The following is a 553,654-nucleotide window of genomic DNA, read 5'->3' as shown; positions in this document are numbered from 1 at the left end:
CTCCAGTTAATACTGAAGCAGTGAGATTTTTTTTAGCACTACACAAGAAATTTATATAATTTATTTAGTGCTTTGACTAAATGATGGGATGTACTGAAAAAGTACACCAAAATTACACTTAAAACTTTATCTGATACTAGATGGGAAGCGAGGAATGACACTCTTCATTCTCTTAGATATAATATTGCAGAAGTTTTAGATTATTTTGTGGAAATTTATGATAATATTCAAATTGACAATAGTTCAAAATATAATATGAAGCAAAAACATTAGCTTTGAAAATTAAAGATTATAGATTTTTGTGCTCACTTATAACCTGGTATGAATTTTGTGCCTGATGAATGTAATGAGTAAAATGCTTCAAAATCCGAATACAAATTTAAGTGAATCTATAAATGCGTTAAATAATGTAGTTGACTTCACTGAAGAATTTAGATCAGATGAAAATTTTAATGTTATACTTGAATCAGTAAAAGAGTTTAGCATTAGATTTAGAAATTTCTCCCGAGTTCAAAAACAATATATATTATGCAGACATAAGAAAAGATTGTTCTGTTATGAATGTTCAGATGAAGTGCCAGTTAATCTGCAATATAACTTTAAAGTTCCATTTTTTTCTTCCAATTGTGGTCGCTATTATTAATTCTTTGGCTGAAAGGTTTGATCTCTTGACACGTCAATTTAACATATTTCAATTTTTATCCAGTTTCTAATATGGATGAGGACACTTTATTGTGGTGGCTGATAGTGAAGAAAAAGGATATTTTTGCCACTGAACTATATAATGAAATACATATTCTAAAGTACATCATACAAGATAGTGACAGTTTAGACCCACTGAAAATATTGCAATATATATATATGTAAATGATTTAGAAAGCATCTTTATTGATTTAACAATTTCTCTTCGAATATTTTTGACACTTCTAGTTTCAGTAGTGAACAATCATTTTCAAGACAAACAAATTAAAACATATCTAAGAACTAGTATTTCACAGGAAAGACTTGTAGGTTGATGATCGCAACAGAAGGTGATATTTGCAAGAAACTAGAAACAAGCGAAATTTTGGATGAATTTGCTTCCATAAAATCAAGAAATGTAAACTTTTTAATCATTTAATTTTTTTCATACATTTCTTTTTCCATTAAAAATTAAATTATTCTTATCATTGTGCAATTTTTCTAGTATGTACATCTCTAGTTATAATAGCTCGGCCAGTAATCAGCAACTTATGTATCTGTAATTCTAGTCTGTGTATTTTTGTATGTTTTGGTATTTTCTGTGTTGTTAATATATACATATTTTTCAAAATACACAGTTTTAAATAAAAATATGTGTTTTGAGTTTTTAACCTTTAAATTTAACTACATTTAAAAATAAAAAAGTACGGGGCACTGATATTTGCATTGGGACGTCAGGTCTCCTAGAGCCAGCAATGCCTTTGTAGATAGAAAGAATGGAGACTTTTTTGTAGTGGTTTGTATGCATTGTGCAGGATGCATCTTCCAGTGATGGAATTATTTTATTATGGTAAATGTGGAACATATAGGGATCAAAGAAATTCTATTGTGTGCCTGCAGGAATCAGAGAGATGGTACATTATAGCATATGGTTTGGTATGCTGAACTTGAGGATCTTTACACCACTTTTAAACTACACATCAAATCACAGCTAGCTATTCTCTATTCTTTTTCACATCCACAAGTGTATAAAGCTAATGCCTTTTATTCCCTTATTGGGAGTAGGCGAGGCCTTTATACCCTATCTAGCTGGAACTAGCAGAAAAACTGGATAAGTACCAGATTGACATAATAGGTGCTAATGAAACAAAAAAAGACAAAAATAGGTGAGATCTTTCTAAGCAACAAATACAAGATGTATTATTATTATCCATAGTACCCACATCATTTCAGACAGTAACATATCTTGTTAGGGTTAGGTACCAAGAGATGGCAGCACATGTTTGCCAGCCTCTTCATCGGTGGTTGCTATAATTAGTGATGGATATGGGCCAGCTATCTCTTATTGGCTACTGGTGGTGATTGAACTGCCCACTCAGTCTCCAAAAGCTAGATAGGGTATAAAGGCCTCACCTACTACCAATAAGGGAATAAAGGCATTAGCTGATTTTTTTTCCTTCCTCAAATGCAAAATAGTAAGGAAGAGTGAAAAATACAGACCTGTGCAGAAATATAGTAACTGTCATTGCAATCCCTTCTTACATAAATGACAGTACATCTATACAATAATATAGATATAAGCTAATACTTATATGTGAATTGCTTTTCTCTCAATATATACCGCTAATGAGGCTCTTTCACAGAAGAAGATTTGGTGCCTCTTAATTTTCTTCAGCATCAACTGTATAAACAAAAATATATATGAATTTCTGTTAAGTGTTTTAACAGATGTGACATGATGTTACTAAGATGTTTCATTTGGATTAGTATATATGTTACCGCTAAAGTGCAGAAATCAGTTATGCAGATTAACTAGGGTGATCCGTTAATGTGCCGAAAATTGTTCCATTTCTCAAATTACCTAGATAATCTGCACATTACCTACTAGGCACTCGTTAAAGTGAAAATAAGATCTTTGCTGGAACAACAGCAATTAAAAAACTATAATACAAAGAATCAAACGGTTTAAAATATTATTACAATCATGGAAATGAATTTGCAAAACATATGATAAAATTATGTTTACTTATTAGTGCAAGCTAAAGATTGGTGACACTTTGAATTACATAGCAATTGGTTTTTGCAACAAGCACACCTATTTGTGGTACATTTAGATTTTCAGTCACATTTTCTGAAACCCTGCCCAGTACCAAGGGATTGTTTTATTGCTGTTTGACGTAAAGATATTTCTACATTAGGGACATCTTCTTTCATTAAATATCTCTCTTTGCAAACACTGAATTCAGATTTTGAATACAATTTTTTTAAAATACCCGTTTTAGTACCAAGTTTATAAACGCCATCCTCTGTTTTACTAAGAACCACAGCTGAAATCGAGCGGGCATCAGTTTTTGGTCTGTCTACTTCTGGTACTTTAATTCTCACAGTGACACCTTCATCAACATTTGGGTGCTTTGCATTAGAAACTGTTAACATTTTCTTTACTTGCTTTTCTCAACCTTTCTTGGCTTCATCACGCTGTATTTTCTGATCCATATTATTTTTACAGATGTTGCACACCACATACGATACCCTTCCTCTTTAGGATCTATTTCACCACAAATTACGTGAACAAACATGTCACACGATTTACACTTGTGAGCACCTGATGCTGCTTTTGAGCAAACAATACAGACCATTTCTTGTATAGTCCTCTTTACAGACTGTACGAAACTGTGACGGCGATTCTGCTGAAGTTGAGGGTAACTCAGTGTTGACTTCAACATGCAAAGGTGATTCCTTGGAGGTGCAGGGTAACTGAATATTCTTCATAACTGTATCCTCAATCAACGGTATAGAAGGCAGTTTAAGATTACGATTGATAAATTCTTGTATTTCTATAGGTGATTCTGTAGAAGCAGGGGATAACGGAATGTCCTCTTGAGTAAGATTTGACTGTGATCCCATAATCAGTTTCTTCTGAATCTTCTAATTTTTCAAAGTCTTCAGTATTTATCGAATGTAATACACTTCGTGGTATAATAGAAGAAAACAATCCCACTTTTGCGGGACAACCGAACATGGCTTCGTATGGACTTCTTTTAATTGCAGAATGATAGGCACGTTTCTTCATGAATTGTACAAATCGTACGCCCTCACTCCACTTGTTAGTTTGGTTATCAGTCATCCAAGTAGTGAGCATGTTTTCAATGTCTTGATTCGCTCGTTTTACACTTTCTTGACTTTGGCTGTGTCCAGGTTTGCCATTAACCATTTTGATTTCCAGCCACAACTGTGTTACACATTCTAAGATTTTATTACAAAATTCGCGTCCGTTATCAGAATGTACAATACTTGGAGCACCAAAAAGGAGAAAAATATCAAGCAAGTAATAGGCTACTTCCTCCGCCCATTTTGATGTGAGCGGCTTCAATACAACAAATTTTGTTAAGTGGTCTTGGTATACGAGAAGAAACTTAAACTATCCATCTGGTTGAGATTGGTAATCGATGAGATCCACCTGGCATCTGCTATTGAAATGCGATGAAATAATCCGCTTTACAACAATCCCTTTTTTCGCACTTTTTTGTTTTTGTTGACAAGGTTCGCATAAATCCAAAAACATTTGACAAATGAGTAGAATACAATATGTCAAACAATTCTTCGGCATTGACAAACTTTTTTTCACACTTTCTCGCACATCTGACAACGGCTCAATGAGTTCACAGCCTTGTACAGTTAACACATCATACCTTTGAATTATTCGATAATCTCAAGATGATTCTTTCTTCTGGGAAACTTTTATTCGCTTTACATCGCGCCGACATGACACTGGCGCAACCAAATTAAAAGTGGAGGGAGAGGGGGGGGGAGTAGGAAAAGGAAATAAGAGAAACAAACTTTTGAGCTTTAACTATACGTAAGCAGTTAACATGCCAATTACCTAGGTAAAATGCAGAAAACTCTGATTCCGCACGTTAACGGAGCAAATCAGTTATCTGCAGATTAGCTAGGTAATGTGCACATTAACGGCTTTCGAGCTTTAGCAGTAACATATATATATATATAATGATCAGTTTAAGTGAATGTGCCAATTCCCCAATCTCTTGCAAGTTTTGCATTTTCTGGAAAATTTGTTATCAGCACACAATGCTTTGTGTACTGAAACCGATTCCAAGTTGATAGATTGATATTTTAACAAGAAAAGCATGTATTTCAATAACATATATTCCAAATATTTGCTTCTGTAATGTTTTGCAGATAATGAAGTTTTAAAGTGTGATTTTTGATCCACTCTCTTCTTTCCACACAACTTTCTCTAACTGCAAATCTTATGCATTGTTTTGCTAATGCATAAGGCAGTGGTTTGCAGGGATAACTTTTGGACTTTAAATTATGAACTACCATAATATAGTCTATCATATTAGTAAAACAGATATCTTTGTCGTGGATAAAGAGATGTAAAATAGGTCTCACAAGACAAGATCTGATTTCCCTTCTTGGGCTAACTTACGTAAGTTATTTCGAGCACAAGCATCACACCCGTAACTTCAACGTCCAAATAACAAATATTCTTTTCAACTCAGGATACCATTTGTATACTTCTACATCTACTTATACTATATGAAATCCAAGTTGCACCTAAACTGGGATGTTCGTACATTTGGAATGGTACAAAAAACCTTCCTAAAAATGTTTAATGCTTCATTCTAGTCCTTTCTTTCATATTCAATCCAATTACCTTCTCAGATTTTTGTCAGTAATCCTCTGCTGAACTAGTCATCAATTTACTGACAAGTTTCAAACACCCTCTGCTTTTTCCTTGGAATTGCTGCTCTTGTGACACAACAGCAAGATGTCATTGGTTTGTTCCATAAAACTGACAATAAAAGCAAGCATTGCATTATTGGCCGTGTTCAACTATTTCATGCTCTACAATCAGTACAAGTCTGCACTTGAAAACAACAGCTCCAGTTCATTACACCTCTGACACCAAATCTACCACAGGAAATGCAGTTGATCATAAGGCATCCCACAGACACCTATCCATCTGATTGGAAAAGGGTTTCCACATGATTTGACACTTCATAACACATTGTCTTCCCCAGCACTTAAGCCTTAACATATATAGGATCTCATATCCCAGGCTTTCCATCTTCTAGAGACTAGTCACTTTTTTATGCTGTTGACTGCCACATTTGAAGGTTGTGTGGATGAGTTTGCAGGCCAAGTGAATACCTGTTGGTTCAAATCTGCACCTCATTTATCCATTCTTCAAGGTAATGGATTCAACCCCACTGCATTGCATGAATGTTTCTGTATGCCATGAGGTATGAAATGAATTAGTTTGCCAGTGTGAGACCACTGGTTCATTTGAAACCTAATTAGCACCATTAGGTTTCAAATGAACCTAATGGTGCTAATTCATTAGAAACTTAAAAAGTGCTATGTCTGGTGGGCAGGATTTACAGAATATCTAATCGTTAGACTTCCTAATGGTACTAATGTATGATGGGTTTACATTTTGTTGATAGAAATGGCATTAAAAAACCCTGTTAAAATAGTAGCAGCTAGTGATATAGCATTTTGTTAATAAATCATGCTGGTCTGTAAAGATTTTCAAGACCACCTTATGATCTATTTCTTAGCCAAGATGGCACACCTTTATATTTCTATCAAGTGATAATGCATTCTTTTACCATTGCCCAAAAAGGAGAGAATATTTGTATAGCAAATATTCTCTCCTTTTAATTCTTCTTTCAGAGACCACAACTTTCTCCACATGCAAGTGACAGCATATAAATATCCAGTCAACTCAAAGAATATATCTGCATACCTTATATAGTAGCATATATGTCAGCAGATAATGTGTTACAATATAAGGCAAAGAGAAGAATATAAATATGACATAAAAATTACACACCTTCCTCTGGCATCTTTTTCCTACATGAAAAATCTGTTTTACTAGTCTTTCCTCTTCCAATCTATTTAAGTGGTCTTACCGCTTGAGATTGCTTCTACACATGCATTCCTAAATGCTATTGTCAAGTTTCTTCTTATTAACTTCATTTTTAATGATTCTGCTATTGTAGAATCATTAAAAATGTGTACTTTTGGAACAAGATGGACCATGGGAATGGGAGGGGCTATGGTGAAGCACCTCATGTGTGTGTGTGTGTCAAATTTCTATATCTACTCCACCTGCCTTTCCATATTTCAGGTTTTCTGTACGTCAAGTATTATATACTCCTGGTTGTATTGCATGGGAATATTTTCTACCAATGTTATATAACTTCCTGTTTCATTTAACAATATTTCAAACCCTAAAGATCCAGAATCCATATCTTCAGTTTTTGTGGCACGTTTATTATCCAACTCCTTTCACAATACTCTTCCATTTCTAAGCTTTTTTTATGTCTCCAGAACATCCTGCCATCTGCCTGATATTTATCTTCTATATTCTAATCTTGCATAAATGCTTGAATTGACTTCCTAAAAGTAGCTAAACAAGTCTTCCATGACTTGTTTAGCTACTTTTAGTTTGCCTCCTGATATTTTTCTCTACAACATCTCAGAACACATGTTGATTTATTTGCAAGGATCAATATGCTTTTTCCTTTCCTATGACTGCTTCTAACTTCCCAAGTCCACCATGGTGTGTTTTTTCTATCTATCCTTGCACCCTTCCTCCATATAATACTCCATTTGTATGAATTACATGAATATTTGAAACTACAGAAGAACAAACTCTGCATCAAAAATGTCTGAAGGAACCAGCAACATAAGGAGTATTAGTGGAAAGGAAACTGAACTTACAGAACTGGAAAAGCACCATGTAGACATAATTGGCATTACTGAGAAAAAGACCAAAAAAAGGAAAAAAAATCACAGAAGGAATAGCAATAGAATTCTATACCAAATATAAACTTTTTGTTTTGAAGATAGTTAAGTAGTTCTGTGGAAAAACTTCAAAATGGCAAAATGATAATGAAACCTATTTGTGCCTATAGTCCCACAGAAGTTGGATTTTTTGATTCAGTAGATCAGGCTACTGACAAAAGAAAATGGAAAAACTAGTCCTTGTTGGAGATCAGAACAGCAAAGCAGGAAATGAATCTGCCCAAGCTTATAAGAACATTTGGAGAAAAAGCACAAGGCTTATAACGGTATTTCCTAGCCGGTTGCTCAGGATACAAAATAATCATTACTACTAACACCACATTCCAACATAAAGAGGAAGTGACAATCACTTAGTTATGAGATAAAAAATATCACACCAAAGAAACAGTAATTTTAAAAATAATTAGTTGAACAGCTTTCACATGTAAAATATATCAGCTAAGGAGCTATGTGGTGAAGCTAAGCATACTTAAAAGTTCCTGGCAAATACCCTAAATGCAAAGAAAAATGTAAGAGCTAAGCTAGGTGTAAAACTAGCTAAACAAGACTTCAGTAAGAATGCAGAAAAATTATCAGGAATTTGCCAATTTAACATAAGGTTAGTGCGCTTAAATATAAGCTACGCACCTTATGTCAAATTGCAACTCATCTGTTCACTAAGGACAAACTTCATCACATCCAGGAGTTTATTAAGTAGCTTGTTCTTGTGACTGGGCTTACTACAGACAGACAGTAAGAACTGTTGACATCCACCTCTGTGAACAAAATACATCCGGCACTATCGCTGTAGAAGTCAGGTCTAGTGCACCATGTCTTGGATACCCCTTCACACAAGATCAATTGGAAGAAAACGTGCTATATAGAAGTCATAAGTCAGAGTTTGTTTTTGGAATCAACAGAAGCTTTAAAACATACTCTAAACCTCAATAAGTATGGCTGCATAAATTTACCAAAAATCTGGGAGACAGTCATAAAATCTAATTAATACTCGTTTTCTCTTTTTCTAATATAGTTGGCACCTAATTAGGATATTAGTTCCTTGTGTTGTCCATTACAATTTTTTAAACTAGTTCCACTTATACCAAATTGTTTTGACGTACGGTGCCAGTGTTTTTGTGTTCAGAAGATACTAGATATAATACCAGCAAATAAATTAATAAATATTACTTATTTTCTTATTATTTTGTATTGTCATCTTTAAGACAAACAGTTGAGAAATTGTGGAATATGACTAGTATCTGTACTTAAGTTTTTAGATCCGGAAAAGGTGCCTAGAGAAAAGGCTTTTCAAAATACTTCAACTGTATGGGGTGAATGGAACATTATTTAGAGCAATACATAGGTCTATATTTAATCTTCAATTCTTAACTGCTGACTTGTCAGTCAGCAGTTAGAATTGAAGGAAATGCAGGAAGATTATGTAAAATCAGGGATAAGACAAGGATGCACATTATCTCCACTCTTATTCATGACATGGATCACATTATCGAAGAAAGTGGCATTAAACCTGATATTAGAATTGGAAAAAAACTTAAATATATATATAGTGCAAATTTCCAGGATTCTCAAACTAAATGAATAGTTAGTATAACAAATTTGGAATGAAAATCAGCAATAAAGAAAGTAGAAATAAGAAAATAAGCAGGAACATTGAAAACTTGAGCTGCATTCTCAATGAAGAACCTATAGAACAAGTAAAATATTTCTATTTAGAGTTTTTAATGAAGATGGCAAATTAAAGTTTGAAATAGACAACAGAATAAGAAAAGCTGGTATGATGTGGAGGCACTTGAATACATTTATATGAAATAAGAAAATTTACTCAAAACTGGCAATATACATACAAGTGTTCAAACCAGATTTAATTTAATCACAGAGCTAATCTAAGGTGGTATAGCCACTTAAATAGAATGGGTGAGGAAAGGTTAGTAAAGATGTTTGGTGCAAGATGGCAGGAAAGAGATCCAGAGGAAAACCAAGGTCTATGTGGATTGATTCAGTCAGAAGTGCTCTCATAGTCTGAACACCCCGAGGCGTCTACGGTTGACGTCTGTAAGCTCTTCCACTTTAAAACTTTCTTTTCAATATAGTCATTTTTATCCAGTTCAAAACTAAACACTATATCAAATTCTCCATGTACCCATGCCTTGATTGTCGTATGCATTATTCTATCTGGATCTCCAATAAGGACAAACATCTATGTTAAGCTGCTCTTATGACTGAAAACTTCTTCATTAGACCATATGTATATCTCATTGTTCAATTCGACATTTGTATGTTTATCCACATCGCTCTACTTGAAATTGCCTGCCATTCAGGGAAGTTTATCCTCAAGCTTAGTGATGAATATAGCTAAATTTTCATTTCCCTGATTATTATTGCCTGAATAACATCTTTTCTTTCCATAACACCAATTATGCTTCTCTCGTAGTTCCACCAGTAACTTTTCTGTTTATATATTTTGTTTATGTGCCAATCTTGATTTCTGCTGAAGCTGAATGAGTATGCTTTACCAGCAGCTGAATTTTCAGTTCCCCATGGAATTTGTTTAAAAGAGCACAGGTGAGGCCTTGTTTAACCATGGTTTCAACCAGCTTAAAGGTCAAAGCTGTATATAACTGAGAGACTCCCACATAGCCTTTAAAGGAATGCAGAGAACCTACCAGGGCTTCTGACCTAATTTCTAATCCTCACCTTCTCGTGGTGCACCCTGTTGGGTATCTACCGGGATATTGAACGATGGGCTGGCAATTTGGGATTTAGCCACCCAAATTGTATTCTTATTGGCTTAAAAAAAAATACAAAATAATGGTACAAACATTTCTGTATGTACATAACAAAATTTCATGTCAGCTGGGCCATCACCTGGTTAACAAACCCCCCCCCCCACCACCACCACCAAAAAAAAACACCCCGTTGTTTTCGCCAGGGCGAACAGCGAAAAGTCTACTGGAACAAACACACCCCAACTCAATATCACCAGACATCAAGATTGGTACTATCAACATAAGAAGCCTGAATGGCAAAGAAATGGAACTAGCAGAGGAATTAGATAACTACCAGATCGACATACTACAGGTGACTGAAACAAAAAAGACAAACTGGTGAGACCTTCTGAGCAATAAATACAAAATGTTATATTCAGGCAATGACAAACAAGGAAAAGGAGTAGCCATAGTATTCAACACTAAATATAAGACTAATCTTCTTGAATGGCAAGCAGTCTCAAGTAGTGATATGGGCAAATATGAGAATGGGGAACTGCAAAATGAGACTTATTTGTGCCTATGGTCCCACAGAAGGTTCTAAGGTAGAAGTGGAGGAATTTTTTGATGCTTTAGAGAAAGCAACTGATACAATGAAAAAGGAAAATTTGGTGCTTGTTGGGATCTAAATAGCAGAGTAGGAAGTGATTATGAGACATACAAAAATAGTTTGAGAAAATTTGGAGAAAAGAGCAAAGCTAATAATAATGACAAATACCTGTTGGATTTCTGCTCAGTACATGGACTGTTGATTATTACAAACACCATGTTCCAACATAAAAATGCACACATGGGGAGAAGAGGCAAGGAATATGAAAAGTCTCACTGACTATGTTATTGTTGATAGTGATGTTTTCACATGCAGGACACCAGTGTACACAGAATTTGAAACTGGAAGTGGTCGCTATTTAGTCTTGAGCAGAATAAAATTGAATTTCATATTGAAAAAAATAACATGTAAGAAAGTTTTAAAGCAAATAAAAGTTGAGCAGCTCTCAGATGTGAACTGTAGACTAAAATACACAAAGGATTATTGAAGAAAAAATGAAAGAGTTTGACAACAGGAACCAAACCTTGAAAAAAAACCCTGATGGATTCAGCCAGCAAGGTATGTGGTGAGGTTGTCTGCAAGGATAGAAAAATCAGAACTCCATGGTGGACACAAGAAAAGATACAGTGAAGGAAATGAAGAAAGCATATCAAAAGTTCCTGGCAAATAAGATAGCTTGTGCTCTTAGAGAATACTGAGACAAATGTAAGAAAGCTAAACAAGTCATGGGAGGACTTTGGAAAGAACTTTGAAAATAAATATCAAGGTTGCAAAATATTCTGGAGGTTGTTGAAGCTCAGAAATGGAGGAAAGAGTGCTGTAAAAGGAATTAGAGATGATAAAGGTGACATGAAAACAGGAGAAAAAGATATCCTTGAAGTATGGAGTAATTACTTTGAAAAATTGCTAAATGAAACAAGCAGTGATAAAAAAACTCAACAGGCATACATATCCATACTTGAAGTAGAAAAAGCCATCAAAGGCTTGAAATGTGGTAAGGCAGCAAGAGTAGATTATATTCGACCAGAAATGCTGAAGTATGGTGGTATAAAAGTCTTACAGTGGCTGCATAGTTCAGAAGGCATGGACAGAGGGACAAATTCCCAATGATTGGGGAGCTCTCATAGTACCATATAAAAAGTGAAATAAAACTGAATGTGAGAATTACAGAGGCATTACCTTACTGAGTGTTCCTGGTAAGATTTATGCTTGTATACTTGAGAAACGGTTGAGAAGAATTGTGGAAGAAAAGCTTGGTGAAGAACATGCTGAATACAGGCCAAATAGAGGCTGTCAGGATCAGATCTTCACTTTACAACAAATAGTCGAGAAAGCATGGGAATATAACAAGGTTCTATGTTTAAGTTTTGTCGATCTGGAAAAAGCATATGACAAGGTGCCAAGAGAGAATCTATTCAATACGCTACATCTCTAACACTTCCAACAGAGCTCTAAAAAAATTAAATATACTGAAAAGGCTTTGTGGAATAAATTGGGGCGCAAAGCCAAAAATCCTCAAAACTACTTACACTACACTAATAAGGCCAATAATGGAATATGCAGCACCTATCTGGTCACCTTCGGCCTCATCGGTAAAGAAAAAACTAGACAAAATACAAGCAAAAGCATCCAAGATTATCATTGGTGCAGTCTCATCCACTAACAACATCAGAGCCCAACAGGAATGTGGACTTGACCTGCTGGAGGACAGACGAAAATTTGCCACCATAAAATTCATAAATAATATCAGAAGCTACCAAAGTGATCATATCTCCCTAAAAACTTATGAACATTGGAACCAAATTTGCAGACTTCACAGATCATCGACTTTACAATATGATGACACTATCAGGAAAGAAAGAGGTCTTGATTAGCTAAATGTCCACATAAACAAAGAACCTCTATTTTCCAATCCTTTACCTTCAAATACCTCCATAAATCTAAACCTTACCAAACTCTGTACAAAAAAAGAACCAAAAGAAATGCTTAAAGAAAAAGGCCTAAATACCATCAACCTTCTTTCATCCTCCAAACAGGTTATTTGTTATACTGATGGATCATCAGACACCAATATGATTAATGGAGGCGCTGGTGTTCTCCTTCTACTCCCAAAAGGTGAAAAACTTTCAATAAAAGTTGGATCTGGGAGAATCACTTCCAATTTTACCAGCGAACTCTACGCAATAAATAAAGCACTAGAAGCCTACTTAAATCTATCATCATCTCAACAATCTGAAGGAATTATAATTTACAGTGACTCAAGATCAGCTATGGAGGCAATCAAAAATGGCAATACCAAGCTCACACAAGACACCCATAAACTCTTAAATGATCTAGTGTTTAGGTAAAAGTTGCATTTTACAATGGATTCCTGCTCATGTAGGCATTGATCACAACGAAGCAGCTGATAAATTAGCAAAAGAGGCCAGAGAACTCAACCAAGAAACTCATATGATAACTCTTGCTGATGCCAATGCACTAGCAAAAGCTAAACTAATTCCATTGAAATCAGTAATACAGCATCAAATTCCCGAGATCAATGCTGACAGAAGGACCTCCACCACGATAGCAAGACTACGAACAGGACATTATAGAGGAATGAAGATCAATACAGATGATACGAGAACATATAGAAACTGCAACAACTGCCCCAATACTGAACTGAAACCCACTCACATCTTTACCTGTCCAGCAATTACAGCAGCCTTGCAAGAAATAGATCCTAATCCTGAACAACAGCTCTATACAAACAAAATCACAGACATAGCCAAAGCAGTACAAAGAGCACACGGAAACATCTAGGACTCTTCAAAGGACAAGACAACAACATATGGTGTCAATGGGACATTATATCAAGTAATACTTAGTCTTTATTTGAGTTGTAAATCAGCAGTTAGGATTGAAGGAAGTACTGGAAGATGGTGTATGTTAAATCTGGCGTGAGACAAACATGTACATTATCCCCTCTTTTATTCATCATCTATATGGATCATATTATGAAGGAAACTGTTATTGGACCTGATATCAAAATTGGAGATGTTAATGTCAGCTCTTTGCTTTATGCAGACGATGTTATACTTTTAAATAAATCTGCAAGATTCGCTGACGAAATTGAATAACTTGTAATAGATATGGTATGAAGGTCAGCAATAAAAAGACAAAGAAGGCAGAATCGTTGAAAATGTCAACTTCATTGTGAAAGGAGAACTTGTGGAACAAGTAAAATATTTCAGCTACTTAGGCACGATTTTTAGTGAAGATGATAAATTAAATATGGAAATAGACAACAGAATCAACAAAGCTAGTATGGTAAGAAGTCAATTGAATAATTTCATATGGAAAAAGAAAAATTATTAGTCGGAACACTAAATTAGCTGTATACAAGAGTGTTCAAACCAATTTTAACTTATGGAGTAAGTAAAACACTTGACCACAGATATGAGTCCTGAGAAAGATTATAGAGGTGTGAAGAGATGGCACCAATGGCAATATCATATTAAAAAACAAGGATTTCAGGAAAGCATTAGCAGAGCCCATCTCAGGTGGTATGGTCACTTAAACAGAATGGGCAATGAAAGATTAGCAAAACAAGTGTTCTCCGCCAGGTTGGCAGGAAAACGACCGAGGCAGACCAAGATATAGATGAATTGATACAGTACAAAGTGCCTTAGACGATAGAAATATAAGATCTGATAATGCTGGAGTCTTGACAAGTAACAGACTGATTTGGAGGAAAATTGTAGATAGGGAGTTAGTAATGATGTAAATGTAGTACTATCATATCCTGTGTATCCCTTGAGGGTACATGGCAGGAATTTGATGATTTCAACAGCATAATATTTTGTCTTGTTTTACCATATTTCTAAATCCCAAACTGACAGCCTACCTTTATTCAATACACAGATACCCAGTAACAGGATGCACTATACAAAGGACAAGGATTGGACAGGTCAGAAGCCTATTGTTTCTGTATGTTTCTGAAAAAGGTTATGTGGAGGTCTCCTCCCCCCCCCCCCAATGATCAATTTTTGAATATCAAGCAACCCTATTATCTGTGTGATTCATTCGCAAATAGGCAAGTGTTAAATTGCAGGATTTTTTTGTAGTTTCAAGCAGATGCCATTCCTCTGACAAGTGAGAGTATGGTTTCCTGATGAAAACAGCAAGGACCTAAATTAACCAATAAGTGCTCCAGCCAGCATACTTTATCTTGTTTTAACCTGTTTTGGTTTAAACCAGAATACAATTTAGTTTGCTAAATTCAAAATTGCCATCCTCATCAACATCCAGATGGATACCTAAACAGGGTGCACAAGATGAAGGATTGGACATGAGTTTGGAAGCCACCAGTTGGCTCATGCTCCTTAAAAGGCTACCAACTATCTAGCTTTGATCATTAAAGCAACCCCATTATCGTTTCATTAAAAAGCAGACAAGCGTCATAATGCAGTATATTTTTTTAAGTTCCAAACAGATGTCATTCTTCTGACATGATTTCCACATAAGAATAGTAAGAAAGGAAACTCCTACATAACCAATATTAGAATATTTTGTTATAATATAATAATGGGCCCAGTCAATAAAGTATGACTTCCAACATCTTTTGGCCAATTTATTTTGACTAATCTGAAGAGAAATATTACATTTGTAACTGTGTAACTATTTTTGCTTATGAAATATTCTGTTCTGTCCAAATAATGTAGTAATTTGTAAATAAGGATGCAAAGAAGTTATATCATTCAATAACAGCTGATGAGCAAAGTTTGGTTAGAATTAATTGATGTAACTAAGACAGCAGACTTAGTATGTTGATTATTGATAATTCACTAGCCAATTTATTTTATACAGGGCAAAAGCTTGAGTATTTGGCAAGAAGCCAAAGCTGAGACTGACTCATGTTTAAGTGAAAATTTCTGATGAAAGTGCCTTATATCCTAAACAGATTATTAAACCTAGGCTTCCAACTGAAACTTCAAAAATGAGCGTGTATTCAGAATAGCACTTTAGATAGTTATTCAGTTATTCAGTCAGGTTTTGTACCTTTAAATATCTATTCTCTGAACTAGTTTCTCAACTAGTGATTAATTCACGAGAAATGAACACCAGCTGAACATATACTACGCAGTATATGTTCAGAATCATATTTGTGACATGATCATACTAAAAGTTGACTAGTATGATCCATACAATAGAAACCACAAACTGATATCTAGCATGTTTGAAATTGTGATTTTAAACTGGAAAGGTTAGTTTTAATGACATATTTGCCTAACTTTATTAATTAAAAAGCATATTACTCATGTTCATAAGGCCTATTTTTCTTGCATTCAAATTTAGATACAAGTAACATTCTGTTGTGAAAATAAATAAGAAATGTACTACTCAGAAGAAAAGATTTATTTTTTGCAAGGTACACATTTCTATGCACAATTTAAAAGAAGATACAAGATAAATTCTTGTTGCAGGTTTAAAGTTTTAGCTTAGTCCTCCTCCAGTGGCGTCTCTTGGCATTATATCTAAAGGAGAAAATATAAATAAATGGTTAGTCTTAAAAATACCATTAATACAGTATAACTTTAGGAGTAGATAAAACTAACAGAGAATAAGAAGTATGTTTATATATATAGGTCATCAACTGTTGTGCATTTCTTAATTAATGTAGGTTGAGCTATCACTTGAATTATGGATCATACTAGTCAACTTTTATTACATTTCCCTTAGAAGAACCTTGATGCTATGAGTTTAGCTCTATGGTGAAATGACAATTTTTCTGGTATCTGCAATTAAGTGTTAAAGAAATTTTATCACTGATTTACTGCTATTAAAGTTTTTATGCTTAATTATTTTACATTTAAGCTCTTATTAAACTTCAGTTGCAAAGATTTCATACAAAGTCATATCTGTTGAAATGGTATCCTATTACATGTTCCATGAACAATTGGAAATAGTAGGAATTGACCTATTATATAATGATCTTCCTTTTTCCAGACTGCCTTATGGGCAGTGGCCAACTATCAAGGTTCTTGTGTGGACACTTATTTTCTATGCATGTGCAGCACTTTAATTTTCTTCTCATAGTATGTGACATGACAGCTTCACACCTTTTCAAAATTCTTTGATTGTTATGGTTAGGGAAAAGTGCTATATTTATGCATAGACATGAAACTTAAGTTTTTTAAAATGGTATCATTTTAGAACTTCACAATGCATTTTACATTAGTTGAATGCAAAAATTTTAAATCATAAAATGGATTTATAATGTTTTAAAGTTGAATTAAACATTCATTCAATAACTTATATTTAGAGAGAACATTAATTTTTTAAATGAGAAAAAAAATGCACTAAACAGTGACTTGAATAAACTTAACTGACAAACATTTAAATCAAGCTCTGGCTAGGGAGGTGAAAATCGGGTGGAGCGCTTCTTAAATCAAACCACCAATACATAAAACAATCATTAAGCCCTCACAAATTAATAATTAATGTACACCATGCCACTATCACTATCAAATATTCCAGAATGTTTCATATTCACTTTCTTGTGCACCATTCTATTTTGTCCATTATAAAACTGCCTTTCCATTACATCAACTCAACCTTAGGAGCACCCTGGAGCAGTGCTGTTTGTCTGTACAATGGTAACCAATTCATTTATTCAAATATTACACATTTTGACCACACTTGTGTTTAAGTGAGATATATGGCCAAATATTCACCCAAACCACGAGAGCAGTTGGAGCATTAGTTTTCAGACTAGTGACCACCTTGATCAAATACTTGTTTGTTCATTTCTCAGATTTAATTTTTTTTTGAAACCACGGTATCCATGAAAAAAGCTAATAAATAAGCTCAATCATATTAGGCATCTTTTGTTCCATTCTGACTTACAGGAATTTGTCCAAAGCTTATAACCCCTCTTCTAAACTAACTCCTTTCAACTGCAACTTATATCCAGTAAACTAAGACAAAACAATTTTTGGTGACAACCAATAAAATATTCATTATATGTTCAGTAACTGAATGTCTGCAGTGAAATGTGGATCATATAGTAGCAGCTGCATGTTAGTAACAAACTTTATAGGCAATGCTATATCCATATCATAGATCCACAGCCATCAAAACAATTCAGAAATAGAAAACAGGAATCTGAGCAATTTATTCAAGAATTTCTAGAGAATCACGTCTCCAAATTTTGGAATATATGATTCAGAAAGCTGAAACTAGAAAAATGAAAACAATGAAGATATGCTACATTGTGTTGAACCAATAAAATAAATGTTTGCACTATTACAAAAGTTACATGTAAAAAATGACAATGGCCTACTGTTTACTATTGATTTAAATTCTATCTTTTTAGTACTTTTAGCCAACCTACTCATAGAAATCATTTACAAAACAGTCCCTGGATAGCAATATACAACCAAAAGTATGTAATGACAAAGGACCAATTCAGCAGAAAATTCCAGGATTTTACTAATCATCTTTACAACATTCATCTCTATATAAAGTTCACCATTAAATTAATAAAATAGATGTCTGCTGTTTTTTTTTAGACAATCACCTGGAGTATCTCCAAACAAAGCGAAATCAGTTTTCAGTTTATACAGGAAGATACTTTCATCTACCACAGAGAGGTGCCCTCTCTGTTTATAAATTTTGTTCTTCAAGAGAAATAAATAAAGAGAATGGATAGCAAAGGAAAAGAGGTCAATGATATCAAGAGGAAAAGCTTTTTTTTAAAGGAATAAGGTGTCATTTAAGGAGATGTCAGTGAACAATGAGGTGATGTCAAAACTCACTAGGATATCAGTATCATATTATCAATGCAGCTTTTAAAATGGGAAGTTTTTTTTTTTTTATGAATGATATGGTATTATTCATAAAAAATATTATATGGCCATTAGGGGGGGGGGGGGGGATTTTGCTGACTGTTTGGATAATTTGTAGCAGAGAGAACCTGTGTTATCTGCTATGGGACTTAGGCAAGAATCTATGGATTTTAGGCAAGCCATAAAATTCCTACTCAAAAGTTTCTTCTTGGCCTCCTCATATCACAAAACCCCTTCAGCTGTCAACCCCCTCCCCCAGATGTGGCTTGCCTAAGATTCTTATGTTGGAGGTTTAATGGATTTATTACAACACTCAAAAAGAATTAAAATAGAATTTAATACTTCCTATATTTCGTCCTAGTCACTAGGACATCTACAGGGATTACAAAGACAATTAATGTAACATACACACAAAAACTTACAATACTAAGCCCACCACGTGGGTGACAATAAAGTCCTATCTAGGTGGAGCGCCCTCTAAGGGCAGTAGTAGGTGGCCTGGAATGTAAGGTGGGACCTCTGGTGATGACTGTTTCCCAAATCTTCGGAAGCTTAATGCAACCGTATTTGTTCAGATTTGATTGGTTTTTGAGAGCTGCTGCTGCTGCTTCTAAGAAAAGTCTCTCTTTCTTGAATTTGCTGTGGTGGAGCATGGTGGTTTTCTTCCATGATACTCTGTGGGTAGTGTCCAAAACATGGTCAGCCAAGCCTGAATGGTCATAGTTGTGTTTAACGATGTACGACTTGTGTTCATCTAGGCGGATGGATGCTGATCTGCCTGTCTGTCCAAAGTACGCAAGCTTACAGGAACAGGGTACTTTGTAAACTCCAGGCAGAGAGAGAGGAGGGAGCTGATCTTTCGTAGAACGGATAAGGGTAGCCAGTTTGCGGTAGGGCTTATATGCTGTGTGTAGGTTATACTTTTTTAGTATCTTGGCTATTTTTTCCGAAGTGCCACGGATGTAGGGTATGGTGATGGCATTTTTAAATTCTTGTTGACGAGAGGGACGGGGAAGGGGGGAGGAATTGATTATTTTTTTGATGCTGTGTTCGCTGTAGCCATTGGAGAGGAAAGTTCTGTGTATGTGGTTAAGCTCAGTAGTGAGGGCGGTTCCACTGGAACAAAGATTGTGGGCTCTCTTGGTAAGGGTTTTAATGATGCCATATTGTTGTGAGGGGTGGTGGTGGGAGAGTTTGTGAATGTATCTGCCTGTGTGTGTGGGTTTTCTGTATACAGTGAAGGCAAGTGTATCATTAGGCAGGCGCGTGACTAAGGTGTCTAGGAAGGGTAAACAATTGTTCTTTTCTTTTTCCATAGTAAACTGGATTCTTGGATGTAGGCTATTGAGATGACCAAGGAAGGAATCTAATGTGTCTGGGCCATGAGGCCAAATAGAGAACACATCATCTACATATCTTAGCCAGATAGAAGGTTTGAGTGGGGCTGAGTCTATGGCTCGTTTTTCGAAATCTTCCATATAGAAATTGGCAAGGGGGGGTGAGAGGGGGGAGCCCATGGCGGTTCCCTCTATCTGCTTGTAGATTTTGTTATTCCAAGTGAAATACCCAGAGTTGATGGCAAAGGAAAAGAGATCTAAGATGCGGAGGGAAAAACGTTTTCTAAGAGAGATAAAGTGTCAGTTAAGGGAATATTGGTAAACAAGGAGGAGATTTACTAATATGTCTGTATTATTCAAGGTTAAATTTTCTGTGAGGGCTTTAAAGTGGGTAGAGTTTTTTATATAGGAAGCTGAATTTCCGGTGAGGGGGGACAGAGAGTTGGCCAGCTGTTTAGACAGTCTGTAACAAGGTGCATTGGTGGCATCTACTATAGGCCTGAGTGGGGAATTAGGTTTGTGGATTTTTGGTAAACCGTATATTCGGGGGGGACGGGAGCGGAAAGGTTTAAGTTTTTTCGTGACGTTGGGGGGCCAGGAGGTTACTTTTTTAAGTAAGATTTTTAATTTCTTAACTTGCGTTTTTGTGGGGTCGTGTTCTAGCGGGATGTAGGTAGTGCGATCGCGGAGGATAATGTTCATTTTACGATTGTATTCGCTGGTATTAAGGACAACTGTGGCATTACCTTTATCCGCTCTGGTGATGACGATACTTTTTTCTTTGCGTAGTTTCTGGAGAGCCATGCATTGGGAATAAGATAAGTTACTTTTTGGAGGCGAAGAGTGAACGAGGATGTTGGCTACGTCGAGTCTGATGTTGTTGGCTACCTCCGACGGTAAGCGACCGATCCCCCGTTCGACGTTAACCATTACATCGAGCACCGGCACTTCTTTCGGGGCGACGGCAAAATTACGGCCGAGGCAAAGGGCGCTGACGGCATCATCGTTGAGCCTTTTGGACGAGAGGTTTATTACTGTCTGGAGCGGTGGAATTTGTGGTTGTGGTTTGTCTTTAACCAGGTTGTTGTATTTCTTGACGTGTTTGTTTTTTATTTTCTGAAATTCTCTCTGTGCAGAAGTTTCCGAAATGTCAGAGAGAATCGCCCAAAGTTCAGGGTTAAGAACGGTGGAGAGCTCCGCTCGTAAGGAGCCAATGGCGGCGTTCGTCACTGCGAGGGCGGCACGAGTACAGGCGATTTGCTCGCATAGTAATGCTAAGCTGGCACGTTTGTATATCCGGAGTGCTTTTTTGGAATGGAAATTAATCTTCATTTTAACACATTTCGGTATCACTCTTGTATCCCGACATCTTCTTAAAAAGGCCAGCCTATTTAGTTGTCTAGATAGTCATAGTTTTGACTTACCGTATTGCTTGGATTTGCGTGCTAACTCTTCTCCATGGATGATTAGAATTCTTGTGTAGAGGCTTAAGTGCTGTGAGGACATTATGTTGGAGGTTTAATGGATTTATTACAACACTCAAAAAGAATTAAAATAGAATTTAATACTTCCTATATTTCGTCCTAGTCACTTGGACATCTACGGGGATTACAAAGACAATTAATGTAACATACACACAATTACAAAACTTAGTATTGTAAGTTTTGTAATTGTGTGTATGTTACATTAATTGTCTTTGGGTTAGGGCAACTTGTGGTAAAAGTGGTATAAGTTCTCATCACTTGCCTTAATATCTCCCATAATGCAAAACACATTTCCTTGTGGATATTTATATTGCTATGCATTAAGGGAAGAGCCAATACCCAGAGGTGGTGATATCAAGGTGAAAGTAATGGAGAAGTCATATTTACCTATATGAGTTGCCAAAAAATGTTGCAAATTATTAAGTTACTCTGGATTAGAGAAAGATTTTGGAAGCTTTTTCACTTGGTCAGACTATAAATTATATATTTAGTTTAATCCTTTATCAAAGTGTAAGCAAAAAAAGTTTGCACCTGAAGTATCTTAAAAGTGAAAACACTTCCATCATTAACCAATCTTGTTCACGCTCTCACAATGACCACTGTTTAACACACACTATTTAGTATAAAGAAATTTTGTTTTGAGTGTCCTGAAGTGTATACTGTGACCATGAGTAGAAGTCCTCAATAATAAACTGATTCTGTTCCTCCATTAGTCTTCATGTGGTAAAACAATTACTGAATCATGGAAGAACTGAGCTTGTGTCATAATTTCAGCTTTATGAGTGCTGGAATATTAAGGTTAAATGTATCACAAGATCTGATCACCAAATGGTCTACTATAGCAACAATGGCATATCTAGAATAAAATATTTGTTAGTACACTGTAAGTAATTTGCAGGTATCCCTGAAAGAAATTGCTTGATTCCATAATTGGAAAGTGGCTGAGACATCTTGGAGATCAGTTCTCATGATGTATTGTCTTCAACTGTGATTTTCTTTGTTCACTTTGAAAATAGAAGTAAAAATGAAAGCAGAAGAATCTGTTTATAAAGTTATTAAGAAAAAAAACTTATTAAAATTAGATAATTTATACTATCCTCATAACTGATTTCATTTTTATTCATAAAAATTAGCATCCATTATCAAAGCTTTGATTACTTCTGTTTTCATTCAGATATTGACATACTTTTAAGAATTAGCATTCTTTCTCATCTACACTAATTTCTGATCATTTCTTTTTTAGTCTATTCACCAAATAACCATTTCAAATGAAGTGGCATCCTTATGAGCTATGGAACTAGTTTGCACACCTGAGTCAGATACTAAATCTCTAGTTTCATAAAGCTATATAACATACCTGATTGTATTTCCAGTTTTCATGCGTGTCCACTGGGGTATTGGCCTATTTTGTTTCATCTTTTTGGCAAGCTTCTGCTTGATTTTGAATGTCTTATGTGCAGACTAAAAATATATAACAAACAAAAGTGATTTTAAAATACAGATATAACCTTAGAAAAACAGTACAGCAGTAGTCTATATTTAAAGAATTATTTATGTGGGTACTCAATGGAGTCATCAGAAACCCACACTATCCATTAACACTATACCTATCAAACTTAAATCTATTCATTGCTGGAGTGCTCACAACCACCTCTAGCAATCCATTCCACTCATTCACCACTCTCCAAGTAAAGATCCTACTCTGCACACACACACACACACGCCCTTATCAACCACACTCTTAAATAACATCCAAGGGCAACCGTTGTCCCCCCCTGCAACTCCCCATGTATCGAAAATTTTCTTTTGTGTCAATCTTAGAATCCTTTTAGTAACTTATAAGTTCTATCATATCTCCTCTCCCCCCACCTGTCAGATAATTTCTGCAATCCACACAGCTTCAGTCTATTCTCAATAGAGAAAATTTCAGACCTGTCATGAGCTTGGCCACTCATCTCTGAATCACCACCACCTCCCAGTCCCCTAGAAACACAGGCAATCCAATTTATGCACAGTAATTAACATGTTAAGGTACTTAAGGGTCAGAGCTGTATAACTGAGAGGAGACCTCCACATAGCCTTTAAAGGAATGCAGAGAACTGACCAGGGCTTCTGATGTCCAATCCTCACCTTCTCGTGGTGCACCCTGTTGGGTATCTACTTTGATACTGAACGAACGAGGATTGGCTAGCAATTTCGGATTTAGCCGACCAAATTGTACTCTTATTGGTTAAACCAAAATAAAAATGATGGTACAATATGACAAAATTTCATGCCGGCTGGGGAGTCGCCCCGGTTAAACAAGGCCCCCGTTGTTTTCGCCAGGGAACCAGGGCGAACAGCGAAAAGTCAGCTACTGGAACAAATCTGAAAACAAACCCCAACTCAACAGAGTTAAAGATCGGTACTATCAACATAAGAAGCCTGAACGGCAAAGAAATGGAGCTAGCTGAGGAATTAGATAAGTACAAGATCAACATAATAGGAGTAAATGAAACAAAAAAGACCAAAACTAGTGAGATCTTTCTGAGCAATAAATACAAAATGTTATATTCAGGCAATGACAATCAAGGAAAAGAAGGAGTAGCCATAGTATTCAACACAAAATACGAGGCTAATCTTCTTGAATGGCAGTCAGTCTCAAGTAGAGTAATGTGGGCAAATATGAGAATGGGGAACTGGACAATGAGACTTATTTGTGCCTATGGTCCCACAGAAGGTTCTACTAAGGTAGAAGTGGAGGAATTTTTTGATGCTTTAGAAAAAGCAACTGACACAATGAAAAAGGAAAAGTTGGTCCTTGTTGGGGATCTAAATAGCAGAGTAGGAAATGATTGTGAGACATACAAAAATATTTTGGGAAAATTTGGAGAAAAGAGCAAAGCTAATAATAATGGCAAATATCTGTTGGATTTCTGCTCAGGACATGGACTGGTTATTACTAACACCATGTTCCAACATAAAAATGTGCACAAATTCACATGGAGAAAAGAGGCTAGGAATAAGAAAAGTCTCAATGACTATGTTATTGTTGATAGTGATGTTTTCTCCCTGGTGCAGGACACCAGAGTGTACAGAGGATTTGAAATTGGAAGCGATCACTATTTAGTCTTGAGCAGGATAAAATTGAATTTCATACTGAAAAGAATAACATGTAAGAAAGTTTTAAAGTGAATAAAAGTTGAGCAGCTCTCAGATGTGAACTGTAGACTAAAATACAGAAAGATTATTGAAAAGAAAATGAAAGAGTTTGAGAACAGGAATCAAACCTTGGAGATTCAGTGGCAAGCCTTGAAGAAAGCCCTGATTGATTCAGCTAGAGAGGCATGTGGTGAAGTTGTCTGCAAGGATAGAAAAATTAGAACTCCATAGTGGACACAGGAAGTTAAAGAGGCAGTGAAGGAAAAGAAGAAAGCATATCAAAAGTTCCTGGCAAATAAGTTAGCTTGTGCTCTTAGCAAATACAGAGACAAATGTAAGAAAGCTAAATAGTGTGTAAAACTAGCTAAACAAAAGTCATGGGAGGACTTTGGCAAGAATATAGAAAATAAATATCAAGAAGGTGGCAAAATATTCTGGAGGTTGTTTAAGAAGCTTAAGAATGGAGGAAAGAGTGCTGTAAAAGGAATTAGAGATGATAAAGGTGACATGAAAACAGGAGAAAAAGATATCCTTGAAGCATGGAGTAATTACTTTGAAAAACTGCTAAATGAAACAAGCAGTGATGACAGCACAGTGATAAAAAACACTGACCAGGCATGCAGTCAGGAATATATATCTATACTTGAAGTAGAAAAAGCCATCAAAGGCTTGAAATGTGGAAAGGCAGTAGGAGTAGATGATATTCGACCAGAAATGCTGAAGTATGGTGGTATAAAAGTCTTACAGTGGCTGCACTGCTTAGTTCAGAAAGCCTGGACTGAGGGACGAATTCCAGATCATTGGAGTAGAGCTCTCATAGTACCCATATATAAAAAGGGAAATAAAACTGAATGTGAGAATTACAGAGGTATTTCCCTACTGAGTGTTGCTGGCAAGATCTATGCAAGTATACTTGAGAAACGGTTGAGAAGAATTGTGGAAGAAAAGCTTGGTGAAGAACAAGTTGGATTCAGGCCAAATAGAGGCTGTCAGGATCAGATCTTCACTTTACGATAAATAATTGAGAAAGCATGGAAATATAACAAAGATCTGTATTTAAGTTTTGTCGATTTGGAAAAGGCATATGACAAGGTGCCAAGAGAGAAGCTATTCAATACGCTGCAGTTATATGGTGTCAATGGGGCATTATATCAAGCAATACTTAGTCTTTATTTGAGTTGTAAGTCAGCAGTTAGAATTGAAGGAAGTACAGGAAGATGGTTTAATGTTAAATCTGGTGTGAGACAAGGATGTACATTATCCCCTCTATTATTCATTATCTATATGGATCACATTATGAAGGAAAGTGCTATTAAACCTGATATCAAAATTTGAGATGTTAATGTCAGCTCTTTGCTTTATGCGGATGATGTTATACTTCTAAATAAATCCACTACAAGTCTGCAAGATTCTCTGACTAAATTGAATAGCTGTTGTAATAGATATGGTATGAAGTTCAGCAATAAAAAGACAAAGACAATGAAATTAGGCAGAATCATTGAAAATGTCAACTGTTTTGTGAATGGAGAACCTGTGGAACAAGTAAAACATTTCAGTTACTTAGGCACGATTTTTACTGAAGATGGTAAATTAAATATAGAAATAGACAACAGAATCAGCAAAGCTGGTATGGTGGGAAGTCAATTGAATAAATTCATATGAAATAAGAGAGAAATTAGTCGGAACACTAAATTAGCTGTATACAAGACAGTGTTCAAACCAGTTTTAACTTATGGATCTGAGAGCTGGGTCAGAAGTAAAACACTTGACCAAAGACTAGAGACCGCAGATATGAGAGTCCTGAGAAAGATTAGAGGTGTGAACAGATGGCATCAATGGCAATATCATATTAAAAATGAGGATATTAGGAAAGAACTTGACATTGTCAGCATCCAGGAATGCGTTAGCAGAGCTAATCTCAGGTGGTATGGTCACTTAAATAGAATGGGAGAGGAAAGATTAGCAAAACAAGTGTTCTCACCAGGTTGGCAGGAAAACGACCCAGAGGAAGACCAAGATATAGGTGGATTGATACAGTACAAAGTGCCTTAGACGATAGAAATATAAGATCTGATAATGTTGGAGTCTCGACAAGTAACAGACTGATTTGGAGGAAAATTGTAGATAGGAAGTTAGTAATGATGTAATTTTTTCATGTAGTACTGTCATATCCTGTACACCCCTTGAGGGTACATGGCAGGAATTTGATGATGATGAATTAACATGTCACTGAATCCTAGGCTTTTCACTATCTTTACTTGTCTATGTGTTTTTCAACATCCGAGTAATCCTCAGAGCTATTTTGCCAACTTTTAAAATGTCCTCTGAATTTCAAATCTCTATCAACCATCATCCTCAGATCCTTAGTCTCATCAATTTCCTGCACTCTAGTACCATCAATATGATACAAAGTATGTAATCCTTTCATCCCAAAGTGCATTACATTACATTTTACAACATTTTTGTAATAGATTTCACAGTTTGATATGAACACAGATGATTAAGAAAATAACTATTTATTAACTTAAAAGCTAATATTTCACTGGTATTATATCCAGCATCTTCAGAGCAAAAAACTCAAAGTTTGTTACAAATGCAAAACAACCACAATCTGGTGTAACAGTGGGGATAGTAAAAGTAATTGCAACATGCAACACAAAACTAGTCCTAATATGGCGCCATCTAAGTTTAAAAAAAAAAAAAAAAAGCTTCTACAAGTCAGAGAAGTTGTTCCTGGAATCAACAGAAGCCTTAAAACATACTCCAAAAACCTTAACAAGTATGGCTATATAAATCTACCAAAGATTTGGGAGACAGTCATCTTAAGACCAAATTAATATTTATTACTTTTATTTTATTTCATTTTTTTAAAGTTTCTAAGACTATCATTTGGACTACTATTTCAAAACTTTGAATTTTTTTTTTAAAAAAAACCTTGTGGTATGTTATGATAGGCATATGGCACATCATTGCGGTTTAGATTTGGTCTGTGGAATAGGGTTTCAGCACTTTCTTTATATGAACATTCATATTTATATGAAGATCTGTGTAGAAGTTGTCTTTTTCCAATGGATCTTGTGGTTTGGGTTTTTCTAAACCGCAATGATGTTCTTGCCATTCCTAAAGTATGGGAAATTGTCATACAAAATTGCATAAAATAATAACTTAACTGTAATTAATTTAAGTAATTTAGTTCAATTTAATTTAAGTTCAGACCGCAACGCACCACTGCACGCAATTTGGATTCCTCTGTACGTACACGCCCTTTCTTTTGTCATTCCTAGTATTGTCTTACTGTACTGATGATGTCCTAAGATACCTAGGATGAAATATTTACGTAATAAAAAACCTACTACTGTGGTTCACGTGTGTTAAACTTAGTTTTCAAATATGGAGTTTATTAGTGCTGAAAGACAGCATAATGCAGTATGTGCACAACAGTCCTGACCAGCTGCATTATGCTGTTACATACACTGTGCAAATGATGTAGTTTGTGCCATACTGGAAAGGGCAGTACATTGAACAGTACTGCCACAACAGCAGCCTGAATACATAATCAAAAAACTAATAGGTGCATAACATTAGTTTGTCCATTTTTTCCCAAATTTTCCTAAATGTTTGTTTTGTCAGCTGCCCTCTTTAATGACAAAAAATTTAAAGTCACCTACCAGAAATCATAGGTTTGTCCAATTTCCCATTTTTAAACCTGTCCGCATTCTACATACTATTCAAACATTTTAGTTGGATATAATGCTACTCTCTGAATATATCACACTGAGTTAATATATTATTCTAGCTGCCTTCATCTCAGTAACACCAATATGCGAACATGATTATATTTTTGTAATCAAGCAGTGATGCTAGTCTTCAATTCTGCTGAGCGTATTCTGCTCTGGTAGCACTCTTCCATGCTACTAATAGCATACTGTTAATGTTGGCTAGTTGTAAAGAAGAGTTTTGTTTAACTGGTTTCCCCATCCACCAAAACATTTGATTATGTTATACCCAATTTCATGGTTTATGGCAAAACAATACAATTTGGATGAGTCTCCAAGTGCCAAAGCCATAATTTTTTCAATACCCAGGTAGATATCTAGTAATGGGGCACATCATGGGAGGGTGAAGAGTGGATACTGGGTTAGAAATCCCAGTTCATTCAGGCTACTGAATTCTCTTGGGGCGATATTAAAACAGTACCATCTGATTAAGAAAAGGGAAGAAGCAGACAAAGGCAAAAGGTGCATTCGATGGCACTGGCAAAGAGCTGCCTAAACAGTATACACAGCACTGATATGCTGTAGATTATGCGACCTCTTATTATTATTAGACACCTCCAGGGAGTCCATACTCATTGAAGGAAGGCACCTACTCTACAGCTCTCTCCACCAATCCACTCAATCCACCAACTGCAACAATGCCATCTACTGCCGACCGCCACATCTAGTTCTTATGTGGGATATCAATCCCACAGGTTTGACTATTATTTGAGCAGGAAACCAAATTTGGATTACGATTTGATGGCATTTATGAAGATGCAAGTATATAGTGTAAGCTGAACATGAAGCCAGAGTTTGTCTCCAACCTCAAGAGGCATTTAGATGGACTTTATTCCAGTTAGAATTATTTCAGTTATATGCAGTGGTGAGCTATGAAAATTTTAACAAGGGGCTTGCATCGTCGAGCAAAAAAATGAATAGTCTAATGCTAAGTATAAATGACGAGTGCAATGCCGCCAAATCACAACATTGGGAAATTTTTGTAGAAGTTTGATTGCAACGCCTGATTTATTTCCTAACATTACACTAGCTCCATCAGAGCAAAATGCAATGAAATGAATTTTTTTTTTTATATAGTAGCATGTATACTTTCCACGGCTGTAATTTCTAGTTCTACAAGATTATTAAATAAGAACAAGGGGCTTGCAAATTTGAGAAAAATTTTACAAAGGGCTCACATGAGCCCCCTTATAGCTCACCACTGGTTATATGACTGAAGCAGGTATTTCAATCAGGAAAAGCAAAAGTCAGGTTATGTAAAGGCAAAATAAGTTATAGATATCATCTAATTTGCTTCATGTTTTACCTTGGCCATTTTGTTTTGCAAAGCAAAATGACTAAATGGAGAGAGCATTCTGTAATAAAAAGGCACATCAGATGAGTTTATGGCCGAACAGATTTTTTTTTTTTTTTATGTTGAGCCCAAATACAAGAGGTTGGTATCAGCCTATGGGAAAGAAGGTACTTTTCATATTTGATTTAAAAGACTGTACATTGTATTCCTTGGGGAACAACAGAGAGAAAGACTGTTCCATAGTACAGCAGTTACTGGAAAGATGGAGAAGAAACTTGTAATGTGGGTTTCACGGTGCACTGTGAAGGGATGTTGAGCAGCAGCTGTACATGTTCTAACAAGCTTAGTACTAAGTGTGTGTGAGGGGGGAATTATTGATGCTATTTCAGATGAACATTTTTCATGGAAATATTTGTAGAATATACAGTGCAGAGACCAATCGTTTGTGCAAAAGTAGAGGGAGTGAGTTGGTAAGAGATTAGTCCTTAATAAGTCTGTCTGTTTTAATAGTCCTCAATACTCTCCTGTGTATTGAGTCAAGCAATTTGAGGGAGTTTTGGGGGGCTCTGCCACAGTGAGATGAGATCTAAATTAGTATATATGAAAGGAAAACTGGTTAAAAAAAGATCAAGAATACTAAAACAATGGCATGGCTATATGGTATTTTGGCAGGTAAATCAACTTGTGTTAGGTTGTTGCTAACAAATACTCCCTTCTAGCTTAATCAGCAGCGCCAGGAAAAGGGAAGTTGAAGCCACTGAAATTCCCAAGGAAGATGTCAATAATTGGAATGCAAAAACTAGTTCAAAACGTTAATTTGAATAAAGATGCAAAGTACATGTTTGTCCCCTAGTGGCTAATCTGATCTTTAGCCACTCATGGTACTGTGTACAACTAGTTCATAACCTTTGATGTGCTTCCATTTATCAAGAAATGTTAATTGAAGAATCAATCAAGCACACAGTAACTGGTTTTCAACAACATCCCAAGTTTAATTTCCTACTTTTAACAGAACTTGAAATAGTTGTAAATTTTTTCCGATAAGTGATAAATTCACAAACTCACACGGCTGATGTCATGGAAAGTTATGTCAATTATGATGCTGTACTCAAAACAAACCGAATAGTAATAAAATCAATATACTTATATAATGCATAGCAATATGTATGTAAACAAAAAGAAGCACACCTCCTTTTGTACAGTAAAAGATGGATGTCACTTCATCTTTTACTGTACAAAAGGAGGTGTGCTTCTTAGCATAAACTTGTTTATGCTAAAAAATACTGGCGGTCACTGTTATCCAAAGACAATAAAAATCTGATCTTGTTCAAATATTTATGTCAAAAGAATTTTGCAGAGGTTATAATTATTACATGAGCATCAATAATTCCCCTACTCTGTACTAAGCCCATTGGAACATGTACAGCTGCTGCCCAACATCCTTTCACAATACACTTTGAAACCCATAGAACAAGTTTCTTTTCCTCCTCCATCACTGCTACTGCAGTACTGTGGAACAGTATTCCCCCTGATGTATTTCCCAAGAAATTCAGCATACAGGTTTTTAAATCAAATGTAAACAAGTTTCTCCTTTTCCAGCCCACCACCCATATACGGTACTAATGTACTACAGGTTGACCAGTCAACCTCTTGTATATATGGGCCCAACATTAAAAAAAATATGTTATCCAAACACAATAATCTGATCTTGTTCAAAGATTTGTCAAATGAATTTTGCAGAGGTTATTATTATATGGGCATCTCAGTGGAGGCAGAAGACTCATCATGGGAGATCCAATTATCCACACAATGTTTATCAATGAGTTCAAGAGCAAACCTATTCTTTAACTCATTGACAGTTGAAGTACTCACAACTGAATCAGGTAATGCATTTCATTCATTCACCACTCTCCAAGCGAAAAATCTAGTCCCTTGTTAACCACATTGTTACTTAATTTCCAGGGATGACCTCTTGTTCTTCCCTCACTGTCCTCCTGTTGAAATATTTTCCCTGCATCAATCTTATAAAAACATTTTAGTGACTTAAATGTTTCTACCACGTCCTCTCTTCTCTGCCTCTCACCCAATCCCTCTGTAATTCACAAACTCCCAATCTATTTATGTAGAGAGCATTCCTTACACCGTTCACCAACTAGGTCACTCACCTCTGAATCTTTTCTACTTCAACTCCAAGGAACCCAGGTGACCAGACCTGAGCACAGTAACCTAGATGTGAACGCATCAACGCTTCATGAAGAGGAATAATAACTTCTTTATCACTGCATATCAGTAACCAAGTAAGCCTATGAGGTATCTTGGACACCTCAGCAATATGCCCTCTGAAATTCAACTGCATCCACTAAAAGCCCAAGTCCCTAGCCTCAATCTCTTGGAGCAGTTCTGTAATAAGCAGTTTTTAATCCCAAAATGCATAGCTTTACACTTTTCCACATTGAACTGACATCCACTATCTTTTGCCCATATTGACAGCTTATTTAAATCATTCATGCTCTCTACATCAGCTTGGTTGGTTTGCTAGTAATAAAGTTAATCAGCTTAAGAATGAAAAGACTCAGCAAAGAGAATTGTAACTGTAAAAATACGGTATTTTCATTACAGAGCAAAGTACGATTCTTCAAGTAACATTTCTTGATAAATCAGAAAGTTATAAACCAATTATACACTAATGAAGATCCATTTATATAAACAAAAAGTTGGCAACCCAATTACCAACTTTGGGTTGCCAAAATATGGGATCACAAGACGAAAGCATACTTAAGTCTACAGATATAGAGAAACCAGTTGGGATTCTGCAAACTATCATTTCCTCTTTTTGGTGACAAATATGATTTCCTGTTGACTGACAATGAAATAATCCAATAATTTTTTTTTTTTTTCCATCTGAATAATTGTACTATAACATCACAAAGAAAACCAGCTTTTAGGTAAATATTTTGTCCTCTACACAGTAAACTTAATAAACATTTCAAAGAGACTGGCCATCATGACCTAACTTTAAATAACAAAGAAATATATAACGAGTAACAGAAAAATCAAATTCCAGTAAGAGGAGCTGGAATATTGCTCCCAACAATGACTGCCTTACCTGGGTATAGTAGGTAACAGGTCTCGAATGAAAAGAGATATTAGCTTACGTTAAAAATTCTCCCCGGTAATTATACGTAAAATGGGTGAAGAAAAGAAAGTTCAAACTAAGAGTAACTTTTAATTAGCGTATACAAATATAGGAAAATTAAATTTTCAGCTCCACATCTCAAATCTTCATGAGTAATTGAAGACAGGAAAATGCAGCAGCGAAATATTCTACGTTTTGCGCTTTTTCTTTTCATAAAGAAAACAGATGAATTCAGAAAAGTACTTCTTGGAGGACACGTCACAATAGGCACCAATTTTCATTTTAGTACTAAAGCAGTTTTTTCCATTGTGAGCATATGTTATATATAGTTAATATAAAACAAATCACCAAACATCCAAAACTGTTCACATCACAGCCGAAAAAACGTTACAGAAAAAAAAGAAGCTTCTTTCAAACTATAATTATAACATAAAATATTGCGCAAATTAAATGAATAAACTTACCATATCTAAATGAAAACTCCGATAATCAATATAACTAACACCTACAAACGTACCATACCATGCAAATAAGTAAGGGAACAACAATAGCGACATCTATAGTCAAAAATCATTATAAAATTACTGTTCAGAAATAATAATTCTAGAAGCCTTATAACCAAATTTTCTGACATAAACTAGCCTAGGTTGATGAATGAGGTATGGTTAACGGAATAAAATACTGGCGATTGGGAACATCTCCAAGGGTGTCACAAGGGAATTGAATACTAGAGAAAGACATGCAAAATGAGGATTATGGAGTTGATTGTGATGGTGAGGATACTTACAGTAGTAACATGACGGTTACTGATGAAATGCATTGATTCGGAGTTGGGTTGGCATGGGAAATGTGAACGACTTTTGCATGGTTTGATGGACTATGCTTATGAGAGTACGATCATAACAACGAATAACTTAATGAAGGTCTAATGATGAGGATGCTGTTAATGATACTACTACTACTAATAATAATAACAACCCACGCAACTTACTGGAAATTACGTTTGCATTCACAGCATGACACCGTCAGAAGGAATATAGCGATTAGAATAAAGTTAAATTCAATTCGCCAAACGGTTCCCTAGTTAGTCGATCTCTGGTGCTGGTAACCGGGTTTTTTCTCCATGAAACTCAGGTTTATTGGTCCTGTAAACTCAAGAAACTTGAACATAGTACTTACACTATTTCACACAATAAAAATATAACATTAGGAATGGTTACCACGACATGGCAGGTTTTATTCATCGGATGACATATGCAATTAGTACTAGTCTTTGGCTAGCTATACTCGGGCTGCAGGTGTAAACGGCAACTCTCCTAAGTCACCAAAAATTAATAATAATAATAATAATAATAATAATAATAATAATAATAATAATAATAATAATAATAATAATAATAATAATAATAATAATAATAATAATAAATCAGCTAAGGCCTTTTTATTCCCGTATAGGAGTAGACGAGATCATTTCAGCCCTATCTAAATCTACGTTTGGAGACTGAGTGGGTAGTTCAGACTCCACTGGTAGAATCAAAGATAGCTGGCCCAAAGTTATCACTAATTATGCAGTCCGCAGTGAAGATACGGCTCACTGATTAAGAAACACGTACCAGCATCTCGTTTTCAATAACCCTAACACAATATATTTAATGTCTGAAATAGTGTGGGTTCTACGGTCAATATTCTTGAGTTTATAGGACGAACAACCGAGTTTCTGGGAAAGAAAACCTGCTTGCCCGTTCCAGAGATCGAATAATTCGGGGAACCCATCGAGAAAAGGCTTAGTAAAAGTTCCTCTAGTCGGCGACTAGACTTGAACTCGAAGTATACCTTTGGGCAGTTTAGCGCTGAGGAGTGCAAACACCACTTACACTGACCTCCACAGTGCTGTTGAGCAGCCACTATATACTCTCAATTATCACCACTAGATGAGGTGAAGAATGCTATTTGGAGCAGTGAGAAGACAGAATGACAGAAAATTATTGCAGTCTCTTATCCTATAGTGTATTATTGTATAATATAGTGAAAACACGATTTAAATTCCATGAATCAGACGATAAAGTCATATTACCTGTTCTAGAGATCGACTGACTAAACAACAAATTATATATTTAGTTTAATCCTTAATCCAAGTGAAAGCAAACAAAGTTTGCGCTAGAAGTATCTTCAGGTCGGGGGAAACTCGTGGCAAAGGTGGACTGAGTTCACATCACTTTCATTAGTATCCCATAATCTAAAGCACATCTCCTTGCGGACATGAATAATATTATGCATTATGGGAAGGGTTACTACCCAGACCGGTGACGAATGATTTGTCATTGATGATAATAAACATAGCGCATTTTTATTGACTGGAATCTATGAAATCGATGTTTATTGAAAAAAAATCACATTTATGCATGTAGTACAAAACTAATGAACATTTCGATGACAGAAGCTTTCGAGTCAATCTAAAGTGCTGGAGTAATATTCTATAGTAACTAGGTTAATCATTGTACGGGGCAATTTTAACTTCATATAGAGAATATTACTTCAGCACTTTACTGAGGAAATACTATTATTATTATATTATTAGAATTAATAATAATAATAATAATAATAATAATAATAATAATAATAATAATAATAATAATAATAATAATAATAATAATAATAATACTGAGTCCGAGAATCAGTATAAATCAGACTATGTGAAGAACAATATTACAACTCTTTAGAGATGAAAATCTTTCACTTTTGAAACATAAATGATGCTCTAGCACCTATATTATACGCCATAAACAACGTGGCTTTCAGCAATAAAGTTCTTAATAGGTGGTTAACTGAAGCTTTCCTTCAACTTTATATTATTCATAAGATTTTTCGAAGTTCAAATTTTAGCTAATATGAAGAGTACTTTGATGGGAACTGTATAAGGCTTCAGTAATTTATCAATGCACAACAATAGTAGCAGGACGTTAAGAAACCAGCTACCAAGATGGATTGATTCAAAATTCAAAAGTTCCGGATGTAAGCAATAAAGTTTTATTAATCACGCCTATCTTTGAATTATCAGACCGAAATGAATTATATTGTTATGTATTTATGATTTCAGAATCGTCCAATGCTATCAATCAACAACTTGTCGAAAAATGATTAAAACATTGTTTAGTTAAGCAGCAATAGCTGAACTCGAAATGTACTTTGTCAATATAAAGGCCATTTCTTAGTAAAGATACACATAAAAGTTCTTACAACACATCTCAATTATCTGCAGTGATTTTTGAAGGCTATCCAAAGGTAAGTACGAGCTAATGACTAGTTTAATTTATTCTTCCCCCCCCCATCTTTTCTCTTAATTTAGAATTCAGGTTTGCTTTACGAAATTTAAATGGGCGATCCCAAGTGCAAAAGCCTAGAGTTCCAGTAATATTCCAATAAATGGAAGTTTTTCTCCTTTTTCAATTTCTAATGTGAATTTGATAGTATGATGGAAACTATTGATTTGGTTGAGATAATCCACTAGTTCTTCTTTTGTATGATTTCAAATGATAAAGATGTCATCAACAATCAACAAATCTGTACCAAGTTTTCGGTTTTGGAGTAATTCGGGATAAGATTTTATCCTCTAGGTCTTCCATGAATAAGTCAGCAGAAGAGGATATAGGGAATACCCATGGCTAATCCGGTAAGTTGTTTGTAGACTTTTTTGCCAAATGAAATAGTTCGAAGTTAAACAATGATTGAACAAAGTAGTGATGTTTCTTGGGAACAAGCTATCTAAGATGTTGATGACTTCCACAACTTGAATGTTTGTAAACAGAGATGGGACGTCAAGGCTTGCTAGTATATTATCTTCAGATATAGGGATATTGTTTAATTTTTCAATAAAATGTTGTGAGTTTTTAATGTAAGTATCTGAGTTGTGAATGTGTTGTTGTAAAACCTTGGCTAGGTATTTAGACAGTTGGTAAGTAGGAGAATAGATTCCATCAACTATTGGATGTAATGGTATAACTTCTTTATGTATTTTAGGAACGCCATACAATCGTGGAGTCAACGGATGCACGGATTTTAGCTTTCTTATTAAGACTATATGCCAGTTAATCATTCCACGTAATAGCTCATTTGTGTCGTTATGGTTTTTTTGCGTAGGATCTGTACTGAGGAAGTCATAGACAGAAGTGTCTGATAATAGATTTTTAATTGTTTCTTCATAATCTTTTGTATTTAAGATAACAGTATTGTTGCCTTTGTCAGCTTTAAGTATGATGATGTCTTTATTATTCCTTAATTTGAGTAGTGTTCTTCTTTCCATTTGGTTAGAGTTGGCGTTAGGAGATCTTGACGGAGCGGAAAGGATTATGCTGCTTGTTAGTCGTAAGTCATTAGCTATTGGGTGTGATAGCAATGAAATGGCTTTTTCTGAGTTGCAGATGAACTCTATTTTAGGAATAGCAGTAGGTTTTAAGGAAAAATTGAATCCTTGTTTGAGAAATTAGTTCTCAGGTTTTGTTAAAATGTGTTTAGATAGGTTTATTGTCACTTGGTTATCTGGTAGAGACGGTTTAGAGTTAATGTGATTATCATACAGCAAGTTGAATTTATCGATTTGCGTCTTTTTGCTGTAACTAAAGGTTTTGGCATAACTGTTGCTAATCATATTATCTAAAAGTTACCAGGTCTCTACGTCAAGGTTATTAGAGATGTCTGTGAACAAGTCATAGCATTGTGAGTCTAATTGGCTGAGGAAGGTTCTCGTATGGCCAATTCTTCCTCGGAGATGGGCAAATGAAGTTCGGTGGTTAATAATATTAACTTTTTCTGTTTTAAAATATTGATTGAGACGAAGAAATTTTGGGATAACGTTATTGTCTCGACATCTTTTTAAAAAAGTCAGATTGTTTAAACACCTAGCCTTTTTGCATTTTAAACCTTCAAGATTGCTTACCTTTCGTTTCGTGATCTCGTCGATCCTGTTCATAGTGATTTTCTTCCTTGACTACTTGTATAATAAATAAAAAAATTTTTTTGAATGTCAGACAAGTGGGTTTTAATTTATTGTCATACATGTTTTGCAGTATCTAGAGAGTTATCCTTAAATGGTTATTCAAAAATACTCTGCAACAATATCCTCTTTTCGGATATACCACAAAGACAACGTGATGACACCCAATACATCTGTACTATAAATATTCCATTTGTCAGCAGTATTTCCAAAAAATTGGCTACCCCTCTAAAACAACACAATATTAGAGTAGCATTCAAGCCATTCAATACTATTCAGAAATTTTTAAGATCACCAAAAGACCCTCATCCATTCTACAAGTACTCTGGAGTATATAATATACCTTGCTCCTGTGGTGTTAGTTACGTTGGTCAGACCCCTAGAAGCTTCAAAACGAGACAGAAAGAACACATAGGATATGTCAGAGACAACAGATAAGATATTTCAGGCCTTTCTTGCCACTTTGCCTCAACCAGCCATCTGATTGAGTGGGATAAGAGTCATATACCCTATATAGAAGAGAACTACCATTCCAGAACCTTGAAGGTGGCTGCTACAGTCGCCGATTCAACAGGAAACCTAAATAAGAATCAAGGACTAATCCTACCGGAAATTTGGAAAGCTTTAACCAGATCACTAAACATCAAAGAAATGAACTTTCACGCCAATTACATTATGTCTAGTAACAAATAAATCATGTTCCCAAGACACGCATTGTCTCGCACAACACTAATTTTGTATGAATTAGAACTGTCAGTTGAAACCTAGCCTGTTACCTTCATATAGTTTACTAATTGTATTCCCTGAAGATGGCGATTGCAAAAATCAGCGAAACATGTATGACAATAAATTAAAACCCACTTGTCTAACATTCAAAAAAACTTTTTTTAGTTATTTTACAAGTAGTCAAGGAAGAAATTCACTATGAACAGGATCGGCGAGATTACGAAAAGAAAGGTACTCAATCTTGGAGGTTTAAAATGCAAAAAGGCTAGGTGTTTAAACCATCTGACTTTTTTAAAAAGATGTCGATGCATACAATAACGTTATAATACAATATAATAATACAAAAACAATAACGTTATCCCAAAATTTCTTCATCTCAATCAATATTTTAAAACAGAAAAAGTTAATATTATTTACCACCGAACTTCATTTGCCCTTCTCCGAGGAAGAATTGGCCATACGAGAACCTTCCTCAGCCAATTAGACTCACAATGCTATGACTTGTTCACAGACATCTCTAATAACCTTGACGTAGAGACCTGGCAACTTTTAGATAATATGATTAGCAACAGTTATGCCAAAACCTTTAGTTACAGTAAAAAGACGCAAATCGATAAATTCAACTTGCTGTATGATAATCACATTAACTCTAAACCGTCTCTACCAGATAACCAAGTGACAATAAACCTATCTAAACACATTTTAACAAAACCTGAGAACTAATTTCTCAAACAAGGATTCAATTTTTCCTTAAAACCGACTGCTATTCCTAAAATAGAGTTTATCCGCAACTAAGAAAAAGCCATTTCATTGCTATCACACCCAATAGCTAATGACTTACGACTAAAAAGCAGCATAATCCTTTTCGCTCCGTCAAAATCTCATAACGCCAACTCTAACCAAATGGAAAGAAGAACACTACTCAAATTAAGGAATAATAAAGACATCATCATACTTAAAGCTGACAAAGGCAACAATACTGTTATCTTAAATACAAAAGATTATGAAGAAAAAATTAGAAATCTATTATACGACACATCTGTCTGTGACGTCCTCAGTACAGTTCCTACGCAAAAAAACCATAACGACACAAATGAACTATTACGTGGAATGATTAACTGGCATATAGACTTAATAAGAAAGCTAAAATCCGTGCATCCGTTGACTCCCCGATTGTATGGCGTTCCTAAAATACATAAAGAAGTTATACCATTACATCCAATAGTTGATGGAATCTATTCTCCTACTTACCAACTGTCTAAATACCTAGCCAAGGTTTTACAACAACACATTCACAACTCAGATACTTACATTAAAAACTCACAACATTTTATTGAAAAATTAAACGATATCCCTATATCTGAAGATAATATACTAGCAAGCCTTGACGTCCCATCTCTGTTTACAAACATTCAAGTTGTGGAAGTCATCAACATCTTAGACAACTTGTTCCCAAGAAACATCACTACTTTGTTCAATCATTGTTTAACTTCGAACTATTTCATCTGGCAAAAAAGTCTACAAACAACTTACCGGATTAGCCATGGGTATTCCCCTATCTCCTCTTCTGCTGACTTATTCATGGAAGACCTAGAGGATAAAATCTTATCCCAAATTACTCCAAAACTGAAAACTAGGTACAGATATGTTGATGACATCTTTATCATTTGGAATCATACAAAAGAAGAACTAATGGATTATCTCAACCAAATCAATAGTTTCCACCATACCATCAAATTCACATTAGAAATTGAAAAAGAGGAAAAACTTCCATTTCTAGACATCCTAATAAAAAAAAAAACCAATAACAGTATCAACATGTCTGTGTATAGAAAACCTACGAAAACTGGAGGAGTTGAAATACCTCCATTTCAACTCGTCTCATCATATATCCCAGAAACTTAGCATTATCCATATGCTTAAGAAAAGAGCTAAACGTTACACAACAGACCAAGAAGAAATCAAATCAAAATCAAATAATGCCTTTTTATTCCCTAATAAGCAGTAGGCGAGGCCTTTATACCCTATCTAGCTTTTGGAGACTAAGTGGGCAGTTCAATTCCCACCGGTAGCCAATCAGAGATAGCTGACCCATACTTATCACTAATCAATGCAACCACTGATGAAGAGGCTGGCAAAAAAGTGCTGCCATCTCTTGGTACCTAAACCTAACAAGGTATGTCACTGTTTGAAATAATATGGGTACTACGGTAGATTTTCTTGAGTTTATGGGACGAAAAACCCCAGTTTCAGGGAAGAAAAACTCATTTGCCCGTGCCAGAGATCGACTAACTCGGGAACCGGTCGAAGATAGGCTTAGGAAAAAAAGTTACTTCACTCAGTGACTAGACTAGAACCTGGGTCTAATTTCAAGCGACCAAGCACAGAGGACGCAAGCGCCATTTCCACTGAGCTACACAGACCTACAGACCAAGATGACTTACAAAAAGAATTAACTACAATATCCAGAGAGCTATCTTTAAATGGTTATCCTAAAATACTCTTCAACAATATCCTCTTTTCGGATATACCACAAAGACAACGTGATGACACCCAATACATCTGTATTATAACTATTCCATTTGTCAGCAGTATTTCCAAAAAATTGGCTATCCTTCTAAAACCACACAATATTAGAGTAGCATTCAAGCCAGTCAATACTATTCAGAAATTTTTAAAATCATCAAAAGACCCCTCATCCATTCTACAAGTACTCTGGAGTATATAATATACCTTGCTCCTGTGGTGTTAGTTGCGATGGACAGACCTCTAGAAACTGCGAAACGAGACAGAAAGAAAACACATAGGATATGTCAGAGACAACAGACAAGATATTTCAGGCCTTTCTTGCCACTTTGCCTTTACCAGCCATTTGATTGAGTGGAATAAGAGTCATATGCCCTATATTGAAGAGAACTGCCATTCCAGAACCTTGAAGGAAGCTGCTACATTCGCCTGTTCAACAGGAAACCTAAATAAGAATAAAGATCTAATCCTACTGGAAATTTGGAAAGCGTTAATCAGATCACTAAACATCAAAAAAATGAACTTCACGTCAATTACATTATGTCTCGTAACAAATAAATCATGTTCCCGAGACACGCGCATTGTCTCTCACAATACTAATTTTGTATGAATTAGAACTGTCAGTTAAAACCTAGTCTGTTTCATTCATATAGCTTACCAATTGTATTCCCTGAAGTTGCCGATAGCAAAAATCGGTGAAACATGTAGGACAATAAATTTAAACCCACTAGACCAACATTCAAAAAAAGTGTTTTAGTTAAAAGTCAATGATATTTGAAGAAGGAATACAAAAGGTATAGGATTAATCTTAGAGAAGAATTTTCCATAGGTACATGGAATGTTAAAGATCTACAGATGGGCATTCTTGATATTGTCTGTAAGATATGGCGAGAAGTATAAAATTGACATTATAATAATTACAGAGACCAGATGGAATAGAGCAGATCACTTCAAAAGACATGATGCTTATTCAGGATATGACTCCATGCATCATGGGGTGGCTGTGATACTGAAGACTGTTCAGGCAAGAACCCTTCTTGGTTTACATCCCATTAATAATAGGACACTTTGACACTTTGTATTTGACTAACGGCTCATCTTACCAATGTTTCAATCGTGGTAGTTTATGCATTCCACACAGTAGGCCTGATGAAGATAGTGAGGAATTCTATGATACGTACAGATATTTTGAACTGCCAACGAAGGAGATGTACTTTACATCTTATGGGACTTTAATGGAAAAGTGGAAAACTTGGTCTTGGTGAACATAACACCCATAGTGAAACACTGTTGGCTATAATACAAGACACAGCCAAGAAGTATGGCGACCCAATAAGAAGACCAAGAGACCCATATATATCAGATTCAACGTGGGAACTAATCGAAAGAGGATGGCATGAGAAACAATTTTGAGAAAGCATTTTTTTCTATTCAAGAGATTTATTAAATCGTACTCAATTGCATTCAGACCTCGTTCTAGCACGATAGATGCAATTATCGAAGTGAAAACGTTCACGAAAGACAGTCTTCCTTCTTTCTTCTTCTTCTTCTCTCTTCCATATCTATGTGAATGATGATGCCGAATGAATTCTAACAACTGTCTGTCCCAGGGGTGTCCCAACAATTCTGTCCGGTTTCGTTTCGCTTGTTATGATTTGGTTTTCAGGTCTTCTTTTATTTTATCTTTCCTAATCCTGGGCAGCCCTTTGGATCTTTTACCTTTCATTGTTGTATACAGGCAGGACCGGCGCTAACATTGAGGCAAAGTAGGCAACTGCCTAGGGCGAAAGCCATGAAGGGGCGTAAAACTTCAAGATATGCTTTATTGATTTATGATTTATATAGCTTTACTAAAATATCAAAATTAAATAGTGATATATGATTTAGGTATCGATTCTTTTCCCTTATCCCTCAAACAGCACACTATTTTACTATTTAACTCTTGGTTCTTTCTTGTTCCTTACCTAAATGATTTAAACTTACCGCTATTTAAAATTCAGTTAAGATACATATTTTAAAACATTAACATTTTAAAATATTAAATTTCGGTAGTTTATAACTTTTTTTTATAATAAATTATAACAGAGAATTTTCAACTTAATTAAAAAAGAAAATAAAAAACCCTATTAATTTACCTATTAATTTAACATGAAATACATTTTGTTTAATGTCAATTAGAAACATATTAGTTTATGAAATAAGGGGCGCACTTGTAAACTTTGCCTAGGGTGCAAAATAACCCGGCACCGACAGTGTATATAGAGCTTTAATTGGTAATCTTTCTGTTCCCATTCTGGTCACATGGCCAAACCATCGCAGTCTTCTTTCTTGGATTTTGTATAGTATTGTTATTTCTTGTTTTATTCGTTTCCTTATGTCTTCGTTTCTTAGTATAGCCAGCAGAGATACTCCAAGTAATCCTCTTAGCCAATCCATTTCAGTAGTTAGTAATTTTTTTCTCTTCAACTTTTTTGAGATTCCAGCTTTCACTTTCATAGAGAAGTATTAGGAGATTGAGATTCTTACTTTAATTACTTGTTTGATATCTCTTGACTGACATATTTATTTAATCGTCCAAAAGTTTGGGATGCTTGGGTAATTCGTCTGTTTATATCTTTTGTAAGTACACCGTTGTACTCAATTACTCCTTCGAGGTAGGTGAAGTTTTCTAACTGCTCTATATTACTATCAATTTCAATTTTCAGATTGGTGTTTCTATTTCCTTTTTGTATAACTTTTGTTTTGTCTGTATTTAAGTTGAATCCAAATTTCACACATTCTTCCTTTATTTTATCAGAAATTCGTTGTAGATCTTCTTCCGTGCTTGCAAGTAATGCAATGTCGTCTGTAAATTAAAAAAAAAAAAAAATCAGCTAACGCCTTTTTATTCCCGTATATACGGGAGTAGGCGAGGCCATTTAGCCCTATCTAACTTTTGGAGACTGAGTGGGCAGTTCAATCTCCACTGGTACCCAATCAGAGACAGATGGCCCAAGGCTATCACTAATTAAGCGGTACGCAGTGAAGAGAGAGGGCTCAAATGTGCCGCCATCTCGTGGTCTCTAACCCTAACACAATATATTTAATGTCTGAAATAATGTGGGTTCTACGGTCGATTTTCTTATTTTCCCCATATATTTTGATTCCTGAGTCTTCTTTGTTTAAGCCCTTACTGGTTTCTTCTTCCAGTGCAAGAATGAACAGGTCCGGTGACAGATTACATCCCTTTCTTACTCCAATCTCTGCATGGAACCAGTTGGTCAGGGTATCCTCACTCGTAATGCACTTTCAGATTTTTCGTGTAGATTCTTTATTATTCTTATAGTTTTTTTTTTCCGAATTCCAAATTCTTTCACAGTTTCCCATAGTTCTCTTCTTTGGATTGAATGAAATGCCTGACGAAAGTCTATGACATTTATATAGAAACTTTGATTGCACTCTAGCGTCTTTTCTATTAGCTGTCTTATGGTGAATAATTGATCAATTGTGCTTTGTCCTGGTCTGAAACCTGCTTGTTCTTCTCCTAATGTTAATACTATGTATGGCTTAATTTGTGTTTGGAATACTTTCGTAAAAACCTCATTTGGAATACTGAGGAGGCTATTGCCTCTGTAATTATTGCATTCTGTTTTATCTCCTTTTTAATATATCGGGGATATAACTGATTTGGTCCAATCAGTAGGTATTGCTTCATTTTTGTAGATTCTTTCAAATAATGTCTTTAATGGTTCCAGAAGTTGTTTCTTTCCTGCTTTTAAGAATTCTGCATGTATCTGATCAATACCTGCTGCTTTCCTAGTGTTAAGTTTATCTATGCTGTGTGCTATTGTTTCTTTCGTAAAGGTATCTGTTTCCTCTTCCATTTATGTGACTGGAATAATAACATCCTGAGAGCTGTTTTTATTATATAATTCTCTAAAGTATTCTTCCCATCTGGCCATTCCTTTTGTTTTACTTTCAATTAGATGTTCCTCTTTGCTTTTGATTTATCATTTTTGTTATCAATGTCTTACTAATTTGATCTATTTGTTTATATAATCCATGGAAGTTATTTTCTTTTGATAGTTTCTCTGCTATTTTGCATTTTTCTTCTAACTAGTTATTCTTGTCTCTTTTAACCAGTTTTCTAATTTCGCTGGTTAATCTATTATATTAATTTCTGTTATAATTATGTTTTTAATTAATAATTTTCCTTTGGTCACTTAACATTTTTATCCCATTAGTGATCCAATCCTTTTACTTTCTCTGTAACCTATTGTATTTTTTGCTGATTATAATATTATTTCCTTTAATTTTCACCAATGTTATTTAATGCTTATATTCTGTTTTGGTAGTTCCTTCAGATTTTTATCTAGTTCTAGTTGATATTTTCTTAGAATATTATTGTCTTGTAGTTTATTTACATTCAGTCTCCTTTTGACTCTAAAAGTCCTTTCAGATTTTGACTTTATTCTTAGGTTTGCTAGCACTAGTTTATGGCCTGATCCACACTCTGCAGCAAAGGATCTGCAATTCAGGATACTTGATTTCCATCTTTGATTTACAATAATATAGTCGATCATATTCTTCGTTTGTCTGTCTAGAGATATACAGCTCCATTTTCTTTGGGGTTTTGGTTGTTTAAAGAGAGTGTTGATTATTGTTAATTTATTATTTGAGATGTTTAGCAGTCTTTTGCCATGTTCATTACTTTATCTATACCAAAACTGTCTGATTACGTTTGGCCATGTATCCCAGTCTTTGCCTACTTTTGCGTTTAAGTCCCACATTAAAATTAAGAGATCTTGGCTGATTGTCTGCTGTACTGCTTTTTGCAGATCTGTTTAGAACTCCTGAATGTCTTATTCTGATGATGTTGAAGTTAGTGGGCATACTTGAATAATAGTCGGTGATCCAATTGATATTTTGAATTTTGCTTTAATTATTCTAGGTGAGATAGGATTGTAAGATAGCAGAGAGTTTTGAGCCTTTGGTTTTAATATAAGTGCTACTCCCTTTAGGTGTTTGTTATCTTCCCTGCCTAAAGATAAATTTTTGTACTGTCCATGGTGAAATTCTCCTTTTCCAGTCCATCTGGTTTCGCAGAGTCCAATCTCTTCCCATTTGTAGTTATCTAATTCATGCAGCAGTATTTCCAATGAGCCTTCCTGGTAAAGGGTTCTTACATTCCATGTTTCTATGCTTGTTATGTTTTTCCTGTCTACTAGGTGATGTTTTGTTCCAGTAACATATTTTACGCCATCACTATCTTGGTTCCCTTATAGTGGGCGCGACCCTTGTTTGACTGGGCGACGGTTGAGCCCGCATGCATCTTTAGGTTGGTTAGACTTCATTCAGTATCAATGGTTAAATTTCGTCAAGTGTCAACCATCACTCCTTGACCTGAATTCAGCCACTCCTAGCATGGAGTACAGACGCTGTTTGCAGTCGATTCACTGGCTACCTTCAAAAGACAGTCTAGAGAAAAAAAAGATGTATTACTGATATCACTCGTGGTACAAGGACCGTTATGTGGTGCCTGATGCCGAGTTATAATTACTCAATTACGAGATTTCAAATATCCAAAACACCTAGTCTACCTTACGAAATTTATCCCATAGACGAAAACAACAACTATAACGAAAGAAATCAGACGAGGCTATCCGAAGTGATCGTATCTTTGACCAGGTTTCTGGAACATCCATTGTATGACTCATTATTAAGACTTTCTTTCACTACCGAAGCAAAAGTCATAGCTTTCGCCGATGATGTAATCATAATGACGGGGAAATTCTACATGTAGTTGATGAGTTAAAATACCTAGCAGGAATAACTGACATCAGATATGACTTGAACAAGCACATCTCATATGTTGCCGAAAAAAATGCTTACAAATAGTAAACCTTCTAGAAAGTTGGCAAGAATAAAGTGGATGGTGACTAGGCTAACGACCGCTAAAAACAATATACACAGGTGGTATACTATCATCTATATTGTTCACTGCACCCGATTAGAAAGATGTTCTAAAATCTAAGAAAAACCAACAAAAGTTAAATAGACTTCATCACCTTATAGCCATACGAATGATGAAAGGATTCAGGATATCTTTCGAGGTAGCTTGTGTCATTGCTAGTCTAAAACCGATTTCTCTGAATACTGAAGAGTTTATCTTATATATGAAATGATTTCCGTAAGATATCACGAAAATGTCAACATTGATCCAAACCACTATGAACTCCAACTTCCCTACAGTAATTGGCCCGAATTCAAAAAAATATTAAAGAGAAAAAAAGCCCTGAAAGTGACGAATGCCACATAGTACTGAAGGAATTATTATATTTGTATATTACAGAGAGTCCATTATACAAGAACACTCTATCAGACTGCATTCCCTCTGTTCGAACAACCAAGAACAACTTGCTGTAGTTTATTCTCCCACACATGGCCGGAAATTAAAAGTCAACGCCTGTCACTAAGAGACTGCAACAATTTATATTGACAGTAGAAAAGCACTATTGACGGCATTAAAAACGAAAACAATCACCTAGCGTTAATAGAGCAAACACAAAATCTGATAAGGAATCTCACTCTAGAGGGATGGGAAATAAATTTCTGCTGGGGTAAGATGCATAATCGGGTAACAGGAAACGATATAGCTAATCAGCTGACTAAGAATCGGCTATAAACGAACGGTTAGAAATAAGTTATCAAAAGTACCCAAAATCAGCTATGAAAACACTGCCAGAAGAATTAAGCCTAAACTTATGACAAGAAAAGACTGGAAATCGTCTAAAAACTGATCAACAACAACAAAATAATTCTTTCCAAGCATCAAATTATCTAAATAGATTCCATATTCTGCAGTCGCCATTTTGCATCTGTTATTCACATTTACAACAGAGGATCGATCACTTACTGTAGAATTGTGTCAGCTACTGGACTGTATCCGGATGTTCCTAATGCAACATGCCATCACTTCAGAAGAGGAGTGGCAGTATCAAAAGAGAAACGTATCCAAAAGTATTACTCAGAATTATGCAGTTTGGCTAATAGGATCAACTTTATTCGTTGTAATGTAATATAAACTACTCATATTATTTGGATTATAAAAATAATATAAAATAAATCAGCTAACGCTTTTTATTCCTTTATAGGGAATAGGTGAGGCCTTTATAACCTAACTAGCTTTTAGAGACTGAGTGGGCAGTTCAATCTCCACCCGTAACTATTCAGAGGTAGCTGGTCCATGTCTATCACTAATCATAGCAGCCACCTATGAAGAGACTGGCAAACAAGTGCTGCCATCTCTTGGTACCTAACCCTAAGAAGATATGTCACTGTCTGAAATAATGTGCCTACTACGGTCGATTTTTTTTTTGAGTATACGGGATGAAAAACCCGAATTTCCAGGAGGAAAAATCCGCTGGCCTATGCCAGAGATCGACTAACTCGGGAACCCGTCGAAGAAATGCTTAGAAAAAGTTCCTCCAGTCGGCGACTAGACTTGAACTTAAGTCAAACTTCGAGCGACAAAGCGAAGAGGACGCATGCGCCATTTCCACTGAACGACACAAGCCTTTGTATTTGGATTATATAATATAAAACATGTAAATATAATAATATTAAGTGTAAATATATGTAAATATGGATGTTAACGTACGAATACGTACGTACATATAGGTGTACAAATATAAATATGATTAGAAATATGTACACGTTTACACAAGAATAATATTTAATTTCCCAAATATTTCGGTCTGAATATTACAGACCACTTTTAGTGGCTATAGGAATAGTTTTAAAAAACAAGGTGGAATACGAACAATTGATCATTCATATAGAACGAGCTGCGTGATGTCATATCGCTAAGTATTATTATTATTATTATTATTTGACACCTCCAGGGAGTCCAAAGACTCATCGAGGGAGAGTGTGCCAACCACTTCCAAATACTAACTGCGCTCAAACTTACTTAACTGAGCCATTAGTAGCAGAGGCTCTACCAATCGACCAACCTTTGCCGGCATTAGAAGAGTAAACATTTTTAAAGTCATAATTAAAGAGGTCTCGCCTACTCCCTATAAGGGAATAAAAGGCGTTAGCTGATTTATTATTTTTTTTAAATTAAAGATATTAATTCAGAAATTCATATAATAATCTTAAATAACATTAGACTAATATAGAAAATTTACATTAAAAAAAATTAATGTGTTATCCTGATTAAACTTTCCCAAATTTTTGATATAGATATACAGTCATTACGATTCAGTTAGGACGTTGAAGTAAGACCTCCACACTTTTTTTAAATAAACGTTCAAATTTGTAGCGACATCTGTGTAGAAGGAGAGTCTTGGACAAAAGGATGTTATTGCTTGTTTCTAATCCGTGCTGAGCTAATCCAGGTTTCTCGGGTTTGTTGTGTTGAATTCATGATTGATGCTCTTGAATTCTTTTTTCTATAGAACGTCCAGTTTGTCCAAAGTAGGAAAGATTACAGTTACAAGGAACTTGATACACACCAGGTAGAGACAAGTTTGAGCGTTTATCTTTAGATGAAAGAAAATGGGTGGATAATTTCTTAATAGGTGTATAAGTGGCTGTTAAATCATATTTCTTCAGAATTCTTGAAATTGGTTCTGAAATCCCGGAAATGTAAGGAATTGGAACTCGAAGTATTGAATCTTTGCTGTTCTGTGTTGGATTGTAAGAATTGAAAAGATGTTGTGTACTCTTTTCGGAGAAACCATTTAGTTTCATGTGATGCTTGATAGTCGAAAGTTCTTTCTGTAATAAATGAGAAGTTGAACAATTAGTTTTGGCTCGTCAGATTAAACATTTTATGATGTGAGTTTTTTGACAAGGATGATGAGCAGATTCCATGAGAATATAACGACGTGTGAAACTTGGTTTTCTATAAACTGCTGTTGTAAGAATACCTAAAGGTGAACGGATGAGAAGGAACGTCTAAAAGTGATGACTTGTTGTCTTTTTCAATCTCCATGGTAAACTTTATACGAGGATGTAACGAATTGAAACTGCTTAAAAAGGAAGATAAGGAATCTCTGTTGTGAGGCCATACAGCAAAGATGTCGTCTATATATCTAACCCAAAAGGATGGTTGAGGGAATATAGATGAGAACAGGACTTCTTCTAGATGTTCCAAATAAAAGTTGGCAAGAGCAGGAGAGAGTGGACTTCCCCTGGCTGTTCCTTCCACTTGGTTGTAAAATTTGTTTTAACATAAGAAATATCCAAAATGCATTACGAAATCAAATAACTTTATAATATCTTCTGGGAAGATGTCAGCAAGTAACATTCTCGTTGGAATAAGGTCAGTGGTCTCCATCTGATGATTAGGTTATTCCATGCATGACTCGTTGTTTTAAGTATCTCGATTTGGGAAAATTGGAAAAGTGCATGCAGAGTGCGAGTTTGGGAGATTAATAAGTTACAAGGGAAACTCATTTGCAATGAAGTGAAATTAGGCAAATAGTGTTGGAAAAAAAGTAATTGTGAGGAGAGTGTATGATAATGTATTGGAATGATAATGTGTAATCATAAAGATACATATGGACAGATAGAATGGAAGATAGATATAGAGTATTGTTTTGTAAGCACCTTGCAATAAAGAAGTACATAAATTAGTAAAGCAATGCAAAATAATGCCACGACCATGAAGATAAAGTTAAAACATGTTACGAATTAATCAAATACCAATATTTATATCAGTAAGAGCATCTGAAATAGTATAAAAGTTAAAAAAAATTGGCAAGTGAGATTGATAGGAGAGGGAGGTTCTCTGAAAGATACTACACTATTTCAGTGTGACAGTTTGCTGTTGTTGCTGTTATTGTTTAGATTTACAGCCGAAGCTACTAAAGATGTGAGGCTGCCACGTAATGTATGTCAATTGAATGTGCTTTCAGGGTTTTTCTATATGTGAAATGACTAAAAAGATAATCTAGAAGGAAGAACCTTCAATCTCTACGAGACCCGCCCACGCGGGCGTGTGTGTGTGTGTGTGTGTGTGTGTGTGTGTGTGTGTGTGTGTGTGTGTGTGTGTGTGTGTGTGTGTGTGTGTGTGTGTGTGTGTGTGTGTGTGTGTGTGTGTGGATGGGTGGGTGAGAGAAACGGAGATAAACTGTAGTGCGCCAAAGGGTTGAGGCATGAAAAAATACACTTGTAATATGACCTGCAGTGACTCAATATGGTCGCTACAGGTCATATTATTTGTTAGTGAATCAAGGAAGATTCAAATATGCAAATGTCGGGGAGTTATTTTCAACAATACTGATATCAAGCCCCTTCATAAGATTTGAGTGGGCTCTTAGGTTAGATATATGTAATAATGTTGGTGCTTAGAAGTGCAAATATATAGATTTCTCAAAAGTAGTTCAGAATAAAAAAAAGGTTTTGAGCTGCATGATATATTTCTTGAAACTCTCTCAAAAGATTGATCAAATTTAATATTTCGGTGATGTACAATTAAAACCTAAAAGTGAAATAGTACATTACAAGAGTTTTCAATACTAGGCAATGTAATGTATTACTGTGATGATTTCAGACATTCTTAAGTATCGATGAAAATGTAACTGTATCACCTAACGACGTGGCAATGAGGAATCGCACATTGAAGAAATTGCGTCATTTGGTTAGCCATGTAATTTGTAATATAACTCTGTCAGAGCGCTAAAGATTACTTGTTAGAGCAATATTAGGATGATGAAATTTGATTATGAAGAGAGAGAGAGGGGGGGAGAGGAGGAAATGCAAATTGCAGAATTTCCGGAATAGGTAGAATGCAGATGGTCTTTGACGGGATTTCATAGGGAGATAACACATAGCAATTAGAAGAATTACTCTCCCAGGTATGAGCGAGCAGATATTTTGCTTAACTTACATCACTTTACGATGTTGGATGATAAACATGTTGCTGGTTGAATGAGAACCGCTGGCCACTGATTCTATAGTATACAGATCTAAACTGTCTCTAAGTCCAAGAAATTATATTTATGAGGACTATATTCTCTTCCCTAACCTATGGTTAATGTAGCTCGTTTATTTAGATATAAGGAAATAAGCAAAGCTTTATAATTATGCAGCACGATTGGATCAGAACACTGTTTTGGACTGCAGGTCTTTTAAACTAAAAAAATAATGAAATGATCATATATAGGTGTTGATGCTTACCCTTTGCTGCCTTTTTAGCAATTACGATCTTTAAAACTTGAAGGCGAAATTGCAGAAGGTGACGAATGAATATGATATTAATAATAAGTAAAAGTGAGATAGAACTCCGTTTAATCTTAAAATTTTTAAATCTTAGTGAAAAAAAGCCTAAAAACGTAAAAAGGATGGGATATAATTTAAAATATGAACAAAGAATAGATTCGGTAACGAATGGTATGATATTAATAAAGTCATAATAAGGATGAAAAAGGACCAATGTGAAAGCCTCGAATATATATATAAAATCATCTAACGCCTATTTGTTCCAGTACAGGGAGTAGGCGAGGCCGTTTACCCTATCTAACGTTTAGAGACTGAGTGGGCAGTTCCATCTCCACTGATAGCCAATCAGAGAGATAACTGGCCCAAGACTATCACTGATTCATCGGTAAACAGTGAAGAAGGCGACCAGCTAGTGCCGAAAAACCCGAGTATCCGGGAGAAAAAAACCTGCTAGCTTGTGCCAGAGATCGACTAACTCGGGAAACGGTCGAAAAAAGGTTTAGAAAAATTTCCTCTAGTCGGTGACTAGATTTGAACCACCAAATCCTTTCTTCGTGCGGTCAAGCGCCGTAGAGTGCAAACGCCACTTCTACTGAGCTACACAGGCTCTTTATATATATATATATATATAAAAAACCAGCTAACGCCTTTTTATTCCCGTATGCGGGAGTAGGCGAGGCCATTTAGCCCTATCTAACTTTTGGAGACTGAGTGGGCAGTTCAATCTCCACTGGTACCCAATCAGAGACAGACGGCCCAAGGCTATCACTAATTAAACGGTACGCAGTGAAGAGAGACGGCTCAAATGTGCCGCCATCTCGTGGTCTCTAACCCTAACACAATATATTTAATGTCTGAAATAATGTGGGTTCTACGGTCGATTTTCTTGAGTTTACAGGACGAAAAACCCGAGTTTCTGGGAGGAAAAACCTGCTTGCCCGTGCCAGAGATCGACTAACTCTGGAACCCGTCGAAAAAAGGCTTAGAAAAATTTCCTCTAGTCGCCGACTAGACTCGAAACCAAGACTTCCTTCGTGCGGCCTAGCGCGGTGGTGTGCAAACGCCACATCCACTGAGCTACACAGGCTCGAATAATAATAATAATAATAATAATAATAATAACAATAATAATAATAATAATAATAGTAGTAGTAGTAGTAGTAGTAGTAGTAGTAGTAGTAGTAGTAGCAGTAGCAGTAGTATTTATATATATTATTATTATTATTATTATTATTATTTTAACGGTGTCTCCATGGAGTCAAAAGACTCATCGCGGGAGACCCGACATTGACACACTGACCATTATTTACACAATACCTGTCATACCTCTCCTTAAATTCATTCACAGTTGAAGCATTCACAACCAGTTCTGGCAAAGCATTCCACCCATTCACAACCCTCCAAGTAAAAAATCTAGTCCTAACACCCTTGTTAACCACACTCTTAGACAATCTCCAGGGATGACCTCTCGTTCTCTCACATCCTGCATTGGTCTTAAGAATATCATCAGTATCAATCCTGTAAAATCCCTTTAACAATTTAAATACCTCTATCATATCTCCTCTCCTACGTCTATCAGCTAGTTTTTGGAGCCCACAGATCATCAATCTATCCTCATAGGGAACATCCCACAGACCTGCAACAATCTTTGTAACCCTCCTCTGAATCCTTTCTACCACTTCCGCATCACCAAGAAATCCTGGCGACCAGATCTGTGCACAATAGTCCAAATGCGATATATATATATATATATATATATATATATATATATATATATATATATATATATATATATATATATATATATATATATATATATATATATATATATATATATATATATATATATATATATATATATATATATATATATATATATATATATATATATATCGCTTCTATGGCTTTAGCAGACACATGTCACGAGACTACTTAGTTTGATGGCGATAATATTTTTTCAAAGGCATATTAATAAAATTGCACAAATAGCGAGAAACAAGTTATTTGTGTTATGGATGTAGTATTTCTTTGAATTTAATTTTTGTGTCCATATATTTCTAAATCGTTTTCTTTCCGCTAGTTGTGCTGTTGTCATATTAAAAGGCATGTTTGTAGCTGTGTGCTTATTTACAATTTGTCTGCTGATATTGGATTAGGATATGTGTGTGTTTATGTTATGTCAATTTGCAAGGTGAAACAACTCAGTTGTCTTCTTAATTTTTTTGAGGTTCGGAAGATAGAGCAGCTGGAAAAATGCTATTTTTTTTTCGCTTTGCTTTTGTATATTTAATTTGAGGTCAAAAAAGAAAAATCATATCCTACAATGATAACTATATCGTTATTCGTGTAATCGAGATATTTTGTCCTATGCATTAAAAGGAATTGTGTTAAGCTTTTCTCCATCTCACTGTCATTATATAGTATTAAAGTAGTCACATCTCATCATATGTAATTTTATCTACAATTAGAGAAAAAGTTTACATATGACGTGACTCGTTTCATATTGTATAAGGAAATTACGATTTTTATAAGAAGTTATGTATCGATTTTTATAAGAAGTCATGAAGTGTTTGAAATGGGGATCATTATAATTTGTAACAGAAAAAACGACGATTATATTCAGACAGTTTATATGCAACTTTAATAGGCGTGAGGCAAGTTGAAAATCGATACTGGTGCCCACCGTTTTCCAGGTAAAGAGCTAATCTAACCTTGTCTTTATCGACCGTGCTATGTGACGAATTTTTGTTTCAACATATCGCATTTGTGATGGTCGAGGTGTTTGTTCAGTTGAAGCATTCAGTCCGTCTTGATAGCTTCTGTACAGTATTTTCATCTGCAGAGATTCCTTAACTGAAAAGAAATTGAGGTATTCTGAATTGAATGTGTTCTTGGGTATGCTTAATCTTCTAATGGTTGAATTATTGTTAGTTTTGGAGTGTGCTTTCTTCTTTCTCTCCATCTTCCCAGGTAGGTTGAGTAAGAATATTAATACAAAAGTTGTACAACATATCTTCCAAAAAGGGAACTTGTTATTGTTTATCATTATTACTATTCTGATTGGAAAAAGTTTATAATGCAGTTTACATTTGGGATGTGAGACTATTACAAGGAACCTTCAGCTGAAAGTGAATTAAAGTTGCATACAGAGGTTGCAGGATTTTTATTCCCAGAAACAGGCACATTAGCCAGATATTTAACCCACATAACACACTTCCATCAAAACCTTAGTTGTTTTGGCAGTAGTCCTAACAACAGCAAAAAGAAAAAATAAATCAGTAATAACATGGAAAGGTGTCACTGGGTTTTCATAGTATTGAGGAAATGTTAGAAAGGGCCTAGAGAAGATTCACAAAGGTGTTCAGTGGTGTTTGAACTGTGGAGTATGATAACACATTGAAAGAATGTAAAATTGCAAAGTGCCATGAATAGGAGGGAGGTGGAATATGATATGATTGAGACATATAAGTTAGTTAGGGGTTGTTATGTTAATGTTACCAAGAGATTTTTACATACATAGGTCGGAGAGTAATGATACTATTCCTACAAAAAACATAGCACTATTCTAACACCTTAAAGAACTATACTACAGCATCTAATGTTAAAATCTGTAACATGTTTCTGGCTTTAGTGACAGAGGAAAACAAAATGGCATTTATGACTTATTTTTTTTAACAGTATTAACAACACCAAACACACTATTTTATAAACAGATGTTTTATTAACTTGCTTATATTTCGTAATTTCAAATCAGCATCATCAGAGCACAACATAGCATTTATACGTGACAGTGAGTAAGTGAAACAATACATTTGTAATGGACCAAAAGATCTAAAGGACTTTAGATCCCAGCTCAACAATTAGCGATACCATACTGTGATTGAAGCATAGGGAGTCAACTGCAAATGCTACCCACAATGGATGACCCACACACACGCACTGAACAGGACCATAGGGTACTTCAAAGGATAATATGCAAAAACCTTTATTTGTCAGCTGACACATTGAATATAGAGACGAATCTGCACAAAAACATTCAGAACCAAGGATCACAATATGGTTTCCATGGTAGAACTGCAATATGTCAGCCACACATTACTCAAACCAACATGCAGCGTTACCTCCAGCAGTACAAAGAGCATGCACAGTGGGACACGAAACCTTGGGAAAACTGTGTTATGGAGCCACGAATCTTGCTACACCCTTTACTGAGCAGATGGATGGGTATGAGTGTAGTGGAGAGTTACAACATGATAGGATTGCAATATGCCAGTCCCACATTACCTGAACCAACATGCAGCATATCATCTTCAGCAGTACAAAGAGTGTATACAGTGGGACGCGGAAGTTTGGAAAGCTGTGCTATGAAGTGATGAATCACTCTACTCCCTCTACCAGAATGCCTTATCCCAACTATGAAATTTAGAGGTGGCAGAGTGATGGTATAGTCCCAATTTTCCTGGTTTGGCCTTTGACCTATTTGGTGTGCATATACCTCTTGGGGTGCCACAAACATTGAACCCCCAAGAGGTATATGAACATTCTGGACAATTCAATGTTTCTTACTTTGGGTGTTTCTGTGGAACTGACCATTGTCTCTTTTAGCAAGACATTGCACTATGTCCTAAGGCTGCTGCTGTAACTGCGTGATTTGTGGATATCAATCCACAAATTGGTATCCAGTCAAATGGCACACATTTGACTGGCCTCCATAGAGCCCTGATCTCAACCCTGTTGAATATCTGTGCAGTGAACTGAGGTGTCGGCTGAAGTCAAGGGAGTTTCTCCTCATAACAGTCCAGGACCTGATTACATGCCTATAGGAAGAATGCCCCAAAATTCCCATTGATCACTATAGTACGCTTGTGGAAATTATGCCCTGTAGGATTGCTGCTGTCCTTGCAACAAAAGGAGTTAGTTCATCTTATTAAGGTGGGGGCCATGGGCTTATTCCTCATCCTATGGTCTCAACTTTTTTCGAAGCAGTGTATATAATTGATATTTTGTAATGTTTCATATTGTAACCAAAAAAAAAAAAAAAAAAAAATGCAGATTCCAAGGTGGAAACAAGTTCAACACATCTTGTACTTTCAGGATTTTCCATTGCTCTTTCTCATTATAGCAGTCATATTCCCAAATCCTCTCTCTCCCCTTTTCCACCATGGCAATTATAAAGCTTCAATAAATATACTGGGTAATGAAAATTATTTGCCGTAGACTTTCACAAACAGTTATTTATCCTAGTTGGGGAGTAACACATTTACTGATTCAACCAACAAAAAACATGCCCAATTATTGATTGTAGTCCAACTTGGCCTCCATAGCTCAGTTGGTTTTCACAATGCCCTTTAGTTGGAAAGACCTGGGTTTGTATCTGTCTAAGATGAAGAACTTATATCAAGTGGCATTGGGTTATTTGGAATCCAGAACATGGTTGAATTGAAGCTACAGGACTAGTAGTGCCTGTTATACGTTCTGGCCAGTGCGTCCATTTTGTGAGGGGAAGAAAAATTGAAGTTATTAGTAGAGAAATTAAACTCCTGCCTCTTCCACATCTAGATGAAAAACCCTTATAGAATTCTTCATATGCAGAAGGATCTGAAAGTGGGTCTTTCTGATCAAAAGACATCATTACAGGACACTGCAGATGTTGACTAAGTTAGCCTATTCTGATTTGCACATACGTGGGTGGTCTGAAAAGTTCTTGGCCTAACAATAAAAAAAACGGATTTATAATTTCAAAACTATTTTTCAACATAATCTCCCTTAAGACTAATACATTTATCACAGTGCTCCAGCACCATTATCCCATCCCTGTAGTGGTTCTCAGTAAGATCTGCAAAATACCCCTCTACAGCTGCAATCACCTCTTGATTTGAAGAAAAACACTGACCAGCGAGGAAAATTTTTAGTTTTGGGAAGAGATAGGAGTCAGAGAGAGCGAAATCTGGGGAATAGGGTGGATGTTCCAACAATTCATACTGCAGATCCCTTTATTTTCTCATTGCCAAAACACCTTTGTGGGCAGGTGCATTGTCCTGATGAAAGATGATTTTTTTTGCTACTGGTCTTTTCTCATGAATTTTTTCGTCTAGTCTGGTTAAAAGAGCGGAATAGCATTCCCCGGTTATTGTTTTACTCTTTTCAAGATAATTAATAAACAGAATGCCTTCAGCATCCCAAAACACCGATGCCATGACCTCAGAGGCGTAGCTAGGGAGGAGCAGAGGGGGAGGTCTGCCCCGGGCAGCACTTTGAACCTTTTTGAACTTTTGCAGTTAATTCTAAAATACAGTCTGGAGAACTCATTTCCAAATATTGTAATACTTCTGTGAATTTTCTTCACAATTTCTGTAAGTGTTGCTAGTTGTGAGAGGAGTTTTTTTAAATAAAATTGATTAAGAATTACCTACATTACTATAAAATAGACTTCGCCAATGTCATCAATGATTTTGCTATTGGAAAAGCAAGAAAAATAACATTTTAGAATGTTGAAATTAAAGTTTTACTTCAGAAATAAACATAGTGTTTTAATTTATTTACCTATATCATCGTTTTGACTTTTTGTAGTATTTTTGGTGTGTATTGAGGGGTGGCAAAAGCTCTAGCTACACCACTGCATGACCTTGACTTTTTGTAGTATTTTTGGTGTGTATTGAGGGGTGGCAAAAGCTCTAGCTACACCACTGCATGACCTTGTCTTCTTTGGTGCTGAACAACTGGCTTCTGTCCACTGTTTTGACTGCTGTTTGGATTCTGGTGTGTACTGATGAATCCAAGTCTTATCCATAGTAACAAATTGATGCACAAAATCAGTTTTATTCTTGTTAAAATGCTCCAAGCACTGTTCAGAGATTTTCATGCGAGTGCGTTTTTTGATCTGTGCAGCACCCACCTTGCACACAGCTTTTTCATTTGCAATTCTTCATGCAAAATATATCCTACACATTCTTTTGAAATGCCTATAGTCTCAGCAATTTGATTGGCCAGTCATCCAATACCATATCGTACACTCGATCAATGATTTCTGGTGTTGTTACACTTTTTGGACGTCCTTCACATGGATCATCTGCAAGGCTGGTATGGGCATGTTTAAACTCGGCTGCCCATTTCTTAATTGTCGAAAACAAAGGAGAAGAGTACCCATAAACTTTTATGAACTTCGAATGAATTTCTTTTGGCGTTAAACCTTCTTTTACAAAGAATTTTATAACCGCACGATACTCAATTTTATCCATTTCAAGGGAAAAAGCAACGCATTTGCTTCAGACTACTTGACAGAATGACTTACGATTTCACATGGATGCTTATGACAGATGGACCTACTTAAAAAAAATCTTGCTGATAGTGTTGACATTTATGGTTGAGGCTGAGAACTTTTTAGACCACCCATGTATGTGGACCCACACTTTATCTTGTGGGTTTTCAAAACCATATCTCATGGAATAGAGCGGTTAATTCTTATTTTCGTAGTCTCTTTTGTATGTTTTTTTTGTTTTGGCTGGTTTGAGGGATGAAAAATTCAAGTATCTCTGGGTAAAATACTGCCCCCCCCCACCCCTGCATGAGACCAGCTAACTCACCTTCAGATGAAAAGATCTGATAAAACTTCTTCACATCTTAGGTGGATTTAAACTCAGGTTGTTCCAATCAAAGGGCATTGTCAAAACCATCTGACTAATGGAGGCCAAGTTGGATTACAATCGGTTACTGAATTATCAGATATTCGATTATGCTTTATTATTATTATTCATTTATGTGTTTATTATTATTAACATTTAACCTCCATGGATCAGAGACTCCTCTTGGGAGGTACATACACTATCACACACAAAAAGCTCATCCAACCATGTCTTAAACCGATTCAATGTGTCTATATTCACAACACACTCAGGTAATGCATTCCATTCAACAGCCACTCTCCATGGAAAGAACCTGTTCCTCAATCCTCTACACACACTCTGCTTATATAGTTTCCAGGGGTGGCCTCTTGTTCTATCCCCCTTTCCCATTCTATGAAAAATTTCTTCCATATGCCAGCCTGGTTGGCCTGAGTGGTTTGCATGTCCGCTCTCCAGCCAAAAGGCTGCAGGTTTGAATCCTGCTGTGGCATGGATGTTTGTGATTGTCTGTGGAAATACCAGTGGTGGTGGGTGTAGATGGCATTGGTGTAGTTGTGGTCAGTTGGTGATTGAATGGTGGAGATGGAGTTGTAGAGCAGGTGCCATCCCTCGATGAGTCCTTGGACCTCCCTGGAGGTGTCTAATAATAATAATAACAATATATCAACTTGATAACTGTGAATGTCTATTGAAGGCAGGAATTTTTATATGTTAGTGTGAAATAGACACATGATGGCTTTTATCAATCTAATTGGAGGAACTGAATTGGCTTCTTAATCTAGGAAATGAAGTTGATACTTTCTCTGGAAAAAGTGCTGTATTTGTTCTCTAGAGCAGATTCCAAGTTACCTAATCTTTATCCCATCTGTAGTAATGTTCTATAGGTTTATAACCCTTTGTTTATTGCATTGAACAAAAAAAGTTAAACAGCATTTGTTTTTTTTCTAGAAATCATTCTTTATTTATTGGTAATGTATTTTGTTCAGCTATATTTTGCTGCCTGTACCTTTTGTGGTTGCATGAAATGGTGTATACCGTCTGCTACATAATGTCAGCATCTTATTTATGAGATAGCCGATGGTCTAGCCATTATTTGCGATACAGTAACTGTCTTAGTTCAGCGTTTCAGAACTGTAGTTGAGAAGCATGTTTTTTTTTGTTGATGAAATGTTTTTTCCTTCTTTAAGATTGAGACATTAGTTTAATAGTGAATAATGCCATGTCTGTTGTAGTAGTAAAGACTTCATATCAGATTATGGACACAAGGAACATATTTTTGGCCTTACTTTGAAGGTAACATTCTATTCTCAGATAAAAGTATCACAATTTTTTTTTTTTTGTGTGTGTGAAACTGGTTTTTAGCTGCATTTTGCCAAATACATAAGTACATCTTATTTCTTCAACCTCAATGGAGTCATCTGACTCTTTGTAGGTGGTTCACTTGACTAACAACATATGAGGGGATCTGGAAAGTTCTGATAAACACCTACAACAAAAATGATATTAAAGCAACTGATAGCAAAGGTTGGTCGATTGGTAGAGCCTCTGCTGCTAATGGCTCAACAAAAAGTTAAGCAAGTTTGAACCAGGTTAGTAGTTGGAAGGGATCCCAGTCATTTGATGTTGTTGGCATACTCTCCCTGGATAATAATAATAATAACCACAAGAGAGAACATATGAGGATATAAGAACATAAGTTTCCTACATAACTCTGCTACTAGTATGTTCTTTCTTGTGGTTATATCAGTTGCTTTAATATCATTTTGTTCTAGGCGTTTATCAGAACTGTAAAGGCCTTTCCCCCCCCCCCCATATTTATCTTATTGACCTTTAAACCTTAACTTTCCAGGTATTTACAATGCATTCTGGTAATATCTTGTACTCACCATCATTTCTTCATGTAAAATAATCTATTCCTCACACTATTCTATAATCTATTCAATAATCTATTCTTCACACATTCCTTCACTAATTTACATGACTTCTTGTCTCTATCTTATGTCTTTTCATCCTGTCCACCAAACTGCAATTTACATTTTGCACTAATTTTGAATGTTTAATGGAAAAACATATCCAGAGATAACATTAGTAATTAAATTTATTTAGCTAATAAATTACTATTCCAATTTTCACCAAGGCATCTTCATAAGCATATAGAAATATAACTAATCACGTGCCTGGCAGCAAACTAGCAGGAAGGCAAACAGTATGAAAGGCAGGAACCTACATTCCTAACTGGTGCACTGTATGAGTTCAGAGATCAAAATTTGCTGTGATGGTCTTCAAGCTTCCATATGGTCATCATGGGAGGGCAAACACAAAGCACAATAACTGTCATGCTTTGTCTTGAATACATTCAAGGTAGTGTATGACAGTTATTGTGGTTTGTGTTTGTCACCTTCTTATTCATCGAGCACTCACCACCTATTCCAGCAATGTATTCAGCTCATTCATCATCTGACAAGCAAAAAATCTTTTCACTCCTTACTTACATGACCCTTGTACAGTTTTCAGAAATGATCTCTCATTCTTTTATCACCCATTATCTTGTGCAATACTTCCTTATTATCTATTTGATAGACTCCTCTAACCAACTCATACATCTTAACATATCATCTCCCTGCTCTTATCTGCCAAGCTTTGAAGATCACATTCCCTCAATCTCTTCTCATACTCCATATTCTGGAGTGATGAGACAGTTTTTAGTTATTCACTTCTACATTCTCTTTCTCCAATGTTTCCATATTATCAATATAAGCAGGTAATCAGCACTCTCAAATCTCCACATGAAATAAATGTACTAATGAAATACTCATTGAACATTTCCACCACATCTCTCAGCAGCTTCCAGCAGCTAAATCCAGTCTTCCATATTCATTCTTCTACTGGCAGTATAAATGTAGAATTCTCTAGGGTTTTGCTTTACTGCTATAGATAATCTCTTTTTATATCCCAGTTTCTCTTTCTTTTTCTTCTTCCTATACAGGTTCTAGGCCAAGTGGCCTGTTCCAGACTCAGTCCATCTTTTTCTTGGTTGTCTCCTGTTCCTTGTTCCTCTAGGTTTATATGTTAAGATATTTTTTGGTAATTTTTCTCACTGCATTCTTGCTTCTAGCCAGTTTTACCTATATTTAATCATTGAGTCTGTTATGGAATTAATTTTAAGATTTTTAATTATTTCAAGATTTCTTTTTTTATCTAATAGGGTTTGTTTTAATAAAGAATTTCATTTCTGCTGCCTGAATTCTCTGTATATCTCTTTTTCTGAAGGTTCATATCTCACTTCCATATAATAGTGTAGGTTTGGCTATTGTTTTGTAGACTCTAAGTCTTGTGTTTCTGTACATAGGTTTAAAGGTTCTGTTAATTACTCCAGTGATTTTTATAAAGTTAATCATCTTAAAATCAATATCTATTTCATTTATATAAGATAGTTTACAGCCTAAGTATTTAAAATTATTAACTTATTAAATTATTTATTACTATTTTACTTCTGACAGGGTTATTTTCATGAAAAGCCATGACTTTAGTTTTCTCCATTGACATTTTTAGGCCATTATTATTATTATTATCACCACTGAAGACTCCATGGAGTCAAAGACTCATCTAGGAGGTTCTTTTATCATACACACAGCTCATCATACCATGCTTTAAACACACTCAAATTCTCTGCAGACACCACACTCTCAGGCAAGGCCTTGCAATCATTCACAACTCTACATGCAAAAAAACCTGCTTCTCACTCCCCTGCTCACCCTCTTTATACAGTTTCCAGGGATAACCTCTGGTTCTCTCCTGATCTCTCACCGTTTTCTGTAGAACCTCAGCAACATTGATCCTATAACAACCCCTTACTAACTTGTAGGTCCCTATCATATCTTTCCTCCTCCTCCTTTCCACTAGACTATCTTCTTTCCTCATTCGACATTCCAGAAATCAAAAACTACCTTAGTCAGTCGCCTCTGGACCCTTTCCAACATTTCTTCGTCCTTTCGAAAACCAGGTAACCAAATCTGGGCACAGTAGTCTCTGTGACCTAATCAAAGCCTTATACAATGGAACAAGAATCTCCCTACTTCTACAAGTCAGTGTCCTCTGCATCATTCCCAGAAGTCTTTGTGTTGTCTTCCCAATTTTGGCAATGTGTCTACTAAATTTCAGATGCTTATTCACTATCACCCCAAGATATCTTATTTCCTCCACCTCCGACAATATATCCTCACCAAGCATAAATTCTGCATCCCATCTTTGTTTCCCAAATTTTAAAACCTTACACTTTGCAACATTGAAATCGCATCCCCAATCACTCGATTTATTCAAATTTTCTTGTAACGCTACAACATCTTCTCTACGCTTTATAGTTCATCCCAACTTTGCATCATCTGCAAACAACTGAATATCTCCATCCAAATCTTTGCCAGAATCATTAATATATTAAACAGTAATGGCTCTAAAACAGACCCCTGAGGTACACTACTAGTGACCTTTTTCTGGGATATTGCTCCCCCCATACACAACTTGCTGATGCCTATAAGATAGCCAGTCTCTGATCCAGTGCCCTAATTTAATATCCAACCCCCATCTGCTCTAGTTTGACTATCAACTTATCATGTGGTAATCTATCAAAAGCCTTTGCAAAATCTAAGTATATTACTGTGTATCCCTCTCCTCTGTCCAAGGAAGCAGTCACTATATTGTAATAAGTAAGTATATTACTAAAACATGACCTTCCTTTAGCAAATTCATGCTGTCCATCAAAGATAATACCATTGTTGTCAACCCAATTCTGGATCCTAGTTCTCACAAGCTTCTCCGACAACTTAACCACAACACCTGACACACAGATAGGCCTATAATTTGATGCTTGAGTTCTGTCACCTCCCTTATGAAGCAGCACAATCTTGTCCTCCTTCCACTCCTTGGGAACTTGACTCATATTAAAAAAATGTCAAGGCAGATGTCAACTCCTTGGCACATTCCTTTAGAATACTTGATGTATTATCAAGTCCCACAGCCTTAACATCTAGTTGGCTCAGCTTCCCATACACCTCTTGCTCACCTACAGTCAGTCTCTCCTTCCCATCATCAACTGCTCTCAATCTCTCAATGAAGTCACATTCGCAAGATTGCAAGACCTTTATGAACTGCTCATTAAGTATTTCCACTAAATCTTCTGCAACAGCTGTCTTTATACCATTTTCTCCAATCAATGTCATCCTTCCATAATCATTCTTTTTTTTGCTGGCTACATACTGAAAGAGCTCCCTAGAATTCTTTTTGGCTTCATTAGCTAACTGCTGCTCATACCTCACTTTTGCAACCCTTACCAACCAAGTCACCGGCCTCATCTGATTGTTGTAATCCTCATGGAATTGGTTATTACCACTTCTCTTATGCGGCCTCCATAATGCCCTTTTTCTCTGTATCGCATGCTTAATCTCTTTATTCATCCATTTCACACCTACCTTATTTAACCTTCTGAACCTTGGAATACATTTAAACATTGCTTCTACTAGATAGTTCTTGAAAATCCCCCAAGCTGTGATCTCTTTTCCAGCTAACTCCTTGTTTCATGCTACATTCGCAAGTTGTCTCCTGAGCTCTTCATAATTACCCACATATACTCTTTTCTCACAGAGGTCCTCACACTGCTGGCAACCACCCAGGTAATCACTTCATGGTCACTCTCACCGATTAGTGGATGATTGGACACTTCATTTATAATTACATCCTCTGATGAGGTGATCAAATCCATGATCCTCAATCCTCATGTGCCCTCTGTTACATACTGTCTGAGGTAGTTTTTCCCTCAAAAACTCAAGAAACTCATTTTCTTTTCTTCCAGTTGCTATCTCATCATTCCAGTCTATATTGCCATAATTAAAATTGCCCATAATGATCACTCTTTTCTTATGCGCTCGATTAATTTGATTATACATTTCATAGTCTCTACAATCTACATTACCAGGTCTATAACAACATACAACCAAGTATTTCATTCTATTCACCTCTGTCTCACACCATACTGCCTCAAAACCACTGGCACTATTTCCCTCTTGTATCTCTACTTTGTGTGGACATAACTCTTTCTCTATCATCAGTAGCACTCCTCCTCTCTCCCTTTTTACCCTTTCTATCCTCATGAAAAAGCACGTCATACCTCTTCATCTCTATTTCTGTCAGGATGTCATCCTCATCCAACCATGTCTCATGTATTCCAACAATTTTTGGGTGAACACACTCAAGTAATGCAACCATTTCAACTGCCTCAGGCAATGCATTCCACTCAACAGCATTGTATACAAACACAACAGCTTATTCCTTTCTCATGCTGTTCCCCTGTCAATCCTGAGCTGCCCCATTTTCCTGTCCGTCTTGCACACCCACTCTCTCATTTTTATACTCGTTGTATTGTTTGCCATATTGTTGTATATAATATTATTGAAGTTATAGATTGCTTTCTGCAGTTCATCTTTATTCTTTCCAAAGATGATCTGATCATCAGCAAAGAGTAGCATGTCTATTTTTGCATATCGATTAATTCAGAAGCCACGTGTATATTTTTTGATAATATTGTCCCTATATATGTTAAACAATATGGGTGATAAAGGACAGCCTTGTGGACTCCTCTATTTATTGGTTTCCAAGTAGATATGGTATCATTTTGCTTTATCGCTATTTCATTATTATGGTATATGTTCAATAGAGCATTGTACACTTGGTTCGGAATGTGATATTCCTTTAGAGTTTCCCATAGTTTATTTCTCAAAATTTTGTCACATGCTTTTATATAATCAATGAAAGCTATGTGTATTTCAATATTATATTCTCTGTTTTTCTATAATTATTTTTAAAATAAAAGCTGAGTCTATACATGATCTTCCCTTACGAAATCCGTTCTGTTCTTCCAGCTAGGATTTGTTTGTTAACATCTTTGCATAGATTTTATAACCTGCATTGAGGAGGCTGATGCCACGATATTTATTGCAATCTGTTTTTTGTCCTTTTTTTTGTAAATTGGGATCACTGGAGCTCTAGTCCAGCTTTTTGGGGATTTTTCCTCTTTGTATATTTGGTTTATAAGTTTTAGAAATCTGACATCTTTTCTTTCCTTACAACACTTATCACCTGCCTAGCCTGTACTTCATGCTGTTCAGGGGTATTATCTTCTTTATATCTCCTCAAAAATGTCTTCTGCTACTTTATTCCTACTTTATTTATTCTCTGAACCCTTAGGAGTACAACCTGACATTGCCATAAGTAAGTTATTCCTCACCCATTCATATGCACTACTAATTTGTCTCCCCTTCAGTTCATTAAGGTATCACTGTATATCACCAATCTATTTCCTTAATTTATCATAGTCCCCTTCTCTGTAACTTCACACATCCATTAATCTTGTACCTGTCTAGGAACTCCCTATGTCAAAAACACATGATCACTCTCCCCAGTTGGTGACATCCTAGTGGCATCTTCTGTTATTACTGTGTGAGAATATTGTTATTAAATCCCATTTGAGTCCTACACATTGCTTCATCTATGGGGGGGGGGGTGCTGAAAAGTTTTGATAAACACCCAGAACAAACATGATAGTAAAGCAAGTGATATAACTACAAGAAAGAACATATCCTAAAATTGTTTAATCCCCATGTTTCATTAAATTGTAATAATTTGTTCTTTTTTCTTTTAGTATATATAATAAAACGTGCCAGAGGTTTTAAAGAAATTCAAAGACATAGAGGTATATGCCATCATCAAATTTTTTGTGCTGCAAGCAAAGTTTGCAACTGAGATTCACCAAACTTTGTGTGAGAGTTTAGGAGACTGTGCCCCACCATATTCAACAGTTGCCAGGTGGGTGACCAAGTTTAAAACTGGGCATCCTGAGACAACAGATGCTAACAGGTCAGGAACACCTTCCACAGTGATCATACCTGAAAACAACAATTCAGTGCCTACCATGATCCTTGATGATAGATGAATACCAGCCCAAAACATTGCAAAGACTCTGGGGATATGCAGGGAATGAGTTGGGGTCATTATCCACCAATATCTAGACATGCAAAGCACTCAACGAAGTGGGTCCCCAAATGTTTGAATGCTGACCAAAAGAGAGAACATGTGCTGTTATCTCAAGGGATTTTGGATCATTCTGAGAAATCAGGTGCAAATTTTTTGGCTCATGTTGTGACTGTTGAGGAAACATAGCTTCATCACTATGATTCAGAGACCAAACAACAGTCAGGGGAGTGAAGACACAAAGGTTCACCATGGGCAAAGAAGTTCCGAACCCAAAAGTCAACAGAGAAGGTTCTTGCCATTGTCTTTTGGGGTATGGATGGTGTGATCCTTATCAAGTGCCTGAAAAAAAGGTGAAACTGTTACAGCAGCAGTTTATTCAACAGCTCTGAAGGAACCGAAGGAAGTACTGAAGGAAAACTGCTGCAGGAAACTGTGCAGAGGTGTGTTGCTCTTGCGGTACAATGAAACTGCTTATCACAGCTCATATAACCCAATAGGCAATACACAACTTGGGCTTTCAATGTCTGTATCACCCACCCTATTTGCCAGGTCTGGCCCCATCTGACTATTTCCTATTCCCAGATTTAAACAACATGTGAAAGGAACAAAATTTACCACAGATGACTTTTTTCTTAGAGAATTGCAAATGATGCAGCAGTGTTGTAACAAGTGTATAACACTTCATGAGGAATATATAGAATAATGTGTAAGTTATATTGTTGTACCTCAATCTCTTCATGGTAATTATGACAACTTTTTAGCACACCCTTGTATAGTATTATTATTATTTCACACTTCCAGGGAGTCCAAGGACTCATCGAGGGAGGGCACCTGCTTTACAACTCCGTCTCCACCATTTAATCACCATCTGACTGCAACTACACCAATGCCATCTACTGTCGATCACCACTAGTAATTCCACAGACAATCACAAACATCCATGCCCACGGCAGGATGTGAACCCATGGTCTTTTGGCTGGAGAGTGGATAAGCTATCCACTCGGCCAACCAGGCTGGCCATAAGATAGTTGACCCTAAGCAGCTCAAGGATTATGATCTCCTTACTCACATGTGATATCTCCTGTTTCCATAATTAGTCACTTATTATTATTACTCTCCTATCATTCACTTGTCACATCTGAACATTTCAGAATCATCTTCTTGCATTCCCTAGCTTGTAGCAACACCCCACTAAATATCTAAAATTTGTACTAACTTTAACCTGACACCAAACAGCTTGAAAGCTGTTATCATTGCTGTTTTCTTCAAGTTCTGCATTGAGAGGACACAACTTTTTTGAAATCATCAGAATATGCCACCTCCTCTTTTATCCTTTTTTGTTTCTTTTGAAAAAATGTTATAACTGTCTCATTCTGTTACAGTGAATATATCATCCTCAGTTAACCACCTCTCACTGGCACCAGTGATTTGTGAACTGACTAACTGTATCAAGGCCACAAATTCTGTACCTTTATTCATCATACTTTTGCATTGGTGTATTAGCACAGTAGCATTCCACCAGTCTTCCTTTCCATAATTCCTTACCCCATCATTCAAGTCCTTTGACTCTTTGCTCCTCCCATTTAGGCCATCCCTATTTTGCTTTCTTTGTCCATTATCTGACACTTAAAATCTTTCATGGCTTATACATGTTAAAAACCTCATGCTAAAAAAAAAAATAAAAATAAAATAGAATTTTATTCATAAACTCCAATATATTTCATCATGCGTTATGTGGACGTTATCAGGGGGACAGACCAGTAACTATATTCAAAACACAAGTCATAAGAACGGGTCCTAAAGCATGTGTGATGGAAGTTGTTTTCCACTTGGTTATATTAGGAATTATATATTTGGTTTAATCCTTTATCCAAGTGTAAGCAAACAAAGTTTATGCCTGAAGTAATTTCAGGACTGCAGCAACTTGTGGCAAAGGTGGTATGACTTCACATCACTTGCCTTGGTATCTCATAATGCAAAGCATATTATTATTATTATTATTATTATTATTATTATTGTTCCGGAAAACTCCAAGGAGTCGACAGACTCATCAAGGGAGGCCCTAACATCATGTCTGGAACAACTATTCAACATTCACACAGTATCTATCATATTTTGCCTTGAACTCATTCACGGTCGTAGCACCCACAACAGACTCTGGAAGCTTATTCCACTCATTCACCACTCTCCAAATAAAAAACCTAGCTCTAACACCCTTGTCAACCACGCTCTTGCCCAGCTTCCATGCATGGCCCCTAGTCCTCCCACCACCAGTCATATTTTCAAAAATATCTTCTGGATCAATCTTATAAAAACCCTTCAGTAATTTGAATGTCTCAATCATATCACCCCTCCTTCGCCTATCGTCCAATTTCTGCAACCCATAAATCCTCAACCTATTCTCATAAGGTTCATTCCACAGACCTGCTATCATCTTGGTCACTCGTCTCTGGACCCTCTCCACTTCCTCCCCCATCACGAAGAAACCTTGGTGCCCATAACTGGGCACAGAAGTCCAGATGGGGTCTTATCAAGGCTCGATACAGAGGAACAACAACTTGCTTCTCTCTGCATGTTAAAGTATTTTTCATAAGCCAAGTGATTTGGTGAGCTGTTTTAGTCACTTTTGTAATGTGCCCCCTAAACTTCAACTCCCTATCCACCAGCACTCCCAAATCCCTTGCCTCATCAATCTCCTGGAGTACGGTTCCACCAATGCGATATACTGCTGCTATTCTTTTCACCCCAAAGTGCATAACCTTACACTTTGCCACATTAAACTGACATCCATTTTTCCTAGCCCAGTCCTCCAAACTATCCAAATCATCCTGTAAAATTTTGACATCCTGTGCACTCACAATTGCTCTACCCAACTTTGCATCATCAGCAAACAAGTGAACACTTCCTCTCAAATCCTTTCCAATATCATTGATGAACAAATTGAAAAGCAGTGGTCCAAGAACAGAGCTCTGCGGCACTCCACTAGTCACAAGACGTCTTTTTTGACTCCACTCCTGAATAAACCACTCTCTGGTATCTCTCCTTCAACCACCCTCCTATCCATCTTACCAACCCTATATCTATCCCCATCTGCTCCAGTTTACTGATTAGGGTTCCATGTGGTATCCTGTCAAAGACCTTGGCAAGGTCCAGTAGTATCACTGTAAACCCATTACAACTATCCAGTTCAGCTGTCACTGTGTTATAAAACGTGAGCAAGTTACTGAAGCATGATCTACCCTTCACAAAACCATGTTGTCCCCCATACAATATCCCATTTTCATCTATCCAATCCTGTATTCTTTTCTTGACTAATTTCTCTAAGACCTTGACAATGATTCCTGATATGCTAATCGGTCGGTAATTTACAACAGCAGTCTTGGAACCACCTTTATGCAGTGGAACTATTTTCCCTTCCTTCCACCTGTTCGGGATTAACCCAGACCCGAGACTCAAATTAAACAAAATGGTCAAGGGTACTGACAATTCATTAGCTGCTTCTCGTATTACACGAGCTGGTATACCATCCAACCCCACAGATGTATTGACATTGAGGTTATGCAATAGACTACTCACCTCCACTTCATTCACCACAATATTCGTTTATTGTGGTTTATTCTTTTCTGCAATGTCACCACCTAGATGATATATTCTTGCAAAGTGCTCACTCAGTAACTCGGCTATCTCAACTGATTCAGTTACCTCCCTACCATCGGCATTCTTTAAAATCATTCTGCCATGTACATTTTTCCTTTTACTTGCTACATATCTAAAAAACTGTTTAGGATTCTCTTTAGCCCGCATGGCCAATGTTCTTTCGTAATCCTTTTTTGCTTTTCTTACCACACTCGTCAACCTTCTGGCCTGCGCTTTATACTGTTCATGTGCCTGCCGGTCACCTTTCTCCTTAAATTCCCTCCATAGTTGTTTCTTTTTTTGAAGCTCAAGCTTAATGGTGTTATTCATCCATTTAACCCCTACTTGATTTATTATTCGGACTCTAGGTATACAGTCAGCCATTGCTTCATGCAAGCACTTCTTAACCACTTCCCATCACTATCAACTTCTAGTCCTTGCAGTTGTACATGCCATGGCACTGAGCCAATCAAACTCCTAAGCTTGTCATACTTTCCAGCCCGATAATTCCACATGTACCCTGTCTTAATTGAAAATTCTACACCTTTAGCCACCTCCCAAGTCAAGACCCTATGATCACTCTCACCGATTGGTGGCAATGTGGTCATATTTGTTACAGCCAAATCCTCAGATGTAATTACAAGGTCAAGCACTCTCTGACCCCTAGTATTTTCCATTACATGCTGTCGCAGATAGTTACCCCTTAATAACCGCATAAAATCCAATTCCTTCCTCCCGTGTGTCCTCTCCTCACTCCAATCAATGCGACCATAGTTGAAATCTCCCATAATAATCACCCTTCTTCCACTCATTTCTTCTATTTGCTTGTGCATACTGTCACCACCATCTTTTCCATCACCTGGTCTATAGCAGCACCCAATTGTATATTTAGTTCTGCTAGCCACAATCTCACACCAAATGGCCTCAAATGTGCTCTTTTCTCTATCCTGCAATTCAACTTCTATTCTCCTTGGCTGGAGCTCATCAGCTATCATCAACAATACTCCTCCCCCCATTTTATTCTCTCTGTCATTCCTGAACACACTATACCCATCACATTCAATCCCACTAGTTATATCATCTACAGTCAGCCATGTTTCACTAATACCTATAACCTGTGGTCTGGAAGTGCCAACCATGGCCAAAAACTCTTCCTTCTTGTTCCTAATACTCCTAGTATTAGTGTACATGAATTTAAGACCCCCATTAGCCCCAACCCTACCTTGATGCCTTATATTAACTATCCCACTCTGGTTTGTTGTCCTTATTTGCTCTAGCATATTATATTCATTCTTACATTCAACTGCCTCCCTAAGGACTGTATATCTACCCCCCCCCCCTTAACGAATCTAGTTTCCCTGAATTTGCACATCCACTACATTCAGCAACACTTTCTCAAGTCTTCTTACACCATAACCATTCAAATGAAGCCATCCATCTTATATAGATCCTTTCGCCCATCAAACTCACTCCACACGTCCACAAATTACACACCACTCGTCATACATAACCCATGCATAAAGTCATTCGCAATTATGGCCCTCCTTTTAAACATTTCACTCTCATACCGTGGCAAAAGACTAATCATTCTAACTCTCTCACTCTTTTCTTTTGCTACCTCAAACAATTCATTCAGGTCTTCTATCATTTCCATTTTATCTCCTTTCAAATCATTCGTACCTGCCACAACAATTCATTTCTTTCACCGTTTCCTTTTGCTCTCTAATAGACTCAGTTACATCCTTTATGGTCACACCAGGTTGGTACGATTTTGTCAAATCCTCTACTAACACACCTCATACTAACGAGTCTCCATACAGCACTCTATCCTTCATTTTGTTCATGTTCACATTCATACGCCTATTTTTCCTGTCATACCTTTTATTATTGGTTGGTTCATTCAGTCGACTTTTGTTCATGCACTCTAGCTGCTGTTTTGCCTTTTCTATCGCACCATTCAACAACACGATCTCATTCAATGCATCTATCTCATCTTTTTTATTCTCTGAGAAACCATTAATACTATCATTCACACTTTCTACATTCACACTCTCATAATTCTCATATACAACCTTGCCGTTTCTTGTCATATCGCTATTTTCTTCATTCTGAAGGTTGACAAAAATATCACAAAAATATAGCACATTTCCTTGCAGACATATATAATGCTATGCATTAAGGGAAGGGTCACCACCCAGACTGGTTTCGAACTTTATTGAGGTCTCATCAGTGGGAGCCAGACCCAGAGGTGGTGATACAAAGGTGGAAGTAATGGAGAACTCATATTTCCATATATGAGTTGCCAAAAGGTGTCGCACCTTATTATTAAAATTCTCTGGAATGTGAGATAGTTGATGGAAGTTGTTTTCCACTTGGTTATGCTAGGAATTATATATTTGGTTTAATCCTTTATCCAAGTGTAAGCAAACAAAGTTTACGCCTGAAGTAATTTCAGGACTGGGGCATACTATGGGATATTAAGGCAAGTGATGTGAAGTCATACTACCTTTGCCTGTGTAGAAATATGACTTCTGCATTACTTCCACCTTGGTATCACCACCTCTAGGTCTAGCTCCCATTGATGAGACCTCAATAAAGGTTGAAACTGGTCTGGGTAGTGACCCTTCCCTTAATGCATAGCATTATACATATCTGCAAGGAGTTGTGCTTTGCATTATGGGATATTAAGGCAAGTGATGTGAAGTCATACCACCTTTGCCATGAGTTGTCCCAGTCCTGAAATTACTTCAGGTGCAAACTTTGTTTGTTTACACTTGGATAAAGGATTAAACCAAATATATAATTTCTACAGCATGTGCACACTAGTTTGTATCTCAGTTGGAGCTGAAGTATATGACTACACTATTAGAATTCAAGAAAACAGTTTGAAAAAGTTGCGTAGATAACAAAAAATTAAATAATTATTAAAAAAAATAAACAATTAATAGTAATCACTTTCCAAAACTTAGATTAGTATGCAGTTTGAGTGGTTAAGGTTTGGATGATTTTGTAGCATTTCACGTATTTAAAGGAGAAGTTTGAATTTGCAGGTTTCAAATTCAAAGATTTTTTTAAAAAAATCTTTGGAACCAGGCAAAAATGTAATTGTTTTGATGCTCTTTGATTCTAATCAAAGCAGAATGGCCAGTCTGTCCAAAATAGGAAAAAAATTACATGAGCAGAGTACCTGATAGGCACCTGGTTAGGGAAATAGGTGGTAACATATCCTTTGTAGATGGTAAGAAAGAAGGTTTGAAGGAAGAGTATAGATTGCATTTGCAAAGAATCTGCTATTTGTTATGATATTCCTTTACAATAAGGTATTGAAATTCTTTTCATATCACGTTGTAGTCTGGTTGAAGGATGATAATTATAAATTTTTTGAATGGTAGTTCCTGTTGTATGTATTTCATGTCAGATTGCTTTTAATTTTATTCACTTCATCTAACCAAAGGGAATTAGAAGAGGACATATGAGCTCTACATACAAGATTCTAGATAATACCCATCTTCTGTGGTAAATGATGGTGTGAATGTATCTGCAAGTAAAAGTTGGTTTCCAGTAAACTGAAAAATCAACATAACCTGTAGCATTTTGAATTATTAAGGTATCCAGAAAGGGCAGAAATATTGGATTCATGTTCAATAGTGAACTTTATACGGAAATGTCAGAAGTTTATTTTCTCCAGGAACTGAAGTTATTCTGACTCGGAGTGGACCAGACTGGTGAACTATCATCTATTTCTGCAGCCTTATAGTGTATATTACTGAAGTGTCCATTAAATCACTCTATTACAATCATGAGGGTGTGAGAAAAGTAAAGTAGCCTTCACTTCTCAGTATTCAGAAAGAAAACACATACTGGATTTTACACTCATCCTCTTGCACACCAGTCATAATTATCAGAAATCTGGCACCATTAAGACTACATCAAGCATCCTCTCTTTGCTCCACTGCATTGCTGCTGTCACAAGAAATAAATCACATCAAGGCTACCTTCCTTATTAATGACCTTATTGAATCATATGACATCAAGATAATTGCAGAGTTTCCTTGTCATCTGCTTCTCATCAAAATATTGATGGACGATATTACTTAGATCCAAACTACTTAGATCTGTTGGCCTACAAAAGTTTCCTTCTGTCCTATCAACAAGATATATATATACTTTTCTAGGCTAAGCTAAAGATAAGCATCCAACTTTAGCCCACCCTGGAGTGTATCAAATTTCTTGCCAGTGTAGATTATTATATTTAGGTTAAATAGGTTGAGAAATCATGGGAATATAACAACAAAGATCTGTATTTAAGTTTTGTAGATCTGGAAAAGGCATATGATAGGGTGCCAAGAGAGAAGCTATTCAAAACACTACAGTTATATGGTGTCAGTGGGGCATTATATCAAGCAATACTTAGTCTTTATTTGAGTTGTAAGTCAGCAGTTGGAATTGAAGGAAGTACAGGAAGGTCGTTTAATGCTAAATCTGGTATCAGACAAGGAAGTACATTATCCCCTCTGTTATTCATTAACTATATGGATCACATTATGAAGGAAAGTGGTATTAAACCCAATATTAAAATTGGAGATGTTAATGTCAGCTCTTTGCTTTATGCAGACAATGTTATACTTCTAAATAAATCCGCTACAAGTCTGCAAGATTCCATGACTAAATTGAATAACTGTTGTGATAGATATGGTATGAGGGTCAGCAGTAAAAAGACAAAGACAATGAAAATAGGCAGAATCGTTGAAAATGTCAATTGCGTTGTGAATGGAGAACCTGTGGAACAAGTAAAACATTTCAGCTACTTAGGCACGATTTTTAGTGAAGATGGTAAATTAAATATGGAAATAGACAACAGGATCAACAAAGGTGGTATGATAGGAAGTCAATTGAATAAATTCATATGGAATAAGAGAGAAATTAGTCAGAACACTAAATTAGCTGTATACAAGACAGTGTTCAAACCAATTTTAACTTATGGATCTGAGAGCTAGTAAAACACTTGACCAAAGACTAGAGACTGCAGATATGAGAGTCCTAAAAAAGATTAGGGGTATGAACAGATGGCATCACTGGCAGTATCATATTAAAAATGAGGATATTAGGAAAGAACTTGACATTGTCAGCATCCAGAAATGCGTTAGCAGAGCTAATCTCAGGTAGTATGGTCACTTAAACAGAATGGGCAATGAAAGATTAGCAAAACAAGTGTTCTCTGCCAGGTTGGCAGGAAAACGACCCAGAGGAAGACCAAGATATAGGTGGATTGATACGGTACAATGTATCTTAGATGATAGAAATATAAGATCTGATAATGTTGGCGTCTTGACAAGTAACAGACTGATTTTGAGGAAAATTGTAGATAGGAAGTTAGTAATGATGTAAATTTTTCATGTAGTACTATCTTAACCTGTACTGTCATCTAATCTTTCATTGCCCCCTTGAGGGAACATAGCAGAAATTTGATGATGATGATAAATAATATTATTAAAACTATTTTTGATGGTTACATAAAATGAGAATCTCCCAAACTTTTGGGATATCAATATTATATAATTAATATTAATTTTAATATTAATATTTAAATATTTTTAATGTTTTTTAATAAAGTTTTAAAATAAATAAAATTTTAATATTTTAATAATGATATTAAAATTTTAATATTTTAAATGTTTTTAATACAGGTTTAAAATAAATAAAATTTTTTAAAATATTTTTAATATTAATATTAAATATTAGTAATATATTATAAATATTATTAATATATAAATAATATTTGATATTATTAATATAATTCAGTATTTAATATTAATATTTTTATATTAATTATAATTAATATTATAATAATATTTTGGATGTTAATAGTCATCTACAAGAAACTTTTTGGGGAGAGAGAGAGAAATAGACAATTGTTCCGATTCAGATTTGGCCAATGTAAAAAGTTCTGCAAATTTGTTCATATTTAAAACTGCTTCTATGGAGAAGATGAGCTTCATCCCACCGGATATTGTGTTAAGTGTCAATACTATGTTGTGCCACACCTGACTTTTGAGGTTGGTTTCATGTAATCAATATAATACTGGTATTCGTTAATTCTTTTTTTCATTGAACAGCCTGTCTGCCCAACATATGTCAGATTACATTCACAAGGTATATGGTAAATGCCAGCTAATGATAGAGATGATAGTTTGTCTTTTGTAGATAGCAACAGATGAGAAATTTTGTTGATAGGAAAATATGTGGGAATAAGGGGTGATATTTCTTCACAATTCTACCAATAGGTTTAGAGATACCAGAAATATAAGGGATTGGAACCCTACAGTCTGTTTAAGAATGCTGAGGTGTTGGAACAGGAGTCAGCTATTGTAACAATTAAATTCATTTTTATTTCATTAAAGTTAATTACTGTGGTTATCGTGTAATTTTGTTGTTTATAGTCATGCCACAATAAACATAAAGTTCCTGTTCTAAAATATTTAGCTATTTGCAGTTAATGGCTGAAGGTGATTCTTAGTGAAGTCAGTCTGTGGTGTTAATAATTCAGTAAGCAAATTCCATATTTCACTTAATACAAGTCCCTGGTTTATAACTGATTCCTTTTGAAGTCTTGAGTAAAAATTTTCCTCTAAATAAGGCATGTTGAAGCACTCCAAGCATGGTAATGTTAGAAGTATAGTTGGCTAGATCAGATCTGTTTCATGCAACCTTTTCATCTGCAACCTATTCCTCCTTTCTCAGTTCAAATCCATGGCTTGTCTGTTCTAAAATATTGTAATTCTGACAGCCAAAGGAAAAGCAACTTAAAAAAAATGAGTTATCCATGAGGATCTTGATCCTCATGGATAACTCGTGAAAAAACCAATCATTTACTTAAAAAATCTCAAACTGGTCTCAAATTATTACAAAAGCTGAAGTCATATCTTATTCCTCCATGACTTTTACAGGTCTCCTAAGATACACAAACCTGATGTTTGTTTGTGACCAGTCATGGATAGCATCAACTCCCCAGCTTATGCTTTATCTAAACATCTGGCTAGCCTATTAGGACATCACATGTGGTCATCTGACTTAAGTCAAATCATCAGGTTTACATGTATCATCCTCTGACATCATTGCAAAACATAGGATCTCTATTTACTAATGTTCCCATAGATGTTTACTTAAACCTTATTTTTCCACCAGATGTCACAAATTTATTTGAACATTGTCTCTGGTCAGATTTTTTTTTTCTGTGGAATAATGTATTTTACAAACAATAATTTGGACTTGCAATGGACAGTCCTCTTGCCTCTATCCTCCATCAGCTAATCTTTCATGGAAAAATTTGAGAAGACTTTCCTAGTAGAAATGAGTCTAAAACCAGTGGTTTGTGGTTATATGATAATATTTTTATTATTTGGAAATATGAAGACCTAAGTGTAGTAATTTCTTCATATTCATAACTCTTACAATCAAATTTACATTTGAGCTTGAAAATGATGAAAAACTTCATTTCTTTGATGTTCTCATCAAGCTTCTAACTCTCAAATATATTTGTTCTTAACAGGATCTTATTTTTGAACCCTGCTTCTCTCAATAACTAGAATTTCCAGTATAGAGACTTAATCATAGTTCCATATATTGAAAGTCTATTGAAATTGCATCTCTTTTCAAGGATATCACAGTAACTTTTAAACTGTTTTCAGCCTTCTCAGGACAGCACACAACTTCTACAAATACCCAGGATGGTGGGGGGGGGGGTATATAGAATCTGTGCTCTTATGGTTTAGCCTATATAGGACAAACAAGCCATGGATTTGAGGTGAGAAAGAAGGAACATGTTGTGGATGTCAATCATAAAAGAAAGTCTGGTCTGGACAACTATACTTCTAATACTAATAGTACTGTTCATTGGAATCTATATTTTTCGATGTTTAAGTCATGATGAAGCCATGTCTTTTTGTGCTTGAGACTTACTATGCATGTTTCAAATTTTAATGACTAATTAAATTTCCTTGTTATTACTGCAAGTTCTTTTGTTGTAAAACATTTTCTCTTAAAATTGAGTTCATTGTGACCTCTTTAAATAATCTCGGCTTTAAATAATATCCATTGATTCCCCAACATGAGCCTTCAATAATTTTTCCAAAATCACTTATAAACCAAGCTAAAACTACCAAACTGATTTACAATGAGTAGTGTTTGTCATATTGGTTAACTCTCTCTCACTTCTGTCCCTCCAAAAGAAGAATGCTGTATCATTAGAAAATAACTACTGAGAATGTCTACAAAAATGACAGAAAATCTAAATATGGTTAACAATGTACATTCAGGCCAGGCTTCTGAATTATTGGAGCTTTTTTTTAATCTACACTTTACAAATATCATAAGCCTTTATTTCTGGTGTTCCACAAAATTTCATGTCAAAAGCATGAAACCTCTTTTGCTAGCATGGCAAGAGTGATTTAGCTGATCTTTTTAACATATATAGCTTACAGCACATATAAAATGAAAAATTAACTGAGCTTGCCAATGAGAAGTAAATATAACATGGAAAGCCTTTATGCTTCACCAAAAATTTTTCAGTAGGTCTGCAGATTTAAATAAGATAGTATTTTCATGTCAGTATCCTGATCGTGCCATAATTATATTATGATATTACTAAATCACTTAAGGAATTGACAACATAGATAAGAATATAAATTAAATTACACTTTAATAAATATTTCCAATATTTTGGCAATGTCACATTGCCATCTTCAAAAGGAACTTACAAAAAAGGCACGTGCACGTAGGCACTACAACACAGTAACTGAGAATGAAGTGACGATGGCCTGATGGCCCCCTAGTGGGCTTTGTAGGTGTTCTTGGCTGTTGGGCTGAAGGTTCTGCTGATGTAAGCCTCCCAAATTTTTGGCAGTCTCATACAGCCAAATTTGTTGAGGTTTGGAGAGTTTCTTCGGGCTGAGACTGATTCCATGAATAGTCTTTCGAATTTGTATTTGCTACGGTGTATTACTGTAGCTTTCTTCCACCTTATTCTGTGGTGTGTATCCAGAGCATGGTCTGCAAGACCAGATTGGCTGTATTTGTGAAACCGGATGTAGTCCTTGTGTTCCAAAATTCTGATATTCGCTGTCCTGCCTGTTTGGCCAAGTAAGACAGTTTACAGCTGCAAGGGACCTGGTATACACCAGGTAGGTCTAGGGGAAGTGGTTGGTCTTTAGTAGAGCGGATAAGAGATGCCAATTTTCTGTTTGGTCTAACAAGAGGTGAAGTCATGTTTTTTTAAGGTTTTGGTAATTTTTTCTGAGGTGCTGTGGATGTAGTGAATGGTGATGGATTTAGAGTAATCCTTGTTGTGAAGGGGGGGGAAGGGGGATTGTGGTTTGTTGGTTTCAATATTTTTTGGATTTTTTTTGAAGGGGGGGCTACCCATTGGCTGAGAAAGTATTGAGGATGTGATTTAGTTCAATGTTTAGGGCCTTGTTGTTAGAACAGATTAGTTTAGCCCTGTTGTATAGTGTTTTCACCACCCCGTATTGTTGTGAGGGGGTGGTGGGATTGTTGGTGAATGTACCTGCCTGTGTGGGTGGGTTTTCTATAAACTGAGAAAACCAAGGTTCCATCAGGCTGGTGGGTAACTAGTGTGTCTAGGAAAGGGAGGCTGTTGTTTTCTTCTTTTTCCAGAGCGAACGTGATTCTGAGGTTATGTTAAAGATACCAAGCAATTTTAAACCTGGTTTTACTCCATTTTTTCCAAGTAAGCAAACAGACGATGTCAAGTTTGCGCCTGCAATTTATGCAAGACTAGCTGATCCCACAGGTAGTGCAAGACCAAGGCAACTCGTGGTAAAAGTGGAGCAAGCTCTGATCACTAATCTTAATATTTACCCTTAATGCCAAAACACATCTCCAAGAAGGGGATGTACTATGTTTTGTATTAAAGGCAAGGGGCCACTACCCAGACCGGTTTTTGACCTTTATTGAGGCCTCATCAGTGGGAGCCAGGCTAGAGATACCAAGATTTAGTAATGCAGAGCTTGTAATATATACCCAAGTTAAAAATACTTTCTACGTGATTCTGAGGTGTTGGTTGTTTAAGTATGTTAAGAAGGAGAGGAGTGTATCAGAGCCATGTGGCCAAATAGTGAACACATCATCAACGTAGCGAAGCCATATGGTTGCTTTTTGTGTATTATGATAATATTGGAAGGAAACCTTAATTTTTGTTCATTGTTTTTATATTATTAAACCAAAGGATAATTTACTTTGAAATAAAATTCATTTAGTTTTTAATTTTTTTAATAATTTAAATATGATTTTCAGATTATGAAAAAGTAGTAATTCCTTCAGTAGAACAGAAACACTAAGTCAAGATCTATGCTTATGAACAGGATGTCAGAAAATAAAACATGTGCAAGAAAAAGTGTAGACTTTTTTATGGTATGTTGTTATAACCTTTAAGAATTCAATATATTTTTTATATAAAAAGAAGTGATTAGATTCAAAGTGCTGCACTAACTTTTACAAGTGGCTAGTGAGCAAAGGTGTCTGTAGCCTGTCATAGTGTTCTTGCATAAAAGGATATTATGTGGGATATTATTCCTGTTTACTTTTGTGTAATGAAAAAAACAAACAAACAGATGTTTAAAGATAATTAATTTTTATTAAGTTACTCATATTAATATTAGCTCATATTTTGCTTTAAAACCAAAACATTTTCATATGCACAATGGAGTACATGTGCATGACCAAGATCCTCATGACATCCATAGGACTTTAGTCAGTTCATTATGAACTCAGTCTGTGTTTGCCTTTCTGCTTTTGTGTGCATATCTCATATCCTCATGTCTGTGAAAATGCCTTGTGACCAAAGTGAAATATTAGCTAATAATAACTTAATAAAAATTATTCCTAGATTTCTGTTTCTTCAATTAAAAAAAGTGTGATAACCAGTATCTAAGAGTATTCATATCAGAAATTGTGTAGATCATGAGCAGAGTATTTTTAGTTTTGTATATCACATTACATTGTAACATAAAGACCTTTTGCAAATGATTTTTGCTTGTTACTTCTTTCCCCCCCCACATATATACTGTGATCTTGTCATTTGTATACCTTGTAATAACATGAATCACTTTCATTTATCCTAATTTCAGCTGTAAGATGATAGGGCCAATGGGAACATGGTCATATGTAGAAGTGTATAATGTGATTTCATTTCTGCATGTTAAAATTATCACAGAAGTTTGCATCATTTTGGTAGACATGTATGAAACAAATATCATTTTGTAGAAAGAAGTTTGGGTTTGATGTAATAATGTTTAAGACATAATGGACATAAAGACATAAATAGGACATAATATTTAAGAAAAACAAACTGTAGTTAGGTATGCAAGCAAATCCATCATATACAACTATGTTTGTCATGCAGATGTAATTATCAGAGAACATAAACTTAACCTGAACAACACTGTCCATGATAGTGTTGCTCAGGTTTAAGTGTCGCTATCTCACAAGGTAAAGACATTTAACACCACTTTCTTCTACACGTGGTCATATGAATTTGTGCTGCAGTGGGACAGAATTTTATTTTGTGAATTTACCAACAAAAGGCTGTTGGCCTATAGTACATTAATATTGGTTCCGTGAGTTGTCTGATGATGAAATAAGCGCTAGAAACCAAATGGAACTCTTTCAATCCACATCAGGTCTCTGATATGCAGGATGATAACCTTATACTAGATAATGAGTCATCTCTCACCTAAAAACATTCGGTAACATCCTTGCTCAGAGTGGGATTGCAACTTGCATCCTGTTGGCTGGAGAATGGATATGCTAACCATGCAGCCAATGGGATGGCAAAACATCTTCAGCTACTATATGGAACAGCAATATATATTGAGGTTGATATACATGGTATGCACATGTCAGAATAATCTTATGTATAAATGCGAATGATTACATTACTTAATTGTTCCCTTCCAAGTTGTATCACATATTGTGATAATGAACATATTATTAGTTTCTTATTATCACTTTTCTTTCGGATTGACCTATTTGTCAAGTCCTTTGATTTAATCAGAACTGTTATAGGAAATATTCACATGAAATGAAGACAGCAGTGCATATCAATCTTTGAAACAGAAAATCCTGAAATGTGTAAAGGCATCTAGAGTAGCTATTTAACAAAAAAAAAAAAAAAAAAAAAAGCTTAAATATGGAGGTCTAAAGTGTTTAGAGTGGCTAATAATTCATAATCCAGGTGACCTGGTCAGAAGGCTAAATTATGGATGTTAGATAAAGCCCTCAGGTTCCCATCTTTAAAAAGGGAAATAAGACTGAATGTGAGAATTACAGAGGAATTTTGTTACTGAATGTTCTATGCTAGATTTATACAAGCATACTTGAAGAGTAAGAAAAATTGGAAGAGAAATTCTGAGAATAACCATCTGAGTTCAGACCAAATAGAGGTTCAGGATCAGATTTTCACTTAACAAGGATGTGAACTTAGGATGCCAAGAGATAGAATCAATTTAACATTACACACAGCAATACAGCATCTGTATTTGAGTTCTAAGGCCCATCTCATTTTCATGTATGTGTTAGGCTCAGTGGCCTCTCATAGCCAAGTAACTTGGCTTCTTGATAACCTGATTAACTGCTCCTATAGGGAATCAATCCTGTTGTCAACTGACAGCTATAGTATAGTGTACTATAGCTGTCAGTTGTGTGTATTCTTCTGGTAAGTTTGCCAAGCTTGCCTTTACATGAAAAGTCCTGATGTGCATCGTACACAGCATTCAAAAACCAAGGTCTTTCCACTCAGAGGGCACCTTCAAAACCAGCTGAGCTACACAGACACAGGTTGTAAGCCAACAGTTAAAATTGAAGGAGATACAAGAATATGGCTTGGATGTTGGTTGGTTGCTTTGGATTTATAGCCAAAGCAATCAACTATGCTATGAGAGCAGTGTATTATGCCTGTAAATTGCATATATTCTTCTGGCTGGTTTGCTTCTTTGGCAGGATGAAAAACCAGTTTCCAAGAGGAAAAATCTTGTGAAGTTCAATATGAGATGATTTGATGTAAAATCAGGTGTGAGATGAGGGTGCACACTATCTCCATTCTTATTCATCATCTGTACAGATCACATTTTGAAAGAAAATAGCATTAAACCTGATATATCAGAATCAGTGATATCAAGCTTTGCTTTATGCAAATGACGGTACTCCTAAACAAATCTGTGCAAGTCTCCAGGATTCTTTACAATGAATGTCATAACAAATTTGACATAAAAAATTCTAATGATAGCAAATTAAAATATGGTGGGGAGCCACTTAATTTTATGTGAAATAAGATGGAAATTAGCCAAAACCCTAAACTTACAGTATTCAAGATGGTGAGATACAGTATTCAAATCAGTTTTACCTTATGTATCTGACAATCTAGTTAGAAATAAAGCAGTTATCAGAAAGAGACTGCAGAAATGAGAGTTCGGAGAAGAACTAGGGGAGTGAACAGATGACACCAGTGGCAGAATTACATACAGCAAAAAAATTGAAATATTACTAAGGAACTTGACATTGTTAGCATTCAAGAATGTGTGAGCATTCTTGAATGCTAACAAGTTTACATTAAGCAGGATGATTCACTTAAACAGAATGGGATAGGTTAGCAAAGCAGATGTTTGATACCAAGATGGCATGAAAAGGTCCCAGAGGGGAAACCCAAGATCTAGGTGTATTGATGCAGTGAGAAATGCTCTAGAAGACAAATATGAGATCTGACATTATTGGAATGTTGACAGGTGACAAACTAATTTTGAACATGTAGAGAGATCAGTAATAATGTAAACTTAATTGTGATGTTGAAAGTTTATTTTGCACTTGGTTAGACTATAATAAATTTAGTTTAATCCTTTCTCTAAGTATGAGCAAACAAAGTTTGCACCTGAGAATATCTTTAGGACTGAGGCAATGTGGTGCATCTGTTGGCAACTCATAGCAAAGGTGGACCAAGCTCTCATCAATCCTTGTCTCAGCATCTCCCACCTTGCAACGCACATCTCCTTGCGGACATGTATAATGCTATGCATTAAGGGAAGGGCCACTACCCAGATTGGTTTCGATCTTTATTGAGATCTCAGTCCTGAAGATATTTTCAGGCGCAAACTTTGTTTGCTCACACTTGGATAAAGGATTAAACTAAATTTATTATAATCTAACCAAGTGCAAAATAAACTTCCAACATCTTTCTCTAAATCCAGAGTAATTTAATAATAAGGTGGTATACTAGTTGGCAACTCGTATAGATAAATGTGACCTCTCTGTTGCTTCTGCCTTAGTGTCACCACTTCTGGGTCTGCCTCCCACTGACGAGACCTCAATAAAGGTCGAAACAGGTCTGGGTAGTGGCCCGTCCTTAATGCATAGCATTATACATGTCCGCAAGGAGATGTGCTTTGCATGGTGAGAGATGCTGAGACAAGGAGTGATGAGAGCTTGGTCCACCTTTGGTACAAGTTGCCAACAGATGCACCACCTTGCCTCAGTCCTGAAGATATTTTCAGGTGCAAACTTTGTTTGCTCACACTTGGATAAAGGATTAAACTAAATTTATTAATTGTGATGTACTATTTAGTTCTCCTGTACATTTGATGATTGAGTTGATTAGCTCATTCTAATCAACTGTTAGAATTAAGTGACCATTCTTTGATTATCAAAGTTTTCACTTCTTAATCTAGTTCTTCAACCAGCTTGCCAATCATATGTTACAATTTTGTTTGAGTATACTTCAAATAGCTTTTTGGCTGTTTGCTATAAATTTGTTCAGCTGGCTTCCCACCACCACCAATACTACCTTTTCATATTCTGCTGTTTCCATATTTAATTTGCCATCATCATTAAAATTTATCTAAATAACCTGATTTTTTTTCATTTATACTTTTATTGTTGTTTTTATGTGAACGTTGTCCCAGCAGTTATTTAACATCACAAAACACTTTTGAAGACTTAAAGCAGCTTTGTTTGAAGCAACAGTTGAAAAATTCAGCATACTGAAAGTAGCTTGCAACAAAAACTCCAGTTTCTTACTCAGCCTATGCTGAAGCATGCAATAAATGCGAAACAGCTGTTAGCAAATCAAGAACACAGTACCAGAAATTCTGCTGTCCAAATGGAATACCATGCATTCTGTTCCCTTGCAGGTCATCAGATGCAACTTCTGCATATAATAAATAAAGATATTACAAATAAATACAAAAATCAGCTGTAATATTACTATAAAAAACACAATAAACAATAAAAATCACTAATTTCACAGAAGCATTAAATATACCAACTGTTCAGTATATAGTCTTGAAGCATACCCAGTGTGCAGAAGTTCATATGTTAAATGAAGAAAAACTGCATAGTCTTGAATTAAAAAAAAACAAAAAAACTTGCATTTTGAGATAAGGTCTTATAAAGAATTCCATCTAAAGAACAGTTATTCTCTGGTATTTTTCTGTAAGAAATAAGATACCCAGAATCTTATTACTCTTATTAATAAGAGTAATAAGAGTAAGAATGTTACTCTTATTAATAAGAGTAACATTCAAACCAATAGCATTTATTAGTAAAGTACTAAGATCTCCAAAAGACAACCATCCTTTCTACAAATATGCTGGAGTTTATAATATTCCATGCTCATGTGGCTCTAGTTACATCGGACAGACTTCGAAAAGCCTCGAAATCAGGCAAAAGGAGCACATTGGCTATGTCAAAAACAACAGATAGGACATTTCTGGCCTATCGTCTCATTTCTCTACAACTAACCATGTCATTGAGTGGGACAAAAGCTGTTCCCCTTATATAGAGGAAGATTACCATTCAAGAATTTTTAAAGAGGCAGCCACAGTCGCCCATTCTACTGTCAACCTTAACAGAAATCAAGGCCTAATACTCCCAGAGATATGGAAAACCCTAATCAGAACATTAAAAATGGAAGAAATGAACTTTAATACAAACTACAGAAAGTTCCTCAGCAACAGCTAGCTGATCTTGTACATGCGATACGTGTTTCACTCACGTTCGATACTATTTTATTTGTAATTATTCTGGTCAGTTTTTTACAGTTATTCTTGTCAGTTTGCAGTTATGCATAATTGTGAGATTGTTTAAACCTTTATGTAAGCCCTGAAGATGCCAACAGATAAGTGTGGCAAAACTAGTTGATTCAGTTAATAAAATTGATCAACACTTGATCGGTAAACCAAAAATATTATTATTTACTAATTTATGATCAAGAAAATAACCTTCATGATGAAGAGATGTTAGTGAATTGGTTGTCTGATAGGTATCAGAGAGTTGTGTATGGGGGAGCAATATCAAGAAGAAAGAAGGTTATAAGTGGGCTCCCACAGGGCTCAGTACTGGGACCTGTATTATGCAAAAAATGGGATTATATTGATCAAGTGCATATAATAAGCAACTATGTTATACCAACTAAGGCTGTTGCATCTTCAGGGTACATAACTGATGTAAGGCACTAAAAAAGTAAAAAGCTGTTACTAACTATAATCAACCGATTCCAATTATATTAAAGAACAGCGCGTACAATACATGCATAGAGCGTGCATGATATCACTTGTTGTTATTTAGGAACGTTCTATAGTTGGCACTGTAATTCAGTTCTCGCGAGTTGAAGGATCTGATAAGGGTCTTCTAGATCACGGACAAGATTAGTCTTTGGTTCCTGTTAAGGTTTTGTATACAGCGGGCAACTGCTGTGGCCTCCTTAAACATCCAGGCTGGTGAGTAAATCCATATTGGAGATAGAGATGTTGTTCAGTTTCTCAATGAAATGAAACACCTGGCAGGCCTCCTCAAACCACACATCCATAATTCGGATACTTATATACGAAATTCGCAACATTTCGTTGTGAAACTGAACAACATCTCTATCAACAATACGGATTTACTCACCAGCCTGGATATTACATCTTTTTTCACTAACATCCCTGTGGCAGAAGTGATCAACATTTTAGGAAGTTTGCTCCCACAAGACATTACTTCTCCATTCCGTTATTGTTTAACATCAAACTTTTTCTTATGGAATAAAACCATATATCAGCAATTGACTGGCCTTGCAGTGGGTAGCCCCCCTCTCTCTCTCTCTCCATCTTGTGCTGATCTCTTAATGGAGGATTTTGATCAAACAGACCCTAAAACTTTTCTCTGAACCCCCGACAAAGACAACAAGATGATATACGTTATATTTCTACCATCGTCATTCGATACTTAGGGACAGTTTCCAATAAGATTGGTAGACTCCTTAGACCACATAAAATAAGAGTGGCCTTTAAACCCACAGAAACGATTAGACAATTCTTAAGATCTCCAAAAGTTAGCCATCCTTTCCCCAAATATGCTGGAGTTTATAACATACCCTGCTCGTGTGCGTCTTGAATTACATCAGCCAAACTTCAAGGAGCCTTGAAATTAGGCAAAAAGAACACATAGGTGATGTCAATAATAACAGAGAAGAAAAATCAGGGTTAGCTTTTCATTTCTCAAGAACATACCATACCATACCATACAGTGGGATAGAAGCACAATTCCTTACATGGAGGAGGACTTTCGCTCCCGAATTTTTAAGGAGGCCACAACAGTTGCACGCTGTATACAAAATCTTAACAGGAATCAAAGACTAATCTTGCCCGTGATCTGGAAGACCCTTATCAGATCCTTCAACTCGCCAGAACTGAATTATAGTGCCAACTATAGAACGTTCCTAAATAACAACAAGTGATATCATGCATGCTCTATGCATGTATTGTACCGCTCTGTTCTTAGTTTAATATAATTGAAATCGGTTGATTATAGTTAGTAACAGCTTTTTACTTTTTTAGTGCCTTACATCAGTTATGTACCCTGAAGATGCAACAGCCTTAGTTGGTGAAACTAGTTGGTATAACATAGTTGTTTATTATATGCACTTGATCAATATAATCCCATTAAAAGTCTTTCCAGAGCTTTTTGGTCAAGAAAATTAAACGTTTTTTAACATTATATAAGTTTTTTCACTTGGCTATGCAACTAATTATATATTGGGTTTTATCCTTTATGCAAGTGTTAGCAAACAAAGTTTGCACCTGAAGTACTTTCAGGATTGGGGCAACTTGTGGTAAAGGTGGTATAAGTTCTCATTACTTGCCTTAGTATCTCCCATAATGCAAAGCACACCTCCTTGTGGGCATGTATAATATAACGCTTTGCATTAAGGGAAGGGCCACTACTCAGACCAGTTTCGACCTTTATTGAGGTCTCATCAGTGGGAAGCTGACCCAGAGGTGGTAATACTAAGGTGAAAGTAATGGAGAAGTCATATTTACCTATATGAGTTGTCAAAGGGTGTCACACCCTATTATTAAAATTCTCTGGATTAGAGATAAGTTTATGGAAGTTTTTTCACTTGGCTATGCTACTAATTATATATTGGGTTTTATCCTTTATCCAATTATTAGCAAACGAAATTTGCACCTGAGGTGCTTTCAGGACTGGGGCAACGCGTTAAGGTGGTATAAGTTCTCATCACTTGTCTTATCTGAGAAGGACACACTCCAGCAGAGATAAGAATTGTTATTCCAGTGTGCTGTATAAAAGCCCTGATCAGACCACGTATGGACTATGGTGCTCAAATTTGTTCACTAGGATTTGAAGGGGATAAATTAACCTTGTAAAAAGTACAGAGGTGGATTACAAAGATGGTATCAGGACTGTACAATGTTAGTTATGGAGACAGGCTGAGGGAATGTGAACTGCACAGTTTAGTGAATAGAAGGAGAGGTAGTATGATTGAGACTTTTAAATTGTTGAGAGGTAGTGACAGGGTTGAAACTGGGGGAGTTCTTTCATTTAGTGGAACAGGGGGAAGGAGCGAGAACAAGGGGCTATCCCTGGAAGTTACAGAAGGAAGCTGTGAACAAGAGGGTGAGGAGTGGTTTCTTTGCATGGTGGGTGGTTGAACCATGGAATGCATTGCCTGATAGAGTGGTGAGAGCACAAACAGTCATGAGTTCAAAGATGGGTATGATAGACTGTGTTTTTTAGAATGGGCTTCCCGTGATGAGCCTTGTGACTCCATGGAGGCCTGAATCATCATCGTAATAATAAAATGACTTTATTATTTACAGATGAATTAAGAATAAAGATGCCTTTTTAATTTTATCAGAATGAATATATGAATACTGGAATATTTTTAATGATAATCTACTTTACATATTAGATTGTGTTCAATACTTGTAAAAGATACTCATTGTTTTTGATCCTTGTTTGGTTAAAACAAAGCATCTAGAAATCTCAGTAAATCTAATGTTGCCATGCTGTTGACAAAAAAAAAGTATTGTTGGAACTTTAATGCCTGAAACAGACTAAACTTAGTGTTGATATTGTTGGAATATAGAATAATAAATTGTTAATCACTTTTGGTAATAAACTTCTTGATCACATGACCTAGTTCTGCATTAATTCACAATAGTAAGAGATGTTTCTTGAACGCCTGATTGCTGTCTTGCTAGTTTTAAAGGAGGATAGTTATAGGTATTGAAAGGTAATTCTTTGCTACCTGTGAGTATGAAGACTATATTCTACAAGGAATGACGTAAATCTTGAGGAAACTAAAATGTCAAGAATTTTGGCATCTGGAATTTTGTAATGTTAGAGACATATTGTGGTAAAGGACTAATGTTGACAGGTTGGGTTTTGGAGATTTTGATTCCTGTTTAGGTTAAGATAATTATTGATAATTATCTTACATTTTTGATCATACCAGAACTTTTATTTTAATTGTGTGCGTGTGGGTGGGGGGGGGGGTAGCAGTCCATAAATCTTTTATATTTCATGGCAAAGTCTTTCTGCACTATTTCAGATAAGTGGCTGGATTTTACTGGCACACCATTTTTCATTTGCACAAAATCTTTGCATTATTTTAAATGATGATTATTTTACATATTAAAACATTTTTATATAATTACAAGTCTAAATTTTGTATAAAATTTAAGTCTGGGCATAGTTCATGATATCTAATATTAGCATCAATTAAAAAAAATAAATATTTTATTTCAGAGTTTCTATGAGAGTAATTTAAAGAAGCATTTGCAGCATTGTGCAATATATAACAGTGAGTACATATATTATAAAGAATTATTTATTAAAGTTGTTATTGCTGAATATGACAGCATTTCAGCTGCTCTCACATTTAATAAAGCAAATCACTTAAAAAGACAATTTAGTAATGTCACTTAAAAAGACAATTTAGTAATGTTTTATTTTGGAAAACAAAAATATTAGACATATAAATATGCATATATTATTTTCTTATTAATAATGAAGCTATTTGTACAAGTAGCCTTTTAGATAGTGCTGTTTGGATAGTTAAATTTACAGTGAATATGTTTATTGATGAGAATACAGTGAAATTTTGTCATGTGTGAATGACAAAAAGTAGGATTTTTCAGTGCAATTGAAAATGAAGAATGTATTTTGCATATCAAGAAGCAGTTACAACAGAAAATGCTTTTCATCTCACCGAAAGTTTCATTAATTTTTCAATACCTTCATATGTGTGCTGTTGATTGAAAAGCACTGGGTATGAATCATATGATTAGAGACTGTATTTCTAAGGACTTTCGTACTAAAGTGGATTACCTGGTCTTAGTGATGGGAGAGCTTTATTCTTCCTGAAAGACTAACTAGAGGATACACACAGATTATATTCATCTTATAGGTATTATTTCTGGGAAAATTCCCATGTTACTCCTCTAAAAATAAACTATTATTTTAATGGCTAATATAGCCTACTTTCATTTAGGAGTGCCCCTTTTTTTACTATGTCATTGGCTCTTTACCCAAAACACAGGGCATTACTGAAGTGTTATAAAACTAAAATGAATGATTTTTATTCTTCATGTATTAGTTTTATAACACTTCAGTAATGTCCTAGTTTTTTGGGTAAATAGCCATGACATAGTAAAAAAAAAAAAAAAAAAAGCGCACTCCTAAATGAAAGTAGGCTATATTAGCCATTTAAAATAATATTCATCTTATAACTGAGTTGCTTCATTATGATCTTAAACAAGAAATTTTTAGGCATCTGGTAAGAACAAATGTAGTTGCAACTTAGGCTGATATATTTTATTATTATTATTATTATTATTTTTACAGTTAAGGTCATGATTGGAATGGAAACCAGTATAAGCAATGGAGGTAAATTTTCAATGCTACACACCTATATTCCATGCAAGTTTTGACTCAAAAATTTTAATTTTTAAATCCTTGTAATTTGTATTAAAAAGCACTAATCTGAAGGACAGTTCTAGGAATGATGAAATAATTTGGAAGTAATCACTTCTCTTATACTTCACTCAGCCACATTGACTGATATCTTTTGATGCTTGGACTGCAGTTCAATATTTAAAATTTTTTTAATTGTTAGACTTCTGTTTATACATAATTATGATCAGTACAAGGAAGACATATTCTAAAAATGATTTGAAAAGCTTTCTATTAATATAGAAATATTAATTTAGAATTCTATTAATATAGAAATATTAATTTAGAATTCTATTAATATAGAAATATTAATTTAGAATTCTATTAATATAGAAATATTAATTTAGAATTCTATTAATATAGAAATATAGAAATATTCACTCTTTTAATGAGAAGTGTTATTAAGATATATTAGTAGAAATAAACTTTGTGGATGTTGCAGGTGTGATGAATGATTGAGAAAATAAGTAAAGTTGTTATGCTAGTAAGTAATAAAAACAAAAATTCTAGCATAGTTTTTTTTTTTTACTGAGCATGGAATTCTTGGTTATGTCTCATGACCATTTTTACTGTAGATTTTATAGTTAAGAGAACAGAATAACAACAACAACAAAAAAAAAAAAAAAAAAACTCCATTCTTGTTCTCAACATTTTGGTGGTCTTTATGTCACTGCTTAATTGTGAAACTACTTTCCTTCCATTTTGTTGGCATTAAGTTGGCAATGCTTTTGTTATACATGTTGATATAATGGGATATTATATCAATAGTTCTTAGCAAATAAGTCAGCTTGTGCTCTTAGAGAATACAGAGACAAATGCAAGAAATCTAAACACCGTGTAAAACTGGCTAAACAGAAGTCATGGGAGGATTTTGGTAAGAACATAGAAAATAAATACCAAGAAGGTGGCAAGATATTCTGGAGGTTGTTGAAGAAGCTCAGAAATGGAGGAAAGAGTGCTGTAAAAGGAATTAGAGATGATAAAGGTGACATGAAAACAGGAGAAAAAGATATCCTTGAAGTGCAGAGTAATTACTTCGAAAAATTGCTAAATGAAACAAGCAGTGATGACAGCACAGTGGTAAAAAACACTGACCGGGATTGCAGTCAGGAATACATATCCATACTTGAAGTTGAAAAAGCCATCAAAAGTTTGAAATCTGGAAAGGCAGCTGGAGTAGACTACATTCGGCCAGAAATGGTCAAGTATGGAGTATAAAAGTCTTACAGTGGCTGCACTGCATAGTTCAGAAGGCCTGGACAGAGGGACGAATTCCAGATGATTGGAGTAGAGCTCTCATAGTACCCATATATAAAAAGGGAAATAAAACTGAATATCAGAATTGCAGAGGTATTTCATTACTGAGTGTTCCTGGTAAGATATATGCAAGTATACTTGAGAAACGGTTGAGAAGGATTGTAGAAGAGAAGCTTGGTGAAGAACAAGCTGGATCCTGGCAGCCTCTGTTCGGATTAAGGCCAAATAGAGGTTGTCAGGATCAGATTTTCACTTTACAACAGATAGTTGAGAAATCATGAGAATATAACAAGGATCTGTATTTCGCAAAAAGCGCTCCATATATACAACCGCGCTAGCTACACGTTACTTTGCGAACAAATCACCGCCACGCGGTTAGGCTTAGCCGAAATTAACGAAGCTATTCGTACCCTCGAAGATGAACTTTCGTGCACTTTGAATCACGAACTGTGGTCAATTTTACATGACATCTCGTGTACCGCCGCAGACAAAGAGTTTGAAAAGATACGAGGCCGACAGATGAAGAAATTCGATAAATTAAAAAAGAATTCTACCGTCAATCCAAAATTTGCTACCAACACCGTAATCAACCTTTCTTTAGTCACCCTGAAGAATGAAGCTCTCAACGTGCTTTCACGTGGCCACAACTTCGCCATTGCTCCCAAAAAAATACCAAGTGAGGATATTATGATTCAGATTGAAAGAGGAATCCGCCACCTTCCACATCAAATCGCCAACAGTGTAAGACTGGATGTAGCCTGTGTCCTTTCCATAGCAAAACCACCCAAAACCAATATATCCAACAAGGAATTTGAAGCCCTACAGGAATTGAGAAATAATAAAGAATTAGTTATTACCAAAGCGGATAAAGGAAATGCAACTGTAATACTTAACCAAAAGGACTACAAAGGTAAGCTGAATGCTCTTCTATTAGATCGGGCTACTTACCTCCCTATCAATTACAATCCCACCAACTCACAAATTAGTAAACTTCACAGGCTCCTTAAGAAAGTCACTTCTTGGCCTGTAGAAGTTACCAACAGATTAAAACCGTTTAACTCTATACCCCCCCCCCCCCCGTATTTACGGACTCCCAAAAATACATAAAGAAAATGTGCCATTACGTCCCATAGTGGATGGCATTGATTCCCCCACATACAAATTAGCTAAACATTTGGCCAAAGAGCTCACACACTATACTGGCAACACACCATCACACATAAAAAAAACTCAGCCCACTTCAAAGCCAGCATAGAAAACCTTACACTCCAACATACTGACATAATAGTCAGCTTCGACGTCTCCTCCTTATTCACAAATGTCCCACTCAAGGAAACTTTAGAGCTAATCCAAGCTAAATTTTCCCCCGATATCTCAGCCCTATTTCAGTTCACAATGAACTCAGGCTATTTCGTTTGGCAGGGAAAATTCTACAAACAAATAGAGGGGACAGCCATGGGCTCACCACTCTCCCCACCCTTGACCAATTTCTTTATGGAGAACTTTGAGGAAAAAGCCTTAGCCTCTGCCTCACAAAAACCAACCATATGGCTTCGCTACATTGATGATGTGTTCGCTATTTGGCCACATGGCTCTGAAACACTCCTCTCCTTCCTTACACACTTAAACAACCAACACGCCAGAATCAAGTTCACCCTGGAAAAAGAGGAAAACAACTGCCTCCCTTTCCTAGACACACTAGTTACCCACCAGCCTGATGGAACCTTGGTTTTCTCAGTTTATAGAAAACCCACCCACACAGGCAGGTACATTCACCAACAATCCCACCACCCCCTCACAACAATACGGGGTGGTGAAAACACTATACAACAGGGCTAAACTAATCTGTTCTAACAACAAGGCCCTAAACATTGAACTAAATCACATCCTCAATACTTTCTCAGCCAATGGGTAGCCCACCCTTCAAAAAAAATCCAAAAAATATTGAAACCAACAAACCACAATCCCCCTTCCCCCCCCCCCTTCACAACAAGGATTACTTTAAATCCATCACCATTCACTACATCCACAGCACCTCAGAAAAAATTACCAAAACCTTAAAAAAACATGACTTCACCTCCTGTTAGACCAAACAGAAAATTGGCATCTCTTATCCGCTCTACTAAAGACCAACCACTTCCCCTAGACCTACCTGGTGTATACCAGGTCCCTTGCAGCTGTAAACTGTCTTACTTGGCCAAACAGGCAGGACAGCGAATATCAGAATTTTGGAACACAAGGACTACATCCGGTTTCACAAATACAGCCAATCTGGTCTTGCAGACCATGCTCTGGATACACACCACAGAATAAGGTGGAAGAAAGCTACAGTAATACACCGTAGCAAATACAAATTCGAAAGACTATTCATGGAATCAGTCTCTGCCCCAAGAAACTCTCCAAACATCAACAAATTTGGTTGTATGCGACTGCCCCAAATTTGGGAGGCATACCTCAGCAGACCTTCAGCCCAACGGCCAAGAACGCCAACTTAGCCTGCCAGAGGGCACCATCAGGACTTTTAGGAGAACGATAGCTTCATATCTTAATTCTCAGTTACTGTATTGTTAGTGCCTGTGTGCACCTGCCTTTTTGTAAGTTCCTTTAGAAAATGGCAATGTGACATTGCCGAAATATTGGAAATATCTATTAAAGTATTATTTAATTTATTTTCGGATCTATGTTGTTTCAATTCCCTAAGTGATTTAGAGATCTGTATTTACGTTTTGTAGATATGGAAAAGGCATATGACAAGGTGCCAAGAGAGAAGTTATTCAAAATGCTACAGTTATATGGTGTTAATCTGATATTATATCAAGCAATACTTAATCTTTATTTGAGTTGTTAGTCAGCAGTTAGAATTGAAGGAAGTACAGGAATGTAGTTTAATGTTAAATCTGGTGTCAGACAAGGATGTACATTATCCCCTCTGTTATTCATTATATATATGGATCACATTATGAAGAAAGTGGTAATAAACCTGATATCAAAATTGGAGATGTTAATGTCAGCTCTTTGCTTAATGTGGATGATGTTATACTTCTAAATAAATCCACTACTAGTCTGCAAGATTTCCTTGACTAAATTGAATAAGTGTTGTAATAGATACGGTATGGAGGTCAGCATTAAAAAGATAGACAATAAAATTAGGCAGAAGTATTGAAAATATAAACTGCATGGCGAATGGAGAACCTATAGAACAAGTAGAACATTTCAGCTACTTAGGCACGATTTTTAGTGAAGATGGTAAATTAAATATGGAAATAGACAACAGAATCAACAAAGCCGGTATGGTAGGAAGTCAACTGAATAAATTTATGTGGAATAAGAGAGAAATTCGCCAAAACTAAATTAGCTGTGTACAAGACAGTGCTGAAACCAATTTTAACTTATGGATCTGAGAGCTGGGATAGAAATAAAACATTTGACCAAAGACTAGAGACTGCAGATATGAGAATCCTGAGAAAGATTAGGGGCATGAACAGATGGCACCAATGGCAATATCATATTAAAAAACAAGGATATTAGGAAAGAACTTGACATTGTCAGCATCCAGGTATGCATTAGCAGAGCTAATCTCAGGTGGTATGGTCACTTAAACAGAATGGGCGACGAAAGATTAGCAAAACAAGTGTTCCCTGCCAGGTTGGCAGGAAAAAGACCCAGAGGAAGACCAAGATATAGGTGTATTGATATGGTAAAAAGTGCATTAAAAGATAGAAATATAAGATCTGATAATGTTGGAGTCTTGACAGGTAACAGACTGATTTGGAGGAAAATTGTAGATAGGAAGTTAGTAATAATGTAAATTTTTCATCTAGTGTTATCATATCCTGTACACCCCTTGACGGTATATATCTGGAATTTGATGATGATGATGTAAAGTTATTATGCTAGTAAGTAATAAAAACAAAAATTCTAGCATAGTTTTTTTTTCTTTCTGAGCATGGAATTCTTCGTTATGCCTCGTGACCATTTTTATTTTAGATTTTATAGTTAAGAGAAGAGAATAACAACAACAAAAAAACTCCATTCTTGTTCTCAAGAAGATTTTTGTGGTCTTTATGTCACAGTTTAATTGTGAAGCTACCCATTTTGTTGGCATAAGTTGGCAATGCTTTTGCTATACATGAAAGTTCAACTTTTTCTCTATCTCATCCTGGAGTATTTTGGGTTCTGTGTTTATTTACATTTACAAAATATGACTGCCTCAAACTTTTTCATATCCTAAAAGTAATCTTAAATACTTTTTGCTATTATAGTTTAGTTTTTCTTCCCTGCTCTTCCTTACAAATTATTCTTTTGCTTTAGACTCTGATATTACAGTTGGAGCAGTCCTTATAATGTAACATCTTGTCATTGTAGCATGCACTCTTTAACTATAAATCTACATTGAAAATGGGCATGAGACATGATCCCTAAATTCTGTATTTATTAAATGAAAATTATGTATGCCTTCGATTTTATTACTAGTGGAATGATAAATCTGTTAGATCCATTGAATTGAATAATTTTAGTTATTGAGTAGATAACTAAGTATGAGACATTTTCTTTGGATTTTATTGGACCATCATTCTTTATAAATATATGTATACAATTGTCTATCTACAACTTTTGCCAGCTTAAGTCTGTCTGGCTTCTTAAGGACAAGAAATGGGCACACTAACATTAAATGCTAAAAAGGAATGCAGTAACGACAGTAAAATTAATTTAAACGACGCTTGATATTAAGAGCATGGAGCGTGGAAACTTAGTCATTGATTGTAGTTTGCGCTTTATAGTTATCTGTGTTTATTTACATTGAAATTGTAAAAGTGAATTTATTAAGCTTTTCCAAATGTCTTTCAATATCATGCCTTGATTTCTGTTGAGATTGTCTCCTGTCCAGAGTACCACTGCAGCTTCTTTAAAGTTTCTACATCTGAAATCTTCTTCAATGTATGGCAAGGAGCTGTTGTCCCAATCGTTGGTGTGGTTTGAAATCGCGAAATGATGGGCCAATCCTGAGGTGTCTGTTCTGTTGTTGTTGACATCTCCTATATGTTCTTTTTTTCGGATTTCTAGGCTTCGTGATGTTTGGCCTATATAATTCAGTCCACAAGAACATGGGATGATATATACACCTGCGTACTTGTAGAAGGCGATGCTATCCTTAGGGGGATCATAACATGTGTCGTGTAGTTAAAATAGGTTTGAAGGCAACCCTGATGTTGAAAGACTTCATGATTTTTGCTATTTTCATTGAAACTGAGCTGGCATAAGGTATGATGATGGATGATGTATACTGCGTCACTTGAGGTTGTCGCTGTGGGCTGTTTCTATTGAGAATCTTTTGGATAATATTTTTTGGGTAACCATTTTTGACTAGAGTTTTAGATATGAGTGAGAGCTCATCAAGCAGATCTTTTTCTTCTGTGATGATATTTGTAGCTTTATTTTTGAGCATATGTATAATGCTAAGTTTTTGTGCATAATGATGAGTAGATTTAAAGTGAAGATAACGTCCAGTATCTGTAGGTTTGCAGTAGAATGTGAATTTGATTTGTCCATTCTCTTGTTTTTTTATTAGTACATCCAAAAAAAGGTAATTGATTGTTCTTTTCCAACTCTAATGTGAACTTAATTTTTTGATGGAAAGAAGTTATTTTTGAAGGAACTCATGTAAGGCATTTTTTGTATCTTTCCAAATGATGAAGACATCGTCCACATATCTTCACCAGACTAATGGTTTCAGATTTATTTTGGATAGGATTTCAGCTTCTAGTTTTTCCATGAACAGGTCCGTAGCACGGTGGTGATAAGGGACTGTCCATGGCTAAGCAATCAAGTTGTTGATACAATATGTTATTTACCTTAAAATAGTTTGATTTTAGACAATGGCGGAAAAGCTAAGCAATGTCGTTTGGAAAGAGATCTATGATCTTAATCACTTCTTCAACTGGTACGTTCATGAATAAAGACAGTACGTCTAGACTTGCAAATATATCTGTATTTGATATGTTGATACTTTTTAATCTTTCAACGAAATGCTTAGAATTCTTTATAAATGAGGCCGATTTCTTTATCTTCTCTTTCAACAGATTGGCTAGGTGTTTGGCTGGTAGGTATGTTGGAGAATTTCTACCCTCCACAATTGGCCAGAGCGGAACGCCGACTTTATGAACTTTTGGTACACCATATAAGCGTGGTGGTAATGGATGTGGAGATTTTAAATTTCATTGTAATTCTTGAGGCCATCTAGTCATATTATGCATTAAGAGATTGTTCTCTTTGTGGTTTTCATGGTTGGATCTACATCTAATATATGATAGGTAGACTTGTCAGAAACTAAAACACTGATCTTCGTTATGTAATCTTTGGTATTCATAATAACTGTTGAATTACCTTTGCTTTTGGGCCGATAATGTCTTTGTTCTTTTTTAAATTTAAGAATGCTTTTCTTTCAGAGGAGGTAATGTTACATTTCTGTGGCTTTGAGGTACAGAGGATGACTGTACTTTTAAATCTAATTCATTTGCTACTGTCTCTGAAAATGAAGAAAGACCTTTTTCAATGTTGCTTATGAAATCTATTTTTGGGATGTGATTTGGAGCTATGGCAAGGTTGAAACCTTTTTTTAAAATCTCTGATCCTGTTTAGAAAGTGTGTGGCCCGAAAGATTGAAAATAATCCTATCATCAGGGAGGCATATGGTCCAGAGTTGTATTTCCTTTGATAAAGGCTATCAAATTTTTTGATTTGTGATTCCTTACTAGATCGAAAGACTTTGTTGTAACTATTTTGTACCATGTGGTCAATTATTCCCAGTGTTATTATCTATGCTATTAGAAATGTCATCGAAAAAGGTCTAAGCATTTGAGGTCTATTTTGTTCAGTACATATCTGACGTATTGGATTCTTTCATAGTAAGGCTAAAGAAGTTTTGAAGTAAATCCGTTTCGCTTTTTTAGATTTTATTTGCTCTTTAATGATTAGGAACTTTGGATGATTGTAAACTGTCTGCATCTTTTAAGAAAAGTTAGATGGTTAAGCAGTCTTGCCTTTTTGCATTTAAATTTTTCAAAACAATTTACCTTGTTCTTTGTACATCCATCTAGATTATTCATTTTAACTGTTAATATTTGGTCCTTTTATACTAAGTGTGAGACATTTTCTTTGGATTTTATTGGACCATGATTCTTTATAAATATATGTATACAATCGTCTACAAGTTTCGCCAACTTAAGTCTGTCTGGCTTCTTCAGGACAAGAAATGGGTACACTAACATTAAATGCTAAAAAGGAATGCAGTAATGGCAGTAAAGTTAATTAAAATTGAAATGACTCGTGACATTAAGACTCTGGACATTAAGACACGAGACAGTCTGAACAGAAATCAAGGCATGATATTAAAAGACATTTGGAAAAGCTTAATAAATTCACTAGGTATAGCAGAACTCAATTTCGCAAAAAACTGTAAAGCGCGATCTACAAACAATGACTAAGTCTCCACGCTCTATGCCCTTAATATCATGCATCATTTCAATTTTAATTAATTTTACAGTCGTTACTGCATTCCTTTTTAGCATTTAATGTTAGTATACCCATTTCTTGTCCTGAAGAAGCCAGACAGACTATGCTGGCGAAACTTGTGGATGATTGTATACATATATTTAAGAAGAATCATGGTCCAATAAAATCCAAAGAAAATGTCTCATACTTAATATAAAAGGACCAAATATTAACAGTTAAAATGAATAATCTAGATGGATGTACAAAGCACAAGGTATGTTTTGAAAAATTTAAATGCAAAAAGGCAAGACTGTTTAACCATCTAACTTTTCTTAAAAGATGCAGACAGTTTACTATCATTCCAGTTCCTAATCATTAAAGAGCAAATAAAATTTAACGAAGCGAAAATGGATTTACTTCAAAACTTCGTTAGCCTTAGTATGTAAAAGAATCCAATATGTCAGATATGTACTGAATAAAATAGACCTCAAATGCTTAGACCTTTTCGATGACATTACTAACAACATAGATAATAACACTTGAAACATAATTGGCTGCATGGTAGAAAATAGTTACAACAAAGTCTTTCGATCTAGTAAGGAATCACAAATCAAAAAATTTGATAGCCTTTATCAAAGGAATACAACTCTGGACCATGCCTCCCTGATGATAGGGTTATTTTCAACCTTTTGGACCACACTCTCTCTAAACAGGAATTGGAGATTTTAAAAAAAGGTTTCAACTTTGCCGTAGCTCCAAATCACATCCCCAAGATTTCATAAGCAACATTGAAAAAGGTCTTTCTTTATTTTCAGAGACAGTAGCAAATGACTAAAGATTTAAAAAGTACAGTCATCCTCTGTACCTCAAAGCCACTGAAACGTAACATTACCTCCTCTGAAAGAAAAGCACTCTTAAACTTAAAAAAGAACAAAGACGTTATCGTCCTAAAAGCAGACAAAGCCAACTCAACAGTTATTATGAATACCAAAGATTACATAATGAAGAACGGTGTTTTAGTTTCTGACATGTCTAACTATCATATATTGGATGTAGATCCAACCATGAAAAACCACAAAGAGACCAATCTCTTAATATGTAATATGACTAGATGGCCTCAAGAATTAAAATGAAATTTAAAATCTCTAAATCCATTACCACCACCACGCTTATATGGTGTACCAAAAGTTCATAAAGTCGCCGTTCAGCTCTGGGCGATCGTGGACGGTAGCAATTCTTCAACATACCTACCAGCCAAACACCTAGCCGATCTGTTGAAAGAGAAGATAAAGAAATCGGCCTCATTTATAAAGAATTCTAAGCATTTCGTTGAAACATTAAAAAGTATCAACATATCAAATACAGATATACTTGCAAGTCTAGATGTAGTGTCTTTATTCATGAACGTACCATTTGAAGAAGTGATTAAGATCATAGAAGATCTCTTTCCAAACGACATTGCTCAGCTTTTCTGCCATTGTCTAAAATCAGACTATTTTAAAGCAAATAACATATTGTATCAACAACTTGATTGCTTAGCCATGGACAGTCCCTTATCACCACCGTGCTACGGACCTGTTCATGGAAAAACTAGAAGCTGAAATCCTATCCAAAATAAATCTGAAACCATTAGTCTGGTGAAGATATGTGGACGATGTCTTCATCATTTGGAAAGACACAAAAAATGCCTTACATGAGTTCCTTCAAAAATAAATTCTTTCCACCAAAAAATTAAGTTCACATTAGAGTTGGAAAATAACAATCAATTACCTTTTTTTGGATGTACTAATAAAAAAACAAGAGAATGGACAAATCAAATTCACATTCTACCGCAAACCTACAGATAGTGAACGTTATCTTCACTTTAAATCTACTCATCATTATGCACAAAAACTTAGCATTATACATATGCTTAAAAATAAAGCTGCAAATATCATCACAGAAGAAAAAGATCAGCTTGATGAGCTCTCACTCATATCTAAAACTCTAGTCAAGAATGGTTACCCAAAAAATATTATCCAAAAGATTCTCGATAGAAACAGCCCACAGCGACAACCTCAAGTGACGCAGTATACATCATCCATCATCATACCTTTTGCCAGCTCAGTTTCAATGAAAATAGCAAAAATCATGAAGTCTTTCAACATCAGGGTTGCCTTCAAACCTATTTTAACTACACGACACATGTTACAATCCCCCTAAGGATAGCATCGCCTTCTACAAGTACGCAGGTGTATATATCATCCCATGTTCTTGTGGACTGAATTATATAGGCCAAACATCACGAAGCCTAGAAATCCGAAAAAAAGAACATATAGGAGATGTCAACAACAACAGAACAGACGCCTCAGGATTGGCCCATCATTTTGCAATTTCGAACCACACCAACGATTGGGACAACAGCTCCTTGCTGTACATTGAAGAAGATTTCAGATGTAGAAACTTTAAAGAAGCTGCAGTGGTACTTTGGACAGGAGACAATCTCAACAGAAATGAAGGCATGATATTAAAAGACATAAATTCACTATGTATAGCAGAACTCAATTTCGCAAAAAGCTATAAAACGCGATCTACAAACAATAACTAAGTCTCCACGCTCCATGCTCTTACTGTCACGCTTCGTTTCAGTTTTAATTAATTTTTACTTTTGTTACTGCATTCCTTTTTAGCATTTTTAAAGAATCGTGGTCCAATAAAATCCAAAGAAATTGTCTCATCATACTTAGTATAAAAGGACCAAATATTAACAATTAAAATGAGTAAATAACTGGTATTATCTATTCAGTAACTGTTGAATAATTACTTCAACTAAATAATGAATGTATATTTCAGGAAGGATAAAGTAATCCCTACATAGTAACTAAATAAGCCAAGAGGTGTTTGTATTAATGAAAGTTCAAAAGTAAAAGTGTTCCATGGTGTTCGATCTTTAGCATAAATTGTATTGATGTTGAGTATATAAAAACATTCCCTCTGACAAATCTATGTTATTCTCTTCTAAAATTTTTTTTTTATTAGTGTTTTAATTTAGGATTGCACTCTGCTGAAAATCTCTTTGAAAGCATTGGATTTTATCAGAGGAATATCTTGCCCATTTCTGAAAGTTTTGCTGTCTGCATATATGAGATATGCAGACAGCATCTAACAGATGCTGTCTGACAAAGTGCGTCTAAGAGATTTAGTATTCCACTAGTAATAAAAACTCAAATGCATACATAATTTTCATTTAATAAATACAGAAATTATGGATCATGTCTCATGCCCATTTTCAATGTACATTTATAGTTAAAGAAGAGTGCATGTTACAATGACTGGTAGTTGAAATTATAATTGCAGAAACTACTCATCTCATCATCTTCTTTATACCCTCTTTTTCCTTGCAGTGTCGAGGGTCCATTGATCATCGGACCTCAATCAGTTTACAGGATAAGGTGGTCAGCCCTATGCCCCGGTGTATCCTATGGCCTGTAGTGTTGCAGAAACTATAATTTCAAATTACTGCATTAAAAGATGAAATGTCATTACAGTGAGTTTTAAACATTTGTTGTGAAAATCAGGATAGTAAAAACTGCTTATTTATAAATGGCTTTAATTTTTAAACATGCTGGTGAACAACATGTACTAGCTTTGTATTCTCAGTATGAAACAACTCAGAAATGGTTAAACCAGTTTGCTGAAACTTGATATTTAAAAACATTGAGGAAAGGTTATTGAACAATTTTAATTTTTGTTAGCAGCAGACAGTAATGACTTTCATTGTACCTGAAGACTTGTAACAAGTACCCTATAGTGCACAAGCAATGTGAGTAACCTCATTGTTCAACTGTTTTATGTAGTGGAGATTTTTTTTTTTTTTCTTGCCAGAGATTTTCTTTTCTTTTGCTTAGTAAGTCATTAAGTAATATTTCAGTATGTTGGCATGTTATATTGTGTTGTAATTTTTTTATAGTCTCTTTCCTGTAGAATACATTACTATTTCAAACTCACTCACTATAACAACTTTTTGAAAAGTCCTAACTGATGTCTCATTAATATAATGCCATGCAAAAAGAAATTCACTATAGCAAACTATGCACTGTAACAAATTGTTCCTGTGGTCCTTATTTCTTTTCTATAATGAGACAGCTGTATCATTTTCCTAACTTTCTGTATTTATGTCACATAGTTGCAGTACTTATTATGCATGCATACTGTGTGTGAGTTATGGCAACCAGTATATATCATGTGGTGAAGAAGAAACTTGTCATTATTTTTTTAGTAACTGCTGGTTGTAATCTTGAATAAAACTGGAGGAACATTATCTCAAAGGATAGATGTTGTGTTGTGTCCCTATTTATGATTATTAAACTTTCCTTTTTTCCTTTCAAGTGAATCTCTATATTTTCTTTAATCAAAACTTAACTATGCATGAGATATTACAAAATTCAAATATTTAAGCTTTTTCTCCCCTTAGTGTCCTTAATATTTATTATACTGCACCTTTCAGGACATTTAGTTTAAGATATATAATTTGAAAACAAGGAACAAAATACAAAAATATGTCTGAGCATGAAACTATTAAGCACTTGTGACCCTCTATCTCGTAACTTAACACATTAATTTCCCGCGTGATTAGGTTCGTACGTTTTTCAAGTGGTTCATTAGGCAGCAATTTCAGACAACTGTATTATTAGTGAACAAAAGTTTATTTAAAATACATGGTACAATTCAATTTCTATTATATAAAACACAATTCAATACTAAGAATAAAAATTACAAAATTACACAAGCAAAATACAAGTATTAGGACAAAATCCTATATGGGAATTTGCGATCATGCCGTCATAACAGACTTTATACATATAAATATACACATACAATCCTGGAACAAATTAACACTTTACTTAACCTTATACTAGTCAGAATGCTCTATATTGCTATAATACCATGGACATTAATGTTTATTCTCAGTTTGCCTTATCTAACTTACAAAACAAAACAATATAGGTTAAACTATCCTTTCACTATACCCATAGATACTTTTGACCCTTAAGACACTCTGATATGAGATGCCATGTGCATACATAAATCTCTAGCACATGAATGTTTATCAAATAATATAAACTAGTTTACTCTCATTCTACTCTGATTTGTACTAAAGTCCTAGTATATCTTAGACTGTCCAGTAATTAACAATGATTGCAACTATATACAATTTCATTTGATACAAGATTTTACAGTACCTTTCTAGGACGAACCCTGGTTTTCACGATCTATACCTTTCGTGCTTGAATTAAGGACACACACAGTATCTTCTATTCTATCACTATGGAACTCATCACGTGAGCTCGGACTTCTGTATGGATTTTCTTTCCCTCGATACGAGTACAGGATGATGAGATACATACACAATTCCTTCCTTCCTTCCTTCCTTGTAACTATACAGCGTTTTCCTCATCTCTTGCAATTGGAATGCGGGATCGAATTCCTGCACACTTTGTTTCCTTGTTGCATCAGATGGAGATAACTCCTACGCCGTTACTCAGGAAAACCCGTGTTACCTATACGAGAAATTCGTGAAGAAACTCTGAGGGAAAAAAAAGCCTTATGTGGGGGGGTTCCTGACCCTTTTATCTACATGGCCCCTATCGGTACCTTCAATTTCTTTCTGCCCCCCCCCTTACTGGAGTCGATCTCATTCACCAATTAAAGTCGTGTTTTCATGCTACGGTCCCTTGCACGCGACTCTCACGGGATGATGTCTCACTTCGGGAATTGACCTTGAGTGATCGTCATTTGTTTTAAGCTAGCCTAAATTAATCCTTTTTTTTAGAATTTACTTCAATATTTTAATCTACTCTTTTCGAGTGTTAAACTAGCCTCTCACATACAAATTCTTATCTCTAATCTTCTTTGTCTTACTTAACCTATTTTTTCCATATCCTTTTTTTTTTTTTAATAAGAATCCCTTTTTTATTTAGTTAAACAATTTCTGCTATAATTAATTTTCTTGGATGCAAGCATATGTTCTGTCTTTAAATATCTTGGTATTAGCTACTTACAAATAATTTTATATTTTTATTTTCTTGGTACACCATGATAACTGAAATTTTTACATTCTTGGTTATCACAGTGTAACAGTTGAAAGAGAAGGGGAAAGTGATATGGCAGGTTTGAATTTTTATATGAGTAATCGCTGCTCATAAACAGTCCACTCTTGTTGAGACTTTTTGCTTTTGATTTGGAGAGGGTTTACAAGTCATGGATTTTGTTTTGTTCGACAGTAGCCAATCGTTATAACAACCTGTTCCCCTAAGCTCTTAATGACTCTCTTTTCACACGAATAATCTGTTTCTGTCTAGCTGCTGCTCAACAAACTGGCATACGCTTTTAGGATGGAGACGTGGATAGATTTTGGTATTCTATTCCAAATATTGACACTGTCCTTGTCTGGGGTGAATTTAGGAAAGTCAGATGCCTGTTTATCACTTCAGGTATGTGATCACCTGATTACGGTATTTGGCCTTATCATTTTTTTTTTTCCGCTTTACTTTTCTTCAATCATACGTTTTTGTTGATCTGAGTCTTGTTTTGCTTCTTTCTATCTTTTAAACCACCATCACTGGGATCCAGCCTTTTGCCACTGTTGCTTACTCCACACCTTGATTTGTAGACACATTGAAAGAGGAATCACATATCTTACCAGCTTGGTTGGGCAGTTGGATAAACATACCTGCTTTCCACCCATAGGTTGTGGGTTAAAATCCCACTGTAGACATTGGAATTTGAATATCAGGTGGCAGATTAATTTCATGGCCTGGTATGAGCCCACAAGTCTGCTTATTGGAAACTGAGGTGGATTGACAAGCCATTTCAGGTTCCATGTTTGGTCTCTATGAAAAGGTTGCATGATTGGTTTCTAGGGAAAGTTTTCCAGATTTAACCCTTAGCCTACCCATGATACTAATGCTAATTGTACTATGTACGTTCACAACCTTATGCAAGTGGTATGACTGAAAAAAAAAACTAGCATTACTTGTGTAGCAGATGAACCGAGGAAAAGGGAAGTATTGTTTGTCAGTACTAAAACATTGCTTAAAGATTGTGTGTTCCTGTTAGATCTAAGGGGCAAGCACCTCACGTGATAATGGTAAACTTAGTTAAATTTCCAGATAAATCAATTTTCAGATAAAATAATAAATAAATGAATCAAATAAATTTCCAGAAGTGACAACAGAGGAGGTGATGCGGACTGTTTTAAGCACAAAGAATGGAAAGGTGCTTGGCCCCTGGAATGGTAATAGACAAGTTTCAGTTAAGAAAATTATTTAGCACCTATATATAATAATATGCTTCCATTATAAAAGATCATTACTTCTAAAGTTTTTGTCCCTTAATTGCACTTATTTCCCCAGTTATTACTTTTTGTTTTTACAGGAGTTTAAACTCATTGATGAGGAACTTCTTAATATTTCTTTCCTGTTTGATATGTTTATTTACCCATTTACTCATTTCATTATCTGTATTCATTCTCTTACCTGTTTTTCTGCATGTAATTCGAGATTTGGCATATTATAAATAACAGCTCTTGCACCAAGAAGAAACTAAAATGAACCAAAGCAGGAAAAGTTGGACATAAAAATTAGCCTAAGAGAAATCTGTTGGTTATTATCAGAGGGTATGAGAAGGCAGTTTTTGTGAGGAACAGTGCAAAACTTTACTTGCATTGAAACTGACTAGAATATCTTTCCTCTTGGAGGATGACAAAGATCTACATTTACAATGCCTTTTTAAATCTTATTCTGTACTGATGGCAGAAATACCATAGATACTTTCCTCGGAATTCTTTTTTGCTAATTTATTTATTCTTATGGCAAAAGGAATACAAAGCAGCTACAGGTCAATGTCCAGTCCAGAAAACCAATCCAGGGCCTCACTCTCACCTATGTCTTGGAGGCCACCACCACTATGAAATTTGTGCCTTGGGCAGTCATTCACAATATGAGCGATCGTCTGGGCTATGGGGGGAAAAGTCACAATAAGGGTGGTCTGACAGTCTCCATTTATGTAGTAGGTAGCCACATCTGCCCTGGTTAGTTCAGATCCTGTTGATAGATGACCTAATCTTCCTAGGAAGAGCAAAACCAGGCTGCAGAGCACAGGGATCTACAACCAGGATGTTTAGGTCTGTGTTCAAGGTTGTTTCTAGGTTGGCAAAGGAGGTAGACTGGATTAGATTCACTAGGTCATCGGCATACATATATTTGCTTGCGCTGGTGTGTGGTAAATCAGACATGTAGATGTTAAAGAGTAAAGGGGCCAACATGGAGCTCTGTGGGAAACTGTTGTGGAGGAATCTGGGCCTGCTCCTTTTTCACCAATATGGACCCAGATCTTTCTGTTGGAGAGAATGGATTCAAAAAGCTGGAAAGTTTTTTGGCACCTTATGACATTGCCTAGCTTTAAGAGGAGGCCCCTGATTCAGACTGTGTCATAAGCTGATGCTAGGTCAACGAAAGTGACTCTAGATTACAGTTTCTTCTGGAAGCCTGCTTCAATCTGTATTGTGAGGGCTAGGACCTGATCACAGCAGCTTCTTCCTGGACTAAAGCCTGCTTGTTCACTCAGGAGTTCTCTTCCGATGAGTGGTGAAATCTTTTAAGGAGAATTCTTTCAAAGAGCTTAAAGGTGGAGCAAAGGTGGAGATAGGTTGTAGATTTTTGACATTATTTGTATCTGGTTTGGGGACAGCAATTATTTTGACTTCCCGCCACAGTTTTGGTAGTTTTTCGGTTGTTCTAAATTTTGAGAAAAGGTGGCCAGCCATGTTTGACCTCATTGGTTGAGATGTTTTAGAAACTCTGGGAGGATACGATCTACTCCTGCATTCTTGGTGAGTTTTAAGGCTTCTCTTTCAGAGATACTGGGTATACAAGTTCAGGAAGCTCGGGGCTCATTTTTTCTGATAGAAGATTGCACAGTTATTTTCTTGGTAGAGCTGGTACATGTCTTGGAAGTTTTCAGCATATGATTAGCCATTTGATCAGGAATTATCTCTAGTTGTTGATTCTGCCCCACCCCCCAATATTCTTCTCAGAAGTGACCAGCTTTTCCATCTAGAATTGGTAAAGTCAAATTCATGGATTGCTGAGATCCATCTTTCTTTTCTGTTTTTGTCGAGCATTGCTATGAGCTCCTTAGCAATAGTTGGGTCTTCAGTTTCTTCATATTTGGCTAAAAGTTCTTCAGTTTCCTTACTCCAGCATGGAATGTATTGTTTTCTATAGCTGCTGGGAATAAAGGCTTTGGCTGCAGTTTTCATTAGTTTAACAAATCTGGGATAGCAATTAGCGATGGGTGGTATTGCTGTAATGATTTGCTCAGTTTGTTTCTCAAATACATTCCAGTTGGATCTGCAAAGGTTCCATCTAGTGATTGGTGTTTCACTGATGATTGGGATTGATGTACTTGTCTCTATTAGTGTAGGACAATGCTAACTGTTAGGGAATCTGTTGAGGATGGTTCTTGTTGTTGGCATAGGGTGGTCTTTAGAGACTATACACAGATCTAGTTTGTAGGTTCTGTTCCATCTGGCTGAGTGAAAATACCTTCTTGCTTGCCGTCGTAGATCAAATATAGGTTTCTGTATCCATCCAGTTAACTAGATTATCACCATCTTGGTTGTTAGAGGAATATCCCCACATGGTGTGATGAGAGTTGAAGCCATCAGGCAATCCTATTTCTCTTGCTATCACCAATCTTTTTTTTTTGCTAAGATGCATAGTCATGTGTCTTGAATATGTTTTGAGCTATTATTTTTCTGAGATCTTCTCATGGACAGTGTCCAGAGAGGGGTAGGTGTGTGATGTATTCAGGAAGATTTAGTTGTGGACTCCGCATTAGGGATCAGTGATAGTTTTGCAAACTTTGCTTCTTCCTTTTTCTGGAATCGGTTGGATCTGGGCTTACTTCAGATATGTATGTATATGATAGCAAAATAAGTGAATATATAGGTGGAATGTGAAAGCATAGGCATTTTAGTACAGTTGAATTGAATATGATCACTTGATATTACCAGAATCAGTCTGTTTTTCCATGACATTCAAGATTCTTTGATGATCTTTGTCACAAATCAAGTGTAGCATGGGGTATAGTATTTTTGTAATAGGATTGAAGTATGGTGCCAAATAGATTTTATTTGAATGCTGGTTCATTGATGCTATATCATCACTTAGAAATAATAGTTATGCAAAGTTGCTAGTGAAGGCCTTAATTGGAGGCCAAAAGTGACTTGAAAAAAAATTTGTTTGGTCTCTAGAGCAGGGTTTCTAGAATATTTAATCCTGTACTCACCCACAGTACTATTAATGTGTGATAGGTTTACTTCTTTTCTATAGGAATCACATAAAAAAAAATTGGGATATTAATAGTTGTGGTAACAAAGAAAGTAATTAATTTTCTGTTTTTGTCATATGTTGTAAATTGGTGTTGTGTATTACCCAGTAAAGGGCTTTGAGTAAAATACATTTAATGGGACTAAAATAAAACATTTTTATTTTTTAATGGGAAAATTAATATCATTGTAAATTTTATATAAACATTATTAAAAAAATATAGAAATGACTGCAAACATTTTTTAAATATTCAGTGTTGCAATAATTTAGATAGTGTGTATAAATCTTAATTAGTAAAAGTGAAAATGTATTTTAATTTAGATCATCCACTTCTGCAAAGTCCAAATCATACTAGCCTTGAAGATTTACCTACTTTCCATACAAATGACAGTTTTGAAAATGAGAGAAGAATTCAGAAACAACCTTCTTCACTTTCTCTTTCATCTCTTAATTCCAAAAAAGATCTTGGCTGTGTCTGTGGAGGCTTAACTTTCGAAAGTCAGTCATCTTCACTACCAGATGAGGAGTTCATAAACACAGAAACACCTAACATATGTTTAACAGGGCTTACAGAGTGTAAGTTTTTCTCTAATTGATAGTAATATAATTGACACTGGGAGACCATCTCCTTTTTCGAATGTTAAAGGAATATTTGATTAACTGTCTTGCTGATTATCAAAGGCCACACGAAAGCATAATGTGAACCAGGGAATGCTGCTATTAAATTGAGACTCATAGGCTTGATAATATAGTTGAATTGAAGAAGACAGTATGACTTATCAAATGATGTTTTATTATTGTTTATGTTTTGATAGTAATTTTAACTGTAGACTTGTATTGAAAAAAAAAAAAAAACAACCTTAAAGCAGTACAAAATTGGTCTGAATAATTAAATGAAACTACTTCCACTTAATTTATATTTGTTCAGATTTGGTTAATATAGGAATATCTCACAAGATTCTTTAAACAAATAACTAATATTTAAGGAATTGACAGCCTATACTGGAAATACAGATTAAATAAACTTTAATGTGGAGATTACCAACAGACTAAAACCCTATAACTCTAGACCCCCCCCGTATATATGGGCTCCCAAAAATACACAAAGAAAATGTGCCATTACGTCCCATAGTGGATGGCATTGATTCCCCCACTTACAAACTAGCCAAGCATTTAGCCAAAGCGCTCTCACACTATACTGGCAATACACCATCACACATAAAAAACTCAGCCCACTTCAAAGCCAGTATAGAAAACCTTACACTCCAACACAATGACATAATGGTCAGTTTTGATGTCTCCTCCCTATTCACGAATGTCCCTCTCAAAGAAACCTTAGAGCTAATCCAAGCTAAATTTCCTCCTGATATCTCAGCCCTATTTCAGTTTACAATGAACTCAGGCTATTTCGTTTGGCAGGAAAAATTCTACAAACGGATAGAGGGGACAGCCATGGGTTCACCACTTTCCCCACTCATGGCCAACTTTTTCATGGAGATGTTTGAAGAGAAAGCCTTAAACTCAGCCCCACAAAAACCTACCATATGGCTTCGCTATGTTGATGATGTTTTCGCTATTTGGCCACATGGCCCGGATTCACTCCTCTCCTTCCTAACACACTTGAACAACCAACACCCTAGAATCAAATTCATCCTGGAAAAAGAGGAAAACAATAACCTCCCCTTCCTAGACACACTAGTCACCCGCCAACCTGATGGAACCTTGGTTTTCTCAGTTTATAGAAAACCCACCCATACAGGCAGATACATTCACCAACAATCCCCCCCCCTCACAACAATATGGAGTTATTAAAACATTATTCAACAGGGCAAAAACAATCTGTTCTAATGATCAAGCCCTAACCACTGAACTAAATCACATCCGTGACACTTTCTCAGCCAACGGCTACCCCCTCCAAAAAATACTTAACCCAGTTATCCACAACCAACCCACCCCCTCCCCTTCACAAAAAAGATTACTCTAAATCCATCACTATTCCCTACATCAGAGGCACCTCAGAAAAAATCAATAAAATCTTAAAAAAACATGACTTGACCACTTGTTACAGACCACATAGAAAACTGGCATCCCTTATCCGCTCCACCAAAGACCAACCACTTCCCCTAGACCTACCTGGTGTATACCAGGTCCCTTGCAGCTGTAAACTGTCCTACTTTGGCCAAACAGGCAGCACAGCAAATATCAGAATCTCAGAACACAAGGATTACATCTGATTTCACCAGTACAGCCACTCTGGGCTTGCAGACCACGCTCTGGATACTCGCCACAGAATAAGATGGAAGAAAGCCACAGTAATACACCGCAGCAAGTTCAAGTATGAAAGACTATTCATGGAATCAGCCTCGGCCCTTAGGAACATGCCAAACCTCAACAAATTTGGATGCATGAAACTGCCCCAAATTTGGGAAACTTTTATCAAAAGAACTTCAGCCCAAAGGCCAAGAACTACCAATATAGCCCGCCAGGGGGCACCATCAGGACTTTAGGAAAACGCTAGCGTCCTAGCCTCAGTCTCATTTGTTGTATTAGTACTTGTGTGCACGTGTCTTTTTAGTAAGTTCCCAAGAAGATGGCAACGTGACGTTCGCCGAAATATCGGAAAGTGTATATTAAAGTTTATTTAATTTATATTTCCAGTATACGCTGTCAATTCCTTAAATATTAGTTATTCTTTAAACAAATGTATAAATTAAAATCATTTCACGAGCCAAGGCATGGCCTTAAAGACCTGAATCTCAAAGTTGGTAAAATTGGATATTGTCTGTTCTTTTCGTCAGATTTTTGTGAATGGTCAGGCTGTCCATAATTTAATTACATGAACCAGGAGTCCTAGACATAAAGGCCTCAAAACTGCCTTGAATACTTTAGGTAGCACTCCTTTTCTGTTTTTCTCTCTTCCACTTCAGCAGCTGAACAGTATAGTATAGTACTTATATATATGCAAATTAGAAGTTAATGAATTGGATCTGTTTTTTATATATATTTTTAATCTTGTTGATTTTATATATTTCATCATCATCATCAAATTCCTGCCATGTACCTTCAAGGGATGTATAGGATATGATAGTACTACATGAAAAAATTACATCATTACTAACTCCCTTTCTACACTTTTCTTCCAAATCAGTCTGCTACTTGTCAAGACTCCAACATTATCAGATCTTATATTTCTATCATCTAAGGCACTTTGTACCATATCAATTGATCTATATCTTGGTCTTCCTCTGGGTCGTTTTCCTGCCAACCTGGCATAAAACACTTGTTTTGCTAATCTTTCGTCGCCCATTCTGTTTAAGTGACAATACCATCTTAGCTTAGCTCTGCTAATTATTTCCTGAATGCTGACAATGTCAAGTTCTTTCTTAATATCCTCGTTTTTAATATGATATTGCCATTGATGCCATCTGTTCATGCCTCTAATCTTTCTCAGAACTCTCATATCTGTGGTCTCTAGTCTTTGGTCAAGTGTTTTACTTCTGACCAAGCTCTCAGATCCATAAGTTAAAACTGGTGTTGTATACAGCTAATTTAGTGTTCCGACTAACTTCTCTCTTATTCCATATGAATTTATTCAATTGACTGCCTGCCATACCAGCTTTGTTGATTCTTTTGTCTATTTCCATATTTAATTTACCATCTTCACTAAAAATCGTACCTAAGTAACTGAAATGTTTTATTTGTTACACAGGTTCTCCGTTCACAACTCAGTTGACATTTCAATGATTCTGCCTATTTTCATTGTCTTTGTCTTTTTACTACTGACCATCATACCATATCTATTACAACAGTTATTCAATTTAGTCAGGGAATCTTGCAGACTTGTAACGGATTTATTTAGAAGTATAACATCATCCGCATTAAGCAAAGAGCTGACATTAACATCTACAATTTTGATATCATGTTTAATACCACTTTCCTTCATAATGAGATCCATATAGATAATGAATAACAGAGGGGATAATGTACATCCTTGTCTCACACTAGATTTAACAGTAAATGACCTTCCTGTACTTCCTTCAATTCTAACTGCTGAATTACAACTCAAATACAGATTAAGTATTGCTTGATATAATGCCCCATTGACACCATATAACCAATAGCATATTGATTAGCTTCTCTCTTAGCACCTTGTCATATGCCTTTTCCAGATCGACAAAACTTAAATACAGATCTTTGTTATATTCCCATGATTTCTTGACTATTTGTCTTAAAGTGAAGATCTGATAATGACAGCTTCTATTTCGCCTGAATCCAGCTTGTTCTTCACCAAGCTTCTCTTCCACAATTCTTCTCAACCATTTCTCAAGTATACTAGCATAAATCTTACTAGGAACACTCAGTAGGGAAATATCTCTGTAATTCTCATATTCAGTTTTATTTCCCTTTTTTATATATGAGTACTATGAGAGCTCTACTCCAATCATTGGGAATTCGTCCCACTGTCCAGTCCTTCTGAACTATGTGCAGCCACTGTAAGACATTTGTACCAGCATACTTCAGCATTTCTGGCCTTTGATGACTTTTTCTATTTCAAGTATGGATATGGATTCCTGATTGTATGCCTGTTAACTGGTTTTTACCACTGTGCTATCACTGCTTGTTTGATTTAGCAATTTTTCGAAGTAATTACTCCATACTTCAAGGATATCTTTTTCTCCTGTTTCCATGTCACCTTTATCATCTCTAATTCCTTTTACAGCATTCTTTCCTCCATTTCTGAGGCTTCTTCAATAACCTCCAGAATATTTTGCTACCTTCTTGATATTTCTTTTCTATGTTCTTGTCCAAGTCCTCCCATGACTTTTGTTTAACTAGTTTTACCCGGTGTTTAGCTTTCTTACATTTGTCTCAGTATTCTCTAAGAGCACAAGCTGACTTATTTGCCTGAAACTTTTAATATGCTTTCTTCTTTTCCTTTACTGCCTCTTTTACTTCTTGTGTCCACCATGGAGTTCTGATTTTTCTATCCTTGCAGACAACCTCACCACAAGCCTCTCTGGCTGAATCAATCAGGATTTTCTTCAATGTTTGCCTGAATCTCTAAGGTTTGGTTCCTGTTCTCAAACTTTTTCATTTTTTTTCTTCAATAATCTTTGTGTATTTTAGTCTACAGCTCACATCTATGAGCTACTCAACTTTTATTCGCTTTAAAACTTTCTTACATGTTGTTCTTTTCAATATGAAATTCACTTTTATCGTGCTCAAGACTAAATAGTGATCACTTCCAATTTCAAATCCTCTGTACACTCTGGTATCCTGCACCAGAAAGAAAACATCACTATCAACAATAACATAGTCATTGAGACTTTTCTTATTCTTTGCCTCTTCTTTCCATGTGAATTTGTGCACATTTTTATGTTCAAAAATGGTGTTAGTAATAACCAGTCAATGTCTTAAGCAGAAATCCAACAGGTATTTGCCATTATTATTATCTTTGCTCTTTTCTCCAAAATTTTTCAAAATATTTTTATATGTCTCGCAATCACTTCCTACTCTGCTATTTAAATCCCCAACAAGGACCAACTTTTCCTTTTTCATTGTGTCAGTTGCTTTTTCTAAAGCATCAAAATATTCCTCTACTTCTACCTTAGTAGAACCTTCTGTGGGACCATAGGCACAAATAAGTCTCATTGTCCAGTTCGATATTCTAATATTTGCCCATATCACTCTACTTGTGACTGCTTGCCATTCAAGATGATTAGCCTCATATTTAGAGTTGAATATGACTACTCCTTCTTTTCCTGGATTGTGATTGCCTGAATATAACATTTTGTATTTATTGCTCAGAAAGATCTCACCAGTTTTGGTCTGTTTTGTTTCAGTAACCCCCCTATTATGTCGATCTGGTACTTATCTAATTCCTCAACTAGCTCCAGTTCTTTGCCATTCAGGCTTCTTATGTTGATAGTACCGATCTTCAACTCTGGTGATATTGAGTTGGGGTGTGTTTTAGGGTTTGTTCCAGTAGCTCACTTTTCGCTGTTCGTCCTGGTTCCCTGGCAAAAACAACGGCGGCCTTGTTTAACCAGGCGACTCCCCAGCCAGCATGAAATTTTGTCATGTTGTACCATCATTTTATATAGTTAATACCTTTAATTATACAATCATGTTAACATCACACTGATTTTAGGTTAATCTGATCAGATGTAGTTAATTAGTTTAAAATAATTATAATACCAGAAGAAAAGTCATGTAAAATACTGTATTTGTGTAGAATTTCATAGTGACATTCTTCTACTGATGATGCCTATGACACCAAGTGTCATAGGCATCATCAGTACAAGAACACAAAATAGTAATTGAACATTAGCAGACAGTTCTAAAAAAGTGCCACCGAAGTAGCCAATGTAAGATGAAGAAAAAGTCAGTAAATAAAAGGAAACAACATCTAACCTAATCATAATATCTGATGCATCCAAATGAAGATCCAAAATTTTATTTTTAAAATCCAAAGTATTTTCGTTGTTGTTTCCTTGTTTACTAATGTTCCTTTATCTGACACCATTAAATTATTTCAACAATTATTTCCTTCAGATATTGTTAAACTATTCGATTTTGTAATACATTCTGGTTATTTCTCCTTTAAAAACAAGATATATCAACACATCAAAGGAACAGCAATGGGCAATCCTATTTCTCTTGCTATCACCAACTTCTTCATGGAACACTTTGAACCTATTTTTGATAACATTTCTCCTAGACCTACTCACTGGTTCAGATATGTAGATGATATTTTTGCAATCTGGAATAGCTCTTCCTCTGAGTGACAACAGTTTCTTTCTGCATTAAATGCACTTCATTCCAGGAGCCAGTTTACCTTAGAAGAAGCAGTAAACAGGCAGTTAGCCTTTGTCGATCTTTTCATTCTTCGTCAACCAGATGGTAGCCTACATTTTTCAGTTTTTTCGGAAAAAGACTCATACAGCCATTATATCCATGCTGAATCTCATCATCCTCCCAATCAGAAGGCTGGAATTATTAAAACATTGGTTCATTGGGCCCACTCCTTATGTTCTTCAGTAGAACTGTTACAGAATAAATTACATGTTACAGAATGAATAACAAGGATCATCAAAAGAGCTTTTAACAATTATGTTATCTCTACTTCTTCAAATACAGAAGAAATAACTCACATTCCTATCTCTTATGTGAAGGTATTAGTGAATACATAGAAAGTTTTAAAACCACTGAATATTTGTGTTACCTTTTGCCCCATCAGAATAATCTCGACCTTTATTGCTTCTTCTAAAAACAAGCTTCCACCTCTCAATTATCCAGCCATCTACCATATTCCTTGCTCTTGTGAATTATCTTATTTTGGACAAACAAGATCTGCTTTTATTTGGCTAGAAGAACACAAGTTGTATATTAAATACATCGAGCCTGAACAATCTGGATTTACAGAGCATGCCATCAACACTAGACATAGAGTTCATTAGAACAAGACAAGGGTTCTTCATGAAAATCAGTTCCTCATGGAATGGTTTTATAAAGAAACATGTGAAGCTTTACTTCACTCTCCTAACTTAATAAATCAAATGGTCTTCGTCTATTGGCTTTGTGGGAGATAATATTTTTTAAATCAGCTAATCTTTCCTAACTTTATTTTGTCTAAATATATATAGTTTTTTTTAAAAATAAGTTAAGAAATTTACTGACCTTAGTTATCTTACATTAGCTACTTGGTGGTGCGTTTTAGAATTGTCTGTTAATGTTCAATTGCTATTTTGTGTTCTTGTACTGACAATCTTATGATACCTAAGCAGAAATTCTATGCAAATAAAGTACTTTACGAGCTTTCCTCTGGTATTATAATTATTTTCAATATGCCTACTCATGGTATTTCATTATTGAAACAAAAGGTTAATTAGTGCTGTTGGATTTGTTTCTCAGGATTAGGCACATATCAGTTCGTATGAGAAGAAGTTGAAGGACCATGTACAATATGGCTAGATTATAAATAGCAAAGAAAAGAAAAACAGCGAGTAGAAAGCAGATGATGAATTATTTAAGTTGGGTTTAAAATGATCTGCACTTTTGGTCTCTCAAGGAGGAGTGTCTGTTTAATTGTGAACATTAGAATGACAGGTTGCATTAGTTTGTCAGTGTTACTTTGATTTTTTAATTGCATTGAATGTGTTAACTGATAGCTTATTTGTAAATAACAGTAGCAAAACTTAAGATGACCCTCTTCTCAGGCATATCACACATAGATTTATCTCCTAGTGTTGTTTCAGTTTTGTCAGATTAGGGTATGCACTGAAGGATAGGATTTAGCCCAATTGAGTTAGTTTGATTTGCCAATGTTGAAGGAAAAACGAGAATAGTTTGGCAATTCCTATTGAAGGGGAAAGAAGGTAAATGACTGGTTTGCAAAATAGTACCAATGCATTTTTTGTGATACTTATACATCTGTTGTTGATTTTGTGTTTTTCATTTCATTTAGTAGGGATAAAAACTAATGTCTTAAGAGAAGATGTTGTAAATATTTTTAATTGAACAATGGTTAGCACATTAAAAAATGTATGTAATATAGAGTTTATCATAAAATTCCTAATATGTACTTTCAAAGGGTATACAGGATAAATGAAAGTTGTTACTAACTTTGTTGCTAGTATGTGCAATAAAAGAAGAGTGAAAAAGTAAAAGTTGTGAATCTGCTGTCATGGGTATGATAGATTGTGCAAGAGGAATTATTATTAAGAGAGACCTCCAGGGAGTCAGACTCATCAAGGGAGGTCACATATTACATGCACCACCTATCATATTTATCCTTGAATTCATTTATACTGCTTGCAATACCACATCCAATGGCAATCCATTCCAATCATGCACCACTCTCTGAGAGACAAATCTAGCCTTCCCCCCCTTATTGGCACAATTCATTCTCAGCTTCCAAGGATGTCCTTTCCCCCACCATCCATAAAATGAAAAATTCCATCAACTGAAATCCTGTATGACCCTTTCAGGAGTTTGTACGTCTCAATCATATCACCCCTCTTTCTCTCCTGTTTGCTGGTATCTTCAGACTACAAATTCTTAATCTGTCTTCATAATCAGTATTCCACAATCTTGATATCATTTTTAACACTTTCACTCTCTGCACTGTATCAGAATCACAATGAAGACCATGTAAAGAGGCAAAATGACATCCTTATCTTTACATATGAAAGTTTGTTTCAGCATTGCAATTATCTTTTGAGTTGTATTTGCAATCTTTGCTACATGGCCTCTGAACTTGCTATCTACTAACAATCCAAGATCCCTAGCCTGATCAGTTTCTTCTAGCATAATCCCACCAATAAAATACGGCATTGGATATCTAATAACACTGAAGTGCATGACTTTACATTTATTGGCATTGAACTGACATCCGTTTTCCCACAATTCTAGCTTATTCAAATCATTCTGTAAACTTCATGTCAGCAGCATTCGTGATTACCTTACCATTCTTTGCATCATCAGCAAATGTTAAGAGTGCATTAAATTCTTGGAATCTTCTAAATCTTGCTTTGCTTCCCATGTCATTGATACCAGGTACAAGTTATTTGTACCTGGTATTTGGAATTAAAGAAAGTAAATGTCTCAAATACATTTAAATTTGATTATTTGCTCATTCGAAATATGAAACTATAATGCCATTGCAAACTCTCTGATTGCCTGTCTCAGACTTTTGAGAAGTAATTATAATTTGCTGTTACATTTTCTAAAATGAATGATCAAACCCTGTATTGAATTACAAAAACTAACCATTGTTTCCTTTGAACTTAAGTAGTGTGTCAATAATTGTCCTTAGTATTAATGAATAAATGTGAATTTTTTTTGTGTAAATTGTAAGCCTTGATTGAAGTTCTTTGTCATGCATGCTTTACTTACCTGCAACTATGTGCTACATGACACATCAGTTTTGAATGATATTAACTGATCCCTATATTCTTTTCTTTCTGATGTCCTTGTAACTACAATGAAATATATATAAAAGTAGGGATAGAATGAGGTTTGTAAAAATGACTCAGCATAGTTACACAATTTGTGGATGAATTATTTTGCTAAAAGAAGAAAATTTTCCTTCTGAAAATATGGGGGTTGGAGTAAATTTTGAAGTATTTTAAAATATTAAAGTAAATTTATTCAGAATGCTCATGTTTTTTCTGAATAAAACTATGTTCATCTTTAAATGACTGCTTTTGTAATAACTTCTTCAAGGGATGTACCAGTAATTGATATTTTTAAAATGCCAACAAGCATTTGCTATCAGGCTGATGTGCAGCATCCCTAGTAACTCCTTTCTATATTTTATTGCTCAGTGACTGATTATTATTGCCTTACTCTTTTCCTCAAATTCCATAACCTTTGGAAAAGAGCAAAGCTAATAATAGTAACTACATGCTCAATTTCTGTTGAGGACATGGACTGGTCATTACTAATACCATGTTACAACATAAGTATGTGCAGAAGACACAAGAAGAAAATTCGCATTGGTCATTGTTTATAGCAGTATCTTCACACTGGTCAATGCAAGAGTATACAGGGAATTTGAAATAGGAAGTAATCACCATTTAGTTTTCAACAAGGTAAAAAAATTTTTCATACTGAAAAAAAATTTTTTTTAAATGTATAAAAGTTTTAAAACAAATCAGTCAAGTAGTTTTGTGGTTAATGTAGATAGATTCAGTATACAAATATTATTCATTAAAAAAATGGAAGAGAAGCAAACCTTGGAGACTCACTGGCAGACAGTGCAGATGATTTTTAATAGAGCGCTCATGGTACCCATCTATAAAAGGGAAAATAATGTTGAATGTGAGAATTATAGAGGATTTCTTTTTTACTTAGTGTTCCAGATAATATTTATGCAAGCATACTTGAGAAGGAGGCTAAGAATAGTTCTGGAAGGAAATCTTGGGAACAAGGTTGGTTCAGGCCAAATAGAAGTTGTCAGATCAAATTTTCTCTATAAGACAAATAGGCAAGAAATCATTGAATGTGATAAGAATAAGTTTTGTAGAGTTGGAAAAGTCTTATAAGGTGCTGAGAGAAAGCTGTTCAAAATGCATACTTAGCAATACATAGTCTGTATTTAAGTTGTGAATTTGCAGATAGAATTGTAGTTGTAGGAAAGTAAACTTAGCTGTAACACGAGTGCACATTACAGAAATAGTGTGCACTCGTGATTACAGATAAATTGTAAGAAAAATTAGGAGATTGAATGTGTGGCATCATTAAAAATGATGATACATCAGGAAAGAACTCAATGTTGTTAGCATTTAGGAATGCTTGCGAGCAGAGCTAATCTTGGGAGGTATGGTAGGTTAAACAGAATGGGAGAAGAAAGGTAAGAAAAGAGTAGATATTTAATTCTGGATATCAGGATAAAGACAGGAGGCCCAAGACCTAGATGGGCTGATTCAATTTTAAGTTGCTTGGACTGAAATATAACATCTGACAGTATTAGGGTGCTGACAGATTAGACTGATTTTGAGGAAAATTGTTAGGAAGTTAGTTCTGAATGAAATTGTAAAATTTTTCTTCTCTTAATTTATTCTTATTATTTACTCTATATTAGTCTATATATATTCTCTTATTTTTACCTCTTGATTATTCTTAATTATACTAAAACCTTAACTTTAATCTTAATTCTCTTAACTTCAATATCTCTCTTGGCCGATCTATCCTTACAAGAACGATGCCAGTGGTTTGTGGGACAAAGGAATTACTAATGGTGGATACCTATTCCTTTGTCTCACACTGGTTCTGATTCCTTTTTTGGATTCAGAGAAAATTTATTTTTCACTGCGCCACCCCGAATCCTAGATTAACAGATAGTGTAGAATCGAGGAACCAGAACACAGTTAGCATACAATATTATGTTACTAAGAGTTATGTTTGCAGTCGTAGCCTCTCTATAATTTGATCTCCTGCTGCGATCCGTATTTTATGAGCAAGTGCAACAGAGAAGAAAATCAGGCAAGTCACCAGTTAAACAAAAAGAACAAAACATTTAATTCAATTGAAACATTGTACATGCTATGAATTCACTCTTAATATTTAATATGCAATTGCTAATGAATGAGCACTAAGTACTTAGATTCTCAATATCTATCTTAGCATGCATGACAAAGAACTTCAATCCAGGCTTACAATTTACAAATTAAAAAAAACAATTTAAAAAAAATTCACACTTATTCATTAATATAAAGGACAATTATTTGCTGAATTACTAAACTAGCTTCATGTGCTCTTATACAATTTCCTCTCACAAAATCTTCATAACTTTTTCTATCATTAAAAGACAATTCTTAGGCTCCATGTGCTCTCAATTAACATACCTCGTCTGGACAATTACTTTCGACACCACGTTCCTTCTGCTTTCTCTGAGGCATTCTTCAAAGATTCAATCTGCACTTACTTCTGCTGCCGAAAATAGGTAGATGTTGTTCTCTTACTTAACAAAATACTCAAAATTCTCATTATTACTTTATCATTCAAAGAAACATTCTCTAGAGTCCTCCCTAAAGTTTACATATATTCTTCTAATACACATATACACATAATAAAACATAGACTGTACGTTACCAATTGCTGGGGAATTATCTGGCCACTTTACATATCTCGTCTGGACAATTACTTTCGACACCACATTCCTTCCGCTTTCTCTGAGGCATTCTTCAAAGGTTCAATCTGCACTTACTTCTGCTGCCGAAAATAGGTAGATGTTGTTCTCTGGTGAACTCGTTCAACATCATAACGACATCTCCTTAAGCATCGGTGATTACCTTCTGCTGGGCTGGTCGCTGACCGGCTAATTGTTGGGAAATCTACGGCAAAGTTCCTCCATCATTGTCTCGAATCCACGGAGAATGAGGGGACGCCACGAGGAGGCTCCATACACATCTGCAAGACCGCGCGAAAACTCCGGAGCATAACTCCACACAAGAGTAAGAGTAAAACTCAGCCTAAAGAACAAGAGCACAAGCACGCTTCCTAGGTGCTGCATGACTTGTTAAATTGCGTGCCACACGTCATCGATTACTCCTCACATTTTCTCAGCGTCACTTCACGTCACCCAGTACTGCGCACCACACACACTCTTCTGTGCGTTTCAGTGGGGGGGGGAGGAACTTAATTGCTTACGAAAAGGTGCACCTGTACTCTATGATGCACGTGTTTCGATTCTGGCCATTTCTATTTAATCGGATTATCTCTTTCACCCAGCAATCTATAAGTACTTACACTTAAGCAGTTTAGCAATTCTCAATACTTTATAATATCACATATTAAATGAAGGATTCTCAGCTTAGTAATATTTTAGTGAAATTTACAAGAGTCTAGTATATTCTGGTACATCAATAATTGATTCAAATTTGCAAGCCCATGTTAAGTCTGAAGGAAACGTAAATTAATTTAATTTTTGATTAATTCAGAACTTAACAAAATGATTATATCATTACTATAATAAGGACTTTTTTTTAAAAAAAAATATGCTCAGATAGCCTCCTGTATTGAGACCACATGTTTAATGATAAATAGTTTAATAAAATATAACCTTACAAGTTTTGTAAGTCATCAGACTTACATTGTCAGGTATAATAGCAAAAGTGGTACAGGAAAGAGACAAGAAACAATTCTTACATATAAATAATTAATAAATAATTCTTACATAAAAAAAAAATCAGATCCAGAACAACCAGATTCTGGTTATTTATTTATATGTATGAATTGTGAAGTTCTGATAACAAATATAAAACAAATTACAAGGATCAACTTGAAAGGCAATGTGGAGAAGATTCTCCACATTGCCTTTCAAGGATGCAGAGAACCAACTGGGATTTATGACCTACTGTCCAATCTTCACTTTCATGCAGTACACTCTGTTAGTAGTTATCTACTAGGTTCTGAATGAATGAGGATGGGCTGGAAATTTGAGACTTAGCCAACCAAATTGTGCTTTCTTTTGGCTAAACCACAAATACATACGATGGTACAATATGATGAGATTTCGTGCCAGCTAGGGCGTTAAACAAGGCCCCTGCTGTTCGTCAGGGAACCAGGGCGAACAGTATTAGGGTTCAGCTACTGGAAGAAGCTCTAACTGAACATCTAGAACAAAAAGAATAAGCCTAAAATCAGAAGAACTGAAGATGGTAACCATCCATATAAGGAATGCTTATTAATGGAAAAGAAATCAAACTTCCAGAAGAATTGGGAAAGTACTACATGGACATAATTGGCATTACTGGGACAAAGAAGACAAAAACAAGTGAGATGTTACTAAATAATAAATATAGGATGTTATATTCAGGAAATAATGATCAAGAAAAGCAAAGAGTAGCAATAGCATTCAACATGAAACATGAAGATAAACTTCTTGATTGGAAAGCAGTTTCAAGTAGAGTGATGCGGGCAAACATCAAAATGAGGAAATGGAAAATGAAACTTTGCCTATAGTCCCACAAAAGGTTCTTCTGAGGAAGAATTTTTCGAGTCATTAGAACAGGCAGCTGACATAAAGAAAATAGAAAATGTGGTCCTTGTTGGAGATCTAAACAGTAGAGTAGGAAATGAATTCCACCAGGCATGGAACTTTTTTGGGAAAATTTGGAGAAAAGGGCAAAGCTAATAATAATGGTAAGTATTTCTTTCTTTTAAGGTTACACGGTGGTCAGCACTCATAGTGAAGAATTTATGGAGACACAACACATGTTAGAATAATTACTTTACTTGTCATTAGGAAAGTAACATTCGACGTTTCGACCTCTGTATTGAGGTCATCATTAGGAAAGCATACATATGTACAGGATAATACACTAAAGTAAGATGAATTTAAATGTTTGTTAATCATTTACCCTTGCCTGACCCCTGGTGGAAAAAACAGAACTACATTAAACAATTTCTGAAGTTCTCTCACATTAAAATTTTCTTCTGTTTGGGGTGTTGTTTTGGATGCTGAATGGGTTGAAGATTGGTCTTCCAAATTCTGGGAATAATTAATCCATCATTCTTATTCAGATTTGGATGATTTTTCAGCATTTCACAGGCTTTGAATTTTCTTTCAAACACCATGTTTCAGTGCAGTGTAGGGAGTTGGTGCCTTTCCAGTCAATTCTGTGACATGTTTCTAGTGCATGGTCTGACAGACTTGTTTTACCGTAGTGGAGGTATTTAATGTGGCATTTGTATTCATCTTTTCCAATTGGGATGGTGCATCCTGTTTCCCCTATGTGAGGTAGGTTACGGGTACATTGAATTTTATAAACCCCTGGGTGGGCAAGGTATGGAAGAGGATCTTTGGAAGAGCTAAGCAAATTTCTTAATTTTGCAGAGGATTTGAAGGTTGTCTTAATATTGTATTTAAGTAGTGTTCTATCTAATTTTTCCCAAATGCCCCTAATGTATGGTATGGCTATGGCATTCTTGTAATTTTTTTTGCTTTTAATGGCATTTTTATGGAGGATTTTATAATGTTTTTTATTTATTTTTTTAGTGTAGTCATTTTTTTTACAAATGTTTGTCTAATAATTTCAAATTCTTGGTTCAGAGCCTGTTCATTGGAGCAAATTGTTAGGGCTTTGTGTTTGAGGGTGCTGATGACTCCTAGTTTTTGTTTTGGGTGGTGTATGAATTTTTATATATGTATTGCGGCAGCCTGAGGGAAGACCTGTTTTCTTGACATGTATGTCTAGAAAAGAAAGTGATTTATTGTTTTTGATCTCGATGGTGAATTGGATATGTTTGTGTTTGTTTAGGTGGCTTAGGAATGTATTTAATGTTTCATGGCCATGCGGCCAAATGGCAAAAATATCATCAACATATCTGAGTCAGACTTTGGGCTTTTGGCTGGCAGAATCTAGAGCTCATTGCTTAGTCTTCCATATAAAAGTTAGCTATTGGAGGGAATTGACAACCCTAATTATCATTTGGCGGAGTGATAATTAGGGTTGTTGATTCCTTCAACTATCAGTCATAGTGGTGTGTTTGTTTTGTGTATTTTTGGTAGGCCATAAATTCTGAAGGTGCAGACATAATGTGGTATGTTTTTTTTTGGTTGTTTCCTCTGTGTAATTTTTATGTAGGATGGGAATGACCTACCAACTCCTTGAGTGTGGCCATTGGGAAGAGGAAACTGCATGTAGTAATAAGGAAATGGAATTTCTGGAATTTTTGAGGGACAAATGTCTTAGACAATGTGTAGTAGAAAGAACACGAAGTTCAAGAGTTTTAGATTTGGCCACAGCATCAGGAGAGCTGATTATAACTTGGTAAGTATTTGTTGGATTTCTGCTCAGGACATGGACTAATCATTACTAACACCATGTTCCAACATAAATATGTGTAGAAGTTCACATGGAGAGAAAACAAGAAATAAGAAAAGCTATATTGACTATGTCATTATTGATAGTGATATCTTGTTGCCAGCTAGATTCAACAGCGTACAGAGGATTTAAAATTGGGTGAGCATTACTTAGTGTTCAGCAGGATAAAAATTGATATCACATTGTAAAGAACAATATGTGAGAAAGTTTTAAAAAGAATTAAAGTTGAGCAGCTTTTACAGGTAAACTGTAGACTCAACTATATAAACATTATTGAAGAAAATTTTGAAGCGGTTTGAAAACAAAAACCAAACTTTGGGGTCTCAGGTGGCAAACTCTGAAGCAGACATTGATTCATCTGGGGTGGGGGGGGTATGTGGTGAAGTTGTAAGGATAGAAAAATAAGAACCTAATGGTGGACACAAGTTAAAGAAGCAGTCCTGGAAAAGAAGAAAGTGTACCAAACGTTCCCAGCAAATAAGTCTAGAGGCATCCTAAAAGAATATAGAGAAAGTGTAAGAGAGCTAAACTATGCATAAAAGTAGCTAAAAAAAAATCATGGGAAGACTTTGGTAAGAATATAGAAAATAAATATCAGGAATGTGGCAAAATGTTCTGGAGGCTATTGAAAATGCTTAGAAATGGAGGAAAGAGACTGCTGTAAAAGGAATCAAAGATGATAAAGGTGACATAAAAACTGAAGATAAGATATCCAAGATGTTGGAATAATTATTTTGAAAGTCTGTTAAATGAAATAAGCAGTTATAGAAACATACTTGAAAATTTTCAAGAGGAATGCAGAGAGGATACATATCAATACTTGGGGTAGAAAAAGCTATCAAAAACTTGGAATATGGAAAGACAGCTGGAGTAGATGATATTTGATCAGAATTACTTAAGTAGGCAGATAATAGTTTTGCAATGGCTACACTGTACTTCAGAGGGCCTGATCAGAAGGTGTATTTTTGTTTATTGAGACAAAAACAGGTGAGATTTTACTGAATGATAAGTATAGGATAGTATTTTCAGGCAATAATGATCAAGGAAAGGAAGGAGTAGCATTAAGTACCAAACATGAAGATAAACTTCTTGATTGGAAGGCAGTTTCAAGCGGGATTATATGATCAGACTTTAAAATGGGGAGGTGGACAATGAAACTTATTTGTGCCTATGGTCCCACAGAAACTTCTTCTAAGGAAGAAGTGAAGGGAATTTTTTTGAGTCATTAAAACAGACTAACAACAAAACAAAAGTGGAAGAAGTAGTCCTTGTTGGGGATTTGAACAGCAGAGTCGGAAAGGAATCCTACCAGGCATATAGGAGCATTTCGGAAAAATTTGCAGAAAAGGGCAAAGCTAATAATAATGGTAAGTATTTACTGGACTTCTACTCATGACATGGATTAGTCATTACTAACACCATGTTTCAACATAAAGATGTGCACAAGAAATAAGAAAAGCCTAATTGACAACATCATTGTCGATAGTGATAATACAACAATGATTTGAAGAAACATTCCTGTTTCTTCAAATCATTGTTGAAGAAATGATTATTTCTTCATTATTGAAGGAAAAAATGAAACAAATTAATAACAAGAACCAAACTTTGGAGACTCACTGGCAAACTCTGAAGAAGACATTGATTGATTCAGTTAGGGAGGTATGTGGTAAAGTTGTGTGCAACAATAGCAAAATAAGAAGTTAAAGAAGTCCTAGAAAAGAAAAAGCATACAGAACATTACTAGAAAATAAGCCTGCAGATGTCCTAAAAGAATGCAGAGAAAAATTGTAAGAAATCTAAGCTATGTGTAAAAGTAGCTAAACATAAGTCATGGGAAGACTTTGGCAATATGGAAATAAATATCAAGAAGGTGGCAAAATGTTCTGGAGGCTACTGAAAAGGCTTAGAAATTGAGGAAAGAGTACTGTAAAAGTAATCAAAGATGATAAGGTAATCAAAGATGATGAGGGTGGTTGAGCCGTGGAATGCATTGCCTGATGGAGTGGTGGGAGCGAGAACGGTCAGTGGGTTTAAGGAGTGGTATGATAAACTGTGTTTCTCAGGGGGGGGCCTCCCCTCGATGAGTCTTGACAGACTTTATGTCTTAGAAAGGACCTCCCTCGATGAGTCTTTTGACTCCTTGGAGGCCTGAATAATAATAATAATAATAATAAAGGTGACATGAAAACTGAAGATAAGGATAAGCTACATGTCTGGAATAATTACTTTGAAAGATTGTTAAATGAACCAAGCAGTGAAATAACCATAATAGAAAATTTTCAAGAGGACTGCAAAGGTGAGTACATATCAATATTTGAGGTAGAAGAAAGCTGTCAAAAACTTAATGTGGAAAGGCAGCTGGAGTAGATGATATTTGACCAGAAATACTTAAGCATGGAGGTATAAGTTTTGTAGTGACTCAACTGCATAATTCAGAGGGTCTGGCCAGAAAGTTGATTACGTAATGATTGGAGTTGAGCTCTCATAGTCTGCCATCTATAAAAAAGAGAATAAAACTGAATGCGAGAATTACAGAAGAATTTTTGTACTAAGTGTTGCAGTTACAATTTATGCAAGCATATTGAAAAGTGGTTGAGAAAGATTGTGAAAGAGAAACTTGGAGAAGAACAAACTGTCTTCAATCCAAATAGAGATTGTCATTATCACATTTTCAAGCATCTGTATTTAAGTCTGTAGATCTGTAAAGGCATACAACAAGGTGCCCGGAGAAAAACTTTTAAAACACTACAATTATATGAGATGAATGGAACATTATACAGAGCAATATATAGTATATATTTAAGCTGTCAGTCAGCAGTTAGAATCGAAGGAAGATGGTTTGATGTAAAATCAGAAGTAAGACAAGGAAGCACATTATCTCCACTCTTATTCATCATCTATATGGATCAAATTATGCAAGGAAGTGACAATATTAGAGTCTAATATTAGAGTTAAAGATGTCAAACTTAGCTCTTTGTTTTATACAAATGATAAATTCCTAAACACATTCAGTGCAAGTCTCCAGGATTCTCTAACTAAATTGAATAACAGCTGTAACATATTTGGCATGAAAATCAGCAATAAAAAAATCCAAAACTATGAAAATAGGCAGGAACATAGAAAACTACAGCTGCATTCTGAATGGAGAACAAGTAAAATATTTCAGCTATTTAGGCACAGTTTCTAGTGAAAATGGCAGGTTAAATCTGGAAATAGACAACAGAATAAGCAAAGCTAGTATAGTGGGTATTTATTCAGCCAGCTGAATAAATTTATATGGGATCAGAGAGAAATTAGTCAAAACACTAAATTAGCTCTATACAAGATAGTGTTCAAGCCAGTTTTAAGCTATAGAACTGAGAGTTGGGTTTGAAATAAAGCACTTGATCAAAGCCTACAGACCACAGATTTGAGAGTTTAAAAAAAAAAACATTAGGATAGCAAACAGATGGTATTAAAATTGCAGAATCATATTAAAAATAAAGATATTAGAAAGGAACTTGACATTGTCGGCATTCAAAAATATGTCAGCAGAGTTAATCTAATCTAACAAAACTACTTTAGAAAACAGTTCAAACTGCATAATGTTAGATAAGACAATATTGGAGTGCTCACAAGTAATTGATTGATTTGGAGGAAATTTGTTGATAGGATATTAATAATGATGTAAACTTAATCATGTAGTGCTGTCATAGTAACCTGAACACCCCCTTAGGGGTACATATCAGGAAATTGATGATGGTATATGGTTTTTCATTACCCTATGAAACCACCATCACATGTATTTGGTCTGAAGTGGCTTGAAAAAGTTCCTTGTTTGATCTTTAAAGTGTTTCTGGATTATCTAACCCATACCCTATCACTCTGCCTACATAATATAGATTTCAAACCTTTTATTTGAGGCATGACCATAGACTTCTTGCATCAAAGAAAAATGTCAAAGATGCATATCTTCAGTTTTTCTGAAGCAAAAATGGCTAAGCATTCTTTTAGGAATTGGTATGTTATGTTAATATACAATTAAGGGATGGCATAAAAAAATAAAAACAGTGGATATAAGCCCTGTCTTTGTGCTCCTTGTTACTCTCCATATATTGTAAACTTGGTAATGTATATCATCACATATGTAGCAAACTGCTGGTCATCATGACTTCATACACTATTAGTAGTTAAGTTGGAAGGTCTATATGATATAATTATAGCAGTCATTCTAATTGAAACACAGCCAGTAATTAAGACGGACTGGAACCAACTAGCTAGCAAATTGCATTTGAAATGTTTTTAACAAATATAATTGATATTCTTTTATGTTTAATGGAAAATGAATACTTTGTAATGTTGATGTGAAGTCTAGATTCATTAGTATTAAGTTTTATATTTTTCGATTACTGATTATAGAGTTATAAACAAATTATGATCAAGTAAATACTTGTGTGTGTATTCCAGTTAGAAGTGGATCATCTCTGGCTGTTCAAACAAGACAAGTTACTTTTCATGTTAAAGAAGGACAAATGGTGAGTAGCATATCACATATGCACACCTTTTGACTTGATGTGAAGCAGTTATAACATGAAGTATTTGGATATTTTTGATATTAGAACTTGCAAAATTTAAAGGATTGCTTTTCTGATTATGAAATTAAATTTGAAATATTAACTTAAAATCAAATTTTCTGTTAGCTAGATTCAGAAATAAATCTGAAAAATACCTTAATTTGTATTATGTATTGTTTCATACTTTTTATGCTTATGAAAATAAAATGAATTGGAAGAGATTATGCCAATTTTTTTAAAATCTTTTTAAAGAGATTGTGCCTATTTGTTTAGATTCTTGTGTTTGTTTTTATGTATGTTGAAACATACACACTGAATGTATCCTTACTGGTGCACCTTATTGTTTTCACAAAGTGTTAAGTATATATTTACAAGAGTTCAATATCCGATTGGTGCAGTGTTAACTTCATTTCTTTTAGGAATGAAGATTTAGAAATGACTGACTCAAGACCAAATAAAAAAGATATATATATATTTAATGAGACTAAATAAAACTATATGCATGGTAAATACAGTTAAATTAATAACTATAAAACTAATTGGATCAGGCCTTCTAAAATAAAAACTATACTTTTGAGATCTCCTTTATCTTTAGTGGATGAATTCATTCTATTACTGGTTTGTTTAACAGGTACTTAATCAATCTACCAGACTGAACATTTTGTTTTTCACAACAAATTCCTACAAAAACAATAAATGTTCATTAGAGAGTTCTTTATTAGGTCTCAAAACATAAAACTTGTAACTTCCATGCAGTGTTTTCTTATTTAGCATATATTGTTCCAATCTTCTTCATTGTTACGCTGAGTTGAAATATTCTTACCTCAGGCAATTGAATTACAAGAAACACCAAAAAGAAGAAAAAGAGATGTTTCTTTTACTACTGTATAAACAAAATGTATCAACTTTCAGCTCTTCATTAACACCACTTTACAGTTTGATTTCTCTAATTCTCTCACTTGTTCCAAAAAAAATAATTCATATCGCTGGTGCCCTTGAGACAGGAAATAAAATTTTCCATTTAGTGATTTTTCAAATGTTGAAATAGAACATCTGCTTAATATGTCCTTTTATTTACTATTCACTTGATGACAGTATTAATTTTCCAGTCAAAGGATTCATCTTGCTAATATTTCTTTTTGGAATCCTCTATTAATAAATTCTGACTCTAGTTTTTAAAAACTTCCTAAAATAAAATTCTCTGGTCTGCATTCTCAAACTTTCATTCTCCCCCCCCCCTCATTTTCTCTGTTACTTACCCAGTACTGAATGATCTGTCAGCTGTCAACCGCCCCCATCAACCTTCTCAGTGAGCATGCGCACTTATTCAGCTAAGTGGCAAGCAAGAAATTAGTAATGACTGACACGGTATCGTTGTTAATGAATAGAGAATGTCTTTGTGATGAACGACAGATATCACTGTACACTTAACAAATGTGATTTACAATAAAGAGTCATTCAAATCATTACTCTCATTAACTGTACATTAATCTCAAATATTTTACATTTTTTAACATAAATAGCAATTTCTTATCGAGTACATTTCAGGTGACAATCATATGTGATTACAAAACCAAACATATTAAAAAAAAAAGAAAACTAACATAGAGAAGCAATTGTAAAAAAAAAAAATCATAATTGTAAATTATGACTATTTTTGTACTCTTTTAACAAGAGAACAGAGCCACAAAAACTGTCTCTAGTTAGGGAACAGGCAGAGAGAGAGAGAGAGAGAGAGAGATCCTCAACCCTGATATCTAAATTTGATATCTGAAAAAATAAGCTATCAACTAACAAACCAATTAGTTCTCAAAACAGTTCTAAAAGCAAAAATAAAAGGTAAGAAAAATAATTTTGTTTTCACTATCCAAACTGGTTTCGACCGTTATTGAGATGTCATCAGTGGGACCAGATCCAGAAATATACCAAGATTGAATTAAGTAGCAAAAAAGGTGTATCATCCCTATTATTAAAATACACTGAATCAGAAATAGTTGTTAAAAAAAATGTTGACTTGTTTGAATAGTGACATTACCCCAAAAGGAAGTGTGCTTTGCATTATGGGGATACTAAGAAAGTTTATGTGAAGTCAAAGCCTCTATACAAGTAGCCTAGTTATTGAAGATACTTCAGATGCAAACTTTGTTTCTTACATGTGGGTAAAGGATTAAATGAGAATATAAGTTCTTGGCAAATATTATTTACTTCGTAAAAAAAAAAAAAAAAAAAAAAAAACCTTCTTACAGATATCTCCAAAACATTTCAGCTACTTAGGCACTATTTTTACTGAAGATGGTAAATTAAATATAGAAATAGACAACAGAATCAGCAAAGCTGGTATGGTGGGAAGTCAATTGAATAAATTCATATGGAATAAGAGAGAAATTAGTCGGAACACTAAATTAGCTGTATACAAGACAGTGTTCAAACCAGTTTTAACTTATGGATCTGAGAGCTGGGTCAGAAGTAAAACACTTGACCAAAGACTAGAGACTGCAGATATGAGAGTCCTGAGAAAGATTATAGGCGTGAACAGATGGCATCAATGGCAATATCATATTAAAAACGAGGATATTAGGAAAGAACTTGACATTGTCAGCATCTAGGAATGCATTAGCAGAGCTAATCTCAGGTGGTATGGTCACTTAAACAGAATGGGCGAAGAAAGATTAGCAAAACAAGTGTTCTCTGCCAGGTTGGCAGCAAAACGAATACTAACTTTAATTTCCCGATGTTTCGACCTTCATATTCAGGTCATCATCTGGAGTACACACACACACATACACATATATATACACACACACAAAGACATGCTATATTACATTTCAAAACGTATGCCAAAGTGGCAGTGATTTGATCAACAGTTATTCTACTGGCCTGATAGTGGAGGAAAAAAAATACCCAGGTAATGCCTTTTATTCCCATTTAGGGAGTAGACGAGGCCATTTTAGCCCTATCTAACTTTTGGAGACTGAGTGGGTGGTTCACTCTCTACTGGTAGCCATTCAGAGATAGCTGGCCCAAGGCTATCACTAATTTAATCAGCACACAGTGAAGAGTCTGCTAACAAGTGCTGCCATCTCATGGTAGCTAACCTTAACACAATATTTTTAATGTCTGAAAATAGTGTGGATTCAATGGTCGATTTTCTTGAGTTCAAAAAACCTGCTTGCCTGTGCCAGAGAAAGACTAACTTGGGAACTGGTCAAAAAAGAGTTTAGAAAATGTTCCACTAGTTGGTGACTAGATTTGAACCCAAGTCTTCCTTCATGTGGTCAAGCTATGGTGTGCAAATGCCACTTCCACTGAGCTACTCAGGCTCTTATAGCATTATCAGAGGACATATTCATATATAGTTTTAATACAGCAAAAGTGGTGGCCTAATCCATAATTTAACAATAGTGTTGTTATATTAGAGTTAAGATCATTGATTGCTTAGTCCTAATTAGAATTAACTCTTAGACCAACAAAAGTTTAAGTGGGTAGAATATGTGCCATCCATATTCTTGAAATTTTTAGACCACCATTATTGTTAAGATTAAGGTGGTTGGTAAGAATTCGCAGGTCTCCTTAAATTTATGCTCATACCACGTTTTGGTGTGATGTAAACAACAGGTCCTTTCCAGTCAGTTATATGTAGAGTATTCAGGGCATGATCAGAAAGGCTAGATTTATAATAGTTATTATATTTAATATGCTGGTTATGTTCCTTTTTTTGGATAGGAATTGTGCATCCTGTTTGCTATATAGGGCAAATTACAGATGCAATGAATATGGTATACTCCGGAGTGGGCCAGTGGAGGAAGTGGATCCTTGGATGAGTTGAATAAGTTCTTTAATTTTGCTGGAGATTTAAAGGTGGCATAAAGGTGGTATTTATTTTATCTGATATCCCTTTAATGTATGGAATGGCTACAGTTTTATTGAGATGTAATTTATTTTTGTTTTCAAGTGGAGTTTTGTGAAGAATTTTGTTGATAGCATTTTTGCTGTAGCCATTTTTCAGGAAGGTATTGCTGAAAAATTAAGCCCTTATAATGAGTCATATAAGCTCATTATAAGGGCTTAATAATAACTGCCTCTATGCTGCACCCTGTCAGCAGTACTGATTGGGACATTTGTGAAAAGGGCACAGACATCAAAACTAACTATTAAATCACTTTTTTTTTCTTTTTTTCTGGTGTGATAATGGTGAGCCCATAAATATGGGCTCACCATTATCAACCCCCCCCCCCCCCCCAATTGCTAACTTTTATATGGAAGCTTTTGAGCACCATGCTCTAGATCCTTTACTTTAAAACCCAAAGTCTGGCTTAGATATATTGATGATGTTTTCATTATCTGGTTTTATGGCTGCTTCCTATGAGAAGAGTGCCCATAAACCTTTATGAACTTCGAATGAATTTCTTTTGGCGTTAAACCTTCTTTTATAAAGAATTTTATAACTGCATGATACTCAATTTTATCCATCTCATGGGATACAGACAACACTTTTGTTTTAGACAGCTGTCTAAAACAAACTACTTGATAGAATGACTTGCAATTTCACGTGGATGCTTATGACAGATGTACCAAGTTAGAAAAAAAAAAAAATATTGCCTATAGTGTTGCCATCTATGGTCAAGGCAGAGAACTTTTCAGACAACCATAGCAGTCTAGGATCTTAATTCTAATATAACAAACTATTGTTGATTTATGGATTGGGCCATCACGTTTGCTGTATTAAAACTATCTACTATCGATATGAATTGGTTCTCTGATGATGTTCTAAATAGAATATAGCTTTCTAACTTTTTTTCCCCTTTCACTGGAGATCAGGTCAGTAGAATAAATGTTGATCAAATCAAATCACTTTGGTATGCTGTTTGAAATGTAATAGCTTATCCTTGTATATATATGTGTATACTCCAGACAATGACCTGAATATGAATGTCGGGAAATTAAAGTTATTATTCCTAACACAGTTTTAGTCTCCATAATTTTACTGAAATGAATGCTGATCACCGTGTAACACTAAAGAAAAGTACCCTGTGTGTGTGTAGTGTAGTGTACACACATACAGCATATTATATATGGATATGACACTGGTTCTGTGGATAAGAGGGTGGCTGCTGGACAGGTATTAAAAAGTGGTATATGGAGGAGCAGAATCCAGGAAAAAGCTGGTGATTAGTGGTGTGCAGCAGAGTTCAGTGCTTTGACCACTACTGTTAAATTTGTACACAAATGATATAGAAAATATTCAGTTGTGTACTGATGATGCAAAATTAGGTAGAAAAATAATGAATGAAAGCAATGTGGAGAACTTGCAGGATTATTTAAATAGGCTTTCAGCATGGGCAAAAGATAATGGTGTCAGTTTAATGTGGAGAAGTGTAAAGTTATGCATTTTAGGGTAAATAGATCATAAGCTGGTTACTACATTGATGTAACTGTACTCCAGAAAGTAGATAAAGCTAGAGATTTAAGGGTGGTGGTGGACAGAGTTGAAGTTTAGAGGACATAATGCTAAGATAGCTCATAAGATTACTTGGCTATTGAAGAACACACTAACAAGTAGAGATAATGAAGTTGTTATTCCTCTTTATAAGGCCTTGATATGTTTGGTCTCCTGAGTTTCTTGAGGATGACGAAGTGGTGAAGAGGATTCAGAGGTCAACGACCAAGATGGTGAATGGTTCTCTGGAATTTTCCCTATTAGGATAGATTGATGGTATGGGGATTGCATAAGTTTGGTTGATAGGTGAAAAAACAATTTCAATTGCAATTTCACATGGATGCTTATGACAGATGTACCAACTTAGAAAAAAAAAATCTTGCCAATAGTGTGGCCATCTATGGTCGAAATGATATGATTGAAATATTTGTTACTTAAAGGGTTTTATGGGATTGATCTAGGGGAAATGTTTCACACTTAGCTAGAGGAGGAAGAACAAGAGGTCATCCCTGCAGATTGAGTAAAAGTGTGGTTAGTAGAGGTATAAGGACTAGATTTTTCACATGGAGAGTTGTGAATGAATGAATGGAATGGGCTTCAGAGACAGTTGTTAGTGCTTTGTCTGTTAATGGGTTCAAGGAGAGGTATGATAAATTGTGTGGATAAATTGGGTCGCCCACAATGAGTCTTTTGACTCCATGAAGTGCCGTGCAATAATAATAATATTTGTTTATAATAAATATTAAATTTATTTTAAAATTTGAACTACTTGATTTTTGGAATTCATATATTGAATTTTGAAGTCAATGCACCATCTTGGATACTAATCAAAAACACTCTAACCAGTCATTCTCATCATGACTAACTATTAACATAATAGGTTGGGTATAGAGATAGGAGATTAACAATAATCAAAAACTCAATATTTGAGTTCAAGTATCTTCAAATGAAGATACTTTAACTCAGTATACTCAAGTACCATGCTAGTATAATACCTATGGAACTTTGGTTGGGAATTGTTTTGGTTTCTTGATATGGTGAGCAAATTTGTTAGAATTGTGTTTGCTAGTGTTAGATATAATGAAACTAGTTCACAATATGTAACGCTACACAAAGACCTTAAGATAGCAGATTACAACTATTACAAACTGCTGTTTGTAATAGTTGCAATTTTTCAAGCAAGACGGGGAGATACAAGATAGAGGTTATGAAAAAGCTATGGGTGTGATATGTTTGTACTGAAAAAGGTTAAACTTGTAGTCATGTGAATTTGAGCTATAAAGGGAAGTATTTTGCAGTTTAATTAGCTTGAATTTGCAGAGCAAGGGCAGAATGTGTCATGTCAATATTTGATGATGATTTGACTATTTAGTTGTGTTCAACTCTTGGTAACTTTATAGGCAAGTATTGTTTCTGGTGAGATTTTTACAGGGTAGTTCACCATTGCCCCCCCCCTCCCAATTTAATCTGGACTTAGGACCAGCATATAGCTGACAAATCAGGCTATGGCTGGGTTGTAAGTATTCATGTCTGTAAATCCATGTGTGTTTGTGGGGTTGGTTTGTCTGTTCTGAGGGATGGAAAACCTGAGTTTCTGGGTGAAAAAAACCCTCTACCTCCGTATGAGATTGGCTAATTCACCTTTAGTTGAAAGAGACAAGATAAAGGTTCTTCACACCATGGATGAGAATCAATAGGTCTTTCTTTCCGAACCATGTCTTTGTCTATACCAATTGAGCTACAGAGGCTCTATATCAACATTTAAGAAAATCAAAAATCTGAATCTGAGTAACATTGAGATTGAATAAATTTACTATTTACATGATTAAAAATCAGAGATTTCTTTAATCCAAAAAAAAAAAAAAAAAAATGGTCTGTTAGACATTCCATTATATGGATCAACAATAATTTTGAAATTCTGTTTTGTGTTTTCTAATGAACAAAACAGTATTGATACTGTTTTGACTATTCAGCATTAACTCAAATTTTTATTACATTTTAATTTTATTAGTATAAATATAAAATCTTATTACTGTAATCAGTTGCTGTTGACCAGAGTACATTTCATCCCCCTCCTATTTAGGTTCCAAAGCTGAAACAGCCTAGAGGACTTTTTGCCATTGGATGCCATTTAAATCAACCTCAGTCTCCTAGATGGTATGGATGAAAATGATGTACAGACTATTTCATTGAGATGTTAATTATTATTATTATTTGACCTAAGTAATTGCAGATTATAATTTCTTTGAAACACTAATGGAAAAAGATTTGAAATCATCTTTGCTTTGGTTGCTCCAAATGTCCATTATTTTATGATATCCAATTTAGCCTATTATTAGAAAATTATTTACATCGTTATAGTAAACTGCTATGGTAAATTTTCCCTCTATAGCAAACTACTGAAAAGTACCATTTACTGCTGGGACGTTTTGATAGGTCTGTTACTGAGTTCATTTAATGCTATTTATCAGATTAAAAACAAAATAGCTACACATGAATGTAGACTCTTTAATTTCAGTATGGTTATTTATAACTATTCTCAGGCCCATAATGCTTTGTAATTTATTCTGTACTTGTCCCTACTCACATCTTCCATGTGTCCTGGAAGAAGTATGTCTCTGTCATAATAAAATTTAAAAGTCATCATCAAATTCCTGGCATGTACCCTCAAGGGGTGTACAGGATATGATAGTACTACATGAAAAAAAATTACATCATTATTAATTTCCTATCTACAATTTTCCTCCAAATCAGTCTGTTACTTGTCAAGACTCCAACATTATCAGATCTTATATTTCTATCATCTAAGGCACTTTGTACCGTATCAATCCACCTATATCTTTAATTAAGTATGGAGTAATTACTTTCAAAGTAATTACTCCATACTTCAAGGATATCTTTTTCTCCCGTTTTCATGTCGCCTTTATCATCTCTAATTCCTTTTACAGCATTCTTTCCTCCATTTCTGAGGCTTCTTCAATAACCTCCAGAATATTTTGCTACCTTCTTGATATTTCTTTTCTATGTTCTTGTCCAAGTCCTCCCATGACTTTTGTTTAACTAGTTTTACCCGGTGTTTAGCTTTCTTACATTTGTCTCAGTATTCTCTAAGAGCACAAGCTGACTTATTTGCCTGAAACTTTTAATATGCTTTCTTCTTTTCCTTCACTGCCTCTTTTACTTCTTGTGTCCTCCATGGAGTTCTGATTTTTCTATCCTTGCAGACAACCTCACCACAAGCCTCTCTGGCTGAATCAATCAGGATTTTCTTCAATGTTTGCCTGAATCTCTAAGGTTTGGTTCCTGTTCTCAAACTCTTTCATTTTTTCTTCAATAATCTTTGTGTATTTTAGTCTACAGCTCACATCTGAGAGCTGCTCAACTTTTATTCGCTTTAAAACTTTCTTACATGTTATTCTTTTCAATATGAAATTCAATTTTATCCTGCTCAAGACTAAATAGTGATCACTTCCAATTTCAAATCCTCTGTACACTGTGGTGTCTTGCACCAGGGAGAAAACATCATTATCAACAATAACATAGTCAATGAGATTTTTCTTATTCCTAGCCTCTTCTCTCCATGTGAATTTGTGCACATTTTTATGTTGGAACATGGTGTTAGTAATAACCAGTCCATGTCCTGAGCAAAAATCCAACAGATATTTGCCATTATTATTAGCTTTGCTCTTTTCTCCAAATTTTCCCAAATTATTTTTGTATGTCTCACAATCATTTCCTACTCTGCTATTTAGATCCCCAACAAGGACCAACTTTTCATTTTTCATTGTGTCAGTTGCTTTTTCTAAAGCCTCAAAAAATTCCTCCACTTCTACCTTAGTAGAACCTTCTGTGGGACCTCAGGCACAAATAAGTCTCATTGTCCAGTTCCCCATTCTCATATTTGCCCACATTACTCTACTTGAGACTGCCTGCCATTCAAGAAGATTAGCCTCGTATTTTGTGTTGAATACTATGGCTACTCCTTTTCCTTGATTGTCATTGCCTGAATATAACATTTTGTATTTATTGCTCAGAAAGATCTCACCAGTTTTGGTCTTTTTTGTTTCAGTCACCCCTATTATGTCGATCTGGTACTTATCTAATTCCTCAGCTAGCTCCATTTCTTTGCCATTCAGGCTTCTCATGTTGATAGTACCGATCTTTAACTCTGGTGATGTTGAGTTTGGGTTTATTTTCAGATTTGTTCCAGTAGCTGACTTTTCGCTGTTCGCCCTGGTTCCCTGGCAAAAACAACGGGAGCCTTGTTTAACCGGGCGACGCCCCAGCCGGCATGAAATTTTGTCATGTTGTACCATCATTCTATATTTTGGTTTAACCAATAAGAATTACAGTTTGGTCGGCTAAATCCCAAATTGCCAGCCCATCCTCGTCCGTTCAGTATCCAAGTAGATACCCAACAGGGTGCACCACGAGAAGGTGAGGATTGGACATTAGGTCAGAAGCCCTTGTCGGTTCTCCGCATTCCTTTAAAGGCTATGTGGAGGTCTCCTCTCAGTTATACAGCTTTGACCCTTAAGCACCCCATTTATCTTTTATTTAGTGGTTTATTTCATCAATTTTAGATACTTTCAGATGTGGATATGCAGCGAGTAAAAATACAAAAAAAAATAACATTAATAAAAATAGAAACAAAAAAATATCCTTAGCCCACTCACTGTATTTGTGCTTGGGAATGTCATTAAAAAAAAGAGAGAGAGAGAGAAGTTACGGTGATTGAAAGCATTCTTTAGCGATGAAATGTCTTCTTTGAGGTCAGAGTACCATTTAGAATCATGAGAGTTCTGATTGGGGAGGGAATGAAAGAAAAAGAGATAAAGAAATCTAAGTAAAGCATATAGTGATGGTCATTTTTAAAAGGGATACCTCCTAGAATTGAGAGTCCTAACCTGTCATCAGGTTTAATTAAATACCTTGTACTGTTCTCTCTGGTCTTTTATAAGAAAACTGTTGTTGAAAACTTTCACTCCAGGGGATCCTATGTCTGGTAGAAAAAACATTATTGGCAAATCCCAAATTTTCACACCAGTCAATGAAATTCATCTCTTATTTAAACATTTACAAACATCCCGGTGTATATGACATTCATTTACTAACGGAGCATGTATAATGTTTATTGTTCTGAATAAACATGGTTTGAAAATTTGAAAAGTGAAAAAACATTTATCAGTCTGAATATTTATTAAAATGATTGTCTTTACTCACTACAGCTGTATGGGTGAAGTGCACTTGACGTTGTTGGCACTACAGATTTCTTGGATCTTTCCTTATATTTTTATAAGGACAATATAAGATTTTTTTTCTTTTAAAAATTATATGAATATTTCACTGAAAAGGACAGTAGTGGTATCTTATACCATCTGATTATTGCTCCTACAGTAATGATTTGTGTTTCTAACGTTTTTTTAGAATATTACATTATATTGTGAAACTTCATATTTCCATTATAACTTTTCTTTTTTGCTAGTTATACAAGATAAGTTGATTTGTGGTGTCAGTTGTATAGCATGTAGTTTTAGCTTTTCTTCTTTATCCAGTTAATAAAAGAAAAGTTATATCTAGGATGTTATTTAGTATTTTAATTTCAAGACTGTTGTTTAATAAAGTCCTGCCAAAGGGATAGAACCCTTAGAGCACAAATTGCCTTTTTTAAAAAAAAAACAAAAATGCTATTTTTTGTTGTAGGCCCTCCCCCGTTTGTCTTCATCTTTCTCTGCTGAAGACTTCTTTATACCAACATTCTTCAGACATCTCTAGTAGGTCATCATTCTATCTTCTCTCTGCTTCTTGAGGTATGTCGTCCTTCATATGGAAGCAACTGGTTAATTGTATTTGTCCATTAATCACTTTTAATTCTACAATATGTCCTGCCCATTTCCATATTAATTTAAAAATTTCTTTTCTTATATCCAACACTTGTATTTTATTTTCTTATCTTCATTCTTTATTTTGTCTTGTATGATGTTTAGCATGACACTCCATTTTATGCTTAGTTTTCCTCTTTCTGTCCATTGTCATCACCACATCAATAATTTCGTGATATGTGTCCTCAATGAGTATATATGATACTATGAAAGTACTGCATGATTAAGTTTATAGTATTGCTAATTTCTTATCAGCAATTTTTTTCAAATTAGCTATCACTTGTTCTGCACTCTAATATTGTCATATCTTATATTTCTGGCTTCTTAGGGTACTTCTAACTGTATCAGTCCAGCTAGATGTTGAGCTTTTTCTTCTTCTGGGTATTTTGCTTTGAAATTGAACACCTGTTTTACTAACCTTTCACTTTTAAGTGGTCATACTACCTTAAATTAATTCTCTCCATCCCTGAATACTACCAGATTACTTTGAACATTAGCTAGTCGAGTGTTTTGCTTATTTTCTCTTATTCCATAGAAATGTATTCACCTGTCTCTCTACTGTACCAGCTTATTCTGTTGCCTATTTTCATATTTAACTTGCCATCTTCACTGAAAAAAACTGTGCCTCAAACTCCACTAAGTATACAGCTGAAAATTTCTGTATTCCTGCCCATTTTCTTGCTTTTGGTCTTTTTATTGCTGATTTTTCATACCAAATTTATCTCTGTTATTCAGTTTACTTAAAGAATCCAGGCAACTTGCATTGGATTAGTTCAGGAGCATAGCATTATTTGCATAAAGGCAAAAAAATCAAAGTTTGATATCTCTGATTCTGAATATCAGATTTCACTACTTTCTTTCATAATACAGTCCATATGGATGATGAATAAGACTGAAAATAGTTTTCACCCTTGTCTTACACCTAATTTTACATCAAATCATCTTCCTTTCATTCCTTCAATTCCAACTACTGACACACAACTTAAATATATACTATATATTGCTCTGTATAATATTCCATTTATCCTGTTTACTGTGGCACTTTTCTCTTGGCACCTTATATTCTTTTTCTAGATCTAGAAAACTTAAGTACAGATCCTTGTTATGTTCCCAGAATTTCTCAACTGTTTGTCATAAAGTGAAAATATGATCATGACAAATTCCTATTTGGCCCAAACCCAGCTTGTTCTTCTACAAGTTTTTCTTAGTATCTTCTCAAGTAGTAGTAGTAGTATGCTTGTGTAAATTTTATATGGAACATTGAAATTCCACTGTAATTGCATTCAGTTTTATTTCCCTTTTTTATAGATGGTAACCATGAAAACTTGACTCCTATCATCTGGAATTTGACTTTCTAGCTAGGCCTTCTGAATTATGCAGTATAGCCACTGCAAAAATTTTATACCTCCATATTTGAGCATTTCTGTCAAATATCATCCACTCTAACTGCCTTTCCATATTTCAGATTTCTGATGGCCTTTCCTACCTCAAGTATTGATATGTACTCCTAATTGCATTCCTCTTGGATATTTTCTACCACTCTTCTGTTACTGCATCTTTCATTAACATTTTTTCAAAGTAATTACTTGAGATATGTGGATTGTCCTCAGTTTTCATGTCACCTCTATCACTCTCTGATTCATTTTATAGCATTCTTTCCTCCATTTTTAAACTTTTATAATAGCCTCCAGAAACATTTTATCACCTTCCTGATATTTACCTTCTGTATTCTTTCCGAAGTGTTTCCATGTTTAGCTACTTTTACACATATAGCCTAACTCTCACATTTTTTCTGTACTGTGTCAGGGTACCTGCCAGCTAACTTACTAGGAACCTTTGATATGTCTTTTCTCTAACTACTGGTTTAACATCTTGTGTCCGCCATGTAGTTCTGATATTTCTATCCTTTCAAAGAACTTACGTCTCTCTATTTGAATCAGTCAAGATTTTCCTGTTTGCTGTTGAGAAGTCAAGGCCTAGTTCTTAAACATGAACCAAACCTTTCAAGCTCTTTAATTTTTGATTGAATAATATATGTATAGTTGAGTCTACATTTCACTTCTAAAAGCTGCTCAACTTTAATACGTTTTAAAACTTTCATGTATTTTGTTTTTGGTATGTTAGTTATTTTCATCCTGCTTAAAGTTGATGTTCGCTTCCAATTTCATATCATTGTATAATCTTGTATCCTGAACTGGCATGATGATATCATTGTCATCAGTTGCATAATCAGTGAGAATTTTCTTTTTCTTGCATGTTCTCTCCATGTGAATTTGTGCACATGTTGAAACATGGTGTTAGTAAGTGACTGGTCCATGTTCTGAACAGAAATTCATCATACATTTATCTTTGTGTTCAGTGTCAAAAGCTCCAGTTTTAGTTTTGTCCTTTTCTCCAAATTTTCCCAAAATATTTTTTTATGACTGGAATTCATTTCTATCATGGTGCTTAGATGTACAATCAGGACCAACTTTTCTTTTCCCCATTTTCTTTGTCAGCTGCTTTCTCTAATGATTCCAAATATTCTTCCACTTCTTTCATAGCAGAACGTTCTGCATCCTTCAGATCATAGGTATAAATCAGTTTTGCTGTTCAACTTTCTTTTGAAAATTGTTCATATAACTCTAGTTGAAATTGCCTACCAATGAAGAAAGTTATTTTAATGCTTGGTATTGAATGCTGTCAGTATTCCTTTCTTTCCCTGATAACTTTTGTCTGAATATAATATCCTAGATAAGCAAAGCTTTTTAATTTTATGGAGTGCCTTTATTGCATACCTTTGCTGTATTTCTGGCAATCATGATCTTTTAAGTTGAAGTGGAAATTGTTGATTGTGATGAATGATTGATATTGATAAGTAGAATAGTAAGATGGAGCACTGTAGAATCTTAAATATAAAATCTGAGATATAAGAGTCCAAAGAAAATAAGAGTTTAATGCATAAAAATGTTAGGATACTTATTAAAAGATGGAATGTGGACAAAGAATAAATTCAGTGATGAATGATGTGATATTAATAATAAATACATTATAAAACTTGTAAAAACTTATATAAAAATTGTAAAAATTAGACGTCAAACTGTATTAAAGGATTAAAAGGATTTTTAACTTCTAGATAGAAGTACAAATTATTTTCAGAGACAGCTGGCCCATGACATGAATATCACTAATTATAAGCTGCGACTAATGAAGAGATGGGCAAACAAGTGCTGCCATCTCTTGGTACTGAGCCCTAACATATTTGCATCATCTAAGGCCTAGTGCAGACGATGCAAGTACCACCTTTTGAGCTACACAGGCCTACATTATAATATATTATTATTTTATAATATATTATATAATAATATACAATGAAAGATAATTTCTATTTGTGGGGTTGTAAGGCCATTTTGGGAAAAAAAAATAATTGCGATAATGATAGGGAGTTATGCTTATCTCTCTATAGTAAGAAAATTGCATGCATTTACCTGCCTTATCTACTAGTTTTTTTTTACACCTGAAGAAAACAATAACAAAAAAACAAATCTAAGTTGGCTGTTAACCTTTAACCTTCCTACCGGTTAGGACGTCTATAGACGTCCAACTAAATCTGGATAAGATTCAGCCCACCTGTTTAAAGAACCTGGATAAGAAGTGCAATTTGACTGTCATGTCCATTAGAAGGTGTGATAAACCCTCACGCTGAAGAGAAAGGTTAATCGGATTATCTCCCGTTCGTAGCTGCCTCTCAGTTGCCTATAACAAGAAACGGACTTTCTTGTTTCATGCTGGTGAATTGGATTTTAGTTTTATATGATAGACTAAAAATAGAGAAATTATATTTTTGTTTTCTCTTTTTATTGTACAATACAATTTTAATTTCTGGACAAAATAAAGGTCTTGCATAATTTCTTCACTTAACCAATTTAATTTTTTATTTTTTTGCGCTAATTTTTTTCTAATCGCTACTAGACAAAAGATTTTTCTTTGTTCTCGAAGAAATTAATTCACGATAATTATTTGGAATATTCTTTTAAAAAAAGAAAAGAAAACCGGCTGCCGACGTTCCAGGTTATATTAATTTTATTTTTGTACAAAACCATCGAAATCGAATAATACTTAACAGATTTCCTTTAGGACACGCTTGAGCAACTTTGCTTTATAGAGAATAACATGAAATTCTTTAATCATATTACTACATTTTTTCTTCATGTTGTATAGTAATCTGTACTTTCACTTTCTTGGTTTCCTTGTATAATTGGTCATTACAAAATGAAATTAACAGTTATGATTTAAATTTATATTTTCTGCATAATTCAGATATTTTGTTCTCCAATTTTTAAAGTAAGCGATACATTTGCTTATTTTTATCATTCAAAATATGTATATCAAATGTGAAATTTCATTTCCATATTTTTACAATAGAATTGAACTTTATTTCGCCTCTGATAGTTTAACTCCCCCCCCCCCGTTGCATTACTATCACACACCCGAAAACTGTTATGAAACATAGGTACAGTTTTTATTTAATTCGTTATTTTTCTCTAGTAATTGTTCCACATAACTTTAATTTTTCGATACTGAAACTATGTGGTGATTATTATAAATTAGCAAATTATAAATCAGACAATATACATAATTCCTGATTATTATAAATCAGGAAATTATGTGATATTCAGATACAGGTGAAATTAATATTTAAAATCACTGTCATCCTTCAAATGCAATATCAGAATAAAGAAAGTGAAAAACCCGAAGTTTCGAAATACATTTCGAAAGCCCGCTCTCGAAATGTATTGGTCTACAGACTGGATTCTGAACACGCCAACGTTTCGTGATGTTATGACAATTCAGTCTCATCATGAAGTATTTGCATTTTCAGAATAGTGAAGAATACGATCAGGCAACACATCCTTGCCCAGTCCTCAACAAAATTTATGATTTTCTGATGAAAATCCATCAAAAATGTAGATCACTCTACATTCCTGAGAGAGACTTGAGTATCGATGAAAGCCTTATGCCATTCAAAGGTGGACTGAAATGTAAGCAGTATATTCCCAAAAAGAAAGCGAAGTATGGAGTAAAATTTTTTATGCTTTGTGAATCGGAAAGTGGATATCTTTGGGATTTCAAACCTTATACGGGAATGCAAACTGTAATCGAGCACGATAAATATTCGGATCTCCCCTTGTCGATGCGTGCAGTAATGCAGTTACTAGAAAGGTTACTGCATTATAATGGATAATTACTATATATGTGTCCTGAACTCGCTGATTTGCTTTTACAGCATCTTACAGATAGTTATGGTACTGTAAATGCAAAAAGGCGAGATATGCCTCCAGATCTGGCTTCAGGAAAGCTATTGAAGGGGGAAATCCGAACTTATCAGCGAGGCAAAGTCTTTGCACTACGTTGGAAAGACAAAAAAGATGTTTTTCTGCTATCTTCCCTGCACAATCCATCAGCGGAATCCGTGGAGAAGCATGGTTTGAAGAAAGAAAAACCCATTGCTGTGTGTGCATACGACACTATGGGTGGAGTCGACAGGTGCGATCAGCAGCTATCATTCTACTCTGTAATGAGGAAACAGCATAAAAAATATTACAAAAAAGTGTTTGGACATGTTATTTGAATTTTGAAGTGTTTGGATTTTGTTATTTGGAACAGTTTGCTCCTGTACAAGAAAAAATGTTTGTCTACCATAACATATCTAGAATACAGAATAGAAATTGCGAAAGCATTGCGGCACGCACATGCGCCTTCTTCAGCAAGCAGAAAAACAGGCAATCCTGCCAGACATCTGAGGTTGAACGCTGCTAACTCCAACCATTATCCCGAAAATCTACCACCAACGGCTAATAAAAAAAAACTTGCACGCAAATATCCTGTATGTAATAAAAAAAAATATCAGAAAGGAAACAAAAATCTGGTGCCCTGAGTGTAAAACTGCTTTGTGTGTTTACCCTTGCTTCAAGGTGTTCCACGCTGTTCAAGAATTTTAAATTCTGAACAGTATGAAATAAAAAATGTTTGTTTTCAAGGCCATCAAAACAGTCCTTTTCAGGACTACAAATATTGATAGAGGGATACCCGAATGCACTGTTTCGTTTTCATCTTGAAGGCTAATTTTTAAGTTCTTTTTATGACACAGAGAAACTGGAAAGAGTATTCCAGGTAAAGTATTTCATCAAAACAATAAAAAATAATGAAATAAAATCTACCCTATATATATATATAAAATGATAAAGTTTTTTATGTCATGTTTATCGAAACGTTTTGAAACTCAGGGGCTACCCTGAGTGTCGAGACTTCAAAATTCGAGTCATCAGAATTCAGGGGCTGAACCCGCTTTCGAGTTATCACAATTGAAGGAGAACTGGTCTACCATACCGGAACACGGGGGGTTGGGCATAGCCCCCCTAGTTAATAAATGAAATATATAAATAATAACAGGAACATTTTCACATTGCCAACACTCAACATTGATGTGATATGGGTTCCAAATTTCTTGTTTCGGAGATATATATATATTGTAGCATTGTAGCAGAAAATTTTATTGATTGTTGATTCTGCCAAACTTCATTGTAGCAGAAAATTTTATTACAAAGTTTTGTAATAAAATTTTCTGCTACAATGAAGTTTGGCAGAATCAACAATATTATTACCACCTTATTTCTGTTTCTCGTGTGGGAGAAAAACGGTAAAATGTCACTCTTATAATTATATGAGATGTTATAATGGCAAAAATAGTAAGAAAAAAGTCATTTGCAGTTTCTCTTCAAAACACAAAGAAAGAACATTGTAAATTCAGCCAGTGGAAAAGAAAATACTACATATTTTTCTCCTGTTATCTGATTTTTTTTCTTATAGTTCAAAGAAGAAATCACTGCATATAACATGAAGTCTGCAGGAGGGAAAAAAATCTGGAAATTGGTTACATTATAACGAATAGAGAAATCATGTCAGAAAAATTATTCACGTATGATTCTAATCTCAGCAGATATAACATTTTCTTCTAGATTAGATATCTAAAGTAACTGAACCTTTGCTACTATTTTATACTAAAATGAATGGGTATGTTCCCCAAGTGATTTACGTTTGTAACAGCTGTCTTGCGAACGATTTATGAAATAAATTATCTGAAATATCCGCAGATTGCTTAGGTCTATATCCCACCCCCCAAAAAAAGATTATGAAACGCATATGCACCTTTTCTTTGAAAATAATTCAAATCCTCTTTTTCAAGATAATTGTATGATTTAATTTCTAATTTTTGATAATAAAAGTGAAACTGATCATTATAAATTAAGCAATTATTTTGGCATAAATAATGTATAAGCATGTAAACGAAATATCAGTATTTCTGTTAGAATATAGGTAATCAACAATCGAAAAGGAAACGACATTCTTGACATATTCTGCACTACAGCCTGGGGCACTTTAGTGTTCTCTCCTTTCTTCTCAATAGCACTGAGAGTAATAAGCCTTCAACTTTTCCTCCAGCTAAGAGGATATTACTAAGTATTTAGAAGACATAGATTATTTCAAAAATAGCTTCTAGCAGTAATATTTAGATTTTTTTTAAAGAAAAACAAACAAAAATGATACTACTGAACTTTCTTTTGTGTGGTATGCATATAAACAATTTTGCATGGTGAAAATATAGCATATTATTTCTAAAATTTCACATAATTTCAGCGGGCAGTAGAACAGCTGGTTTTAGATTGCAAATAAATAGAACAGAATTAGAAGTTTCACAATACAATCTGATTGCCGTATATCTTTTGTCAAAATGGTAAAATGAAGTAATTGATTTTGAATGCTGTCTAGAAAAGCTTTCAAACCTGTGAGTTCTAGGAGAGGATAAGGAGGGGGGGGGGAAGCATTAGAAAAGCTTCAAAATGAAAAGAATTTTGAATCATTCCATATATGATATTTTTCCCATTATATTTTCAACATATCTACGAGGATGTGCACTAGATATTATCGTAATATGCATAATACAAATAAATAAATGACGAAGGGGAAGAACCACTGCTAAAATATCATTGGATATAAATTTTTGATACCAAAAAGACACAATCGGAAACCGAGTAAGGCAATTTAGCATTTTAACATTTTTTTTTATTTTGTCTTTATGAATAACAAAAAATCGTTTCTAAATCTGAAATGTGATGATCCATATAATGCTATTTCGCTAGAAACGAAAGAAAAAGGACATATTTATTTCAATAAATATTATTTAAAAATATAAATATTTGACATAATATTTTCAAAGCAAACATTTGAAAATTTTAAAATTCGAAAAAAATTATTCAATTATTATACGTAAAGTGAAAGAACAATCAGTGCAACTCTTGCGGTGCACTGATTTGTAGAATAAAATACACCAAATTCACTATCACTAAATAGATTCATTGCAAAAGCTGATCAGTGGGCATTTCAGGATTGATTTTTTTTTCGCATATGTGAAATTGGTTTCAATTTTTGGGAAGAGACACAATAAATCATTTTAGAGGCAAGAAAGGTCAAATAACTTAGGACAGTAAATGAAATTCTAAGCAACACAATAGACGTAAAGACAGGGGGAGGGGACACAAAGGTCACTCAACAACAGTTAATCCACTAATGCTATAGAATAGCCGTAACGAGATTAACGGCAGAGGAAGGTAATGGCATGATAAAAGGAAGAATGCCGACGAAGTTTTGATCCATAAAAAAAGCTAGGGAGTGTTGAATATTTCATCCACACCGGCCGGTTGGGAGGTTAATGTTTTGCTTCATTCAATTTCATCCTGTTAATTTTATCCTCTATTGTTAGAGCCGAAGCTCAGGGGATGCATTGCAAAATTTGTAAATATTATCCACAAGATAGTTGCCATAATGAGAAAGACAGTGACAAACAGGAATAAAAGAGGTGATAATCTATTGTGTGAGGCCTGATCAGGCTGCATCTGGATTTCTGCACATAGATATGATCACTTGTACATCTATTTGATAAGGAATGTTGGAATGCAGAGGAAAGTGACTAAGTCTTCCTCAGAGATCTGGAATGTTGAAGATGACAGATTAAGGGAATCTGATCTGAAGAGCAGATATCATCAAACTCAAGAAAATGCACAGCATGTTCAACAATGCAATGCATTAGTAGAAATATTTTTTGAAATCATCAGATTATTGTAGAAGTACATAATGGTTGTCACTCTGTTAATCTTTTACTGTTTCTTTATCTACTAGTTTTCTTTTTACACCTGAAGAAATCTTGTGAAATTATGATGAACGTTGCATTTTTTGATTAAAGTAATTATTAATATCTTATTCCTGTTTACTGCCCTATGAACCCATGCTTTTTTGTTAATCTTTCAAATAGTTAACTGTTAATGTAATTATTATATTCTCATTTGGTTTTCTTTTATATATTATACCTAATGACCTCTTACAGGTAAGTAACTTCGTTTTTAAAAAAAAATAATTGTGATAATGATAGGGAGTTATGCTTATCTCTCTATAGTAAGAAAATTGCATGCATTTACCTGCCTTATTTGCTTTGCAGGGGAAGGGGAGGGAAAAGGATCCCTGCCGTTTCCATTATGAGGCTGGCTAACTTGCCTTTGGTTAAAAAGCATCTCATAAATAAATGTTCTGGGTTCGTTCCAGCTCTGATTACTAGAGGACATGTCTCACTCTAGTAGTACTATGGAGGTGCTACATGCTATGCTAATTTTGTAAATTCTTGCAAGCAGTTTCTGCTGTCTCAGTTTTTCTTTGAATTTAGTGTTCGCTAAGTTCTTTGAAAATATGTAACTTGTAAGACACAAAATAATTTTGTGTGTATATACTTAGGTTATTCATTTGGAGTTCTTTTGTTGATCAGGCCTGAAGAAATGCAGGTGATTCCTGAGAAAATTAAACATATTTCATATATGCCTACTCAACGAGAACCACTTTACAAAACCAGTAAGTGAGCATGTATGTACATACATAACTTTTTTAACTTGAAGTATTGTTTATTATTGCATTATTCCATATGTTACATTCTCTTGATTTAAAAAAAAAAAGTAAATGATTTAAATAACATTTATAGCTATGCTGTTTCCAAAAATTCTTCTTGAAAAAAAAAAAAGCATTTATTTACATCTTTAATATTTTTTATGAGAAATTAGTTACATGATGTTACAGGAAAAAAAAAAAATACATATGATTCCTCCTTTTTGAGGAAATATGGTTATAATAAATTCTTTCCTTATACTGACATCATTATTGCCGGCCTGGTTGGCCAAGTGGTTAGCGTATCTGCTTTCCAGCCAGAAAGGCTGCAGGTTTGAATCCTGCGTGGGCATGGATATTTGTGATTGTCTGCGAAAATACTAGTGGTGGTGGGAAGTAGATGGCATTGGTGTAGATAATGTGGTTCGCTGTAGGTGGTGGATTCAGTGGTGGAGATGGAGAATTGTGGAATAGGTGCCCTCCCTCGATGAGTCTTTGGACTCCTTGGAGGGTGTCATATAATAATAATAATTATTATTTCACTTCTTCATGACAAGAAACAAAGAGAGTTGTATTAGTTTAATATCTGCTACTATTACCCACTCTTTTTTGTCTAGCTAAATATAATTACTAGACTTCATCCTTAGTGTAAATTCTTTACTTGAGCTAAGCGAAGTACGGGGGGGGGGGATTTGGAAAGTTCCAATAAACACCTAGAACTTCTTCTTCCTAACATGGAATTTAGGCCATGTGGCCTGTTCCGGTCTCATGCCATCTCTTTCTTGGTCTTCCGATTCTTCTTTTTCCACTTATTTTGTATCTGTATAATATTTTTGGTAGTCTGCTGTTGTCCATTCGATTTAAATGTTCTAGCCATTTTTGTTTATACTGTCTTATGTAGTAATTAATTGGTTTTATTTTCAGGGATTGTAAGATTTCTTCATTTGTTTTGTGGTCCCACTTGGTATATCCAGCTGTTTTTCTGAGGAACTTCATTTCTGCTGTATGAATTCGTTTTTCATCTTTCCTTTTCATGGTCCATGTTTCGCTTCCGTATAGTAGAGTTGGTTTTGACAAGACATTATATAGTCAGATTCTAGTGTGTTTTTGTACACCTAGAACAAAAATGATATTAAAGCAACTGATATAACCACAAGAAAGGACCTACAAGGATATAAGAACATAAGTTATCTTCATAACTCCACTGCTAGTATGTTATTTCTTGTGGTTATATCAGTGGCTTACAAGGGGGGAGGTTAATAATAAATTTAGTTTAATCCTTTATCCAAGTGTGAGCAAACAACGTTTGCGCCTGAAAGTATCTTCAGGACTGGGGTAAGGTGGTACAACACCAGGGCAACTCGTTGCAAAGGTGGAGCAAGTTACCAACACTCCTGTCTCAGTATCTTCTATAATGCAAAACACATCTCCTTGCAGATATGTCTAATGTTATGCATTAAGGGAAGTGCCACTACCCAGACTAGTTTAGACCTTTATTGAGGTCTCTTTAGTGGGAGCCAGGCCCAAGCTGAGATACCAGGCAGAAGCATTCGCAGGTCATTTCTACCTATAGGAGTTGCCAAATGGTGTGCCACCCTTTTTTTCCCCAAGGAGGGAGGTTCTGATAAACCACAAGAAAAAATATTCCAAAGACTCTGGGATATCCAGGGAACAAGTTGGGGTCATTATCCACCAACATCTGGACATGCAGAAGCTCTCAGCAAAGTGGATTCCCAAATGTTTGAATGCTGACCAAAAGAGAGAACATGTGCTGTCATCTCAAGGGATTTTGGTTCATTTTGAGAAATCAGGCGCAAATTGGCTCATATTGTGACTATTGATGAAACACACCTTCGTCACTATGACCCAGAGACCAAAGAACTTTCAGTGGAGTGGAGACACAAAGGTTCTCCATGGCCAAAGAAATTCTAAATCCAAAAGTCAACACGGAATATTCTTGCCATTGTCTTTTGGGATATGGATGGTGTAATCTTTACAAAGTACCTCAGAAAAAGGTGAAACTGTTACAGCAGCAATTTATTTAGCAGCTCTGAAGGAATTAAAGGAGGTACTAAAGGAAAACAAATCTGAAAACAAACCCAACTCAACATCACCAGAGTTAAAGATCAGTACTATCAACGTAAGAAACCTAAATGGCAAAGAAATGGAGCTAACTGAGGAATTAGATAAGTACCAGATCGACATAATAGGGGTGGCTGAAACAAAAAAGACCAAAACTGGTGAGATCTTTCTGAGCAATAAATACAAAATGTTATATTCAGGCAATGACAATCAAGGAAAAGAAGGAGTAGCCATAGTATTCAACACAAAATACGAGGCTAATCTTCTTGAATGGCAGTCAGTCTCAAGTAGAGTAATGTGGACAAATATGAGAATGGGGGAACTGGACAATGAGACTTATTTCTGCCTATGGTCCAACAGAAGGTTCTACTAAGGTAGAAGTGGAGGAATTTTTTGACGCTTTAGAAAAAGCAACTGACACAATGAAAAAGGAAAAGTTGGTCCTTGTTGGGGATCTAAATAGCAGAGTAGGAAATGATTGTGAGACATACAAAAATATTTTGGGAAATTTGGAGAAAAGAGCAAAGCTAATAATAATGGCAAATATCTGTTGGATTTCTGCTCAGGACATGGATTGGTTATTACTAACACCATGTTCCAACATAAAAATGTGCACAAATTCACATGGAGAGAAGAGGCTAGGAATAAGAAAAGTCATTGACTATGTTATTGTTGATAGTGATGTTTTCTCCCTGGTACAGGACACCAGAGTGTACAGAGGATTTGAAATTGGAAGTGATCACTATTTAGTCTTGAGCAGGATAAAATTGAATTTCATATTGAAAAGAATAACATGTAAGAAAGTTTTAAAGCGAATAAAAGTTGAGCAGCCCTCAGATGTGAACTGTAGACTAAAATACAGAAAGATTGTTGAAAAGAAAATGAAAGAGTTTGAGAACAGGAATCAAACCTTGGAGATTAATTGCAAACTCTGAAGAAAACATTGATTGATTCTGCCAGAGAGGCATGTGGTGAGGTTGTGTGCAAGGATAAAGAAATCAGAACTCCCTGGTGGACACAGGAAGTTAAAGAGGCAGTGAAGAAAACGAAGAAAGCATATCAAAAGTTCCTGGCAAATAAGTCAGCTTTTACTCTTACAGAATACAGAGACAAATGTAAGAAAGCTAAACAGTGTGTAAAACTAGCTAAACAAAAGTCATGGGAGGACTTTGGCAAAAATATAGAAAATAAATATCAAGAAGGTGGCAAAATATTCTGGAGGTTGTTGAAGAAGCTTAGGAATGGAGGAAAGAGTGCTGTAAAAGGAGTTAGAGATGATAAAGGCGACATGAAAACAGGAGAAAAAGATATCCTTGAAGTATGAAGTAATTACTTTGAAAAACTGCTAAATGAAACAAGCAGTGATGACAGCACAGTGATAAAAAAAAAAAAAAAAAAAAAAACACTGACCAGGCATGCAGTCAGGAATACATATCCATACTTAAAGTAGAAAAAGCCATCAAAGGCTTGAAATGTGGAAAGGCAGCAGGAGTAGATGATATTCGACCAGAAATGCTGAAGTATGGTGGTATAAAAGTCTTACAGTGGCTGCACTGCATATTTCAGAAAGCCTGGACAGAGGGACGAATTCCCGATGATTGGAGTAGAGCTCTCATAGTACCCATATATAAAAAGGGAAATAAAACTGAATGTGAGAATTACAGAGGTATTTCCGTACTGAGTGTTCCTGGCAAGATCTATGCAAGTATACTTGAGAAACGGTTGAGAAGAATTGTGGAAGAAAAGCTTGGTGAAGAACAAGCTGGATTCAGGCCAAATAGAGGCTGTCAGGATCAGATCTTCACTTTACGACAAATAGTCGAGAAAGCATGGGAATATAACAAAGATCTGTATTTAAGTTTTGTCGATTTGGAAAAGGCATATGACAAGGTGCCAAGAGAGAAGCTATTCAATACGCTGCAGTTATATGGTGTGAATGGGGCATTATATCAAGCAATACTTAGTCTTTATTTGAGTTGTAAGTCAGCAGTTATAATTGAAGGAAGTACAGAAGATGGTTTAATGCTAAATCTGGTGTGAGACAAGGATGTACATTATCCCCTCTGTTATTCATTATCTATATGGATCACATTATGAAGGAAAGTGGTATTAAACCTGATATCAAAATTGGAGATGTTAATGTCAGCTCTTTGCTTTATGCGGATGATGTTATACTTCTAAATAAATCCGCTACAAGTCTGCAAGATTCTCTGACAAAATTGAATAGCTGTTGTAATAGATATGGTATGAAGGTCAGCAATAAAAAGACAAAGACAATGAAAATAGGCAGAATCATTGAAAATGTCAACTGTGTTGTGAATGGAGAACCTGTGGAACAAGTAAAACATTTCAGCTACTTAGGCACAATTTTTACTGAAGATGGTAAACTAAATATAGAAATAGACAACAGAATCAGCAAAGCTGGTATGGTGGGAAGTCAATTGAATAAATTCATATGGAATAAGAAAGAAATTAGTCGGAACACTAAATTAGCTGTATACAACACCAGTTTTAACTTATGGATCTGAGAGCTGGGTCAGAAGTAAAAGATTTGACCAAAGACTAGAGACCGCAGATATGCGAGTCCTGAGAAAGATTATAGGCATGAACAGATGGCATCGATGGCAATATCATATTAAAAATGAGGATATTAGGAAAGAACTTGACATTGTCAGCATGCTGGAATGCATTAGCAGAGCTAATCTCAGGTGGTATGGTCACTTAAATAGAATGGGAGAGGAAAGATTAGCAAAACAAGTGTTCTCTGGCAGGTTGGCAGGAAAACGACCTAGAGGAAGACCAAGATATAGGTGGATTGATACGGTATAAAGTGCCTTAGATGATAGAAATATAAGATCTGATAATGTTGGAGTGTTGACAAGTAACAGACTGATTTGGGGGAAAATTGTAGATAGGAAGTTAGTAATGATGTAATTTTTTCATGTAGTACTGTCATATCCTGTACACCCCTTGAGGGTACATGGCAGGAATTTGATGATGATGATGACTAAAGGAAAAACACTGTGGGAAACTGAGCAGAGGTATGTTGCATTTGCAAGACAATGCACCTGCTCAAACTGCTTGTTAAAACCAACACAATACAAAATTTGGGCTTTTAATGTCTACCTCAACCACCCTATTCACCAGACCGGGCCCCATTTGACTATTTCCTATTTCCAAATTTAAAGAAACACTTGAAAGGAACAAAATTTACTACAGATGAAGTCATATCTGCAGCTGAGGACTGGTTTGTGCAACAAGGGAAAGACTTTTTTCCTCAGAGGATTGCAAATGATGCAGCAGCATTGTCATAAGTGTATAACACTTTGTGGGGAATATGTAGAATAATGTGTAAGTTACATGGTTCTACCTCAATTCCTTCATGGCAATTATCAGAATTTTTGAGCACACTCTTATATAATTTTTGTTCTAGGCATTTATCCGAACTTTCAAGCCCCCCCCCCCCCCCATATACTTTTCTTTATGCTGTTTACAAAGAATATTGTGTAACTTTTAGATCAATTATGGAATGACTTTTTTATTTTATTTTTTATCAGATCTGTGCAACAGTGGTGATATCTTTCAATATTTTCTTACACAATTGTCATTAATATGATAATTTTTCTATAATAAAATAATTTTGGCATATTTACCTATACGAGTTGCCAAAAGCTCCCTCACCTTATTATTAAATTACTCTGGATTTAGAGAAAGATGTTGGAAGTTTTTTTTTTTCACTTGGTTAGACTATATGACTTCTCCATTGCTTCCACCTTGGTATCACCACCTCTGAGTCTAGCTCCTATTGATGAGACCTCAATAAAGGTTGAAACCGGTCTGGGTAGTGGCCCTTCCCTTAATGCATAACATTATACATGTCTGTAAGAAGATGTGCTTTGCATTATGGGAGATACTAAGATAAGGAGTGATGATAGCTTGGTCCACCTTTACCACGAGTTGCCTCAGTCCTGAAGATACTTCAGGTGCAAACTTTGTTTGCTTACACTTGGATAAAGGATTAAACTAAATTTATTAAAGTTGTATCATAGTTTGAGAAGCAAGCAGATTTTTTTCTTCTACTTCTGAGCTTGATGAAAGTTTCATATGTTACATCATGAAATTTTCAGGTTATTGTTATGCTAGTTAAGGTATCATACAGTTTGAAAAATAACTCGCACGCACTGCCATGTTTGCCAATTAATATCTTTACCCATCCGTATTAGTTGTCAGATTGGCCAATATTTGAATATTTTTATAGATGTGTTTGAATGCATCTGTTTTTTATTTCTACAAACATTATATATTTGCACCAGAGGAATAAGGTTCTGCAGAAATTTGCACTGCAATAAGGAACAATTCTTATTGGTGTGGAAGCGCTTATTCCCAATTCCACTTTAAACTCTCATACCTTATCTAAGCCTTAGTTCTACAAGAAATATGCTAGGATTGAACAAGAGAAGAATTTGGCATATTGGCTTTCATCAAAATCTCCATTTTTCTTTTCTGTTTACACCAAAGTCTAATACCTATTATGCCTCTTTTTAAATATATTCACTGTTGAGGCACTCAGAACCACCGCAGGCAATCTATTCCACTCATTCACCACTCCCCAAGTAAAAAAAAAACTAGTCTGCACACCCCTGCTAACCACATTTTAGACAACTTCCATCATATCAGAAGAAAAAGACCTCCAGGATGAATTAACTCGTATATCACAGACCATGGCAAACAACGGCTTTCCAAGAAATTTAATTAAAAAGATACTTCTTAGCAACCCCACACAACAACAATCTGCCAAGACTCAATATAAATATATTGAGTCTTGGCAGATTCAATCCCTTATGCAGGAACAGTGTCAAAAAAGATTGAAACACTCTTCAAACTGTTTGAAATTAGCGTAACTTTCAAACCGATCAAGACGATCCAAAACATATTAAGGTCAGCAAAAGACAGCAATGCCTTCTTCAAATATGCTAGAGTATACAACATCCCTTGCTCTTGTGAGATAATCTACATAGGTCAGACATCAAGAACTTGAAATAAGAAAAAAAGGAACATCGGGGATGTTAAAAACAACTGAATAGATAGTTCCAGGTTAGCTATGCACTTCTTCAACACAAGCCACACCAATGAATCGGACAAAAGTTCCATGCCTTATCCAGAAGATTTCCGGAGTTGCAATTTCGAAGAAGCCACAGTTGCTCTCCGTTCTGAAAGCAGCCTAAACAGAAATCAAGGAATGTTCTTGCCTGACATATGGAAAACTCTAATAAGATCGCTAAGCTTGCCAGAATTTAATTTCGCTGCCAACTACACAATGTGTACACACAACAATAACTAATGAAACACACGCTCCATGCACATGATGCTACGCATCTTTTTAATTTATGTTATTACGTTTGTTCTATGCTCTAGCAACTTTGAGTTGTCTTTACTGTTTTGTATGCCCTGAAGAAGCCAAACAGCTCAGTTGGTGAAACTTGTTGGCATAATTTATCATGAAATTCATTGGTCCATAAAAAAACCCAGTGTAATCTTATTCTAAAATTAAGTTAGTGGCCAAAATAATATACTCACAATGAACAGACTCGATGGGACAATAAAACACAAGAAGGTATGTTGTTTTGAGAAATTGGAGGGCATTTGAGGCCAGAAAGGAACTTTATGTGAGATACCGCTTGTATTTGAATGAGGGAGAATGTAGCCATCTGGAGAGATTTCTGTTCTTGGAATGAGTCAGTGTATCAATGCAGGTAAACTAGAATTACCAGGGTGGATGGTAGCAGGGAATGCTTCTTGTGGGAATAGGTGCCTGGGAGAGGGGAGGAGGATACATCAGATAATGCTGAGTTCAGTGGAGTTCAGACAGGATAATGATATGAGAAACAGTCACATTTTTATTCTTTATACTAATGTCAGGAATATCCAGAATAAAGGAGATGAATTGGTGGTGCTGATAGCATCAGCCTGTTCGAAGATTATTGGCATCTCTGAGACATGGTTGACAGAAGACGATATAATAACAGGAATAGACGTATCAGGGTTCAGCATTTTTTGACAGGATAGGAAGGGAAAACATGGTGGTGGAGTACTGCTTATGATAAGTGTTGACTTATGTCCTCTCAGAGTGGACGTTTTGGAGGGCAGTGACACTAATGGTTTTGAAAGCATATGGTGTGAGGTAGAGGTGGGCAAGACAGCATATTTAGTGAGGCATTGCTACAAGTCAAGGAGCACAGAGAGTGAGGAGCAGGAAATGTTTAGGCAGTTGGCAAATACCTCCTTGGCAAGTGCAAGAAGAATGATTGTTATGGGAGATTGTTACTACTGCAGTACAATTTGGAAGAGGAAAATGCACGTAGTAATAAGGGAATGGAATTTCTTGAATTCTTGAGGGACAAATGTTTTAGGCAACACATAGTAGAACGAGCACGAGGTTCAAGAGTTTTAGATTTGGTCATAGCATCAGAAGAGCTGATTATAACTGAGATGACATCTCTTCCACCCCAATTAGAGAGAGTGACCTTGTGGTTTTGACTTGGAAGAAGAATAGACATGCCAGAGTATCAAAGAGAAGGGAAGGTATGTGGAATTATAAGGCAGTTGATTATATTTTTAGATATCTTGGGGCAGTTCCATGGGGGGAGGAATTGGAAGGGCAAGATACCATTAGTGCTTGGGAAATTGTGAAGGAATATTTGTTAGCAGCAACAGTAAGCAGTATTCTAAGAGTGAAGAAGAGGACACAATTTGGTGTAAAGTGGTTGACAAACAATATCAAACAGGAACTGCAAGTGAAAAAGAGATTATGGAAGAGATATGAGGGGGTGGGGTTAGAGAGCACATGCAGGAAGAATATAAGACTCAGGCTTGGAGAGTGACTAGTATGGTAAGGAAGGTGAAAGTGGAATATGAAAAGAGATTGGCCCTAAGATTCAAAGAAAATTCTAGGGAATTTTTTAGCTATGTGGCCAGTAGGAGGAGAAATGGTTGTGGAAGAATGACATTATGGGATAAAAATGAGAATAGAGTGACTGATACAGAGCACATAGTGGAGTTATTCAATGAACACTTTATTGGAGTATTTCATCATGGGGAAGTAGATTTTAATACTAGAGAGATAAGGCAGGTTCAAGGTTTAGAGGAGAGTGTGGTTCAAATACTGAGTTCTCTGGATGTCAATAAATCTGTAGGACTGGATGCAATTTCACCACTGGTTTTGAGAGAATGTGCTAAATAACTGAAACTCCATTGACCTGGCTTTTCAATGAAAGTCTTGCTATAGTACCCATTCCTTGGCTATTATAGCAAGACTTTCATTGCATTGCATAAGTGTGATAGCAGACTGGAAGTGTCAAATTATAGACCAGTTTGTGTTTCATCAGTAGTTAAGATCTTGGAGAAAGTAATGAGGGACCATATACAGTGTTGGGCAGATGAGGGTAATTTTATCTATGCGAGTCAACATGGATTTGTTAAGGGGCACGCTTGCTTTAGTAATATGATTGCCTTTTACGAGGATGGTCTGAAAAGTTCTCAGCCTAACAATGAAAAAAAATTTATAATTCCAGAATTATTTTTATTTTTCAACATAATCTCCCGTAAGACTAATACATTTATTTCAGCGCTGCTCCAGTGCCATTATCCGTTCCTGTAGTGGTTTTCAGAAAGATCTGTAAAATATCACTCTACAGCTCTGCGCAATCACCCCTTGATTCGAAGAAAGATGCTGACCAGTGAGGAAGAGTTTTAGTTTTGGAAAGAGATAGGATTCAGAGGGAGCCAAATCTGGGGAATAGGGTGGATTCCAACAAATCATAGTGCAGATCCCTTAATTTTCCCATTGCCAAAACACCTTTGTGTGTTGGTACATTGTCCTGATGAAAGATGATTTTTTTCTTTTCCAGACCTGGTCTTTTCTGACAAATTTTTTCATCTAATCTGGTTAAAAGATCAGAATAACATTCCCCAGTTATTGTTTTACCCTTTTCAAGATAATTAATAAACAAAATGCCTTGAGCATCCCAAAACACTGATGCCATAACTTTTCCTGTTGATGGACCAGACTTTGTCTTCTTTAATGCTAAATAACTGGCTTCTGTCCACTGTTTTGACTGCTGTTTGGATTCTGGTGTGTAATGGTGAATCCAAGTCTCATCCATAGTTCTTGTTAAATTGCTCCAAGCACTGTTCAGAGATTTTCATGCAAAGTTTTTTTGATCTGCTGTGAGTAAGCATGGCACCTATCTTGCGCAAAGCTTTTTCCTTTGCAATTCTTCATTGTTTCATCCGTCATCCACTATCATATCATGCACTTGATCAATGATTTCTGGTGTTGTTACACTTTTTGGATGTCCTTCACGTGGATCATCTTTTTAAATGCTGATACCACCATGTTTACTCTGAAGCCCATTTCTTAATTGTAAAAATGAACGAGAAGAGTGGCCATAAACTTTTATGAACTTCGAATGAATTTATTTTGCCATTAATCCTTCTTTTACAAAGAATTTTATAACTGCACGATACTCAATTTTATCCATTTCAAGGATACAGACAACACTTCTGCTTTAGACAGCTGTATAAAACAAAGTGCTTGATAGAATGACTTGCAATTTCATATGGATGCTTATGACAGATGTACCAACTTAGAAAAAAAAATCTTGCCAATAGTGTTGCAATCTATGTCCGAGAACTTTTCAGGCCCTCGTATAATAACGTGGGAAGAGTGATTCAGGAGGAAAAGGCATATTCTCTTTTTTTTTTTTTTTTTTCTGATAAGCTGATATTTAAGTTGCAACACATGGGTTTAGATGTCAGGTAAGTCAACTGGATTCAGGATATAGCAATCAGTTCATCAGTATAATATACTAGACTGTGGGTTTGAGTGTCTGTTCATTTGATCTCATTAATATTCTATATAGAAACTGGCTAAAGGATAGCTCATGGTAATCATGTCCAGTAGTTTATTCATATAGTTTTTCCTTTTCCATATAAAATAACTAGCACTTGGAGATCTTAATATCTTATATTTGATAAACATTTGATCTTATCAAAATATCTTCTTCAAATATCAAAAGGGTGTAGGCAGTCTTAATTTGTTAGTAAATAGAACATCAAAGCCTATCATAATGTGTAATTTTAATGTTTTCTAAGTTAGTCTGGGAATGAACAGAATGTTATATATGTATGTATGTATATAAAGGAAGGGATGATTTTTGCTAGGTGTTGGAGAAGTCCATAAATAGACTGCCCATGCTAGTGGTTGCTAGTAAGTAATGGATGAAGATGATTGGGATATTGGATTTGTGAGTTCTTAAGATCCCATGTATGGGACTGAAATAACTCATTTGGGAAACCCATAATAAATTTTCAATTCTAGGATGGGAGGAGGAAGTAGTTGTTTCGATGGATATCACCCAAAGTTCATTTCATCCTTCCTACAAGATTTCAGGCTTTACTTAGCAAAGCATTCTAGTTATAGAATGGAGCCACAGGTTGATTTGTAGAAACTGGTTCTGAATGGTTACTCAGAGAGAGTTTGAAGCTCCTTTTATCCTTCCTGGATCCAAACATTATTCTAAAAAGTTTGTGATCTTGAGGTGCAGTAATTTCTATGTATTTATTTATTTTTACATCTCTTCAATTAAATATATTTTAATATTTGTGACACATCATTATTTCTGACATGCAATACTTGCCCATGTTAGCTAGTATTTAATATGAATTATCCTTCCACAGTTCAAACCTAGTTTTATGTTCTCATGAATGAAATCAGTTGTTCACTTAGAAATATTTGTACATTTATTTTATTAGTATTAAACTACATTTTCACAGGGTGCATGATCTTATAGCCACTATTATCTGAAATAGTCTAGGTCAGTGGTAGAATAGGCAAACTTCAAAATGTGGGTTTATGGGTATTTTGCTATAGGAATAGGATATATTTCTTAATGAAGTTGTCTAGATTCCCATCCCAGCTGGTGCATACGTGCCCCAAATACATGCCCCAGATACTTGTGTATTGTGTTGATCATAATTTCATCTTTTCTTGATTTCCAAAAGTTGTTCATAAGTAGTTTCTTAAAAGCATCACAAAATGAATTTATTTTATGTGTTGTCTTTTTTATGATATGAAATTCTCTTTTACGAGGGTGGTCTGAAAAGTTCTCAGCTTTTACCATAGATGGCAACACTATCAGCAAGATTTTTTTTTCTAAGATGGTGCATCTGTCATAAGCATCCATGTGAAATTGCAAGTCCTTCTATCAAGTACTTTGTTTTATACAGCTGTCTGAAGCATAAAGGTTGTCTGTATCCTTGAAATGGATAAAATTGAGTATCATGCGGTTATAAAATTCTTTGTAAAAGAAGGATTAACACCAAAATAAATTCATTCGAAGTTCATAAAAGTTTATGGACACTCTTCTCCTTCGTTTTTGCTGATTAAGAAATGGGCTGCCGAGTTTAAATGTGGCCATACCAGCCACGAAGATGATCCACGTGAAGGATGTCCAAAAAGTGCACGATATGGTATTGGATGACCGGTGATTCAAAGCATGAATTACTGAGACTATAGACATTGCAAAAGAACATTTTGCATGAATTGCAAATGAATTGTGCAAGATGCATGCTGTGCTTGCTCGCAGCAGATCAAAAACTCACTTGCATGAAAATCTCTGAACAGTGCTTGGAGTTTTAACAATAATAAAACTGATTTTGTGTGTCGATTTATTACTATAGATGAGACTCAGATTCACCATTACACACCAGAATCCAAACAGCAGTCAAAACAGTGGACAGAAGCCTGTTGTTTAGCATTAAAGAAGACAAAGTCGGTTCCATCAGCAGGAAAGGTTATGGCATCGGTGTTTTGGGATGATCAAGGCATTTTGTTTATTATTTTGAAAAGAGTAAAACAATAACTGGTGAATATTATTCTGATCTTTTAACCAGACTAGACAAAAAAAATTCATGAGAAAAGACCCGTTTTGCAGAAAAAAAAGATCATCTATCATCAGGACAATGCACCTGCCCACAAAAGTGTTTTGGCAATGGAGAAATTAAAGGATCTGCACTATGATTTGTTGGAACATCCACCCTATTCCCCATATTTGGCTATCTCTGACTTCTATCTCTTCCCAAAACTAAAAGCCAGCTTGGTCGGTCAAGTGGTTTGTGCATCCACTCTCAAGCCAAAAGGCTGTGGGTTCGAATCCAACTATGGGCATGGATGTTTGTGATTGTCTGTGAAAGTAGCAGTAGATGGCATTGGTGTAGTTGTAGTTCATTGTAGTTTGTGGATTGAGTGAGTGGCGGAGATGGATTGTTGTATAGTAGGTGCCCTCCCTCGATGAGTCTTTGAACTCCCTGGAGGTGTCGCATAATAATAAAAATCTTCCTTGCTGGTGGTCAGCGTTTTTGTTTGAATCAAGTGGTGATTGTAGCTGTAGAGGGATAATTTGCAGATCTTATTGAGAAGCACTACTGGGACGGGATAATGGTGCTGGAGCATCGCTAGAATAAATATATTAGTCTTAAGGGAGATTATGATGAAAAATAAAAATAATTTTGAAATTATAAATCTGTTTTTTCATTGTTACGCCGAGAACTTTTCAGACTACCATTGTATGTATGTGCACTCCCTCCACACACGATTTGCATATGTTCAGAAAAGCATTCTGTGAAGAATAAGTACTAACAACTAATTTAAGTTGATTTAAATATACGCATGCATGAGCCATTCCATGTTATTGGGCTTTCTTTTTACAGGTTTATTAATATTAGTTTTAAAAGTATATCATTATCTTTTAAAATTTTTTGAACAGCCTTTCTGGAATTACAACCTCCAGTAGTTGGGGATACTAAAGGTCGAGTAGTATTCTACTACAAGCCCCTTGCTGCATCTTATGTGAGTTGTTTGCCTTTGCTCAACTATTTCTCACTGTCTAAATGTATTTGTCTTTATTAAGTTTAATACTGTAGCATGCATTGCAACTTTACTAATTTGTTTAATCTATGTCATTAATACTTGGTAGTGTGAAATGTTTAATCACTGTTCTAACTAATTCCTTCTCCTTCCCATTAGATCAAGAACAGGTAATGCTATAATTTGAGTAAAGTAGTGCTCATTAGAAAGGTTTGACAGTCATGGTGGGGGAGAACCCCATATCAAACTTGCTCAGTTATTACAGTTTATATTATAATATGTTTGTCAAATTTTTGGCACTGATATGACCTTCGAAACTTTAAATTTTTCTCATGTGACTGCTCCTTCATTGCATTCTGCTAACTGTAGCAATCTCTTGTGTGATATGAAGGGAAAGAAAATATAGCTTAAAAGAATTGATAAATAGTGACTGTTTCATTTATGACTATGGAGCTTAATGCTATAAAGTTACATATCATTTTAACTTTATCAAGAGGTATCTGTGTGAAATATAGTCTCAAGTAAATGTATCCAGATATAAGACACATGAAATGTACAAGAATTGATTAATTTTGTTTTGTTGATATATATGCTCCACCCCCACCACACGTGTGTGTGTGGACGAAGAAAGGTTGGGGTGGGGAGAGAAGTATATCAGAATAAAACAAGAGTTTATTCTTTGTTAACTTCTTGTCTTTTTATGATCTATTTCTTACTTTTTTTATTTTATAATGCAAAATTCTTGGTAATGTAAAAAAAAAAAATGCAAGTGCACTGGGAAGTGACTATTCAGTGTTCTTGCATTTGTTCCACAGATACAATTCTTCCTTCTACATACGTCCAACTCCAGGTTGTACATAAGATTTGACTTGATCTGATGGTCAAATTTTTGAAACAGTGCAGAACTTTGATTACCTAGGATCAATAATAAATAAACAGGGAGGAGCAAAGGAAGATATAAAATCTAAGATACAGAGAGCACAGATAATTATTAATATGTTAGGAAAAATATGGAGATCAAAGCAAATAGGCTTGAAAAACAAAATCCTGTTATTTAATACAAATATTAAATCATTTTATTATTATTATTATTTGACATCTCCGGGGAGTCCCAAGACTCGTCGAGGGAGAGTGTGCCAACAGCATTGAATGATAGACACCTTCCAACTACTAACCGTGCTAAAACTTGCTTAACTTTTTGCGTGAGCCATTAGTAGTAGAGGCTCTACCAATCGACCAACCTTTTCTACTCTATGTATCAGAAACATGGATAACAACAAAAGCATTTAGCTGCAAATCTTTGTAAATAAAAGTTGAAGAAGAATTCTACAAATAAAATAGCCAGAAAAGATATCAAATAAAGAGTTATGGCAAAAAGCTAAATAAAAACCATTAACGTATGACATCAGAGAAACCTATGCACCCAGTGAAGTGAAGAAGAATATGTAAGTGTTACATCGTTGCTTTCTCCTATTTTCTAACCTTTATTATCTCTGTAATCGCTATTATCTATTCTTCATACGGGCCTAAGAAATTTCTATCTAGGGTTATCTTCTTTTCGGATACTGGCAAATTTATATTTTAAGCTGCACCAGCCAGTATCCTATAATAGAAGGGATTCTTACTCAGGGAGACTTTCCTAGAACTTTAGGCATATACACATTAATAAACACTTTGTTATGGCCATATAGATTTCATTTAGCAGTCGTGACCTGTAATCTATCTCTAAACACTTTCTATTCCCTCCAGCCTAGGTTCAATTTTATAAGTGGTAATTTGATCTTGTAATCAGGCATAAGTAATAAAACATATTTATTGGGATTTCAAGACTTACAACTATGATGTATCATATATTCAATGATCTCAAATTCACACAAATAAATTCATGCTAAGAAAATCAGTACATGCTAAATTAATTCAATTCATGCTAAGTTAGTTCCGGAAAATGCTAAACAAAACTAGATAAGGTAAATGGAACACATTACTACACAAACTATAATCCTTTTCCACAAGTTACTCATTAGTGACACATTAACGTTCTGATGACATTCAATTAAATGCTTTTTGCAATATCAGCTTCACTTATAAAATTCAGTCACACTCATATATGTAATCACTTCCAGACAACTTTGTTTAACGGAAGCTAGCTACTCCAAATAAGAATTCTCACTAAAATTCTCTAATAAATTGTCCACATTCTTCTATTACACTTGATTTTCTTTCCTCTAACACAACTGAAACATATAATAAAATTCTCTACTTTACCGACTCTTTTCTGGATATCAGGTCGCTTCCACACGTAGGGTCTTGTTGCCTTCCGATTAGGCTGTCCCTGTGCCTGGCGTTGGAGATACGCTGTCCTTGAACTGCTGCCGGACATGCATGTGTCTGTTACCGCGTCGAAGGAAACTTTCTCCGTTCCTTCCAATGGGACATTCAGCGAGGGCTTGATTCTGCAGAGGCCGATATCTCACGATTAGCTCCACATGGAATTGTTGCATCCCATTTTATGATTTTTATTCTAACTAGTAATTTCCTCTCATCTATGTTCTACTATTATCTATGCTTGAGATATCACCAAAAAATTTACTAATACTTAAGTTATTTCTCTCCTTAGTACCCCTAATATTTGTATTATACTGCGCCTTTTGGGATATTTAGTTTGAGATATTATATACAAAAACAAGGAGAAAGAACTAAAATATGTCTGAAAGTGAAACAATGTTACAGTTGTGACACTTTATCTCCTTTCTTAACACATTAATTTCCCGCGTGATTAGGTTCGTAATTTTTCAAGTGGTGCATTGGACAGCAATTTCAGACAACTGTTTTATCATTGGACAAAAGGTTTATTAAATTCCTTAACATGGTACAATTCAAATTTTAGTTATTACTCAATTCAATGCTATACTAAATATTTACAAACTGACATTAGCTTATCATAAATAATTAAGCTATGATCCTATAATGGGTATTACGATCATGCCGTCATACACATTCAACACATAACTTCATATGACATGGACATATAAGATTAATTCGCACTATTTAACTATCCAAACTTAAGTAGCTTACTTAAACCATTTACTGTACCAACACATAACTATGACATTTAAACTTTCTTATACAATATAATAAACATGCAAAATTCTCAGGACACTTAATTACTCATATAATATTAACACTAGCCAGCTTACTTTCAATATATTCTGTCAGATACTAAAGTCCTAGTATTGTTTTCTTGGTCACATCAACAGTTCAGTGTTAGAATAATTATAACTAATACAGATGAATCTTAGTTAACACGAGATATAATTTACAGTACCTTTCTTTCCTGAATTTTCCATATGGGCCTCTATCTTTTTCTGATCGAAGTATCCTGGTATAACCTCTTCGATAATCTGCTTCTCCTATGTTCCCTTTTGAATTGAACTTTGCCTACGCGGTCTTTACCTTTTGTTATTCAGGACACACTTTGAATCGTCTAAATAGCGGCTGTGCAATTTGCGACATGGATATCGATTTCTTTACAGCTTTCCCTTTTTCGTGGTTGTCACTGAAGTTGGAACACAAAGAACATGCTTTCTTTTCCTCGCCTATATGGCATTCTTCACTTCTTACATAGGAAATACGGAACCAAAATTCCGCTCACTTTTGTTTCCGTGTTGTGACGACGGAGATATAACTCCAATCTCGCCATTCAGGAAAACACCGTGAAACCCATACGAAGGAGCTCGCGAAGAACTCTCCTGGAACAGAACCAAAAATCAAAAGCCAAAAAGGTCTAAAGGCCAAAGAGGTCACCCCGTGGGGGGAGGGGGTTCCAACCCTTTTATACCTGCTCTCCTAACAGCACCTTTCTTTAACTTCTTTTCTCCGCCCCTTATTTGATTTTACTTCACCGACCAATTAGGGTGGCGTTTTTCTGCCAAACGTTCTTTGGTCGGTGAGCCCGTAACGATGCCTCAATCCGGGAATTGGCCCTGAGCGATAGTCTGTTGTTTTTCTTTTGCTAGCCTCTAACTTAATCCCCTTTCCAAAATTTCTCTATGAATTTACTTAATATTTTAATCTTTAGCCTCTCACATACCATCTCTTATGACTAATCCTTTTCTGTCTTATTTAGTTAAATTTTCTCTCTTATATCATATCACAACATTAATATATTCTTTCTTTTTTGTTAGTTAGTTCAACAAACACCTTTATATTTTATATATTTTATTGGATGCAAGAATATTTCTTTTTCTTTTAAATAATTCATCTATTATCTTTTATGCAGGGTTTTTAATTTATTTATTCTTCATGTTACACCATGATAGCTGAGAATTCTACGTTCTTAAGATATCAGCTGTAACAGAATCTCTCAAGCATCTCCAGGAAAAGGCCCACTGTCCTGCATCGCTGCACCCACACATGTCTCTCTCGAACCACCGGTCAAAGGATCCACGACACGAGAAGAAAAGCCAGAAAAAAAAAGTCCTGTAAAATGGCACGCATCGCCTTATATTCCCACTTTATGTGCCATCTTTCTTGCTGCGTATTTTCCACACAACCCTCTTTGTTCATGCCCCCCAAGTTGATCCCTTACTCTCCTTTTGTTCTTGGGTGTTGTTTTCGTGGAAAGTGTGCTAACGTCACCTTTTGCGTATGCCATTGCCTCCGGCCCTCGCTCAACTTGTACGGCTTACATGTGACCTTTCGACTGCTACTTACAACTTGTCTAGTGATTTACAGCATGCTAGATACCTTAATGACACTAATAATTTTCTTATACAAATTCTCTTTTTGATTTCCATTTAGACAGCAATAAATCTGAGTAAATTACATATAAGGAATACATATTCTCACATATAGCAAACAATTTTCTTTATTTTCTGCTTGAGTGCAGGTATCTCCTTAAGTCGTTAGATTTACATGTTAAATCCTGAATGAATAATTTTCTTTCAAAAGTTCTCCATTCAGGATCTAACATAAGGAAGTATGGCAAGCCAGGATTGGTCTGGACCATGCTCTGGATACGCCTTTTTATATATACGATCAGATGGAAAAAAAACATTATATTATGTAGAGGTCATATAGGTCTGGTATGGTTGCATTAATTTGCTAAAGATCTGAGAGACTGGCATTTAAAAATTAACTAAAAAGTTAGCCAACCTATAGAGAGTGCCACATAAGGACATTGTGTTGATCACAATATGCCACAATTACTTAGTTTAGTGCTTGTGCCTATTATCTTTATCGTTGCACTCTGATGCCAGATAAAAAACCGGCAAAATATTAGTGTTTTAATAAATATATTTTTTCCTCTTGGAGAGTATTCCTACATAAATCTCCTAGGTGTTATTTACAAGGAGATTTGTAAATAACACCCAGGAGATTTGCTGTTTTGTTTTTCTTATTTCATTAACTTAAAGTTACTATTTAAAGACCAGAATAACTATTTTTGAATGATTAATTTCCATACAAGCTTAATTAGCCATCAGAATGGCACTTGAAGAGTGCATATAACATTGAGATTGAATTGCGTTTATAACATTGAGACATTTAGGTGACTATTGAAGGAGTATAAGTACTATTACTAATTGATTACACTTCTATTCCTTTAGAAGCATAGTCTTCATAAGAATGCTGTTTATTATAATAATTGTTTTTAATCATATTTAAACAATATTCACATATTAACAGTCTATATAAATTTATTTCCCCCCCCCCTTAGTTTGTTCGTTCTTGTTTAGGAGGTAGCTTATGTGAAGAAGATGTGGCAGTATCACTGAGAGATGAAAATGATACAACTCTTATATTTGAATCTCGTTTTGAAAGTGGCAACCTAGAGAAGGCTGTACAGATGTAAGCAGCAGATTTACTTTTATTCATTTCCAAATTAACTTATGTTACTGATTGCTGAATTTGCTTCGTACTTATAATATTTATAATATATAATATTACCAGAAACATCCAAGGATTCAGAGACTCAAGGAAGGGCACATATCACCCATGTCAGTTGTCTTACTTGTTTTGAATTCATTCACAATCACTGCACTCACTACCTCAGAAGCAGGCCAATCATGACTGCTCTATGAGAGAAATCGTTCCCACTCCTTTCTTGACTGCATTCATTCTCAACTTCCATGGATGCCCTCTCATCTCCCCATCCTCCATAAAATGAAAATATTCTATCTACTGGTATCCTTGTATGCCCCTTTTAAAAGCTTGTAAATCTCAATCATATCACTCCTTAAGTATAAGAAATTTTCTTTTTGGATTTATTAGTGGACCATAGTTCTTTCTAAATATATACAATCATCGACAAGTTTCACCAGCTGAAGTCTGTCTGGCTTCTTCAGGACAAGAAATGAGTACACTAACGTTAATGCTAAAAAAGAATGGAGTAACAATAGTTAAATTAATTGAAATTGAAATGACGCATAACATCAAGAGCATGGAGCGTGGAGTCTTAGTCATTGTTTATTGATCGTGTTTTATAGTTTTTTGCGAAGTTGAGTTCTGCTAAGCATAGTGAATTTATTAAGCTTTTCCAAATGTCTTTTAGAATCATGCCTTGATTTTTGTTGAGATTGTCTCCTGTCCTCTGGACAGGAGACAATCATCTAATCATCTAATATATGATATATATCTATCATATATTAGATGTAGATCCAACCATGAAAAACCACAAAGAGACCAATCTCTTAATACGTAATATGACTAGGTGGCTTCCAGAATTACAGCAAAATCTAAAATCTCTACACCCATTACCACCACGCTTATATGGCGCACCAAAAGTTCATAAAGTTGGAGTTCCACTCCGCCTGATCGTGGATGGTAGAAATTCTCCAACATACCTACTAGCCAAACACCTAGCTGGTCTGTTGAAAGAGAAGATAAAGAAATTGGACTCTTTTATAAAGAATTCTAAGCATTTCATTGAAAGATTAAAAGGTTTCAATATCTCAAATACAGACATACTTGCAAGCCTAGATGTAGTGTCATTATTCATGAATGTACTAGTTGAAGAAGTGATTAAGATCATAGAAAAATATCTATCCACATGATATTGCTCAGCTTTTCTGCCATTGTCTCAAATCAAAGTACTTTAAAGTAAATAATATAATGTATGAACAACTTGATGGCTTAGCCATGGGCAATCCCTTGTCACCACCTTGCACGAATCTGTTCATGGAAAAACTAGAAATTGACATCCTATCCAAACTAAATCCGAAATCATTAGTCTAGTAGAGATACATGGACGATGTCTTCATTATTTGGAAAGACACAAAATGCCTTACATGAGTTCCTTCAAAAAATAAATTCTTTCCACCAAAAAAATCAAGTTCACGTTAGAGTTGGAAAATAACAATCAGTTACCTTTTCTGGACACACTAATAAAAAAAACAAGAGAATGGACAAATCAAGCTCACAATCTACCACAAACCTACAGACACTGGACGTTATCTTAACTTCAGTTCTATTCACCATCATGCACAAAACCTTAGCATTATACACATGCTTAAAAATAGAGCAACAAATATCATCACCGAAGTAAAAGATCTACTTGATGAACTCTCACTCATATCTCAAACTCTAGTCAGAAATGGTTACCTAAAAAATATAATCCAAAATATTCTCAATAGAAACAACTCCCAGCGACAACCTCCAGTCACGCAGTATACATCATCCATTGTCATACCTTATGCCAGCTCAGTTTCAACGAAAATAGCAAAAATCATGAGGTCTTTCAACATCAGGGTTGCCTTCAAACCTATTCAAACTATACGACACATGTTAAGCTCTCCTAAGGACAGCATTGCCTTCTACAAGTATGCAGTATATTCCTGTGGACTGAATTATATAGGCAAAACATCACGAAGCCTAGAAATCTGAAAAAAATAACATATAGGGGATGTCAACAACAACAGAAGAGATACCTCAGGATTGGTCCATTTCTCGATTTCGAACTGCCCCATTGATTGGGACAACAGCTCCATGCCATACATTGACGAAGATTTCAGATGTAGAAACTTTAAAGAAGCTGCAGTGGTACTTTGGACAGAAGACAATCTCAACAGAAATCAAAGCATGATGCTAAAAGACATTTGGAAAAGCTTACTAAATTCACTATGCTTAGCAGAACTCAACTTTGCAAAAAACTATAAAACACGATCAACAAACAATGACTAAAACTCCACGCTCCATGCTCTTGATGTTACTCGTCATTTCAATTTTAATTAATTTAACTGTTGTTACTCCATTCTTTTTAAGCATTTAACGTTAGTGTACCCATTTCTTGTCCAGAAGAAGCCAGACAGACTTTAGCTGGTGAAACTTGTCGACGATTGTATACGTTTATAAAGAGCTATGGTCCACTAATAAATCCAAAAAGAAAATTTCTCATACTTAGTATTAAGAGACCAAATATTAACAGTTCAATCTCTCCAATATATCACCTCAGAAACCAGAAGACTAGATCTATGCACTCTAGATGAGGTCATATCAAAGCCTTGTAAAGAGAGAAAATGACTTCCTTATTTCTTAGATGTTAGTGTTTGTTTCAGCATTGCAATTATCCTGTTAGTTGTATTTGCAATTTTTGCCATATTACCTTGAACTCCAAGATTCTTCACCTGATCAATTTCTCTAGGCATAATCCTACATGCCAAAGTGCAATACTTGACAACACTTACTAATATTAATCTGACAGCCATAGAAAAATTGCAGTTAGCAGTGAAACAAATGAAAATCGGTTTTGTCAAATTATTTTTTTTTTGTTTAATGATATCTGATTTTTATAAGATTGGTGATGACTAGCAAGTTATGCAAAATAAAATGTTTGAGAATACTTGTCTATTTATTCCAAAATTAATCTGCAGATGCAGGTAAGTTTTAGTTTATAACAGAGTAAGAGAGGAATAGTGCCACCTGTTGTCACAGATAGGAATTACTTGACATTTTGGAAATGGCAGTAAGATATCTTTGAGAGTATCTCCATTCAAACTAACTTTTGTCAGAGACAAACAGAATTAATGGAATAAAAAATCTACAAAGGAATTAACTTATTAAATTAATTACATAAGATACTATCTCCTGGTTGAAAATAAAACCTCTTTAGACTGTATACTATTTCTGAATTTTTTTTTCATGTAACTACTCTAATGTTTCAATCACTATAACATATCATGACTATTTTGCTAAGGAGCAGCACCACTGTGTTTGAATAGATAATGCATTTTGAAACACATACCTTGGGATGGATCAGGATTATTTCATGCTTCTATCTTTATAAACTGGGAACTTAACTGAGATAATATGGTTATCGATAAATTGTTTAAAAGCATAAGAAACCAAATGACCATAAAATAATAAATTACAAAAGAATTAAACATGATAACTGGCAAGAATTAAAAATGAAGGCTAAAAATTCATGGGCAATGATAAAACATCAGAAAAGGATAAATAATGTGAGGAAATAATTAAACCTCAAAAATGGAGATAGATGAATAAAAATTGTCACATAATTATGGTGTATGAATTGTTTTGATGTGGCATCATCTTCAGAAATGCAGAGAGCACTCTACTGAGGGAAAAAATGTGATGATAGATGAAAAAGTGAAACAGATGGCAGTCCACTTAAATGGATACATTTAATTGCTAGTCATTTCTCATTGGCAGAAACTTTAGGGTGATTTTAACATGGTGGAGCTTCCATTTCTCTGAAATCGCATAAAAGTGATGGATGTTAATAGAATTGTTAACTTAGGAACCACATTCATATCATGGCTTGATTATTTTGGAAGTTAAGGATGGTGGCTGTAGTTCTATTCGACATGCAGATTCTTATTTTAGCTTTGCCGACGTTAGGCTTTTTATTTTTATTCTTTTCATTACTGTTGCTTAGGTATTAGGGAATGTTACAGTTGTGAAAATGTTCTTGTAGGCACAACTATAAAGACCTGATTGTCGAACCTGTATAAGTAACATCACGTTCATGTTGACAAGGGAATTTGCATATCACATTGTAGTATTCCAGTATTTCCTTCTGAGTGTGAATTTTGGTAATTTCAAAAGAGTAGTCAGTTTGCGATTAGTAGTAAGAATTATTTGTAGTCCATATGTTTAAAATTGTATTTAATAGCTTTGCGTATTTTGAATATTTTGCGTAATTTTACTATTTTATGCAATGGAAAATTTTCTTTGATAGTGGGAGTGGTTAATCGAATCTTGTCTGTTAGGTTTGCTTGATTTATCAGTTGTGTAAGATATTCTCAGTTTTTGGAAATTTGTGTTAATTTTTTAAAGTTCATTATTAAGATGTCTATTTGTAGTTGAGAATTTGTGTTCATGAACTGTGAAGGAATCGAGTGATTTTTTTAATGAAGTATGGATGGCAGGAGTTAAAGTGCAGATAGTTCCTTTTTCTCTTCTTCTTTCTAGCATTTGTCCCATTTTGAGGCAGGGTATGCTCAAGGTGCACTGCTTCCTCCATTTTGCACAGTCTTGAGCAATTCTACTGTTGATATTTGCTGTGTGTATTTCTTTAGTTAGACGATCAAACCAGCGTGACATTAAGCCTTATGGCCAATTTTGCCAGTCTTCATTGCTACATAGCATGTTGCTGTATCATCTTAGGCATGCCTCTTACATCTTTGTTATTGGTGCAATACAGAGCGTCTTACGTATGTTGGTATTTGTAAGTATAGTGGGATCTTCTTGTCACAAATAACTCCAGCGACTTGTTGCCACTACATCCAAGCAACATTGACTCAGGCTTCAGCATCGGTTGTTGTATTACCATTTGAGCTAATGCTGGACCCTAGGTATTTGAACTAGGTGCATTTGTTCAGCTCCACGTCATCTATTGTGAGCATGCTATCAGTTTAGTCACCTCATCGCATATATTCTGCCTTCTTGCTGTTAAATCTCATTCCAAACTCATATAAGCAGGTTTTCAATTTCTGCACGAGATATTGGAGTTAATTTTGCAGTGTAGTTCTAAGTATTACGACATCAACATATAATAGTGTCCAGAGATGTGGCCTCTGAATACCCTTGGTTACAGTGTTCACACAAAGGATGAAGAGCAGGGATGAGAGGGTAGATCCCCAGTGAACTCCTACCTTTATTGGGAAGGTGTCAGAATTTCCTGTTACACAGCGTACTGTTCTGGTGACATTTGGATTTGTGCATTGTACATAGGCTTCAGGTACATTATGTTTTCTCAATGCCATCCAGATGAGATCATGTGATATATATAGTTGAATGCCTTTTCCAGATTTAAGAAAGCCATGTGCATGTTCTTCCTTTTTAGATCTTTCTCCATTAAGAGCCGAATGGCATGGATTGCATCTGTTGTTCCACAATTTTTAATGAATCCACACTGATTTGGTCAGATTTCAATGATGGCTCTAAGGTGCACATCAAGTATCTGTTCAAAAATCTTCATTGTATGCAAAGTAACTGAATTAGTCTGTAGTTTGGCAGTCACCGGTGTTCTCCTTGCCTTTCCAGATGAGAATTGTTATACTAGTTAGCCAGATTGATGATATTTCATTTATGATTTTGTTAAACAGTATTGTCAGCCATTGTGCTCCATGTGGTCTGAGTAGCTTCCAGATTTCAGCTTGTATATCATCTTGGCAGATGGCCTTGTTGTTTTTCATTTGATGAACTGCAGTATATACTTCTTCAGTGCTGACAAGGGGCACAGGTCCAAGGACTGCTGTGACTGTTTGCAATGGTAGGTGTGGAAACTCTTCATTTCTGATCTTATCAAAGTAGTTTTGCCAACAATGTAACATAGCTTTCAGTATCTGCAGCATCTTTCCATATTCATCTTTGATGTTCATAATATGCCTTAGGTTAGAACGTGGATGCACCCTCGCAAGGCAATATATTTGCTTCTTGCCTTCCGATGTGTCCAGTTGATCATATTATCTGTTGGTATGCTTAGCTTTGGCAGAGGCAACCTTTGCTTTTGTTACAGATTTTAGGTTTTGGTATCTTTCATAATTATCGATTTCTTGTCTTTAGCTAGATCTTATAGGCTTTCTTTTTCAATTTCACAGTTTGTTGCACTTCAGGGTTCCACTGCCAGGTTTTCTTGTCAATAAAATGTTGACTAGGTTTTGTGATTCCTAGTGTGACTGCAGCACTGGTCTTGACATACTCGGCTAATGCATTCCAGATGTCATTTGTTGTTTGGTTGAAGTCTGTAGGCAGTCATTCTTCTAGTGAAGTTTTCAGCTGGGTTTCATGTTACGTTAATTTCCCCCATTTTATATGATTTGTCTTTATGGTTGGTCTTATTACGATGCTGGTATAGATGGATCTGTGCATTTAGTAGTAATAAATGGTGTTGGGTAGTTATGTTGTCTGATGGGATGACTTTTATGTCGGTTATCCATTTTAGATCATGCTGACAAACCAACCAATAATCAGTTTGTGTGTCTCGACCTTCACTGCTATATGTAATTAAGTGTGAAGTTCTCTTTTTTTTTTGAAAAAGGTATTTGCAACTGTAAAGTCATGAACTTCAGCCCACTAGGATGTTAGTACCTTCCTCATTTCATATGCCATAACCTTGTCCACCGTGCACATGATCGAAGCCATCTCTTTGTACAGCCAGTGTGTTCGTTTAGATCTCCTCCAAGGAATATGTTGATTGTTATTAATATTGAAATTGAAAGATACCTTCAAGGTCATTCCAGAATTCATCTTTCATCTGTTATGGGCATCCAGTCTGTGATGTGTAGACAGATACATCTCGTAACTGTAGGTTCCTATATTGATCTTAACAGAGATCATTTGATCAGAGATCTCTACTTCTGTGATGGAATTACTTAGCCTCTGGCTTACAGTTACTGCAACATCATTTTTCCCAGACTTTTGTCCAAAGTAGATTAGTTTATATCCTTCACCAATGTCTCTAGATTTTGCACTGGCCCACCTTTTCTATTGTATGCAGGCAATGTCAATCTTTCTGTTTTAAAACAGTCAGCGAGCTCGTGACTGCAGCCAGTTAGTGTGCCAATGTTGATGGTTGCTAGTTGAATATTCTGATTTTGTGTTTGGACTTGCTTCTTTAACTTGCCTCAACCACTAGCAGGTAGCCCTAGTATTCTGTTATCATTTGGAAGATGATGGTATGTGTCGCTTAAGGGGAATGCCCTAACAAGTTGTGCAAAATGAATTGTCATCAGTAAATAGTGATGCGACATGAATTTTACTCCAGTCAGCTTGTCACAAGAGACTGACTGTGGAGGAATGTTGGGATTTTTACAGAGCCAGGTAATCAACCTGGCATCCAACTCTCCTTCTTTCTCATTTGGGACTGGCAATTGGAGTTTGATATATGTAGGTTTATGGAATATTTTTGTTGATATGCTTGTTGATATGTATAGGTTTATGGACTATTTTTGTTGCTATATGGTTGTTGAACTTAATTAAAATTCAATTTAGGAAGTTTATAGATTGTTCATGTCCTGAATCTATGGGAAATTTAAATCTATTGCTAAAATTGTTGAGTGAGGTTATACACATTAGGTCTCCAGTGCATAAGGCATCATTGACGTATCGACCATAAAAAGTGCCAGGGGGAAAGGTTTAGTAAGCTAGATTCCAGATGTTCCAAAAATAGTTTGGCCAATTGACCATTATTATTTTATCCCATTGGGAATCCAAAGGTTTGAATATATATATCACTTTTAAATTTGAAAACGTTTCCAGAAATTGTTAATTTTGTGCCTAAAGAATGAGCTTCTAGAAGCAGGGTGTGAACAAGCTGGCATGTAATAAAGCTTCTCTATTATGTGAATGAGATGATGTTTTAAAATAAAAAAAGTTGTAAATTATGTGAAGGAAATAAGACAATACATTTTGAATATAAAGAGTGAAAATTCACTTCTTATTTATCTCTGATAACTCGCTTGTGATGAGTGGATTTCTGAAACCCGGGATGTAGTTACTAAGTTAGATCATAATTTTGTCGCATACTCTTTGTCAGTTTCTTTTATAGACATTTAAAAGTAAAGTTAATTAATCAATAGTAGTTATCTTGGAAGAAGGCATTAACAAAAATTGCATGGCATTAAGACTAAAATTGAGCACTGGCAGGCCAGTCTATTCAGAAATAGAAGAGAGAGGTTATGGTTAGTCTCCACAAAGATCTCAATCATTTAAGACATTGGTTCCCAACCTTTTTCCACTTATGTATCCCCTTTTAAACCAATTTCTATAAATTGTACCCCTTGTTTTTAAAATAGCTGTTTTTAAATACTGACATTTATTGTTCCATAGCTAACGTTTTGCATTTTGTTTACTTTACTTGTTTTTTCACCATTATTGATTATTTTTCGTGTACTCCTGAACGGCCCAGCACATATCCCCGGGGGTATGCATACCACCAGTTGGGAACCGATGATTTAAGACATTGTTAGCTACCCTAGGCAGATGACTCCCATTGCATGAACATGGTAACTCTTACCTTACCATTTAGCAATTGCTAGTGAAGTGCTAGCACTTCAAGAGCAGAATGCAGATTTTATTAATCTGGCTTGGCTGTGTATACTCTGACAAATTCCAAGTTTTTTTTTTTAACTTTTCACAAAGGATTAATTTATAGAGATACATTTGATCATAAATATTTTTTATATGTATATACCATTGTTTGCCTTTGTAAAATTTGAATTTGTAAAAAGTTACACCATTACTAATTTCCTATCACCGAATTTTCTACAAATTATTCTATTATTTATTTTTTTATTTTATTTTACTTTTTTTTATGTTGGGCCTATACATGAGAGGTTGGTTGATCAATCTATAGTACGTTGTACTATATATGGGTAGTGGGGTGGGAAAGGAGAAACTTGTTTACATTTGATTTAAAAGGTTGCGTGTTGTATTCCTTGGGAAATACATCAGGGGGAAGACTGTTCTACACTACAGCAGCAGCAGGGATGAAGGAGGAGGAAAAGAAACTTGTTCTGTGAATTTCAAGGTGTACTATGAAAGGATGCTTGGCAGCAGCTGTACATGTTCCAAATGGGCTTAGTGCTGAGTGGGGGAATTATTGATACTATTTCAGATTAACATTTGCCATGGAAATATTTATGGAATGCACAAATTGCAGAGACCAAACGTCTCTGTGAAAGTGAGGAGAGTGAGGGTTGGTGAGAGAACATAACCTTGTGGAACCCCAGCATTAGTTGGATGGTGAGAGGATAGGGAACCATCTACCATCATGCATAGTGTGCGTCCAGACAGAAAGCTGGCAATCCAACTACATAAGTCCTGAGACAGTCCAAATGACAGGAGTTTGCTTAGTAAGCCTTTGTGCCAGACCCAGTCAAAAGCTTTGGAGATATCAAGTGCAACTATTTGGGATTCACCAAATTTTTCCATGGCATATGTCCAGAGATGGGTGATATATGAGAGCAGGTCACCTGTTGATCGGCATCAACGGAATCCGTACTGGTGGTCACTTAATAACTGGGTACCTTCAAGGTAGAATAGGAGTTGAGATTTGATGGTTTTCTCCCTCACTTTAGATAGGATTGAGGTGAGTGAGATATGGCGGTAGTTAGATGGCAGCGATTTGTCACCCTTTTTGGGAATGGGTTGAATATAGGCCAATTTTCAGGCTTTGGGATGTATACCAGTGGAGTAAGAGAGTATGTACAGGTGGCATAGGACAGGAGTCAGTTTTGGTGCACAGACCTTCAGGACAATTGGAGGAATGCCATCAGGACCAGGAGACTTTTTTGTGTCTAATTTAGACAATAAGTTTCTGATCTCTTTCTGGCAAAAGGATATAGGGGACATTGTATGTTGGGCAGTTAGAATGACTGGGGGCATTTGCCATTGTCAGTTATGTGCATTAGAGGCAAAGTGTGAAGCCAGGAGATTAGCTTTTTCCATGAGTGATGATACAATAGAGCCATCAGGGTATGATTGGGAATAGTGTAGGGCAAAAGTTATGGCCATTTGCTTTGGTGAAAGACCAAAAGGCATGGCTGCCATTTGGATAGGCTGCAGGTTTCCTGCTTTTTACCCGTTCAAATTCTGAAGCATTGATAGTTTTCTTGCATCTGTTTCAGGCCTCAGTATAAGCATTGAAGGTGAATGGAGTTCTTGAATTGAGCTAGTTATTGTATGCTTGATTTTTTTCACTTGTACAGCCTTGGCACATCTTTTGGAGAACCAGGGTTTAGCTAGGGGACTTCAATTCAGAGAAGTATGTTTCCATGCCAGTGAGGATTACTTTGGTGATGCGTTCTGTGCATGTGTTTGGATTGGAAGACTGGAAACAATAGTCCAACCAGGGAATGAAGCATAAATAGTCTCGGAAGCTTTCCCACTTGGCAATGTTATAATGCCAAACTGCTCTTGTGTGGGAGTGACTGTATAAGCATTGTTGCAGTATGCTTCAATCAAGCATACTGCAACAGTGAGCACTAGATGGGAGGAGATGAGCACTAGATTGTGGTCAGAATTACAGAGCAGGGATCACTACATTCACTGCATATTTGGAAGGGTCATTGGTAAGGAAGAGATCTAGGGTGTTTGGGGAGTGGTTCGGATTATTATCTGATATTCTGGTTGGCATGTGAACAATTTGTGTAAGGTCATTAGTGATGACAAATGTTTCAGCATCTGTCTGCAAGATCTGTTCAACTGGAGGAGGAAAGCCAGTTGGCGTTATCTACATTAAAATCTCCAAGGAGGATGATTTTGCTGTTAGGAGAGTGGGACTGGAGAAAATCAATTTTTAAGAGGAGGAAATTAAAGAGCTCAGAGTGGTTGGTGGCATTAGGAGAGCAATAGAGACAGCAGATAAATTTGACTAAGTGGGGAAGGGATATTTTCAACCCAAGGAGGTTAAAGTTGGGCAGTTAGGTTCTCTCTCTGGCAGGGTATGTCACAGTGGATATTTATGTGCAGATGCCACCCTTTGGTCGAAAGGAGTTAAACATGTGTAGTTTTAAAGGTTGAGATGGATAGTGCTGGGGTGGGGAGATTTGAGTTTCTACTCAAAAGAGTAAGTGAGGTTTGGTGGACTGCAGATGGTAGTGGATACTTTTAAGGTTGGAGTTGAGGCAATGGATGTTGGTGAAGTGGATATGCTAGGATCTTGCCTGTTTTCTATTGCCTGCTTACTGGTCTCCTTGTTAGCTACTGGTGGCATCACTTGATTTTTGCACTAGTTTGGCTTCTTTGTAGTCTGTGATCCAATTGTTGTCTCCATTTTGTTTTTCTTCAAGTTGTTTCGAAGTTGGTGTCTTTGTTCCCTCTGGGCAAATGTTAAGCCAGGTCGAGTATGTATGCATGATTGGGAGCAAGTGTCCTTTAACTTGTTATCTGTCACTATTATTAATTTGCCAAGATTCCACTGTCATTTGTCAAGACTCCATTATTATCAGATCTTAGGCACTTTTTACCTGATGAATCCATTTAGATCTTGGTCTTCCTCTGGGTCTTTTTCTGCCAGCCTTGTAAATAAACTTATTTTGCTAATTTTTCCTCTCCCATTCTGTTTAATTGTCCGTACCACCTGAGATTAGCCATCCTAAGCCATTTCTGAATGCTAACAATGTCAAGTTCTTTCCCCATATCCTCATTTTTAATATGATGCAGCCATTGATACCATCTGTTTACTCCCCTGGTTTTTCTCAGAACCCTCATATCTGTAGTTTCTCGCCTGTGATCAAGTATTTTATTTCTAACTCAACTTTCAATCCATAAGTTAAAATTGGTGTGAATTTTATCTTGTATGTAGCTAGTTCATTGTTTTGACTAATTTCTCTCTTACTGCATATAAATTTGTTCACTTTATCATACTAGCTTTGTTAACTCTGTTGTCTCCTTTCATATTTGATTTGCCACCTTCACTAAAAATTGTGCCTAACATTTTACTTATTCTACAGGTTTTCCATTCAGGATGCAGTTGATTTTAAAAGCTTTCTAGTACCTTGTTATATGCCTTTTCCAGATGTACAAAATTCAAATATAGAACCTTGTTATATTCCCATAATTTCTCAGCTATTTGCCTTTAAAGTGAAAATCTGATCCCAACAACTTCTATTTGACCTCAGTCTTGCTTGCTCTTCTCCAAGCTCCCCATCCACAATTTTTCTTAGCCATTTATAAATTGCTAAGATGAATTTCATATTAAGTGTTCCTTACAGGAACAGTTAGTATGAAATTCGTCTGTAATTCTCATTGTTTTATTTCTCTTTTTATAGATGGGTAACTATGAGAACTCTACTCCAGTCACCTGAAATTTGATCTGCTTATTAGGCCTTCTGAATTATGTAGTGTAGCCACTGTAAAACTTTTATATCTCCATATTTAAGCATATCATCTACTCACTCCAGCTGCTTTTTCCACATTCCAGGTTTTTGATGGCTTTTTCTACTTCAGGTATTGATATGTTTCCTGAGTGCATACTTGATGAGTATTTTTATGTGGCATCTACAGACAAAAGATTTTTCTGTAAATCTGTAGAACCTGTTTACTGTGAGTGGGGCTAAGAATTTTTTTAATTTTATATATTATATATATTTTTTTATATATTATATATATTTTTTTGGTAGTTTTTAATTTAAGTTTTTAGTCTTGGAAACCCTACCATAGAGACCAAGCATGGAACTTTTGCAAGCCACTTCAAGCCTCCAGTAAGCAGGTCATTGGTCTCACACACCAGGTGATGAAATTCATCTCCCATTTAAAGACAATTACAAGTATCCATGCATACAGCAGGATTTGAACCTGTTTGGCCAACCAGGCTGGAAAATCAGGTTTCTACCACCATTCTGTCACTTCTTCTCTCCTCAACCTCTTGGTTGGTGGATAGCATGGGCTGTTGATAGTGGTCTTCTATTTTGTGCTGTTAGTTTGACTGTTTGGTAGCTTCATTCTTTTTTGATGTCACTCATGTATTGAGTTCTTGGTCTTCCTCTTCCAGGTCTTCCCTCCATCATTCCCTCAGTCAAATTGTTTCTTTCAATAGCCTGCCACTTTCCTGATATTTATTTTCAATGTTCTTGCCAAGCCTTCCCATTGCTAGTTTTACACAGTGCTTTGATTTTTTACTTTTTTTTTCTTTTAAAATATTTTAAAATATTATTTACTTAGTGTTTATTTTTTATTATCTTGTGTATTGCTGTAATTTTTATAATTGTGCATTGTGACCTTTGTTGTCCTTTTGCCAATTAATGCCATAAAAACCAACTATCCAACTGTGGAACCTCTACACTTTCTTTTCATGGTCAAACTACCTTCCATTCTTCTGATCAAAATACATGATCTGAGTGTGAAGGTTTTCATTACCCATTCCATCCAAAATTCTGACCATTTATCAAGCCATGGTTTAACAAATAGTGTACTAAAGCAGTTAAAAATAAATAAATAAATAAGCATAGTGCAGATAGCTTGCTACAGTAACCCTAGGTTCATGCTCAGCTCCTGAAGCACTCGTTACGTTCAAAACAACCATCATACATTTTGCTGATTAATAAAAGCAAAGTTAATCAGTGACAGTCATTCTGGCAGGAGACAAGGCCAATAAAAACTCATACTTCCCTGTCCAAATGAAGTTTTGCCTTTTGTTCCTTTGCATAGGCTGTCTGACACAATTGCTGCTCATTTTTGCTTCCATTTCATCTCTCTCTCTTCCAGATGTCACACTATACTGTCACTATCAACCAATCAACCTCACCTCATTTCTCTCCAAAGTAATAGAGAGAGAGTGTGTCATCAACAGTTAACTTCTCTACTTCCTAGAATCCCACTAGTTAATCATTCCCTACAAATATATATGTATTCTGTCATTCTAGATTCACAGCCACTAGACACATGCTAAGGATAGGTATGAAGAAACATGTTCTGTTGCTCTTGACATTTTCAGATAATTTCCAATCATGTCTGGCATTGAGTCCATTAAATTATTACCATCCTTCAATCTATCTTCAGTCTTCTATAAGTAGGTAGCCAGCTTTCTCTCTGGTTATTCACATTGTTTGTTATGGTGGATGGTTCCCTCTCTTCAAGCCTCTCCACCAATGCAGGAAAGCCAGAGGACTCTTCTATCGCTTATCTCCTTTTATGCACAAATGACCTATTCTGTCACCCATAATCCTGACTACTGCTTTGCTGACAACAGTACACTTCATTTGTCCTACTCATTTGATAAACCTTGCTCTGCCATCTGCAGCTAGCACCTATACTGGTTCAATCTACACTGATCTCCATGTCATTCTTCAGTGGTGCCTCCTGGTTACCTCCAATGCTACCAAAATACAGTCTTGCCCGTTTTTCTTGCAAAAAAAAAAGTTTTCATCTCATCTGCCCTTTACTTCATAATACACAAAATTACTATTAGGATTGCATTTCTTCCCTCCAGCTTCTTCTGGTATAAACATGTATATCAACATCATCTCTTTTGATCCTTAACCTCCAAATATCTAGGCACTGTTTTCCACTCAAGATGCTACTTTTCATCCATCCAGGTAAACTCTGTACAAATTCCAAATCTACCCATCCTTAGAATACTGTTTATGTTTTTGGTGGTGCACAAAAGTTTCCTAAAAAGTCTTGAGGCTGTTTAGAGGAAAGTAATTTAGCTGATAGAAGATCACTTACCCCCTCCTCTCCTCACTAACTCACTTCAACTATTATCTCACAGATTCACCATTCCAGCTCTGTCTTTTCACAGCTGCTTCCAGGGACACTATTCCAGGAAGTGGTATTGGTTATATCTCAGCTTTCTGTCAGGCTTGTGAAAACACAAACAGCTCAACATCTTTGTTCATTCGAACTGTAAACACACTGAGCCTATCTTTTTCTTTCTCTTTTATTCCATTTACCTCTGTTCTCTGAAACTGCCTTCCTCATAAGTGTACCTTCCTCCCCCCCACCCAATAACTGTAACCTCCAACTCCTCAAGTGAAGAAAGAAAGATATCTTCTTTCTTCACTTTGCCTGCATTCCAGAAATGGCACTGGTGCACAATAGATTCTTCTGCCTCACATTTGTGGAATTGATATTAAGTGATTCATGGATGATGGATGTACAAGTAACGCAATTGTTTCTATGGGTTTCTGTATTATATGCGAGCGTAATGATCTGTTGAAGTTTTTATTTTTAAATGAAAATTGACTCCTGATATAAAAATATAATGAATGGTGTACAGGAAAATTTATGTATAACATTATAGATCATAAAAAATCCAAATTAATCATACATAGTATGCCTCACTTCAAAAAAAACATGGGCGTTGTTTGCTTTGCTTGTTCAAATGTTCATCTCTGTACTAGTTTTAATATTACTTTTGTTACTGTTTTACTTTTTATCATAAAAGAAAATTCTGTAATGTACAGAAAGAGCTACAAAAATTCCCTTCAGAACAATACACTTAATAATATGGGCTTGATGTTCAAATTACCAAGTAATTTTAATAGGATATCCATCTATGAGCACATGACCACTTTCACTGGACAGTCAGTTACTGAATGATCAAAGCATTACATATAGCCAGTTATATATTATAATGTTAGTTGGTTATACGTAGGGTTTGGAAAGACACGATGTTTTGAGATTCTACAAGCAGAAGGCCAATGTTAGTCTAAAAAATTTACAAAAAATATTTTATTTGATAAACAAAAATATTTTTGGAAATAATTTGATTATGAATAATTTACATTTGTAAATAAACTTTAATTGGATAAAATTTACTTTACACAGGATTTTATTTAATTATACTCTGCTTTATTTAATTAAACTTGTTTTTTTTTTTTTGCACTCCATTTAAAATCATATATATATAATGTATAAAATGGTACCATTTTCTTTAAATGCAGCTCGAAAATTTAGACCCAAGATTATCCTTGATGATTATACAGATATCTAAATAATTACTCGATTATCAATTTTTACTTCAGTATATTTTTTGAAGTTTGAGTAAAATGAAATGTGTTTTTGTCTGTTTCATTCAGTTCCTTTTTCAGTTAAAATTTGAATTGTTCCCATAACATTCTAATTGGGTGCTGTGTAACCATAGCCATAGTTTTAATTTATACTCTGAATGATGGTTAGAAAACCTGCAAAATATTAGTAAGTTAAATAAATTAATTGAACTTACTAATATTAAATTAATTCAATAAATTAATTAATAAATACTTCCAGGGATGACCTCTGGTTCTTCCCCTCTCACCTTCTACTCTTTTTATATCCCTCTGGATTAATCTGATAAAATCCATTTACTAACTTAAATGTCTCCATCATATCACCTCTTTTCCCCCTATTCACCACACTCTGCAATCCACATTTCTTCAACCTCTCTCCATAGCCAGCATTCCAAAGTCCTGATATTGTCTTTAAATTTTTGTAGTCACTTGTCTTTGGACCGTCTCCAATGCTTCTACATCACATTAAAAACCAGGTGACATAAATCTGAGCACAGTAGTCAAAGTGTGGTCTGACCAGTGCTTTATACAGTGACACAGCCGCTTCCTTATCCCTTCATGTTAGAGCACGTCTTATTCAAATTTGTCATAGCAGCACTATGATGTGCAGTCTTTGTAACACCTGCAATATATCCTCTAAACTTCTGTCTACTTTCAACCATCACTTCCAAATCTCAAATCTCATCCACTTCCTGCAGTACATCTCTGTCAATATAGTACAGAGTGTTATATTTCTGCACTTCAAAATACAACACTTTGCACTTATTAATATTATAACTGCAATGCAACTTCTTTATCCAAGTCAAAAGTGTATTCAAATCTTCCTGAATGGAATTAACATCAGCAGTGATGCTTATAATTCTTCCCAACTTTGCATCATCAACAAACAACTGAAGATCCCCAGTCAGTAAATGATATATCATTTACAAACAAGTTAAATAGCAGGGGGCCAAGAACAGAACCCTGAGGCAATGCCATGGTTACCCTCCTTTTTTGAGACTGCTACATCATACATAACTTGATGGTATCATTGAGAACTAACAGCTAAGAGATTAACACTGAAATAACATCTCATCTTTGTATACTTGCTCTTTCATTAAGGGTGAAATTAAATCTCTGACTTCCTGCAATTTTGCTTGTGATGATACCATGTCTGTTTCTTCTTCTTCTCATCAAAATCATACTTCATACTGTTAAGAAATTTAAATGTATCAATTTTGTATCAATAGTATCAAGTTTGATTGTTAAGTGGAACAACTGTTTTAAGCATTTATAGCAAAACACAGTTGAAGCAACTATTTTAACTGGCATTGGGATTTATTGATAACAATTCCACAAATGCCAATTGTGGCATTCTAATTCAAATGATTGCTATTTCCTGTTTTCCCAGTATGTATGTCAGTCCATAAAATGCAAGGACAAAAACAGTCCTTGTAGATTTGAAATTTTATTGCTTCTTTAATGGTCAGTTATATATGGCTTCATTATGAATTAAATGGGAAAGACTTTTGTTTGTGCTTTTAGCTGCAAGAAAAACTACAAACCTTATTTACTTAATTGCACTACAGAATTTCATGTGATCATTACTGTTAGTTCTGCCATCCATGTCAACTTTTTAAATGCTCATCTATATTCCATTGTTTTACTGGAGATGATTAGGTTGCTAAGAAAATTATTAATTTGACAAGTGGAATCTCCATATGTTATTGCTGTATTCTCAAGAAATTCATGCTACATATTTGAATTGACCTGTTGCTTATGGTAAGAAGTGGAAGCTTCGTTGGCTTATTAAGTATCATAAATCTGTGTATCTGAGGAGTGGCTCTAGTTGAGTAGATTTTGCTCACTAGAATAAGTTATTTTCTTATTTTAATTTTACTTTCAATTATTGTCAGTAATTGTTTTGGGGTAATTTTTTGCAGTGACTTAATAAAAATTTCACAATTTAACTGTCTTTTAATTTGTAAATATTTCAGTATTTTAAAAGTTTAAACAATACCATTCAGTTTTGTAGTATGATAGAATTTTGTAATTTTAAATTCTTGTATTAAACATTAAACACTCATCTATAAACTGTTCTATGTTGCTAGATTTAGATAGTTTATGGAGGGATACGTTTTCAGAATGAGCAAGACTTTACATGATACTAGGAATGGTAAGAAGCATTGCAGTTTATTTGCAAACTATATGCTATAAAAATCATCAAGACACTTGAGAATATTCAACTCTTTAAATACTGATCTTTATGTGAGTGTTTACTTGAAACAGATTGCAATTAATACAGGGTGATCAAAAGTAAAGTATCCCTGTTTAAAGCCTTGTGGTGTGCCAGCTAATGATTCAAATGCTACAAACATTTGTGAAAATACATTATATGTCATGCAGAAGTGATATGTGAGGGAAAAAGGAAAATGTTCCAAAATTCATTACCAGGGACATTGTAAACACCAAATACGTGGGATTTGCATATCATACAACTCAGCAGGTGCCAGAAGGGTTTAAAAATATGGACATGGGATTTCTTCCTTCATTCTGGTTGTTAATATCATCCACAGTGAATGGCACTGACCTTGCCCGATGTGATTTGCTCGTGAAGCTGTATTACCTAAACAATTGCAATGCTGTTGCTGCATTCCACAAATTTCATCACCTGAACAGATGTTGATGTGGTATGCTAACTCCATGTAGCTCTGCGACAAATGATTAACCATTTTGAAGAAATGGGATCTTGGGAGTTAGACCTGGCAGAGGTCGCAAAACATCAGTTCACAAGTGAATGAAACTGCTACTTCCATTGTGGAGCAGGCCATGAATAACAGTGTTGGTTCTTGTAGTGCACATGCTGTATTGAGATACATGAATGTGCCTTACACAACTGTCTGGAAAATTCTACAGAAGATTATTATTATTCAGGCCTCCAAGGAGTCAAAAGACTCGTCGAGGGAGGTCCTTCCTAAGACATAAAGTCTGTCAAGACTCATCGAGGGGAGGTCCCCCCCCCTGAGAAACATAAAGTCTATCATACCACTCTTTAAACTCGCTGACCATTCTCGCTCCCACCACTTCATCAGGCAATGCATTCCACGGCTCAACCACCCTCCACACAAAGAAACCACTCCTTACCCTCTTGCTCACAGTTTCCTTTCGTGACTTCCAGGGATGGCCTCTTGTCATCACTCCTTCCTGCTGTTCAACCAAGCGAAAGAACTCCCCAGTGTCAACCCTGTAACCACCTCTCAACAGTTTAAAAGTCTCAATCATATCACCTCTCCTTCTATCCACCAAACTCTGCAGTCCACATTCTCTCAGCCGATCCTCATAACTATCCTTGTACAGTCCTGAAACCATCTTTGTCATCCGTCTTTGTATCCTTTCCACAGTTAATTTATCCCCTTCAAATCCTGGGGACCAAATCTGAGAACAATAGTCCAAGTGTGGTTTGATCAGAGACTTATACAATGGAATGATAACCCTCTTATCTCTGCAGGTCAGTGTCCTTCTCATAATAGCAGCAATCCTCTGTGTTACCTTCACCACCTTTGCAGTATGTCCCCTAAACTTCAGGTTTCTATCAATCATCAACCCCAGATCTCTTGTCTCCCCTACTTCCTCCAGTATAACTCCTCCCATAGAGTATGCAGCATCCAATCGATGTTTCCCAAACCTCAAGACCTTACATTTTGCTGCATTAAACTGACACCCCCATTTCTATGCATTTCTATTCCTTCAAGATAACCCTGACACAGGAGTTGCACCTGCAGGACTTTGAAAGTCCATTGACATTTGCTTTGAGCATTCTTTGCTCAAGTACAGTTGGATGCCACATGGCTATGGATGATTTTTTGGGGAGATGAGGCTCACTTTCACCTGGATGGAGCTCTGAGTATCCACAAATACTGGGTATGGCTAAACAAAACTGCACATGCAATCCAACAAATTCCTTTGCATTTACCCAAACCCACTGTCCTGGGTGGGTTAACAGCTTCATTTACCATTGGACCATTCTTCTTTGAGGACATTTGCCAGTCGGGTCCTGTGACTTGCTCAGTTACTGCTGTGAGGTATTGCAATAAGATAAACAATTTTGTTGTGCCACAGCTATAGCAGCATCTATGTACGGATTAAGTCATTTTCATGCAGGATGTGCCCCTCCACACATCAGTCGATCTGTACAGGAAGTTCTTTGAGAACATTTCACAGAAGCCAGAGTGATTAGCCATGCATGGCCACCCTGTTCACCTGATCTGACCACCGTAACTTCTGACTCTGAGGATTTCTCAAAGACAGGTTTATCAGGATCATCCTGATAACTTGCCAGCACTGAAAGACAGAATAATGCAACATGTGTGCACATTAGTCCCAAACAGCTGCTTTCTGCTGTTGAACACACTGTGCAAAGGATGCAGTTTGTGGCATACTGGAAAGTTTTTTTTTTTATGGTGTAAAAGACATCAAATGTCGTATTATGCCAGGACACAGGTCACAGCATTATGTTTAGTAATTGGTTAGTGGAACAATCACAAACATCCATGCCCTTGGTGGATTTGAATCCACAGCCTCTTGGCTGGAGAGCGGATATGCCAACCAATTGGAACCAGGGCAGCACATTGAGTAGTAACAGTACACTTCATGAATGCATAATGGAAGTGAATAAAAATGTGTTATTTATGCTTGTCTCTCTTTTGTCCTTCTTACTTACACAGAAAAATTACATCTACATTCAGTACATCATACAGACCCTTGGTGGTGAATTTTGTAACTACTTTTTTTTATTCTCCTTCAGATATTGCTTCCACATGACACAATGTATTCCTGCAAAGTATTGCAGCATTTGGATCACTGTGTGGTGCTCCACAAGTCCTTAAACAGGGATCTTTTAATTTTACATAGCCTAATATCTCCCCCACCCTCCCGGCAGCTGAATGGTCTGTTTAGGTCTATTGCTTCCATCACTAGTTTTCTCCATCTGTCTCTGTCATAGATTCCATCTGGTGTAAAGTGCTCATTAGGTCTTTCATTGCCATATTTCTGTCATCCTCAGAGTCTTCCTGTATATTTTTTCTTGTCAATTTTAGAAAGAGATGTTTTGGATTCACTCTCATTGCATGTTGATTAATTTTAATGGTATAGATGACAACACAGACTGATAAGAAAATAACTATTTATGAACTTATTGCTGATATTTTGCTGGTATTCTATCCAGCATCTTCTGCGCACAAAAACAGTTTGTCACAGTATGCGAGACAACTACAATTGGGCGGTTTGTGATTGTGGTTGTCTCGTGTACTGTGACAAACTGTTTTTGTGCTCAGAAGATACTGGATAGAATATCAGCGAAATATCAGCAATAAGTTAATAAATAGTTATTTTCTTATCAGTCTGTGTTCTCATGTATACTGTTAAAATTAATCACATGTATGATGAACACATGAGCCTTCTCACACACTCTTATTGCACTATTGTTTTTCTAATATCACAGACATGTTCAGTTTTCAGCATTTTTTTTTTTTTTTTTCATAATCAGTTTCTATAACTCTGGTTGTTCACCAGAATTGTTTTCAATTTTTGTCAAAGTCTGTTAGATCTTGCAACCCTCTACTACCACCCAACTATAATTCAACCAGATTCAAAGAACCAACCTTTTTCCTTTCACAAGTAGGTGAGAATATAGTGTTTGGATTGAGAAGAAAATCCTTTCATTAGTAAACCTTCACTCACCTGTGAAAGTACCTGAGCACCATGAATCAAGCATTCTTCCTGTTTGAATCAACATTAAAATAGTTAAATTTTATTTAATAAAATTATATATTTACAACTATTGACAAAATGTTTACTCCTATTAATTTTTCATATGCTTTTTATATAAAAATCATTGTATGCAAATTGTAATATTTTTCTTTCTAGATCAGAATTTTCTTATGAGCTCTATCTTCGACATGATCTGTATTCAGAGCATCATACTCAGTGGTACTACTTCCAGATAAAAAATACAAGAGCAGGAGTGAAATATAGATTTTCAATAGTTAACTTTTGTAAGCCTAATAGTCTTTACAATAATGGGAAAAAACCTCTTTTTTATTCAGAACAGGCTGCCTCAAAAAGGAACATTGGATGGCACAGAATAGGAAAAGATATATGCTATTACAGAAATAATTTGTAAGTTTAATTTCAAAAGTTGTAAATTTTGAGAACTAATTGTAGTTAATACTAATAGCAACAGCTGTAGAAGAAAAACAAAAAAAAACTTCCAAACTGCATTTGTAGAAACAAACAGATATCACTATTTGCTTATAGAACTAACTGAAATATTTGCAAAAAAACTGTTGTAAGGAAAGCACACCAAGATTCTTGTGATAGATTCATTTCTAATATCGAAAATTATGGAAATTCATTAGAGACAGAATACAAACTCGGATTGATGAGAATGGAAATCTTTCAAAATACAGCATGGTTTAAGGGATCTTGCTTCATTAACTTGGTTATACTTAATAATAAAGTGACTACTGTATTGGGCACAGAAGATGCTTATACAGTGATTTTTCTGAATTTCATTGAAGTTTTTGATGAATAGTCATTTATATATCGGAGTGCAATGCAGTGCTCTGTGACAACCAGAGAGCTCTTTGGATGTCACAGAGAAAAAAAAAAAGGTGACATCCAGAGAGTTCTCTTCTAGGATAACTGTTGTTTAATTTTGTATATTTGTGATATAGTTCAAGGTTTGAAAGGAGATATTATTATTATTAGGGGTGTTTCCATGGAGTCCAAAGACTCATCGTGGGAGACCCAAACTATCCACGCAATCTATCATACCCTTCCTTGAACCCAATAACAGACAAAGCACTCACAGATAACTCTTGCAACCCATTCCACTCATTCACAACTATCCAAGCAACAAATCTAGTCCTCATGCCCCTACAAACCACATTTTTATTCAACTTCCAGGGATGACTCATTGTTCTGGCTCCTCCAGCCAAGTGCTGAAACATTTCCCCTGCATGTAAGCTATAAAACCCTTTAAGCAACTTAATTGTTTCTATCATATTCCCTCCTTTTCTCCTATCAACCAACCTATGCAATCCACACACCTTCAATCTATCCTCATAGGGAACATTCCACAGACCACTCACCATCTTTGTCAAGCATCTCTGAATCCTCTCCACCAATTCATCAGAGGCATTGCCAGTTCTCTTGCTCATTCTTGCTAAACCTGAGCTGATATCCCATCTAATCCCACAGCTGTATTTACATTCAGTTTCTGCAATATCCTAAGAACTTCCAGTTCATCCACTTCTGTTCCCACATTAGTATCTGTCACATGTTAAATCAGTAACCCCACTAGAATGATATACCCTCGCAAAGTGGTCCCTCAGCAAGAAAGTTTTTAATATTGGATAATGAGGTCAGATGATTTCTGTGTACAGAAGTGGTCAGCCAGTTACGAGGATACTGTGAAAAGTTCTTGACCATAGATCGCAAAAATATCGGCAAGATTTTTTTTTTCTAACTTGGTAGTACATCTGTCATAAGCATCCATGTGAAATTGCAAGTCATTCTATCAAGTACTTTGTTTTATACAAAGTCTGAAGCAAAAGTTTTGTTTTTCTTCAGAATCTGAAGCTGTATCCCTTGAAATGGATAAAAATGATAAAATGGATAAAATAAAAGGTTATAAATAATAAATTATAAAAGATTATAATTCTTTGTAAAAGAAGGTTTAATGCCAAAAGAAATTCATTTGAAGTTTATAAAAGTTTATGGGCACTCTTCTTCGTTTTTGACGATTAAAAAAATGGGCTGCCGAGTTTAAACATGGCGGTATCAGCCTCGAAGATGAGCCACGTGAAGGACGTCCAAAAAGTGTAACAACACCGAAAATCATTGATCGAGTGCACGATATGGTATTGGATGACCCGGCAAGTCAAAGTGCATGAAATTGCTGAATGATATATTCAGCAATTTCATGCATTTCAAAAGAACGTGTAGGATATATTTTGCATGAAGAATTGCAAATGAAAAAGCTTTGTGCAAGATGGGTGCTGCGCTTGCTCACAGCAGATCAAAAATGCACTCACATGAAAATTCTGAACAGTGCTTGGAGCATTTTAACAAGAATAAAACTGATTTTGTATGTCAATTTATTGCTATGGATGAGACTTGGATTCACCATTACACACCAGAATCCAAACAGCAGTCAACAGTGGACAGAAGCTGGTTGTTCAGCGCCAAAGAAGACAAAGTCGGTTCCATCAGCAAGAAAGGTAATGGCATCAGTATTTTTGGATGCTAAAGGCATTTTGTTTATTAATTATCTTGAAAAGGGTAAAACAATAACCAGGGAATATTATTGACATCTTTTAACCAGACTTGATGAAAAAATTTGTCAGAAAAGACCTGGTATGCAGATGAAAAGAAAATCATCTTTCATCAGGACAGTGCACCAGAGGTGTTTTGGAAATGGGAAAATTAAGGGATCTGCAAAATGAATTGTTGGAACATCCACCATATTCCCCAGATTTGGCTCCCTCTGACTTCTATCACTTCCCAGAACTAAAACTCTTCCTCACTGGTCAGCATTTTTCTTCGAATCAAGAGGTGAGCTATTATTATTATTATTACTCCCAAGACCTCATGGAGTCAAAGACTCATCTGGGAGGTCCCTTTATCACACACACACACAGCTCATCATACCGTATCTCAACCACACTCAAACTCCTTGCAGACACCACACTCTCAGGCAAGGCATTCCAATCATTTACAACTCTGCAAGGAAAAAACCTGCCTCTCACTCCCCTACTCACACCCTCTTTATACAGTTTCCAGGGATGACCTCTGGTTCTCCCCTGATCTCTCACTATTTTCTGTAGAACTACTCCAACATTGATCCTATAACAATCCCTTAATAACTTGTAGGTCTCTATCATATCTCCCCTCTTCCTCCTGTCGACCAGACTCTGCAAATTACATCTTCTCACTCTTTCCTCATACTCAACATTCCAGAGTTGAGAAACTACCTTAGTCAGTCGCCTTTGGACCCTTTCCAACATCTCTTCATCCTTCTGAAAACCAGGTGACCAAATCTGGGCACAGTAGTCCATGTGTGGCCTAATCAAAGCCTTATATAATGGAACAAGAATCTCTCTACTTCTACATGTCAGTGTCCTCCGCATCATTCCCAGAAGCCTTTGTGTTGTCTTCACAGTTTTGGCTATGTGTCCCTAAATTTTAGATCCTTATCCACTATCACCCCCAGATCTCTTATTTCCTCCACCTCCAACAATATATCCTCACCAAGCATAAATTCTGCATCCCATCTTTGTTTTCCAAATTTTAAAACCTTACATTTTGCAACATTGAACTCGCATCCCCATTTCCCAATCACTCAATAGAGGCCATAGAGGGGTTTTTTGAAGATATTATTGAAAACCACTACAGGGACAGGATAATGGTGCTGGAGCATCGCTGGAATAAATTTATTAGTCTTCAGGGAGATTATGTTTAAAAAGTAAAAATAATTTTGAAATTATGAATCTGTTTTTTCATTGTTAAGCTGAGAACTTTTCAGACACCCTTGTATATGGGTGATAATGAATCATTAAACAGATTGCAGAGGCAGGTAACTGTATTGGGAAATTGTGATTTTAGGTATGAAGACATTACTGGCTCTCAAGATAAGAGTGGAGGAGGTGTGTGATGAGATATATAGGAGAACGAGAGGTCATCCCTAGAAACTGTACAAAGGTCACATGAATAAGGAATGAAAAGATCTTTTGCATAGTGAGTGTTGAATGCAGAGAATGTGTTGCAGGTGGTTTTGTATGTTATAGAAAATTATACAGAAAGGTTACACGGTATATCATATGTTCATCAAGAAATTATATTCTTGTTTTATTTCTTTATCCAAATTGAAGCACTTGAAGTTTGTGCATGAAGTATATTCCCAACTAATCTACTTGCATATAGTAGCTGTTGTGACTTCACATCAGCCTCAATGCGAGCCATGTCGAGAAAAATACCTAGGTTAAATCAATGTAGAACTCATATTTTCTATATACAAGAAAAAAATATTTGGTTTATGACCATATTGTTAAATGCTCTAGATTACAGATAGTTGTAGAAAGGTTTCCTTCTAGGATACAAAGTATAATTAGACTAGACAAATTATATTCTTGTTCTAATCTTTTACCCAAATAGAATCGAGCAATTTGCATGTAGAGTTCCTTTCATCGTGTTTTTTCATGGAATACTGAGACAATTGATGTGATGTCAACAGCCTCTATATAAAAGTAGACCAGTTGTATACATATATAAACATGCATATGTAATTTGTTTATGCTTCGATACAAGAATAGAATTTCTTGTCAAGTACAATACTTTGTAACCTAGTGGTTAAACTTTCTACAGCTGTCTCCATCCAGAGTATTGCAGATATATAGTGATACACTGTTTTTCTATTTGTATATTTGAATATTTGGGGTGCTTAATGGTCAAAGCTGTATAACTGAGAGGAGACCTCCACATAGCCTTTAAAGGAATGTGGAGAACTGACCAGGGCTTCTGACCTAATGTCCATTCCACACCTTCTCGTGGTGCACCCTGTTAGGTATCTACCTGGATACTGAACGAACGAGGATGGGCTGGCGAATTGGGACTTAACCGACCAAACTCTATTCTTATTGGCTTAAACCACAATATTAAATGATGGTACAACATGACAGAATTTCATGCTGGCTGGGGCACCCGTTGTTTTTGCCAGGAAACCAGTGCGAACAGCGAAAAGTCAGCTGCTGGAACAAATCCTAAAACACACCCCAACTCAACATCACCAGAATTGAAGAGTACTATCAACATAAGAAGCCTAAATGGCAAAGAAATGGAGCTAACTGAGGAATTAGATAAGTACCAGATCGACATAATAGGGGTGACTGAAACAAAAAAGACCAAAACTGGTAAGATCTTTCTGAGCAATAAATACAAAATGTTATATTCAGGCAATGACAATCAAGGAAAAGGAGTAGCCATAGTATTCAACACTGAATACAAGGCTAATCTTCTTGAATGGCAGGCAATTTCAAGTGAAGTGATGTGGGCAAATATCAGAATGAGAAACTGGACAATGAGACATTTGTGCCTATGGTCCCACAGAAGGTTCTCTTAAGGTAGAAGTGGAGGAATTTTTTGAGGCTTTAGAGAAAGCAACTGACACAATGAAAAAGGAAAAGTTGGTCCTTGTTGGGGATCTAAATAGCAGAGCAGGAAATGATTGTCAGACATACAAAAATATTTTGGGAAAATTTGGGGAAAAGAGCAAAGCTAATAATGATGGCAAAAACCTGTTGGATTTCTGGTTGGGACATGGACTGGTTATTACTAACACAACGTTCCAACATAAAAATGTGCACAAATTCACATGGAGAAGAGGCAAGGAATAAGAAAAGTCTCATTGACTATATATTATTTTTGATAGTGATGTTTTCTCTCTGGTACAGGACACTAGAGTGTACAGAGGATTTGAAATTGGAAGTGATCACCATTTAGTTTAAGCAGGATAAAATTGAAATGCCTATAGTCTCAGCAATTTCGCACACTTTGACTTACTGGTCATCTAATATCATATTGTGCACTTGATAATGATTTCTGGTGTTGTTACACTTTTTGGGTTTCTTTCATGTGGGTCTTCTGGAAAGCTGGTATGGCCACATTTGAACTCTGCAGCCCATTTCTTAATTGTTGAGAACGAAAGAGAAGAGAGTGGCCATAAACTTTTATGAACTTCAAATGAATTTGTTTTGCATTAAACCTTCTTTTACAAAGAATTTTATAACCACGCAATACTCAATTTTATCTGTTTCAAGGGATACAGACAACATTTTTGATTAAGACAGCCGTATGAAACAAAATACTTGATAGAATGACTTGCAATTTCAGATGAATGCTTATGGGAGATGTACCAACTTAGAAAACAAAATCTCGCCGATGAGGCTGAGAACTTTTCTGACCAAGCTCTTATTTCTTTGCAATCTAAAATCAGTTGTCTGCTGAAATTATTTTAAGTTTTAGAAATACTATGCTATATTTTACCATGTAAACCTGTTTATATGCATGCCACAAAACATAAAGTTCAGTAGTGGTAATGTTTTTTTTTTTATTTTTCTTAAAAAAAAAATTCTAAATATTGGAAAGATGGTGGGGGTAGAACAAGCGCCCATTGCTGGAAACTGTATAAGGAGGGTGTGAGCAGAGGAGTGAGGAGAAGGTTCTTTGAATGGAGAGTGGTTGGTGAGTGGAATGCATTGCCTGAGTGCGTTGTGAATGTAGACACATTGAATCAGTTTAAAGCATGGCTACTACTTGAGTGGCTCCACTTCTGCTGCCTAATGTAGTAGTAAAAAGCATTATATAATGAATCTTGCTTTACCAAGAAAGCTAAATGTGTCAATTGGCATGGAGATATCCAGCTTACTCCAGTGCATATCAGAGGTGGAAGGATGAAAAAGAAATACAAAAGATAAAAACAGAACAAAATATATCAGTACAATTGTGGGTACTTTATGATTGTGAGTACTTCTCTATGGAGTACATTAAACTATTATGGTCTAAATCTTGAAAGAACTCATGAAATGATCTTGTTTGATGAGAATCCACTTTTGAAGAAAATTATGTCAAGGATATCACTGAAAGATGAACTACTAGACACCCCCACAGGAAAAATGAATAGTTCTGTATCCACAGAAAATGATCTAAACTCAGCAAGTGACCTGACACATCAGATGTATTGAACATTTTTCCAGTGGAAGATATTGACACTCACCATCCATCTTTCTTTAAATCAATATATAAATATAAGCTTGACAAAGGTAAGCCCTCAGTGTCTTAGAAATCGGACAAGCCTACAAAGCCCAAAACAGTAGAAATATTTTTACAGTGGAACTGTTAGTTTTTGCCAAAATATGAATGATATCAAGGTTCTGCTGCTGATGTGCAGACCTTTGTTTCTGTCTACTGGAAACATTTAAAACTCAGTGAGGACTCCATGTTAAGGAATTTCAGTGTTATTTATAAAGACAGAACTGGAGATGGTTCTGCACATGGCATAGTGGAGTAGCTATCTTAGTGGGCAATCATACTGTTTTCCAACATGTCCAGCTTAATATTCTAGAAGTAGTAGCATTTTGCCTATCTGTGGGATTTCTTAATACAATATGCTCGATTTATTTACCAGAGGATTCTGAGTTTAATGGGATCAACCTTGATAACATTATATTGAAACTGCCTAAGCATATACTTCTTATGGGTAACTTTAATGGACACATCATTCTAGTGTTGTGTCCATCTTTCTTTTAACAACACTCTAGTGCCAACACAAATAGATCAGGTTATATTATTGAGTGAATGCTTGACAATAATAACATCTGGCTTCTTATTAATAGACTCATATTTTGCAATAGATCCTTACAGTTTGTATAGTTTGCCATTTCCCCCTTGCTTATGTGGAATCTCAAAGAGGACACATACTGAAGCAATTTTTTTGCTGTTATTTGCACTATTCCCTCACAGGAACCATGTTCTATTACCTGGATTTCCATGTGAAAAATGGACTGGGCTGACTGGAATACTTCTCATCTTGCAAAATTTGATGCTGAAACAGTCAGTTAAACACCTGTCAATTGAAGTAATAACAATTTGGAATTATGGTTGTTACTGCCTGAAGTAGAAATCATTTTGATTTCCACTCTTTCAGAAGTCTTGGCAGAACCCTAAATGCCAAGTAACCAAAAAAAAAATTATCAAGACAGAGAGAGAGCGAGCATGGGGTATATTTTATAGATAACCTACCACATCAAATCTAATAGCAAAGCATGGTAATTAATGTCAGAGGTCAAAAATAATCTTGGATTCAATTTATATCATCAATTAATTAAATCACCACTGAGAAGACTGTATGAAAAAACATTTTAACATAATGGATGTGTTGTTACGGATCATCCTAAACTATTGCAGGCACTTTGGGAAAAAATTTTGCTAGAATTTCAACAACAGATTCATATCCTCCTGAATTTTTAATATTGAAAGTGCGACAAGAGAAACAGTGGCTAAACTTTTCTACAAATGGGCTAAAGCCATATAATCAACCATTCATTAACCTCCATACCAGCCAAGGTGGATGAAATAGTGAGACCAAATTGCCCTTCTTATCCATGTTCTAAATCTGGATACAGAATCGTATCCAGATTTAGTTGGATGTCTATAGACATCATGGCTGATTGGGGGGGGGGGGGTAAGAGGAACTAAAAAATGTTCTTTTAATCTGTCGTGCCATTGTGGTAGGGCTTGATGACATCCATTATGAAATGATAAAACATCTTCGATCACCTTCTCTGTATCTCCTTCTCTTACTATACAACAAAATACTTAAAGAGGAAGAGTTTCCAGATTCTTGGCATATCAGTTGTCATTCATCCTAAAACCATTAAAGTATCTAATACAAGCCAAGAATTATCGATCTATCACTCTGACCAGCTGTCTTTTGAAAGATATTGGAGAAAATAGTAAATATCAGACTTCTAGTATTTAGAAACCAACGTTCTTCTCTCCAACACTTTTGTAGATATCATTCAATATCATAAATACTTGGATTTGATGCATTTAGAAACATATATAAGCGATGCATTCCTGATACAAGAGCATCTGGTTTTAGTTCTTTGATATGGAAAAAGCCTATTACACAGCTTAGAGATATGACATATTAAAACATCTCTATAACCTAGTTCTCAGTGGACACCTCTTTTTATCAAAAGTTTTCTGTCTAGCTGACTCTTCCATGCCCAAGTAGGAAGCACATTATCTGAGCCATATCAAGAAGAGAGTATTTCCCAAGCTTTGTCATACATGTAACTTCTTTGCTGTCAAAGTTAATTCAATCGCCAGATTGCTTCCTCCCACACTGTCACTCTTGTAACATGAGGGTAATTGAAGACAACTTCAACAAGCAGTCGATTAACTCTTCATTGATTCAGGTTTTGCTGAAGAAAATACAATTTTCACCCAGATTGTGAGCTAAAAATCTGACAAAATATTATCCAAGAAGCAACAGAAGCTGGGACTCATCTTTGACAGAAAGCTTATGTTCCTAGGACACATTCATAAACCAAGAGAAAAGTGCAAGAGAGCATTGAACCTCCTTTGTAATCCATCCTCTACTGATTGGTGTACAGGTTGATCTTCATTGCTTTACCTTTATCATGCACTTGTACATTCAAAGTTGGATTATGATTCCTAAATCTATAGTTTTGCAAGGCAGAATATTCTGAGATGGTTGGATCCTACATCATCATCAGGGGATATAGTCGATGCTTTTCACACATTGCCCATTCAAAGTCTTTGTCAAAGCAAACAAACCTATTCTATAACTTAGATGGATGCAGTCATCTTTTCACTATGCCCTAAAAATAGTTTCTTCCAGAACTTTCTATACGACTAGTATTTTTATTTTCTCTATGTTGGAAGACTCAATATTATACACACACGCACGCACGCACACATCAGACTGTCCACATCACACATTCATATGTCACTTTGGTGTGCATGTTAAAGAAATTATGCAAGCTGTTGGAATTAATGTTGTCAACATTATCCACACCGAACATAACTATTCCTCCATAGCAGGTTTGCACTCTCTGCAACCTCTCACTGCACCAACTAAGGAAGTCACACATTCTGTCATCTGTCTGCATGCAGTTATTTAATATGTTAAATAACTGCATGCAGACAGATGACAGAGTAGAACACTGATTGAACAATAGAGGAAACCTGGCTAATAAAACTAAACAACTATAATTATAGTGGAAAATACTAATATTATCACTCTAAACACAGAAGCAAGCATAACTGCCTCTTATTTAGATATACTATCCAACTTTGACTTGCTAGCAACCATTTTATCTCATACTAGAGAGGAAATGGTAAATGAAATTAGCACAATCCTGTATAGATCATATGACTATTAACGTTCATATCAGAGATAACATACTTTTATCCACAACTATTAAAAAAAAGCTAGTAGACCACTACTTCACATCATTACACATCCCAGCAATGGAAAAGAAAAACAATTCTTTACTCACGTCAAACGATTTTAAACGCACTGCATCATTGACGAAGAAATTAAAAAAACCTCATGCCATGAAATAATGCAATCTGATAATCCAGAAGAGCTATGACTTTTATCACATCGATGTGTCGTATATATGAGAAAGCTACTTGGAAATTAAAGATTAGAACCAACAAGGATTCACCTCCATGGCTAAATAACGAAATACTACTTAAAATACATGATAAAGACCATTTATGGCATCAACTCAAAAGAAATCCATATAATCAGAGCTTAGAAAGTGAATATATGGAATATAGAAACAAACTGCAATCAGAAATACACTGATTATTATACCAATAAAATTAAATGAAGGAAAAATTAAAGGAACATGGACAATAATAAGTGAAACATTCAATAAAACACCATCTCCTCTTGCCTCAATGACTATAGTCCTGCCTCCATAACTTTGCCAAACACAGTTCAAGTGACATGCAACTAGTGGACATCAAAAATCAACTTTAAAACATCCCCTGGATTTGATCAGATATGACTAAGGGATATCAAAATGCTCCTCTCCATCTTATGGTCAGTTATACTCAAATTAATAAACCTAATTTTCCATAAGTGTAAAATACCACCAGATCTAAAAACAGCACTGATAACTCCATTATATAAAATAGGAAAACCCAATGAAAGTAACAATTGCAGGCATATATCCCTGCTGTCAGTAATAGAAAAGATCATGGAAAGAATAGTTCATGAAAAAATATCCACATATCTAGAGAACTTCAACATAATATCCACCACTCAATATGGATTTTGTAAAAATAAAGGAATCAATATCTTATTAGATGATCTTTGTGACATAATCAGCTCATCTCTGGACAAAAACTACTTTGTATATTCTAGCTCTTGACTTTTCTAAGGTTTTCGATGCCATAGAGCACACAATTCTTTAAAAAACTTGAAGTAGTAGGCATAAGAGGAAAACTCAAAAACTGGTTCAAAGAACCAGTTTTAGGGTTTTCCTCTTATCTGAAAAACAGAACCAACATTACAAAAATAAATTGTACCTACAGTAATAGAACTGAGATTAATTGGGGACTTCCTCAAGGGGCATTTCTGTCAACATGCCTTTTTAATATATTTGTAAATGATCTATCCAAACTACAACTATACAGTCACATCTACCAGTATGCTCATGACATACTACGTATATCCACAAAGACCCGTCATTAAGCTTACAACATTTACAATCAGATTCCAACATAATCACTGATTGGCTCATGTGTAATTCTGTTGTAATAAACAGCAATAAATCTCAACTCATCATATTTAGAAACACATGGATAGCTATAGATCTCTCACACATATCACTGAAATGTCATATCCCATGTTATCCAAAGAAAACTAAAACCTTGCCTTATCTAGTGGACAAATTTAATATTACTTTCAATGAACAAATTACAAACTTAAGGTGAACTATACCTGATCTTAGAAAACCAAATGCCAACACTATCCAGACACAAAATAGGACCCCCCCACCCCTTGTCCTTGCCATATCTAGGAAGTTACAAACATCAAATACTTAGACCTGCACTTTGATTATAATAAATGCAATAGAACCCACACATTAACTATATACACAAAAAACTGTGTATATTATTATAATAAATTTAGTTTAATACTTTATCTAAGTGTGAGCAAACAAAGTTTGTGCCTGAAAGTATCTTCAAGACTGGGGTCAGGTAGTACGGGCAACTTGTAGCAAAGGTGGACCAAGCTAACATCACTCCTATCTCAGTATCTCCCATAATGCAAAACACATCTCCTTGCGGATATGTATAATGTTATGCATTAAGAGAAGGGCCACTACCCAGACTAGTTTCGACCTTTATTGAGGTCTCTTCAGTGGGAGCCAGGCCCAGACATGGAGATACCAGGCAGAAGCAATAGCGAGGTCATCTTTACCTATAGGAGTTGCCAAAAGGTTGTCACCTTTTTATTAAATTACTCTGGATTTAGAGAAAGATGCTGAAAGTATATTTTTCACTTGGTTAGACTATAATAAATTTAGTTTAATCCTTTATCCAAGTGTGAGCAAACAAAGTTTGCGCCTGAAAGTATCTTCAGGACTGGGATCAGATAGTACAATACCGGGCAACTCGTAGCAAAGGTGGACCAAGCTAACATCACCCCTATCTCAGTATCTCCCATAATGCAAAACGCATCTCCTTGCAGATATGTATAATGTTATGCATTAAGGGAAGGGCCACTACCTGGACTAGTTTCGACCTTTATTGAGGTCTCTTCAGTGGGAGCGAGGCCCAGACGTGGAGATACCAGGCAGAAGCAATAGCGAGGTCATCTTTACCTATAGGAGTTGCCAAAAGGTGTGGCACCTTTTTATTAAATTACTCTGGATTTAGAGAAAGATGTTGAAAGTATATTTTTCACTTGGTTAGACTACGATAAATTTAGTTTAATCCTTTATCTAAGTGTGAGCAAACTTTGTGAGATAAATGTGAGATAAAGATTTCGACCTCAATAAAGGTCGAAACTAGTCTGGGTAGTGGCCCTTCCCTTAATGCATAACATTATACATATCCGCAAGGAGATGTGTTTTGCATTATGGAAGATACTGAGATAGGAGATGTTAGCTTGCTACACCTTCGCAACGAGTTTCCCGGTGTTGTACCACCTTACCCCAGACCTGAAGATACTTTCAGGTGCAAACTTTGCTTGCTCACACTTGAATAAAGGATTAAACTAAATTTATTATAGTCTAACCAAGTGAAAAATATACTTTCAACATGTGTATATTATTGTATAAGATGCATTACTTACAAGGCATATTACCTCCAAATGCTAGAAAAATCATCTACTAATCCTTGGGCGAGTCTATACTGAGATATAGAATATCTCGCTATGGTTCTTGCATCCAATGCTTAATGAATAAACTAAACTCATTACAAAACAGGCTGATGACAACAACACTTCAAGAGTACTTAAATAATTCTCTTTTCCATCCATCGACACATACCAACAATTGACTGCTAATTATAAAAAATCTTAGATATTACATTATCATGCTAAAATACTACTTTTCCAGAAAATAGTGAAAAACAGTAACAATTCCAATTAAAAGAAACACACATATTAACCACAGTGAAAATTATTTAATTGTAAATATTTCATCCTAAGTATCTTAGGACATCATCAGTACAGTAGTTTAAAACAATAATAGGAATAACATACAGTTAGGGTGCATGATTACAATAGAATCTCATTAAATGCATGTAATGTGTTACAGAAGTAAAAAAAAAAAAATTATTTAACACAATTTTTTTTTAATTATAGGACTATTCCTATAGTTCTACTTTAGGAATAGTAAGAACGTCATTGCGGTTTAAGTTTGGTCTGTGTAGTAGGGCTTCAGAACTTTCTTTGTATAAACATTCATGTTTATATAAAGATCTATGTAAAAGTTTAGACTTTTCCCAATGGATCCTATGGTTTGGATTTTCAATTCCGTGTTGAGATAGGCCAGATTTCTGTGGTTTAAAAAGAAATTTGTGGTCTTGATGTTCCGAGATGCGTTTCTGAACAGACCTACCTGTCTGTGCAAAGTAAGACAATTTGCATGAGCACGGAATCTCATAAACGCCAGGCAACATCAAAGGTGAGAGTTTGTCTTTATGAGAAGGTAACAAGTTGTAAATTTGGTTGATAGGTTTTGTAAGTGGTGGCAAAATTGTATTTCTTCATAATTTTAGAAAGACATTCGGAGATGCCTTTGACGTAAGATATGGGAATCCTATGGACTTCTTCCTGTCTGGTTTGATGTGTGGAGAAGTGACTGATGATTTTTTGAGTTGTTTTAGGATTATATCCATTTAGGATGGCTGTATTTTTGATTACTTCTAATTCCTGGTTTAAAGATTCTTCAGAGGAGCAGAATTTGTGTGCTCTGGAAACTAGTGATCTAATAATGCCAGATTTCTGAGATTAATGATGAGTGGAAGAATTGTGAATGTAGCGACCTAAGAATGTAGACTTGCGAAAGACAGACGTGGCGATGGAACCATCTTCTTTTCTTTGGATGTGTAAATCCAAAAAGGAGATACCTTGTGGAGATTCTTTTTCTAACATAAAGTTGATGCGATGTTGAAGAAGGTTAATTTTATCTAGAAACAGTTGTAATTCGTGTTCGGGATGATCCCAGACTGCAAATACGTCGTTGACATATCTTAACCAAATTTTTGGTTTGGGTTCAAAAGTGAATATTTTTTCCTCAAGGTGTTCTAGAAACAAGTTTGCTAGGTTTGGTGATAAAAGAGATCCCATTGCTGTTCCTTCTTCTCTTTCTTGCTTGCCAGGTGAAGTAATCTGATGCAATAACAAACTTGAACAATTCAACTATATCAGACGGAAATTTTTGAGTTAGTAATTCTATTGTTTCTTTATGGGGAATGTTTGTGAAAACGGAGACAATGTTATTGCATCAGGTTACTTCACCTGGAAATGTCAAATTTACAAACAACAAGAAGGAACAGCAATGGGATCTCCTTTATCACCAAACCTAGCAAACTTGTTTCTAGAACACCTTGAGGGGGGGAAAAAAAAAAGAAGAGAATATTCACTTTTGAACCCAAACCAAAAATTTGGTTAAGATATGTCGACAACGTATTTGCAGTCTGGGATCATCCCGAACATGAATTACGACTGTTTCTAGATAAAATTAACCTTCTTCATCATCGCATCAACTTTATGTTAGAAAAAGAATCTCCACAGGGTATCTCCTTTTTGGATTTACACATCCAAAGAAAAGAAGACAGTTCCATTGCCATGTCTGTCTTTTGCAAGCCTACATTCTCAGGTTGCTACATTCACAATTCTTCCACTCATCATCCATCTCAGAAATCTGGTATTATTAAATCACTAGTTTCCAGAGCACACAAATTCTGCTCCTCTGAAGAATCTTTAAACCAGAAATTAGAAGTAATCAAAAATACAGCCATCCTAAATGGATATAATCCTAAAACAACTCAAAAAATCATCAGTCACTTCTCCATACATCAAACCAGACAGGAAGAAGTCCATAGGATTCCCATACCTTACGTCAAAGGCATGTCCAAACGTCTTTCTAAAATTATGAAGAAATATAATTTTGCCATTACTTACAAATCTATCAACCAAATTTACAACTTGTTACCTTCTAAAGACAAACTCTCACCTTTGATGTTGCCTGGCGTTTATGAGATTTCATGCTCATGCAAATTGTCTTACTTTGGACAGAGAGGTAGGTCTGTTCAGAAACGCATCTCGGAAAATCAAGATCACATTCGTCTTTTTAAACTGCAGAAATCTGACCTCTCTCAACACGGAATTGAAAATCCAAACCATAGGATCCATTGGGAAAAGTCTAAACGTTTACATAGATCTTTATATAAACATGAACGTTTATACAAAGAAAGTTCTGAAGCCCTACTACACAGACCAAACTTAAACCGCAACGACGTTCTTACTATTCTTAAAGTATGGGAAATTGTCATACAAAATTGTGTAATTTTTTTTTTTTTTTTTTTTACTTCTGTAACACGTTATGCACATTTAATGAGATTCTATTGTAATCATGTGCCCTAACTGTATGTTATTCCTATTATTGTTTTAAACTACTGTACTGATGATGTCCTAAGATACTTAGGATGAAATATTTACAATTAAATAATTTTCACTGTGGTTAATACGTGTGTTTCTTTTAATTATGATTGCACCACAGGTTTCGTTATTTAAAAAAGTAACAATTCCATATCAAATCAGACCTCAGCATATAACATACATTACAAGTAATTATAATAATTCATGTAGAAAAGCAACCCGTCAATTTTATATACCAGATTTATTAAATAAACTTCTGTACAAAATAATGAACCTAACTTATGCTAGTAAGTGTAAAGTTATGCACTTTGGCATGATGAGATTTCCAACAGCATTCAAATTTCCAGCCTATTCAAATCATTTCATAAGTGCTGAATGTATACAACTTTCACACACATTTTCTCCATTCCTTCCTTGATGATCTAGTTTCCCTGACTCTCTGCATTAGGTCTCATCCCAATAAGTAATTTTACCAGGCTCCTAATACCAACTGAATTCAAGTGCAGGCTGTCCCTCTTATACAAGTCTTTTCTGCCATCAAACACACTCTACATACATAAAAACTTGCATCCATTTCTTCTACACAGCTTGTACATGGAATTATTTATTATCATTGATTTTCTTCTTAACTCGGTACTGTCATATCTGGGTAGATTTTTAATCTCTAACATTTGTTTCTTGCTTCTTCCAATGGACCTTTCATATTCTATCTTATACTGTATTTGTTGCTACTTAAATTATGAGTTCCCATAAGAACTACCATCTGTTTTACCTTCTTTTCTGTTTTTCGATTACATTTGTCATATCTTTGATTTTCGCTCCCAGGAAACTAGAAGTAGCGACTCCCTCGGCAAGTGCAAATTTTATTATTGAATCACCTTACCATATCACCACTTTTTTCTTAGATTTTAAATGATTTAACTGGTTCTTCTTATTATTACTATTACCAGATTCAGTGCTTTCCTGCTTGTTGTTCTGATCCTTTTTCTTATCCTGTCTAAGTTTCATTAAATGTTTTCCCCTTTTTCTAATTCTCTGGACGATTTCTAATAATTTCTTTTAATTGGGATATGGGATATTTCCAATGCCAGATTATCCTCGGATATATTACCATCAGTGCAACAATTCTCTTCATGGAATAAAGATTCTCCTCAGCAATAACAACTTTAATTTCTGTTTCAGACACTGCCCTGTTGTGAAGAGTTTTCCACACCATTCTTAAGAGTGATAAATATACAAAGAAACAAGGTGCATTACAATTCTACTTGATATGCTAAAGTCACAGTAATTTGTCACTGTTAAAACTACTGGCCTGACCTCTGGTGAAAAAAATAAACAAAAAATAACCTTACTACATCTATTTGGTTATAAATCATTAAGAGATATATTATGCTAGAGAACAACATTCTTTCACATAATTACTCACATATTAGAACAGAACAGTATAATTGGTGGCCAGTAAGAGTAAATCCTAAAATAAGGGTGTTTGCTGGGAAAACCTGAACTTAAGTGGGCTGAACATGTACCATCCAAATTGTGATTTTTATCCCACCATTGAGTTAAGATTAAAATTTCACAGGCTTCTTCAAATTTGCATTCGTACCAGCTTTTTGTATGATGAAAGGAACAGGTACTTACTTTTCCAATCATTTGGTGCAGGGTGTTAAGAGCATGTTTGGACAGGCCTGCACAAGTGCAATGGATACTCAGGATGGACAGTATACTCCAGAATGGGCCAAATGGGGAGAGGAGGAGCCTTAGAGATGTTGAATATGTTTTTTAATTTCATAGGTGGTTTAAAAGCAGCATTAAGATTGTAATGGTGTAGAATTCTGTTCATTTTATCTGATAGCCCTTTAATATATGGGATAGCTTTGGTTTTACTGTAATCTATATTATATAAATTTTTTGATGAAGTTTTATGAAGAACTTTATTGATGGTATTGTTGCTATAGCCATTATTTATAAATGTATTACTAATAATTTGAAATTCTTGTTTAAGAGATTATTTTAGCTTTGTTTTTTGAGGGTGTTAATGACTCGAAGTTTTTGAAAAGGTGGTGATAAGAGGTAGCATGTATATATTGGCAAGTATGTGTATGCTTGCAGTAGATAGTGAAGGATAGACCCCTTGAGGGAAGACATGTTACCATTGTATCCAGGAAAGGAAGTGAGTTTTGATTTTCAATTTCAAGAGTAAATTGTATGCACTCATGTTGCTTGTTCTAGGTGGGTAAGGAAGGTGCTTAAAGTTGGTGGCCATATGGCCAGATAATGTAAACATCAATGTATCTAAGCCAAACTGCAGGTTTTAAAGTAAAGGAATCTAGATCATGTTATTCAAAAATTACCATATGAAAGTTAGCAGTCGGGGGGGGTTAGTGGTGAGGGATAAATAATATGTGGGAAAAGAGAGCTGTAATATTGGGTTTTGTTCTGTACCTTCAACTATTGGTTCAAGTGGATGGAACATTATGTTTTGTGTACTTTGGGAACGCCATATATTCTGGGAGAGCAGCTGTAATGGGGTAGCAGTTTTATTAAGAGTACCAAGAAGTGACAGACTTAAGTAATTCAATGGTTTTCTTCTTAATCCTGTTAGTTGGGTTATAGTTCACAAGTTGATAAGTGCTGCTATCAGAAACTAATTGATTGGGTTTTAAATATAAATTTGGTTTAGAATATAACTTTGCAAACAGTAAATTGAGGTGCAAAACCTCATAGACATCTATCAGGGAAGATAAATTGACCCTTGTATACTCAGATATTGAGTATGAGGGTAGTCTGAAAAGTTCTCGGCCTAACAATGAAAAAACGAATTTATATTTCAAAATTATTTTTATTTTTCAACATAATCTCCCTTAAGACTAATACATTTATTCCAGCGATGCTCCAGCGCCATTATCCCGTCCCTGTAGTGGTTCTCAGTAAGATCTGCAAAATACAACTCTACAGCTGCAGTCACCTCTTGATTTGAAGAAAAACGCTGACTAGCAAGGAAGATTTTTAGTTTTGGGAAGAGATAGAAGTCAGAGGGAGCCAAATCTGGGGAATAGGTTGGATGTTCCAACAATTCATAGTGTAGATCCCTTAATTTTCCCATTGCCAAAACACCTTTGTGGGCAGGTGCATTGTCCTGATGAAGAATGATTTTTTTCTTCTGAAAACCTGATCTTTTGTCAAGAATTTTTTCATCTAGTCTGGTTAAAAGATCGGAATAATATTCCCCAGTTATTGTTTTACCCTATTCAAGATAATTACTAAACAAATGCCTTTAGCATCCCAAAACACTGATGCCATGACCTTTCCTGCTGATGGAACCGACTTTGTCTTCTTTGGCACTGAACAACCTGCTTCTGTCCACTGTTTTGACTGCTGTTTGGATTCTGGTGTGTAATGGTGAATCCAATTCACATTCATAGTAATAAATCAATGCATAAAATCAGTTTTATTCTTGTTAAAATGCTCCAAGTACTGTTTGGAGATTTTCATGCGAGTGCGTTTTTGATCTACTGTGAGCAAGCATGATGCCCATCTTGCGTAAAGCTTTTTCATTTGCAATTCTTCATTCAAAATATATCCTACACATTCTTTTGAAATGCCTATAGTCTCAGCAATTTCGCACACTTTGACTCGCCAGTCATCCTATACCATATTGTGCACTTGATCAATGATTTCTGGTGGTGTTACACTTTTTGGACGTCCTTCACATAGATCATTCAAGGCTGGTATGGCCACGTTTAAACTCAGCAACCCATTTCTTAATTGTCGAAAACGAAGGTAAAAAGCACCCATAAACTTTTATGAACTTCGAATGAATTTCTTTTGGAGTTAAACCTTCTTTTACAAAGAATTTTATAACTGCACAATACTCAATTTTAACCATTTCAAGGGATACAGACAACACTTTTGCTTCAGACAGCTGTATAAAGCAAAGTACTTGATAGAATGACTTGCAATATCACATGGATGCTTATGACAGATGTACCAACTTAGAAAAAAAAAAATCTTGCCGATAGTGTTGTCATCTATGGTCGAGAACTTTTCACACCACCCTCGTAACTGCCTGACCACTTCTGTACACAGAAGTCATCTGATCATTATCCAGTATGAAAAACTTTCTTGCTGAGTGACCACTTTGCAAGGGTATATCATTCTACTCAAAAAAAAAAAAAAAAATTGCCGATGGTGTTGCTATCTATGGTTGAGGCCAAGACCTTTTCAGACCACCCTTGTAGATTTCAGTAAATTACTCTTTGAGACCTCCCACAATGATTCTGCTAACTCTATGGAGGATGTAATAATAGTAATAAGTTTTATTTTTGAATTCAAATCATTGATTGACATAAATAAAAAAGATTCTCTTTCTTTCATATGCTCCTCAATATAAGAATATTCTGATTAGTGAGTAGAATGATTTTTCCTTTGTATAAAATTCACTGTCTGTTCCAAGTTTTTCATGACCAGTTAATAAAATAAATATAAATTTCTTGCTTGTGGTTGTTGGAAACTTCAGTCTAAAAAAAAAGAAATCATTTAAGTTCTTCACACATCTCTCTCACTATTCAGCATTGCTGCCCCCCCACCTCTCTCTCTCTCTCTTCCCAGACCAAGAAGAAAATATCTTGCCTCTACTTTAAAACCAACAAAATGACTTAGTTTTCTCTTTAATATTTAGAACAGTAAATTTACTTGCAGTTTGTGCTTAAGACATCTTGCATACTATGAATGTATCGTATGTTGCCAGCCTGGTTGGTCGAGTGGTTAGTGTATCCGCTCTCCAGCCAAAAGGCTGTGGGTTCGAATCCTGCCTTGGGCATGGATGTTTGTGATTGTCTGAAAGCACTAGTGGTGGTAGTTAGTGGTAGATGGCATTGGTGTTAGATGATGAAGGTTGGCGGAGTAGTGAGACGAAGAGCTATAGAGTTGATACCCTCCTTCGATGAGTCTTTGGACTCTCTGGAGGTGTGATATAATAATGTTATCAACAAGAATGATATCCTGAACTATCTTCTAAAAATTCATAATAAAATATCTTCACTTTGCCAAATTAAATGTTCACTTGCACTGACGCTTTTTTCTCTTAGAAGCACTATAGTTCTTTTCCTTTCTTTTGTTTCTCTTATGGCAACTGTATATCTCCATATGAGACTTAAAAAATTCTTTTCTGTCAAAAACAACAAAAAGGCACATCTGAAAAGATATCTAGAGTGCTTAAGAAACACTAGAGTGCTTATTTAAACCTTATGTGAAATTGGCAACTCATCCATTCACCTAAGGACAGATTCTCTCCTTTATCATATCCAGGAGTCTATGAAGTGTCCTGTTCATGTCATCGAACATACTATGGACAGACAGGAAGAACTGTGGACATCCGTCTCAGTGAACACAAAAAATATATTCAGCACTTTTGCTATGGCAAGTCAGGTCTAGAAGACCATGCTTTGGATACCCTTGCACACAGGATCAGTTGGAAAAAAAACAACAAAAGTGCTGCACAGAAGCTTTTACAAGTCAGAGAGGTTGTTCCTGGAATCAACAGAAGCCTTGAAACATACTCCAAACCTCAACAAGTATGGCTGATAAATCTGCCAAAGATTTGGGAGACCTTCATCCTTAGACCAAATTAATACCTGCTTTCTCTCTCTCATTTTTATTTTTTAACTTAGATGGTGCCTAATTAGGACTTTAGTCTTTGTGTTGTATGCTACAATTGCTCATACTGGTCCCACTGTTACTCCAGATTACGGTTGTCTTGCTACTGTAACAAACTTTGTTTGTGTGCTCTGAAGATTCTGGATAGAATAACAGTGAAATATTAGCAATTAGGTCAATAAACGATTATTTTCTTATCTGTGTTTGTATCTATACTGTTAAAATCCAATCAGCATGTCCGATGAACACGTAAGCCTTTCCACAAGATTATTGTCTTATCTGTGTAGTGGTGATAGAAGTTAAGGCGCAGTAAAACTTAGGTTAGTACAAAGTCAAAGGTGACGACAAAAAAAAGAAAAAAATTATATATATATATATATATATATATAAATAAATATATAAAAAAAATCTTACAATGCCACAGTTGACATATATTTTTACTACAACGTTATTTTACAATGCTACTGAAAAGAAGTAACTAATAACTCTTTCTTCTGTGAAGTGATGCTGTATAAGCTTTTTACCAATTGTACAATGTGGGGAGGTGTTTCATTTTGCATAAAAATGGTCTGGTCCAGACATTGTTACTGAAGTTACAGAATGCTGAAACTGTTCAGAATATTACAATATTTCTGTATTTTAATAGAACAAGTTACTGGTCCTGTTGGAGTGATGTACTCAAAAAAGAATGCCCTATTATAAAATCTGTGGAAGCCACACTGAACAATAATTTTTGATGAATGTAATGGAAGTTCCTGGAGAGCATTCGGAACTCTGAATTCAACAATTTTGTGTTTACCATACTGTTCAGATAAACATGTAGCTCATTTCCCCACAGAATTTTCCAAGGCCAAGCATTGCTGACTTCCAATCTTACCAGAAACATCGGAACAAATCAGTTGCTTATCATAATCATAACGTAGCAACTGCTGTACTCGGATGATCTTATATGGATAAAATGTAATAATTTTGTGCAAGACTTTTCATACTGTGGAATAGGCATATCCAGTTGTGCTACTCCACCGGTGCTGCTACTACCAACAATATTTTCGTGTGATCTGTTGACGATTGCAGTGGCATCTTCTTCAATTACCTGTGATGGCATTGGTTTCTACCATCTTCTAGGTCAAACGTCCAATGATCCTGTTTTTTCAGACTTCCAAATCATCAATTAGTTGACAGAAGACCTTTACAAGTTCTGGTGGGTTCTAAGCTCACAAAGAGTGGCTGATGCATTGCACTTGTTAAGTAAAATAGCTTTACAAGTAACATGCAATAAGGTAAAGTGAGCCTCATGAACACAAGCCTCACTTGTTGCACGTAATAGGGAATGCATTTGTGAAATATTTCCCCTTTACTTTATAGCTCTTACGTTGCCAGCAAAACAGGTGTTCAACTTTGTCTTATGCACATTTTTGGCTTTCTGGGCTACAACAGGGCCATATTGCCACTATCGGTGACTTTTCGAACCAAAATGTTTTCAGTGAATCCTTTGTCTCATGTCTTGATTAGTCTCCATACCAAATTTGGTGACATTCCGGTTGTTAGATCAAGCTACATAAGGATCTTAATAGGAGAAGTTTAATTATGGCCACGTGGTACATTAGTAATTTTATTTCATATCTGTGATGCGAGTGTTGTGGTTATTATTATTTTACCTTGAAATGTTTCTTTAATAACTTTTCATTTGTTTCTTATAATTGGTAACACTTTTCTTTCTGATTAGACCTTGGACCAGACAAGAGATTGGTCCAGCATATACTCTGACATTTACCTGTGAATTTCCCTATGACCGCGATACAGTTTACTTTGCTCATTGTTATCCTTATACCTACAGCAATTTACAGGTTTGAAAATTTTTATTATTATATGGATATTGTAATAAATGAAAATGAGTTTCATTATATTGAATTTTAGTCTTTTTATATAATTTATTACAATTTATGTATACAGCATATAATATATTTATATAATATATTATAGATATTATTTATAGATATTATTTGATTAATGTGAAATCATTGCTTCAGTGCAATTTGACACAAGTACTACAGTGTAAATCTAAAGAAAGGAGTCTAAATTTTCATGTCAGTTTCAGCAATAAAATTAGTAAAAACTATTAAAAGAAGGATAATAATAATAAATATCCTATTTTTTTAATAGTTTTTGTTGCCCAGATGAAGCCTTTAATGTTGTTTTCTGCCATTCTTGATCAGCAAGTAAATCATGTTCATAATTTATTTAGTGATCAAGAGTTTCTTTATGAAAAATAAAACTTTTAAATACCTTGAGATTTCATGGTATTGAAAAGGTTGGTTACTATCTCAATGTTTGAGAATCAACAGTTCAAAATAACTGTCAGCTACTTGAATGGTACTAATAAAATGTGAATATAAAGGCTAGCAGGACTTCATATTCACCTTTTTTTTCATTATCTTTTTAACTAGTTCTCTTCTCAGCTGCATAATTTTGCTAGAAGTATTATTCTCTAATAACAAGTGGATAGGCTTGCTGGTTATTTGATTTCAGAATTATGCAGCTGAGAAGAGAACTTTGGGTCTTTCAGATAATATAATAAATAAATCCTTTTAAAACTTCTTAATAGGAATCCTTTGACTTACATGAATTGCATAGAATGGCAGTTTCATCTAGATGATGACATAAATAAACATAAAGTAAATAAAATTTCATTCCTTCAGTTTCTCTTGGTTAATTGAGGGATGACTAATAAATAGCAAAATTAGTTTTCTAAAACAAAAATGTTGCAAATGACCAAAATAAATGAACTGTGTTTTTCGGTGACAGTTAACCAGTGAAACTAAAGACATGATAGAAAGTAAATAACAATTATGAACAAATTGCTAACTGAAATAGGAGAATCATGATATCAGTGATATTTAAATGAAAATCGAAATTCGCACAGGGTATGTTAAAGAAGATACAAGCAAGAGCATTGTAGAAAAGAATAGGTTTTCTACAAAGAGAAGATGAAGTGCATGAATCAGCTACATACAAAAACTCACCAGCAGACTCTGGCAACCCATTCCACACATTCACAACTATCCAAGCAGAAAATCTATCCTCACCCCTACTAACTACAGCTTTATTCAACTTTCAGGGATGACCCCTTGTTCTGTTACCCCAGCCAAGTGCTGAAAAATTTCCCTTGCATCAATCCTATAAAACCCTTTAATCAACTTAAATGTTTCTATCATATCCCCTCTTTTTCTCCTATCAACTAACTTCTGCAATCCACACACCCTCAATCTGTCATCATAGGGAACATGCTGCAGACCACTACCTTGGTCACTTGCCTCTGAATCCTCTCCACTGCTTCTTCACCCTCAGTAAACCCAGGAGACCAGACTTGACCACAGTAATCCAGATGTGGTCAAGTCTGGTTTATTAAGGTGTATTAAGGCTTCACAAGGAGAAATAACAACTTCCTCTACATGTTAATGTGTTCTTCAATAGCTAAGTAATCTTATGGGCTACTCTAGCAACCTTAGTGATATGTCCTCTGAAAGTTAACTCTCTGTTTACCACCACCACCCCTAAATCTCTAGCTTCATGTATTTCCCGAAGTACAGTGCCATCAATGTGATACACTGCTTGTAATCTGTTCTTACCAAAATGCATAACTTTACATTTCTCCACATTAAACTGACACCCATTATCTTTTGCCCATACTGACAGCCTATGAGGGTGGTCTGAAAAGTTCTCGGCCTTACAGCGAAAAAACGAATTTATAATTTCAAAATTATTTTTATTTTTCAACATAATCTCCCTTAAGACTAATACATTTATTCCAGCGATGCTCCGGCAACATTAACCCATCCCTGTAGTGGTACTCAGTAAGATCTGCAAAATACCCCTTTACACCTGCAAACACCTCTTGATTTGAAGAAAAATGCTGACCAGAGAGGAAGAATTTTAGTTTTGGGAAGAGATAGAAGTCAGAGGGAGCCAAATCTGGGGAATAGGATGGATGTGCCAACAATTCATAGTGCAGATCCCTTAATTTTCCCATTGCCAACACACCTTTGTGGGCACGTGCATTGTCCTGATGAAAGATGATTTTTTTCTTCTGCAAAACAGGTCTTTTCTCACAAATTTTGTCATCTAGTCTGGTTAAAAGATTGGAATAATATTCCCTATTGTTTTACCCTTTTCAAGATAATTAATAAACAAAATGCCTTTAGCATCACAAAACACCAATGCCATGACCTTTCCTGCTGATGGAACCGACTTTGTCTTCTTTGGCACTGAACTACCTGCTTCTGTCCACTGTTTTGACTGCTGTTTGGATTCTGGTGTGTAATGGTGAATCCATGTCTCATCCATAGTAATAAATTGATGCACAAAATCAGTTTTATTCTTGTTAAAATGTTCCAAGCACTGTTCAGAGATTTTCATGCGAGTGCATTTTTGATCTGCTGTGAGCAATCATCGCACCCATCTTGCACAAAATTTTTTCATTTGCAATTCTTCATGCAAAATATATCCTACATGTTCTTTTGAAATGCCTATAGTCTCAGCAATTTCACGCACTTTGACTCACCGTTTATCCAATACCATATCGTGCACTTGATCAATGATTTCTGGTGGTGTTACATTTTTTGGACATCCTTCGTGTGGATCATCTTCAAGGCTGGTATGGCCACGTTTAAACTTGGCAGCCGATTCGTTAATTGTCAAAAATGAAGGAGAAGAGTGCTCATAAACTTTTATAAACTTCAAAGGAATTTCTTTTGGCATTAAACCTCCTTTTACAGATAATTTTATAACTGCACGATACTCAATTTTATCCATTTCAAGGGATACAGACAACACTTTTTGCTTCATACAGCTGTATAAACACAAAGTACTTGATAGAATGGCTTGCAATTTCACATGGATGCTTAAGACAGATGTACCAACTTAAAAAAAAATCTTGGTGATAGTGTTGACATCTCTGGTCGCGGCCGAGAACATTTCATACTACCTTCGTATTTAAATTGTCCTGCAAACTCTCCACATCATTTTGATGAACTATTACTCTACCTACTTTTGCATCATCAGCAAATAACTGAATATTTCCTTTCAGGTTGTTTCCTATATTATTTATGGAAATTAAACAGTAATGGTCCCAGCACTGAACCTTGCAGTACACATCTAGTCACCTGTTTTTTTGCCTTGATTATGCCTCCTCCATATACCACTTTTTGATATCTGTCCATCAGCCACCCTCTGATCCACTTAACCAGTGTCATGTCCATTTCCATTTGTTCTAATTTGCGTAACAGAGTTCCATGCAGTATTCTGTCAGATGGCTTTGCAAAATTATCGTGTAACCATTTCCTTTATCCAATTTAGCTGTTACTCTATTATAAAAAGTTAGCAAATTACTAAGGCATGACCAACCCTTCACAAAGCCATGTTGATCCTCATATACTATCATATTATTAACTACCTGTTCTTGAATTCTCTTTTTGACACATTTTTCTAGTACTTTTACCACCCCACCTGAGATACTGATTGGTTTATAATTTGCTATCCCAGTCTTAAGCCGGTCTGGTTGGCTGAGTGGTTAGCATCTCTGCTCTCCAGTCAATTGGCTGTCGGTTTGAATCCTGCCAAGAGCATGGATGTTTGTGATTGTCCTACTAACCAATTGCCATATGTACTGCTGTGACCTGAGTCCTGGTGCAGTATTACCTTTGATGTCTTTACATCATACAAAAAAAAAGTAAAAAGTAAAATAAAGCAGTCTTAGAACCTCACTTTTGCAATGGAATTATTTTGCCCTCTTTCCGCTCCCTTGGAACTCTACTAGAGCTGAGACTTAAAGAGCCTAGTCAGTTCCCTTGGTCATTCTTGCAAAATCCAAACTGATATCCTATCTAATCCCACAGCTCTATTTACATTGAGATTTTGCAATATTCTAAGAACCTCCAATTCATCCACCTCTGTTTCCACATTAGTGTGTGTCACATAGGTTAAAGCAGAAATCTCACTAGAATGATATACCCTTGAAAAGTGGTCACTCATTAACTCAACTATTTTTTTCTGCTTCTGTCTCCTCATGACCATCATCCCTCATTAAGGTTAATCATCCATAGTCATTCTTCCTCTTACTTGCCACATGACAAAAGAATTCTTCAGGATTTCCTTTGGCCTGCTTGGCTAGATTCTTCTCATATCTGATTTTGCTTTACTTACCATACCAGGCACCTTTCCCCTGAGCCTTGTACTGTTTATGAGTTTGCTGGTCACTTTTCTCTTTATATTCCCTCCATAGCATTTTCTTCTTCTGCAGCTTATGCTTAATGATATGAATTGTCTAACTCCAATTTGATTAACCCTCCTTACTTTAGGTATACTTTAATATTGCTTCCTGTAAAAGACCCTGAACTATGCACTATTAACATCCTTATGCTGCAGTGTTTTATGCCATGGCACAGATTTAAGCTTCATCTTAATCTTGTCATAATCATGTCCCTTGTAGTTCCACATATATCCATTCTTGACAAAATATTCCCATCACAAAATGATTCACTTTCACGAATCGGAGGCAGTGTGGTCACGTTGGTTATGTGACCCTGTTTCCTCTAGAAGACCCTTAACTATATCCCATGCACTGCTAACATCCTTACGCTGCAGTGTTTTATGCCATGGCACAGATTTAAGCTTCATCTTAATCTTGTCATAATCACTTCCCCTTGTAGTTCTATATATATTCCTTCCTGACAAAATATTCCACAGGTTACAATCTCCCAATTTTGACATCAGTGATGCGCCTTGCACCGGTTGCCCGACCGAGGTTGTTTCAAGTGTTTTGAAGGATATCATCGACAAAAATCTGTCACAAACAGTGCGGGAGATTACTGCAGTACTGAACATATCCCATACAAGCATTGAAAACCATTTGCACAAGCTGGGATATGTTTCAAAACTCAATGCTTGGGTGCCACATGAATTGGCAGGCCAATATGACAGCTCGCATATCCATCTGTGATTTGCTGTGACGTCACCAAGAAAATAAACCCATTTTTGAAGTGGGTGATTATGGGAGATGAAATATGGGCCGTGTATGATAATGTGGTATGTAAAAGATCATGGGGGCACAAGAGCAAACCGCCACAAACAACCTCAAAAGTGGGATTGCACCCAAAGAAGATCATACTCACTGCGTGGTGGGATTATAAAAGTGTTGTCCACTACAAGGTGTTACCGTCAGGCAGAACAATTGATTCAACTGTCTATTGCTCACAGTTAATGCAACTGGCCCATGCAATTAGCACAAAACATCCTGAATTGGCAAATCTGAAAGGAGTTGTCTTGCACCATGACGACGCCAGATCCCACACATCGTTAACGTAACAATTTATCCAGAGTAAATTGTTATATCTTGGCTGGGATGTTTTGCCACAACATCCATATTCACCAGACCTGGCACCTTCTGATCACCACTTATTCTGATCGTTGCAGAATTCTCTGATCGGGAAAACCTTCGCTAATGAGGAGACTATCAAAAGCCACCTGGATCAGTTTTTCGCTAGTAAACCTCAGGAGTTTTATGAACGCTGCATAATGAAGTTGGTGGACAGATGGCAAGAGGTCATTGATAAAGAAGGTCAATATATAACTCACTAGTATGTATTAGATGTATTAAATAAAATGTGTTTCATTCCACTCTGAAAAACCGAACAAACTTATTTGCCAACCCAATACAAAGCTGGAAATTATGATCAACTATGATCAACTTAGCAGAATACACTCTTTGTTCCCATGGTATCAGTTACTGAACGAGAAAAATGTCAGCGATACATGGGAATCTTTGAAAAGTGCTTAAATGAGGCAGTATCTGAATGTATCCCTAGTGTTCAAAGAATAAATAGGTAGGGAGTGAAATGGATGTGCAACTTTATTAAGCCAAGAAGGTGATGTGGAAAGAATATCATGAGAATAAGAGTGACAGGAGTTATGAAATATATAAAGCTCAGGCCAGAAAAGTAACGAGTATTGTGCGAAAAGCTAAATCAGAATAGGAAAAGAAATTGGCCATGCTAGCTAAAGGCAATCCAAAAGAATTTTATCGTTATGCCACAAGCAAAAGAAAGAATGAATGTGAAAGAATAACTTTATTTAATATAGATGGTACTCTAGTGTCGGAAGCTAATGATGGTACTCTAGTGTCGGAAGCACTCATTAATTTGTTCAATTAATGAGTGTTCACTTTGCTAAAATATATCACTCAGGTGTATGTAACAAGGTGCACAGTGTTACTACTACATTGGGTGAAGAGTTAAAGGTTCATGAAAATGAGGTCGAAGAGCTTTTGCATTACCTTGATAAGAATTTATCAGTAGGGACCGATGGAATATCAGCACATTGCTAAAGGAATGTTTTCAGCTGAATTGGCTAGGCCTTGCACATGTTTGTGTAACTTGAGTCTTTGCTCAGGAATGAAAGGAATGTTTGATAGTTCCATTGTACAAAGGTGGCACAAAAACTGATGTCTAACTACCGACCTATCGGTATCTCTTGTGTGGCAGTGAAGATTTTAGAGAAGTTGGTAAGCACTCGCATACAGAAATGAGTAGACAAACAAGCTGCTCTGCAAGGAGCAGCATGGGTTTACTAAAGAAAGGTCATGTTTTAACAATTTGCTCATATTTTATAACAGTGTCACGGCCGAGTTGGATAAAGGGAATGGATACGCTATGATAATGTTGGATTTTTTAAGGCATTTGATAGGATACCACAGGAAAAGCTGTTGCATAAATGCTGGGTGTGAATCTGCCAGATTTAAGGTGACCAGTGGTGTACTTCATGATTCAGTCCTTGGGCCATTGTTGTTCAATCTATACATGATATAAACTGGAGAATATGGAATTGGAATATAAACTCTTGACTTGGATCAGGGGATAGTTGAAAGACGGAAAAAAAAAAAGTGGTATTTAGTGGGTGTGAATTTGCTAGATTTAAGGTGACCAGTGGTCTACCTCAGGGTTCGGTCCTTTGGCAGTTATTGTTCAATCTATACATTAATCATATCCGGCAGGATCTAACATCACATGTGCAATTGTTTGCAGATGATGCAAAGATAGGCAGGGCAATCAGGGATGCTACTGATATTCAGCACCTACAAAATGATTTGAATAGGTTGAAAATTTGTTCAAACGAAAATGACTGTCAGTTTAATGTTAGTAAGTGTAGAGTCATGCACTTTTGCATGATGAGTTTCCAGCAGCATATTGTATTAGCAGGGTAACTGAGAAGGCAAGAGGATCTTGGCATAATGGTGGATGGGAATTTGAAGTGCAAAGGTCACATAGCAAAAGTTGCAAATACATCTCAGAGAATAATTACGATGTTGAAGTTAACGTAGACATCTAAGGGTAAGAAAGTCATTTTGTCTCTTTAAGGCTTTAAGACCACACCTGGATTATTGTGTGCAGATTTGGTCTCCTGGATTCCAAGGTGATAAAGAAGCTGTGGAAAGGGTGCATAGAAGAGTTGCAAAGATTAAATCTGGATTATGGGATTTAGATTATGAGTACAGATTGCAAATATGTGGATTACAGACGCTGGTTAACAGTAGAAAGAGAGGTGATGATAGAGGTCTATAAACCTTTGAGTGGGTGTTATAGGATATTATCTGATGAAATTTTTCATTATATGGAAGGTGGGGAGAGAACATGGGGGGGGGGGAGCATCCATGAAAGTTAAGTTTGTTTACAGTGAAGAAAGGGATACGAGCTAGGTTTTTCTCTCACAGAGCAGTGTGTGAGTGGAATAGTTTGCCTTTAGGGATAGTGAATGGATCTAGTGTGAATGAATTTAAGAGAAGCTTATGGCAGCTGGTTTGTGTGATTTAGAGCCTCCCTTGATGATTCCTTGGCTTCCTGGAGGTCTTAGATAATAATCTGGCAACTCAGAACTATTCTTCTTCAAAGGGATTTTCAATCCAGATGTTCTCTTCTCCTGATTTTGAGAAGTACTTCTCGAACATGATTTTAGCCCTTTCAAGTGCTCAGTTATTTTCTTTCTCATTTTCTGGGAGAACTATAGCTCTCCCAGAAAATGAGCGAGAAATACTTCATGTATTCATTTAGGAAATTGTGTAAAGTTTTAAATACCTTAGGTTAGCCTGTTTCAATACATGACCTCCAAAAATCTAATTTTTTAATCATAGATTTAATTTTGTCTGAAACTTTGAGGATCTTTATCGAATTATTCTGAAGTGCCAAAATTAGATTGTTTATTTGTAGAAAAAATCTGATAAGTATGCAAGAGCCTGAAGCCAATCACAATCATGTAACTTGGAAGCAAGTTAGAAAGAATGGTCTTCAGAAAAAAACCCCCCCGAACGTCATGTCTAAGTTCGAGCAGCCAGAGAAGGACTTTACCACAAGAGAGCCATATTACTTCTGTTAAAGGAGCAGGCCAGAATGAAGACTCATTATCTCTACACATAGTGCTCTGAAAATCCTCATGTTTGTGGACTTTGACTTTGTAAAATGAACCAGTTTAACATCATTATCAAGAACAACTTGCAATCAGGGAAGTGCTTAGATGATTTGCCTGTGTATGCAGCAGTGACTCCAGGTTATGTCGGGGGCTACTTTCATGACACAACCACAAAGCCATGTAAAAAGCTGACATAGAGTTGCCCCCATCTTTCTTTCTTTTCATCCATTTTCTGCCTACTGTTGGACGAAGGCCTCCTCCATTTCCTTCCACCTTTCTCTGTTCTTGGTAATGATTGACCAATTTTTCACAACAAAATGTGACAATTCATCACTCCACCTTCTTTTAGGATATCCTTGGCCTCCTTTCTGTTCTTTTGAAATGTCCCCATCAGTGACCAGTTAATATCCTTTTCTTTGAAATTATGATCAGTAGCATTAATCCTCACCTCTTGTACACTCTGACAGAGGATGACAAAGCAAAAGGTTTTCTTTAACTTCATTGCCCTTCAAATAACAAACAAAACAGCGAAATAAACAATATCTGTGCTTTTGTCAACTTGAATAGCAAAGTTAAGGGGATAATAAATCCCTCATTATTTTAAAGCCAGATACGAAACTCGGAGATCGAAATCTAAGAGTTTCATGCTGAAGAACTATCGGCGAGTCCAAGCGTAAGTCAACACCTGGATGGTACAACACTAGGGCAACTCGGAGCAAAGGTGGAGCAAGAACCATCACTATCCTTAATATTTTCTCATAATGTAAAACGCAGCTCCTAGGAGATGTATTACTCTTTTACATTATGAGGAGAGGTCACTACCCAGACCGGTTTCGACCTTTATTGAGGTCTCATCAGTGAGTAGGTAGACCTGGATAATACCAAGGTTTAAGTGAACCGAACTTACATATACCCCTACTAACAAATTGCCAGACCGGTGTACCCATATATTATTATTACTATGATAAAGAGCCAAGAGGCTGTTTTTCCAGCAGCGTAAATTAAGTTAAGGGGATAATAAATCCCTCGTTATTTTAAAGCCGGATACGAAACTCTGAGATCGAAATCTAAGAGTTTCATGCCGAAGAACTATCGGCGAGTCCAAGAGTAAGTCAACATTTGGGTGGTACAACACTAGGGCAACTCAGAGCAAAGGTGGAGCAAGTTCCATCACAATCCTTAATATTTTCTCATAATGTAAAATGCAGCTCCTAGGAGAGGTATTACTGTTTTATGTTATGAGGAGGCTACTTTCGACTACCCAGACGGTTTCGACCTTTATTGAGGTCTCATTAGTGAGTAGGTAGACTGGGATACCAGGTGTTGACTTATGCTTGGACTCGCCGATAGTTCTTCGGCTTGAAACACTTAGATTTCGATCTCCAAGTTTCATATCCGGCTTTAAACTAATAAGGGATTTATTATCCCCTTAACTTAATTTATGCTGCCGGAAAAGGCTCTTTATAGTAGTAGTAGTAATAATATATGGGTACACCGGTCTGGCAATTCGTTAGGAGTATATGTAAGTTCGGTTCACTTAAACCTTGGTATTACCCAGGTCAACCTACTCACTGATGAGAGCTCAATAAAGGTCGAAACCGGTCTAGGTAGTGACCTCTCCTCATAATGTAAAACACAGCTCCTAGTAGAGGTATTATTGTTTTACATTACTCTTCCTCTGATGTCAGAGACTTTAGTTTGATTTCTTATCTATATATTCCTTTTGTGATACATATTCCAGTCTTGTGATACAAAGCATACTTATTTCCATACTAATTTGTGCTGTTCTTAATTTTTGAATTTCCTTTGCATTTAGTGTCCATGTTTCACAGCCATATATCAATATAGGAAGAATGCATTGATTAAAAACTTTTTTTCTTCAGGCATAATGGTAGTTGACTTTTTGAATATTGAATGTAAATTTTCGAAAATTTATTTATCACTCCTTATGTCTATTAATGCCTAGTGTAGATAAATATTTATTAATACCTTTAATATGCAGACACTTGACACTTTGTACATACATTTTATGTTATTCACCAATTTTCTTCTTATAACTACATTTATTTATTTATTAATAACCTGTTTACTGCTATAACCTATGTCATGGTATAGTATGACATTTGCTGTGCTTGAATCATAAAACCACCAATCAACCAACTAATCAATCTTGAATCTCTTTGAATGCAGTCCTGCCAGTATGATATGCAGAAAATAGTTTCTGAATGTTCAGAATGCAAAAATCTTGCATTTGGTAGCATTGTACGAGCCCCCCCATGTGGTGGCCAAGAATAGCCCATGCATGTCATAAGGTGACTAAAATGAGTACCTAGTGCCTGGGGGTATAGCAGGGTCACCCTGTCGCTGGGGGTCATAAATATGGAGGCCTGTCCTCCAGGTTGGGCGTGGGGCTGAAGACTCCATCCTGGAAAAAAATGTCTTGTTATGAAATCTAAAGAAATAACTGCTGGATGGACTAAATGGCAACAAAATGGCAAATGTCTTAAGGATTTGAAAATTGGATCATGGAACTTTCTCTTTATGATCTGGAGCTTTAAAAATGCTGCTAGCGCAATTATATAAATACAGGATACTTGTTACGACTGTACAAGGAATGAGATGGACAGGAGAGGGGATTATGGAAAAGAAAAACCATATTTTTTATAGCTGCCAAAAGAAAGATCACCTGTTTGGAACAGGTTTCTTTCATTGTAAACAAGAGGATAAAACATCTTATTATGGACTTCAAAGCAATCTCACCTCGAATGTGTAAGTTACAAAATAAAGAACAGTTTTTTAACTACAGTTTTATTTGTGTACATGCTCCAACTGAAGAAAAGAATGATGCTGAAAAAGTTGTTTTATGATGAATTAGATAAGATCTATGGGGGTTATGTCCAAAGAGGGGATGTAAAAATTATTACAGGTGATTTAAATGCCAAGATAGGCAAAGAGGATACGCAACAGGCCAACCATTGGGAAATATAGTTTATATAATGAGACTAATGATAATGGGACTAGATTGATCAGCTTTGCTTCTTCAAGAAATATGGTTATTGGTAGTACAATGTTTAATTATAAAGATATTCATAAAATGACCTGGAAGTCCCCTGATGGAGGCACCTTTAACCAAATTGATCATCTTTTAATAGATGCAAGACACCTATCCAGTTTGATGGATGTTAGAACCTACAGAGGAGCAAATATTGATTCTGATCACTATTTGATTATATCAAAGATTAGAACAGAATCTCTGATGCAAGGAAGATATATGGGTCCCATGCTAGAAAGTTTAATAAGGAAAGATTGAAGGAATTAGAAGTTAAAGCCAAATATGGTGAGAGAATCAGTGAAAATCTGCCTGGTCTAACCATTGCTGAGAGTGTTAATGAAGCTTGGAATGTTCTTAGGGATGTCATAGTGACAACAGCAGACATAGTATCAGAAAAAGTCAGTAGAGTGAAGTATAATCATTGGTTTGATGCAGAATGTGAACGTGTGACTGTATTAAAAAATAAGGCATATAAACAAATGCAGCAAAGGAACCACACTCATAAAGCAGTGGAGGAATATTGTTTGGTCAGAAAATAAGAAAAAAGAGTGCATAAGAATAGAAAGAAGAAATACTATGAGGATGAACTTAAGGAATTGGAACATCTCAGAAGCATGAATGAAAGCAGATCTTTCTATCAAAAGTTAAATAGTAGTCAGAAAATAGTCCAGCCTAGAACGATGTTATGTAGGGATAAGGAGAGTATAATTTTGAGTGGGAATGAAATGATACTAGGAAGATGAGCTGAGCATTTCGATGAACTATTGAATTCAAATATATCTGGTCAATTATATGGTAGAGAGCCAAATAATGACAATAAGGCCCCAGGAATGGATAAGATATAGCAGAATTAATTAAAAGTGCAGGTACAGAATACTTCAAGCAGCTGTGTCAACTTATCAACAAAATCTGGATTAATGAAAATTCCAAACGAATGGAATCTGAGTGTCATATGCCCCATCCATAAGAAAGGAGAAGTAACGGTATGTTTTAACTATAGAGGAATTAATTTATTATGTACAACTTATAAAATTTTCTCTAACATTCTATTTAAGAGACTTCATCCGTATGTATAGAATGTTATTGCTGATTATCACTGTGGATTCCATCAAGGAAGATCTACAAATGATTAGATTTTTAATATACGGCAATTACTTGAAAAATGTAATGAATTTGGAATTGAAACACACCACCTTTTCATAGAACTGCATATGATAGCATAGATAGATAGATCTAACTTATTTATTGCAATGAAGGAACTACAGATTCCATGAAAACTTATTGCTTTAGTTAAAGCTACAATGAGAAATATTCATTGTCAGATCAAAATTCAGAACATGTTGTCTGATCCAATATATATAAAAAACGGTGTTTGACAAGGGGAAGGCTTAGCTTGCTTACTGTTTAACATAGCACTTGAAAAGGTTTTCAGAGATTCTGGCATTAATACAAGGGAAACTATTTTCTACAAGTCAGTACAAATTATGGCATATTCAGACGATATCGATATTATAGGAAGGACATGAAAAGCAATGGAAGAAACTTTCATCAGTTTAGAAAAAGGCACAAAGAAGATGAATTTACAGATTAACCAAGAAAGGCAAAGTATATGCCAGTAACTAGAAAGATTTGTGATCATAATCCTTCTCAAATCAGAATTGGTTCTTATAAATTTGAAATTGTATATAGTTTTATATCCTGTCCTGTCAGGTGTCTTCTCCCTCCAGGAGATTGACTACCATGTGTCTGCACCATGTCCTATTCTGCGCCTCTCTGCTGCATTCCTCATATGAGAGATAGGTCCAGTCTTCTATATTTTTCATCCACTCCAGTCTTTGTCTTCCTCTCTTTCCCTCAACAGTTCCTTCAAGAAGTGTCCTTTGTAGGCAGTTATGTCTCGGAATATGTCCAAAATATCTGACTTTTCTCTTTTTAATTTCTTTCATCAGGCTCCTGTTGACGCCTGCCATCTCTAGTACCTCTTCATTTGTCTTTTTTTCTTTCCATGATATTCTCATAATTCTTTGTAGCATCCACATTTCAAAGGCCTCCAGTTTTTTCACACTCAGATTGGAGAGTGTCCATGTCTCTACTCCATATAATAATGTAGACCATATGTAGCATTTGGAGATTCTTAGTCTTGTTTTCAGATTTAATTCTCTAGATGTTAGTAGAGTTTTCATACTGTTGAAAGTTGACCTTGCGATTTCAATCCGTTTTCTAATTTCATCTTCTGTCCTGCCAGTCTCTGTGATCAAGTGTCCGAGGTATATGTAGTTTTGCACCTGTTCTAATTTATTTCCTTTTATATCGATGCATATTTTTGGTATTTTCTTTTCTCTTGAAATTATCATGATTTTTGTCTTTTTAAAGTTGAAACTGAGACCGTACTGTTTGCTATACTTGAGGGTTTCATCTATTAGAGTTTTGAGGTCATATTTGTTTTCAGCTAGAAGAACCGTGTCATCTGCCTTAAGTTATTAATATTTCTGCCCCCTACAGTGATCCCTTTGAGGTTACTAATTTTATTAAATATTTCTTCTGTGTATAGGTTAAAGAGAATTGGAGAAAAGACAGCCTTCTCTCACACCTTTCTGAACTGAGAATTCTTCTGAGGTCTCTCTATTTATTCTCAGAGATGCAATCTGTTCCCAGTAAATATTAGTTCAAAGCCTAATGTCTTTTCCATCCATGTCTATTTTTGAAAGGATTTCAATTAATTGTTCGTGTTGGACATTGTCGAATGCCTTTTTGTAATCTATGAAGCAGAGGTACACATCTTTTTGTTTTTCTAGATATCTTTCTATGATGGTTCTGATGTTGAAAATACCTTCTCTTGTCCTACATTTTCCTTGAAGACACTTTGTGTATCTATGTTTATTTTTCTTTTATTTGTTTCAAGAAGAACATATAGGAGGACTTTTGATACTTGACTGATGAGGCTGATTGTCCTGAACTCTTCACATCTTGTAGCTTTTGTTTTTTCGGGAATTAGAACGAAAATTGAGTGATTAATATCTTTGGGTAGAAATCCAGTCTCATATATTTTATTGCATAATTTTGTTAGAAATTTCAGTCCTCCTTCATCGAGAGCCCTCAACCATTCTGCCAAGATGTTATCTATTCCTGCAGCTTTATGTGGTTTTAGTTTTCTGATGGCATTTTCAACTTCACAGAGTAAAATGGATGGTCCTTCTAAATCAGTCTGTTCAGGAATATCATTTCTTTGTTGTTCATATAATTTCCTTATGTATGCAATCCATCTTTCCATGATTTCTTTTTTATCTATTAGAATATGGTCTCTTGAGTGTCCATATTTGCTTCATACAGCAAATATGGACGCTCAAGAGACCATATTTGCTGTATTTATCCTGCTTGTCATTTCTCTAATCTTTTCATATTTCTCTGCTTCTGTGTTTTCTATCAAGGTTTTCTATATCTATACATTTATATTTAATCCATTCCTCTTTGGCTTTCCTGCATTCTTTTTTTATTTTTTTATTCATGCTTTTATATTCAGGTTTGTTCTTTAACTTTTTTCTTTGTTCCATCAACGTCAGTATTTTTTCATTCATCCAAGGTTTATTCCTTTTCCTTTTTAATTGTGGGAGTGTATTTTTGGCTGCGTCATTGATGCTATTCTTGAATGTTTGCCAGTTCATGTTAATTTCATCAATTGGCATTCTATTTTCTGTGTGAGTTGTGGTGTCAGACTTGTTAAGGGATTTTGTGAATTCTTTTATAAAGCAGTCTTTAACTTCTTGGTTGTTAAGTGAGTCTGAATTATAAGTTTCTCTTATGAATGGTTGGCTTGGTATCTTAAGTTTTATTTTGATTTTTGCAATCACTGGGTTGTGGTCTGATCCTATGTCTGCTCCAGGATATGTTTTTGTTTGTGTTATTGCATTTTGGAATCTTTTGCTTATTATTATATAGTCAATTTATTTGGTTTCTATAGATGTCCCCAGGGCTTGTCCAGGTATATAGTCTTCTGGGAGGATGTTTAAACAGTGTGTTGGCAATTATTAGGTCATCAGTTTCACAGAATTGAATTAATCTTTCACCTCTTTCATTTCTGATTCCAAGCCCTTGGTTTCCCATGCAAAATGAGATTTTTTCTGAGCCCACTTTTCATTTAGGTCGCCCATCAGTATAATAACATCATCTGACTTAGCACTGGAGATTGCAGTTTGGATGCCTTCATAAAATTGTTCCAACTCTTTGTCTGGGTGATCTTGGGTTGGTGCATATGCTTGGATAATATACAGGTTGAATGGTTATGCAGTTATTTTGGCTGTTATGATTCTGTCATTTATGGGCCAATATCCCTGTAGAGATTTTGCAATTCTGTTACTTAGGACAAGCACTACTCCATTAAGGTGTAAGTCACTGCCAGAGTAGATTATAATGTGATTTTTTTCTTCTTATTATGCCTGTATTTGTCCACCTCACTTCACTGATACCTGCAATATTGGCCTTCATCACTTCTAATTCCTGGAGTAGGTTATCTAATTTGCCTACCTCGTAGAGTGTTCTGACATTCCATGTTACTATTTTCCAGAGATTGCTCCTGGTTTTCAGACAAGGAATATCTTAGAATATCCTCCCTGGAGGATATTCTCAGATATTCCAAGATACCAAGCAAAAGAGGTTTGAGATATTATCTTCATACACTACCTTAGTAGTTCTTGTCTTACAATTCCCAGTTTCAAGCTCTTCTTCCCTGTAGCTATAAGAGCTGATGATTGCAGGGGTCTCAACCACATCTCTAACTTCATATTGTGACATGGTGTGTTTCATGGTTGACAATGGATAAATACACGGTGAGGCTCCGATCTCTTCCACGACGGCTGGCCACAAGTCCCTTAGATGTCAGGAGTGTGCCCTCGATGTGCTGCACATCTTGCTGTCATGCCCTTGATGCCATTGATCAGTCAGTGTTGATTCTTCTGCCATCTTGGCCATTCCAGACTTAGTGCACATTAGGGGTGACATTCCCTATTTACCGCATTCTATATTGCTGATATACCCTCACTTAGTTTAGTCCGCCAGCCGAGATGGTTTACCGGGGTGTGGCCACTGGTGTGCACTACCAACTTCTTGGAGCCATAAGTGAGAGTTGAGTGTTTGTGAGGACCAGAGCCCAACATCTTGACCCTGAGATCAGTGGCTGACATCGATACTAAGGTGCTACTTCTCCGTACACCCCATGCACCCCATATAGTTTTATATACTTAGGATCAAAAGTTAATTGTAAAAAATGATGTCAGTACTGAGATTCAGAGACATATTCTTTCTGCAAGTAGATGCTTTTGTGGACTTAGGAAATACTTAAAATCACACATGATCTCAAGAAAAACAAAGATAATGATGTACAGAATACTTGTAAGACCAGTATTAACCCATGTCTCTGAAAATTGGGTATTATCATTGGCAGATGAAAGATTGCTAGATCTGTTTGAAAGTAGAGTTCTCAGATATATTTTTGGAGCAGTACAAGAGAATGGTTTTTGGAGGAAAAGATATAACCATGAACTATACAGATTATTTAATGAGCTAGACATTCTTAAGTACATAAAAATAAATAGATTAAGTTGGGCTGGACACATTATATGCATGGATAATAATAGAATAGTTAAGATGTTTAATGCTAAGCTGGAAGGAAAAAGAAAAATTGGAAGACCTAAATTAAGATGGGGAAGATAGAGTGATGCAAGATATTAAGGTTTTAGGAGTCAAAAATCTGAGGAGTTTGACATTGAATAAGGAAGGCTGGCAGTACTGCCATCCTTCCTTATTCAATGCCAAATGAAGAAGGCCAGGGCCCACGTAGGACTGTCGAGCCAATGATGATGTACAAGTCCATTCTCCTTTGCCTATGCTCCTGGTCTGTTCAAGTTGTCCTGAGCATCTGAGCAATTTCTTATTGCTCCTCCTAACTTTTCATCATCAATAAAAAAAACTATTTATCATCATTCAAGCCACCCGCAATATTCACAATGTACAAATTAAATATAAGTAGTCCAGGGACAGAACTCTAAGTGACGTAATGGTCATCTTCATTCTTTTTTGCTGTCTAGACAGTTCTCTTTGACAAGTTCCACACAGTCAGCCTTTTATCCATGCCACCAACTTATCCAGTTTACAGTGTGGTATTCTGTCAAAGGTCTTTGCTTTTTCATTTGTTGAAGTTATTTAATTAAAATGCATTGAATTAGTTGCAGAATATATTTTATTTCACATATTGTGTTAATGTTATCTTTAGGAATACATGTCTTTTTTGCAAAGTAATGAAGGAATTGCTTCAATATGTAAGCAGCGTGTGTTATGTCGATCTCTTGCTGGGAATTTAGTGCCAGTTCTAACTATAACATCTGATGGAACAAGTATTGACAATGTGAAGGTAACATTTTATTTTAAAACATTATTTTCCAGTTAATGTATTAAGGAATAATATTTCATGTGATTTGTTTTCTCTATGCTTATGAAAGTCAAGATAATGAAAATTAAAGTAGTTCATCTAGCCATAAATAGTTACAACTTGAACAGTGCATAAACATTTAATTTATCAGTAAATCATTTACAGTTTCAGCCCATACAAACCACATGTATAATGTGGTTTGTATGTACATATAGCAGCACTCAATGTTCGAAATGTACCCCTTTGTTTTCATGCATGTCTGAAGTCTGTGAGGCCACATATCAATGACGACATGCACACCATCCAATGGAAACTGTCACTGCTTGCTCCAAATTCACCTCCAGGCTGGCAATGCTAGCGAGTTTTTTTTGCAGGCTACTCTCTCAAGCTTTGGCCACTATTTGAAGTCCAACAGATTCAGATCAGGACTTTCTGCGCTCACACAGGATTACGGCAGAGTCGTACCTTCATGGTCCACACAAGCTGTTACATCCTAATGCAGTGTGGTAGTCTTGTTCTTTGGCAATCAGATAAGTCTTCTGTATCATTATAATGGTTAATAGTCTGATACATAAACATCCTACTGATCCCAAGTGTTTTTAGGTGGCTGTATTCCAACCTTGTGAAAGGCTATTACAGCTGCATGGTGTTCTCTTAATCTCCCAACTTCATGTTAACTCTTACAGCTAAACAACTGTCTTTCCACTGATAAACATATGAATGCTGGCTACACACAGACTTTTGTCTTTTGAGCACTGCCATGCATCCCGTTCACACACAATTCAAAAATTTGAACGCGTACCTGCTTTCTACTTGAAATCATCACTGGTAATTAATTTACGGAATTAACAATACATATGAAGTATATTAATTAAAGATAACTTTAATGAATCACTTCTATATTTCGGCAATGTCACATTGCCATCTTCAGGAACATAAAGATATGATATGTGCACTAAGGAACTAACAAAGCAACTGAGGAAGAAAGTAAGAAACTAATTTTGTTCCTAAAGTCCTAATGGTGCCCTCTTGCGAGCTAATTTGGTAGTCTTGGCAGTTGGGCTGAAGTTCTCATAATGAAAGTCTCCCAAATTTGGGGCAGTTTCATGCACCCAAATTTGTTGAGGTTAGGAACGTTTTTTAGAGCTGCTGAAGATTCTTTGAATAATCTTTTGAATTTAAACTTGCTGCGATGGATTATTTTTGTTTTCTTCCAACGAATTTTATGGTGGGTATCTAAGGCATGGTCTGCCAACCCAGAGCGGCTGTACTGGTGAAACCAGATGTAGTCTTGGTGTTCTGAAATCCTGATATTTGTTGTTCTGCTTGTTTGGCCAAAATAGGACAATTTGCAGCTGCAAGGGACCTGGTATACACCAGGTAGGTCTAGGGGAAGTGGTTGGTCTTTGGTAGAGCGGATAAGGGATGCCAACTTTTTATATGGTCTGTAACAGGAAGTAAGGTCATATTTTTTGAGGATATTAGTTATTTTTTCAGAGGTGCCCTGGATGTAGGGGATAGTGATAGACTTGGTGTAGTCTTTATTGTGGAGGGGGGGGGGTTGTGGTTTACAGGTTTTAGTATTTTTTGGATTTTTTTGGGGTTATAGCCATCGGCTAAGAAAGTGTTGCGGATGTGGTTTAGTTCAATAGTCAGGGCCTTGTCATCTGAGCAGATTAATTTTGTCCTGTTATATAGTGTTTTTATCACCCCATATTGTTGTGAGGGGGGGGGGGATTGCTGGTGAATGTATCTGCCAGTGTGGGTGGGTTTTCTGTAAACAGAGAAAACCAAAGATCCATCAAGCTGGCAGGTGATTAAAGTGTCTAGGAAGGGGAGGGTATTGTTTTCCTCTTTTTCTAAGGTGAACTGGATTCTGGGATGTTGGTTGTTTAAGTGCGTTAGGAAGGAGTGGAGTGTGTCTGAGCCATGTGGCCAAATAGCAAACACATCATCCACATAACGAAGCCAAATAGTGGGTTTTTGTGGGGCGGAGTTTAAGGCTTTCTCTTCAAATGTCTCCATAAAGAAATTGGCCAAGGGTGGGGAAAGTGGTGAACCCATGGCTGTCCCCTCTATCTGTTTGTAGAACTTTCCTTGCCAAACGAAATAGCCTGAGTTCATTGTGAACTGAAATAGGGCTGAGATACCGGGAGGAAACTTGGCTTGGATGAGCTCAAGGGTTTCTTTGAGTGGGACATTAGTGAATAGGGAGGAGATGTCAAAACTGACCATTATGTCAGTGTGTTGGAGTGTGAGGTTTTCTATACTGGCTTTAAAGTGGGCCGAGTTTTTTATGTGTGATGGTGTGTTGCCAGTGTAGTGTGTGAGCGTTTTGGCTAAATGTTTGGCTAATTTATATGTGGGGGAATCAATGCCATCTACTATGGGACGCAATGGCACATTTTGTTTATGTATTTTTGGGAGTCCATATAATCGGGGGGGGGGGGGGTCTAGAGTTATAAGGTTTAAGTTTGTTGGTGACTTCCACAGGCCAAGAAGTGACCTTCTTAAGGAGTCTGTGGATAGTTCTAATCTGAGAGTTGGTTGGATTATATTCAATGGGGAGGTAAGTAGTACGGTCTCGTATTAAAGAATTTAGCTTACCTTTGTAGTCTTTTTGATTGAGTACCACAGTGGCGCTTCCCTTATCAGCTTTGGTGATTACTATTTTTTTGTTGTTTTTTAATTCTTGTAGGGCTGTATATTCGTTTTTGGATAAGTTGGATTTTGGAGGTTTGGCTTTAGTGAGAACACTGACTACATCCAGTCTCACGTTGTTGGCGATATGGTTAGGCAGGTTGCGAATTCCACGCTCTATTTGGATCATGATTTCTTCAGCAGGTATCCTTTTTGGAGCTAGGGCGAAATTGTGACCACGTGAAAGTGCGGCGAGTGCTTCAGGCTTTAAAACTGCCGACGAGATGTTGACTACTGTTTTAAGTGGTGGCTGGGGTACAGAAGTAGAAGTCTTTGTCAGGTTTTCGTATTTTTTCACGTGCCAACTACGTATTTTTTCGAATTCCTTTCTTGCCAATGTGCATGAGATGTCATGAAGTATAGACCATAGATCAAGGCCGAGTGTGTTAGAAAGCTCTTCCTCTAGCGCCCGTAAGGTTTTGTTTTCGTCGGCAAGGAGAACGCACGTCGCGGTAATTTGTTCTCTTAACAGGGCGAAGCTAGTGCGGTTATAAATGCGTAGAGCTTTCTCGGAAGTGAAACGGTGCTTCAATTTGACACAGTTGGGAATCACTTTGCTATCCCGGCAGCGTTTTAGGAATGTCAGACGATTTATTTGCCTCAATATCTTCAACCTCAATTTGCCGTATTGACGGGCCTTTCGTGCGATTGCATCTCCGTGGATGATCATGATTCTAGTAGTAAGACTTATACGTTGGTTAGACATAACTGGTAATTAATTTACGGAATTAACAACGCATATGAAGTATATTAATTAAAGATAACTTTAATGAATCACTTCTATATTTCGGCAATGTCACATTGCCATCTTCAGGAACATAAAGATATAGTATGTGCACTAAGGAACTAACAAAGCAAATGAGGAAGAAAGTAAGAAACTAATTTTGTTCCTAAAGTCCTAATGGTGCCCTCTTGCGGGCTAATTTGGTAGTCTTGGCAGTTGGGCTGAAGTTCTCATAATGAAAGTCTCCCAAATTTGGAGCAGTTTCATGCACCCAAATTTGTTGAGGTTAGGAACGTTTTTTAGATTAATCTGCTCAGATGACAAGGCCCTGACTATGGAACTAAACCACATCCTCAACACTTTCTTAGCCAATGGCTATAACTCCAAAAAAATCCAAAAAATACTAAAACCTGTAAACCACAACCCCCCCCCCCTCCACAATAAAGACTACACCAAGTCTATCATTATCCCCTACATCCAGGGCACCTCTGAAAAAATAACTAATATCCTCAAAAAATGACCTTACTTCCTGTTACAGACCATATAAAAAGTTGGCATCCCTTATCCGCTCTACCAAAGACCAACCACTTCCCCTAGACCTACCTGGTGTATACCAGGTCCCTTGCAGCTGCAAATTGTCCTACTTTGGCCAAACAGGCAGAACAACAAATATCAGGATTTCAGAACACCAAGACTACATCCGGTTTCACCAGTACAGCCGCTCTGGGTTGGCAGACCATGCCTTAGATACCCACCATAAAATTCGTTGGAAGAAAACAAAAATAATCCATCGCAGCAAGTTTAAATTCAAAAGATTATTCAAAGAATCTTCAGCAGCTCTAAAAAACGTTCCTAACCTCAACAAATTTGGGTGCATGAAACTGCCCCAAATTTGGGAGACTTTCATTATGAGAACTTCAGCCCAACTGCCAAGACTACCAAATTAGCCCGCAAGAGGGCACCATTAGGACTTTAGGAACAAAATTAGTTTCTTACTTTCTTCCTCATTTGCTTTGTTAGTTCCTTAGTGCACATACCATATCTTTATATACCTGAAGATGGCAATGTGACATTGCCGAAATATAGAAGTGATTCATTAAAGTTATCTTTAATTAATATACTTCATATGCGTTGTTAATTCCGTAAATTAATTACCAGTTATGTCTAACCAACGTATAAGTCTTACTACTTGAAATCATCAGTTATACAAATTGCCACAAGTTGATTCAGCTGAATTTGTGGTTGCAATCTTCAGAAATAGAGTTCATCCTTAGATTTTGGACATCACTGTATTATGTTTTTATCTTATTATTATTTTAATAAAAGATACATACATTCAGTACAAATGTTTATAATTTGTGTTTAAAGCAAAGTACAGGTTTAAAAATCGTATTATTAAAGTACTGAACAGAATTATAGCTGGTATTTTTTCACACTACTATTGAAAATCCAGTTCTACTTGACATAGCAAGCACCATAGAAGTGTTTGCTATAGTGCAAACTGAAACTTGTTTGCTGTAACATCGAAACTCACTAAGAAAGAAATTCACTGTAGCCAACTATCTCCTATAATAAACTATTTATATGTTCTCCAGAGTTTGCTATAGTGAGAATCGACTGAAGAATGATGCTCTTCTTTTCCATTGCTTTAAACCATAGCTTGAAACAGCTTTGAATATGAACTGTGGAATTAAAACTGCAAAATTACTCTGAATGACAAAATTTTATTCCCAAAGGGAGCATGCAGAAATCTTAACTCAAACTAATATTTGAAATCAGTGAGCAGGCTGGAGTTTGCGCTTAGTTGTCACATTAGTTAAGTTCTGAGTTATTGATGTTTTCAAGACTTTGAGGTAAGAGTATGCCAGACTGCTGATGATGCCATCTTTTATTCTTGAAAACCCTGTTAATTGAGTTGTGTGCTTCGATTTTATGAATTATTGAGTTAAAAAAAACATGAGTTTTTGTGAGAGATAAGCCTACATGCATTCACTGAAGATCAACTGACTGAAATGGCTAAACAGACTTAAAAAATTCCTGTAGTTTGCAAGTAGAATCAATCTTTTAACTGGTATCCTAGCATTATAAAAGCGAAAATGGTATCACAAAACTACATAGCATTCTCTACTAAATTGCCAAGAAAAAATACAATTTTTTTTGTAAAAAAGGTTTTTTCAAGTAAAATGATCTTTCTCTATATATTTCACTCCAAAATTAATATATTTCACACTTTCTTATTGAATTCTTGTCTTTCGAACTTGTATTCTAATTTTGCTACTGAGAACAAAATTGGCTTATAATTTTGTTACTCTAGGACAACAACAAAAAATATTGTTAAAGTTATATAACCATATCCAATATACAGTATTAATTATCACATTATGTGGAAAAGTAGTAAGAATTGTCATATGTAGAGGAGAAGTGTAATATCTGTGTTTGAAAAAAAAAAGTTCATTAACCATCCCTGGAAACTGTATAGGGAGGGTGTGAGCAGAGGAGTGAGGAACAGGTTCTTTACATGGAGAGTACTTGGTGAGTGGAATGCCCGAGTGTGTTGTAAATGTAGACATATTGAATCAGCTACCGGCCAGGACGTATATATACGTCCACATTTCCATGGATGCGAAGTGCATATTAAAATTGTAATACCATTGATATTACATTGAAATTTATGATGGATACGAAACTTGTGAGGGTGCGTATTTGATCTTTAATGGCCGGTAAGTGGTTAAGGCACAGTTTTTGTATGATAGTATATACCTCTCATAATGAGTCTCCTTCTCCATGGAGGTCAGATTAATAATAATAACGGGAACACAAAGCTTCCTATATTTGTGACTGTGTACCATTAGTTTTATCCAGATGTTTATTGTGATGAGTGCTATATATGTGTCATTGTAAACATTACATGAATCCCAAAAGGTTGTAAAAGCTGTATCTTGGTGGGCTAAGGGATAAAGGTTGGAAACCTCCTCTTGAGACAAAATGGAACTTTTTGTAGCCACTTTAAGCCTCCACTAAGCTAGGTCTAGTGGTCCCACATGAAGCAGTGAAATTCATCTTTCACCTAAAGCACATTGACACACACATTTCATGCTCAGTGAGACTCAAGGCCTTGGTTTGAAAGCAGAAGTATTATCCTTGCCACCCAGGACAACAGTTGTATGCTGCTTAATCATTTGGTTACTTAATTGATTTATTATTATTATGGACATCTGACCTCCATGTAGTCAGAGACTCATCGTGAGAGGTACACACTATTGCGCATAATGCTCATCCAACCACGAATGAGATCGTGTAAGCTCCGGATTAATTTGAGACTTAGCAAAAGTTGTGGTTGGTTGCGGAAAACCTAGGAGACAAACAACAGTTCCTGAGTTTTATAAACAACCAACAACAGCTAACATAAATGAATAGCTTTCATGAGCTATCTAGATTGCATCAGTGAGTGATATTTGGAGCTGAACAGTCAGCAATATTTTGAAAATTATTACTGATGTTGGATTCATTTTTAGAGACTTCTGTTTTTATAAGTGTTTCTAAGAGTTTCTCATGTAGTTAAATCATTAGTAAAAAGAAAAAAAAAGTTGTATTATGTCCTAGTTCTTTGTCAAGAACTAGGACAAATTCTACACAAAGTTAATGAGATCAGTAAGAACAGAGAACTTCAGCTCAATCACAGGAAGACAAAGATTATGGCTCTCAAAGGAAATACAGACAAGGAAGCTCCTGAGAAATAAGTGTACCTTAATAGAGAAAGGATCGAGGAAGTCAGCAAGTTCGAGTACCTGGACTCTATTATTAATGTGAAGAATTGCTGTTCAGAAGATGTCATAAAACATTAGGAATGGTTAAAACAATAGTCAATTCAGAGACTTGCCTAAAATCTGGAAGAATGGATCTATCTCCATGGGAACAAAGTTGAGGATTTTGGTTGCAGCTGTTTTTCCAACAATGACTTATGGATGTGAGATTTGGAACCTAAAGAAGTCTGATAGGAAAAGGATATTTGCTTTTAAGATGGGATGTTACAGAAGACTGTTGAGGACATCATATACTGTGAAATGCAGACAAATGGATGGGTGTTTTAAGTAGAATTTTAAAGCTCCTTAAGGATAATATTGACAGAAGAAAGTTGAAATAGAGGGTGTTTCAAAAAGAATTCAGCTATCGGCTTGATGTTTTCCATGCAGCAGGTGGAGGGCACATTGAGCATTTGTAATTGTGGTGAGTGAAACTTTAGACCTTACTTTATACTTGGTAATTTATTTTGTAACTGTACCACATTTTCATTATTAAATATAATTATTTGAAATCGGGTCATTCTTTTTGAAACACCTTGTACTTTGGACACATTGAAAAAATGGAAGGAAGACTTCTCAGAACAGTAATAGAAGGTAAATTTCCTAGAAAAAGAGGGAGGGGGTAGATGGATGGATGTGTCTGGAGTGAGTTGAAGCCTCCAGAAAAGCATACAACAGAACCCCATGGCGAGGACTGGTGTATATCACCAAGCATCCGAGTGAACATACGACATCTGTTGATGTCCAACGAACAGATTGATGGATCTATTATCTATTGTTTCAGTGGTGTCAATATGAAGTAGAACAATGGCAGGCCAATTTCACATGAAAGATTGTTTCATTGCATGTAAGCATGCATGTATGTGTCTGTATGTTTGTTGCAAAAGTGCAAGATTTGCAGAAGGAGAGTAAGACTGAATGTGTGTAGGAAATATTTTGATACTGAGTGCCAGAAGTCTGGGAGAATAAGAAGTATTCAACAGCAGTGAGTCGAATGATAAAAGGTGGGAAAATGCAAGTGAGAATGTTGTCAAGGTTGTTGTTGAAAGTAAAATGGCAGAAACTAGTGAGAGTGAATATGGTATGAGTGATAGCATTAAACAACAGTGAAAGTACAAGATGGTAATAAAAGAATTAGTGTATGTAGTGAATAATCTCATGTTTTATCCATCATAGGATAAAACATGAGATAGAATGGGGGGGGGAAAGCCTTTGCTGTTTTAAGGGTACTTGTGACATAAGACTGAATGTATATGCACGTAAACACCAGAAAGATATTTAATTAACCAAATATTTCGGTCTGGAAATAGCAGACCATCCTCAGTGGCATTACAAGAAACAGTTTTAAAAACATACAAGCTAGAATACTAACAATAGATTGTTAAAAATAGAACACGCCGCGTGATGTTATATCACTAAGTATGAAACGGAATATTTTGAAGTAGAGACATGATTGAAAAAAAAAAATTAATGAGTAATCTTGATTAGACTTTCCCAGTTTGATATAGATATACAGTCATTATGATTTAGGTTGGGATGATGGAGCAAGGCCTCCACGCTTTCCTTGAACAAACATTCAGACCTATAACGGGATCTATGTAAGAGGTGAGTTCTGGAACCAAAAGATGCTGTGGTCAGTTTCAATCCCGTGTTGTGCCAATCCAGACTTTTCAGGTTTGTTGTGAAGAATGGAGGATTGATGTTCTTGGATTCTTTTTTCAAGAGAACGTCCAGTCTGTCCAAAAAGGGAGAGATCACAGTTGCAAGGAATTTTATAAACTCCAGGAAGAGATAAAGTTGAGCGTTTGTCTTTAGGAGAAGGAAAATGAGAAGACAATTTGTTAATAGGCGAATACGTAGCTGTTAAATCATATTTCTTTAAAATTCCTGCAATAGGTTCTGAAATACCGGAGATATAAGGAATAGGCACTCGGCATATTGAAACTTTGTTGTTTTGTGGAGGATTATAAGAATTGAGAAGATGTTGAGTACTTTTTTTCAGAAAAGCCATTGAGTTTCATGTGTTGTTGGATAGTAGAAAGTTCTTTCTGTAGATAATCAAAAGTAAAACAATTAGTTTTGGCTCTTCTGATGAGGCATTTTATAATTCCTGTTTTTTGACATGGATGACGGGCTGATTCTTTAAGAATATAATGACCTGTGAACATTGGTTTCCTGTATACTGTAGTTGTAAGAAAATTTGAAGGTGACAGGATGAGGAGAACGTCTAAAAAAGATAACTGGTTGTTTTCTTCTATTTCCATAGTAAACTTTGTACGATGATGCAAGGAATTAATACTGTTTAAAAAAGAAGGTAAAGAGTTTTTGCTGTGAGGCCAAATAGTAAAGATGTTATCTATATATCTTACCCAAAAAGATTTTGAGGGACAGACTGGACATGCTCTTGAAAAAAAGAATCCAAGAACATCAATCCTCCATTCTTCACAACAAACCTGCAAAGTCTGGATTGGCTCAACACAGGATTGAAACTGACCACAGCATCTTTTGGTCCAGGACTCGCCTCTTACATAGATCCCGTTATAGGTTCGAATGTTTGTTCAAGGAAAGCGTGGAGGCCTTGCTCCATCGTTCCAACCTGAATTGTAATGACTGTATATCTATATCAAAAATCTGAGAAAGTCTAATCAAGATTACTCATTAATTTTTTTTTTTTTTTTTCAATCATGTACTTCAGAATATTCCGTTTCATACTTAGTGATATAACATCATGTGGCGTGTTCTATTTTTAACGATCTATTGTTAGTATTCTAGCTTGTATTTTTTTAAAACTGTTTCTTGTAATACCACTGAGGATGGTATGCTATTTCCAGACCGAAATATTTGGTTAATTAAATATCTTTCTTGTGTTTACGTGCATATATCATTCAAAAAAAAGCCGCCTGGCAAGTAATATGGCAGTGAAGCAGAAGAAGAAGAGACTTGTGAAGGATGAGCAAAAGAGAGAATGTGAGGAGAGAGTTTTGTATGGAGATAAAATGCTTGAGACAGTGTAACTAAATTGTGCTTCCTTGAGTGAGGCAGAGATTATTAGTGATGCTGTTAGGATGCACTTAGGGAAAATAAAATACTATTATTTTTGCAGATACAAATAATCTGGCAGGCATAAAGTGTGATATGTGAGAAGATATGAAATAGTTGCTAGTAAAGTAAATAGGAAAAGTGAGAGGGTAAAGATTGTGGGTCTCCTGCCATGGCATCATAGAGAAAGCTGCAAAAAAGAACCATGATTTCAAATGCATCTGTGTATATTTCATGCAGGCAAATAATGTGGAATGATTTTTAATGGGTGTAAGGACTTATGTTAATGGTAATGCTAATCATCAGTGTAACGTAACCAAGTTTTTTGTTTCTTGTGATGGTTTTTAATAGCATTCATTTTGAAATTTTCCATAAAGAGGTTTGCCAAGGCTGGAGATAGGCTATTCTTCATATATGAACAATAACTTATATTTTATTGAAAAAGTAAAAGATTAAAGTGTAGAGCCTTCTGACATCCTTATAAGTTAGATGTAGTCAGTCTTTTTACCAATGTATGTAGGGGTGACACGGTGGATCTTCTTGTAAACCTTGTCCCACCAGACACAGTAAGACTATTCAAACACTAATAGAAAACACTTTTTCGTATTTAAGGACAAATAGTGGGAAGAAAATGGACTTGCTATGAGTTCTTCCCTAACTCCAGCCTAGGCCAACCTCTTCATGGAAAATTTCTAAACAAATGCTATTAAAAACCATCACAAGAAACCAAACACTTGGTTACGTCCCATTGATTTTTTTCATTATTTAATCAGGAATAATGGATGACTTAATTCATTTCAAAGATGATCTGAACAGCTTGCATCCCAGTATAAAATTCACCTTGAACTGGAAGATCGCAAAAAATTACTATTCCTTGATATCCTTATTGAAATAAATGAAGAAGAAAAAAGATTGTCCTTTTCAGTGTACAGAAAAATCTACCACAACTAGTAGATTTTTACATGCCACTTCATACCATCATCTGCTACAAATGATAGGCTTGATTAAAACATTAAGATAGAGCATACAGTATGTCCAGATGTCAATTAGTAAGAATGAAGAACTGCATTAACTGAGGCATAACCTCACCCTCAATGGTTATAAACCCAAGACAATCAATAAAATTTTTAATACACCTCCGACAGCTACTTAAATAAGATTTTAAGATTGTAATCATGCTTCCTTACATTAAGAATTAAGGCTTAATCCTACACCAAGTTTGGTCTGCTTTCATTAAAAATCTAACTGCATAGACCTAGGATATGGCACTTGCAATGCTACAGAATATGACAGCAGCAACTAGCATTGTTCCAACGCTTTTTTTTTTTTATTTTTTTACCAGCCTATTTTTCTTCCTACTGCAGGGTGAAGGCCTCTCCCATTGTGGGAGGTTTTGGGTCTACTACTCCCATGGTGACCCAGTCCATATTGGGAGAGGACAATCAAACATCCATGCCTATGCGGCATTCGAACCCGCAGCCTCTTGGCTGGAGAGCGGATACGTTAATCACTCAGCCAACCACACCGTCCCAACACATATACAGTAATTAATTTAACATTACTGGAAGCATCTACAGAACTGCTAAACCACAGAAACTTACTGTATGTATTAATATACAGATCTTGAAATCAACATATTTCAAGATGTTTGCATGATTACTTGATCATGTGCTAAAAAACATTTGTATTTATTATTATATGTTCATCTATGTTTATTCATTATTTACTATAGATCTCTACTTTCTTTTTAGGTCATCTATATGTATATATTAAATAAGCCTTCATATCTTCTACAGTAACACAATTCCCTCTGGTTGGAAACACCTAGATTTTCCCATACAGTGTTAAAGAACCTTCATAAAGTATTTTCAAATGAAGATGAATAAGCTGGTCTCACAGTTATAAGGGTTTTTCTTTCTAAAAGAAGAAAAATCTGTCTTGTAGTTTTGAAAAACCTAGCAGACATAGCATTCAAGTAGAGTTAACAGCCCTGTCAGAGCATTAACTAGTTTTCTATTAAGCCAAGGTACTTTATTGTTGAGAGGCCATTGAGCTTATCATGTAACAATGCCTTGTTTAGTTTCCATTTCTAGTCTTACACGTTCGTTAATATTTTACAAAATTCTTATTTATTATTTTATTTTAAATATATATTTAAAAACAGGAATGGTTATCAATTCCTTTCTTTATATTCCACATGTATTTTGCACTTGGTTTGTTAGATATGACTACAGCAGGTGGTTGTCATCTCTCTTTTTAAGGACATGTGACATATATTTTCCTTTTAGAGGATATGTTAATATTGAAGGATGTACTTTGGTTTCTTTGTTCATAGGTCAACCTTGGAATAAGATGTTGGCTTAGAACTGTAGTGAAATATATATTTTTTAATACTCTATTGATTATTTCCATTTCAAGCACATGTTTATAAACGTAAACTGTTAATTTCTTTTGGCATTCTATGCATTAATTTGCCTTATGATCTGCTCAGAAATGATGGTGATGTCACTGTGGTGTGAGATATTCGAGTTTGGCATGTTGTTTTCAGTCAGTCATCTGGATATAATAATGCTGGATAACACAATTTGCCTCTGAAATGAAAATAGCAATTCTTTACTAATTTCAATGTGCTGAACACAAAAATGACAATAAAATATGTCAATTGGCTCTTGTTAGAGAGACTCAGTCCACATTGCGTACATAGGTATCATTTGGTAACGCTGTATTTTAGTTTCGTGAGTGCAGCATATTGCATCAGCCAATCATACACAACATCCTAGAAGCTATTAAATCATTGGATTCAATAGCTTCTAGGATCAATGACAGCAATATCATTTGAGTCATGACATTGCCATTGTAAGATGATGCAATCATTAGTATAAAGTGAAATTTTGTAGGGTGAGCAAGTGTTTGTGTGACTTCCTGGGCTACACTCCCACACTCCCATGTACTCCTGAGCAGGGTGACCACCCAGCAAAAATATTTAGTACCAACTTATGCAGAAAAAAAGGTACTAAATCTGAAGGGGAAAAAAAGCACTAAATTTTTATTTGCTTTCATTTCACTCTATTTAGGACATTTTACGATATTACTACCTTATTTTACTAAATTAATTAACTCTTTAAAAATGGTAAAATCTGTAGCTGATGAATGTTTCAATTTTTCTTTTGTCAAAAGGAGTCCATTCATCAAGGGAGTTTGTAGTTGATTTCTTATTTTATTCTTATTTATTGTCAATGCTGAAAATATTCTTTCAGATGCTTTTTTTTCCTGAGATTTAGAATCAAATTTAAATTTAGAAAGCTTTTCTTGCTGTCCATGTTTAAAAGGAAAATCTAAATAATAATATTTTTGACAAAGGACTGAACAAATTTTTGTTAATAAAATTAATAAAAACACTGGACTTCAAACCCACTGTACTGAACCGACACCTACTTCAAATCAAACTGTGACTGCAAGCAGTGAATTGAAATTCGTACAACATCGATTATATCTCATTGTTGAAGTTTGAAATTTTTTTAACATCTGCCTGTTTAAATATCCTGACAATTCCATTGTCTTGTGCTAAGTTTTAAATGTGGAGCAAAAGTTTTACATAATGGGGTCCAAATTACGCTGTGCATAAATAAAAGTTGATTACTCATATTAAAATATTTAATTTTTCCACTTGTTTTCATTGTTGTAATGATCTTATAATACACGAGAAGTGTTTGAATAGCAAAGAATATATTTTCATTGGTTAATGCTAGTTGGATTGCATGAGTATGGGATCGGTGGGGAAGCTGGGAGAGAAGGTTAGCAAATAGTAAGAGGGGGAGGAAAAAACGAGAAATCATGCTTGTGCCACTGAATGTGATATATGCGGAGGTGAGAGAAGAGAAAAATAGTAAACTCATATGTCTCACTCTCATGTTGTCGTTATTGTTATTATTATTCGGAAGGAAGAAAGTACTAGATCTGTTGGTGAACATATGGAACACTAAAAAATTTATAAAAAGTCCTAGATCTAGTACGAAAGTACTAGTAGTGGTCACATTGCTCCTGAGTCATAAGTAATACACAAATGATCCCTGTAGTGTAAATCCAGCAGTAGTGGTGCCTCGTACTTGTGTTAATAGTAGAAATAATTTTTGTTACATTTGTGGGGAAGTGACATTTGCAAGCCAGAAAAAGGCCATCACTCAACTAGTGAAAAAGACATATCAACTTCTTTGTTTCAGATGTAAGATTGGGAACAAGGCATGGGTGCTACACATATGCTGTGGTATGTGTGCTAGAAATCTTCCAAAGTGGCTGAAAGCTGGTAAAATGTCATGCCGTTTGCTGTTCATATAGTTTGGAGGGAGACAAACAATCATGCAAATGACTGCTACTTCTGCATGACACCACCTGTTTCGGGTGGTACCATGAAGTGGACAATAGTGTACCTGAATGTACACTATTGTCCATCGAATACCATCTGTTCTCCAACCAGTTCCACATGGCGAAGGACTTCCATTCCTGAACCTCTGAAAGAATTTTCCATTGATTCAGAGCACAATGAGGATAGAGGCGAACTGATGTCGGGTTCTCCTAAGCCTTCACTATCTAATGATGATCCATATGTTGGCCACGGTGCATCTTCTGCACCATACATTTTCACACAAGAACTAAACAATCTTGTTTGCAATCTCCAGCTGTCTAAGCCCAAACCAGAATTACTGGGATCAAGACTCTACAATGGAATCTTCTCAAGGAAAATGTCCTAGTGATTTCGTTTCACATTCGTTCTTTGCATCAAACATGACCCGCACGAATGGTAACTATTCGTAGACTCATGAAAATTGATTCTCAACACAGTATTGCTACATAATGGAAACCAGCTTCCATCCATTCCAGTCGGATATACTGTCTACATGAAAGAAACCAACCGCAACCTAATACAGCAAATACTCTGCCCCCCTCCCATCTTTCCAATTTCAAAAGTAGTCAGTAGTTAGTAGTGGTAATCAAGGCTAAAAGTAAATAAATTAAAGAAACCAAGAAATTATATACTTGGTTTAATCCTTTATCCAAGTGCAAGCAAACAAAGTTTGCTCCTGAAATATAATCAGGACTGGGGCAACTCGTATATAGAAGCTAATGCCTTTACATCACTTGCCTTGGTGTTCCATAATTCAAAGTGCACATCCTTACAGGTATGTAGAATGCTATGCATTATGGTTTCTACCTTTATTGAGGTCTCTTCAGTGGGAACCAGACCCCAAAGGTGATACTAAGGTTGAAGCAGTACAGAAGTAATATTTTTTTTAAAACTAAGGCGAGTGATGTGAAGTCATTAGCTTTTGTATATGAGTTGCCCCATCCTGAAAATACTTCAGGTGCAAACTTGGATAAAGGATTAAACCAAGTATATAATTTCTTGGTATCTTTAATTTATGTTCTTTTAACCTTGATTATAGCCTACTTCCAACAAGGCTGAAAGAACTCTGTCTACTCCTTTTGGAAAATAAAAACTATTAAGAATTTTTTTTTTTAATTCATGAGGAGGCCACTCTATACTGCACAATTTGCTGTGTCTGAAATTCACCATCTTCTATGCTCTATACAATATATTTGTATGTTAAATGAATATTACTCTGCCCAGTTTGCATATTTTTATGACAGATAATAGTAATCACTCATTTGACATTCATATTTAATGAACACTTGCATGCATGATTATTTTTCGCAGTAACTATATGTCATTAGAAGTTCTTGTAGAAAGGCTATACGCTGGTTGAACATGATAACTGTCAATTTCTTAAGGAATTGACAGTGTACGCTAGAAATATAAATTAAATCAACTTTAATATATACTTTCCGATCTTTTGGCAATGTCACGTTGCCATCTTCATGGGAACTTAAGATAAAGACACATGCACACAAGTATTACGTAACAGCAAATGAGAACGAAGCGAGGAAGCTACCATTTTCCTTAAGTCCTGATGGTGCCCCCTGGTGGGCTATATTAGGTGTTCTTTGCCTTTGGGCCGAAGTTCTTCTGATATGTTTCCCAAATTTGGGGCAATCTCATGCATCCAAATTTGTTAAGGTTTGGCATGTTCCCAAGGGCTGAGGCTGATTCCATGAAATAGTCTTCAGTCATATTTGAACTTGCTGCGGTGTATTACTGTGGCTTTCTTCCACCATGTTCTGTGACCAGTATCCAGAGCATGGTCTGCAAGCCCAGGGTGGCTGTACTGGTGAAATCGGATGTTAGTTCTTGTGTTCTGAGATTCTGATATTTGCTATCCTGCCTGTTTGGCCAAAGTAGGACAATTTACAGTTGCAAGGGACCTGGTATATACCAGGTAGGTCTAGGGGAAGTGCTTGGTCTTTAGTGGAGCAGATAAGGGCTGCCAATTTTCTATATGGTCTGTAACAAGAGGTCAAGTCATGTTTCTTTAGGATTTTGTTGATTTTTTCTGAGGTGCCTTGGATGTAGGGAATGGTGATGGATTTAGAGTAATCTTTTTTGTGAGGGGGGGGGAGGTGGATTGTGGATAACTGGTTTTAGTATTTTTTGGATTTTTTTTGTGGGGGGGGGGAGGTAGCCATTAGCTGAGAAAGTGTCAAGGATGTGATTTAGTTCAGTCCTTGGTCATTTGAACAAATTAGTGTTGCCCTGTTGAATAGTGTCTTAACTCCATATTGTTTTGAGGGGGGGGGGGGGAATTGTTGAATGTATCTGTCTGTATGGGCAGGTTTTCTATAAACTGAAAAACCAAGGTTCCATCAGGTTGGCGGGTGACTAGTGTATTTAGGAAGGGGAGGCTATTGTTTTTCTCTTTTTCTAGGGTGAACTTAATTCTAGGGTGTTGGTTGTTTAAGTGTATTAAGAAGGAGAGGAGTGTATCCAGGCCATGTGGCCAAATAGTGAACATATCATCAACGTAGTGAAGCCATATGGTAGGTTTTTGTGGGGCAGAGTTTAAGGCTTTCTCTTCTAAAGTCTTCATAAAAAAGTTGGCCAAGGGTGGGGAAAGTGGTGAACCCATGGCTGTCCTCCCTATCTGTTTGTAGAATTTTTCTTGAATGTCCAGTGAGAGCACTTAAAGAACGAGACAAGACTTTTGCAATTCGGTAAGTAGGAGAATCAATGCAGTTAACGATTGGTCGTACTGGATAGCCTTCTTTATGGATTTTCCGGAGACCATATAGCGGGGATCTTCCAAAGTAGGTGCGTAATTTATCCATTGCATTGCATTGATTCTCCTACTTACCGAATTGCAAAAGTCTTGTCTCGTTCTTTAAGTGCTCTCACTGGACATTCAAGATCCTGCATAAAAAATTCAACTGATTTCCTGGAAAAAAATCAAGGATTTAAAAATCAAAGAGTCTGAGTTGTTAGTCAGTTTTGACATTGTATCTCTGGTTACCAATATCCCATTATCCGACACAGTCATTTTATTATATGAAGATTACCCTCCAGATATCGCAAAAAGTTTTGAATTTGTTATCCATTCAGGTTATTTTAGTTGGAAAAACAAATTCTACAAAAAAGTTGAAGGTACTGCCATGGGTAGTCCTTTGTCTTCACCTTTGGCTAACTTTTTTTTGAAACAATTCGAAGAGACTATGTTTTCATCCATTCACCCCCAACCATCTCTTTGGTATCATTATGTCGATGATGTTTTTGCCATTTGGTCACATACTGAAGATGAGCTTTCAACCTTTCTACAACAGATAAATAGCCTTCATCCTTGTATCCAATTCACGATGGAAAAGGAAAATTCTGGTATTTTATCATTTTTGGACATCCTGCTTACTCGAACTTCTTCTGGTACCTTATCTACAAGCGTCTTTTGAAAGCCCGCATTTACTGGCAGATACATTCATAAAAAGTCTGCTCACCATACATCTTAAAAATTTGGCATTCTTAAATCTCTAATTAATAGGGCACATAAAGTTTGCTCTTCTCCAGAAATCTTACAACAAGAACTTTCCATCATTAGAAAGTTAATGGTATCTAATAATTACCACCCTAATCAAATCCAACAGATAATTGAATCTTATGTTCCAATACCTAAGGTTTCTTCAACAGTTTGCAGAGCTTCCAATCCCCTACATTCCAGGAATCTCAGAACCTATAGGTAGAATTTTAAAAAAGTATCAATTGATTCCCACTTATATTCCTATCAACAAAATTTCTTGCCTTCTACAAAAGATAAACTTTTGTAGAAGGAACTTTGGCTGGCATTTACAAAATTCCTTGTGAATGCAATGTTTCTTATTTTGGACAAACTGGCCGTTCTGTGGAAAAATGAATTAAAGAACATCAATATTATATTGATTACAACAAACCTCAGAAGTCTGGTCTAGCACAACACAGTATTACCACTACCCATAATATCCAGTGGGATAAAGCTATTCTCCTTCATAGATGCAGGTTCAAATATGAACGCCTCTTTAAAGAAAGTTGTGAAGCTTTTTTACACCGACTGAATTTAAATCGAAATGATTGCCTCTCTCTCTCGAAGATCTGGGAGACTTTTATTTTATGTAATCATTAAAAAACTAATTATCTTAAATATTAATTATTCATTAATTTCTTTCATTTCCTAGCTCGCGACAACATTGTATTTTAATAGGTGATCCACCGATTCGTTACTTGTATTCTATTCCTATCTGTTTGTAACACTGAAGATGTACTATTAGTTTTAGTATGAAATATCTACCTTATTTATTAATTAAAGTTATTACTGTGGACTTACGTGTTGTTTTTAATAATTATACTATGCCACAGGTCCCTCTAAAAATAAGAATCATTGTTTTAAATTTAGGAATTTGGTGAATCGAATACTAACTTACACCTTCACAGTAAGTTTAAATTCCATTGTGATATTTATGCTCTGAAAATAAATTTTAGGCGACATTTATTTCCATTTTCTGGGGTGACCATGTAAAAAAAATAACTGATAGCCAGAAGTGATGCAGAAAAAAATTAAATTATAGATCAGAGTAAATTCAACACCCTGTTCTTATCCTACAGAATTAAAAAAAAAAACAATTTGCAAGTTAGTTATGTTTACTAAATTGAAAATGACTTGAATATAAGGAAAGTTAAACTTATGGTGGTGGGGGGAGATTTGAAATTTAAAGACAGTCAAAGTCCTGATTGATTTCAAGAATTAATATAATGGCTGAAAATGGCCAATGGAGTAATGAGGCAAAGAAGATTATATAGTAATACTTCCAAATCATGTATTTTGTGATTTTTTTGTAATATTTTTTTGAATGGAATTGTTGAAGTTTGCGAATCCCCACCACAAAAAGTTGCAGATAACTCAATAAAGACAAAACGTTGAATTTTCTACAAGCACCAGGCCTCGAGTAAGTATAATGGTGGCCTAAAACCTAGAAATATAATTCATCTAAGTGAATTTCATCTTGTAGATATTTAAGGTATAGTGTGCATGAATTTTAAATATCCTTTATGAAAGAAAGAATCATCATGGGGGGGTGCTTAAGGGTCAAAGTTGTATAACTGAGAGGAGACCTCCATATAGCCTTTAAAGGAATGCAGAGAACTGACTACAGCTTCTGACCTAATGTCTAATCCTCACCTTCTCACGGTACACCTGTTGGGTATCTACCTGGATACTGAACTAACGAGGATGGGCTGGCAGTTTGGGATTTAGCTGACCAAATTGTATTCTTATTGGCTTAAACCAATATACAAAATGATGGTACAACATGACAAAATTTCATGCCAGCTAGGGTGTCGCCCGGTTAAACAAGGCTCCCATTGTTTCTGCCAGGGAACCAGGGCAAACAGCGAAAAGTCAGCTATTGGAACAAATCTGGAAGCACACTCCAACTCAACATCACCAGAGTTAAAGATCGGTACTATCAACATAAGAAGCCTGAATGGCAAAGAAATGGAACTAGCTGAGGAATTAGATAAGTACCAGATCGACATAATAGGGGTGACTGAAACAAAAAAGGCAAAAACTGGTGAAATCTTTCTGAGCAATAAATACAAAATGTTATATTCAGGCAATGACAATCAAGGAAAAGAAGGGGTAGTATTCAACACTAAATACGAGGCTAATCTTCTTGAATGTCAGGGCAGTCTCAAGTAGAGTGATGTAGGCAAATATCAGAATGCGGAACTGGACAATGAGACTTATTTGTGCCTATGATCCCACCTAAGGTAGAAGTGGAGGAATTTTTTGATGCTCTAGAGAAAGCTACTGACATAATGAAAAAGGAAAAGTTGGTCCTTGTTGGATATCTAAATAGCAGAGTAGGAAGTGATTGTCACACAAAAATGTTTTAGGAAAATTTGGAGAAAAGAGCAAAGCTAATAATAATGGCAAATACCTGTGGGATTTCTGCTCAGGACATGGACTGGTTATTACTAACACTATGTTCTAACATAAAAATGTGCACAAATTCACATGGAGAGAAGAGGCAAGGAATAAGAAAATCTCATCGACTATGTTATTGTTGATAGTGATATTTTCTCCCCGGTGCAGGACACCAGAGTGTACAGAGGATTTGAAATTGGAAGTGATCACTATTTAGTCTTGAGCAGGATAAAATTGAATTTCATATTGAAAAGAATGACATGTAAAAAAGTTTTAAAGCGAATAAAAGTAGAGCAGCTCTCAGATGTGAACAGTAGACTAAAATACAAAACGATTATTCAAGAAAAAATGAAAGAGTTTGAGAACAAGAACCAAACCTTGAAGGAAAACCCTGATTGATTCAACCAAAGAGGCATGTGGTGAGGTTGTCTGCAAGGATAGAAAAATCAGAACTCCATGGTGGACACAGGAAGTTAAAGAGGTAGTGAAGGAAAAGAAGAAAGCATATCAAAAGTTCCTGGCAAATAAGTCAGCTTGTGTTCTTAGAGAGTACAGAGACAATTGTAAAAAAGCTAAACAGTCTGTAAAACTAGCTAAACAAAAGTCATGGGAGGACTTTGGCAAGAATATAGAAAATAAATATCGAGAAGGTGGTAAGATATTCTGGAGGTTGTTGAAGAAGTTTAGAAATGGAGGAAAGAGTGCTGTAAAAGGAGTTAGAGATGATAAAGGTGTCAAGAAAATGGGAGAAAAAGATATCCTTGAAGTATGGAGTAGTTACTTCGAAAAATTGCTAAATGAAACAAGCAGTGATAGCACAGTGGTAAAAAAAACACTCAACAGGCATATAGTCAGGAATACATATCCATATTGAAGTAGAAAAAGCCATCAAAGGCTTGAAATGTGGAAAGGCAGCAGAAGTAGATGATATTCGACCAAAAATGCTGAAGTGTGGTGGTATAAAATTCTTATAGTGACTGCACTGCATAGTTCAGAAGGCCTGGACAGAGGGATAAATTCCTGATGATTGGAGTAGAGCTCTAATAGTACCCATATATAAAAAGGGAAATAAAACTGAATGTGAGAATTACAGAAGTATTTTCCTGCTGAGTGTTCTGGGCAAGATTTATGCCGGTATACTTGAGAAACGGTTGAGAAGAATTGTGGAAGAAGAGCTAGCTGGTTTCAGGCCAAATAGAGGCAGTCAGGATCAGATCTTCACTTTAGGACAATTAGTTGAGAAAGCATGGGAATATAACAAAGATCTATATTTAAGTTTTGTCGATCTGGAAAAGGCATATGACAAGGTGCCAAGAGAGAAGCTGTTCAATACACTACAGTTATATGGTGTCAATGGGGCATTAAATCAAGCAATACTTAGTCTTTATTTGAGTTGCAAGTCAGCAGTTAGAATTGAAGGAGGTGCAGGAAGATGATTTAATGTTAAATCTGGTGTGAGACAAGGATGTACATTATCTCCTCTGTTATTCATTATCTATATGGATCACATTATGAAGGAAAGTGATATTAAACATGATATCAGAATTGGAGATGTGAATATCAGCTCTTTGCTTTATGCAGATGATGTTATACTTCTAAATAAATCTGCTACAAGTCTGCAAGATTCCCTGACTTAATTGAATAACTGTTGTAATAGATATGGTATGAAGGTCAGCAATAAAAAGACAAAGACAATGAAAATAAGTAGAATCGTTGAAAATGTCAACTGTGTTTTGAATGGGGAACTTGTGGAACAAGTAAAACATTTCATCTACTTAGGCACGATTTTTAGTGAAGATGGTAAATTCAATATGGAAATAGACAACAGAATCAACAAAGCTGGTATGGTAGGAAGTTAATTGAATAAATTCATATGGAATAAGAGAAATTAGTCGGAACACTTAATTAGCTGTATACAAGACAGTGTTCAAACCAGTTTTAGCTTATGGATTTGAGAGCTGGGTCAGAAGTAAAACACTTGACCAAAGACTAGAGACTGCAGATATGAGAGTCCTGAGAAAGATTAGAGGCATGAGCATATGGCATTAATGGCAATATCATTAAAAATGAGGATATTAGAAAGAACTTGACATTGTTGGCATCCAGGAATGCGTTAGCAGAATTAATCTCAAGTGGTATGGTATGGTCACTTGGAACAGAATGGGCGAGGAAAGATTAGCAAAACAATTGATCTCTGCCAGTTTGGCAGGAAAACGATCCAGAGGATGACAAAGATATAGGTGTTTTGATGCTGTACAAAGTGTCTTAGACGATAGAAATGTAAGGTCTGATAATGTTGGCGTCTTGACAAGTAACAGACTGATTTTGAGGAAAATTGTAGATAGGAAGTTAGTAATGATGTAAATTTTTCATGTAGTACTATCATATCCTGTACACCCTTTGAGGGTACATGTCAGGAATTTGATGATGATGATGATGAAGAGAATCATCATAGCTGACAGTTGAAGTTCAGTTAAATAGAAGTGTAGAGTTGGGTGTTTATGTTGTCATTTGCTTATGTTCATGTTGAGGCCATATATTCTCATACCATAATGAACAAATTTATATCCATACTCACCCACAGTTCTAATACTAAAACTGTCATTGGTGTGATGCACATTAAAAAATATATATATTTATTTAATATGTTGATTTATGCTCATTAAATTATGCAGTGAGTGTTTTACATAAATGTAACATTGTTATTGTTCTCTAGAAACGTGTAGTAATGATCACAGCAAGAGTTCATCCAGGTGAAACAAGTGCCAGCTGGGTTGCCAAAGGTCTAATAGATTTCCTTACTGGTACTTCTTCAGAGGCTCAGGTATCTTAGTGAGAAGAGAAATTTAAAATTAATTCTCTTTAGATGTAATATATGCTTGCAATAATAATAGTTATCATTAGATTTATAACATTAAAGAATAATTATTTATAACAATCTCTTCTTCTCTTCCGTCTAAGATGGGTTGAGTCTTCTCTTGAGCAGGATCTTCCAGTCTTCTCTATTCCTTGTTCAAAAAAGTTCCTTATATGTTCTGCATCCCGAGATGTTCTTTATTAATTTCAGCCAGGTAATTCTTGGTCTTCCGGGTCTTCTTTTTTCAGTTGGAAAAGTATTGATTAGAACGTTAGGAAGTCTGTCTGCGTCCATGCGTACAGTGTGTCCAAACCATCTGTTGTTTTCTAATTTTTTCTATTGTCTTTTTATACAATAGTTCTTGTTTGACTGTGATGTTTGTTTTCTTTTCTATCCATCTTGTTCTATTTATTTTTCTTAAGCATTTCATTTCAAATGCCAGCAGTTTTTTCTCCTCTCTTTTTTTAACTGTCCACGCTTCTGCTCCATAGATGACTGTTGGTATAATTATTGCTTCATATAATTTGATTTTGGCTTGCTTAGATATCTTGTTTGTTTTCCAGATTTTTCTGTAATTTTCCCATGGTGGTCCATCTTATTGCTATTCAGTGTTTGATTGTTTTGTTTCATCTATTGTTTCTGTTAGTTTTGATCCAAGGTATATGAAGTTGTCTACTTGTTCTATTTGTTCTTTAGTTCTGTTCCTCCCTATTTTCATCACTTTTGTCTTTTGTATATTTATTGTCATGTCATATGTTTTACAGGTTTCGTTTAGCTTGTTGATCAACTTTTGTAGTTCATTTGGGGTTCTTGCAAGAAGGACGAGATCATCTGCATATTTTGATATTATTTATGTTTAAACCATTGACATTGATTCCAGGCTCATTGTCTATTGCCTTCTTTACAACTTCTTCTAGATATATGTTGAATAGGCATGGAGATAATGGGCATCCTTGCATTACTCCTTTTTGGATCTCTATGGGTTCTGTTGTGAGTGTAGAGTAATATTTTATCAGAAACTGTATTATATATTTGTCTATTGCATTTTCTAGTAGAATTTTAAGAAGGATTTCTCTGTTGATGTTATCGAAAGCTTGTTTAAAGTCCACAAAACAACAATATAGTTCTTTATGGTCTTCCCAGCTGAGCTCTGCTAGTTGGTGCACTGTGAAAATTTGGTCTATCGTTGAATAGTTTCCTCGGAAACCAGCTTGTTCCATGCCTATCATTTCTTCATAGGTGTTTTTTAATCTATTTTGTATAATTCTTATGAATATTTTATAAGTGTGAGGGAGTAAATTGATTGGTCTGTAATTTCTGCAGTCTCTTTTGTCTCCTTTCTTGTATATTGGGATGATCTTTCCAGTTCTCCAGTCATCTGGGATCTCTCCTGTTTGTAGTATTTTATTGAATAGGGTTGTTAAATATTCTATTGATATGCTGCCTCCATATGACCACAGTTCAGTAGGGATAGTATCAATGCCTGATGCTTTATTGTTTTTCATCTGTTTTATTGCGTATCTAACTTCTTCTTGTAAAATTTTTGGGTGATCATTATTTTCTTCTATTTATAACAATAGGATATTAAGTGCATTTTTCAGAATGTTTACATGTATATTATATTTGTTTGATATTCACCTTTCTCTGCATAGATTTTAACCTTGTGTGCCATCTGAATAGATTGCATTAAAATTTGATATTTTGAATCTTTGGTTTTTTAATCATACTTTTAGTGACAAAATTTGGCAGAATAATAATAAAGTCTGCTGGATTGAATTTAAGAAAGGTAAGAACAGATGTATTAACTGATTGGATTCAGGTTGGCAAGAGAGTTAGGCAATATTGCATACATTCTCCTCACCTGTTTATTATCTATGCTGAGAACATCATGCATATAGCATTGGATGAGCTTAATCCAATGCTATATGCACAAATTATGATAGGTGGCACATTGATTAGTAAACTGAGGTATGCTGATAATACAGTACTCCTTTGTAATGACAAGGAAGAACTAGAGTGAATCCTTGACAAAGTTAATGCAATTAGGAAGAATAGAGGATTTCTACTCAATCCCAGTAAAACCAAGATTGTGGTTCTCAAAGGAAATGTAGACAGGGAAGCTCCTGAGAACAAATCTTTACCTTAACAGAGAAAGAATAGAGGGAGTCAGCAAATTTGAGTACCTGGGATCTATTATTAATGTGAAGAATTGCTGTTTAGAAGACAAGAAAATTAGGAATGGCTCAAACAATAGTCAGAGACTGGTCTAAAACAGGAACAAAGTTGAACAAACTAACCTGAAGGGCTGTATCATATCTCCTCTTTTCCTTCTATCCACCAATCTCTGTAATTACATTCTCTCAAACACTCTTCATAACTAACAGTCAGGAGTCCTACCTGATGATATCACTTTGGTTATTTATCTTTGGACCCTCTCTAGTGTTTCTATTTCACAATGAAAACTAGGTGACCATATCTGAGAACAATAGTCCATACATAGTCTGACCAATACCTTATATAGAGGCACAGTCTTTGCGACATGTGCGATGTGCCCCTGGAACTTTGGTCCAATGTCTTCCACCGCTCCAAGATCCCGAATCTCATCCACTTCCTGAAGAGAGAGAGAGAGTGTGTGTGTGTGTGTCAGAGTGAGTGAGGGTAATGTAGTGTAAGTCAAAGGAAAAGAGTACTGCTTTCTCTCTTTGGATAATAAAAAATGCACAGTGATTTTTTTAAAAATTTATTTATTTAAAAAGTTTTAAGTCATGTATTTAATGTTTTCACCACAATGAAATTTATTTGCAGTTTCATAACTGCACTTACTTTATAACAAGCAAGATTTATTTGCAATCACACGAAGAATATAAGAACATTGTCATACTAATACTGTTATTATCCTAATTAGACTGCTATTTTTAAAATAATTTTTATTCTTGGGAACTAAACTGCAGTGTGACATTTTAATAAGTATAGAAATTAATATTAATTTAATATTAATTTTTATGGCTATTTTGCCTATTTTTCTTTAGGAGAACCCCAAAGAAAAATAGGCAAAATACCCATAAAAATTAATATTAATTTAGAGGAGTAACATAAAATTTTCCAGAAATAATATCTATAATTATAGAAATGTGTCAACACAATCACAGCAAGGTGTACTTTGTAATACCATTTATACATATCGTGATGGCAATGGGATATTACAAACAGCTTGTTATTGTCATGTATAACATATAATTTTGTTTCAAATTATTTTTCAAATTTTGCTACTAAAAATAGTCCAAATCCATCCATCTATTCATTGGACATCATCAGATGCCATATGGTCACTCCTTTCCTCTGTAATGTGCCACACTAGTCGCTAGGTGGTAGTATACCCTTCTGCAGGCTTTGGCTGTCTGAAAATCAGTCACTTCAAGCACACCATCCATCCATCCATCCATCTCATTGAAGACCTACCCCTTCCTCTTTTTCCCAGGAACTTCACCTTCTATTACTGTTTTAGAAGTCCTCCTTTCAATGTATCCAAAGAGTTTCAGCTTTTTTCTATCAGTATCTTTAAGGAGCCTTAAAGTTCTACTGATCGTTTCTACTATACATTCATTTGAATGCCTTTCAATATATGATATCCTCAATAGCTGTCTGTAACACCATATCTCAAAAGCAGCTATCCTTTTCCTATTAGACTTCATTAGGTTCCAAGTCTCTTATCCATATTCACTGTGAAAAAACAGTTACATCTAGAATCCTCAATTTTGTTCCTGTTCAAATTTTAGACAGGTCTCTGACTGTTGTTTTAGCCATTCCTAATCTTTTGTCTTCTGAACAGCAATTCTTTGCATTCATAATGGATCCCAATTACTTGAACTTGCTAGGAGTATCTGGGATCCATTATTATATGGTATGATATGATAGAGCCTTTCAGGTTAGTTAAGGGATTCTCTCAAATTAATACAGAAGAAATTATAAAAAGAGTAGACATCGAGACGGGAAGAATGAGAGGTCATCCCTGGATGTTGCATAAAGATGTGAAGAAGGGTGTGAGAAGTAGAATTTTTATGGAGAATTGTTAGTGAGTGAAATGCATTGCCTGAGTACATTGTGAGTGCAAGTAGTGTAAATAACTTCAAAGCTCATTATCATAGACATGTTGCTGGTTAAGTGAGCCTCCCACAACAAGTGTTGACTTCATGGAGGTTACCAAATAATAATAATAATAATATTTATAGATGTACAGTATCGCTGGTTCATGAATATTTGACTAAAGTTTAGAAAGCAGAACACTGGAATAAGACATTAACATTTATTTTAATTGACAACACAACATTTCATCCTAATTACACAGGATTTGCTCAGGTATAAACCTACCAACTAGTAAACTAGCAGACAAAACAGTAAGGTCTAACAAAGGTGACAACTGTTAGGCAGTTATAGAAGAGACTGATGTTATTTTAAAATATTTGTAATCCTTCAGAATGTTGTGCATATTTATATATTTGCATGAAAGCATTTGACTAATGAAGGCTAGGATGTATTCAGACACAAGTTAATACTTGAGTTAATATTTAGATGCTTAGGATCTAATGCTATTTCCAAAGACTCAGAGATTTTTCTCTCCGTTGTATTACAGCAGTGGTATAATAGTTCCAATTCATTCCATAAAATTTGATGTCTCATTAGTGAAGTGTCTTGTGGGTCAGCTGAAGAGAGCATATTTAATGACAAAGCTGAGGTCTCTCCTATGGTATTCAATATCTTAAACATGTTCTTTGGTATGTTGTTCAATTGATTTCTCTGTCTGTACATAGTAAGATGACTGGCAATCGCGCCCTAGCCATTAAACACCCAAATAATGAAATGGGTTATGTCGAGGTTTTGTGGATTGGAGTAGTGATCTCATCTTGATACAGGGGTTATAAATACTACTTTGATTTCATATTCCTTAAATATTTTTGCTTGTTTTATGGAAATAGAGCTAATATATGGAAGTGTGATGAATCCTATGTTTTCTTCTTCTCTGGTCTCATGTCAGTTGTATAGTCTGGAGATGATGTGCTCACTATAGTCATTTTTGAAGGAAAGTGTTTCTTAAATGTTGAAGTTCTTTGGCTACTTCATCCTTGTCAATAATGAGTCAGCATCCTCTTGCTCCTAGTGTGGAAATAATATCCACTTTTTGAGGTCTACAATGATGGGACAAGGCGTAGATACCTGTCAGTATGTATAGACTTTCAAAATATAGAGAGTTTTAATTTATCCAATTCCTTAGTTAGTAGAAGGTCCAGAAATGGGAGTGAGCCATTAGATTCTAATTCATAGGTGAATTTTATGTTAGGGTGTTAACAATTCATGTACTCATGAAAAAGCAGAAGTGAAGGTAGTCCATGGTTCCAGACTAAGAATATATCATCAATGTATCATCCCCTTTCCATAATTTTAGTTTCTGATAGTATTCTTCTAAGCAGGGGTAGGGAACTCTTGGCATTCGTGCCAAATGTGGCATGCCAACCATTTTCCAGCACACAACCCAGGGCTCACCTTAAAAAATAAATAAATAAATGCACATCCACTATTGCTGGGTTGTATATTTTAACTTAATAGAATACAATTTTAATTTTAGAATAAGATTACACTGTTTTTTTTTTTTTTTAACCAATAAATTTAATGATGAATTATGTCAACAAGTTTCACCATTTGGGCTGTTTGGCTTCTTCGAGGCATGCAAACGGTAAAGACAACTCAAAGTCCTTAGTACATAGAACAAATGTATAAAATATAACAAAATTAAAAAGACGCAAAGCATCATATGCATGGAGCGAGTGGTTCATTAATTATGATGTTACCAATAAATTTAATGATAAATTATGCCAACAAGTTTCACCAATTGGGCTGTTTGGCTTCTTCGGGGCATACAAATGGTAAAGACAACTCAAAGTCCTTAGTACATAGAACAAATGTATAAAATATAACAAAATTAAAAAGACGCATAGCATCATATGCTATGTGTGTGTTTCATTAGTTATGATGTTACGCTTCTTTTTAATTTTGTTATATTTTATACTTTTGTTCTATGTACTACCGACTTTGAGTTGACTTTACCGTTTGTATACCCTGAAGAAGCCAAACAGCCCAGTTGGTGAAACTTGTTGACATAATTTATCATTAAATTTATTGGTCAAAAAAAACCCAGTGTAATCTTATTCTAAAATTAAGTTAGTGGCCAAAAAATATACTCACAGAATACAGTTTTATTAAGTAGAGTGATACCAAATAAAAATGCAGTAAAGAAATAAACGCTATCAACTGTTTTAATAATAAGCCATCTATCTCTACAATATACTGATGTACAAGTTTTGTCCTGTTCAGTTGTTGCATCATTCAACAGGCAGCCAGATGTGGCATGACTGCTTTACCATCATTTTATATATTTTTTTCATGTTTTGTAAAGAATTTATTGGTTTTCTAAAGTGTGTATATATATGGATTTGGATTTAATTAAATCGTAAGTCATTAAAATATGGATTGGAAGTATCTATTTTCACTTAATATGTTTAATTTATTAGATACAAATGCAAATTTTCTTTACATTGCCATAAACATAAGTTATTGTTAAAGCTATGTGAAATGTATTATCGATATTCAGGATTATGAAGTGTTATCTGCATGTGATTAGATGGCATGCACTTTCTCTTTCATTTGCAGGTGTGTAGGTAGGCTTATAATTGTACTAATTTTTGGTTTGCTTAAACTTGGTAGTTGTATGCAGAAAGTGATTAAGATGAGATTTTTTTGAGTCCAAATTATAATTTTTCTCAGTTTATTTATTTATTTCGTGTGCGAACTACAGAAAATGTAAGATCATACATGCCAGCTAAGTTGGCTGAGTGGTTAGCATATCTGCTTACCAGCCAAAAGGCTGCTGGTTCGAATCCCGCCATGGGCATGGATGTTTGTGATTGTCTGTGAAAATACTAGTGGTGTGGGTGGTAGATGGCGTTGGTGTAGTTGTAGTTAGTGAAGAGAGAGAGCTGTAACGTAGGTACACTCCCTCGATGAGTCTTTGGATTCCCTGGAGGTGTTATGTAATAATACATATAAATGATTAAAAGCACACATTTAAAAAAGTAGACATTAAAAGACTATGGATTAAAAGCTTACATTAAGAGACAAAAATGCCACTTGCATAAAATATCACAAAAACATAAAATGTCAAATTTCACTCATCCAGTGATTAATATACTTTAAAGCTGTTTCATTACACTGCATTAAATCTTCTCGGGTATATATATTATTAATGTCTATTAGGCAGCATTGCAGAAGATGATCCATGGTTTGTGTTTTCACCACATGAGCAACTGTCATTGTCTGTGTAGCCTCATCTGGCCATATTCTGCTTTGATCTGCCCATTCCAGAACAAGGTCTGTTCAATGTCTTCCATCTTTGCCAGTCTAGATGTAAGCTGGATAGAAGAAATTCGTTTAAGTTCAGAGCCTCTGGAGATTGTTCTTGCCACATTGTTGACCTTGTGGCTTTTATGGAATCAACCAATGGTTCCACTGAGGGAATAAAACTTTTCCTTGAGTTTAGCCTCCTATTTACTGCAAGATGCCCATACAAAGGATGCCATTCATCATTTAGTTGTTGTTTTCACTCATATCTTCCATGTTGTTCTGATATGAAGAGGTGCAGTACGAGACCGTGAATATAGATGGTCAATTTTTGTAGGCTTAAGGTGCCAGTAATGTGCCGACACGTTTCATTAATTACCTTGTCAATAATTTTGACATATGAAGATCTTTCCCAAACAGGGCTAGCATACTCTGCTGTCGAAAAGCAAAGTGCCAGTGCAGAGGTGTGCAGTACTTGTGGACTTGCACCCCACTGAGATGATGTTAATCGCCGTAGGATATTATTACGTGTTTGAATTTAGCTGCTGTCTTCTCTATATGTCGCTTATAATTTAAGGTCCTATCAAGTGTGACACCTAGGTAAGTTGGATTTTGATAATTGACCATTCCATTCTATATTCAACTCTCTCCTTGCCTCCTTATTATTGAGATTGGAAAGACACATTTGAGTTTTACTGGGATATGGTTTCAGTTGGTTTTCCTTATAGTAAACTGAAAAGGTTACTAGTTCTTGTGTGAGGTGCTTCTCAATATCAAAGGATTTTGCTTGATAAGCTGTTGCTCAGTCATCTGCATATAAGAAGGTTCTTGAGGGTGGGTTTATAGGTTGGTCATTATATATATATTGAAGAGGAGGGGAGAGCGCACACTTCCCTGAGGTAGACCATTTTTCTGGATATGCCATCTGCCCTTTTTTCCTTGAAAATCAACAAAGAATCTCCTGCTGAATAGCAGCGATCTGAATACCTCCACTAACCGATAGCTGTTTGTCATGCTGTAAATTTTGACTATAAGCTTTCTGAGAGTTAGTGTTTCATATGCTACTATCAAATCTATAAATACAGATCCTGTTGCTAACCCCCTTTCAAAGCCATCCTCAATAAACTGTGTTAAGTTGAATACTTGTCCAGTGCATGATCTTCTTGGTCTAAATCCTGCCTGTTCTTTTATCAGCACTTTCTCTATTTCTGGGCTTAGTCTGTTCAAGATTAACCTCTCATACAGCTTCAGCGTTGTGCATAGGAGAGCTATAGGCCTGTAGTTCTTTGTATCCTCAGCAGATTTACCCGGTTTCAGGATAGGTATTACTTTCATTTGCTTCCGTATGCTGGGTATTTTAGCAAATTTGCAACGAAAGTTGAAAAATTCTAACAACCACTCCTTTGCCTTTTCTCCCAGGTTTCTGATATCATCTATACTGGCAGCTTTTCCTGGTTTTAAGACTTTTAGGGCATTTTTGTCAGTGTCCATACGTCTCTGTCCACATTTTTACACCCAATGATCCAATTTTCATTAATGTTGGAAAGCAATTATTTTTGCATGTACCTTGTGGTTGTACAACTTTGGTCATTCAGTTGTAATTTACTTTTTTCTTTTGCCTTTGCTTTATTCTCTTCTTGACATCCTTTCTTCCTTCTTTTTTTTCATATTTATGCTATATATATTTATGCTATATATATATATATATATATATATACTTCCTGCCCTTTATAGATTGGACAGAATGTCACAACCACCAGCAAAGAAATATAGATATTCAAATGAAGAGGATGTTAGAGAATTTAAAGCATACTGGATTGAAAGATAATAAAGCATTATGCATTTTATGTTCTAAATCAGTTGTTTATAGGACTTCTGTAAAGAGACATTTTGAAACTGTTCATAAGAACTTAAGCAATAAAAGTGAACAAGAACAAAGAGAATTAATTTCTTGTGAAGTGAGCAAGACAAAAATGAAGAGTCTGATACCTTGATGAAATTTGTTTCAGGTAGGCCTAGTTCCAAATTAGTTGCTGCTAGTTTTATTTGGAGTAAAGTGGATGACAAACAATATTAAACAGGAGCTATATGCAAAAAAGAGGCTATGGAAGAGATATAAAGAGACAGGTGAAGAGAAGATGCATGAAGAATATAAGACACAGGCTAGAAGATTGACTAGTATGGTAAGGAAGTTGAAACTGGAATATGAGAAAAGATTGGCCCTTAGATCCAAGGAAAATCCTAGGGAATTTTTTAGCTATGTGGCCAGTAGGAGGAGAAATGACTGTGGAAGAATGACATTGTGCGATAAAAATGGGAATAGAGTGACTGATGCAGAGGACATAGTAGAATTGTTCAATGACCACTTTATTGGAGTATTTCATCCTGGAGAAGTCAGTTTTAATGCTAGAGGGATAGGGCAGGTTCAAGGTTTAGAGGTACAGGAGGAGAGTGTGTTTCAAATACTGAGTACTCTGGATGTCAGTAAAGCTGTGGGACTGGATGGTATTTCACCACGAGTTTTGAGAGAATGTGCTAAGGAACTGACAGTGCCCTTGATCTGGCTTTTCAATGAAAGTCTGGCTGCAGGAAAGTGCCCATGGAATGGAAGGAAGGTAAGATAGTGGCATTGCATAAAGGCGGTAGCAGACTGGAAGTGTCTAATTATAGGCCAGTTTGTGTGTCATCAGTAGTTAGTAAGATCTTGGAGAAAGTAGTGAGGGACCATATACAGCATTGGGCAGATGAAGGTAATGTTATCTGTGAGAGTCAGCATGGATTTGTGAAGGGGTGCTCTTGTTTTAGCAATATGCTAGCCTTTTATGATAAAGCTACAAGAGCATTAGATGAGGGAAAGGCATATACTGCCATTTTCCTCGACTAAGCAAAGGCATTTGACAGGGTGCCACATGATAAGCTGATATTTAAGTTGCAGCACATGGGTCTGAATGTCAAATTGGTCAACTGGATTCAAGATTGGCTGTCTGATAGGTATCAGAGAGTTGTGTATGGTGGAGCAGTTTCAAGAAGGCAAGAGTGTTACAAGTGGTTTCCCACAGGGCTCAATACTAGGACCTATATTGTTTAACCTTTATATTAATGACATTGCCAGTGGATTGCAAGGGGATATTCAGTTGTTTGCGGATGATGCGAAGCTGGGAAGGATTATTAGTAATAGTGCAGATGTGGTAGTCCTGCAAGAGGATTTGAATAAGCTAGATAGATGGGCAAATGAATGGGGCTGTCAGTTTAATGCAGTAAAATGTAAGGTCTTGAGGTTTGGGAAACATCGATGGGATGCTGCATACTCTATGGAAGGAGTTATACTGGAGGAAGTAGGGGAGACGAGATCTGGGGTTGATGATTGATAGAAACATGAAATTTAGGGAACATATTGCAAAGATGGTGAAGGTAACACAGAGGATTGCTGCAATTATGAGAAGGACACTGACCTGCAGAGATAAAAGGGTTATCATTCCGTTGTATAAGTGTCTAATCAGACCACACTTAGACTATTGTTCTCAGATTTGGTCCCCAGGATTTGAAGGGGATAAATTAACTGTGGAAAGGGTACAAAGATAGATGACAAAGATGGTTTCAGGACTGTACAATGTTAGTGTACACTCCCTCAGCCGATCCTCATAACTAATAAGAAGAATAGAAATGGACTGCAGAGTTTGGTGGATAGAAGAAGGAAGGGTAATATGATTGAGACTTTTAAACTGTTGAGAGGTGGTTACAGGGTTGACACTGGGGAGTTCTTTTGCTTGGTTGAACAGCGGAAAGAGTCATGAGAAGGGGCCATCCCTGGAAGTTACGAAAGGAAACTGTGAGCGAGAGGATGAGAGGAGTGGTTTCTTTGCATGGAGGGTCGTTGAACCATGGAATGCATTGCTTGATGGAGTGGTGAGAGCGAGAATGGTCAATGCATTTAAGGAGTGGTATGATAAACTTTGTGTTTCCTAGGAGGGACCTCCCTCGATGAGTCTTGATAGACCTGTGTTTCTTAGAAAGGACCTCCCACGATGAGTCTTTTGACTCCATGGAGGCCTGAATAATAATAATAATAATAATAATAATAAAGTTATTGCCCAACATGGAAAACTACTCAATGATGGGGAGTATATTAAAGGGAACAATTAACAAAATATTTGCCTTCATGTAAGTTCTTTTCTATTTGTGTTGATGAGAGCACAGACATTACGTCATCAGCTAAGCTAGCAATCTCGGCCTGATTTTGTAGGGTTGACAAAGTATGCGAAGAGATAATTAACTTTGTAACCAGTGCCGGATTTACGTATAAGCCAAAAAAGCTGCAGCTTAGAGCCTCGCAATCTGCCGGGTCCTCAAATAAAAAAAACAAAAAGACCAGCTGATGTAATTTAAAACAGTAGGGGCCTCTGGGTTTTGTATAGCTTAGAGCCTCAGCAAGTCTAAATCCGACCCTGCTTGTAACACTACCTGAGCGTACCACTGGGGTTGAAATATGTAAAGCAGTTATGAATGAATTATCTATTCAGTAACCAAGGTTGTTAATCACATTTCTGCACATGCTTTGAATAAAAGACAATTTCAGAATCTATTGAATGAGGTGGATTTGGTGTACAAATAATGTACAACAGTGTTTGTTGGCTTAGTTGAGGTCTTGTTCCGAAATGATTTGTTGAATGCTTGGATGAGATAAATATCTTTTTTGAGTAATCAACAAATGTCTTATAAAGAAATGTATGACATTGTGTAGGTTTGTAAACTGATGCTTTTTGCAGATTTTTGCAAACATTTAAATGACTTGAACCTTTAACTACAGTGCTCTGGTAACCATAAACATAACACCAACTCTTGGTGTTATGTTTGATGACATAAAGGCATTTGAAATGAAATTAGGAGTTTTTGAGAGGGATGTAGACATTGAGAGATTTAGATACTTTACAAACCTAAAGAAATACATAAACGATCTCCAGAATGATGACAGAACAGACTGCCAATGTCTCCAAAACCTATTTTTAAACATCATTGTGTCAACTACTAAGCAGTTCTCTCTCTCTAAGATTTGTTAAGTTCAGAGAATTCGAAGAGACTGCCAAATTCATTAAATTTCCAGACACTATAAAACTGGATGAATTAAACATGCAGATGTTTTTGTGGATAAATATGGATGATTTAGAAATGCAGTTGACTGATTTTCAAAAGCAGGTCAATTTGGAAGCAAAAATTTGTTGACTGCAGAATTGACTTGTGAAATATTGCAAAGGAGCAATTAGAGATGGGAGTAATAGAGCGAGGTGCAGAAAATGAGGTGCTAAGAACTTGGAATATTTTTCCAAGGAGTTTTTGTATGTTTAAAACCCCTTTCAACAGCATTACTATTCATTTTTTCATCTACATATTCTTGTGAATCATTGTTCTCAGCGATGAACTTTGTTAAGTCTCATAATAGCAGTAGCTGTAGAGATGAAACTAGTATACATGCATATCTCTAAAGGTTAAAAATATAAACCTGATATAAATTATCTATCATCAGTGATGAAGCAGCAGAAGTCTCATTGATGCTAAATAAATAAAATGTGTGCTATTTTTTTTTTTTTCTCAAGTTTTGATTTGACATTTTCTGCTAAATAATGATAAAGATTAAATTCTGTTTAATATATTATATAGGTAAAATAACATTTTATTTTATCTGTAATTTTTATGTATTATTCTTAAGGGATTAAGAATTAATAAAAGAATACCTTTAATTTTATTTTCTTTTATTCTGCTTTAGTCAAGTAAAATGATTAAGAGATTGTGCACTGTAATATATTGGAAAAACTTAAAAAAACCTATGTCTGATTGATCTTTATAAAAAAACAAAAAGTTCTGAATTATTGTTTACTCTTTTGCATCTTTAAATTGTGTGGCTGTATATGGCAGCTAGAATTACACTTAAAGGCAAATAAAAAATAATCGCATTATCAAGAGGGTAGAAAGACTTTTTAAGTAAAAATTCTGTCACTAATTTTTACATTAATTCAATCTTATATGATTTACAATAATCATTCTTACAGTATTCTTTGATTTTACCATTCAAGTGTGATTTTTGATTATTTGAAAATGTTCTCAATTCTTATATACTTGGTTTAATCCTTTATCCAAATGTAAGCAAACAAGTTTGCTCCTGAACTATTTTCTGGACTGTGACAACTCATATAAAGAAGCTAATGACTTCACATCACTTGCCTTAGTATTCCATAATGCAAAACACATCTCCTTGCAGACATGTATAATACTATGCATTATGGGAAGGGTCACTACTCAGCAGGGGCAAATTCTCCATGCTTGCTGTGCAAGCTCATTACTTGAGAAAGAAGTAATATTTATTTGTTAATAAACATGCATTTATAAGCATTCCATTTAGGCTTTTGTTTTTGTAGACAGAAGACGTTTTAAGCTTGCATGGCAATAATTGAGCTTTGCGTTGTGCATCGAAGGCCGATGCTTGCTCGTCTAGTCAAAGCTACCTTGACTTGCTCGGTTGTAGGAGCTTCCAGGTCCTCGCTGCAGCACTGTGATTTAATGCACATGCATAGCCATTTCACGTTGTCTCACTCCGTTGCTTAAACACAGGCCATACGCAGTCAAAGTAGCTCTAGCCAGTGAGCTTCAGTCAGCCTTTACAAGTGTGCATGTTGCTTGGGAAAATTAAGTTACAACCAACTTTTTATGACTATGTTATTGACCAGTTCATAAAGAAGAACCGTAGGGTAGAATTTATATTCAAGTAGCTAAATTGCGAAAGATAGAATATCATTTGTAAAATAAATGATGTATTTGTATGATTAAATGTACATAAATGTCTAAATATCTAGTTTTAAATGGTAAGTAATTCATTATTCACTAATCAGACTTCAATCACACCTCTCACTCTCTGAATGATAACAAGAGCAAGCGTGAATTTCAAGACCAGCATTCGCCCCTGCTACCTAGACTGGTTTCGACCTTTATTGAGGTGAAAAAGTAAAGGGTTGCTCATCATAGGCCTAGAGTAGTTAGTATAGGGGTGCAAAAGAGCCTGATAGTATTAGGAGGAAAAAAGACAGATAGATAGCATGAGAGAGAGAAAAGGCCTCAGCTCTTTTATATCATCATATAGCCAAAGGCTATCAGTTTTTCCTTTTCACCAATCTCATATAGAAGAACAACCAAAAAACCAATTGAAACTAAGGTGCAAAGATAACTGTTACCCAGATGGTTAGCCCCATCTGGGTTAACTGCCTTGAGTTGGCCTTTTCTGCCTGGAATTGTCTCCCTTCAATTGACTATAAGACTACATTGAATTAAGGGTATGGAACTATTTTAAAAAACCTTTCATAACAAGAATAGACAGAATTTTATCTCCCCCTGGTGAATATTGCATAATGTGGGTGGTCTATACCATCTAGTGATAAATTTGATATCTCCTAGAATGCTTCTTTCTAAATGCAAAAAACATCTGACTGAACAATAAAATTTTCACAATACAATATTATAAAGCATTTGGATGTCATATTGCTGGTTTTCAAATCCATATTTTTTTCTAACCTTCCATAAATGCTATTTTAATTCATTAATTATAAAAATCAAAATTCTCTTCCCATTGCTGACAGGTGTTGGATACTGCAAAAAAATAACATGTTCTGTTGTAAGTAATGGAATGCCTAACACATTATATAATCTGTTCCAAATACGGAGAGCAAGAGGGCAGTTGTAGAATGCATGCTCTACTGTTTCCAATTGGTAACAGATGTCACAGATTGGATCTCCGATGTTAAAGTATCTCCATTTGATGGCATTGACTGGAAGGCGACCATATGCAATTCTCCAAGCAAGATCCTTCCTGTTAGGGTACCCTTGAAACTTCAAGTTATGAAACAAAATATTGTTGTTAGTACCCAACTGTGGAACTTCGCAGCAAAAGAGATTAAAGATTTCTTTGTACCAAATTTTACTTTTTTAATGGTAAGAATGCCAATTCAGAGTGTTTTAGCAGTCTTAGAATTAAGCACAGAGTGTGGTAGTATTCAGGAACAATCTCAGCTTTTGGATAATCATTAATTCCAAACAGGGGAAGATGAAAACCCAAGTAGTAATGATGAAAGTCTGCACATGTGTGATCAGTCTGTAATATTTTATGAATTTTAGAAGCTGTATTGCTTAGATAGCAGAATTTTAAGACTGGAGGTCCAGATCCTCCATGCTTCTTTGATAGTTGAAGAAATTTCTTTTTAACTTCTCGGTATCGGCTGGACCAAAAAAATTGCTGAAACTTACAATATAATTGCATTTCTTCAGCTTCTGTGATGTTTGTAATATTATGTACAACTGAGCAGGAAAGATTATGGTTTTGAGTAATATGGCTTTAGAAGAAAAGGAGACCGGCCCTATTTTCCAGTCGTCTTGCATTTCCAAGTTCTTGTATATAACTTCTTGGACTGGTAATATTCAGTAATTCCAAGTATAATGACAGGTTCTCTCTTTGGGGATAGTCCAAAAGGAATGCCTCCAAGATTCCACTTCCCATAAACTTTTAATTTTGTCTTGTCTGCATTAATAATTAATCCACTGCTTTTGCTGAATTTTTCCAATATACCAAAAAATATATATATGGAATCATTATCCTTCAAATTTATGAATTTAGGGACACAAAACACACATGTTGAAAAGATTATTTTACTAATTAATAATAAAATAATAACTTGACGTTTCGACCCCTGTATTGAGGTCATCATCAGAAGGATACATGTGTATAAAAACCAAGCTACATGCTGTTGCACTCTATACAGGTAAATTGCATCTACGTTGTTAACTAATCTTTTTTCTTAGCCTGCCCTCTAGTGATAAAAAAAAAATTACCAATAAAAACTACAATAAACTCTGCTAAAGTCCTCACATACTAGGATTCTTAAGTAATTATACAGTTTATACTGTTATATTACGATTATCTTCTGGATTTGTACAGTACAGGTTGCTATTGATTGTTCAGGGGGAAAAAAAAAAAAACTTCACTAAGTCTTCTTGTATTGAGATTTTTCTTCATGGTTGCTATGAAGGTTGCAGATGGGTCCTCCACATTCTTGGAATGGTTAGACCATCATAATAGCAACCTGTACTGTACAAATCCAGAAGATAATCGTAATATAACAATATAAACTGTATAATTCCAGAAGAATCCTAGTATGTGAGGACTTTAGCAGAGTTTATTGTAGTTTTTATTGGTAATTTTTTTTTATCACTAGAGGGCAGGCTAAGAAAAAAGATTAGTTAACAACATAGATGTAATTTACCTGTATAGAGTGCAACAGCATGTAGCTTGGTTCTTATACACATGTATCCTTCTGATGATAACCTCAATACAGAGGTCGAAACGTCAAGTTATTATTTTATTATTAATCAGTAAAATAATCTTTTCAACACGTGTGGTTTGTGTCCCTAAATTCATAAATATGAGTGCTGATCACCATGTAATCTTAAAAGAAAGAATTCAAAGTTCTGACTACATCATCGGCATATGCTAATACCTTATTTTCCTTTATAGTTGAAGGAACTGTTATTCCTTGCACAGCATGTGTATTGTTGACTTGTTGTAAGAAAGGTTCAAAAACCAATGCAAAGAGCAGTGGACTGAGAGGGCAACCTTGCTTGACTCCTTTTTGAATTTTGACAGGGTCTGACAGGAACCCATTAACTAGGAGGTGGGTAGTTGAATTGACATAGGTTCCTTTGATAACAGATAGCAGCTTTTTACCTACACCAATTTGCTGGAGGATGTGGAATAGAAAGTGATGCCGGACATTATCAAATGCTTGAGTAAGGTCTACTGATAGCACTGTCATTGACTGCCTTTTTCATGTTGACTAAGCTGATTACATCACATAACAGAAATAGATAAAATTCTACTGCTCGACCTGGTACTCCATACACCTGTGTGCTTTTAATTATGTATCTCATTCCCACTTTAAGCCTGTTATTGATAATGCAGAAAAATATCTTGTAGTCAGTATTAGATAAATAGATCTCCAGCTACTGATTAAGGTGTGATCTCTATTAGGTTTAGGAATGAGGACAGTATGGCTTGCTACAAATTCACTTGGTATGTGTCCTGATGAGAGAAAGGAATTAAATAGTGTAACTAGAATGGGAAGAATAAAATCCTAGACCTCACGATAAAGTTCTATCCCTAGATCATCAGGCCCTGGGGATTTTCTTGTCTGGCATTCTTTATAAGCTGTGGTAACTTCAGATGCTGTAATGGGACTGTCAAGCCCATCTTGGATATGAACAGGAAAGCCATTAATGTTCCAAGAGTTATAATTTCCACCACTAAAGACATCCTTGAAAGGAGTCAAGGATGTCTTTAGTGGTGGACATGTCTTCTCCATCAATGTAGATTTGAATAATGATCATTTCTTTGCGAAATTTTGTAATTGTCTATTGAAGAATGCAGCTGAAGGGCTATCTGCTAAGTGCTGCTGTATTCTTATCTTTTTCTTCTATTTGTTTCTGCCTTTCCATTTCTATCTCTATGTTAATGTTTCTAATGATGTTGCTAAATTCTATATCGTTGCATAGGTTTGTTATGAACCAGCTTCTCTCTTTATACAGGTCTTTCAACTTTTTGATGTTTTATCTGAATTATCCTATTTATAAGGGCAGAAGAGATATAAATTCGATACCTTGATTCATGTATGTGCATGCCTGGAGATTAGGATTGCGAATCCTCCATATGTCTACTAGTTGAGCATTGTCAAGACATGTTTTTAACTGTGCATATCCCACTTTTTCACTTCTGGGGTGTCCTATTTTGTCTATTGTGGGGTTTTCAATACAATTCCAGTCTCCAACTGTATGATGTAGTGAGCACCATATAAATATGGCTCCAATTTCTTGAAGAATTTTCGTCAAACTGTTCCATTGGATGGAGCATAAACATTTATAAACCTTATTACACATCCACAGTATTTCCAATCAATTGTCAAGATTCTCCCTTCTGTATCCCTTTGGATATTACTGAATGACCCGTGGAGGAGCAAGAATAAGAACTCCTACTTAGCCTAGTTAAATCTTTCAAAGCTCCAATAAGAAAGAAGTGGATATCTATCTATTAAACTTTTTATATCTGCAAAAGTATGTTTCTTGGAGAAACAAAAACCTGATATTATGATGTAGCATAAGTTTCCATATAGTTTCTTGTTTAATTTGCCTATGAAATCCTCATACATTTAATGAGGCAATGCAGAAAGGAGATGCTCTGATTATTGAAGTGTCACTAGTAAGTGTTTAACTTCTAAATTTTGGATGAACCCGATGGGATTTTCAATCTGTGAAGAAGCAATTGTAACCTGCTTCTTGTAAACTGTTTTTCAGTTTTTTAGAGTTGATTTCCATTACTTCAGTTTCATGGCTATCATTTTTGATTTGGAAGCTGATTATTTCTTTTCATGTAGATGATAACTGTACTGAGAAAACTTTGAATCTGTAAACTTTATTATATTTTCTTTAATTGTATCTCTTGCTTTCTCTTTATTAGCATGAATTGGTTCTTCATAATCCATAAACTCTTCTGAGCCTGAAGAGTTTTCATTTGATGATCCACAGCCTTATCCATCTTTACATTTTTTATTATTTCTTTTCTTTTAGTTGTAGTTCTTTTTTTTTTTAAATTTTTTGTCTATCTTCAATTTTTTTTATTAATTTGTCTTTCCTTTTGAATAATCTTGTCTGCATATTACGTTCTTTCAGTTGTCTTATTTGCTTGTTCCATCAGTATTTGACTGGAAAAGTTGCTCCTGCAGATCTGTAATTTTGGGGATAATTTCTAACTGATTTGGTCGTGCGCTTTTTGTGATTTTATGAAGTGTAGTTTTCTTAAAAGTGTCTTTACTAGACTGAATTGGAAGATCTGGGAACTCTTCATTATGCCTCTCTGATAGATATATATATATATATATGTTGTTCTAATTCGCTCTACAGGAGCTCCCACTCTTTCTGCGAAAGTTCTAAAAGGACAGGTGTTAACGCAGTATTCAGAACTTTCGCATTTCTGGCAGGGTTTGAGGCACTGATTAGCAATATGTCCGATCTCCATGCAGTTGAAACATTTAGATTTGGGACAGTTACCACCTAAGTGATTGTATGAACCGCAATGCAGGCATTGTACTCCGGGATAGTTGACTATAACTCGGGCTATACCGATGTTGACAAAATTTGGTAGTCTTCGTATCCATTGTGAAGGTGACATCACCAGAAAACCAATTTGGATCTTCACTCGACAAACCCTTTCATATATTACTAATCTTACCCCATTTCGAAAATGTCTGTGTAAGAATTTCATTACTATTCTCTTTATGTTCCATCGGAAATCTTTCGATTTTTACTGTTTTTACCTGACTTCTGACCATTACAGGAATAACTGTGCTGCCTTCAAAAGTCAAACCCTGTAATAGTTTGTCCCTTGTTTCCACATCTTTAACTACAATTAAATATTTCTCTCTGCCGTAAGGGGTGAAAGAATAAATCTTGTTTACACCGACTATCTCTTTTAAAACCTGAGTTACCTGTCTTGCTTCTTCACATCCAGGAATTTCAATTCCTAGAGTTCGCACCCTTGGAGGAATTGGGACCATTATCTCAAGTGGGAAAAAGACTATAACCTCTGCATTTAATTGGAAGAGAAAAAAAAAAAACTTTCAGTCATAAGACTGAGAATAAAATAATCCTGTGATGCAGAAATAATTCTACACCACCACCAGCAAATGTTTGTTTGAGCTACTATAAATGGCGGCCGTGATACCGCTAAAAGTAATCCCACAATGCAGATACTAACTGCACTATCAGCAATCTTAATATATTTATTGAAAGAAACCAGTGCTAATGGGGACGAAACCACCACTAGCACCAGTGAAATAAATTAAAGTGAAAAAACAAATAAAAGAAAACTAAAGTATTTATCTTGCTGAAAACCAAGATCTCTTCAGTGGGAGCCAGACCCAGAGGTGAAGTAATGCAGAAGTCATATTTTTCATATGCGAGTTGCCAAAAAGGTGTCACACCTTATTATTATAATACTCTGGATTAGAGAAAGTTGTGGAAAGTTTTCCACTTGGTTATACTATAAATCAAAGATACCAAGAAATTATATACTTGGTTTAGTCTTTTATTCAAGTGTGAGCAAACAAGTTTGCACCTGAACTATTTTCAAGAGTGGGACAACTCGTATAAAGAATCAAAGGCAAGTGATGTGAAGTCATGAGCTTCTTTATACGAGTTGCCCCAGTCCTGAAAATAGTTCAGATGCAAACTTGTTTGCTTACATTTGGATAAAGGATTAAACCAAGTATATAATTTCTTGGTATGTTTAATTTACAAATAGTAATATGTTCCCCAAAATTTGTTGGCACGTGAGAAAATTTTGCATCAAAGATTTGGTGATTTTGGCACATGTGCTTAAAACTGTTGCCCACCCTTTCTAGGGCCTTGTTTTTGAATGTTTCCATATAAAGATTGGCTAATTCTAGCAAAAGAGGACTTCTCATGGCTAGACCAGAGTTCTGTTTGTATATTGTATTTTGATAGTTGAAATATCGAGATGAGATGCAATGTTTAAGGAATGCCATAACCTTCTTTCAGAATTTATCTTGTAGCAGATCCATGGTAGAAATGTTGATATTTAGATTTACTATATCAAAGTTTGCTAAAATGTGATATTCTTCAAGAATAATGTTGCTGATTCTGGAAACAAAATGCTTGGAGTTTTTAACAAAGGATGGTGATTGTCCTCTCATGCCCTTAAGTAGTTTAGCCTAGATGTTTTTGGCAAGAAGATATGTTGAAGAATCTATCCCTTCTACTAATGGACACAGAGGCATGCCTTCCTTATGAATTTTAGGAGTCCTGTATAGGCATGAAGGAAGATGATGAAGAGATCAGAGAGCTAAGTTCAGCTCATCAAAGGTTCTTGGTGCAAATTTGGAGCTGTCTAGTAAGGTAATCCATAATGGAGTAAATGTCAGTATTAAGAAGCTGTCTAATTTTATAATCATAATTATCTCAGTCAAGAATAACAGTAGCAATTAATAGCAGTCCATTCTAAAGGTAAAAGATTATCAATAGGAGGTTTCGCTGTACTTTTATCAAGTGCTGATTTTAATCGAGCCAGTAAATCCTCTTGTTGGAGGTAAGACAGAAGTAGCATGCTCAACTTTTGTTAGCAATATTTCTTTAGGTACTTTTTTTGGGACAGACTGCAGAGCTAAGGCCCTTGCTGAGAACAGTTTGTTCTACTGTAGGCTAAACATACTTGGACTTCTTGATAACTGTTTCTTCAATGAAATGCTAATTATGAGTTTTAATATTTTATGTAACATTAAGGCATTAAGTTTTCTAATAAGTTTAGTTTTATTATATTAATAAATGTTATCTGCTTATCTGTTAAGAATGGAAGTTACATTTTGCCATAAATTTCTAATTTAATTTGATTAAATTAATTTGTATTTATGATTAAATTAATTAAGAGGTAGTGATGGTCAAGCATTCACTCGACAATCACGACCTCTGCCTTCTTTATAATACAGTCGATACCTTTATCCACATGTCTACCTGTTCATGTTCTACAATAGATCTTACAGTTTTCTCCCCTGTCATCTTTCCACTGCTGACATGGGATGCTGAAGAGAATATCCATGGAAGCAATAATTTCTCAGGAACCATGTTTTCCTCCATGGATGCCCATGTAGAAAATGGACTAGGATCACTTGAATTTTTTTCCCTATTTTTCAAAATTTAATGCTGCAGCAGTCAGTCAAACACCTAACAGTGAAGCAGTGGAGTATTGTGTAAAATGTATACTGATTCTCTGAAAACAAAGCAAAATATACATAAACCAGAGAAATGCACATAACATGCACAACATATTTTACGATAATAAATTTAGTTTAATCTGCCTGAAGTATCTTCAGGACTGAGGCAACTTGTGGTAAAGGTGGACCAAGCTGTGATCACTTGTCTTAGTATCTCCCATAATGCAAAGGCACATCTCCTTGCAGACATGTATAATGCTCTGCATTAAGGGAAGGGCCACTACCCAGACTGGTTCTGGTTTCGACCTTTATTGAGGTCTCGTTGGTGGGAGCCAGACCCAGAGGTGGTGATACTAAGATGGAAGTAATGGAGAAGTCATATTTACCTATGCGAGTTGCCAAATGGTGTCTCGCCTTATTAAATTACTTTGGATTTAGAGAATATCTGCAAGGAGATGCGATTTGCATTATGAGAGATACTAAGACAAGTGATGAGAACTTAGTCCATCTTTACCATGAGTTGCCTCAGTCCTGAAGACACTTCAGGTGCAAACTCAATTTATTATAGTCTAACCAAATGGGAAAAAACTTCCAACATATTTTACAATGATTTGCTGCTCCATCAAACCATATGTATTCCTGCCATGCCTAAATGAACCACCTGATCAACATTATTAATTCATTGGATTAGCCTTTCCGTATAGTGGCTGTTTTTTATTGGTTAGTTATTTATACTTTGCAAACAACCAGCAAAGGTTGGTTGATTGGTAGAGCCTCTGCTACTGATGGCTCATGCAACTCTCTTCCTCAATAAATCTTTGGACTCTCTGGAGGTGTCACATAATAATAATAATAATGTCTTTCCCTCTTCTGATAAGATTTTTTTTTTTTTTTTAAATTATACCATCATAAATTCACTTATTCATGTCTAGACTTAATAGGATCACATGCTATTTACTCTACCCACAACTTATAGGACACACATTATCACAAATATCAATTATTAATAATTTGTTGCCATTAATGAATATATTTCTACTCACACTTTCTTTCTTTTACATTTCCCATTCTCATATGACTTATTAATGATGGTTCACATATTTACACCTTTGAGTAATTCAGATGTCCCAACCAAATATAGCATTCACTTTCATTATTGTTCTCTGATATATTTAAAAACAAGCACATTGTTCCACCACTGTACATGATTTGTTTGCAATTAATTGTTAAATTAAAGTATTCAGAGTTATATTACAATAAATTGCATTGGACCAATTAAGATGAGTGCTAATGTCCTATGCTTAAAACTTTCATGTATCGATAAAGATGCGGTCAAATTGACATGAATTTTGTAGTGTGGGTTGCATAAGCCACACAACAGCACGCCCAACCAAAGTGACATACGACACCACTGATATATATATATATATATATATATATATATATATATATATAGAGAGAGAGAGAGAGAGAGAGAAGTGTGTCATATATATTTCAAAAAATAACATATGACCATACAGCTGAATGATAAGAGAATAGAAAATTTATTTATAAAGGCACTACTAGTTTTGTCAGTCTAGAAGACTTCATTGGGTGCATTACATGAAAGTGAAAAAAATCAAAGATACATAAAAACGTTACTTCTACGAGTACATCTACATACTCCATAGTTTTAGAAGTTGAAAGTTTATTTTTCACTTGGTTAGAGTATAATAAATTTAGTTTAAACCTTTATCCAAGTGTGAGCAAACAAAATGTGCGCCTGAAAGTATCTTCAGGACTGGGGTAAGGTGGCACAACACCAGGGAACTCCTTGCAAAGGTGGAGCAAGCTACCAACACTCCTATTTCCATATCTCCCATAATGCAAAACACATCTCCTTGCAGATATGTCTAATGTTATGCATTAAGGGAAGGGCCACAACCAGACTAGTTTCAACCTTTATTGAGATCTCTTCAGTGGGAGTCAGGCCCAAGTGGAGATACCAGTCAGAAGCATTAGCAGGTCATCTCTGCCTATAGGAGTTGCCAAATGGTGTGCCACCCTTTTTTAATAAATTACTCTGGATTTAGAGAAAGATGTTGAAAGTTTATTTTTCGCTTGGTTAGAGTATAATAAATTTAGTTTAATCCTTTATCCAAGTGTGAGCAAACAAAGTTTGTGCCTGAAAGTATCTTCAGGACTGCGGTAAGGTGGTACAACACCAGGGAACTCCTTGCTAAATCCAGAGTAATTTATTAAAAAAGGGTGGCACATCATTTGGCAACTCCTATAGGTAGAGATGACCTGCTAATGCTTCTGCCTGGTATCTCCACTTGGGCCTGGCTCCCACTGAAGAGACCTCAGTAAAGGTCGAAACCAGTCTGGGTTGTGGCCCTTCCCTTAATGCATAACATTATACATATCCGCAAGGAGATGCGTTTTGCATTATGGGAGATACTGAGATAGGAGTGTTGGTAGCTTGCTCCACCTTTGCAAGGAGTGCCCTGTGTTGTACCACCTTACCCCAGTCCTGAAGATACTTTCAGGTGCAAACTTTGTTTGCTCACGCTTGGATAAAGGATTAAACTAAATTTACCATAGTTTTAAATTATCAGCAGATTACTCACATTTGTATGAATTATTGGACTATCTGCATTGCTGTTCTTGTGCACAATGACTTGATCTCACAAAAACCATAGCTGAATAGAAGATTAACAATCAGAAACGATGTAGTTGAAGTTGACATTAAGGTGAACTTGGTTTAGTGCAATTTTTGTTGATTCCAGGATTTTTCTTTTGAGTTTATTATAGCATTTATATATGATTTCAGATCTGATCCAGTTTATTGAGTGTATACAGGATTGATTGTTATCTGGTTTCAAAAGAATTGAGAACATGACTGGATAAAGCTGTGGTCCTGGTCTTGCCACAGTAGTGATATCTCTGAGATATTCTTTGATACAAAGCTCAATTGATTTCTCAGTTTGTCCATAATATGGGGGAATTACAGCCACGCCAAAGATGGTACATGCCCGTATACCTCAAATTGTTATATTTTGGTTTTACTGAGCAAAGCCAAGATCGAAGCTTTGTTAAGTGGTGAATAAAGTACAACTCTTATAATTTTTGAGGATTTGTACCATTTTGTTTGAAAAAAAGCTGATATATGGAATAGTGATATATCCTTTCAGAACATTACTTCAAATGGTGTGTAGTGAATTAAACAAGAGTTTTGAAATCGACTGTCAGTTTTTAAACTCTTTGAGAAGAGTGGTTATCTTCATAATCAAAGATCACCATTCTTCTGAAAAAAAAAATATAAAAACATCTTAAATTCTTTGGTGATCTATTCTTTATTGCTGATGAGAGTACATGCTCGGATTCCCAAAGGAAATAATACCTTGCTTTTGAGGAGGATAATGATGGGATTGATCATGGAGCTGTTGATTTTCTGTAATTGAGATTTTCAATTTTTCAAATAAACGAGCAAGGTTTACATAAAGAAAAGGAAGGGAACTGTTAATTTCTAGTTTCTCTAAATTTTATCCTAGGATGTTTGTTAAGATGGTTCAAGAACTCTTTAAGTGAAGCTGGACCATGTTTCCCAATCAAAAAAACATCATTAGCGACATAGAGAAAGCATTTGACAGGGTGCTACATGATAAGCTGATATTTAAGTTGCAGCACATGGGTCTGGATGTCAGATTGGCCAACTAGATTCAGGATTGGCTGTCCGATAGGTATCAGAGTTGTGTATGGTGGGACAGTTTCAAGGAGGCAGAGGGTTACATGTGGGGTCCCACAGAGCTCAGTACTGGGACCTATATTGTTTAACCTTTATATCAATGACATTGTCAGTGGATTGCAAGGGGATATTCAGTTGTTTGCAGATGATGCGAAGCTGGGAAGGATTATTAGTAATAGTGCATATGTGGTAGTCCTGCAAGAGGATTTGAATAAGCTAGATAGATGGGCAAATGAATGGGGGTGTCGGTGCAGCAAAATGTAAGGTCTTGAGGTTTGGGAAACAGCGATGGGATGCTGCATACTCTATAGGAGGAGTTATTATTATTATTCGTGACACCTCCAAGGAGTTCAAAGACTCATCGCAGGAGGACACCTACTATATAACTGTTTCCACCACTACACCGAACCTCTACCAATCACATCCATCAATATCATCTACCTCCCAACACCACCACCAGTATTTTTTTGTCTGTAAATTGCGTGTGTACTGAAGGGCCGATTTTTCTGTATGTGGGATGAAAAACCTGAGTTTCTGGGAGGAAAAACCCTGCTACCTTTGTATGAGATCAGCTAACTCACCTTTGATTGAAAAAAGTCCACATAAAGATTCCTGTCATTGCAACGAGAATCGAACTTAAACCTTTTCCAATTGAAGGGCACAATGTGCCGTCATTCTTCCAATTGCGCTACAGAGACGCTTATACTGGAGAAAGTAGGGGAGACGAGATCTGGGGTTGGGTTGATGATTGATTGAAACCTGAAATTTAGGGGACATATTGCAAAGGTGGTGAAGGTAACACAGAGGATTGCTGCAATAATGAGAAGGACACTGACCTGCAGAGATAAAAGGGTTTTCATTCCGTTGTATAAGTCTCTGATCAGACCACACTTAGACTATTGTTCTCAGATTTGGTCCCCAGGATTTGAAGGGAGATAAATTAACTGTGGAAAGGGTACAAAGGCAGATTACAAAGATGGTTTCTGGACTGTACCATGTTAGTTATGAGGATCGGCTGAGGGAATGTGGACTGCAGAGTTTGGTAGATAGAAGAAGGAGAGGTGATATGATTGAGACTTTTAAAATGTTGAGAGGTGTTGTTTACAGGGTTGACACTGGGGAGTTCTTTTGCTTGATTGAACAGCACGAAGTAGTGATGACAAGAGGCCATCCCTGGAAGTTACGAAAGGAAACTGTTTGCAAGAGGGTGAGGAGTGGTTTCTTTGCATGGAGGGTGGTTGAACCATGGAATGCATTGCCTGATGGAGTGGTGAGAGTGAGAACGGTCAATAAGTTTAAGGAGTGGTATGAAAGACTTTGTGTTTCTCATGGGGGGGGACCATCCCTTGATGAGTCTTGATAGACTTTGTGTTTCTTAGGAAGGACCTCCCACGAAGAGTCTTTTGACTCCATGGAGGTCTGAATAATAACAATAATAATAATCATCTATATGTATCTTTTCTACGTTCTTAGTTTCAATGGAAAGGAGTTTATTGCTAATTTTTTTTTTTCCTTAAATGGCTTATAAGCATATATTTACTAGTGCAGGAGATAGAGGGTTGCTCATGGCTAACCCATAATTTTGTTTGTAGATCATGTTTCTAAACATAAAGTAGCCTGAATTTATACAATGACTTAAGAGGGTCATAATATTTTAGATAATTTGTCTTGTAAAAGAACTAATATTCTTCTATGGGTACATTAGTATACATTAGTAAATAGAAAAGTGATATGAAAGCTGGCCAAGATTTCATCTTTTTTTTTTTTTTTTGTAGATGTCTTTATTCATGGAAACAAAGTATTTTGGATTCTTAATGTAGCAGCTAGAACCTGTAAGAGCTTTCAATAATTTTGCCAGATGCTTAGATAGATAGTAGGGGAATCAATACCATCCACAATTGGTCTTAGAGGGATTAGTGTTTTCTTTGAGTATTGTTAGGAACCTCATCCATGGGAGGAATGAGAGGGTGCAGAGACCAGTGAGGTCATTTTAATTCTCTAGAGAATTCAAAAGCAGTCTTGAGGAGATTTATTAGTTTGGATGTGTAATTCTCAAGTTGGATCATTTTCTAGAATGGAATAAGTATCTGTATGTAGTAACTCTGACATTTTGTAATAATATTCCTCAGTATCTAGTATAACTTTGCATTTCCCTTGTTGGCAGTAAGAATTATATCATCTTTATTTTATAAAGACGATGAAGATATTTTAGTGTATATCAAATTACATTAATTGAATTGTATAATAAATAATATATTCAAGACATCCCTAGAACAGAAACATATTAGAATCAGACTACACAATGTCCTATCTAAATCATCTTTACTATATGGAGGCAAAAGATGAACAATATAAATGAAACATATATTCAAACTGCAGAGATGAAATTTTTCAGAAAAACAGCTTGATATGCCATGTGGGATTGTAAAAGAAATAAAATTTTATGGGCTGTAAATTTAGATGTTGAACATAAGGAGGAAATGAGCAAGAGAATTAATGGTGATTGTGGGACAAATAATTTAAGCGGATATAAGGAGCATGTAAGGACGAATATCAGGAGGTTATTGAGAGGAATGAAAGATAACAATATAGTGGGAAAGGTCATCAATGTGTTGCCAAAGTATGACAACGATGAGTTGAGACGGAGAGCTAGAATCACGAATGTTATGCTAGCAGAGCTGTGTGAGGAGAAGGGAGTACAGTTTGTGGATATATGACATGCATTTCAGGGTGGAATCATGAGGAACTTAAGTGTAGAGGACATAGGAGAGGATGGCTTAATTGTGAGTGAGCAGGACGTATTTGAGTAAATAAATAGCTTGGATGTCAATAAGGCAATAGAATTTTATAACATATCACCACGTGGCTTATGAGAATCTTCCAGGGAATTGGCAGTATCATTGGCATGCGCCTGTTTAACAAGTGTTACAGGTTCCAAAGGAGTTAAAAGAAGGTAAAATTGTTCCACTGCATAAAGGTTGTGATAAGGCTGTGGCTAAAAATTATAGGCCAATCTGTATGTCTGGAGTTGTGACCAGAGAGATTGGTGAGAAGTAGAATACAGAAATGAGTTGACAACAGCAGTATTCTCTGTGGTTATCAGCATGGATTTATGAAAGGGAGATAACATTTTACTAACTTTTGTGCTATAATAACAAGGTAGACAAGGGAGATGCATATACAGTGGTATACTTAGATTTATTATTATTATTATGTGACCTCCAAGGAGTCCATGGACTCATCGAGGATGGCATCCGCAAAAGAGTTTTTCAAAAGATTTTGTTAGACCCACACAATAAGATGTTAAATAAATTGAAATGGGTGGGATTAGATAAGACTTCTGAGTTGGATCAGTGACTGGCTGTCAGATATCAGAAAGTTGTATATGGAGGTGCAATATCTCAAAAGAGGAAGGTCACTAGTCAGTTTTGGGACTATTGTTGTTCAATTTGTATATTAATGATATTGGAATGGGTTTAACTGGGGATATGTAGCTGTTGCAGATGATGCAAAATGGGGAGGGCAATGCAGATGTTATGACCTTACAGGAGGATTTGAATAGATTGCATGAATGGGCTGGTAAGTGGAACTATCAGTTCAGTCTTGCAGAGTGTAAGATTTTGAAATTTTGTAAGCACCGATTGGATGCAAAGTATACATTTGGTGGGGAAACTCTAAAGGAAGAAAAGGAGATAAGAGATCTGGGAATGGTGGTGGACAAGTACCTGAAATTCAGTGGCCACATCGCACAAGTTGGGAAGACATCACATCGGATAATGGCAATAATGTGGAGGACCCAGACATGCAGAATCAAAGCGGTTATGATACCATTGTATAAGGCATTGATCAGACCTCATGGATTATTGGCAACAGACTTGGTCACTGAGTTTTCATGGTGATGTGGATATGTTAGAAAGAGTCCAGAGAAGATTTACAAAGGTGGTCAGTGGTCTTTGGAATGTGGAGCATGAAGGCAGATTGAGAGAATATAAATTGCAAGCTTTGTTAATGGGAGAAGGAGGAGGAGGGGGGAGGGATATAATTGAGACGTATAAGCTAGTCAGGGGTTATCAGGTTGACATGGAAGATTTTTTATAGAATGGGAGAGGGGAGGTAGAATAAGAGGCCATTGCTGGAAACTGTATAAGGAAGATGTGAGTAGAGGAGTGAGGAGCAGGTTTTTTGCTTGGGGAGTGGTTGGTGAGTCAAATGCATTGCCTGAGTGTGTTATGAATGTTGACACATTGAATCAGTTTAAAGCATGGGAGCTTTGTGTGTACCTCTCACAATGAGTCTCTGACTCCATGAAGGTCAAATTTTAATAATAATAATAATAAAGGCAATTAATGATTACATAAGTAAATATAAACAAAATTGGATAGAAGATCTAAACTGAATGGATAATATAACTTATCAAAATTACTGTATAAAAATGGAGGGGTTGGAAGACCAAAAAAACAATAGCAAGAGATTGAAGCAGGTCACTTGACCTAGAACCATGACCGATAGGAAGATTTTTTTTTTTTTTTTTTTTTCAAAAAAAAAAAAAAAAAAAATCTTCATTGTTTATAGTAATTTGAATTATTATAAAATGTGTATATTAGCAGGCTATTTCTGGTTAAAAGTATGTAGTCTAACATGATAATTTATGTTTTCAGACCCTTCGCTCTCAGTTCATCTTTAAAGTAATTCCAATGTTGAATCCAGATGGTGTTGTGGTAGGAAATTATCGTTGCTGTTTAACAGGACGAGATTTAAATCGTCAATATCGAACTGTATTAAAAAATGGTTTTCCGTCAGTTTGGTACACAAAGCATTTCATATCAAGGTTAGTGAGTTTCAATGTAACGTGAGTCATTTATTCAAACAATTTCTACTCATAACTAGCTTTAAAAAAATTATCATAGAACTAAACAAAACCTATTAATTATCCATGCACTTCTTGGCATTAGTATAAACCATTGTTGTGTTACTAAATAGGAAGTGATATAAACAGCTGAGAAAAACACTTGTTTTAAATAGAATTTTCATTATCATATTCTTCAGAACACAAGTGTGAAATATGAATCAAATGGGCTAATTTTTTTTTCATTTTTTTCTTAGCTTCAATTTCTTAAACAATTGATCTTGAATGAGGCTTGATTAGAATCAAGAAATTAGTTTATTAAATCACATGAAATATAATGGAAGTATTACCTGGTTTTCCAGCCAAAGGACATTGCTGGTACCAACTGAGCTATGGAGACTACATGTATGTTGTATTGAAATTGAAAACGGAATGAAAAATGAACCTAGGAAAATTGTAATCTGAATTTTAATTTTATAAGATTTCATTTTTTATATCATTTTATTTCATTTTCATTTGGCCAAGAAAAATTATTATTATTATTGCACCCTCTGTGGAGTCGGCAGACTCGTCATGGGAGATTCATTCAGTATGATAAATATAACATATTTATCATACTGAACCTTAAAATCCTTAACACTCCTTGCATTAACAACACATCCTGGTAATGCATTCCATTCACTGACAATTTTCCATGTAAAAAATCTTCTCCTCCACACCCCTCTTCACGACACTTACATAACTTCCAGGGATGACCTCTGGTTTTTTCCCTCTCGCCTTCTACTCTTTTTAAATCTCAATTGTATTAAACTGATAAAATCCTCTCACTAACTTAAATGTCTCTATCATATCACCTCATTTCCTCCTGTCCACCAAACTCTGCAATCCACATTTTTTCATCCTCTCTCTCTCTCTATAGTTAGCAGTCAAAAGTCCTGATACTGTCTTAGTTACTTACCTTTGGACCCTCTCCAGTGTCTCCACATCACACTGAAAACCATGACTAGATTTGAGCATAATAGTCCAAGAGTGTTCTGACCAGTGCTTTATACAGTGGCACAACCACTTCTTTATCCCTACATGTTTTGCAGCCTTTTGCAATACTATCAGTATACCCTCTAAACTTCAGTCTACTGTCTATTATGGAAAGGAAGCTTGGAGAACAGGCTTCAGGCCAAATAGATATTTTCAGGATCATATTTTCACTTTAAGACAAATAGTTGAGAAATCATGGAAATATAACAAAAATCTGTATTTAAGTTTTGTAGATCTGGAAAAGGCATATGATAAGGTGCTGAGAATTCAAAACACTGAAGTCATATATTGTAAATGGGACGTCATATTGAGTAATACATAGTTTATACTGGAGTTGTAACTCAGCAGTTAGAACTGAAGAGAGCACAGGGAGGTGGTTTGATGTTAAAAGATGCACACATTACTTCCACTGTTATTCATCATCTATATGAATCCCATTAGGAAGGAAGGTGGTATTAAGCCTCATATCAAAATTGATGTTAATCTTAGCCCTTTACTTCATGCAGATCATGTTATACTAATAAATAAATCCAGTACAAGTCTGCAGGATATCCTGACTAAACCGAATAACTGCTGTACTAAATTTGGTATGAAAATCAGCAATACAAAGACAATGAAAATAGGTAGAATTAGTGAAAACATCAATTGTATCCTGAATGGTGAACCTATAGAACAAGTGAAACATTTCAGTTAAGGCACAATTTGTAGGGAAGATGGCAAATTAAATATGGAAATAGATAACAGAATTAGCAAAGCAGATATAGTAGGAGGTCAACTTAATAACTTTATATGAAATAAGAGAGAAATTAGTGAAAACATTAAACTAGCTGTATACAAGGTATAAGCCTATCCACGCATAGCTGTATACAAGGTAGTGTTCAAACCAATTTTAACTTATGGATATGAGAGCTGGGTTAGAAATAAAACACTACATCAAAGACTAGATACCAGATATGAGAGTTCTGAGAAAGATTGGGGGAATTGAAAAGATGGCATCAATGGCAGTAATATATTCATAATGAGGTTATTGGAAAGAACTTGACATTGTTAGCATTCAAGAAAGTGTTAGCAAAGCTAATCTCAGGTGGTACCACTTAAACAGAGTGGGATAGTAATGGTTAACAAAATATGTATTCTTTGCCAGAATGAGAGGACAAAAAGATCCAAAGGAAGACCAAGATCTAGATTGATTGATACAATAAAAAGTGTCTTAGAAGACAGAAATATAAGAACTGATAATGTTGCAGTCTTTACAGGTAACAGACTGATTTGGAGGAAAATTGTAGATAGGAAGTTGGTAATGGTGTAAATTTTTTCATTTACGTGGTGTAAAAAATGGTGTAAAATTAGTTCATAATATCCTGTACACCTGAGGATAAATGTCAGGAATTTGATGATTTCAGTTTTGTGGTGTATGTTTGGCTGATTAGAGTTCAGCAATAATCTAAATGTGCTGGATTTTATTTTCCTAGTACTAACTTTTTCATACTTAGTTTATCCTGATGGAATCGTTTGCTGTGCTCATAATTGATTTTGCCCATATTTATGGGATGGAGGGGGGGGTGTAAATGGGAAGGAAACATATAAACAAGTTTAAGGGTCACTTTACTAAAATTGTAAGAACATAGCAATGGCTTATGGCAATAATGATGAGGTCATTGACATGCAGAAGCAAAGGGGTTATGGTTCCCTTGTATAAGGCTTTGATCAGGCCACATATGGACTATTGTGCACAGATTTGGTTGCCTGGTTTTCAGGGGGGGGGGATGTATTGGAGAGGGTCCAGAGAAGGTTTATTAATTCAGTGTCAGATCTTTGAAATGTCAGATATGAGAAAAGTTGAAGGAATGTTCGTTGCAGAGCCTCGTGAATAGAAGAAGATGGGATATGACTGAGACAAATAAGTTGGTGATGGGTTGTTAGCAAACTAATGTGAAGATTTTGCATAGAGTAGGAGACAAGGATAGAACAAAAAATCATCCCTGGAAGCTGTATAAGGAGGTTTTGAGCAGGGGGGGTGAGAAGCAGGTTCTTTGCATGGAGAGTGATTGGTGAATAGAATGCATTGCCGAAGAGTGTAATAACAAGTACGGAAACTGTGAATGGATTTAAGGCATGTTTGAATGATCTCTTTGCATGAGAGAGTATGGGTTTTCCACCACGAGGGTCCTTTGACTTCATGGAGATAAGATGTTAATCCCTGTTTATTTTTTGAGGTCCAAAACTGATCTTCTAAGGGACTTTTCTTTGGCATTATAATGATTAGTTTTGGTTCAGTAGACCAATTTGAAAGTTATAGGACATCTTTCTGAATACCTACAAGATATTCTATAACTTTCAGATCTCCTTGTATATATCAAGAATAATTAGAATATCTTTTTATTGTCAAGTATCTCAATATTTTGGTGACTCTTTCACAGGTACAGGTGACTACAGAAAAAATAAGTATTTGTATTATCTAACAACTTCACAACTACTGTTGCCAGATGAAATTTACTAAAAACAGCTAAATCTTGAAAAAAAAAAAAAAGAGCTAAAAAGGAGTTAAAGAAGTTGAAGCTAAAATTTTAGAAGTGGTAGCTGATACTTTTCAGTTACTTACTTTATTCAAGTTGAAGTGATACTTGCATATAAGTGGCTAAAGACATCTTCCAAGTGGTCTTCTGTGATTAATTCACCCATGTTTTCACTTAGATTTTCAGCTTTATTTTATGTGGCCATCGTTCCAGTATTACTCAGTGTAGATGCTGGTAAATGATAGTCTGTACAACACTTATTGTTATGCCTGAGACCATAGTTGACTGATAAAATAGCTGTTAGCATTGGCAATTCCATCTTGTTTCTTAATTTAGTTTTAATTATGTTCATGGAACTAAAAATTTGTTGAATTTCTGCATTAGAATTTAGCAGTATTAATAAATTTATTGCACACTGAGCAATTTCTTTAAATGGATTCATTCCAGATGAATCTTTGTATTCTCGTACATCGGTCCAGAATAGCTCAGTGTTTTCTATATTTGTCCATTTATTTAAGTGGAGTATTGTACTAGTATTCAGAAGCAGCAACATCTTTTTCTGTTTTCAGCATTATTTCTAATTTCATTATTTCTAAGATGAGAGTAACAGGTTCTTTTATATGTTTTAGGATATTGTCAACAGAAAAAGAAGAGATTATTCTTAAAATATTCAAGTTTTTAGGCAACCTTTGCTTAAGCTGAAGAAGAAACTATCTTTCTCTATTTCTAAGATATTGCTCATCATTTTGTGTTATTTTCTTTATCATCAATCTCTGACTCTAGAGGGTCGATTGTGGATGATGGGAGCACTAACATATTGCCAATGGAGCTAATCAAACGAGAAAGGTCTTCAAATAATCTCATCTTATCCGCACTGTTAGATTCAAAAATTTTGTTAACTTGCTGAATTTGAACCAGAACAGGATGCAAAAATAAAAGGTAAAACAGATTCCTTTCATCTTTGTACATCTCCCACAAAATTTGAACTTTGTAACATTTCTCAGTCACACTCATGACTTCGAAGTGAGTTTTTAATTCCAACCACTGGCTGAGAATTCTGTCTACTGCAGGTTCAATGGAGAGCCACCTAGCAACTATGCAACCATTTTAGTTACATAGTTGCTTACAATTTTTAGAGGAGCATCATTTTCGTTGATAATTTGATACAGTTCTTTGTATGCTGCTTGTCTCGAAGAAGAATGTGAAAACCACTTATGCATTTCGGCAACTAAAAATTATAATTTTCTTTGGAGAGATTCTGCACAAGTGTGAGACATTGCCAGTTGTAATGAATGACATCCACATCTAATTAAAATTAAGGAGGGAATATATGCCTTCAGTTGTTCATAAATGCCATTATTGACACCAATCATAACACTGGTGTTGTCTGTACCAATTGCAATGAGATTTTTAATGTCCAGTTTTTTGGTCAACAGCTCTTTTTTTCATTGAAGCCACAATACCACTAGCATCACACTTTTCTAGAACCACCATGCTCTGAAATGTATACATAATTTTGTTGAATTTCTTGCTATAATAAATGATGGCCATTCCTAAATTCTTATTCGCTGTGATATTATTCAATTCATCTATCAGCAAGCTGAAATTTTCATCTCCAATGTCCACTTCTTCAAAATGCTCACTTAGAATATTTTTTACAATTGCAGAGCACTTGGTTCGGTGTATTTTTATCTTGGCATAATTTGACTGTCTGAGATGATATTTTTGCAAAGATCTGCTAGATGATCGCAACTGTTGAATGATGAGTGACAACAAAGAAATAATGCTAAGCTGCCTTCAAAGTTTGCTGTTCTCATCAGACTTCTTCACAAGCATATTTGTAATAAGAATAGCCTTATATGAAACTGCAGCAAGATGTTTCTTAGTTTCACTATGCTTTATAAGCTGACAATATTTAGCAGCTATATCATCTGCAAAACTTACAGTAGCCTTTTTAGTGTCACCAGGAACTTCACACTTGCATTTACTAAACATTCCCCATTTTCAACCACACCACTCCCTCCTAAATTTTTGCTTGTAAGCTTTGCTCATTTTTGAAAAGAGTATACAACTCTTTACTGGACAAATTATGATCAGTCTTTGAAAATTTCGCAATCGTAATTACCAACCAGAACACTGTGCAACAGACTAACTTGTAGCAGTGCTATCAACTTCAAGGCGACAAAATGGCTGACTGTTGGGCCACGTGACTGACTGATGTCATTGCATGTTTAAAACGTGTATAATACTCGCACCAAACATACAATACGATTCTTTATCAAATGCGAACATCTGGAAAAGTCTTAAAGCAATTTCTTTAAGAGTAGTTTATAAAAACTACTAAAAAGAGCTGAAACAAGTTCTGAAGGAGCTAGATTTGGAGCTAGGTGCTAGATTAAAATTTTTGGAGCTAGAGGAGAAAATGAGGAGCTAGATCTAGCTGCAAAAGAGCTAAATTGGCAACATTACCCACAACCTCTTATAACTGTTATTTTGATGAATCACTCACTGAACAATCTTCATTCATCAGAGTTAAGTTTTTTGTGAAGGGTCAGCATTAGTCCATCAACTTCACTAGACTGCTGATCAGAGCAGAGAAAACATCCATTAAATCTGTCTTCGCTTTAGGAGGATAAACGTATTCTTTTCCAAAAAGATGCCATTGATGGCATCTTTTTGGAAAAGATGCTATCTTTTCCAAATTTTCCATCTTTTTGGAAAAGATTAGTCCTGAATTTGAAATCTTAACTTGCTTCAGTAAATTTAAGTGGCTGCTAGGTCAATCAACTTAGGCAAAGTACAAAAGAAAGTCAGTAACTTACAGATAGTTATAAAAAACAAAACCAGCCAATACATACCTCAGAAAAACATTTATTTATCTACATAATCCTCCTTCAACATTTATACACTCGTTCCATCACTTTATCAGTTCTTCAAAACATGCAACATAAAATTGTTTTGTCTGTTGTCTTGCCAACTCAGTACCTCATTTTCAACCTCCTGATCATCAGCAAAATATTTACCACCAAGGTATTGTTTCAGCAAACCTGTATGGTCTGCTGAAACAATGATTGGAATATTTGGTAAGGAGTTTTAAGGTAAATGTTGAAAGGGTTTTTTACTGTAGTTCTTGAATTTTTTCCAAGGTTGCTATAGCTGTATGAGGGCTTGCATTGGCATTGTTGTGTCCCAATCCCTTAGACTGTTAATTATGTGTTCTATACTTCAGATCTTCCCTACAGAGTCAGTACCTCGAAGACACAAAGGGATTGCCTCAGGAGCGAGTCAAAACCTAAGTGGCAAAGTTCTTGAAATCTATCATAGAGCTCTAGGAATATTTATTTTTTTTGTTTGCTGTGCCACCTAAAACAGTTAGATTAAGTAAAGTTATCTTAACCAAGAAGTGATTTCAAGACATACACAAGTGACTATTGATTTTGCAGTTGTGACCCACAATGTGACCTATTCTTCTCTGCTCTGGTTTGAACCTTTTACAAGTGGTGCATCAGATTCTAGAACTCAGACACTTAGGTTTAAAAATAGCAAAGGTTTATTAAGCATATTAACACATTTACAATACAATTAACATTCATACTAAATTCCAATACTAATCAGATAAGATTACATGTATTCTTAATGAAACAAGAGCATTAAAAACTGCATTCGGACTCTGAACATAGCTTACTGTTGTTCCTAGTCCAAGCGCTTCGTGACAGAGCCGCTCCTCTGTGCAACTTTCTATCTGCCAGATGACCTCCGATCACCAGCCAAGGAAAAAAATTCAAATGCGAGGGATGGGGCCCTAACCCTTTTATTTCTATCTCCCCTATCGGTAATCACTGTAACCTTCGTAACTCGCCCAACGTGTAGCACTTCACCCACGTGGATCTCGCTTCATTTCGTGATACCGTTTGTTTCTGATTTTCTTCTGACCATGCTCTGCCACGTGCCATGAGCACGCGACTGCCTGAGGCCACCTCTCCTTCTGTTGCCGTGCCTTTGCCCTTTGAACGTTTGTTCACAATATATTATGCAAGTCATTCCTCAGACAAGTATTACAAATTTTAGTAAATCTTTGTTCAATTTATACAGTATTAACAGCTTTGCACAATCAAAAAAATTATTATTTCCTCTAACAACTTACAATCTCTTTTCTTTATGCTAACATAATTTTATATTATATCACATGTATATAGCACATACTTAGAAACAAGCATTTTCCCACATAAAAATTTGTATTCCATTTTTCTATCTGTTAAACGATGATAGATGTGGAATTCTTTAGGATTCCCATTTATCAAGGTTTAACAGCATGCAGAAGCAGTACTCCTCTTGTCAGTATTATGTCTGGATTTTTTCAGCCATTTGCATTTCAAAGCTTCAATAAAATGTATGCGTTATTCACATTTTCACCTCACTTCTGAAAATGGACATCAGTACTTTAGGAATCCCAAAAGACCATAAGGATAAGCTTTTCTGTTGATGGTGTAACCTTGAACTTCTTGCTTGTTGGTGAAGTGGGATGTGTTTATGTTTACATTGCAATGAAGCACACATTGATTTTCATTAGTAGTGGTGAACCCATGATTCATCCCATGTAGTAGTCCTGTTTAACCAGTCTTCTCCAACGTCTGCATAACAGAAAATATGCTGCAAGACCAGACCTATTCAGTTCATTTTTAGCTGAGGGCTCAGTTCTCTAGGCACCCACTATTCATATATTTTCCAAAAATTTAAATGATCCTTTATTATCGTGTAGAGTAGCCCATGAGAACAACCTATTGCAATCTTTACACTGTTATCATTATCCACCTGTCATCTTGGATCATTTGTTCCACTTGTATTATTACAATGGCTTCTGTTGCAATCTTAACAAGGCAACTACATCAGTCTTCGTTATGAAGTGTCGAGTATACCTGCAAAAATATCTGGACCCAATTGTGAACTGCTGCATATAACAAACACTTCTTGCCATAAACAAGATGCATCTCTTTATGAAGTTTACATGAAGTCCTTTTTGCACACAATAAATGCACAACAGTAGTCTGTTCAGCAGTGATACAATCCTTGAGCACAGTTGAAAACAGCTACAAAACATGCACATGTCTGCTATATCTGCTGTCATCATCCTAGACAGCGCTGCCACCTGCATACTGAAAACCATTCATTTCCAGTTTATTTGTTCTGCTTTTGTTTGTAACTTATCTACTGATTTCCCCTCAAGTTTGTTATGGTTGTCAGTGGTTCAAAGTATGTCCTTGAACTCTTCAAGGAGTTCACTGGATGGTTGATCTTCATCCAAATTAAATGCTTCTGGTGGTTTATTTTGGTACTGGAAACTCTTCACTGAGTTACAGGTCTTATGGCTGACATTAAATTGGCATGGCACTGCATGCACCCACTCTTAGATGAAAATCCAATTTTTATTTTATTTTTTTATTTTTTTTCAAGCAAATATTATTATGTCACACCTCCAGGGAGTCCAAAGACTCATCGAGGGAGAGTGTGCCAACGGCACACTCTCCCTCGATGAGGGCAATCCTTTCAACTACTGACTGAGCTCAAACTTGCTTAACTTTTTTCGTGAGCCATTAGTAGCAGAGGCTCTACCAATCGACCAACCTTTATCACTTAAAAAATGGGATCATTTTGCTTGCCCACTGTTGGAAAACAAAATTAGTTAGTAATAAATATTCCCTTATTAATTTGTATGCTTCTATGTTATCTCTTCTTCTTCTCCATCCTCTCCCCCTTAAATTATGAAGACCTATCCTCATGTGCAATTCCATGAACCAGTTGTCATCTTGGTTAATGTTGTCACTGCTGATATTTGGTAGATGTCTCTACATTTATTCTGAATCTAGATGTCATATCTGTGCATAATCCAAATGTAGGCCTATCAAAGCCTTAGATAGGCCTGTGGAAGAATAACTCTTTCTTAAAAGTTAGTTTCTCTCTTAACAACAGTGCAATTACCATGCAATGACTTTAAATAACTGTAGCAGTGAATTAAATTTCCGCTAATATAATATCCTGTCTACAATGTTCCCCATTCGCATGCATAACCATATACATGGCTATATTGAAAAGTTATTCATTTTCATTTACCTATCTAAGCAATCTGTCTATTCAAGTGAACCTACAAGGATTCTATATTAACTAGACCCTCTGTCCAAAAAGAAACTGAACTTTTGATAGAAAATAAAACACAGGCCAATTATAATTATTCAAATAATTTATTTCAATCAATATACTCTCCCTCAGCTTCGAGACAGCGTTTGGCATGGTCAATTAATTCTTTGAATGAGTTTTTTATGTCAGTTTTTGGGATACTGTTGAGGTCACTGCCGCTTGAACATTTTCAGTGGTGTCGTATCGCTTTCCTTTCATCGGCAAATGAAGCGGGAGGAAAAGAAAGAAGTCACAGGGTGCTAAATCAGATGAATACGGCAAGTGATCCAACACACAAACTTCGTTTTTGCTCAAAAACTGTCTCACAATGTTCGAACGAATGAGATGGTGCATTATCATGCAAAAGTGACCAGCTGCTTGCATCACGATATTCATGCCATATGCGATGAATTCTCGCTATCAATTGTTTCAAAACTTCGAGATAAAACTCACCATAATAAATTTAGTTTAATCCTTTACCCAAGTGTAGGCAAACAAAGTTTGCACCTGAAGTATTTCAGGACTGAGGCAACTTGTAGTAAAGGTGGACCAAGCTCTCATGACTCCTTGTCTCAGTATCTCCCATAATGCAAAGCACATCTCCTGGCAGACATGTATAAAGCTATGCATTAAGGGAAGGGCCACTACCCAGACTGGTTTCGACCTTTATTGAGGTCTCATCAGTGGGAGTCAGACCCAGAAGTGGTGATACTAAGGCAGAAGCAATGGAGAGGTCATATTTACTTATATGAGTTGCCAAAAGGTGTACCACCTTATTATTAATTTAATTTGGATTTAGAGAAAGATGCTGGAAGTTTATTTTCCACTTGACTAGACTATAATAAATTTAGTTTAATCCTTTACCCAAGTGTAGGCAAACTTTGTTTGCCTGCACTTGGGTAATGAGATACTGAGACAAGGAGTGATGAGTGCTTGGTCCACCTTTACTACGAGTTGCCTCAGTCATGAAGTACTCGATGCGCAAACTTTGTTTGCCTACACTTGGGTAAAGGATTAAACTAAATTTATTATAGTCTAACCAAGTGGAAAATAAACTTCAAAAATAAAACTCACCATTGACCGTTTGTTCAGGCGGAACAGATTCTTTATGGATAATGCCCTTGGAATTGTAGAAACAAATCAGCATTGTCTTTACTTTTGACTTCCACAGTGACTTTTTTTCTGATGCCCCTCTTTTGGTGGTCTCCACTCAGCACTCTGATGCTTTGTTTCGGGCTCATACTCAAAACGGCACATTACATCACCAGTAAAGATCGTTTCAAGGAAGTTTGAATTTTTATGAGCATTTTTAATGAGGTCCTTGCAGTGTTCAGTTTGATACATTTTTTGGTCTTCGATCAACTTGTGGGGATCAGATCACTAATTCAGTTTACAAAGGCCCTAACTCTCGGTCAAAATGTTGTGCATTTTGACTGAGAGTTAGGAATCCCCAATTCATCTTCAATCAATCTCACGGATGATTTAGGGTTTTCTTTGATGAAATCACACACTTTTTGGATGTTAACTTTGCTCAGTCCAGTATTTGGATGGCCCGGCATTTCATCATTCTCAAGTGTCTGACGACCACTTTGAAATTGCATAAACCACTCGTAAACTCGAGTATGGGATAAACATTCATCACTGTATGCTTTTTGAAGCATTTGATTCATTTCGGTAAAATGTTTACCAAGTTTAACACAAAAGTCAATTGCAGCTCTCTGTTTGAAACTCATTTTCCGACCATTCATCAAAACACGCTGTCACTCTTGACAGTGTGTTTTGGCTATAACCCGGCTTCTAATGAAACAAATGTCATAAACAGTTGACACAATATTAATGAAGGTTCTCAGGTAGGTAGGGGGAGGGAGGATTGATAAATATGTATAGACATGAACTACAGCAGCATGCTTTGTCACTCAATTCTCAGAAATTAAACAGTATCAGTGTTGCCAAACAATGACGGTCCAAACACAGAATGCTATGATACACCACTGATTATTCTTTCTTTCTCTTTGTCTCTACACCTCCACACAACACTTTCTAATACCTGTCAGTGAGCTACTCTCCTATCTATGTTACAAGTTTATTTTGCACACCCTTCTGTTAGAGTTTGTATGGCAACCTAGCATGTAGAATCAGGTTTGGATGTATTGGAAAACTCCAGAAGTATTGTAGTATATCTATTTGCCTTATCCAACTTTGCTGTCACTTTATCTTAGAGCATGTACAGATTGCTAAAGGGGGACTTACGTTTAACAAAACCATTATAGCATCTACAGAGGATCCTAGTGCTGGCTACCTGTGGATGGAATTCCTAACCAGTCTCTCTGGTATCTTCATGACCACACCAGAGATGCTGATTAGTCTGTAATTTGCTGCATCATTTCAAGTTTCACCCTTGAATAATGGAATTACCTGGCTGTTCTTCCATTAGAAAACACAGCCATGCAAGTTAAACAACCAGGTCAAGAGCATTGCTGACTTTATTGCACATGCCTTCAGTATCTGTGCTGTTCAGTCCAACTGCTTTGACTTCAGATTGTGTAGGAGCTTTAACACCTCTAACTCAGTTATCTCTATTCTTCTAAAATAGAGATAGATGAGTTTGGCTTAGAATAGTTTAGCTTTTTCCACTTAATCGCAAGAACTAAGGACACTCTGCCATTTACTTGTTACATAGCAATATAAATTTAGTTCTCTTGGATTTCATTTAGCCTGTTTGGCTAACTTCTTTTTATAATCTGATTTTTTCTGCCTTATCCAGTCTTCTATGTGCCTTTTATACTTTCATGGACCAAGTCATCACTCTTCTTATTATATCATATCTACAACATTCCTTTTTTATTAGCTCTTGCTGTAAAGTATTAGTCATCCGTTTAACTCCTGTGTGATTTATTCTCCTAACTCTTGAAATGCATTCAGCTATATAACTTACATAAGGCTCCCTTTGATTACTTTTCATACATTGCTGATTCTTCTGCCATGCATATTCTCATGCCAAGTCACTGCTTCAAGCTGCCTTATCGGTTTATTATAATTACCTGCCTTAAAATTATATTATAAAGTTAAAATTAGGTACTATGACAGATTGTAGTTATATTTATAAAATTTGAATAATGCCTTAAGAAGGGATAACATAAAGTAATGATTGTATTAATATCAGTGAAGGATATAACATGAAGTCCCTCATTTAGTCAGTAATGCCATGCAGACTTATGTACCATTTTAGAACAGTAACTTGCATATCATTGAAGATCATTTTATTTCAGAAGTTACCTACAGAGTGAAAAGGAAATAATACAATGCCTGTACTTTTCTAATGAATCTCTGTAGTAAAGGAGTAAATATTTATTTCTTATCAGTCAGGATTGAAAGTAATTTAAAGATAATATTGTAAAATTATGCTAATCCATAACAAAGGTTTGGTTTACATTTTTACTTAATCAGACTTGCAAAAAATCACAGAAACACACATTGATTTTGTTGGGTTCATGCTAGATTATAAGTGAAGTATAAGTACTGTACAGCTCTGCTTACATTTGATTTAATATCAAACTACCTTCCTGTAGATCCTTCAGTTCTATTTGCAACTTGTATGTTAATATGCTATTCTTGCATATAATTCCATTACATTGTATAGTTTTAGTGCTTTGAAGAGGTCTTCCCTTGACACTAACAAAACGTTTAATAGGCATCTTGTTGGGGTCATTCCAAAAGCAATTTCTGCATTGTGATAGCTCCCAGCTGAAAAGAGATATTTCAGTGCAATTAAAAAAAAAAAAAAAAAAAAAAAGAGAGAGAATTTTACATCTCTACTTTAGACTTCATACTTTAGTCAGAGTTTTTACTATGACAACTTTATTCAAAGCTTCATTGTAAAACTTATATATTGTTTTCAGAATGTTTCTCACTTCTGCTTAGCACTGTGTGCCAGTTTCAAAATGAATACCTTGAGAGGTCTTCAGTTTAGGAAATAACCAGAAGACCAATGTCGCCAACTCCAGGCTGTGTATGGAGGATGCTCACATCTTCCAATTTGATCTCTTTGATAACTGTTGAAGTGAAAGGAATGACAATAAACTTGCAAAGCTATGTTAAGATCTCAAGAAAGTTGAAACAGACAAATTAATTATGTTCATACTGAAGAACAACCATTGCTTTTGTAACATGATAGTGTCAGGCCACACATGAATGTGTTCATCTAAGCACTAAAAAACTTCATTTGAAGTTATGGAGCATCCTTTATGCATTGCAGACTTAGCTCCATAGACTTTTAGCAACCTCCTAAATTGAAGATACCGCTAAAGGTATCCATTTTGAAAATAATGAACAGGTCAAAGCACAAGTGCAGAAATGAATTATTATTATTATTATATGAGACCTTCAGGGAGTCAAGGACTCATTGAGGAAGGCTATAAATAACCGAAACCAGCTGTCATACCTTCCCTTAAATTCATTCACACTAGATACACTCACTACCATTAAAGGCAAACTGTTCCACTCAATCATTACTTTGTAAGAGAATTTAAATCTGATTTTCTATTTTCATCATTTCCGAGCATAGGCATTGCCCACAAAGTATTTGTGGTGAGATGTTTACAGGGTAGTTCACCATTGCTTTCCCCAACTCCCCAATTTATTTATCCAGGCTCGGGACCAGCATATGGCTGGGACGTATTCATGACTGTAATTCGTGTGTTCACAGGGCCAGTTTGCCTGTTTTGGGAGACGAAAAACCCAACTCTGAGTTTCTGGGTGAAAAAACTCCCTTCTAGTGTATGAGACCAGGCAACTCACCTATAGTCGAAAGAGACCAGATAAAGGTTCCTCAAGTCACTGATAGGAATCGAACTCGGGTCTTTCCGACCGAAGGGCTTCATCTGTACTGACTGAGCTGTGAGGCTCTTGTTTGTAGAAGACTTTGTGAAATTCTTCTCCAAATCCCATTTATCTAAAGGATGTAAAGAAAAGATGTGAGAGAAAAACCTAGCTCTTACACCTTTCTTGACTGTGAACAAACTTAACTTCCAGGGATGTCCCTGTGTTCTCTCCCCATCTACCATATAATGAAAAATTTCATCAGACGCTATGATATAATAGCCATTCAAAAGCTTATAGACCTCTATCATATCACCTCTCTCTTTCTCCTGTTAAGCAAAGTCTGTAATCCACATACTTGCAATCTGTCTTCATAATCTAAATCCCATATTCCATAATCTTTGGAACTCTTCTTTACACCCTTTTCACAGCTTCTTTATCCCCCCTTGGAATCTGAGAGACCAAATTTGCACACAATAATCCAGGTGTGGTCTATCAAAGCCTTATAAAGAGACAAAATTACTTCCTTATCCTCAGATAGGGGATAGATTTGTTTCAACATTGCAATTATCCTCTGATATGTATTTGCAACTTTTACTATGTGACCTTTGAACATCAAATTCCTCTCTGCCAATAAGCCAAGATCATTTGCTTCCTCGGTTTCTTGTAGCATAACGTGCTAAAATAGTATGCTGCTGGAAATATCATCATGCTAAAATGCATAACTTTACTTACTAACATTAAACTGAGAGCCATTTTTGTTTGCCCAAATTTCCAGCCTATTCAAATCATTTTGTAAGTGCTGAATATCAGTAGCATTCCTGATTGCCCTGCCTATCTTCACATCATCAGCAAACAATTGCACATCTGATGTTAGACCCTGTCTGATGTCATTAATGTATAGAGTGAACAATAATGGCCCAAGTACTGAACCCTGAGGTACACCACTGGTCACCTTAAATCTGGCAGAGTCGCACCGCACCTACTATATACCAATTTTTGATATCTGTCTGTCAACCTTCCAAGTCAAGAGTTTATATTCCAATCCCATATTCTCTAGTATATGCAACAGCCTTTCTTGTCGTATCCTATCATATGCCTTAGAAACATTATCATAGTGTATCCATTCCCTTTATCCAACATGGTTGTAACATTATTATAAAATATGAGCAAATTGCTAAAACATGACCTTCCTTTAGTAAACCCATGCTACTCCTTTCAGAGTATAGCTTGTTTGTTTACCCATTTCTGTATGCGAGTTCTTACCAACTTCTCTAAAATCTTCACTACCACACCAGAATTACTGATATGTTGGTAGTTAGACACAGTGGTGAGCTATGGAAATTTTAACAAAGGGCTCACATCGTCGAGCAAAAAAAAAAAAAAAAAAAAGGCCTAACTTAGCCCTTATAATATTTATATTGCAACTTTGTAGAGCTTCTGACAGATATGATAATTCCTGTAGGATATCAATAATTAATGCTAGATCTTTTAAAAATTCCAAATTGAGAAGTCAGTTTAAAAAGCCCTTATATTTATCGTTCGATGCAAAATGCTTGCATAAAGCTGGGTAATTTCTCCACAAAGCAAGAGCCGTTCGTAAACTGCAAGCTGTCCATCGTGGTCCAAACACATGGCCGATCTTTAAAATTTTGATACCAAGATCTTTTGCAATGGTATTTAATTCTCGTTGATTTTTTGGTGATTGATGATAAAAAGCATATAATTTATCCATAAATATTTCAAAATGATTTATTTCTTTAATGTTTTTTTTATCGAATCGGCTAATGCTAAGTGTAAACGATGAGCGCAATGCCAAATCACAACGATGGGAAATTTTTGTAGAAGTTTGATTGCAACACCTGATTTGTTTCGTAACATTACACTAGCTCCATCAGAACAAAATGCAATGAAATGATTTTTTATATAGTTATCAGAAAATCCATATGAATTTAAAATAGCAATTATAGTAGCATGTATACATTTCACGGTGGTATTTTCTAGTTCTACAAGATTATTTAACAAGAAGAACAAGGGGCTCGTAAATTTGAGAAAAATTTAACGAAGGACTCATGCGAGCCCCTTATAGCTCACCACCAGTTAGATACAAGCTTTTGCACCATCACTATACAATGGAAGTATCATACATTCCTTCCATTCCTGTGGTATCATTCCTGAGCTGAGACTGAAGTTATACAAACATGTGAAAGGCCTAGCTTTTCACATGTTTAGCTGAATGTACCTTTAGTAAACGGGCTGATATTCCATCTGTCCATATTGACACATTCTTATCCAGGTTATGCAACAGTTCTTCAACCTCATTTTCATGAACCTCTAACTCGTCATCCAATGTAGCACTGCACACCATGTTACATACACACCTGGTTGATATATCTTAGCAAAGTGAGCATTTATTAATTGAACACTTTCATTAGCTTCTGACACTAGAATATGATCTACATTCAATAAAGTTATTCTTTCACATTCATTCTTTCTTTTGCATGAGGCATAACAATAAAATTCTTTTGGTTGCACATCCATTTTACTCCCAACCTATTTATTGTTCAAACATGAGGGATACATTCAGACACCTCCTCATTTAAGCACTTTTTCAAAGATTTCCATGCATTGATGACATTTTTCCCAATCAGTAACTGCTATCATGGAACCAAAAATAGTACTCTTTTAAGATGATCATAATCTTCAGCTTTGTAGTTCAACATGTAACCTGTTTGGAACATCAATACAATTAGATACTTCACAAGAAAGCACAGCATGATCACTGTCACCAACTGGTGGTAAAATATCCATATTTATTCTTAACAAAGTCCCCTTCTGATGCTAAGAGCAAATCCAATGCTCTTTGACCTCGAGTTCCTTCTTTCACATGTTGCTTGAAAAAGTTGCATTGCAGCAATTCAATAAATTGCTCTTCTTTCTTATTGTGAGATTTCTCTTCTACCCATTTAATGTTTGGAAAATTAAGGTCACCCATAATGATCACTCATTTGGTACCCATAAGGCTAAACTGGTGATGCATTTCTTCATCTTCTGCAACTGAGCCGTCAGGTCTGTTGCAGGGTATGAAGAAATTGATACCACCATATATTTCATTCTGTTAGTCCCCACTTCACACCAGATAGATTCAAAGTCAGTGCTACATGGGACATTGTTATCAACAATGTTTTCTTGTGTTTCTACCCTAACTGGACTCAAGTCATCTGATATCATTAGTAGTAATCCTCTTCCTCTCTTAACCTTGCTTAATGTGAATTCGATATGCATGACAATCAGTTAGTGTGATGTGATTTAGTGAAATGATACTATTTCCCTCATTAAGTGAGTGATTAATCAGCTAACAAAATTTTTTTATGTTATGCGAAATTTTTTGTGACAGTCTGCACTATGCGGTATGCACTCGTCAATGTAGTGGGCAGTGACTGTGCTATGGGCAGTGGCCAGCAACACTTGGCAGTTGACTCAAAACTATTATTGCAAGTACACATGCAAACTCTGTTCTCTTGCTCAATCAGTTTTCCTTCATTTTGCTTTAATTTAGATACCTATATGGCTTTATTATATTCAACTCCTGATATGGAAAAGAGAAAGACTGATAAAGAATGTGCCAGTAATAAAAAAAGAGAAGAAAAGTAATTACATTAGAAGAAAAGCTGAAAGTCATTAAGAGACATGAAAGTGGAGCTAATAATACGAGCATTATGCAAGACCTGGGATACAGCGAATCTAGTTTGGACCATATTAAATGAGTGCAAATAATACAAAGAACAAGGAAAAGTTGCTAGTTCTTCTTGAAGCATGCAGATCACTTGAAATAGAAGCCATTTAATGATCAAGATGGAAGGTCTTCTATTACTCTGGATTGAGGATTGTAACTAAAAAAGAATACCTCTTAGTGTACAATGAATATTCAGGCCAAAGCTCTCAATATTTTTACATCATTGAAAGAGACCAAATTTCAAGAGAAATGTGAAAACTTTACTGTGAGTTTAGGATGGTTTGACCGTTTTAAAAATCAAGCTAGACTGCATAATATAAGAATAAATGGACCATCTGCAAGTGCTGATAAAGACACTGCGGCCAAGTTTCCTGAAGAATTGCAATGGATAATTCAGGAGGGTGATTATCACAATTGTCAAATATTAAACATCGATGAAACTGGCTGGTCTCTTTTGGAAGCGTATGCCAACAAAAACTTTCCTCGCTAAAACTTGAAGCATCTCAAACAGGATACAAAGTATCTAAAAGATCATCTTAGTCTTTTATTAAGAGGCAATGCAGAAGGTGACTTTAAACTGAAGCCTATGTTATTTTATTGTGTCAAAATCTGAGATCATTAAAAAATATAACCAACAAAAACTGCCAGTAATTTGGAAATCAAATAAGAAGGCTTGGGTGACCAAAACTCTTTTCAAGGAGTGGTTCAACTGTTATTTTTGTCCTTCGGTTGCAGACTAATGCAAGAAAAATAATCTTACCTTTAAGCCCTTTTGTTATTGGATAATGCTTCCTATCATTGTAGGAGCTTACCGATCTTAATTAAAATGTGAAGATTTTTTTTTTGTCCAGAAACTTCTTTTTTTTTGTCCGACAGCTTCTTTACTTCAGTCGATGGACCAAGGGGTCATATCACCGTTTAAAGCATACTACCTTCATAGAACCCTTGCCCAGGCCCTTGAAACGATGAGTAAAGATAATGCAATTTCTTTACCTGAGTTTTAGAAAAAGTACAATTTCAAGCAAGCAGTAGAAAATATTCATTTTGCATGGGAGGAAATCGTTGCCAGCAGTATGAGAGCTGTGTGGCAGAGGGTCTTACCTCACTGTGCAAATGATTTCATTGGTTTTAATAACCCGGTTGATGACATTATTGAAGAAATTAGCACAGTTGGAAAAGAACTTGGATTTAATGAACTGAATAATGAAGATGTGAGAAACTTGCTCGATTTGCATTCAGAGCAGTTAAGCAAGAATGATCTTCTTCAACTAGAAGAACAGCATGTATAAGAAGAAGAAGATAAGGAGTGCAAACAAGAAGAGAATTGCAACTTAGAAGCTAACTGCAAAAGAACTTGAGCTGGTTTTCAATTACATTGAGCATGCTAAAGAAATTTTGTTTGATGCTGATCCTGATATAGAATGAAGCTTCGAAGTCTGCTGAAATCTTGATAAAGCAATTGCCAGAATAATGCAGCTGTCGCAAATTACACGACAGGATGAAAAAGTTGAGCACTATTCAAACATCTTTATTTAATTTTTTTGTAAAAAAGTAGCTCAATCAAATGTTAAAACATTAAATAAAAATTTAAGCAATTGATTTTTATTAACTTTGATGATTTTACCCTCTAATATAGCTTATAATTTTTTTTTTCGAATTTACACTAATTGATGGATGAATTATAATTATTCCTATTGTTTATTGTATTCACTTAATGCAATTTTGCTTAGCATGCATTAATTGATGGATTAATTAATCGCATTAAGAAAAGTTTTCTTGTATACTCATTACATTCGATCTCAGTTACCATATCTGATTCTGATAGCCAGGTGTTTCACTAATGCCAGTAATCTTAGGCCACATCATGTTCAATAAAGAAACGAACTTAACCCCTTTGTTTCTGATGGCCCTATTCTTATATTCTTTGGTCTTGTTCTAGAACTTTCTCTTTTCCCCTCCCCAGATGTACTTAAAATGTCCGAATCCAAAGCATATTTTTCCACCCCTTTGCCACACACATAACCATGTTCAAAGACATTCATATCTTTATCATGTTTGCATACCACAGTTGAACTTTCATAGACATTGTTCCCATTCTTCCCCTGATGATCTAGTTTCCTTGACTCTGCATTAGATCTCATACCAAGAAATAATTTTTCTAGTACCCTGATGCCAAATGAATTCATGTGCATTCCATCCCTCTTATACAAGTCTTTTCTGCTATCAAACCCACTCCACACATCTAAAAACTCGCATCTATTTCTTCTACACAGCCTGTACGGGAAATCATGCCATCATCTCCCTCCTTCTTAACTCAGTACTATCATATCTAGGTAGGAATCCTATAAATTTTACTCTCTCACATTTCTTTCCCACTTCTTCCAACAGACCTTTCATATCTTCTCTCATACTATATTTGTCACTACTTGAATTATTATTAGGACTGCCATCTTTGTTTTTCAATTACATTTGTCATATCTTTAATTTTTGCCCCTGGGAAACTAGAAGTGGTGACCTTTGCAAGTGCAAGTTTTAAGATTAAATCACCATACCATATCGCCTATTTTTTTCTTAGATTTTAACTAACTTACATTGTTGTTATTAATATTATGATTACCAAGTTCAGTACTTTCCTGTCTGTTCTTGTTCTGGTCCTTTTTTCTTATCCTGTCTAAGTTTAGTCAAATGTTTTTCCACTTGTTTTTCCACTTTTCAATTTTCTAATAATTTCTCTTAATTGAGATATTTCTAATATCAGCTTATCCTCAGATAAATTATCATCATCATCGCTGCAGCAGCATATCGCCTATTTTTTTCTTAGATTTTAACTAACTTACATTGTTGTTATTAATATTATGATTACCAAGTTCAGTACTTTCCTGTCTGTTCTTGTTCTGGTCCTTTTTTCTTATCCTGTCTAAGTTTAGTCAAATGTTTTTCCACTTGTTTTTCCACTTTTCAATTTTCTAATAATTTCTCTTAATTGAGATATTTCTAATATCAGCTTATCCTCAGATAAATTATCATCATCATCGCTGCAGCAGCAGTTTTGTTCATCCAGACAAACACTCTCCTCAGTAGTAACAATTTTACCTTTGATTTAATTAGTGAACAATAACAGTGTAAGGAATTTTACTGTGATAGTTTTCAAAAATTTTTTGCATCAGAGAGAAAACATATTAAAAGAGGATGATTATATTGAGTAATAACATATGAAAATGAAATGGTTCTTCTAGCTGTCTTCTGTTTTTTTTTTTTTCCCACTGACATATCTCTGCTCATTGAGAAGCTATTACAATGATGCCATTACTTTTGCAATGTCCCCTAACATACTTGCTTCCCTCGAGTGTTACAATTTCAATAGTTTCTACTAGATAAGGTCACATCATTTTGCATTTCTGATTAGTGCTTTATATTCTGAGGATTCTGGATCCAGTGAAATGTCAGCATATTGATAAATAACATTATAATATGAAAAATAATATAATTTTCATATTTTAAGTTGTATTTTCACATTATTGCAAATTCATAGTTTATTTTTCACTGATATATATTGAGTCAGTACCATTGAAAATAAACACAGCAGACAAAAAAATTATGGAATGCTGATCGAAACATGTACATAATTTTAAAGTTGATGAGCATAAAGAATCATACATATAGGTAGAGTAAAACTGTTGGAGTATGATGTGGATGTCTGAGGTATCTGTAGAATTCTGTATTCTATTTTACAGGTACTACCATGGATCATAAAAGTGATGTTACCAAGTGGCAAAAGGGTGCCATTGTTTTTGGCTGAAAAAGAATCCTAAGGAGTTCTTTCATGATTATGGAAGGATGCCATTGATTTGAGAAAATGGTATAAGGACAACTGCTGTGGAAGATATGGTGAATATACTTAATGAGCACTTCATAAAGGACTTTCATTCTTGTGAAGTGACATCATGGAGAGATTGAGAGCAGTTGATGATGGAGAGGAAAGACTGACTGTAAACGAGCAAGAGGTATATGGGGAATTGAGCAAACTTGATGTTAATAAGGCTGTGGAACTTGATAGTATATCACCATGTATTCTGAAGGAATGTGCCAGGGAGATGACATCTGCCTTGACATATTTTTTTAATATGAGTCTTCCACTGGGTCCAGTTCCAAAGGAGTGGAAGGAGGCAAGATTGTGCCGCTTAATAAGGGAGGTAATAGAACTCGAGCATCAAATTATAGACCTAATGGCTAATTTTATTGGAGATGCTGATGAGAACTAAGATCTAGAATTGGGTTGACAACAATGTGTTATCTTTGATGGACAGCATGGATTTGCTAAAGGGAGGTCATGTTTTAGTAATCTACTTATTACAATAAGGTGATGCTTCCTTGGACAGAGGAGAGGAATGCACAGAAGTATACTTAGATTTTGCAAAGGCTTTTGATAGATTACTGCATGATGACTTGATAGTCAAACTAGAGTGAATGGGACTGAATATTAGATTAGTGCATTGGATTGGAGACTGGCTATCTGATAGGTATCAGCAAGTTGTATATTGGGGAGCAATTTACTGGAAGAGGAAAGTCACTAGTGATGTGCCTCAGGGCTCTGTTTTAGGGCCATTGCTGTTTAACCTGTATGTTATAATGATATTGGCAATTGGATAGGGATATTCAGTTGTTTGCAGATGATGCAAAGTTGGGACGAACTATGAAGCGTAGAGAAGATATTGTGGCCTTACAAGAAGACTTGAATAAATTGAGTGAATGAGAATGTGGACCTGTGTTCAATGTTGCAAAATGTAAGGTTTTAAAAGTTGGAAAACAAAGATGGGATGTAGAATTTATGCTTGGTGGGGATATATTGTTGGAGGTGGAGGAAATAAGGGATCTTGCTGTGATAGTGGATAAGGATCTGAAATTTATGGGGACACATTGCCAAAATTGTGAACAAAGAACTCTGGGGATGATGCTGACGACACTGACTTCTAGAAGTAAGGAGATTCTTGTTCCATTGTATAAGGCTTTGATTAGGTCACACATGGACTACTGCGCACAGATTTGGTCACCTGGTTTTTTCAAAAGGATGAAGAAATGTTGGAAAGGGCCCAGAGGTGACTGACTAAGGTAGTTTCTGATCTCTGGAAGAATGTCGAATATGAGGAAAGGTTGAAAAGATGCAGTTTACAGAGTCTAGTGAATAGGAGGAAGAGAGGTGATATGATAGAGACCTACAAGTTAGTAAGGAGTTGTTATAGGATCAATGTTGGAGAGGTTTTACAGAAAATGGTAGAGATAAGGGGAGAACCAGAGGTCATCCCTGGAAGCTGTATAAAGAGGTCATGAAGTCAAAGACTCTAGGAGTCGTTGACTTCATGGGGTCTTGGGATAATAATAATAATTATAATAATAATAATAGAACATGGACATTTCTTGCAAGAGGTGGTGAAGTTTGTTGGAGTGTCTGAATCCACAGTCAGTAGTGTCCATTTACAGTGGAAGAAATATATCATTGACCAGTGGACACAAATATTATGCTATAATGAATAATCCAGATTCTGCTTGTGTTCCAGTGATAGTTGCTCCAGGATCATGCAGAAGGCTGGAGAAGCATTTAACCCCGAATGTGTCCAAAGAGCTGTACAAAAAGGAGGTAGCAGTGCATATTTTGGGGAAGTATTTCAAGTGCTGGAGTTGGTCCATTCGTCGAAGTGTCCAATCAAATGAAATCCATGGATTATCTGAACTTTTAAATAATATAGTACAGGTAACCCTCATATAATGCAGTACTTATACAGCGCGGTTTCGATATAACGCGGTCTACAAATTGTAGTAACCTTGTTCAACGCGGTTTCAATATAACGCGGTCTACAATTTCTAGGAACCCTTTTTTTTTTCGGATATTTTGGGGACTTAAAATCAATTTTATCTTCATTAAATTTGTCTCTGCCCATATCGCGCAAGTAATTATAAGTATCGAATTTAGTTTTATTGTATCCCTGAATAAGGTACTGTATAGAAGCTTTTGCAGTCTGTGTAATTCTCAACAAATAGTGCAATTAGAGACAGCTGGAATAAAAACGATGCCAACTAATGAATCACATGTCCCCTCTCACAGAAACTATGCTGTATAGACTTGAGTAAAACAATGTTGCACTGAAACACGGTATCTAACTAAAAACTACTGTCAAATTTTTCAATTATGAAATAAGTGTTTGTTTTATTGCATTTGAAATTCTCAATTTCATAATGACACATCACAAAGGCTAACTTAAAATAAAATTCTAGCGAGAATTGAAACATGCCATATAATGAGTGTGTAAGTTCTCCTGCCACCTTAAACGCAAATAAGCAGTCATAAAATTCAACCAAAGGTTGAAACTTTTGTGTGAGTTGAGCCAGTCCGTAATGAGAAGTTCTGTCGGAACGATAAATGACACCCTGTTGTGAATGTGTTGAAACTAATAGTGAATGTTGTCATGACAGTTTCAGATGTTATGGAATTTGATTGAAGAGAATTAGCATTTCAACTCAACACTTGTTGGTTACCTTTGTCTTTTGGTCGCGCGATCTTTTGCTAATACTGCACCAATCATATGCACACTTTTATAGCTGCTCTTTTGTGTAAAACAAAATTAAACTTGTACGTATTGTAATAATTAAAAAAAAAAGCTGAATAATTTATAAGGTATAAAAGGATATCACCTGTGAATCGTTGACATGCCAGCAAAATTCTCAGACATGCCACCTCTGGCACGAGTGCCATAGGTTCGCCATCTAGGGCTTACTGTATAAAGTGTTTATTGTTGAAAATCATAAATGTGTTATTTTCAAGCTGAGCAGTTTATTTTCTGGTGAGTTACATACATATCTAATGCTTCTTTTTTATGTAAAAGTTTATTTTTATTGTAATGGCCACTAAAACTGCAACGAAAGGGAAAAAACAAACCAGCATTGAAGAGGAAATTAATTTCTCTCGAAGAAAAAATTAAAATCTTGGATCGGTTGAAAATTGGAGAAAAACCATGAGTTGTTGCAAGGACTCTGAATTTAAATGAATCAACAATTTGAACAATCAAACAAAATGAACATAAAATCTGAGAAAGTGTTATTGCTGGGTCAACGGTAAGTGCAAAGCGCATTGCTCGTGTACGCGATATTCTAATAGAAAAGATGGAGAAATTTCTAATGATTTGAATAGAAGATTGCACTCAAAAGAAAATTCCTTTTGATGGACATCTTATTAAGCAAAAAGCTCTCAAAGTTTATAAACAGTTAAAAGAACTTCATCAAGATTCTTCAGAAAAAATCTCTCAGCACGGATTTTGTGCCAGTAAGAGTTACTTCGAAAACTTTAAAAAGAGGTTTTCTTTGTATAATCTTAAAATCCAGAGAGAATCAGCATCAGCAGACATTGAAGCTGCCAGGAAATACCCAGCAGAACTTTTAAAAATCATTGAAGAAGGTGGTTACAGTGCAGACCAGGTGTTCAATGCGGATGAATCTGGGTTATATTGGAAAAAAATGCCAAAATGCACCTATAATTCGAAAAATGAAAGATCAGCTCCTGGATTCAAAGTTTCCAAAAATAGAATTACTCTACTGTTTTGTAGTAATGCATCAGGTGATTACATGACAAAACCAATGTTTATTAACCGATCTGCAAATCCTCGTGCGATGAAAGGGCTCGATAAGTCCATCCTATCTGTTTATTGGAGAGCCAACAAAAAGGCATGGGTTACAGCTAGCATGTTTGAAAATTGGTTTTTCAAGTGTTTTTTACCCGATGTAGAAAGTTACACAAAGAAAAAGAATATGGACTTCAAAATTCTACTTTTAGATAATGCACCAGGCCACCCAACAAATTTAAGCCATCCGAATATTAAAATAACTTTTTTTGCCGCCTAATACTACTTCACTTATTCAACCACTCGACCAAGGAATAATATCAACATTTAAGTCATATTATATTCGGCAAACATTTCAATTAATTTTGGTAAAAATGGAATCTAATCAACACATTACACTGTCTCAAGCATGGAAAGAGTTTTCAATATTGAATTGTGTAAAAATGATTTCTCTGTCCATTAAGGAATTACAACCCTCTACACTGAATGCTTGCTGGAAAAAAATATGGCCTGAAGCCATAAATGGAACAAAATTTCGTACCTCCAGTGGATGCTGAGCTACGTCGTATAATAAATGTCACACACATTTTTGATGGAGAGGGCTTTTGCGATATGGTTGAAAACGAAATTAGTGAATTAATTGATGGAGAAATATATTTAAATGAGGAGGAACTGGTGCAATTAATAAATGGCGTCGAACCAAATAGCAGGGAAAGTTCTGCCGAAGATTCTGATTGTGATGAATCCGTTAAAGAATTCAGTTTAAAGAAATTAGCAGAAGGATTGGACTTGGCAAGAAAGTTAGGAAATTATTTTATGAATAAAGATCCCTCAATGGAGCCCTCGGGAAAATTCACGAGACAATTGGATATTTGTTTAGCTCCATATTATGAACCTAATAAAAAAATTGCAGCATAGTGGTAAGCAAAAGACTTGATAACTAAACCAGCCGAAGTAGGCAATGAGAATTATACAAATGTTGTCCAAGAGATTTCAAGTAGTGAGGACCTCCAGCCACTTAAAGAACATGTACGAAATATTATTTCTAAAGACAGTGATGACGATTAAAATATGCGCTTTATCATCATCAAATTCCTGCCTTGTACCCCCATAAGGGGTGTACAGGATAAGATAGTACTAAGTGAAAAAATTATATCATTACTAACTTCCTATCTACAATTTTCCTCCAAATCAGTCTGTTACTTTTCAAGACTCCAACATTATCAGATCTTATATTTCTATCGTCTAATGCACTTTGTACCTTATCAATCCACCTATATCTTGGTCTTCCTCTGGGTCGTTTTGCTGCCAACCTGGCAGCGAACACTTGTTTTGCTAATCTTTCCTCGCCCATTCTGTTTAGGTGACCATACCACCTGAGATTAGCTCTGCTAACGCATTCCTGGATGCAGACAATGTCAAGTTCTTTCCTAATATCCTCATTTTTAATATGATATTACCATTGATGCCATGTGTTCACACCTATAATCTTTCTCAGGACTCTCATATCTGCAGTCTCTAGTCTTTGGACAAGTGTTTTACTTCTGACCCAGCTCTCAGATCCATAAGTTAAAACTGTCTTGTATACGGCTAATTTAGTGTTCCGACTAATTTCTCTCTTATTCCATATGAATTTATTCAATTGACTTCCCACCATACCAGCTTTGCTGATTCTGTTGTCTATTTCTATATTTAATTTACCATCTTCACTAAAAATCATGCCTAAGTAGCTGAAATGTTTTACTTGTTCCACAGGTTCTCCATTCACAACACAGTTGACATTTTCAATGATTCTGCCAATTTTCATTGTCTTTGTCTTTTTATTGCTGACCTTCATACCATATCTATTTCAACAGCTATTCAATTTAGTCAGAGAATCTTGCAGACTTGTAGCAGATTTATTTAGAAGTATAACATCATCCACATAAAGCAAAGAGCTGACATTAACATCTCCAATTTTGATATCATGTTTAATACCACTTTCCTTCATAATGTGATCCATATAGATAATGAATAACAGAGGGGATAATGTACATCCTTGTCTCACACCAGATTTAACATTAAACCATCTTCCTGTACTTCCTTCAATTCTAACTGCTGACTTACAACTCAAATAAAGACTAAGTATTGCTTGATATAATGCCCCATTGACACCATATAATTGCAGCGTGTTGAATAGCTTTTCTCTTGGCACCTTGTCATATGCCTTTTCCAGATCGACAAAACTTAAATACAGATCTTTGTTATATTCCCATGCTTTCTCGACTATATGTCGTAAAGTGAAGATCTGATCCTGACAGCCTCTATTTGGCCTGAATCCAGCTTGTTCTTCACCAAGCTTTTCTTCCATAATTCTTCTCAACCGTTTCTCAAGTATACTTGCATAGATCTTGCCAGGAACACTCAGTACGGAAATACCTCTGTAATTCTCACATTCAGTTTTATTTCCCTTTTGATATATGGGTACTATGAGAGCTCTACTCCAATCATCGGGAATTCGTCCCTCTGTCCAGGCTTTCTGAACTATGCAGTGCAGCCACTGTAAGACTCTTATACCACCATACTTCAGCATTTCTGGTCGAATATCATCTACTCCTGCTGCCTTTCCACATTTTAAGCCTTTGATGGCTTTTTCTACTTCAAGTATGGATATGTATTCCTGCCTGCATGCCTGGTCAGTGTTTTTTACCACTGTGCTGTCATCACTGCTTGTTTCATTTAGCAGTTTTTCAGAGTATTTACTCCATACTTCAAGGATATCTTTTATTCCAGTTTTCATGTCACCTTTATCATCTCTAACTCCTTTTACAGCACTCTTTCCTCCATTCCTAAGCTTCTTCAACAACCTCCAGAATATTTTGCCACCTTCTTGATATTTATTTTCTATATTCTTGCCAAAGTCCTCCCATGACTTTTGTTTAGCTAGTTTTACAAAGTGTTTAACATTCTTGCATTTGTCTCTATATTCTCTGAGAGCACAAGCTGACTTATTTGACAGGAACTTTTGATATGCTTTCTTCTTTTCCTTCACTGCCTCTTTCACTTCCTGTGTCCACCAGGGAGTTCTGATTTTTCTATCCTTGCAGACAACCTCACCACATGCCTCTCTGGCTGAATCAATCAGTGTTTTCTTCAAGGCTTGCCACTAAATCTCCAAGGTTTAGTTCCTGTTCTCAAACTCTTTCATTTTTTCTTCAATAATCTTTGTGTATTTTAGTCTACAGTTCACATCTGAGAGCTGCTCAACTTTTATTTGCTTTAAAACTTTCTTGCATGTTATTCTTTTCAATATGAAATTTCAAATTTCCAATTTCAAATCCTCTGTACACTTTGGTGTCCTGCACCAGGGAGAAAACATCACTATCAACAATAACATAGTCAATGAGACTTTTCTTATTCCTAGCCTCTTCTCTCTCCATGTGAATTTGTGCATATTTTTATGTTGGAACATGGTGTTAGTAATAACCAGTCCATGTCCTGAGCAGAAATCTAACAGATATTTGCCGTTATTATTAGCTTTGATCTTTTCTCCAAATTTTCCCCAAATATTTTTGTATGTCTCACAATCATTTCCTACTCTGCTATTTAGATCCCCAACAAGGACCAACTTTTCATTTTTCATTGTGTCAGTTGCTTTTTCTAAAGCATCAAAAAATTCCTCCACTTCTACCTTAGTAGAACCTTCTGTGGGACCATAGGCACAAATAAGTCTCATTGTCCAGTTCCTCATTCTCATATTTGCGCACATTACTCTACTTGAGACTGACTGCCATTCAAGAAGATTAGCCTCGTATTTTGTGTTGAATACTATGGCTAATCCTTCTTTTCCTTGATTGTCATTGCCTGAATATAACATTTTGTATTTATTGCTCAGAATGATCTCACCAGTTTTTGTCTTTTTTGTTTCAGTCACCCCTATTATGTTGATCTGGTACTTATCTAATTCCTCAGCTAGCTCCATTTCTTTGCCATTCTGGCTTCTTATGTTGATAGTACCGATCTTTAACTCTGGTGATGTTGAGTTGGGGTTTGTTTTCCAATTTTTTCCAGTAGCTGACTTTTCGCTGTTCACCCTGGTTCCCTGACGAAAACAACGGGGGCCTTGTTTAACCGGGCGACGCACCAGCCGGCATGAAATTTTGTCATGTTGTACCATCATTTTTTATATGCGCTTTATTGTGTCTAAAACATTTATGCATTATGTGCAATGAAATTTATGTACAATTTGTAATTTTTATAATTTTATACTATGTATTTGTCTCATAGTTTCTTTTCTTAACTTACATGAATTACCTGAATTAAATAAAAATATTGTTTTTGTTGGATATGTCATTGTTGTGTATATAATTAAAAAAAAAAACGATTTCAGAACCTAACCCTACTTTTTCTATGTGATCTAAGTTTCACATAATGTGATTTATATACCACAGCATTTCTATGGAACCTAACATCCACGTTATACGAGGGTTACCGGTATTACTATTTGTACAATTTTTGGAACAAGAAGGAGACATAATGGATCCTGAGTTTGAAGATGATAACTCTCATTTCCATCTAGCTTGAATTGTGCTGCATTGTTTTCAGTACATGAGAAAGACATTCATCATCTCAATTGGCTAGCCAAACCTTATCTAAATGTTGTTGTTGAAAAATTCTGGGACATGTTAGAAAGGGCTATAAAGAAGTATCAACTCCCTGCAGATATGGCAGAATTAAGGGATTTTTTAAGCATGGAGTGGAATAAACTTTTATGCATGTGATAATGAGTCATACTGATAGCATGCCAAAAAAACAAAAAAAAAAAAAAGAAATCCAAGCTGTAATTAAAGCAGTATGGTAATATGACTCCATATTAAGGAATGAAGTTTGCATTTCATAATTTTTTGTCCAGTGTGTTTAATATGAAAGAAAGGTTTAGATATTGACTTTCATTCTCTATGAGGAGGAGGAAACTTCTCCCACTGAATTGTGGCATTATAAATATAAGGTTAAGTTAAACTTCAGCAATGCGAGAAATTTTCATTTCCTCATAACGAATGTGAGGAAAAGGAAACTTAACTGAGTTAAGTTTAGGTGAGAGATGAAAGATTAATTTCACTGCCTTGTGTGAAACCACCATCCCACTGATTGGAGCCCTGAAGAGGTTTGAGAAAGTTCCATGTTTGGTTTTGAAAGCAAGATTTCTGAATTATATTAAAAAAAAAAAAAAGATAAAATAGATTGGAAACCAAATGGCTATTTTTCTGGCAACCTTAATAATAATGGAGATATGAATCTTTTATTTTGATGTTTAACTGCCAGTAAGCATATATATGCTTTTATATATATATATATACAGGGTGTTCGGGATAAATTTGACATATTTATAATTAATTATATTTTTCCGTAAGTTACATGTATTAACACACACTTCTCTTCATTTAAAAGTTTGGACCCTTCTTCATTCATATACAAGATGTCAGAAAGGATGGATAGCTGGAACCCACCTGAATCATGGAAGAGAATAACTTGTATCATGATGATTCGTGCCCGCCATCAAAATAAGGATATTACGACTGCTGCCCAATGCTCCCTGAATACAGTAAAAACAATCAGGCATGAACTAGAGACTTGCAATGGTGACTACGAGGATGTAGCAAGAAGAAAGATCCCTAGCAGACGATCTGATTGCGTTCGTACAGCAGAATTCCTCGCAAATCTGCAGGAACAGGTGTTGAAGAACCCTGGCATTGGAATTCGGGCTTTGTTCGTGGAGTTGCTAACTGTAGTCAAGCCCTGGATAACAAGGGTAGCCAATGGTAGGCCGTATGTATGGCAGCAGGATTCGGCCCCTTGCCACACCTCTGGGAAAAGTCAAAAATGGTTGTCTGAAAATTTCTACGACTTCACCAGTCCAAATGTTTGGCCTCCAAACTCCCCAGACCTTAACCCCATGGATTATTTTGTATGGGGCGCAGTTGAAAAAGACACCAATCGCACTTCCAGTAATACAAAAGCCCAGTTAATGGATAAAATTAAAACAGTTTTTGCGGCCCTTCCCAGGGAGACTGTAGCATCAGCTTGTTCGAGGTTCCGAAGCAGAATTGAAGCTGTGATCGATGCTAATGGTGGTTATTTTGAGTAAATCTTGTTGATAGTATTGTAATTAACTCTGCCTGTAATGTTTTTTTGTCAATTCATTAAATTTAATAGATACAAAGAAGATTTTCTTTTTCCTTACGAAACTGTCAAATTTATCCCGAACACCCTGTATATATATATATATATATATATATATATGGCAGTTAGACATCAAAAGATTCATATCTCCTTCATTATTAAAAAAAGATTATATTGCACTTGGCTGAGCTAGGTCATACTAAGAGATGTAACAAAAGTTAAAGAAAAATAACTAGTTGAAGTTCATTTTTTTTTTTTTTTGATGAATATGTTGAATGACCTTCAGTAAAGGGGTAAAGACAATTTCTGTAATTTTAAGGATAAATTTAAAAAATGTTACTGGTAGAGGATAGGTTAAATAATATTATATGATGCATGAATGATTAATATAATTAAAAATCATCATATTTGTTCATAACAATGATACTATTTTTAGACTCATAACTAGCCAGCATTAATATAGTGACTGTGTGTTTACTATAAATGAAGCCATTTCTTAATATAGCAAATACTATTATAGTGAATGTGCTCATCATAAAACAGAAAAAAACAGGTTTTCTAAAATTGAAATTATACAAAAGTATAATACTACCAATAGCTTTCTATGGGGCAGAAACTTGGACCTTTAAGGTCCAAGTTTCTACAGAGAAGCAGAGAAGAAACTGTTGGTTTTTGAAATGAAATGCTTCAGGTAAATAAACAACTCTTTGGATAAAATGTAAGGCTAATGCACAAGTGCTGCAAGATTTGAATATCCCTATCTTAACAATTCTTGACACAGTTAAAAATCATCAATTTTGTTGATTTAGCCACATTGTTGCAAATGGAACTGGACAGACTTTCTTGCCTGGTATTTTAGGGCACTACAGAGGGTACAAGACTGTCAAGATTCCCAGGGAAGATCATAATTAACATTAACTGCAATGGGCTTTCAACCAAGGTTGTTGGCATATCAAAGAGCTTGCTTTGGACAGAGAGAGAGCGGAAGTCTCTTATCCATGAGGGACTCAACCTGTCTTGAGTATGGAAGAGAAGAAAAATTCAAGAGAAGATGGCCACAGGGTTCTGTACTTACTGTTCAGTTTTTACATTAATGATCTGGGTGAATAATTTGATGGGGAATATCCATTTGCTTGCTGATGCAAAACTGAGCAGGACAATAGTTAATAGAGGAAATTTTTCAGTGGCTCACCAGAGGGGACAGGAAAAAGGGTTAATCAATATAATTATATAAGGATATGCTTTTACTAAGTGAAAAATCTACTCCTGTAGATTTTTCACTTAGTTGGTGAACAAGTAGAATAGTTTACCAGTCTATAATGACTGCTTTGTCAGTGAATGCATTCAAGAATAGGTACAACAGGTATTGTGTACAGTGTGGGTCTCCCACAATGAGTCCAGACTCCATGGAGATTCCCATGCAGTGATAATAGGTATATAACTTCCCATGATGCCATGCTAAACTGGCAACTATTATCCTTTGCCATTTCAGTCCTGCAGAAGCACAAGTCTAGCAGTACACCACTATCTGCCTTCTCCTGGATTGTATTCTTCCATATACTACTCTTTGGCATCTTTCCATCAGCATTCCCCCCCCCCCCTCCCAATATATCCACATTCCCAGCCTCCTTCACATTCATCCCTATTTGCTCCAATTTGTGTAATAGAGGTCCACATGGTGTCTTGTCAGATTCCTCTGCAAACAGCAGTATCATTGTATCCAACTTAACTATCTTCTTTTTGCTTCAAGCTTCAGCTTGTTGCATCTTTAGTACTTCAGTGCAGACTGTTTATTTTCATGGTCTCTCAATTGATCTTTTTATAGATTTTTTTGCTATTATTTTATTATTTCAAATTTTGTTTCATTAACTATTTTTCTCAGTGCTTTAATTTCTCATCTAGTATTTATTTGTTGCATTTTGATGTTTCTATTCTTGTTTCACATGTGTAAGTTAAGTCACTAGTCTACTGATTTATAGATTCTTAATTTTGTTTCTATTGTTAGATCTTTATTTTTCCATATGGTTGAATTTAAGCATCCTGATATTTTATTAGCCTTCATGGATTGTTCTTTTACTTCATTTTGTGTTATATTTTCATTGTTTATAATTATTTCAACATATTTAAATTTTATTACTTGTTCCAGTATATTTTCTCATTTAGTTCCAATTTGCATTTTATTGTTTTTTTTTTGTTTGTTTTTTTTCAATTACCATTGTTTTTAATTTTTCTTTTAATGTTAAAACTGCTCCACATCTGTAGGAATGTAAATAATTGCTTATGGATATTGTCATTTTCTACAATAATGCTACATTATCTACATATCCAATCAAATTTAAATTTTCTTTTTTGATTTTTATTCCATTTAATTTCTTTTTCTTCAGTTCTATTATTTTTGCATAATTATATTAAATAAATATAACAACATGATTACACTTTACTGTCATTATTATAAACAAGTGAGTAGATTAGATTAACTGAGTTAAGTTTAGGTGAGAGATGAAAGATTAATTTCACTGCCTTGTGTGAAACCACCATCCCACTGATTGGAGCCCTGAAGAGGTTTGAGAAAGTTCCATGTTTGGTTTTGAAAGCAAGATTTCTGAATTATATTAAAAAAAAAAAAAAAAAGATTATAACATAGATTGGAAGCCAAATGGCTATTTTTCTGGCAACCTTAATAATAATGGAGATATGAATCTTTTGATGTTTAACTGCCAGTAAGCATATATATGCTTTTATATATTTATATATATTTATATATATATATATATGGCAGTTAAACATCAAAAGATTCATATCTCCTTCATTATTAAAAAAAGATTATATTGCACTTGGCTGAGCTAGGTCATACTAAGAGATGTAACAAAAGTTAAAGAAAAATAACTAGTTGAAGTTCATTTTTTTTTTTTTTTGATGAATATGTTGAATGACCTTCAGTAAAGGGTTAAAGACAATTTCTGTAATTTTAAGGATAAATTTAAAAAATGTTACTGGTAGAGGATAGGTTAAATAATATTATATGATGCATGAATGATTAATATGATTAAAAATCATCATATTTGTTCATAACAATGATACTATTTTTAGACTCATAACTAGCCAGCATTAATATAGTGACTGTGTGTTTACTATAAATGAAGCCATTTCTTAATATAGCAAATACCATTATAGTGAATGTGCTTATCATAAAACAGAAAAAAACAGGTTTTCTAAAATTGAAATTATACAAAAGTATAATACTACCAATAGCTTTCTATGGGGCAGAAACTTGGACCTTTAAGGTCCAAGTTTCTACAGAGAAGCAGAGAAGAAACTGTTGGTTTTTGAAATGAAATGCTTCAGGTAAATAATCTCTTCTGCATTTGTGGTTGCTATTTATCCTGTTCAGTCTGACCAGTACATATGTGGCAAAATCTGAAAAAACTTGTTTTAGTTAGAGGAAAAGTTGGGTTTATATTCAGTTAAGGATTCAAGGAAAGTTCATAGATGAAGATAGCAGGATTTTTTTTTTGCCCAGACTCCTCGTTTTAACTGCTGCAAACTGCCAAACATACATGTGGATTTGAGAGATGCAGTATGCTTTCTCGTGGCCTTAGCTTACTATTGATTCTAAATAATCCAACAACTTATTTAAAGCATAGTAATTTTGACTTAAGAGTTAAATTTTCATGGTAGTTTAAAATGCTCATTTCATATTTGCTATTGGTTGAAACATACATAGCTTCCTTTGATATTAATATAACAAAATTAGAATGATCTTGATACTTGTGTGGTGGTTTCAGCATTTCTCAATTCTTCCTTTTGTAATCATTTACTCCTGTTTTATTATATTATATTGCACTGTTTTATGTAAAATATGAAGAAATTATTTTGTGTGATGGTTTTCTTTGAATTAAAATCAAAATAGGATTGCCATTATTGAAATTTAATTATTATTCTTATAACAAAATTTATAGTACTATAAGATTTGATATATAAGTATCTTATACACTGGTGTCCAAAAGCTAAGGACGAACTACATTTTTACCTGCATATGAAAAAAATTCCCATGACTACAGCCAAATGTGAACGTAAATTTATTGCCAGCATGCTAATAAATTATATTACACAAAAAATGTATTATAAATTTTGTACAAATTAAATTGCAATACATTTTTGGCAAAAGTTAGAAATTTTTTAAAGACATAGTTAAGGAAATAATGTACAGTGCTTATAGAAAACTATGCAGAGAGACATTTCATTATGGACCATGTCCATCCTGAACTACAATGCAGCTCTCATAATTTCATACCATGCTTAGCACTGAGTGATTCAGGAGTTTGTGAGGCAAACTGACCCACTTCTTCAGAGCAAGGATAAGGTCTTGTTTGTTTTCTGGAGGGGAATTTTGAACATGTCTGTCTATTGCATCCCAAACGTGTTATATGGGGGTTGAGAGCTGTGGAGTGTGCTGATCACTCAAGTAGATTAATATCCTCAGTCTCCAGAAGTATCTCCACTGCTTGTGTATGATGTGGTATGGCATTGTCATCCATAAAAATGAATTCTTCACTTACAGTACCAGAGAATAATTGAATGTGACATTGAAGAACTTTGTTGCAATATCATTCACTTGTCATAGTCCCTTTTTTCAGCACTTGTAGTTCGGTGCATCCATTAAACTTAATGCCTCCCCACACCATGACCCCAGCACCACAATATTTATCCCTTTCAAGAATATTCTTGCTATGGCAAGCAGTACCACTTTCACACCAGATCAAGTGTCATCTAGAATCAGAGACAGGATTAAAACCACTCTCATCTGTAAAGAGTAAATTAACCCATGGGTGTTTAATACAATTTTTATGTATACAAATCACGATGAGTGTGGTGTTGTATCTGAAACGTGCTCTACGATGAACTTTGGATAAAGGGATGCAGACTATAGGCCTTCAGGTGTATAGGCCTACTTATCACAGACATCTTGCCATGGTTTGTTGAGATATCCACATACCTGTGCTTGAATGGAGCTAACTTGCAAACTGACCTGCTGTGGGGTGTCGATTACATTTTGCTGTTATAGCTAAAAATCTGTCTTCATGCTCCATGGTAGAGCAAAGGCAATCTCTTAGCAAACATCTGGAACAATTCCATTGGTTTGAAATGTGCTGTCTAGAGCCTGGATACAATGCTATGTGAGATTCCAAACTCTCTAGCAATATCAGTAATTCTATGGCCTTCCTCAAGCTTTACAATAATTCTTCCCTGCATGAAATCATCTAGATATGTCTTTGGACATCCAAGTTTGCAACTTTATTCCTTCACGTAAAGAGCTTCCTTCAAATACAGTTCACTTATTGCAGCCTTCTGCCTTTTATCCTATTGAATGCTACCATGTGACCTCTTTATGTGTGATTTGAAAATGTGAATGTGCACCCACTTTCTACTTGAAATCATCAGTTATACAAATTGCCACAAGCTGATTTGTCTGAATTTGTGGTTGTAATCTTCAGAAATAGTATTCTTCCTTAGGTTTTAGACACCAGTGCATGAATGTATTTTAAATGTTTTCTTTAACCTATCTCTAGGTTAATGGAAGAGCATGAAGTATTTCTTTACTGTGATCTGCATGGACATAGTCTGAAGCACAATACATTCATTTATGGTTGTGAAAATAGGCAAAACAGCCCAAATTTTCTTCATGAGCGAATCTTCCCTTTTTTGCTCAAAAAGCATGCAGGTGACAAGGTAATAATTTGTATATTTTGTTATACTACATAAGAAAGTAAGTTTGCTGCATCAAAAAAAAAAAAAAGGATAATAAATGTGCATTGTTTTATAGCAAGTCAGAGGGAGGGGAACATGTCTTCCTTTGAAACTTAGTTTTTAAAAGCTTTCCAGACTATAGCCTTTGACATCAGAGTTGTCTTAGTAGTGTACCATTTAAAAGAGACACTCTTCCTCAGATTCCATATATTCATTTCTGTTAGTGCTTTTAATAATTTTACTAGCCTGATTGTTTCAAACAGTTCATTTTCATGGGACAGAGAGAAACTCTTTTAGTATGCTCTGAAATTTTATCTTTAATTGCAGTATTTTCATAAATCAATACATAAAGCTAAATATGAAGAAAAGAACCTAAAAAGGTTCCTTTGTTTAAAGTATGCATTTTTGGTCGTTTTATAATAGAAATACAATTTTATTAATACAGACCAGTATTTTACAATAAAAAACTTATATTCAAACAATGAGAACTACAAACAAATAAAAAAAAAAAGAGGCTCTATATTTAGGAATGCAGACAACAGAGAAGAATAAGTCCTAATGATCATCAACCACCATTAATAGAGATGAAACCTAAAGAAGCAATTAACTAAACCTTTTACATGCAACTGTACTTTCACTTATCTGATCCTTCACCTAACAGAAAAGCAAACCGTCTTCCAGCTGTGGCTGCCTGATAAATGATAGATTACTGTATAAAGGAAGAAAAATGAACCATAATAAGTATAATTTAAAACTGGTTTTCTTCTTGCCAGTTTGCTGTTTTGCAGGATGAAAAACTCTGCTGCCTCCACATGAGACTGGCTCTCCATCCCTGTACTACTACAAACTGCCCATTGCATGCCTCCTCCTCTGATCTTTCACCAGAAGATCAGAAAAATCCTGTTCAGTCATGACATTGATAAGTCTCCTCATCCATATGGAATACCTCCAGTTGAGCTTAAAAATTGTGTTTCAGAATTAACAACCATCCTGTAACTAGCAAACCCTTATCCTGACACAAATATATTACACCAATAGCCTCCTTGGCCTCTAAAAATGGCATTCTTTTTTAATCAAACATTACTTCTCTCCTGCTCATTTCCTAAAACTCAGTCTTGGATCTGACCAAACCTTGGAATGCTGTTCTCACATTTGGGATGCTGCACACAAACCTCCTTGAAAATTCTTGATGATATATAAAAGAGGACAATCCACTTAATAGGTAATCCCTTTATCAAAGACTTGCTTCAGGCACTTTCTCCATAATGCAGAAACATATGTGACTATGACCATTCCTCCACTTTATTCTAATCATGCAAGGATTAGAATAAACTGGTCAACACCAATATATGGTCCAACTCCAAGCATACCAAATGAACTCATCTTCCTTCATTCCATCAGCTCTGTTCTTTGGGACAATCCCAATCATACTGTTTTCCCCAATGATAATCCACAACTTTTATAGAACATTTTAATAGATTACTTCTTTCTCGTTAATCACCTCTCCACATATCACATGGCCCAGTTGAGTTATAGGTCTTGTGACCTTGCACGTGTTGTGTTATTGTTAAAAATTACAGAAGTGTCCTAGAGAAGTCAATTAGCCTCAAGAATTTAAGATAAAAAATATGCATTACAGTTTTACTGTCAAGTATCAACATTTGCATTTTAAATGTAAAGTTTCAAAAGTTAAAGAGCTTATGAGAATACAGCCTTCAGCATGAGAATTACTTGCACTTCAATGCTACCTAAAACATGAATCCTATACAAGAATCCATGTATTTGTCCTTAACTAGCACATTTTATTAAGTAGTTCACTGATATGACAGCTGCTTTAAATTTTTTAAGCCTTCAAAGGCAATCCTCATTATTCTGTAATAAAAGAAAGAATATTCATTACTTTTAATAGTTTTGAATAACAAAGGAACCTAGAAATACAATTTTATTAATACAGACCAGTATTTTACAATAAAAAACATATATTCAAACCTACCAGTTTCGCCAGCAAACTGTCTGGCTTTTTCAAGGTATTAACGGAGATATGAAAGTTACTAAATGCAAATTAAAAGGAACATAAAAAACATTGTAAACCAAACTAGTATCTATGGTTACACGTTTCGCGTGACAGAGATGACTTATTGTTCTTATTCATTATCACGCATGCATGTTTGTTGTAAACGTATAATGTTGTTACTGGCTAGCTGTAGTTCAGATTGATTTAGAGAGAGGATCAGGTTTTTCCACGAACTGTTTAGAATTACACCCTGATTTCTGTTGAGGTTTCCGCCGGTTATTAGTACACACGATGCCTGTAGTCGTCATCGAGATATGGCATGGAGCTGTTTTGCCCATCTATCGTGTGGTTAGACGTGCAGAAATGATGTGCTAAGCTGGAAGAGATGCTTCTGTTGTGGTTTACATCACCAACATGTTCTTTTTGTCTAATTTCTAAACTTCGTGAAGTTTGTCCGATGTAGGCAAGACCACAGGAGCAGGGAATGTAACATACTCCTGGATATTTGTAGAACGGAACTTTATCTTTTGGAGATCCTAAAACTTGTCTGATGTTGGTGGTTGGTTTGAAGAACACTCTGATGTTGTGGGCTCTTAGTATTCTTGCTATTTGATAAGAAATTGACTTGATGAAAGGTATCGCTACAGTAGAAACGTGCTGATGGTGGGATTCTTCTTGTCTGGGGTTGTCATTGTATAGATATTTTTTGATGATATTTTGAGGATATCCATTTTGTGATAATGTGTTGGCTATTAGTGAGAGTTCATTCTGTGTATCCTCCTCTTCTGATATAAACTTTTTGGCTCTATGTTTCAACATGTGGATAATACTCAGTTTGTGTGACTTGTGATGGTTTGAAGTATAGTGAAGATATCTTCCAGTATCTGTGGGCTTTCTGTAAATGGATAATTTGACACTGTTAGGTTGTTTTTTTATCAAAATATCTAAAAAGTGCAGTTGGTTGTTGTTTTCTACTTCAGAGTGAATTTTATCTTGCTATGTATTGAGTTGATTTTATCTACAAACGATTTAAGGCTGTCTAAGCTGTCTTGCCATATGATGAATATATCATCCACATATCTCCGCCATGTAGATGGTCTCGGGAAGATTGCAGAGAGAATTTCTTTTTCAAGTTTTTCCATGAAAAGGTCTGCACAAGATGGTGATAGTGGGCTTCCCATTGCTAGGCCTTCTAATTGTTGGTATATGGTGTTGTTAACCTTGAAGAAATTAGATTGAAGACAGTGTCTAAACATCTGTGTGATGTCTAGAGGAAAGAGGTTTTGGATGATGTTTATTACCTCTTCTACTGGAACATTGGTGAAAAAGGATACAACATCTAGGCTTGCTAGCATGTCAGTTGGTGCAATCTTAATGGCTTGGAGTTTATTTACAAAATGTTGACCATTCTTGATATAGGATTCTGTTGATCTTATTTTATTATTTAATAAGTTTGCAAGATGCTTTGCCAAAAGGTAGGTTGGTGATGATCTTCCATCAACTATTGGACGGAGAGGTATATCCTGTTTATGTATTTTAGGTGTTCCATATAGTCTTGGGGTGATAGGATGTGAGGATTTAAGTGTTCTCTTCATTTCTTCTTGCCAATTGTTATAATTTCTGATTAGTTGGTTTGTTTCATTATGATTTTTAATTGTGGGGTCTCTGTCTAGGATTTTATAAGTTGAGGTGTCTGATAGTAATACGTTTAACTTATCATAATAATCTTTAGAGTTGAGGATAACTGTAGAATTTCCTTTATCAGCTTTTGTAATAATGATATCTTTATTTTTCTTCAAGTTGAGAATTGCCTTTCTATCATAAGGAGACGTGTTGAGAACAGGTTGTTTTGCTTTGGCTAGGATTATTGTACTTTTGAATCTAATAGTGTCGGCAATGTTTTTTGGTAGTGGATATAGCAGGTGCCTTTTTCAATTCCACACATAAAATCCATTTTAGGAATGTTTTTGGGCGTAATCGCGAAATTAAACCTTTTTTGAGAATATCAGATTCATTTCTTGTGAGGTTATGATTTGACAAATTGAAAATCACTTTGTCATCTGGGAGGTTGTTTTGTGTCCGATATTTTTTCTTGTAAAGTTCGTTGAATTTTCTAATTTGTTTGTCCTTATAAAGTTTGAAAGTTTTTACGTAACTTTGTTGTATCATTTGGTCTAGTTGATTCCATATGGTGTATTCTACGTTGTTGGAAATTTCATCAAAGAACTTGCGGCAATTAATATCACTTTTATTCAGTTCGTATCTCGTGTGTTGGATCCTTTCTCTAACAAGTGCCAATGAAGTGCGTAGATAAATTTTTTTAGCTGATGTAGAGTTGATATGAAGAAAAGCCAAACTTTTGAACCACTTAACGTTCCTTAAACGTTGCAGGGAATTCTCCATAATTCCTAAGTTCCTTATAATCAGAGGTCATATCAACTCTACATCAGCTAAAAAAATTTATCTACGCACTTCATTGGCGCTTGTTAGAGAAAGGATCCAACACACGAGATACGAACTGAATAAAAGTGATATTAATTGCCGCAAGTTCTTTAATGAAATTTCCAACAACGTAGAATACACCATATGGAATCAACTAGACCAAATGATACAACAAAGTTATATCATAAGATTCCCAGCCATGATTTCCTTCTTCCTCTATCTCTATTGTGTTAAATTTTCCCTCCCTCACCTTTCATTATTAGTTGTTGTATTGGTATTTATTGTTACTAATAATGTATCCAAGGAGGTTGACCTTAGCTTTGTCACTATATATATATATATATATATATATATATATATATATATATATATATATATATATATTAAATATAAATTTTATCTTATTTTATTTCTTCCATTACTCCTTTGTTGAATACTCTAAAAACCCAGAACATCCTGTTAGTCATCTCTGTATTCACATTTTGGATGATGTCATTTTTTGTTTAATGCCCATGATTTATCTCCATTTAATTAATCAGCCTGGCTGGCTGAGTGGTTAGCATATTCGCTCTCCAGCCAAAAGGCTGCGGGTTCGAATCCCAACGTGGTTATGGATGCTTGTGTTGTCTGTGGAAATACTAGTGGTGGTGGTTGACGGTAGATGGCATTGGTGTGGTTGTGGTCAGTTGGTGGATTGAGTGGTTGAGACAGAATTGTAGAGCAGGTGCCCTCCCTCAATGAGTCTTTGGACTTCCTGGAGGTGTCAAAATAATAATAATAATAATAATATTTTATTATTCTCCATCTTGGACCTAAATCCATATTTGGATTGCATGTTAGTACTCGTTTCATCTTCTGAAAGTCTTTTCATGTCATCTTTTTGTTCTGCATCTTATTTTTTTAAGATGCTTGAATCTGCCTATCTCTAAAAATTATATATTCTGAGTAAACATTAAACAGAATTATACAGTCCCATCATACTCCTTTTCTTCTTAATTTAATCTCCTGTTCTTAAATTTTTGGTTTCAAAAAATCCTAATATATCTTTTCTATCCAGTTCAATACTGTGCTGTATACTTAATAGTTGCTCATGACAAACTTTCTAAAAAGCTTTTTTGGAAATCTTGAAATTCAATGAAGTAATTCGTGAACCTGATTCGCATTTCTTCAGTTTCTAATTCACACGTTTCTGTACACATAATGATAGTTTTTTTTTTTGTTCCCACATATATAAATCTAGTACAGGTAACCCTCGTATAACACGGATGTTAGGTTCCACAAAAATTCCGCGTTATATAAATCGCGTTATGCGAGACTCAGATCACATAGAAAAATTAGGCTTAGGTTCTGATTTTTTTTTTTTTTTTATAAACAACAATGACATATCCAACAAAAAAAAATATTTTTATTTAATTCAGGTAATTCATGTAAGGTTAAGAAAACATATAAACTATAAAACAAATACATATTACAAAAATTACAAATTGTACGTGTAAACTTCATTGCACATAATGCATAACTGTTTTAGGCAAAATGAAATAAAGTGCATATTTTAATCTTTCATCGCACAAGGATTTGAGGATCAGTTAATAAACATTGGTGTGTCATGTAATCACTTGATGCATTACTACAAAACAGTAGAGTAATTCTATCTTTGGAAACTTGGAATCCAGGAGCTGATCTTTCATTTTTCAAAATATAGGTGCGTTTTTGCACTTTTTTCTAATATAACCCAGATTCATCTGCATTGAACACCTGGTCTGCATCATAAATATTTATAAACCTTGAGAGTTTTTTTGTTTAATAAGATTTCAATCCATAGGAATTTTCTTTTGAGGTGCAATCTTCTGTCAAAATCATTAGAGATTTCTCTCCATTTTTCCATTAGAATATCGCGTACACGAGCAATGTGTTTTGCACTTATCGTTGGCCCAGCAATAAACACTTTCTCGGATTTTATGTTCATTTTGTTTGTTCGAATTGTTGATTCATTTAAATTCAGTCCTTACAACAACTGGTTTTTCTCCATTTTTCAACCAATCCATGATTTTAATTTTTTCTTCGAGAGAAATCAATTTTGTTTTCAATGTTGGTTTTTCCCTTTCGTTGCAGTTTGTGGCCATTACTATAAAAATAAATTTTTTACATAAAAAATGCATTACATATTAATTATGTATGTAACTCACCAGAAAATAAAGTGCTCAGCTTGAGATGCACACTTATGATTTTTAATGTGCTTTCCTGGCAGAAAACGAAGACGATTTTTAACAATAAACACTTTATAAGGTATACAATTGATGTACATGCTTGCAAGGGCATTACTCCTTAATATAAATTTGCTACTTATAATTACATGCAGGATACAGGCAGACACAAATTTAACAAAGATGAAATTTGATTTTTAAGGCATGCAGTGAAAAACATATGAAAAGATAAAGGGTTACTACAATTTGTAGACCGTGTTTTTATCGGAACCGTGTTGTATAAGTACCACGTTCAACAAGGGTTACTACAATTTTAGACCGCATTGTATAAGTACCGCGGTATACGAGGGTTACCTGCACTTCCAACAGCAGCTTCTTTGTATTTACTTCTTATTCCATGTGTGATTGTTATGATTTTAAGAACATGACTCATGAAACTGATTGCTCTGAATACCAAATGCCATGTAAATACTTGCCATTGGTAATGTTACAGATGTTGACCAGTCTTCAGGCATAATACCTTTATCATATATGTAATTTAAAACTTGTTATTTAGGTGATCTCTTTGTTATCTTTATCTAGCAAGTTCAGCACTTTTTGTATCGGGTTCCTGTCATTATTCTTTGCTTTTTGCGAATTCTGTGTTTCATTTCTTAATTAGTTATTTCTTTAATAATTAATAGTCTATGAAAGGACTAGTGGTGCACAATATATAGCCTATCCTAGCCAAGCCAACTCCACAATCCTACTGTCTTGTGTTCACAAACTGGGCTATGGTGTATTCATTGAGCACTTATATTGCAAAGACATATCTTCCCTATTTGAAGGAAATAATAAACTAAACCTCTAAGTCAGGGGTTACCCAACCCTATGTCTGCGGGCACATTGGCGCCCGTCAACCAATTTGTGTGTGCCTGCCGCTGTTCAACTGTGTGCCGTATAGTTTGAAATAATCACACAACAATTCATGGCATGCTATATGACGCATGCATTAATGACCCATGACGAGTATTAAACGCATGCAATGTAAAGTAGACGCGCATTCGAAGTTGTTCATTCCAGTTTAAGAACTGGAATATCATCATATTCTCCTAATTATGAAGCACTGGCCAATGAAATGCAATGCCAAAGATCACACTTACTTACACACACACACACATACACACACACATATATATATATATATATATATATATATATATATATATATATTTAAATTTTTATATAATGTAAACTTTTAAGTAATAAAACATTTGATTATAATGTAAACTTTGTATGTATTCATTTAACAAATGAATTCAAAAAATTTGCTTGAAAAAATAGATGGTGCCTGTCACCCTATTGGTATTTTAGAATGTGCTGTAGGAAACAAAAAGGTTGGGAACCCCTGCTCTAAGTGGTACAGAACTTTACCATCATTATCATCACATTCCTGACATGTACCTTCAGGGGGATGTACAGGATGTTATAATAGTACTACATGAAAACGTTATGCCACTACTAACTTCCAATCAGCAGCTTTCCTCCAAATCTTATCTGTTAAGATGCCACCATTATCAGATCTTATATTTCTGTCTTGTGAGGTACTTTTTCTATATCAATCCATCTAGATCTTGTTCTTCCTCCTGGATCATTTTATTGCCAACCTGGCAAAGAACACTTGTTTTGCTAATCTTTTCTCTTCTGTTCTGTTTTAGTGACCATACCATCTGAGGTTAGCAGAGCTAACCTCAGATGGTATGGTCACACTTCGCGAGTGGTGTTGTATGGCGACTCCATTATTAAAGGTGTGCTAGAGGATAAAATGCACAAGGTATGTTTTTCAGGCGGTAAAATGAGTAGAGTGATTCAGGCATTGGATATGAGGAGGCGCGAGCAAAAGTATTAATAGGTATGAATGATTTGAGAGAGGACAAAGAGTGTGTCAGAATGGATATCAGGAGGCTGCTTGGAAAGATAAAAGAGAATAGTGTGACAGGAAGGGTAGTCAGTGTATTGCCTAGGTACGACTGTGGTGAAATGAGGCAGAGAGCAAGGATTATGAATGATATTCTGACCGAAATGTGTGAGGAGATGGGAATACAGTTTGTTAATGTGTGGAATGAGTTTGAGGGACGAAGTGAGCTGTATGGGAGCGATGGACTGCATTTGAGTGGTTATGGTGTGTGAGTTGCTTGGAGAGACTGCTGCTGGAAGGTAGAGAAGTGAATAGAGAGAATGAATCAGATCAAGAGGGGAGTGATGTGGAAGAGCAGGAGAGATTGAAGAAGTGGATATGAATGGGGGAAGTGAGTGGTATGAGTATAGAAAATGAGAGAATGGGTGTGCAAGAGGAGCAGGGAAACGGGGAGGCTCAGGGTGGACAGGGGTACACAGCATGAGAAATGTGGATGCTCCAAGAGGAGGTGAGAGCATGTGTAGGCAGGAAAGAAATGGGATGACCAGGGATCAAGAGGAAACAGATGGAATTGAAAAGGGTTCTAAAATGAAGAAGCAGAAAGGGAAATGGCCCCAGTCCAGCATGGAGAGATCACATCTAATGAGCGGTATCAGTGGAACTAGCTGTTGTGTTTGTATAGGCATAGGTATACCAATGCTAGAAGTATAAGAAACAAGGCGGATGAAATGGTTGCACTAATTGCATCTATTCACACAAAGATTGTCAGAATAAGTGAGACATGGTTAGATGAGGACGACATCCTGACAGGAATAGAGATGGAAGGGTATGATATGTTTCGTGAGGATAGAAGGGGTAAAAAGGGAGGGGGGTGCAATTGATGATGGAGTTATGTCCATACAAGGTAGAGATGCAAGAGGGAAATAGGGCCAGTGGTTTTGAGGCAGTATGGTGTGAGATAGAAGTGAATAGAATCAAATACTTGGTGGGATGTTGTTATAGATCTGGTAATGTGGATGGTGGTGATAGTGAAATGTATAGTCAAATTAGCCAAGCAAATAAGAAAAGGATGATCATTATGGGTGATTTTAATTATGGCAATATAGACTGGAATGAAGAGATAGCAAATAGAAGTAAAGAAAATGAGTTTCTTGAGTTTTTGAGGGATAACTACCTCAGACAGTGTGTAGCAGAGGGCACACGATGATTTAGGGTCTTGGATTTGATCATCTCATCAGAGTATGTAATTATAAATGAGGTGTCAAATCATCCACCAATTGGTGAAAGTGATCATGAGGTGATTACCTTGGTGGTTGCCAGCAGAGCAAGGATCCCTGTGAGAAAAGGGTATATGTCGAACTACAAGGGGGGGGGGTGATTATGAAGAGCTCAGGAGACAGCTTGCGGGTGTAGCATGTAATGAGGAGTTAGCTGGAAAAGAGATCAATGCAGCTTGGGGGATTTTCAAAAACTATCTAGCAGATGCAATGTCTAAATGTATTCCAAGGGTGAGAAGGTTAAATAAGGTAGATGTGAGATGGATGAATAAAGAGATTAAGCATGTGATACAGAGAAAAAGGGCATTGTGGAGGCAGCATAAGAGAAGTGGAAGTAACCAATTTCATGAGGTCTACAAAGACCAGGCAAGGAGGGTGACTTGGTTGGTGAGAGTAGCTAAAGAGAGGTATGAACAGCAATCAGCTAATGAAGCCAAAAAGAATCCTAGGGAGTTCTTTCGATATGTAGCCAGCAAAAGAAAGAATGATTATGGAAGGATGATATTGATTGGAGGAAATGGTATAAAGACAGCTGTTGCAGAATGTGTGGTGGAGATACTTAATGAGCAGTTCATAAAGATCTTTCAATCTTGTGAATGTGACTTCATGGAGAGATTGAGATCAGTTGATGATGGGGAGTAGAGACTGACTATAAGTGAGCAAGAGGTGTTTGGGGAGTTGAGTAAACTAGATGTAAATAAGGCTGTGGGACTTGATAATTTATCACCGTGTATTCTGAAGGAATGTGCCAGAGAGTTGACACCTGCCTTGACATATTTTTTTTTAATACGAATCTTGCACTTGGTCAAGTTCCTAAAGAGTGGAAGGAGGGCAAGATTGTGCCACTTCATAAAGGAGGTGAACGAACTCAAGCATCAAACTATAGGCCTATCTCTGTGTCAGGTGTTGTGATTAAGTTGTTGGAGAAGCTTGTGAGAACTAGGATCCAGTGTTGGGTTTACAACAATGGTATAATCTTAGATGGGCAGCATGGATTTGCTAAAGGATGGTCATGTTTTAGTAATCTACTTACTTATTACAATAAAGTGACCACTTCCTTGGACAGAGGAGAAGGATACACAGTAATTACTTGGATTTCGCAAAAGCTTTTGATAGAGTACTTCATGATAAGTTGACAGTCAAACTAGAGCAGATGGGGTTGGATATTAGATTAGTGCATTGGATTGGATTGGAGACGGGCTATCTGATAGGTATCAACACGTTGTGTATGGGGGTGCGATATCCAAGAAAAGGAAAGTCACTAGTGGAGTGCCTCAGGGGTCTGTTTTAGAGCCATTACTATTTAACTTGTATATTAATGATATTGGCAAAGATTTGGATGGAGATATTCAGTTGTTTGCAGATGATGCAAAGTTGGGACAAACCATAAAGAGTAGTGAAAATGTTGTGGCCTTGCAAGAAGACTCGAATAAATAGAGTGATTGGGCACGGAAATGGGGATGTGCGTTCAATTTTGCGAAATGTAAGGTTTTAAAATTTGGAAAACAAAGATGTAATGCAGCATTTATGCTTGGTGAGAATATATTGTTGGAGGTAGAGGAAATAAGAGATCTGGGGGTGATAGTGGATAAGGATCTAAAATTTAGGGGACTCTCCAAAATTGTGAAGACAACACAAAGACTTCTGGGAATAATGCGGAGAACACTGACGTATAGAAGTAGGGAGATTCTTGTTCCATTGTATACGGCTTTGATTAGGCCACACATGGACTATTGTGCCCAGATTTGGTCACTGGGTTTTCAGAAGGATGAAGAGATGTTGGAAAGAGTCCAGAGATGACTGATTAAGGTAGTTTCTGACCTCTGAAATGTTGAGTATGAGGAAAGATTGAGAAGATGTAATTTGCAGAGTCTGGTGGAGAGAAGGAAGAGGGGAGATATAATAGAGACCTACAAGTTGATAAGGAGTTTTTATAAGATCAGTGGTGGAGAAGTTCTATAGAAAATAGTGGGAGATCAGGGAAGAACCAGAGGTCATCCCTGGAAACTGTATAAAGAGGGTGTGAGTAGGGGAGTGAGAGGCAGGTTTTTTTTGTGCAGAGTTGTGAATGATTGGAATGCCTTGCCTGATTTTGTGGTGTCTGCAAGGAGTTTGAGTGTGTTTAAGACACGTTATGATGAGATGTGTGTGTGTGTGTGTGTGTGAAGGATCTCCCAGATGAGTCTTTGACTCCATGATGTCTTGGGTAATAATAATAATAATAATAACTGCAGAAGCTGCTAGTTCAGATTTTGAAACTGCTGAAATTTTCAAGAAAAATCTGAAAAAGATGATAAAAGATGAAGGCTATTTGCTAGACCAGATTTTTAACATATATGAAACCGGACTGTTCTGGAAAAGAATGCCAGAACGAACTTGCATTCACACAAAAGCTACATCGTCGCCTGGTTTTAAGACATTTAAATATAGGATTATGCTTCTTCTTTGAGAAAATGCTTCTGGTTTTAAATTAAAACCATTTCTTGTTCACTGTTCACAAAACCCCAGAGCTTTGAAAAACTACTATTATTATTATTACGGACAACTCCAAGGAGTCAACAGACTCATCGAGGGAGCCCCTAACATCATGTCAAGAAAAACTATTCGTCTTTCACACAGTATCTATCATACCTCGCCTTAAACTCATTCACGGTCATAGCACCCACAACAGACTTTGGCAGCTTATTCCACTCATTTACCACTGTCCAAGTAAAGAACCTAGCTCTAACACCACTGTTAACCACATTTTTGCCCACCTTCCATGTATGGCCCCTAGTTCTCCCACCACCAGCCCTATTCTCAAAAATATCTTCGGGATTAATCTTATAGAAACCCTTCAGTTATTTGAATGTCTCAATCATATCACCCCTTTTCTGCCTATCAACCAATTTTTGCAACCCACAAATCTTAAACCTGTTCTCATAAGGTTCATTCCACAGACCTGCCACCATCTTGGTCACTCATCTCTGGATCCTCTCCACCTTCTCCCCATCAAAAGAAGAAATCCTGGCACCCATATCTGGGCAGGTACAGTAGTCCAGATGGGGTCTTATCAGGGCTCGATATAGGGGACCAATAACTTGGTTGTCTCTGCTCGTTAAAGTATTTTCCAGTAAGCAAATGATTTGATGAGCTGTTTGAGCCACTTTTGCAATGTGCCCCCCCTAAACTTCAACTCCCTATCCACCAACACTCCCAAATCCCTGGCCTCATCAATCTCCTGGAATACTGTTCCACCAATGTGATATACTGCTGCTAATCTTTTCACTCCAAAATGCATAACCTTACACTTTGCCACATTAAATTGACATCCATTTTCCTTAGCTCAGTCCTCCAAACTATCCAAATCATCCTGAAAAATTTTGACATCCTGTGCACTCACAATTGCTATACCCAACTTTGCATCATCAGCAAACAAGTGAACACTTCCTCTCAGATCCTTTCCTATATCGTTAATGAACAAATTGAAAAGTAGTGGTCCAAGAATAGAACCCTGCGGCACAGCACTAGTCACAGTCCATCATTTGGACTCCACTCCTGAATAAACCACTCTCTGGTATCTCTCCATCAACCACCCTCCTATCCATCTCGCCAACCCTATATCCATCCCTCATCTGCTCCAGTTTACTGATTAGAGTTCCATGTGGTATCCTATCAAAGAGTTAGGCAAGGTCTAGTAGAATCACTGAAAATCCATTACCCTTATCCAGTTCAGTCGTTACTGTGTTATAAAACGTGAGCAAATTACTGAGGCATGATCTACCCTTCACAAAACCATGTTGTCACCCATACAGTATCCCAATTTCATCTATCCAATCCTGTATTCTTATCTTGACTATTTCTCCAAGACCTTGACAACGATTCCTAATATGCTAATTGGTCGGTAATTTACAACAGCAGTCTTGGAACCTCCTTTATGCAGTGGGACTATTTTTTCCTCTTTCCACCCCCCTCGGGACTAACCCTGATCCGTGACTCAGATTAAAAGAATGGTCAAGGGTACTTGCAATTCTTTAGTTGCTTCTCGTATGACACGAGCTGGTATACCATCCAATCCCACAGATGTATTGACATTGAGGTTTTGTAATATACTTATAACCTCCACCTCATTCACCACAATTACCGTATAAGCTATTGGTTCATTCATTCCTGCAATGTCACCACCTGGATGATATACTCTTGCAAAGTGCTCACTCAGTAATTCCACTATATCAACTGATTCGATTACCTCCCTACCATTGGCATTCTTTAAAATCATTATGCCATATTCATTTTTTCTTTTACTTGCAAAATATCAAAAAAACTGTTTGGGATTCTCTTTAGCTTGCATGGTTAATGTTCTTTCATAATCCGCTTTTGCTTTTCTTATACACGCGTTACCCTTCTGGCCTGTGCTTTATACCATTCATGTCCCTGCCGGTCACTTTTCTCCTTAAATTCCCTCCATAGTTGGTTCTTTTTTTTCAGCTCAAGCTTAATGGTGTTATTCATCCATTTAACTCCTACATGATTTATTATTTGGACTCTAGGTATACAGTCAGCCATTGCTTCATGCGAACACTTCTTAACCGCCTCCCATGCACTATCAACTTCTAGTCCTTGCAGTTTTACATGCCATGGCACTGTACCAATCAATCTCTCCTAAGCTTGTCATACTTACCAGCCCAATAATTCCACATGTACCCCACTTAATTCTAAATTCCACACCTTTAGTCACCTCCAAGTCAAGACCCTATGATCGCTCTCACCAGTTGGTGGCAACGTGGTCTAATTTGTTACAGCCAAATTCTCAGATGCGGTTACTAGGTCAAGCACTCTCTGACCCCTAGTATTTTCCATTACAAGTTGTCGCAGATAGTTATCCCATAATAAATGCATAAAATCCAATTCCTTCCTCCCACGTGTCCTCTCCTCCTTCCAGTTAATTTTACCATAGTTGAAATCTCCCATAATAATTACCCTCCTTCCACTCATTTCTTCTCTTTGCTTATACATACCATCTATTCCATCACTTGGTCTATAGCAGTACCCAACTGTATATTTTGTTTTGTTAGTCTCAATCTCACACACCAAATAGCCTCAAATGTGCTCTTTTCTCTCCTGCAGTTCCACTTCTATTCTCCTTGGTTGTAACTCATCCGCTATCATCGATAATACACCTCCTCCCATTTTATTCTCCCTGTCTCTCCTGAACACACCATACCCCTCACATTCAGTCCCACTAGCTGTGTCATCTTCTGTCCCCCATGTTTCACTAATGCCAATAACCTGTGATCTGGAAGTGTCAACCAAGGCCAAAAATTCTTCCTTCTTGTTCCTAATACTTCTGGCATTTGTATACATGAACTGAAGAAGCTGATTTGTCCCATCCCTATTTTGATACCTTATAATAACTATCCCATTCTAATTTGTGGTCTTTCCTACTCGTTTGGGCATATTACATACATTCACACACTCAACTGTGTCCCTAAAATCTGCATATCTACCCCCCCCCTAATAACTCTAGTTTCCCTGGTTCTGTACATTCACTTCCACCACATTCGACAACACCTTTTCAAGTCTCCTCACACCAGATCCATTCAAATGTAATCCATCTATTTTATATAAATCCTTTCGCCCATCGAACTCATTCCACACATCCACAAATTCCACATCACTCATCAAACATAATTCACTCATAAAGTCATTAGCAATTATGGCCCTCCTTCTATACTCTTCACTGTCATGCCGTGGCAGCAGACTCACCATACTAACTCTCTCACTGTTTTCTTTTGCTACCTCGAGCAATTTCTTCACATCCTCACTCATAGCCATTTTGTTTCCTTTCAAATCATTTGTACCCACTTCCACTGTGAATTCCTTCACCCGCTGTTTTTGCATTCTAATTGACTCGTTTACATTCTTTACGGTTGCACCGGGTTGGTACGATTTTGTTAAACTCTCAACACACCTCTTACTAGGGATAATCCATACAACACACGCTCTTTCATTTTGTTTACACTCACTATCATACCCTTATTTTTCTATCATACTTTTGCCGATTATTAGTCGGTAAACTTGTTAAAGATTTAAGTTGACAAGAATAAATTGCAGGTTTACTACAGGAGTAATCCTAAGGCTTGGATGACAATTGTTTTATTTGAAGTCTGGTTCTTAAATTGTTTTATTCCACAAGTACGTGTCTACTGTCTTGAAAAAACATTCCTTTTAAAATTCTATTGCTGCATGACATTGCTCCAGGACATCCTCTTCACATTGGTGATTTGAATGAAAATATAAATGTGATGTATCTCCCGTGCAATACAACAGTTGTGATTGAACCTATGGATCAAGGTTCGATTGCTACATTCAAGACATATTATCTGAAAACTACATTTTCTCAAGCAATAACAGCAATGGACAACGATGCTACAACATTATGCGATTTTTGGAAAAATTACGATATTAACCAATGTATTCAGAACATTGGATTTAATGGAAGGAAGTATCGGAACAATGTATGCGAGGAAGAGGAATTTGGAAGTTACTACTGCAGGAGACACTCGAAGAGTACAATGAGTATAGTATGTTAGAACAAATTGGTGAAGAAATTGTTGAAATTGCAAGAAAACTGGATCTAGAAATCAATATTACCAATATAGAAGGTGAACTGACTGATCAAGACTTGATTTTCCAAAATGAACGAATGTTGGCGGATTCATCTGCAGTCGCACATGACGTGTTGCCAAGTCCTCCGCCATTTGGGCACTCTGTTATAAGCAATATAATAAGGGAGTTTGTGGCATGTATGCGTCTCGGGAATTAGATGTCTGGCTTGTGAGAGAGGATGGGGTGTGTGCGTGTTTAAAGTACAGGCAGCGGGCGGAAATAAATGTAGCAGATATCTCAATAACCGACCTTGTTGCTCCAGGAACGGGAAATGAATAGAGGAAGACGAGTAGCGTGATAGGAGAGAATGAAGAAAAAATGTGAATGAGAAAATAATAGTTGATAGTGTAGAAGGCATGAGTGACTGTGAAAGTTTAGATGGTTTTGTTTGGGAGAGTGAATTTCGATTTAGAGTGACTGACCTGCAGAGGGAGATAGAGGAGCTGAAAGAGGAGGTGGAATGTCTTGGGAGAAGTATGATAAGTATGAAAGATGAGATTAGAAGAATGGAAGAGATAAATGCAAGGCAAATCGGAGTAGGGGAGAGGGATCATTTTGGGAATTATAGGAGGAGAGAAATTTGTGAATGATAAAAGAGGAGAGAATGGAATTGGATATGGAAATGGAAACAGGAGAGAGAGAGAGAGAGAGGTATGGAAGTGCTAGAAGAGGAGAGAATGGAAACAGTAGGAGAGACAGAATGAGAGAGAGAGGCAGGGGAGTGCTAGAGGAGGAGAGAATGGAAACAGTAGGAGAGACGGAATGAGAGAGGTATGGCAGTGCTAGAAGAGGAGAGAATGGAATGAGTGAGAGGTATGGGAGTGCTAGAAGAGGAGAAAATGAAAACAGCAGGAGAGAGGGAAATGGGAATGCTAGAAGAGGAGAGAATGGAAACATTAGGAGAGACGGAATGAGAGAGAGGTATGGGAGTGCTAGAGGAGGAGAGAGAGAATGAGAGAGGTATGGGAATGAAAGAAGAGGAGAAAATGGAAACAATCGGAGAGAGGGAATGACAAGAGGTATAATGTATGGGGACTTAATGATTCATGGTGTTCAAGATAGGATACGTGAGGAGTGTTTGCCAGGAGGAACGATAGAAAAGGTAGCTTTGGCAGTTAAGTGAGGTGAAAGGGTGGATGAGATGATTGTGATGGTAGGAACAAATGACTTGAGTGGTGGTGTAAATAGGGCAGTGAGAAATGGGAGATTCTTGCTTGAGGTGGTATGAAAGAAGACACAGAGAAGAAAGATAGTGTGTGTGTTGCCTAGGTATGATAATGACGAACTGAGCAGAAGAGCGGTAATATTGAATGACATAATAGCTAGAATGTGTGATAAGAGAGGACTGGAATATGTGGATGCTTTGATTGCATTTGAGGAAAGAGAGAAATTGTATGCAAGAGACCACTTACATTTGAATGAGGAAGGACGTAGGCATCTGGAGAGATTGCTGTTCTGAAAAAGTCAGTGTGTCTCAGGGAGGATGGTAGCAGGAGTGGCCTCTTGTGGGAATGGGTACTTGGGAGAAGGGAGACAACATCAGGTAACACTGAGCTCAGGGGAGTCTAGAGGGTATAATGCTGGGTATAGAAACAACAGCATTTATATGCTATATACTAATGCCAGGAGTATCTGGAATAAGGGAGAGGAATTGGTGGCGCAAATAGCATCAGCCTAGCCAAAAGTTATTGTGATCACTGAGATGTGGTTGACAGAAGAAGATATAATAACAGGAGTAGAAGTCGCTGGGTACAGCATTTTTTGGCAGGATAGGAAGGGAATGCGTGGTGGTAGAGTACTGCTTATGATAAGTGACGACCTATGTCCTCTAAGAGTAGAGACCTTGGAAGGCAGTGACACTAATGATTTTGAAAGTATATGGTGTGAAGTAGAGGTGGGCAAGACAGGATATTTAGTGGGGTGTTGCTACAGACCCAGGAATACAGAGGGTATGGACCAGGAAATGTTTAGACAGTTGAGTTTGGCAAGTGCAAGAAGAATGATTGTTATGGGAGATTTTAACTACAGAAGTATAAATTGGAGAGAGGAAGATGCATGTAGCAATAGGAGAATGGAGTTTCTAGAATTCTTGAAGGACAAATGTCTTAGGCAACATGTAACAGAGGGAACAAGAGGTTCAAGAGTTTTGGATTTGGTTATAGCATCAGAAGAGTTGATAATAATTGAGATGACATCTCTCCCACCAGTTGGAGAGAGTGACCATATGGTTTTGACTTGGAAAATGAATAGACATGCAGGAGTCTCAAACAGATGGGAACATATGTGGAATTATAAGACAGGTGATTATAATAGTCTAAGACATCAACTTGGAGAAGTTTCATGGAGGGAGAAATTGGAAGGCCGGGATATCATTAGTGCGTGGGAAATTATGAAAGAATAATCGTTAGCAATAATGGTAAATTGTATACAACGAGTCAACATGAGGACACAATTTGGATAAATTGAATGACAAACAATATTAAACAGGAATCGCTTGCGAAAAAGAGGCTGTGGAAGAGATATAAGGAAACAGGAGAAGAGAAGATGCATGAAGAGTATAAGACACAGGCCAGAAGAGTGACTAGTATGGTAAGGAAGATGAAACTGGAATATAAAAGGAGATTAGCCCTAAGATCCAAAGAAAATCCTAGGAAATTTTTTAGATATGTGGCCAATTTGGAGGAGAAATGACTGTGGAAGAATGATATTGTGGGATAAAAATGGGAATAGAGTGACTGATGCAGAGGACATAGTAGAATTGTTCAATGCCCACTTTATTGCATTATTTCATCCTAGTGGAGTCAGTTTTAATGCTAGAGGAATAGAGCAGGTTCAAGGTTTAGAGGTACAGGAGGAGAGTGTGTTTCAAATACTGAGTACTCTGGATGTCAGTAAAGCTGTGGGACTAGATGGTATTTCACCACACATTTTGAGAGAATGTGCTAGGAAACTGACAGTGCCTTTGACCTGGCTTTTCAATGAAAGTCTGGCTACTGGAAAGGTGCCCGGTGAATGGAAGGAAGGTAAGATAGTGCCATTGCATAAGGGAGCTAGCAGACTGAAAGTGTCTAATTATAGACCAGTTTGTGTGTCGTCAGTAGTTAGTAAGATCTTGGAGAAAGTAGTGAAGGACTGTATACAGCATTGCACAGATGAAGGTAATGTTATCTGTGAGAGTCAACATGTATTTGTGAAGGGGCACTCTTGTTTTAGCAATATGCTAGCCTTTTATGATAAAGTTACAAGAGCATTAGATGACGGAAAGGCATATACTGCCATTTTCTTAGACTTAGCGAAGGCATTTGACAGGGTGCCACATGATAAACTTATATTTAAGTTGCAGTACATGGGTCTGGATCAGATTGGTCAACTGGATTCAGGATTGACTGTCCGATAGGTATTAGAGAGTTGTGTATGGTGGGGCAGTTTCAAGGAAGCAGAGTGATTACAAGTGGGGTCCCACAGGGCTCAGTGGTGGGACCTATATTGTTTAACCTTTATATCAATGACATTGTCAGTGGATTGAAGGGGGATGTTCAGTTGTTTGCAGATGATGCAAAGCTGGGAAGGAATATTAGTAATAGTGCAGATATAGCAGCCCTGCAAGAGGATTTGAATAAGCTAGATCGATGGGCAAATGAATGGGGGTATCAGTTTAATGCATCAAAATGTAAGGTCTTGAGGTTTGGGAAACATCAATGGGACACTGCATACTCTATGGGAGGAGTTATACTGGAGGAAGTAGGGGAGACAAGATATCTGGGATTGATGATTGATAGAAACCTGAAATTTAGGGGACATTAGCAGGGTTTTTTCTCCCAGAAACTCGGGTTTTTCATCTCACAGACAAATTGGCCATTCAGATCACACACACAATTTACAGACAAAAAATACTAGTTGTGGTGGAAGTGGGCGGTAGATGGCGTTGATGGAGATGATTCGTAATAGAGGTTTGGTGTAGTGGTTGAGACAGTTGTAGGTGTCCTCCCACGATGAGTCTTTGGACTCCTTGGAGGTATCAGGAATAATAATAATATTGCAAAGGCGGTGAAGGTAACACAGATGATTGCTGCAATAATGAGAAGGACACTGACTTGTAGAGATAAAACAGTTATTATTCCGTTGTATAAGAACCTGATCAGACCACACTTGGACTATTGTTCTTAGATTTGGTCCCCAGGATTTGAAGGGGATAAATTAACTGTGGAAAGGGTACAAAGGCAGATAACAAAGATGGTTTCAGGACTGTACAATGTTAGTTATGAGGATCGGCTGAGGGAATGTGGACTGCAAAGTTTGGTGGATAGAAGGAGTGGTGATGTGATTGAGACTTTTAAACTGTTGAGAGGTTATTACAGGGTTGACACTGGGGAGTTCTTTTGCTTGGCTGAACAGCGTGTAGGAGTGATGACAGGAGGCCATCCCTGGAAGTTATGAAAGGAAACTGTGAGCAAGAGGGTGCAGAGTGGTTTCTTTGCATGGAGTGTGGTTGAACGATGGAATGCATTGCCTAATGGAGTGGTGAGAGCGAGAATGGTCAATGAATTCAAGGAGTGGTATGATAGACTTTGTGTTTCTTAGGTGGAGACCTCCCCTTGATGAGTCTTGATATACTTTGTGTTTCTTAGGAAGGACCTCTCACGATGAGTCTTTTGACTCCATGTAGGCCTGAATAATAAGAAGAAGAAAGAGTTGTAGAAGAAAGGAATAATGAGGAAGATGAAGAAGAGAAATCGTTAAAAAATTTTACTGTAAAAGGATTAGTTGAAATATTTTCTGAACTAAGTCAAGGACTTCAGCTACTCGAAAATATTGATCAAGATACTGATTGCTTCACCAAAGTCGAAAAGCAAATTCGAAAAGCAGTCAGATGTTATCGTGAAATACATGAAGAAGAAAAGGAAAAAAAAACCAACAGACATTAACCAATTTTCTGATTAAAAAAGCTGCTCCCGATTGCGAGAAATAACCATATATCGTCCAAATGAGTTACAGTAACTCGCCTGTTTAATTAAAGACATCGTTAATAAGTTTTTTGTTAATGTTAACTAATATACTATTTAAAGGAATTTCAAAAATGCACCATTTTTGATGTGTTTATGTAGTTTTTTAATTAAATTTTTCTTTCTTAATTTTGTATTTATTTATATGTATATGTGCTAATAAATAATTTATAAATGTTTATGTAACTTTATATATTTTTAACCGTTTTAAGTTAAATAGAAACCTAATTTATGAAAATATAACCGAAATCAAACAAATCAAGAATTAAAAAAAAGTTCTCGACTTACGACGGAGATGTTGGAACGGAACCCCGTCGTAAGTCGAAGACTACCTATACTTTGTTTAATCCTTTATCCAAGTGTAAGCAAACAAGTTTGCTCTTGAAATACGATCAGGACTAGGGCAACTTGTATATAGAAACTAATGACTTCACATCACTTGCCTTAGTATCCCATAATGCAAAGCACATATCCTTGCAGACATGTATAATGCTATACATTATGGGAAGGGTCACTACCCAGACCAGTTTTGACGTTTATTGAGGTCTTGTCAGTGGGAGCCAGATCCAGAGGTGATATTAAGGTTGAAGATGCAGAAGTCATATTTTCATATATAAGTTGCCAAAAGGTGTCACACCTTGTTATTAAAATACTCTGGATTAGAGATAGTTGTTGGAAGTTTTTTTCTGCTTGGTTATACTATAAATTAAAGATATCAAGAATATTTGGTTTAATCTTTTATCCAAGTGTAAACAAAGTTTGCACCTGAATTATAATCAGGACTAGGAATAAATTTAGTTTAATCCTTTATCCAAATTTGTGCAAACAAAGTTTGTGTCTGAAAATATCTTCAGGACTGGGTAGTACACCACCTTCAATGCTTTCAACAATCAAGACTAGGGAAACTCATATATAGAAGCTAATGACTTCACATCACTTGCTTTAGTATCCCATAATGCAAAGCACATAACCTTATGAGTATATGTTACAGATAATTTATATATTATACATGTCTGCAAGGAGATGTACTTCACATTATGGGATACTAAGGCAAGTGATGTGATGTCATACCACCTTTACCATGAGTTGCCCCAGTCCTGAAAAATATTTCAGGTGCAAATTTATTTGCTTACTCTTGGATAAAGGATTAAATCAAGTATATAATTTCTTATAGCCCTGGCCTTTTGTCTAAAATTAATAATAGAGAAAAGAAGAGAATACAATTTAGAAACACATATTGCATTTATTGACTTTGAAAAAGCATTTGACAAAGTTAAAAGAAACATATTACTTAACATATTAAAAGAAAGACAAATACCAAATAATATCCTAAAAGCTATCACAAGTATATATGAAAATAATCAAATACAAATAAAATTAAATCACGAGCTATTATATATGAGAGAGATATACCAAGGGGGTCCAACAGGGATGTCCCCTCTCAGCAACTTTTTAATATCTACTTAAATGAAATAATAATAAAATGGAATAAAAATTTACATGAAGGAATTAAACTTTCTCCTACAGTGAACTTAAACACTCTCCTTTTTGCCGATGACCAAATAATAATTACAAATTCTGAAGATAAGTGCCTCCGTAGCGCAATTGGAAGAACGACAGTACATTGTGCCCTTCGATTGGAATAGGCTTAAGTTCGATTCTCGTCGCGACGGGAGGAATCTTTATCTGGACGATTTTCAATCGAAGGTGAGTTAGCCGATCTCATAAGGAGGTAGCAGGGTTTTTTCTCCCTGAAACTCAGGTTTTTCATCCTGCATACAGATAAATCGACCCTTCAGAACACATGCAATTTACAGACAAAAAAAATACTAGTTGTGGTAGTGGTGGAAGCGGGCGGTTGATGGAGATGATTCATAGTAGAGGTTCGGTGTAGTAGTTGAGACAGTTGTTGGTGTCCTCCCGTGATGAGTCTTCGGACTCCTTGGAGGTGTCACGAATAATAATAATAACTTACAGAAAGCTATTTTAGATCTAAATGAGATATGAGATAGCCAAAGATTATGGTATGATAATATCAACAGAAAAATCAAAAACTTTGGCATTTAAACGACAAGATCCAGCAAGAACTAAAATAGTAATAGATAACAAGATCTTAGAACAGGTGAATTCATTTAACTACCTAGGATGTATGATCACATAGGAAAATTAAAAAGATATAAACGTTAAAATTGCAAAATATTTAAAAATAACAGGTGTAATTAACTCTATATTTAAACCATACCCAGTTCAAAAACAAACCAGACTAAAAGTATACAATACATTAGCCCTACCAGTCAATGTATGGAAGTGAAATCTGGACAATAAAACAAAAAGACAAACAAAGATTAACAACAGCAGAAATTAAGTTTATGAGAAAAACTGCAAAGTATACCCTATTTGATCACAAAAGAAACGAAGAAATTATGAAAGAATTAAACCAAGAACCAGTAATAGAAAAAATTAAAAAATATAAACATAAATGGATGGAACACGTTCAAAGAATGAAAACAGAAAGATTACCAAAACAAGCCTTAAAGTACAAGCCATTTGGAAAAAGAAAACCAGGAAATCCTCTTAAACGATTCGACGATGACTTCTAAGGCCGGAACAGGCCATGCTAGGCCTAAATCCTTGATATGCATGATGATGATGATATAATTTCTTGGTATATTTAATTTCTCTCTTATTCCATAATTAATTTTCAATCTTCACTAAAACTTGTCCCTAAATTGCAGAAATATTTTAATTGTTCTACAGGTTCTCAATTCAGGATACAGTTAATGTTTTTGGTGTTTCTTCCTATTTCATTTTCTTTGTCTTTTTATTCTGATTTTTATACCAAATTTATTACAAAAGCTATTAGTTTAGTCAGGAAATCTTGCATACCTGCACTGGATTTATTTATAAATATGACATCATCATAACAATTTTAATATCAGCTTACTGTACCTCCTTTGGACTCCAAAGGATGTTACCATTGACTCAATTTTACTTATAGAAGGACTGAAATGGTTGCTACCATGTTTGGGTCTTTAGAGCAAGTGTTTGTTTCTCCCCCTTTTCATCTTCATGCAGATGAAACTCTTCAAGAAACATTTCAAATACAACTAGAGACTGTATGGAATCAATCTTTAAGTTTTAAAAGAGGTATACCGTGAGTGGACATATCGATACAAAATTAATAACAGAAAAAACTCGCATACAAAGAATATCTAATAGTATAATTTTCGCCTGTGTGTCACAGGCATCTTCAGTACATTAAGCTCAAATTAAACAATAACTGACAATTCCAAAAAGAGTAGTTGAGTAGTTTTAACATGTCTTCCTCTTCAAACACAGAAGAAATAATGCGCATTGCTATCCCTTATGTACACGGCATCAGTGAACGTATAGCAAAAGTTTTAAAACCACTGAATATTTTTGTTGCCTTTAGACTGTTTAGAAAAATCTCCACCTTTCTCACTTCTCCTAAGGACAACCATCCACATCTTAATCATCCAGGTGTCTACCAGATTCTGTGCTCTTGTGGATTATCTTATTTCGGACAAACGGGAAGATCTGCCTCTATTCGGCTAGAAGAACACCAATCTTATATTGAATACTTTAAACCTGAAAAGTCAGGACTTGCAGAACATGCCATCTTCATTGGACACAGAATTCATTGGAGAAAGACAAGAGTTCTTCACAAAAGTCAGTTTCTCATGGAACACTTTTATAAAGAAACATGTGAAACTCTACTTCATTCTCCTAACTTAAACAGATCCGATGGCTTACGTCTATCCCCTTTATGGGAGATAGTACTTTACAAATCAGCTAATCTTTCCTAACTTTTTATTGTATTGATTTTTTTTTTTTAATTTTAATTTTTATTTTATTTTATTATTATTATTCTTTTTTTTTTTTTATTGACCTTTTTAGTTATCTTACACCAGCTACTTAGGTGGTGCTTTTGGGAACTGTCAGTTATTGTTTAATTTGAGTTTAATGTACTGAAGATGCCTGTGACACACAGGTGAAAATTATACTATTAAATAATCTTTGTAATGAATGAGAACGCTTCCTGGCCATTTAGCAAGTAATCCTGTGATCATTTACTCTTTTAGCCAGATTGTGCCTGGAAGGAATATGGTAATATGCAAAGAGGAAGTATGATTACTACTTGCAGACAGGAGACAGGATTCTGTCTATGTGGTATGTGTTCAGGAGCCTTTCACCTCCTATTGTATGCTGCTGCTCTCTTTCTCCAAGCTAGCAATGAAAAGGCAATGCATCCCTGGAAGTTATGAAAGGAAACTGTGAGCAAGAGGGTGAGGAGTGGTTTCTTTGCATGGAGGGTAGTTGAACCATGGAATGCATTGCCTGATGGAGTAGTGAGAGTGAGAACGGTCAAGGAGTGGTATGATAGACTTTGTGTTTCTTAGGGGTGACCTCCCCTCGATGAATCTTGATAGACTTTGTGTTTCTTAGGAAGGACCTCCCATGATGAGTCTTTTGACTCCATGGAGGCCTGAATAATAATAATATTTAATTCAGTTTTACTGCAAATCGAAAACAATCTTCATAAAACAAAACCTGACAATTTGCTATAGATGCTTAGACATTGATTGTCGTTCATGCTGATGTATAGTGAAATAAATACTGATCTAGATAATATAAGTATGAACTAAACTCGTTTAGTTAATAAATTATTACTTCAGTATTTTGCCTTAGTTACCAAGGAATCTTCATGGGCTCACAGAAGAGCCAGTGTTGCCAGTGCATGTAGGGCACACTAGCAAGAAAGCAAACACATATCGAGTGTTAATGACAGGATCCTACAGTCTTGACTGGCTCCCACTATGAGTGCCATGATGGAAACTTGCTGAAGGTCTCCCAATTATAGTCTCCCAGATCTCTGGTCTATTGTGAATAAGTATATGAATAAGTACCTGTGGGGTACTTATTCATGGTGGAGGGATCCTCACAATAGTCGTACTGGTCCTTTTCATTCTTCCTCTTTCTCTTCACTTTTCTTCCCATATTTTTTATTCTGCTTCTCCAGAGTCATTTTAGCATCCTGTCTTCCACACCACTATCATTGGGATCCAACACCGTGCCATCATGTGTACCATGTGGTATGACCCATGACATCTGGAAATTAAATCCTGGTGGTCTTGCACTACTATAACCTCTGCTTTGGCAAGATGGCCAGTCCTGGATGGTCCAGCCAGGATCAGTCTCCTAGTGGGCTTGCCTATAAGAGTCACTGGTGTTGCAGTAAGTGTCATACCTTATGGCTTGATGAAAAGGCCTAGGGCTTGCTGTTGTAACCTTGGCATTCCACTTTCAATCATATTTATTGCTTGCCAGATAGTGGAAGTCCGTGTGATGGATGGAGAGCTCTGTGCAGAACAAAAAAAAACTTTTGGAGCATGAATTCTTCATCCTCAAATATTTCAGAGGCCTTTAAAGGTCCCAACCAAGCACTGTTACTGTCAATACATGATTTGATAACAGATGTAAGAAACAAAAGACTCGTGATACCAGTATAAATGCACCGGTGTCTCTGATCATCCATACAACAGGTGAAAAGCTAATAGGGAAAATATAATCCTTCTTCACTTAAAAGGAGTTAAGAAGGAATAGCAGGATCCCCTCCAAAATGGATAGTACTAGAACATATCAGACTATGTTCTGGTACTATCCTATTTTGGAAGCATCTAGTCAGCTATACTCAAAAAAATTACTAAAGGCAACATCAATGGGTAGAATACCAATTACAGTGACAAAACACTAAACTCTTCAAGAGGAGTGGTATCAGAATGGGATCTCCTTGATGTTTCATATAAGGATATATGTTCAGAGCTTAAAGATCAAGGAGTGACAAGTATAAGATGCATTCGGATATGTAGAGATGGTCACCTCTACATATCAGAATGTAGAGGTGACCATTAGAACTTGGTCATACCTGGTTCTGACCAGGAACATCATCCTTACTTTTTATACATCTAAGCCTTCAACATCTGTAAAAGCAGGGTAACTTTTAGGTATAGCCTAAAAGTTACCCTTTCCTTTCAGGTACAGCCTAAAAGGAAAGCCTTGACTTTCCTTTTAGGCTGTACTTCCTTAATTCCCACGATGCTTTAAATGTTAAAAGTGCAGTCATGCCCAAACTGCCTGTTATGACACAAGTGGTAAAGAGCATAATAATAAATCTTGCTGCAAACTAAGCTAAACATGTTAACTGTCAGACAGAGATCCTCCAACGTACTCCTGTACAAGTCACAGGTAGAAGAATGAAAAAGGAATTTAAAAGATTAAAACAAAATATATCATATCAGGAATCAAAAGGAAGTTGCCATCCTTACACGTCCTTATGCGGAGAAAGTAGCAGTTAAGAAAATATCAACAGCATCTTGCATTCATTATACAACAGTTATACAGCCACTGGTCTCCCTCCCAAAACAAACCCCAAACATGCATGGTAGCATTCGATAAGAAACCACCTTTCAAAAAAAAAAAAAATTGAAAATATCACTGAAAGATAAACCACGAGATACTCCCACAGAAATAAGAAATACTTCTGTATCCACTGAAAGTAAACTAAACTTACCAAATGATCCTGATATATTAGATGATGAATTGAACATTTTTTTGGAGGGGAAAATATGGACACTGACTATCCATACTTTCCAAAATCAGTTGATAAATATAAATCTGACAAAGGTAAACTCTCAACCACTTGAAAATTGGACAAGCCTACAAAGCCAAAACAATAAAAAAAACTTTCAGAGTGGACCCGGTATGGATATTTCACCAGAATATTCATATCAAGATCCTGCTGCAAAAACACAAATCCTTCTGTTTCAAAATGCTTGAAAAAGATTTAAAACCCCATCAGGACCTAGCTTAAATCATTTTGCTGTTATTCATAAGGACAGAACTGGAGATGGTCCTGCTTGTATCAGTCATTATTCTAATGAGTAACCATACTCATTTTCGTCATGTCCAGCTTAATTTTTCATGGGAAGTAGTAGCCATTCACCTGTCAGTGGGATTTCTCATTACAATATGTTTTTTGATTACTACCAGATTCTGAGTTGTAAATGAGATTGACCTTGATAACCTTATATTGCAACTGCCTCAGCCCATGCTTCTCATGAGTGACTTTTAATGGTCATAGCACTCTTTGGGGTAGTGCCAGCATGAATGGATGAGGCTGTATCATTAAACAAATGGTAATCAATCATGACCTCTCTCTTCTTAATAACAGACTCAGTACTTTCTACTCTATGCCTACTCACTCATATTCTGCAATAGATCTCATAATCTGCAACCCTGCCATTTTCTCCTTGTTCATGTGAGATTTCCAAGAGAATATTTATAGAAGCTATAATTTTCCTGTTACTTGCAATATATCTTCACAGGAAATGTTCTCCTACAAGGAAACCCTTATGGAAAATGGACCAGGTGACTGAGATACTTTTTTAATCTCACAAAATATAATGCTGAAGCAGTCAGTCAGACACATATCAGTGAAGTATGTCAGACAGCAAAAGAAAGGTAGATACAAAACACGCACTTTCTCTACCTTTGAACATAACGGATGAATTGTTGCTGATCTCAAAGCTATTGCAGACACTGGGAGAACATTTTGCCAGAATCTGAGCAACAGCTTCATATCCTTCTGAATTAGTGAATGAGCAACAAGAGAACAGTGGTTATGCTTTTCTACCAATGGGTGGAGAGCAGACCTATTAGAGCCATACAGTTAGCCATTCATTAAGGAGGAATTAAAAACAGCTCTTTTACTGCACTTCGATGCACCAGCTGTCTTTGTAAGAGCTTGAAAAAAATGATAAATTCAAGGCTTCTCTGGAAAGCAACAACCTTTCCAGTACATGATTTGGCTTTCATAGACATCAATCAACATTGGACCATTTTCTTCATTTAGAAACGTATATAAGAGACACTTTCCTGAAATGAGAACATTGGGTGTCAGTTTTCTTTGACATGGAAAAAGCTTATAAAAGAGCCTGGAAATGTGGCATATTAAAAGACCTCTTTAATCTTGGTCTGAGGAGATATCTTTCTGTTTTTATTAAAAACTTTCTACCCAGCTGAGTCTTCCAAGTCTGAGTGAGAAGCATTGTCTTGAGCATATCATCAAGAAATGGGTGTTCCTCAAGGCTCTGTTATAGGTTTGACACTCTTTGCTATTAAAATTAGTTTATCACTTAACAGCTTCCTCCCACAATAAACAATGCTGTGACTGTATCGATAACTTCACAATTTACTGTTACTCCTGCAATATGAGTAATTGAAAAACTTCAGCAAGCAACCAGTGTGTCTCTTCATGGGTGCTTAGTAATGGATTTAGGTTTTCAGCAAAGAAAACTGTTTGTGTACACTTCTGCTGAAAAGTAGCACACCAGAGGCCAAGTTAGGACTAGGCCTCTGGTGTGCTAGGACTCCTCTTTGACAAAAAGTTTAAATTTTTATACACATTTAACTTAGGGACAAATCCAAAAAAAAAAGCATTGAATCTCCTTTGCTCTACACAATGTGGTGCTCATTGATGTTCCTTACTCTGCCTTTATTGTGCACTTGTACATTCAAAGCTTGATTATGTTTACAGTTTTGCAAGAGAGAGCATGTTCTGATCGTCAGACTCTGTTTGTACACCCATCATCAGGATATACAAATACTATGAGTGGTTTTTTGCACATTGTCTATTTCAAGTCTTCATGTTAAAGTAATGAACCTGCTCAATCACTTATACAGAAACAATTGTCTCTTAACTATGTCCTAAAAATAAAGTCCACTCCACTGTCTTTTCTCTGCATTGGAAGCTGAATATCACACTTGTCAGATTGTCCCATTCCTTTTGGCATTGTGTTAAGGAGATTATGGGAGCTATTAATATGAATGCTGACTCCATTACCTGCACCAATCATAACAGCATTCCTCTATGGCAGGTTAACTTCATCCTGCAACTTGTTACTGTGCCCATTCAGGAAGTCCCATACTCCACCAACCATCTGCATGCAGTTATTTAACGATTATTTATAGCACACAGTGCAACACACTCTGATTTCCTTCCAATCTATTCTGATGGTTCAAGATCTGAGACTTCGTTGTGCTGCTGTTTCTTGACATTACTATATCCCACCCGATCCCATTTAATTGCAGTAATTATACAGCAGAGTCGCATGTCATTCAACTTGCACTTGTGCATATAAAAGAAAAGCACTACCAAAAGTGTGTAATTTATACAGTGGGTTTGAATCCTGCTGTGGGCATGGATGTTTGTGATTGTCTTTACAGATGAATTTCATTGCCTTGTGTGAGACTACATCCCATTTATTGGAGGCCTGAAGTGGCCTGGAAAAGTTCCCTATTTGGTTTCTAAAGCAAGATTTCTGGACTATGTAAAAAATAAATAAAAATACAAATATATATATATATAGCAATGTCTAAATGTCTTAAGCTCAGAAGAATAAATAAGGTAGGTGTGAAATGGATGAATGCATTTCACACACCTAAGCATGCAATATAGAGGAAGAAGGCATTATGGAGGCAACATAATATGAGTAGTAATGATCAGTTCTTAAATTTTACCAAAAAAAAAAAATACAAATATATATATTTGTTGTTGGTGAAGTGGATACTTTCAGTATCCACTTCACCAACATTCTTATCATAAACATAAATATAAACGATGTACACACCACCTATAATCATCCAACTAGAATTACTATTCCTTATAGAATCCCAACTGGTATCCTCAACAACCAGTGCTAACCTCTGCTGTCCATACTATACATTACACAGTTCCTTCTGCTGCCACAAGAGTAGTACTTGTGCATCATCAGAACTGATATCCCAGAAATTGCAAAACCTCAAATACCTTCCCCCCCCAAATTTGATGTCCTTTGGCTGAAAATCTCTATACCAAACCAATTTGTTGCTTTCATTTGCTGTCTTTATTCCTCCCCAAATACTGATCACAATTCTAACTTCTTAAACTCACTCCAAAGCCTGATTTTCTGCAGTCAAAATGCCCCAACAGTGAGGTCATCCTTCTTGGGACAACTAAAATTGACTTCTCTTCTCTAGTTTCACCATCAAACAGGCAAGGATGCTGAAGTATTTGCTTTTAGCAATGACCTCGCACATATAGTCAATCTCCCTATCAGAATGCTTAACAATTTCCAATCTGTTAAAACACTTGATCTCTTCTTAACAAGTTACTAAATATACTGCAGATGTCAGATCAGTGTGCTTTTCTTGGTAACTCACACTACAGCCTCATATAAGTTTCCTTTGCCATGAAACACCCTTGCAATACCAAGAACTTTGGTATTGCAAGGGTGCCAAATGTGATTTGTACCACTCCTTTTCCATGGTGTGACTACTGCTACAGTTTTTTCCTGATCCAAACACCTGCTCAGACTGAATAACAGAAATCATCCTAACAGGAATGAATGCATTCATCCCAAATCCCCAACCACCATCCAAGCCTTGGTTCTCAATAAATTGTGCAAAAACAAATACCGCTTATAAAGGATATTGTACCGCTTCATAAAGGAGATGACAGAATTCAAGCATCAACTTATATGCCAATCTGTGTGTCAGGTGTTGTCACATTCTGACCAGTCTTTCCAACACTTTAACCACATGTTGGAAAGACTAGTGAGAATCAGGATCCGGAATTGAGTTGACAACAATGTATTATCTTTCATGGACAACACATATTTGCTAAAGGGAGGTCATGTTTTAGTAATCTACTTATTATAATAAGGTCACAGCAGCATTGGATGCAAGAGATGGGTACACAGTGGAATACTTAGACTTTGCAGAGGCTTTTGATAGATTACTGCATGATAAGATAGTCAAATTAGAGCAGATGGGGTTGGATATTAGACTAGTGCATTGGATTGGAGATTGACTGTCTTATAGGTATCAACAAGTTGTGTATTGGTGGGGGGACAATATTCCAGAAGAGAAAAGTCACTAGTGGTGTGCATTGGGGGATCTGTTTTACGGTCATCACTTTTTAACCTCTGTGTTAATTATATTGATGAATATTTGAATGGGGATATACAGGTGTTTGCAGATAATACGAAGTTGGGATGAACTTTGAGGAGAAAAGCAGATGTTGTGGCCTTACAAGAAGACCTGAATGGATACAGGAATGGGGATGCCAATTCAGTGTTGCCAAATATAAGGTTTTAAAATTTGGAAAACAAAGATGGGATGTAGAATTTACTTTTGGTGGTGGTATATTGTTGGAGGTGGAGGAATTGAGAGATCTTGGGGTGATGGTGGATAAGGATCTGAAATTTAGAAGATATATTGCCAAATTTGTGAGGACAATACAACAAATTCTGGCAATGATGCAGAGATTTTTTTCCTTATTTCTACACTGACTTGTATAAATAAGGAAATTCTATTTCCATTGTATAAGGTTCTGATTAGGCCACATATGGAATACTGTGCACAGATTTGATCACCTGCTTTTCAAAAGGATAAAGATATGTTGGAGAGGGTCCAACATGCTCCATGCAGTGTGAATGATACCTGTCAGGGACATGAATCATCCTTAGAGATGCAAACCTCCACCATTTTCAAGGTACATAAATAAAAAATTATAATGATTCAGGAGGCTTCCTGGTCAGTGCATAATTCCTCTGCCAGGTCATGCTGTGTTGTCCAAGGAGAATCCTTGTAATGGTATGAGGGAGGGAGGCACTTTCAAAACCATGTTATGGCAAGGCAACTGATAGGTCTGTGTGCATCATATCCAAGAGTAAATGACATGCACCATCACTTGCAGCCATGTAGGCCAGACCTCCTCCTCCTCTTGAAAGAAACACAATTTGCAGCTATATCAACCATAACCACCTTCAGTGTCCAAATTACACACTTTATGATTCCTTTTGCTACAAGGGTGATATCTTACAAAGGGATGCCACCTATGCCTTTGCAAGATCTGACATTGTCTGCCAGATAATGCCTAATTTAGACTCTCTCACTTCTGACCTCCTCTTATTTATGGTTTCCTTGTACCATTCACTTGTATATACCACTCTCCCAATTCCGAAAACTGCTTTGACCTCTTCACTTTTCCGTCTATGATGGAAATCATCTTAGAAAACAAAGATGGGATGCAGAATTTATGCTTGGTGAGAATATATTGTTGGAGGTAGAGGAAATAAGAGATCTGGGGGTGATAGTGGATAAGGATCTAAAATTTAGGGGACACATCGCCAAAATTGTGAAGACAACACAAAGGCTTCTGGGAATGATGTGAAGGACACTGACATGTAGAAGTAGGGAGATTCTTGTTCCATTGTATAATGCTTTGATTAGGCCACACATGGAATATTGTGCCCAGATTTGGTCACCGGGTTTTCAGAAGGATGAAGAGATGTTGGAAAGGGTCCAAAGGCGACTGACTAAGGTAGTTTCTGATCTCTGGAATGTTGAGTATGAGGAAAGATTGAGAAGATGTAATTGCAGAGTCTGGTGGACAGGAGGAAGAGAGGAGATATGATAGAGACCTACAAATTGGTAAGGGGTTGTTATAGGATCTATGGTGGAGAAGTACTACAGAGAATAGCGGGAGATCAGGGGAGAACCAGAGGTCATCCCTGGAAACTGTATGAAGAGGGTGTGAGTAGGGGAGTGAGAGGCAGGTTTTTTTTGTGCAGAGTTGTGAATGATTGGAATGCCTTACCTGAGAGTGTGGTGTCTGCAAGGAGTTTGAGTGTGTTTAAGACATGGTTTGACGAGATGTGTGTGATAAAAGGACCTCCCAGATGAGTCTTTGACTCCATGAGGTCTTGGGGTAATAATAATAATCTATGAAGTGCTCAAGTATTAGAATCCTCAGGATTCACCATGACCATTGGCCTGAAACCCAATTTCCCAGCTATATCCCAATGGGGCAAGTACAACCTTGTAGACTTCAATGCCACCAAAACTCAGTCTTGTCAGATCTCTATTAAGAAAGAGTTCACATCTCTTCCCTTTACCTTCAGCAACACTCTAATATCCAAACATGATCAGATTTCCTTTTGACTGACCTACACCTTCAATCTTTCCTGGCACAAACACATTTCAACTATAGCTTCTGCAGCTGCCAAAATACTTGATATACTTTTTCACATAAGACACTACTTCACAGGACCTCTTTCTTCTGTTGAGATTTCATTTTGCTCTTCTAATTCAATTTTCGTTGGTCTTTCATTTTTTGCACATAAAGTTCTTCGATGTATTCCTTCCATCTTATGCCTTGTATTTCGATATCATAAATTAATTTTCCTTGCTTATCTTCTAATGGCAGATTTCTTATGCTTTTTTTAATATTTGTAAGTTCTTTTGCTTTTTCAAACATTTTATCATATTGTCCCCTTTTATCAGTTTCTTCAATTACTTTACATTCTGCTTTTAACCCTTCCTCTCTTGCTTTATCAGTTTCTCTTCTCAGTTCATTATTTAATACTTTGTATTTTCCTCTTCCCTCCTTCAGTGTTTACATTTTTCCATCTTCTTTCCTCCATTTTTCTTATAATTTCATTTATGATCCATGGCTTCTTAAATCCCTTTCACAAAACCTATCTCTTCAGCAGCTGTTTCATATATCAAGTTTTTCAGTTGATTCCATTTTGCATTAACATCAATAGTCTCTTCAGATATATCTTCTTTGTTTCTTATTTTATTATCCAGTTCTTCTCTGAATTTCTTACCCTCATCTCCTTTGAGATTTTCTTGGTTCCACCTTTTCTTGCTTTTACCTTTTTGTTTATTTTCTAAAATTGTATTCTTAATTCCATAACAAGTAAATTATGGTCTGAGTCAATATCAGCTCCTAGATATGCTGATATCCTTTTTACACTGTTTCTATACCTGTTTTGTATTGATATATAATCAGTCTGGTATCTTGAGATATCTCCTGGCATTTTCCTTGTATATCTTCTTCTCTTTGGATGTTTTAACCAAGTATTACCAATAATTAGTTTGTGTCTTTTACAGAACTGAATAAGTCTTTTGCCTCTCTGCCATTCCTTTTTCCAAGGCCATACTTCCTATTATTCCCTTCTTTACCTTTTCACTTCATTCCAGTCTCCCATCCAGATGGTACACTTTTTAGTTCTGTCTTCTTCCATTATCTATTCTATTTGATTATATATATCTCTTCTACTTCATTTTCATCATAGTCACTTACTTGTGGGCATATATATCTGTATAATCATTATGTCCACAGGCTTTGCTTTCAGTTTAATCATAATCACCCTGTCACTTTTATATATTGTTTTTTCTACTGAATTTTTAACCTTTTCATTCAACACAAATTCATGCTCCATTTTTCTCCCATGTTCTACAGGAATATATAATTCTACAACCATCCCTTTCAAAATCTTTTATATCTTCCCATCTAACTTCACTTAGACCAAATCACATCCAATTTATTCCTCTCCATTTCTTTCTTCAAGTTCTCTAATTTACCAGCTCTCAACATTGTTCTTATGTTCCAAGTTGCCAATTATATAGTTTCTGTCTTATTCTCTCCTGGATGTCTTATTTTATTCCTATTTTCCTCAATACTAGGGATCCCATCCTCATTGCCCATATGGAGGTTTCGTAGGTTAACAACCTGAGAAGCCCCATTTCTTCTCCTGCTGGACATGACATCCATTGTTTGCTGATAAACCCCATTTTTACCATTTGTGGAAGACTAAATTTGCTTAGTTCACCATATTTCTTCGAAATCATACTGAGGTGTTTTTCTGTTGCCTTCCTCAGGAAATCATTATGGTATGGTCTCAAACCTGGGAGAGCATCAGAATCCCATTGCTTAGAATAAACTACTCTCTCACTACTAAAGGTAGAAAATAAATTAAATAGAAAAGATTCATCCCTAGCTCTCAAATTACTCTAATAGCACTGGGGGAAAGGAACAAGAAGAGAGAAAGTATAATGAAAGAAGATAGGGACCAGTCTACAGATAACATAACAGATATATATTACATGAAGTAAGGCATGACATTCCCGTGCTCACTAGAGTGAACCTTTGAGGATGTATTCTTATACCAATTGAAAAGAAAAACAATCCTACTAAGTGCAGTGACTACAGAACCTTAAGCATACTTTCACATTCCTCTAAAGTACTGCTAAGAATATTAAATTGATGATTGTATAATATAGTGGAGTATTTTCTTGGGGATGATCAGTTTGGATTTAGAAAACTGAGGAACTAGAGATTCAATTGGAGTAATGAGGATCATATGCAAAAGGAATATAGAAGTAAATAAAGAAGTTTATATATGTTTTGTCGACCTTGAAAAAGCATTTGATATGGTGAAATGGGAAAACTTGATGGAAGTGTTATGCAAAATAGGTTTAGATTGGAGAGACTGAGTGCTCTGTTAAAATGTGTGATTGGCAGAGGTGTAAGACAGGGATGCCACCTGTCACTGCTCTTCAATATATTTGCAGAAGAAATGTTAAAAGAAGCATTTGATGAAGAGAAAAGAGGAATCGCTGTTGGAGGAAGAACAAAATATTAGATTTTCAGATGATCAAGCAATATTAGCTAATACTGAAGATGAACTACAGCACCTAATGCAAAAATTTTAAAGTATATGCAAGAAATATGTTATGAAAATTAACACAAAAGTGATGAGAGTCTCCAGGAAGTGTCAAGGTGGTGATGAATAGAGAAGTGTAGAGCAAGTGAGACAATACAAATACCTTGGTAATATAATACAAGAAAATAGAAAATGTGACATGGAAATGAAAGAAATAATTAACAAAGGAAAATATGCATTTTATAGCAAGAAAGATTGGTTTATTAATAAAATAAATAAAAATTTAAACAATAGGCTTATTTAGTGTTATATTTGGAGTATAACCGCATAAATGGTGTCAGAAACATGGACAATTGGGAAGAAAGAAGCTAAAATGTTGGAGGCATTTTGAATTGTGGTTATGGAGAAGAATTGAGAAAGTAAATTGGACTGAAAAAATTACCAATGAAGAAGTATTACAGAGAGTTGAAGAAGAAAGGAATTTACTAAAGACCATAAGAAAAAGAAAGCATAATTATATGGGACATGTATTAAGAGCAGACAGCATACCAAAAAGAATGATGGAAGGCAAAATTGAAGGAAAGTGACCAAGAGGAAGGAGACGACTAATGATACTTAATGATATAATGGGTACAAGAGAATGTCAAGAAATGAAGGAGGAAGCAAGAGACAGAGGAAATTGGAGGAAGAGAATCTGCTGAGATATACCATTGGACCTGTCAAGAGACAGAACACTAATGCTGACTACTTCACTGCTGCTAATTCTAAATCCATATAATCCCAAATCCACCTAGCCATGGAATATTGCACTCATATTTGAGGTGGTGTACCAAAATACTCTTTAAGATTACTCTATTCTATCTGGCTAATTAATGATCCCTTGCTTACATACCCACTTCAATCCCTCTCTCATAGATGTTCAGTTTCTATTTTGTGCCTCAACAGAGAGTGCTCTGTGGAATTGGCTGCTATTACGCAAACCATATTCCTCCACTCCCCTCGAAAATCATAAGAGCAACTGCTAACCAACATCATTTATCATCCATCATTTACACTCATTCATCAGTCTACCCTTTCAACAGTATCATATTATTTTCCACTCATTCTAGTTCTTTCTTTGACCATATTTTCATACACATTTATTGCCACTTCCAGTACACTAATTTGTGGGATTATGCTAGAAGAAACTGATCGGGCTTATGGATCTTGGAGTTTTAGTAGACTGGAAGTTGAAGTTCAAGAGTCATATAGCAAGGAATGTAAATAGAACTCAGAATAATTCCAACATTGAAATTTATCTTGACGTGTAAAGATAAGGAAGTCATTTTGCCTCTTTACAAGACCTTGATAAGACCTCACTTGGACTATTGCGTGCAGGTCTGGTCTCCTGTTTCCGTGGTTTTCTGATATAGTGGGGGGAAATACAGAAAGGAGAATGTCAAAAATGATATCAGATTGTGGAATACTGATTATGAAGACAGATTGAGAAATTGTAGGTTGTAAACAGGAGAAAGGGGGGGGTGATATGAGTGAGACTAGCAAACTTCTGAAAGGATTATACAGAATGGATTTTTTTCATTTTATGGGAGGTGGGGAAAGGATATGAGAGCATCCTTGGAAGTTAAGAATGAATGCTGTCAAGAAAGTGGTGAAGACTAGATTTTTGTCTCATAGTGGTGCATGATTGGAATGGATTGCCAGTGGATGTTGTGTGTGCAAGTAGCATGAATGAATTCAAGAACAAGTATGACAACTGGTGCATGTAGTATGTGGCTTCCCTCCATGACTCTCTGGAGGCCAATTTAATAATAATAATCTTAAAACTTACTGAACCAACTTCACTGTCTCCTCTTTCATTCCATCTATATCTGTTCTTTGGAACAGCCTCCTCCACTCTGCCTTCCTCAAAGAATACAACCTTCAGTTGTACAAACAAAATGTGAATACATTCCTCCTCTCTTCTTATCCACTTGCATACACATGGCAGTAATCTGCTTCTAGGTTTTGTGACCTTTCATGTTTGGTATATAATGTTAAAAAAAAAAATCTTGCATGATCTCTACATCACATTGATTAAATACATTATCCAATTTTCCATCATCAGTAAACAATATTTCCCTTCAAATCATTTCCTGTCATTTATTTACAAATTAAACAGCAGTGTCTAAGCACAGATCCTTGCAGCGCACACACCTACTTTTCTTGGATTCTGCACTTCTATTTACTACAGTTTGGTATCTGTCCATCAGCTATACTTGTATTCATATAACCGGCTTCATATCCACCTCTGCTCCAGTTTGCATAACAGAGTTCCATGTGGTATCCTGTCCACTTTTTTTTGCAGTTCAGCAGTATCATCATGTAGTCATTCTCTTTATCCAACTCAATCATTAGTCTACCCTTCCCCCAGTACAGTATCATATTCTTTTCCACCCATTCCTGAGTTCTATCATTGACATATTTTCTTATACCTTTACTACTACTTCCAGTAAGCTGATTGGTCTATAACTTGCTGTCTGAGTCTTGGAACCTCCTCTATGCAGCAGTACTGTTTTGTCTTCCTTCTGCTCTTTTTGGGACTTGACCAGAGGTGTGGCTTAAATTAAACAGCCTAATTAGAGACCATGAATTAAAGATGCCAAGAAATTATATTCTTGGTTTAATCCTTTATCTAAGTGTAAGCAAACATTGTTTGCATGTGAAGTATCTTCACAACTGGGCATACACGTATGTAGAGGCTAATGACTTCACATCAATTGCCTTAGTATTCCATAATGCAATGCACATATTCTTAAGGTCCTGTATAATGCTCTGCTTTTTGGGAAGGGTCAATGCTTTATTGAGGTATGTTTAAGTGCAGGGATACTTCTCCAAAAACTCAGTCATCTAGAATATCACTAAATCTCACTGAGTGACCCTAAATGATCACTACTAAACTCAGTGGTGGCTCCACTCAGTGTGACAGGCAAAAACCCACCACTGAGTAGTCTCTCTCTCTACTCCCAAGGAAATAAACAAACCTCATGACAAGCATTAATAAATGTCATCAGTGGGAGCCAGACCAAGAAGAGATGTCTCATCAATGGGAGGCAAGCCGAGAAGCAATACCAAAGTTGAAGTAATGCAAAAGTCATATTTCCATATACAAGTAGTCAAAAGATATCACACCTTATTACTAAAATACTCTGGATTAGAGATAAATGTTGAAAGTTTTTTCCTTGTTTATGCTATAAAGTAAAGATGGCAAAAAATTATATTCTTGGTTTAATCCTTTACCCAAGTGTAAGCAAACAGTGTTTGCAGATGAAATATCTTCACAACTGGGCTAATGACTTCACATCAGTTGCCTTAGTATCCCATATTGCAAAGTGTGCACACCTTTTCAGACGCATATAGTGCAATGCATTGTTGGAAGTCTTCTGGGTCTGGCTCCACTGATGAGACCTCATCGAAACTGGTCTAAATAGTGGCCCTTTTCATAATGCATTGCATCATACACATCTGAAAGGGTGTGTGTGCATTGCATTATCGGATACTAAGGAAAGTAATGTGAGGTCATTAGCCTCTATATACAAGTAGCCCAGTTGTGAAGATACTTCACATACAAACATTGTTTGCTTACACTTGGATAAAGGATTAAACCAAGAATATAATTTATTGGCATCTTTAATTTATAGTATAACCAAGTGAAAAAACTTTCAACAGAGATCATGCTAATTCCATGTCCATATGTGTATTGAGACTGCAAAATCTTGAGTATTTGCAAATCATCAACTTCTATTCCTACATCAACTCCTGTCACAGCAGTATCTTTACTTGGATTATAGATCCTTAATAAATTTAGTTTAATCCTTTATCCAAGTGTGAGCAAACAAAGTTTACCCCTGAAAATATCTTCAGGACTGGGGTGAGGTACTACAACACCGGGCAACTTGTTGCAAAGGTGGACCAAGCTAACATCACTCATATCTCAGTATCTCCCATAATGCAAAACTAGTCTGGGTAGTGGCCCTTCCCTTAATGCATAACATTATACATATCTGCAAGGAGATGTGTTTTGCATTATGGGAAATACTGAGATAGGAGTGATGTTAGCTTGGTCCACATTTGCTACGAGTTGCCCTGTGTTGTACTACCTTACCCGAGTCCTGAAGATATTTTCAGGTGCAAACTTTGTTTGCTCACACTTGGATAAAGAATTAAACTAAATTTATTATAGTCTAACCAAGTGAAAAATAAACTTTCGATATAGATCCTTATAAAGTGGTCACTCTACTCACCTGTTTTGTTCTCTTCTGTCACTCCACTGCTATCAGCAGTCCTTAGTTATCCTTCATAACCATTCTTTTACTTGCCACATAGCAAATAACTCTGGGATTTCCTTTGGCCTGCTCAGTTAATTTCTTCTCATAATTTGATTTTACCTATGCCTTGTCTCTTTAGAGACTAAATTTTGTTTTGGGGTCATTCTCATACTTGTTCAGCTCATGGGAGCCTGCACTTGCATTTCTCTTAATAGTTCTAGTTTCCCTGACTTGTCAAATCCACACTCTCAGTGAGCAATGCTTTCTTGAGATGTCTAACTTCAAATCCCCTTAATTGCATTCTTCCTCAATATTATATAAATCATTCCATATGTCAAATTCAGTCTATAGGTATACAAACTGGACCCTATTCCTTCTGCACACCATGTGCATTGATTTATTTGTGATCATTGCTTTCCTCCTCATATCATCTTTATCACTGTGACAGCAGACTCAGTCTTTATTCTCTCTCTCTCCCTCTCTCTTCTTCCTCTTCTTTTTCACTTCTTCTAATAACACTACCATATCTTCATTCACACCATACTTTTCATCTTTCAAGTCATTAGTGCCTATCAAATCAATTCTTTCACATTAACTCTTTGAATCTTGACAGCTTCACTAATAATTTTCACACCCAAAAAAAAGATTTATTCATGCTCTCATTAAATATTCCTCTTATCATAGAGTCACCATAATTTTTTTTTCTTCTGCTCTTACTTTATCGTGTGCTTCTGTATCTTGTCTCACATCTTTTGTTTCTTTTTATTCTCATCTCTGTCACTATGCCCAATAATTGTAACAAAATTTGATATGAAAATCATTAATAAAAAGGGGAGGGAAAGAAACTATGAAAAGAGGCAGACAAATGGAAAACATCAAGAGCATTCTCAGTGGAGAACCTATAGAAGCAGTAAAATATTTTAGCCGTTTAGGCATAGTTTTCTGTTTTTTATTGGCATTAGATAACAGAAGCAAAGTTGATCATGTGGAATCAGTTGATTTATATAGATTGAGAAAGGAACTGATTAAAACAGTAAACATGTAGTTTATAAAATGCACAATATAATTTTTAACTTGTAGATCTGAGAGAGGTGGGTTGGAAATAAAAGCAATTAATCAAAAGCTAGAAAACAGAAACAAAAACAGCACTTCTAAGAAAAATTAGCAGGATTAACAGATTGCATAACATTCAAAGTTGAAGCCATTAAAAGGGAGCATGAAGTTTCTTTCTTTTCGCATTCAAGAATGTGAAAAGAAAGGTTGGTTGAACAGGTATTTGATGCCTACATAACAGGAAAAACAAATCCCATTGGATAACCACAATGTATTGATGTAGATAAGTAGTGCATTAGAAGACCAACATATGAGTTCTAACAATATTGGAGACTAAGAAATTAATTGATAAAAAATACATAATAGTGTAAATTTAATTAGTAGTACCATTATAGTATTCTTATATACTCTTTTAGGATACATATCAGGAATTAATGATGATAAAGCTGTATTATATAATTCTGTGGACAAAATCAGTATCATAATAATCTACAAAATATACCCACCTGAAGGGTGAAAAGTAGAATACTACTAAAGTGAGCATATAATAAAAATAAAATGCTAATTTTTTTTTGTATAAATATATTTAAGGTTTGTATCATAATTGAGATGAGATTGTACATTAAAATTTTTACTTATATATTTTATTTATTTATTTTTTTTGTATAGTTTTGTCGGGATAGCTGTAAGTATAAAATTCAGAAATGTAGAGAAGGAACAGGACGTGTGGTCATGTGGCGGTTGGGAATTGTCAACAGCTTCACACTAGAGGTAAACTACAACAACACAGTCTTTTCTGTGTTGGTGCATGCTCTCTCTCTCTGTTATTTACTTTTAACACAGATATTGTTTAAGAGATCATTTTCAGATCCTTTCATTACAATAAATAATAAAATTGAGAAGTTCATTAGCATTTTTACCTAGTGTTAATGAAATATCCATCCACAAGCTGGTCTCAAACCTGCCAAATCAACTTCTTGTGCTCCTTCTCCTCTTTAATTTTATCTGCATTTGTTCTTTGGACTAGTCTTTTTCAGATTTCCCCAAGGACTGAAACTTTTAGCAATTCAAAAAACACATCAGTTGTATTTTGGGGGATTTTTAAAAAGCTGAAACTAGTTGTATCATTCTCATTAAAACTTAATATTTTATCTCGGTTTACAGTCATTAAATCTCTATTTAAAAAAAAAAAAATATATATATATATATATATATATATGTATGTATACTAGTTGCCACAGTTTTGAAAATACTACTTTAGGCACAAACTTTGTTTGCTTACACTTGGATATATGTTTGCCTACACTTGGGTATATGTGGAACTACAAGGGGGATGATTATGACGAGCTCAGGAGTCAGCTTGCAGGTGTAGTATGGAATGAGGAGTTAGCTGGAAAAGAGATCAATGCAGCTTGGGGGATTTTCAAAAACAATCTAGTAGATGCAATGTCTAAATGTATTCCAAGGGTCAGATGGTTAAATAAGGTAGGTATGAAATAGATGAATAAAGAGATTAAGCATGCGATACAGAGAATAAGGGCATTATGGAGGCATCATAAGAGAAGTGGAAATAACCAATTCCACAAGGACTACAAAGGTCAGGCAAGGGGGGGGGGGTGACTTGGTTGTTGAGGGTAGCTTAAGAGAGGTACACCACTAGTAAGAATGACAGCATTTAACTAATGAAGCCCAAAAGAATCTTAAGGAGATCTTTCGATATATAGCAAGCAAAAGAAAGAATGATTATGGAAGGATGACGTTGATTGGAGAAAATGGTATAAAGACAGCTGTTGCAGAAGGTGTGTGTGTGGTGGAGATACTTAATGAGCAGTTCATAAAGATCTTTCAATCTTGTGAATGTGGAGAGATTGAGAACAGTTGATGATGGGGGAAGAGAGACTAACTGTAAGTGAGCAAGAGATGTTTGGAGAGTTTAGTAAACTAGATGTAAATAAGGCTGTGGGACTTGATAATATATCACTGCGTATTCTGAAGGAATGTGCCAGGGAGTTGACACCGGCCTTGACATATTTTTTTAATACGAGTCCTGCATTTGGTCAAGTTCCTAAGGATTGGAAGGAGGGCAAGTTTGTGCCACTTCATAAAGGAGGTGATAGAACTCAAGCATCAAACTATAAGCCTATCTGTGTATCAGGTGTTGTAGTTAAGTTGTTGGAGAATCTTGTGAGAACTAGGATCCAGAATTGGGTTGACAACAATGGTATTATCTTTGATGGACAGCATGGATTTTGCTAAAGGACGGTCATGTTTTAGTAATCTACTTACTGATTACAATAAGGTGACTGCTTCCATGGACAGAGGAGAAGGATACACAACAGTATATTTAGATTTTGCAAAGGCTTTTGATAGATTACCGCATGATAAATTGATAGTCAAACTGGAGTGGATGGATTTGGATATTAGATTGGTATATTGGATTGGAGACTGGCTATCTGATAGGTATCAACAATGTGTATTGGGGAGTGATATCCAAAAAAAGGAAAGTTACTAGTGGTGTGCCTTAGGGATCTGTTTTAGGGCTATTGCTGTTTAACTTGTATATTAATGATATTGGTGAAGATTTGGATGGAGATATTCAGTTGTTTGCAGATGATGCAAATTTGGGACGAACCATGAAGAGTAGAGAGGATGTTGTAACCTTACAAGAAGACTTGAATAAATTGAGTGATTGGGCATGGGAATGGGGGATGCCAGTTCAATGTTGCAAAATGTAAGGTTTCAAAATTTGGAAAACAAAAATAGGATGCAGAATTTATGCTTGGTGCAAATATATTGTCGGATTGGTGGAGGAAATAAGAGATCTGGGGGGTGATAGTGGATAAGGATTTGAAATTTAGGGGACACATAGCCACAATTGTGAAGACACCACAAAAGCTTCTGGGAATGATGCGGAGGACACTGACTTATAGAAGTAGGGAGATTCTTGTTCCATTGTATAAGGCTTTGATTAGGCCACATGGACTATTGTACCCAGATTTGGTCACCTGATTTTCAAAAGGATGAAGAGATGTTGGAAAGGGTCCAAAGGCAACTGACTAAGGTAGTTTCTGATCTCTGGAATGTCAAGTATGAGGAAAGATTGAGAAGATGCAGAGTCAGGGAGGGAGATATGATAGAGACCTACAAGTTATTAAGAGGTTGTTATAGGATGAATGCTGGAGAGGTTCTACAGAAAATAGTGGGAGATCAGGTGGAACCAGAGGTCATCCCTCTAAGCTGTATAAAGTGGATGTGAGTAGGGGAGTGAGAAGCAGGTTTTTTCATGCACAGTTGTGAATAATTGGAATGCCTTGCCTGAGAGTGTGGTGTCTGCAGAGAATTTGAGTATGTTTAAAGCATGGTACGATGAGCTACATGTTTGATAAAAGGACCTCCTAGTTGAGTCTTTGACTCCATGGGGTATTGGGTAATAATAATAATAAAGGATTAAACCAAGTATATAATTTCTTGGTATCTTTAATTTATAGTATAACCAAGTGGAAAAACTTCCATTTTGTCCATGTTTCACAGCCATGTCAGTGTAGGAAGAATACATTGATTAAAGACTTTTTTTTTTTCACGGATAATGGTTATTGGCTTTTAAATATTGACTGATTTTCCAAATTCTTTCCACCCAAGCATTGTACATCTTTTAATTTCATCCATGATATTTTGTCCCATTCATATCTTCTGTCCTCAGTATATGTAATGATCTACTTGTTCAATTTCATCATTATTGATTTTGATTTTTCTGTTTAGACATAACTTGGGTCTTTTTTAGGTTTTAGACCAGTTGTTTCACTAGCAATTTGGAATTCGTTTAGCAAATTTTGGATGTTCCTATAATATCTTCCAGTAGAATCTGTGACACTTCAGTTATTTTGTAGTTTTTCTTTTTCTTTATTTGATTCATCATCCTGATATAGAGTAAAATTCTTTATTTCTTTTTGCTATAGCATATCTATCTTTGGTTATGGTCCCATCTTTTAGTTTGACTGCGACAATCTGTTTATTGCAGTTTGGCATTTTTGAGACTATGGTTATCTTCAATTGTTTGTTGTATGAATTAACAATTGTGAATCGTCTTATTTCTTCCATGTGTAAGGAATGCGAGAATTTCAAGAGTGTTTCAGGTCGTGAGAGTGATATCGTTGTTGAAAGTGATAATGTAGAAAATAGTGATATGCGAGGTATGAATAGTGATATTTGCAAGGTAGTACCAGATAGCTGTGAGAGAGCGTTGAAAGTGAGAATGAGGATAAACATACAGAATGAATGAATGAATTAATGGATAATAAAAATGATGAGACAGATGCAATGAGTGAGATCGCACGGTTATGCGGAGCGATACACAGGGCAAATCGGCAGCTGGAGCATTGGCAAAACATGTTTACCGAGTGTACCAAATAATAAATGGCAAAAGTATGATAAGAAAAATAAAGAGTATGATAGTGAGTGTAAACAAAATGAAAGAACAAGTGTTGTATGGAGATTCATTAGTAAGAGGTGTGATAGATGAGAGTTTAACAAAATCATACCAACCTGGTGCGAGCATTAAGGATGTAAGCGAGTCAATTAGAATGCAAAAGCAGAGGGTGAAAGAATTGATAGTGGTAGCAGGAACAAATGATTTGATAGGAGACAAAATGGCTATGAGAGAGGATTTGAAGGAATTGCTTGAGGTAACAAAAGAGAAGAGTGAGAGAGTTAGGATGGCGAGTCTGTTGCTGCAGTATGACAGTGAAGAGTATAGAAGGAGGGCCAAAATTGCTAATGACTTTATGCACAGATTATGCATGATGAGTGGTGTGGAATTTGTGGAGTGAGTTCGATGGACGAAAGGATTTATATAAGATGGATGGTTTACATTTGAATGGATTTGGTGTACAGAGACTTGAAAAGGTGTGGTTGAATGAAGTGGATGTGCAAAATCAGGGAAACTGGAGTTATTAGGGGGGGGGGGGAGTAGATATGCAGACTTTAGGGAGACAGTTGAGTGTATGAATGTGTGTAATATGCCCGAGTGAGTATGAAGGACAACAAATCAGAATGGGAAAATTAGTATAAGGCATCAAAATAGGGATGGGACAAATGGGCTTCTGAAATTCATGTATACTAATACCAGAAGTATTATGAACAAGAAGGAAGAATTTTTGGCCTTGGTTGGCACTTCCAGGCCACAGGTTATTGGCATTAGTGAAACATGGCTGACAGAAGATGACACAGCTAGTGGGACTGAATGTGAAGGGTATGGTGTGTTCAGGAGTGACAGGGAGAATGAAATGGATGGAGGGAGGAGTGTTATTGATGATAGCTGATAAGCTACAGCCAAGGAGAACAGAAGTGGAACTGCAGGATAGAGAAAAGAGCACATTTGAGGCCATTTGGACTCAAATGTGCTCTTTTCAAATGTGCTCTGTGAGATTGAGACTAGCAGAACAATATATAGTTGGGTGCTGCTATAGACCAGGTGATGGAATAGATGGTGGAGATAGTATGCATAAGCAAATAGAAGAAGTGAGTGGAAGGAGGGTAATTATTATGGGAGAGTTCAACTATGGTAACATTGATTGGAGGAGGAGAGGACATATGGGAGGAAGGAATTGGATTTTATGTGGTCATTAAGGGATAACTATCTGCGACAGCATGTAATGGAAAATACTAGGGGTCAGAGAGTGCTTGACCTAGTAATTGCACTGAGAATTTGGCTGTAATGAATATGACCACTTTGCCACCAAATGGTGAGAGTGATCACAGGGTCTTGACTTGGGAGGTGGCTAAAGGTACCCTATTACAATTAAAATAGGGTACATGTGGGATTATTGGGTTGGTAAGTATGACAAGCTTAGGAGTTTGATTGGTTCAGTGCCATGGCATGTAAAACTGCATGGGGGGTGGTTAAGAAGTGTTTGCATGAGGCAATGGCTGATTGTATACCTAGAGTTTGAATAATAAATCAAGTAGGGTTAAATGGATGAATCACACCCATTAAGCTTGAGCTGCAAAAAAAGAAACAACTATGGAGGGAATTTAAGGTGAAAGGTGACCGGCAGGCACATGAACGGTATAAAGCACAGGCCAGAAGGGTAACGAGGTGGTAAGAAAAGCAAAAGTGGATTATGAAAGAACATTAGCCATGCAGGCTAAAGAGAATTCCAAACAGTTTTTTCGATATGTGGCAAGTAAAAGAAAAAATGTATATGGCAGAATGATTTTAAAGAATGCCGATGGTAGGGAGGTAACCGAATCAGTTGATATAGTTGAATTACTGAGCGAGCACTTTGCAAGAGTATATCATCCAGGTATATTATCGCAAAAGTGGCTAAATCATTCATTACAGGAATGAATGAACCAATAGCTTATATGGGAATTGTGGTGAATGAAGTGGAGGTGAATAGTCTATTACAAAACCTCAATGTCAATACATCTGTGGGATGGTATACCAGCTCGTGTCGTGCATAAAGCAGCTAAAATTCAACAAAATGGTCAGTGTCCTTGACCATTTTGTTTAATTTGAGTCTCAGGTCTGAGTTAGTCCCAAGGGGATGGAAAGAGGAGAAAATAGTTCCCCTGCATAAAGGAAGTTCCAAGACTGCTGTTGTAAATTACCAACCGATCAGCATATCAGAAATCGTTGTCAAGGTCTTGGGGAAATTAGTCAAGAGAAAAATACAGGATTGGATAGATGAAAATGGGATACCGTATGGGGGACAGCATGGTTTTGTGAAGGATAGATCATGCCTCAGTAATTTGATCACGTTTTATAACACAGTTACGGCTGAACAGTATAAGGGTAATGGGTTTACTAGACTTTGCTAAAGCCTTTGGCAGTATACCACATTGAATTCTAATCAGTAAACTGCAGCATATGGGGATGGATAGGAGGGTGGTTGATGGAGAGATGCCATACAGGTTTATTCAGGAGTAGAGTCCAAAAGACGGCCTGTGACTAGTGGTGTGCCACAGAGTTCTGTTCTTGGACCACTACTTTTCAATTTGTTCATTAATGATATAGGAAAGGCTCTGAGAGGAAGTGTTCATTTGTTTGCTGATGATGCAAAGTTGGGTAGAGTGAGTGCACAGGATGTCAAGATTTTGCAAGATGATTTGGATAGTTTAGAGCACTGGGCTAAGGAGAATGGATGTCAATTTAATGTGGCAAAGTGTAAGGTTATGCATTTTGGGGTGAAAAGATTAGCAGCAGTATATCACATTGGTGGAACCATACTCCAGGAGATTGACGAGGCCAGGGATTTGGGAGTGTTGGTGGATAGGGTGTTAAAGTTTAGGGGGCACATCGCAAAAGTGGCTAAATCAGCTCATCAAATCATTTGGTTGCTGAAAAATACTTTAACAAGCAGAGACGAACAGGTTATTGTTCCTCTGTATCGAGCCTTGATAAGACCCCATCTAGACTACTGTGCCCAGATATGGGCACCAGGGTTTCTTCTTGATAGGGAGGAGGTAGAGAGGATCCAGAGACGAGTGACCAAGATGATAGCAGGTCTATGGAATGAACCTTATGAGAACAGGTTGAAGATTTGTGGGTTGCAGAAATTAGTTGATAGGCAGAAAAGGAGTGATATGATTGAGACATTCAAATTACTGAGGGGTTTCTATAAGATTAATTCAGAAGATATTTTTGAGAATAGGACTGGTAGTGGGAAGACTGGGGGCCATACGTTGACGCTGGGCAAGAGTGTGGTTAGCAAGGGTGTTAGAGTAGGTTTTTTACTTGGAGAGTGGTGAATGAGTGGAATAAGCTGCCAGAGTGTGTTGTGGGTGCTATGACTGTGAATGAGTTCAAGGCAAGGTATGATGGATACTGTGTGAATGTCGAATAGTTGTTCTTGACATGATGTTAGGGCCTTCCTCGATGAGTCTGTTGACTCCTTGGAGTTGTCCGTAATAATAATATGTTTTCCAGTTGTTATGCACAATTTTGTGTATTCAATTTTATTGTGTGTGTTTATCTGCCTATTTCATTCCTCTTCATTTCTTTATAAGCTGTTTGGTTTCTTCAGAAATGTTGTCATGTTTCTGTTCTGTGGTACAAGCCATTTCAAGTGAGCATTGTAAAAGGTTTTGAGTAATACTGTCATTACTTTCTGATGGATCAGCATTGTCATTGTATAAGAATATTTTTTAAATCAGTTGTTTAATTCATGTTGTAACATATCTTTTTTAAATTTGAGTTTGTATATACAGGAAAACCTCGATTAATGCAAATTCAATATGTGCAATAATCAGCATGATTGAGTGAAATGATACTATTTCATTGAGTTAAGTGAGTGATTAATCAATTAATGCAATTTTTTTATGTTATGCAAAATTTTTTGTCACCAATCTATAGCGAGCGGAAAAGCTGGAAGTCCTTAAGAGATATGAAAGTAGCACTAGTAATACAATGATTGTGCGAGACCTGGGATATAGCAAGACTACAGTTTGGACTGTATTAAATAAGCGCAAATAATTCAAAGAACAAAGAAAAGTTGCTACTGCTTCTTTAAGCATGTAGATCACCCAAAATAGAAGCTATTTAATGGTCGAGATGGAACTTCTTCTATCACTCCGGATTGAGGATTATAACCAAAAAAGAATATCTTTTGGTACAGGGAATATTCAAGCAAAAGCTCTCAATATTTTTACCTCATTGAAAGAGTTCAAATTTCAAGAGGAATGTGAAAGCTTTACTCCGAGTTTAGGATGGTTTGAGCATTTTAAAAATCAAACTGGACTGCATAATATAACTGGGGAATCTGCTAGTGCTGATAAAGATTCTGCAGCCAAGTTTCCTGAAGAAGTGCAAATGATAATTCAGGAGGGTGATTATGACAATCAGTAAATATTCACTGTCGAAGAAATTGGTTTCTTTTGGAAGCATATGGCAACAAAACCTTTCCTAGCTAAAAGTTTAATTCATCTCAACCAGGATGCAAAGTATCTAAAGATCGTCTTATGCATTTATTCGGGAGCAATGCGGAAGGCGACTTTAAACGTAAGACTATGTTAGTTTATCGTGCACAACATCCAAGATGTAACTTTATTGAAGAAATCAGCACAAATGGAAAGGAACATGGATTTAATGAACTGGATAATGAAGATGTAAGAAACTTGCCCGATTCCCATTCAGAACAGTTATGTGAGAATGATCTCCTTCAACTAGAAGAACAGCCTGCATATGAAGAAGATAAGGAGTGAGAACAAGAAGAGAATTTCATGACTAATAAGCTAACTGCAAAAGAACTTGAGCTAGTTTTCAATCACATTGTATGCTAAGGAAATTTTCTTTGATCCTGATATGGTACGAAGATTTGAAGTCCACTGAAATCTTGATAAAGCAAATGCCAGCTATCACAAATTGCATGACAAGATGAAAAAGTCGAGCATGATTGAAATATCTTTACTTAATTTTTCTTGTAAAAAAGTAGCTCAATCAAATGTTTAGACATTAAATAAAAAATTAAGCACTTCATTTTTATCCTCTAATATAGCTTATACTGTAAGTTTTTTTCCAAATTTACGCTAACTAATGGATGAATTATAATTCTTCCTATTGTTTATTACATTTGCTTAATGCAATTTAACTTAGCATGCATTCATTAATCAATGCATTAATTAATCGCATTAAGCAATGTTTTTTTTCCTGTATCTATGTTTTGCTTTGATCTTCGAAACATTTTTCTTTTCCTTTTTGACAATTTATTTGAATCTTACTATGTGCCATATGATGGTCACTTCTAGTGTTGAAGGTGTCGATAACAGAACAGTCCTGAAAAATCTTATTGCTGAGGATAAAGTCAATTTCACTAGTTTTTCCATTTGGAATTTTCCATGTCCAATTCCTGTGTATTTGTTTCTTGAAAACAGAATTCGTACAGGTTTTCTTTTTCTGCAAATTCCATTAGCCTTGCTGCTCTATTATCTCTCCTGACATATCCAAAATCTCCCATTGAGCTTTCATCTGATTGTTGTATACCGGTGTTGGACTTAGTCTAATAGAAGACTTTCAAAAGTCTTCCATTAGACTTTTGAAATGATGTTTTCCTTTGTTGTAAATTTGGGATACATCATGATAGAAGTCTTCTATTTCTTTATCAGTATGAGTTATTGTTGGTGCATAGACTTGGATGATCTTAAGAGTGTATCTTTTTGAGATTTGAACAACAATATTTGCTATTTGAACAGATATACTGTTAAATATACTGATGAGTACTACTAAGGATATCAGATGACTAAGTCCAATTAGGGTAGAAATGCAAGAAAACAATGATGGTAACAATGGCCCATGTAGCAGTAAGTTTGAGTCTATCTGGTTTGAAGTGGAGGTTAACAGAATGAAATATATGGTGAGGTTCATTTTACTTTTCTTTTACTAAAAGAAAGGATGGTGAGGTGTTGCTATAAACCTGGCAACTCAGTTGCAGGGAATGATGAAATGCATTTCCAATTTAGCCTTATGCATACCAAATGAGTGATCATTATTGGTGACTTTAATTTTCCAAACATTGATAAGGTAGATCAGAAATCTCATGATAAGAAAGAAGAAGACTTTATTGAATTGTTGCAAGACTACTTTCTCATGCAGCATGTGAAAGAAAGAACTCGAGGTCAGAGAGTGTTTGATTTGTTCATAGCATCAGAAGGGAGTCTCTGTTAAGAATATGGCTATTTTACCACCAGTTGGTGACAGTGATCATGCTCTGCTTTCTTGGGAAGTATCTAATTGTATTGATGCTCCAATTAGACCAGGTTACATGTTGAACTACAAAGCTGAAAATTATGATCATCTTAGGAGAGTACTATTTTTGGTCCCATGATATCAGTTACTGAATGGGAAAAATGTCAGCAATGCATGGAAATCTTTGAAAAAGTGCTTAAATGAGGAGGTATCTAAATGTATCCCTCATGTTTGAAGAATAAATAGGTTTGGGGTGAAATGGATGTGCACCCTTATTAAGCGAGAGATCCACAAGAAGATGATGATGTGGAAAGAGTATTGTGAGAATAAGAGTGAGAGGCATTATGAAATATATAAAGCTCAGGCCAGAAAACTAACGAGTATTGCACAGAAAGTTAAATCAGAGTATGACAAGAAATTGGCAATGCAAGCTAAAGGCAATCAAAAAGAATTTTATCATTATGTCTTAAGCAAGAGGAAGAAAGAATGAATGTGAAAGAATAACTTTATTGAATGCAGATGGTACTCTGTTGGAAGCTAATGAGATGATTCAATTGTCAAGGTCTTGGAGAAAGTAGTCAAGGGAAAAATACAGAAATGGATTGATGAAAATGAGATACTGTACAGAGGACAGCATGGCTTTGTGAAGGGTAGATCATGCCTCAGTAACTTGCTCAAGTTTTATAACAGGGTGACGGCTGAACTGGATAAGGGAAATGGGTTTACAGTGATACTGCTGGACCTGGCAAAGGCATTTGACAGGATACCACATGGAATTCTAATCCGTAAACTACAACATATGGGAATGGATATAGGGTTGGTGAGATGGATAGCTGGGTGGTTGATGGAGAGATATCAAAGAGTAGTTTATTCAGGAGTAGAGTCCAAAAAACGGCCTGTGACTAGTGGTGTGCCACAGGGTTCTGTTCTTGGACCACTGCTGTTTAATCTGTTCATTAACGATATAGGGAATGGTCTAAGTGGGACAGTTCATTTGTTCGCTGATGATGCAAAGTTGGGTAGGGCGATAGTGAATGCAGAAGATGTCAAAGTCTTGCAAGATGACTTAGATAGATTGGAGTTCTGGACTAAGGAGAATGGATGTCAATTTAATGTGACAAAATGTAAGGTTATGCATTTCGGAGTGAAAAGATTAGCAGCAGTATACCACATTGGTGGAACTGTACTCCAAGAGATTGATGAGGCCAGGGACTTGGGAGTGTTGGTGGATAGGGAGATGAAGTTTAGGGGGCACATTGCGAAAGTAGCTAAATCAGCTCATCAACTCACTTGGTTGTTGAAAAATACCTTGACGAGCAGAGAAAAACAAGTTATTGTACCTCTGTACCGAGCCCTGATAAGACCTCATCTCGACTACTGTGCCCAGATTTGGTCACCTCGGTTCCTTCTTGATGGGGAGGAGGTTGAGAGGATCCAGAGGCGAGTGACTAAGATGATAGCAGGTCTATGGAATGCACCATATGAGAACAGGTTGAAGATTTGTGGGTTGCAGAAACTAGTTGATAGGCGAAAAAGGGGAGATATGATTGAGACATTCAAATTGCTAAAAGGATTCTATAGGATTAATTCAGATGATATTTTTGAGATCAGGACTGGTGGTGGGAGAACTAGGGGACACCCATGGAAGCTGGGCAAGAGCGTGGTTAGCAGGGGTGTTAGAGCTGGGTTCTTTACTTTTAGAGTGGTAAATGAGTGGAATAAGCTGCCAGAGTCTGTTGTGGGTGCTATGACAGTGAGCGAGTTCAAGGCAAGGTATGATAGATACTGTGAGAATGTTGAACAGCTGTGTGAACATGATGTTTAGGGCCTCCCTCGATGAGTCTAAGGACTCCTGGAGTAGCCCGTGGTAATAATAATAATAATAATAATAATTAATGAATGCTCACTTTGCTAAGATATATCAATGAGGTGTATATAACATGGGGCACAGTGCTACTGCTACATTGGATGAAGAGTTAGAGGTTAATGGAAATGAGATTGAAGAGCTTTTGCATAACCCAAATAAGAATTTGTCAATAGGTAGAGATGGAATATCAGCCCACTTGCTAAAGAAATGTTCAGCTGATTTGGTTATACCTTTCACATGTTGTATATTATTATTATTATTATTTGACACCTCCAGGGTGTCCTAAGACTCATTGAGGGAGGGCACCTACTCTACATCTCTCTATCTCCACCATTCAACCTCATCCACAAACCGCCTCATCTACACCAACACCATCTATTGTCCACCATCACCACTATTATTTTCACAGACAATCACAAACATCCATGCTCACGGTGGGATTCGAACCCGCAGCCTTTTGGCTGGAGAGCGGATACTCTAACCACTCGGCCAACCAGGCCGGCAATATAACTTGAGTCTTAGCTCAGGAATGGAAGGAATGTATAATAGTTCCATTGTACAAGGGTGTTGCAAAAACTGATGTGTCTAACTACCAGCGTATCGGTATCTCTTGTGTGGTAGTGAAGATTTTAGGGAAGTTGGTAAGAACTTGCATACAGAAATGGATAGACAAACATGCTATACTCTGCAAGGAGCAGCATGGGTTTACTAAAGGAAGGTCATGTTTTAACAATTTGCTCATATTTTATAACAGTGTTATGGCCAAGTTGGATAAAGGGAATGGATAAAATATGATAATGTTGGATTTTTCTAAGGCATTTGATAGGATACCACACAAAAGGCTGCATCAACTGGAGAATATGGGATTGGAATATAAAATGTTGACTTGGATCAGGGGAATGTTGACAGACAGATATCAAAAAATGATATATACTGGCATCTTAATACATCTCAAAAATTATGGAAACATCTTTCGTGTTAGAGTAAAACTTCAGTTTAATATAAACCCAAATAATCACTTGACATTTTGACCTTCACATAAGGTCATCATCTGGATATACACATATATACAAAGAAACAAGCTGCACTACAATCTACATGTATACTAAAGTTACATTGATTTGATTTGGTCACCTGCTAAAACTACTGGCCTGACCTCTGGTGAAAAAATAAACCTTACCACAGCAAAGCTAGAATCCTGTTATTATGTCATTATTATTATCTATTAGGTTACAAATTGAATTAAGCTAGAAAGCAACATGTTCAACAAGCACAAAAATTTTTTACTCGTATAACTTATACATATATACAAATAAATTAAAACAAACCAGTATGTATGGTGGCCAATAAAATATGAAAAATTGCTTAGACTCCTAAAGTCAGGGTTTGCTAGAAAACTTGAAGAACTGAGTTTTCCAGCAAACTCTGACTTTAGGACTCTTAAGCAATTTTCTAAGCAAAAAAAAAACCCATCTAATCCCATAGGTGTATTCACATCAAGGTTTTGTAATGTGCTTTGTACCTCCATTTCATTTACCTAAGTTTCTATATAAGCTTTTGCCTCTCTCATTATTGCAAGAGTATATCTTCACCTGGATAATATATATACTCTTGCAAAGTGTTCACTTCGTAATTCTACTATTTTGCCTGATTCAGTTATCTCCCTACCATCGGCATTCGTTAAAATCATTCTGCCATAAACATTCTTCCTTTTACTTGCAACATACTGAAAGAATTCTTTGGGATTAACTTTGGCCTGAACTGCTATTTTTCCTTTCATACTCTGCTTTTGCCTTTTTTAACACATTGTGGTTACCCTTCTGACCTTAGCTTTGTACTGTTCACATGCCTGCCAGTCATCTTTCTCTTTGAATTCCATCCACAATTTTTTTTTTTTGGTAGCTCCAACTTAATGATGCTATTTATCCATTTAACTCCCACTTGATTTATTCTCCTGACTCCAAGTATGCAGTCTAATGATGGTAGTGAATGTATTTCTTATATTATCTGAAGCATTTGACAATTTTCTTTTAATTATTTTGACAATTTTCTTTTATAATTTAAAAAATAATATGAAAAACTTAGACTATTTGTTTTCAAATCAGGGTTAATGTGACACTTATAAATTCGTTCATTAAAATTTTGATCTGTCACTGTTTTTATACAGTTCTCACCATTTTGCACTACCTGCATTATCTTTCAAAATTTAGCCATCATATATTTTTTGGAAATATACATTATGGTATACACATACTGTAATACCACATTTTCTTTTTTTGAGTAGTTTTAAAAAGATCAAAATCTGTTGTATGACTTGATGTTGCAGCCATTTTTGCTACTTCATCTACAGTTTCATTTCCTTTTAATCCCACATGGGATGGAATCCATTGGAAAATTATTTCAGAATCCTTATGTAGTTTATGTTTTTTGCTATGTCTCTAAGTAATTCTTGATGGCTAGTGTAGCAGTTCTTAATAGCTTGAAGCCCTGCTAAGGAATCTGTGAAAAATATAAATTTCTTTGTGTTTTGTTTATCCAGATGTTGCAGTGCTGTGTTAATGGCTATTAATTCTGTATGATATGAGTTGCATCCTATACTGTTGGCTGATTTTAGCTCTATATTTTGAGAGTAATAGATGAGTATGCCACTCCCAGAATTGTCATTTGGATTTTTGGAGCCATCCGTATAGATTTTTATTGAGTCAGTTCCATATTTCATTATTTTTGAAATATGGACCTTTTTTCCCTCGTATTTCCCTATTTCAAAATTAATAACTATATTTTTCCTGTCTTGATTTGTAGGAAATGCTGGGTAGTTGGCTATTTTATTTGGACAATCCAAAGGAATTTTATTTTCCATGATTTTATGCATTGTCGATTTTTTCTTTATTCTGTTTGTTGGGTGCCACTTTTTAAAAAGTCCGCTTGTTTTATGATGTGCAAGGTTGGCTCTTTTTTCTACAAATTTAGTAAGATTTTCTTGTCACCAAATTTTTAAAGGAACAAGGTTGGATTCAAATTCTGCTATTTTTCCAGGAGTTGTATTCCTTAGTCCACATATGATTCTAGCTGCATTTTTCCGAATTTTTATAAGTTTGTCTAAACTGGTTTGTGATGTTTGTGCCCAGATGGGTGAAGCATGTTCCATTACCGGTCGGATAATAGAGGTATATGTGACTTTTAAGGTTTTAGCATCGGCTTCCTGCTCTCTACTAGAGATACTTTTTATGATATTTAGTCTCCTTTTTGCCCTGACTACAACAGTGTTGATATGTTTATTGAAGCTTAGTGATGGATCCAGAGTAACTCTAAGGTATTTGGAGTTTTCATTAAATGTAATTAGTTGATTGTTTAGTTTAATCTTTGGTCTGCGCTTTCTGAGGTGGTTATTAATGGTAAATACACAAATTTCTGATTTAGTAGGGTTAATTTTGATTTTTTTTTTTTTTTTTTTTTTTTTTTTTCACAGCAATAGATAAACTTTCAATGACTTTTTAACCCCCAACACTGGCCATTACATCTGTAGATGTCCAACTAAATCTGGACGCAATTCTGTAACACCTGTTGAATAACATGGATAATAAGTGCAATTTGATTCTCGCTATTTCACCCATCTCGGCCAGTAGGGAGGTTAAGTGACCTTCTGCTATTTCTAAGTTGTTGTGAGCTGAGAGTAGGACCAAATAATCATCAAACATAGCTATCATTGTTTCTTTATTTATATTTTTGTCTAATTCATTTAAGAAGATGGGAAAAAGGAGTGGGCTCAAAATGCTGCCTTGAGGGAGTCCTCTTATTTTCACTTTCTTGGAAAGGTATTATTTATTCTAACTCGAATTGTTTTGTTTCTTAGAAAGTCATTAATCCAGTTTTATAACTTTCCCTTCTATTCCAATATGACAAAGTTTGGAAAAGAGTTTCTGCCTCCACACCTTGTCAAAGGCATTGCTAAACTCTATAAAAGATGCAATGGCGGATTTTGGTAGGTTTGATCTGGAATTTATCTTGAATTTACTGGGTTAAGTAGAAAAGCTGATCGGTTATTGAGCAATTTCTTCTAAAGGCAGCCTGAATGTGGTAGTATATAATTTTTGTTTAGATAGTAGTTCAAACGTTGGAGTATCATTTTTTCCATCAATTTGCCTGGAATTTTGCTCTCATTAACGTTAATCTTCCATAGTCATTCTTCCTCTTGCTTGCCACATAATGAAAGAACTGTTTGAGATTTCCTTTGGCCTGCTTGCCTAGATCTTCTCATAATCTGATTTTTCTTTTCTTACCATACCAGTCACCTTTTTTGTCTGCGTGTTGTACTGTTCATGAGTTTACTGGTCACGTTTCTCTTTATATACCCTCCACAGCATTTTCTTCTTCTTCAGCTCATGTTTAATGATATTACTCATCTGTCTAACTCCTATCTGATTAACCCTCCTTACCTTAGGAATACAACTTAATATTGCTTCTTCGAGATGACTCTTAACTATATCCCATGCACTACTAACATCCTTACCCTGCAATGTTTTATGCCATGGCACAGATTTAAGCTTCTTCCTAAGCTTATCATAATCAACTGCTTTATAGTTCCACATATACTCCTTCTTGAACAGAATATTCCTCATGTTTTACAATCTCCCAAGTCAAGACTGCATGGCCACTTCCCCCAATCAAGGGGAATGTGGCCACCTTGGTTAGCTCTTCTAATTCTTTGACCAGGTCCAGTACTCTCCCATCCCTAGTTCTCTCCATCACATGCTGCCTTAAGTAATTATCTCTTAGTAGGGGTGTATAAATTTTATTTTCTTCTTGCCATATAATCTTTCTTCCTTCCAGTTTATATCTCCATAATTGAAGTCTCCCATTATCTGTGGAACTTCCTGGCCTATAATAACAACCAACTGTATATTTTGTCTTACTGGTCCCACTTAATCTCCCACTAGACTGCTTCAAATGAACAGCCACCCTCCTTCCTATCCGCTATTCTTTTTGGCTGCAATTCATCTGCTATCATCAGTAGTATCCTCCCCCATCCTATATTCTCTATCTTCCCTGGAAGTACTAAACCCTTCACATTTTATTCCTGTAACTACATCATCTGCTGTTACCCAAGTCTGACTAATGCCTATAACTTTTGGCAAGGTTACACTAACCAATGCCAAAAACTCCTCCCTCTTGTTCCTGATACTTCTAGCATTAGTATATAGAAACTGCAGCATCCCTTTAGGTCCCTCTTATTCCCCTTTATTCTTATTGTATTCTATTATATGAATTGCTGGCTGATTGGTTCTGCCTGTGTTTCATTCCTGATAGTGTCATGCAATTTTTGAGGAGTGTAGCGAGCATGCTTTCTTCCTGCCCTTCTACCAGATATCCATCACTTTATTGGTGTGTTTTGACCTCTACTGTTTCCTTTTCTTTCTGCATAAATTCTGGCAACTATTTACCTAACTGTTCCACATGTATTATTTTTGTGCAGTCACTCTTAAAGGAGAGAGCTGAAATATCAGTTGCCTATCCACAAAATATAGCCTTTTTTTGTGAATAGTTAGCCAAAGTTGTTTCACTACTTCCCTGTAAACCTCCAAACTCATGTTCAGGAATTATGTCTGTATTTGCATCTGTGTATATAATGAAGTCAACTATTTATCCTGTCTCATAATCACAATATATAAATTTTTTATGTCAAATATGTCTCTTTGAGATAAATGAATGAAGGAAAGGCTACCCATGAATAACACTTTTGCCTATTCAGATGTATTCATAATGAGTAAACATATCACTGAATGTTTTCCTTAGGTGATCAATTATAGCTTTCACTTTTTTATACACTGTTTCATATTGAGATTAATTTTAACTATGACTGATGCAAAATGTGCAGCAAAAACCAACAGATATCTGTTTCAAAACATATATTCAGTAAAGTTGTGTGTGTGTTGGGGTTGTTTACAGTGAAAGGATCTTTTTACCAGTATTCTGTGCTCAAAAATACTCATGCTTATCAAGGATACCAATTTTAAAGCTTCAATGATAACTCACACTTAGCAGAACTTCCTGTCTGTCCATAGTAGGCCAAGTTACAATCAAAGGTTACTCCATACTCCTCAGGATTTGGAAGAAGGATGGAGTATGCCTTTAGGTGAGCAGATCAGGAGATTGCTGATCTGAAGTGTGCTTTAAATGTGGTGAAGAAAATGTTTATTTAGTACTTCAGCCATTTAGATGTTTTCCTACACTCATTGCTGCTTATGTATCATGACATGCAATTATTCTCTGAAAATGCTGCTTAAAAAATCCCAAAAATATTGCAGTTAATAAATATGTTATTTTTTTATTGATTTGGTGTTGTGTAAGAATGTTAAAGCATAATAAATGCTTTGAATGATATATGAAAGTGGTTAATAATATATAAATTTTTTGGTTCAGATAATATTTGGATAACTGATTTCATTATGTTTTTAATGGTAATGTTAGCAGTGAGGTTTCTGAATCGAACTTGAGTGTGGCAGTTTATTGCTGTGGCAGTTGTTAATGTTCATATAATTATTGTTTATATTTTGTGTTGTGGTCCATGTTGTATTGCTGAATTTGCGCTCTCATCTGATATTTGAATTCAGTGTTAGTTTCATTGCAAGATAATAAAAACAGTGAAATTGTTTTTATTATTTCTAATTTCTAGTATGTGATTTTTTTCATGATAGTTTTGATTGACTTGTGAACCTATAGTTTAGTGGTGATGTGGAAGAAGAATTGTTCTATGACAGAAATAAAACACTTTTAAGTGAATCACCAATTGTAAGTGGAGTCCTCTCTTTTCTGACACCATCTCTTGTAAATAATATTGTATTGTCATCTGGTTTGTACTCTTGTTTTGGAATTACATTGTTTTAATGAGGTTTCTGAGCAAGTATAATAAATTTAGTTTAATCCTTAATCCAAGTGTAAGCAAACAAAGTTTGCACCTGAAGTATCTTCAGGACTGAGGCAACTCATGGTAAAGGTGGACCAAGCTCTCATCACTCCTTGTCTTAGTATCTCCCATAATGCAAAGCACATCTCCTTGCAGACATGTGTAATGCTAGGCATTAAGCTAGGGGCCACTACCCAGACCGGTTTTGACCTTTATTGAGGTCTCGTCAGTGGGAGCCAGACCCAGGGGTAGTGATACCAAGGTGGAAGCAATGGAGAAGTCTTCTTTACCTATACGAGTTGCCAAAAGGTGTCTAACCTTATTATTAAATTACTCTGGATTTAGAGAAAGATGCTGGAAGTTTGTTTTTTCCCACTTGGTTAGAATATAATAAATTTAGTTTAATCCTTTATCCAAGTGTAAGCAAACAAAGTTTGCACCTGAAGTATCTTCAGGACTGAGGCAACTTGTGATAAAGGTGAACCAAGCTCTCATCACTCCTTGTCTTAGTATCTCCCATAATGCAAAACACATCTCATTGCAGACATGTATAATGCTGTGCATTAAGGGAAGGGCCACTACCCAGACCAGTTTCGACCTTTTCAGATGCAAACTTTGTTTGCTCACACTTAGATAAAGGATTAAACTAAATTTATTATAGTCTAACCAAGTGGGGAAAAAAAAAATTCCAACATCTTGGATTTAGAGAAAATCCAGAGTAATTTAATAATAAGGTGAGACACCTTTTGGCAAGTCGTATAGGTAAAGAAGACTTCTCCATTGCTTCCACCTTGGTATCACTACCCCTGGGTCTGGCTCCCACTGATGAGACCTCAGTAAAGATCGAAACCGGTCTGGGCAGTGGCCCCTCCCTTAATGCATAGCATTATACATGTCTGCAAGGAGATATGCTTTGCATTATGGGAGATACTAAGACAAGGAGTGATGAGAGCTTGGTCCACCTTTACCACGAGCTGCCTCAGTCCTGAAGATACTTCAGGCGCAAACTTTGTTTTGCTTACACTTCGATAAAGGATTAAGCTAAATTTATTATAGTCTAACCAAGTGGAAAAAAAAAATTCCAACATCTGAATACATGTATTCACCAGCACTGTACTTCACAACAGCATACGAAACAGCACTGTTCATCACAACATTTCTTGACTGAATGTCTTACCTTAAGCAGCATGTTATGGAAGGGACACACAGTACAGAATGTTGGATCCAATAATATTGTCTGAGAATTTGTCTATAAACAATCCAACCATTATGCTTCAAGTTGTGGGGATTATCATGAAGTTTTGATTTGAGAGGTGACAACGTATATATAAGAGCTTTGACTGAGGAGGAGCATATGTATAACTGTAAGATAGGTGATGTAAAGGCAGTCTGAGGCAATGTTTTGACATGAGAAATTGCATGGAAAAGGAATCAGCATTTCACAAGAATCAGTCAGAAGATATTTGAAGGAAACACCATCTGACTGCATCCCCATTTAAGGGGGATCAAGTGCTTAGCTACTAAATGGATGAATAACACTTTCAGGCAAGAGCTGTATAAAAAGAGAATGGATCCAATATCCATAGAAGAGTGATTATGAGCCCAGGAGCACTCTGAAAAGCAGGCTAGGTGACAGCAGTTGACAAAGAAGGCAAATTCTTTTCAAATTGTGAAAAGAAGTTAGCCAAACAGGCCCAAAGAAACTTAGAGAATCCATCTGCTGTTTAGCAAGTAAGTAAAAAGAAGAATGACCATAAAATAATAACCTTAATTCAGATGGTAGAAAAATATTAGATACCAAAGTGATAGCCAAGTTTTAATTGTTCACTTTAACAAGGTGTGTGTGTGTGTGTGTGTGTGTTCCTGAGAGACCCACTAGCTTTCTGCATGTTGGAAAAGAACAGAATGAAAGAATAAATGTAGATGAGAAGTTAGAAGTATTAAGCTGTTAAAAGAGCATCACTCACTTACAGCATATATCAGCAAGATGCCAATAATGTTATTCATAAAGTTATTTTATAAATAACTTTATGAATAACTTCTTAAAGTTATAAAAAGAATGTTATACCAAAGATGTGTCTTTATTGTAAAACAGTTATCAGTGCTGCTGACTTGATTGTTCACTTGAGTCTCAGCATATGCAAAATTCCTAATGAATGGAAGGAGATCTGGATAATTCTATTATACAAGGGTAGAGGTAAGATTTATGCAGTGAATTATAATTGTATGGTGGTGCAGAGTAAGAACAGGGTGATCGCTTGTATACCATGGGATTCTCTACTAGGGCCATTGTTTAACTTGTATGTTAATGATGTTGGAGATGGTTTCAAGTAATATCCAGCTATTTGCAGATAATGTTAATTAAGGAGATGGATATGTGACATAGCTGGTACAGAATCATGTAGGTTGATTTGAACAGATTGGTTATATTGGCAATTGACAAAGTGCTAGGTTACATATTTTGGGATATTGCAGTCACATATTATATTAATGGTGATTTTCTATATGTGATTTGTGACACTTGCTAGAAACCTGGAGGGGTTAAAGTTCAGTGGCGGCCCCACATTGCTGAGGTGGAAGTCTTCATATCAGGTAACTCCAATTTGAATACTAATTTGTAGGAATAAGGAAAGTATTATCCTACTTTACAACACTTTGATAAGACTTCATCTGAACTACTGCACTCAGATATGGTAACTGGGGTTCAAGGGAGATCAGGAGACAGTTGAAAAGATGCAGTAACATAAAACCAAGATGATGCCTATGGAAATGTGCAAATGAGGGGAATATGGTCCTCAAAGTGTAATGAATAGGCAGAGTAGAGGAGATATCAGTTAGTAAGGAGGAACTTAATAGTATAGACACAAGTGAGATTTTTAGATTATATATGAAGGCAGAGTTATCCGCAAAAAATTGGGTAGGTTGTGGTTAGAAGCATGCAGGATCTGGGTTCTTGTAGCATGTGCTGAGTGTATAAAATGAGTCATCATTAGATGTGTATCTTTTGTAATTGTATTCAAGGAGAGATGATAAGTTAAGTATGAGTGTGTAAATAAACCAAATAAACCCCTCTCCTCTTCAACAAGTCCTTGTACTCCCTCCAAATAAATTCATAATTGTTGTTATTATTATTATTATTTGTCACCTCCAGGGAGTCCAAGGACTCATTGAGGGAGGGCATCTACTCTACAGCTCTGTCTCTACCACTCACAATGCACTAACTGACCGCAACTACACCAACGCCATCTATCGCCGACCATCACTGGTATTTCCACAGACAATCACAAACATCCATGCCCACGCTGGGATTCAAACCCGCAGCCTTTGATTGGGGAGCAGATACACTGACCACTCGGCCAGCCAGGCTGGCAGGAAAATAATAATATCTGAATATATGCTTTATTATACATAGGCATTTTAATGTAATTATATTAAATCCAGTTATTATGAACTTCATAAAGTTTTTTATAAAAAGAACATTATATTTATTGTTTTTTTATTCTCTTTAGATATCTCTTGGTGGATGTACTCAAGGAAAGCTAGCAGGTTTCCATTTTTCTGCAGCAGACTTTGAAGTAATGGGAAAATACTTTTGTCTGGCATTATTAGAATATGGCATGGCAAATGATGAAAAGGTAACTTTTGTGTGTGTCTGTGTTTCTGATTTTTTACTTCAAAAATGTTTCTCAAGTATTATTAACTGTTTTGCTTCCTAAAATATCATAAAGCATAAATTTAATATGTATTTCATTGCTCTATGAATGAAAAGTTGAGAGAACAGTTCTAATGACCAGTGGAGGCTATTCTAGAGAATATAGTAAGATAGGGAGACATTAAAATGTTTTTGTTTGTTTATTTTTTCAATCAATTTGAAATTTCTAGCTTATTTTTGTATTCCCCATCCCATCTTCATTTATCACGTTAGGCTCAGTGATCTCTTACATCACAGTAACTTTACTTCCATGAAACTTGATTACTGCTTATCTGTTGTCTGTAAATTGCATGTGCCCTTCTGACCAGGTTTTCTGTTTTGTTGAATAAACCCACAAAATATGAAAGCTGGGTTCCTCCTGGAACTCAAGTTTCCATGAGGAAAAATCTTGCCGTCACTGTGTGATATCAGCTAAAGTTGAAAAGTCCTGATAACGGTTCTGACTAATTCCCAATAGTTAGTAAACTATTGGGAATAAAAGTTCACTGAGAACAATTCCAGTAGTCAGAAAAACTGTGCTAAAGAGTCTGGAAAAATAAACTATCTACTGACCATATATTAAACAACACATAATTTCTCTAGGCTATTTCTTTCTTTATTATTTTTTTCTGGTAGTACATTGTATCTTTTTTTTTTTTTGAGCTACCCAGATACAAATAATTATAGAATAAATGTTTAAATTGTGGTTACTTAAGTTCAGTAAATTTATATGGTATGAGAGTGAAATGAAGCAGAATGTTTAACTACTTTTAACATATAAATAGAGGTGGCTAGTAACCACACAACTGATCATAAACTGGAAACTATTGTGAGTATTATTATTATTATTATTATTCAGGCCTCCATGGACTCAAAAGACTCATCGTGGAAGGTCCTTCCTAAGAAACACAAAGTCTATCATACCACTCCTTGAACTCATTGACCATTCTTGCTCTCACCACTCCATCAGGCAATGCATTCCATGGTTCAACCACCCTCCATGCAAAGAAACCACTCCTCACCCTCTGGCTCACAGTTTCCTTTTGTAACTTCCAGGGTTGGCTTCTTGTCATCACTCCTTCCGACTGTTCAACCAAGCGTAAGAACTCCCCAGTGTCAACCCTGTAACCACCTCTCGACAGTTTAAAAGTCTCAATCATATCACCTCTCCTTCTTCTATCTACCAAACTCTGCAGTCCACATTCCCTCAGCCAATCCTCATAACTATCAGTCCTGAAACCATCTTTGTTATCTGCCTTTGTACCCTTTCCACAGTTAATTTATCCCCTTCAAATCCTAGGGACCAAATCTGAGAACAATAGTCCAAGTGTAGTCTGATCAGGTTCTTATACAACGGAATGATAACTGTTTTATCTCTGCAGGTCAGTGTCCTTCTCATTATTGCAGCAATCATCTGTGTTACCTCCACCACCTTTGCAATATGTCCCCTAAATTTCAGGTTTCTATCAATCATCAACCCCAGATCTCTTGTCTCCCCCAGTATAACTCCTCCCATAGAGTATGTAGTGTCCCATCGATGTTTCCCAAACTTCAAGACCTTACATTTTGCTGCATTAAACCCAAACCCCCATTCATGTGCCCATCTATTTAGCTTATTCAAATCCTCTTGCAGGGGCTGCTGCATCTGCATCTGCACTATTACTAATAATCCTTCCCAGCTTTGCATCATCTGCAAATAACTGAATATCCCCTTGCAATCCACTGACAATGTCATTGATATAAAGGTTAAACAGTATAGGTCCCAGTACTGAGCCCTGTGGGACCCCACTTGTAACACTATGCTTCCTTGAAACTTCCCCACCATACACACCTCCCTGATACCTATCGGACAGCCAATCCTGAATCCAGTTGACCAATCTGACATCCAGACCCATGTGCTGCAACCTAAATATCAGCTTATCATGTGGCACCCTGTCAAATGCCTTCGTTAAGTCTAAGAAAATAACAGTATATGCCTTTCCCTCATCTAATGCTCTTGTAACTTTATCATAAAAGGCTAGCATATTGCTAAAACAAGAGTACCCCTTCACAAATCCATGTTGACTTTCAATAACATTAGCCTCATCTGCCCAATGCTGTATACGGTCCTTCATTACTTTCTCCAAGATCTTACTAACTACTGATGACACACAAACTGGCCTATAATTAGACACTTTCAGTCTGCTACCGCCCTTATGCAATGGCACTATCTTGCCTTCCTTCCATTCCATGGGCACCTTTCCCACAGCCAGACTCCCATTGAAAAGTCAGGTCAAAGGCACTATCAGTTCCCTAGCACATTCTCCCAAAACGCGTGGCGAAATACCATCCGGTCCCACAGCTTTACTGACATCCAGAGTACTCAGTATTTGAAACACACTCTCCTCCTGTGTCTCTAAATCTCGAACCTGCCCTATCCCTCTAGCATTAAAACTGAGTCCTCCAGCATGAAATACTTCAATAAAGTGTTCTTTGAGCAATTCTACTATGTCCTCTGCATCAGTCACTCTATTCCCATTTTTATCCCACAACATCATTCTTCCAGAGTCTTTTCTCCTCCTACTGGCCACATTTCTAAAAAATCCCCTAGGATTCATTTCAGGGAAAATTAGAGAACTAGCACTACTCACAATAATACATCCATTTTTAGAAAATATGGCTCTTATTAAATGTACAGTAATGTATAACTGGAGCTAATCAGCTTACACATCTCATATGAAATCTTTGATATTAAAAGGACTATAATAAGATCAAATTAAGAAAATTAATGATTCAAAATCAAATTGCCTATAGAAAACTTAGTAGTCTTAATTATTAAAGTATTGTAGTATTATTCAGGATATTACTTGAGGCTGTGTTCTATATAAGGACAACATATAATTCAGAATGTAAACTATACATCGTAATGAATTGTCATACATCAACAAAATTAAATATCAATGCAGAAATTGCAAACCATATAGCTATATCCACAGATTCAGCAAAACCTTAGGTTAAAGACAGTTTGATCTAGCCATAGAAAATTAAAGGATGTTCCATAGCATAAATTTCACCTTACCTACAAAAATCCTTGACCTAAATTGTATGTTGCACTTCTATTTACCAATTTTATTATATTTTCTGCTTTATGTCTTTTTATCAAGCAGAAGCTTCTCCTCCAGAGGTAGAGGTTGCAGGTTATTCATTTGTTGAAAAATGTTGTCCTTCACTCCCCGTTCTCTTTTTTAGAGGTCTAGCATGCCAAGTCATTCTACAGTAGACAGAAAATAAGCTGACATAAGATGTTGAATACATTCTATACATCCAGTGGCTGGAATTTGCCCAGTCATTTCATGTATAGTATCAGTAAACTATTGGGAATAAAAGTTCACTGAGAACAATTCCAGTAGTCAGGGAAGCTGTGCTAAAGAGTCTGGAGAAATAAATCATCTACTGACCATATATTAAACAACATATAATTTGTCTACAACTCAGTTTGAAGGCACGAATAACTACCTACTGGTCAGGCATACTGCTGTTGTAAAATATTGATTCAAAGTGGCTGGAAAACTGTAATCAGTTCTCTGCTGTGATGAGATAAGTTTTGTAAGATTTTATTCCTTGTGCAAATCTTAGCCTTTATTTTCTTCATTACATCAAAGTTAGACAAAGAGAAAAACTCCTAAATACACTGACCATGATTGATATATTGTTACACATAATATTTTTCTGCTCAGTCTTGTAATCATTGAGGATTGGTTCAATATGCTGGATTACTATGTAGGTGTATTTTTCATGAGTTGTTAAGAGAAGTGACTGTCCATCTGCATAGGTAAAGCTCCTTGAACAGGATAAATTTGTCATGTAGATAATGGAGACCATGAGAAAAGAATGCTCTCCTATGGTAGTATGCTTTTTTAAGATACTACCCATATGGGAGCATAATTTTCTTTTAGCACCAGCTATGGAAAGAAAACTTTCCATAGCTGTTGTTACCTAATAATATCAAAAAACCATGTGTATTCAAATAACACTACTAACAGAAAAGTTAGTTACTTCTTTTTCAAAGAAAGTCCTGAGGCTTTCATGTGTAAACCAAAATCTTAGAATGACGATTGTAGTAAACCGTCATAGCTTTGAGAAGTACTCCTATGTAATTATTGTTATTATTATTATTATTTGACACCTCCAGGGAGTCCAAGACTCATTGAGGGTGGGGGGGGACACCTACTCTACAGCTCTCCATCTCAACCACTCAACCTCAAATGACATCCACTTGTCATCCACCAATTGCATCATCTGCACCAACACCATCTACTGTCCACCACTACTATTTTCACATACAATCACAAACATCCATGCCCACAGTGGGATTTTAACCCGCAGCCGTTTGGCTGGAAAGTGGCTATGCTAACCACTCAGCCAACCAGGTCGGCATCAAACACAAATACCAATTTCTCCATTCTCCTTAGCTTACAGCTTTTCCAGACTGCAGTGATATTTTAAAGCTCTAAGGTTTAGTGTATATGTCACAAAAGCATGTATTCCATCTGTCATTATATTCAAGCTATTCTGATATGTTATCATGATCTGCTAATTCAGCCCACCCATTACATATTGACTTGTGATAATGAAATTAGAAATTAGTCTAAAATATAGATGATAGTAAATCATTTCATATCTTAAGTCAGGGATCCCAAACTATGTTCTGCAGAACAATGGTGTTCCACAGAAAGTGAATAAGTGTTCCATGAAAAATTATCAAAATTGATATGAGCCTGAAATTGTTTTAAATGCTGCGACAAGTTCAACATGTTTGAAAATCAGGTGCTCCTCACTTTGCATGTGGATTGTGCTATTAAGGTCAGCATGCATACTGGCCTTGACTCAGCTGCCTATGGTTGTCGATACCTCCGAGCACAAGTGAAGTATGGAGGTATCTATTCTAGGAAACGTGCGGTCATAAGCAAGGTCGATGTGATGCGCTGCGGCCCAGCACGCCTGTAGTGTGCGCTGTTGCATTTTTGCAATGTGATACAGCCTGCCTCGGTGATAGTGTGCACTTAGCTTTACACTGAATACGAGATTGATGATGCTCGACTCCAACCAAGGTGTTCTGTTAAAATTTCAGGATTTGTGACGGAATATTTTACAACGGAACATTTCAGGATGAAGTGTTCCATTGTAGGAAAAGTTATGTCAATATATATTTTTATGGTCAGCAATCCTTATATTGCACTTAAACTAAAAATTCACATGCACCTTTAATGTTAATCATGATTTGGATCCCATATCACTTAAAAAACTAATAAAGCATCTATATTTTATTTCAGTGCACATTTTTATGCCGTGTCAAAATAAGTATGAAAAATCCTCAATTTTGAAATGAATTTCATTGATTTGCATGTGTGTTCTTATCATTGCATATGACATAGCTATCCCCACCCAAAAGAAACATGCCAAGTGAATAAAAAACTAGACATATTTTTGTGCACTATTTCTCAACACAATCTCCCTCCCTTCTTTGCAATGCATTTTCTTCACTTTATAACAATTTTATGTAACCCATCATAGTAAAACTCTTCAGGTTGTTTTTGGAACCATTTTCTCACCTTTAGTCATATCCTTGAAGCAACTTTTCCCATAGAAAGTTAAAGATAGGTAAGTAGATTCTCCAAAAAATGGACTTGGCAATCCCCAAATGGAGAGACAAGAAATGAAATTGATTACATTCTAACAAATTGCAAAAAAATAATAAAAAATGTTGAAGTCATTGGAAAAACCTACAGGGATATTCATTCAGACCACCACCCAATAAGAGCCACCCTCAAAATACATTAAAAAAAAATGAAGAACACAAACAAGCACAGTCCAACCATAAAAAATGCTCAAAACAGATAAATCCAGAAGAATTTAGAAAAAATGTGGAAGAAACTGACTGGAAATTAAAAAACGACATCCATGAAGATTTAATAAACTTTAATAATCATTTATTGAACTGAAAAGAAAGAGCTTCCTACGAACTTTCTCCTAAGACCAGGGAACACCTATCAGCAAGAACGATAGAACTATTGAAGAAATGAGGAGTACTGAAAGATACGGGAAAAGACCGTTTAGAATATAAAATTATCTGTAAACAACTGAGGCAGAACATCAAACATGACTATAATATATATAGAATGACAAAATTGGCTGTAGCAGCCTAAAAAAAGTAGAAAAAGAAATAAGTCTAAAGCAGCCACTACCATCAGCCTTCATAGACAATCAAGGAAACAGACACATGAACAGAGATGAAATGGAAAAAATAATAAAATCATTTTATGAGAACCTTTACTCATCTAAACAGGTAGTCACAGTGCTAGTACCAGATGAATATTTGGAAATACCATCTATCCTACCTGAAGAAGTAAAAATGGCTATCCACCATATGAAAAATGACCAATTACCAGGAATCGATGGTATAAAATCCAATTAATTAAAAATGGGTGGACAAGTACTCTTTAAAGCTCTAGCAGAAAGATTTACTCGATATATACAATTAAGGAAACACCTACTGAATGGAAAATATCAAAGATCATAATTCTTCATAAAAAAAGGTAATAAGGAAGACATAAGTAATTACAGACCGATCTGTCTATTTTCACACACACATAAAATATTCACCAGAGTCATTCTAAACAGAATACAAACCTCCATCAATGAAAATAGCTGCAAAGAACGGGCCGGTTTCAAAAAAAAGGCTTTTCGACAATAGACCACATTCAAACTATTACTCAACTAACAGAAAGATGCAGAGAATACCAGATTCCACTTTGTCTTCTTTTTATAGATTTTAAAAATGCATTTGACGCTGTTGAACATAATGCAGTATTCCAAGCTTTAATAGAACAAGGAGTAGAAATAGCATACATCCAGCTCATAAAAGATATCTACAAAGAAGGTGCAACAAATATCACTCTTTTCAATCACCTGATTAAAATTAACTTAAGTAGAGGAGTACATCAGGGTGATGGCTTATCACCTAATCTCTTCACATCTACTCTGGACAGTATCATTCGAAAAACTGACATGAAAGGTGGAATAAACATTGATGGTGAAATGTTAAATATTCTATTATTCACCAGCGATGTTGTATTAATATCTCACTCCCCCGAACTATTAGAATCAATGCTGAATGACATAAGCTGAAACTGCCAAAAAATTGGATTGGAAATGCATCCAGACAGACAAAACAAGATGGATGGAAAAACGAATACTCTAAAGATTACACAATCACTCTAGAATCCCACACCATCAAAAAAGTTGAAGATTACATCTACCTCAGAATGTCCATAAAAATAAATAAAGACATATCAAATGAAATAGCAAGGAGAAAAAGAGCTGCTTGGATAGCCTTCAACAAATTAAAATCAACAATCACCAACCAAAACACAAAACATAGATATAAAAATAAGAGCCCACATTTTCGATAGTCACATCCTACCAGCATTCATTTATGGCAGTGAAACATGGAACACAACTTTAAAAGAAGAACAAAGCTTAGTGCAATAGAAAGAAGAATGTGCAATATAAATAAAATAGACCACGTAAGACACACAGAAATCAGGAAGAAGTTGGACTCAAAGGTGTAATAAAAGCAATCTACAACAGCAAAAGTAGATGGGCAGGACATCTTGCCAAAATGAGAGATAACAGATGGACAGTCAGAGTAGCAAATTGGTATCTGAGAGATACCAAAAGGAAACCTGGAAGACCAGCCTTAAGGTGGGAAGACTCAATGGTTAAGAAAGTTTGAAGAAAATGTTGAAGAAAGGCCCAAGACAGGAATAGCTGGACTCTTTACAACCAGCAGTCATGGAGAAATCCTGATTGAAATCACAGGGGTCCACCAAGATCAAGTAGATTCTCCAAACAGCCTTTTAAAAAATGTGGATAATCCTAAAATCAGACATGGACTTCTGATCTAATGTCCAATCTCGCCTTCTCATCGTGCATTATGTTAGTAGGTGTAGATACTGAACAAATGAGGATAGCTGACAATTTGAAATTTTGCAGATCAAATTGTATCTTGTATTGACTTAAAAATGATATCATATGAAGAAACCTTACTAGCTGAAGTGTCACTCAATTAAACAAGGTTTCTGCTGTTTTATCAAGGAACCAGCAAAAACAGTGAAAAGTCAGTTACTGCAAAAAACTCCAACTCAACATCAGCAGAATTCAAAATAGGCACCATCAGCATAAGAAATATCAACAGAAAACTGGCAGAAGAATTGAAGAAGTGCCATGTGAAATAATTGTTATTACCAAAGCAAATGAAGAAAATAGATGAGATTTTTCTGGATAACAAATAAGATGTTATGTTTAGGCAATAATGATCAGGAAAAAGAAGGAATGGCTATAGGATTCAGACATGTAGATACTTCGGATGGCAGGCAGTATCAAGTAATGATGTGGACACTTCAAATTGAAGAATTGAACAGTGAGATTTATTTGTGCCTGTGGTCCAAAAGAAAGTGTTACGAAGGAAGGAAGGTGAGATTTGTTTTGAGTCATTAGAAAAAAAAGTTGGTCCTTTTAGACATCTAAACAGCATAGTAGGAGATGTTTACTAGATGATATGGAAAAATTTGGAGAAAAGTGAGTGTCATTGCAAATTTTAGTGTAAAGATGTGCACAAATTGGAGAAAAGACCCAAGAAATAAGAAAAGACTTATTGACTAGGTTGTTGTTGATAGCAATATCTTTCTGCTGGTTCAGGACACAAGAGTATACAGTGCTTTGCTTTCCTACATTTTTCTCTGTATTCTTTGAGAACTCAAGTTGACTTACTTGCCAGGGACTTTTGATATGCTTTGTACTTTTCAACTGCCTCTAACTTCCTGAGTCCAGCATGGAGGGGTTTTTTTTTTTATCCTTAAAGACAACCTCACCATATGTTTCTCTGGCTGAATCAATGAATTTTTCTTCATGGTTTACCACTGAATCTCAAAAGTTTGGTTCTTGTTTTTAAACTTTCATTTTTTTCTTGAAAGTTGTTTGTCTCTGCAGTTCATCTCTGACTCATTTTAAAACTCTCTTACACACACTTCTTTTCAATTTTATTCTGCTCATAACTAAATAGTGATCAGTTCTTAATTCAAATCCTCTGTACACTCTTATGTCCTTAACCAGTGGAAAAACATCACTGTCAACTATAATATAGTCAGTGAGATGTTTCTGTTTCTTGCATCTTCTCTCCATGTGAATTTGTGCACATTTTTATGTTAGAACTTGGTGTTAGTAATAACTAGTTCATTTCCTGAAGAGAATCCATCAATCACTTACCATTATTATTAGCTTTGCTCTTTTCTCTATATTTTCCCAAAACATTTCCTACTGGGCTGTTAAGATCTTCAACAAGGACCAACTTTTCCTTTTTTGTTGTGTCAGCTGCCTTTGCTGATGCCTCAAAAATTTTCTCCATTTCTTCCTTAGTAGAATCTTTTCTGAGACTATAGACACAAATAAGTTTCATTGTCGAGTTGCCCATTCTGATATTAGCCTGCCTGCTGTTCAAGATTATCCTTGTATTTAGTGTTGAATATTATAGCTACTCCTTTTCCCTGATTGTTATTGCCTGACTATAACATTTTGTATTTGTTACTTAGAAAGATAACATTTTGTATTTGTTACTTAGAAAGATCCCAACTGTTTTTGTCTTCTTTATTTCAGTCACACCTATTATATAGATCTCTTACTTATCCAGTTCTGCTAATTACATTTCTTTTCAATTGATGCTTCTTACATTGATGGTACCAATCTTGAACTCGTCTGATCTTGAGTTTGGGATGTGTTCTGGGATTTGTTCCAGTAGCTGACTTTGCACTGTTTACCCTGGTTTCCTAAAGAAAACAATGGGGGGAAGATGGCCTTGTTTAACTGGGCGAGGTACCAGCCCATGAAATTTTGTCTTGTTGTACCATCATTTTATGTTGTGGTTTAAGCCATTAAAATATACAATTTATCAATTAATAACCTACTGAATCTGCATTCAGTAGAGTTGTTCTTTCATATTCATTCTTTCTTTTACTTCCAGCATAACGATAGAATTCTTTGAGGTTGTCTTTGACTTGCAGAGCCAGTTTCTTTACATACTCAGACTTAGCTTTCTGTACAACAGTTGTGACTCTTTTGGCCTGCTGCTTATAATTTTTATAATGGACATCATCCTTATGCACACAGTATTCCTTCCACATCATTCTTTTCTTACAAATCTCTTGCTTGATAAGATTACACATTCGTTCGACTCCTGCCCTATTTATTCTTTGAACTCTCAGGACACCTTCTGATATTGCATCATTTAAGTATTTTTTAAATGTTTCCCATGCACTGTCGATATTCTTCTCATCCAGCAACTGATACCATTGTGCTGAACCCAGTATACTCCTCAGTTGGTCATGATTTCCTTCTTTGTAATTCAGCATGGAACGTTCATAAACTTAGCACTTCCCAAGTGAGTACCACATGATCACTCTCTCACCAACCAGCAGCAGAATAGTTATGTCTTTAACTGAAACACCCTCTGACACTAATCAAATCTAACACTCTTCGACCTCAAGTTCCTTCTGTCACATGCTGCTTGAGGAAGTTGTCTCACAACAGCTCAATAAATTCTGTTTCATTATTCTCATGAGATTTTACTGCTACCCAATCAATGTTTGAATAATTAAAGTCCCCCATTATGATTACTCTTTTTGTGCTCCTTGTCTTTATTTGGTGATGCAATTCTTCATCACCAGCAATGATCCACCAGGTCTGTAACCACACCCCACTATGTATTTGATCTTGTTAGATTCTTCCTCACAAAAGACGTCTTCAAACTTACTGCCACATGAAAAATTGTTACTTGTATTACAGTCATATGTCTCAACACTAACTGGATTCAAGTCGTCTGATATCATTATTAGCATGCCTCCTCCTTCTTTCCTATCCTGTCTATCCTTCCTAAAAATACTGTACCTTTTACACTTGATACCAGTTAGTATGTCTGATTTTGATAACCAGGTCTTGCTAATGCCTACAATCTTGCCTACAACCAGGGCAACAAACTCTTCCCCTTAGTTTGTGATATTCCTAGCATTCATATACCTACATCTTCTTTTTTATAGTCTTGTCTGTTGTCTGCATGACACAGTTGGACAGCTTGCATTAATTTCAGTAAAATTATGGAGATTACAACCATGTTAGGAATAATTACTTGAATTACCTGACTTTTCAACTTCATAAGGTCATCATCTGTAGTATACACATACATATATATATAAAGGCATACTATATTACATATCTAACAGTATGCCTAAGTGACAATGCCTATTTGATCAATGGTTATTCTATTGGCCTGACCTCCAGTGAAAGTAAAAAAAAACTACATCACAGCTGTATTCTATTTATAACATCATCAGAGAACAAATTCGTATAGATAGTTTTAATACAGCAAAAGTGGTTGCTTATTCCATAATTTAACAAAATAGTTTTCTTATATTAGAATTAAGATCCTAGATTTCTTACTGTCCTAATTAGAATTAACTCTTAGACCAAAAGATTAAGTAGGTAGAATATGTGCATTCATATTCTTGGGATTTTTAGAACACCATTATTGTTAAGATTAGGGTGAGTGATAAGAATTTCACGTGCCTCCTTAAATTTATGCTCATACCGCCACGTTTTAGTGTGATGTAAACAACAGGTGCCTTTCCATTCAATTCTATGTAGAGTATTCAGGGCATGATCAGAAAGGCCAGATTTACCAAAGTTATTAAATTTAATGTGCTGTTTATGTTCCTTTTCTCGAATAGGAATTGTGCCTTCTGTTTCGCCAAAAAGGACATATTACAGATGCAATGAATACAGTATACTCCAGGTTGGGCCAGCAGAGGAAGTGGATCCTTGGATGAGTTGAATAAGTTCTTTGATTTTGCAGGAGATTTAAAGGTGGCATTAAGGTTGTGTTTCTGTAGTATTCTGTTTATTTTATCTGATATCCCTTTAATATGGAATGGCTACAGTTTTATTGTAATCAAGTTTATTTTTGTTTTTAAGTGAAGTCTTATGAAGAATTATGTTGATAGTATTTTTGCTGAAGTCATTTTTCAGGAAAGTATTGCTGACAACTTTTAATTCATGTTTAAGTGCTTATTCGCTGGATAGTTGGGGCTGTCGATACCTTCAAACCATCTGCCAAAGCAGTACGTTCTGCTTGTGAATCTTGGGCAAACCATAAATTCTTGGGGAACAAGCATAGTGTAGAAGTAGTTTTTAACTGTATCCACAGGCTAGGATGACTGATTTAAGTAATTCTTCTGTTTTCTTTTTAATCCGATTAGTTGGGTTATATGTTGTTTAATTTTGACGGTATATATCAGAACACAGAATTATAAGTAAATAATTATTTATTGACTTATTGCTGATATTTCACTGGTGTTATAACCAGTGAAAAACCAGCATCTTCAGAGCACAAAAACACAGTTTGTCACAGTACATGAGACTATAACAACATGGTGTAACAAAGGGACTAATTTAGCAAAATTGTAGCAACAACATAAAGCCTAAAGTCCTAATTAGGTACCCTCTATCTATAAAAAAAAATATTGTAGCAACAACACAAAGACTAAAGTCCAAAAAAAAAACAGAGAGAGAAAGCAGGTACTAGTTATGTCTTAAGATGACTGTCTCCCAAATCTTAGGCAAATTTATACAGCCATATTTGTTGAGATTTGGAGTATGTTTTAAGGCTTCTGTTGCTTCTAAGAGCAATCTCTCTGACTTGTAAAAGCTTCTGTGCAGTACTTTTGTTTTCTTCCAGTTGATCCTGTGTGCAGGGGTATCCAAATAATGGTCTGCTAGGCTCGACTTGCCATAGTGATAGTGCCAGACGTATCTTTTATGTTCACTGATGCGGATGTCCACAGTTCTTCCTGTTTGACCATAGTAGGCTTGATCACATGAGCAGGGTACCATAGTAGGCTTGTGATCAAGCCTACTATGGTCAAACAGGAAGAACTGTGGACATCCACATCAGTGAACATAAAAGATACGTCTGGCACACTATCACTATGGCAAGTCGAGCCTAGCAGACCATTTTTTGGATACCCCTGCACACAGAATCAACTGGAAGAAAACAAAAGTGCTGCACAGAAGCTTTTACAAGTCAGAGAGATTGTTCTTAGAAGCAACAGAATCCTTAAAACATACTTCAAATCTCAACAAATATGGCTGTATAAATTTGCCAAAGATTTGGGAGACAGTCATCTTAAGACATAACTAGTACCTGCTTTCACTCTCTCTTTTTTTTTTTTAGGACTTTAGTCTTTGTGTTGTTACTACAATATATATATATATATATATATATATATATATATATATATATATATATTAATAGATATTGGGCACCTAATTAGGACTTTAGTCTTTGTTGCTACAATTTTGTTAAACTAGTCCCTTTGTTACACCATGTTGTTATAGTCTCGCGTACTGTGACAAATTGTGTTTTATGCTCTGAAGGTGCTGGTTATAACACCAGCGAAATATCAGCAATAAGTCAATAAATAATTATTTACTTATAATTCTGTTTTCTGATATATACCGTCAAAATTAAGCAACATGCACGATGACCGCATAAGCCTTTCTACACATTAGTTGGGTTATAGTTCACAAGCTGATTTGGTGCTGTTGTCTAAGACTAATTGATTCATTTTTTCCAGGTAAGTTGTTTGGTTTAAAATAACTGTGGTACTTCCTTTATCTCTAGTGATTACGATGTCCCTACATGCTTTTAAAGATTTCACAGCTACCAATTAAGATTTGGTTAGGTTGCTAATTATTACTTTAGTATTATTTAAAATGTTCAACGTTTCTGATTTTATTTTATCAGATGGTTGTAATAAATTATATGCTGCTTTCAGTATGGTGTATGAAATCCAATTTGTTAACAGCCCTGGGTGCCACAGCAAAGTTTAAGCCTTTACTGAGTAGCCAGAGTTCATCATTGTTCAGGGCATGGCTGGAAAGGTTAATCACCTGACTGTCCATTGAAGGTAGTTGTTACTCCTTTTGTTATTCTCTCTTGTTGGTAGTTGGCTGTTCTTTTTATCAAGAATGAAGCCAACCACTGGCTTGTGGTTGGCTTCATTCAATGATGAGAAATTTAAATATTGCCAATCTTTAAGTCTAAGAAATTTGGCTATAAGTTTTATTTTATTTGTTTCAGGATGTTTAGCTGAGTTGTCAGTAATCCTCTCAAGGATATCCAAAATATATGGATTTAAAGTTATGATTTTAAATTTAGAACCTGATTTTGACCAAAAGCTAAGTTTCTGGTAGTAGTCTGAATCTGCTCTCTGAGCATCGCTTTCTCCATATGGTTATATTGTTAGAAGTTTTTTTTTTACTTGGTTATACTAGAAATTAAAGATACCAAGAAATTATATACTTGGTTTAATCCTTTATCGAAGTGTAAGCAAACCTGAAGTATTTTCAGGAGTGGGGCAACTTGTATAAAGAAGCTAAGACTTCACATCACTTGCCTTAGTATCCCATAATGCAAAACACATCTCCTTGCAGACATGTATAATGCTGTGCATTATGGGAAGGGTCACTACCCAGACCGGTTTTGACCTTTATTGAGGTTTTTTCAGTGGGAGCCATTATCTTGGTATCTTTAATTTATAGTACAGGCAAGTGAACAAAAACTTCCAACAACTTTCTGTAATCCAGAGTAATTTAATAATAAGGTGTGACACCTTGTGGCAACTCGTATATAAAAATATGACTTCTGCATTACTTCAACCTTATTAATACCTCTCGGTCTGGCTCCCACTGAGGAAACCTAAATAAAGGTTGAAACTAGTCTGGTGTAAAAGGGGATATATTTGTAAGTTTTGCAAACTTATTGTAATCTCTGTTCTATTTGTGTTATCGTAAACTGAAGCTCTGTTTAATTTCCTTTGTCTTTACTTTACTTCTATATTTAGTTTTCTGTTTTTTTTCTATATTTCGATTTACTTCTTTTATATCTCTATTCTTCATTAATCTTATTTAATCCCTCTTTTAATTTTATCTAATCCTTTCATGTACTCTGTTAACTTTAGTATCCTTGCTCTACCTTCAGTATTCTTAACTTATACTGAAGATCACTAGAAATTTATTTTTGATATAACGACTGCACCACCAGTGGTCTCCTTGTGGTATAAGAAATATCAATACTTCCAGTAAAGTTTGCTTTCTATCTTAAGGCCCTTCTTATTAATATTTTTACAGTCGTGGCTAACACTTAACTTCAAGTCGTAGCTATTTGTAAACTCCCTGCTCACAGGATCGCGTTTATTGGGAACAGTGCATTGCGTAAAAGATCAGGTGGCACTCTTTGTAAATAAAACAAACATGTTTATTTATACTGAAACAATCATACAATTTGCACACTAATGAATTACTACTTCTTACTCCACTCTAAGTTTAACACTTTAGAGGAAAACGTCCTGTAGAACATTTACATAAGCATGCAACATGATCTTCTTCTTCTTCTACAGCTTCTCCCACTTAAGTGGGGTCTCTGTTTGTTATGAGTCTCCTCCACACCTTCCTGTCTTGGGCTGTCACCACATCCAAGTTCTTCATCTTCAAGTCCTCTTTTACCAGCTCCCTCCATCTCTTCTTTGGCCGCCCACGCTTCCGCCTTCCTTGCACATCCCTCTGCATGACCCTTCTTCCCACACATTCATCCTCCCTCCTCATCACATGACCAAACCATCTCAACCTTGCCTCCTGTATTTTCGCTCCTAAGTTCGTAACTTTCACTGTTCCCCTGACATAGTCATTTCTCAGATGATCCTTTCTGGTCACACCGCACATCCACCTAAGCATTCTCATCTCTGCTACTTCCATCCTGCTGATGTTATTTTTCCTCAGGGCCACAGTTTCTATAGCATATGTCATAGCTGGCCTCACTACTGTCCTATAAATTTTGCCTTTCAGATTGATTGGAACACTCCAGCCATCTCCCTCCAGTTCCTCCAACTCGCTTGTATCCTGCATCCCACTTGCTTCTCACTTCCTCCATCTTCTTCCACTGTTGAACCCAAGTATCTGAAGTCTCTCACCTTCCTGATGACATCTCCTTCCAGCTCCAGATCTGTCTCCTGCCCACTGTGCAACACATATACTCTATCTTACTTCTGCTCAGTCTCATACCTCTCTCTTCCGGTACTTTTCTCCATCTTTCCAGTTTAGTTTCCGCTTCTTCTCTTGAATCTACACACAGCAAGATGTCATCTGCATACAACATTGTCCAAGGTGCATCTTCTCTCATCTCCTCTGTTACCACCTCCATCACAATATTAAACAGAAACGGACTTAATGCTGACCCTTGATGCAAGCCAACTGTTACTTGAAAACTTTCTGTCTGTCCCAAACAGGTCCGAACACTTGTCTTCACATTTCTGTACATTTCCCGCACCAACCTGACATATTTCTCTGGCACCTTCTTCTCCCTCAGACACCTCCAGACTTCTTGCCTTGGCACTCTATCGTATGCTTTCTTCAGATCAATAAATACCAGATGTAGCTCCCTTTGTTTCTCTCGATATTTTTCCATCATCTGTCGTAACCCAAAGATAGCATCTGTTGTTGATCTACCAGGCATGAAGCCAAATTGTTCCTTTGCAATCTCCACCTCCTCCCTCAATCTATCATCAAGAACCCTTTCTAGGATCTTCATTGTGTGGGAACATCAACTTTATTCCTCTGTAATTTTTACAGTCTTGTGCATCCCCTTTACCCTTGTAGATGGGAACAAGAATACTCTCCCTCCATTCCTCGGGTATATTTTCCTGTTGGCAAACTTTCATGAACAGGTCCCACAGCAGGTCAATTCCCTCTTCCCCCTGTGCCTTCCATGCCTCCACTGGAATTCTGTCTGGGCCCACCGCTTTTCCATTCTTCATCCTCTTCATGGCTTCCGTCACTTCCATTCTACTGATGTTCTGCACCATCCCCTCAGAAGGCTGCCCATCTCCTCTGTGAGTCCTTGCATTTTCCTCATTCAAAATTCCCTCAAAGTATATTTTCCATCTGTTTCTTATGTCCACATCCCTCCATAATACTCTTCCTTCAGCATCTTTGATCTGCCTCACATGTAAGATGTCCTTAGCTGCTTTATTTCTACATTTTGCTAGTTGGTAAATTTTCCTCTGTCCTTCCTTTGTTTCTAATTGATCATACAGATCTTGATATGCCATGGCCTTCGCCTGTGCCACAACTCTCTTGGCTTCTGCTTTCTCTCTTTGTGCACCTCTCTGTCCTCTTCCACTCTTGACTCATCCCACTTCTGCTTTGCCTTCCTCTTAGCTGTCACTGCCACTTGTACATCATTATTCCACCACCAACCCTCCTTCTGCTCTCTAATCTTTCCAGATGTCTCACCAAGCACCTCGATTGCACAGTTCAGGATTACTTTTGAATTATGTTTCCACCAATCTTGTACACTTTCCAGTCCATCTGAAATCCTCTCTAACACTCTCTCCCTAAAACGATTCCTCACACTCTCCTCTTTTTAGTGAAACAACTTAATTGTCTTCATCCCATGGCAACCAGAAGTTCTTATCTTTGATCTTATTTTAAAGTCTGCGCACAGCAGTTGGTGTTGTTGTGCTACTTGATCTGTTGGAATTACTTTACAATTTGCCACAACCTTAAGATGTTTTCTTCTGGTCAAAATGTAGTCAATTTGTGAGCTGTTGCTACCACTTCTAAATGTTATCAAATGTTCTTCCCGCTTGTAGAAAAACGAGTTCACAATTTCCAGATCAAACGCTACTGCAAGGTCCACAACCCTCTCTCCTTCCTGGTTCATCATTCCCACTCCATGGCCACCATTAACCTTTTCACAGTCTCTATTCTGTCTCCCTACGTGTCCGTTCAAGTCTCCTCCGACAATCACCATCTTATTTTCTTCCAATTCCCTCATTTCTTCATCTAACACGTTCCAGAACTCATCTTTTTCCTCTACTGTACAACCAACTTGCGGGGCATATACACATAATACGACCACCTGCTCTTCTCCAAGACCCAATTTCATTCGCATGATCCTGTCGTTCCTTCTACCCACGTCCAGTACTTCACCCTTCATTCTGCCACACACCACAATTCCTACACCATTTCTTCCCTTGTTATTCGCTCCAGAGTAGAACAATTTATATCCATCTCCCAGTTCCTTTGCCTTTCCCCCTTTCCACCTTGTCTCCTGCACACATAAAATGTCCAACTTCCTCTTCCTCATCATGTCTGCCACCTCTCTTCCCCTTCCAGTCATGCTTCCAACATTCAGTGTTCCCACTCGCAACATCCTCTCCACCTGCTGGGCTCGCTTCTTTAACCGCACCCGCCCTTGATGCAGTAGCCCTCGTCCACTTCTCACAGCTGTAGGGCGATGTGGCTGCGCGTCGCTTAAGTTGTATGCCCTAGCCCTTATATCATTTTCTCTTCGACTCATAATCATAGTTTGAGTTGGCACTGAAGTTTTCCGCCCGGCTGCCCTTCCTGATATCAACCCTCGCATTTATCCGGGCTTGGGACCGGCACCTATTGAGGCTAGCTTGCCTCCTTCGGTGGCTGCATAAGACGAAATGACATGAAAAGCATGCAACATGATACAAATCATAAAGCAATTTAAAGGGAAACTATCAGCCCATTTACAATATAGGAATTATCATGCCTTGTTAACTATAACTATAAATTCCAGCCTTCACTTTATATAAACTTCTCTTTATACAAACTATTTTCATTATACTATATATAGTAACTCTATAAATCTATCAGTCCTTCTAAAACAGCCTTTCATAACATAGACAAAATTACATCGAAAATAAACTCTCATGACTTCTTTATCAGTATAGTGCACTTCTTCACATTTCCTTTACAGATTCCCTGGCTTCTCTTCTGTATCAGGTCTTGTGCTTTCACTTGGAGATTTCAAGAACACAGACATTTCATCAATGAATGGCTGGCAGAACCTGGAGCACAATTTCCTGGAGTTATAGACTCAGGACAAAGGTCTGATGATCAAGGCTTCGTGCAGGTTATTCCATTAGCAATGCATTAGGTCTAGCTCTGCTGCTTCCATGGTAATTAATTGGCTCCTGAGGCTTTTCATCTTAACATCATCCAAACGGCACGAAAGTCGTGGATCTATGATACTCGCTCCTCTTTTTCTTCCCTTGATGTTGATGACGATCCTTTTTCTATGATGCTTATATTTGGTTTTTCACGGTACCCTGGACAAAGGTTTGAGACCCCGAACATTCCCACACAATATGTCTTGGCCTTGGTTTAACGTGGACTTCTAGTTCTCCTAAGTGCACACTTAATCCTTTTTACAGAATAGCAGAACTGCATCTGATGTATACCGCTCTCTTTTACCATTGACCTTGAAGGCAGTATCGGACTGACTGGATACAATAGGTTTCCTTTTCACTCTATACTAAATACTAACATCAATATATTTCTGATTTCAAAGGCATTGCCCTTGAACTTAACATTTTAAGATATCTTCTGTTTACACAATTTAGCATGTTAATTCCTCTGGGTTTTAATACATGGGCTTTTGGTATTACTTACATAGACAATTACAATATATTTCCGATTTCTCCGGCATTGTCCTTGAACTTAACATATTCATATATCTTCTATTTACACAATTTATCATGCTAATTCCTCTGGGTTTTAATACATGGGCTTTTAGTGTTATTTACATAGAAAATTACAAGTTTACTTTTGTAAATTTTGGATGTGACCCCTGTAAAAGTCGATGCAAATAAAAAATGGAAAAATTTATGCTGCATCGGATTTTACACTGGGTAGTGACCCTTTCCATAATACACAGTATTATACATGTCTGCAAGGAGATGTGCTTTGCATTATGGGATACTAAGGCTAGTGATGTGAAGTCTTAGCTTCTTTATACGAGTTGCCCCGGTCCTGAAAATATTTCAGGCGTAAACTTTGTTTGCTTATACTTGGATAAAGGATTAAACCAAGTATATAATTTCTTGGTATTATCTTTAATTATATGGTTATATATTCTTAGTACCTTTGCCAAGGTGAATTTCCTTTTCAGATTGATGCAGTGGAATAAGATTGCTGTCTATAACGTTTAAAAAATGCCAGTCAATTAATTAAACAGAAACATGTATCTGTAGTAACTTGCTGTAGTGATTGCATCGCTTGTGCATCAAATCTCCGTGAATTATGAGAAGCCTTTCCTTTAGTATCACATGGTGATTAGCATTCGTTTCAGTAAAATTATGCAGACTACAACCATGTTAGGAATAATTGCTTTAATTTCCTGACATTTTGACCTTCATATTAAAGTCATCATCTGGAGTATACACATACATATATATATACAAAGACCATCTGTATTATATTCAAACAGTATGATGATATGACAAAGTGACAATGATTTGATCAACCATTATTTTATCAGATAAAATAAACAGAATACTACAGAAATACAACCTTAATGTCAACTTTAAACCTCTTGCAAAATTAAAGAATTTATTCAACTCATCAAAGGATCCACTTCCTCCATTGGTTCATCCTGGAGTATATCGTATTCATTGCACCTGTGATTTGCTATATAGGGGAAACATAATGCATAATTCCCATCTGAAAAGAAGGAACATAAACGGCACATTAAATTTAATAGCTATGGTAAATCTGGCCTTTCTGATCATTCCTTGAATACTCAACACACAATTGACTGGAAATGCACCTGTTGTTTGCATGAGATTTACATGAGTTTACCTTCCACCCTCCAAAATGTTTTACTCCAAAATATGGTATGAGCATAAATTTAAGGAGGCCTGTGAAATTCTTATCAACCACCTTAATCTTAACAATAATGGTGGTTTAAAATTTCCAAGAATATGGATGGTACCTATTCTACCCACAGAACCTTTTGTTCTAAAAGTTAATTATAATTAGGACTGTAAGTAATCTAATTTAAAATCTAATATAACAACACTCATATTAAATTATGAATTAGGCAACTACTTTTGCTGTATATTCATATCAATTTGTTCTCTAATGATGTTATAAATAGAATATTTATTATTATTATTATTATTACGGGCGACTCCAGGGAGTCCTTAGACTCATCGAGGGAGGCTCTAAACAACTATAGGATCTATCATACCTTGCCTTGAACTCACTCACCGTCATAGCTCCCACAACAGACTCTGGCAGCTTATTCCACTCATTTACCACTCTAAAAGTAAAGACCCCAGCTCTAACACCCTTGCTAACCACACTCTTGCCCAGCTTCCATAGGTGTCCCCTAGTTCTCCCACCACCAGTCCTATCTCAAAAATAACCCCTCTGAATTAATCCTGTAGAAATCCTTTAGCAATTTGAATGTCTCAATCATATCTCCCCTTTTCTGCCTATCAACCAATTTCTGCAACCCACAAATCTTCAACCTGTTCTCATAAGGTTCATTCCACAGACCTGCTATCATCTTGGTCACTCAAGAAGAAACTAGGTGACCAAATCTGGGCACAGTAGTTGAGATGAGGTCTTATCAAGGCTCGGTACAGAGGTACAATAACTTGCTTGTCTCTACTCGTCAAAGTATTTTTCAACAACCAAGTGAGTCGATGAGCTGATTTAGCCACTTTTGCAATGTGCCCCCTAAACTTCATCTCCCTATCCACCAACACTCCCAAGTCCCTGGCCTCATCAATCTCCTGGAGTACAGTTCCACCAATGTGGTATACTGCTGATAATCTTTTCACCCCAAAATACATAACCTTACATTCTGTCACATTACACTGACATCCATTCTCCTTAACCCAGAACGCCAATCTATCCAAGTCTTCCTGCAAGATTTTCACATCTTCTGCATTCACTATTGCCCTACCTAACGTTGCATCATCAGCGAACAAATGAACTGTTCCTCTTAGATCCTTCCCTATATCGTTAATGAACAAATTAAACAGCAGTGGTCCAAGAACAGAGCCCTGCGACACACCACTAGTCACAGGCCGTTTTTTGGACTCTACTCCTGAATAAACTACTCTCTGATATCTCTCCATCACCCACCCACCTATCCATCTCACCAACCCTATATCCATTCCCATATGTTGTAGTTTACAGATTAAAATTCCATGTGGTATCCTGTCAAATGCCTTAGCCAGGTCCAGTTGTATCACTGTAAACCCATTACCCTTATCCAGTTCAGCTGTCACTTTCTTATAAAACTTGAGCAAGTTACTGAGGCATGATCTACCCTTCACAAAGCCATGCTGTCCCCCGTACAGTATCTCATTTTCATCAATCCATTCCTGTATTTTTCCCTTGACTACTTTCTCCAAGACCTTAACAACGACTCCTGATATGCTGATCAGTCGGTAATTTGCAACAGTAGTCTTGGATCTTCTTTATGCAGTGGAACTATTTTCTCCTCTTTCCACCACTTTGGGACTAAACCAGACCTGAGACTCAGATTAAACAACATGGTCAAGGGCACTGATAATTCTTTAGCCGCTTCACGTAAGACCTGCCAGTTTACCATCCAATCCCACAGATGTATTCACATTACGGTTCTGTAATAGACTTTTCACCTCCACTTCATTCATCACAATTCCCATATAAACTAATGGTTCCTTCTATAATAAATTTAGTTTAATCCTTTATCCCAGTGAGAGCAAACAAAGTTTGCTCTCATGGGATAAAGAATTAAAATAAAGGATTAAACTCTCACTGGGATAATATCTTCAAGACTGAAGATATTATCCCAGACTGAACCTGAAAATATCTTCAGGACTGAATATAGTGTTGTACTATCTTACCCTTGGTAAGTAGTACAACACCAGGCAACTCATAGCAAAGGTGGAGCAAGCTACCAACACTCCTATCCCAGTCTCTCCCATAATGCAAAACACATCTCCTTGTGGATCTGTTTACTGTTCTGCATTAAGGGATTGGCCACTACCCAGACTAGTTTCAACCTTTATTGAGGTCTCTTCAGTGGGAGCCAGGCCCAGAGTTGGAGATACCAGGCAAAGCAGTAGCAAGGTCATCTTTACCTATAGGAGTTGCCAAAAGGTTTGCCACCTTTTTTTATTAAATTACTCTGGATTTAGAGAAAGATGTTGAAAGTTTATTTTTCACTAGGTTAGAATATAATAAATTTAGTTTAATCCTTTATCCCAGTGAGAGCAAACAAAGTTTGCACCTGAAAATATCTTCAGGACTGAATATAGTGTTGTACTATCTTATCCATGGTAAGTAGTATAACACCAGGCAACTCGTAGCAAAGGTGGAGCAAGATACCAACACTCCTATCCCAGTATCTCCCATAATGCAAAACACATCTCCTTGTGGATCTGTATACTGTTCTGCATTAAGGTGTTGGCCACTACCCAGACTAGTTTCGACCTTTATTGAGGTCGCTTCAGTGGGAGCCAGGCCCAGAGTTGGAGATACCAGGCGAAGCAGTAGCAGCCAATCCCTTAATGATAACCACGGTAATTCCACATATACCCTGTCTTAATTGAAAATTCCACACCTTTAGCCACCTCCCAGGTCAAGACCTTATGATCACTCTCACCAATAAGTGGCAACATGGTCATATGATCATGGCCATTACAGTCAAATTCTCAGATGCTATTACCAGGTCAAGCACTCTCAAACTCTGTCCTGAGCCAGTATTGGCTCAGGTACATTATATACATTGTTACACTCAACTATCTGACTGATGTCTGCATATCCACTCCCCCCCCCCCCTCCTTGGTAGTTTTAGTTTCTTTGGTTCTGCACATCCATTTTCACTTCATTCAGCAACACTTTTTCCAGTCCCCGCACACCAAATCCATTCAAATGCTGGCCATCCATCTTGTATAAATTCTTTCGCAAATATAGCTTTAATGTACTTTTTTTTTTTCCCACTAGAAGTTAGGCCAGTTGAATAATGGTTGATCAAACCAATGTCACATACTGTTTGAAATGTAATGTCATACTGTTTGAAATGTAATGTAGCTTGTCTTTGTATATATATGTGTATAATCCAGATGATGACTTTAGTATGAGTGTCAAAACGTCGAGAAATTAAAGTAATTATTCCTAACATGGTTGTAGCGTCCATAATTTTACTGAAATCAATGTTGATCACCATGTAACACTAAAGGATAGGATGGACAACTTGCAGATCTCTGTTCTTCTCTAGTGCCTTATATATGCAAATGTATTTGCACACGTTTCATGGCGATATAACAGTTGGAGGCATAAAAGTTTTGCAGTTGCTATAGTGCATAATTCAGAGGTCCTGGTCAGAAGATTGAATTCCAGATGATTAGAGTAAAGCTCTCATAGTCCCCATCTCTAAGAAAAAAAGGAAATAAAGCTGAATTCGAGAATAGCAGAGGAATTTCTCTATTAAGTGTTCTGGCTAAGATTTATGCAAGCATAATTGAAAAGAGGTTGAGTAAAATTGTGGAAGAGAAACTTTGAGAAGAACAAGCTGAATTTATGCCATAGTGTCTATATGTAAGTTGTCAGTCAGCAGTTAGAATTAAAGGAAATACAGGAAGATGATTTGATGTAAAATCAGATTTGAGACAAGGATTCACATTATCTCCGCTCTTATTCATCATTTATATGGATCATAATTATAAAAGATAGTGGCATTATACCTGATATCAAAACTATAAATATCAAACTTGGCTCTTTGCTTTAGTAGATGATATTGTACTCCTAAACATATCTAATGCAAATCTCCAGAATTCTCCTACTAAATTGTAACAGCTATAACAAATTTGGCATGAAAATCAGCAGTAAGAAGACCAATACTGCGAAAATAGGTAGGAACATAGAAAACTTTAGCTGTATTCTCAATAGAGAAACTATAGTAGTAAAATATTACAATTTTTATTGGTTTACAGTTTTTAGTGAAGGTGGAAAATTAAGTTTGGAAATAGACAACAGAATAAGCAAAGCTGTGATATGGTGGTGAGCCAGTTGAATAAATTTATATGGAATAAGAGAGAAATTAGCCAAAACATGAAACCAGCACTATACAAGACAGTGGTCAAACCAATTTTAAGTTATGGATCTGAGAGTTGGGTTAGAAATAAAGCACTTGATCAAAGACAAGAGACCACAGATATGAGAGTTCTGAGAAAAATTAGGGGCCTGAACAATATTTCTCAAATCCATCAAAGAATCAGTAAAACAAAAAAGGGATGATTTTGCATCAAGTCTGGTCTTCTCTAATTAAACACAACACACACGTGTTACCAGTAATTCACAGCAAACAGCTGCATAATAAATGTGTGCTTTCCATTGTTATACCTGTCATAATCTATTTTTTAGTTTACTCACTTATTTCTCCTGATGATGTGAAACACAAGAATGTTCATGAAACTAGTTAGAGTAGTCAATAAATTATTTCTATCTCATCTGTTTTTTCATGTGGAAGGATACTGGCAACACAAATCTAGTGTGTCATCACTTCACAGAAGTCTTGCAATGATATACAGTTCCTTTATTTTGCATGTCTCCACCACTTTTATTATTTTTTTGTAAGTTGTTAACTTCTCTAATTATAATTTGAGTTTTACAACTTTATCTTCTCCCTGATGTCATTGATCAACTATGAGAATGATCTTAATCGGGGGTTGGCAACCGATGGCCTGTGGGCTGCATGTGGCCCAATTGTGCATTTTTGGCGGCCCATAATAGGTTGACCATACTTACATGGCATGTGGCCCGTATGTTGAATTATTTAAATAATGCATTTTATAATATGAATAAAAAATTAAAAATAATTTTATACCTATATTTCGTGATATTGCCATGCAACTTGGCATGAGTTAATTGTGTGAATCATCATGAGTAGGGATAACAAAGGTGACTACATCCAACGATAACCGAGATTTTGGTGCCCTTTTGCAGTCGTGTTCTTTTAACATAATCAATAACATCGACTATTATTTTCAGAGTATATATATATTTGTTAATTCAAAAATGGGTTGAAGAAAACATAAAATTGCAGATGTAGGAAAAAGATTTAATGATAAATCGAACACAAGTACTTCTTTATTGAAAATGGGGGTATTCTATTTCTATCAATGAAAGACATTATGGACATCGTGATATCAACTGTAAATTACATCCGAAGCAATGGTCTGAAACACCGCCAATTTCAAGAATTCTTGATAGAAATAGAATCAAAGTGTAAGGACGTTTTCTACTACTCAGCTATTAGATGGGTAAGTAGAGGTGCTGTGCTAAAATCAATTTTTAATTTACATGAAGAAATATATATTTTCATGAGGAAACATGGAAATACTGCTCACAACTATCGGATAAAAAATGAATTATGTCTCTTGCATTTACGGTAGATATTACAACATACCTTAATGAATTTAATATGAACCTGTAGGGCCAAGGTAAATTACTAGTCAAACTGTTTGATATAATTTTAATTATATCAAAAAATTTTATGTCTGACATAAAAGCTTTTGAAGGGCAAACTATGTCTGTAGAAGAAACATATGATGGAAGAAAAGCTACATCATTATATATGTTGCAAATCTGCATCCACAATTGGATGGAAAACACAAAAGGAAACTTTTGTTGGTATTATTAAAGATTTACAAACAGAATTTTCAACAAGATTTGTGGATTTTTCATAAAAATAGCATCGAAATGCGATTATTTTTGAACCCTTTTAATGTTGACTTTGATGATGTATCAAATCAACTACATATTGAAGTTTTGGAACAGAATGAAACATTGAAGAACGCATTTTCATTAGAAAATGTTTAAAAATTTTATCGATGCTTAGCAAAAAATTTTTAGGATTAATCAGTTTCGCAAAGAAGATGATGGTCACATTTGGAAGCACACACATTTGCAAACATGCATTTTCTGCCATGAGTTTTAGAAAAAGTAAATTTTCTTCTCGACTGACTGATGAACATTTACATGCTTCGATTTGAATTTGTACATCAAGTTATAAAGTGGATATAGATAATTTGGCTAAGGGAAAACAATCACAAAAGGCACAAACATTAAGCAGGGAGACACACATATTGTGATGCGTAAACTATATTACTTTGTTTTTATGTGATAATAAGTTTTCATATTCATACTTGTTTCATATCTCGTACTTTAAATATTTCTGCGTTTTTTACGATTAATATATTAAAAATTGATAAATGAAGTATTTTTTTCACTAACTATTTTCTCTTAATTAAATGCTTGCGGCCCAATTATTAAAAATAAAACTTGAATGTGGCCCATGAGTCTGAAAAAGTTGCTGACCCCTGATCTTAATCATTAGTGTGCAGAATTTAAGTGTATGGATATTTCAGACAGATTTTCATAGCAGATTTTAGTGTAAATGTAGGCATGCATAGGATTGCTATCATGCAAAATTATTGTTTATTTTTTAATTAGTTGGCAGAACTTCAGTTTGCAGTTGAGTTACAAATTCAGCAGCAGTCATCGAAACCAGGTGTGAGAGCAAGTTCTTCATCTAGTCAGCATTCAAGGTTATATACTCTTTTATTTTTCTGATTTCATTTTCTGAATATGTTATTTTATACTAAACATAGTTAAATAAAATTTCTTTAACAAACTGTTTACTAATTACCTTATTTTTTTGTGTTTTGCAAAAATTTAAAATAAGTAATATAGAAAATTTTAAAAAAAGTTATTTTGAGTAATAATGAAAATGAATAATTTTTGGAACTTAAAAATCTTTTGCTGTGATTCATTCCAAGGAGTTTTTTGTGTATTGTAATCATTTACCAATGTTATTTAAATTTGTTATTATAAGTATATCTGAAAATAAGTACCTAATCTTTGTGTCATAATTTGTGTCTGTCTGCTGGTATAGTAGCAGTGGTAATGATGCAAATAACATCCAAGAGCACACTTGGTTCAAGGGTGTTGCAGAGATGAAACTGTTGGTGATGATGGGTGGTAAATAGCATTGATGGTAGTAGTAATAGTGTTGTAGTAGGAGAAGTAAGTAGTAGTGGAGAGGGTGAGATGCATTTAGCGAAGTAGAGTACCCTCCCATGATGAGTCCTTGGACTCCCTGGAGGTGTCACGTAATAATAATAATAATCTCTCTTCACTTGTTAGAAAGTTTTTTCACTTGGTTACGAAGTAAATTATACTTGACAAAAAATTATATTCCTGTGTAATCCTTGACTCCAATGTGAGCAAAGTTTGTGCATGAAGTATCTTGACAACTGGGTTACTTGTATATAGAGGCTGTTGACTTTACGTCACCTCAGTATTGCATAATGCAAAGCACATTCCCTTTCAGATGTATATGTATTATTACATTATGGGAAAGGTTACTACCCAGACCAGTTTCAATCGTTATTGAGATTGTGGTCTCATCAGTGAAATCTTGGATGGTACTAAGGTTGAATCATTGCAGAAGTCATGTAATTTCTACTTACTACAGCTGTCTCTGATTTAGAGTAGTTTGATAATATGATATACCATTTTACTACTTGTATATAGAAAATATGTGGCAATTGCATTCATTGATTCAACCTCAGTATTTTTCTGGGCCTAGCTCCCACTAATGAGATCTCAGTAAAGATTGAAACCATCTGTCTTGTGGCCTTTCTTTTAGTGTTACATGGTGATCAGCATTCATTTTAGAAATTATGGACTTTACAACCGTGTTATAAATAACTATTTTAATTTCCTGACGTTTTGACCTTCATATTAAGGTCATCATCTGGAGTATGCACAAATATACAAGGACAAGCTGAGTTACATTTCACACAGTATACTAAAGAGACAATGATTTTGATTTTGTCCTCATATATTTGTGTATACTCTAGATGATGACCTTAATATGAATGTCTAAACACTGGGAAATTAAAATATAAAATATAAATAGTTATTTATAACACAGTCATAGTCCATACTTTCTAAAATGAACATCTGTCTTGTGATCCTACTCATAATGCATAACAGTATACATATCAAAAAGGGACTGTACTGTACATTGTGGAATACTGAGACAGTTGTTATGAAATCAATAGCCTATATATAGAAGTAGCTTAGTCATGAAGATACTTAATTTGCAAACTTTATTTGCTTACACTTGAGTAAAGGATAAACAAAAATATAGTTTCTTGAAAAGTATAATATTTTTCTCTTCATTTAAAATTCACTAAATTACCATCTAATAATTTATTGTCAATTTAGAGATAAATGGACAACCATGCCAGCCCAGTTGGCCAAATGTTTAGTGCATCTGCTCTCCAGCCAGTAGTCTATAGGTTTGAATCCACTGTGGACATATATGTTTGTGATTGTTTTCAGGTGGTAGATGAATTTCATCTCCCGGTGTGAGACCACAGACCCACCATTTACTGGAGTCCTGAAAAAGTTTGATGTTTGGTCTCTGGAGCAGAATTTCTGAACCATGCAAAATATATATATATTATATAGATAAACAACCTTAACCCAACCACAGCATGAATGAACTATAGGATACATCCTGACAGGAATAGAGATGGAAGGGTATGATGTGTTTTGTAAAGATAGAAGGGGTAAAAAGGGAAGGGGAGTACTATTGATGATAGAGAAAGAGTTATGTCCATACAAAGTAGAGCTGCATGATGGAAATAGTGCCAGTGGTTTTGAGGTAGTATGGTGTGAGATAGAGGTGAATGGAATCAAATACTTGATGGGATGTTGTTATAGACCTGGTAATGTGGAAGAAAAGGGTGATCATTATGGGTGATTTTAATTATGACAATATAGACTGGAATGATGAGATAGCAACTGGAAGTAAAGAAAATGAGTTTCTTGAGTTTTTGAGAAATAACTACCTCAGACAGTATGTAACAGAGAGCACACGAAGATTGAGGGTCTTGGATTTGGTCATCTCATTAGAGGATGTAATTATAAATGAGGTGTCAAATCATCCACCATTTGGTGAGAGTGGCCATGAGGTGATTAATGAAGCAGCATAAGATTACCTGGGTGGTTGCCAGCAGTGCGAGGACCCCTGTGAGAAAAGGGTATATGTGGAACTACAAGGGTGGGTGATTATGAAGAGCTCAGGAGACAGCTTGCAGGTGTAGCGTGGAATGAGGAGTTAGCTGGAAAAGAGATCAATGCAGCTTGGGGGATTTTCAAAAACTATTTAGTAGATGCAGTGTCTAAATGTATTCCATGGGTGAGAAGGTTAAATAAGCTAGGTGTGAGGTGAATGAATAAAAAGATTAAGCATGAGATACAGAGAAAAAGGGCATTATGGAGGCAGCATAAGAGAAGTGGAAATGACCAATTTCATAAGGCCTACAAAGACCAGGCAAGGAGGGTGACTTGGTTGGTGAGAGTAGCTAAAGAGAGGTATGAACAGCAGTCAGCTAATGAAGCCAAAAAGAATCCTAGGGAGTTCTTTCGATATGTAGCCAGCAAAAGAAAGAATGATTATGGAAGGATGACATTGATTGGAGGAAATGGTATAAAGACAGCTGTCTTTATACCATTTCCTCCAATTGTTGCAGAATGTTGCAGAATGTGTGGTGGAGATACTTAATGAGTAGTTCATAAAGATCTTTCAATCTTGTGAATGTGACTTCATGGAGAGATCGAGAGGAGTTGATGATGGGGAGGAGAGACTGACTGTAAGTGAGTAAGAGGTGTTTGGGGAGTTGAGTAAACTAGATGTAAATAAGGCTGTGGGACTTGATAATATATCACCGCATATTCTGAAGGAATATGCCAGATAGTTGATACCTGCCTTGACATATTTTTTTTTTAATATGAGTCTTTCACGTGGTCAAGTTCCTAAAGAGTGGAAGGAGGGAAAGATTGTGCCACTTCATAAAGGAGGTGATCGAACTCAAGCATCAAACTATAGGCCTATCTCTGTGTCAGGTGTTGTGGTTAAGTTGTTGGAGAAGCTTGTGAGAACTAGGATCAAGAGTTGGGTTGACAACAATGGTATAATCTTTGATGGACAGCATGGATTTGCTAAAGGGAGGTCATGTTTTAGTAATCTACTTACTTATGACAATAAAATGACTGCTTCCTTGGACAGAGGAGAAGGATACACAGTAATATACTTGGATTTAGCAGAGGCTTTTGATAGAGTACCTCATGATAAGTTGACAGTCAAACTAGAGCGGATGGGGTTGGATATTAGATTAGTGCATTGGATTGGAAACTGGCTATCTGATAGGTATCAACAAATTGTGTATAGGGGCGCGATATCCAGGAAAAGGAAAGTCACTAGTGGAGTGCCTCAGGGGTCTGTTTTAGAGCCATTACTGTTTAACTTGTATATTAATGATATGGGCGAAGATTTGCATGGAGATATTCAGTTGTTTGCAGATGATGCAAATTTGGTACGAACCATAAAGAGTAGTGAAGATATTGTGGCCTTCCAAGAAGACTTGAATAAATTGAGTGATTGGGCACGGAAATGGGGATGTGAGTTCAATGTTGCAAAATGTAAGGTTTTAAAATTTGAAAAACAAAGATGGGATGCAGAATTTATGCTTGGTGAAAATATATTGTTGGAGGTAGAAGAAATAAGAGATCTGAGATCTGTCTAAATAGCTTTTTGGCCTTTCATTAATTTCCACAATTAGCTTATCACAAAGACATTAAAAGTATTAACAATGAAATTTTCTTTCCCATGTAATATACGAGTAATCTCATCGTTAGATTGTGAAATTTCGTAAGACACATTTTTTCTTTCTTTTTTTTTTTTTTTCACTCTTTCCTTTTCATATTTAAATTTTGTCTCATCTGTTAATAAATTCGCTTTTTCATTTAAAGCTGCAAAAACTTATTTCTTATATCTAAAATAAAACCAACTAAAGACTAACAAATTATTAGCTAAAAACAAATCCATATCGTAGATAAGGATCTAAAATTTAGGGGACACATCACCAAAATTGTGAAGACAACACAAAGGCTTTTGGGAATGATGCGGAGGACACTGAAGTGTAGAAGTAGGGAGATTCTTGTTCCATTGTATCATGCTTTGATTAGGCCACACATGGACTATTGTGCCCAGATTTGATCACTGAGTTTTCAGAAGGATGAAGAGATGTTGGAAAGGGTCAAAAGGCGACTGACTAAGGTAGTTTCTGAACTCTGGAATGTCGATGATGAAGTAAGATTGAGACGATGTAATTTGCAGAGTCTCGTGGACAGAAGGAAGAGGGATGATATGATAGAGACCTACAAGTTGGTAAGGGATTGTTATAGGATCAATGGTGGAGAAGTTCTACAGAGAATAGTGGGAGATCAGGGGAGAACTAGAGGTCATCCCTGGAAACTGTATAAAGAGGGTGTGAGAGGCAAGTTTTTTTCATGCAGAGTTGTGAATGATTGGAATGCCTTGCATGAGAGTGTGGTGTCTGCAAGGAGTTTGAGTGTGTTTAAGACACGGTATGATGAGATATGTGTGTGATAAAAGGACCTTCCAGATGAGTCTTTGACTCCATGAGGTCTTGAGGTAATAATAATAATGAAACTTTCATGGGTGAGAGCTACATAAAATAAAATTTTAAAAAAAGTTTTAAAATGTTAGTAAATTTTCCTTATCTACGAAGATATTTTTTTAAAATATTTTTTCCTGCAGATAGTTTTATTTATTTTTTACCATAATAAAAATAAATTATAATAAACCATAATAAATTTTAATAAAAATTATTATTAAATAATTTTTTACCAGAACTAATATGATCAGATTCATAAACTGAACAGAAGGTCATATTACTTTAATTAGCAGAATACAGTAAGCATTAGCCACAATGGATTCTAATGTATTATTAAAAAATAATCCTTAGTCAACCCCATGGAAAGGCTTATGTGTTTGTTGTACATGATGATTGGATTTTAACGGTATATACATGCGAACACAGATTGATAAGGAAATAACTGTTTATTGACTTAATTGCTAATATTTCGCTTTTATTCTATCCAGTATCTTCAGAGCTGACAAACAAAGTTTGTTACAGTAGCGAGACAACCACAATCTGGTATAACAATGGGAATAGCATGAGCAATTGTAGCATGCAATACTAAGACTAAAATCCTAATTAGGCACCATCTAAGTTGAAAAAAAAAAACAGTAGGGAAAGCAGGTATTAATTTGGTCTTAGGATGATTTTTATGGCCATACTCATTGGCACATCCAGCCGGGGGGGACCCCCCCCCCCGGCTGGATGTGCCAAGGACCCCCCCCCAATAAAAAAAAATTAAAAAAAAGAAAAAGAAGAAGAGAAAACCCACTAGAAAATTTTTCAAAAATTTTTTCCTAATTAAAATTCAATTTTTTAAAAATCTATGTTGTGTTGTGTCTTCTATTTCTATACTACTTATGAATTAGCGATCATTGCAGATGCTCAGTTATAGATCGTATGCAATGCATAGTGTGTATTCTGAAATCGTCTACTCAACTTGGGCCCACCCGAAGATTAAATCCTGAGTGCTCTACTGGCAGTGGTGCACCCAGGGAGGGGTCAAGGGGCCCTGACCCCCCCCCCCCCAAAAAAGAAAAAGTTAAAATACACTAAAAATTTTCCAAAATACTTTTCCTGATTAAAATTAATTTTTTTATTTATGTTGTGTCGTGTCTTCTATTTCTTTACTACTTATGAATTAGCAGTCACATAAGGTGAGAGTACCTTATAGCAGTGTTTCTCAACCTGTGGTCAGCGACGATGGGACAGGTGGTCCACAGGCAGAATTATCGAAACAAAATAAATTAAAATTGAATAAGTAAAAATTATTGAAATGAAATGGATACTTAAAAAATAAAATAAAAATATTGGCAGAATGTTCATTCCATAAACATTCTGTCACTATTTTAATTTGTAGCGGCAGAATGACAAGTAATAAAAGAGGGATTAAGTGAACAAAAATATGGTTTTATTCCTTCCACTTTCCCTTGCTGTTTTGTCAGATTTGAAGTGAACATGTGTTGTCCACATGATCACATTTCAACCAATTGCTTGTTGTTTATTGATTTTTATTGTTGAAGGGTTCCTCCTTCAACCAAGGCTCAGTATATCTTCAGAAATGCTAAGTAATACTTGGACAAAGTGTGTTGTGAGTTAACCCCAGTATTTATATATTTGTAGGAAATCGCATGACTGAAAGATAAAAGCAAGCAGCCAGTTGAGTTGAAATTCTAACTCTCTTTAACCGAATTCCATATGTGAAACTGCCATAACAACATTCACTATTATATATGCTATATATATATTTCTAAGTTTTAACACGTTTACGAATTTTAACATCTTCTGTTGAATTTTATTGCTGCTTTGGGGCAGGCAAACTCACACACATCTAATTAATAACGATAGTTTTTAGTTAGATACTGTGTTTGCCGGTACAACATATGGTTTTGCTTGAGTCTAAATAGCATAGTTTCTGTATGAAGGGACATGTAATTCATTAATTAGTGTCGTTTTTATCCAGGTTGTCTCTAATTGCACTATTTGTTGAGAAATATATTACATTCTTTGTAATATATTTCTCATCACTGACATAATAAAAGTACTTGTTTTTCTTGCCTCTGCAATAGAGTGGCTATTGGGGAGGGCGTGTTGTTTACCACGGGAGCAAATTACTATCCCCCCCTCGCTCTGATCGTGTTTCAGCTTTTTTTCATTTGCGAGGTATATGCAAAACTTTTTAATTTCTTTTTTTGAAGAAAAGTAAAATCAGGGGCACAAGTTATATGCAAGGGTGAGTTATATTCGAGTAAGTACGATATTTCAATTTCGGATAAGTACATTGGTTTCTTTAAACAGAAAAATAGCTCGGATGACAGTGATAGTACAAAACGAGTTTGTAATGACAGTTTGTGTGTAGTTTCTGAAGAGAAAGAGGTCTGTAACGAATCCACAGAAACACAGAATTCCCATCAGTTGCAATGCGATAATATTAATACGCTGAATGAAAGGAAAGATTTGCTGACTTGCTGTACACTTGACCAGTGGATCTCATTCAAAGGTAAATACAATTGGTTATTTTGTAGGGACATTTTTCTGTTTTGTGACTTTTCTCCCTTTATGGTAATTTGCCTACATTATTGTGTTATTATTCAACAATTGTTTACAGTTTTGAACGTGTATATAAATCAATATCAACAGTAGCCTGATTATGAATGCATAATGAAAGGGACGGGGAGGTTTGGAGCGTCCCCGGATAGTATTCAAAAGGTAAATACAATTGGATATTTTGTATAGGGCCCCAAAACATATTAGTTTAGAATTTAACCACTGGGAAAGCAATTGTGTCCACCTCAAAACTCTGAAACAGAATTTGGAAACATATTCCGAATAACTTTTATAAGAAATTTCTGTGGGTTCACGGTCCATTTCAGGCTTGCAGTCACGAAAAGGAACTTTCATGATCGAAAAAAGAACAGCTAATTGAGCTTTGAAGTGAAAGTGGGCTTAAAATGCAATTCTGTGATCGTGGTTTGGCTCAATTCTGGATCTCGCCTTCACTGAGAAGTGAATTTCCCAAATTATTTGAAGAAGCATCGAAAATCGTTATGCAGTTTTCTACAACCTATCTTTGTGAGAAAGGATTTTCATTGTTCCTTCAAATAAAAACAAAATACAGAATTTGTCTTAGTGTGTGTGTGTGTGTGTGTGTGTGTGTGTGCTAATCTTCGACTGAAGTTGACCAATATTGAGCCAGGTAAGCAACTCTGCAATGCCGAGAAGCTCATCCACCTCATTAAAAGTAAATAGTAAATAATTATATCATATTATTTATTTGCTTGATAAAAATTAAAACTTTGTTCGATGATACACTTTTACTCGTTTACTTCCAAGTTAATTATGTTTCCATATATATTCAAAACATGCTTTTAGATTTATTATGTTATAAATGGCACAGTCTTTCCCAAATGTTGGTAATTCCCACATACATTTTTAAAAAAATTACATAACTTAGTGGTCCATAGAATTGACAGCCTTGGTTGGCCGAGTGGTTGGTGTATCCACTCTCCAGCCAAAAGGCTGCGGGTTCGAATCCCGGCATGGGCATGGATGTTGTGATTGTCTGTGAAACTACTAGTGGTGGTAGTCAGTGGTAGATGGCGTTGGTGTTAGCTGATGAAGGTTGGTGGAGTAGTGAGACAAAGAGTTGTAGAGGAGAAGCCCTCCCTCGATGAGTCTTTGGACTCCCTGGAGGTGTGATGTAATAATAATAATAATAATAATAGAATTGTTTTAGGCATTTTATTTGTCCTTGGGCTTAGAAAGGGTGAGAAACGCTGTCCTATAGCTGTCCAAGCCGGGCCAGAGAGGATCACAGGTATCATGTATTAGCGAATCGTTGCAGATGCTCAGTCATAGGTCGTGTGCAATACATTCGTATTCTGTGCTATTTTGCATTGAGTTTATTGAAAAGCATGTCTTGAACTTGAAACCTCTTTCCATCTCTGAAGAGTAACCTTACCATACGTAAATTCTTCAATACCATTGAAGTTAAGTTAAAGTTAAAATTTTAAAGTTAAATTTGTAAAATATTTTATTTTGTTTTTTGGATTTTGTGTTCAAATTATGGCTGAAAAACGTACGTAGAGTATTTTATTGAAGTATTTCAAAAAAAAACAAAAAAGGATGATTCAAATGTTAGTAGCAATGTTGGCGCTATTAATATTGTCAATACCGATTCGGATTCGGTTTCCCCAGTCGTAGGTCTGACAAAACCATCGAATTATCCAGGCGAAAGTACTTCCTTAGTTATTAATAATTCTCACGACTTCGCATTTTTGAAAGAACAAACATTTAATTGTTCTTTCAATAATTTAGATATTGTGAAAAAGTGTGGAAACCAGAACCAAATTTTAATTTTCCTGCAACCTGTGCTGCAATTCACAACCGAAGTTTTCAATACACATGGTTTGAAAAATTTACATGGCTTGTGTACTCTCAAGTTGAAAATAGCACGTACTGTAAATATTGTGTGTTTTTTGCACCTGCTAATGTTGGAAAATCTAAATCTGAAGTACCTGAGCAGTTAATTACGCAAGGTTTTTTTTTTAATTGAAAGAAAGCCATTGAAAAATTTAATAATCATCAAAAAACAAAATATCATATAACGGCTGTTATGACTTATGAAAGGCTAAACAATATTCGAGATGGAAAATGTATTCCAATCAATCGACAAATTGATGTAGATAGTGGATCAAAAGCTGCAGTTAATCGGAAACAATTAGAGCCGATTATAAAAACAGTAATTTCATGTGGTAGGCAAAATATACCCTTCAGAGGACATCGTGATTATGGAGAATTTTCATTTGAATAAGAGCCATTCGCCAATGAAGGCAGTTTTCGAGCTTTGTTAAGAATGAGAATCGATGCAGGCGACAAAAACTTGGCTGAACATTTTAAACATTCTGCCAAAAATGCTACCTACATTAGCTGGAACATACAAAATCAAATTATAAATGCATGTAATGAAATCATTTTGAACCGTTTGATCGAAAAAATTAATTCGGCAAAATGTTTTTCAATTCTTGCCAATGAAACTTGTGACATTTCTACCACTGAACATCTTTCCTTGTGTGCCAAGTATATAGATGAAGAAAATGACAACAAAGTTTGTGAACAATTTTTACAAGTTGGTCCTGTAAGAAGCACTATAGGAAAAAACTTATCCAACAAAATATTAGAAAGTTTAAATAATTATGACATCAATTTGTCATGTTTACGTGGGCAAGGTTACGACAGTGCCGTGTCAATGAGCGGAAAATTTAATGGTGTCCAATCTCACATATCAGCTATATATCCACAAACTTTATATGTTCATTGTGCATCACATAGTTTGAATTTGGCAATTGGAAAGGCTGTATCTGTGACTGAAATAAGAAATTGCATTGGCATAATTGAAAAGGTACCCAATTTTTTCAATACCCCATAAGAAACAGGACGTCCTTGTTGACAACATTGATAAATATACACCGGATACTAAGAGACAGAAACTATGCCAAGTTTGCCCGACTAGGTGGGTGGAATGCCATGAAGCCATCATGACCATGGTGGAATTATATGATGCAGTGATTCATAGTCTTAAAACAATCATTTCTTAGGAAGACAGAGACTCGTCCTCTAATTAAAAACTTTTGAATAATTCATTGTGTGAATATAGTTTTATAATATCTTTATTTAATTTGACCGCACGGTTAGCCTAGTGGCTTTGCGCATCACAACCATATGCCTGGGGAAGGAGTGTCCCAGGTTCGATTCCCGTTGTAGACGTGAGGAATTTGAGGATCTTCCTCAGGCATAGCCAAGTTAGCCGGTCTTGGGTGCAGTCAGTAGGGTTTTTTCCGCCAGTTTATCTGGCGTTTTTCATCCCGCAAACAGGCAAACCGGCCCCGTGAACATACGCCTCTACAGTCAATAAAATACCCCCCCCCCCAGCGGCAGACCAGGCGACGGGTCGGTTGGGAGTAGTACTAACAAGAAGTCGCATCTAAAGTAACACACGGACCCTGCATAGGAAGCGGGAATAACGCGAAGAAGAAGAAGAATATCTTTATTTAATTTGCAAAAAATATTTGCGTACACCTTACCATTGTCTAAAATAATGCAAAAATCTGACAGTGACCTCTTAATTGCCCTAAATTTTGTTGATGATGTTGTGGCTCAATTAAATACCATTCGTGAAACACCAGAGTCTTCATTTAAAGATATTTACGATGAAGCATGTATAAAAGCCAATAATTTTAATATTGACATTAAAAAGCCAAGGACTACATCAAAACAAACATTAAGAGGATTTGAATAAGCTAGATAGATGGGCAAATGAATGGGGGTTTGGGTTTAATGCAGCAAATTGTAAGGTCTTGAGGTTTGGGACACATCGATGGGACGCTGCATACTCTATGGGAGGAGTTAAACTGAAGGAAGTAGGAGAGGCAAGAGATCTGGGATTGATGATTGATAGAAACCTGAAATTTAGGGGAGATATTGCAAAGGTGGTGAAGGTAACACAGAGGATTGCTGCAATAATGAGAAGGATGCTGACCTGCAGAAATAAAACAGTTATCATTCCGTTGTATAAGACCATGATCAGACCACACTTAGACTATTGTTCTCAGATTTGGTCTCCAGTATTTCAAGGGGATAAATTAACTCTGGAAAGGCTACAAAGGTGGATAACAAAGATGGTTTCAGGACTGTACAATGATAGTAATGAGGATCAGCTGAGGGAATGTGGACTGCAGAGTTTGGTGGATAGATGAAGGAGAGGCAATGTGATTGAGACTTTTAAACTGTTAGGAGTTCGTTACAATACTCTTCTACAGAATCCAGCCGATTCTGTAGAAGAATATTTCAAGATAACTATTTTCATTCCATTTATTGATCAAATATTGATTCAACTTCAGGATCGTTTCACTCGGCATTGCAACATTTTGAAAAAAAATTTTTCTCTTCTACCAAATAGAAAAGATCCTCCAACAACAAGTGCAATGGAAGATTTTCATCAATTGTGTGAATTTTATGCCAGTGATTTGCCTTATACATATCCAGCAATTTTGAACGCCGAATTCAAGTTGTGATATAAGAAATTTGAAAAACCGTTTGCAATAGCTCCATGCAAAAATGCCGTTGATGCAGTTTCAAAGTGTGACAAAATCATATATATCCTAACATTTATAACTTATTAAAAATATCTGCATTGCTTCCAGTAACAATGCGTCAGTGAAAGGTCATTTTCTAACTTACACCTTTTAAAAACCTATTTAAGATTTCCCTGGACACAATCACGATTGAATGGGCTGGCTTTGCTGGATATTATTATTATTATTCAGGCCTCAATGGAGTCAAAAGACTCATTGTGGGAGGTTCTTCCTAAGAAACACAAAGTCTGTCGAGACTCATCGGGGGGAGGTCCCCCTTAAGAAACACAGAGTCTATCATACCACTCCTTGAATTCATTGACCATTCTCGCTCTCACCACTCCATCAGGCAATGCATTCCATGGTTCAACCACCCTCCATGCAAAGAAACCACTCCTCACCCTCCTGCTCACAGATTCCTTTCGTAACTTCCAGGGATGGCCTCTTGTCATTACTCCTTCCCAAGTGAAAGAACGCCCCAGTGTCAACCCTGTAACGAACTCCTAACAGTTTAAAAGTCTCAATCATATTGCCTCTCCTTCATCTATCCACCAAACTCTGCAGTCCACATTTCCTCAGCTGATCCTCATAACTATCATTGTACAGTCCTGAAACCATCTTTGTCATCCGTCTTTGTACCCTTTCCACAGTTAATTTATCCCCCTGAAATTTTGGGGACCAAATCTGAGAACAGTAGTCTAAGTGTGGTCTGACCAGGGTCTTATACAATGGAATGATAACTGTTTTATCTCTGAAGGTCAGCATCCTTCTCATTATTGCAGCAATCCTCTGTGTTACCTTCACCACCTTTGCAATATCTCCCTTAAATTTCAGGTTTCTATCAGTCATCAATCCCAGATCTCTTGCCTCTCCTACTTCCTCCAGTTTAACTCCTCCCATAGAGTATGCAGCATCCCATCGATGTGTCCCAAACCTCAAGACCTTACATTTTGCTGCATTAAACCTAAACCCCCATTCATTTGCCCATCTATCTAGCTTATTCAAATCCTCTTGCAGGGCTGCTGCATGTGCACCATTACTAATAATCCTTCCCAGCTTTGCATCATCTGCAAACAACTGAATATACCCTTGAAATCCACTGACAATGTAATTGATATAAAGGTTAAACAATATAGGTCCCAGTACTGAGCCCTGTGGGACCCCACTTGTAACACTCGACCTCCTTGAAACTGTCCCACCATACACAACTCTCTGATACCTATCGGACAGCCAATCCTGAATCCAGTTGACCAATCTGACATCCAGACCCATGTGCTGCAACTTGAATATCAGCTTATCATATGGTGCCCTGTCAAATGCCTTTGCTAAGTTTAGGAAAATGGCAGTATATGCATTTCTCTCATCTAATGCTCTTGTAACTTTAACATAAAAGGCTAGCATGTTGCTAAAATAACGGCACCCCTTCACAAATCCATGTTGACTCTCACAGATAACATTACCCTCATCTGCCCAATGCTGTATATGGTCCCTCACTACTTTCTCTAAGATCTTACTAACTACTGATGAAACACAAACTGGCCTATAATTAGACATTTCCAGTCTGCTACCACAATTATGCAATGGCACTATCTTACCTTCCTTCCATTCCATGGGCACCTTTTCTGCAGCCAGACTTTCATTTAAAAGCCAGGTCAAAGGCACTGTTAGTTCCTTAGCACATTCTCTCAAAACTAGTGGTGAAATACCATCCAGTACACAGAGAGATTAATGTAACCATGAGTGAAGTTTTAAAAGAGGTAAACCGTGAGTAGACATAACTATACATAAAAATATAACGGAAAAACTCACGTAGAAAAATTATTTAATGGTATAATTTTCACCCGTGTGTCACAGGCATCTTCAGTACAATTAGGCACAAAAATTAAACATTAACTGACAATTCCAAAAAGCGCCACCTAAGTAGCTGGTGTAAGATAACTAAAAAGGTCAATAACTTTCCTAAAAATAAAAAAAAAAAAAAATTAATACAATAAAAAGTTAGGAAAGATTAGCTGATTTGTAAAGTACTATCTCCCATAAAGGGGATAGACGTAAGCCGTCGGATCTGTTTAAGTTAGGAGAATGAAGTAGAGTTTCACATGCTTCTTTATAAAGGCGTTCCATGAGAAACTGACTTTTGTGAAGAACTCTTGTCTTTTTCCAATGAACTCTGTGTCTAGTGAAGATGGCATGTTCTGCAAGTCCAGACTTTTCAGGTTTAAAGTATTCAATATAAGATTGGTGTTCTTCTAGCCGAATGGAGGCAGATCTTCCTGTTTGTCCGAAATAACATAATCCACAAGAGCACGGAATTTCGGACAAACAGGAAGATCTGCCTCCATTCGGCTAGAAGAACACCAATCTTATATTGAATACTTTAAACCTGAAAAGTCTGGACTTGCAGAACATGCCATCTTCACTAGACACAGAGTTCATTGGAAAAAGACAAGAGTTCTTCACAAAAGTCAGTTTCTCATGGAACGCCTTTATAAAGAAGCATGTGAAACTCTACTTCATTCTCCTAACTTAAACAGATCCGACGGCTTACGTCTATCCCCTTTATGGGAGATAGTACTTTACAAATCAGCTAATCTTTCCTAACTTTTTATTGTATTAATTTTTTTTTTTTTTTTTTTTTTTTTTTTTAGGAAAGTTATTGACCTTTTTAGTTATCTTACACCAGCTACTTAGGTGGCGCTTTTTGGAATTGTCAGTTAATGTTTAATTTTTGTGCCTAATTGTACTGAAGATGCCTGTGACACACGGGCGAAAATTATACCATTAAATAATTTTTCTACGTGAGTTTTTCCGTTATATTTTTATGTATAACCATGAGTGAAATAATTCAAGAGCTTTGTAAAAAGAAAAGAAAATTGGATTTTATTCTTTAAATAAATTTTTATAATCACCTAATGAATTTTATTTAATGAATGAAATTTAATGAATTTTAGTTGAACGGATAAAAATATTTTTATCCGTTCAAAACATTAAAAATATTTTTATCCATTCAACTTGCCCCCCCCCCCCCCCCCCAAGATTAAATCCTGGGTGTGCTACTGCATTCATGTATAGTGAAGTGATATCAAAAATCACCATTAAGTCTGAACTTTTTATGGTGTGGTTTTTTAAAATACTTTTTAGTTGGGAAAATATTTAACAAAAGCGGGAGAATTGTTTGTGAAAGTGGCTAGTAGTTTGGCTAAATGTTTAGCAAGTGTAGGACTATTTATACTATCTACAATTGGATGTAAAGGTGTACCTTGTTTGTGAATTTTTGGAGCTCCATGTATCCTGGGAGTTTTAACGTGGAAGGGCTTGAATTTGTTGACTGTTTCTTTAGGCCAGGAAGTGACTTTGTTCAATAATTTGCACACCTTATTCTTTTGTGAGTTGGTGGGATCCCGATCTATAATTTGGTATGTTGACTGGTCTTGGAGAAGTGCGTGCATTTTGCTTTCATATTCTGTTGTATCCATCACCACAGCTGCATTTCCTTTGTCTGCTTTGGTTATGGTAATATGGTTATTACTGTGTAGCTCTTTCAAAGCCGTGATTTCTTTATGTGGGATATTATTTTTGGGAGGCTTAGAATGCACTAGGATGTTGGTCAAATCATGTGCCTTTAATTTATGGGATGGTGACAGTTTTGTTTTAGTCTTCTGTGGTAGACAGTGGGGGGATTTCTGGGGAGTATTTAGTATTTTATCTATCTTATAGAGATTATAGCCATTGGTCAAGAAAGTGTGATGTAGGTGAGAAAGTTCAGCAGTGAGACCATCGTCATTGGAACAAATTGCTCTAGCTCTATGGGTTAGTGTTTTTAGAATACCGTATTGTTGAGATGGCTGGATGGGTGTGATTGTTTCTGTAAATATTTGTGTGCTCTGAAGGTATACCAGTGAAATATTAGCAATTAAGTCAATAAATAGTTATTTTCTTATCAATCCGTGTTCGCATCTATAGCATTAAAATCCAATCAACACATACGATGAACACGTAAGCCTTTCCACATTTTTGAGAATTCTTCATGGAGACGATATCGTATGCAAGGTACGAGAATACAGTAAGTGGAAGTTAAAATTGGCAATGCAACTGAACAGGTTAGCCTTCTTAAATAGGTGCCGAGACACCAATTTAATACCAAACTGTATAAAAATTAAGAACAAGTTTCACCTACCAAAGCCCAACATATTTATAAACGAATGAGTTTAGCACTATTACGCACTATTATTTAGCACAGTATTTACACAAACAATCATACATCACCCATCTCAACAATATGGTATTCTAAAAACACTAACCCATATAGCTAGAGCAATTTTTTCCATGACATTGCTCTCACTGCTGAACTTTTTCACCTACATCACACCTTCCTGACCAATGCCTATAATCCCCATAAGATAGATAAAATACTAAATGCTACCCAAAAATCTCCCCCACTATCTACCACAGAAGACTACAACAAAACTATCACCATCCCATACATTAAAGGCACATCTGAAAAGATATCTAGGGTGCTTAACAGAAACCAACTATCCACTGTATTTAAACCTTATGTGAAATTGGCAACTCTCATCCATTCACCTAAGGACAGATTCTCTCTTTTATTGCATCCAGGAGTCTATGAAGTGCCCTGTTCATGTCATCAAGCCTACTATGGACAGACAGGAAGAACTGTGGACATCTGCCTCAGTGAACACAAAAAATATATCCGGCAGTTTTGCTATGGCAAGTCAGGTCTAGCAGACCATGCTTTGGATACCCCTGCACACAGGACAACTGTAAAAAATAAGAGTGCTGCACAGAAACTTTTGCAAGTCAGAGAGGTTGTTCCTGGAATCAACAGAAGCCTTGAAACATACTCCAAACCTCAACAAGTATGGCTGTATAAATCTACCAAAGATTTGGGAGACAGTCATCCTAAGACCAAATTAATACCGGTTTTCTCTATTTTTTTTTTTTTTTCAACTTAGATGGTGCCTAATTAGGACTTTAGTTTTTGTGTTGCACACTACAATTGCTAGTCCCATTGTTATACCAGATTGTGGTTGTCTTGCTACTGTAACAAACTTTGTTTGCGTGCTCTGAAGATACTGGATAGAATACCAGCTAAATATTAGCAATTAAGTCAATAAATAGTTATTTTCTTATCAATCTGTGTTCGCATCTGTACCGTTAAAATCCAATCAACATAGTCCTTAGTCAGGACTACATTGATTAAAAATTAATGTGGGAGGTGGGGGGAATTCCAAGATTAAAAGTTGCTTTCTAATTTATATTAATTCAATATTTAATTTTGCATTCTAATATTTTATTCTGATAAAACACCAGAAATATAAAGAAACGAAATATTAAGTGGTTATTTAAGAGGAATAAATCAGTATAATTTTTCAAGGAGTTATTTTCATTTATTTGAGTTATCAAAAATTGACGGCCTCCACACATGTAAAGAATAAGGAAAAGTGATATCAAATTCTTATCACTTAAAACCTTAAAATTTCAGAAAAAAGCTTTTGAAATTGCTTTGATAACAGATAGTGATAGACTGACATTAATGGCCTCTGCTGACCAAATTATATTATTCTGTGTTTGCTTAAAACAAATGATTCACTATAATGACAAAAAAATCCACGCTGAGAAAAGGGCAAAAAAAAAAAAAAAAAAAAGGAAAAAAAAGCACATTACTATTTTAAACACGTCTCTCCCCATTTGCCCACTGTTTTTATCAGGGATACTTTTTTATAGCAGCTTTTTCAGCTTGGCGAGGTAACTTATTACTATTCTGTTGGTATCTCCATGGAGTCAGATGACTACAGTAATCTAAAGTGCTACAGTAATGCTATTATTGTTTCCTATATCCAGAGCAAGCACTTCTAAAATATATAATCTCTGTACTGCTTTAAAATCTCATTTGAAGCTGGTAACCTTTATCTGGCCTCCTAAGGATCTACTCCCTTCCTTCTCTCTTCCAGGTGTTTACAGGGTTCCTTATTCTTGCAAATTATTTTATGGTAAAACTAGAGGATCTGCTTGAAGAACACAAGAAATATATCCACTGCCATAACTATGGTCTGTTTGTTTTAGCTGACCATGCTTTGGATACCTTGCACAGAATTGAATGGAAAAAAGCTACTGTGCTTCACTGCAACAAATATAAACTTGAAAGACTTTTCTTAGAATCAGCAGTAGATTTGTTAAACCAGCCTAATCTTAATAAATATGGTTGTGTTAAAGATCTGGGAAACTAATTCTTAGGCCTCCCATCCAACAGCTAAGGCTAGCCAACAAGCACCCACAGAGGATGCATCTCATAATCCTTCAGACTTTTAGTTTTTAATTATTTTTGCTTATGTTTTGAGTGCTTTTGTGTGTGCTTTTACAATTTTAAGATTGTATCCCTGATTCTCTATGACAGAGACAAAATATAGGATCCAATAAAGTTGTGATTTGTTTTATTATTTCTCTATGCTGTATTCATTCCATTAAACCCAATAATGAGCCATGGCACTGCTCCAATCAGTCTTCCCAGTTTGTTGTAATTTCCAGCTCTTTAATTCCATGTATACTCCTTAACTGAATGTTCCAGATGTTTAGCTACCTGTATGATCATGCTCGCTGTTTGGCAACATTGCAACAACTTTGATATATATAGACAAATCCTCTGATAGAGTCATTAAATCTCTCACTCTCAGCCTCCTCCTTTCCTCTATACCTTCCATCACATGTTGCCTTGTCTTAAGTGATTATTCCTTAGTAGCTACCTAAAATCCATTTCCTTCTGTCTGCATTTCTTTTCTTTCTTCCAATCTATATTCCCAAAGTTGAAGTTTTCCATAATAATTACTTGTTCTCTGCTCATTGAGCTTATTTACCAGTGCATACTATCCATATTATCCTTTGTATATATTGGCCTCTATCTCATGCCTCTGTGACCTCCTACTGAAAGTCTACTCTTTTTTTGGTTGCTGTTTATTTGTTGTCATCAGTAGCACTTCTCCCTCAATCTTGTTTTCCCGATCCTTCCTGAAAATTCTATGTATTGAAAATATATTAAAAATAACTATAAAAAGTACAGGAGAAAATTGTCAGAATACATTTCTTTCTTTCATAGTTACACAGTGAATAATTAGCTTTCATTGTAATAAATTATGAAGGCAACTACCATGTTGGATTAATAAATTCAGTTTAATATAAACCAGAATAATACTCAATATTTTGACCTTCATATCAAGGTCATCATCTGAAGAACATGTGCACGCACGCACACACAAACCATATTATTACAATACATAATAAAATTAGTTTAATCCTTTATCCAAGTGTGAGCAAACAAAGTTTGCGCCTGAAGTATCTTCAGGACTAGGGTAAAGTGATACAACACCAGGGCAACTCTTTGCAAAGGTGGAGAAAGCTACCAACACTCCTAACTCAGTATCTCCTATAATGCAAAACACATCTCCTTGCGGATATGTCTAATGTTATGCATTAAAGGAAGGGCCACTACCCAGACTAGTTTCGACCTTTATTGAGGTCTCTTCAGTGGGAGCCAGGCCCTAGTGGAAATACCAGGCAGAAGCATTAGCAGGTCATCTTTACCTATAGGAGTTGCCAAATGGTGTGCCACCCTTTTTTAATAAATTACTCTGGATTTAGAGAAAGATGTTGAAAGTTTATTTTTTCACTTGGTTAGAGTATAATAAAATTAGTTTAATCCTTTATCCAAGTGTGAGCAAACAAAGTTTGCGCCTGAAGTATCTTCAGGACTAGGGTAAAGTGATACAAGTGATACAAGTGTAAAGTGATACTGGCTCCCACTGAAGAGACCTCAATAAAGGTCGAAACTAGTCTGGGTAGTGGCCCTTCCTTTAATGCATAACATTAGACATATCCGCAAGGAGATGTGTTTTGCATTATAGGAGATACTGAGTTAGGAGTGTTGGTAGCTTTCTCCACCTTTGCAAAGAGTTGCCCTGGTGTTGTATCACTTTACCCTAGTCCTGAAGATACTTCAGGCGCAAACTTTGTTTGCTCACACTTGGATAAAGGATTAAACTAATTTTATTATACTCTAACCAAGTGAAAAAATAAACTTTCAACATCTTTCTCTAAATCCAGAGTAATTTATTAAAAAAGGGTGGCACACCATTTGGCAACTCCTATAGGTAAAGATGACCTGCTAATGCTTCTGCCTGGTATTTCCACTAGGGCCTGGCTCCCACTGAAGAGACCTCAATAAAGGTCGAAACTAGTCTGGGTAGTGGCCCTTCCTTTAATGCATAACATTAGACATATCCGCAAGGAGATGTGTTTTGCATTATATAGGAGATACTGAGTTAGGAGTGTTGGTAGCTTTCTCCACCTTTGCAAAGAGTTGCCCTGGTGTTGTATCACTTTACCCTAGTCCTGAAGATACTTCAGGCGCAAACTTTGTTTGCTCACACTTGGATAAAGGATTAAACTAATTTTATTATACTCTAACCAAGTGAAAAAATAAACTTTCAACATCTTTCTCTAAATCCAGAGTAATTTATTAAAAAAGGGTGGCACACCATTTGGCAACTCCTATAGGTAAAGATGACCTGCTAATGCTTCTGCCTGGTATTTCCACTAGGGCCTGGCTCCCACTGAAGAGACCTCAATAAAGGTCGAAACTAGTCTGGGTAGTGGCCCTTCCTTTAATGCATAACATTAGACATATCCGCAAGGAGATGTGTTTTGCATTATATAGGAGATACTGAGTTAGGAGTGTTGGTAGCTTTCTCCACCTTTGCAAAGAGTTGCCCTGGTGTTGTATCACTTTACCCTAGTCCTGAAGATACTTCAGGCGCAAACTTTGTTTGCTCACACTTGGATAAAGGATTAAACTAATTTTATTATACTCTAACCAAGTGAAAAAATAAACTTATTACAATACACATAGTAAGCTAAAGCCATACTGATTTGATGTCAAATGCTAACACTGCTGGCCTGACCTCGGTAGGAAAAAAAAATTAAGACAGGATTGAAGCAAGGAGATGACCTTTATCCTTTTTAATTTAATATTAGGAAAATGTATTCGAGAAACTGTAAAATATAACACAAACAGAACAGAACAGTAATATTAAGATATGCAGATGATGTATGCCTGTTGGAGAAAATGCTGACAATATTAGAACAACATTTAGAAAATTCAAAATTGCTGCTGAAAAACTAGGAGTATAAATCAATCAGGATAAAACTGAATATTTAAAGGCATGCTGAAATCACAATCAAGCAGAAAATGACCAATTTACCATTGATAACCTGAAATTTAAAATTGTTACCTCCTTCATATATCTTGGAACATTGATTACTCAAGATAATAAATTTAGGACAGAGATAAAAGCTAGAATATATGCTGCCAGTAGATCTTATCATTCACCAGATTATTTACTATCTTCCACAATTCTATCAAGCAATGTTAAAGCAGAAATATACAAGATAATCATTAGACCTATTCTTTTATATGAAGCAGAAATCTGGAGCAAAGAGAGATCTTTGAAAATAAAATATCCTTAGAAAAGTCTATGGAGCTGTAAGAGATAATACAACAGGTGAATAGAGAGGAAGACTTAATCAAGAAATATACGAACTCTATAGATTTCCACTTCTAGTTGATGAAATTAAAGCATTCATATTTAGATGGCTTGGACATGTGGAAAGAATGGCAGAGGAGAGAGAATGGCTAAACAAGCATTCCAGATGAAGCTTGATGGAAAGCAACCTAGAGTTAGGCTTCATATACATTTGGAGGATAATATCCAGAAAGACTTAGATGGGAATCCAGAACTGGAATGAAAATGCTCAAGACAAAAGAATGGAATAAATTGGTACATGCAGCAGCAAAGAACCTTAGAAGTTCAGCAAGCTGAAGAAGTTGGGCATAGGATGTTAAAAGTGTGATCAGAGATGCTTGATTTACAAAAATTGTTTCTGATGTGCTGCTTGTGTTCTTTTTTTTATGGATTGGAATTGTGTGTCTAGTTTCACCGATATAAGGTAAGTTACAGGGTGCACTGTATTCAGTATACCACAGCACAGGCTTGGGGGAGGGATCCTTGGAGAAGTTGAATGTTTTTTAATTTTGTAGATGGTTTAAAAGTAGAATTAAGTTTGCAATGGACAGTGCAGTCTATTATTTCATCTAATTTCCTTTAACATATGGAATAGCTATGGTTTTACTGCAATCTGTATTATTTCCATTTTTAGATGTAGCTTTCTGCAAAATTTTATTTATGGTATTTTTTGCTATAGCCATTGTTTATAAATGTATTGCTAATAATTTTGCTTAAGGTCCTGTTCATTAGAGCAAATTATTATAGTGCTTATTTTGAGGATGTTAATAACTCTAAGATTTTGTGAACAGTGGTGGTAAGAGTTTGCATGTATGTATTGGCCAGTATGTGTGGGCTTGCAGTAGACATTGATGGATAGACTACCAGAGGAAAGATGTGTAATAAGTACCCAAAAAAGAAAGTGGGCTTTGTCTTTCAATGGTAAGTTGTATGCATTCACATTGTTTGTTCAGATTGCCGAGGAAGGCTGTTTAAAGTTTGGTTGCTGTGTGGCCAGATGACAATGATATTGTCAATATATCTAAGCCAAATTATAGGTTTTAAAGTAAAGCAGTGTTTCCCAACATAGGGCATATGCCCCACGTGGTTGGGGAGGGGGGGGGGGATTTGAATATTTTTGGGTGCAATTAGAAAATGATTTTGCATTTGTCATTACTGATATAGTCAAAAAATCAACATGTTGGCAATAAATTATCGATGTTGCAACCCTGACTTTCCAAGAAAAAAAGCTGGCAATGCTAGTACAGCAGTCAACATAAATACTTGGCAGCATGAGTGTGTTAAGGTTAGATCATAGCATCTGCTACTTCTGAAAAGTAAATAGTGGCAATTTAACTTTGTGCAGTTTTTGTTGTAGAAACAACGAGGCAAGTTTGTTTAATTTTTTTTATGTACTGTCAATGTAACCACGCAGTTAGCCGAGTGGTTACACGCTCCGCAACCATATGCCTGGGAAAGGAGTGTCTTGCATTCAATTCCTGTTGCTGACATGAGGAGCTTAGGATCTTTCTCAGACATAGCCAAGTTAGCCGGTCTTGGTCGTGGACTGCAGAGTTTTTCCTCCTGTAAGCAGGCAAACCGGTCCAGTGAACCAAGGTTCTGCAGACATAGGATTCCTCCAGGCATAAGAAATAACCAACCCATTCCGTAGGATTTCGGTTCCGAATGCCTACACCATAAAAGGTATAGGTCTGTGCGTGAGCGTAAATCAGGATTGTCAATGTTTTTTATGCTAGCAGGCATTTTTTATGTTTTATGTACCATTTTTATATGTTAGTTTTCTGGTTACCCAAAAGTTGTGCTACTATTAATTTAAATAAAATGAACACTTTGCCACAATTATATTAGGGGTACTTGTGGTGTAGTGGTTATCACATCCACCTAACATGCGGAAGGTCCCAGGTTTGATCCCTGGCAGGCACAGGTTTAGTTTTGTCGGTCTGGTTGGCCAAGCAGTTAGCGTACCCGCTCTCCAGCCTTTTTGCTGGAGAGTGTACAAATCCAATCACAAACATCCATGCCCACAGCGGGTTCGAATCCCGCTGTGGGCATGGATGTTTGTGATTGTCTGTGAAAATAGTGGTGGTGGTGGTGGGCGGTAGATGCCATTGGAGTAGATGATGGTAGTTGTGGTTCATTGTAGTTGATGGTCGAGACAGAGAGCTGTAGAGTAAGTGCTCTCCCTCGATGAGGCTTTGGATTCCCTGGAGGGATCATGTAATAATAATAATAATATTAGGTTCGTTTGATAGTTTAAAATATAAATATAAAACAGGCCTGCAAAATTCGAGTCATGAAAAGTTGTCTGGAAACTATTAACTGTCTCTGATCTATTTTTGACTGCTGATTTCAAATATCTCTTCCATTTTTCTCTATCATGTAAGGATTTTTTACAAAATGGATCTCAATATTACAGTAAAATAACTTTAAAATGCATTATATTAAGTAAAATAACAATATTTAAAATTTTCCATAAACATTTTTGGAATGAAAGTATTGGGAAAAAAATTTCTTAATTAAAGTAATTAAAGATTAATCTTTAGTACATACTTTATATTTTGTTGTGGTGTCTTTTTCCTTCAAAGTTTCTTTTTGAACTTTTTCTGTGAAATTCTTTTCCATGGGCGTTTCTGTGCAACATCTAGCAATAGTCTGCCATCATGTTGACATTCCACCTGCCCTGATACCTTCTTTCCATCACCTTGATGTCTTGGTGGAATTGCTCTCCTTGCTCTTCGCTGACAGTTCCCAGATTCTCAGGAAAGTAGTCTAAATGAGAGTTGAGAAAGTGGACTTTTAAGCTCATGGAGCATCCCAAATCCTTGAATTTCTGTAGCATGTCTTCCACAATCGTTTTATAGTTGGGGTCCTTGTGATTTACTAAAAATTTAGTCACCACCTCTTTCAGTGCTTCGTTTTCAACAGTTGCCATTTTTTCTATAAACAGTTTATCCTTCATAAGTTTCCTGATGTCTGGACTGATAAAAAAAAAATACCTTCTTTCAATTTTGCTGTAGATAATCCCAGAAATTTTGCAGAGATATATTTAAAAAACACTCTCCTTCTTTCGACAAAGCCTTGACAAATTGCCTCATCAATCCCAGCTTTATGTGAAGTGAGGGTAAAAGGATTTTTTCCTGACAAACCAAGGTTTCGTGTAACACATTTTTACTTCCAGGTTCTAATGTGATTCTTTCTGGCCATTCCTTCTTGATCTAATCTTGCTCTCAATCTCAGCTGTCTCACTCACACAAAAAGCACGGGTATTTGGTGTATCCTTGTTGTTCTCCTAAAATCATAGATATGACTTTAAGATCACTGCAAACTATCCATCCATGATCATTGTACTTAAGTTTGCTGAGAATGAAAGCTAAATTTTCGTATTGTTCTTTCAAATGCACAGAATGTGCTACTAGTACTGAAGCATACTTATTGTAATTATGGAGAAGCATAGCTTTGAGGCTTCTTTTTGAGGAATCGATAAACAACCTCCAATCGATAACTTCATATTTTACATTGAATTTGCTTATCAGTCTGGGAATATTGCTACAGTAAACTAAATCACCTTCCTCTGGAAAGTAAGGAAGAAAATCTGTTTCTCTATATCTAAGCCATGAGAAAGAAGTGCCAGGGACTAACAAATTCTTTTTGTTGAGTCTCGAGCTCAGCAGTTCTACAGATTTCTTAGGAAGACCCGAATCTCTGACCAAATCGTTTAAATCGGTCTGTAAAAAAGTTCAGGTGGGCCACTATCTTTGTATTCATCATCACTGGCATCTTCAACTTCTTCATTTGAATCGCTGTTGAATGGTTCTTCTAAAATTTGTGGAGATGTTGGCACGGGTATTTTAGGACCATGTTCCACTGGGCATATTGCAGATGGTAAATTAGGATAGGAAATTTTTTTTTATCACATTAAAACCTCGAACATTCAAAGAACAGAAGTAACAGTCATCGATATGGTTGCAGGGTTTCCTGCCATACCATGGGAATTCCGAAATGGAAAGATTTTTGTTCTTTCTTGAACCACCTTCTAAGTTCTTCTACACAAATGGAACATACTATATGCGGTGCCCATAGCTTATCTAAGTCACAAAGTTTCATCCCAAAATATGCATAGTACACTTCTTTCATAAAATCTGTAATGTTTCTTCATTGTTTTTTTAACTACTAACTCCCTGCATATGTAGCAGAAAATGTTAGGTGAATTTTTGCAACCTCTTTTAACGAATGACACTATTACACGACACTACATAAAAACATTAAAAAACCCACAAACATATTAAATTAAATCTTCACACTAACTTAGGAAATATGCCACCTTTCAGAAATATTATAACCTTTAGTAGTCAACTACTGATTTTCAACTAAAGAATCACACAAGAAAATGTGTCTGTGAAAACAGGAAAGTCATCCATTATCTTGGCAAATCAGATTCAAAGTAGCCATCTGCACTTTTATCTGCATTCCTCCCTCCCTCTCCAATCTTAAGAATGAGAAGTTTCATGGAAATTTCTTTATTTACCATAAAAAGTCACTTCAAAACAGCACTTATACAACTAATTAGCTGTAAATAAAGAAGATTGAAAATAAATAAATACCACTGCGCTGAATTTAAATCCAAATACTACTAATAAAAATGCTAAAATTAGAAATTGGGTAAAATTTGTGGGTGATGGAATTTTTTTACTATTTTTTCTGAACTCAGCACCTAAAAATCTATAAGAATCAATTATTACTTCTCAGGCAACTTTTCCATCGCTGGTCTGTGTAATCCCTCATATTTCGTTGTTTCTTTTATTTTCTTTTTTTTTATTTATTTATTTATGTTTTATAATATACAAAGTGTATGCCAGCAAAGGTTGATCGATTGGTAGAGTCTCCGCTACTAATGGCTCACACAAGTTAAGCAAGTCTGAGCGCAGTTAGTAGTTGGAAGAGGACCAATCGTTCAGTGCTGTTGGCACTCTTCTGAGGACTGGCCATTCTCACAGAGTTAACTTCGGCCTGTAAACTGACATATGTCAGACCTCTGTATCCTCGAGGGCATGTGGGGATATGACGACAATATACAAAGTGTAATATAAAATTTATATTCATTGAAGAAAGTCGAATTAAATACAATTTGATTTATGTTCCTTTTTTATTTGAAGTACCTATTTATATTATACTTTTTTCAGACCTTGGTTGACTATTATGCTAGAGGGGGGGGGCATCAAAATCTTTGCAGTGTTGAGGTAGGCATGATCCAAAAAAAGGTTGAGAACTAGTAAAAGATCTTCCTCAGCTATAGCCAAGTTAACCGGTCTTTTCCACCAGTTTATCTGGGGTTTTTCATCCCGCAAGCAGGCAAACTGTGAACGCACATGCTACAGTCATAGGATATAGTATGACAAGGAAGGCAACTGGAAACCACTTTGCTCATAATCATTTCCATAGTGTGGTAACACATAGCTACTCCCACCAGCCACATGGCTGAGGGAATAGAATAAATAATATACTTACTTATTGAGGTTTAGATTATGTTTTAAAGCTTCTGTTGATTCCAAAAACAATCTTTCTCTCTCTGACTTATGACTTCTGTATAACACTTTTGTTTTTCTTCCAATTGATCATGTGTGAAGTAGTATCCAAGGCATGGTCTGCTAGACCTGACTTGCCATAATGATAGTGCCAGATGTATTTTATTATTATTACGTGACACCTCCAGGGAGTCCAAAGACTCATCAAGGGAGGGCACCTACTCTACAACTCTCTGCTTCCACCACTCAAATCCACAAACTACAATGAACCGCAACTACACCAATGCCGTCTACAGCCAACCACCACCACCACCACTAGTATTTTCACAGACAATTACAAACATCCATGCCCACAGTGGGATTCAAACCAAAGCATCCCTAGGTCCCTTCATTCCAGCCTTTTGGCTGGAGAGTGGATACACAAACCAGGCCAGCAATTTTTTAATAATAATATAGTATAACTAAGTGGAAAAACTTTCAACACACAAATTTTATGGTTTATAAAAGAGATGATCAGTTTGATCAGAAAACATTTTTTTGATTTTACACGATGAACAGTGAGTACACTCTTTTTTGTGTTTACAACATTTTGGAGGGAAATGATAGTTTGATGTCATTTGAGGAAAAGATCTATGTATTTGCTGTGCATTAGTTGATCATTTCTGTTCCACAGTTGATAACATACTGAGAAATGGAGGTCCACAGACAATGCTGCAACCGAGATAAAACCAGATAAGCTTAAAATAGTGATCAGCTGGAACTGATTCTTTTTGAAAAGCTGATTATGTCATCTTTTCCTGAAGCCTTAGAGAGTATATATTTGGGGATATGAGCAGCCACAAGCAGTTCCATAAGTATTGCCATTTCAGAGAGCCACATGGCACAGATTTTCATATCTGCATCCCATAAGATTTTGTTAAGTGACAAACATATTATTAACATATTGTCATGGGCCATGGGCCAGAGAGCAATGGAAATTTGGTCTTGTGGAGTAGTGAGTCATAATTCTTGCTCTTCTAATCAAATAAATGCATTTGGGAATGAAGGAGCCTAGGGATGCTTTGCACCTGAATATTTTATCCCAGTTATAAAATTTCTCAGCTAGTCTGTTCAGCTAATTTCTTCTTATAATCTGATTTTACTTTCCTTACCATGCTGGTCACTTTTCTCCTCATATACCCTTCACAACATTTTTTTTTTTTTTTTTTTTTTTTTTTTTTTTTTTTTTTTTTGCATCTACTGCTTAATGATACTACTCGTCCATCTGACTTCTATCTGATTTATCCTCCTGACATTAGATATATAGTCTGATATTGCTAACTTCAAATACTCCTTATCTATTTCTCATGCACTGTAAGCATCCTTCCCTGGCAGTACCTCATGTCATGGTATCACATGCCTTGTAGTTCTGCCTTTTCTGAAAATTTCACCTCCTTTGTCAAGGCCAAAATGTCTCTCTCTCTCTCTCCCCTCAGTTATGAATAGATCTTCGTATCTTATGACCAGGTCCACCACTCTCAAATACTGAGTCCCCTCCATCACATACTAATGCTCTCACATACCAGTCAAAAAACGGGGCATGCACACATTTAGCAACTGTGCACACAATATTTTTGCTTTCAGAATTTCTAATTTACAATGAATAATTTTTTGATATACAGTCAAAAGATTGTTTGCCTCCTCTACTTTACATTTAGTTGCATTAAACTGATATCCTCATTCCTTTACTCATCTGTCCAGCTTATTCAAATCCTTCTGAAAGGCTGCTACATTAGCACTATTACTAATAACAACCCTTCCCAGCTTCACATCTGCAAACAATTGAATGTTCCCCTATAAGCCTGCGACAATGTCATTGGCTTAAAGATTAAACATTAATCCCAGTAATGAGCATGTGGAACCCAACATGTGACTTGCTTACTTGACACCACTCTCTTATACACAGTTCTCTGGTATCTATCAGACAGCCAGTCTCCATTCCAGTTTACTAACCTAATATCTAAACCCATACATTGCCACATGAATATTATCAGCTTATCGTGTGGTACCCTGTCAAATGTCTTTGTAAAATCCAAAGAAATGGCAATGTACTTCTTCCTCTCAACAACATCTCTTGTTTCTTCTTCATAAAAGGGAAAGCAAATTATTGAAACAAGAGCATCCCTTAACTAATCATGCTGACTCACAGATTATATTACCCTCAACTCAAAGTCAAAAAGATTTTAATGATTAATAAAATTAATCATAAGGAATAAAACAGGAATAGTAAATTTTAAATCTTTTCTATAGAAAAGCAAATTGATTTTGATTTTTATTTGTCTTAATTTGGATTATTTCATGGATTATCTGTTCCTTCATTGTCATTTCATAACTTTAGTAATTTTGGATACCTTCTTTCCAGTTTTAAATGAGATTGATTTTAGAATCTGAATACCACGTTTTAATTAATAACATTTTAATTAATTTATTTCTCTCCCACTTTTCTTTGCAGTGATGACAAAGAATCTGAAAGTTCAGAAACAGAAAGTCTTTCTGTTAATATGACGAAGTTAAACCTTAAGGTAGTATTGTTTCCAAAAATTAACTAGTGAAATTGTAACCTGTTTTCAAAGTAGCATGACCTTTAGTTTATTTTGTTGTGTTGAATATTTTTCCTGTTTCATAGTTATTCCTACATACTTCTGAAAACTATTTTTAAGCATCATGTGCATATTTTCACTAAATGTTATTATTTTTACTTTTGCATAAGTTATTTTAAATAATTAATATGGACAATGGTCAGATAACTTCTGACCATAAAATCTAAAAGTTATTGTTTGTTTCGAACTTAACAATCTTGGTAGAATGCAATTTCTGTGTTTTTTGTGAGACAGCAAAGCATGTAGTCACAATGTTAGATTCAGAATCACTAGCCACAATGAGTTAGCTTGAATCCAGGTTCCAAAAATGCTTTTGATTGACCCGGGAAAAAAAAATGCTATGACTTTCATATAAAATTGGATTTTGATAAAAGCTTTGACTACCATTACTTGCCATGATGTTTTTAGCTGCCATGCAGATGACAGTAAAAAACGACTATGGATACAAAGTATTATTTATTATTATTATTACCCAGGCCTCCATGGAGTCAAAAGACTCATCGTGGGAGGTCCTTCCTAAGAAACACAAAGTCTATCAAGACTCATCAAGGGGAGTTCCCCCTCAAGAAACAAAGTCTATCATACCACTCCTTAAACTCATTGAGCTTTCTCACTCTCACTACTATTTCAGACAATGCATTCCATGGTTCATCCACTCTCCATGCAAAGAAACCACTCCTCCTTCTATCCACCAAACTCTGCAGTCCACATTCCCTCAGCCGATCCTCATAACTATCATTGTACAGTCCTCATAACTATCATTGTACATAACAAAGATGAAACCATCTTTGTTATCTGCCTTTGTACCCTTTCCACAGTTAATTTATCCCCTTCAAATCCTGGGGACCAAATCTGAGAACAATAATCCAAGTGTGGTCTGATCAGGGTCTTATTACAACGGAATGATAGCTGTTTTATCTCTGCAGGTTAGCGTCCTTCTCATTATTGCAGCAATCCTCTGTGTGTTACCTTCACCACCTTTGCAATATGTCCCCTAAATTTCAGGTTTCTATCAATCATCAACCCCAGATCTCTTGCCTCTCCTACTTCCTCCAGTTTAACTCCTCCCATAGAGTGTGCAGCGTCCCATCGATGTGTCCCAAACCTCAAGACCTTACATTCTGCCGCATTAAACTGACACCCCCCATTCATTTGCCCATCTATCTAGCTTATTCAAATCCTCTTGCAGGGCTGCCGCATCTGCACTATTACTAATAATTCTTCCCAGCTTCGCATCATCTGTAAACAACTGAATATCCCCTTTACAATCCACTGACAGTGTCATTGATATAAAGGTTAAACAATATAGGTCCCAGTACTAAGCCTTGATAGACCTTGAAACTGCCCCACCATACACAACTCTCTGATACCTATTGGACAGCCAATCCTGAATCCTGTTGACCAATCTGACATCTAGACCCATATGCTGCAACTTAAATATCAGTTTATCATGTAGCACCCTGTCAAATGCCTTTGCTAAGTCTAAGAAAATGGCAGTATATGCCTTTCCCTCATCTAATGCTCTTGTAACGTTATCATAAAAGGCTAGCACAGTGGTGGTGAACCTTTTTATGTCAGCGTGCCAAAAGTTTACAAATCGAGTTGCTGACGTGCCAGCGTGTGCCAAAAATTTACAAATCAAGTTGCTGACGTGCTGGGTACGTCTGCAACTAATTAATACAACACTAATTAATTAATTAACATTAATTAATACAAAATTAATTGCAGAATTTTATGGAGACAAGTTTAAAAATTAATATAGAATTTCTTAATAATGAACACATAATTTGACATACACATTGTTATATACAAATCAATATTAACCTATTATCAATTTATTAATTTATCAATATCAATTTATTAATGAGATTTTTGCTGTTGTACATTAGATGCCAAATGCTTTATATCAGGTTCATATTTTGTCACTTTTAGTAATACACATGCGGAACTAGATTCATCAGTCATTCTATTTCTTAAACTGTCTTTTATAAAATTCATTTAAAAAAATAATGACTCACAAGCATATGTAGAGGAGAAAATTGATAATATAGCCATCGCTAGTTTTTTTAAACAAGAAAAGGTTTCAGGAATGGAATTTTAAGTTCTCAATATTTCCTCTTCTGCATTCTTTTTAATTGCCCTCAATAATCGATCATTTTCCATTATTTCAAAGTCATTTCTCAAATTGACAAACTTTTGTTTCCATATAGAACTAGATTGAAAATCGATTAGTTGCATTTCTATATCTTCCAAATTCAGCCACTCGAAAATCTCCAAATTGAGTTTATCTGTTGATGTTGTGTCCAGATGCAAAATAAATTTTGATGTCTCTGCAAATTGCCTGAACTGCATAAATCTTGAAAAAAATTGTTGATTATCGACTGTATAACTGTACAAAATTGACAAAAGAAAACTCTTTTGTCAATTTAACTTGATCTGTTTTTTCATGGGATTCTAGATCTGCAAAGACTTTTTTTGTATTTGGAAAATATCGGAAGGTATTGGAAATGACGTCACGATTAAAAATGGGTAATTTAGCTTTGAATGGTTTGATTAAATCAAACATGACAATAATTGTCTTGTTTACACTTTGCAGTTTAACATTTAATTCATTTAAATGTAAACACAAATCAGTAAAAAACATTAATTTCGAAAGCCATTCGACGTTCATTAATCGATTGTATTTTTCAATGATTTTCTCATTATGTAAAAAAAGACTGACTTCATCTAAACACTCAACAAATCTTTGAAGAACTTTCCCACGACTTAACCATCGGACGTTGTTGTACATAAGTAAACCATTGTACACCGAGTTTACCTCACTTAATAATTCTATAAATTTTTGTTTATTTAAAGCATGTGCCGATATAAAATCGACCAATTTTGTTACAATGCTAATGATATCTTCCAGTGGCTTGAAACTAGCCTTTACGCATAAAACTTGCTGATGTATAATACAATGAAAACCCAGAACTGAACGTCCAATATATTTGGTAAATAAATTGACGAACCCATTTTCCTCTCCATTCATGCTGCAAGCACCATCAGTAGTTACTGATACAATTTTGGAGGGATCTATATCTCTTTCAGCAAGTGCATTTACAACTGCATTGCAAATATCTATTCCTTTTGTTGTTGTTGCTAATGATGTTAAACTTATCAGTTCTTCTTTGATGTTATTCCCAACACAATAACGAATAAAAATTGCTAAACGAGCTGATCCAGTTATGTCAGTACTCTCATCAAGACAAAGAGAAATTAAACTGGAAGATTTTATATCTGTTTTTTGCTGATGAGTTATATTTTTAGGCATTCTATGATTCTATCTTTCACCATGTTTCTAGCCAAAGGCATATCTTTTATTCTTTGAATAATTATTTCCTTGTTTTCAAAATCTTCAAAGAGAACTGGCAAAAAAACTAGCAGCAGTTATATTTGAACGACTGCCGATAAATTTCATTAGGGAGTTGTTGACTGGATATTCCTATTTTTAATTGCCCGAGCAATAAATTCTTTCTGTTCGTTTGCTTTTCTCAAGGAGCGATTTATGGTTTGTCTCATAATGCCATTTTACTGACGATGTTCTGCACACAACTGTCCCGAAACATAAAACACATATTGCTTTATTGTCTTTATTAATCATGCCATACTCTTCAGTCCACCAGCTTTGGAACGCTCTACTGCTTGACTGTGATAATTTTCGTTTTTTTATTTTCACCAGCCATGTTCGGTAGAACTGTAAAAAATAATTCACAACTTAAATCAAATGCATTTTTTTATAGTTTCAAAAAAATCAATGTTTTATTATATGCCTAAATTAAATTATCTTTATAATCCCTATTTACAGTAGCATAAACAAAACGCAGCAATAATGCACTTGCTGCTGCTTATTTCTGCCTACTGGCAGATGCGTGGTGCAAAATGCATAATGAACGCACGTGCGATTAGAAAAGGGAAAAGTCAGGGAATCCTAAGGAACAGTCGTTCTCAATTCTTTTTCTATAGACTGTATTTTTATTTATTCTTACTGTATTAGAAGGCTCAGTCCTAGCAAACTTACTCATAAATACCATTCCCATTTTTTTAAAGTTCATACATTAAACTAACATAAGTATTAATATTATATAAATTAAGTGGATATTAAATCCAACATTATTTTAAACCTGACTACAGTAACTATAGAGTTTTCATGGGAAATTTGGCGAGTGTATTCCCGTAAGATCTCTGGTCAAATTTCGCAAGAAACGTCTATAGTTTATGTAGTCGGCTTTGAAATAATGTTGGATTTAATATCCACTTAATTTATATAATTTTGTATCGCCGATGTGAAGCCTTCTGGCTATTTATTTTAGTAAATAAGTATTTACTAAATACTTATTTACTTGGAGATGGACGGATCAGGAGAAGGAAGACCTGCAGGCTGTTGGGCTGGAGACCAGAATGTGGGCGACAGTCGCAGAGGACCGTACCCAGTGGCGACATGTGGTGCTTGAGGCCAAAAGTCCCCCCCCCCGGGCTGATAGCGCCTGGCTAATGTAATATAATGTAAATAAGTATTAATAATTAGTTATGGCATAATCATAAAGAGTATTAATACACTTAATGTATACAGTGTAGCATGTCTACAAATATAAAAGTACACATTTCAATTAGTTACCAATCACAGAACTAATGCTACAATATTGTAGTTTCCTCAGGCCAACATCATTAAATTAACTTCTGGTAAGTTTCATTGACATATCCCATTCTGATCACCAAAAATTTATAATATTATTCAGTATTAAAATTGATTATTTCATTATTAAATTTATTTTGATGATGTTGGTTTGAAAAAAAAAAAAAAAATGGTAGTGAGAAAAATATTTATGCATAATATATATTTATGCATTGTAACTCACCATAGAAGTCAGCGGAGCAGGGGAAGCAGCAGAAGGATGTCGACTTGTCGGCTAACTTACTCGTTGCGGATATGTATAATGTTATGCATTAAGGGAAGGGCCACTACCCAGACTAGTTTCGACCTTTATTGAGGTCTCTTCAGTGGTACAACACCGGGCAACTAGTTGCAAAGGTGGAGCAAGCTAACATCACTCCTATCTCAGTAGCTCCCATAATGCAAACTCCACCTTTGCAACGAGTTTCCCGGTGTTGTACCACCTTACTCCAGTCCTGAAGATATTTTCAGGCATAAACTTTGTTTGCTCACACTTGGATAAAGGATTAAACTAAATTTATTATAGTCTAACCAAGTGAAAAATAAACTTTTAACATCTTTCTCTAAATCCAGAGCAATTTAATAAAAAGGTGGCACACTGTTTGGCAACTCCTATAGGTAGAGATGACCTTGCTAATGCTTCTGCCTGGTATCTCTACTTGGGCCTGGCTCCCACTGAAGAGACCTCAATAAAGGTCGAAACTAGTCTGGGTAGTGGCCCTTCCCTTAATGCATAACATTATACATATCCGCAACGAGTTGCATTATGGGAGATACTGAGATAGGAGTGCTGTTAGCTTGCTCCACCTTTGCAACGAGTTGTCCGGTGTTGTACCACCTTATCCCAGTCCTGAAGATACTTTCAGGTGCAAACTTTGTGTTGCTCACACTTGGATAAAGGAGTAAACTAAATTTATTATTTCTTTTAGGATATATAAGAAGACATGTCAGAGTTTTTGAAGAAATTCGAAATTATCACAACTTTTGCAGCACACGCTTGTAGATATTGTTATTTGTTTTACTAAATTTTTGTTACATGAATTTGTTTTAAGACATTTATGGCAGGAATTTATATTTGCCGTATAGAAATGTGGTTATAGCATATCTCCATAGCACAATTGGAAGAACAATAGAACATTTGTACTCTCTGATTGGAAAAGACCTGAGTTCAATTCTTATCATAATGAGAGAAATCTTTATATGGGCTTTATCAATTGAAGGTGAGTTAGATAATCTCATACAGAAGTAGCTAGGTTTTTCATCTCACATGCAATCAAATTGGCCATGAGCACACACTTGCATTTACCAACAAAAAATACTGTTGGCGGCGGTAGATGGTAGATTGCATTTTGTGTTAACAGTGGTGGTAATAGTTCACTGATTGGGTAGGGATGACAATGAGTTGTGTGTAGTGAAGTTGAGTGCCCTACCATGCTGAATATTTGGACTCCTTGAAGGTGTGAAGTAATTATATAAATAAACCCTTTTCATATAGTCCTGACACTAATCTTTAATTCCACATTTTCTCGAAGAAAAATGATATCTTGTGAAATATTTATATGTGACAGAAATAAATGGGGACTGGTTTCAAAATCATTATAGCTGAATTATGGAATCAAAACACCTTTAAATACACAGCTCTGTGTAATTTTTCTCTTATGTAATTGTTTTTTTACTACTTGATTTTAAATAAATCAATTATTTCTGTTCCATTTGGTTCTTTAATCAAGTGGATAAAAACGACTACTACTTTGACACGCTATTTTATCAGAATTATTATAATTAAAATCTATTCTTTTCTTTTTAAATTAAATACATCATTGTTTTCAATAACTACATCTCTCACTCTAGAGAGCATGGAATTGTTTTATGGAAAATGTTCTTAGTAATAAAGTTCCCTTAAAATGGCATTGTCAATGCAATTTTAAGGCATTGATGCAAAAATAATGCAAAACTTTTCAGTTGTGTTTTTATAGTGAATGAGTTTAAAGGCTTTTGCTATTATGAGGTTGCTTTACTTCAATATATCATATGCATGATTTTGTGATATGCAGTAAAAAATTAATACTAAATTTTATTTTTATATTGAACTAATTATGGTTATTAATCTGGTTGAAATATCTGCATAATGTTTTTGCTCATGCACATTTCAGCTTGCTATTCAGAAACGTCCATTTGCCAACCTTTTGATAGGCAAAAAGAATTAATTGTAAACTTGAATCGCAAACCATGCTTTTTTTTTTTGTAAAATTAAATGTAAAGATAAGTTATTTAGTTTTTAAAAAATGATGTTATCAGTTAAAAAATTGTGCTAGAATTAGAGTGTATTGCAGAGTTAATTATTTTAATTATTATAATTAAAATCTATTCTTATTTTAATTTTTTTTAAAATTAAATACATCATTGTTTTCAATAACTACATCCCTCATTCTAGAGAGCATGGAATTGTTTTATGGAAAACGTTCTTAGTAATAAAGTTCCCAAGAAACTTTATTTAGATTTAAAATTTTGTTTTAAATAGTGTTAATTTAGTCTTTTGATAAGATATGGTAAGATACATAGTGTAGCACATGGCACCGATGCAAAGTAGAGCAATGGCGTCCAAATCATCATTGTTTGAAACATTTAATCAAAGGGAGTTTGTCCAGTGCAATGTCTGCAGAATGTATGCTTTGCCGAGAGCAGCTGGAATTTAGTTTGAGAGCGATAGTGGTGGGAAGTGTGCCGAAAGTGTCACGAAAAAAGTGTCTGCATATCCACTCAACAGCTCCCCCCCCCCCCAAAGCTCTAGTTTCCCTGATTCTGTACATCCACTTTCACTTCGTTCAACAACAATTTTTCCGGTCTCCAAACATCAAATCCATTCAGATACAAACCATCCTTCTTGTATAAGTCCTTTTGCCCATCAAACTCACTGCACGCATCCACAAACCCCACACCACTCCTCCTGCATAACCTATGCATCAAGTCATTCGCCATTATGTGGCCTCCCTCAGTGAGTCTCTGACTCCCTGGAGGTCTCTCTTAATAATAATAATAATAATAATAAGGATTATGGCCCTCCTTCTTAACTCTACTCTGTCCTACCATGGCAACAGACTCACTATCTTAACGCTCTTTTCTTTTGTCACTTCCAGTAATTTTTTCAAATCCCTTCTCATGCCATACTTCTCTCCTTTTAAATCATTCATTCCAGCCACTACAATCATTTCTTTCCCCCTATGCTTTTGTGCTATAATAGCCTCATTTACATCATTAATTTTTGCACCAGGAAAGCACGATTTTGTCAAACTCTCATCGATAACACCTTTTACAATTGAATTGCTATATAACACTTCCTCCTTAATTTTTCTTTCACTCCCGATCATGACCTCATTTTTCTTATCTCACACTTGCCTCTTTTTGTTATTAGCTGATCCACTTGGTAGACATTTTTGCAATCACTCCAGCTGCTGCTTTGCCCTATGTTTCAAAAGTGTGTCTCAGGGTGTGAGATTGAGGCAATGAGAGAGACAACTCAGTTGCGTGGAGCTTAAGGATCTTCCTCAGCCATAGCCAAGTTAGCCGGTCTTGGGTGTGGACAACAGGGCTTTTCCCTCCCGGGTTATCTGTGGTCATGAATATCGCGGGATGCAGAAGAGGAGTAGTGAACCGGCTGCATTAATACACCAGTAATCCCCTCATTAGGAGGGGACTCATCCTGTCCAAGATGGATGAGAAGGATGGGATAGGATATGAAAATAACCAGAATGAACATTAAATATGAGTAATTCAGAAATATTAGGGATTAATAAGATCAAGGTTCTTTCTCAGTAGTGCATTGTAAATAAGTAAATAAGCTGATTATTATGTCTGAATTTTTGAGACTTTTTTTTTTTTAAGCATGTTTGTACTGGACTTTCTTGTATGGGTTGTGGAACAGGTGAGAAATAATTTAATTACATAGCATCTTCCTTCCACACTGGATGAACACATTTTTACAAATTGCTCAATATACATGACAAGCAAATTTCAATTTTTTTTTTGGTAGTATTTTCATGGAAAGCTAATATTTGTGAAGTAGCTTAGCATCACTTTTGAGATTTCAATACCATTTAATTATTCCAAGTTTTTAAAAATACTTTCCTTTGGAAAGAACACTGGATGTCATAAAGGATAATATAGGGGAATTTCAATTCAAATTACAAAAATTAATAATTTACAATTTGCAGATCACATAGTCATTATTGAAGAAGATGAAGAAAATGAACTGGAAACAACAGTGCTGAAGTTAAGTGAAGGAAAGAGATATGGGTTGATAATGAACATAAAAAAAAAACGATATTTAGAGAGAAGAGGATGAAAAAGCAAATAAAGGTCATTGACAAGAGCTTCAAGAGGTTAGGAACTTCACATTTCTAGAGAGCAATATGACACATAATTTAGACTATAAAAAAAAAGAGAGAGATAAAATCTCAGATAACAAGAGCAAAAGTAAACCTATAGGCAATAGATAAGATATGGAAAATTAAATCAGTGAGCCTTCCCATAAAGCTAAGACTGTTGAAAATATGCACATTCACAAGCACACTCTATGGCCATGAGACATAGGTAATGGTCAAAGACACTGTGAGTTGAATATTGACTTTCGAAGGAACATGTACAGATTCTGTAAATTAGATGGGTGCAAAAGGTAAAAAATAAAGAACTGTATAGCAAAGTAAACTGCAAAGAGAATCTAATGCAGAAAATAGTTTGAAGGAAAGTGAAGCTTTTTTGCACATATCTGCAGAGTGGATAACAGTAGAAAGATCAAAAACTTGCTTGGTACATTGAACAGTATACACAGAAGAGGACAGCCAAGGCAAAAGTAGGTAGATGATGTGAAGGAGTGGTGTGTAGAAGAGTTTGCAGAATTTGAGTCACTGGCAATGGACAAGATAAATGCTAAAGAAGAATGGTGAAACAGGCATCAGACCCATGGGCACTGATGATGATAATTAAAAAAAAACAAAAAAACTTTGCCATGACATTATCTACTGTCAACTAATAGTATTTTTTTCTGGAAATTATGTTCCCTGACCAATTTACCTGCACGCAGAATGAAAAAAGAATAATATTTCAGGAGGAAAAACCTTGCTATCTTCTCAGTTATTACATAACTCGGTTAGTTTCTCTGCCTAGCGAGGTACATATGATGTCCTAGAAGAATTTTACTTTTAGATTGTTTTCCTACCAAAACAAGAAAACAGAAGCAGTCAGCAGCAAACCTCTTAACTTCAACAATATTGAAGTAGTATTGGATATACTAATATTATGAACTACTGTGGCTGCTTATATTTTCTACCACCACAGATTTTATTTTTATTGATTTAATTAAATGTTATTTTGAGAAACAAAAAGCATGCAAATGCCATAGAAAGAAAAATTTTCATATATCTTTCTAATTATCAGTTTATTATACTTGCAAATTTTTATACTGGTGAATGCAAATGGGGGGGGGGAAGTATATAATGTCCATTCTTATCTCCCCTAGAGTCACTGAAAATACAAGTGCTCATTGTATAAAATACACATAACACAGTTATTGGTTAGTTTGTTTTATAAACTAACCAATTATTTTATTTTATTTTTTTATTATTCCATGACACCTCCAAGGAGTCCAAAGATTCATCAAAGGAGTATACCTAGCCTACAACTCTCTGTGTCCACCACATAATCCACCAGCTACACTGAACTGCCATTACCATCATCATCTACACCAAGGGTCGGCAACCTGCGGCTCTTTGAATGAATAATTGCAGCTCTTTTCGTTATTAAACAATCTATTTTTGAATAATGTAAATGAATGTTATTTATTAAATTAGAAACTAAAAACCTTAAATATACCATTTGCAATCAATCAAGGATATTTTACAATTGAAAATAGTACATGTGACGCTGAAAAATTTGATACGTTCATGTTTGAACTCTTTGAAATCATATGCGATAATCCTTCTTTACATTCTATTTACATTTTACAAAAATTCTACTTTATGGTGGATATGACTTCCCATTTCGACGCACTGAATAAGAAACTACAGGGTAAAGGAAATACAGCAGTTTTGCTTTTAGAAGAAGTGATTTCGTTTGAACAAAAATTATATTTGTTTGCAACAGACTTAGAGAAAGGCACATTATTACATTTTCCTACATTGAAGAAATATCAACAATAACAAGCTGATAATAATTCCATAAATTTAACCTTTTTCAAAGAAATTGTGGTAAATATGTGATCTGAATTTAATGGGAGATTTGAGGAGTTTAGATAGAACAAAGCAACTGTCATTTTTATTGCGACCACTTGAAATTAATCCTGCCGAATTAAATTTTTCACCTTTTGTTGGAATTGATGAGGCTGCATTTCAATTTTAGTTAGAGAACCTGAAAACCAAGGATTTGTGGAATTCAAAATTTAGAAATCTTGAAGCTGACCTGGAGGAGATGGAGTTTTGCTTTTAGAAGAAGTGATTTCGTTTGAACAAAAACTATATTTGTTTGCAACAGACTTAGAGAAAGGCACATTATTACATTTTCCTACATTGAAGAAATATCAACAATAACAAGCTGATAATTCCATAAATTTAACCTTTTTCAAAGAAATTGTGGTAAATATGTGATCTGAATTTAATGGGAGATTTGAGGAGTTTAGATAGAACAAAGCAACTGTCATTTTTATTGAGACCACTTGAAATTAATCCTGCCGAATTAAATTTTTCACCTTTTGTTGGAATTGATGAGGCTGCATTTCAATTTTAGTTAGAGAACCTGAAAACCAAGGATTTGTGGAATTCAAAATTTAGAAATCTTGAAGCTGACCTGGAGGAGATGGAGTTTTGCTTTTAGAAGAAGTGATTTCGTTTGAACAAAAACTATATTTGTTTGCAACAGACTTAGAGAAAGGCACATTATTACATTTTCCTACATTGAAGAAATATCAACAATAACAAGCTGATAATAATTCCATAAATTTAACCTTTTTCAAAGAAATTGTGGTAAATATGTGATCTGAATTTAATGGGAGATTTGAGGAGTTTAGATAGAACAAAGCAACTGTCATTTTTATTGAGACCACTTGAAATTAATCCTGCCGAATTAAATTTTTCACCTTTTGTTGGAATTGATGAGGCTGCATTTCAATTTTAGTTAGAGAACCTGAAAACCAAGGATTTGTGGAATTCAAAATTTAGAAATCTTGAAGCTGACCTGGAGGAGATGGAAAGACAGAAATCTACCCTCGCAATACAAAAAAAAGGTCTGAAATAGAAGATCTTAAAAAGCAAGATCAGATTGTATTTGACACATGGAATTGTTTACTGGACACTCACATTCAGTGATTTCAAATATACGCATTTGGATTTCTATCGATTTTCGGATCGACATATTTCTATGAGCAAATATTTTCTAATATAAATTTTATTAAAAGTAAGTTGAGAAACCAATTAAACAATGTGAGTCTTTCGTTCATGTTTGAAAATGAAAATTATGGCATATTCGGCGCATATTGAGAAACTATCTCAAGAAGTTCAACAGCAAAAGTCACACTAAGAAGATATTTTAAATTTAAAAAAAAAAATTAAAGAAATAGGTATGTTGACTGGTATTTAGCTTACGGAATTAATAGGTATGTTATTGGATTTTATACATATGCTTTTGTAAGGAGAAGGAAATCTGTTTTATTATTTAAACTGAATAAATAATTTAATTTTAATATTTTTCAATGTAGTTTCTAAATTTAAAGCAGTGATGAGCAATTAAATAGTAAATCAAATACTTGGTTCAATCCGCATAAAGAATATTTTCTTTTTCTTTGGTAAGAAAGTATTAATTTATTTTCCATTATTTAGGTATATTTTAATTTTTTAACCTGCACAAATAAATCCACATGTAAAAATCAACATTCATAAAATAGATTTTTAATTAAAATATACTAATTCTGCTGTACAAAACGAACACCGTGGACCACACAAAAAACCTGAGAGGGCTGAATGCAACCCGCGGACCATTGGTTGCTCATCACTGCGTGTGGCTCCCTAAATTTTTTTTAACAGATATAATTTTAAAAATGGCTCTTTAATCCAAAAAGGTTGCCGACCCCTGATCTACACCAATGCCATCTACTGCCCACCACTACTGCCATTAGTATTTTTCAACTGTAATTTGCATGTGTTTTCAAGGCTGATTTGTCTGTATGCAAGATGAAAAACCCAAAACCCTGCTACTTCTGTATGAGATTAGCTGTTGGAAGTTTTTTCACTTGGTTATACTATAAATTAAAGATACCAAGAAATTATATACAGTAGGCCCCCCCCCTGTATCTGCGGGGTTTGGTTCCATAGTCTTCTGTGGATACCTGAAACCGTGGATAGTAGCAAACCACTTGTGAGACCCAGATTTTTGAAAATATATAACAAAACTGAAACAGAAAATTATTAGTAAATTGACTAATAATTACATGCTAGGACTGTAGGGCTATGTTATGTAGTTAATATATAAGTATTATTATTATTATTATTATGTGACACCTCCAGGGAATCCAAAGACTCATTGAGGGCGGGCATGCCAACAGCATTGAACGATTGAAAACCCTGCTGACTACTAACTGCACTCAAACTTGCTTAACTTTTTGTAAGCCATTAGTAGCACAGGCTCTACCAATTGACCAACCTTTGCTTTGCCTAGTGTAATGTATACACTAAATTGTATGGCTAAATAAATAATAATAAACGGAGTTATTTTTTTAGTAAATGAGGTTATTTCTAGACTACCATTTCACCCGTACTATCCAGGGATGCTATTTACCGCATTTGGGCACACATTCCATTGCTCCTTGATAATAATATTACATATTTATTTAAAATTATCATGAAGCAATTTTTACGTCTTTAGAATCTACGAGGAGCAATGGAATGTGTGCCCAAATGTGGTAGAAAGCACCCCTGAGTAGCATGGGTGAAGTGGCAAACCAAAAAAATTGCATCATTCAATAAAACTTCATTCTTAGACAAATAAAATTTAACCCACATAATAATTATGTAAAATGGAATGAGAAAATATGCTAATGAAAATGTAATTGTTAATAAAATCTTAACATTTTTATTCTTATTAGGAGGAATTAATTGAGATCAGAACACCTTGTTGTGTTCAGCTACATATTTATTGAGCAATAAATTACATATCTGCATATACATATCTACTGAGCAAATGATATGGACAGCTGAGGATCATCGATAGTAGAAGCTTTGTTGACTTTTTTAAAAAACATTGTTATTGGATGCCATTTTTGTCTCTTCAATTCAGTAAACAGGTTTTGCAAAGGCTGCACAGCTTCTGTTATTGTGCGAGTAATTTTTGTATTGCGCTCCATCATTGAATCATAATCCATTATCTGTTACTTTAATGTTTAAGCCATTTGAAATATCGTGGCAAACTTTTCAAGTGTCCACACTGGTGGTTCTTGTTCACTTTCATCCTCATTGTCATCTTCTTCTGTAGAAGATTTGACAAGATCTTTCACCTCCTCGTTAGTGAGCACCTCACGATGTCCATCTATGTAATCATTCAATTCTTCTGTCATATTATCAAATCCCTCTCCACCTATTTTCCGTGCTGTATTAATTATCATTGTTATCTGTGAGTTAATGTGAGTCTTGGGAATGGCATCACTCCACAAATTCTTCCAGCATGCAGATAGACAAATTGAAACCAGAAACGTGTTTCAATTTGTCCATTGCTCCCTTGATGAATACAATTGCATCTGCAATTGTGAATGATTTCCAGCATTCCATGACTCCAACATCAGCAGAATCCTCAACCATTGCACGAATCATATCAAACACCTGCTGAGCATATGAGGCTTTGAAGCATCAAATGATACCTTGATCGAGTGGCTGAAGCAATGGAGTCATATTAGGTGGGAAGAAAACCACTTGAACATTTTCATCTTCGGTGACTAGTGACTCAGAGTGCCCTGGAGCATTGTTTATTGTCAATAAAACTTTAAATGGTAATCCTTCCCTCTCCAAGTATTTTTTCACCTCTGGAATAAAACATCGATGGAACCATTCCTTAAAAAACGTGGCAGTGACCCACGCTTTCGGATTTGATTGCCAAAAAACAGGCAGATAACTTTTGTTTTTGTTTTTAAGGGCATGTGGATTCTGTGCTCGGTAAACAAGGCCAGGTTTAATTATATGATCAGCTGCGTTACAAAGTACCAGCATCAATTTGTCCTTAAATGCTTTAAAGCCTGGTGCTTGCTTCACAGTTTTATGGATGTAAGTCCATTGGGGCATTTTCTTCCAAACGAGGCCGGTTTCATCACAATGAAAAGCTTGCTTAGGATGATAACATTTTTCTGCAATAATTTTTATGTTTTTTAGATTAAACCTAGTTTTGAATCTATGCAACTAGTCCTTGCTTGCTGTAAATGACTTTTCTGTCTCTTCTGTTTTGTCTTGCGGCCGCATGTCTTCATATAGGATCAATGCTTTTTGCCATAACATGTTACTGCCAATAGGAATGCTTTTTCTTGTCATGTCTTCCATACACAAATTGAAAGCTTTCTCTACCTTAAGTAATATCGTGTTCACATATTGAAGATTCGTTTTTATTATAGATCTTGGAAAGATCTATAATAAAATAAAAAATAAAAAAGATCGTTTTTTCTACTTCATTGATAATCTTTGATTTTTCACTAATACTAAGCACTTCACATCTTCTCTTCGGTTTTGAAGCCATTTTTAAATTTTTCACCATTTATTTGCTTGAATTTAAATGCAGTTTTTAATTGCAATAACAGACTGACTGCTTTCTTCGACAATTTGAGTAAAACTAAACACGAATAAACACGCGCTTAAGTCCACGTGCCTAACAAAACAACCGTGTTTCGACAAGTTTTCAGTCTACGCGTATACATGCATATGCGCAGAGTGAAACCTCAGATACCAAAAACTGTGGATACTTGGGAGCCTACTGTACTTGGTTTAATCCTTCATCCAAGTGTAAGCAAACAAAGTTTGCCCTGAAGCAGTGGCGGCCGTGATAATTTTAAGTGGGGGTGCTGCATATAAAAAAAAAAAAAAAACTTTTTTTTTTTCATAATAAGTAACGAGTTTATTAATAAATAAATTTACATATTAAAAATTACTTTATTAAAAATATTTCATCCTCACCACGAACAAACACCAATAATAAAAGTTTCGTATCAGTAGCATATGACAAGTGCAAATGAATATCGGCATTAGATTGCAGTGCATTTGTTTCATGTAACGAATTGAAAAAATATAATTCTTTTCATATTTTCAACAGTGACACTCATCATAATTCAGCTTTGTATCTATAATAAATAAATAATTATATGTTATTTTAACAAAATAAAATAAGATTTACAAAAAAATAGTTCACCACGAACACATGCCAAGAATAAACATTTCATATCTCACAGAAATAATGAGTGCAGGCATAAGATACACTGCCCAAGCGGCAGTGTATCTAATGACGTAACATGCAATGACAGCAAACGCATATCAACATTAGATCACAGTGCATTTGTTTCGTGTAACGATAATTGAAAAAATGTTATTATTTTCATATTTTCAACAGTGACACTCGTCATAATTCAGCCTTGTATCTATAATAAATAAATAACTATATGTTATTTTAACAAAATAAAATAAGATTTACAAAAAATAGTTCACCGCGCACATGCACAAATAATAAACGTTTAATATCTCACAGAAATAAGGTGCGTAAGCATACTAAAAATACACTGCCGTTTGAGCAGTGACGTAACGTGCAATGACAAGAACAGACGAATATCGGCGTTAGATCGCAGTGCATTTGTTTCATAATCTGAAGTGTTAATCGAACAATTCCAATTATTAACTATTCAGTGAATCTCAAAACATAAGCTGTAACTTTTAACATGTTGTATTGCATTTATATCAGTGGTGGTCAACCTTTTTTACTATGTGAGCTACTTTTCTATAAAAAGTTATTCGGTGATCTACTCTCTTATATAGATCACATTCCCCCAACCTGATATCTGATTACGCACAAATAAACAACTAAAAACTTTATATGTGTTTTTAAAAGTGTATTTATCACTTTTAATTATTTTAATACAACAAAAAAAAAAACAAATATATTGGAATAAAATATTTATTTCTCTATTTTGGAAAACCAAAGTTAGAAAAAACAACAGATTGATTACAAACTCATAAGTTACAGGAAATGCTGGTTGATTAAAAAAAAAAAAGTTAATGTGAAATTTGGCATTGTTTGGACTTCGCAATATTTTCATATTCAAGTTCATATGAAGAAGTGGCCAATTGCAGACAATCATCCAAATGATCATTTGTAATTTGGTTTCTTAATTGATTTTTTATGACGGTCATATTTGAAAAAGCAGATTTCAAAAAATGACAAGTGTGTCAATCCGAAACATGACAGAATTTTTTGCGCAATATCAGTTAATATTGGAAATTCTTCATGTGCATACTTCCAAATGACTTCATTGTTTATAGATTGTAAACTATTCTGAATGTTTATTATCTCAAGTTCTACTTCAGCTTGGTTGATATCAAACAGCCCACTAATTATTATTATTACCACCCAAGACCTCATGGAGTCAAAGACTCATCTGGGAGGCCCTTTTATCACACACACACACACACAGCTCATGATACCATGCTTTGAACACGTTCTAACTCCCTGCAGACACCACACTCTCAGGCAAGGCATTCCAATCATTTACAATTCTGCACGAAAAAAACCTGCCTCTCACTCCCCTACTCACACCATTCTTTATACAGTTTCCAGGGATGGCCTCTGGTTCTCCCCCGATCTCCCACTATTTTCTGTAGAACTTCTCCAGCATTGATCCTATAACAACCCCTTACCAACTTGTAGGTCTCTATCATATTATAGTTATTTAACATAAGAATATGTTAAATAACTCTAACATATTCTTATTAAAGCAGTATATACAGTTAGCTTCCAAAGAGTTATTTACAAAAACATCTAATACAAACTATACCGAGACAAAGTTTATTTTTTTACAATATTCACATGGGACTTAACCTAAGTAAAAAATCGATATAATGTGCTTTGGAATATTTAATATTTATACTACAATCGAGTTTTTACACTTTGCTTATAATTATTATTATTATTATTATTACATGACACTGCCAGGGAGTCCAAAGACTCATCGATGGAGAGTGTGACAACAGCATCGAACGATTGATCCCCTTCCAACTACTACTAACCGTGCTCAAACTTGCTTAAGCTATTAGTAGCAGTGGCTCTACCAATCGACCAACCTTTGCTGGCTTCATATTCACTCGGCTCACTGTTTGACTTCCACTGATCCAAATTAATTCATTTACCCTGACTTATAAGAAAATTACTGATTTGACAATTTTAACGAAAAATAAATGAACAATAGCAATACACTTAAAGCGAATTAAAAATAATGATAAATAAAATATTATATTTTTGGTTTTAATTAAATTTGTAAGTAAGGAGGAATACACAAGAGATCGACCAAAAATCGCTCCGCAATCGACCAGTTGAACACCCCTGATTTATATGATGATGTAAGCATTGTTATTATTTATAAACACAAACAAAATTTAATTTTTTCCTTATAGGTGCTGCAGTGTTACAGTGCTTATGTACAGACCGCCACTGCCCTGAAGTATTTTCAGGACTGGGGCAACTCATGGTCAAGGTGGTATTACTTCACATCACTTGCCTTAGTATCCCACAATGCAAAGCACATCTCCTTCCGGACATGTATAATGCTATGCATTATGGGAAGGGTCACTACCCTGACCGGTTTAGTGAAAAAAACTTCCAACAGCCTTTCTCTAATTCAGAGTAATTTAATAATAAAGTGTAACACCTTTTGGCAACTCGTACATGAAAATATGACTTCTGCATTACTTCAACCTTAGTATCCCCTCTGGGTCTGACTCCCACTAAAGAGACCTCAATAAAGGTCGAAACCGGTCTGGATAGTGACCCTTTCCATAATGCATAGCATTATACATGTCCGTAAAAAGATGTGCTTTGCATTATGGGACACTAAGGCAAGTGATGTGAAGTCAAAACCACCTTTACCACGAGTTGTCCCAGTCCTGAAAATACTTTAGGTGCAAACTTTATTTGCTTACACTTGGATAAAGGATTAAACCAAGTATATAATTTCTTTGTATCTTTAATTTATAATGAGATCAGCCAACTCACTTTCAATTAAAAAAACCCATATTAAGATTCCTCCCATCATGCCAAGAATCGAACTTAGGCCTTTTCTGGTCGAAGGAAACAATGTACCGTCATTCTTCCAATTCAGCTATGGAGACGCTCTTCAAAATCAAAAACCTGTATTATTATATTTCACTAGATTTTTGTGTCAAATGAAGTTACTGGCATAACAACATCTTTTGAAAAGGCTGATTTTGCATAAAGCTTAATGAATTTTCACTCCACATTTTACCTCTTTTTTTTTTCTAATATTTGTTAAATATTTGAAAAATATTAGCAAGGTATTTCTTAGAAATAAACTCTCAAAACTAAACTTCTTTCTTGAGATAAAGAAAGAACAGAAGCATAATTGCCAAAATTTTTACTAAATAAAAATCATTCATTTTACTCACCATAATCAACCTTATAATAAATAAAAACATTTCATGAGAAATATTCAGAAATTAAAGAAATATCATAACACAAAGGCTTCTGGGAATGATTCAGAGGACACTGACTTGTAGAAGTAGGGAGATTCTTGTTCCATTGTATAAGGCTTTGATTAGGCCACACATGGACTATTGTGCCCAGATTTGGTCACCTGGTTTTCAGAAGGGTGAAGAGATGTTGGAAAGGGTCCAGAGGAGACTGACTAAGGTAGTTTCTAACCTCTGGGATGACAAGCATGAGGAAAGATTGAGAAGATGCAACTTGCAGGGTCTGGTGGAAGGAGGAGTATGGGAGATATGATAGAGACCTACAAGTTATTAAGGGGTTGTTATAGTCTCAATGCTGGAGTGGTTCTACAGAAAATAGTGGGAGATCAGGGGAGAACCAGAGGTCATCCCTGGAAGCTGTATAAGGAGGGGTGTGAATAGGGGAGTGAGAAGCAGGTTTTTTTCATGCAAAGTTCTGAATGATTGGAATGCCTTGCCTGAGAGTGTGGTGTCTGCAGGGAATTTGAGTGTGTTTAAAGCACGGTATGATGAGCTGTGTTTTTGATAAAAGGACCTCCTAGATGAGTATTTGACTCCATGGGGTCTTGCGTAATAATAATAATAATAATTTTAATTTTGGGGTCAAATGGGCCCCATGCGAAAGAGTTAAAGAATTGTTACAAAGGTCATTAACAATTTTAACACCATATTATCTATCAATGTTTCCAGTGTATCTTCTGTATACTTTTTGCATAAAACAAGAACATAGAACAAGAGGTTCTTTATAATAGAACTTTGTGCATAGAACAAGAGGTTCAAGAGTTTTGAATTTGGTTATAGCATCAGAAGAGTTGATAATAACTGAGATGAGACTCCCACCAGTTAGAGAGAGCGACCATACCATATGGTTTTGACTTGGAAAATGAATAGACATGCAGAAGTATCAAAGAGACGGGAACGTATGTGGAATTATAAGGCATGTGATTATAATAGTCTTAGATGTCAACTTGGGGAAGTTTCACGGAGGGAGCAATTGGAAGGCCGGGATATCATTAGTGCATGGGAAATTATAAAAGAATATTTGTTAGCAGCAATGGTAAGCTGTATACCACAAGTGAACAAGAGGACACAATTTGGAGTACAGTGGATGACAAACAATATTAAACAGGAATTGCATGTGAACAAGAGGCTGTGGAAGAGAAGAAGAGAAGATGCATGAAGAGTATAAGGCACAGGCCTGAAGAGTGACTAGTATGGTAAGGAAGATGAAACTGAAATATGAGAGGAGATTAGCCCTAAGATCCAAAGAAAATCCTAGGGAATTTTTTAGATATGTGTCCAGTAGGAGGAGAAAAGACTGTGGAAAAATGATATTGTGAGATAAAAATGGGAATAAAGTGACTGATGCAGCAGACATAGTAGAATTGTTCAATGAGCACTTTATTGGAGTATTTCATCCTGCAGGAGTCAGTTTTAATGCTAGAGGGATAGGGCAGATTCAAGGTTTAGAGGTACAGGAGGAGAGTGTGTTTCAAATACTGAGTACTCTAGATGTCAGTAAAGCTGTGGGACTGGATGGTATTTCACCACGAGTTTTGAGAGAATGTGCTAAGGAACTGACATTGCCCTTGACCTGGCTTTTCAATGAAAGTCTGGCTGCAGGAAAGGTGCCCATGGAATGGAAGGAAGGTAAGATAGTGCCATTGCATAAAGGCGGTAGCAGACCGGAAATGTTTAATTATAGGCCAGTTTGTGTGTCATCAGTAGTTAGTAAGATCTTGGAGAAAGTAGTGAGGGACCATATACAGCATTGGGCAGATGAGGGTAATGTTATCTGTGAGAGTCAACATGGATTTGTGAAGGGGCACCGTTATTTTAGCAATATGCTAGCCTTTTATGATAAAGTTACAAGAGCATTAGATGAGGGAAAGGCAGATACTGCATTTTCTTAGACTTAGCAAAGGCATTTGACAGGGTGCCACATGATAAGCTGATATTTAAGTTGCAGTACATGGGTCTGGATGTCAGATTGGTTAACTGGATTCAGGATTGGCTGTCCGATAGGTATCGGAGAGTTGTGTGTGAAATTTAGGGGACACATTGCAAAGGTGGTGAAGGTAACACAGGATTGCTGCAATAATGAGAAGGACACTGACCTGCAGAGATAAAACAGTTATCATTCCATTGTATAAGACCCTGATCAGACCACACTTGGGCTATTGTTCTCAGATTTTGTCCCCGGGATTTGAAGGGGATAAATTAACTGTGGAAAGGGTACAAAGGCGGATACCAAACATGGTTTCAGGACTGTACAATGATGGTTATACAGTCCATCATTGTACACTGCAGTGTACAATGATGGACTGCAGAGTTTGGTGGATAGAAGAAGGAGAGGTGATATGATTGAGACTTTTAAACTGTTGAGAGGTGGTTACAGCGTTGACACTGGGGAGTTCTATTGTTTGGTTGAACAGCAGGAAGGAGTGATGACAAGAGACCATCCCTGGAAGTTACGAAAGGAAACTGTGAGCAAGAGGTTGAGGAGTGGTTTCTTTGCATGGAGGGTCGTTGAACCGTGGAATGCATTGCCTGATGGAGTGGGGAGAGCGAGAACAGTCAATGATTTCAAGGAATGGTATGATTGACTTTGTGTTTCTTAGGGGGAGGGGGACCTCCCCTCGATGAGTCTTGATAGACTTTGTGTTTCTTAGGAAGGACCTCCCACGATGAGTCTTTTGACTCCATGGAGGCCTGAATATAATAATAATAATAAATTTTCCTAATGTATAATTCAGTGATCAGAATGTTGGCAATTTATTGCTATCAATATCTTTATCTACCAAGTAGAATTTTAAAAGTCCAAAGTCGTTTTTGTGCACCACTCATTAAATGCACTACATCTGTTTTCACAGAAATTTTTTTTTTTATCTTAATGTAAATCGAAAGTTTTTATAACATAAAATTATTTGAGAATATCAGTCGTGTTTGTAATAAGTAATTCTTCATGGTTTTCTAAGCTGTTAGGAAAAAAAATCGAATCTACAACACAAGTTGTGAATAATATTTTGTGTCAATTGAGTTATTCAGTATATAACACAAACAGTTTTTTAGCTGAACACTCAATTGGCCTTAATATTTTTGCCAAATATCACAAAAATGACATTTAATGTTCAGTGACTTAGTTGTAATTTTTGCACTTTATTCATGATATAATTTTTTTTATGTTTTCTTCATAATATGTGATAGAGTAGATACGGTTATATACCTAACCTGTTCGCCATCTAAATATGGTTTGACTATAACAATCTAGACTGCCTTATAGCTAGCAAAAGTAACTGATTTGTAAGTAGGAAGAAAGATTTTCATACTTTTCTTTTCACCTAGTAGAAGCAAACAAGTTGGCAGTTTTTTTGCTTCTACTCTGGTGAGCAAGAGGAAACTTATTAATCAAGTCATTGTATGTAGAATAAAACGGCTTTATCAAATTATCACTTTTTTCTACAAATTTCTTTCTGCTGAGTAAATACATTGTTTCTCATCAATTTTCATTACCACCATATATTCTAATTCCCATTCAATGTTGAATTTATGAGTTCTTCAATTCCCATTTTTTTTTTTTTTTTTGTTTAGTACATTTTTGACAGAGCTATGCTTTCTTCATTGGCATTAATAGTATTTTTCTGATGAAATCAAAATTTTTTTTTTCTTCTCTCAACTTTTTCTTTATCATCATGCATATCAGGTATTTAGGCCTAGAGTGGCCTGTTCCGGCCTTAGAAGTCATCGTTGAATCTTTTAAGAGGACGTTCTGGTTTTCTTTTTCCTAATGGCTTGTACTTTAAGGCTTGTTTTGGTAATCTTTCTATTTTCATTCTTTGAACATGTTCCATCCATTTATGTTTATATTTTTTAATTTTTTCTATTACTGATTCTTGATTTAATTCTTTCATAATTTCTTCGTTTCTTTTGTGATCAAATAGAGTATACTTTGCAGTTTTTCTCGTAAACTTCATTTCTGCTGTTATTAATCTTTGTTTGTCTTTTTGTTTTATTGTCCAGATTTCACTTCCATACAATAAGACTGATAGGGCTAATGTACTTTTAGTCTGGTTTATTTTTGAACTAGGTTTGGGTTAAATATAGAGTTAATTACACCTGTTATTTTTAAATATTTTGCAATTTTTAGGTTTATATCTTTTTCATTTTCATATGTGATCATACATCCTAGGTAGTTAAAATGAATTCACCTGTTCTAAGATCTTGCAGAGAATAGTGGGAGATCAGGGGAGAACCAGAGGTCATCCCTGGAAATTGTATGAAGAGGATGTGAGTAGGGGAGTGAGAGGCAGCTTTTTTTTGTGCAGAGTTGTGAATGATTGGAATGCCTTGCCAGAGAGTGTGATGTCTGCAAGGAGTTTGAGTGTGTTTAAGACACGGTATGATAAGATGAGTGTGATAAAAGGACCTCCCAGATGAGTCTTTGACTCCATGAAGTCTTGGGGTAATAATAATAATAATAATAATTACTATTTTAGTTCTTACTGAATCTTGTCCTGTAAAGGCCATAGTTTTTTATTTTTCTGTTGATATTATCATACCATAATCTTTAGCTTTCTCTAAGTTATCTTCAGAATTTGTAATTATTATTTGGTCGTTGGCAAAAAGGAGAGTATTTAAGTTCACAGTAGGAGAAAGTTGAATACCTTGATGGAAATTTTTATTCCATTTTATTATTATTTCATTTAGGTAAATATTAAAGAGAGTTGCTGAGAGGGGGCATCCCTGTCGGACCCCTTCGTTTATCTCTCTCGTATATGATAGCTCATGATTTAATCTTATTTGTATTTGATTATTTTCATATATACTTATGATAGCTTTTAGGATATTATTTGGTATTTGTCTTTCTTTTAATATGTTAAATAAAATGCTTATTTTAACTTTATCAAATGCTTTTTCAAAGTCAATAAATGCAGTATGTATTTCTAAATTGTATTCTCTTCTTTTCTCTATTTTTAATTTTAGGCAAAAGGCTGGGTCTGTATATGATTTTCCTTTTCTAAATCCATTCTGTACTTCTAAAATAAAGTTTTCAGAATATTTCATTAGTTTGCTATTTAAAATTTTGCTATTTATTTTGTAACTGGAATTTAGTATACTTATACCTCTATAGTTTTTAGGGTAATCTCTATTACCTTTTTTAAAGACAGGAAGGATGGTTTGCATCTGAATAGATTTGGTGTTCAGAGTCTGGAAAAAGTGTTGTTGAATGAAGTGAAGATTGATGTAAAAAATCAGCGAACTAGTGCTTTTAGGGGGAGAGCTGTTGAAAGATATGCAGACATCAGTGATGCAGTTGAGTGTAAGAATATGTGTATAAAATGCCCAAGTTAGTACCATGGTAACAAACCAGAATCGAATAGTCAGTATAAAGTGTCATGATAACGTTGGACCTAAGCAGCTTTTGCACTAATGCCAGGAGCATTCAGAACAAGGGGGCAGGAATTTTCATCATTGGTTAGTTCATCCTGGCCAAAGGATATTGGCTTAGTCAGCCAATATCCTTTGGCCAGGCATGGCTGACGGAACAATTACCCACAGATAATTCTGAGCACTACAAACTATTCTTCACATCAGCAGAAAGTGAAATTTTATTGATTCCTAATATAGTTAGTGGGATAGAATATGAAGGGTATAGTGTGTTCAGGAAGGATAGAGAGAAAAGAATGGGGAGAGGAGTGTTTTTTCACTAGCCTGCAGTTCAACTTCTACTCTCTTTGGTTGTAGTTCATCAGCTATCATCACTAACACTCCTCTTTGAGGCTATCTGGTGTGAGTTAGAGGCCAGCAGAACAAAATATACAGTTGGATTCTGTACACCAGGATGGAAAAGATAATGGGGATAGTATGCATCAACAAATAGGCTCAATAAGTGGAGGGCAGGTAGTTATTATGGGGATTTCAACTATGGGAACATAGATTGGAAGAGGAAAAGACACATGGGAGGAAGGAAATGGAATTTATGCAGTTACTAAGGAATAATTACCTGAGACTGCATATGATGTAATATACTAGAGTTTGAGAGTGCTCGATCTAGTGACTGCATCTGAGAATTTATCTATAATATGACCTCTCATTCCCACCAACGTTGCTACCAATTAGTGAGAGTAATCATGTGATCTTGACATGGGAGGTGGCTAAATGTGTGGAATTTTCAGTTGAGAGGGGTATATATGGAATTGCAGGGCTGGTAAGTATGACAAGCTTAGGAGATTGCTTAAATCAGTACCATGGAATGTGAAACTAGTGCATGGGAAGTGGTAAAGGAGTGTTTGAGGAAAGTAATGGCAGACTGCATACCTAGAGTTAAGAGAGTAAATCAAGTGGAAGTTAAATGGATGGATAGCATCATTATGCTGGAGCTTCAAAAAAAGAAAAATTGTGAAGGGAACAAGGAGAAAAGTGACCAGCAGTACAAAACACAGGCCATATGGGAACCAGTGTGGTAAGAAAGGCAAACACAAAGTATTAAAGGAAATTAGCAGTGCAGGCCAAAGACAATCCCAAACAGTTCTTTTGATATGCTGCAAGTAAAAGGAAAAATATCTATGACAGAATGATTTTAATGAATGCTGATGGTAGGGAGGTAACTGAACCAAATAGAAATTAGTAACTAAATTGAAATGAATGGGATCAGATAAAAGATTAGCGAGCCAGATGGCTGATTGGCTGTCAGACAGGTATCAGTGGGTTGTCTATGGAGCAGTGGTATCCCAAAAGAGGAAGGTCACTAGTTGGGTGCTGCAGGGGTCTATTTTGGGCCAGTATTGCTTAACTTGTAGGTTAATGATATTAGTACACGCTTACCTGGAGGTATGCAGCTGTTTGCAGATGATGTAATGCTGGGAAAAACTATACGGAGCATAGCAAATGTTGCAAACTTATGAGGGGGATATTTTGAAGCATTGATTACTCAGGATAATAAAATTAGTACAGTAATACAAGCTAGAATACTGTGTTTAATAGATCTTATAATGTATTTCATCATTTATTATCTTCCAAACTTCTGTCAAGCAAAATTAAAACAGAAGTATACAAGACAATTATTAGCCCTATTGTTTTATATGGAGCATTGTAGGATATCTGTATTAAAATTCAGATAACTCACAAGTTAAAAATATGAAAATGAATTACAAGTTAAGAAATTAATAACGTGATACTATTTTGTTGTTGGTTTAAACATTTGTATGTTGCAAGTAAGACGTTTTAAGAAGTTACTTTTTGTCTTTGGATATGGAAGTCTTACTTAGAAGTTAGATAAATTGATTTAGTTATAGATTAGTTGCGATTTTGTATGAGCTGTCAAAAGTTTTTTGACAAATGTTGTTTACAGTATGCTGTCAAAAGCAAGGGAAGCAAAAGTCACTGCTATATGATTGGAAGTGATAATAACCTCAGCATGAGAAGATTGTGAAATGAAGAACTGTCATAATTTCTCGAATTTTCATAATGACATTATATTTAAATACACTTTTTTTTGTTGTTTTGTGCTGTGAATAAAGAACTTTGTCGTTTCACAACCAGTGCAGGAAAGCAGTAACAGTGATGCATGATGGTTGAATTCGGCAGAAGTTTCTCATTTGCATTTCTGAGCATGAGCGAAAGTGAAAAGAACATTATTGGATATTGCTAAGCATTCAGCTTTTTTGGAGGGAGAAGGAAAGGACATAGCAGGAAGAAAAACTGGAGTTTCTGTGTCTTTGATATATGAAGACTTAGTAGACTGAGAAAGGATATCCTTGTTGTAAAGAGATAAGTGAAGTTTTTGTAGCTATTAATCTCATAGGATTTAATTTAGTTGAAGTTAAAAGGAACTTTACTGATTTCTAGTTCATATAGAATGGGCCCAATAAAGTTTGGTTTATTTAGAATTCTCAGGCTGATAAGCGATTCCTAACAGTGGATATGGTTTTAGTTATTTCTTCAAAAGCTTTTCTCATAGAAGGTAAAGTAGTTGTCCTGAAGTGACAAAACTGTCAATAAGGTTTTAAGAAAAATATTCGGACTTTCTAAGAGAAAGTTAATTCATTCTAAAGTGATGATATGATTAATATAGTTTTTAGTAGTTTATTTAGTGGCATCTGCTGCTACTTTCATATAGAAAGTGAAGTTACAGAATTGTCTTGGGTGAAGACAAGATAGGCTTTCTTCATTTTTGTTTTGTGTTAGTCTTTCTCCTGTGTGAGCTCAAGAAGGAGTAAAAGTTCTGTAAGAGCAAAAGACTAAGGTTCCAGAAGGTTTTGTCCATATAGGATAATAACTGCTGGTTTATGTGATTGAAAGCAGATTGTTTTTCTTATTGTGAGTTAAAGAATATACTAGTGCTTGTAGTTAAATAGTTGATTTGATGTATATATTTGTGCTTTTTTGTAAATTAAAGATTATTATTTTGGTTAAAAAGAATGTGAAGACTCAATCTCTTAATGGGTTAATAGATTAATTAAAGAAGTTAAGTTATATATGAGATATCCTGTAATATGAACCTGTGGACAAGGTTTACTAAGTATTTAGTTAGTGTTTTATTTATTTATTTTATTTTATTTTATTTATTTTTTTTAATTTAGGAGTTTTAACCACTTGGAGTGTGTAAGTAAAAATACACACACACACACACACATACAGCAGAAACCTGCATAATAGACTAAGATGCAAAAGCTTTGCAATCTTTGAAAATATAATGCTCAGAAGAGTCTTTGAACCTGTGAAAGATAACACAGTAGGTTACTGAAGAAGAAGGCATAATCAAGAACTATATGAACTCCCCACATTCTATCTAATGAAGGCAGAACTTGCAGTTTGAGATGGCTTGGACATCTGGAAAGAATGGGTGAAGAGAGAATGGCTAAACATGATTCAAGGTGTAGCCTGATGGAAAAACAATCTTCAGGAGGACCATGGCAATATTGAGAATATAACGTTAAAAAACGCTTAGCTGGGATGGGAATCCTGGTCTGGACTGGAAGAGCTAAACAAAAGAAAAGAGAGAGAAGTTATGATGGAATGTTTTTAGCATTAAAATAGTCTTTAACAACCTTAAAAATTGTAGAACCTTTGGTATCAATTTTCAGTTGTTTAGCAAATAGAAACTCTTCAATCACTTCTTCATTAGTATTTCTATAATACACAGAGGTCATTAACAAAGCTTCATTGTCATGAAAAGTTGTTCATCGAGTTGCAAAGAAAATTCTATAGTTTTTAAACCATCACAAAGTTTTTTTTTTCAATGTCCTTTGCCATTTTGTCAATTCTTGCTGATACTGAACTATTATCGATGTCATATTACTTTTACCCAGGCCAGTCATTGTATCTAAAATTCCATTTATAGCTGGTAAAATTACAGTTTCGCCACATATTATTGGCAATTAATTTTGAAAGTTTAAGACACAAAAAGTCCCTTCTCTTGTTGGTTACTTTGTTTTGCAACCAACCTTTTAAGTCCAGGATGAATTTTAAAATTTAGTCTTTAATTCGCGAAAGTATTCCACATCCTTGTTTTTTGCTTTATTTGGATGCTTCGTTCTTAAATGCTCAATCATTCTTGAAGGCTTCAGTCCTTCCTTTGAGAAAGTCTTTTCACATATTAAGCACATTGGTAACTGCTCATTATTTATAGATGGAATAACTCCATATTTTAAATATTCGCTTGAATATTGATACTTTCTGTTTTCACTCATTATAATAGCCTAAATTAATGATTTTCAGTGTAGAAAATTCACACCAGCAGCCCCTTTACTTAACTTTCAATGTAAAAATTCTAAAAAATGTAAAAATTCTAAAAAAGAGTGAATAAATTTTAACAGTATTGCCAGACATACAATATTCTGAACAGTGTTGCCAAATATACAATATAAAATATAGAATTTTTTGCTTTTATTATATTAGTAGTATTATAATGCTTACTGTCCCCCCCTCCCCCTTTCAGCATTCACAGCGTCCCTGGCTACCTCCCAGGTTAAGAACCATTGCTGTAGCATATCGTTTTCCTATCCACCCATTCCTGCATTTTACCTTTAACCAACATTTCTAATCCTTAAACCACCACTCTTAAAATATTATGCTGGTTTCCATAAATTAATCAACAAAAATCAGAGAGTGAGAGAAGAATTAAGAATGATAGAAGAGGAGAGAATAGAAACAGTAGAAGAGAGGGAGTGAGAGAAAGAGTAATGGGAATGATAGAAGAGGGGAGAATGGAAACAGTCAGAGAGAGGAAATGAGAAGCATGCGAGGGAGTATTGGAACCATGGATAGAGTGACTCCAGGATGGCAGGTAAGTAGGGGAACACAGAGAGAAAGGATTAGAGAAGAGAGAGGGTGAGGGATGCAGGTGAGCAGTCAAGGAACAGAGTCGTAAGGGGTGTGATGTATGGAGACTCGATGATCTGTGGTGTACAAGATGGGATGCCAGAGGAGTGTTTGCCTGCAGGGATGAAAAAAGTGTGGCTATGGCAATTAAGAGAGGTAAAAGGATGGATGAAATGATTGTGACGGTGGGCACGAATGACTTGTGAGGCAATGTAAATCAGGTGGCAAAAGATCTGAGATTCTTGCTTGAGGTTGTGCAAAAGAAAATGCAGAGAAGAAAGATTGTGTGTGTGTGTGTGTGTGTGTGTTGCCCAGGTATGATAGTGACGAGCTCAGCAGAAGAGCAGTAATACTGAATAGCATAATAGCCAGAATATGTCAGAAGAGAGGATTGGAATGTGTGGATGCTTGGAGGGTATTTGAGGACAGAAGAGAACTGTATGTGAGAGATCACTTGCATTTGAATGAGGACAGACAAAGGCATCTGGAGAGATGCTGTTTTCAGAACAAGTCAGTTTGTCAATGCAAGGAAACTAGAATTCCCAGGGTGGATGGTAGCAGGGGTGGCCTCTTGTGGGAATGGGTGGTTGGGTGAAGGGGGACAACATCAGGTAACACTGAGTCCAGTTGGGTTGAGAGGGGATAATGATAGGTATAGAAGCAGTGACATTTTTATGCTTTATACTAATGCCAGGAGTATTCGGAATAAAGGAGATGAATTGGTGGAGCTGATAGCATCAGCCTGGCCAAAGATTATTAGGATCTCTGAGACATGATTGACGGAGGATGATATCATAACAGGAATTGAAGTAGCAGGGTACAGCATTTTTCGGCAAGATAGGAGAGGAAAACGTTGTGGTGGAGTACTGCTTATGATAAGTGATGACTTATGTCCTCTAAGAGTGGAGGCTTTGGAAGGCAGTGACACTAATGGTTTTGTAAGCATATGATGTGAGGTAGAAATGGCCAAGACAGGATATTTAGTCGGGTATTGCTACAAACCATGGAGCACAGAGGGTGGGGAGTAGGAGATGTTTAGCCAGTTGAGCTTGGCAAGTGCAAGAAGAATGATTGTTATGTGAGATTTTAACTACAGCAGTATAAGCTTGGAAGAGGAAAATGCATGTAGTGATAAGGGGGATGGAATACTTGAAGGACAAACGTCTTAGGCAACATGTAATAGAGGGAACAAGAGGTTCAAGTGTTTTGGATTTGGTCATAGCGTCAGAGGAGCTGATAATAAGTGAGATGACATCTCTCCCACCAGTTGGAGAGAGAGTGACCACGTGGTTTTGACTTGGAAGATGAATAGACATGCAGGTGTATCAAAGAAAAGGGAACGTGTGCGGAATTATAAGGCAGGTGATTATAATAGTCTTAGGTGTCAACTAGGGGCAGTTCCATGAAGGGCAGAATTGGAAGGCCAGAATATCATTAGTGCTTGGGAAATTGTGAAGGAATATTTGTTAGCAGCAATAGTAAGCTGTATTCCACAAGTGAAGAAACGGACACAATTTAGTGTAAAGTGGATGACAAACAATATCAAACAGGAACTGTAGTTGAAAAAGAGATTATGGAAAAGATATAAGGAGAGAGGTGGAGAGCAAATACACGAATAATATAAGATGCAGACCAGGAGAGTGACTAGTATGGTGAGGAAGGCAAAACTGGAATATTAGAAGAGATTGGCACTAAGATCCAAAGAAAATCCTAGGGAATTTTTTAGCTATGTGGCCAGTAGGAGGAGAAGTGATTGTGGAAGAATGGCATTTCAGGATAAAAATGGGCATAGAGTGACCGATGCAGACGACATAGTGGAGTTGTTCAATGAGCACTTTATTGGAGTATTTCATCCTGGAGAAGAAGGTTTTAATACTAGAGACATAGGCAGTTCAGGGTTTAGAGGTGCAAGAGGAGGGAGTGTTCCAAATACTGAGTACTCTGGATATCAGGAAAGCTGTGGGACTGGATGGTATTTCACCTTGGGTTTTGAGAGAATGTGCTAAAGAACAGACAGCTCCATTGACCTGGCTCTTCAATAAAAGTCTATTTGTAAGAAAGGTACCCCAGCAATGAAAGGAAGGTAAGATAGTGCTGCTGCACAAGGGCGGTAGCAGACTGGTAAGTCTAATTATAGGCCAGTTTGTGTATCATCAGTAGTTGTTAAGGTCTTGGATAAATTAGCAAAGCACTATATACAATGTTGGGCAGATGAGGATAATGTTATCTCTGAGAATCAACATGGATTTGTTAAGGGGAACTCTTGCTTTAGTAATATGATTGCCTTTTATAATAAAGTGACAAGAGCAGTTGATGAGGGAAAGTCATATACTGCCATTTTTTTGGATTTTATAAAGGCGTTTGACAGAGTGCGACATGATAAGCTGATATTTAAGTTGAAGCAAATAGGTTTAAATGTTGGGTTAATCAAATGGATTCGGAATTGGCTATCTGATAGGTTATCAGAGAGTTGTGTATGGTGGGGCAATATCAAGGAAGCAGAAGGTTACAGGTGGGGTTCTACAGGGCTCAGTACTGGGACCTGCATTGTTCAACCTTTATGTCAATGACATTGTCAATGGATTGCAAGGGGATATAGTTGTTTGTGGATGATGTAAAGCTGGGAAGGGTTATCAGTAATAGTGCAGATGTGGCAGCCCTGCAAGAGGATTTGAATAAACTAGTCAGATGGGGAAATGAATGGGGTAGTTAGCTTAATTCAGCAAAATGTAAAGTCTTGAAGTTTGGGATCAATCGATGGGAGGATGCATACTCGATTGGAGGAGCTATACTGGAGGAAGTAGGGGAGACAGGAGATCTGGGGAGCGATGATTGATAGAAAACTCAAATTCATGGAGCATATTGCAAAAGTGGAGAAGGTAACCCAGAGGATTGCTGCAATACTGAGAAGGACACTGACCTGCAGAGATAAAAGAGTTATCATTCCATTGTATAAGACCCTGATCAGACCACACTTAGACCATTGTTCTCAAATTTGGTCCTCAGGATTTGAAGGGTGATAAATTAACTGTAGAAAGGGTATAGAGGCAGATAACAAAGATTGTTTCAGGACTGTACAATGTCAGTTACGAGGATCGACTGGGGGAATGTGGACTGCAGAGTTTGGTGGATAGAAGAAGGAGAGGTGGTATGATTAAGACTTTTAAACTGTTGAGAGGCAGTTACAGGGCAGACATTGGGGAGTTTTTTTCGCTTGGTGGAATGGCAGGAAGGACCATGACAAGGGGCCATCCCTGGAAGTTATGAAAGGAAGCTGTGAGCAAGAGGGTGAGGAGTGGTTTCTTCTTTGCATGGAGGGTCGTTGAACCATGGAATGCATTTCCTGAGAGAGTGATTAGAGCAAGAACAGTCATTGAGTTCAAGGAGGGGTATGATAGACTTTGTGTTTCCTAAGAAGGACCTCCCACGATGAGTCTCTTGGCTCCATGGAGGCCTGAATAATAATAATAATAAAGAAAAATCACAGTAACTCAGGGAAAAGGGAGGGGGAATATCTGGAAGTCAGGTATATTATGTAAAAAGTGACGTTGAGTCTGTTTATTGTATCAAAATGAGTGGTACTGTAGTAGTTTGTGCAAATGAGCTAAGGCATAAAAGCAGGCATTTTGGAGTGGTTTTATGTTTTGTGTCTGGCCAAAATCAGGTAGGTAGCTAGATGATTGCATGTGGGTCTTTCTGTTGTTCACAGACTGTGGAACCAATTCCAACAGTCACAAACAGCATCCTGGAGATACAGTGAAGGAAAGTCGTGAGCTACAACTATATCTTTGATTACACTGGCCAACAAAAAAAAAATTGTTTTTCTGCTGATTATGATCTGACACTTGTTTTTTACTAATTTGGGTGCGCTGATTTCAAATATATTAAACCCATTTTTCTCTATCACGTCAGGTTTTTCCTCTATGGCATTTCTTTTTGCTAATTTGTAATTTTTTGATAGTTTTAAGGAGGCAGTACTATTTAGAGGATCAAAAAAATCGATTTTTTAATATTATTTTCTGAAAGTATGTACTTTTAAAAATCTGTTCCTAACTTTTTATCAAGAAATTCGAAAAATTCCTGAAGATATAGCCTATTATTCAAAGCGGTGCTCAGATCAGAATCGGAGTGTTCACCGCTCTCGCTTGTTAGTAAACGAATAAATGCGTAAGAACCTGCAACGGCACGTACTGGCGCTTTGAATGCGAGAGAGGCTGATAACCGACCTAATACATTTAGGTGATGAAAAGTAGGCGATGACAACTGCCTAAAACAAATGAATGCTATATGCTTCATAGCGGACAAAGAACGATCGAAATCAGTCAATCGTTAATCGATCGTGAAAGTATGATGAGCACTTATAACGTTTCAATAAAGTCTCTGTTTTTTTTTTGTCTTGTTAATTGCATGTTAGTCGGCAGTGAAGAAAATACATCATGTCTACTACTCGAAAATGTGTCAATAGTGTAGATTCCTTCTGCTACATTTGTGGCAGCTTTACTGTTCCCAGTCAAAGGACAAATATCACTGATTTCGTTAAGAAAGTGTACTTTGCATAATTTGACGTAAAGATTGCAGATCAGGACGAGCCATGGGCTCCAAATAAAGTGTGTAAGTCATGTGTAGAAAATTTATGACAGTGGAGCAAGGGAAAACGCCAAAAATTAGCTTTTGGCATTCCAGTGATTTGGCGTGAACTGAAAAATCACGTAGATGATTGCTATTTTTGTTTAGTTCAGACTTCTGGTTATAATAAGAAGAATAAGAAAAAAATTGTGTATCCAAATCTCGACTCAGCAATTCGGCCAGTTGCTCATTCCAATGAAATAGCAGTGCCAATTTATAAAGGACTTCCTTTACTTGAGAACGAGCATGATCGGGATATGCCAGATGGAGTTGAGGAGCAAGACCCGGATGTTGATTTAGACAATGAAAATTTAATTTCTAGTTCTGGACCGCAACGTTTTACTCAAGCAGAATTGAATGACTTAGTAAGAGATTTGGGCCTATCAAAGGAATCATCGGAATTGTTAGCTTCAAGATTAAATGAAAAAACTTACTGGATAACTTTTTATTGTAGCAAGGAAAGTAATCTTGTACAATATTTTAAACACGAATGTGGGTTTGTTTACTGTAACAATGTGTCAGGTTTACTAACTGAAATGAGTGTTGTACAATATCATCAAAATGAGTGGAGTTTATTTATCGACAGTTCAAGCAAAAGTCTCAAGTGTGTCTTACTACACAATGGGAATGTATATGGCTCAATTCCTATTGGCTATTTAGTCCACTTAAAGGAAACATGTGAGGACATTAAAAAGGTTCTGAAGTTATTAAAATATACAGACCATAACTGGATCATCTGTGTGGATCTTAAAATGGTGAACTTTTTACTTGGCTTTCAAAGAGGATATACAAAGTTTCCGTGTTTTCTATGCTTCTGGGATAGTCGAGCTAGAAACCAACACTGGAGTCAGAAACTCTTAGAATATCCTTAAATGTTGGAGAACAGAATGTTATAAATCAACCTTTAATCGACAGAGAAAAAAACATTTTTCTGCCTCTACACATCAAACTAGGTCTTATGAAGCAGTATGTTAAAGCTTTAGATTTACAAGGTGACTGTTTCCAATACGTATGTGAAAATTTTCCATGACTTAGTTATGAAAAAATTAAAGCTGGTGTATTTGATGGACCGCAAATTAGAACTTTAATGAGGGACCCAAATTTCATTAACTCTATGAACGAAATTGAGAAAGAGGCCTGAGCTTCATTTATGATGGTTGCGAATAATTTTCTTGGAAACAAAAAAGCGTTCAGTGGAAACAATGCTTGAAAATTTCCAGCGCCTAGGTTGCAACATGAGCATAAAGCTTCATTTCCTATACAGTCATCTTGATAGATTTCCCGAGAATTTAGGTGCTGTAAGCGATGAACAATGCGAAAGATTTCATCAAGACTTAAAAACTGTGGAAGACCGGTACTAAGGAAGATGGGATTCTCACATGATGGCTGACTACTGTTGGAGTATTCAAAGGGATTGCCAAAACAGAACACACAGCAGAAATTGCTACAAACAAAAATTTATTCCCCGAAACTCGTGTAAGTAAAATTGTTATTTTTTTATAAATATTCTTGTAATTTTTAATGAATATTGTTAAGTAGTTATGTATCTAATTATTGGCCTCTCTCACATTCAAAGCACCAGTACGTGCCGTTGCAGGTTCTTACGCATTTATTTGTTTACTAACAAGTGAGAGCGGTGAGCGCTCTGATTCTGATCTGCGCACCGCTTTGAATAATAGGCTATATCTTCGGGACTTTTTTGAATTTCTTGATAAAAAGTTAGGAATAGATTTTTAAAAGTACATACTTTCAGAAAATAATATTAAAAAATCGATTTTTTTGATCCTCTAAATAGTACTGCCTCCTTAAGACTATCAAAAACTTACAAATTAGCAAAAAGAAAATGCCATAGAGGAAAAATCTGACGTGATAGAGAAAAATGGGTTTGATATTTGAAATCAGTGCACCCAAATTAGTAAAAAACAAGTCTCATATAAAAGTCAGCAAAAATTGTGTTGGACTGTGTTATCTGCTTTCTGAAACAGGTGTGCTATCCCAAATCTACTATGATCTCACTTCACATCGATTACAGGAACATTGGTATCGGCTACCATTGTGCATACAGAAGACTTCATGAAGGTAGTCTTTATGTTAGATACTAATAGTCTGTGTGCACCATACCACAGGAGAGATCATTTGAAATGGACGAGACTCCACATCAACTGGAACTATGATCAATGGGTGGGGGGAGAGTATTGTTTACAGGATAAGTTCCCAATTTTCTCTACAAAGCAATACCAGGCATGTTCTGATCTGGAGAGAACTAGGGACACATTATCAGCCCTCTAATATTCGTGAAAGGGACACGTGGGTGGAGGTAATGTGATGGTTTGGGAAGGCATCTCATTGGATGGCTGCACCAACTTGTATGGAGGTCTTCGACCATTATGTTCATCCATATGCAAGTGCAATAGGGAAGACATTTATCCTACAAGACAGTAATGCTCGTCCTTATTGATAGAAGCTTATGGACCAGATATCTTCAAGAACATACATGTGGAATGGTCAGCCAGTTCTCCAGACCTTAATCCTATTGAGCATGTCTGGGACGCTCTAGATAGATGTGCTGCTGCTTTCAACCCTCCTCCCCAAAAACCTTGGGGAACTTTGGAGAGCTTTGTAGGCACAATGGTTGTTATTACTAATCGAGCTGCTGTATTGCTGTGAAAGAGTGACCACGTTCCTTATTGAGGCACTTTGACAATCTCTGACATCTTGTTTTGACTATTGTCTTCATGTATACATTTGTTACCTTTCATATCACCACCTGGAAGAATATGTCATCCAGGTTTTGACATTACAGAAATGAATGAACCAAAGATTATACGGGAATTGTGGTGAATGAAGTGGAGGTGAGTAGTTTATTGCATAACCTCAATGTCAATACATCTGTGGGATTGGATGGTATACCAGTTCGTGTAGTACGTGAAGCGGCTAAAGAATTGTCAGTACCCTTGACTATTTTGTTTAATTTGAGTCTCGGGTCTGGGTTAGTCCCGAGGGGGCGGAAAGAGGGGAAAATTGCTCCACTGCATAAAGGAGGTTCCAAGACTGCTGTTGTAAATTACCGACCGATTAGCATATCAGGAATCATTGTCAAGGTCTTGGAGAAATTAGTCAAGAAAAGAATACAGGATTGGATAGATGAAAATGGGATATTGTATAGGGGACAACATGGTTTTGTGAAGGATAGATCATGCCTCAGTAACTTGCTCACGTTTTATAACACAGTGACGGCTGAACTGGATAAGGGTAATGGGTTTACAGTGATTCTACTGGACCTTGCCAAGGCCTTTGACAGGATACCACATGGAACTTTGATCAGTAAACTGGAGCAGATGGGGATGGATATAGGGTTGGTGAGATGGATAGGAGGGTGGTTGATGGAGAGATACCAGAGAGTGGTTTATTCAGGAGTTAAGTCCAAAAGACGCCTTGTGACTAGTGGTATGCCACAGGGCTCTGTTCTTGGACCACTACTTTTCAATTTGTTCATCAATGATATAGGAAAGGATCTGAGAGGAAGTGTTCACTTGTTTGCTGATGATGCAAAGTTGGGTAGAGCAATTGTGAGTGCACAGGATGTCAAAATTTTACAGGATGATTTGGATAGTTTGGAGGACTAGGCTAGGGAAAATGGATGTCAATTTAATGTGGCAAAGTGTAAGGTTATGCATTTTGCGGTGAAAAGAATAGCAGCAGTATATCACATTGGTGGAACCGTACTCCAGGAGATTGATGAGGCCAGGGATTTTGGATTGTTGGTGTTGAAGGGAATTGAATAGGGAATTGAAGTTTAGGGGGCACATTGCAAAAGTGGCTAAATCAGCTCATCAAATCACTTGGCTTCTTAAAAGTACTTAAACAAGCAGAGACAAACTTCCTCTGTATCGAGCCTTGATAAGACCCCATCTAGACCACTGTGACCAGATATGTGCGCGAGGGTTTCTTCTGGATGGTGAGGAGGTGGAGAGGATCCAGAGACGCGTGACCAAGATGATAACAGGTCTGTGGAATGAACCTTATGAGAAGAGGTTGAAGATTTGTGGGCTGCAAAAATTGGTCGATAGGCAGAAAAGAGGTGATGTGATTGAGACATTGAAATTACTGAAGGGTTTCTATAAGATTAATCCAGAAGATATTTTTGAGAATAGGACTGGTGGTGGGAGGACTAGGGGCCACACATGGAAGCTGGGCAAGAATGTGGTTAACAAGGGTGTTAGAGCTAGGTTTTTTACTTGGAGAGTGGTGAATGAGTGGAATAAGCTGCCAGAGTCTGTTGTAGGTGCTACGACTGTGAATGAGTTCAAGGCGAGGTATGATAGATACTGTGTGAATGTCGAATAGTTGTTCTTGACATGATGTTAGGGCCTCCCTCGATGAGTCTGTTGACTCCTTGGAGTTGCCCGAAATAATAATAATAATAATATCTTAATCTTATTTATTATTTTTATTACATGACACCTCCAGAGAGTCCAAAGACTCATCAAGGAAGGACACACACTCTACAACTTGCCATCTCCACCAATACCATTTACTGCCCACCACTACCACTAGTATTTTCACAGACAATTACAAATATCCATGCCCACAGCGGGATTTGAACCTGCAGCGTTTTGGCTGGAGAACAGATACGCTAACCACTTGGCCAATCAGCATACTGCATTTCACCAAATTGCATAAAAATTCATCATACTGTTTTTGACTTACCATGGTTTTCTTTGTTCCATAATTTATTGGGAAAAAACTAGTGTAATTGGTTTGTAATTTGCTACCTCTGGAGCTGCCTTTATGTAATGGAACTATCTTACCCTTTTTTCGCTCCTTGGAACCTTGCCAGAGCTGAGACACACATCCTTGTAACACATGGGCCCATATGCCATCCATTTCCACTGCTGTATTCACATTGATATTTTTCACTATGTTGAGCATCTCTAGTTCATATAACTCTATTCTTACATCAACCTCTGTGATGTAAGAATAGAATTATAAAGTTATTCGTTCATAATTATTCTTTCTCTTGCTTGCTACATAACAAAAAATCTCTTTTGGATTTACATTGGTTGCTTTGCTGATTTTCTTTCATATCATACTAGTTACCCTTCTTGCCTGGGCTTCGTATTGTTCATGAGCATGCTGAACAGTTGTTTGTTTATATTCCCTTCACAATGTTTCTTTTATTGCAGCTTCTGCTTTATATTGCTACTCATCCATTTAATCCCTACTCAGTTTATCCTCCTGACCCTGGGTATGCAGTCCAATACTGCAAATAAATGATGAATTGGTTTGTTTAAAATACATAAGACCATGAATTCAGCCAAGTTTTATAAAACTGTGAAGACCTCTACTTCAAAATTTTCCTAATATATTGTCAGCAACATGTTCAAGGTCAGAATCATTTTTGTTATCAGACGCAATGTTTTTTAAGAAATAGCCCATCCCCTCTCACTGGAATCTTTCTCAAAGATGGCAACAATTGTTTTTCAGGTGACATTTTATGGCATAACACAGATTGCATTTTGCTGATGTAACGTGCATTTTTTAAAATGTACATTATGATGTCAGTGTAAATTTTAAAAAAATTTCCACTGACATCATCCCAAGCAGTGGTACAAAATCAGAATCACCTTCAGGTTCATCATAAAATAGGTTTCAAAACTCAATAGTGCTTGGTGTGGACATGTGCTTTAGGGAGAAAGACAAAATCTCTTGATGTGCTTGTTGAAGAGATGAAGGTATAGTCATTAGGGGGGAAATGCTGTGGAAAAGGCAGTTCAAAAGAACAGAGATAGATGGAAGAAGAGGAAAAGTTTGTTCACTTGATAAGTTTGAAGTTGAAATGCTTATGGATGTTGACTAGTAGCTGCTCGTGTTTTTCATGTTTACAGGAAAGTTGGGAAATGTTGGTGGCCAATTTTGTGGAGCAGCACTTAAGAAAATACCTATAAAACAGACATAATAAGAATATCTGATGCTACTATCTTGTCTTCTTGATTACAGAATTGGGATTGTGTTTTGGTAGCATTGAAATTAGATCATTTTCACCCCCGCTGGAGAACAGCAAGATCATTTTTTAAGGCTTGGATTATGGAAAAATATTGTATCCAAGAATATTTGAGCACTGTACAATGCTTATCAGATGAAGAAGAGTATGACCAGCAAATCTATGTATAGGTGTGATCAATGACAGAAGGTCATTAGTATATGGAAAAAATTCTTGTAGCCTGAAATATTTGAGTACTACAGTATTTGTCAAAAGTATAATAGGAATTAAGTGTATTCTCATCAGCAAATCTATGTAGTATTTCAGATTAGTGAGAGAAGGTCATTAATGCACAGGAGGAGGAGGAGTATAGATGAAAAAGTACCCACACCTTTCCATGACAAGTCCAAAGATGGATTGGTTTGTTTTGGTTAGGAGCTCTGTTGTAGAACGAGTGGTATATTGGTGATCGCTGATTAATTGATTGTTCTATAGTCAGTGAAGAAGTTGGATGTTAATGAAGTTATTATTTTTTTTTTCCCCTCAAGTGGACTGAGGTGATAGCAAGGAACAATAATTTGATATTTGACTTTTATCTCTCTTTTAGGGACAGGCTTTATAAAGGCTTATTTCCATGCTATTGCGTAGATGCCAAGAGTATGACAGCTTGTATAGGCAGTACAGGATAGATGTTAACTGCGGCGGTGCTTAAGGGTCAAAGCCGTATAACTGAGAGGAGACCTCCACATAGCCTTTAAAGGAATGCAGAGAACCGACCAGGGCTTCTGACCTAATGTCCAATCCTCACCTTCTCATGGTACACTCTGTTGGGTATCTACTTGGATACCGAATGAACGAGGATGGGCTGGCAATTTGGGATTTAGCAAATTGTATTCTTATTGGTTAAACTAAAATAAAAAATGATGGTACAACATGACAAAATTTCATGCCGGCTGGGGCGTTGCCCGGTTAAACAAGGCCCCCGTTGTTATCGCCAGGGAACCACGGTGAACAAATCTGAAAACACACCCCAACTCAACATCACCAGAGTTAAAGATTGGTACTATCAACATACGAAGCCTGAATGGCAAAGAAATGGAGCTAACTGAGGAATTAGATAAGTACCAGATCGACATATAGGGGTGACTGAAACAAAAAAGACAAACTGGTGAGATCTTTCTGAGCAATAAATACAAAATGTTATATTCAGGCAATGACAATCAAGGAAAAGAAGGAGTAGCCATAGTATTCAACACAAAATACGAGGCTAATCTTCTTGAATGGCAGTCAGTCTCAAGTAGAGTAATGTGGGCAAATGTAAGAATGGGGAACTGGACAATGAGACTTATTTGTGCCTATGGTTCCACAGAAGGTTCTACTAAGGTAGAAGTGGAGGAATTTTTTGAGGATTTAGAGAAAGCATCTGACACAATGAAAAAGGAAAAGTTGGTCCTTGTTGGGAATCTAAATAGCAGAGCAGGAAATGATTGTCAGACATACAAAAATATTTTGGAAAAATTTGGAGAAAAGAGCAAAGCTAATAATAATGGCAAATACCTGTTGGATTTCTGCTCAGGACATGGACTGGTTATTACTAACACCATGTTCCAACACAAAAATGTGCACAAATTCACATGGAGAGAAGAGGCAAGAAATAAGAAGTCTCGTTGACTATGTTATTGTTGATAGTGATGTTTTCTCCCTGGTGCAGGACACCAGAGTATACAGAGGATTTGAAATTAGAAGTGATCACTATTTAGTCTTGAGCAGGATAAAATTGAATTTCATATTGAAAAGAAGAACATGTAAGAAAGTTTTAAAGCAAATAAAAGTTGAGCAGCTCTCAGATGTTAACTGTAGACTAAAATACACAACGATTATTGAAGAAAAAATGAAAGAGTTTGAGAACAGGAATCAAACCTTGAAGATTCAGTAACAAGCCTTGAAGAAAGCCCTGATTGATTCAGCTAGAGAGGCATGTGGTGAAGTTGTCTGCAAGGATAGAAAAATTAGAACTCCATGGTGGACATAGGAAGTTAAAGAGGCAGTGAAGGAAAAGAAGAAAGCATATTGAAAGTTCCTGGCAAATAAGTAAGCTTGTGCTCTTAGAGAATACAGAGACAAATGCAAGAATGCTAAACACTGTGTAAAACATGGGAGGACTTTTTTTTTTATTATTATTTATTATTATTCCTGATACCTCCAAGGAGTCCGAAGACTCATCGCGGGAGGACATCTTCAACTGTCTCTACACCTTACCTCTACTACGAATCAACGCCATCTACCGCCCACCTCCAACACCACCACAACTAGTAATTTTTGTCTGTAAATTGCGTGTGTTCTGAAGGGCCGATTTGTATGTATGCGGGATGAAAAACCCGAGTTTCCGGGAGAAAAAACCCTGCTACCTCCGTATGAGAATATAGAAAATAAATATCAAGAAGGTGGCAAAATATTCTGGAGGTTGTTGAAGAAGCTTAAGAATGGAGGAAAGAGTGCTGTAAAAGGAGTTAGAGAACATAAAGGTGACATGAAAACGGAAGAAAAAGATATCCTTGAAGTATGGAGTAATTACTTTGAAAAGGTGCTAAATGAAACAAGCAGTGATGACACACAGTGGTAAAAAACACTGACCAGGCATGAAGTCAGGAACACATATCCATACTTGAAGTAGAAAAAGCCATCAAAGGCTTAAAATGTGGAAAGGCAGCAGGAGTAGATGATATTCGACCAGAAATGCTGAAGTATGGTGGTATAAAAGTCTTACAGTGGCTGCACTGCATAGTTCAGAAAGCCTGGACAGAGAGATGAATTCCCGATGATTGGAGTAGAGCTCTCATAGTACCCATATATAAAAAGGGAAATAAAACTGAATGTGAGAATTACAGAGGTATTTCCTTATTGAGTGTCCCTGGAAAGATCTATGCAAGTATACTTAAGAAACGATTGAGAAGAATTGTGGAAGAAAAGCTGGGTAAAGAACAAGCTGGATTCAGACCAAATAGAGGCTGTCTGGATCAGATCTTCACTTTACAACAAATAGTGGAGAAATCATGGGAATATAACAAAGATCTGTATTTAAGTTTTGTCGATTTGGAAAAGGCATATGACAAGTTGCCAAGAGAAAAGCTATTCAATATGCTACAGTTATATGGTGTCAATGGGGCATTATATCAAGCAATACTTAGTCTTTATTTGAGTTGTAAGTCAGCAGTTAGAATTGAAGGAAGTACAGGAAGATGATTTAATGTTAAATCTTGTGTGAGACAAGGATGTACATTATCCCCTCTGTTATTCATTGTCTATATGGATCACATTATGAAGGAAAGTGGTATTAAACATGATATCAAAATTGGAGATGTTAATGTCAGCTCTTTGTTTTATGTGGATGGTGTTATACTTCTAAATAAATCCGCTACAAGTCTGCAAGATTCTCTGACTAAATTGAATAACTGTTGTAATAGATATGATATGAAAGTCAGCAATAAAAAGACATAGACAATGAAAATAGGCAGAATCATTCAAAATGTCAACTGTGTTATGAATGGAAAACCTATGGAACAAGTAAAACATTTCAGCTACTTAGGCACGATTTTTAGTGAAGATGATAAATTAAATATAGAAATAGACAACAGAATCAGCAAAGCTGGTATGATAGGAAGTCAATTGAATAAATTCATATGGAATAAGAGAGAAATTAGTCAGAACACTAAATTAGCTGTATACAAGACAGTGTTCAAACCAGTTTTAACTTATGGATCTGAGAGCTGGGTCAGAAGTAAAACATTTGACCAAAGACTAGAAACCACAGATATGAGAGTCCTGAGAAAGATTATAGGCATGAACAGATAGCATCAATGGCAGTATCATATTAAAAACGAGGATATTTGGAAAGAACTTGACATTGTCAGCATCCAGGAATGTGTTAGCAGAGCTAATCTCAGGTGGTATAGTCACTTAAACAGAATGGGCAAAGAAAGATTAGCAAAACAAGTGTTCTCTGCCAGGTTGGCAGCAAAACGACCCAGAGGAAAACCAAGATATAGGTGGATTGATACGGTACAAAGTGCCTTAGACGATAGAAATATAAGATCTGATAATGTTGAAGTCTTGACAAGTAACAGACAGATTTGGAGGAAAATTGTAGATAGGAAGTTAGTAATGATGTAATTTTTTTCATATAGTACTATCATATCCTTTACACCCCTTGAGGGTACATGGCAGGAATTTGATGATGATAATGATGACATTACTGAGGATGAGGCATGGAGTGAGTTGTTTGAGGTATAAAGAGATGATTTTCCTCATTTGTCTAAATAAAAGTTGGAGGAGAAGACTAATACAAAGAGGTTAGCCTTATCTTTAAGTGATCCTTTCTAAGTTATTGAACTGATGTTGTGCTCAGTAACTTAGCAAGGAATCAGAAAGCTCAAAATGCCATTTAGTAAGAGGCAAGATTTTTGCATTTGTCCCTTTCAGAGTCTAATTTAGAATAATGTTGATAAGTCTTTTACAGATGTTGTCGGCTCTAGTGTAGGTGAAGTGTAAAGCTGTAGTTTTTGAATGAGTTTTTAAGATGTGTTGAATTTTTATCTTGAATTGCTTTGGCATTCTTGTTAAACCAAGCTTGGACAGTCAGGAGTTTTGTTTAAAGTGGGAAATGAAGACCTTCATTCTAGCATAGATTTTTTTTATTTGTTCTGTTGGAATAGGTATTTAAAATTTAGAAAAGTGAAATCCTAGAAACCATTCCAGTCAGTACATTATAATGGCAAAATCACCTGAGGCTTATAGTGATAGTGCAAGAGGACATGAGACTGATAATGGCAATGGCTAAGTGGAGGATGTTCCATAACACAGACAAGTTGTATTCTGAGTTACCAAAAGGAAAGCTGATATCTAGTATATTTGTTAGGAGAACTAATTTAGAAAAGATCCAGGTTTTTTGCTTTTCCCCTCCTTTTCAAAGATTAAATCTGCAATTAAAATTTTAAAAAACTCTGTTCCAGCAGAGTTTTTTTTTAATATTAGCATCATTGCTTCTTATTGTTTACTCCACAGAGTACTGGAGGGAAAAAAATGTCCAAATCAATTCGTAGAGGTGGAAGAAGACCTAAAGAATCACTCTCATTTGACGAAACTAAGCTTGAGGTGAATATTTATTTAATATTGATGCCATTTAATTGCATGAATTATACTTTAAATTATTCTTTAATGTTAATGAATGTATTTGCTTCAAGAGCTTTTGTGTGATGAGAATTATTCTGTTTAGAATGAGGTTTTTTTTTTTCTAATATCAAGTTTCAAGACAAAGTATGGCATCAAGGCCTTCTTTACAAACTCATAAAATTTAACTTGCCAATCAAGTTAATAAAAATATTTAACTCATGCCTGAAAGAGAGATATATGCAGGTTAGGGTCGGTGAAACGATCTCATCCAGACGCAGGGTCTTGGCAAGCGTACCTTAGGGTACGCCTGCCAAGACCCTACTCTTCTGCCCCTCTCCTGTTCTTCATCTATGTAGCAGACATCCCTCTGAACCTGAGAACAACATTCACTGCATTAATGGCAAGATCTCTGATCCCAAAACTGGCAACTAGAAGACTTCAAGCCAGTATACATATTTTGGAGAGGTGGCTGGCAGACTGGAGGATCCAAGTAAACCTCCCAGAAAAGTTCAGCCATACTGTTTACAAGAAAGAAAACCCATAATATGAAGGACATTCATCTTTTGGGAGTTAAGATTCCATGGCAGACAGAAGTTAAATATCTCGGAGTGATTCTGGATAGAAAGCTTCTATTCAGCAATCACATAAGACATATTACCTCGAAGACATCCAAAGTCATAGCACAGCTCTACCCTGTGATCAACAGACAAAGTAAACTGGATACTCAAACAAAATTAACAATTTACAAGATGGTTATACAACCAGTCATCACTTATACATCCCCTGCATGGAGCCACACTGCGAACTCAAATATTCTAAAACTACAGAGATTACAGAATAAATGTCTGAGGATGATTCTAGATGTCCTTTGGTTTATTCGAAACTCTCAGATCCATAGAGAAGTCAACATCCCTTACATCTCCTCCTTTCTCCTAGATCTAGCTGAGAAGTTCTTTACCAAGACAAGCAACCACACAAACCCACTGATCAAGGAAGCTTCGGAATATAATGAAGCGGAAAGCTACAAATATAAAAGGTCTAGGTCTATCTTAAGTTCAGCTGAACACTGCTAATTTTACTGCCCTCACTGGGTGAGCATATAGCTCATAAACACTTCATTTCATAGTTCTTTCATTACAGACAAAGGGGAATATGAAAAGCAATTTTGCTTCATCCATCTAGCCAGAAATATTATTTGTTATTCCTTAATATCACCTCTGGATCTGGCTCCCACTAAAGAGACCTCAATAAAGGTCGAAACCAGTCTGGGTAGTGACCCTTCCCATAATGCATAGCATTATGCATACCCATAAGGATATGTGCTTTGTATTATGGGATACCAAGACAAGTGATGTGAAGTCATTAGTTTCTATATACGAGTTGCACCATCCTGAAAGTACTTCAGGTGCAAACTTTGTTTGCTTACAGTTTGATAAAGGATTAAACCAAGTATATAATTTCTTAGTATCTTTAATTTATAGTATAACCAAGTGAAAAAACTTCCTACATTTGTATAAGAGGGAGGTTGTCCTCCCCCCTCCCACACACACACAAACACTGAATCTAGTGATTGGTATCCATGGCATGGTCTGCTACTCCAGAATGGCTGTAGTGTAGGTAATGGATATAGTTCCTGTGTTCTTTCAGATTGATATTAACTATTTCAAATGTAGGATAGTTTGCAAGATTGAAAGATGCAGTAGACCCCCAGAATGGTTCTGGATCAGTGTTTTTCAAACTGTCGGTCATGACTAGCATTTTTTTTCTTTTTATGGAGTAGAATAGAAAATATCAGAGCATATATCACAGATTTCGTAGCTTTAACATATTCATTCATGCTCTGTCACATGCTGTGTTTCACTTCAAGTGGGAACTCACTTGATAGTATATTATGTCCTCTTCTTTGTCAAATGAGGGCATTTTTATTTAGTTAATATATACACACATATACACAGTAATATACCATTTATTCATCCCTTCAATTATCCAAACAGTAAGTTCGGATAATTGAAGTACTATAACATGTAGAGCGCCATGTTATAGTACTATAACATGGTGCCCTACACAGAATTTGTTTGATATGCAAGAGTTGGTTAATTGAAGGGTCAGTGTTTTGAAGATTGGATAAATGGTAGATTACTGTATACATACATGTGTGTGTGTATGTGGCATGCCAGTTTGAATGTTATCAATTCAAGTTATTATTTGTGAACTGTCTTCATTATATAGAAAATCTCAAGTACAATTCTCATTTCAAGTATAGAAATCTTTATTCGGTTTTGAAATTTTTTTTTTATATAAATCATTTGGTTGTTGCATCCAGTGGCTAGGTGCATAAATTTATAAACAGGATTACCACATATTTTCTGCAACTGAAAATTTGAAGTAAGTTGTCAAACATTGAAAATGTTTGACCACTGCAAGTTTTCTTGGATGAATGGAGAGTGCTATCATCAGCAGAACTATGGATAGGGTTTGAGATCAGTGAGAGAAGGTCTTTAGTTGTTTTTGTATAATAGGAAGAGATTCTGTGAAATAACAAAGTACTGAGGAATACCTGCATTGGTCAGAAAATCTGAAGAGAGAAAAACCTTGACCATTACATGCAGTCAAACACCCTGAGAGAAAACTGGCAATCCAATTATAAAGGAAGAAAGGAAGGGTGTCCATAAGCTGACAGTTTTGCTGAGAGCTTCTGGATGCTAAATTCTATCAAATGCTTTGATAAGGGTAAGATTGGAAGAACAGGGTTCTTTTTTTGTAGGAAATAAAGTTTTTGGATAACCCTGTTAACTAGCATTGAAGTTGACAGGGTTATCCAAACCCCATTGATGAATGTTTTGAAGATCAGAATTTAAGGTAGTAAAGGTTATTCTGCAGGTTATGATGATTTCTTCTTTACAAGGTTTGTCAAACAAAAAGATCAATTGGAGGGATGCCATCAGTGCCAGGAGAGTTTTTGGCATCTAATATAAGCAATATTTTTCTGATCACTTTGTTTTCTGGCTAAAGGTCACGCACAGAGTGTTTGGAATGGTTGTGCGGCTTTTATCCCCAACCATTCCAGCTATGAAGGTTGGCTTTTTTCTATGGGTAATGATGAAATAATACCATCTGGGTGTTAGTAGTGGAAGTAGTATTGAGCAAACATTATGCAATAACTTTGGCAAGAGCCCAGAAGGCATTACTGCCGTTTGGGGAGGATTCAAGTTTCCTACTTTTAGCTCTCTCAAAATCAGTTTTTGATGTGGTGATAATTTTTTACAACTATTCCAGATAGTGTAGAAAGATGGACTTTTGGACGTAATACAGTTGTGGCATGCCTGACTCTTCTTTTGTACAACTTTGACACACCTGTGAGAGAGCCAAGGCTTAAAATGGGGATGAGAATTTAGGATGGAATGGGGAATAAATGTTTCCATGCTGATGAGAATTATTTTGGTGATTCATTCTGCATGAAGATTTGGCTCAAGTGGCTGAAGTTGTGAAGATCATCCCTCTTGGCTTTCTGGTATGCCCATATAATGTGTGGATATAACTGGTTGTTTATGTGCTACTCCATGGAGTAAGAGAACTGAACTGCATTGTGGTCTGAGCTGCCTAGAGGACAGACAATGTTCATAGCATACTTAGAAAGATCACTAGTGAGGAAGAGATCCAGGGTATTTGGGGAGTGGTTGGAGTTGTCTGGTGTTTTGGTGGGCATGTGGACAATATATGTGAGATCGTTTTGCAAGTCTCAACCTCTCTAGCTGGTGTTGTGGACATTCAAGTCTCCAGGGAAGTTGACAGATTTACATAACGGTTGGCTGAGCAGATCTAGTGAGTTGTGTATTACAGGGAAGGAGGGGTATTGTCTTAATGGGGGTAACAAGGAGAAACCATAGGATTCTATCCTAGAACTTCTCTTGTTTATTCTCTATATATTAATGATATAGTTTAAAGTTTGTGAGGAGATACTCATTTGTCTGTAGTTGATGCTAAAAGAACAATTTCAGGAAGCTCTGATGTGGCATTGTTATAAGAGGATTTGAATAAGTTCATACTTTGGGTAGATGAATAGGGTATGTCTGTTCAGTGTTGGGAATAAATCATGTTATTGGAAATTAATAAATTGTAGAAAATGAGTAGTCACCTCTGAAAACTATAAGGAGATCATGTCTTTAAGAAAGGGCAAAAAGCAGGTTTGCCAGAGTGTGCTCAAGATTAGGTATGTATTGTGGTCTGTGAGACTTTGGTCTTCCATAATGAGTCTTCTGACTCAGTGATGCCTAGAAATAATATGTAATACTAAATTGCTATAATACAGAATTGTCCCATTATGGATAGTCTGGAAGATCTGCCAAATCAGTCTGGAAGAGCTGGAGGCTACATGCAGAATCAAATAGAATGATCAGCACTCATGAGCAGTATAAAGCACAGCAAGAAAGATAACTAGTATGGTAAGGAAGGCTAAATCAGATTTTAGAGAAAATTAACTAAGCAGGCCAAAGTAAATCCAAAAGAGTTTTTTTGCTATGTCAAGTAAGTATAAGTATGATTATGGAAAGATAACTTTACTTAGTGCTGATGGTAGGAAAGTGACAGAAGCAGAATAAATAGCTTGGTTGCTAAGTGATCACTTTCCAAAGGTATATCATCCAGGTGGTGACGATGTTAGAGTTATTGAGGTGACTGGATGGTGTGAGCATTGAGGAAGATAAACTGGAGGTATATTGAAAAATATCAGTATGAATACAGCAATAGGCCTAGATGATATATCTGCTCGTGTACTACGAGACATGCAAGCGAACTGGCAGTGCGTCTGATGAAGTTGTTTAATCTAAGTTTCAGCTTCATCTAAGTCGTACCTTCTCAAGAAGGTAAGAAAAATTGTGGAAGAAAAACTTGAAAAAGAAGCCAGGTTCAGGCTAAACATGGTTTCATGGGAATATATCAAGGATCTGTTTATGTTTTATAGATCTGGAAAAAGCACATAACAAGGTGCCAAGAGATCTTCTTCTTTGAGTGCCATCTCCTATCGGAGATCGGCGACCACCTTGGCAAATTTTGAGCGATTCTCTGCTATTCTGAGCAGTCTCTCAGAGTTCATACCAGTCCACTGTCTGATATCTGCCAGCCAAGATTTTCTTCGTCTTCCTTGTCCTCTTCTTCCATTTATCTTCCCTTTTATAATCAATTGAAGTATCTTATATTTTTCATTATGAAGTAGGTGACCAAGATATGCAGTTTTCCTTCTTTTTATGGTATCTAAAAGTTCATGTGATTTCCCCATTTGTTCCAGTACTTCCTGATTGGACGTTTTTGCTGTCCATGGGATTTTTAACATTTGTCTGTATAACCACATCTCAAAGGCTTCAAGTCTTTTTATTGATGTTGTCTTCAAGGTCCAGCAGTACAGACTATACATAGCATTTAACCATGTGTACTCTAAGTTCTAAGTTTAAACTGCGGTTACAGTGTTGATTTCATCAAGAGAAAATTTTTTCTTGCCATTTCAATTCTAACTTTTATTTCCATTTCTGGATTGCAATCTTCATTTAACCAGCATCTGAGATATTTAAACTTTGCCACTCTTTCTATTTGTTTCCTATTTAAAAAAAGTGCTAAATTAAGAATTGGTTTCTTACTTATGACCATGAATTTAGTTTTGGTGATATTTATTTTTAATCCCATTTTTTCACTCTCTGCATTTATTAGTTCCAAAAGATTTTGAAGATCCTGAATATTGTCAGCCAGAAGAGCTGTATCATCGGCATATCGGATGTTACTGATGATTTCACCATTTACACTAATCCCTTCCTTTCTTCCTTCCAAGACTTTTTGAAATATGGCTTCTGAGTAGATGTTAAAAAGAAGAGGTGACAGCACACATCCTTGCCTTACTCCTCGTTTGATGTTAATGGAGTCTGTAATAATGTCATCAACTTGAACAGATGCCTTTTGGTTCCAATATAAGTTTTCAATGATCCTGATGCCTTTACCATCTAATCCAATTCTTTTTAATAGTACAATCGTTTTAGCATGTTGGACTTTGTCAAATGCTTTCACAAAGTCGGTTCCAATATAAGTTTTCAATGATCCTGATGCCTTTACCATCTAATCCAATTCTTTTTAATAGTACAATCGTTTTAGCATGTTGGACTTTGTCAAATGCTTTCTCAAAGTCGATGAAGCAAATGAATATTACCTGGTCAATACATTTTGAAATAAGATCTGAGAACAGAAAAGGGCCTCTCTTGTTCCCAAGCCGTTTCTAAAGCCGAATTGGGTATATGTTAATGTTGTCACCTTCTAATAACTTTACTATTTCTGCTGGTATTCTATCTGGTCCTAGGGCTTTACCATTTTTAGCTGAGTTTAATGCACATTCTACCTCTGATTTTAGAATGCATGGACCTTCCATATGTTCATAAGTATTTTCTGGGTTCTGTCTGTTATCAGTAAAGAGTTCGTCTATATATTTCACCCATTCTTGTATTTTGTCATCCTTTTTGGATATAATTTCTCCCTTTTTGTTTTGAAGGATACAGATTGTTTTTTCTTATATATATACCTGAGGTCTCTTTCATCTTTTTGTGTAGATTAAAATTGTCATGTTTTTCCTGTAGAATTTCTATTTTTTTACATTTTTCATTCATCCAGATTTCTTTTGCTTTTTTGATCTTGTGTTTAATAATTTTCTGAACCTCTTTATATTTTGTTGGATTATGATTTTTATATGATCTGCGTTGATCCATGAGAGAAAGAATTTCATCGGTCATCCAATCTTTCTTTTTTGCTGCTCTATTAGGACATAAGGTATTGGTACATTTCTCTATGAAGACAGATTTCAATTAGATAGATTGAAAAGTGAAGATTGAAAAGTATTTACTGCCAAGAGATAGCTGTTCCAAATATTACCATTATGTGTTGATGGAACATAGTCTATATTTATTATTATTATTATTATTCAGGCCTCCATGGAGTCAAAAGACTCATCGCAGGATGTCCCTCCTAGGAAGTCCAGAAAGATTGCTTGATGTAAAATCAGGTGTAAGAGCTTGAGGTTGGAGATATCAGACTTAACTCTTTGCTTTTGCAGATGATGTACTCCTAAACAAATCCAGTGCTAGTCTCCAGGGTTCTTTAACTAAACTGAATAACAGCTGTGATAATTTGGTATGAAAATGAACAATAAAAAGACCAAAACTGTGAAAATAGAAAAACTAAAAACTTCAACTACATTCTCAATAGAATCTACAGAACAAGTAAAATATTTCAACTATATAGGCACAATTTTTAGTGAACATGGCAAATTAAATATGGAAATAGACAACAGAATAACAAAGCTGTTATGGTAGGGAGCCAGTTGAATTTATGTGGACTAATAGAAATTAGTGAAAATGCTAAATTAGCAGTATATAATACTGTGTCCAAACTGACTTTTAACTGATTGGTCTGAGAGTTGGAGTAGAAATAAAACAGTTGATCAAGGACTGGAGATCACAATATGAGAGTTATGAGAAAAATTAGGGGAGTGAACAGGACATTGCTAACATCTAGGAATGTGTGAGCAGAGCATATCAAAGGTGGTATCCTCACTTAAACAAAATGGAAGAAGAAAGGTTTTTTGTAAAACAGTTATTTGATTTCAAGATAGCAGGAGGAGAAAGAAAAAAATCCCAGATAGGAGACCAAGATCTAGGTGGATTAATGCAATCAGAATTGTCCTGGGAGACAGAAATATAGGATATGACAGTATTGGATTTCTGGCAGGTAATACTAATTTGGAGAAAAATTGTATTACCTGCATTGAGGATACTATGATAGTACTATTTGAGTGAGTGAAAAGTAAGACCTGACACATTATTACAGAAAATATCAGATTTTATCTGGAAGTATTCTTTAGAGACACTTGTGACATTAAATTAAGAATTATAAACACGTTAACACAAGAATATTTTAATGTTTGTCAAATATTTCAGTCTGAAACTAACAGACTATCCTCAGTCTCTTGATAGGAACAGTTTTTACAAGGTAGAATACAAACAATTGATCATTCAAAAGCAGAATGAGCCGCGTGATGTTACATTGCTAAGCATTAAAGAGAGGTAAATTTCATCAGAGTGATGAATGAATTATAGGTATTAATTCACAATTTCATATAACAATCTTAATTTATAATTTTTATGATTATGAATTTATAGCTATAAATTTGAATGCCTATTCAAAGAGAGTGCTGAGGCCTTACTTCAACGCCCTAGTATTTCCTTGTCAAAAATATGGGAAAGTTTAATCTGGATAACTCACTAAAAAAAAATTTTTTTTTTTTAAATTGAGACCTTTAATTCTTACTCTAGTCTAATGTTATCTTTAATTGAAATTAGAAATTAAGATTGTTATGTGAAATTGTGAATTAATACCTATAATTTATTCATCACTCTGATGAAATTTACTTCTCTTTAATGCTTAGCAATGTAACATCATATGGCTCGTTCTACTTTTGAATGATCAATTGTTTGTATTCCACCTTGTAAAAACTGTTCCTATCAAGAGACTGAGGATAGCCTTTTAGTTTCAGACTGAAATATTTGGCAAACATTAATATATTCTTGTGTTAACTTGTTTATAATTCTTTATCTGGAAATATTCCTTAAGTTATGCTTTAGTTTTAGAGAACATTACACCAGATAATTTCAAATGCTTAAATATCTGGCCTTGTTTATTTTAGTTTTAGAAAATATTTAACCAGTTAATTTAAAATACTTTGCTAGTAATTATTAGTTAATGTAATCCATATCTTAAGGTTCTTGGTGTGTTTCCAAAAAATGTCGGCATGTTTTGTGTTTCTAGTGAAATGAAACATTCAGAATCACATTTTCTTTTATTTTATTATATTCTTTACATGCATTTTTAAGCATTATTACACAAACCATTTTGATATTTAAAAAAAATAGTGGTTCTTATCCCTGTCATGTCATTCATATTTTAAAGTCATACTAGAAATCACTCATCTCTGCCAGCTAAGATAACAGGCTGGAGCAAGAATCGGTTAGCTCAGACTAGTATGTGACTTGTTTTTATTATGTATGTGTGAGTAGAATATATACCATGAATTATTGTAATTTAAAGTCAAATTTAGCATGAGCTTTTTAAGCTCTTTAAAAACTTTGAAATCCAATAATATTGAGGTGTTTGTAGAAGGTAACTTAAATTTCAGCATAAATTTGAATTTCTTGACAAGTGCATATTATAAGAGAAACATTTGGAGTAAGGTCACTAAAAGTTCCCTTAATTTTCTTAAAAAATGCTAAGTTTGGCACCCTTTAATTATGGTCCTTCTCATTTTTGGTTTAACTAATCAACTGACCACTACATGCTATTAGTGGTGTTAGTGTATATGTATGTATATCATTATATTTATACTGTTTTTATAGAATGAAGATTCAAAGACTACAAGAAAACTAAAATATGTTTCACAGGTCAGTTCATAATGATTTTTTGCTCATTTATAGTTGTAATTTTATAATAATACAATAATTCAAAAAAAGGCACATTTAATAATATATCATGTATTCTTGACTTTCATATTTTATAAGTAATTTTTAGAAAAGTGCAGGATAGAGTAGTCCTGAGATAGTCTATTCCTGGTAAAAATAGAACAGAAATGAAAAGTATATTTTTTTTTTATGAGGGCAGAAAGAAAAAGACGAGAGGTGGAGGCTCATTGATGATAGCAGGAAAATTGCTCTCTGCACAGAGTGAAGATGAAAGGGAAAAATAGTGATAGTGGTTTTGAGGCAGTATGGTTTGAGATGTAGGTTGAGATATTTAGTTGGATGTTGCTCGTAGGCCAGGGAATGTGTAGGATACTGATGAAGAAAGGTATAAGCAGCTTGAGTTAGTGACCAATGAAAGATGATCATTATGGGATTTTAATTATGCCAATATAGATTAGAATGAAGAGAGGATTTGAGAATAAGGAAAATAACTTCTTGTTCTTGAGAGACAGCTGTATTAGACAGTGTAGGGTACAAGAGGATTGAGAGTCTTAAGTTGTATCATTTCATCAGAGGATGAGATTATGAGGATGTGATTCAAATTTTTTTTTTTTTTTTTTTTGAAAAATAATATATGCTTGTACTCATCCATTGCATTAATTTTCATGAAAAACTAAAAATTAAAAGGTTATGAAAAAATCTGAAAAATAATTTGATATTTTAAATTCATATTGTGATATTTTTGGAATAAGAACATAACACAATAAAAGTATACACAAAATAAGTGAATCATATGTGATAATTTTTAATAAAAATTTTATGTAGCAAATATAGAAAAAAAAAAGTTTTATACAACAAGTATTTTAACAGAAGAAGTAGTGAAAATGTAAATTGCATTATTTGCCTATTAGGTAAACGTGTAAAAAAAATTACTGACTATTACAAATGTCTAATAAATGTACTGCATCTGTTGATAAAGGTGCCAGTATGCTGTACCATCACCCCTTGCCCGCACCAAAAATATGCATTTACCTTCAATTGGCAAGAGTAATCATGATGCGAGCTTCTGGGTAGTAGCCAGCCATGTGAAGATTTCTGTGTGGAAAGCATAGTGGTGTAGCTGGGGGGGGGAGTCTGCCCTGGGCAGCACTTTGCATTTAAGAAATCTTGCCATACTGTCTATAGAGCAGCAACTGAGTGATGAAATAGACTTTGACAATGTCATCAATTTTGCTAACAGAAAAGCAAGAGAAATAACATTTTAAAATGTTGGAATTAAAGTTTTACTTCAAAAATAAACATAGTGTTTTAATTTATTTTCCTATACATCGTTTTGACTTTTTGTAGTATTTTTGGTGTGTATTGAGAGGGGCAGAAAACTCAGGGACCGTCCTGGGTGGCAAAAGCTCTAGCTATGCCACTGGGAAAGCACATGTGGAACTACAATGTCAGTGATTATGAAAAGCTTAGGAGACAGCTTGGTATAAGGTGTTTATGCAGAAAAGAGATAATTGCTGCTTGATCACTGACAAGAGCTATTTAACAGCATCAATGTTTTCTGAAGGCTAAAAAGGCTGAGTAATGTAGATATCAAATGGATAAATGAAGGAATTAAGCATGAAATCTGAAAGAAGTGCTGTAGAGGTAAAACAAGATGACTAATGGCAATAATCAGTTGCATGAAGAATAGAGTAGTCCAGAAAGGTGACTGACTCATTTGTTAAGGACAGCAAAAGTGCAGTATGGGTATAAATTACCAAATTATGCCAAGAAAAATCCTGAAAAGTTTTTGTGATATGTGGCAATTAGAAGAAAGAATAATTATGGTGAAATGATGTCCTCTACAGCAGTTATCAATCTATAATTTTCATCAGTTAATATTAATTGTAGAGGAAATGAAAGAGGATGGACTGGAGATGAGTGAGCAAGAGGTATATGAAGAATTAGGTAAACTTGATGTCAGTAAGACAATAGGAGTTGATGATATATCACTACATCTTAAGGGAATGATCCAGAAGTTAACTGCAGACATGTCATACCTGTTTAACAATTTTGCAACAGGCCAAGTCACAAAGGAATAGAAAGAAGGAAAAATTAAAGTTTTTGATTTCTGTGGTTATAAAGACATTCTGCAAAATTCTGATATAAAGGTATGGTCACCCTTCCTTACATCATGGCATAAAAGTGACTTTCACTCCATTATACAAGATCTCCAGATTCTTACGGCCCCCAAGATCTCTCCCAAACTACATTTTAAAATTTATAGTTGGGGGAAAGATTATTTTAAAGGTGTCAGGAAAACACAAATCTGGTTTAGCTTTTCAAACTACAAATGAAGGCCATCCAGTACTTTGGCAAAAAAAAAAAACAGAAATGTTGTGTATTGAACATACAGTTTTGTCAGAAAATTTAAAGAAGCTTCCAGATGTTACACACTCCCATTCAATGCAGTAAGAGCAGCAAGCATTATTCTGCACCAAATATGGTCTTAGAAATTTCACATTTACAGACCCAAGCTATGATATGCATTGTGGTAGTATACAGCAATTCTAGCCTGGTACACTTACTTTCATGTGTTCATTGTTTATTTTATTTTAATTTTCATCCATTGTATTATTTTTTATTTTTATTTCTTACTGTGATGCATTATACATCTCTAGCTATTTACTATTATAAGCATGCTCCTGACAAAGTATACCTGTCAGCACATGAACTGGTTGAGCAATTGTATGTTCATTCAAGTTCTTTTGATATTGGTTCTCATCATATGATCATTATACTGGAATTTTGAAGAAAGTAAAATTGCTCCACTTCATAAAGGTGGTGATATGGCTAAGGCTAAATATTATTATAGGCAATCTGTGTATATGAAGTTGTGTTTAAGCTGTTAGAGAAGTTGTTGAGAGCAAGGATACAAAAGTGAGTATTCCCCATGATGTCAGCATGGATTTGTTAAAGGGAGATCATGTTTTGCCAATTTACTTATATACCACAACAAGATGATGAATGCATTGGATGAGGATGATGCATATGTTGTAACATGACAAGTTGGTAATAAAATTGGAATGGATGAGATTAATATATAGGTGTGTGATATCCCAAAAGAGAAAAGTCACTAGTGGTGTACTGCAGGGGTGTGCTTTGAGGCCATTCTTGTTTCTTTTATATTAATGATGTTGAAATGCTTTAACCAGAGATGTACAATTTTTTTCGGTTGGATGTTGCTTCGAGCCAAGGAACATGAAGGGTGAGGAGCAAAAGATGTTTAGGTAGTTGATCTTGGCCAGGGCAAGAAGAATGATTGTTGTGGGAGATTTTAACTACGGCAGTATAATTGGGAAGAGGAAAATGCATGTAGTAATAAGGGAATGTAATTTCTAGAATCTTTGAGGGACAAATGTCTTAGCCAACATGTAATAGAAGGAACACATGGTTCAAGAGTTTTGGATTTGGTCATAGCATTAGAAGAGCTGATTATAACTAAGATGGCATCTCTCTCTTTCCCCCTCCAAGTTGGAGAGAGTGACCATGTGATTTTGACTTGGAGGATGAATAGACATGCAGGAGTATCAAAGAGAGGGGATGTATGTGGAATTATAAGGCAGGTAATTATAATAGTCTTAGATATCAACTTGAGGCAGTTCCATATAGGGATGAATTGGGAGGCGAGATACCATTAATGCTTGGGAAATTGTGAAGGAATATTTGTTAGCAGCAATAGTAATTGGTATTCACGATTGAAGAAGGGGACACAATTTGGTGTAAAGTGGATGGCAAACAATATCAAACAAGAACTGCAGGTGAAAAAGAGGAAGGGATATAAGGAGAAGGGTGGAGAACAGATGCGTGAAGAATATAAGACTCAAGCCAGGAGAGTGATTAGTATGGTAAGGAAAGTGAAACTGGAAGATGAGAAGAGATTGGCCCTAAGATCCAAAGAAAATCCTAGGAAATTTTTTAGCTATGTGGCCAGTAGGAGGAGAAATGATTGTGGAAGAATGACATTAGGGATAAAAATGGGAATAGAGTGGCTGATGCAGAGGGCATAGTGGAGTTACTCAATGAACACTTTATTGGAGTATTTCATCCTGGAGAAATAGGTTTTAATACTAGAGGGATAGGACAGGTTCGAAGTTTAGAGGTGTAAGAGGAGTGTGTGTGTTGCAAAGTGTCTGGATGTCAATAAAGCTGTGGGACTAGATGGAATTTCACCACGGGTTTTGAGAGAATGTGCTAAAGAACTGACAGCTCCGTTGACCTGGCTTATCAATGAAAGTCTTGCTATGGAAAAGTTACCCAAGGAATGGAAGGAAGGTAAGATAGTGCCATTGCATAAAGATGGTAGCAGACTAGATGTGTCAAATTATAGACCAGTTTGTGTTTCATCAAATCTTCTCCAAGATCTGATGAAACACATCTTGGAGATATTAAGATCTTGGAGAAATTAGTGAGGGACCATATACAGCATTGGGTAGATGAGGGTAATTTTATCTGTGAGAGTCAACATGGATTTGTTAAGGGGCGCTCTTGCTTTGGTAACATGATTGCCTTTTATAATAACGTAACAAGAGCGGTTGATGAGGGAAAGGCATATTCTGCCATTTTTTTGGATTTTGCAAAGGCATTTGACGAGGTACCACATGATAAGCTATTTAAGTCACAGCATGTGGGTTTTGATGTCAGTCAACTAGATTCAGGATTGGCAATATCAAGGAGGCAGAAGGTTACAAGTGGGGTCTCACAGGATTCAGTACTGGAACCTATATTGCTTAATGTTTATATCAATGATATTGTCAGTGGATTGCAGGGGGGTGTTCAGTTGTTAGTGCAGATGTAGCAGCCCTGCAAGAGGATTTGAATAAACTGGACAGATTGGCAAATGAATGGGGATGTCAGCTTAATGCAGCAAAATGTAAAGTCTTAAAGTTTTGGATATATCGATGGGAGGCTACATTTGTACTGGAGGAAGTAAGGGAGAGAGAGATCTGGAGGTGATGATTGATAGAAACCTGAAATTCAGGGAACATAACACAAAGGTAGTTGAAGGTAATCCACAGGATTGCTGCAATACTGAGGACTTTGACCTGCAGAGATAAAAGAGTTGTAATTCCAATGTATAAAGCCCTGATCAGATCACACTTAGACTATTGTTCTCAAATTTAGTTCCCAGGATTTGAATGGGATAAATTAACTGTGTAAAGGGTACAGAGGTAGATAACAGATGGTTTCAGGAATGTACAATGTTAGTTATGAGGATCGGCTGAGAGAATGTGGACTGCAGAGTTTGGTAGATAGAAGAAGGAGAAGTGATATGATTGAGACTTTTAAACTGTTGGGAAGGAGCAAGGACATGGGACCATCTCTAGAAGTTACGAAAGGAAGCTGTGAGCAAGAGGATGAGGAGTGGTTTCTTTGCATGGAGGGTGGTTGAACTGTGGAATGCATTGCTGATAGAGTGGTGAGAGCATAAACGGTCAATCAGTTCAAGGAGTGCCATGATAGACTTTGTGTTTTCTACGAAGAAAACACAAAGTCTATCATGGCACTCCTTGAACTGATTGAGTGTTTATGCTCAGGAAGTCAAAAGACTTACCATGGTAAGTCTTTTGACTCCATGGAGGCCTGATTCATAATAATAATAATAATAATTATACAGTATAAGGCCTTGATCAGGCCTCATATGCATTATTGGACATGGATTTAATCACTTGGTTTTCAGGAGGATATATTAGAAAGGTCCCAGAGGACATTGATTAAGGATATACCTGATGTTTGGAACGTGAAGTATGAAGATGGATTGAGAGAATGCATTTGCAGAGCTTCCTGAATAGGAGTAGGAAAGGAGATATGATTGAGACATATAAATTGGTAAGATGTTGTTACCAGGATAATGTGGGAAAAAAATATAATAGAATGGGAGGCTATCCCTGGAAACTGTATAAGAGGAGTGCGAGAGAATAAGAACAGGTTCTTTGCTTGGAGAGTAGTTCACAAGTAGAATGCATTGCCAGAGAGAATGGTGAATGTGGACATATTGAATGAGTTTAAAGCAGCATGATTTGCTTTGCGTGTGATAGTGTGTATCTCTCATGATATGTGTTTTGACTCCATGGAGATATGGTGTTAATAATAAAAAATGTCTGCCTCGACACTTATTGAGGCCAAGAGCTATTTATTTTCAGCCTCTGTGGTGCAATTAGAAACACACATTCTTTCATTGAAATGAACTAATTCTCTCAGGTTGGAAAGAATTTTATCATTTCCTTTTTCACTGAAACCCAGTTGTTTGATCTTAGGTGAAGGCAGAGTTCCCCCCCCCCTTTGTAAATATCTGTTTTAATTCCCTTAGCAACACTTACCTAAGAACACATACACACATTCATGCAAAAAAAAAAAGAAGCAAATATGAGATATTAGATATGCATTAACATCTGCGTGCTTTCACTTTTTATCCCTTCTACGGTCAAAATAATATAAATCTGTTCATTGAAATGAATTAGGCTCTCTCAACAATGTGAGGAATTTTATCTATGCCTTTTCAACTGATACTAAATTCTTTGTGAAAGCAGTCTCCCCTGTCTTGAAAACACTTTTTTTTTCTCTTGCCAAACAGATCAACTGACTTAATCACTCACTGCATCACAGTCTCTTAATTACCTTGATTCATATGATATGTGCAATCTAACCTTTACTGGAGGGAGCCACTTTTTTGTTTTCTTTTTTCCTTTTGAAATTTATGTAGAAAATACTCATACATATGCAGGAAAAAAAGACGAAAAATCGAATTGGGATATTTTTTTTTCTTTTGAAATTTACAAAGAAAATACCCATACATATACAGTAAAAAAAATGAATTGAATATATAAGAAGTCGGAATGCTGACTTCTTCAGGCGTGAGAACATTAAAAGCACAAAAAACACAGTAAAGAAACATAGTACACTACAATAACAGACTATGAACTGAAATTAAGTTTGAACTGAAGCTACAGCCGGGCTAAAGTTCTATTGTTAGGCATATGCGAGCATGTGACTTCATGAGTCTGCCAGTATCTGATGGCAGAGCTATGTGAGTCTGGCAAACTATAAGGTTACTGTTTATGTGAGAAGTGTCTAAGATAATGGCATATATAAATGTTTGATGTTGTATTCCAGTCTATTTCGTGTTGTCGGCCTTCATTATTTGTGTTCACTGAGAACAGGACAAGTGCCCTCTCAAGCCATGTTTAGAAGATCAATTTTTATCCCCATTCCAAAAAAGACAGGAGTTTTAGACTGTAACAATTTTAGAACGATACGTCTTATAACTCACACAGCAAAAATTTTGGCACAAATAATTTTAGAGAGAATTAAGAATAAAATAGAAAAAAAAATGAATGAGGAACAGTTTGTATTCCGAACCAACAGAGGAACTAGAGAGGCTATAACTTGTCTAAGAATTATTGGGGAGAAAACACTAAACCATGGTGGAAAGTTGTTTTGTGGGTTTCTAGATTTTGAAAAGGCATTTGATACAGTGAAACATAAAAGGCTTTTTGACATTCTAGAAAATATTGATATTGACTCTTATGACTTGGGAATTTTAAAGAGATTATATTGGTCACAAACAGCATCAGTATGTGTAAATGGAGAGGAAACAGGGAATTCCCAGTGGAGAGAGGAGTTAGACAAGGATGCAAGTTATCACCATTATTGTTTAACCTTTATAGTGAACAGATGCTTAGAGAGGCACTTGAGGATGTAGAAGAAGGATTAAAAATAAATGGAAGAATCATTAATAATTTAAGATATGCAGATGATGTAGTGGTGATGGCAGAAAGTGAAAATGGATTACAACAAATTGTTGAAAGAATTGAAAACTCTTGTAAAGAGTACGGACTAAGCATTAACACAAAGAAGACCAAGATAATAATAATGGGCAGAAAAATAGGAGATAATGTAAAGATAAGATGTGGAGGAAAGATTTCAATATTTAGGTATTTATGGATCTCAGAGAAAGGAACTTCAGAGTTGGACATTAGAAATAGAATAGGCAAAGCTAAATCGGCATTTATGGAAATGAAGAGAATTTTAATAAACAAGAATATTAAAATAGATGTTAGAATTGGAATAGTTAAAGCAACAGTTTGGAGTATTGCAAGTTATAAAAGTGAGTCATGGACACTCAGAAAGAGAGATATGGAAAGAATTAATGCCTTGGAAATGTGGTGTTATAGAAAGATGGAAAAGATTAGCTGTACAGAGAGAATATCAAATCAAGAAGTTTAAGAAGAGTTGCGATGGAAAGAACACTGCTCAAGAATATTATGCAAAGAAAGACCAGATTTGCAGGACATCTTCTGAGAGGTTCTTCGGGACACCTAACAAGAACTATATTACAAGAGAAAGTTAAGAGGAAGAGAAGACGTGGAAGACCAACTAGAGAGTGGTTCAATGACATCATGGAATGGACTGGTTTAAGAATGATAGAGGCGACAGACAGAGAGAAATGGAGAAGAGCTGCTTATCTGCTGCAACCCTCTTGCTAGAGGATGCTACCGGACAACGACGATGAACATTGTTTAGTATTCTTTAAAGGAAAAGATTTGATCTGGTATCATGATGGTGCCATCCAAGTAATTGAGTTGCAGTTTGGGTTGGGTTTGGTTTTGGAATTGCATCTGAAGCAAGTACATTATATCTATAAATTGGTCTATTCTTCTGGCCAGTTCGCTTGTTTTTGGAGCACATTTTTAGTCTTCATTAAACTGAGTGTACAGTTTTGTTATATTCAGTTAGCACTGCACTTTCAGGAAGAAAACTCTTACCATATCTATATGAGACTAGATAACTCATCTTCTACTGTAAAGTCCTTATAAAAGTATTTTAGTCTGTAGAATATGCTGTAGTTCTGTTCCATTAAAATTGTCCAGAAATCTATATTTTCCAAAAACTATTCTCATATGTCATGCATTGCAATGTTTTTCAATATCTTCAGTGAGGATTTCTTCTGTATTATTAAAATTGTTATCTTGTATCACTATAGCCATATCATCTGCATTTTCTGGCCTGAGAGGTTGTGGGTGTGAATATTTCTGATTGTCTTTAGGTGGGAAATTTATTTTCTCACATGGGATGATACTGACATCACTTATCAGAAACCTGAAGCAACTTCGTAAAGTTCCATGTTTGGTCTCTCAAATGGAGTTTCCTAGATTATGTCCAAAATAAATAAATAAATACAAAAATTATTTAAAATAAATAAATATAAAGTTTAGCTTACCAACTATACTAATGTATTACAGGTTTATAATCTTTAATATGGTGGAAGTTGCCTAAAAAGTCTCAGAAATCAGCTTTGCCTGCTTCCATGGATTGAAGAATTGAAAGGGAGGCTACTTCTTTTCAATTCTTTCATCTTTTTTCATTAGCCACTACAAGAATTGCAGGGGATAATGAAGAAATATTTATCAACAGCAATTCAAATTACATTCCTCAAGTAAAAAATAACAAGATTGGTGTCAAGTGGGTGACTAATAAAATCAAACAGGAACTGGAGATGAGAAAGGTTATGGATAAATTAGAAGACAATTTTAGAGAATTTTATTGCATGAGGAATATAAGACTCAAGCCATGAAAGTGACTAGTACTGGAAGAGAGGCAGGCAAAAATGAAATACCAGAAGAAACTTTCACTACAGTCCAATGAAAAGCCTACAGAATTCTTTTGTTATGTGGCCAGTCAGAGGAGAAATGATTATGGATGAATGACCATGTTAAACAGAAAAAGAGGTTGAGTAACCAACACAAATGACATACTGGAGCTGTTTAATGATCACTCTATTGGAAAAGCATGTTTTATTCCTGGAGGGATGGAGAGTTGAAGGTTTAGAAGTGGGCAGGGAGAATGTGTTTCAAATACTAGAAGTAAATAAGGCAGTGGGACATTGGATTTCACTTTAGGCTTTGGAATGTGCTAAGGAACTGACAGTTTTATTGACTTCACTGTTCAGTGAAAATCTAGCTACTGAGAAGATACCCAATGACGGAAGGAGGGTAAGATTCACAAAGGGTAATGGTGGTACAATTGAAATGTCAGACTATAGATCATAATAGATTTAGTTTAATCCTTTATCCCAGTGAGAGCAAACAAAGTTTGCGCCTGAAAATATCTTCAGGACTAAATATATAGTGTTGTACTATCTTATCCAGTAAGTAGTGCAACTCGTGGCAAAGGTGGAGCAAGCTACCAGGCACTTCTAACCCAGTATCTCCCTAATGCAAAACACATTTCCTATGTGGATATGTATACTGTTATGCATTAAAGGGATTGGCCATCTACCCAGACTAGTTTCGACCTTTATTGAGGTCTCTTCAGTGGGAGCCAGGCCCAGAGCTGGAGATACCAGGCAGAAGCAGTAGCAAGTCATCTGTGCCTATGGGAGTTGCCAAAAGGTTTATCACCTTTTTTTTTAAAAATTACTCTGGATTTAGAGAAAGATGTTGAAAATTTATTTATCACTAGGTTAGACTATAATAGATTTAGTTTAATCCTTTATCCCAGTGAGAGCAAACAAAGTTTGCGCCTGAAAATATCTTCAGGACTAAATATATAGTGTTGTACTATCTTATCCAGTAAGTAGTGCAACACCAAGGCAACTCGTGGCAAAGGTGGAGCAAGCTACCAGGCACTTCTAACCCAGTATCTCCCTAATGCAAAACACATTTCCTATGTGGATATGTATACTGTTATGCATTAAAGGGATTGGCCATCTACCCAGACTAGTTTCGACCTTTATTGAGGTCTCTTCAGTGGGAGCCAGGCCCAGAGCTGGAGATACCAGGCAGAAGCAGTAGCAAGTCATCTGTGCCTGGTATCTCCAGCTCTGGGCCTGGCTCCCACTGAAGAGACCTCAATAAAGGTCGAAACTAGTCTGGGTAGATGGCCAATCCCTTTAATGCATAACAGTATACATATCCACATAGGAAATGTGTTTTGCATTAGGGAGATACTGGGTTAGAAGTGCCTGGTAGCTTGCTCCACCTTTGCCACGAGTTGCCTTGGTGTTGCACTACTTACTGGATAAGATAGTACAACACTATATATTTAGTCCTGAAGATATTTTCAGGCGCAAACTTTGTTTGCTCTCACTGGGATAAAGGATTAAACTAAATCTATTATAGTCTAACCTAGTGATAAATAAATTTTCAACATCTTTCTCTAAATCCAGAGTAATTTTTAAAAAAAAGGTGATAAACCTTTTGGCAACTCCCATAGGCACAGATGACTTGCTACTGCTTCTGCCTGGTATCTCCAGCTCTGGGCCTGGCTCCCACTGAAGAGACCTCAATAAAGGTCGAAACTAGTCTGGGTAGATGGCCAATCCTTTTAATGCATAACAGTATACATATCCACATAGGAAATGTGTTTTGCATTAGGGAGATACTGGGTTAGAAGTGCCTGGTAGCTTGCTCCACCTTTGCCACGAGTTGCCTTGGTGTTGCACTACTTACTGGATAAGATAGTACAACACTACATACACTATATATTTAGTCCTGAAGATATTTTCAGGTGCAAACTTTGTTTGCTCTCACTGGGATAAAGGATTAAACTAAATCTATTATAGTCTAACCTAGTGATAAATAAATTTTCAAGACTATAGATCAGTTTGTATTTCTTCTGTATTTAAGGTTTTGCAGAAATTAGAGAGAGATTGTATACCAATTTGGACAGATGAGGATAATATCTGTGAAGGCATCCTGGATTTGTTAAGGTATGCTCTTGCTTTGGTAATTTCAGTAAAGTGACAAGTGTGGTAAGGAAAAGTATATACAGCCATTTTCTTGGCTTTTGCTGCAAAATCATTTGATCAGTTTGTATTTCTTCTGTATTTAAGGTTTTGCAGAAATTAGAGAGAGATTGTATACCAATTTGGACAGATGAGGATAATATCTGTGAAGGCATCCTGGATTTGTTAAGGTATGCTCTTGCTTTGGTAATTTCAGTAAAGTGACAAGTGTGGTAAGGAAAAGTATATACAGCCATTTTCTTGGCTTTTGCTGCAAAATCATTTGATCAGTTTGTATTTCTTCTGTATTTAAGGTTTTGCAGAAATTAGAGAGAGATTGTATACCAATTTGGACATATGAGGATAATATCTGTGAAGGCATCCTGGATTTGTTAAGGTATGCTCTTGCTTTGGTAATTTCAGTAAAGTGACAAGTGTGGTAAGGAAAAGTATATACAGCCATTTTCTTGGCTTTTGCTGCAAAATCATTTGATAGCACACGATAAGTTGATACTTCAGTTGCAACACATGGGGGTTAGATATGATCAGTGAATTGGATTGAAAATGCCAGCCTGCTTGGCCGAGTGGTTAGCATATCTGCTCTCCAGCCAAATGGCTGCAGGTTCGAATCCCGCCGGGTGCATGGATGTTTGTGATTGTCTGTGAAAATGCTAGTGGTGATGGTTGGCAGTAGATGGCGTTGGTGTAGATGAAGGTAGTTGCAGTGGTGGAGATGGAGAGTTGTAGAGCAGGTGCCCTCCCTCGATGAGTCTTTGGACTCCCTGGAGGTGACAAATAATAATAATAATAAAAACTGACTGCTTGATAGATATCAGAGAATTGTGTGCAGGGGGAGCAGTATGGAAAAGGATAGACACAAGTGAGATTCCATGTACTGGAATCTTTGCTTTACCTTTATGTCAGTGATATTATCATTAGGTTGCAAGGAGATATTCAGTTAATTGCAAATGATGTGATGCTTGGAGGAGGAGTTATTATTAATAGTGCCAATGTGGTAGCCCTTGAGGAGGATTCGAATAAGCCTAATGGGCATAAGAACAGATATATCAGTTTAATGCAACTAAGTGTAAGATCTTGAAAGTTGAGCCCAGCAGTGAGAGGCTACATGCCCTGTAGGTGGAACTGCACTAGAAGAAGTGGAGGAGGCAAAAGATCGTGAGGTAATAGTTGATAAAATTTGAAGTTTATGGGACATATTGTGAAAGTGGTGATGGTAACTCAGAAGATTTCTGCAATACTATAAATGTGCTCAGATCGGATTATCAGGATTTGAAGAGGATAAATTAACCATGGAGAGGTACAGAGAAAAATAATCGAGACATTTAAATTGTTGGGAAGTATTTACAAATTGATACTAGGGCAATTTTTCATATATTAGAACAAAGGGAAGGGAAGCGGCATCCCTGGAAGGTGTGAAAGGAGGTGGTGAGTAGGAAGGTGAGAAATGTCTTTTTTGTATGGTGGGCACTTGGACCATGGACTTTCTTGCCTGATAGGTGAATGAGTTTAAGGAGTGATATATTAGACTTTGTGATATCTAAGATGCACTTCCTACAGTCTCACTGTAAGAAATCCCGAATAGTAATAATAATATATAAATTTTTAGTACTAGTTTATTGAAGGTCATATACACTGTTTGGAAAGAAGTCAACGGACACCCTAGTGTGAGGAATAAACAGCCATGGTGCTCACCTCAATAAGTTGTAGGACCTCCTTTCACTGCAATGACTGCAGCAAATCTACATGACATACTTTCCACAAGCATACAATAGCAATCAATGAGGAATTTTGGACTATTCTTCCTGTAGGTATGTTCTGGGATGGATATCCCTTGACCTCAGCCAGTGTGCCAATTCATCCCACAGATGTTCAGTAGAGTTGAGAACAGGGATCTGTGGAGGCCAGTCAAGTGTGGTGATGTTCATGTCCACAAACCACCAGTTACAGCAGTAGCCTTATGATAGGGTGCATTGTCTTGCAGAAAGAGATAATGGTCTTCTGTAGAAACACCACAAAGTAGGAAGCATTCATTGTCCATAATGTTTTCGGATACCTCTTGGAGTTCAGTGTTTGTGACATAATAAACAGAGGTCCAAGGCCAAACTACGAAAAACAGGCCCATACCATCACACCATCACCAGCTCCGAATTTCATAGTTGGGATTTATGCACTCTGGTAAGAGATATTCATCGGGAATCTGCCACACCCACAACCATTCATCTGCTCGGTAGACGGTGTAGTGTGATTCGTCAGTCTTTGTGCCACTGAAGATCACGCTGCATGTTGGTTTGGGTAATGTGGTGCTTGCATATTATGGTCTTAACATGGAAACCCTTCTCGTGAGCCTCGGTTTTGAATGTTTTTGTGCAGATTTGTGTTCCAGTCAATGCCTGGAACTCTGCATACAACGTATCAGCCAAGGAATGGCAGTCTTGCATATTATCCTTCTCAGCACCCTACGGTAAGTATGGTGGGTCATCCACTGTGAGTAGCATTTGCATTTGACTGTCTGTACTTCCATCTCAGTGATACCATCAGTGTGGTATCACTGATTGACCAGGGAATGGCCCAATTTGTCAACAATTTACTAAGCATATAAGCCTGTAACATGGCATCCCATTGCAGTCGTTTCACCTGGACACAGTTGCACTGACTTCAGAACTTATTGGAAGTTTATTTTTCACTTGGTTAGACTATAATAAATTTAGTTTAATCTTTATCCAAATGTATGCATACAAAGTTTGCACCTGAAAATATCTTCAGGTCTGAGGTAAGGTAGTGCAACACTAGTGTAAGGTAGTGTAAGGTAATTCAATAATAAGGTGGTACACCTGTTGGCAACTCCTATAGGTAAATATGACCTCTATTATTGCTTCTGCCTTAGTGTCTCCACGTTTGGGTCCGCCTCCCACTGACGAGACCTCAATAAAGGTTGAAACCGGTCTGGGTAGTGGCCCTTCCCTTAATGCATAGCAGTAGAATAATCAAAGACAATGTGTTGAATGATTTGCAATTCTAATTTATTGCATAGAAAATAATTATTATCTGATATGAATTAGCATCATCTAAATCTATGTACTTTGTAGATTATATAACCATGTAAACACATAAAAATGTAATATAAATTATAAGAAAACTGTTATTTGAAAACATTCACAAAATTAGAATAATTTTTAACATGATTCAAAATTTTTTTAGTTTAATCCTTTATCCAAGTGTGAGCAAACAAAGTTTGCACCCGAAAGTATCTTCAGGACTCGGGTAAGGTGGTACAACACCAGGGCACTCCTTGCAAAGGTGGAGCAAGCTACCTACACTCCTATCTCAGTATACTGAGATATACTGAGATAGGAGTGTTGATAGCTTGCTCCACCTTTGCAAGGAGTGCCCTGGTGTTGTACCACCTTACCCCAGTCCTGAAAATACTTTATATACTGAGATAGGAGTGTTGGTAGCTTGCTCCGCCTTTGCAAGGAGTGCCCTGGTGTTGTACCACCTTACCCCAGTCCTGAAGATACTTTCAGGTGCAAACTTTGTTTGCTCACACTTGGATAAAGGATTAAACTAAATTTATTATACTCTAACCAAGTGAAAAATTAACTTTCAACATGATTCAAAATATTAGAATATTTCAAATTTTTCTGATTTTGAGGAGAGCATAGAAATAGCATTTATTTTGATAGCTGCAGGACCGACTCACATATGAGGAATTGTTTGCATGTCGATTTCAGTTAATCATTTGCTGAACATGGGTCAAACAAGTGACATAATCTAAAGCTAAGAAGTTTCGAATGGTGTCTCTACACAAAGAAAGCCACTCTCGACAGTTTATAGCTAAGGAATTGAAATGTTCTCAAGTAAGCTTGAGTCGAGTATTGAGACAGTATTCTAATAACTGGAGTTTTCAAAATAATTGCTGCAATAGCAGTCTAAAGGTAATAACTGCATCAAGAGATGAGAGGAGATTGAAGAATATCATCTAGGAAAACTGCTTCCAAAGTATCAAGTATTTTCACAGGGGATGGAAAGAACTAGGTATGAATGTGTCTAAGTCTATGATGTTGAGACAACTTCACAAATTGCATATTTTCCAAATGCCACACATATCTTACTTGATGCTTGTGAAGCCTTCAAACCAAGTTTAAATTTGTAAAGCAAACAAGCTCGAATTACACCAAGTTCAATTGATATTTTAAAATGGCTCAGTGTCACAGAAAAGCGTATGCACCTGATAATACTGACACATATCTGTGCCTTATGACCAACATAAAAAATTGCATTCTGCAAACCACTGTAAAATAAAAAAGTAATTGTAGTGAACTCTACTGAAAACCGCACAAATTTTTTTGGTTATCTGATGCTTGAAACAGTCATGTAAGGACACTCTGTCTTCCATTAAATGTATTTTATTCCTTGAATTGCATGTATTCCCCTTTCAGATTTAATATTTTGACTCTCATAGTGTCAAAATATTAAAAGAATAGGAAAGTGTATTCTATACATCATTGAAATATTAAGTGTCAAAGAAATGGAAGTTTTCCCCTTTTTTTAGAGATCATTTTACAGATATAACAAGTATTATTAACATTTGACTCCCATGGAGTCAAAGGACTCACCACAGGAGGTCCATTCACAGTTTTCATACTCACCAATCACTCTTCATGCAAAGAACTTGCTTCTCATTCCCTTACTTACACCCTCCTTATACAGTTTCTAGAGATGGCCTCTTGTTCTATCCTTGTCCCTCTCTGCTCTATGAAAATCTCCCCCACATTAATCTGGTAACAAATCCTCAGCAATTTATGTCTCAAACATATCCACTCTCCTTCTAATCATGAGGCTCTGCAAACTGCATTTTCTCAATTTCTCCTTGTATCTTGCATTTCATAAACCTAACACTGACTTGATAAACCTTCTCTGAATCCTCATCTCCTTGAAAACCAGGTGGCCAAATCTGTGCACAGTGGTCCATATGTAGCCTGATCAAAGCCTTATACAAGGGAACTATAACCTCTTTGCTTCTGCATGTCAACATCCTCATTTATTGCTATAATCCCATGTGATGTTCTTACAGTTGTAACAGTGTGACCCCCTAAACTTCAAGTCTGTCCACTATCCCACCCAGATCTCTCATCTCTTCCAGCTCCTTCAAAATTCTTCCATTAATGGTATACTCTACATCTCAACCTTGCTACCAAATTTCAAGACCTTGCACTGTACAATATTAAACTGATAGCTCCACTAACTTGCCAATTCACATAGTCTGTTGAGATCCTCCTGCAAGGCAATAACATCGGCTCTACATCTCGTAGTTCTTTCCAACTTTGCATCATTGGCAAATGGCTATATATCTTCAGTTAAGAAAAAAGATTTCTTCTTTTATGCTGCAAATCTCCAGCATAGAAAAGCTGTCAGTGGTAACGAATGTTAATAAAGCTTTTAATCTTTAAAAATACAGATTAAAATCCAGAATCCTGCTTTTCTGTCTACTTTCCCCCCATCAGAATTAGTCTAGTCTGTGCTAATTATTACTAATTGAAGTCATGTTTAGATAATTTCTTAAAAATTGAAAGGCTATATATTTTGACCAGAAACTTACAAAGTCATCATCACTGATAGTAGGTGATAGAATACAAAGTATAACTAGAACAATGGACTGATTTAAAACAGTGAGAGCTGCGTGATGTCATACATTCAGTGCAAAGCAATAACTGAGGAAATATTAACTAATTGTATTATTAATTAATGCAAAAAAATTAATGATGTGTGATTAGAATAAGACTCTCATATTTTAAATAGTGAGAGACAATTGTTTGATTCAAGTTCAGACGATGAAGTAAGGATTTCGTACTTTCTTTAAACAAACATTCAAACTTATCTAATATAGATGCAGTAAACACATGTCAGACCATAGGATATTATGGTTGGTATCTATTTCATAGAGCCTCTGTAGCTCAGTCAGTATAGATGAAGCCCTTTGGTCAGAAAGACCTGGATTCAATTCCTGTCCAAGATGTGAGGAACCTTTATCAGGTCTCTTTCAACTAAAGGTGAGTTAGCCAGTCTCATTCAGAGGTGAGGGGGGGGGTCACCTGGAAACTCGAGTTTTTTGTCCCTCAGAACAGGCAAAGCAGCCCCGTGAACACACAAACACATCTACAAAAATAGGACACTCCTGGAATAAGGATTGACCAACCTATTCTGTGGGATTTTCAGTTTCAAATGCCAGCACGGTGAAGTGTGGGTCTACATGTGAGCGTAAATCAGGATAGGATAGGATCTATTTCATCTTGTGCAAGGCCAGATTTCTCAGGTTTCCTATTGATGATGATGTAATACTAGTGTTCTTGCATTCTTTTCTCCACTGAATGTCCAGTTTGTTCAAAGTAAGGGGGGTGACAGACGTGGAACATGGTAGATGCCAGGAAGAGTGAGAAGGGAGCATTTGTCTTTTAGAGGATTGGAATGATGATGATGATGATTGTTTGTTAAATACAATAAACATAGCCATTATTATTATTATTATTACCACCCCAAGACCTCATGGAGTCAAAAACTCATCTGGGAGGTCCTTTTATCACACACACACACAGCTCATCATACTGTGTTTTAAACACATTCAAACTCTTTGCAGACACCACATTCTCAGGCAAGGCATTCCAATCATTCACAACTCTGCACGAAAAAAACCTGCATCTCACTCCCCTACTCACACCCTCTTTATACAGTTTCCAGGGATGACCTCTGGTTCTCCCCTGATCTCCCACTATTCTCTAAAACTTCTCCAGCATTGATCCTATAACAACACCTTACCAACTGATAGACACCAAGAAATGATATACTTGGTTTAATCCTTTATTATTATTATTATTATTACCTAATACCCCATGGAGTCAAAGACTCATCTAGGAGGTCCTTTTATCAAACATGTAGCTCATCGTACCATGCTTTAAACATACTCAAATTCTCTGCAGACACCACACTCTCAGCAAGGCATTCCAATTATTCACAACTGTGCATGAAAAAACCTGCTTCTCACTCCCCTACTCACATCCTCTTTATACAGCTTCGAGGGATGACCTCTGGTTCTCCCCTGATCTCCCACTATTTTTTCTAGAACCTCTCCAGCATTCATCCTATAACAGCCTCTTAATAGCTTGTAGGTCTCTACCATATCTCCCTTTCTCTTCCTATCCATCAGACTCTGCAAGTTGCATTTTCTCAATCTTTCCTCATACTTGACATTCTAGAGATCAGAAACCACCTTAGTCAGTCGCCTCTGGACTCTTTCCAATATCTCTTCATCCTTCTGAAAATCAGCTGACCAGATCTGGGTACAATAGTCCATATGGCCTAATCAAAGCGTTATACAATAGAACAAGAATCCCCCTACTTCTACAAGTCAGTGTCCTCCGCATCATTCCCAGAAGCTTTTGTGTTGCCTTCACAATTTTGGCGATGTGTCCCCTAAATTTTAGATCCTTATCCACTATCATCCCCAGATCTCTTATTTCCTCTACCTCCAACAATATATTCTCACCAAGCATAAATTCTGCATCGCATCTTTGTTTTTCAAATTTTAAAACCTTACATTTTGCAACATTCAACTCGCATCCCCATTTCCGTGCCCAATCACTCAATCTATTCAAGAGTTCCTGTAAGGCCACAACATCTTCACTACACTTCATGGTTCGTTGCAACTTTGCATTATCTGCAAACAACTGAATATCTCCATCCAAATCTTCACCTATATCATTAATGTAGAAGTTAAACAGTAATGGCCCTAAAACAGACCCCTGAGGCACTCCACTAATGACTTTCCTTTTCCTGGATATCGCTCCCCCATACACAACTTGTCGATACCTATCAGATAGCCAGTCTCCAGTCCAATGCACCAATCTAATATCCAACCCCATCTGCTCTAGTTTGACTGTCAACCTATCATGAGGTACTCTGTCAAAAGCCTTTGTGAAATCCAAGTATATTACTGTATCCATTTCCTCTGTCCAAGGAAGCAGTCACTTTATTGTAATAAGTAAGTAGATTATTAAAACCTGACCTCCCTTTAGCAAATCCATGCTGTCCATCAAAGATTATACCATTGTTGTCAACCCAACTCTGGATCCTAGTTCTCACAAGCTTCTCCAACAATTTAACCACAACACCTGACACACAGATAGGCCTATAGTTTGATGCTTGAGTTCGATCACCTCCTTTATGAAGTGGCACAATCTTGCCCTCCTTCCACTCTTTAGGAACTTGACCAAGTGCAAGACTCGTATTAAAAAAATATGTTAAGGGAGGTGTCAACTCCCTGGCACATTTTTTCAGAATACGTGGTGATATATTATCAAGTCCCACAGCCTTATTAACATCTAGTTTACTCAACTCCCCATACACCTCTTGCTCACCTACAGTTTGTCTCTCCTCTCCATCATCAACTGCTCTCAATCCCTCCATGGAGTCACATTCACAAGATTGAAAGATCTTTATGAATTGTTCATTAAGTATCTCCACCACACATTCCGCATCAGCTGTCTTTATACCATTTTCTCCAATCAGTGTCATCCTTCCATAATTATTCTTTCTTTTGCTGGCTACATATCGAAAGAACTCCTTAGGATTCTTTTTGGCTTCATTAGCCAACTGTTGTTCATACCTCTCTTTAGCTACCATCACCAACTAAGTCACCCTCCTTGCTTGGTCTTTGTAGACCTCATGGAATTGGTTATTTCCACTTCTCTTATGCTGCCTCTACAATGTCCTTTTTCTCTGTATCGCATGCTTAATCTCTTTATTCATCCATCTCACACTCACCTTATTTAATCTTCTCACCCTTGGAATACATTTAGACATTGCATCTACTAAACAGTTTTTGAAAATCTCCCAAGCTGCATTGATCTCTTTTCCAGCTAACTCCTCATTCCATGCTACACCCACAAGCTGTCTCCTGAGCTCTTCATAATCACCCTCCTTGTAGTTCCACATATACCCTTTTCTCACAGAGGTCCTCACACTGCTGGCAACCACCCAGGTAATCACCTCATGGTCACTCTCACCAATTGGTGGGTGATTTGACACCTCATTTATAATTACATCCTCTGATTAGATGACCAAATTCAACACCCTTAATCCTCGTGTGCCCTCTGTTACATACTGTCTGAGGTAGTTATCCCTCAAAAACTCAAGAAACTCATTTTCTTTACTTCCAGTTGCTAACTCATCATTCCAGTCTATATTGCCATAATTAAAATCACCCATAATGATTGATCACCCTTTTCTTATTTACTTGGCTAATTTGATTGCACATTTCATTATCACCACCATCCACATTACCTGTTCTATAACAACATCCCACCAAGTATTTGATTCCATTCACCTCTATCTCACACCATACTACCTCAAAACCACTGGCACTATTTCCCTCTTGCATCTCTACTTTATATGGACATAATAACTCTTTCTCAATCATCAATAGCACTCCCCCTCCCTTTTACCCTTTCTGTCCTCACGAAACACATCATACCCTTCCATCTCTATTCCTGTCAGGATGTCATCCTCTTACAAGCATGTCTCACTTATTCCGACAATCTTTGGGTGATGAACAGATGCAGTTTGTGCAACCATTTCATCTGCCTTCTTTCTTATACTTCAAGCATTTGTATACAAACACAACAGCTCATTTCTGGATCTACAGCTAGTTCCACTGATACCACTCACTTGATGTGATCTCTTCATGCTCGACTGGGGCCATTTCCCTTTCTGCTTCTTCATTTTAAAACCCTTTTCAATTCCAACTGTTTCCTCTTGAACTCTGGTCATCCCATTCCTTTCCTGCCTACACATGCTCACCTCCTCTTGGACATCCATCTTTCTCATGCTGTGTACCCTGTCCACCCTGAGACTCCCTGTTTCCCTGCTCCTCTTCCACACCATTCTCTCATTTTCTATACTCATACCACTCACTTCCACATTCATAACCACCTCTTCAATCTCTCCTGTCTTACTCTCCCACTCTTCCACATCATTTCCCACTCAATCTGATTCATTTTCTCTATTCACTTCTCTACCTTCCAGCAGCAGTCTCTCCAAGCGACTCACACCATAACCACTCAAATGCAGTCCATCGCTCCCATACAGCTTACTTCGTTCCTCAAACTCATTCCACACATTAACAAACTGTACTCCCATCTCCTCACACATTTCAGCCAGCATATCATTCATAATCTTTGCTCTCCGCCTCATTTCACCACAGTCATACCTAGGCAAAACGCTAACTACCCTTCCTGTAACGCTATTCTCTTTTATCTTTCTAAGCAGCCTCCTGATATCCATTCTGACACACTCTTTGTCCTCTCTCAAATCATTCGTACCTATTAATACTTTTGCTTGCTCCTGCCTCATATCCAATGCCTCAATCACTCTACTCATTTTAGCACCTGGAAAACATACCTTGTGCATTCTATCCTCCAGCACACCTTTAATAATGGAGTCGCCATACAACGCCACTCTCTCATCTTTTGTTAACTCTTTCATGCCATCATTATTTATTTTAATAGTTTTTACCGGAATTTTCTTAATTTCATTCCGCATCAATTTCATTTCTTGCCTCATCCAATCCAATTCAACTTTTGAATCTCGGGACACATTCTCTCTATCATTCAATCTTTCTAACTCTTGACCCCCTCTTCTCACTTTCACTCTCATTCATCCTTCTTTGTTTCCGTACTTTCGGTCCCACATGCGTCCAACTTTCGCTATCATTCTTCCCATTTTCACACCCATTCATCTTTCTTTGTTTCTGTACTTTCAGTCCAACACGCGTCCAACTTTCGCTATCATCCATTCTTTCGATATTTTTCACTTTTGATTTCTGCGTCATGCCATTTCTAGTTTCATTCATTCTCCCAATTTCATTTCCTTCCACCACTCTCACCTCACTTTCATCCCTTTTAACATCCGTTACGGTTTTCAAATTGCTCTTTTTCTTTTTTCCTGATTTTTTAATATTTTTTCACATCTCTTTCAAACATCTCATTTTCCCCTCGACAATCTCGCTACTAACACCTTCTGTCATCAATTTTATATTTTTTTCATCAAATCCTCGTTCAGGTCACACTTCGCACACACCCTCCTTTCATCCTCACCAAATGTCCACAAATCATTTATGTAATCGAAAGAATACATATTATAGATCTCACACTTAACGAAATAACTGAAATCTAAATTAAAGTCATGGAATGACAATGCCGCTGCCATTCGGTTATACTTGTTAAGATTTCTAGCTTGATTTCATATTTATGTTTACATAATATTGCAAGGAATTCTATGCAGAGCACTGAATTGCTACCCAGCATTTTGCTTGTGCTATGAACTGGCTATTTCTTCAGCTGATTATTCAATGAACTAATAGCTAGGTCATTAAGTGGCGAGATAATGTGTCAATTACTGCATTATGTGTGTTTTAAATTACAATATATGAAGTATGAAGTGTGTATAGCTCTTAACCGTATTCATGATTTCTATCTACAGAAAAGAAAAACAGAATTCACCAAAAGATGACATCTGATAGAAATTTGGGTTCCACAGATGTTATAAACTCTGGAATGAAGCATCAGGAAGAAGGAATTATGTTTTGCATGTCATAGGCTGGCATTTCTGTTTAGTGGGTGGACCAAGTCAACTACAACTAATAGTGCTAGTTCTCAATTGCACTGTGTGAAGTTAAATGTCAAAAGTAGTTTGTTAGTAATTTAATAGAAGTTAAATCTTAAATATCAAGGGGGGTGATAGGATTTGAAATAGAAGTTTAGACTACTTTTAGAATTCCACATAGCATCACTGAGTGAAATAGCTTAGTTTTTTTGTTTTTTTTTTGGTAGTACAGATGTGTGGACAACAAAATTTTGCTTCCTCGAATATAATAATCATTAATGGTGCTTTTTTTTTTCTTCTCTCTAAAGCTTGGATTATTAGCAGATTTTCTAAAACCCAGAAGACTGCTGAATTATGGACCACTTGTATACCTCATGTTCCTTTGCCTGTCCATTTACTGTTTGTAATACTATTCCAGTATTTTTAAACCATTTTTGTTATTTAATGGTTTCAGATTACTGGAATTATCATATATTTTTCTCTCTTCCATTGATAATTTAGGGACCATGTAATTTATAAATGTGCTTAAAAGAATATTTAACAGTTTGTGATGTTTTGAAAGTGTTGTACTTAAATGGTAATTCAGATAGAAAAAAATTTTTCATTTTATATATATCATATGTAGTATTAAACACTTCGTATTCATTTTTTTAAATTTCTATTTAATTTATTACAAATTAGAATCATTAAAAACATCTACTGCCATATTTCACAATTAGAATTTCTTTACAAGAAAGTATATAAAATGAAAAGTTCCTTTTTTTTGTTGTTGTTGTTCATTATCTTTTTTACTGTGATATTTTTAATATTTTAGTATTGTTACTTATTAAGTTTCTAAATATATTTATTTAAACTTCTTTATAGAATTTTAATTGAGCATTTATAACACTATAATTGTATTTCTGTATACTTTCTGTCTCTCACACTCACTCTCTCTCTCTCTCTCTCAAATTGCAGTTTTTTTTTTGTGTAAACCCACTAAGTAGGGTTTGAAGCTTTCCTACTACAGCATTAATTTTTGATAACTTTACATAGTGCCTTTCTCAAATATTAAAAATAATGATATGTAAAACTAGATTAATGTGCCATTTAGTTGTTTTAGCACTGGATAGCATTTAGCATAATCCTGAAAAATAGAAATGATTATATTAATTAGTAAATAATGTGATAAATAGATTTATAATCAGCTTTAAAATTGATTTTGTTCTTTCTTTAATAATTGGAAGTTTAGCATTATATTTTTATGCATGTATTATTTATGCATGTGAATATTTACATTTTCTGAGAGAAGTAAAATTTTTATCTACATATTTTATTATGGTGATTAGTGTCTCACCTTCCTGCTTGTAATTTTGTATTTTTGAAATACTTGCTATAATAATAATTATTGTTATAGTAATGTTATCTAAATTTTCAGCAGTATTAAATTTTATATATCTATATATATATATATATATATGTGTGTGTGTGTTTGTGTGTGTATACATATTAAGAATATTGTTTCATCTGATAGTTTTTGATGACCAAATATATATATAATATACCATCTTTTGTGATATTTGAGGAATGCTGAATGTCTTATACAGATTTTCCTTGATTATAAACTTTTGTTGTTTTTGAAAGGAATATGCATTAAAATTTGTGCGCTTATTATTTAATGGATATGATAAAAAGTATAAAATGTCTTCTGTTATGTTCTGTTATTGCTATCAATTTTTACTAAAAATAGGAATGAATAGAACTGTGATTGATTCTTTATATCCAGTTTTCTGAAGTTTTACTGCGTTTCTTTATTTTAGGTTTTTCTTGTAAAGTTTTTTAGTGAAATTATAAACAAAGTACGAGATATTTGCTTCTAGAATTTGTAAATAAAATGAAAAGTAAAGATCAAAATAAAATCACATGATCTTTTTAAAGCCATTATTGTAATTAAAATGAATATTAAGTTTCTTAGCTTTATAATTGTTCTTTTAGTACATTTCCATATATGTTTCCGTAGAAAATATATTAAATGAAGACTACAGGTAAATGTTATTATTATAAAAGAGTGTAATGGACTAGCACTTTTTTGGTATGATCTATCATATTTTCCAGAGAATAGGAAAGTTAGTGGTGTGATGATAATGCATAATATACATTTCCCATCTTATAATTAAGTATGCATGCATCATTATCTTGTATTATATTTATAGCTACTATCTTTATGCAAAAGACTGAATAGGTCTGGTCTTTTGTATACAATTTAAATTAAAAATTGGCTATAAACTTCTATAATTAAATTATACATGAAAGAAAAAAAAAAGTTGGTTTACCTGCTAGTGACATGATGAATCTAATACTTTTCTTTAAATACAAATTTTAAACCCTTTCTTTATTCTTGAAGTTAATGAAAATTCTTTAATAAAAACTGGAGCATTTTTTCTATGTCTGACCTACACTGGAAAGAACACAAGACTTATAGCATATTAGTGCTACTACTGTGTGACAGGAGATGAAGAGGAGAGGAGGAATCTGTTGATGTGTTTTTTCAAATAGCTGAAGATTTTAGTCTTTGGGGAAGAGAGAGAGAGAGGGAAGTTTTTTTCAAAAAGAAAAAAAAAAAAAGAGGTAGATGGAATGGAGGAAGAGAAGGTGGTTCAATAAGTTTACAGCTGGAATGTAAATTGATTTTGACCAGCAGCTGCTCATGTTTTTACAGCTTTGGAAGAAAGATAGTGTTAGTCAAATGGAGCATTGTCCATGAATGTACCTATTGAACAGGCAGAAACAGAAGAGCTATGAGGAAATCATTAGTTAAGTGGATTGCCCTCTTCTGAATACATCAAGCAATTTAGAGAAGATTTGAATGTACCACTCTAAAAAACTTAACTGCGTCAGATGAGTCAATTAGCTTAGTTGGCTGAATGGTTAGTGTATCTACTCTCCAGCCATAAGGCTGTGGGTTCGAATCCTGCCGTAGCCATGGATGTTTGTGATTTTCTGTGAAAATACTAGTGGTGATGCTGAGCGGTAGATGGTGTTGGTGTAAATGAGGGTGGAAGTTGCGGTTTGTTGGTTGGTGGAGACTTGTAGAGTAGCTGCCTTCCCTCAATGAGTCTTTAGCTGGCTTGGTTGGATGAGTGATTAGCATATCCGCTCTCCAGCCAAAAGGCTGCGGGTTTGAATTCCACAGAGGGCATGGATATTTGTGATTGTTTGTGGTGGTAGGCATTAGATGGCATTGGTGTAGATGATGTGGTTCACTGTAGTTGGTGAAGACGGAGAGTTGTAGAATAGGTACTCTCCCTCGATGAGTCTTTGGACTCCTTGGAGGTGTCACGTACTACTGATAATAATAAGGTAAATCAAATACTTCTTATTTATGTATATATTAAAAAAAATTTTTTTAATAAGTTGAAAATACCAGTTTGTTGAATTTTCACTAACTTGGTAACAAAAAGATTTTAATTTTGTAATCAGAAAAGTATAAAAGGTAAATAAATTTTCACTCTTAGAGGGTGTTTAATTGCATCACAAAAGTTGGCAACAGATTTCAATTTTAAGAATCTATTCAGTATTTGGCTTTAACCACAGAAGTTAATAATTAGGATTAAATGCATTTTATTGTGTAAATGGTTGTGCTGTTTGTTCTGAAATTTGCAAAATAAATAAAATTAAATTAAAATATTTTAATTAAAATTTAAAAAAAATTACACCACCACTCACTATGATGAACTGCTGGAAAGAAATTTAAGTATTTCAAACTGTCCACTATAACTATTTCTGTTGTCACTATTACCTGGCTATAGTTGGTCTCTAGAGCAGGGTTTCTAGACTATGTAAAAAGTAAAATTAAAAATATATAAAATTGATAAAAATAGAAAAAAATATCCTTAGTCCATTCACAGTTTCTTATATATTATATAAAGCAAAAATGAATTAAGACACTCGAGCAGTTCAGATGTGGCAGGGAGAGAAAAAGTCAACCGTATTGACTGCTAGCTTTTTTTTTTTTTTTTTTTTTGCCATCTCATATACTGAAAGGCTGTAGATCAATAACAAACCAATACCATGTACAACTGAAAACTTTCACCAGCCTCTATATCACAGTGGGATAAGCACTTTACCCTTGCTTGTATATTGAGCTTCTTAACTTTATTCTTACAGTTAACTGCTGAAGATGTCAAATAATCTGTAATGAAATAGAACTATTGCTCAAAAATAATTTTTGAATGTGTTTGTTCCTCTATTATTGTTAATCTTGAACTGTGCCTAATTCACAATTGCCAGTCTTTCCTAAAGAAATAGTGATCACTGGTTTATAAACATTGGTTAGGTTTAACTCTTGATATACATAGCATGGTTGTTTCAATATCTGTTAAGTCTGAGCTAAAACTTGTGATGTGTGTGTGTGTATTTATATATATATATAAAACAAAGCCTTTTCTGTACTATGCCCAGAAATAATATTTTAAGTGCATAGCTACGTTATTTAACAAGTTTTACAAAGAATGATTTTAAAGGGGAGATGGTAAATCCCATTTTATTTTATAGCTGGTTTCGTACCCAGCTATAAAATAAAATGGAATTTACCATCTCCCCTTTAAACTTAACTTATGTCGCCGGTAAAATAGCCTTTTGACTTATTATTTTACAAAGAATGTTTCATAATTTCCCTTGTCCGCTTTTATATACGTAATTATCATATTTTTTTCTGTGTTAAAATCTGATGTACCAGATTGCTGATTGTACAGCACTATTACTTGTGGATAATTTGAAAGTGGAGAAAAAGAAGTATTAACATTGGATATGAAAAAGAAGTCTGCACCTGTATTACTGTATGTGCAGATTTTTTTTCCCTGAGGAATGAAGAGTCAAACACTGGTGAATTCTGGATTTAATTTGAATGAATATTTGCAAGTTCCCAACATTTTACACATGTTTCATAATGTCTCAGCCACTATTACATATATGTAATTATCATTATAATTTATGTCGGTCTCTATAAAAAAAAATACATGTTGATGCTACAGTACTTTATTGGTGTGGGTAAGTTTGAATTGAAAAAAAAAAAAAAAATAATAATAATTACATTGGAACAGAATGAATGTAGGTAGGAATATGTAAGTCATACATATGGACGTCATTTTTCTGATTAATGAAAGAGATGAACAAAGAGCAGAAAGCGATTTTGAAGTTAAATTTTGAATGAATAATGCTTAGTTTCATATATATATATATATAATTAAAATTTAGAAGAAAATATACTGTCTAGTCATGCCACTTCTCCATTGGAATTTTCTATATATATAATGACCAGCATAGAGAGGATCCAGAGAACATTCACTTAGTTGATGTCAGTCTGTGGAATAGGGGGACAGATTGGAATACAGCTTGCAGAGCCTCATGAACAGAAGGAGAGAAGATATGATTGAGACATGAGTTGCTTTTCCAGATTAATGTGGGTGAGATGTTTCATAAAGCAGAGGCGAACAAGGATAGAACAAGAGGCCATCTCTGGAAGCTGTATAAGGAGTGTGTGAGCAAAGAAGTGAGAAAGTTCTTTGCATGGAGAGTGATTGATGAGTGCAATGCATTGCCTGAAAGTGCGATGAATGCAGAAACTGTGAGTGGATTTAAAGCATGGTTCAATGATTTTTTTTTTTTTTTTTTTTTTTTGCATGAGAGCATGGACCTCCTGCAATGAGTTCTTTGACTCCATGGAGGTCAAATGTTAATAATAATAGTACTTGTTATATCTGTAAAATGATTTCTAGAGAGGGGGAAAAAAGAAAAAGGGAAAATTTCTATTTCTTTGACACTTAAATAACATTTTAACATTCCAATGATTCTTGGAACACATCTTCCTATTCTTTTAATATTTTGACACTATGAGAGTCAAAATATTAAAAGAGTAAGAAGTTGTTTACATTATACAGATTGTATTTTAACAGTGAAAATTATTATTACTACCCTGAGACCCCATGGATTCAAAGACTCATCCAGGAGGTTCCTTGGTCATACACACAGCTCATCATACTGCACCTTAAACACATTCAAATTCTTTGCAGAATTCTCTCACTCTCAGGCAAGGCATTCCAATCATTCACAACTCTGCATGCAAAAAAAAACTTGCTTCTCACTCCTTTGTTCTCACCCTCCTTATACAGCTTCCAGGACCTCTTGTTTTTCTCTAATTTCCCAACATTTTATGAAACCTCATCACCATTGATTCTGTAACACTTTACCAACTCGTATGTCTCTATCATATCACACCTTCCCCTATCAACTAGACTCTGTAAATTGCATCTTTTCAACCTTTCCTCAAAGTCAACATTCCAGAGATCAGAAACTACTTTAGTCAGTCACCACTGGATCCTTTCCAACATCTTTTCATCATATTGAAAATCAGGTAACCAAATTTGTGCACAGTAGCCCATGTGCGGCCTAATCAGAGTGTCATACAATGGAACAAGAATCTCTTTACTTCTACAAAGTCAGTATTCTCCACATCATTACCAGAATTCATTGTGTTGTTCTCACAATTTTGGCAGTACATCCTCTAAATTTCAGATCCTTATCCATGATCACCCCAAGATCTCTTATTTCCTTCACCTCCAACAATATATCCCCACCAAGTGTAAATTCTATATCCCATCATTGTTTCTCAAATTTTAAAACCTTATATTTTGCAACATTGAACTGGCATCCCCACTCCCATGCCCATTCACTCAATCTATTCAAGTCTTCTTTAAGGCCACAACTTCTGCTTCACACCTCATAGTTCATCCCAGCTTTGCATCATCTGCAAACAAATGAATATCCCCATCCAAATCTTCTCCAATATCATTAACATACAGGTTAAACAGCAGTGGTCCTAAAACAGACCTCTGAGGCACACCGCTAGTGACTTTCCTCTTACAGTAATCTTATCATGCGGTAATCTTTCAAAAGCCTTTGCAAAATCTAACAATACTACTACATATCTACTTGTCCTCTGACATGAAACATGTTATACTCCATGGCCTGTCTAGGAGAAGCAACTTGGATTTGTATAAACCTACTTAATGCTATGATAGGTAGGTTTAAACTGCATAATCTGCTAACATTATGAATTGCATATGTTCTTCATTTTGTCTATTCTACAAGATGAAAAACACTAGATTCTGGGAGTACCATCTCCATATGAGGCTGGCTAACTTGCTTTTATTTGAAAAGGCCTCAAGTTACTTACATCCAAAATGGAATTCGAAAAGGTGTAGAAGGTGCTGCAACAAAACCTTCCAACTGAAGGTTTTGTTACTGCCGAGGTATAGAAGCTGTTGTAACTTGATGTATAGGAACATAAGATGTGATATTTAATAAATAACATAAAACAGATTATGTATGTATATATTTTTATTAGTATAAAATTTTCACCCTAGTATCAAGGGCATCTTCAGTACGACTTCTAAATTAAACAAGAACAGAAACTGGTATATTCAACAATGTACACGTGCAAACTGCACATATGTGATGTAAAGTGTCATGGTCTGATTATATTAATAACAAATAAAAAATATAATTAAATATTAAAAATAACAAATAATTAAATTTAAATTAATTCTGGAATTAGTAAAGAACTATATCCAATAAGAGAGAGAGATAATTTAAGTTCATCATTTCTATCTAGGCATAAATGCTGTTACAACTCGAACAGCACATAAACCTTTAATCTATCAGTAAATCATTTACAGCTTTCAGCACATACAAACGACATGTATAACGTTCAAAATCACCCCTTTTGACTTCACACATTCCCGAAGTCTGAGTCTGTAAGGCCACATATCGATGGCAGCATGCACAACATCCAACAGAAATGTTGCCAGTGCTCACTCCAAATCCACCTTCACATTGGTGATGCTGAGGTGTTATTTCTTATAGGATACTCTTCCAAGCTCGAACCACAATTTGAAGTCCAACAGATTCAGATCCGTTCTTCTAGACAGCCAATCAGGTGAGATGTGGTCGAGCAGATTTGCCTCCAACCATTGTTATGTGGTCCTTGCCTTGTGTTCAAGGGCTGAGTCCTGTTGGAAGATCCACTGCCTATAGTGAAACAAGGTATTGTTCAGGGGCCATACCACAGGTTCCTGAACAATGTCTTGATACACTTTGGTGGAGGCTTTGACCCTCTTTTTCACAAAAATGCAACTTGGATACTCCCTAATTCATCATCCCCCCCCCCCCCACACACACACACCAAACCATCACTGACATGGAGTGATGACCTCTCTAAATTCTGGGTGCTATGGCACATGCTGTGCATCTGAGGCATATACCTGATCGTTTTGGCAGTTAAGTGACTCTTCAATGGTGAAAATCTTCTCATCTGTGGAGCTGACATATTTGTGCCTGATGTTCACTCACATACTGCCAGAGAAGTGTTTTAATTTTATCACCCTCTGCATAAGTTGTGGTGTTAAAAAGTGTCCAATAGAACTACAATAGGCTGTCATCACCAGGTCCATGATATTGTTCTCTGTGAAACATTCATCTCTTGCGACATCACTTTCTGCTTTCTCACAGGATTACTTAAGAGGCATGCCTTCGCATCTTTCACAAGCTGTTGCATTCTAATGCAGCATGGTTGAACTGTTCTTTGGCCATCAGATACATCTTCTGTATCATTATAACCATTAACTGTCTTACACAAACATCCTACTGATCCTGAGTGTTTTTAGCATGTTGACAATAATAGGTGGCTGCATTCCAAAAATACTGTTACAACTTCTGAACCCCCCCCACCACTGCTCACAGAATTGTGCGAGTCTGGTTGAATTAGTGACACTGTGTGCAGTTAACATTCGTGTGGTTGTCAATAGAAAGAGAGTTGTCTAGCTGTATAGGTTAACATGCAGTGGGGAGATTATGAGAATTGCATAGCTGTAATAGGACTTTAGGTATGCAATTCTCATTATCTCCCCAGTGCATGTTAACCTATACAGCTAGACAACTCTCTCTTTCTATTGACAACCACACGAATGTTAGCTGCACACAGTGTCACTAATGCAACCAGACTCGCACAATTCTGTGGGGGGGGGGGGAGTGCAGGAGTTGTAACAGCATTTTTGGCAAGACTTTATTAAGTCAATGGAGCAAGGTCTTGCGAACTCTTTGTATAGATGTTCTTGGAGATTATTACTTTTTTGAAGAAACCTTAATTTTCTTCCAAAGAATGCAATGTCTGGTGGTGATAGCATGATTTGCAAGTCCTGATTGCTCTGGCTCATGGAACTTAATGTAGTCTAAATGCTCATCACGACTCGTGGCTGCTGATCTATCCATTTAATCAAAATATGATAATCCACTCTGGCAAGGAATTTGATACACACACACACCAGCTGATTCTAGAAAAGCAGATATCTTGTTGATAGGACTTGGAGGACACTTGTAGGCCAATAGATCTAAGTAGTTTGTCTATATCTTCTCAGACACCTTTGACATAGGAAATGGTGACACAAGGAAACACTGTAATTATCTTGCTGACATACAATTCAGTAAAGCCATTAGTAAGAATGGTGGACTTGATGTGATTTATTTCTTAGGAGAGCAGCAATTCAGTGTAGCAAAGAGAATGTGCTAAAGTCGTGGTGCCAGATTTTTGACAATTATGATGGTAAGAAAGAAGATGAATGTAAAGTCCAGTATATGTTGTATATGTTTTCTTTCCAAATACTGAAAACTGAAGGCTACTATCTGGTTGACGAAGTAATAGGAGATATAAAAAGACAATACAATTGTTCTCTTCTGACTCAAGAGTGAACTAGATATAACTGTGAAAAGTATTGATCTTATTAACGAACTCTTGTAGGTCTGTACAGGACCCATGCTAAGCCACAAAAGCATCAATATATCTGTACTATAAGGATGGCTATTCTTATATAGCCATCCTTATAGTACAGATGTATTATAAGTATACATTGCTCAAATCTTTCCATGAAGTAGTTAGCTAGTGTGGAAGAAAGAGGACCATCCATCAATGTGCTCTCAATTTGTTGGTAAAGTTTCTTTTGATATGTGAGGTGGCCAGAATGAATGGCAAAGTCAAATAGGGCGACAATATCTGCTGGAAAATCTTGGTTGAGGAAGTTAGTTAAGTGTTTCATCAAAGGAACATTTATGAATAAGAAAACAATATCTAGGCTGAAATGATCACCTGGGCAAAGTGATGCTCTGATATATTTTCTTTGATATGAGAACTATTTTTGATAAATGAAGAGTACTTTCCTGTGAATGCTGAGAGCAATTTGGAAAATGTTCTGTCCCTTACAGATCTACAAAGAGTTCATCAATATGATCAACACTTTTCACCATCGTATCCACTTCACTCTTGAGCTAGAAGAGAACAATCATATTGCCTTTTTAGATCTTCTGTTACTTTGTTGACCAGATGGTAGCCTTCAGTATTCAGAAAGAAAACACATACTGGACTTTATGTTCATCCTCTTTCGCAACATCATAATTGTCAAAAATCTGGCGCAATCAGGACTTTGGTACATTGAACACACTTTCTTTGCTGCTCTCCCAAGAAATAAATCACATCAAGTTCACCTTCCTTATTGATGACTTTACTGAATCATATGTCAAGATAATTAATAATTAAAGAGTTTCCTTGTCTTCTGCCTCTCATCAAAATAGTTATACAGAGATGGTCTGTCATGTCGCCATTCCCTATGTCAAAGGTGTCTCAGAAGGTTTTTATAGCCAAACTACTTAGACCTACAAGTCTAAATAGTACCTAAGTACTACCTACAAGCTTCCTTCAGTTCTATCAACAAGATATCCACTTTTCTAGGCTCAGGTAAAGATAAACTTCTGCCTTTAGTCTACCTTGGAGTGTATCACATTCCTTACCAGAGTGGATTATTGCATTTTAGTCAAACAAGTAGATCAGCAGCCATGCATCATGATGAACATTTAGACTACATTAAGTTCCATGAGCCAGAGCATCAGAACTTACAGAGCATGCTATCACCAGACATCGTACTCCTTAGAAGAAAATTAACGTTCTCCATAAAAATAACAATCTCCTGGAATGTCTATGCAAAGAGAGTTTTGACACCTTGCTGTGTCAACTGCAATCTAAATAGAAACGATGAATGGAAATAGTTCCTCACAAATTCCAGAATTAACTTAAATTTAATTCTTTTTTTTTACTTTTTTATATTTTTGATATATAATTATATTTGTAATCAAATCTGGTTAAAGTTATTTTTTCTAGAACCTTAATAGAATTAGATCATGATACTCTACATCATGTATGTGAAGTTTGCACGTCATTGTTGAATGACATTGGTTTCTGTTCTTGTTGTTTAATTTAGGAGTCATACAGAAGATGCCCTTGATCCTAGGATGAAAATGTTATTCAAATAAAATATATAATTAAGTAATGCGGTTTGTTATTTATTAATTAAGCTGTTGTAAATTTGCAATAAAAATAATTTCCGTTCAAATGTGCTTTTGGTTTCTTAATTATCCATACGTACAGAGAGTTACAGGCCATCCAATCTCAGCCTCCAATTTTCTGATCATCTGATGAATCAAAGGTGGACACTTTTCATTTGGACTAAGTGCTTCACTCACATCACAGTGTATGCTGTTTACCTTTTTTTATGTACCATCCATTCACAAAAAGGTTTCGTAAATCTGCAGTTTTTTTTATTGTTATTTTATAAATAACAATATTTGTTATTGTGGTGTGGTGGTCTTACACTATGGGATGAAATTCATCTCCCATTTAAGGATAATCATAAATATCCATACCATCAGTGAAATTTGAACCTGTAGGCTGTTAGTTGGAGAGGGGATATGCTAATCACTCAGCCAGCCAGGACTGCAAATGATCTTTTATTTGACTGTTTAAAAATTTCACCATGTAAAAATTAAATATATATATATATTTAGATTTTTTTTTATTTTAAAATAATACTAATATTTGTTTTTAAAAACACAGCAGATTATATAATCAACTTGAATGGATGAGTTATTTAAGAAAAGCTATTGATTTGTACAACCAGAACATGCTGTGCACCCTTAATTTTATTATAGTAACTATTCTTATTATTTTAGGCTTCCATGGTGTTAAAACTCATTAAAAGAGACCATTGCTATCTAATAAAATACTGCATAAACTCATTTACTGTTTCTGTTATCTCCAGCATGCACTCTACTCATGTGCCACTTCAAACAAAAATCCCCTTTATACAGTGTTTCCAGAAATGGCCTATATCTTCCACATTAATTACATACCCTGTGTATCAGTTGTGTCAACTCTCCTCATATCCACCTGATTACAGATGGCATTATTTAGAGACTTGGCACTATTTTTGTTATTCATCTATCTTGCCTTTCTCAAAATCTCTTCATCACCTGAAAAACATCATCTTATTTTCACAGCATTAATCTTTATGGTCCACACCATAATGCCTAATACTGTGAAAGAAGTCTCACACCACCTCTTTGAAGTCTTTCTCTATTTTTCCTTTTGGTTTATTTGATTTATTTTTATTCCTTTTATTTTTATATTGTATCTGTATTTTTATTTATTTATTTTATGCTTTTTTTGGAGTCTATTTGGTGACATTTTGTTCACATATAGAATCCATTAATTTTTAAAACTGTAGCATTTGCTAAGTTGGTTCTTGTTAGTTCTCATCCAATTTAAAATTTATTTTCTTTCTTTCTTTCTTTTTTTTAATCTAGTTTACTGAATATAGTAGAATAGATTAAAAAAGTACATTATTATCATTATGGGTATCTCCATGGAGTCAGTAGACTCATCTCGGGAGACCCAAACTATTAAAACAATATCTATCATATCTCTTCTTGAATTTATTTACAGACAAAGAATTCACAATTGAGTCAGGCAATGCATCCCACTCATTCACCACCCTCCAGGCAAAAAACCTCGTTCTCGCACCCTTGTTAACTACACTTTAGGTGTGGTTAACAAGGGGTGTGAGAACTTCTTTCCCCTGCATCAATCTTATAAAAACCTTTTAGTAACTTAAATGTTTCTATCATATCCCCTCTTCTTCTCCTATCAACCAATCTCTGCAATCCACAAGCTCTCAATCTGTCAATGTAGGGAGCATTTTTTACATCACTCACCAACTTAGTCACTCTCCTCTGAACCCTCTCCACAACCACCTCATATCCAAGGAATCTAGGTGATCACAGTAATTCAAATATGAAAGTATTAACGCTTTATAAAGGGGAATAATAACCTCTTTATCTCTGGATGTTAGTATGTTCCTCAATAACCAAGTAATCCTATGTGCAATCTTGGACACCTTAGCAATGTGTCCCCTGAACTTCATCTCCCTATCTACCAACATCCCTAAGTCCCTAGCCTCATCAATCTCTTGGAGTACTGTTCCTTCAATGAAGTATGCAGCTGGTAATCTTTTAATCCCAAAATGCATAACTTGACACTTTTCCACATTGAACTGACATCCATTATCTTTTGCCCATTTTACCAGCTTATTTAAATCATCCTACAAACTCTCAATCATCAGCTTGATTTTTTATTGCACTACCCAACTTTGCATCATCAACAAACAACTGAATATCTCCCTTTAAATCATTTCCTATATCATTTATGTACAAATTAAACAACAGTGGCCCAAGCACAGAGCCCTGAGACACACCACTGGTCATCTGCCTCATCCTGGACTCTGCTTCTCCATACACCACCTTCTGGTATCTCTCCCCAAGCCATTCTCCTATCCATATCACCAGTTTAGTATCCATCCCCATCTGCTCCAATTTGTGCAACAGTATTCCATGGGGTAACCTGTCAAAAACCTTAGCAAAATCCAGAAGTACCACTGTGTAGCCATTTCCTTTGTCCAGCTGAGATGTCGTTCTATTATAAAAAGCTAATAAATTGCTAAGGCAGGCTCTATCTTTAACAAAACCATGTTGGCCGCTATAGAGTACCATATCCTGATCCACCCATTCTTGAATTTTGTCTTTAACCAACTTTTCCAATACTTTTACCACTACTCCCAAGATGATGATTGGTCAGTTTTAGAACCACCCTTATGCAAAGGAACCACTTTGCCTAACTTCTACTCCCTAGGGACCATACCAGAGTTCAAACTTAAATTAAATATCCAAGTAAGAGGGGTTGACAATTCATTTGCACATTCACGCAACACCCGAGCTGATATTCCATCTAAGCCTACAGCAGTGTTTGCAATATTTTAAATACCTCTGATTCTTTAGCTTCAATTCTCACATTAGTTATTGCTACAGGTATAGAGATATCCTCACTTGGGTGGTAGACTTTTGAAAAGTGATCACTCAGTAACTCTACTATTACATCTGAATTTGTCACCTCAATACCATCAGCACCCACTAAGGTTATTCTTCCAAAGTCATTCTTCCTTTTACTTGCCACATAGTGGAAGAACTCTTTGGGATTACTCTTGTTCTCCTTGGCTAAGGTCTTCTCATAATCTGATTTAGCTTTTTTTACTATGCTGGTTACCTTCCTAGCTTGAGCCTTGTACTGCTCATGGGTGTACTGATCGCCTTTCTCCTTGTAAATTCTCCATAACATTTTCTTTTTTTGCAGATCAAGCTTGATACTACTACTCATCCATCTAACGCCTACCTTGTTTGTCTTCCTGACCATGGGGACACAATCTGATATTGCCTTCCTCATTTACCCGCTGATTTTATCCCATGCACTGCCAACATCTTTACCCTGCAATATGTTCTACCATGGGACTGCTGCAAGCTCACTCCGAAGCTTGTTATAATTGCCTAACCTATAGTTACATATATACCCCTTCTTAAGAGAGAAATCCACAAATTTTGCAACCTCCCAAGTCAATACCACATGATCGCTCTCATCAGTTGGAGGTAATGAGGACACCTTACTTATGCATATATCCTCAACCAATGACCAGGTCCAACACTCTCACACCACATGTTCCTTCAGTTATGTGCTCTTTCAAGTAATTATCTCGTAGAAGATGAATGAATTCCATTTCCTTTTTGCCACGTGATATTTCCTCCTTCCAATTGATATCACCATAATTAAAATCCCCCATGATAATCACTAACCCTGCACTCATTGCACTAATTTGGTGATGTATGAATTCAATATCACCTCCTATACCCGCTAGCCTATAGCAGCAACCAACTGTTTATTTGATTGCATTGGTCACTATTTCACATCAGACCACCTCAAATGTACTATCATTCACATGTCTATCATCTTGATATATTACTTTCTTTGGCTGCAACTCATCAGCTATCATCAACAGTACTCCTCCCCCTGTTCTATCTTCTCTATTCCTCCCTGATACCAAATATTTCATTTCTGCTGATGTTATCCATCAGTAGTTTATTATTATTATTTTTTAATTGTTCATGTTTCACTTTCATATGGCATAACAGATTTAGGTAAATTTTGAATTTGCATTTATTTGTATTAAATCCAGCTTTATATCATGAACCATGGCTGTAATTTTGGCATCTGTCAGATGCCTTTGCAAAGTCCAGATATCGTGTTGTAGCCATTTCCTTTATGCAAATCTGCTGCCACCTTATTATAAAATGCAAATAAATTACTGAAGCAGGACCTCCTGTTTACAAAACCATGCTGCCTCCTATAAAGTATCGTATTCCTATCCACTGATTTCTGAATTTTACTTTTAATCAAGTTTTCCAATACTTTAACCAAAACTCTAGATATACTAATTGGGCTGTAATTTGCTACTTCTGTCTTGGAACCCCCTTTATGCAATGGCACTATCTTACTATCTTTCCACTTCCTTGAAATATTGCCAGAGCTGAGACTTGGATTAAACAATTTCGTCAGAGGCAGTGCCAGTTCATTTGCACATGAGCTGACATACCATCCTGGCCCACTGCTGTATTCACATTGATATTTTCAATATATCAGGGAAGTTGGGCTTAAGATAATCAACATTTTAAAGAGAGGAAACAAAAAAATTCAAATTGTTAGTGGCATTAAGAGAGTGAGTTTTGATAGAATGAGACAGAGAGATTATTAGCCAAAGACAATCAAAAACAGGAGATTTTAAGTTGGAGATTGACATGGTATATCATAATGAACAAATTCATGTCACTCTTGAGATGAAAGTTAGGAAAAGTAGAAAAGCTGCTGTTAGGAAAAGTAGATGTGGTTTTGCTGACTGGTGATGATAATTAACATTGTTGCAGTTGGAAATAAGATCACTCAAACGCCCCAAAGCCTTTGAGATTCATTTCATCAGTATATGTGTGATCTTATTTCCAACTACAGCAATCTTAATTATCATCATCAGTCTGCTTGTCTTTTCATGATTGTTATTTGAACTGAAATTGGAAGGGAATTGGAATATGCAGTATCAGATTCTTTACTAAGCAATACCTATGGAAAAGTTTTTCACTGTCTGAAAATTGTGGTTTCAGCAGTAACTACTATAATTATTTTCCTTTCAGGCATACCTGTCAGCAAGATTATTTACTAGCTGACCTAGATCCTCCTGAAACATTTCCACTAAATTTGGGCATGCATACTATCTAGCAGCCATTATTCTTCAGAATAATCATTTTAAAGCTGCATTCTCAAAATATTAGTCCTTCCCTGATGTCTAATGCAATTATGGAATATCACTCATTGCATGCTGGAAGAAATTTTGAAAAAGTAAAACAAACAAACCATGTAAACTTTTTAAACAAGACATGGTTTTTTGACCACTTAAAGCTTACAGTAAGAGAGAGGTGGTATTATACCAGGCATTGAAACTCATCTGCCACAGAGTCTAGTACCACAAAGGTTTGGCTTTTTCTCTGAAGGTATAGGTGCCACACCTCTACACCAGACATTTTTTCACTCCTAGATAGTTTCCTCCAGATTGATCCTGTTGGATATATATCCTCCAGAGCTACTAACAAGACCACCAGTGTATGAAGGTGTAGGCAGAGTATTTGGTTGCTAGACATTGATCAGACTTGCCAAAATTTGGTGGCAATAACGTCAAATCCATGAGCATTTTATTTGTCTGTGTTTTAACCCTAGACTGCAGTCATATAACTACTATATTGGTTTATGAATGCAAGGATTGTCAGAAACAAGGGGAACGAAATTGTTTGATTGGTTGAGTTGGTTCACCCAAAAATTGTTATAATAATAATAATAATAATTATTATTATTATTATTATTTATTATTACGGGCAACTCCAAGGAGTTGACAGACTCATCAGCCCTAACATCATGTCAAGAACAACTATTCGACATTCACACAGTATCTATCATACCTCGCCTTGAACCCATTCACAGACACTGGCAGCTTATTCCACTCATTCACCACTCTCCAAGTAAAAAACCTAGCTCTAACACCCTTGCTAACCACACTCTTGCCCAGCTTCCATGTATGGCCCCTAGTCCTCCCACCACCAGTCTTATTCTCAAAAATATCTTCTGAATTAATCTTATAGAAACCCTTCAGTAATTTGAATGTCACAATCATATCACCCCTTTTCCGCCTATCAACCAATTTCTGCAACCCACAAATCTTCAACCTGTTCATTCCATAGACCTACTATCATCTTGGTCACTCGTCTCTGGATCCTCTCTACCTCCTCCCCATCAAGAAGAAACCCTGGCGCCCATATCTGAGCACAGGTATAGTCTAAATGGGTTCTTATCAAGGCTCGATACAGAGGAACAATAACCTTTTTGTCTCTGCTTGTTAAAGTATTTTTCAGCAACCGAGTGATTTGATGAGCTGATTTAGCCACTTTTTGCGATGTGCCTCCTAAACTTCAACTCCCTATCCACCAACACACCCAAATCCCTGGCCTCGTCTCCTGGAGTAATAAGGAAAAGATGGAAGGATATGTTTTCATGAAGATTGTAAGGGAAATGGTGTTGATGATAACAGAGGTATTAATGTCCACACAAGGTATAGATGCAAGAAGAAAATAGCAGTCATGATACTGAGGCTATATGATGTAATGTGGACATGGACAAGATGAAATATTTAGTTGGATATTGCTATAGGCTTGGAAATGTGTGAGAATGATGTCACAGAAATGTATAAGTAAATTGCCTTAGCAAACAAGAGATGGGTGACATCATGTTGGGCGACAGGGCCCCCAACAACATATTACAGCATGTCTTAAAGGAATGTTAATGTTACAGTAAGTTTGAAGCAGCCTTCACATATTTGTTTAACAAGTCTTTCACTGGGTTGACCAAAGGAGGAGAAAGAGTTCGAAATTGTTCCAGTTCACAAAGCATGTGATAGACTGTTGATTTATAGGCTAATAACAGTTTGTGTGCCTGGAATTGCAGCTCAGATACTGGAGAGGTTGGTGTGGTTTAATATCCAGCATTGGATTGATAACAGTAGGATCTGCATGATTAGCACATGTTGGTTAAAGAAGAGATGAATATTGTACTACTCTACTTACACATTACAACAAGATAAAAATGCATTGGAGAAGGGAGATACATACACAGTAGTATATTTGAAATTGTGCAAAAACCTTTGTGGAGTGCCACATGAAAAGTTAATAATTATAATGGAATTAGATAATAGATTAAGTGATCTGGATAATCAATTGGCTATTAAATAGGTTTCAGCAAGTTGTGTATGGGTGAGCAGCATCCTGGAAGAGGAAAATCACTTGTTCTGCAGTGGTCTGTTTTTTGTGGATCCTATCCATTAACAGTTCCTGTAAACATATGGTTTGTACCATGGGTGGGCTGAGGATTTTTATTTACATTTATTAATTTTATATATTATTATTATTATTTGGTAACCTCCATGGAGTCAACAGACTCATCATGGGAGGCCCACTCAACCAGCAGCATGTCTATTATAAGGAGATTTGAAGTTATATACATTATCCCCATTCACAATGCATTCCAATCACTAACAACTCTCCACATTAAAAATCTACTCCTCACACCTTTCTTCGCCACATTTTTATATAACTTTCGGGGATGGCCTCTCATCTTAACATCCATTCTTTAAATAATATATTTTGTGTTTATTCTTTTTTTTTTTTACATAGTCTAGAAACTAGCTAGAGACCTAACATGGAACTTTTTCAAGCCATTTCAGTTCCTTTAAATAGTAGGGCAGCAGTTTCACACTGGACATGAAATTCATCTACCACCTAAAGACAATCACAAACATCCATGCCCATGGTGGGATTCAAAACATCAGCCTGTTGGTTGGAGGGTAGATACTCTAACCACTTTGCCAGTGTTTGGAGACCATTACAGTTGAACTTGTTAATAATATTAGGTGAGGTCTCAATGGAAATATACAATTCTTTTCAAATAATGCAAAGTCAGTTGATGTGGCCTTATGGGAAGATCTGAATAGAATTGCTTTAGTGGGCAAATGAATGGAAATGCCAGTGCAGAGTTGCAAAGTGTACGGTTTTGGAGTTTGGCAGCATAGGGCAAGATGCATAGTATACGGGTTCATGATTGGTAAGAATAACTTAAAGGAAGCGAATAAGATAAGGGAGCCAGGACAGACAAGCATCTAAAATTTCAGAGTAGCATTGCTAAAAATTGTGAGAACTTTGCAATGAATTATAGCACTAATGATAAGGATGTTATTGACATGATGAATAATGAAATTATGTTCCCATTGCATAAGACCTTGATCTGACATGGGTTATTCTGCCTACGTGGTTGGCTGAGTGGTAAGCTCTTCAACTTCAACCAACAGGATGAATGTTAAAATCATGCTGTGTACATGGATATTTGTGAATGCCTTTAGGCAGGAGATAAATTTCATTGCCTAGTATGAGACCACACCCCACTTATTGGAGGCCTGAACTGGCTTGAAAAATATTACTGTTTGGTCTCTAAAGCAGGGTTTTTCAGACTGCGTAAAAAATAAATAAAAAATACAAATATATATATATAATTAATTTTAAAAAAGTAGAACTAAAATCCTTAGCCCACTCATGGCGTGAATGTAACAGAGTTACATTCACACCATGAATAAAAAACTCTGTTCAGATTTGGTCACATAATTTTCAAAAAGAATGAGGATATAGTGATAAAGGTCAAGACAAGATTAATTTAGGGCTGGAATATATGAAGACAATGAGGAAATGCTATGTGTAGAGTTTTTTGAATAGGAGGAGGAGAGGTAATTATAATTGAGACATATAAGTTAGGAGTTGTTACCACATAAATGTAGAGGAGATTTTATAGAATGAACGGAGACAGTCATAGAACATGAGGATATGGAAGCTGTATAAGAAGGGTGTCAGTAGTGAGCTCGGTGTGTGTGATGGTAGAGACCTTCCAGTGTTTTGACTCTATGGAGGTCTAATGTGTGAAGTACATTTATAGAGGAAATTTAACATCTTACAGAGGTTTTCCACTAATGGCCACATTTTAGTCCATTTTATAATGCCAGCAAAGTGTTTTCGTTGCATGCTAAAATAAATTTTAGTAAATAGACCTTAAAATCGGGCAATGTATATGGTTGTTGGCGTTATTTTTTTTATAGATAATAATTTTTTCACTGATAAGACAAGAAATCCTACTACTCTTAAGCTTTTTTTTAATAATTTTAATATGTAATATTTATTTTTGTAATATTTTTCTTATAACTGCTTTGTCTATTAGTTGAGGTATAAAATAAAATTATAAAACAATAAAACTAATATTTTATAGTTTAAAACACTAAAAAAGAATTCCAATAAATATGCATAGTTGTTCATAATAAATATACTTTTGTTTTTTTTTGCATCATCTCTTAATATCAAATAGCTTGTCATGAAGAAGCTGAATTGGAACATAACCTGCAAGTACAAAAAATAATAATAATAATAATAATAATCCCTGTTTTATATCATTAAAAACAGTAGGTTTTATATATACAGGTATTATAAATATTGAAACAAAAAATGTAAATTTTATTACAATCGAAGTGCTGGAAATATGATATGTAATGAGTTTCTAAGGAAGTAAAGATATACTGTATTCCTATTTTTAAAACATTTGACTTTTTTTATTTCTTATATTATGGATTTCTTGGACCAAATCAATGTGTTATTTTTTGACAATTTCCATTCTGTCACCAGCAAATATTATTTAAATGTGAATAAATGAATATTAAATGAAGCTACCTGTACCAGTGTTAAGTGGCAGTAATTTCTGTTAATTCTAATGTCTTTTATAATATAATATTCTTGCTGATTTTGTATAACTTTCTATAATTAATATCAAAACTAAATGACACTGTTTTATGGATAAAACTTCATGTGTACTTTCTAAATTTGCATTATTCTGTTTATAGCCAGAATGTATTTTCCCACCGGACCTGTTTTGTGTGTGTGTGTGTGTGTGTGTGTGTGTGTGTGTGTGTGTGTGTGTGTGTGTGTGTGTGTGTGTGTGTAGGGGGGGGGGGGTGATAATACTGCCATGATTTTCATGAACCATTGTCATTAGATAATGCATTAGATTCATTGTGTGTTTATTATAAATGTTTCATACAATGCATTTTTATTATAAATGTTTCATACAGTATTGTGCATATTATATTATAATAATCAAAACCTTAAATGCAAATTTTTATATAAATGTCTTTTTTTTTCTTTTTTCTTTTTTTTTGAATGGAACTGTATTTGATATGTCAAACCTCATGAATTTTCTTAATGTGTAAAATGATTTTTGATATATACACACATTTTTGTACATCAAGACCAAACAAAGGAGTTTGATTTCCTTCTGGTATTGTGTGAGAGATGAATACTAAGAGGTAGAGAACAAAAGCTCATTGAAATGTTCAGTTCTCCTGTCACTACTATTTTTTTTTCCCTCATTCTGTGTGCTACACTGTATTTAGTTCTGCTTCTCAGTGTGAAGAATAAAGGAAAGAAACAGTTTGAATTAACTGGAATTGCTGTCTGTATAAGTTTACTCTTTGATTTAATGCTTTGATTCTCATTGCAATGCAAGAATAATATTTGTAAAAGTTCTCTTTTAAAGAGAAGTTAGCTAGTCTCACAGAGGTGACCACATTTCCCTCCCCAAAGGCTAATGGTGAATTTTTTTCCCTGTTCATAGCATGCACACCAGCCAAGAATTCATGCTGTTATTTTGAATTATGGCCAAACAATTAAGGCTATGGGGCCAGTGTATTATGCCTATTAATTATGTCTATTTTTATAGCTGATTTGCCCGTTTTGCAAGATGAAAAACCTAAATATGAGACCAGTGAACTCACCTTCAGATGAAAGTTTTATAATGCTTTTCACATTCCAGACAGAATTTGAACCCAAAAAACACGTGCAATTTACATGTAGACATAATTACTTGAGTCATAGCTTCAGTTGCTTTGATATAATCTAAGCAACTAACCAATCATATATATATTTAAAAGAAATACAGTGCTTGTCAATGGCACACTAAGGATTTAATCTTGTCGGGGGCCCGAGTACTCAAGATTTAATCTTGGGGAGGGGGGGGAGTTGAGTAGACGATTTGAGAATACACACTATGCATTGCATATGACCTGTGACTGAGCATCTGCAGTGATCTCTGGCATGGCTTGGGCAAACAAAGTATCGCCCGAGCACTACTTCGTTCGCCTTGTGTTCACAACGGCCATGATTCCCGAGAGCAAGAGGGTATTCCCACCTAATGTGACCGCTAATTCATAAGTAGTGTAGAAATAGAAG

General features: G+C 35.8%; 2 protein-coding genes, 1 long non-coding RNA gene and 1 other non-coding gene across 4 annotated transcripts; 3 read left to right on the top strand and 1 right to left on the bottom strand.

Moving 5' to 3' along the window:
• Positions 1–16,215: 16,215 nt before the first annotated feature.
• On the bottom strand, positions 16,216–33,390 carry RpL39 (ribosomal protein L39). Its single transcript, XM_090414260.1, has 3 exons — positions 33,298–33,390; positions 22,844–22,947; positions 16,216–16,352 (listed from the first exon to the last, which is right to left on the bottom strand). Exons 1-3 carry the CDS (start codon positions 33,388–33,390, stop codon positions 16,304–16,306), a joined length of 246 nt encoding a protein of 81 aa, XP_090270386.1. The 3' UTR covers positions 16,216–16,303.
• Positions 33,391–54,432: 21,042 nt separating this feature from the next.
• On the top strand, positions 54,433–91,676 carry LOC150092695 (uncharacterized). Its single transcript, XR_016550515.1, has 3 exons — positions 54,433–54,513; positions 81,878–81,994; positions 91,661–91,676. It is a non-coding gene; the product is annotated as an uncharacterized LOC150092695 (long non-coding RNA).
• A 20,616-nt stretch (positions 91,677–112,292) lies between these two features.
• On the top strand, positions 112,293–466,361 carry LOC150092693 (cytosolic carboxypeptidase 2-like). The gene is made up of 17 exons (XM_090414258.1): positions 112,293–112,563; positions 132,768–132,835; positions 140,395–140,468; positions 154,047–154,129; positions 168,067–168,149; positions 173,884–174,014; positions 196,025–196,276; positions 219,256–219,376; positions 237,302–237,439; positions 260,774–260,881; positions 291,499–291,668; positions 329,302–329,461; positions 372,566–372,667; positions 394,858–394,983; positions 422,514–422,608; positions 452,319–452,388; positions 466,308–466,361. Exons 1-17 carry the CDS (start codon positions 112,293–112,295, stop codon positions 466,359–466,361), a joined length of 2,106 nt encoding a protein of 701 aa, XP_090270384.1.
• Positions 446,156–446,228, top strand: TRNAV-AAC (transfer RNA valine (anticodon AAC)). Its single transcript has one exon. It is a non-coding gene; the product is annotated as a tRNA-Val (tRNA).
• Positions 466,362–553,654: the final 87,293 nt, after the last annotated feature.

Source organism: Typopeltis vanoorti, chromosome 25 (assembly GCF_054136105.1).
Source record: "Typopeltis vanoorti isolate ZY-2024b chromosome 25, IOZ_Tvanoo_1.0, whole genome shotgun sequence".
Taxonomy (NCBI): domain Eukaryota; kingdom Metazoa; phylum Arthropoda; class Arachnida; order Uropygi; family Thelyphonidae; genus Typopeltis; species Typopeltis vanoorti.
The sequence above is the reverse complement of the archived record's forward strand: the minus strand, read 5'-3'. Positions and strand labels throughout refer to the sequence as shown.

Coding starts and splice junctions, on each gene's coding strand:
- LOC150092693 (XM_090414258.1), top strand. CDS start 112,293: ATGTATTTTAATTTAGATCATCCACTTCTGCAAAGTCCAAATCATACT. Junction 168,150..173,883: donor AGCCCCTTGCTGCATCTTAT/GTGAGTTGTTTG, acceptor CCCCCCCCTTAG/TTTGTTCGTTCTTGTTTAGG. Junction 237,440..260,773: donor CAAGTATTGACAATGTGAAG/GTAACATTTTAT, acceptor ATTGTTCTCTAG/AAACGTGTAGTAATGATCAC.
- RpL39 (XM_090414260.1), bottom strand. CDS start 33,390: ATGTCGCTATTGTTGTTCCCTTACTTATTTGCATGGTATGGTACGTTT. Junction 22,948..33,297: donor GGAGTTTTCATTTAGATATG/GTAAGTTTATTC, acceptor ATATATTTTTAG/TCTGCACATAAGACATTCAA. Junction 16,353..22,843: donor AAAACTGGAAATACAATCAG/GTATGTTATATA, acceptor TTTCTCCTTTAG/ATATAATGCCAAGAGACGCC.